This window comes from Pongo abelii, chromosome 14 (genome assembly GCF_028885655.2).
Source record: "Pongo abelii isolate AG06213 chromosome 14, NHGRI_mPonAbe1-v2.0_pri, whole genome shotgun sequence".
NCBI lineage: Eukaryota > Metazoa > Chordata > Mammalia > Primates > Hominidae > Pongo > Pongo abelii.
This window is the reverse complement of record NC_071999.2, coordinates 37859421-38436136: the sequence shown is the minus strand read 5'-3', so window position 1 is coordinate 38436136 and position 576716 is coordinate 37859421. Positions and strand designations below refer to the sequence as shown.

The window sequence follows — 576716 nt, the reverse complement described above, 5'->3', positions numbered from 1 at the left end:
TCAGATGGGTAGATTGTGAAAATTTTCTCCCATTCTGTAGGTTGCCTGTTCACTCTGATGGAAGTAAAGCACTCCTCAGCAAATATGAAAGAACAGAAATTATAACAAACCATCGAACAGAAATTGTAACAAACCATCTCTCAGACCACAGGACAATCAAATTAAAACTCAGGATTAAGAAACTCACTTAAAACCGCTCAACTACATGGAAACTGAACAACCTGCTCCTGGAATGACTACTGGGTACATAACGAAATGAGGGCAGAAATAAAGATGTTCTTTGAAACCAATGAGAACAAAGACACAACATACCAGAATCTCTGGGACACGTTTAAAGCAGTGTGTAGAGGGAAATTTATAGCACTAAATGCCCACAAGAGAAAGCAGGAAAGATCTAAAATTGACACCCTAATATCACAATTAAAAGAACTAGAGAAGCAAGAGCAAACACATTCAAAAGCTAGCAGAAGGCAAGAAATAACTAAGATCAGAGCAGAACTGAAGGAGATAGAGACATAAAAAACCCTCCAAAAAGTCAATGAATCCAGGAGCTTGTTTTTTGGAAAGATCAACAAAATTGATAGACCACTACCAAGACTAATAAAGAAGAAAAGAGAAGAATCAAATAGATGCAATAAAAAATGATAAAGGGGATATCACCACTGATCCCACAGAAATACAAACTACCATCAGAGAATACTATAAACACCTCTACATAAATAAACTAGAAAATCTAGAAGAAATGGATAAATTCCTGGACACATACACCTTCCTAAGACTAAACCAGGAAGAAGTTAAATCCCTGACTAGACCAATAACAGGTTCTGAAATTGAGGCAATAATTAATAGCCTACCAATCAAAAAAAGTCCAGACCAGACAGATTCACAGCCGAATTCTACCAAGGTACAAAGAGGAGCTGGTACCATTCCTTCTGAAACTATTCCAATCAATAGAAAAAGAGGGAATCCTCCCTAACTCATTTTATGAGGCCAGCATCATCCTGATACCAATGCCTGGCAGAGACACAACAAAAAAAGAGAATTTTAGACAAATATCCCTGATGAACATCAATGCAAAAATCCTCAATAAAATACTGGCAAACCGAATCTAGCAGCACATCAAAAAGCTTATCCACCACGATCAAGTTGGCTTCATCACTGGGATGCAAGGCTGGTTCAACATATGCAAATCAATAAAAGCAATCCATCATATAAACAGAACCAAAGACAAAAACCACATGATTATCTCAATAGATGCAGAAAGGGCCTTTGACGAAATTCAACAGCCCTTCATGCTAAAAACTCTCGATAAACTACTTATGGATGGGACGTATCTCAAAATAATAAGAGCTGTTTATGACAGACCCACAGCCAATATCATACTGAATGGGCAAAAACTGGAAGCATTCCCTTTGAAAACTGGCACAAGACAGGGATGCCCTCTCTCACCACTCCTATTTAACATAGTGTTGGAAGTTCTGGCCAGGGCAATCAGGCAGAAGAAAGAAATAAAGGGTGTTCAATTAGGAAAAGAGGAAGTCAAATTGTCCTTGTTTGCAGGTGACATGATTGTATATTTAGAAAACCCCGTCATCTCAGCCCAAAACCTCCTTAAGCTGATAAGCAACTTCAGCAAAGTCTCAAGATACAAAATCGATGTGAAAAATCACAAGCATTCCTGTACACCAATAACAGACAAAAAGAGAGCCAAACCATGAGTGAACTCCCACTCACAATTGCTTCAAAGAGAATAAAATACCTAGGAATCCAACTTATAAGGGATGTGAAGGACCTCTTCAAGGAGAACTACAAACCACTGCTCAACAAAATAAAAGAGGACACAAACAAATGGAAGAACATTCCATGCTCATGGATAGGAACAATCAATATTGTGAAAATGGCCATACTGCCCAAGGTAATTTATAGATTCAATGCCATCCCCATCAAGCTACCAAAGACTTTCTTCACAGACTTGGAAACAACTACTTTAAAGTTCATATGGAACCAAAAAAAAGAGCCTGCATTGCCATGACAATCCTAAGCCAAAAGAACAAAGCTGGAAGCATCACACTACCTGACTTCAAACTATACTACAAGGCTACAGTAACCAAAACAGCATGGTACCAAAACAGCATGGTACCAAAACAGAAATATAGACCAATGGAACAGAACAGAGCCCTCAGAAATAATACCACACATCTACAACCATCTGATCTTTGACAAATCTGACAAAAACAAGAAATGGGAAAAGGATTCCCTATTTAATAAATGGTGCTGGGAAAGCTGACTAGCCATATGCAGAAAGCTAAAACTGGATCCCTTCCTTACACCTTACAAAAAATTAATTCAAGATAGATTAAAGACTTAAATGTTAGACCCGAAACCATAAAAACCCTAGAAGAAAACCTAGGCAATACCATTAAGGACATAGGCATGGGCAAGGACTTCATGACTAAAACACCAAAAGCAAAGGCAATAAAAGCCAAAATAGACAAATGGGATCTAATTAAACTAAAGAGCTTCTGCACGGCAAAAGAAACTACCATCAGAGTGAATAGGGAGGCCAAGGCAGGTGGTTCTCTTGAGGCCAGAAGTTCAAGACCAGCCTGGCCAACATGGTGAAATTTTATTTTTATAGAAAAATACAAAAGCTAGTCAGGTGTGGCAGTGGGTGCCTGTAATCCCAGCTACTCAGGAGGTTGAGGCAGGAGAATTGCTTGAACCCGGGAGACAGAGTGACCTGAGATCGTGCCACTGCACTCCAGCCTGAGCAACAGAGCAAAACACTGTCTCAAAAAAAAAAAAAGGAGAGAGAGAAGAGGAAAGAAAGGTGATGTGGCAGGGTTTTTTGTTATTTTTTTAGGTTGTTTTTTTTTTTATGACCATAAATATTTTTCCGATAGTTAATACTGTTTTTCCTTAAAAAGCAAGCATTTTATAATTATTATATGCATACTGAAGCATTATTTGAGAATCCTTAATACAAGTTGGTTATCTCCGTTGTTTAAATTGAAAAACAGTAAGAGAATCAATGTCTCCATATCATGAGGAGTTAGAAACTGGAGTTACGGTTAGAATTTTCTATCTCACTGCTTTACTTCATTAGTGATGCTGCCCTCATGATAGAATTCCTGCTGTAGTTGGTTCTACTTTAATAATACTTGGCAGCTCTTGATTCCTTTTGCTGCTAAATATATAAACAAAATGTTAGAAGTCATCATAGTCTGAGACAGAAAGGATTTCATCAAGCACTCAATTGATTGTGTCTGAAGAAATAACAACCCAAAGAGCACCTGAAATGGATTTATTTAGCAGCAAGAAAAATTTTTCATTGAATATCTTTAATACATTCTGTTCAGGTGCATTAAGGCTGATTATTAAAAAAGAACATAGTGAAACGATATGAGACAGGCACCAAGTGACATAGGAAAACTTTTATAAGTATAATGATACAGAACTGTAGGAAACTGTCAATCTCATTTTCCTTCTCTGCTGGTTTTCTAATCCTTAGCATTATTTCAACTATGTTTTTAAAAATTGCACAATTAATTTTAGAAGTTAAATAATGTAAGTTAGAATCAACCAATAATTTGATTTGAAAAGATGGCTGGCCAGGATTTCAGCAGGCCTAGGTTCTAGTCCTTACTTTCACTCTAAATTTTTCTTAATCCATTGTTATGGACTGAGTGATCATGTCCTTCCTTCCCAAATTTATATGTTGAAGCCCCAACCCACAGTGTGATGGTATTTGGAAGTGGGGCTTTTGGGAGGTAATTAAGGTAGAGTCTTGAGGGTAGGACTTTCATGATAGGATTAGTATTTTTATGAGAAGAGGAAGTGTGGCCAGGCACAGTGGCACAAGCCTGTAATCCCAGCAGTTTGGGAGGCCAAGGTGGGAGGATTTCTTTAGGCCAGGAGTTCAAGACCAGCCTAGGCAGCACAGCAAACAACAACAAAAAAAATTTGCCAGGCACAGCAGCAGGTGCCTGTAGTCCCAGCTACTTGGGAGGCTGAGGCTGGAGTATTGCTTCAGCCCAGGAGTTTGAGGCTGCAGTGAGCTATGATTGTGCTACTGCACTCTAACCTGGGGAATAGTGTAAGACCTTGTCTCGAAGAAGAAGAAGGAGAAGGAGAAGAAGAAGAACAAGAAGAAGAAGAAGAAGCAGCGGAAGAGGAAGAGGAAGAGGAAGAGGAAGAGGAAGAAGAAGAAGAAGAAGAAGAAGAAGAAGAAGAAGAAGAAGAAGAAGAAGAACAAGAAGAAGAAGAAGAAGAAGAAGGAAGAAGAAGGAAGAAGAAAGAAGAAGAAGAAGAAGAAGAAGAGACTGGAGCTCCTTTTCTCTCTGCCATGTGAGAATATAGCAACAAAGTGGCCATCTGCAACCCAAGGAGAGCTCTCACCAGAGGCCAACCACATTGGCACCTTGATGTTGGACTTCTAGCCTCTGAAACTACAAGAAATAAATTTCTGTTATTTAACCAACCAGTCTATGGTATTTTGTCATGGCAGCTTAAGTTGACTAATATACTTGTTCAACCCACTCAACTTTTTTCAACCTCAGTTTTGTCATTTATAAACATAAGATTATCAGATTAAATAATTTCTGAGGTTCACTCTGTGCTAAAATTTGTTTTTGTTTTTGTTTGTTTGTTTGTTTTTTGAGACAGTCTTACTCTGCTTCCTAGGCTGGAATGCAATGGTGTGATCTCAGCTCATTGCTGCTTCTGCCTCCTGGGATCAAGTGATTCTCCTGCCTCAGCCACCGGAGTAGCTGGGATTACAGGCGCGTGCCACCACACCTGTCTAATTTTTGTATTTTTAGTAGAGATGGGGTTCACCATATTGGCCAGGCTGGTCTTGAACTTTTGACCTCAGGTTATCTGCCTGCCTCAGCCTCCCAAAATGCTGCAGTATACTCAAAATAGTTTTGTTGTGGTAGGAAGAATATGAGAGTATTTAAGATTCCTCTCTCAGTATTTCTGAAGCATTGAATATGCAAATATGCAATATTGAAAATATGAAGGAGGTACAATGTATGCCTTCTTTACTATTTTATAACTTGGATCATAGCTGAATGTAATCTTTACTTTTGATTAATTATTATCTTTCTCTGTACCATTTTAGCATTTTTTATTTAATACAAGAAATATTTGTATCTCATCTTGCAAAGATGTTATTTGAAATTATCATTTAATATGTATAATTTGGGCCCATTTAATAATAGAAAGCATTTAAACTCATTCAATCTCATTGATTATCTTTTCTGCCCAAAGCTAATCTTATGTTTCTTTCATTATATTAGTAAAGGTCCTATTACCTTATCTCTTGCCTATTACAAAAATGCAAATATTTTTAAAAGTCGAATTCATGACCCACAGCAATATTCTGAAATAAAGAGGCTCTAACAATCCCTAATGTAAAGTCATTAGAGGAACTTGAATTTTGATCTATTTAACTCTCACTCACATCATTTCCATTAAAACCTTTTTCATCAACATTGGGATAACACTTTGACCCAGAGTGTACACTCTGCAGAGAATTCCAAGTTCTTATAATTGAAGGTTATCAGTTGTTCATGCTGTGCTTGTAACTATTTCATATTGACTTAAGACTCAAGAGTAAATGTGTTATTTTTCTCTGTTTGCAAAGAACTAGATGCTTAAAACTTCAATTTAGACACAAGGAAGTATCAGTATCTTCTAGTTTGCCTCTTTGAAATCAGTTCTTGGTATGACAGCTCTTTTTTATTAGCCACTATTGTAATGTCTTAGATTATGTTATGCTAGTAAAAAGTTGGTTGTTATTGAGGCACATGGTGAAGGAACTCATTTCATATTACAGAGTTTTGCATGTCTGTATTTATCAATTCCCATGATACTGAAGTAACATAGTAGAACCACAAAAGTAATTACGTATTTACTGAATCATTATCATTTCAGAGTTGCGAGGGTTGTGTATGCCAGGACACTCTCACATGTTTAACTCCACCTTCACCAAACCTGATACTCCCCACAATGAGTAGGGCTCACTAGACCTATGAGAAGACACAATGGTACTTGGCACTTGGTGGATGTTGAAACTACAGTAATAGCTCTAAACAGACGGAGAAAGACTAATAGTGATTTTTAAAGCAGATAGTAGATAGAATAAATAAATCAGCTAATTTGGCCACCAAATGAACTTGACAGGTTTGTATATTGAAGAGGAGAGAGAAATAAGTAGAGCAGTGTCAAGATAACTAGGAGGAGTGACTTCGTGATTTAGCTGTGATTTAGAACTAAAGGCTCATACTACCATGTGTTTACTAAATATCTTTATGATCTTGGAAAACCTTTCTCACTTCTTTATCAAGATAGAGACTTCCCAAGGTTGACACAATCATAGCTTCAACTCTGCTGATAGAGGAAATGAAATTTCAGGCTGAGAACAGCCTTATACACAGTCCTTTAGATGACTGATATTACTCAGAGAACAAAATACACATTCAGTCTTCATGGAAAGGAAGTAGGCTGTGTATTTTTGGTTACATCTTAATATTTAGCACATAACATCAACAACATACATTTGCACATGGAGGAGCACAGCAGATCATTTTTTTCAGGATGGTAATTAGATTAATGATTTGGGAAACTTAAAGGTCTTGGGATGTGATGGGACTCATCTGAGGTCGTGTTAATTAAGCTAAGCCTGTCTTTTATTCTTCTCAAAATTTGGGAGGATACCCAAGGTCTATTTTGCTTGCCATAAAGAATAACCACAAAGCTGTGAAAATAAGACAAAACAGATTTCTCCTACAAAATTATCTGTTTGTTATATACTTGAGGTTCAGTTGAGAAAAACGGTACTCGTAGGATAATAGCAACAAAACAGAGAGCAGCTTATCACATAGGCAAAATTTATCCGGAAATGAAACTATATAAAGATTTTCAAAACTCAAAGATCTAATAGAATTTGAAAATTTATCATTTGATGTTGAGACAAAATGGCATACATTTCTTCTTTGCTTAAAAACAGCAATGAATATGTATAAACTGTATCATCACCATCATAATCATCATCATGAAATTTCAAAGTACTCTTCTGTATGTGTCCCTGTTCAAGTGTTATAGAAAAAGAGTTAAACATGGAAGCCATTTGGATGCTTGATACTTAAAAACATACTATATGTGCCTATGCATACAGGTGATTCAGAGGAATTGATATTACACAAATGTCTGACCTAAACAAATATTTATAACATGTATAAGAAGAGAAATTGCATAATCAAGAGAGATAATAAGTTAGGGAGAGAATTGTATATTAAAAATGATACCACGAGGAAGTTTTTACCATGAGGATATTATGGAAACTGACCAATTATTCTAAATAGTAATAATAATAGTAACAATAATAATGAGGCAATGTTAGCTGCAAATGTATTTGCTATTGTAAATACACTTTATTTTTTAATAAACTGAGTTTATTTTTAATTTATAAAAGAATAAAGTTTATAATTCATATGCAAATTCTATAATGCATACGTAAATTATAAAACTTATATTATAAATTATATTATGTTTATATTATAAATTATATAAGTATATTATAAATTATATTTAAATAAGTAGAAATTATAAAATCATAAATTAAAATGATTATAAATATATTATAAAAATAAAATTAAATAATTAGTTAATATAATTATATAACTATGTTCATTATATATTAACTATATATAATTATAATTATATAAACTATACATAATTATAATTATAATATATAATCATATATTAACTATATATAATTATAATAATTTATATTCATTATATATTATAATAATTATATATTAACCATATATAATTAAATAATATAATTATATACAATAATATATAACTATATAATATAATAATAATGTAATATAACTATATATAATTATAATTATACAATTATATTATATGTAATCATTATATAATTATATATTATATAATTATAGTATATTATAATTGTATAATATTAATTATGTAATAATAATATAATGATTATATTATTATAATACTTGTCTGAATAAAAAATAAATTATATTAAATGTGGAAAGATTATTAGCTCAAGATGAAAATTGATTTAAATCATCCATTGTAAAACAGGTATGGAAAACAGAGAGAAGTACAAAACAATTCAAAACCATGCTCCTCTTCCTCCTTACTAGCTTTACTCAAAGAAAATATATACATGGCAAGTATTTGGCAAATATTTCCATCCTGTTTAGAAGATCGGAAATCTGAGACACAAATATTTAAATATTTTACTCAAGCCTAATAAGAAAGTAAGTGATCCACATGAAGAAAGTGTTCAAGCTTTCCTATCCTTTAACTTTAGTTCATGCTGCCCCTTGTAAATGTTTATCATTTATCTTCAAGGCTTTCTCGAATAGTACCATGTATAGAGGAGCTCATATTATTTGATAAGTTAGCATTTTCTTAACAAGTCTCTAATGTAAAAGACAAGTTCAAAATTCCACATTTCCACTGAACTGTCCACTTAAAAGGGTTAAGATGATAATTGGCTTAAGTGATGTCTAAGAAAACCTAATGTGATAGAGCTCTGAATAGTTTTTTAATTGACAGGTACAATTACAAGAATGGATGAAATTGGGAAGTAAATTGGTTTCTGATATTATTCTCATGTGTTGTATATTTTCTGAAGTATTTTTATGTTCTACATGTAGGAGCTAGAAGTATCTGGCATTACTACACTTGACAGCCAAGCTCACAGTGAGGCCCAGAGCTAGCGGAAGTGTAGGCAGGAAATGGAGTCACTGAGTCATGTCATGGGAATGCATGGTTAGTGAGCATTGATAACATTCAGATAGACCGCACTGTTGATTTTGGAAGACTTGTCGTGGGAACCCTAAGTAGAGTCTTTTGGGGGTGCATTTGTTTTTATGTTTTCTACTGTGTGTAAGTGGTTTGGGCTAGTTATTTCTTTTTTTGGTGCAGCAGCAAAGAAAACCGTGACATCGTGACCTCTATAGAGTGTATCATATAATCTCTCCGTTTGGCAATTGTCCTAAGTGGCCAACTGGTCATTCTCATTGTGCTAGCTACAGTGAAATAAAAAAAAAAAGTACTGCTTTTTTGGTCAAAAAGTTATTTTCCTGAAGCCTCCATCCAGTTGCATCTGGACTATAATCTTAACAGTCAATCCTGTTGGCCACTGTTCTATCTTCAGCAATCTTCTCACTGGTAGTAGACAACGACCCAACGCAGTGTGGGAAAGCCTGTGCGGGGGAGGTAGAGCAGGAGAGCCTTAAACTCTGATTGTTCTGATTATAATTCCTTTTCACTCCCATTCCATCTTCCAAGTGGTGGTTTATTCATTCGAATCAACAAATATTTATGGGAGGCATGCTAAATGCAAGGTACTGCATTTAGGGGCTGAGGACACAATAATAAAATCATGGCTCTCCTGGAATTTAGACTAGTCAGGTGAGGAAACAATAAACAAAGTAAGTAAAAGGTGTAGTGTGCTTATTAATGGCAATAAGTACCCGGGGTAGGGGTGGGGTCAAAATACGTCAGAAAGGGGATACTGGGTGGCGGGAGTGAGGGTTTGCAGTTCTAAAATGGTTGTTTGGTGAATGTTGCACTGAGAAGGTGGCATTTAAGTCAAATGGGAAGTAATCATCTGCTCTGCTTCTACACTGGACCTGGAGTTCAGAAAGAATTGGAGCGCTTTCTGTCCCAGTTTTAAAGGGAACTTGGAAGTGAGCAGCTAACACTGGGTAATCAGATATCTTGATGAACACAGGGTTCCCAAAGTGGTTTTGCCTTTTTGGGTTTACTACTCTGTCTGATGAGAAACCTGCACCAAGTCATTTAGGGTCTCATCAGAAAGGTCATTAACCTGGCACCAACCTGTGGATTTTTTTCATAGCTGTTTTCCACTCAGCCCTACATTTGACCTTGAGTGCAGCCGGCCACTTTCTGTGAATGTACAAGTTTAAGTGTGGGGCTGAAGAGTTAGAGGCTGAGTAAATCCTAGATTTGAATTTTCTTAACTTTAATATTTGTCTTCTTTTTGATATGCATTGTTTTATACAGTTGATCCAGAAAATAGCTAATTTTAAAAAAATTAATAAACTTTAATTTTTAGAGCAATTTTATGTTTACAGAAAAATTAAGCAGAAAGTACAGCATTCCCAAATACTCCCCACCCCCACAGTTTTCTCTATTATTAACATCTTTCTTTAGATGTTAATATTCTGTATTATTTATTACTAATGTTCCCTATTATTTAGATGTTAGTATGCCCTATTATCTGCATTTGCTATGATTGATGAATCAGTATGATACATTATTATGAAGTAAAGCCTTTGTTTACATTAGTGTTCACTGTGTTGCATACATAGTTCTACCGGTTTTGACAAATGCGTAAGCAGCTTTACTGATCACGTGAGATCACTTCTGTGTTCATTCTGGGACTTTGGAGGGGTTGGGATAGTTGAATGTGATAAATCAGGCCCCAGACAAGATCCCTGAATCTAAACTAGGGGTTGTGTCAGTGTCTGAGCCTTGGTTCCACAAGGAGGCTCTGTTGTGATAATGGGTTTATGGTTCCTAAAAGTCAGGTGATCATGGCAAACTTTTTAGCTGTTCCACCCCTAATCACACACAGTGCTGATTCCCTCTGGAAAATTTAACCTGCTTGAAAGTCCGTACATCTCCCAGCACCACAGAACCTTGTTGGACAGAAGGAAGATACCTCAGAAAATCTATGCAGTAAGAGATGCTTGTTCTTTTGTTGTGTCATATTTGAAGCAGTTGAGTAGTCAAAAGTGCACTTAGCATTTGAGTGACTTTGGCAATTTAACCTCCCTGAAACTCAGCTTTCTCATTAAAAAGAGACATAATTGTTACCGGAAAGGGGTCCTGATCCAGACCCCAAGAGAGAGTTCCTGGATCTCGCACAAGAAAGAATTCAGGGTGACTCCATAGAGTAAAGTGAAAGCAAGTTTATTAGGAAAGTGAAGAAATGAAAGAATGCTAGTCCATAGACAGAACAGCCCCAAGGGCTGCTGGTTGCCCATTTTTATGGTTATTTCTTGATTGTATGCTAAACAAGGGGTGGATTATTCATGCTTCCCCTTTTTAGATCATATAGAGTAACTTCCTGACGTTGCCATGGCATCTGTAAAATGTCATGGCCCTGTTGGGAGTGTAGCAGTGAGGATGACCAGAGGTGACTCTTATTGCCATCTTGGTTTTGGTAGGTTTTGGCCAGCTTCTTTACTGCAAACTGTTTTATCAGCAAAGTCTTTATGACCTATATCTTGTGCCGACTTCCTATCTCATTCTGTGACTTAGAATGCCTTAACCATCTGGGAATTCAACCCAGTAAGTTTCAACCTCATTTTATCCAGCCCCTATCCAAGATGCTGTTGCTCTGGTTCACACGCCTCTGACATAATACTTAACTCAGAATCAATGAAATAAGCTCTGCGAAGTACCTAGACCTAGTAGACATTCAGTAAATGACAACTGTATTATTACAATATCGTCAGGCCTCTGAGCCCAAGCTAAGCCATCATATCCCCTGTGACCTGCACGTATACATCCAGATGGCCTGAAGTAACTGAAGAATCACAAAGGAAGTGAAAATGGCCTGTTCCTGCCTTAACTGATGACATTACCTTGTGAAATTCCTTCTCCTGGCTCATCCTGGCTCAAAAGCACCTTGTGACCCCTGCCCCTGCCTGCCAGAGAACAACCCCCTTTGACTGTAATTTTCCTTTACCTACCCAAATCCTATAAAACAGCCCCACCCCTATCTCCCTTTGCTGACTCTTTTCGGACTCAGCCCACCTGCACCCAGGTGATTAAAAACTTTATTGCTCACACAAAGCCTGTTTGGTGGTCTCTTCACATGGACAATATCCAACTCTCATCGTTTCACTACCAGAAGTTCTTGCATTTAGGTTCCTCAGAAGAATCCTCTGGGACAATAGGTTTCAAACCTTATTCCTCAGAACTCTACAGCTCCTCATCACATTGTATGAGGTTTAATGGAGAAACAGATTAGGCTGGACTCTAGATTTCCATTTTATTATTTATCTCTAAGGTTGTAATGTGCAAATAAAGTTTATAAACCATTTTTTTATGAGAAGTGATTTTAGACAGCGATCCTTGATTGTATTTTATAAAGTCTACAACAGAGTGAGGCTAAGTTCTTGTACTTTCTTTTCAACCCCCAAGGTCTCACAGATCACTGATGAAATGTACCATACAGACTCTTTGGAATTTTTGCTAAATCTTTTCATTGGATTTTAAAAAGAAAAAAACGAAGAAATGAATAAAACAATAATCTTGAAATTTTCCAGATTAGAAAATGTTCTCTCCTAATACATGATTTGGGATTTCTTTTCTTAATGGACTCCTCCAATCTTAGACAGTCAAGTCATCAATGTTTTCAATTTTATATTAATGTCTCCTAAGCTAACTCAGCCCTTGCATTCATTTATTCAAAAATATTTGTTGAGTGTCTATTGTGGTGCCAGGCACCAGGAATACCAGGGAGAAATGTTTTCTGTTTTATACCTGGCATTTTTCCAAGGTCTGTTATCCTTTCAACAGTTGAGTTCAGCATAGAACTTGCATTTTAATTTTCATTACAAACAGCCTGCCCATCTACCACTGGCACATTCTCTAGCATGTCATAAGCATGTCACATGGCCACATAGTATGGAAATGGGAGACTTCCCTGATTCCCCTTGCAGGATATGAGACAGGGTATGGCTCGCCTCTTCGGTTGACCACTGGTCAAACCCCTTGTGAGAGGAGGAGCACACAGATGGGCAGGTGCAGAGGCCAGGGCGAGCACTTTGGGCTCTGGCCCCATGGTAGTGTCTAGTGGTGGCTGCCTGCAACCTCAGTGTTACAAAGCTCTTTCACCTTGGCCACCAGCAGACGGCTTGAGTGTTAATCAGCTCAATGGACCCTTTGCCTTTTCGCAAGGGCAGAGGGCCAGTGTACAGCTTCCTGTATCCCGAGCTCTTGTCCGGTGTCCCGGAAAAATTGGGTCACACACGGACTGGAAGGATGAATGTGAGGTTTTATTGAGTGGTGGAGGTGGCTTTCAGTGTGGTGGATGGGCAGCTGGAGGGGCGGGGGCTGGGGGATGGAGTGGGAAGGTATCCTCCCCTGGAGTTGGGCCACCCAGCAGCCAGAGACAAAACTCTTCTTGTGCCACCTCCAGCCAAACTCCTCTCAGCATCCAGATGTCCCTACTCTTCTCTTTCTCTGCCGCGTTGTTCCACTCTCTGTCTGCTTGCCTCCTGTGTCCTCACCTGCTGGTCTGCTCTGGAGCTTGGAATTTGGGGTTTATATAGGTGCAGGATAGGGGATGTGGCGGACCAAAAAGGAGCGTGAAAACAGGAATATTTGTTCTCATTTAGGGCAATGAGTATCCAGGCTTGAGGGTGGGGTATTTGCTGGGGAACTGCCTTCTTCTACTCAGTATTTCCCTGTCTCCTGTCCATATCAGTATAGTACATACCTACTAGCAGCCTTCAATTTGCTATTTCAAATTAATTCCCCAGAGCAAAATAAGCATGTGGAATTCCTTAAAACACATAAAAAAACAAATTTTTGAAATCAGGTTGTAAACTATTGTCATTAATTCCATTTATAATTGTATCAGATAAAATTCTTTTAGTGGTTATTTAAACATGTGAAAGTTTAAAAACAATTTACTTAATGAGTAAGGTTATTACTTTACGTCACAACCATTGCTTGCTTAACATACAGTTCTTCCTTAAGCTCAAGTTTATCGATCCATTTGATTTTTTTCCTTTCAGCAATGTTCCAATTTTGAAAATGATCTCAAAAATGATTTCTACCCCTTTTAGAAGAAGGAATACAATGGGTTACATTTCTGGTCTGGTAATTCTCTGAGAGTCTTCATGCAAATAATGAGAACTAGCAAAATGGGCAGAGATAAAGAAAAGAAAACTTGAAGAGATTAGCCCCATGGTGCGTCGCTGTTTCTTGAGCTTTTCAAATGCAAGGCACCATTGTTCAGATTAATAAAATTAGCACATTCCATTTTGGCCGCAGAAGCTGAATAAGTAAATTACTTCATACTTTCAACTAAACTCTAATTTAAACACTTTGAAAAGAAAGTATAAAAGGAAGTTTTAATAGGTACATTGTTTTCAGATGTCTATATCCTGTTTTTTATTAGTCAATTGGACTTGACCCACATAAAAGTAATATTTAATTTCTCTAAGTCATGTATTAGACATTGATCAGAGAAAGAAAATGAAGAATAATATGATGGCTTCTAAGCTTTTATTATAACTAAATAGAAAAATATCTGAATACTGGACCACTAAATTAATTTTTAACTTGGTTTACCAAGAGATAACTTTTAATAACACAAAAGGCTTTACTATAGTGAGTTGCCCTATGGAAGTTAAAAGAGAAGGCAGAAAACTATGAAGGCTATATGACTACATATAGATTATATAACTTGATGTTTATTTTCCTGAACTGAGACTTGATCTTTTTTTATTAGCAATTCTAATCAATTGATTAATCATTGACTAGAGGAAGAAAGCTAATAATAAAATATGCTGGTATGAACTAGTTTATTAATAGTGGGGGAAGAGATATGAATACCTTAGAAAGATATCTAGAAGCTAGAATCATTTAGGCAGGGTGTGAAATTAGAAAGAGATGGAAGAATGAAGGGTGACTCCCAGCAGAGAGCACACCGCAGGAAGACCAAGTCCAGTCAGCAGGGTGTGTTCAACTTGAGTGTAATGAATCTGAGGAACTTGAGGGTTAACCCAGTGGAGATGATTGTTGGGGAATTAAATATGAGTCTGAAATTCAGGTAAAGAAAATGTGTTAATAAGCATGACTTAAATGCTTTAAATGTGTTAACACAAAGTCGTATATGATCACAGCATAAAGAGGGATGAATTTCTGTGAATATCAAAGAAGGCTACAGAGAGAAGTTAGTATTTGAACTTGAAAGATAGATAGGATTCCAGTAGTTGGAAAGAAGAAAGGATATTCCAGTTTAGGGCAATTTCATGTGCCAAGATTCAAAAGCTCGAAAGTGTTTGTATGATCAGGAAATGTCTGGTAGAAGAAAAAGCATAGAATTCATGAAGATAAAGAGTATTCATGCCCAAAAGGAAGATCATTGCCTAGTAATATTTTGACCTCATTCTTAAAAATCTTCATTCTATTCTCGAGGGGCAATTGGGATCCATTGAAGATTTTTGAGGAGGAAAGAACCAGATATTGGAAATAAGATGTTGTAGACAGATGTAATTGGGTTTGATTGTTGATTTTATTTGTGATTGACACAGAAATACAAATCAAAGATAATACTGAGGCTTCTAAATCAGAAGGGTAGAGTTGATGAAGGTGCAATTAATTAAGAAATAAAGCACCGAGGAGAAGCACGCCTGGATGAGGGGACTCTTGGGCTGAGGCATGGTAGACCTCTAAGGTGGCCATCTGGATGCAGCTCTGGAATCGTGCTAGTGGAGATGGAAATTTGGCAGCCTGGGTCTTCAAAATCAAGATAACTGTAGTTAGAGGAAGGAGTAATGAGAAAGAGGAAGATTAAAGACAGAACCTTAGGGAATATGTACACTTAAGGGAGAGGCAGAAGAAGAGGAACTAGAGGGGAAGGCTCAGTGACCAGAGACACACACACAAGAACCAGGAGAGGGCAGTATCATAGAAGCCAAATAGAATGGTATCACCAAGGGAAGGAGAGTATTAGGTGCTTTGAAGCTGTCCTGGAAGACCAGCACTGAGAACAGACCTTTGGAGCTCACAAATACAAGGACATAGCTGAGCGAGAGGTCACAGAGAGAATATTTTTCATCGAGTGATGGGCTGTATGCCAGATTGCAAAAGGTGAAGAAGTGACTGTCTGATGGATCACGCACTGCAGCATAACTATAAGCTTGGTGAAGTTTGTGGATGATAACTAAAAGAGAAAGTAAAATTGAGGAACGTGGCTTTGGAGGGCAAGGCAAGCAATTCATTGAGAAAAATCTTGTGTATTAAGGAGAGTAAGGGCATTGCAATAGACCAAGGTTAACACTTTTGAACAAGGAAGATTATGAAGGTGCCCAAATTAAAAGCATTCTAATGATGTGAGTGCACCGGGATCTCATGAAACTCTCATAACATACTTCCATCCCTAGCCCAGAGTCTTGGGAATGTCTCTCCCGCTTTTAGAGCCTTTATCCTACATCCACATTCTGAAACTTTTCCCCTTTCTTTTCTTTTCACAGACTATTAAAAATATACTAATGTCTCCTCATTTATAAGGGATGTAGCCAAAGTAATTTTGTATATTTTTAACTTTTGGATTCTTTTCCATGTCTATGTGTGAGATGATAATTGTGAAAACTGGACTAACTAGATCCCAGGGAAAATGAAAAAAGCATATCTTTTACACATATAATGACAGTAACAAAATCAATAACAATAATAAATACAACTACAGCAACAGCATCAGCAGCTGCTAAGATTTTCCTTACTTTGTGCTAAAAGAGTCCTAAGAGCTTTACATGGATGATTTCATTTGATCTTCACAACAACTTTGTGATGCAGGCTTTATTAATGTCTACATTTTCTAGGCGAAGAAACCAAGGCTCAGGGAGGTTGAGTTGCCCAAGGTCATAGAGCTTGGGAGTGCTCAAACAATATGACAGAGACCGATAACCATACTTTCTAAAAGGTCATTGTTTTAATAATAAATGGTTATTCCAGGCTATGGTGAGTTTAGAAAAATGATTTGGCTTGAGTAACTGGTTCTCCAATAGAAAATGTCGTATTTTCAATGATGCAATATGGCAGGCAGCACAATTTATTGTGGAGGAAACTTTTTAAAGGTCAAAGAGGAACTGCTCTCCCTATGTCATAAAAGTCCTAACAGGTCACTGTGGAGGTACTGTTTTGAATGCACTGCTTTTCTTTCTGCAGGCAAAAGGCAGGCAGTGTTGAAGTGCAAGAGCTTGTGTTTTGGAAGAGGAGTTGTTAGGGGAGAGGAGTGGCTGTGATGAGGCAAAGAAGTGTGTCAGTAAACAGAATAGTGGAGGACATAAGCCATGCAAATCACATACTGGAAAAAAGCATCAATAAGGAAAGATGGAAAGAGGACAGTAGTGCCCACTTCTCTGCGGTTTCACTCTCCAGTGTTTGAGTTTACAGTGGTACAGTACAATAAGATATTTTCAGAGAGACCACATTCACACAACTTTCATTACAGCACATTGTTTTAATTCTTCTATTTTATAATTAGATATTGTTGTTAATCTCCTACTGTGCCCAATTTATAAGTTAATTTTATCATAGGTAGGTACATATAGGAAAAAAACATAGTTTATATAGGGGTTGGTACTATGCACAATTTCGGGCATCCACTGGGATGTCTGAAATGTATCATTATGTAGGAAAGAAAGAATTTGAAGCTTCCAACTCTGCAGCTGCCCTCTTCTGGGTCCCACTTTAGCCCCTTTACTTTTATTACTTAGCAAGCGTATGGACACTGAGAAACCCATTCACATTCTATTAGTGGCTCTTGAGGGCACTTCAGGAGTCTCTGGGTCCAAATCCCAAGAAATAACTCCAATCTACTTCTTTCCCTAGGGTCACTCTAGGTCAGGGCTGATCTCAAAATGCAGGTGAAATCAGTTAGGAGCACTCTGACCATGATTTATAAGCAGTTCAGTCAAGGGTCTACAGTGAATGGTTCCCATCTTCAGCACTCTGAATTGCACACTTTTTTCATTCCACATTTGGATTTTCTTCAGTTCACCAAAGTACACCTGATAATTAATTCATTTTATTTTAGCCCAGTCTAATTCTTATTTTCTTCTTGCATCTCTGCATGGACCCTCTTTGGCGTTGAAATAATTTGAAATTGAAAGGTTGTATAATTTTCTGATTTCTTGGAATGTATTTTGAAAGTCAAAAATATTTTAAAAACAAATGTTTTTGGTAATTTGCCTTCTAGTACTATCAATGATGGTACCTTATATTTGTATAGGCATTAATAAAATGCCAAGGTATTGCATATCTATTACCTCATTTAATCTCAATTTCAAGTGATAATGGGGATTCTGTCCCTCTGGAGGATCAGATTCTCAGCTCTTTGTCAGGGAATTAGCAAGGCCCAGCCATTTCCACAGTATCTTCATGTAGCACAAGAAAATTTTCAGGGCTGGAAATTACTTTATAATCTATGTTGTTCTTCTTTAAAACATTAAGTCTTATTTCTTTTCTAATGAGTTTATACCAACAAAGCATTTTTTTAAGTTTGAGGGCTAAACATTGTTGATATGTTTTGCATCTTTACATAATTTCCTAATTTCTTGGAGAGTTTTTCGAAAGTCAGAAACATTTTAAAAACAAATGTTTTATACTTTAAACTGGCCTCACTTCAAAGATTTTTGTAACATCATGGAACATTTCACTTTGGTAATTAAAAATGCCTTTGAGTTTCAGAAGAACTAGACAGTAATAAAACTATTAGCTGTCTACTTATTTTTGACATTCACTTAATTCAAGTCAATCTGAATGCATTTCCACTAATTGCATTTGCAATTTACCAAGTAGGAGTTTGAGAGAAAATGTTCCTAGGCTTAATTTACAAATCTGTCAAAATAATTGATTTTGAATAATAGAGATCGGTTTCTCAGTTATGTGAATCTGCTATTTTCTTCTTCCTGTATTGGCAGTGGTTTACTTATTCTAGTTGTTTCAAATATTAGCTGGTAGTGTTAAAGGTTATGAATGGTTGGATGAAGTGTCTCCTTAAATTGACGTTTTGAAATTTAGGTGATCTTAAGACTTTGAAATTGAGCATAAATTTAGATACTTAATGTATCATCTTAGGAGATTACCTTACCTCTATTTCTTGGTTTATCTTCCCTAACTGCTGCTCCCGTACTTGGAAATGACTAAGTAATCACCTGAGCAACTGATTCATCTTGCTCACTGCCCAGATAGGGCCAATTTATCAAGACAGGGGAACTACAATAGAGAAAGAGTTTAATACACATAGAGCCAGCTAAATCGGAAACTGGAGTTTTATTGCTACTCAAATCAGCCTCCCCCAAACTTTGGAAGTGAGAGTTTTTTAAAGGTAGTTAGGCAGGTCAGAGCTAGGGAATGGGTGCTGCTGATTGGTTGGGGATGCAATTGAGTGTGGAAAATGATTTTCCTGCACTGAGTTTGCTTCTGGGTGAGGGCTACAGGACCAGTTGAGTCATGAGTCACATGTCCAGGTGTATTCATATGGTCTTCAGCAATGCAAAAGTCTGAAAAGACATCTCAAAAGGTCAATTTTAGATTCTACAATAGTCATGTTATTCATAGGAGTAATTGGGGAAGTTACAAATCATGTGACCTCCAGAACAATGGCTGGAAATCATTTAACTATGCCTACATCTTAGCAGAATTCAGGCCCCTTTCATAATTCTAACCTGTGACCATGTTTTATTTTTATAAAGACAGTTTAGTTTTGGGAAGAGGTAGTATCATTTAAACCGTAAACCAAATTTCTCCCAAAGTTGGCTTGGCCCACATCTAGGAATGACCAAGGGCAGTTTGGAGGTTAAAGGCAAGATGGAGTTGGTTTGATTGGGTCTGTTCCAGAGTCTTAATTTTCTCACTGTTATAATTTCTGCAAAGGTGGTTTCAACCACATCCTAATTTTACGCAAGTTATTGAACCCACCATATTGGAATTTTTTAATAATAATTTTTACACTTCATAAAAGTCTGAAATACTAAGTGACTTTTATTGGGCAAATGTCTCATTTCATTTTGTTTTTCTAAGGAAAATCATATACTTTTCATATAGCCATGATTTTGTGGCTGAAATGCCAGTGGTTTGGTCTAGGTCCCATTGCTTGCAGCACAGAAAGCCAATCACAGAGAGTGTGAGTATTGCCAGGGAAGAGGGCTTTTTACTCGGGTGACATCAGCCAAGGAACATGAGAGATCAGTCTCTCAAATCCATCTCTCTGATCAACTGAAACTGGGGGGTTTATATAGTGGGGGAAGAAATGTAACTACAAGTGTGGGAAAACCACAATTAGGGAGCTGTAAGGAAGCAATCATGATGAATAAGGGTTCTGGCGTCTCATTGTCTAAATGGAGTGATCTGGTGAGTTTCCATCCTTTGCCTGAGGGTTGCTTTCCTTAGAAAGAATCTCAGATGAGACAAATATAAGTTTCAAGTTTTAAGACTGGGAGGGTCAATTTCTACGTGTATTCAAAAACCTGTAAATATCATTTCTATGTGGAAATTGGGCCAATTTCAATTTTTGGAAATTCTTAAACTTCCTGAGATATGGTGAAAATTATCAATTATTTTCCAATTAGAATTTTCTTTCAACTTCTTTAGTAATTGCTCATTTATTTATTTGGCCCTGACATTAAATAGATCTGTTATGTTCTAATTTTAATTGACTTCTGAGGCTACTCACCACTGTAGGTTTGGACCACATGGTCTTAGAAGATCCACAGCTGTTCTCGATTTTTATCCCTAGTTAAAATTCATTCCAGATTTTATTATCTTAAGGTTTTCTAGGTGGGTTCTTGTTGATTATGTGCCTTCCAACTCCCAAGGATTTGGCAACCTTGACTCACTTTAGGATTTTGTGACTTCCTTGCCAGGTGAAGTTCTATAGGGAAATGCATACTGAAGGTTTTATTGAATTCAAATCCAGACTGTAATCAGGAGGGTGGTCCAGGGTGTCCCCAAATCAATGCAAATCCTTTAGTCAGTGTTATTATTCTCCTCCCTCCTACCTGATTTTCTGCTTCTCTCCTATCTGCTTAATTTTTAAGAAAAGATAAAGACAAACTTTAAAATACAAACTAATCTGAGGATTTTTCCTGAAAACTTTCTTTGTTAGATTATGGCTAGACTTCAAACTTCAAGTTGGATTCTAATTACATTTTACATATTGGCCTAGTGTACCAAACAAAAGAACAGTTAAAAACATAAAGCCTCCCTTAATCAAGTTTCCCTAATCTTTCCTTACTCACTATTAAAAGATGCATTTTTTAAAATTGTGCTTTTATCTTTGATAATTATTTATCAACAAATGTCATGTTTATTTTTAAAATTCTAATCAATTATATATTATCAGTAATCAATAATTACAATAAATAATTGTTAAACACGGAAGAAACACTTAGAACCTCATCACAGCATGAAAATTTTAAAGATTAAAAATCTATCTTTTTATACTTATTTTTGTTGTAGAAATATAAATTGGTGATCAACAAAAGGCTTTTTATTGATTTTCATTACATTAGGACAAAGTACTGATGGGCAACAGGAATGGATTTTAAGAAAAGGCACCTGTTAAAAACTGTTAAAACTGTTAAAAACAAGCTTGTTAGTGGATGTTTTCATCTTTTTATTGTGAAAATTTTTAAACATAAGCAAGACTAGATAGAAGAGTAGCCATGAACCCTCACGTACCCATTATCTAGCTGCCACAGTTACTGACTCATGCCAATACTGTTTGATCTACACTTCCACCTACATCTCCCTTACCTATATTATTTTGAAGCAAATTCCAGTCATTGTGTCAATTCATCAGTAAAATTGTAGTATATATCTCTAAAAGATAAAGACATTTTAAAAACATAACCACAATGTCATTGTGATACCTACAATTATCAATAATTTTTAGTATCATCAAATATCCAGTCAGGGCTTATATTTCTTTTTTTTCTTTCTTTTTTTTTTTTTTTTTTTTGAGACGGTGTCTCGCTCTGTAGCCCAGGCTGGAGTGCAGTGGCGCAATCTCGGCTCACTGCAAGCTCCGCCTCTTGGGTTCACGCGGTTCTCCTGCCTCAGCCTCCCGAGTAGCTGGGACTACAGGCACCCGCCACCACCACGCCCGGGTAATTTTTTGTATTTTTAGTAGAGACAGGGTTTCACCATGTTAGCCAGGATAGTGCTTATATTTCTAACCCAGATTTTTTAAGTTTGTTTAAATCAGAGTTCAAATAAAGTCCACACATAAAAATTAGTAATATGGCTCTAAAGTCTTTTAATTTATGGATTTGACTACTTCTCTCTTTCCACCTACCCCTCCTTCTCTCACATTCACACACAACCTCAAGTTTTCTCTCTCTTTTAATTATTTTTCCTTACTAAATTATTTGTTGAAGAAATTAGATTGTGTTTTCTCTAAAATTTCACACAGACTGGACTTTGATGATTGCATTTAACATATTCCTTTATCCTCTGTGTTTTCTATAAATTGGTAGTTGCATCTAAAAGCACAAATAGACTGTGGTTCAATATCTTTAGGTAAAACTACTTCACAAATGGTGCTGCCTTCTTTCATTAAGAGACATCTAATATCTGGTTATTTCTTTTTTGTGATGTTAGCAGCTGGAGTCAATCGATGCCTAGAACGATTATTTTCTCAAGAATTGCAAATGGTAATATGTAGAATTAGTGCAGTATATTTGAATTAATCAGTATATTCTATTAATGATTCTACATTTATTAACTTCTCCCATCTACTGTTTGGTTATGTCTTGGTACAATTCATATTGGAAAGGAAGGATTCATGCTTGACTCTTTTCATTTACCGTTTTTCAAAATAATGACCTTGTCCACTGAGATCCTCTAGTGGTGAATTATTAGTTGTTATTGCTTTTAGTGTCACTAGAAACTAATGGATTTAAACATATTTTATATGCTTTAAACCATTACTGGTAATATGGTTCTTTTTCTTAAAGTTTCCCATCTTTGGTCAATGAGAGCCTCTTGAAGTTGGATCCTGACCCTAATAAAAAAATTACATGACCCCAGTAATTATTAATAGCTTCCTGGATTTTACATATGATAAGACCTTTCAGGATCATCGTAAACATTTTCTATTCCTGAAATTAGTCATTTCTCCAAGGAGTTCTCTTTCCTTTTAGTCAAAATGAAATTTTGAAACCGCAATTGGGGATTTCATTGCTACTAGACTAGTCATTGTTTCTAAGGCTTTTCATTGGATAGATACAAGAAAAGTACATGTGTGTATGAATGCATTTTTAGAACAAAATAATCATGAGTTTATATTCATGATTTCAATTTAAATTTAGTACTATAGTGTACTTCTCTGCTGTAATCATATATCTGTCTTTTCTTTTCCCATAGTGATAATCCTGGTTCTCAAAAAACACTAGGGATGGTAGAATATCATATAATAGTCATGGTTTCATGCCATGACATATGCACACGGGTTTCAGAATGATAAAACCAGCATTATTACTATCCAAAATAAGTACCAGAAACAGTTAATTTTCATTTTTGCAAATCACACCAACTTCTTCTCTGTATGGTTATATCACCAACTGGATACATATTTAGCTTAATTTAGTTCACTTTTATTTTTTATGGATTTTTAAAAATTTAATATTGTTCTATAATTCTGTAAGATATTAATGGTTCTAAACTCAAATATGTAATACAAAATGAGTCCTAGCTTCTATCTCTATTCCTTCCACCCCATTTCCTTGCTCTTTCAATAGATAGCCATTGAAAACAAGTTCTAGACTATCCTTCTATTGTTGTTTTAAAATTATATATAGCATATGTGTGTTATAAATACACATACAAATATTCCTTCTGTCCTAAACTATAATACACTATACATTCCTTCTCTCCCTCTTGATCTTTTCATTTAAGATTGTATTAGTTCGTTCTCACATTGCTATAAAGAAATACCTAAGATTGGGTAATTTATAAAGAAAAGAGGTTTAATTGGCTCATGGTTCCACAGGCAGCTATACAGGAAGCATGATGCTGGCATCAGCTTGGCTTCTGGGGAGACCTCAGGAGACTTACAATCATGGCAGAAGGAGAAGGGGGAGCAGGCATCTCACATAGCGAGTGCAAGAACAAGAAGAAGGGAGGTGCTACACGCTTTTAAACAACCAGATCTCACGAGAACTCACTATCATGAGAACAGCGCCAAGAGAATGGTGCTAAACTATCCATGAGAAATCCACCCCCATGATCCAGTCACCTCCTGCCAGATGCCACCTCCAACACTGGGGATTACAATTCATCATGAGATCTGGGAGAGGACACATATCCAAAGTATATCAACAATACATCTGAGTCAATTCCATAGCAGTACATAGAGATAATCTTTATTTCTTTGTTCAGGAATGTTTATTTCTTTGTTCAAACACCTTAGCACTCCATGGCATGGATATGCCATAATTTATCCAAGCAGTCCTTTGCTGACATACGTTTGACTCTTTTAGGTCTTCTGTTTTTACAAATAATGTCACAATGTAGTATGCATCTGTCTTTTTGCATTTTTGTCTCTGCATTTTTGGGAAAGTGAAATAAATGCATTTCTGGATCTAGGGATTAATACACAGGGAGCTCTGCCAGATATTATCAAATTCCCCTTCATAGGGGTTATGCCCTGTTTGCATTCCCACCAGCAGTGCATGAAGTGCCTCTTTCCTCTTGCTAAAAGAGAATGCTATTAAAATTTTGGCATTTTGCTCATCTAATAGATGAGAAATGGAATCTCTGTGTAGTTTTAATATGCATTTATCTTATGAGCAAGACTGATAATCTTTTCATATGTTTAAATGCCATTTGCATTGTGATCTACTTTTCTGTGAATCATTATTATGTTCATTTCTATAGCCCATTTTTCTATAGAGCTGTTGGATTTTTTTCCCTACTTATAAAATCTCTGTATATATTAGGATATTAATTTTTTGAATGGGATATATTTAACAAATATTCTTTTCCAATTTGTAATTTGACCTTTTACTTTATTGTTATTATTATTTGAGACAGGGTCTTCCTCTGTCACCCAGGCTGGAGTATAGTGGCATGGTTACATCTCACTGCAACCTTGACCTCCAGAGCTTAATCAATCCTCCCACCTCAGCCTCATGAATAGCTGGGACAACAGGTGCATGCCACCATACCTGGATAATTTTTCTATTTTTTTGTAGAGATGGGGTTTTGCCATGCTGCCCAGGCTGGTCTCAAACTCCTGGGCTCAAGTGATCCTCCTGCCTTGACCTCCCAAAGTGCCTGGATTACAGGCATGAGCCACCATGCCCAGTCTGACCTTTGACTTTACTTTTTTAAGTGGATGATGGTAGAAATCAAGATGGATGAAATTTAGATCACATTGGACACACTGAAAAAAAGTAGTGTCAGTTTTATTAAAATATCATATTTATAATACACCAGAATTTATATCCTTTCTGACCTTTAAGTGCATGTTCAAACATTTTTAATATCAATGTTAAAAAATACATAATGTAAAAAAATATTTTGGGTGATACCTGAGGAAAAAGATTTGAAAAATTTAGGTCCTCAATAGTAATTTTAGTGGTTTGGCACCTACAGAAGAGCCTGGGCAGGTATCAGGAAAAACAATATGACTTTGTGGTGTGAAGGTGTTACTGAAACACCAAGGGTTTGGGCTAGGTCCTGCTGCTCACTGCATAGAAAGCCAATCACTGAGACAACAAGCATTGCCAGGGAAGAAGGCTTGATTGGGTGCTGCATTGGATGGGAGATCAGTCTCAGATCCATTTCCCCAGCCAACTAAAATTGGGGGTTTACATAGTGGAAAAGGAATGTAGTTACCTGCAGGAAAACACAAATTGGAGGGGTAAGGAATAGGAGTTTGTAAAAAGAAAGCAGGTAGTCAGTTAGGAAAACAGGAATTGGAGAGGGGTAAGGAAGCAGTCATGATGAATGAGGGGTCTGAAGTCTTACTGTCTGGATGCAGTGACCTCGAAATTTCAGTTCCTTAACAATCTGGGAAGCCTGATGGTTGGTTTCTTGAGAAAGGAACTCAGATAAGACAAATGTAACTTTCTCAATTGTTAAGACTTGGAGGGTCGATTTCTACGTTTATTCAAAATAAACTAAAACATAAATTCTACTGGATAATTGGGCTGGTTTCAGTACCTTTTCCCCATTTCTCAATCATGGGGAATCTGGTCATTGATCTTTCTGGCTGTTTCATATGGAGGAATGGTGTTGTGGAATAATGGGATGAGGAATGGAAATGTGACACCTGTAATTCAATTGTTGTGTCTAGACTCCAAAAAGAAGAGGATATAACAAGGCATGTCTGACCTCCCACCCCATCATGGCTGGCAATTCAGTTTTAGTTTTTTCTAGGGTCTCCTTGACCATAAGTGGGTTCACTTAGTCATCATGGAGCTTAGGATTTTATTTTAAGTTTACATTCCTCAATTCCTTGGCAAGATTTGCCAGAGGCAGCATCAATGGCTAAATTTTTATTTTGTCCCATATTATTGTTGGGGTGATGTGGCTACCTGCCCCAGGTCTATCCTGTCCCTTAATGGGACCCCTGTGGCAAAGGGACTTAGAGTCAAAAGACTTATAGCCAAGTAAACATTTTAGGCCAGACAGGATGGAGATGGGCAGGCACTCATTAACCCTGAAAACCTTTAAGCATTTTAAGAGCCCAAAACCAAAAGCTGAAAAGTAAGTTTGTAGAATTGAATCCTGGTCTTAGATATTGACGTGTAGCAATTAGCCATACAAAACATAAGCATTTTGTTAAACTCATTTGAATTAAAGAATTTAGAGAGGTAACATTTCTTAATTTGTCAGCTGTTTGGGCATTGTGTGCCCATCCTTGATTTGGAATACCTGAACTAATTTTATCTGTCAAAATCGGCTCTTAAAATCTCATGTGCCCACCTCTTTTACAGTAGTCCCTGGACCTCAAAGGATTGAATAGCTTTAATTTCTGGCCCTGTGTCTCATGAAAGCAATTCATTTTGGTGTCACCTTCTCCCAGGTCTGAAGCCAAGGTTTTGACTGGTGTCAATGTTCAAGATTTAGCAGAAGTCAGTGTCTTTTTCAGACCCAGAAGTCAAAAGACTTCATTAATAGGACATTTATTCAAAATGTTAAAAGTCTCAAAATACTTGATCAAAATAGCTAATATGTCACAAATTAAAACACTGTTATTTGGTGTCTACTGGTTATTGCCTGCAGCACTTTAAACCATTGTATTAAAGTAGTGAGGTTACTTCTTGCATATGTCTAACTGTTAGCATTCTAGTGTCCAAAGCATCAAAAACAGAGGTCCTATGCCAAACTCATCAAAGCAAGACAATTAATTTTTCTCTCCTTCATTACAAAAATGGTAATGGTAAATATCCATTTTGGAAATTTAGTATGAGGATAAATGATCTCCTTTTACTTAAATAATGTACAACAAAACAGGGACAAAGTAAGAACAAGTGCACAATAATTTCTTTTTAGCTATTTCAAAGAGTGTCACACATTGCTAAGACTGATTCTAGATATAGTGCTGAAAACTGATTAGGTAATTTTTACCACTAGAATCTTTACACCAGTACAACACTTGAAAACATTTTGTTTTTAAATATATACATGAAGGTCCAACAGTGATAAAATGCTTGGGATCAAAGATCACTAAAAATCTCATTTTTTATTATTATTCAATCCAGATGGATTCTACTTAATTATAATAATGGTAAACACAATTAAAGTAATTTGAGGGAAATCCAAGTCAATATAATTTTCTTAAGGACAAGGCCAATCTTTGCTGAATATTAAAACTTTGTACCCATATCACAATTTTTCTCATTACCTAAAGGAAAAGATCTGAAACCAATGGAAGTTATTGATCAAAATGAATTACCTTAGAAAAAACACCATTTAAACATTTCTACTCTCATCTATTTTTCTTTTTTTTTTTCTTTTTTTTTTATTTTTGAGACAGAGTCTTGCTCTGTTGCGAGGCTGGAGTGCAGTGACGCCATCTCGGCTGACTGCAACCTCCACCTCCTGGGTTCAAGCAATTTTCCTGCCTCAGCCTCCTGAGTAGCTGGGACTACAGACACATGCCACCACGCCCAGCTAACTTTTTGTATTTTTAGTAGAAACAGGGTTTCACCATGTTGGCCAGAATGGTCTTGATTTCTTGACCTTGTGATCTGCCCACCTTGGCCTCCCAAAGTGCTGGGATTACAGGTGTGACCACCACGCCTGGCCTACTCTCACCTATTTTTCTAAATAACAAAATAAATAATGTATGACTTATGTTTAGAACTTGTAAAAATAAGTCTTTTATTTTGAGGGAGGAAAACCTTGATGCTCTTGTAGCTCTCTGGATTATCAGAGGTAAGCAAAACCAATCCAGTTTTAAATGGCTGGTATGCTTTATTGTATTTTGGAGGCTTGAAAAAGGTAGCTTAGGAAGTTTAGATAAATAGAGCAAATGATGAATTGTTGGAAATGCATAGGACACAAAATGAGTATCCACAGAACCAATTACAAGCCTTCCATTAGAAACTAAGAAAATCAATAGTTTAATATAAATATATATAAGTAGAAATTTTTGTCAATAATAACATATCTTCTTTGGCACATTTTACATACAGAATTATATATTAACTAGAATTCTTATTCTTAGTAACCTTAAGAATAAACTGATATTCTTTGGGAAGCAAGAAAATCCTGAACCATCTGTCAAATATCGGTATTTTACAGATGAAAACCATTCCACAGTTTTTAGAAACATGTTTCCCCATATCATAATCCTTTCTTAATTGGAAATGACCCAGATATCCAAGGAGCATCAAAAATAATTTTAAGATTTTAAATTATACACAAAGTTTACCTATAAGCATGTATCCCTTTTATATGCACTCCTCACTTCTTTTATTTTTTAACAGTTTGTCTAGATTTCTTCTGAAAACTGAGATATTAAGCAAAACTTGTCATCATTTCAAGTTACTTCCTTGTAAATAATTTTTAATAGCCTATAAATATTAGATGTTTACCTGAGTGAGAACCTTAAAGTTAAATGCAGGGGGATTTTTGCCAATAGCTCAGAGAATTCAGCTACTTTTATTAAACCAACAAAAGTAAATGAGTCTTATTTGTCAAGAAATTCACACAAATGGAGATTGTTTTAGTTTTGGCTGGGCTTATAGTTTTATAAGTTTCTCTTCCAAACTCTGACATCTCAAAATATCCAGCAGAGACAAATACAAAACCCAGACAAAAGTGTATGCTGCCAATTTCAAAACATTTTTATGTGAATTTTATCAATAATTTTAAAGCCAGCTGGTATATTAGAGATCTACTCAAGTCACATGAACTTGAAAAATTCTTGGACTTATTTGTTTAATGTACAAGCATTCTTTCATTTATAAGTCAATTTGTTGCCTGGTAAAAATAATATGGAACATCCAGACACATAGAAAGATTGACTAGCTTTTACCTCAGAATTCTAGTCATGAGATAGCAATATAAACTCAGCAGCTTGCAGACATGTTCACATGGTTAAACTCTGTTTGCTCCAACAGGTAATTCAATGAAGGCTGTGTACCAAAATTTTGGGTAAAGCAGTTTCCATGGCAGTTTGATTTTTAAAGGGCATATCTCCCCGGAGTTCAAAGAACACTGGGGCCACACCACAGAAGAACATCATGTACTAACTAGCTCGACTCTGGTTAGAACAGCAGCATAAAAGCCTGGATACGTGGAACTCCATCTTGCTTTCCCATTCGACCAGAAAATGAGGTCCATGGAAAGGCCAAACTTCTCCAGATTCCAAAGAATACTGGGGTGAGACGGTGTTACAAAAGAATATCAGTTTATCAAATTCTCCCATAACTAGAGGGAACACACACATATAAACAAATAATCACCAAAATGCAATCTAACTGCTGCAACAACAAACAAGTCCCAAGAGTGTCCAAACTCAAACAGTTGGGCTGCTTTCCTCTCTCAGTTGGTTGAGCTTGTTTAACCTGCAAACAGAAATTCCTTTGGAATTTCCCGAATCGAGAGGAGCAGATCCTGCTATCTGGGCCCACAAAAGACCCTCACCCATTTGATGCAGATGCAGGTGACAAATGTTAAAAACCATTCTTCCTAGGCAATCAGGAACATGGTTAGGGCTGGCAGTGGCAGGGCCAGAGAGAGACTGAAATTCACCTACAGCTAAAAATGGGTGGACAGCTGCTTAGAAGGGATTCTGAGACTCTCCTGGCCTATGGCAGTGAACCATAAGCAATGCATTACTGGTCCAGGAACCAAAATCTGTTATTGAGACAGCAGGGATTTGGTCTGGGTTCATTTCCTATATACACAGAAAGCCAATCACTGAGATGACTGTTGCTAAGGAAGAAGGCTTTATTCAGGTGCTGAAGTCTGGCAACAATACTCTTTACTGGCAATACTCATTGTCTCAGTGATTGGCTTTCTGTGCAGCATGCAACTGGACATACACCAAATTTCTGGTGTTTCAGTAACACATATATGGCTTCAAATGTGATTTCTGACACTTACTAGCTCTGTAAAATTGTGTAAATTACTTGACAGCTTTGAATGTTAGTTCCTTGTTTTTAAGAATGTGGATGATATTTACTATTCTGGACTTTGTGAGTATTACATGAAGCCCCATTATAGGGCCTTTATAGATGATAGTGCTTCTTATTTTCCAGACACCAGATTCATCTCTCTGAAGCAGGATAGTATCCTACTCCTTTTTTGTATCTCCTGTGTCTAACACCATGCCTGGCACATGGGATGCACCCACTTGATAAATGATGAATCAACAAGCCAACTAGCAAGTTCAAGGACAACTCAGAATCTTAAGTATTTTTTGCCGAATTTTTCTTATAACCTATAGTTTTATTTCAGTGTATGTTTATGAGGCATTACTCCTGATAGAGTTCCTGAGGCCATGTCAGGCCCTTCCAAAGAATACCTAAACTGCCTGAGGGGAGGGTAAATCAGTCTCTCCAGATACCTTTGAATCAGGAAGGAGCCAAAGATATTCTAAAATCTAGACATTTTCGCATTCCTCTGGGTCATGGCTGAGACTAAATTGGACCTCAGGCCTATGGAGTACATGCAGGATGAATATTAATTAGTCTGCACATATTCTGTTCAATGTTAGACCTGCTTCTAAGCCATTGTATTTCTTGGGTGTGTTTTTGCTGCATGATAAATTGCTGCATGTTTTGGTGCTCAGTGGTGAACAAGAAAACTGCACTGAGCTCCATAGCTGACATAGGTGTATGTCAGTGATTCTTAATGCAGCAATTTTGCTCCCTGCCCTCTACCTGCTCTAGGGAACAACTGGCACTGTCTGGAGATATTTTGAGTTGTGACAACTCGCAACTGAAGGGAGGGTACTACTGGAACCTAGTTGGTAGAGATCTCTAATGTTGCTAATCGTACCACAATGCATGATGAGACAGCCCCCTCCACCACTATGATAAATTTTTCAGCCCCAAATGTCAATAGTGTTAACACTGAGAAACCCCAGTATATGTATGTCTTTTATAATTGCATTTTGAAAAAATAATTATAAAACCTACAATGTACCCTCAAAAATTAAAAATTAAGAAATTAAAAGAATAAACAAGAAAGAAGAAACAAATGCACTGCATACCTGTATCAAAGCATCTCATGTACCCCATAAATATATAAACCCACTAGGTAACCTCAAAAATTAAAAATAAAAAGATTTTTAAAAAGAAAAATAATTATAAACTGATGACAAAGTTCTAAATAAAAAAGACTTGTTATGAAAAGCAAATTTTTTGAATGGTTAACTTGACACTTGAGCAGATCATACATAGAAAAGCAAGGCACCATCTGTTTGAAAATTTGATGAAAGGCAAGGGGAGTATACTATGTAATTTCACTCACCAGGCTTTTATTTTATATTAATAAATGAATTCACATATATAGATACTATATCTGTCTCTGCATAATTGGCTTTATATAAAGTACTTATAAAGAAAGAATATTCTTTCTACGTATTTCTCCTAATTTCTTATTTCAGCCATCTAGGAAATAGTAAATTTAGTTTAGAAGTATCTATAATGCAGCTTGGCAATTTAATGCTGCAAATATTTGTGTCCATTTTGAAAGGATCCTTAAACGTTTCTCGGGAAGGCCATTTTGTTTTGCTTTAAAAAATAAAAATATGTTTGTCTGCATTGCGGATGGGCATGAAATCAGTTGGCCATGTGACTTTTTTCCCCCAAGGAGCCAAAAAAAAAAAAAACCAGGGAGCCAATATGACTGAATTGTGAATGTATCTACTCTGGTAATCAATTACTTCTGAAACACAGCTATGCAAGTCTTATATTTTAGAATGGAAAGAGCCCTCTGAGGGAGTATTAGGTATTCCTTCCCATTCTGGAAGTAAAACTTGCATTGTAAATGTAGCAAATAAAAAAGAATTGGGAGTTTATTTAAATAGATCTGTGGGCTTAGAAGCTGAGGATTAAGCATTGTGAATCAGCCATGCTGTAATGCATGTGCAGGAACTGGCTGCTGCAGCCTGCAAAGCTAGTTTTACATTATGCAGAAAGACCTTTCCAGCACAACTCACAGCAGATCTCTCTGCTACTCTCTATGTGGCTACATGGCGAGGGCAATTTCATACTCTTTGTCTTCTCCTACAAAAAACTGAAAGTGTTTGGCTTAAAATCTTATACATATCTTAATATCATTCCAGCAGTAGTTCCTTAAAACCTGCACAGCTCTGGCTACCCATATGCAGAAAGCTGAAACTGGATCCCTTCCTTACACCTTATACAAAAATTAACTCAAGATGGATTAAAGACTTAAATGTAAGACCTAAAACCATAAAAATCCTAGAAGAAAACCTAGGCAATACCATTCAGGACATAGGCATGGGCAAAGACTTCATGACTAAAACACCAAAAGCAATGGCAACAAAAGCCAAAATACACAAACGGGATCTAAGCAAACTAAAGAGCTTCTGCACACCAAAATAAACTATCATCAGAGTGAATAGGCAACCTACAGAAAGGTATAAAATTTTTGCAATCTATCCATCTGACAAAGGGCTGGTATCCAGAATCTACAAAGAAATTAAACAAATTTACAAGAAAAATACAACCCCATCAAAAAGTGGGCAAAGGACATGAACAGACACTTCTCAAAAGAAGACATTTATGCAGCCAACAAACATAGGAAAAAAGGCTCATCATCACTGGTCATCAGAGAAATGCAAATCAAAACCACAATGAGATACCATCTCACGCCAGTTAGAATGGCGATCATTAAAAAGTCAGGAAACAACAGATGCTGGAGAGGATGTGGAGAAATAGGAATGCTTTCACACTGTTGGTGGGAGTGTAAATTACTTCAACCATTGTGGAAGACAGTGTGGCAATTCCTCAAGGATCTAGAACTAGAAATAGCATCTGACCCAGCAAGCCCATTACTGGGTATATACCCAAAGGATTATAAATCATTCTACTATAAAGACACATGCACATGTATGTTTATTGTGGCACTGTTCACAATAGCAAAGACTTGGAACCAACCCAAATGCCCATCAATGATAGACTGGATAAAGAAAATGTGGCACATATTGGATAAAGAAAATGTGGCACATATATACCACGGAATACTGTGCAGCCATAAAAAAGGATGAGTTCACATCCTTTGCAGGGACATGGATGAAGCTGGAAACCATCGTTCTCACCAAACTAACACAAGAACAGAAAACCAAACACCGCATGTTCTTACTCATAAACGGGAGTTGAACAATGAGAACACATGGACACAGAGAGGGGAACATCACACCCTGGGGCCTGTCAGGGAGTTGGGGGGAGGGATAGCATTAGGAGAAATACTTAATGTAGATGGCGGGTTGATGGGTGCAGCAAATCACCATGGCACATGTATACCTATGCTAAACCTGCACGTTTTGCACATGTAACCCAAACTTAAAGTATAATAAAAAATTTAAGTTAAACAAACAAACAAATAAAAAAAGCTGTACAGCTCATGTCTCATGAACATCCTTTCCCCTTGTCCCTACCCTGCTTCAAGTAGATTATTTGGGATATCTGTGATCAGGTGACCAGGATCTTACTTGTGGTTCTATCATTAGTCTATGTATGAGATTGGACTAATCTTAAATAATGTGTGTCAATTTCCTCTTAATTAAATGGGATAATAATGCCTACTTTCACCATTTCACAGAATTTTTATGAGCAATTAATACCTTTTTAAATTTTTCTATCCCTCTACTCTAATATTATCTTTTTGCCAGCGTCTCTATTTCACAGTTATGTACCCAATGTCTATGGGAGTACCTGGTAAATATCATTCCTTAAACATTTTTTCGGTGAAATGTAAGTTATTTCAGCTTTATATTTATTTGTGCCAAAACTCAGAGTGAGGGGGAGATCATGTAAACCGGACTTGCAGTGACTTAAAAAGCCAAAATGTTGACTACATCTCTCAAGCGAATCTAAAGGCAGAGAAACCATAGCACCTCAACTTTAATTCTTAAAATTACTGTATTTCATCTATTATAATGGGAAGTGGCCATCTAGTGTGAGTTAAGAATGGGACATTGGAATCAGGTAATCCTGGGTTGGATGCTGGTTCTGAAACTTACTTGTGACATTGCATAACTTTCCTGAACTATGTAGACTCCAGTTTTGTTTTGTGTAAAAGAGAAATAGTAATAATATCTTCCTTATAGTCTTATTCTTAGGGGAAAATGAGAGAATTTATATAAAGTGCTTAGTCCAGTGCTTGATGCATAGTAAGCATGTATATTATGGTAGGCTAGCTGTGGCAACAAGTAGGTCCCCCAAATAAACAATAACACAACTACAATAGTTTGAAGTATATGTTCTTGGTTAGTAGGTGGCTCACTTTTGTGCAATATTCAGGAAGGTAAGTTCCTTTTTTCTAATGGTGCTACCTTCGTCTAGGGCCCTGTTGTCCCATGGATCTAGCCAGTGGAACACTAAGGAGAAGGCAGAGAAGGCCTTAGCAAGGAAGTTACCATGTCACTTTCTGCTCTCACTCCGTTGGTGAGAAATACTCATATGGAGAAGAAAGAACAGAAGGTTACTGTCTTAGTCCATGCTGTGCTTCTAGAAAAGAATACCTGGAACTGGGTAACTTATAATGAATAGAAATTTATTTCTCAAAATTCTGGACGCTGGAAACTTGATCTGGGCAAGATCAAGACAATAGCATCTGGTGAGAGTCTTCTTGCTTTGCCATCCCATGGCAGAAGGTGGAAGAGCAAAGAGAGGATGAGAGAGAGAGTGAGAGAGAGAGAGGGGGCCAAAGATGGCTGAACTTGTCCTTTTATAAGGAAGCCACTCCTATGATAACAAACACACTACCATGATAATGGCATTCATCCACTCATGAGAGGAATGTCCCCATGACCCAAACACCTTCCATGAAGCCTCACCTCTCAACACCTCCACATTTCAGGTAGAGTTTCTGACTGACACATGAACCTTGGGGGACACATTCAAGCCATAGTAGTTGCTATTACAAGGATTGTCAATAGATTAATTGGATGAAGGGAGAAGTAAAAGGTAAAAGCTAAAGATAAAATGTTTCACATCAGGGGCCTGTAGAGATACCAGTTTCTTTAATCATAATCAGGTACGCAGGAGGATAAGTAGAATGGAAAGAAAAATTTATAAATTCTGATTTAGGATATTGACTTAGATGTCCACAAGAATATCTCCTTGGGAGAGGCTTCTGGGCATTTGGAAAGGTAGGATTAGAACCGGCGTCCTAGAAGTTCAGGATGGTAGTAGCTTCTTTGGGAGCCATTCACATAGAACTAGTGGTTATATCCTGTGACTAAATGCAATTGCTAAAAGATGATGCATCAGTTTTATCTTGCCTTATCCCTGGCACCTTGCTATGAGGTTTGCTTAAGTAACAAAACTGTGATTACTTATAAGAATTTCCCAAAATGTGACTGGACCTAAAGAAGACAGCAACCTTCTTCTTTAGGTCCAGTCACATTTCTTCTGTTCTTTCTTCTGTTCTTTCCCTTGAACAGCAATTCAAAAAAATGTCCTTAAAGCAAACCTGGGGACGAGACATAATATCAAATATATATACCATCTATAAAGTGGAGATAATAACGACGTCATGAAATTGTTGTGAAGGTTAAGATAGGTAGTACAGGTAAAGTGTCTAAGTGCCTGGCGCATGGTAGCTCTCTCATCCTATGGATTCATTTCCAATTGGTCACAACGCCATTATTATTATGCCCTTATCCTAAATATGCAGCCCAAAGGCAAGCAACCTGAGAGAGATGTAATAAGTGTCCTCATTTCGCTCTGAAAAGAGACTTAATGCTGTGCTTAGACCAGAGGTCCCCAACCCCTGGACCATGGACAAATACCAGTCCATGGCCTGTTAGGAACTGTGTCGCACAGCAGGAAGTGAACGGTGCGCAAGTGAGCAAAGCTTCATCTGTATTTACCATCACTCCCCATCTCTTGTATTACTACCTGAGCTCTGCCCCCTGTCAGATCAGCTGCAGCATTAAATTCTCATAGGAGTGCAAACCCTACTCTGAATTGTGCATGCAAGGGTTTCTAGGTTGTGCCCTCCTTATGAGAATCTAATGCGTGATGACCTGTCACTGTCTCCCGTCACCCCCAGATGGGACCATCTAGTTGCAGGGAAACAAACTCAGGTCTCCCATTGGTTCTACATTATGGTGAGCTGTATAATTATTTTATTATATATTACAATGAGAGAGATGGATTACATCCTATTATTAGGATGTAATAATAATAGAAATAAAGTTAACAATAAATGTGATGTTTCTGAATCCTCCCCAAATCATCCCCACCCCCTCAACCCCCACCGTGGTCCCAGTCAGTGGAAAAATTGCCTTCCACACACAAGTTATATCCTTGATAAAATATTGATTTTTATTTGATATTATGTAGACCACTGGTCAGGAAGAATGCCAAGTATGTGTTTCCCTTCTGGACTGGGATTATCTTAAATTTCTTTGGGGCTTTAAAGACTTTTGATTTCGCAGAAGCCCTATTCTGACTCTTAAAGTACTTTGTATTCATGTTGCTTTTTGTGCTTGGAAAGCAATTATAAATAGCAACTAATAACATACAGTTATGGTATTTTTCTAGGTTAGTTTCCTTGTTTTGTTGGGTTTTAGTCTATATTTACTGTTTTTTTAACTTCTATTCAATCTTTAAACTTTTATGGATATTAGTATACAAAATACATTAAAGTTCAGTAAGATACAATGAAATACAAATAAATAGTAAGCACATTCATTTCATGGGTGTAATACTGAGGATGTAAGTCTGAAATACTTTCTAATTACTGTCTAGGAGCTTAGCATTAAAATATTAGAAGGTCAATGGTTACTGAACTATATGTCCATCAAATAGTGTAAAGTCTGGAATTTACCTCAAAATAAGCCAGTAGGGGGCTGAGAGAGAATATTGAAACTAAACTAGTCATATGTTGATATTTATTGAAATAGGAGACGGATGCAGGGTATTTTATTGTACTAGTCTCTAAAGTTTTGTCTGTATTTGAATGTTTCAAGTTTTACTCTAATATTTTAAATTACTGGAGAGTTAGAGTCCCATCATAACCATATTGTATGTTAATTATACCTCACTCAGCAAAGTTGATTTAAAACATTCATTTTACATTAAAAAGTAAAACCTGTAATATGTATCTCTTGTAAAATCATAAATGAGAGAAAATTAGGATATACTGAGCACTGTTTAAGACTGCTCTGTCCTAAACAATGCTAAGTGCTTGTGGTAAGTTTTGTCAACTAATCCTCATACTAGCCACATGAAGTAGGCATTATTAGCACTGCATTTAACAAATGAGAAAACCTAGGCTCAGAGAGATAAGAGTTCCTCAGTGGGGACTCTGGAATCATACAATAAGTGATTGGAGGGTTAGAGTCCCATCACATCATATTATTATATTTATTCATATATATACGTATATCTAATTTTCACTTTTTTGATAATGTCTACTACATTAATGAGATAGCATACTTCTAAGGAAATATACCAGTGCATGTATCTCGTTAATGTAGTAGACATTATCATTACATGCACTGGTATATTTCCTTAGAAAGACAGTATGTAACATATAGCGTAACTGGCAGATGTTTTTTCCTAGCCGATCTGGAATGCCTCTTAGTGTAGTGCATGTCATTTTTCTAGGTAAGCCAGTCAGTCTGTAGTGGAGCAAATGAGGAGAGTGATATGAGTTCGGATCACAGAGGAAAGATCCTGTAAGTCCCATCCTGAATGCCATGGGAACCTATCAGAGACTTTTAGGCAATGGGGAGGAACATTATCTGATGTATTTTGAAGATGAATGATAGAAATACAAAAGTGAAAGAAGACCAGCCGGGCGCAGTGGCTCACGCCTGGAATCCCAGCACTTTGGGAGGCCGAGGCAGGTGGATCACGAGGTCAGGAGATCAAGACCATCCTGGCTAAGATGGTGAATTCCCGTCTCTACTAAAAATACAAAAAATTAGCCAGGCATGGTGGCGGGCACCTGTAGTCCCAGCTACTCAAGAGGCTGAGGCAGGAGAACGGCGTGAACCCGGGAGGCGGAGCTTGCAGTGAGCCGAGATCAGGCCACTGCACTCCAGCCTGGGTGACAGAGTGAGACTCCATCTCAAAAAAAAAAAAGAAGACCAAGTAAGAGACTGCTGTAAGGCAGGCAACAGATCATGGTAAATGGTAAAAAGAAAATAGCAATGAAGATGGTAGAAATAAAGGCTAGAAGAAGAAAGCGGGAGATTTTAGGGGAAGCAGTTGACAGGACTTGATAATACGTCGGCTATATGAACTGAAGGGAAAAAGAATCAAGGATGCTTCCCAAATTTTGGCTTGAGGTTGTGCTTTTACGGAGATGGGAAAAACCTAAGGTTTTAATGGCACTTGTAGTTTGACTTTCCTGCTGGACTGGCAGTGTCTTGCAGGCAGGCACTACACCTCCTCATGTGGTATCTAGTACATAGCAGGCGTTCAACAATTTTTTTTTTGGAGGCAAGAGCCTCGCTCTGTTGCCCATGGCATGATCTCAGCTCACTGCAACCTCTGCCTCCCGAGTTCAAGTGATTCTCCCACCTCAGCCTCCCAAGTAGCTGGGATTACAGGTGCCTGCCACCATACCCGGCTAATTTTTGTATTTTTAGTAGAGACCAGTTTGTGCATTGTTGGCCAGGCTGGTCTTGAGCTCTTGACCTCAAGTGATCTGCCCCCCTCAGCTTCCTAAAGTGCTGGGATTACAGGCGTGAGCCACTGTGCCCAGCCTCAACACATTTTTTAAACAAATAAAGATATGCTCAGTATTATTATGCAATAGTAGCATAAGATCAGTGCAGGGCTCCACTGTTTCAATGGTGACTTTAAAGGGCAATGAAGCATGGAAACAGATTCCTTTCAAACATGGACCTTTGTGTCATCCCGCACCAAATAAGGTTTTGGAGCAACATATGTGTTACAATAACTGACTTGTATAAGTGAGAATATTTTGTTCTTCATTGTACATATCTTAATGCTTTAATGAAAAATCTTTTAAAAATATTATTGAAACATTCAAATAAAGACCAAATTGTAGACACTAGTATAATAAAATACCCTTTATCCATCTCCCATTTCAATAAATATCAACACACATGACTAGTTTCGTTTCATCAATAGTCTCTCTCAGCCCCCTACTGGCTTACTTTGAAGTCAAAATCCCAGACTTCACACTAGTTGATGAATATATACTTCAGTCACCATTGATCTTCTAATGTTTTAATGCTATACATATATATATATATATTTTTTTTTTTTTTTTTTGAGATGGAGTCTTGCTTTTGTCACCCAGGCTGGAGTGCAATGGCACGATCTCTGCTCACTGCAACCTCCGCCTCCCGGGTTCAATTGATTCTCTAGCCTCAGCCTCCTGATAGCTGGGATTACAGGCACCCGCCACCATGCCTGGCTATTTTTTGCATTTTTAGTAGAAATGGGGTTTCGCCACGTTAGCCAGGCTGGTCTCAAACTCGTGACCTCATGATCCCCTCATCTCTGCTTCCCAAAGTGCTGGGATTACAGGCAGGAGCCACTGCACCCAGCCTATGCATATATTTTGACACCCAAAAAGGATAAAGCACTAGTTCCCACCAGGTTACATGAAGTGGGGTTAGCACACCCCAGACCTCCAACTATGTTACCCTAGTGAGTTCTATATAGCTGGTCTCTGCTTTCTTTAACATTTCTTGGCACTTCTGAGGTAGGAAGCAGGACTCGACTCTGGAGGCAGGTCCTGGACACTGGACCAAATTGAGAACTACTAAAGTAGGGACAGGGCAGAAGCAAGTTTCCAAAATATACATCCACCAGTGCGCAATGTCAGTTTCCATGACCACGGCAGCACCTGGAGGCTACGGACCCTTTCCATGGTAACAACTGGGCAACCTGGAAGTTATCACCTTTTTCTAGAAATTTCTGCATAATCTCTTCCTTAATTTGTGTATAATTAAAAGTGAGTATAAATCTGACTGCAGAACTGCCTCTGAGCTGTTCCTCTGGGCACACTGTCTACGGAGTAGCCCTGCTCCACAAAGACCAGTATCCCTGTTGTTGCTGTGCTCTGGCCCTTCAATAAAAGTTGCTGTCTAACACCACAGGCTCACCCTTGAATTCTTTCCTGGGCAAAATCAAGAACCTTCCCAAGCTAAGTACCAATTCGGAGGCTTGCCTACCCTGCATCACTTCCAGAGATTTACAAACTATTTACTTATTCAGTTAGACACCAAATATGTATTGACCATTTAAATGGAAAGTACTCAATTCGGCATTTTGAGAGATACAGAGGTATATGATGGGACTCTAACCCTCCAACAATTTAAAATATTGTGGCAGTTGATGTTGAGTGATCGGCTGTCAACCTGATTGGACTGAATGATGCTAAGTATTGTTCCTAGGTGTGTCCGTGAGGGTGTTGCCAATGGAGATTAACATTTGAGTCAGTGGACTAGGAGAGGTGGACCCACCCTCAATCTGGGTGGGCACCATCCAATCAGCTGCCAGCATGACTAGCATAAGGCAGGCAGAAGAAGGTGGAAGGAGCTGACTTCCTGAGTCTTCCCGCCTTCATCTTTGTCCCATGCTGGACGCTTCCTGCCCTTGAACATCAGACTCCAAGCCCTTCAGTTTTTGGACTCTTGGACTTTTACCAGTGGTTTACCAGGGGCTTTCAGGCTTTCAGCCGCAGACTGAAGGCTGTGCTGTTGGCTTCCCTACTTTTGAGGTTTTGGGACTTGGACTGGCTTCCTTGCCCTTCAGCTTGCAGACGGCCTATCATGGGACTTGACCTTGTGATCGTGTGAGTCAATACTCCTTAACAAACTCCCCTGCATATATACACATTTCCTATTAGTTCTGTCCCTCTAGAGAATCCTGACTAACACAAATATTAAAGAGTAAAAGCAGCATGCAGACTAATAATGTGGTATATGATCTGTAAAGGGTAAGTGAATGGTACAGAAAGTAAATATTTCAAAGACTAGGGAAAGTAAGCTGTTTGTTTTTGGTCGAGATGAACAAGAAAGACACCATGGCAGGGGGAGGATTCAAACAAATCTTTAAAGAATGTTGACACTTTAAAGGTGGACTTCATTCCCAGGAAGACAGAGTAACATAAGTGCAAGTTCAGAGGCAAATGGCAGAATAAACGAATATATGTAGAGAGAAATGGTTAATAGAATAGAACAGATGGGGCGGAGTGCAGGGTTTGTGAGAGAGAGGTGGGAGGGAGGCTGGAAAGTGTTAATATGGAGAGAAGACACATTCAAAGTTGTTTCTTCTTCATTGTGGTTGCATGTTTATAATTAAAAAATTGGAGAGAAAATCATATAGTTCCATTTTATGGCAAAATGAACTATGTGGAGATTGCTGCTAACTAAACTATTCTGGATTTTTAAGAGTGTATGGGCAAGTTATGTTCTTTAGAGGATAGAATTTTTTTTTTTTTTTGGTTCTACTTGCCATTCTAAAAAGTGCGTCTATTCCCAGTTTTAAATTTTGCATAAATATGCAGATCATGACAATCAGAAACACAGAAAAACCAGTATTACAAATTCATATATTTCATCTCCATCTTGAATCCTCTGTAAAAAATTACTACAAGATAAAAAGCCTAAACTATAACCTATTTTTAAGCAAAAAACCATAATAAGCAAGAATATTGTCACAAACTAACAAGTATAAATAATACTTAGGATTCCTAGCAGGCAAAAATACCTCAAGAGAAGCCTCTGCTACTATGGAAAAGGCACAAATCTGAAATAAGACCTAATACAAACCTGAGTCCCCACTGAGGAACCCTTATCTCTCTGAGCCTAGGTTTCCTCCTTTGTTAAATGGAGTGCTAATAATGCCTACTTTTTGTGGCTAGTATGAGGATTAGATGACAAAACTTAGCACAAGCACTTAGCATTGTTTAGGACAGAGAAGATGCTCAGCATATCCTAATTTTCTCCCATTTATGATTTTACAAGAGATACATGTCACAGGCTTTATTGTGTTTAACATAAAATGAATTTTTAAATCAACTTTGCTGAGGTACAATTAACACACAATAAACTGCACATATTTAAAGTGTATAATTTGATAAGTTTTAACACATGCCAGCACCCAGGACACCATCACATAACTAAGATATTGGCCATGTCCAACACAGCCACAGTTTCCTCACACCCCTTGGTGGTCTCTCCTTCCTCACAACTGTCATCCCCAGGCAACCACGGACCAGCTTTCTGTCACAGCACATTAGTTTGCATTTTCTAGAATTTTACAAATATGGAATTAAACAGTATGTGCTCTTTTTGTCTTGTTTACTTCACTTAGCCTAATTATTTTGAGATTCATGTATGTTGTTGCTTATATCAATAATTCATTTATTTTTATTACAGAGTAGTATCTCACTGTATGAACAGCACACACATTTATATCTTTGAGCAGGCTTAAAGTTGCCAATTTCAAAAATGATAATATAGCTTTAAAATATAAGAACTGGCAATTTTAGTTGAGTGCAAGAAAGATGTTGTTCATTTTGGTCACCTTTTTTTTTTTTTTAGTTGATTCTACATGATGCTTTAGAAATCTAGAAAAAAATGTAGCATATTAATGACTTTTATTTTTTAATTTGGGATAAGAATTTCTCTATTCAAGAAATGAGTTGTCAGTTATTTTTAAAAATAAGCAGGAAACGTTGTCAACATTTAAAATTTAAGAAATATGTACAAGACAAAGGAGGAAGTAAAATATCAACCCAATTCCATGGCCCAGAAACAATCTTTCTTTTTTTTTTTTTTGAGATGGAGTCTTGCTCTGTCACCAGGCTGGAGTGCAGTGGCACTATCTCGGTTCACTGCAACCTCTGCCTCCCAGGTTCAAGCGATTCTCCTGCCTCAGCCTCCCGAGTACCTGGGACTACAAGCACGAGGCACCACACCCAGCTATTTTTTTTTTTTTTTTTTGTATTTTACTAGAGACAGGGTTTCACCATGTTGGCCAGGATTGTCTCCATCTCCTGACCTCGTGATCCGCCTGCCTCGGCCTCCCAAAGTGCTGGGATTACAGACGTGAGCCATCGTGCCCAGCCCAATCTTTCCTTTTGCCATTGACCTTCATCCCATAATTAGAATCTTCAAAGGAATAAAGAAAGGGGAAAACAGGAAAAAATATTTGAAGACATAATGGCCTAAATTTTATAAATTGGTTGAAAAAACCCACAGAACTGGAAAGCTCAATGAACTCCGAGTGTAAGAAATTTGAAAATTACATTAAGAAGCACATTATAAAGGAATTACTTAACACTAATAATAAAGAGATCATCTTAGTTCAGCCAGAGGAAAACAGACATATTACATACAGAGGTACAAAGTTTAGAATGGCATCACATTTTTCTTTGGAAACAATGCAAGCCATTGGAGCAATAAGTCTATGTTCTGAAAAAGAAAGTGTCAAGCTAGAATTCTATATCCAGAAAAAATATATTTCAAATAAACATGAAATAGTGACTGGTTTACACATACAAAATAATAAACAATTTAACACCAAAAGACTTGTTCTACAATAAATGTTAAAGGAAGTCCTTTAGGCAAAAGAAACATGGTACGATATGGAAGCACGAATCTGCACAACTTGGCAGTTCTTAAAAAGTAAACGTACCTATTATACGATTTCACCTTCCCACTTCCATGAGAAAAAGAAGAAAATATCTAGATGAAGAATTGTACACAAATGTTCATAGAAGCTTTTGTGTAATAGCAAAAACCTAGAAACAACCTAAGTGTCCATCAGCAGACAAATGAGTAGACAGATTGTGCTATCTCTAAATAATAGAACACTACTCAATAATAAAGAACAAACTAATTATACATGCAGTAATATGAATGAATGTCAAATGCATTATGCTAAATGAAAGAAGCCAGGAAAAATAGAATAAATGCTGTATGATTTTATGTATACAAAATTTTAAAGAATGCAAACTGATCTATAGCGAGAGAAGGCACATGCTTAGTCATTTGGGTGCTGGAGGTGGGAGGGAAAGAAAGAATGGGAGAGGTGGAAAAGGGTCATGAGGAAACTTTTGGAGGAAAGAGATGTTTATTACCTTGATTGTGGTGGTAGTTTCATGGATATAGTACATCATAACTTATCAAATTGTACACTATATCTATGCAATTTATCTTACATCATTTGTACCTCAATAGGCTGTAAAAAATGAAAAAACGACAGCAAGATTAAAATAATAATAATAGGACAGGCACAGTAGCCCACGCCTGTAATCCCAGCACTTTGGGAGGCTGAGGTAGGTGGATCATGCTGGTGGTATGTGCCTGTAATCCCAGCTACTTAGGAGACTGAGGCAGGAGAATTACTTGAACCTGGGAGGCGGAGGTTGCAGTAAGCCGAGATTGCACCATTGCACTCCAGCCTGGTCAACAAAACGAGACTCCATCTCCAAAAAAAAAAAATAGTAAACATGTTGTGCAGATTGTTCCTCAATCAGAAGTGCCCATAGGAAGAATGGGGTCTGAAATCCAGACACATTTGTCAGTAGCAAGATGGCCTTTTGTAATCCATCTACCGAGAAAGAGAGAGAGAGAATATATAATTTGTTTCCCAACAGGAATTGCTGGATTCTAATTTACATAAAGACCCTGTCTGTGTTAGCAGCAGCCTTGCTGAATCTACATATTATTATCATCATAATGTATTATATTTTAATTTTATTTGGAGATAAGAAGAAGCACCTAGTGAGACTAAAAGAACTGCTAAATTAAAAGTTTCTCTACCCAAGAGAAACCAGATTATAAAAGATTCCTTGCTGAAAACATGAAAAACACTAAGCAGTTGAGTTTGTTATGCTTTTATAAACTACATATTTCTCGGGAGGCTGAAGCAGGAGAATGGCGTGAACCCGGGAGGCAGAGTTTGCAGTGAGCCAAGATTGCGCCACTGCACTCCAGCCTGGGTGACAGAGCAAGACTCCGTCTCAAAACAAACAAACAAACAAACAAAAAACAAAAAAACCAAAAAACCTATATATTTCAACTTTAAGTGATACCTTTTAACTTCCTCTTCTAAAAGATAAGGAAATGAGCACATTAACACCTTCTCCAACATCCCCTTCTTCGCACTTTTTGAGTTTTGTTTTTATATAATTATTTTGGCATTGTCAGAATACAAACCTAAATAATGGTGTGAATGATAATTACAGAAACTATAACCATGTAAGATGATGGAAATGCTGTGATTCTATATTTAAATGAGTTTGATGCTCACCACCTGTTCTTGTATCATGGCTTCTCCAAGTCTTAGTTAAGTTTTCAATTTTTATCTTCCCTTTAGTAGTTTTTGTTATCAAAATCCTCGTATTTTTAAGGAGTTACTGCTATATACCAAATGCTTATGTTACCCTCAAAATTCATATGTTGAAATCTAACCCCCAATATGATGGTATTAGGAGGTGGGGGCTTTAGGAGGTGATTAAGTCATGAGAATGAAACCCTTACAATGGGATCAATACTCTTGTAAAAGAGGCCCCAAAAAGATCCCTGCCCCTTCTGCCTTGTTGGAACATAGCAAAAAGATAAACCAGGAAATGGGCACTCAACAGACACCAGTTCTGCTGGCACCTTGATCTTGGACTTTCCAGCCTCCAGGACTGTGAGAAAGAAGTTTGTTTATGAGCCACCCAGTCTATGGTAGTTTAGTATAGTAGCCCGAATGGACTAAGGCAAGTGTATTGGATGTTTCCTGAATTCTTGCACTCCTAATATAGTCTATCTGTTGTTTTCAGGCTTACAGAATAACTTAAATGGGCAGACAGTTTTTAATTCCAATTCTATTTCCCCCAAATCTTTGTAAACGAAAGTTCTTTTCTGGCTTTGAGGATTTTCATCTGTATGCCTGTATGACTCATCCTTTAGAGAGGAATATCAGTGATGCCACTGAAACTTGGCATTGCTTGTATTAGATTTTCTGGAGGACAGTGGGACCCATCAAGCAACAAATAAAGTGGTTGTTTATTTCACAAAAGTTCCATTACCGACTGAATTATCTTTGTGTTCTGATTGTTGATTGCTTCTTCAGGAAAGCCAATTTTCTGTGTGATGGATTTTCTTCTTCCATATCTACCCTCTTTGCCACAATCATTTGACATCCTGCTTGCTAAGGAATAACATGAGCCTAAGGCTTAGGTGGAAATGCACTGGGGCAATTTGTTTTCTTGTCACAAACACTCTGTCACCAAATCTTTTAGTTCCTTTGCCCTGGGGGCAAGTCTTCTCTCACTTTTGGACATCATTGGCAAAGTTCTTTTGTGGAGAGCCAGATAGTAAATGTTTTAGGCTTTGAGAACCTTACAGTTTCTGCTTCAACTACTCAACTGCGTCATTGTAGCCTGTTACAAACAGAATTGTTTCCCTCATCTTAGTCCATTCTCACAATTCTGGAGGCTGGGAAGTCCAAGATCAGGGTATAGCAAATTCAGTGCCTGCTTTCTGGTTCATAGATGGCACCTTGTCCCTGTGTTCCCACATAGTTCAAGGGACAAGGTAGCTTTCTGGTGTGTCTTTTACAAAGGCACCGATCCCATTCATAAGGGCTGTGCCATACGGACTGGTGTCCTTAGAAAAAGAGAAGGACACAGGAATGAAAACTTACAAGGAGAAAAGGCCATATGAGGACACAGCAAAAAGGCGGTCATCTGCCAGCCAAGGAAAGAGGCCTCAGGAGAAAACAACACTGCTGATACCTTGGACTTCCCAGCCTCCAGAAATGTAAGAAAATTAATTTCTGGCCGGGTGTGGTGGCTCACACCTGTAATCCCAGCACTTTGGGAGGCCGAGGGGGACAGTTCTCTTGAGGCCAGGAATTCGAGACCAGCCTGGCCAACATGGTGAAACTTCATCTCTACTAAAAATATAAAAGTTAGCTGGGTATGGTGGCTCATGCTTGTAATCCCAGTTACTTGGGAGGCTGAGGCAGGAGAATTGCTTGAATCCGGGAGGCAGAGGTTGCAGTGAGCTGAGATCATGCCATTGCATTCCAGCCTGGGCAACAGAGTGAGAGTCCATCTCAAAAAAGAAAAGAAAAGAAAATTCTGTTGTTTAAGCCACCCAGTCTGTGATATTTTGTTATGGCAGCCCTAGCACACTGATACATATATAGCCTGAAAGCAGCCATAGACAATATATAAACAAATGCTTATGGCTGTGTTCCAATAAAACTTTATTCACAGACATTGAAATTTGGATATCATATGACTTTCTTGTCATGAAATATTATTCGTTATTTTTTATCTATTTTATTTATTTATTCATTTTATTTATTTATTTATTTATTTTGTTGAGACGGAGTCTTGCTCTGTCTCCAGGCTGGAGTGCAGTGGTGCAATCTTGGCTCACTGCAACCTCCGCCTCCCAGGTTCAAGTGATACCCCTGCCTCAGCCTCCCGAGTAGCTGGGACTACAGGTGCTCACCACCATTCCCGGCTAATTTTTTTTTTTTTTTTGGTAGAGACGGAGTTTCGCCATGTTGACCGCCATGATCTCAATCTGACCTTGTGATCCACCCACCTCAGCCTCCCACAGTACTGGGATTACAGGCATGAGCCACCGTGCCTGGCTGCTTTTTATTTTTTTTAACTATTTAAAATGTAAAAATCATTCCCAGCTCACAACAGAACAAAAATAAGCAATGAGCCAGATTTGACTGGCAGGCTTTTGTTGTAAATCTTGTTCTAGAAGGCAGTTTGATTCATACTAAAGCCCGGTAAATCACAAGGCTTTGTCTCAAGATCTGATACTTGATTATTCCCTTCTGTCCTTCAGCCTGGCTTCACTTCTGGGTGTAAAAGGTAATATGGGGCATCAGCCTGTCTTAGCCCCACCTCCCCTGACTTCTTTTTGTGTTAGAGAACTACACATAAGGGGACTCCCTGCCTCCCTCAAATTCTCTTAGTACTGGTTTTCCCGGTCAAAGGATCAATGGATAGACTTTCCACTATCGTGACACTTACTTTTGGAGATGGTTGCATCCTGTTCAGAGTCTGAGGCTTGTGTCTGCTCTCAGCATCCTCCTGTTGGCAGACCTTTCCACCATAAATGGCTTCTGTGTGTCACAGTCTGTGGTTTAGGCTTATGGCCATATTCTGGTTTTATTGTTGTTGGAGACTTGGGTTTTTCCTCCTGTTTTCCATTATGTTCCTGGGCTTCAAGCAACTGGGGTGAATTAAAAGTTCCTTTACTTACATATCTTTGAACAAAAGCCAGCCAAATCCTTCTGGACAGTTGGGAATGTGTCTTTTATTCTCTGCCTTCCCAGAGTATAGGCCAGGCCCTGGTGCAGAGTAAATATCTACTGAGTCACCAATCTTCTCAATTTTCCTTATTAAACATTTCCTTGCCTCTTCTACTCTCACACATGCTGCTATCATCTCTTCTCTGAATGTCTGCAACAGCTTCCACACTGGCCTCCTCTAATCTGGCCTTGCTTGCCTTCATTCATTTTCTACTTTTAGCAAAATGATCTGATTATATCACAAATCTGAGCATGCCACTCTCTTGCATAGAACCTTTCAATAGGAGCTCTATATTCTTAGGATAAGCTCTAGAGCCAACCACATAATAGTCATTCAATAAATATCTGCTAAATGAAAGATTGTAGGGAATCAGAAGCCTCGGGTCATAAGAAAGAGCTCAGATAGGCCACTGAGTTATCTTATCTCCTTTGGCAATTTATTAAATCTTTTTTTGCCTCGATTTTTCTGTCTATAAGTAACTGCCTATGGTGATAAAGCAAAAATAAAATAGTGGATGAATATGTTAGTTCATGTCTTCCAAGAGTAGATATGAAGATAGGATTAGATGTGCAAGAGATTTCTTAGGGAAGGTAGAAAGGAAAGTTGGGAAGAGCGTCCAGACTGCAATGGATGCCTGACACTCACGGAAGGAGAGAGAGAAGGAGGGTTTTCAGACCACAATGCAGTTCCAACAAAGTTTAGCTGATCAGTGGAGAGTCCCAGAGCCAAACCCACCTATAGGAAGTGTCCCACCTCTCACTGGAAACAGTCTGCATCAGTCCTCCTGCCAAGTTCATTCACTGGGCAGGAGCAGCCTGCAGGAAGTGTGCTCTTCACATCAGGAGGATGATGAATTGACAGGGGTAGAAGCACCCTGTAGCAAAATATCTGAACAGTGCATTCTCATAGCCTCCACAAGTAGAAAGCCCTTTGAGTTGTTAGGAGATGAGGCATTAAGTAAACACACACACAAAAAAATCATCTTTCCATTATTCAAGGACTGTCTGTTTAGCTTGTGGGTCTCACATCATGAACTATCAATTTTGCTTTTTAAGCCTTTTCTTTCTGCTATGTACCTTTTATCTCTTCACTACTCATCAGCACCTTTGTGCAGAAGTTGCAAGAATAGAGAAGCAACAACTCAGACCATTCTTTTCAAATGCTGAATTAGCAGGGCCCCAAATCCTCCCTGTTACACACTCTTTTTTAAAAACATTTTTCATGTTTGGAGAATGTTTTTATCTTCTTTTTAAAATGGTAGCATGCAGCAATGTGTTTTGTCTAAAAATGATGTTAAACTATGTTTTGGTCAATAATAGTTTTAAAGGCCTACACCTCCATTTACACAGATAAAAGAGTGGCTCTATGTTATTATTACTATCTCATATACTTCATCTCTTATTGGGATTTCCTTAAACAACTGGCTTTTCTGTGGCTTTCAAATTCAAAATGAAAAAGGATGCTAAAAAAGAAAAGCCAGCATCACCAGTGTTTTCTCTATACTTGAAAGAAAACATGTTCTTAAGAGTCATTTTTATTTCTTAAAGCACTTAGGATTTATTCATGAAGTTACTTGAGCTGGTGCCAGAGAAAGGAATAGACCATCCAACATCTGACATTTTCCAGGGCGATGTGTCCAGAACTTGGTGACCCAGTTATTCTCTATTGGCCTATATTCAGCTGAACAAGCCAGGGCCCAAGAGGCATGAGGCTTATGAAGCATAGAATGTTTTGTTGTTGTTTTTGTTTGTTTTGTTCTCAGCCAAAAACTACTCTTATAAAGAAAATGAAGCATTAAATAAAATATGTCACTACAATCTTGTATAATCTTGAAAGCTGGCACTATTGAGCTATGAAAACAAGACTAAAGGCCAAGGCAAATATGCCTATGAAATACTCAAACCCAGTGGGGTGTTGCCCAAGGAGGCCTGCCACATGGTAATAACCAACCCAAGCTCTTGATTTGGATTTCTTGCTATGCACACCTAAAAGTGAGGTGGCGGCTGTGATTACTAAAGGACAAAATTGGAATGTAATAGAATGACCCTTTCCCATAGTTTCTTTAACGTTAGGCAATATATTTTAAAGTTAGAGATGAAACTGAATATAATAGTTGAAGAAAAGACATTTTCATGTTGATATACATCGGTGTTCCAGGTTACTCATTTGTTTATTATGTATAGATTAAGCATATCAGGTGCCCAGTCTAGGCCTCCATGTTATGGATGAGAGATGGTACACAAGTTTTTAGCTTAATCTGTACATTCTTATGAGGTCTATATTACTACCGCCATTTTATATGTAAGGAATCTAAATTTCAGACAACGGAGAAGAGTTGCCTAAGCGCATATAACTAGTAAGAGTTGGATTCAAGACTCAAACCCAATGTATTTAATTCAGAAACTCAAGTCTTTCTAATATACAGTAATGCCTTAAGGAAAATAGAGAAGGAGAAATATTAATTTCTAGTACTCACATTTGCATAAGGACAGAAGACAGATTTGTGAAATAACTAGGGACTAGTTGGAGGCAGTGTTTAAGCGTGAAGCTATAGTCTGAGTACTACAACAGTGTGGCAGAGGAAAACACTGTGTTGCGTCTCAGATGGACAATAGGTTTCCCCTGACACCCACCCCCACAACTGTCCCCAGCTCCAGCTCCAGCCCTTCCTTATCTGGCCTTCATACCCCAGAGAACTGAGAGTTCCTCCTATGTGTGCCCCGCAACTATCAGCTGCCCACCATGGCCAGACTGTCATTATCCACACCCTCCTCATCTCCTTCTCCAGGAGACCCCGTGCCCCTTGGTCCATTCCAGAAATCCTGTTGCCTTGTATTCGCACCTGTGTTCTTTACTAGCTCCTTCTCCTTAGGCCCTGAACATACTGAGATCTCCTGCTCTCCTTTAAATTACAAAAGCCCTCCATCAAACTGCCTCTCAAGCCCAGCACTTTTGCTTCCTTCAATCTTTCTGATTGAGTTTCTTGAAGTAAATTATTTCCCACTTGTTCCTTAATTTATTTTATTCTAATTTCTGTCTTCTGGCTCTTGCCAAGGCCACTTCATAATTACCAACTTTTAGTGACTTCAGAGGTATCAATTTTCAGTTCTTTTCTATTAACCTATTCCTGCTGGCTAAAGTCTTCCCTTTTTTGTCATATACCATATCACTTTCTTCTCTGGCTGCTCTTCTTCAATCTTACTTCAACTTCACAAATACTATCATGCCAAGATTTTTGCCTTTACCTCTCTTATTCTCGGTATAACCACACTTTCCTTAAACAATCTCAGCGTCTTTTACAGCTGAAACATCATTGATATTCCACATTCCTGAGCTCCAGCTTCTCTATGCAGACCCAACCGAGTGTCTCATAGTCACTTCACACTCAATGTGTATAAAAGTAAAACTCCTTTTCTTATGCTCCAAACCCCTGTATACCTCCCCTGTTACTCCCTTTCTCGACATGAACCAGGTGCTCACGCCAAAACCTGAAAACCATCCAAGACACCCTTTCTGTATACATAGTCTAGTCCAGGCCCTATGTTTCACCTAGTCATGGTTTATGAAAACAATCCCCTGACTTGTGTCCGATCTCTTCCTCTCCACCCCCGGTCCATCCCTCATGTTGCTTCTAGATTATAAAACTTACATTTTTAGAGTCCTTATCACCACAGAAATTGTTCTCAACTCATTAACGTAGTAAAGTATTTTATTATCTAGCCCATGTCTGTCTCTTAAACCCTATCACTTTCCACTCTTTTCTGTAACTGATATTTCAGCAATTCCAAAATACCTGCATTTCAGCCAGGCACGGGGGCTCACACCTATAATTCCAGCACTTTAGGAGATAGAGGGAGAAGGATTGCTTGAGCCCAGGAGTTCAAGACTGGCCTAGGCAACATAGTGAGACCCCATCTACAAAAAATAAAAAATTAGCCAGGCCTGGTGGCATGTGCCTGAGGTCTCAGCTACTCAGGAGGCGGAGGTGGAAGGATTCCTCGAGCACAGGAGGTCTACACTGCAGTGAGACAGGATTGCACCACTGCACTCCAGCCTGGGGGACAGAGCAACACCCTGTCTCTTTTAAAAAACAAACAAAAACAAAAAACAAACCTCACCTGCATTTCCCCAAAGAGCCATGCTTTCTTCTGCTCCTTTCTTTTGTACATGTTGTTTCCTTTCCCTGGAATTCCCCTCTCCCTGTGTTTTCCCAGTGAGCATATTCTTCAACAGCCATGTTAAATATTACAATCTGTAAACCTCCCCTGATTCTCTACATGATGTCCACTACTTCTGCCTCTTGGGCAACCATTACGTCTTGTATATCTAAACAAAAAACTTACGATCCTACAAGACTATAAGATTGTAACCTTTTTGTTATAGAGCTGTCTTCTAGCCTAGACTGTGATCTCATTCAGGGTCCATAACTAAATTTCAATAACACAACAAAAAAAGAAAACTGCAGCTTAATATCCCTAATGAACATAGACACAAAAATCCTCAACAAAAATAAGCAAACCAAATTCAGCAGCACATTAAAAATATCATTCACCAAAATCAAGCGGAATTCATTTTAGGGATGCAAGGATGGTTCAACACAGGAAAATCAATAAACATGATATATTATGTTAACAGAATGAAGGACAGAAATCATACTATTTCAATAGAAGTATTTGATAAAATTCAACATCTCTTCATGATAAAAACTCTCAACAAATTAGGTATAGAAGGAACATGCCTCAACATAATAAAGGCCATACATAACAGGCTCACAGCCAACATCATTCTGAAAGGGAAAAAGCTAAAAGCTTTCTCTCTAAGATCTGAAACAAGACAAACGTGCCCACTTTCACCACTTTTATCGAACATAGTCTTGGAAGTCCTAGCTAGAGTAATCAGGTAGAAGAAATAAATAAAGGGAATCTAAAAGGGAAGAGTAGAAATCAAGCTGTCCCTGTTTGCAGGTAGTATGATCTTTATATACGGAAAACCCCATACTTCACACAAAAAAACTATTAGAACTGATAAATAAATTAAGTAAAGTTGCAAGAGACGAAATCAACATACAAAATCAGTTGTATTTCTATATGCCAATAGTGAAGAACCTGAAAAAGAAATCAAGAAGGCAATACCATTTTCAATAGCTACAAAAAATTACCTAGGAATAAATTTAACTAACGAAGCAAAAGATATCTACAATTAAAACTACAAAAAAATTGAAGAAGACACAAAAAATAGAAAGTTATCCTGTGTTCATGAATTGCAATAATTTATATTGTTAAAATGTCCATACTACTCAAAGCAATCTACAGTTTCAATGCAATTGCTAACAAATTATCAGTGACTTTCTTCACAAAAATAGAAAAATCATTCTACAATTTTCATGAAACCACAAAAGATCCTGAATAGCCAAAGAAATATTGTGCAAAAAGAATAAAGCTGGTGACATTAGACTACCTGACTTCAAAATATACTACCAAGTGTTAGTAACCAAAACAACATGGTACTGGCATGAAAACAGACACATAGACTGATGGAACAGAATCAAAAATCCAGAAATAAATCCATGGATCTACCGCCAGCTAATTTTTGACAAAGTTGCCAAAAATACAAATGGGGAAAGGAATGTCTCTTCAATAAATAGTGTTAGGAAAACTGGTTAAACACATGCAGAAGAATGAAACTAGACCCTTTTCTCTCACCATAGACAAACATCAACTCAAGATGAATTAAAAACTTAAATGTGAGACCCAAAACTACAAAACTGCTAAAAGAGAAAACACAGGAGAAAATGTCCATGAAAAATATCCTACACCAGGATTTTTTTGGATAAAAACTTCAAAAGCATAGGCAACAAATGCAAGTACAGACAAACGGGATTACATCAACCTATTTTTTTTTTGGCACAGCATTTCAGGACAATAGAACAATCAACAAAGCAAAGAGACAGCATGCAGAGTGAGAGAATATATTTGCAAACTATGCATCTGATGAGGGGTTAATATCCAAAATATATAGGGAACTGAAACAACTCAACAACAACAACAAAAACTCAATTAAAAAATGGGCAGAAGACCTGACTTTACATTTCTTAAGACATACAAATGGCCAAGAAATATATGAAAAACAGCTCAACATTTTTAATCATCAGGGAAATGCAAATAGATATCACTTCATTCTGGTTAGAATGACTATTATCAAAAAGACAAACAGTAGCAAATGTTGGTGAAGATGTGGAGAAAAGGGAACCCTTACACATTGGTAGTGGAAACGTAAATTAGTTCAGCCATTATGGAAAACAGTATGGCGGTTCCTCAAAAAAAATTAGAAATAGAACTACCCTGTACTCCAGCAATCCCACTACTGGGCATATATCCAAAGGAAATGATATCAATATGTCAAAGAGGTATTTGCACTCCTGTGTTTAGCACAGTACAATTCACAATAGCCAAGTTAAGTAAAGAACCTAAATCCCCTCAATGGTTTAATGAACTTAAAAATACAGTATATATACAAAACAGAATACTATTCAGCCACAAAAAAAGAATATTTTGTCACTTGTGGCAACATGGATGAACCTGTTAAATTATATTGAGTGAAATAAGTCAGGAACAAAAAGATGAATACTGCATGGTATCACTCATATGAAATCTAAAAAAGTTGTTCTCATAGAAGTAGAGAGTAGAATAATGGTTACCAGAGGATGGGAAGTGTAGTGAGGAGGGAGAATGAGAGAATTAGCAATAATGTATCATATTTCGAAAAAGCTAGAAGAGAGGGTTTTGAATGTACTCAGTAAAAAGAAATGATAAATATTTAAGTGCTGGATATGCTATTATAATCCGATTTGCTCATAACACAATGAACACATATCGAAACATCACATATCCCATAAGTATGTACAACTATTATGTATCAATAAAAATTTAATAATAATAACAATAATTTAGTTTAAAAAAGAACTCAATTTTATTCTAATCTAGTCAGATTTTCAACAGCATAACCTCTTTCACTAACTTTAAGGTATTCTAAAAATTAATTGTGCTTATTATCTCAATCAGTTAATTCTGTATTGTAATAAATTCTGCATTTAATTGCTTTCTAATGGTGTTTATATCTATATATCTTATTTCTCTCTTATTTTCAGAATTAAATAGTTCTGAGGATAAAATTTGTTTGATTTTGAGCTAATTAACACTCCCATCTCTCTATTTCTCATGGATTAATCTATTGTCTTTTCAGTCTGAGCTTCTGTGTGTCTTATTGAGCATCTTAGAGCACACTATTTCTGTTATTACTATCTGGTAAATGTAATCATTAATTTTCAATCCTTTAACAAAATCTAGGGAAAAGTCATATGACATATGTTTTCTACTCTTGCACTGATGCTTCCAGATAAGCATGATATTTTCTAGAGGAACGTGTAACGAAGTGGTAAGTTGGGGTTAATGAAAGTCAGAGTGCGACTCAAGTCTAATGTCCAAGTTGGAGCAGGACACTCAGCAAAGGATCTAAAGGGAAGAACACAAAAAGTCTGAGCAAGTAGGAAAAGGGAAGACCATACTTCAGTTTCATGGTTGGAAAAGGGCTAGCCAGAGGCAAGGAGAGCACCTGGAAGCCTCCATCCCTGTCTAGGTGTTGCAGCAGCATCACGCTCAGCTGCTAGCTTGTACACAGGCTTGTGGAAGAACCTGTTTTGGATAGAAGGTCTAGTCAGTATTTGCCTAGGGCATATAGTTGTACAAGAGACGGAAGTTTTTAGGTCCTTGTGGTTTCTTGCATTTCCAGAAAACTTGCTTCAAATATTTTTCCAGATGCAAAATTCCTTGGATCCTTGTTTTAGAATGAATCTATTAACTAAACTGGATCCAGAAAAAGTCTATAATCAGTTTTGTTTTTCAGAAACTTCACATTAAATTTAATGAATTCCTTTCTTTTTTCATGTATTAATTTCTGGGACTTGGCCCAAATCCTGTATAAAATATGCACAGAAAGAGAGAGAAAAAGTAGCCTCTTTACGTAAACAAATCAAGAAGGAAATGAAGCCACCCAAATGTGGGCTATGCCATCTATGATCTATGATAAATAACAAAACTACAGTCATGTTTTTTCCTTAAATGTTAACTGTAAAACATAAAGTCCTTTTTATTAGCACCAGATGTCAAGAACGCTTATTAAAATGCTATGGTTTATTAATAACATCATTTTAGACTCACTGAACTAGTAAAGACTCATGTTTTTGCATTAGATTAAATGTCTAAAATTCTGTATTACTCCTTCTACTTCAAATATATGAAGGCTAATATACATATACCAAAATTTATATTTAGAAACAGAGAGATTTATGTATCATAGGCGAAACCGAAACATTTTTCAGTCCACAAAAGTGGATTTTCATTTTACTCTATGTATAAAGTTTATTGAGATTTTTATATAGCAATGAAAATAAGCATTACATATCTCAGATCTATAGGAAATCAGGGAAGATTAAACAAAAATAAAAAGTATATTTAAAACTATATAATCTTTTTTAGTGATTTTGGTTTTTTTTTTTTCTTTTTTGCTTTCATCACATAGTTACATGTGAGGAAATTGTGATCATCCCTGTCTCTTCCCTCCTTCTAGCTAAGAGTCAGTACGGCCTTTTCTCAGCCTGAGTCAGGAAAAGAATAGCTTTGATAATTAGACCGAAATCACTATACAGAATTTTTGCAGAAATAGAAAGTTTTGGGAACTTTCCTGCAAGGCCATGCTTGCAATATTTTGAATTCAAATTTAAAGGGAATAGTGAGAATTTAGTATGGTAAATAAGGAACATTATATTTTCATTTTACCTCTTCATCAACTGATAGTTTGGTTAAATCTCTTCTTTAAGACTGTCTTGTCAGAATGACTCTGCAATTACAGATTACAATGCTTTGAAGTATTTTATTTTCTTTTTTTAAACCCTATACTTTTTATGTATAATTTGTACATGATCTATTGGGTAGCTAACATGAGGAGTGCTATAGTTTGGATGTTTGATCCCTCAAAACTCATGTTGAAATTTAATTTCAATGTTGGAGGTGGGTGTCTAATGGGAGGTGTCTGGGTCACAGAGGCAGATCCCTCACGAATAGATTAAAGCCCTCACTGGGGTTGAGGGGTGAGTGAGTTCTCACTTTATTGGTTCTTGTAAAAGCTGGTCATTAAAAAGAGCCTGGCACCTGGCCCCTCTTTTGCTTCCTCTCTCTCCCTGTGATCTCTCTATATACAGATTCCCCTTCACCTTCAGCCAGTAGTGGAAATAGCCTGAGGCCCTTGCCCAGTTTTGAGCTGTTCGAGAGACCAGAATTGTGAGCCAAATAAATATATATATATATATATCATCAGGTATTTCTTTGTAGCAACACGCAAACGAACTAAGACAAGGGTGATTTAGGAAAAGGTTATTTGAGATATAATTCACCTATGACAAAGTCAGCCATAAATTACTCAGGCCAAATTCAGTGTGTAATACATCCCATACACTTGTCCAAGGAAACTAACTTTCCAGTAGTAATCTAGTGATTAACGTTTTCTACTCATTATTACTTAGACATTATCCAGTAATATTCAAATCAAGGTTACTACTGAATATAATCTATTGAGTTTGAAACCAGCAGGTGGGTTCTGAAAAAAGTAAAGGGCAGATAATAAAATAGCTTCCATGTTTACATAAGAACTTATTTACTCTGGGATTTTTATCTACTGCTTTTGGTTTTAAAGGTTAACATGAGGGCATTAGGAACAAATGCACCCTCTGTTTTTCAGGAGCAGCAGGTGTTGAAACTGCTTTCTAGTTTGACTAGTACAATAGTAGTTAATGTATTCATTGACTTGATTGATAATTACAAGCCCTAAGGGACATAGCCTCCCAAAAAAAATTATCTGGATGTTTTTATGGTTACCTAGTGCAGTTCTGTATTTTAATCTGTCATATTTGGCTATGTGGGCACAGGATACACTACTGGATACATTTGTTTCAAAAAGCAATTGCATTTTATATCCAGGCTTATCATAAAATAAATACTAAGATGTTTTTAGACTGTCTGCTTGAACATGAATTTATAACTACTATGGTTTTGGAGGTATTACAAAATTAAGAGTTTCTGGGGGATCTCAGCAAATGAGGAAAATGACTTTTTAAAATTTTTTACTGTTATATTATTATCTTTTTTGGAGACAGGATCTTGCTCTGCCACCCAGGCTCACTGCGAACACTGGCTCATTGCAGCCTCAACTTTCTGGGTTCAAGTGATCCTCCTGCCTCAGTCTCTCTAGTGGCTGGGATTACAGATGTAAGCCATCACGCTGGCTAATTTTTTCTATTTTTTTTGTAGAGACAGGATCTCCTCATGTTTCCCAGGCTGATCTCAAACTCCCTGCCTCAAATAATCCTCCCACCTTGGCCTCCAAAGTACTGGGATTACAGGTGTGAGCCACTGCACCTGGTCTGCAAATTACCCTTAAATGTACCTCAAAGGAATTTACTGCTAATTAAGAAGGAACTGAAGCCATCCAAACGTGGTTTATGCTATCTGCGGTCTGTGATAAATGGCAAAACTACAGTCATGTTTTTTCCATGAGAATTATCCATGAGATAATTCTAATAGTTATCCATGAATTATCCATGAGATAATTCTTACAGTTCTAGAGTTCATGGATCTCCAATATAGACCACTTACCTGCTCAAAGCCACCTATATAACAGAAAGGGTCAAGCACCTAGTGTAGTGCTAGAAATGTGTGTTATCTATATACTGACTAAGCACTCGGCAAATGTTTAGTGAATACAATACCCAGAGAAAACCCACTGGTGGTCGAGAGACACGTAATCTAACTATACTGACATCAGTGAATAAGTGACATCATTTCACATCTGCTCCAAAGTGTACCCTTCCTTCCTGTTTATAGAGCTAACTATAATCTCAGGATTATTAGGTGAGTATGAATAATTATCCCCCCAATAGTAGCAGTTTTCTAAAATTGTCTATCCATAAGTCACATTTTGGATCTTAGAGATATCTTCCTTTTTTTTTTTTTTTTTTTTTTGAGACTGAGTCTCGCTCTGTTGCCCAGGCTGGAGTGCAGTGGCACAATCTTGGCTCAGCTCACTGCAGCCTCTGTCTCCTGGGTCCAAACGATTCTCCTGCCTCAGCCTCCCAAGTAGCTGGGATTGCAGGCACACATCACCATGTCCAGCTAATTTTTGTATTTTCAGTAGAGATGGGGTTTCATCATGTTGGCCACGCTGGTCTTGAACTCCTGACCTAGTGATCTACCCACCGTGGCCTCCGAAAGTGCTGGGATTACAGGCATGAGCCACTGCACGTGGCTGAGACATCCTCTTAATGTGTTATATCGTTAAGTTCTAAAGAGTTTCTATTTGGATTTCCAAACAGAGGGGTTTGAAGCAGGAAGCAGCAGGAGGTTCAATATACAGGGTTGCAATAGAGTGTGTGCTTCTAGTGTTTTTTTTTTTGCGGGGGGGACCCTTTTTATTAATTGTTATGAAATTCACTTAACATAAAATTTATCATCCTAACCAATTTTTTTTTTTTTTTTTGAGACAGAGTCTCGCTCTGTCGCCCAGGCTAGAGTGCAGTGGCACTATCTCGGCTCACTGCAAGCTCCATCTCCTGGGTTCAAGGCATTCTCCTGCCTCAGCCTCCCAAGTAGCTGGGACTACAGGCACCTGCCACCACGCCCGGCTAATTTTTTGTATTTTTAGTAGAGACGGGTTTTCACCCTGTTAGCCAGGATAGTCTCGTCTCCTGACCTTGTGATTCACCCGCCTTGGCCTCCCAAAGTGCTGTGATTACAGGCGTGAGCCACTGTGCCCAGCCCATCTTAACCATTTTTAAGTGTACGGTTCAGTGGTATTAAGAACATTCAAATTGTTATGCAACCATCACCACTGTCCATCTTCAGAACTCTTCATCTTGTAAAACTGAACTCTGTACCAGTTAATCAATAACTCCCTTTTCCTTCTTGCCCTGGCCCCTGGCATCCTGTGATTTTAAATGAAAATTATTATGTTAAAATATTGCTATATAATCCATAAAGAAGAATATGTTCACCATCACATTTATGAATGTTTTACAATTAACATACTATGGAAAATGGGTGTTACGTATTCATTTTTTCCCTCATCAATTTTCCCGGGAAATGAGGGCCCCTATGCCTCTGCTTCTAATGTTTCATGTACTACTAAAATGGTAGATACATGAGGGGCTAATTTTTAAATATCTCTAACATCTTTGAACTTCAGTAATATTTTTCAAATATTTTTCATTTTTCAAAACACTAACTTTTGTTGCTTTAATTTCAGATAATTAGTTTCTCCTTTTATCTCATCATGATACCTCGCACTTGAAATGTTCATATTCTGTATACATTTATATATTCATCAAATTCAAACTCTGTATACCTTTTAAATATTCTACATTTAGGACAAGATAATACTTCGCCATACTGTTGTCAAATATTCTCTCTGGAATTCCTATTTCAGTTGGGTTGCATTGATTTATTTTGAAATCAAGTAATCTGACTTTCAGTTCTTGTGCCAAGGATTATTTATTATTATTATTATTAATGTATGAGTAGCTCTGTTAGCACTCCATCTCAAGGTGTGGTTGAGAAAGCATACTTCTGTGTTTTGTTTCCTTTTCAAGCCCTGAGGCTTATATTTTTCGGCAGCAATTTCTCTTAGTTTGTAAGTGAGAATTTTTAAACAGCTGAAATGGAAGAATTCTACTGGGTTATTTCTAATTTATATGATTGTCAGAACATTATTGTATTTAGAAAATAATGCTTAATATTTTATTATGTTCAAGTAACGCAACTTATTTTACTTTCTAAGTTTACTCTATTTCTTATTCCAGGTCAAATAGTCATTAAATATATTCGCTTCCAGACCAAATCAGAACCACTGATATTAGTTTAAAAATATGGAGGGATCTTTTCCCCTCTGTGTGTCACAAATGTCTGAAGTTGCACCATTTATTGAAATGAAATGAAGTTCATTTATTGGTGTTTATTGTCAAATGATGTCCCTTTAATATGTGAATATCCTTAGGAAAAGTGGATCTTATTGTCACTTATCAACTCTTTTGTGGATTTGCTTTTTCCCGGGGCAAGTAAGAGCACAGGCATAGAATATAGGGAGAAACACAAACAATGGGATGGGAAGGAACTGTGGTATCAAGGACAAAGCTTTAACTGCATCATCATTTTGCCTCTTTCCTGACTGACTCTTGTAGAGTACTGTGTACCTGATACTTTGAAAAAGTTAATAAACATAAACATCTGTTTTTCCGAATTTCCTTCAGAATAATCAACCAATATTTATTGTATACATTTTCTCTGCTACACATGGGGCTCAGGACATCCCCTGAATTTTTGTACTTACTCCTGAAAGCAACCCCATTTTACTGATGAGGAAATGAGGCTTAGAGAAATGTGGTCACTTTTTTAAGGTCATATGGCTAGGAACTGTCTTTCTGATTGCTAAACATATAATCTTAACCACAAAACTGTATTTATTCTTGAGTAATGAGGAATCATTGAAGGATTTTAAGAAGATTGAAGTGATCACATTGATTTTGAAGGAATCACATTGGCTGAGAATATAGATTGGAGATAAATAAGACTAGAATCGGACTAAGAAGTTAGGAAACTGTTGCAATTATTCTAGGTATTACCTGAATGTTGCCCAGGAGGTGGCAGCAGGGATGAAAAGAAGCAGATGGATTCCAGCAACATTTGGAAGTAGGCTTCAGCAGGATTTACTGAGGACAGGAAGCAGTCATGGGTGATCTTTGAGTTTCTGATTTGAGCAAACAGGTAGATGGAAACACCATTCACCAAGACAGAGGGAACACAGAAAGGGGATCTGTATGTGTGTGTGGACAAGGAGGTGGAGGAGAAAGTGGGAGGGGAGGAAAGGACATTGAGTTTTGGACACAGAGTTTGAGACGTCTGATGTGAAATGTCCAAATGCAAATGTGCAATCAACAGTTTGCTCTTGGCCAGTCACGGTGGCTCATGCCTGTAATCCCAGCACTTTGAGAGGCCGAGGTGGGCGGATCACTTGAGTTCAGGAGTTCGAGACCAGCCTGGCCTTGGGTGACAGAGTGAGACTCTATCTCAAAAAAAAAAAAAAAAAAATTGCGTTTTCCTGGAACTCAAGGAAAGAGACCTAAGTTAGAGATCTAAATCTGAAGGTTATCAGAATATGGATGGAAAGTAGATGAGATCACCCTGGAAGAAGGTGCAAAGTGAGAAGGGAAGAAGGGCCAGCACCCACCTCTAACAAGACAAAATAAAACTAAAGTAAATGAAATCAGCATATAAGAAGGGCACAGGCAAAAGGAGAGCCCACCAAGAAAATGATAAGGAGCAAATAGAGGGGTAGAAAAGACAGCAGGGACAGCATGGGATTCAGAAGGCCAGAAGGATAAAGTTGCAGAAGGGAGGAATAGTCAGCTGAGTTAGGGACTGTGATGTCACTGAGAGACACAGTGAGGCAGGGCCTGGCTTTAGCACTAAGGAGACTATTGGTGGCACCAGGGCCCTGGAGCAGTGGATTAAAACTAGACTTTAGTCTTCTTCTCAGTTACTAAATAGACACATGGTATGATGTAAATCTTTTTTTTTTTTGCCTCATTCTGTCGCCCAGGCTGGAGTGCAGTGACATGATCACGGTTCACTGCAACCTCTGCCTCCCAGGCTCAAGAGATCCTCCCACCTCAGCCTTCCAAGTAGCTGAGACTACGGGCACATGCCACCATGCTCAGCTAATTTTAAAATTTTTTTGTAGAGCAGGGGGTCTCGCTGTGTTGCCCAGTCTGGTCTCGAACTCCTTGGCTTAAGCCTGGAACTCCCACCTAGGCCTGCTGAATTGCTGGGATTATAGGCATGAGCCACTGCACAAGGCCTGTATTGTATAAATCTTTACTTAAGTCAGAGAAAAATAAATTTAATGCATCTTCCCCATGAATGAGTATAGTGATGACTTTTATGATTCCTGATGATTTGTGTAGTTCCTAAAATCATTCAATCTTCATGCCTCAGTTGGCATTTTATTTTCATTTCTGGAGGCCATTTGGTTCTGATTTTACAATCTTATTTTTTGTCTCAAACTCAATATTCTTGACAAAAGTGGTATAATTTTGAGATATTAAGAGTGATACTGTTTTTTTACAGGTGCTCTCTGATAAGATACCCAAAGAAAGAGCGGGTAAGTCTCCCTGAGAAAATGTTTTCCTGTGTATGTATAAAAGTTGTTTGGAGAGCTTTGCCTCATCCCTATAGATTTAAACATGCCATAAGTGTTGCTGAATCATGGATGCAAAGTTGATGGATACAGTATGATGTTAAATCAGAATATGACCTGCATTTTGAAAACTGGAAAATTTCATTGGGTTTTCTCTAGTCCTCATGCAGCCATGCTGCCGAGTTTATCTCCATTTTGTAAAGTTGATTTTACACAGAAAGAAATTGCTTTGCATAACCAGTCTTTATCTTGAAATGTATCTTATAAGTTAAATAGGAATTAAATAAAAGATTGCACCTTTACTGAAACATCTGCTTCGAAGGTAAGGCCTCTCGAAAATAAGGCATATATGAGGGTAGTGATTTATTTGTATAGCTTTTGTATTTGGAAATATTCTGTATAAATCCAAATACTTGACAGTTTTATTTGTGGAATTTCTCATTTTAATGACTATGTAAACTAACAGCTAACCACTCTTGAATCACCACTTCTTACCAACTCTTTAGCAGCTGTTGTTGTACTTTTCATTTGAATAGTCATTATGGATAAGACATTCTGAAATCTCCATATCAGTCCTCACTTCATACAGTCATTTACATACTTATACATAGAAAGGAACCCCTTCAAAGCCCTTTATGTGATTCCACTGCGTGTATTCTTCATATCCTGTAGATAGTGTATTGCTAGACTTGAAAGTTAACACTTTTCTCTGAGTTTATGTCTTTAAAGCCCGATTTTGAAGTATCTTGTCAAATAATGCCTCTAAAAGCAATAGTCTGATGCTACCCTTATCTGCATTGGTGCCAGCATTATTTCCATTTTTATACACTCATTTTTCTATAATCTGTTGAGAACCAGTTTCAGTTCATTATTCAGACACCCAAGATCTCAGCTTCACTTGTGCTTAGGATGAGCATTGGATCTCTGGGATATAGTCATCTGCTGTTCTTCCAACTCTTGGGGAGATTTGCAAGGAGGCCTTTATACTGGGCCTCCAGGCAAAAATGACTGGCTAGAACTTTGTCAGGAAAATGTCTTTAGTGAGTGTGCTGGGCCTATCAGCTTTCCCACTAAACAACCAAGCAGAATTTGTTCTTGCCATTCTGAGAAACGCTTATAGCATCAAATGTGCATAATTTTTGTCCATGACCACTTTTATATTTGGGACTTCAACTATATATAACCCTCAACCACCTGGCAGCTAAGTGGGAAATAAGCACAGACCTCTTTTAAAATCATATGAATGTGTCCAAATAGTAAATTATGACATAAGTAGAACCCTCTGTGCTTCGTCTCTCTTGTTGAAATTCCAACTTGAATTAAAGGAGTTGATACTGCATTTACATCAGCAAAGAATGTGTTTCACTTCAGAAATGACCAAAAAAGGGATTTACACTAATGAGCAGCCTGTGAAGCTTTTAGACAATCAAAGTATTTCCCCTGGAGACCTGATAACTAGAATAATAGGTCTATTTTCTTCATTTCATAAGTACATCCAACTTATTATAGCAAAAGGATATTTTTCACCATGTAAAAGTTATAATCAAGAAAGTAAGAAACAACCGTAGTTGACTTCTGGGTGGAAATGACAAGTACTTTTCTAACAAATTAAATCTCTGTGAGGAAGTTCAGCCATGGAGGCTCTGAAGTGGTATAATTGTCCTAGATTGGATGTGGAGCTTACCTGTGGGTCTTCAGGTATCGTGCATGAGAGTTCAGTCTACTACAGCCTGAATATTTAGCTGTTTAACCACTCTGTCATTCAGGGCTTCATTTTGGCAGGGGAAAAAAGTTGAATAAGCAAGCAGGCCAGAAAATCTAGAAGAGAGTCAAATCAATTTTCACATAAATATTTATGGAAAGCACTCTGGGAGAAGGAAATATTGGTGAAGGATATCTGAGAACAATTTTTCTGAACATGTAAATCAAAGGAGAATTATAGAAGGCTAATTCCAATTTCCATGCAGATACAAAGCAGTCCATAAGTTTGGGTATTTTAATTACAGTCATCCCCCCTTTTTTAACCTCATCTTTCAAATTAAACCATTAATAATTTAAACTTTTGATGTTCATTCCTTCCTGCTGTTTGTAAAATGTAAAGTCAAGTGCCCTTGTTCCTAATTTGGCTTTCCATCATTGCTTCTTGATTGGAATGTCCAAGAGCTTTGCTCCGTTTTAGCAGAGATATGTAGCAGGATGAGCCGCAGGCAAAACTCCTCAGACACAGAGTTAAAGAAGGAAGGGGTTTATTCGGCCGGGAGCATCAGCAAGACTCCTGTCTCAAGATCTGAGCTCCCTGAGTGAGCAATTCCCGTCCCTTTTAAGGGCTCACAACTCTAAGGGGGTGCGCATGAGAGGGTCGTGATCGATTGAGCAAGCAGGGGGAATGTGACTGGGGGCTGCATGTACCAGTAATTAGATTGGAACAAAACAGGATAGGAATTTTCACAGTGCTTTTCTATACAATGTCTCCAATCTGTAGATAACATAACCGATTAGGTCAGGGGTTGATCTTTAACTATCAGGCCCAGGGTGTGGCACTGAGCTGTCTGCTTGTGGATTTCACTTCTGCCTTTTAGTTTTTACTTTTTCTTTCTTTGGAGGCAGAAATTGGGCATAAGACAATATGAGCGGTGGTGTCCCTTAATAGAATATGGTAGTCAGACTGAAGGGGCCCCTCCATATACAAAGATGGAAGGCAGAACATGACGTAGTAGGAGGATATGACCCTGACCCACTGTTGACCCTTGAGAGGTGATTTTTTCTTGTGTTCTAAAACTGCCTGATTCACATTTTCCTCTGGTCTCGGTCACTGATGGGGGTAAATGTGAAACCCAAAGTAAAAGAGATTCCAGCAGAAAAGCACAGGCACAATAAGGTGGTTTAAAGTCCAGTCACTATTGCTTTCACTACAGATTAAGAGAGAATGCCACTCTTTTCTAAGCAGTTTAAGCTGTCCACTGGGACCAAAAGATCTCAGCCTAGTGATGAAAGAAACATCTACTATAGCAACAGTGGAATAATTCCTCCCAGTTTATGCCTATTATGCTGTGGCCTTTATTAGATAAAAATTCACAACAGAAATGAATGTTATATATTATAATATAGTTTGCTTAATGGAATGAAAAATTAATTTATTTTTGAAGAGTAAATATATACCTAAATATACACATACTATAAAATTAACCCAAGTAGTGATGATTGACTTAATTTGTTTTTTAATTCCTCTTTTCATTGTATGTATTATCATTTCTTTAAATGTGTAAATAGGAGACTAAAGCCAAATTACTGTGTTGTTCACTGTCAAGAATATTTGAATCTCACGTTGATGTACCATTCTTAGTGCGCAACATACTGTTCGTTTAAAGATTGTAAAAAAATTTTCTTTGGTTTACAAAAGAATTTTAAAACCTAAGGAAAATAAAATCACATCTGAAGAAATCATATATTTTTTTCTCTGAGTAATGTCACTAGGGCAATAGGAACAACTCTTCTTAGAACAGTTTCAAAAGACGCTTCACGGACATAGCTATTCATCCTTCCTCCAAGAGCTATAATTACTTCCCGCCTTCTCAGCTTCATTGTGTTATGGCATTTTGTTAGGCACGTTATCAAGAGTAGAAGGATCTGTCAGGAACAGAATTTCACAAGAGTTAGAAGTATAGAGTATGTAGGAAATCAAAAGTACTAGCCAAATCCAATTATTATGAAGAAAATCATGTACTATATGGAGTGTACCTTTTCTTCTGTTTCACTAGAATTTAATTGTAGTGACAAATATCTGAGCCAAAAAGATTTTTGGTACCCTTTATCAATTCCAATATGAAATTATAACTTCAATTTAGTTAATTAAGTGTCTGTTGAACATTACTATGTCCCTTGCACTGTGCAAGGCATTAGCAATACAAAGATAAAGTGAGATAAAATTATCCCTCCTTCAAGAAGCTTGCCTAAATTAAATTATCTCTCTAGATTTTTCCAGTGAAACCAGAGCCTTTCCAAAAGTAAATTTATAACTATTTCATGAAATTTACAGTAATTTAGTAAGATTTTAAAATTGTGATTTCCTATGGCTATATATAGAGAGAGACAATTACCATTCTGTAGTAACATGGCCACATGAGGCAAAAAGAAAGCATCAAAGTGTGCCAAGAAGAACCTTAGTTTTATTTGATTTTAATTAGTGGGAATCTCTATCTTGAAATGCAAGTGCCACATAAAGCTTAAGAGCTTTATAAATCTAGTTAAAATACAATCTTTCCCTCCATAGTTGAGATGTATCAGCTTATTCCCTTTAAAGTTATTCTGAGTACTTAGTTATAGCTCTTGCAAGCTGCCAACTTAAATACAGATAGGGAAAAGGAGAGTGTTTTCTATCCACCATTCCTACCTCTCGCAGTGGAATTCATGGACTTCTCCTGGGCAAAGTTCCCCAAACATCTACTGAAGAGCCTTGAGTAGCAGAGAAGTCAAGGAAGCTGCCCCACTAACAAATATGAAATTTATATTTGGCCTTAAGATTTCAGGTGACTTCAGCACTGCTGTCCCGTAACTCAGCTTGGCTGTCTCCTTCTCTTGAAACCTAAACGCCACCTGTTTTAAAAATCCTTCTCTGCTCACTCTAGCTAAAGATGTTGACTCCTTCCCCAACTAGTTTCTATGGCTGCAATCTCCATTTCTTCAGAGCACTTGTCAGAACTTATAGTTTCCATAGTTTCCTTCCTTCAAATCTCCATTTCTTCAGAGCACTTGCCAGAACTTATAGTTTCCATAGTTTCCTTCCTTCCAATCTCCATTTCTTCAGAGCACTTGTCAGAACTTATAGTTTCCTTCCTTCCTTCCTTCCCTCCCTTCCTTTCTTCCTTTCCAATAGGCTATAACGTCCATGTCTTGTTCACTATTTTATCCCTTGCTCCCAATAGACTGCTGCCATACAACAGGTGCTCAAAAACATTTGCTGACTAAATGAACTCCTAAACAATAGCTTTTATATTAATAAAGTTAAGTGCCACCAAGAAAAGTATATGCAGCAGGAGGAGCTCGTGTTTATCTGGTGGCTTTGTGGCCCTCTTTGCACATTGCCGAATACCCCAGTTTGAAGAGAGTAATTCCAAGATACTAGAGGAATACAGATCCGTATTGACTGAGAGCTTTCATGAGCCAAGAAAGCACTATGAGACTTTGACATTCTTTATGTATATTCATTCATTCAGTCCTCAAAACAACCGTATATCATTGGAAGTATTGTCCTCACTTTATATGTATAAAACAGTAAGGGTCAAAAATGTTAAATTGCTCAATGAGTGTCTAAGTTGGAACTTAAATCTCATTATGTTTGATTTCTTTTTCTTTCTTTCTTTTTTTTTTTTTTTTTTTTTTTTTGAGACAGAGTCTCGCTCTATCATCCAGGCTGGAGTGCAGTGGAATGATCTAGGTTCACTGCAACGTCCACCCCCTGGGTTCAAGCGATTATTCTGTCTCAGCCTCCTGAGTGGCTGGGATTACAGGTGCACGCCACCATGCCCAGCTAATTTTTGAATTTTTAGTAGAGATGGGGTTTCGCCATGTTGGCCAGGCTGGTCTTGAACTCCTGACCTCAAGTGATCCACCTGCCTTGGCCTCCTAAAGAGTTGGGATTACAGGCATGAGCCACTGCGCCTGGCCTCTTGTTTGATTTCTAAGACTGTGTACCTTTCACTAAACAAATACTATCCAAAGAATATCTTGGAGGGCTAACTATTGACTAAGTTGCTACTGCTTGTCCATCCACAAACTTCTACTACTGTGTGTGGACTCATAAATTTATTGAGTGGGCACTGTGACTCATTACAAGGAATGCATAGAAGAAAAACAGTGCCTTCCCTGAAGGAACTCATCACAAATCGGGGAAATACACAGAGGGGGCAAATACACAGCCATTTTCTATGACATTTCTGCTGTTACTCAGAGGGTGGGCATGACAGGGACACAGGCCATATCTTTAAAATCAAGGAAACATTATTTTTATGATTATAGTTAATGAACCCTCCTTTGAATGTTCCTTGTAAATACTCAGTGTTCACAAGAGAATGCTCTCTGAAAAACAAAACTAAAGAACGCAAGAGGTGTGATCTCTGTTTTAGCAGAGATGTAATTTGGTAGTCCTACTGAAGGGGCCCCTCCACATACGCAGATGGAAGGCGGAAGGTGACATAGCAGGAGGATGTGACCCTGACCCACTGTTGGCTCTTACGAGGTGATTCCTGGTGATTCTTTCTTGTGTTTTAAAACTTCCTGATTCACATTTTCCTCTGGAACCCAATGTAATAGAGATTGTTGCTGTTGTTGCTTCTAGAGAGTCTTTGAAAGAAGCTAGACCTGAACAAATTCTAACTAAAGACAAAGCAATTCCTGGTTTCTCCCTTTTGAGGTCTTCTGGGAGATAGGAGCAGTTCTTCTAGAGGATGAGAGACCTTGAAAAGATGAGATTATGACCAGAAAGCAGAAAGTAATTACAATACTTAGTAGGAACTTTGTTGGCAACAGAGAAAGAATATTATCTTATTAAAAGAATCCTTCTTTAGTATAATCAATACTTTCTTCAATCAGAAGCAGCAAAGTGTCAATTTATTTTGTTGTTCAAAGCCATTTGTTGTAAATAATAGACGTTTGCTGAAAAACATCCTTTTAATCTTCTCATTTGTTCCATGATTTGAAAGGAAAACAATAAAAATTGTCTATTCAATAACATGATTTTATCTGTCTGAGGTTTAAAAAATGGGTCTCTCTACTTTTATTTATGGCATATTGTTTTATTAAGTAATAGAAATTTAATGGTGAAAATAAAGCATTATTTCATTTTTTAGATTCTATAGTATGCCCACGTCTTCTAAATCGTTTTGAGATTAGTTAATATTTATTTTTATTGTTCTTGAAACAGCAATCTCTGTTTTAAGAGATTAATGCAAATCTCTGTTGCATTAAAGAAAATACAAACATTAAAAAGCAGCCATAATTTTTGCTTCTGAAAATGCCTTTTATAAGTATGTTATGTGCAAACATATAATCTTGAAAGTACTATTCATACCCCATTATCTTCATTGTGATTTTCATATAAATAAACATAGTACCATAGAAAATTTTAAATCACCTATCGTACTGATTGCAGTGTAGCAGATAACTTTGAAATACATTAATCTCTGGCAACTAATTCAGTCTTTGGAAATACTGGTAGAATTAAGTGACTTCTTATAGGCTTAGGTTGTTTTGTGAAGTTGCTCCTTCCCCCAGGCAACCATGCAATTGTCCTGTTGAGAATGTGGACCCTTTCATGAGGCACTGGTCTAACCTAAAGAGCTGAGCAGATGTTAAAAAAAATCACTCCACATAATTTTTCTAGAAATTAATTATTGAATACTATTCTATTAAATCCTGTTAATTTGTATTCTAACTTTTTCTAACATCTTTTCTCTAAGAAGAAAAGAAAGATTCCAAAATTATATTAGAATATAGGCACCATGAGAAAAGCTCGCGAGTGACTGTGGGTCCTCTTTTCTCCTCTCTCTCCCAGCATCAGAACCTTCCAACCAGAACCATCCACACTGCAAACTAGGCACTACCTCTCCTCCTTTACTTCCCAGCACCTTAACCACCCTTATTTTTCCTTGAGCATATCCTGCTCTTCTATACCTCAGAGACTTGAAGACAAAGTGTTCCTTGACTTTTCTACCTGGCTTACTCTGATTCAGGTTCACAGGGCCGGATCAGAGGCCAAGTCCTCTGCTGAACTTCCCCTTGATCCCTAAGCAGAGTGCCAGGCACAAGATACTTTGTAATGCTTCCGTCATTGCCCCTGTAACATTCTGTAATTTCTATTGTAAACCCCATGGAGGAAGGTACAACAACTTATGTTCTTGGTATCCCTGGCCCACCACATGTTAGACTTTTGATATATTTTTTGAATGAATGAAATAATCATTTATATTTATGACCACCCTGTGAGGTAAGCAATATAACTATTATCTTGATTTTACAGAAACTGAGGTTAATAGATTTTAAATGGTGTGTTAAATTTTGCGCGTCTATTAACTGGTAGGAAAAACTAAGACCAACACTTTAATAAAATAAATTTTCTAGCACTCTAGTATTGGGTATTGCTTATTGTTTTGCTTTTGATGTTCAAAAAAATTTTTCCCATGATTCGATTTTAAGCCTAGTTACTTTCAAAGACATGTATTTCACAACAGTGCCATCTAATAGAAATATAATGTGAGCTACATATGTGAGCCAAATATGTAATTTAAAATTATCCATAAGTTTCATTAATAAAAGAAACAGGTGAAAATAATTTTAATAACATTTTATTTAGCCCAGTATCTCTAAAATATCATTTTAACATATAATCAAAATAAAAATTACTGAAATTTTGTATTCTTTTTTATAATAAGTATTAAAAATCTGGGGTGTATTTTACACTTAACAGCACATCTTAATTCAGACTAGCCACATTTTTTAATTAAACATGTTTTATCAATGCGTAATAGATATACACAGTTCCATGTTACACACATACATGTGATAATTTAATACATTCATATAATTTGTAAAGAACAAGTAGAATAATTGGAATATCCATGACCTTAATTATTTGTCTTGTCTCTATGCTAGAAATATCCAAATTGTTCTCTTCTAGCTATTTTGAAATACAGAATAGATTATTGTAAACTATAGCCACCCTACTAATCTAGAATAGTAGGTTTTATTTATTTCTTCTATCTGACTCTATATTTGTACCCATTAATCAACTTATTTTCATCTCCACCTCCCTTCTATCCTTTGTAGCCTCTGGTAATCACCAGTCTATTCTCTGTCTTCATGAGATCCACTTTTTTAGCTCCCACATGAGTGAGAACATGCAATATTTGTCTTTCCGTGCTTGGTTTATTTCACTTAATCTAATGACCTCCAGTTCCACCTATGTTACTGCAAATGACAGGATTTTTGTTATGACTGAATAATATTCCATTGTGTATATATACCACATTTCTTTATCCACTTATCCATTGAAGGGCACTTAGGTTGATTCCATATTTTGGCTATGTGAATAGTGCTGTGATAAACATAGGAGTACAGATATCTTGTCAACATATTGATTTCCATTCTTTTGGATATATATCCAGTGGTGGAATTGATGGATCATATGGTAGCTCTATTTTTAGGTTTTTGAGGAACCTCCATGCTGTTCTCCATAGTGTACTAAACTACATTTCCACCAACCTTATACACAAATTCTACTTTCTCCACATCCCTGCCAGCATCTGTTATTGTTGCCTGTCTTTTAAAAATGTATTTTAATTTTTAATTTTTCTGGGTACATAGTATGTGTATATATTTATGAGGTACATGAGGTATTTTGATACAGGCATGCAATGTGAAATAAGCACATCATGGAGAATGGGGTATCCATCCCCTCAAGAATTTATCCTTTGAGTTACAAACAAATTACTTTTCATTTTAAAATGTACAATTAAGGCCGGGCGCAGTGGCTCACGCCTGTAATCCCAGCACTTTGGGAGGCCGAGGCGAGTGGATCACGAGGTCAGGAGATCGAAACCATCCTGGCTAACACGGTGAAACCCCGTATCTACTAAAATTACAAAAAATTAGCCAGGCATGGTGGCGGGCGCCTGTAGTCCCAGCTACTTGGGAGGCTGAGGCAGGAGAATCGCTTGAACCCAGGAGGCGGAGCTTGCAGTGAGCCGAGATTGCGCCACAGCACTCTAGCCTGGGCGACAGAACGAGACTCCGTCTCAAAAAAAAAAAGTACAATTAAGTTATTATTGACTATAAATATACAATTAAGTTATTATGGCACACCCTGTGGCACTATCAAATAGTAGGTCTCATTCATTCTTCCTATTTTTTTGTATCCATTAATCCTCATTTCCTCCCCTGCCAGCACCCTGCTACCCTTGCCAGCCTCCGGTAACCATCCTTCTACTCTATGTCCATGAGTTCAGTTGTTTTGATTTTTAGATCCCACAAATAAGTGAGAACATGGAACGTTTGTCTTTCTCTACCTGGCTTATTTCACTTAACATAATGATCTCCAGTTCCATCCATGTTATTGCAAATGGCAGGATCTCATTATTTTTTATGGCTGAATAGTACTCCATTGTGTGTATGTACCACGTTTTCTTTTCTTTTCTTTTTTTTTTTTTTTTTTTTTTTGAGACGGAGTGTCGCTCTGTCACCCAGGCTGGAGTGCAGTGGCGCAACCTCGGCTCACTGCCACCACACCCGGCTAATTTTTTATATTTTTAGTAGAGACGGGGTTTGACCGTGTTAGCCAGGATGGTCTCAATCTGCTGACCTCGTGATCCGCCCGCCTCGGCCTCCAAAAGTGCTGTGATTACAGGCGTGAGCCACCACGCCTGTACCACATTTTCTTTATCCATCCATCTGTTGAGGGACACTTAGGTTGCTTCCAAATTTTAGCTATTGTAAACAGTGCTGCAACAAACACAGGAATGCATATATCTCTTTGATACACTGATTTCCTTTCTTCTGGGTTTATATCCAGCAGTGGGATTGCTGGATCATATGGTAGCTCAATTTTTAGTTTTTTGAGAAACTTCCAAACTGTTCTCCATAGCGGTTGTACTAGTTTACATTCCCATCAAGAGTGCACAAGAGTTCTCTTTTCTCCACATTCACGCCAGCACTTTGTTATTGCCTGTCTTTTGAATATAAGCCATTTTAACGAGGGTGAGATGATATCTCATTGTAGTTTTGATATGCATTTCTCTGATGAGCAATGAGGTTGAGCACCTTTTCATATGCCTGCTTGCCATCTAGGTGTCTCCTTTTGAGAAATGTCTATTCAAATCTTTTGCCCATTTTGTGATCAGATTATTCCATTTTTTCCTATAGAGCTTTTTCCTAAAAAGCTCCTAATAATTATATATTCTGGTTATTAATCCCTTATCAGAGGGATAGTTTGCAAATATTTTCTCCCATACTGTAGGTTGCTCTTCACTTTGTTAATTGTATCCTTTGCTGTCAGAAGCTTTTTAACTGATGTGTTGCCTGTTTTTTTGATAAAAGACATTTTAATTGGGATGAGATGATCTCTTCTTGTGTTTTTTATTTTCACCTTTCTGATGATTAGCAATGTTAAGCATTTTTTCATATGTCTGTTGGCCATTTGTATGTCTTCTTTTGAGAAATATCTGTTTACATCTTTTGTCCATTTTTTAATTGGGGTTTTCATTGTTGTTGAGTTTTTCGAGTTCCTTTTATATTTTTAATATTAACGTATTTTCGGATGCATAGTTTGCCAATGTATTCTCTAATTCTGTGTGTTGTCTTTTTGCTCTGCTGTTTCCTTTACTGTGTACAAACTTTTTAGTTTGGTGTAATCTAATTTCTATATTTGTTTTGTTGCCCATGCTTTCGATGTTTTATCAAAAAAATCCTTGCATAGACCAATGACATGAAGATTTCCCCTATGTTTCCTTTTAGCAGTTTTGTTGTTTTGGGTCTTACATTTAAGTCTTTAATCCATATTAAGTCATTTTGTGTATATAATGATAGATAACAGTCTAGTTTTATTCTTCTGCATGTGTATATCCAGTTTTCCCAGAACCATTCATTGAAGAGGCTATCTTTCCCCATTGTATGTTCCTAGTGCCTTTCTCAAAGCAGAGTTGGCTGTAAATGTATGGATTTATGTCTGAGTTCTCTATTCTGTTCCATTGGTCTATGTGTCTACTTTTTTTTTTTTTGAGACGAAGTTTTGCTGTTGTTGCCCAGGCTGGAGTGCAATGGCGCGATCTCAGCTCACCACAACCTCCGCCTCCCGGGTTCAAGTGATTCTCCTGCCTCTGCTTCCTGAGTAGCTAGGATTACAGGCATGCGTCACCATGCCCGGATAATTTTGTATTTTTAGTAGAGATGGGGTTTCTCCATGTTGGTCAGGCTGGTCTCAAACTCCTAACCTCAGGTGATCTGCCCGCCTTGGCCTCCCAAAGTGCTGGGATTACAGGCGTGAGGCACCATGCCCGGCTATGTGTCTATTTTTATGTTACAGACTAGCCACATTTCTAATGCTCAATACCTGTATATAACTACTGGATACCATTTTGAACAGCACAAGTTGTTGTTTGGTTTGACCCTTGTGAAAAATAGTATTGGGTGAATTTATTTCAAGTGGAAAAAAAGGGAATATCTTTATGGCATGGCTTGTGAAAACTGGCGTGCCACCAGTGTGGGTTATATTATCTTTCCCTCCTTAAATCCTCTTGACTTAAAATATTTGTAGGGATTATTGGTTTCCTTAATGGATTTATTGAAAGCGCTGCTACCATCCTCTGTAATCCAAAATGTTATTTTTATGTTTTATATTTGTTAATACAAAACTGAATAACATTCTTTTTGGAGGCAGAAAATATGGGCATTTGGGATAGAGAGGCCTGAGTTTGAGTCTAGGTCCCTGTCACTTAACTAGCCTTGTGATTAAGAGCAAGACACCCATCTGTGTACGTCTCATTTTCCTTGTCTATTAATATGGATAACAACATACCTATTGGGCATAATTATTATTAGTGTTAAACGAGATAATAATAAATGGAAACTTTTAATTTTGATGCCTGCACATGATCAATACATAATTGCTATTACTTGCATTGTTATTATTGATAATAATTAGTTCTATACAGAGCTCTCATAACCACCTCTACCTAAAAGTTATATTTACTGGGTACCCAAATCATGCATGATAAAGCATTTTAATGGTGAATACAAGTTCATAAACTGAGAACAGAAGGAGAAGCCAAGGTGTTCTAACTTTATCTAAAATGTCAAAACTCATTCTTTGTATGTAATCTTGAGTAAGACACATTCCATTGTCTCAGATAGAAAATATGAAGAATGTTTTGTCATAATAATAGGAGTACTGTGACCCCTTAATACAACACATATTTCATAAAGAGTTTTAAAACAAATAAGTACACTCTATTTACTCTTCTGAAAGGAAATGGATAGATAGCAATACAAATATTTTCAAAAACCAATATAATGCCTCAAGTGTAATAAATAAAAAGAAAAATAATTTATAATTAAATGATAATGTATTTAGTATGTAATGCTCAGCTTGACCACAGTAGAAGATATAATGAAATAGCCCAATGCTTATAATGAATAGTTTTGGATTTAAAAAAAGTAAGAATATAAGAAGTGATTTGGCAGAAGAGTTACAGGTAAGTGAAAGAGTGGAGGTAAGGGGGAATTAGAATGAAACCAGGGCTGAGATGAGTAATAACAGGCAGACTTGTAAGTGTGTGATAGAAGGCAGAATAAAATAACCTTAATTAAAGTCAAGATTAGATGCTAAGACAAGTTGTCACTGTGAATGTGGAAAAAATGAGAAAGTCTGATACTCTTGCAAATGAGCTGGGCTTTATTTATGTATGATGTTACAATAATTAATTTCATGTTATAAAATAGGACAGGGTAGAAACAAAGCGTCACCAAAAATATATATGCATTCTTGAAATTCCATCACATGTCAGTGCAAATGGTTAGTCTCATATGTAAAGACACTAGAGATAATTTTCTTCCATAGGCCACAGAAAAATAAGGATGGATTAGGAAAAGGAAGCTTCACTACAAGAAGCTGTAGAGAAATTGTACAATTTATGGAAGTAGTATCGAAAAGCCTAGATAACCCAAAAATAAATAAATGGTTTAAACACAGACTATCAGAGTCAACATTTTAAAATAATAGCTAAATGAGAATATATATATTTGGACACAGTAAAAACAACAATTTCAGTAATTACAAATGCAGGTTACTTCGGATGTCTTAAACTGGTTGTCCCAATACCATGAATGACATCATCCTTGGTAACATGTCCTGTGATGGGGAACAGCTCTTCACAAAGTTATGAGCAAACTTCACAGTCTTCCCACCATTTCCATGGTAGTGTCATTGCTGGAAAATTGAGTATGTATTAAAACCATGTGAAAACTGCTTTCTGTCTGTATGTAAAATACAATAAGGGTCTAGCCTCAGAGAAGCTCAGATAATAACTAATATGGCAGTAGATTTGGCAATCATATAGTATGCAGGGTACGTCTTCACTGTCCAGTCCTGGTTTTCAGGATTGTCAGAATATGACAACTGGCCACTAAGTTCTAGTGAAAGATCCCAATCATTACAATAAACACAAATGTACCTCCTCATTTTTTCCCAAATGCACGCATTCTAGAAGGTGTAGCATCTCCCTTCAGAACCATTGGCTTAGAGAGAAAGAGCACCCTGGCCCTTCGGGGCACCAATGTAGCAGCAAAACTTAAGGCTGGGGTCCCTCCTGGTTTGGGATTGAGCACACATTTGCTACCTGTTCCTTCAACTATGTGGTGCCTACCTCGGCATACCAGGTCTCACAGTTCCTAGGGACTTCAGATGCTTGCTGGACACTATGCTTGTTGGTGGCTTTGAAAGAAGCTCTTTCCAAATAGGAGGCAGAGGCAAGGCATTCATGATGCCTCCTCGACATGTGAAAGAAGGGACCATGAAATAAACGCATATACACCATTTGAATGGTTTTCCTTTTCACTAAGCTCTTGCATAAAGTGAGGCTACAATTTTTGTTCATCTTCTCAGAGTTTTAATTAGATTTAAAGTCTTCAAGTATCTATTCTTAGCATCAACATTCACATCAAAATCAGTCTGTCATTCAGTAACAATCAGCAGCTCAAAGTAACAAACTTTCAGACACAGAGTTTTAAGCCACTTTTTAAAGTCATCTTTTAATTGTGGAAGCAAACCACTTTCTCTGCTGGAAAATTTACCAAAGGCCAGCTTGTCAGACTATGTCTATTTTGAGCGACATTGTAAGTTTTCTCAAAGTTAGAGTTGAGCTGCCTAATAAGGTACAAGATGAATTGGATTTCTACATGTAAAAATACATGCCTACCAATACTGCTATGTCCTTTTTTTGATGAGCACTTCCATGGCTCCTCATTACCCTCAGGATGAAATACAGAAAATTTGTCTGGCCATCAAAGATTCTAAAAATTCGAATTGCCACTCACTGCCCCCGGACGCTGCCAGAGAAACCTTACCTTGCTTCCTCCACCAGCTGCCTGAGCTTTTCTTCTCATGGGTGTTGCTTAGGCCAGACACAGGAGACCCTGGGCTTGCAATTGAACTCCTACTTGGTCACTTTAAATGATTTCACTTTCAGGATTTCTTTTTTCGTAACTACAAAGCAGAGGGCAATAATGTGCGCAGAATGCTTAGCACAGACCCTGGTGCACAATAGTTGTTTTAAAAGTACTAGTTCATTTTTCCTCCCTTTTAAGGTCTTCATCTCACAATCCTGAAGAGCACTGTCTTTGAGACCAGCCCAAATTCCACCTCTGTAAAAATTTCCCTGAAGATCTCAGCTGCAAGTAATCATTCATTTATTAGATGGAGATACTGGCGAGAGAAGTTAAATACCTCAGAACTTTATAATGGGTAATGAAAGAGCACAATTTCAACTTAGGTAGTCGGGCTCTGAGTCTGGGGTTTTTGTTTTTTGGTTGTTTTGGTATAACAGATTTTTTTTTGTTAAAGGTTTTTATTTGTTTGTGTTATTATTATTATACTTTAAGTACTAGGGTACATGTGCACAACGTGCAGGTTTGTTACATAGGTATACATGTGCCATGTTTGTTTGCTGCACCCATCAACTCATCATTTACATTAGGTATTTCTCCTAATGCTATCCCTCCACCAGCTTGTCACTCCCCGACAGGCCCCAGTGTGATGTTCCCTGCCCTGTGTCCAAGTGTTCTCATTGTTCAATTCCCACCTATGAGTGAGAACATACCGTGTTTGGTTTTCTGTCCTTGTGACAGTTTGCTTAGAATGATGGTTTCTAGGTTCATCCATGTCCCTGCAAAGGACATGAACTTCTGCTTTTTTATGGCTGCATAGTATTCCATGGTATATGTGTGCCACATTTCTTAATCCAGTCTATCATTGATGAACATTTGGGTTGGTTCCAAGTCTTTGCTATTGTGAATAGTGCCGCGATAAACATGCAAATGCATGTGTCTTTATAGTAGCATGATTTATAATCCTTTGGATATATACCCAGTAATGGGATGGCTGGGTCAAATGGTATTTCTAGTTTTAGATCCTTGAGGAATTGCCACACTGTCTTCCACAATGGTTGAAGTAATTTACACTCCCACCAACAGTGTAAAAGCTTTCCTATTTCTCCACACCCTCTCCAGCACCTGTTGTTTCCTGACTTTTCAATGATTGCCATTCTAACTGGTGTGAGATGGTATCTCACTGTGGTTTTGATTTGCATTTCTCTGATGACAGTGATGATGAGCATTTTTTCATGTGTCTGTTGGCTGCATAAATGTCTTCTTTTGAGAAGTGTCTGTTCATATCTTTCGCCCACTTTTTGATGGGGTTGTTTGATTTTTTTCTTGTAAATTTGTTTAAGTTTTTTGTAGATTCTGGAGAGTAGCTGTTTGTCAGATGGATAGATTGCAAAAATTTTCTCCCATTCTGTAGGTTGCCTGTTCACTCTGATGGTAGTTTCTTTTGTTGCAGAAGCTCTTTAGTTTAATTAGATCCCATTTGTCTATTTTGGCTTTTGTTGCCATTGCTTTTGGTGTTTTAGTCATGAAGTGCTTGCTCATGCCTGTGTCCTGAATGGTATTGCCTAGGTTTTCTTCTAGGGTTTTTATAGTTTTAGGTCTAACATTTAAGTCTTTAATTCATCTTGAATTAATTTTTTTTTAAAGTATAAGGAAAGGATCCAATTTCAGCTTTCTGCATATGGCTAGCCAGTTTTCCCAGCACCATTTATTAAATAGGGGATCCTTTCCCCATTTCTTGTTTTTGTCAGGTTTATCAAAGATCAGATGGTTGTAGATGTGTGGTGTTATTTCTGAGGCCTCTATTCTGTTCCATTGGTCTATATCTCTGTTTTGGTACCAGTACCATGCTGTTTTGGTTACTGTGGCCTTGTAGCACAGTTTGAAGTCAGGTAGTGTGATGCCTCCAGCTTTGTCCTTTTGGCTTAGGATTGTCTTGGCAATGCGGGCTCTTTTTTTGGTTCCATATGAACTTTAAAGTAGTTTTTTCCAATTCTGTGAAGAAAGTCAGTGGTAGTTTGATGGGGATGGCATTGAATCTACAAATTATCTTGGGCAGTATGGCCATTTTCATGATATTGATTCTTCCTATCCATGAGCATGGAATGTTCTTCCATTTGTTTGTGTCCTCTTTTATTTCGTTGAGCAGTGGTTTGTAGTTTCCCTTGAAGAGATCCTTCACATCCCTTGTAAGTTGGATTCCTAGGTATTTTGTTCTCTTTGTAGCAATTGTGAATGGGACCTCACTCATGATTTGGCTCTCTGTTTGGCTGTTATTGGTGCATAGGAAGGCTTGTGATTTTTGCACATTGATTTTGTATCCTGAGACTTTGCTGAAGTTGCTTATCAGCTTAAGGAGGTTTTAGGCTGAGTTGATGGGGTTTTCTAAATATACAATCATGTCATCTGCAAACAGGGACAGTTTGACTTATTCTTTTTCTAAGTGAATACCCTTTATTTCTTTCTCTTACCTGATTGCCCTGGCCAGAACTTTCAACACTGTGTTGAATAGGAGTGGTGAGAGAAGGCATCCCTGTCTTTGCTGGTTTTCAAAGGGAATGCTTCCAGTTTTTGCCCATTCAGTATGATATTTGCTGTGGGTTTGTCATAAATAGCTCTTATTATTTTGAGATATGTCCCATCAATAAGTAGTTTATCGAGAGTTTTTAGCATGAAGGGCTGTTGAATTTCGTCAAAGGCCCTTTCTGCATCTATTGAGATAATCATGTGGTTTTTGTCTTTGGTTCTGTTTATATGATGGATTGCTTTTATTGATTTGCATATGTTGAACCAGCCTTGCATCCCAGCGATGAAGCCAACTTGATCATGGTGGATAAGCTTTTTGATGTGCTGCTAGATTCAGTTTGCCAGTATTTTATTGAGGATTTTTGCATCGATGTTCATCAGGGATATTGGTCTAAAATTCTCTTTTTTTGTTGTGTCTCTGCCAGGCGTTGGTATCAGGATGATGCTGGCCTCATAAAATGAGTTAGGGAGGATTCCCTCTTTTTCTATTGATTGGAATAGTTTCAGAAGGAATGGTACCAGCTCCTCTTTGTACCTTGGTGGAATTCGGCTGTGAATCCATCTGGTCCTGGACTTTTTTTGGTTGGTAGGTGATTAATTATTGCCTAAATTTCAGAGCCTATTATTGGTCTACTCAGATATTCCACTTCTTCCTGGTTTAGTTTTTGGGGGGGTGTATGTGTCCAGGAATTTATCCATTTCTTCTAGATTTTCTAGTTTATTTATGTAGAGGTGTTTATAGTATTCTCTGATGGTAGTTTGTATTTCTGTGGGATCAGTGGTGATGTCCCCTTTATCATTTTTTTATTGTGTCTATTTGATTCTTCTCTCTTGTCTTCTTTATTAGTCTTGCTAGCAGTTTATCAGTTTTGTTGATCTTTTCAAAAAACCTGAATTTATTGATTTTTTGAAGGGTTTTTTGTGTCTCTATCTCCTTCTGTTCTGCTCTGATCTTTGTTATTCCCTGCCTTCTGCTAGCTTTTGAATGTGTTTGCTCTTGCTTCTCTAGTTCTTTTAATTGTGATGTTAGCATGTCGATTTTAGATCTCTTCTGCTTTCTCTTATTTCTCTTTGCAATAAATTTCCCTCTACACACTGCTTTAAATGTGTCCCAGAGATTCTGGTATGTTTTGTCTTTGTTCTCATTGGTTTCAAAGAACATCTTTATTTCTGCCTTCATTTCATTAGGTACCCAATGGTCATTCAGGAGCAGGTTGTTCAGTTTCCATGTAGTTGTGCAGTTTTGAGTGAGTTTCTTAATCCTGAGTTCTAATGTAATTGCACTGTGGTCTGAGAGACAGTTTGTTGTGATTTCTGTTCTTTTACATTTGCTGAGGAGTGCTTTACTTCCAAATATGTGGTCAATTTTAGAATAAGTGTGATGTGGTGCTGAGAAGAATGTATATTCTGCTGATTTGGGGTGGAGAGTTCTGTAGATGTCTATTAGGTCCGTTTGGTGCAGAGCTGTGTTCAAGTCCTGAATATCTTTGTTAACCTTCTGTCTCATTGATCTGTCTAATATTGACAGTGGGGTGTTAAAGTCTCCCATTATTATTGTGTGGGAGTCTAAGTCTCTTTGTAGGTCTCTAAGGACTTGCTTTATAAATCTGGGTGCTTCTGTATTCGGTGCATATATATTTAGGATAGTTAGCTTTTCTTGTTGAATTGATCTCTTTATCATTATGTAATGGCCTTCTTTGTCTCTTTTTATCTTTGTTGGTTTAAAGTCTGCTTTATCGGAGACTAGGATTGCAACACCTGCTTTTTTTTTTTTTTTTTTTTTTTTTTTTGCTTTCCATTTGCTTGATAGATCTTCCTCCATCCCTTTATTTTGAGCCTATGTGTGTCTCTGCATGTGAGATGGGTCTCCTGAATACAGCACACTGATGGGTCTTGACTCTTTATCCAATTTGCCAGTCTGTGTCTTTTAATTGGGGCAGTTAGCCCATTTACATTTAAGGTTAATATTGCTATGTGTGAATTTGATCCTGTCATTATGATGTTAGGTAGTTATTTTGCCCATTAATTGATGCAGTTTCTTCATAGCATCGATGGTCTTCACCATTTGTCATGCTTTTGCAGTGGCTGGTACTGGTTGTTCCTTTTCATGTTTAGTGTTTCCTTCAGGAGCTCTTGTAAGGCAGTCCTGGTGGTGACAAAATCTCTCAGCATTTGCTTGTCTGTAAAGGATTTTATTTGTCCTTCACTTATGAAGCTTAATTTGGCTGGATATGACATTCTGAGTTTGAAATTCTTTTCTTTAAGAATGTAGAATAGGCCGGGTGCGGTGGCTTACGCCTGTAATCCCAGCACTTTGGGAGGCAGAGGCGGGCGGATCATGAGGTCAGAAGATCGAGACCATCCTAGCTAACACAGTGAAACCCCATCTCTACTAAAAATACAAAAAATTAGCCGGGCGAGGTCGCGGGTGCCTGTAGTCCCAGCTACTCCGGAGGCTGAGGCAGGAGAATGACTTGAACCCGGGAGGCGGAGCTTGCAGTGAGCCGAGATCATGCCACTGCACTCCAGCCTGGGCGACAGAGAAAGACTCTGCCTCAAAAAAAAAAAAAAAAAAAAAAAAGAACGTAGAATATTGGCCCCCACTCTCTTCTGGCTTGTAGAGTTTCTGCCGAGAGATCAGCTGTTAGTCTGATGGACTTCCCTTTGTGGGTAACCTGACCTTTCTCTCTGGCTGCTTTTACCACTTTTTCCTTCATTTCCTTCATTTCAATTGTGACTCTGACAATTATGTGACTTGGGGTTGCTCTTCTTGAAGAGTATCTTTCTGGTGTTCTCTGTATTTCCTGAATTTGAATGTTTGCCTGCCTTGCTAGATTGGGGAAGTTCTCCTGGATAATATCCTGAAGAGTGTGTTCCAACTTGGATCCATTCTCCCCATCACTTTCAGGTACACCAATCAAATGTAGATTTGGTCTTTTCACATAGTCCCATATTTCTTGGAGGCTTTGTTCATTTCTTTTTACTCTTTTTTTAATCTAAACTTATGTTCTTCCTTTATTTCATTAATTTCATCTTCAATCACTGATATCCTTTCTTCCACTTGATTGAATTGGCTATTGAAGCTTGTGCATGTATCATGAAGTTCTCGTGCCATGGTTTCCAGCTCCATCAGGTCATTTAAGGTCTTCTCTACACTATTCATTCTAGTTAGCCATTCATCTAACCTTTTTTCAAGTGTTTTAGCTTCCTTGTGATGGGTTAGAACATGTTCCTTTAGCTCGGACAAGTTTGTTATTACCAACCTTCTGAAGCTTACTTCGGTCAACTCGTCAAAGTCATTCTCTGTCTAGCTTTGTTCCATTGCTGGTGAGGAGCTGCAATCCTTTGGAGGAGAAGAGGCGCTGTGGTTTTCAGAATTTTCAGCTTTTCTGCTCTGGTTTCTCCCCATCTTTGTGGTTTTATGTACCTTTGGTCTTTGATGTTGGTGACCTACAGATAGGGTTTTGCTGTGGATGTCCTTTTTGCTGATGTTGATGCTATTCCTTTCTGTTTGTTACTTTTCCTTCTAGCAGTCAGGTCCCTCAGCTGCAGGTCTGTTGAAGTATGCTGGAGGTCCACTCCAGATGCTGTTTTCCTGTGTATCACCAGCAGAGACTGCATAACAGCAAATATTGCAGAACAGCAAATATTGCAGAACAGCAAATATTGCAGCCTGATCCTCTGGAAGCTTCGTCCCAGAGGGGCACACACCTGTATAAGGTGTCTGTTGGTCCCTATTGGGAGGTGTCTCCCAGTCTGGCTACACAGGGGTCAGGGACCCACTTGAGGAGGCAGTCTGTCCATTCTCAGAGCTCAAACACCATGCTGGGAGAACCACTGCTCTCTTCAGAGCTGTCAGACAGGGACGTTTAAGCCTGCAGAAGTTTCTGCTGCCTTTTGTTCAGCTATGCCCTGCCCACAGAGGTGGAGTCCATAGAGGTGGTAGGCCTTGCTGAGCTGTGGTGGGCTGCACCCAGTTTGAGCTTCCCTGGCAGCTTTGTTTACCTACTCAAGCCTCAGCAATGGCAGACACCCCTCCTCTTGCCCAGCTGCGGCCTTGCAGGTTGATCTCAGACTGCTGTGGTAGCAGTGAGCAAGGCTCCGTGGGCGTGGGACCCGCTGAGCCAGGCATGGGAGAGAATCTCCTGATCTGCTGGTTGCTAAGACCATGGAAAAAGCACAGTATTTGGGTGAATGTGTCCCATTTTTCCAGGTACAGTCTGTCATGGCTTCCCTTGGCTAGGAAAGGGAAATCCCCTGACCCCTTGCACTTCCTGGGTGAGGTGATGCCCTGCCCTGCTTTGGCTCACCCTTCATGGGCTGCACCCACTGTCCAACCAGTACCAATGAGATGAACCAGATACCTCAGTTGGAAATGCAGAAATCACCCATCTTCTGCATCGATCACGCTGGGAGATCCACACTGGAGCTGTTCCTATTCGGCCATCTTGGACAAAGGTCTATAACAGATTTTTTTAAACGGGCTTATTGAGATATGGTTTACAATACACCCATTTAAAATGTATAAATCAATAATTTTTAGTATATTCACAGAGTTTTGCAGCTATCACCATAATCAATATTAGAACATTTTTAGCAGGACAAAAAGGAAATCCTTCACCCATTAGCAGTCAATCCCTATTTCCCCCCCAATCTTACCACCTAGTCCCTGAAAACCATGAGTCTACTTTGTGTCTCTATGGATTTGCCTATTCTGGACATTTTGTATAAACAGGATCTTACAGTATGTGGTCTTTTCAACTGGCTACTCTCTCAGCATAACATTTTCAAGGCTCATTCATGTTGCAGCATGGATCCATACTTTACTTTTTTTATTCTGGAATAATATTCCATTGTATGGTCATACTACATAGAGATTATCTGTTCATCAGTTTGTGGACATTTGGGTTGTTCCCATTTTTGGCTACTGTGAATAATGCCGCTATGAACATTCCTCCACTGTTTTTTGTGTGGACATGTTTCTATTTCTTGTGGGTATATACTTGCCACAAGAAAGAAATTTCTTTCGTTAGTTTTCCTTCTAATCGTCAGGTTAGAAGGAATGCTGGGCCCTGCGGTAATTCTGTGTTTAACCTTTTGAAGAGAAAGCCAAACTATTTCCAAATAAATTCCCAGCAGCAATGTATATATGTTCCAATTTCTTGACATCCTCACCAACACTTATTATTATTTGTCTTTTTTTATTATAGCCATCCCAGTGGATATGAAATTATTATCTCATTGTGGTTTTGATTGGCATTTTTCTAATGACTAATGATGTCAAGCATCTTTTTGTGTGCCTATTGGTCACTTGTGTATCTTCCTTGAAGAAATATCTGTTCAATTCCTCCTTTATGGTCACTTTTTAAAGCCCATTTTAAAATTGGGTTATTTGTCTTTTTAAAATGTTGAAGTATAGCAATTCCTTATATAGTCTTGTATACAATTCCCTATCAGATATACTATGATTTGCAAATATTTTCTTCCATTCTTAGAGTTGTCTTTTAACTTTCTTGATGATGTCCTTTGGATTACACATTTTTTAAATGTTCATAAATTCCAATTTAGCTCTTTTTTTATCTTGTTGCTTATATTTTTTAGATCATGTCTAAGAAGGCTTTGCCTAACTAAACCCAAGATCATAGAGATTTAGTCCTACATTTTCTTCTAAGAGTCTTGTAGTTTTAACATTTACATTTAGGTCTGCAGTCCACTTGGAGTTAGTTTTTGTGTATGGTCTAGAGAAGGAATCTGACTAATCTTTTGCATGTGAATATCTAGTTCCAGCATCACTTGAAAATACCATTTCCCCCCATTGAAATGACACTCTTGTTGAAAAAGAACCTGTGATTTAATTTTAAAATAGCCTGTGTTCTTATCATTTCTACTCCCTGTCCATCAGAAACTACAGACTACATCCTCACCAACTACATTTTCTTCCTCAATCACATTATGCTCTTCTATACTTCCTTGTTATTCTGCACACTTCCAGTCTATCTGGAATACAGTTTCTTATCTCATTTGCCTGCCAAACTCCTACTCAATCTTACCACCCTTACGACTAGCTCAAATGGAAGCTACTTTGTCTAGTCTTTGTGGCTTTACCATCAGCACATTGTATAGTTTTTGAAAATGTTTTACTTTTCTTACTAGATTGATGTCTAGTGATTGATAATTCCTCTGCTTTTTCTTTTCTTTTTAATTTTCCCATTTTCTTTCTTCAAACACCTGGCATAGTATCTAGCACATAGCACACACTATGGATATAAATCTGTTGAACCGAATTAATGAAAATGGCCTTGGCCAGGAGTTTCAGGGCCTATGAGAAATTCAGAAATATCTTAAAGAAATCAAGCATTCAATAAATATGAAAGGTAATACAAATGAAAACTGCAACCCACAGCAAAAACATGATCATTTTCTTATTCTTCTGATAAATTTCCTGGAGATTTATCATTGCTATAGCACTGTTAAGAGAAGAGAAAGCTAGTGAAAATTTTACAGGCTGATAAAATGTTATGTGAGCTAATGCACTTTTCTAATCTATCTTACAGATTGCTTTAGTAAGAATATTTTTAAATCAATTTTCTTAATGACTATCTCTCGCTTAGTTTTTATAGCTTATTTAAAGAAGATTAAGTATGTTTTAGTTGCAAATCCAGAGGCACTTTGAATGTGTAAGCTTTTGGCCTTTATTTTTAAAACTGATTTATAAAGGTGTTTATGAAACCAGCATTATACACAACGATCTGAAATTGAGGTCTGCGGAGTGCTGCAGCAAAAGACAAAGATAAAAATGAAATGAGAGGAAGACACTTTTTCAAAGCTCGTGTTTAACAACAACAAAAAGAACATCTTCATTTCCTGGTAAAATTTTTCTTTAATTGATGTCCTAAGAATTATGGAATAATATATACTTGTAGAAACCAGTAAAACAATATAAAGATATATAAATTATAGGTTAATCATTTCCCTCTTACTCCTACTGCGACTGCCTAGCAAACATGCTTTACAGGTATTTTTTTTTTTTTTTTTGAGACGGAGTGTCGCTCTGTCGCCCAGGCTGGAGTGCAGTGGCACAATCTCGGCTCACTGCAAGCTCCGCCTCCCGGGTTCACGCCATTCTCCTGCCTCAGCCTCCTGAGTAGCCGGGACTACAGGCGCCCGCCACCACGCCCGGCTAATTTTTTGTATTTTTAGTAGAGACGGGGTTTCACCGTGTTGGCCAGGATGGTCTTGATCTCCTGACCTCGTGATCTGCCCGCCTCGGCCTCCCAAAGTGCTGGGATTACAGGTGTGAGCCACCACGCCCAGCGAGAGGTATGTTTTTATTCACAAACATCTGTTTTATAAACATTGATATACATACAAATATGTCTCAGATGTCTATTGCCATGTAACAAATTACAGGAAAAGAGGGAAGCGGGGGGCTTACTGGCAACCATCTTTACAGACATTCTGCCCCAACGATTCATATCTAGAAGTTGGCTGCTTTGTTGTTTGCTCTTGATGAAATGAAAGCATGCTATATATATTACTATAAAAAGTTTTCTAATAAAACAGGATTAATAATATAGATTCTAATAATTCTATACCCCTTTAGCCATTTTCTCCCATTGATAATGTTTTGCAGAAATATAATACAGTATGACAACTAGGATATCGACATCAACACAGTCAAGATAGAGAACATTTCCATCCCCACAAGGATCCTCCTGTTCTCTTTTCTGTAGTCACATCCACTTCCCTCCCACCCCCACCTGTCCTTAACTTCTGGCAACTACTAATTCTTTTCTTTCTATAATTTTTTCTTTTCAAAAATGATATATAAATGAAACATACAACATGTAACATTTTAAGATTGGCTTTTTCCCTTCAGCCTAATTCTCTAGAGGTTCATCTAGGTTGTTGCCTGTATCACTAGCTCATTTCCTTTAATAGCTGAATAGTATTCTGTGATATGGACTCACCAAAGTTGGCTCAACCATTCACCCATTGAAGGACATCCAAGTTGTTTCCAGTGGGACTATCATCAATAAAGCCTGCTATAAATATTCATGTAGAGGTTTTTGTGTGAACATAAGTTTTTCTGTGTGATAAATGCACAGGAAAACAATTGCTGGAAGAAATTTCTGAAGTGTTTACCAGATTGACTGTACCATTTTACATTCCTGCTAGCAATGTCAGAGGGATATAGTTTCTGTGCATCGTAGCCGGAATTTAGTGTTTTCACTATTTTTAAACTTTAGCCATTTTAATAGGTGTGCTATAATATCTCATTTTGGTTTTAATATGCCTTTCCCTATGGACAACGCCGTTGAGCATCTTCTTATGTGTTTTTTTTCTTTTTTTTTTTTTTTTTTTGAGAGGGAATCTCACTCTGTCCCTGAGGCTGGAGTGCAGTGGTTCAATCCTGGCTCACTGCAAACTCTGCCTCCCAGGTTCAAGCGATTCTCCTGCCTCAGCCTCCCAAGTAGCTGGGATTATGGGTGTGCACCACTATGTTCAGCTAATTATTGTATTTTTGGTAGAGACGGGGGTTCTACCGTGCTGGCCAGGCTGGTCTCGAACTCCTGTCCTCAGGTGATCCACCTGCCTTGACCTCCCAAAGTGCTGGGATTACAGGCATGAGCCACCGCACCTGGCCTCATGTGCTTATTTTCTGTCTGTACATCCTCTTCAGTGAAATGTCTGCTCATTTCTTTTGTCTATTTTCTAATTGGATTGTGGGGTTTTTTTTTGTTTGTATATTTTTACTTTTGAGTTTTGAGTTCTGTTATACTCTAGATACCAGTCCTTTGTTGGCTATGTGGTTTGGAAATATGGCCTCCCTCTCTGTAGCTTTTCATCCTTTTCACATGAGGTTTACAGAGCAAAAGTTTTTAATTTTAATGTTTGCCAATTTTAAAAAACCAACTCTTTGTTTCATTGGTTTTCTTTATTGTTTTTCTATTTTCAATTCCATCAACTTCTGCTCTTGTCTTCATTATTTCTTTCTTTCTGCTTGCCTCCAATTTATTTTGCTTTTTTTCCCTAGATCCTTGAGGTAGGATCTTAGATTATTGATTTGAGACTTTTCCTCATTTCTAATGTATGCATTTAGTGTTACAAGTTTCCTTCATGGCTTTAGCTATGTCCCACAAATTTTGATATATTGTATTTTTTCTCATTCTATTTAATGTATGTTTTAAAACTTTTCCTGAGCCTTCACCTTGAGCCATAGATTATTTAGAAGTGTGTTGTTTAGTTTCAAGTGTTTGGAGATTTTACCATTACCCATCCGCTATTAATTTCTAGTTTAATTACATTGTGGTCAGAGAAAACATTTTGTTTTATTTCAATTGTTTTAAATTTGCCACCATTTGTTTTACAGCCCAGGTTGAGGTCTATTCTGCTGTTATTGAGTGAAGTGTTCTATAAATGTTAATTATATGCTATTAGTTGATGGTGCTGTTGAGTTCTTCTATATCCATGCGTATTTTCTGTCCTTTTGTTCCATCAGTTGTTGAGAAAGTGTTTAACTCCAGTTATAATTGTAGATTTATTTTTCCTTTTTGTTCTATCAATGTTTGCTTCACATATTTTGAAACTCTGGTTTTTGACACATACGCATTTAAGATTACTGTGTCCTCTTGGTGAATTTAGTCTTTTACATAGTGTCCCTCTATGACTCTTGTCATTTTTTTGTCACTGCATCCAACTCATTTTCATATTGCTATAGTTTTTTCTTTCAATTAATGTTTGTATGGTATATTTTTTCATTATTTTACTTTCAACCTGCCTGTATCGTTATATTTGAAGTATGTTCCTTATAGACAGCATAAAGTGGTTCTTTTGTAAAAAATCAATTCTTTCAATTTTTGTCTTTAATTAGTATATTTAGATCACTATATTCAATGTAATTATTGATGTTAGAGCTTAATTGTGCCATTATAATTTTTGTTTTCCATTTATTCTGTTTTTCTCTCTTTTCTTTTACCTACATTCTTGTGCGTTACTTGAAAATATTTTAGAATTCATTTTGCGCTTTCTATAGTGTTTTTGAGAGTATCTCTTTGCATAGCTATTTTAGTGGTTGCTCTAGACATGACACCATATTTCTATGACATTGCAGTTTACTGGTGTCATTTTGCTAGTGTGTGTGGTATAGAGCACTTATCTTCCTGTACTTCCCTTTCCTCTCCTCCATTTTTATTATGGAAGGTAAAGTCTTTTCTCAATTTACATTTAGAACTTAAATATTTTCTCAGTTTACATTTAGAACCACATCAGACAGTGGCATAAGTTTTGTTTCAACCATCAACGGAATGTGGAAGACACAAGAGGAGAATGAAAGTCTTATCATATTTACCCATATTTTTGGTTAACATGATTTTCCCTCCTTCCTTCTTTCACTGTTCCTTTCTGTTTAGAGAATTTCCTTTAGTCATTCTATTGGGGTAAATTTGCTTTTGACAAATTCTTTTATTTTTTCTTCATTTGATAATGTCTTTATTTCTCATTCATTTCTGAAGAATATTTTTGCTGATATAGGATCCTGAGTTGACGATCCATTTCTTTCAGCACTTGAAAATTGTTGTTTTTCCATCAAGCCATGAGAGGACATAAGGAAACTTAAGTGCGTATTACTAAGTGAAAGAAGCCAATATGAAAAGGCTGCATATTATATGATTCCATCCATTTGGCAGTCTGGAAAAGGGAAAACTATGGAGACAGTAAAAAGATCCGTACTTCTTTATTTTTTGAAAATTTTCTTTCCAAATAAACCTACCTCTTTCTATGCTTGCCAAAATCAAGAGCTCTCTTAACTTGTTTCTCAGTGGCAGCTTCTTCTCACCTTCCCTTTGTTTCTTGGGAACAGCAGCCTCATCATTGCCAAAGTGCTGCCCACAGAACAGCCTGCCTTGATGACAGGATCTTATAAAGATCCAATGGAAAGTCAATAGCAGAAATGCATTTGAGCAGGCTATGGTGTCTCTAGAGAGTGGACAATCAGATGAAATCCCAGTTAAAAACACGGACTCTGAAGTGAATCAGTCCACTTCTGACAAGAAAGAAAATGGGAAAAAGTACAACAGCAAGGGTGGAAACAGTTTCTGCCTGTTATCTGTCCCACACACGCCTTTTATTATGGAGAATGGCGCTTATTTTCCTGACAGAGCTTACTCTGCTAAGGAATTTTCTAAATTTAATTTAAAAGGCTGAAGATGTCTATTAAGTTATATATAATGAAATAAATGATACAGTAAATCTTGCTATGTCCCAATATTTTGAAAAAGTCAAATATTACAAGTCAGAAATGTTGCCATAAAATAGATGAAACCATAGGCACTGTAATGGCAGGATTAACAAATTAAACAGCTTCTTTTAAAAACTGCTTTAAAGCCTAAAAGTTTGCATGGAAATTTTGAGTAGTTGAAATTGGAAAGACATGATTAGGAAGAAAAGTCAAATTTCTAGAAGTTATAATGAAGTGAACCACATTCTTCCTTTAGCTGATGACTGGTTGTCGTGCTGATGCTTGGGTTGAGGCTGGGAGAGGCCACCTCCTGCACAGCCTGACATTGAGCAGAGACTGCAGAGATTGTCTGCCAGAGGACAGAAATGTTCTGTATGGTTCCAGAAAAAGATGAACTCGGGGCAGTTTGTGATTTCATTATGCCATACTGTGTGAGGAGAACTTAAAAGAGAAAGATGAAATTATTGTGTTGAAAGGGTCTAGTTCTCAGTGCAGACAGATGGTTTTAACCATCCCTCACAAGTGGTTTCCTTTTGTAGGAGAAGGCCCTTCTCCAACAGGGAAGGGGCAGGAGGTCAGGCACTCTGGGTGGGTCCTGTGGATGGTGAGAGAAATGACAAGTACTTCTTTGTTACCCAAAATGAGGAGATAAAGCCTGATGGCTGAGAACCTGTAAACATAGGCCTCATGGTTGGAAATGCATTTAGCATCCTAACTTTAATTCTTTTGGGATGTTACTGTGATCAAGCAAGATGTCCCCATTCCATACTATTAACCTCTTTGCTCACGATGAGCCTTTTGAACAGAGGGTGTATAGCACCTACATTTTTCTGATTCTGCTTCCACTTATGTGACCATTAGCATCTTCCATGACACCAATAAAATGGTGGTGGTAGATTATCCTAGAAGATTTTCCATAAATCATCTGGCAATGACCTAACCTAGTCATCTATCAGAACTATATTCCTACAAAGGAGAAGCACACACAACCACTGATTTTTATTAAGCTTGCATTAAGCACTTACCAGAAGACAGCAATAAATTAGTAATCACCCCAGTGTTTTCCAAGTGAAGTGGCAGATTAGAGGAATTCTGACATGCTATACCAAATATACAGTACATGGTGTGCAACACAGACCAGGGAAGGGAGGATAAAGAGATTGCTAAAGAACAAAGACAGTTAAAATTAAGCTGGAAGGAGAATGTGCTGGGAAAAGCTGTGACTCTAAAGGTTGACATTTGTGTATAACATAAAGGGAAGTTGAAATACCACAGTGTCTTCCTTTCTTGGTAAGGTATTTGCACTTCCAGTTAAGACTGGTAAATATAAATGAAGAAATCTTATTCCCAGAAGGATGTTAGTGTGTCCTGACCTGTCATGTTCTGAAATGTATTTTCCTCTATTTGGTCAGGCAGGTACTAGGCTAACTTCCACTGCCCATAACCAGGCTCTGAACATAATATCCAAGGTGGGGAGAAATGTACCCTCACATGCCAGGGATTTTCTCTGCCAACAGAGTGGAAAAGGCAGTAGAAAAATGTACTTAATACATTTCTCTGCCCTGTTGAATCTCTAATGCATAGCACAAATTTTCACCAAGCAAGAACGTTATGATGCATGATGAGAAGGAGAAAATCTGCAACGTCTTCTCTTTCATTTAGTAACTTAAGTTCCCTTTTATTTATTCTTTCACTCATGGTACAGTGCTCAAAGCACAGCTGCTAGCACCAAACTGTTTCAGTGTGTACTGTAGCTCCACCACATGTCACCTGGGTGACCTTGAGCAAGTTACTTGACATCTCTATGCCCTCAGTTTTCTTATCTGTAAAATTGAGACAATGATAGTAGCTGGGTCTTAGAATTTTATACAGATGAAATGAGGTAACATTTGTAAAGCACTGAGAACAATAGCTGGCACATAGTAAGTGATATATAAATCATACAAAAATGTTTTTGAGGGCCTTTTATTTACCAGACACAGGTCTAGGTATTGGAGATACGTACAGTGTAAATAAAACAAAGTCTTGACTTCATAGAGCTTTCTTTCTACTGGGGAAACTAGGTGATAAAAACAAGAAAATATATAATATGAGTTAGGGTGATGGCTGTCATGGAAATATCAAGCAAAAGAGAAGCAGAGAGAGAATGGGGTGCAAAGTGAGGGCTGGTTGCTCTTGGTGGAGGCTGGTTCGAGAAGATCTTTTGGATAAGGTAACATCTGACCAGAGATGTGAAGGAAGGAGGGAGAAAGCTATCCAGATATCTCGGGAAAGAGAACATTCGAAGCAGAGGGAACATCACTGGCAAATGCCTCAAGGTAAGAGTAAGCCTGGCCTTTTAGATGAAGAGCAAGAACAGCCAGAGAGAGGTGAGGGAGGTGGGACAGGAGGAGAGAGAGGAAATGGGTTGGGATGACATCAGCCATGGCCAGATCTTTTATGCCCAGGAAATGGGCTTAATTCTTTAGTTTAAAGAGAGCACAATAATCAGCTTTTTCCAAGGATATACATTGTTGTACCTTTCTGCCATAAGATTTTAGTTATTTTAAAATAAAGGCATTAAGTAGAAGTAACCCAAGCATCCACCCACCGACAAATGAATAAGCAAAATGTGGTGTATACAAACAATGGAATATTCAGCCTTAAAAAGGAAGAAATTCTGCCACATGCTATAAAGTGGATGATCCTTGAGGAGATTATGTTAAATGAAATGAACCATTTACAAAAAGATGAATACTGTATGATTCCACTCATAGGAGGTATCTAGAAAGGTCAGATTCATAAAAACAGAAAGAAGAATGGTGGTTGCCAGGGGCTGGAGGGGAGAGGAAAGTGGGGAGTTATTGTTTAATGAATATAGAATCTCATTTTTAGAAGATGAACCATTTCTGGAGATTGATTACACAACCATGTGAGTATACTTAACACCACTGAACAGTACCCTTGAAATGATTACGACGGTCAATTTCATGTTATGCGTATTTACCACAATTACAAATTTAAAAAAATAAAGCTATCACACGGATTCACCTGCATACTACTAACACACAGGAGTTAGGCACAAGCAGTGGGTAGAGAATGCCTGCTCTGAGGGTGTACCACAGAGAAAGAGACCACAAGAAACGACAGCCAGGGACAACTCCCATTCTTGAGGCTGGCTTTCATTTCACATTGAGATTAGTAAATGCAAATTACTCAATCAACTCATGAAAATACATTGCTACAATTATTCCCAAATCCAGACTCTGTGAGAATAGGGGTAACATGAAGGGGCATTGACTTTACTGTAGCTTTGATGGCTTTCTGACAATGATTCCTCGCTACCACCAATATCCCTGAGTTTGCTTTGCAAGAATTGCCACCGCCACCCAGGCAGTTAAGGCAATGTTCTAACTCCCAGGCCAAGCTTTTCTAAGCAGCTCCTGGCTGTGACTTGAGCATGAATGGAGAAAATAATAAGATTCATTTAAGCTCAAAAATAAGGATGCTGAAGACCCTCTGAGATATGTGTGTAGATTATATGCTTTTAAAAATACCTGCTGTGAGAAAAAAAAAAAACATAATTTCCATCTAAAATAACACTTTCGAATAGTATTTTTTACAATTATGATTAATTAAGCTGTTTCTACCTTGTATTGCCCAGAAAAAATAGGGAGAAATGGCAAAATAAAAGCCAAAACCCAAAATGCAAAAAGCAGGAGCAATACTGTGCATGCATTCCATTTTGGTGGGTATTCTACACTCATGGTACCCGAAGCGCTTTACCTGACTACAGTTTCATTCAGCCACAGACTGCAAGATGGAACACCTAGGCCTTCCATGCTGAGGGGACAATGACTGTGAACATGGCCAGGGCAGAAAAGGAGCTAGTGGCAGGCCTTTACAGCAGACTTGAAGGAGGCCTGCATTTTGGAGACCACCCCGCTGCCCATCTGAGTTAGAAATACAGATTCAGAGACCACATGCCTTTAGTCTTTGTAGCCAGAGCATAACAGATTATTTTACATGCGTGCTGCTGGACCGTGGGTTAAACTGGCTAAATTTTTACATTGAGAACCCATATTCTGAGCTGCTGTCTCAAAGAATGAACTAGTACATCATTACCTCCGCTCAGTTTAACTGCCAAATTTCCTTTAAGTGAATTTCTGTGTACAGTCAATCCTCCGCATTCACGGATTCAGTATTTGTGAATTCATCTACTTGCTAAAATTTATCTGTAACCCCCACATCAACACTCGGTATGCTTTTACAGTCATTTGTGGACAGGCCCAGAGCAGTGATGCGCCCGTGCCCGGCTGAGGTCCCACAAGGCGACGCTCTGCATTCCTGTTTCAGCTCTCTGCTATCAACAAGGGTCCTTTATGGGTCTATTTAGAACTACAGTTTTGCATTTTTGTGCTTTTGTTGGTTATTTCACTGTTTAAAATGGCTCCCAACCAGAGTGCTGAAGTGCTGTCTAGTATTTCTGAGTGTGAGGAGGCTTGGATGTGCCTTACAGAGAAAAGGTAAGTTTTACAGAGAAAATGGAAATTTTGTTCAGGCATGAGTTACAGTGCTGTTGGCCGAGTTCAACATTAAACAATCAATAATCTAGATTAAACGAGGCATCCTTAAACAGAAACACACAAAAAAACAAAGTTATGTGTTGATCAGTTAGTTGACTAGAAGCTTGCAAGAACCTAACTCTGTATTTCTCCTAAGAGCAAGAGCTCCATACTCTCTAATTCAGTGTCCACAGCAAATTTATAGAACGTAATCACCATAAATAGTAAGAACTGACATATTTTGAAAACTCCGAGAAACATTTATGCTACCTAATTAGTAAAACAAGTATAGTATCTAAAACAAGAGGTCTTTTTCTGCAAAATATTGTTCTTCGGCTATGTCAGTGGTCAAACATGTTTATATGTATTAAATCACAGCTTGGAAAGCCCTTGTTAGCCTTAGGTAGTATTTCAAATCTGTTTGGTAACAATATAGAGGAGTAGTTAAGAGTATGGGTTTTGTCATTAGATAGATTTGGGTTCGTCCTCTTGCTAGTTCTGTGAATGTCATCTTCATGCCACTTGCTAGATGGACAAGTTGTTTAAGTTGCCTGAAGCTCGATTTTTCTCATATAGATAAAAGGGAATAACAATAGTTCCCATCTTGTAGGACTTCTGTAAGTCTTAAGCAAGATGACACACAAAAATTAATAAACATACTTCTTGGCACATAGCAGTGCTCTCTACATGTTAGCTATTATTACTACTGTTTTCTGAGTCCAGTTCAATGTAAGATTTGGAGGGAAACTTGTCTCTGAACTGTTCCATGTGGAGTTTGTGGTTGGGATATTTTAGGAAATGGAGGAAGCAAAATATGATGACATAGAATGACAAAGTTTGAATCCTTTTCTGTTTACCAACCTTGCTGGGGTGGGCTATGCCCATATCTTTGTATATATCATTCGTTCAACAGATATTTGTTAGCACACCGAACTGTGGAATGGAAGGCTGCTATATTACTTATTAACACTTATGTTAATTTTCTAAATCCATTGAGTTAGACCTGCGTCAGTCTATCTGCAAATACATTACAAGGAGGACCATATTTAGATAAGTTCCCTGAAGTGGAAACTACAGACTTCAATGATTCTCAGAGCAGAGATCATGTTGCTCTGTCCTCTGATCTCTCTTGGACTTCTCAAACTAGTGTTCTGAGCCATGTGAGCTCAAGGAATGGCTCCTGGCTTCTCCCTGCAGGCCCTGTGTGTGTGAGCACCCACAAGTGAGGGGCTACGAGGGGCTACACACTCAGCCCCACCCAGCAGAACGTGATGCACGCTTAGCAGCACAGAGGGGCACGTGAAGTGTGGAGGAAAATAAACTCACTAAAGCAGTGGTTCTCAGGTTCTCAGCCTGCTTTCTGGCCCACCCTTCCCAAGGGATATGATAACCTACTGATCAGTACCAGTGACTCAGATGGGCACTAGTTCTTAAGGAGGAGGCGGGGATTGTGTGCAGTGGGGTGGGGACAGGGGCGTCAGAATTTCTCTGAAGCAAATGTAGTTTGAAAGAGTCCCAGAAGTCTAGGTGTGGTGACTCACGCCTGTAATTCCAGTACTTTGGGAGGCCATGGTGGGTGGATCACTTGAGGCCGGGAGTTAGAGACCAGCCTGGCCAACATGGCGAAACCCAATCTCTACTAAAAATACAAAAATTAGCTGTGCATGGTGGCACATGCCTGTAATCCCAGCTCCTCGAGAGGCTGAGGCAGGAGAATCACTTGAACCTGGAAGGCAGAAGTTGCAGTGAGCTGAGACCATGCCACTGTACTCCAGGCTAGGTGACAGAGTGAGACTCTGTCTCAAAAAAAAAAAAAGTCCCAGAGGTGATTCTGACATCCTCCCCCACCACTCCCTTTGGCATGGTGTGACAATTCCTTCTCACATTACTGTCTGGTGAGGGAGAAACTTACATGTTCCTTGTCATTTCACAAAATGTTTGGTTCTAATTCAATGCCCACATGTGGTGTTTTTTCTACCCCAAGATCTCACTTAATTGTTTGGAGTGACTTGTTCTTAGTCATCCCTTTAAGTAGCTTAAGGGACATATCTTAGATTCACTCTCTGGAACACTACCTATTCCAAGTCACCAGCCATGCATTCTAAACAGCAGGAATACTCCTCTGTAAAAGCATTCTGCCATTTCTGTTTAAGGCCCTTGATTTTTTCCATTAGTCAGTCTCTCCCTCTCTCTCTCTCTTTTCTAACTTTAACAAAAGAGTATTTTACTTTGCTTTTTCTTGTTTGTGGGAAAACACATCCTGTTTGGATTCTTGCCTGTTAAAAAAAGACTTTAAAAGGCAATAATACGGTTGAGAAGAGATTTATGCCAGCGGAAATCCAGTTGCTGTTTTGACCTCTTTGAATCTGCTTCTTATCAAGATGTCCTTTGTAATACCATATAGTTCCTTCATCTGTATTCTAGGAGCCATTAAGACGTCTTTCCCACTACCCATGAAAAACTTATCTCATTATTATGTATTTCAGCTACGCAAAACCAACGATTATCAGCCTCTTCTGCGTATTACTACTCATCAATAACACTAGCTATTAAACTAACGATGAAAGGATGCGTATGACTCAAGAGGTCTGAAGAGAAACATGTAATAGAACAGCCCTATTAATAGCACCTACAGTAATGGAAGAATCTAGAGGAGAAAAAGGATAAAAGTTTGACCAGAATTTGTATGGGAGAGTGAACTGCTGAACTGCAATTGATTTTTTTTAACCCATATAGCAAGTGAAGGTTCCGGGTATTTTGATTGCCATTGTGGAATATTTTCTATGTTCATGAGTTTTAGGAGGGAAAAATGCAGAATAATACTCTGTTTTCTATAACTTGGCACCCAAATGGACTGCAGATTTATTGAGGAACCTTGACCTTAGACAAGACGTCTATTTATACAAGGATAGTGCTTTGTAATGATGTCATGTTGGGATGCGTACTTAAAGTCATGTCTAGGTTTCACCTCTTATTAATGACAAAATTAATTACCAAGTATTTATTTCCAGCCTATTACATTTCTTTTCAAAAAATACCATGCTATCTACAATGAATGAAAAATGAGTCGTCTGAAGTATCAAAATTATTTTTAATATTAGCATGGCTATCCATGATATAAAACAGTTTTTGGGACGATTTATTCACTTGCCTATTTGCCACACCCTTGGCCTCTGCTCAAATTAACCTAAAAACAATTCGTTTAGGAAACCCCTAACTCCACACAATCGTTCCTAAGTGTAAACACAAACAAACTCTGTCATTATTGCTACACCAAGTGTTTTGAACTCTCACAGCTCACAAAGAAGCAAGCCACTGAAACAGGAGAGTTCCCTGATCCCCCTTGCAGGATGTGCGGCAGGGGTGTGGCTTGCCTGTTTGGTCATCCTTGTTGCTCAAACTCCTGACAGGAGTGGGAACTTGCAGATGGGCAGGTACAGGAGCCGGGGCAGGTACTTTGGGCTCCGCTCCTGCGGTAGTGTCTAGGGGTGGGGGCCTGCGGCCCCAGTGTTAAAGTGCTCTTTTAGCCTTGCCATCCTCAGACGCCTTAATGTTAACCAGCTCAGTGGACCCTCTGCCTTTTTGCAAGGGCAGAGGGCCAGTGTGACAGCTTTCTGTATCCCGAGCTCTTGCCCAGTGTGCCAGAAGAATCGGGTCACACACAGGCTTGAAGGATGAATGCGGGGTTTTATTGAGTGGTGGAAGTGGCTCTCAGTGGGATGGATGGGGAGCTGGAAGGGGGGATGGAGTGGGAAGATGATCTTCCCCTGGAGTTTGGCCATTCAGCAGCTGAACTGCCCTCCAGCCACCCCCAGCCGAACTCCTCTCAGTGTTCAGAAATTCCTCCTCTTCTCTCTTTCTCTGCCATGTTGTTCCACTGTTCATCTGCTTTTCTCCTCATCTCCTTATCTGCTCGTCTGCTCATCTGCTCATCTGCTTCTGGAACCTGGGGTTTGGGATGTATATGGGTACAGGATAGGGGGATATGGCAGGCCAAAAAGCAACTTTTGGGGCACAGAAACAGAAATGCCTGTTCCTACTTAGGGTCAGAGGTCTCCAGGCTTGAGGGTGGGGCCTTTGCCAGGGAACCACCCTCTTCTAGCCAGTATTTCCATCTCCTGTCCATTCATCACCAAATCCTTATTGAAGAGAATCCACTTACATTGTTTTTGAAGGCTATTTCATATACTGAGTAGTTCTTGCTGCTGTAAGAGCTGAAATTTTTATGCTGTGCTCTAACCCTAATTTTATCAAGAACAGAAGAACTACACAGCTTGTTTCTAAAACTACAAAAGATTACTTCTTTCAAATATTCTTTTCTACATTTTTCTGGTGTATTGCTATCTTGGTGACAGTGATTGTAAACACCTCCTGTGTGCAAAATATTACGGGAGATGTACAATATGAATATACGGGCACTATCCATCTCACTACATATAATTTAATATTTTCATAATTATCCAATATTTATTCACTTTATGAAAACAGATTTATTTGTACTGTCAGGCTTATTATAGGTCTTGATTGCATTTCCAAAAGGGCCTGCCATTTGGCAGCTACAGTTTAATGCTTTTATTCACAATTTGTAGAAGACATGTAATAACTACTCATCACATTTTGGGATGTCATAAAGATGGTAAAGACAACAGATGTAAAAGATAATGGAGTAAGATTCAAAAATACTTTGATGTGTTGGAACAAATGGCCTTAAACCCACAAAGATGAAGTTTAATGGGAAAAAATATAAGAGCATGAGAGTCATCTGTGGGCCTTGTTGGCCATGATAATCAAATATTGAGCTGTGTATTTGTTCAGGTCCTCCAAGAAGCTGACATCAAGATGAAAGTAAATTTGCAAGGATTTTATTGGGGAAAATGTCTGAGAGAGAAAATGGAGAGGGAGCTGGTAAGAGATGGGAGAGCCATCCAGCCTTGATGCAAATCTGATTCCTAGTGAGGAGAGACAGGAAGGAAAGTTGGGTAAAAGCACCCTGGACTACCCTGAAGTCTAATGGAAGTCCAGCCAGGCCGCTGTTGTCTTTAAGCCAAAGTTGGCCTAAAGTTGAACAAGTTCTCAGGCTCTCAGTGACAGGCTGCCTTAGGAAGCCTGCGGCACTTGATCATTGTCTACAAGTGGCTGTTGGGAGGCTTGGCTCTGTGCCCCAATTTTATGGGTGCAAAAGAAACAATGCATTTCAGAGTGTGGCAGCTGGGGCCAATAGTCAAGTAGTTGAAAGTCTGCAAGGTGCATTCTCAAGGTACACGGGAGCCAGTGCGTATGTAATTTGGCTTTTCAACTCCATCCTAGTTTTGCTCAGAAAATATTTCAGAAAAAGAAGTTTAAATAAATAATTCAAAACTAAATAAATCTGAGATCCTGAAAATGCAATCCTGTTTTAGGATTGCTGGTTTCAAAATAGTTACTGTTCACTGAGAAGATTTTTAAGACAAAGAACGAAATTCTGTTCTTTGATGGAGGGGTGTCCCAGGGGTGGAGGGGTGTCATGCACATATATTACTAGGGAATAATGATTGTTTCATATTCCTTTTATTTCAAGGATCTACAGTCATTCTCTTTTTGATGCTTAAACTGCCAACATTTGCCAGTGGGAGCCCTGTTAAGGTTGGCTCCTGAGTCGTTTTGACATACCACGTTAATCTTTGTTTTTAGCTTGTAGATCTTTTTTTAAAAACCAATTTTATTGAAGTATTATTTACATGTACTGAAATGCACCCATTTTAAGTGTAAAGCTTGATGAGTTTCAACAACTATATCTCCTACATCACAGTCAAGAATAGCCACTGAAGACTGGCTGGGCGCGGTGGCTCACGCCTGTAATCCCAGCACTTTGGGAGGCCATGGCGGGCGGATCACGACATCAGGAGATTGAGACCATCCTGGCTAACACAGTGAAACCCCGTCTCTAGTAAAAATACAAAAAAAAATTAGCTGGGCATGATGGCGGGCACCTGTAGTCCCAGCTACCCGGGAGACTGAGGCAGGAGAATGGTGTGAACCCAGGAGTGGAGGTTACAGTGAGCCGAGATTGTGCCGCTACACTCCAGCCTGAAGGACAGAGCGAGACTCTGTCTCAAAAAAAAAAAAAAAAAAAGCCATTGAAGTGATATCTGCACCCCCATGTTCATTGCAGCATTATTCACCACAGGCAAGATATGGAAACCAACCTAAGTGTCCATCAAAGTATAAATGGATAAAGAAAATGTGGCATATATATATTCACACAATGGAGTATTATTCAAACATAAAAAAGAAAGAAATCTTGCCTTTGTCACAACATAGATGAACTTGGAGGACGTTATTCTAAAAGAAATAAGCAACACATATGAAGACACTGTGTGCTCTCACTTATATACGGAACTCATAATAGTTGAACTCTGGAGCAGAGAGTAGGATGGTGGTTACCAGGGGATGGGGAGTGGGGGAAATCAGGGAGATGTTAGTCAAAGGGTGCAAACTTTCAGTTATAAGATGAACATGTTCTGGAAATCTAATATACAGCATGGATGATGATGGATGTGTTAAATTAATTTGATTCAGATAATCATTACACAATGTATATGTATATCAAATCATCATGTTATATACCTTGAATGTATTCCATTTTTATATGCTGGTTAAATATTTTTAAATTAAAAAATGAAGTCATCCACAAAGTTGCCTTGTACCCCTTTGCAGTCATTGCCCCCTCAATCCCAGCCCTAGGCAATCACTGACCTGTTTTCTTCCACTCTAAATTTCTTGTGCCTATTCTAAAATTTTATATTAATAAATCACATAGAATATATTCTCTTTAATTGATGCCTGATTTGTAAAAACTTATTTTAATGCTTCTTTTTTTTTTTTTTTTTTTTGAGACAGAGTCTCGTTCTGTCACCCAGGCTGGAGTGCAGTGGTGCGGTCTTGGCTCACTGCAACCTCCACCTCCCAGGTTCACGCCATTCTCCTGCCTCAGCCGCCCAAGTAGCTGGGACTACAGGCACCTGCCACCACGCCCACCTAATTTTTTTTTTTTTTGTATTTTTAGTACAGATGGGGTTTCACTGTGTTGGCCAGGATGGTCTTGATCTCCTGACCTTGTGATCCACCCGCCTTGTCCTCCCAAAGTCCTGGGATTACAGGGGTGAGCCACTGCACCCGGCCTAATGCTTTAGAGATTAAACTGTATCATTAAAAGTTTAAAAAAGTTTGTACCCTTTGACTAACATCTCCCTGATTTCCCCTACACCCCATCCCCTGGTAACCACCATCCTACTCTCTGCTTCAGAGTTCTAGTTTTATGGGTTCCATATATAAGTGAGAGCACACAGTGTCTTTATATGTGTTGCTTATTTCATTTAGAATAATGTCCTCCAAGTTCATCTATGTTGTGACAAATGGCAAGATTTCTTTCTTTTTTATGTCTGAATAATACTCCATTGTGTGAATATATATATGTCACATTTTCTTTATCCATTTATGTCCATTAATGTGGTGGTAGCTTGCTCCTTTTTATTGCTTGGGAAATACTTTTTTTCTATGGATAGATTATAATTTGTTTATTTATTCACCTGTTGACAGACTTTTGAGTTGTTTGTAGCTTAAGGCTATTTAAATCTGCTATGAATGTTCGCATGAAGGCCTTTGTATGGATATATGTTTTCATTTCTCTTGAGTAAATACCAAGGGATGGAATTGTAAGCTATATAGTCATTATGTAAGCAAACTACCAGACTACTTCATAGAGAGCTTGTGTCATTTTAGATTTTCTCCAGCAATGTATGAGGGTTCCAGTTGTGGTACATCCTCACAAACACTGGTGTACAGTGGTATCTCATTGTGGTTTTAATTTACATTTTCCTGATACTGATGATATTGGGAATCTTTAATGTGCTTACTGATTATTTGCATATCTTCTGTTTTGAAGTGTCTGTTCACATCTCTTTTTTGTCCATATTCCTTGTCTTCTTTAAAATTTAGTTGAATTTTTTATATATATTCTGGATCTATATCTTCAGATATATGTACTGCAAATATTTTTCCACTCGGTGGCTTGGCTTTCTACTTTTTTAACAATGTCTTTCAAAGAATAGAATAATTCCATTTTGATGATGAATTCCAGTTGACCAATTTCCATATAGTTCATGTTTTTGTGTCCTAAGAATTCTTTTCCTGCCCTCAAAATCTTGATGATTTTATCCAATGTTGTTTTCTAAAAGTTTTATAGTTTTAGATGATACTTTTGTTCATTTTGTGACTGTTGTAAGGTAGCGTCAGAATGATTTTTCCCATATAGATATCCAATTATTCTGGGATTAATATTAGCTCTAATTATTACAAAAGGACAGACCTAAGGCTGACTGCAAGACTTGTGAAGAATAGCTTCTCTCTTCTCAAAGGGGAGTTAGCAAAAACCAGGGCACCTGTCTTTGAGCCTGTAACCACCTCCCCAATTCCTCTTCAATAACAGGCAGTAAAGGAGAAGATCATTTATTGCCCAATTGACCATACAATTTGGTCAACATATTTGCTATGTTTGCTGCTTCTGTCATCTGAATGTTTATATTGCCCCAAAATTCAAATGCTGAAATCCTTATCCCCAAGATAATAGCGTTAGGAGATAGGACCTTTGGGATGTGTTTAGCTCATGGGGGCAGAGCTCTCATAAGAGGCCAGAAAGAGACCTCTCATCCTTTCCACCAGAGGTTAAATTGAGAATGCTGTCTATGAGGAAGTGGGTCAGTCACTGAATCTGCCATTATCTTGATCTTAGATTGCCCAGTTTCCAGATTGTTAGAAATGCATTTCTGTTATTTATAAGCCACCCAGTCTATGGTATTTTATTATAGCAGTCCTAGTAGACTAATACAGGTACCAATTCCTGTGAATTTCTCTCAAAACCCATTATTTGTCCCATGAGGCCCTTGTCCTTCATTTTCCAGAAAGCTACATCTCTGTCAGCATCCCATACTCGTCACTAAAACTGTTAAACTCTGTGAAGGGCCTGAAATTTTATCCTCCTTGCAAACTAACAAATTAGCCTGCCATAGCTTCAAGATGTTGGCAGAAGATATGAGTCTCCTGGATCAGAGACAAAGGACTTTATTACTCATGGCAATAGCAGAAGCCACAGTGTTGACATCTGCACTGTCTCCCTGAGCCCCAGTTCCTACAGAGCAATACTGGCACATGTAGTGCATTGTGGTACAAGAGAGAATCCTGAGTTTAGTGAAACTGGAGTTTTTATAATGAGCAGTAAGTGTGCCTGCCCCTTGCTCCTGAGAGAGGCACTAGCTCCATCTGCCATGGCTGTTGGCTATGCAAACATCTGTGAAAAAAAAAAATAGTCCAAAATAAATGCAGTCAATGTCTGTTTATAAGTCGTCTGGAAATGTAGGAGAAAAATGCAAAATTGTTGCTCAGTACTCACAGCTCCCCATGTTGTTCTTTCCTGGCCTCATGGAGTTTCTTTCTATGAATCCCAATGGACTCAAGGAGATCCTCTACAGATCTCTGTAGCTTCTTGTCTGCACAGCTCCCTACTCTCCAGTTTTCTAGTCTGAAAACTTCAGTCATTTCAGCTTCCCCTTGAATTCTTGTCTCCGTCTCCTCAATTTAATATGATTTCTGTGCTTTTGCTGGAGTTCCTCCTCATGGGCCCTTAATTCAGAAAGCGCTTCCAGGCAGAAAGCTGGGGGTGATTATAGGGCTAACTTTATCTGTTTCCATTCCCTCAAGGATCCTGTTTCTGTGCTACCTTCTATACTGTCTGAAAACCAAACAGATATCTCATAAATTTTGTCTGCTTTTTTATTGTTTACAGTGAGATTATGAGTCCAGTATCAACTACACAATGACCAATTCTACCTCAACATGGTAGAATCAGATATCCCCTTTAGTTTGTTTTTTGGAAATTTTGGGGGCAGTTGTTAAAAATCATTAGGCTTTAAGTTGTGTAGACACAGAACTAAAATTAATTACATACTTAAAATGGGGTAGAATAATATAACAGTTATAGTGAAGCAAAAATGTTTCCTTTTCTATGTGTGCTTTTGTGTAACAGACTGAAGTTTAAAGGTGCCATTTGGGGAGCGAACTGGGTCAGTCTGTCTACACCAAAGCCAGTAAGGTGAATGAAGAGTCACTAGAAAAGCATTACGGAAGTCCTTTTTTGAAAATACAACTCATTTTTAAACCTTTGAGGAAATGTCAGATTGACTTCTTTCATGTGCTCATCTACTTCTTAGTAAATGTTTTGGTCTTGAAGAGAAGAACGTCTTGGTTGGACACCATGGCTCATGCCTATAATCTCATCACTTGGGGAGGCTGAGGCAGGAGGATCACTTGAGCCCAGGAGTTCAAAACCAACCTGGTCAACATAGTGGCACTCCACCTCTGCAAAAAAATTTTAAAACTAAAAAATTAGCTGACATGGTGGCACATGCCTATAGTCCCAGCTACTCAGGAGGCTGAAGCTGGAAGATCACTTGAACCCAGGAGTTCGAAACCAATCCTGGTCAACACAGTGAGACCTCACCTCTACCAAAAAAAATTTAAAAATAAAAAATTAGCCAGGCATGGTGGTGAGCACCTGTAGTCTCAGCTACTCAGGAGGCTGAGGCAGGAGGACCACTTGAGCACAGGGATTCGAGGCTGCAATGTTCCATGATGGCATCGCTACACTCCAGCCTAGGTGACAGAGTAAGACTCCCATCTTTAAAATACAAATAAATAAATAAATAAATAAATTTTTAAAAGGAGTATGTATTTCTTCTTTACTAAGTCAGGACTTTCCATCTTTATTAACTATAAAAATAGTTAATAAATAAACTTATTAATAAATAGTTAAGAAAGTTATTAATAGTTAACTAAGTAACAAAATAGTTAATAGTTGGTTTCTAGCCTAGTCTCACTTGTTTTGACAATTAACTCAGGACCAAATTAATAGAGTGGGAAAAATCAAGGGAAGGGTCTGTCATTCATTTTACCAAGTCTTTTTTCCAAAATCAACCAAACGCAGCATAGTTAGGGTGGTCTGGCTCATTTCCCACCTCTTCTCATCTTTAGTATTTGATGCATCTTCCTCTTTTATTTCCACTACAACAATGGTGCATCATTTAAACGCTTGCATTTTATGATCTTATAAAACCAACTAATAGAATTATAAATATTATAAATATATTCACCCAAAGTGGATTTAAGCTGGTACAAAGGTATTTATTATTCATTCACTGGATGACTAAATTTTTCAGACCACTCTAAGAGTCCATTTTACCATAGTTAACAAAACACTACTATAAATTGTCCTTTTAGTATCATTCTCAGTTAATGTCAGAAAAGTAACAGATATTTTAAAAATCATCCTTATTTTGAACTGTAAGTTATTATGACTGACAAATAGAGCACAATAACTCTACCAAAGGAAAATCCAGAAGTTGTTTCTCAACCTCTAAACTAAGCTACTCTGCCCACCTATGTGTTAATTACCTTCCTGAAAAATGAAGCTAATCCAGCCACGTCACTCCACAACTTGAAGACTTCTGATGGCTCCCTGAGTCCTGATGGATAAACTAAAACATTTTAGAGAACACAAGGCCCATTACAATTTCAACCTAGTTCTAACCTTCAACACCATGGTTGAAGAATAGCATGGTGAGACCATGCTATTGTCTCACCTTAGAACTCTATCACTCTGAAATCACTTTATCAGGTCAGAAGGGCTTTTCACAATTCCATGCCTGCTCTCAGGCCATTGCATCTGTCTACAAACACTCCTCTGAATAACTCTGCCTGCTCTGGCCAGGGTTGTATGGTTTTTCCTTTTCACATCTTTCACACTTCTGTGCCAGTGGAATGTACTCAGAATGCATCCCTGGCATGTTCTGTGTTTTAACCAGCTGGTGCAAGAGAGTCTGGTTAAGATAATTCTCCAAATTTTGATGCTTTAATCTGCTATCATGTTGATCAACAATAAGTCCAATATCATTCCATGAATTTCTACTCTAAACGTCCTTGTAAATCCTCTGGTGTAATTACATAGACAATGTGAATGTCCCCTAGGCCTTAGCGGACCCAGGCAGACAAAGGATCATGATTTTATGTTCTGGAGCAGGGCTGTCCAATACAACTTGCTGCAATGATGGGAATTCTTCTGCACTGTCAAATATGATAGCCACAGGCCACATAGGGTCATTGAGTATTTGAAGTTTAGCTAGTGTGATGGAGGAATTGAATTTTTAATTTCTTTTTATTTTAGTCTAAATATACTTTAAATAGCTACATGGGGCCAGTGGTTACCACACTGAACAGTGCAATTCTGGAATTTTCATAGGCCTATAGACCAATTCATAGGACTATTATCCCAGGGATAGTTGATAGAAAAAAAAAGGAATAATAATGTAAAAGGAGAAAATGGGCCGTAAAAATTAAAGGACTAACAGAGTAATATGATCGTGAGAATTATTTTCTTTTTCTAATCTTTCAGGATGTTCATATTGTATTTTAAAGGCTCTACAGCCTTTCTTTACTATGCAAGTTCTGTTGCTCTAAAACAATAGTCTTAATTTTATATAATAATTTCCTTATGCCTTTATATGTGTCCTTCAAGAAGAGAACATGCATTAAATTATAGTGAGCTTGTGATTGAACTACTCGGTAAAATGCTAGACAAGAAAGATCATTTTAGAGGAATATGTGAAAACAGAAGTTATGCCTAAATGAATTGTTAGCATTTGTTATCATTATAATAAGGAAGGTAATTCACTGTGGAAGTTAAAGCACAATGTGGGTATCCAACAGACCTTGGTCAAGTTATTTAATCTAAGTTTCACAACTTCCTATTTTGTCAAATAGTATGCACCCCAGTAAGATAATTTATATGAAACCTTTAGCTTAGTGTCTGGCACCGAATAAAATATGTAAATGTCATTTGGTAGTATTACTATCAAATGAGTATTACTCTGATCATAATTATTATATTATCATTTTATTAGTATTCTCATTGATAGAGAATCTTAGTTGACAAAGTACTTTCAGAACATAATCTCATTTGACCCTCTGAGCAGACCTCAAAGGCAGGCAGATAATCCCACTTTATAAAAGAAAAATGAGATTGTGAGACTTTAAGAAACTTGCGAAGTACCAAAAGATTGAAGCTATCTACTGATGCCATAACCCATACGCAGCCCACTACACCATGCTGACATTGCTTTTGCTAATCACGTTACTGCCTTTTTAGCTATGCCAGTCAATTCATTTTTCTCATCTCCAAATGCTTAATCTAACCTGGGTTTTTGCAACCATTCCTGCTTCCCAGGAATGCCCTCCCCTAGAGTTGCCTCTCTTCCCAGCCACACTCAGCTATTTTGTTTTTAATTTTTCTTATGTGTTAGGTGAGCAATGCTTCATAATATGCAGTAGTGGCTTGTATAAGCATTCGCAAATAAATTTTTCAAACTACTCTTATCCATAGCCAAGAGCAAACACTTAAAATTTATCTCTGAAAAGCCAGGCCAGCATTTAAATCTGGAGTTCAACAAATGCGTCTTTGTTTCAGTTGATCTTGACATCAGTTATAAAAGTTCTTAGGCATCTGCCAAGAGTCTTTGCCGTATTGTACCTTACAAGTAAGAGACAAAGGGCTTTGGAGTAATTAAACAAAGCACAATTCTACATTTTGTTTACTCAAGACTCTATCCTATATTTTTCATGCCAGCGATACTTAAATGGAAGTTAGTTGAAAGGTGACCCACATGAGGCTTAGAGAATTAGACTCCCAGTCCACATTCAAAAAGTGTTTCTGCCAGTGCATATTAGGGGATATTAAGAAGATATTTCTCTTCTTAATTAGGCAGAATACAATGATGTGATAGAATAAATGTAGAACTTGATTACCAGGCTGGGCACGGTGGCTCACACCTGTAATCCTAGTACTTGGGGAGGCTGAGGCAGGCAGATCACCTGAGGTCAGGAGTTTGAAACCAGCCCGGCCAACATGGTGAAACCCCTTTTCTACTAAAAGAACAAAAATTAGCTGGGTGTGGTGGCACGTGCCTGTAGTCCCAGCTACTTGGGAGACTGAGGCAGTAGAATCACTTGAATCCAGGAGATGGAGTTTGCAGTGAGCTGAGATAGCGCCACTGCACTCCAGCCTGGGTGACAGAGTGAGACTCTGTTTCAAAAAAAAGAAGTTGATGACCACATTCATTCCACCTCATCGGATCAGATATGAAGATATGGCCAAATCAACATGGCATCCTTCACATCCAAAGGCAATATGAGTGTCTTCATCCTCTATAATATTTTCCCATCCACACATCCAGCCTGCTGGGCATGGGGTCACCAGGCATGAACACTTAGCAAAGAACGCACATGGGCAAACACAACAAGGTTGCAAGAAAAACAAGATGGAGAAGCAAAGCATATTATAGGACCCTAGGGGCCCTCTGTGCATTTTAATTTCTGATTAATAATTGTGAGCTAGATTACGAATCTGCAGGATGTCTATACAATCCTAAGCAACTCAACTTCTCTCTCTGTTTCACCACCTGCAAAATGAAGATGTTGAGGAAAGAATTCACACCACAGAATCAAGTAACAGTGCTGCTAAAATCCTCTGCAGCAATAATATTCTAGGATATTATATCATGAAGCTTTTCCAAAAGGCAGTCCTTTCACTCTTCTCTGAGTTCTTTCCAGAAAATCATAAGTACTGCAAATCTTTCTTTGGTATCCCATCAAGAGGGCTCTTCCATGTGGCAGGAAGGTGTTTCCTCTGAAGCAGGGCAAACTCGGAAGGCCACTGGCAGTCCCACCGAGAGATTTCGAGAGATAACAGCCCCATGCAGAGAAGAGTCATCAGTAATGATGTGGTGAGCACATTTTGACCCAAAGCTGACAACATATGGCCTCTGCTCCCCGGCTGATTTCCTGAGCTGTCCTAAGTGTCTTTTCCAAAACACTCCTTGTTCCATCATTTGTGAAGCCCACCTAACGGTCATTTATAACTGATTCTGTCACATCCATCATAAGCTGCCTAGATGTATTAAGATTCTTAGGAAATGTTTCCAAATTATGTGTTAAAGTAATATGTGGTGTGATTGTCTTGTATATCAGCCTTGTGTATACTGGGGACATTTACCTCACTAAAGCAACACTGCTCTTGCAACCTTGATTTACGGTAAATATTCCTACTTGCAAAACAAAACACCTTGAATCCTATTTTAAAACAAATTGCACACATTTCAATCATCCATGATTTTGGTAAATGCAGTGAATGTTAAAAGACAGAACATATAACACATGATCTGCTTATTTTGAAGGGTTTCGTCTGATTGTCAATATCATTGGCTCTGCTTTTCGCTACTTAGGGCACACAATCACAATGTTAAACCTGATCTAAATTGTTTTCCATTTCTTAAGATGCAGTCATTTGTTTTAAAATAAAATGAAGTTGTGTATTCTTGGTGAATTTTCTTAACAATAATTAATGATGTTTTCTTATTATATTTTTGCAATAACCCAGACTGTGATGTTTTCTAGTCAATAAGAAGGGAAAATCCTTTCTGTGACACACATACTTTAAGAAGTAACCAGCTGAGTTATTACGAGAATTCAAGCGCTGCCTGATAAAATCAGTATGTCCTGGAAAAGAAACACAGAAGTAGGAACCAGTCCACGAAACTGCACCTGAAAACATGATATATAAACTCATCTAGAGGAGAAAAGGGACACAGAGATTTTTAATGATGCATCTAGAGTAGTTTTCCTTCTGGCCCAGTGTGCAAAATGTAAAGAACTCTTGCATCTTAATGACAGATAGGGTTTTCTAGCCACTAGTATGATATTCACCAGAGATAAAGCCTGCATTATTCTCTAAAGGAGCTAGAATGGGAGCTCCCTCTCTTCCTGGACCAGGAATACCAACACTCTCTTCATACTTGACCATAGCATTCCTGACACAAAGTGTGTGTCCTGAGTTATATTTCCAATAGTGATGATAGATTTGCATTCATTTATTTTTGCCCTCTTATTTCTTCTTTGTAACAAATGATACAAATTTATGAAGAGGTTGGAGCTCCCAGTGCCCTCTGTCATTCTCAAGTAGAACAAAGCTTGCGCTGCAAAACAAGATAGAGCTGGTGCTCTTGGAATTCGTAGTAACTTGTTCTAACAAAGTCAGGTGTTCCAGGGAGCTGGGTAGCAAAACTCAAGTTCTATTAAAACACAGGGTTGATGGTAAACATATCCTAAGGCAACTGACCCATGTCACTCTTGGGCAAAGCAACACAAAAGCCAGAGAACTGTCTTTGGTTCAGATTTCAGAACTGAAGTTAATCTCAACAATTCTAGCTTTTATAAAATTATCAAAGATGAGAATACTACCTTTTTTTCTTATATTTATTAATATCTTGCATACCTTTGCTCATGAAGTAAGTACTAAAGACATACTTTTAATCGAATTTTCTGGGTGTTTTACCTTTTCCAGACCCTAGCATCTTTTCTTCTAATCTAGATTCCACAGGCACCAATGACGGTATGAAATTTTGCTGCTGAAAATGGCCTCCATATCTCTATTTTATCCTTGCACGAAAGAAGGGTGGATCATTCTCATTTCTATTTCTTCAACTGATATTTTAAAGTAAGACGAGAAAATAAGTCAGACTTCTAGCAGTGTAGCTTTAAAAACCCTTTGAATTACTTCCAGACTTGTGAAGATACTGAGGTCAAAAATTACAGGATATTCTTGCTTCCTAAGCATAATTACAGATTACCTTACACTCAAACATAATAAATGAAGATAAATGAGATGAAATGAATGTAGTAAATTCATTTTAATTGTAACTGGCATAATTATTAGATTATATGACCATGTAATATAAATTTAATGGAAGTAAACTTTTCAATTTTATTTATGCACTTAGAAGTAATTAAATATGAATGAACGATGTGACTATAAGAGAATAATTAATTTCTCATGTGAATTAATCAACGGTGTTTTTAAAATGTTCTCTGTAGTTTACAATAGAAAAAAGATTGTAAACCCATATTATTACAGTGTAACAGGCAAATAAATAGCTGAAAATGGTAAGTGATGGAGAGGATGCAGTGAGAAGCAATTTGCACCTGGCCTGGCCCAGCTCACTCCCTCGCTCCTCCACCAGAAGACTTCTCTGCTTTCCTCCACCACAGTTCCTCCCACCGTAGCTGTCTCAAATGGTGGGAGAAAGGACCCCTTTCCCTCCTCAAACTGTTCAATCAGTGGGTTCATTCTTCCTCACATACCAGTTTTACATACCTTATGTACTGGGTGTTGTCTTAGGAGGACCACTAACCTCAAGGGGCTGGGCGCAGTGGCTCAAGCCTGTAATCCCGGCACTTTGGGAGGCCAAGGCGGGCAGATCACCTGAGGTCAGGAGGTTGAGACCAGACTGGCCAACGTGGTGAAATCCCGTCTCTACCAAAAATACAAAAAAATTAGCCAGACATGGTAGTGGGCACCTGTAATCCCAGCTACTTGGGAGGCTGAGGCAGGAGAATCGCTTTAACCTGGGAGGCAGAGGTTGCAGTGAGCCAAGGTTGCACCATAGCACTCCAGCCTGGGCAACAAGAAAGAAACTTCATCTCAAAAAAAAAAAAAGGAGGACCCCTAACCTCAAGGACTGAAGGATTGATGAGGCAAAGATGTAAAGAGTCAGCGAGGTACTAGGAGCTCAGGACACCGAAGTCACAAGGTGCCAGCAGCAACACTGACACAATGCTCCATGCCTCCTATATAAGGCTACTGAGATTAGGTTTGATCTTAGAGTCTGGGACAGATCTCAGCCTGCCAATCTGAGTAACGTTGGTGTGGCTGCCAGGTTGCAGGGCAGAGAACCAAGTAGGTAATTTCAGGTCCATAGGCTTGTGCAAGTCAGAGGACAGGGTGTGTCTACAAAGGGGAATTAGCAATGCAGGGCAGCAGCTTAGTGACTTCCAAATGGATGACAACATTCTAGAAGAGATGTGACTTAGCTGAACTCTGAAGCCAGCTTCCTCCTCTGTGGGTATGTAGTCAGCTTGGGCCCCAACTTCTACAGGCTTTGAGCAACAATCCCAGCAGCTAAAGAGCTCCTCCAAATCCACACAGAGCTGCCTCTGCAGGGTGCAGCCCTGTGGTTAGACCTGCGCGTGACTGCACTGCCCTGGCCCTTTAACTCTGCCCATCCACTGAGATATTATGCCTCTACTGGTGGATAAAGGCAAGCACAAACTGGCCTCTTCTAGGCAATCACTCTTAATCTCTGCCCATTTGCTCTAAACCTGGTTGTTTTTGGTCAGTTTTCCTTTAGTTCTCAGAACCTCAGTCTTGATGTCTGTTTTCAGTTCCTACTGTTCACCAAGTCATTAGATTTGTCTGGGGCTTGGTGGACCACAGCTTTCAACTCCTGTTGGCTCTGCTCACCTCCTAATTTTAACGCCTCTGGTGGTTGGGGAAGAGAAACTCTATGTTGCAGTCCCCACCTTATAGAAAGGCACCATTGAACTCTAGCTCCCCTCATACCCTTCATTTTTGTCCTTTTCTCCTTCCCAGCTTCTTAGCCCAGGACACTCATGTGCTTACAGAGGAAAGACCACCATATGGCTGATGCATCTGAAAGCAATAACTTAACTGAGGCATAGCCCGAGAATGACCCTGTGGTCTAAGGAGAGTGTGTGTTTGGAGTCCCAAGCTAAAGAATCTGGGAGCGGCCAATCTGGAGTTTCACTCCTTATCCATGAAGGACGTCTGGACCCCAGGCCCATCCTTTGAAACAGAGGCTATACAGGGGATAGAGGTCCTTGGTGCTGGGTTAAATGGAGGTTGCTAGGTGGAAGGTGCTAAGTGAAAATGTTATACTAACATCAGGCTTTTTACCATCAGTAGCGGTTCTCCTATAGAGCCTGCTGCCACTGCACTGTCCCTGTCTGTAAATTCCCCAATAAACCCTATATCTCGTTCACTCTCTCCAGATCTCTTCTTCAACCTCTTGGACTCGTGCCATCCCTATCGGAGTCAATAGGGGTCCAGCATAGCAACCACTTAAACACAGAGTAGGGAGTAGAGGGGAGTGCATCCTTCACTGTGGGCTCCTTGAGACCAGTCACCACGATTTTTTGTTTTGTTTTGTTTTGAATCCCCAGCACTTAGCACAGGACCAGCAAAAATGGGCACAGACTAGAATGTTTCTGTTCATTATAACCCCATGATAAAGCACAACCATTTTAGTCAGTTTCACCTGAGATTCCCTACTATTGAGATGAAAACATTACGCACAGCTGGTCTCGGTAGCGCACTTCTGTAATCCCAGCAACTCAGGAGCTGAAGTGGGAGGATTGCGTGAGGCCAGAAGTTCAAGACCAGCATGGGCAATATAGCGTGATCCAAGCTCTGAAAATAAAAATAAATTAGCTAGGCATAGTGATGCATACCTCTAGTCCTAGCTACTGGAGAGGCTGAAGTGGGAGGATCACTTGAGCCCAGGAGTTCAAGGCTGCAGTGAGCTATAGTTGCACTACTGCACTTCATCCTGGGCAACAGAAACCCCATCTCTAAAGAAAGAAAATTAGGTGACATGTCCCTCCACCTTTTGACCCAACCAAACCAAGATATTAGCAGGCCTATGCAGAATTGGCAAAGAAGGTTGTAAAAATCCCTGTCTGTTCTCAGCCCATCAGCCACCTCGAAATTTTTAAAAAGTTTAAATTAAGGTAGAAGAGTGAGGAGGGCAGGTCTGTTCTTGGTGGAGCAGTCAATATGCTGGGCTTCCTCTCACCCCAAGTCAGATAAGGGGCCCCCAGGACTCCAGTGCCCCAAGAGAACCAGAGAACTTGGCGTATATTTTCTGGACTTCGGAGGGCCCAGGAAATGGTGCCTTCTGGGAACATAAAGGCAAAAGGCTCTGCCTTGGTCTATCTGCCATGATGAGAGAACAGAAAGAGACACTAGGGGGAAACCCCTCCTACTAATGGCAGTGAGCACAGGTCCCTTAGTTCCAAGCTGTATGTGGACCCCCCCAGAGGAGGTCACCTTGAGAATTGTCTGTTGGGACCTGGATGGGGGAGGCCACCACACACCCAGGGCTGAGAAAGAAACCCAGCAATGTGCCCTCCTGGAGAAGAACCAGCCTTGGGAATTTACCATACCTGGAGGGTGCCCATATGGAGCTCATGTGACCCGCTAGCTCAGCATCTAAGACATTTCCTCTTCCTGGAGCCCCTGAGGAAGCCAGGGTGATCTAACAAGAGCAGGGTAGTGGAAAAAGGGAAAACTGAAGAGCAAGAAAACCTTGAATCTTGGATCCAATTTGAAGCTTTTTATAATTACAGTGGACTGGATATTTCAATTACGAAAATGAGGTTATCCTTAGGACCAAATGTGACCAGGTTACTTTTAATTAGCTATGTGAATCAAAGAACCGTGGCACTTGGGTTTTCATCCAGGGTGAGGAACAAATGGTTCACAGGGAGAGTTTCAAGACAAAATGTTGAAAAAGAGAGTGAAGCTGCTTTGTGTTTGCATGCAGTTGAATTCAGCTGATATCAACATAGCTGATGAATAAATAATGAATTGATGAGCAAATGAATAAATGCAAGCAAGGAAATAATTGCAAATTTAGTATTATTACTCTTATTACTCAATTTGACTCACATATTAGGCGTAGGTTTAAGCTTTTTAAATTTTATTTATTTTTATTTAATTTTAATTTTTTTTTTTTTTTGAGACAGAGTCTTGCTCTGCTGCCCAGGCTGGAGTGCAGTGGTACAATCTGGGCTCACTGCAACCCGGACTCAAGTGATTCTCCTGCCTCAGCCTCCCAAGTAGCTGGGACTACAGACATGCACCACCACGCCCAGCTAATTTTTGTACTTTTAGTAGAGACAGGGTTTCACCATGTTGGCCAGGCTGGTCACAAACTCCTGACCTCAGTTGATCCGCCCTGCTTGGCCTCCCAAAGTGCTGGGATTACAGGCGTGAGCCACCACGCCCAGCCAAGTTAAGCTTTTAGAATCTAGTTATCTGGTTTACCCTTCTCATTCCCCTTTATCTCTGCTCTTAAACAGGTAAAAATGCTGGTCATTTTTTTTTTACCATTCTGGGCAAATACTCTTTTCCTCAGTTACCAGTTCCTCTGGCTTCTGCTTTCTTATTTTTCTGAGCAATTTTACTTTTTTCCTGTGCTCACAGTTTAGGACAGCTGTACCAAATAGGCACTTTGCCTTTTTTTCATTTTGAAAACTTTCTTACTTTGACACTCTATGGATGAATCTAAGAGCAATTTCCCTTTCTGTTTTCTTTTATATATATATTAGATATATATAAATATATATAATATATATTTATATATATAACATATATAATATATATAATATATATAATATATATAATACATATAAATATATATTATATATAATATATATAATATATAATATATATTATATATAATATATAATATATATTATATATATAATATATAAATATATAAATATAAATATATAAATATAATATAAAAAATATAAATATATATATAAAAAATATATAAATATATAAATATAATATAAAAACATATAAATATATATATAAAAAATATATACAAATATAATATAATATATAAATATATATATTATATATAAATATATATATTATATATAAATATATATATAAATTATATATATATATTTATTTTTATATTTAATATATATAATTTTATATAATATAAAATATATATTAAAAATATAAATATATAAATATATATAATATATAATATATATAAAATATATATTATATATATATAAAATATATATTATATATATAAAAATATATATAATATATATATATTCCGTACTTTTCTTCCAAACTAAAAATCTGGATTCCCAAGGTGTGTTGAAACTATTATCAACCCAGATATGATTCAGGAAAAAGATTATGTATATTCTTTGGAGTCTCTTTCTATTCTCTGCCATCATTTTGGTTCCATATGTAGGTCATCTGCTCTCTGCTAGTTTACCACCCATGCTCTTCCCATGGAGCCCTGGGCACATTTAACTAAGTCCCTCCTCGCTCAGCATGCAGTCTTTTTTGAGGGTAGAGGTGGGTGGAGTAAGGATTAAGGAGATGGGCAGGATATGAGTACCACAGTGGATGAAGACATCAAAGAGTTTGAGGACTACATTTCTGTAGAACACGGTGGGTATAATTAACTAAACCATTAGAGTAGTTTCAATACTCTGTACTTTGAGTCCTTATTCTACAATTCAAATTAGTATATTCTATTTTTATGCTAACTCCCTGTTGTACTACTCTACTTCCAGGATTATTTACTTTGGTGTTACAGTACATAACTGCCACATTTTAAAGTTCATTGCAGCTTATTAATATTAAATGACGTGATTCAAAAGCATTTGCTTTCTCGGGCCAGTGGACACAGAGTACTCTTAAGATACATTAAAATATGGATTGGGCAGTGTTTAACAAACCCTACTGAGTGGTTTCTGTGTTTTAACAGTCAGCTTCCCAGACTCTTAGCTTGGCTGGCAACATGACAGTGCTTTAACCATTGGTTTAGAAACTGAAGAGAAGGATTTCCCTCAACAGCCACCAAGTAATAAACAGCAGGGTTAAAGCTAAAGGAAGAGGCTACCTAGTTGTTATTATTGGTTGTTAGATTCAAAGCAATGTCACTGTTCCTTTTATCTGAGTACAGCCTGTGATCAGACCTCATTGTACAAGACACTGTCCTTAAGCCTTTGTTATCTTTGCTGTAGAGCTGGGCTAGCCAACCAAGTTGCTCTCCCAGGGATAATTTATCTTGCAGGTGACACATTATATAGAACCACGCAATCAAAGTTTGAATTCCAGCCTTCTGTTGTCTTGGTTGGTCAGGCTAAATTAATAATCGAACTTGGTGCCCTTGAACGAGCTCCCTGCTGTATACATTTAGCTGGCCAAACCACTTCCCCTCCCCCGACACTCCACCTCCTCATGGATGAAAACTTCTGTTAGAAAAACAAACTCACAAAGGAGAAAAGTACCAGGTGCATGAGACACGGGGATGACTAGAAAGGGAATGTGCAGCTTCGTGTTTCTTTTTTTTTTTTTTTTTTTGAGACAGTCTCACTCCGTTGCTCAGACTGGAGTGTAATGGCACAATTTCAGCTCACTGCAACCTGCGCCTCCCAGGTTCAAGCAATTCTCCTGCCTCTGCCTCCCAAGTAGCTGGGATTACAGATACATGCCACCATGCCCAGCTAATTTTTTTTTTTTTTTTGTATTTTTAGTAGAGATGGGGTTTTGCCATGTTGGCCAGCCTGGTCTCAAACTTCTGATCTTAGGTGATCCACCTGCCTTGGCCTCCCAAAGTGCTGGGATTACAGGTGTGAGCCACTGCACCCAGCAACAGCTTTGTATTTCAAATCAAACACTGACTGTGTGCCAGTTACACTGGTCCCTGCAGAAGCCATTGCCAGACCTTTTTTTTTGACACAGTGTCTCACTTTGTTGCCCAGGTGGGAGTTCACTGCAGCCTCGACCTCCTAGCCTGAAGCAATTCTCCTGCCTGGGCCTCCCAAAGTGCTGGGATTACAGGCGTGAGCCACTGTGGCCAGCCTTACTGCCAGATTCTTCTCCGTATGTAGTATTCCATGGTAAACTCAGCCTCAAAGGAAGCATACGCTACCCATGTGGCATGTCTGTGAGACAAAGAAAGGGAAATAGTAGGAGAAACATGAAATGTCTTATGAGGGAATCTAAATAAATTTTGAAAGTTTGATTTCCAATATTTTATTTTTCAATTTATAATGGAAGCTCTAACTCTATGTTACCCACCATCCCAGACCAGCCCAGACCCACTAGGCCAAAAATATTTAAAGTATGTAAATGCCAATTATGTTGCATATATAAATAAAATACTGCCTGGAAGCTAGATATCATGGAATGATACTAAAGGCAGTTAAGTTTACGTTGTTCACTAATTATAACAGTAATAGCTAATATTTATTTAGCTATCAATAGAATAGCTAAATCAAAGGAATACCATTTTTCTATAATGCTTATCAATGGAAGAGCATTTATTTCTTATCAGTGTTACCAATGTAATCATGTTTTTCTGTAATTTCAAACATAAGACAGCCTATTTGTTACCAATGGAATTGCATTTTTCTATAATTTCAAATGAGGCCTAGGCTATAGCCAATATATGTAGAGTCTCACAATTTCTACTCTCTTAAATTATGGCCTTCTGGAGTTCTTGAATCTATGTTTATTTTTTTACTTGACATTTGTGTGCTGGATGCTATAATACAATATCAAGCAGAATCAGGGTCCCTGCCTTCATAGATTTCAGAGTCTACTGAAAGGACCAACAGTAAACAAATAACCACATAAATAAACTTCAAATTACAGTTGATATCAATGCTAAGTAGGAAAAGATACATGGCATCCTGAGAGTTGATATCAGCGATCCGCCCAGTGTGGGGAGGGTCTAGGAGAAGTGGCATTTCAGCTGAGGACAGTGGAGAGTAGGAGTTACCTGTGGGGAGAGGACAGGGCACAGCACTGCAAAAGCCCTGGATGCCAGGGAGCTTGGGCACAACTTCTATAACTGGATTGACTTAACTTGAAATGTAATCTGCTTGGAAGAAATTAAAATTAAAATTCAGGGCAAGTGACCTGAAGTTACCCAACAGAACACAGAACATCAGATAATAATTCCACTAAGAACATTCAGTTCCGCATGACTCAGCACCTGCAAGGTACACCATGCTTCGTTTATGATGGCAGCGTAGCCTGGTCTCCTGGTCTATGCATTTACGCTGGGAGCCAAGAAGATCTTCAGCTTATGGAGTTCATGTCACCATACCCATCGTTTGTGGCCACGGACAAGTCAGTTCCGTCTCTGTAGGAAACTTAAAGGACAAGCCCTAGAGGGGGCAGCTGTGGGAAATTATTGGATGGTATTTTGACTTTGATGTGTCATTATGTAAAACCATATCGAGGAATAAATTTTTTGTATTCCAAGAAATAATATTGAAAACACTTGAAAGTAATTAAAGAAGCAGATCCTTAATATATAACCAAGGAATTTTTTATGTTTTAATTTATTTTTAGTTTTTTTATTTTTATTTTTGAGAGGGAGTTTCATTCTGTCACCCAGGCTAGAGTGCAGTGGCACAATCTCAGCTCACTGCAACCTCTGCCTCCTGGTTCAAGCGATTCTCCTGCCTCAGGCTCCCGGGTAGCTGAGATTACAGGCGCCTGCCACCACACCTGGCTAATTTTTGTGTTTTAGTAGAGAGGGGATTTCATCGTGTTGGTCAGGCTGGTCTCGAACTCCTGACCTCAAATGGTCAGCCCACCTCGGCCTCCCAAAGTGCTGAGATTACAGGCATGAGCTACCGCGCCCGGCCAAGGAATTATAATTTCTAAAATTCTATGAGCGTTTTCTTCTGAATGCTTTTCTGAATATGTAATGTACATGCCCATATGTATATAGCCTCTCCTGGGTCACACCCTTATTGCCTATTAGCATAAGTCAACTGTGAAGTGTTTAACAGGTGTTTTGTAGCGGGTGGGGAGCAAAAAAATTCAATGGTTAAATAAATTTAATGAAGACTGGAGTAAGCAGTCTTCATTACTTCTTACTGCCAAAGTGGTCAAAGTGTTTAATATTTTTATATTAGTCTAAACTGTAAAATTCTGATAAGGTAATATAATATTTGGCATCTACTAAATTTATTTTCTTAGAGGACATTTTTCCCTCAAATATACATTCCTCAGAACATAGCATTCCTATATACTCATAGAGGTGATCTAAAATTAGAAAAAGTCAGTCAGTGATATTTTTGCTTCTAGAATTTGTTCCTACCTCATTGCCTTTGTGATTATGTCTACAATTCTGGGCCAGGCCTGTAAGACCATTCACTGTCTGGACTCAAGCCAATTCTGCCTGCCATGCCATGCTTTGCCACCCTTGCCCCTGCACTTTACGCTCCAGACACACTGACCTTCTCCTTCTCCCTCATCCTGAACACACCCCCCTTCCCCACCTGAACCTGGCATGGGTGCCCTCTGGTTGGAAAGGCCCGGCCTGCTCTCCGCTTCTCTCTGCCCGAGCCCCACTTTGGCTTGTCAGTTGCCTGTTTGTTCTTCAAGGTCTAGTTCAAATAGCTTCTCTGGGAACTTTGTTCTTTCTTCTCTGACAGCATTGATACCATTGTATTCTCTTGCATCTGTTTATCAGATCGTTTCCTGCCTCCTGCTTTGACTAATTTCTTGCTTCAGGGCCAGGGCAGAGACCGTTACCTCGTTTGCATACAGTCTTACCTAAGAAAGCACACAGAGGAAAGGTCTATACCAACTGGATGAACTTGAATTTGTGTGTGTCTGTGTGTGTGTGTGTGTGTGTGTGTGTGTGTGTGATGGTAGGGGTATTCTCCACCTTTTTTTTTTTTTTTTTTTTTTGAGAAAGAATCCCGCTCAGTTGCCCAGGCTGGAGTGCAGTGGCGCAGTCTCAGCTCACGGCAACCTCTGACTCCAGGGCTCAAGCCATTCTCCTGCCTCAGCCTCCCGAGTAGCTGGGACTGCAGGCGCCCGCCACCACGCCCAGCTAATTTTTGTATTTTTAGTAGAGACGGGGTTTCACCATGTTGGCCAGATTGATCTTGAATTCGCCAAGTTGGTAAGGCTAGTCTTGAACTCCTTACCTCAGGTGATCTGCCCGCCTCAGCTTCCCAAAATGCTGGGATTACAGGCATGAGCCATAGCGCCTGGCCTCCACATCTTAAGTAAAATAAATAAGTCAAACTATAAAATATCTGTCTGATAAGTAACTCTTCTCTGTCTTACATGCATTTATTTTATCGCACTTATCGGAGTATTAAAATTACGTGTTTTTATGAGTCATGTCTGAGAACATTGTCCTTGAGTGCAGGGACCTTATCATATTCATTTTTCATCCCTAGCACTTAGCATAGATCTTGGCATTTAGTAAATGTCCAATAAATGATGCTCAAATTAAATGGAATCAAATCTTGCTCAGCTCTTTGCTGCCTTGTCACAGTAAAGTGACTAAGCAAGCATGTGAACCCTGGGATCAGAATGCCAGGTGTGAATCCCAGCTCGTCACCTGCTGTGTGACCTTGGGGAAGTTACTGAACTGTTTTGTTCTCTGTTTCCTTATCTGTAAAAGAGGATGTGAATATTGTCCACCTCCTGGGCCTGTTGTGAAGATTAAACTTATCTATATTTACATCCATTTCCACATCAGTATTATCTATTTAATTATACAAAGTGTCTTTCTTATGCCTTCCCAGTGAGAGAACAGGCAATTAAATGTTGTGATGTACAAACAGAAAACCTCCCACCCTTCTAAGTCCTATTAAATGTCAAATCAGAGATGGGGTCATGTCAATAAAGGAGTTACTAGAACAAACATGAAAGTATAATTTACATTATGCATTATAATCCTTCCAATTAAAACTCCCATTGTAAAGGGATCTGATTTCTTACCTTTTAAATATTGTTATATGGCTTTTATGAGAAATTCTGCAAATGTCAGGAAAAAATACTATAGGGTGTATTTTTAATGTGGACTATTTTACAAGGTGCTTTCAAACATATGATAGGATATCTTAGTCAATTGTCGTAAGAGCTCTCTAAGGAAAATCAGATCCAGTTTTATAGTCCATTTGAGGTGATGGTACAAAAAAATAACAGTTAAGATCAAGTATACTACATGTCAAATCACATTTCTTGTTTTTTTGTTTTGAGATAGGGTATTACTCTGTTGCCCAGGCTGGAGTGCAGTGGCGTGATCTCGGCTTACCACAGCCTCGACTTCTCAGGCTCAAGGGATCTTCTCACCTCAGCCTCCCTGGTAGCTGGGACCACAGGCAAATGCCATCACACCTGGCTAATTTTTGGTAGAGACGGGGGCTCCACCATGTTGCCCAGGCTGATCTTGGACTCCTGGGCTCAAGCTATCTGCCTGCCTCAGCCTCCCAAAGTCCTAGGATTACAGGTGTGAGCCACCACGCCCAGCCTATGTTTCTTTTCTTATTTTCTTTTTTTTTTTTTTTCGAGTCGGAGTCTCACTCTGTCACCCAGGCTGGAGTGCAGTCATGCCATCTCAGCTCACTGCAACCTCTGCCTCCCGGGTTCAAATGATTCTCCTGCCTCAGTCTCCCGAGTAGGTGGGACTACAGGCGCCCACCACCAGACTCGGCTGATTTTTTTGTATTTTTAGTAGAGACGGGGTTTCACCATATTGGCCAGGCTGGTCTCAAACTCCTGACCTCATGATCCGCCCGCCTCGGCCTCTCAAAGTGCCGGGATTACAGGCGTGAGCCACTGCGCCTGACCATGCCCAGTCTACGTTTCTAATAAGAAGTGCAGGTTTTCAGAGAATGGAATTATTCCTGAGAACCACAGCAAGTCAAGGTGTAGTGGAGGAGATGGGGCTCCAGGTGGGCCTTGGAAGGTAAGACTAATGCAGGTGGGAAGAGGAGAAAGGACATGAGGACAGGGAGAGCAAAGGTGCAGAGGGTGGAAAGCATTTGGTATGTTTGGGGTGACAGCTCCCTGTGTGGCACAGTAGACATTTGGTCTGGCCTTGGGAGTGGAGTCGGCTGGTCTCAGCAGGGAGTGGGGGTGCTGAAATGCCAAGGCTTGCTTGCTTTGCCAGTTTTAAGTTTAACCACCCACTTCCCTGAGAACACCACTGGCTAACTTGCTGCATGAATTACAAGTATGATAACAAAGGAAAGTCTGGAGACCCCCCTTTAAAATACACTTGGCTCAATTGCTTCACTGGACAAATAGTAACTAATACCAGCATTGTCCCAGGGCTGTGAAAGTAGCCATCCAGCCACTAAGAAATTACCCAACATTCCTACCAGAATTGTATTGGCTATTGTGAATGGCTTTAATAACAGGACCTTGTTCATTTGGTTTTTAGATAGGTTATTACTGATTTACCCATTCAATCAATTCCTGTTTTCCTCTGCTGGGTGTAAAAACTGCTCCCAGCCCCAACCTCTGTGTTTAGGACAAGGAAAAAATGAAAAAGGACTACATTATAACCCAGAAGGTGATCACATATCTTCCTGCTCTAAGTGTAGGCTTTTCTATTGTGATATGGATTATCCAGGAATATTATATCACCTTCCCTAAAAGCATTAAAAATAGGATGCATTCTCATCCTCTGTAAGTGGAGCTTGCGTGGTTGTGTGTGTGTGTGTGTCCTGGGGGAGATGAGAGTATAAGCGGGGGTGGGGGAGAATAATTTAAATGCTCTGCTAAGATTTCATTTAGTCCCATGAGTCTACGATAACATTTTTCTATCATCATGCAAAGATCCATGGAATTAATAAGAATAATAACAGTTGTAGTACTGACAATTCTGGATAAAGAGCTTTGACCTTCCAGAGAAAATCCAGTATTTTTTCCATTCAGTATCATTAAAGTCACACACATACATCTTACTACCTTCAGTCTTTTTCCCAGATGTCTCTTCACATTCGAAAGAAGACACAAAGTAAAATTAGATGTTTTTTACCAGAACGTGGCTCTTGTTTGCTACTTCAGATTTTTAAAGCACACAGGCATTATCTATAACCCATCCTCAGGGTAATCTTGTGAGAAAAAATATGTACTCATTATTGATGGAAAAGGAGATGCTTATAGCTTTTGCTTAATTTTGTTCCAAGCCTCTAGGAGCAATAACAACAAAATGGTTGTTTTTACTAACAATAGAAAAAAATAGCATAAAATACATAAAGCTATCTTAGAATAAATCGGACACCTTAAGAGTCTCAGTAAGTTTTTCTTATGTGCTGAATACCATGTAGCGTCTTATTGACCAACCCCCAAGTACATGTTGCATTCCTTCCCAAAGCCAACCCTCCTCTTCCCCACAGTGGCCCTAGGCCTGTCTCCTAGAACTCTCAGCAGCATTTGATATTGTTACCTGGATGGCCCTTGACTTTCCTGCTTCCTTGGCTGTCATAGAGCAGTGTCCTGGTGCTTCTTTCACCTCTCTAACTTCTCCTTCTCAGGCTTATTGGCTCCTCATTCTGTTCCCTAAGCCTAGGCACTGCCCAAGGTCTCTTCTTTCTTTGGTCTCTGTCAGGGAGATATCTCACCCAATCCCAAAGCTTCATCCTTTCATAAAAATCTGTATCTATATCTAAATTGTCAGCTTCCTCCCTTTCAAATTCTAATCCTTTTTTTTTTTTTTTTTTTTTTTTTTTTAGAGATGGGGTCTGGCTATGTTGGTCAGGATAGAGTGTGGTGGGTATTCACAGGTTCAATCACAGCTCACTACAGCCATGAACTTCCAGGCTCAAGTGATCCTCCAACCTCAGCCTCCTGATTAGCTGGGACTATTAGGTGCCTGGCTAATCCTTCATTCTTGATTCTGTGCTTGACACTGCCCCAGCTGTAATTCTTACACCTTCAACCTGCTGCCTTCCCATTTCCTCCTCCACCCCACTTCTAGAATGTGTAAGTACCCACTAAGTCATAAACTCCAGGAGGACAAGGCTTTTGGTTGTTGTCATTTTTATTTAAACTTAGGTATCCTCAGCACTTTAGAACAGTACCTGGCATATAATTGACATTTTGAAAATACTGAATGAATGAATGAATGACTATCACTTCATCTCTACCCACTACAAACCAGCCTAACTCATCTTTATGTCCTGTTCGTCGCCTGTGCTTAAAGCTAGGGAGTAGCTTTACACATTAAGCTTACATTAAGTAATGTGGTCAAAACCATATTAAGTAATATGGTTTAAGTAATATGGTCAAACCATACTTAAGAAACATAGTCAAACCATACTTAAGTAATATGGTCAAACCATATTTCTTTTCTATTACCTAAGTATGGTTTGACCATATTACTTAATATTAAGCACATTAAGCAATATGGTCAAAACCAGTCAAGTATGGTTAAGTATGGTTTGACTATATTACTTAATATTAAGTATATAAAGTAATATGGTCAAAACCAGTCATATTACTTAATCACCCAAACCGGGGCATTTTTGGGTGTGAAAGGGGGCTGATGTGGTTGGCTGTGTCCCCACCCTGCTAATAAAAACATACCTGAGACTGGGGAATTCCTTTTGAATTGTAGTTCCCACAATCTCCACATGTCTTGGGAGAGATCCAGTGGAGGTAATTGACTCATGGGAGTGGTTACCTCCATGCTGTTCTCATGATAGTGAGTTCTCTCGAAATCTGATGGTTTTATAAGGGGCTTTTCCCGCTCTTTGCTCAGCACTTCTCCTTGCTGCTGCCATGTGAAGAAGGACGTGTTTACTTCCCCTTCCGCCATGATTCTAAGTTTCCTGAGGCCTCCCCCAGCCCTGATGAACTGTGAGTCAATTAAACCTCTTGCCTTTATAAGTTACCCAGTCTCAGGTATGATTTTATTAGCAGGGTGAGAATGGACTAATAAAGGGGCACTATAAATAATTATGCTGGGATGACAGGCATAAACTTAACCTGATTGAATGCTTACCCTAATCATTAGCATTTTTTACTTTTCCTCCTCATCTATTCCCTTGCATTGTCAGCTGCCAAGACACACATCTGCATTTGCACTGTCCCCTCACTTAGTCTTCCCTTTTCGTTCTCACCCCTACTTGCCTCTTCAGGCTTTGGCACATCTAGATTGGTTTCTATTAACAGCCTCTTGACTGGTCCCCTGAGCCTAACCAGTCTCCCCAGTGTCTGTCTCTGCCCATTCTATTGCCACCTACACATGGCTGCTGGATTAATCTTCCTAAGGGATAGCATGAGTAATCTAATTTCTCCACCCAGAAGAGTTTCACCGGTTCTTCACTAATTCTGAAATCCGTACAAACTTGCAGCTTTTACAATCTTCAATCTTGGGCCAGTCTAATTTGTAGGTATGGATACTCAAGACATGAGTACTAAGAGTGGAATTGGCATCACCATTTCTAATAGGGGGCCTATTAGCAATAAAGAATTTTGGATTGTATATTAGAATCTATAGAATCAGAGTCTACAATTTAGCAAGATTCCCCAGTGATCTGTATAAAGATTAAAGTTTGACAAACACTGCTCTACACTGTAGTCTAACAAGGAGAAATCACAGCTCTAAAATCACCCCCAAGATTTTAGCTTCCATGCTTTGTTTGTATGGGTCACTTTTTGTAGGATACCTGCCCCCACCATCTCTATTCAGTAAAATTGCATTAATCTTCCAAAGATGAACTCCAGCAACTATATACTCCATGAAAAACTTTCCTGTAACCACTAAATATTATCTTTGCATCCCCTGAACACCATAGTATTTAATTTCTCATGGCTTGTCACTATCTCTCTTACCTTGAATTACAGATATTCTAGTACTAATTTTATACACACACTCATCTCCTCCTTACATTGTTAGCACAATATGGGTAGTAACATTTTTATTGTGATAAAATATACATAACATAAAATTTCCCATTTTAACCATTTTAAGTATATAGTTCTTTGGCATTAAGCACATTTATATTGTTATGTAACCATCACCACTATCCATCTCCAGAACTTTTTCATTATCCCAGACTAAAACTTGTACTCATTAAACATCAAATTCCCATTCCCCAGCCCCTGGAAACCACCATTTCTACTTTTTGTCTGTATGAATTTGACAACTCTAAGTACCTCATACAAGTGGAATCATGTATTATTTTCCTTTTATGACTAGCTTATTTCACTTAGCATAATGTCTTCAAGGTTTATCAATGTTGCAACATGCACCAGAATTTCCTTCCTTTTAAAGGCTGAATAATATTTTACTGTAGGTATATACCACATTTTGCTTAATCATTCATCTATTGATGGACATTTGGGTTTCTTCCACATTTTGGTTCTTGTGCATAATGCAGTTATGGATATGGGTGTAAATATCTGTTCGAAACCCTGATTTCAATTACGTGGGGTATATATTCAGAAGTGGAATTGCTGGATCATATGGCAATTCATTTTTAATTATTTGAGCAACCATTATACTGTTTTCCACAGTGGCTTTGCCATTCTACATTCCTGCCAGCAGTGTGAAGATTCCAATTTCTCTACATTCTCACCAACACTTATTTTCTATGTGTGTGTGTGTTTTTTTTTAATAGAGTCCTAATGGTATAGGTCTGAGATGGTATCTCATTGTAGTTTTGATTCACATTTCCCTACTGGTTGAAGATATTGAGCATATTTTCATATGCTTATTGGCCATTTGTATATCTTATTGGCAGAAATATCTATTCAAATTCTTTGCCCATTTTTTAATTGGGTTGCTTGCTGTTGTTGAGTTTTAGGAATTCTTTGTATGTGCTGAATATTAACCCTTATTAGATATGTAACTTGCAAATATTTCCTACCATACTGGCTTTTGTTCTCTGCAGTGTCCTTTCTTATAGGAACTGTTCAAAGAACAAATGAACTTAACTATAGTGCTTTCAAATGGTATCTAATCAATATTTATATTAAATTTGAGTTGTTAAACGATGCTTAATTAATGATTTATCACTATGCTTAAATTTATGATGAAACCTGACTAAATGTAAATTAACTTTGCTTTAAAATTATTTTGGTCAAATCCAATGAGATCGGGGAATGCCAAATATAATTGTGAACATTTTCAGGCTTGAGTTCTGTTTGGGGTGCACAAAGGAAGCTTCAAAACATAGACTTACAATGCCCCATCATTGTCCTTAGATTTAAAATCTTAACACTTACACAGGGAGGCTTTAAATATTACTTGCTAGCATATGGCAAGAAAGAGATTAGAAATCATTTGTAGTACAATTGGAGGAATGTTTAAATTCCTGTTTGGTTAGGGGTTGTAGCATAATAAAAGTCAAATGAAAAATAGAAAGTAGCTCTGAAATAAATAAACTTTCAGAGAAGTAAGGATGTTTATAAAAATTCAGAATGTACCCTGAAGCATGACCCATGTTGGTCTTAATGTAATCAAATTCATCATTGATATGGCAGTAGCAAATGAGAAAAGCTAGTGGACATTTGTGGGGTAATAAAAACAAAAGGATAGTAAGTTATTTATTTTTTATGAATTGTATTGTTTGGCTAATTTATAGGCCAAGAAAACTACTAATAATAGCCATAACAACCCTGTCTCGGTTTTACTTTCTCACACTCTGGCCTTTTTGCTTTGTGATTTATTTTTAGCTCAAGAACTTTCTACCACAAACTATCATTAGACCACAGAGTCACATTGGTTGTATATGGCTATAACCATGTGCCTTCTGTGGAATAGTTTAATGGGAATTCGGTTGGTTCATATTTGAAAGGATTACATAAAACTTCTTTGAATAATTAGCACAGCATCCCAACAAAGGGTTAGTTGATTTTTTTCCAATGAAAGGTCAGACAAGAGAAAGTCATTCAGAAGGCATACGAGATTGCTTTCCTGGGGTCACTTTCATTCTGAATTATGAAACAACTTCAAAGACATGAGTCAATCACTTAGTATTTTTTGGTACAAAACATTACTACTGAGTGACTGTAGTTCCATGACAACATCTTCACTGGATTAACATAAATGAGAGCTAATAATGGTGCATTCATGCACATATGTAGGTGTATTCAAAGGGTACGTGTGAGGACATTAGCCAGGGTCATACTCAGCCCTTCATTATGACTCTCTATTTACTCAACCCCTGACTTTATGATGAATGATCCATTTGGAATGAACTTTTTGTGCCCTTTCAGATACATAGAGGTTACATATGTCCCCCGGCTGCTTAAGTCTAATACTTTAAACTTTTTTTCTGGCTTTTGTAGACTCATTCACTAACCTTTGTTTTGAAGCGATTTGTCTGATTGCTTACATTAAAAGGGGTTACACATGAACAGAGACTCAGAGTGGGGAGTCCATAGGCCCTCACACTTCTTTCTGATTGGTTGCTTGGTAAGTCGAAAATGTGGCAGGCGTTTCTGAGATGCAATCAATTATTTCAAGTTTCTTTGTCTGAGCTTTAATTGGAATTCAAACAGAAATAAATTTCATGATGACATTTTCCTAATTTCAGTTCTGAAATAGAAGAAATACGGTATTGTATAAAAACCTTGAATTGAAAAATGAGGAGTTCATGCATTAGGTATAAAACGTGTACCTGTAATTATATAACTTTAGAAAAGAGACCTCAGAGGGTCTCCGTTTTATTTCTCACTTTACAAATGAGAAAGCAAATGAGAGCTGGTGAGTTTAAGGGACCAACCGAACATTCTCTAGCTCATCAATGGCAGAGCAAGGATGAGAACTCAGGGAACAGGAGGAAACTCACTGCTGTGTCCTTTTTACTATTGCATATCACCTTCCTTCAGTGAGTCCTTTTCAGAAGCAGTATATTAATCAATTCTTGCCTTTTTAATTAGACAAACCCTGTGCAAAGATGAAATTAAAAGATTGTTTCTTTATTATATGTTGAAATTTTTCTTAACCTTCACCATGAAAAAACAGTGCTTGAAATAGCAAATATTTTTGGTAAGATGACAAAATGCTGTCTAGTATGAAATCCTTAATGGCATCAGTCTAAAATTCATAGTGGTTGACAACTTCATACACAGATCCAAAGAGCATCCACTTTCTCAGTGGTTTTTCAGAAAGGACATAGTGTCTAACAGATGTTTAACCAGAGCAGATATGGAAAGAAAAAACAAGTGCTGACCTTTTCTAGAGCATACTTTCAGATGTTAGTAAGGGTGAGAGTAGACAGGACTTGGATAGCATTTCAGAGTATCTCTTTGCTCAGATGGTAGATGCATTGACATCGAAGGAGAAAAGATACGAAATCCTTTCTTTTATTGAGGAGGAGCCCATGTAAAATTTCCGTGAGCATAATTCATACCAGTTTATTTAGAGATGAAGTGAATTGATCTTGATTGTGAGACAGATTTTTAGATGAAGCTAATTATTTCTTCGAAATTATTATTTCTATACTTAAAGAAAATATGTCAAAGTGGCCAGGAGCGGTTGCTCACACCTGTAATCTCAGCACTTTGGGAGCCCGAGGCGGGAGGATCACCTGAGGTCAAGAATTCAAGACCAGCGTGGCCAACATGGTGAAACCCGTCTCTACTAAAAATACAAAAAAAATTAGCCAGACATGGTGGTGAGCTGTAATCCCAGCCACTTGGGAGGCTGAGGCAGGAGAATCACTTGAACCTGGGAGGCGGAGGTTGCAGTCAGCCAAGGTTGTGCCACTATACTCCAGCCTGGGAGACAGAACGAGACTCTGTCTCAAAAAAAAAAAAAAAAGAAAAGAAAAGAAAAGAAAATATGTCAAAGGCAAGCAGAGTGACATTCAGAAAATACAATTTTGTTTTACGTAAGAATGATGCAAAATACCAGGATACTGATTACATTATAACCAAGCACCAAATAGATCCTAGAATATTTTTTAAATGGTATTAGCAGTGTTGTACGTGTATTTCTTCTTCTGAAACTAATTGTACCGGGAAAACCATTGTTCCCTATTCTCCAGACCCTGCTGAGAGTGAGAGATGTATGGAAATTCAGCAAAAGTGGCCCATAAATATCCAAATTAATTCATTCTAGGAATTCATTTGATTCTGGGAGGATCAAATCATTTATTTGATTCTAGAAGGATCAAAGGTGGTTAGTATAGCTGTTTACAATAGATTCAGTTTAAAAAGCTCCCAGTGATTGATGGCTATATGTGCCAGGCCCTGTTCTAAGTACTTTATAAATATGATCTTATTTAATCTTTGCAAAAGTCCTATGAGGCAGGGAAAATTATTGTCCCCATTTTACAGATGACGAAGCAGAAACACCAGAGAAGCTATAACTTGTTCCAGCAAATAGCAGAGCTCAACTGGAAAACATCTAGGATAAAGGCCATGATCAATATGCTTATATACTTTATCATGTAGCTTCCAGTTATTTCTAATATTTTAAGCTATCATGATAATTTATCTTTTGAATGTAACACTAGAAACATCTGGAGAAATTAAGGTTAAAAAATTAAAAGCTTATGAATTGATCGATATTTCTTGAATCACTTAACAGATGTTTACTGAGGGGCAACTGTGAGCCAAGCCCAGGGATTTTCTATTCTGTTAATGATAAGTATCTCTCAAAGCAAGGGAAATTTCTTCCAACTGCCTTCAAAAAAAAAGCTGTATGTAAAAAATATATGTAATGCACGTATATGTGAATGTATGAACATGTACACACATTTTTAAAAAAATAGAAAGTGAGCTTTCAGATCCTTTGTACAAGCCTAAAACAAGTGACATTTGATTAGAAGAAAAATATGTTCTCAAGTTGATTTCCATTTGCCTTGAACTACTAGATCTGTTTCCACACCATTAACTTTGCTCAGGACAGACAAATAAGGATCCATTAGAAAATGTTCTTAACTTAAATGTAAGCTTTTTTGAAGTGGGCATTATTTTTTTGGTAACTAATGTCAAGTGCACTGAAATGGGATAAAGATGGTGATTTTTCAAGGTATTTGAAGGGAGAAAACCTCAGCAAGAGTGGTATGCATTTTCACTGCAAAAGGCCAAATTTAATTTGGCAGTGGAGATCGAGGAGCAGGTAAGATTTCATCTGTGTCAGCAGAAAAAGGAAACAACAGAGGCACCTGCCAGATGTCTCAATTCTTTCAGAGGCTGACAAGGGTGGGAGAAGGCTACTTCTGAATTGGTCTAGGATGCCTGATGAGGCTAAAAAGAAGTAAAGATGTTACCCCCTTTGTAGAGTGGCAGGATAAAATGCAGAACAATACAGACACCAATGCATTTTATGGGACATATAGGGAAAAATTATTTGTTTGTTTACTTGAAATTCAAATTGAACTAGGCACCCTGTGTGTCTATTTGCTAAATCTGGTAGCCCCACTCACTTTCCAAGTCTGCAGCTCACCCGGGCTCCAAGCTACTGGTGGCTTCCATGGTCTTGTTCAGAGATGCCAGTAGGGGATATAAATGTGTTGTGCTGGAATCTCTAACAAGGAATATAGGAAGGGCCTTCCAGAAGAGTTTCCTGGAGGCCGGAAACTCCTGCCTGCCTAACCCCATGGGAGACACACTAAATGTTGGGCTGGCTCCTCCGAGTGCTGCTCGGAGGAGGGTTAGTTGGCCTGCCTCACATCCGCAGCCACCACCTTGTTTCTGTCCAGACTCTCATTCTCAAAGCTTTCCCTGTCTACATTCTTATTTAAGACCCTTTACAGCACAGGCCCTTTTCTTCTTATGTTGCTATCTCCAGCACCAAGCACAGAGCCCAGGATATAGTAGATGTCCAGTAAATGTTTCCTGAACTTGATGTTTTCAAAGGTGGTGGTGGTGCTGCTGCTGCTGCTGTTTCTTGCTAAAAACAGTGAGGAGGAAACAGGGATAAATTGTTCCATCCTAGTCACTCATTATTTTTCTTAATTTTTGAAAGCCCATATTGAAAGACAGAGCTGCATGCATATGACGCCTTTATACTATGTGCCCAACACAGTGTCTGGTACATAGAAGGTACCCAACAAATATTTGTTGAGTGAGTGAATGTTAATTATGACATTTGAGTATGAAGAGAGCCGGCACAGATCTATCTACGATTCTCAGGAGTACCATTTCACTGAAAGAGCTTTTCTATGTTATAGGCACTGGGCCAGGATCGAGGAGGGAGGCTGGTTAGATGTGACCTAGCTCGGGACACATTAAGAAGAGTTGGTGGGGGTTTTAAGGAGGAAGTGGAGGCAGATATGAGTCATGGGGTTTACTCCCCTGAGATAAGAAGTGTTTGAAGTAAGGGGGAGAGACTGGGATACAAGCAGTACCAAACAGCAGTAATAACAAAAAGAGGAAGGAAACCCCAAACCACATTATCGGGAAGCTGGGGAGAGTTCTTATAGTTACTGGGCCTTTGGAACACTTTTTCCAAATGGCCACATATCTGGCCATGACAGATGTAAATTAATATGCACTAATTGTGAGAGATTACTAAATCCTTAAATTCACCTAAAACAACACACTTTCTTAAATGTAGTTCAATTTGAAATCCTTATCACACTCCACTACAATATTGGATACAGGCAGGAAAAAAATACTTTCAGTGAGAACTGAGTTTTCCCCAAAATTGCCTCTAATTGATTTACATTATATAATAAGATAAAGTCATGCTAGATAGGCAGCCTGATGCCATCTTACTTTGGGATGCTTTTCTCACGAGGATGAAAGCAGAAATAGACCGGCTTAAAGCAAATCTAACAATGGGACACTCAAGAATTAAACAAATGGCTATGAAACCATAAGGAGCTTACTGCTGGGGGTTCTAATACATGAGGTATGTTTTATTGTTGTTTTTACTGTCTAAAAATTTTTTTGTCCTTCATTTTTTTGAGAGCTACTCACCTTTGGGAAGTGATAGTTTTAATCTTTTTTCTCCTTACTGCAGTTAACTGGATCGCAGATATCACAGACTGAATTTAACTGAAGCCAGCTTGTATGTGTCATTGATTAACTGTTTAAGGCAGAGAACTGTCTGCAGCTTTCAAAACTCAGCTTGAAGTTTTTACCCAAATGTGTGCTTTATTAGAAATAAATTGAAAGAAGATCTGGAAACAGCTGGAAACATTCTTTTTTTATGTCTAACATACATTTTGTAAAAGAAAAGTACTCAAAAATTAAGTCATTTGAACTATGACAAAGCTCATCTCTGACCTGATAAAAAATGTGCTTTTCCCTTGTTCTTGATATATTATCTCCATAGCGACAGAAGCATCGTGAATGTGCATGCTGTTAATGCTGCCATTAGTCACTTGGCTATATACTGATTTTAATGTATTTTTAAGGCAGACTTAGACTACCAGATACTTAAGTGGTATTCTCTCACAGGCCATGGGTAACCTCCTGTCATATGACTCAAAACCCCTCATAGAAAATAAACTTTTAGCTTGAATCCAAAAGGTTAGCTTTCATAAGAGTTCATCTTTGAACCCCCAGCAATAAGCTCCTTTCACTAAATGTTGATATAATATCCGGCCTATCAAATGAAATCAGTGTTTGATGTTTATGAAACTCGTAGGACTGTACAAACGTGCTATTTTATAAGGCATTAATCCAGAGGTCCAATAATATGTATAGTGAAGTTTATCTTGACAGGTAAATCAACTCATTGCTAAGTAAAATAGCCGGACAATACTATCCTTGTTACTGAGCTGCAGGTGTTTAAAGAGCTTAGTGAACTAAGGGGGAAACTTCCCAGCATCACATCGCAGGAATGAATGGTAGGGAAGGAAGCAAAGCTTGGTGAGTTGGTTAGGCAGGTGTTTAGAAAATTTAAAAGGGAAAATAAAAATCTAAAATCCAAAGCAGGTACCCGATTAAGTTTTTATGGCCTTATTAGAAATAATAAAAGAGCTAAGGTTAGAAACAGGAAGATGAAGTTATTTCTTTCTAAATAATCTTTTTTCGAATAATAAAGTGAAAGTTTTGGAGATAACCTCGCTCTGAAAATTTACAGTGTCCAGATTACAGGGAACTTCAGTTATCTAAAAACAAACATACTGGCTATCAGCCTCAGAAATATTTATTAAATCCCTCCAGGGTCTGTGACAGAGTTCTATCCTTGATCCTATCTTTCTTAAGCTAACTGTAATAGAATGGCAAGAAGTATTATTTGCAAGCATTTTTGACAATAGTAGTCCAGTGATATATACATATAAGTGATATATTCATTGACATACTGAGCAAGTATAAGCCATTCTGTATCTATGATACTATACCTAGAAAAAAAATTCTATATAATTTTTGATATATATATCAAAAGTGATATATATATCACTTTTAGTTATAAAAGTCTCTAACTAGCATTATTAAGAAAACACTTGCCTAAAATTTTAAAAAGAAAACTGTCAATGGATGTATTTTTCATATGCTAATAATACCTTAATAAATATATTTTAAAACATGAGGGTGGCACAAAAAATAAAATAAAAGCATTGAAAAGAAATTAGGAAAAGAGCAGAAAGGGATTTGTGAGCAGCAGCAATTCATGGCTCAAGTGAAAACTACTATGTTTTATAATTGTACCAAGAGTAGAGAGAAGACAATCTGAGCAAAATGTTTTACTGGTCCAACACCTGACCTGCAATGAATTTATAGTTCACGGGTGAGGGTTACAGTGAGCATGATTTATTCTTCAAGGTATTAAAACCTGAAGAATTGCATTTAGTATTTAACTCTTCCACTATTCATCCACAAAGCCCTTTGATGAAATCATGGCATTTTATCTGCTAGATAATCTTGTGTTCACTCTTGGCTGCTGCTACCTAAGGGTCAAGGAGGGAAATCGCAAGTCTTGCTACCTGCCTTATCTTCCCTGGCAGGGCTCCCTTCTCCAGCCCCGACTGTCTCCGTCCAGCGTACAGAGGTGTTCAGATACACAGTTTAACTTTATAACTCTGCAGTGAATGCAGAGACACCAGCTATGTACTGTTGATGCACATGAGAAGCATACCTTTATTTTGCCTAGTTCCCTTTGCTCGATTAAAGGCTCTAAAAAAATCTTCCAGCACCTCCTGTTCCCAATTCCTGTTACTTTCTAGATTTCTCTATTAGGAGCCTCAAGGCTGTGGATGTTTGTTTGGTCCACCTCTTCCCACCCTTCCCCACAGACCCCCCCATTCCCTTCAGCATCCCTTTCTTACCCTCATCTCCTAGGAACCCAGGACCTTTCCTGCTTGAGGCTCAGACGAGCCTCAGTCCGTTCATTTTGTGATCGTCTCACATCAATGTGGAAGGTGCCCAGCAGATTCGACTCCAGAGTTTTTACCTCTTGCAGTCACCTCTCTCCAGAGTAAATTCCCGCAGTTTCTGTTCCTACTCCAGCCCTTTTATATGTTGTATTTGAGCCCCTCTCTGTTCTCTGGTTTCATGTAACTGCTACCTTTCTTTTCTCATGCATACCCTATAGTTTTTCTCCTGTTTCTTTTTATTATTATTATTATTATTTGAGACGGAGTCTCGCTGTCTCCCAGGCGGGAGTGCAGTGGCGCGATCTGGGCTCACTGCAAGCTCTGCCTTCCGGGTTCACGCCATTCTCCTGCCTCAGCCTCCCGAGTAGCTGGGACTACAGGCGCCCGCCACCACGCCTGGCTAATTTTTTTGTATTTTTAGTACAGACGGAGTTTCACTGTGTTAGCCAGGATGGTCTGGATCTCCTGATCTCGTGATCCGCCTGCCTCGGCCTCCCAAAGAGCTGGGATTACAGGCATGAGCCACGGCGCCCGGCCTCCTCTTTTTCTTAATCGTTATTCTATTCTCCTTTAAAAGCACACACACCTTGCCCACAAGGAAGTCGTGTTTTTCCCCTAGATGGGACATTTAAAAAAATATTGTTTTCCCATTCAGACACACAACAAACTTGCACGTTAAATTCATGATAAACTCTTAAATATTAAGAGTAACTCATTTCATTTTTATTATATTTTTAAAATACTGATGACTGTGCATTTATCTTTTCACAAAGAACACTGCAAACTCCCACTCTGGTTTGAGTGGAGTGAAGACTTTATTTTATTATGTTTTTAAATTTTATTTTTTGTTGAGAAGGCGCCTCATGATGTTGCTTAGGTTGGTCTCGAACTCTTGGACTCAAGCAATCCTTCTGGCTTGGCCTCCCCAAATGCTATGATTACAGGCTTGAGTCACTGTGTCTGGCTGAGGGAGGGGGTTAATCTATGATAGCATTAGTTTTATCAAGTGTAAACTGTAGATTTGGGGGTGGAGGGGAACCTTAAGTAATGTTTTAAATAAATCAGCTTGATCAAATATTCCAAAACATTGCTCATCACATTCACCCATAATGAATGGCTATTGTGAAATTTCCTGTCATTCATGGCTATTTAATCAATTGTGACTTAATAGTTATGTGTTTGTATGTACATTTTCTATCTTTTTAATGGATTAATGCTAAATATTTCAACATCTGGAAGGGTAACGCATAGGCATACCTAGCTTCTGTAGCCCACTCTGCAGCCCCAGTTTTCAATTCTTAATTCATTCAGTAAATATATATTGAGCATTTACTATGTTCTGAGCACTGCATTCACTACTAGGGATGCAGACATTAAAAATCCACTTCCTACCCTCAGGAGGGTTATAATCCAATGTAGGAATAAAACTTACTTTGTGGGGCTTAGGTGTAACTTTAGAAAAGAAGAGTCAGTGTGCTACAGGCAGGAGAACACGTGCAAAGGCACTGAGGCAGACAGTGTGGTGCATTTAAGGAATTGCCAGTTCCTCTATTTCTTCTGTGATTATCTGACAAGTATTGGTGTTGAGGGTAAGAGGAAGAAAGTGTACCAGGGCCTTGAGGACAGTGACGAAGATTTAAGCTAACCACTGTGACTGTTTCTGGAAAACAGGAACCAGACCCTGCTAGAGACATGGCAAAGATTTTTCTGATAATTCTCACCCCATTGGCATCATGTCATCAGTCTGTGCAGTTCTGGAACTTCATTGACAGTGTGTGGTGGCCTGCATATAAGACTAGATAGAGGGGTTTTGCCAGACAGGCATGGAATAACTAAGAAATAAAATAGCTCTGTGTGTACATGCGTGTGTGTACTGAGAAAGTGTTTGAAAGTCTGGTTCATGGAGCTTAACCGAAGGCATGATGTCAAGGAAAAGGACTGATTAAGTAAAAGAAAAGCAAAAGCAAAGATCACGAGACAAGATGAGGAATGCTAAAAGAATGCAAGGTCCATATAGAAACTAAGATAAAGGTTCAAGATTCTGGAAGCACAGTGGTAGTGACTTGGCCCAGCGTGTGTCCCTGGGAGTAGATGGGTGAAGTGGAGTGGAGACAAAGGTCCTGGAGTTGTGAGTTGAAATATTTAAACTCTCCAGGTGATGCAGGACAGACTCTTCTAGGATTGATAATTTCCGCTGATGGCACTAGCTTTCTTGGCAAATGACGTGTGATTCCTTGACCATCTACTGTGTATCAAACACTCCTCTAGGTGCTGGGAATCAGTTTCTGGAAAGAAAGACAAGGTCCTTGCTCTTATGGAATTTACAATCTAGTGAAGGGGCAAGTCAAGCAAGGAATAAAAAATAATCACAAAATATTATGTGGACATATGTTCTGGTCAGAGTTCAGTGAAGTTTGATCATAAAATGGTCAGGAAAGCCTTCCAAAGAGGGGACAGCTACGCTAAGACCTAAAAGTTAAGAAAATCAAATTCAAAACCTTTGTTGTGGTGGTGGTTGTCATTGTTGTTGTTGAGATCACCATGTGCCAAGCAATGTTCCAGGAACAGGGAATGCAAAGAGAGATAAAAGAGAGGCCCAGGGTTACACAAATAAAATAGAGCTATCAATAAAATCCATTAAATCCAAAAGATTTCCCAGGACTCCAAAGATGGATTTGAACTTGTCGTTTTTCCCTTATTGATATGGTTTGGATGTTTGTCCCCTCCAAATCTTATGTGGAAATGTGATTCCCAGTGTTGGAGGTGGAGCCTGGTGGGAGGTGAATGCATCATGAGGACGGATCACTCATGAATAGTTCAGCACCATCCCCTTGGTGATGAGTGAGTTCTCACTCAGTCAGTTCACACAAGAGCTGGTTGTCCCTCACCCTTGCTCTTGCTCTTGCTCTTGCCATGTGATCCTTCTGCCCCCTTCCTCTTCCACCATGATTGTAAGCTTCCTGAGGCCCTCACCAGAAGTCAAGCAGATGTTGGTGCCACACTTGTACAGCCTGCAGAACAACGAGCCAATTAAATCTATTTTCTTTATAAATTACCCAGCTTCAGGTATTTCTTTGTAGCGACACAAAAATGGCCTAACATACTAAGTAATATCAGACATTTTTATTTTAAATGGTACTTGCAAAATAATGTATAAAAATAATTACAAAAAATATATTATTAGCAATGAATGACCACTACTGAAGTGATATACAAAATATAGTATTTTCTCATATGGAAGGTAAATGCAGTTGACCCTTTGATATAGTTTGGCTCTGTGTCCCCACCCAAATCTCAAGTTGAATTGTAATTCCCAGTGTTGGGAGGGACCTGGTAGGAGGTGATTGAATCATGGGGGTGGATTTCCCCCTTGCTGTTCTCACGATAGTGAGTGAGTTCTCATGACAGTGAGTGAGTTCTCATGAGATCTGGTTGTTTAAAAGTGTGTAGCAATTCCCCCTTCGCTCTCTTTCTCCTCTCCACCATGGTAAGACATGCTTGCTTCTCCTTTGCCTCTTGCCATAATTGTAAGTTCCCTGAGGCCTCTCAGCCATGCTTCCTGTACAGCCTGCAGAATTGTGAGTCAATTAAACCTCTTTTCTTTATAAATTAGCCAGTCTCAGGTAGTTCTTTATAGCAGTGTGAGAATGGACTAATACATCCTTGAACAACGCAGGAGTTAGAGGAACCAGGTCCTCCTACTTCCCCCGAGCTACAGTCAAAAATCCAAGTATGACTTTTGACTCCCCAGAAACTTAACTACGAAGAGCCTACTGTTAACTTGGAAGACTTATCATTAGTATAAACCATTGGTTAACACATGTTTTGTTATGTTACATGTATTATATATTATATTCTTTCAATAAAGTAAGCTAGAGAAGATATATTCACTATTCATTAAGCGCAAGTGGATCGTCACAAAGGTCTTCATTCTCATTGTCTTCACGTTGAGTAAGCGGATGAGAAGGAAGAAGAAAAGAGGGTTGGTCTTGCTATCTCAGAGGGCAGAGGAAGAAGTAGAGGAGGTGGAAGCGGAGGCAGGCACACTCAGTGTAACTGTTTTTGGAAAAAAATCCAGGCTGGGCGCGGTGGTTCACGCCTGTAATCCCAGCACTTTGGGAGGCCGAGGCAGGTGGATCACGAGGTCAGGAGATTGAGATCATCCTGGCTAACGCGGTGAAACCCCGTCTCTACTAAAAATACAAAAAAAAAAAAAAAAAAAAAATTAGCCGGGCGCAGCGGCGTGTGCCTGTAGTCCCAGCTGCTGGGGAGGCTGAGACAGGAGAATGCCGTGAACCTGGGAGGCGACGCTTGCAGTGAGCCGAGATCACGCCACTGCACTCCAGCCTGGGTGACAGAGCAAGACTCCGTCTCAAAAAAAAAAAAAAAAAGAAAGAAAAAAAGAAAAAAAATCCGCATATAAATGGACACATGCAGTTCAATCCTATATTGTTCAAGGATCAACTATATGTCCTTCTGTGCAGACAAAAGGAAAATGTATATTAAATAATAAAAGTAATTTCCATTGCCCCAGATACTCTTAAAACTAATAACTCTCCTTTATTAACCATGTTATCATAAGGCACTAACAGGAAGACACTTAAAGTTTAAAAAAATCGACTGCCAGCCAAGAGCAGTGGCTCACGCCTGTAATCCCAGTACTTTGGGAGGCCGAGGTGCGTGGATCACGAGGTCAGGAGATCGAGACCAGCCTGGCTAACACGGTGAAACCCTGTCTCTACTAAAAATACAAAAAACTAGCCGGGCGTGGTGGCACGCGCCTATAGTCCCAGCTACCTGGGAGGCTGAGGCAGGAGAATAGCTGGAACCTGGGAGGCGGGGTTTGCAGTGAGCCGAGATGGCGCCATTGCACTACAGCCTGGGCGACAGAGTGAGACTCCGTCTCAGAAGAAAAAAAAAAATCGACTGCCTTTGAACTATTTTTGTTGAAGAAAGAGGGAATCACATCTTGAGGCTCCCCCATTTTTAAAACATCATAAATTGAAAGACACTTTGTTTAAACTCCTAAGAGTTCTGTTACTGATAACAAGGAAATGTTGCAGGACATTGGCAGAACCCAGTCTGTGTCCTCATAACCTCTTGTTTATCTGAAAGAATCAGAGACCAGTTATTCTGAAGTAATCATTCCCTTAAAATGGGCTCAGTCTTAGAAATCATTTTAGATAACCAGACTTTTTCCAAGGGCTTAATGATAGATTTAAATATAAGTTAACTCTAGATTACTTTAAAGAATGAAATAGGTTTAATCTCATTGCTGATGGAGAAGACATTTCTATACTGATCATAATATATTGTCTGACAACCTCCAAAATTCTACAAACTAGCGGGGAAATAGCCTATCAAGTTAAAGGGACAATTTTGGCCATTATACTATGGCCTCTGAAGAATGGCAAGGGAGCTGTGGAGGGAAGAGAATGAGACTGGTTTTTTTTTTTTTTTTTTTTGAGATGGAGTCTTTCTCTGTTGCCCAGGCTGGAGTGAAATGGCGTGATCTCAGCTTACTGCAACTTCTGCCTTCCGGGTTCAAACAATTCTCCTGCCTCAGCCTCCCGAGTAGCTAGGATTACAGGAGTATGCCATCACACTGGGTTAATTTTTGTATTTTTAGTAGAGATGGGGTTTTACCATGTTGGCCAGGCTGGTCTTGAACTCCTAACCTCAAGTGATCTACCCACCTCGGCCTCCCAAAGACTGGATTTAAAGATGGATGGTAAACATCTGAGTCTTGGTTCCACAACTTATTAGCTGATGATCTTGATCAAATCATATAACTTTTCTGAATTTGTTTCCCTGCCTGTTTTGTTTTGTTTTTCTAAGGAGTAGCTGTTGACCTCATGTGCTTGTTATATTAAATAATGCTTACAAAATGCATTATCCTGGGTAGTGCTAAACTAGAGCAAGGTCTTATTAATGATGAAATTCCTAAAGAAAATGCCATACCTACACAGATTAATTAACAAGGTGGGAGTTAGTACTGAGATATCTCCAAAAGATTTTCCTCTAGAATGTGGAACACATGCTGCCTGTCTTTAGAGATGCCAAAGGTTTGTTCAATATATATTTGTGAAATAAATATAATTGGAGTGGAGGGTTACCTCATGGAAGGTGACAAGGCTCCCAGCCCCTTCCAAGTGTCCACACCAGTAAACATACTTAATCAGCCTTGATTTATGTCAGCACTTGGAACACAACTAGGGCCACCAGGAGAAACCTGTGTCACTCTAGGAATAAAGATCTTTGTTGAATAAATATCTTTTTATGGATGCAAGTAGGAAATGTACTTGCTCCATATGCAGATTTTCCCTAAACTTTCCTATTATTTACAATACCTTTCATTTTGATGACACTTTGAATTATAAAACACTCTCACATATAGTTTAAGTATGAGCAGGGTAGGTAGAACAAAGAGTTCTTTGCTGCATTTGACAGATAAGGAAGCCTATGCTTAGGGATATTAAATAGCTTCTATCTCTCCTACACCTTATCATTCCCAGAGCTAAGATGTGAATCCTATTCTCATACCTCCCACATCCAGTGCTAGTTTATAACTCTCATTAGTGACTTCTTGCTGTTTAGCATGAGGCTATTCAGAATTTGGCTGGACTGGAATCTCATGAGAATTGCAGAAATGGTTTAGGCAAAATAGTAACAACAACAACAATAGCAATTAAAATGTAATGAATGCTCATTATATGCCAGGCATCATTCTAAATATTTTGCTTGTATTATTGCATTTGATCCTTGCCAAAAATCCTATGAGGGAAGCATTATTATAATCCCCATTTTATAGATGCTGAGGCTGAGGAACTCAGAAAATGGGTAACTTACGGAGATTACACAGCTAGTAGGTGCGGAGCCATAGTATGAACCTAGTTGGCTACCTCCTCTCTCTGTGCCATCAGCCACTTCCCTGTACTGCCTATGGGAGCTGGGGACTGGCTTTCACTGCTCTTCAGATGATGTGTTCATTGACCTTAAGAAGCTCAGTAGCAATGGAAGAATGCTTCACAGTGTATGTTTGAGGTCTCAAACTACTCGGTGTATACTGAGACAGTCATAACAAATTATCTAAATCGATACGCTAATGCAAGCTTGTGTGGTAAGCTAAATTACTTACTCAACCTTTATAAAACAGACAGTCTGAAGGATAGCGCAAGCGATGTCAAGATGATTTCAATCACTGGAAACGTCTTCAATCTAATGGCCTGTGAATGCCATCAGAAATTTGTAAGACACTTACCCAAGGTCTCCCATATGGTAATCATGGTCACCCAAAGTGTACATGAAGATGTAGAAAGGAATTGTGATATTTGTAAAGTTGATGACTATGATATGACATTGAGCCTGAAGATTCAAAGCATTTACCAGTCTACATCAAGAAAATATGAAACACAGCCAAAGTTATTAATTGGCAATGCAGAGCTTACAGCTAACACTAAATTTTGCTTCCCAGAAAGTGTGGAGCCTGATGCTTTTTTAATTAACGGAACAAAACCCGAAAAGCAATCAAAATTGTTAGCATTCAAAGACTGGCAGATTCAGAGCATGGCAATGGGACACACAGATAGACCAATCAGGGCAGGCACAGATTGGTGACTGTGATCCAAGGACCCAGCTTGAAAAGTCAGCTTCTCCAGAACTTTCAGCAACACTTTTAAAATGAGGAAATAAGTAATATGAGATTGCATTTCACAATCTCCAACAACATGTCCCTGAAATGGAGCCTGAAGGATATACCAAAGGAAGAGTTGCTACATCCCATCTCTCCTGGGAAGGGAACACGCAGGGAGAGAGTTACAAGAGCTCTTCACTCTTCTACCCTGCAGCAAAGGAAAATAGGTCTCCTCAAGGGAGGCATTTCCCCGAGCAAAGCTGCAAGCAACATGAAATAATGCACCATGACTATGGGTTCTTGGCGAAGGATTCCTGGCCTGGTACAGTTAGAAATTGGGCTCTATTCTCAAGCAAAGGGTTCCAACAAAAAAATACCACAGCAAGCAGACCATGGAATGTGCTTCTCCACTCTTCTGTAGGGGGTGATGGCACAGAATCAGAGTTGAACATGGGAGGGAAGGGGAAGGGATAAAAATGTAATGGAATTGCAGAGTTGTTGGCATTCAGATGTGTAGGTGGTGGATAGCAAGTCCTGCTTATTGCCTGTGGTTGTGAGAGGCAATGGTGATGGGTCTTATTACATAGCAGTAAGAGAAGGAGAAAAATATATATATTTTTTCATTTGTCAAAGTTATTTATCACAGGATTATTTGTAATTTTAGAAATTTGGAGAAAAATGTCCAAAACTGTGAAAGCTTTAAAATAAATTATTGTGTGTTTATCCCACAGAATTTTATATATTCATTAAAAACTATATTTTAAAAGAAAATACATTGGAAAAATGCTCACAATCTACTGCTTAGTGAAAAAAATGAAAAACTTGGTATAAAAATTCTTCCAAGTTTTTTTAATATGCAAGGAAAAAACTAAAAAGGAAAATTTTCAAATGTTATCATCTGTCTTTTTGTTAATATTACAGGTACTTTTAATGTTTCTATTACAATTTTTGTGTTTAAAAAACTATAATTATCAGTATGTATGACCTCTATATTTAAAATTAATAAATATTATATAAGAAAAGAGTGATAATTAATGAGAATGAAGCAATATCACCATAAGCATCCTTAAAATTTACACTTATCCTAAGGAGCAGATCCTAGTGGTAACCAGTCATTTAAAACTATAGGAATAGTCATTCAGTCAGTAAATGATCCTACTCCTACTATGTGCTGTTCACTGAAAAAGGTACAAGGGGTTGAGAAATAAAAGTTCTGTACTAGTCCTACCTGGAGGAACTCAGGACTGCAGGGACAGCTGAGAAGAAACAGGTAAGGACACTGAACTCTGGCTCCTTGATAAGTGCTCCTCTGGCAGTATCCCCAAAGCATGGCAGAAACACAGTGGAAGAGGAATCTATCCAGCCACTGGGATTTGTAGAAGGATTAAGGAGGAGGTGACATCTGAGTACATCTGAGTTGAATCTTGAAGGATGAGTGAAGAAGAAAAAAATTAGGGTAAGGGCATTCAAGCACAGCTAATGTATAAAGATGTAGAGTGCAATGTGACCAAGAGCTTTCAAATGGGACTCTTTTTATACTGAAATTCAGGGAAGGGAAAGAGAAAACCTGAACTAAATCAGTTACTCAGGAGATAGAGAAGTGGGAGAAGATTGAAGCAGCAGAGGATGTATGGAGGAGTTTCAGATGTCTTCCAGATTTCTCTCTCAGTCACTAGATGGGTGGTAGCACCAGGTGGCTCACATAGGAAATAGAGATGAAAGAGCAGGTTTGGAAGGAAAATTTTGGAGATACCTATCAGGAAGGGAAACAATACATGGCCCTAGAGTAGAATCATTCATTTACTCTACAAGTATTTACTGATCATAACTGTCTGGGACTGTTTTAGGCACTGAGGATGCACAAGCAAGTAAGACGGACAGGGCCTCAGCTCTTATGGAGCTCACAGTCCTCCTGGGAGACCGAACACAAACAAACAAACACAATGTCTGGAAGTGGAAGTGCTATAAGGAAAACTAAACTGGATGACATGAGAAGGAGCTATTTTGGTTGGGTGTCAGGGAAGGCTTCTTGAAAGGGCTCAGGGTAGATTTGGGCTAGGACAGTAATGTAATTATAATAGTGTTGTTGTTGGGAGCATAGGTTAGGTCCTTTCTATGTGCCAAATGGATTATCCACAATGCAATCGTCTAGGGAGGTACTATTGAAAGGCAAAAACATATGCAGAATCAAACGGGACGCTGCCTTTAGCCACACTCTTAACCACATATACTTTCTATCTATAGCCCGTCAGGACTTAAGAAAGACCATGTGAGGCCATCTGTGAAAAGGAGGAACCCAGGGGAGGGTGTCGCCTGACAGCCACGAGACAAGCCTGTGTCAGAGGAAGGAAATGGGCTGCAGTGTCCAGTGGTCCATGCACCCTGGAAAGGACAACAATAACTGGAACATGTCATTAGATTTAGCAACCAGATGATTACTGGTGACCTTGGCAAGATCATGTTCATTGAGGAAGGGAGGAAGCCCAGATTGCAGTGTTGACAGGGAAAGACTTCTCTTCCCAGGGACACAGGGTAGAGGCAGTGGGCTTTAGGATGGCTGCTGTTGTTTTAGTTTTGGTTTGTTTAAAAGCAGGGTGAGACTGGAGGGTTGAGCCTATGGAGAGGCAGAGATTGAGGGTCTGTGAGGGAGAGGAAATAACCAATGTAGCAAAGTACCTGTCAGGACAAGAAGGGAAAGAAAGCCCAACACAGGTGAGGGACGTGATCTCAGGCTGGAAGAGCACCTCTTCCACTGCGGCGGGAGGGAAGAGAGTAAGCAAGAAGAGAGGTAGGGCTTGGGGGTTACCTGAGTTCTTTTCTCTGAATAGGTGATATTTTCACCTGGTGAAGGCCCCACAGGGGATGCTACCTAAGGTTCAGCTTTGAAACAGATCTTGGGGAGAATGAGAGCGGTTGCTGTACAGATGACTCCAAGTAGCCCTGAGGTTCCTGTTGAGGTTGGAACACTTGGCATTTGTGGCGGCTCCATCTGCACAGCTGTGTGGTTTCTTCCAACAGGGCCAGCAGCCGGGGCTGGCAGAGAGCTGGGCCATGCTGGGTGGCACACACTGCTCAGCCGGCACCTGTTCCAGGCAGATCATTTCCGTCTTTCATCTGGCTTCTCTTGGACAGTCCTCAATTCATGGGCCATCCGACAGCCAGAACTAAACAAATGTGCAGTTCCAGAATTTAGTCTTCAAATTAGTCATTTAAGGAAAACTCCTAATCAATGGCATCTGAATATAAAATATGTGCTAGAATAGAAAGTAGTAGGGGCCCACGCTCTTGAGAGCTAAATGATCACTGAAATAGCTTGAATGGTTATGTTCTGTTCCCGTGTATATAATGTTAAAACTACCGCCTCTGTTTGATTCATCAAGAGGTCCCTTCTAAAAGTCAAATACACAGCTTTCCTGGGAATGTAATTGATAAACATTTTGTTGTTACACTGTATAGCAGCCACTTTAAGATAACAGGAGTCTTGTTCTTTGCAGAGCATTTTGTTACCTCTACATGCATACAAAGCAGAGGATGGAATCAAAAGGGTATTTGGCTTGGGTCCAGAAAGCAATCTGGATTAGTCTACATAACTGGCTGTCACAGTTTCAAGTCCGTTTCTGATCCATGACTTATTGCTTCATAACTGACTATTTCAAAGGTTTACCAGGATGCTACAAAAAAAAGTATCTCATTACTTTGTAGCTCATTCTGAGGTATGTTTCACTAGTTAACATTTTTAAATATTTAAAGTAACAAAATAAGACAATAAAGACTATTTCTTACCATCATCCCTGTCATTCCCATTTTCTACCAAGAAGATAAACTGATGGAGGGAATATTTACTAGAAGTGTAGCAGAAGTGTAGAGGGAATAGTTTAGGTAGAGGTTAGTTTGCATTCCCTGTCAGTAGCAATTTATATAATAGAGGAAGGACTGAATACTTTTAATTTTCAAACTTCCTGTGGGGCACCTGGAATTAAAATGAATATCTGATTAAATTTTGGTTCTTATGTGGCGGCTTGGTACAAAGACATTTAAAAAGAAATGAGATTCAAGCAATTTTGCAGATTCAATAATTCAGAAATTCCTTTTGAAAAATTTGTTCCCCTCCCCAAACCTGAGGTGTAAGGCATTAATCACATCTCTGAATTAGTTAAATGTTGTCACAGTTACTTTCTTGGAAGACCTCAAAGTACTTCAGAAACAAAACTTTGTGAATTGCAGGACACCCTGAGGCCTGAGACAGTATTGTCTTCTCCTTATGAATGAGTTGAAGTCCCGGAAGTTGGCTTGGACTTCAGTGATGTTTTATTTCTTAAAGAGCCAATACATTTCCTTCTTTCCTTCAGGAATCAAGGTTAATCTCTAACTACAAGCCTACTTTATGTTTTTAGCTAAAATACCTTAAAATTCTTCTATTTTCATATTTGACTTCTTCATAATACCTACTTCTTTAACTGCACACAGATTGTGATGCTTTCTCAAAGTATGTAAATCTATTTTAGGTAGGTTCCTTATGGTTTGACCTGAATATTTTAAAGTTATTTTCCTCCTCATAATGGCTATGCAATGGAAATAATATTTTGACACTTCAAACCGTATTAATTTGATTGTAGTTTGCAGCCAGATAATTATTTCATTGAAGAAATCAGGAAGGATTAACATAATGTTCAGATCACCGATATTGAACATCAAAAGAATGTCAACCAAACCGAGTAGCTGACTTCAAGTAACTTGAATTCAGGGAAACTGGGATGAGTTATGCTCTCATTGTGGCATATATAAATTTTTGTTGTTGTTGTTGTAGTTGTGAAGGTGGTAGTTTCTGAAACTGAAAAATAAAGGAAAATCAAGAAATAGGAGGAGTATGGTCCAGCCCCTGATTTCTGGGTAAAACTGGAAAAGAAGCTGGAAGCTCCTTGAGTGGGGGGCCGTGGGGACCAGGCTGTCAGGTTGGGCGAGGGAGGGAAGGGGAAGCGCGCTCCTGGAAGGAGTGGGGCGCGAGGCAGCCAGGGGGAGAGCAGGGGAGGGAGGGGAGTGGAGGAGAGCCCAACGGAGGGGAGGAGGGGAGGAGAAGGAAAGTGGGAAAGGAGTAGAGGAGTTGGCGAGCGCAGAGGTTAACCTAGCGCGGCGCTCCTGGTGGCCAGGCATCCCGGTCCTCGCGCGTGGCGCAGCTTCCCAGCGCCGGACAGACCCATGTCGCGCCCGCATTGGGTCCCGGGACCCCGGCGGGAGTGCCGCGTCCGTCCTCTCCAGTCGCCGGGAGTCTGAGTCGCGGGCCACGCGGGAGTGGCGGTGGAGAGCCCGCCGGTCGTTATGAGGACGGATCTAAAATGACCAGCAAACGGAAACCTTGCCAAACGCAGCTCAGGAGATCCATCAGTGAGCAGTTGCGGGACTCCACGGCCAGAGCCTGGGATCTGCTGTGGAAGAACGTCCGGGAGAGGCGGCTGGCAGGTCAGTGCCCCGGAGACGCCGGGACCCATGGGGGGCGGGGGAGGCGCCGGCCGCGTAGCCCGCCCGGGCCCGCCGCCCTCCTCTGCCCTGGGCTCCTGGGCATGAGTTTCAGAGCCCAAAGCCGGGGCGAGCGGGCTGCGGGCACCACCCTCCCTGGGCCGGGCCCTTAGCGCCCTCCCGCCGCGCCTCCCGGTGGGTGTGGGCTCCGTGCCAGACGCGCGCGCTGACAGCCCGGCCTGGTGCTCCATGCTGGCGGGCCGCGGGACAGGGGTTACCTGGAGGGGCTGCCCCCGGGCGGCCTTTTCGCCTAGGCTGTCCCCTGCTCCGCTGCCATCCCATTCCACCCCAGTGAATAAGTGCCCAGACCAAGTGGCCCTTCGCGAGGGCTGCCCCTTCCCAACTTCGCCTTCTCCACGTGGGACACATCCACTGAGTGCGCGGGAGGGAGAGTGAGTGCAAGGCGAGGAGCACGTCCAAAGCGCCGCAGACCAGCTGCTCGGGGGTAGAGGGGAGGATGTGACGGGAGACAGGTGGACGGTAGTTGGTGCAGGTAGCTGGCTGGCTGTCCGCAGGCCCTGCCAGCTGTGAAAGCAGGCTTTCCTCCCTTTGAGGTTGCAAGGATGGGCCTCCCTTTGGGACTCCATTGTCCACGAATCAGAGCAAGAGAGGAAGTGATTGTTTTGAGCCAGGAGGTCCTTAAGAATCCTTGCTTGGATCAGAAGGCCACCCCCTCCTTAGTACCTCTCCCAGTGTCACACTGCCCCTTGCTGCTTCTGTGCATGCTCCACGGAGCCCTCTTTTTGTAGGGCCAAGGATGCAGTGGGCGGTTCAGCCATCTCAGAGCCTTCACTGGGAGCTTTAGGACCCTTTAGTCACTGCCTCATGCCTGCCCCAATAAGGGAAAGTGGCCAGACTCCACAACACAGTTCCTGGGCAGTGCAGGGCTTAGGGCCCCATTCACCAACATGTTGGCTGCTGGAAGATGCTTCGGGGACTGGGGGAAGCATAACTGGAAGGGCCCCTGAGGTGACCCTGAGGCAAGTCTCCGGACCTTGTTGCCTCTGTGTCCTCTCCAGGACTATCTCTTGAGCTGGGCACTGACCACCACATGGGGCAGAAGAAAGTTCTAGAGAAGAAGTTCTGATGCCTAGGCAGAAGGAAAGGACACCACTGGTGAAGTGGGAGATTTAACCTTCTTTGAACTCCTCCCTTTTTTCCTTACTTGAACTGCAAAGCAAGTGGTTTGCTAGATGTTCTGCCCTTAAACCCATGCACCCACATCGCTCATCAGCCTGAAAGCATTCTGGGGAAGATGCCCAGAGTCTATAGCACCTTGAGAGAAGGTCGCTAGCAAGCTAAATTAGAAGTGGAGATTATGGATGATTCCAACACTCAATGTTGTAAGCATACAATGTTCATTCCACATTTTCTCTCCAACACAGTGGCCACATTTAGTGTGCACCCAAGAAATAAACAGACTTTTTTGGTTTGGACCCAGAAATAAATTGTGGTAACCCAGCAGTTTTGACTGTTGATGTTTAAAAACCTGTACATGCACTGTAGACCTCAATTAATAACAATTAATAACTTTCCCTGTTATCATGCTAAATTGTATATTCTACATGATTGATGGTGTTAGAGAAATTTTTGTGGTCTAGTAAACTTTTGTTGCTTCATAACTTCAGAATGCTTACTGCAAATGTCTCTTTCGTAGCTTCTGTTATTTACATTTGTTAAGTTTGTTAAATCAGTGGGTCCTCAGGAAACAAGAAGTCATTCCAGGAGGCCTGCCAAGGCTGTGCTGGGTTTTTATAGAACCTGAGACCAAAGATGACTGCAGCTCTGTCTTTTTCAAGAAGAGATCTGGGAAGGAAGAGAGTGTCTTGTAAAGACTTAAAGCTATTAAGATTGTCCAAGAAAGTCATATTCACATGAACTTTACATTGCAGTTAAGGTGGTGAAGGGAAAATTTTTAATCCTGGGAAATAAACTGTAGATAGAGACTTTAAGATCGTGAATATACAGAAGGCTAAAAGTGGTTTCAGAATGGGAACTATAAGAGTGCTCTCAAGAGTAGTGCAATTATTTTTTAAAATAGCGGTATCAGGTTTGAAAATGTTTAATCAGAATATTAATATCTGCTTACCCATAATCTGCTTACCACTCTGCTCGCAGTGGATGCCAGCAGGTTATTCAGCTGGGACCAAACAATCCTCTGTGAGGCCGACTTCAACTTCTCCTTCTCTAAGCAAGCTGGGATGCCTGCCACAAAACCAGGCCAACTCCGTGAAGGCGCTTTTAGATGCAAATTGATTTTCTTGGGTTTTCTTGCTAAGGTAGCTAAAATATGGAACTTTGGCCATGAGACACTGAAATACTTAAGTTATTAATGTTGGCATCAATTCTAGGTGAAAATGTTCTTCATTTGTAAAAGTGTTCTTTGTATGGTTCAGTTCACAGTACCAGAATAACCAACCATAGTCATGCATCACTTTACAATGAGGATATAGTCTAAGAAATGCATTGTTAGGTGATTTCATTGGTTGAGTGATTCAAGTGTAAATCATAGAATGTATTTACACAAACCTGGATGGTATAGCCTACTACACACCTAGGCTATATGGTATGGCCTATTTCTCCTAGGTTACAAACCTCTAGAGCATATCACTGTACTAAATACTGTAGGCAATTGTAATACAATGGTGAGTATTTGTGTCTCTAAACACATCTAAAAGGAAAGGGTACAGCAGTCAGGTGTGGTGGCTCATGCCTGTAATCTCAGCACTTCAGGAGGCCAAGGAGGGCAGATCACTTGAGGACAGGAGTTCGAGACCAGCCTGGCCAACATAGTGAAACCCCATCTCTACTAAAACAAACAAACAAAAAAATTAGCCAGGTGTGGTGGCACACATGTGTAATCCAAGCTACATGGGAGGCTGAGGCATGAGAATCATTTGAACCCAGGAGGCAGAGGTTACGGTGAGCCAAGATCGTGCCACTGCACTCCAGCCTAGGTAACAGAGCAAGACGCTGTCTCAAAAAAAGAAATAGAAAGGGTACACTAAAAACATGGCATTGTAAGCTTATGGAACCACTGTCATATATGCAGTACAGTTCGTCATTGACTGAAGCGTTGTTGCGTGGTGTATAACTGTATATGAATACGCCCCAAGAGGGCATCTGTTCTGTCAACAGATGATATTAGGCTATCGGCTTATTTTCTGTCTTGCTTTTATATCTTTTTTTATCAAGTAAGCTTAGTGCTGGAACTTCTTTAACTTGCCTAAAATTTTCTTCTTACTATACTTAGTCAATGGAACAGTGTTCAAAGTGCTTTATAATTAACTTGTATTTGTGTCCAGGTGCAGTGGCTCATGCCTGTAATCCTTCTACTTTGGGAGGCTGAGGCAGGTGGATCACCTGAGGTCAGAAGTTCAAGACAGCCTGGCCAACATAGTGAAACCCCATCTCTACTAAGACAAAAAAATACAAAAAAATTAGCCTGGCGTGGTGGCATGCACCTGTAGTCCCAGCTACTCAGGAGGCTGAGGCAGGAGAATTGCTTGAACCCGGGAGGCAGAGGTTGCAGTGAGTGAGATTGCACCACTGCACCCCAGCCTAGGTGACAGAGCAAGACTCCGTCTCAAAAATAAATAAATAAATAAATAAATAAATAAATAAATAATATAAAAATAAAAAATAAATAAATAAACCTGTTATTTGCTATCTAGGGCATTCTGAAGGTATTTGATTCTTCCTTTTGCTTTTTTCCATCCTAAGGAAGGAAATCCTTTTTCTAATTCACTCTTATTTCTCTTCATGAAAAGCTGTCTTGTCAACTGAACAGATAGACAAAAAGAAGTGGAGCTGTTTAAGCATATTAAAGCCTATGGGTTTCTGTGCCATGTGACCATATTTAGGCAGGAGGGGATCATACATACTTGAAAAATGCCAAACCAAACAAAACAAAACCAATTACTATCCTAGAGTTTCTGGGGCCTGGGGAGGTTAGCTGGGTGGTTTTGTCTTAGGGTCTCTCATAAGATGGCCTTCAAGCTGTCAGCTGGGGTGGCAGTCATCTGAAGGCTTGATTGGGGCTGATGGATCTGCTTCCAAGCTTGCTCACCTAGTTGCTGGCAGGCCTTGGTTTCTTTCTGGCTGTTGGCTGGAAGCTTCAATTTCTTGCCCTGTGTGCCTGACACACAATATGGCAGAGATCTGAGAGAAGAGAGCATGCACTTAAGACAGAAATTGCAGTGTTTGTAACCTGATCTCAGAAGTGGCATATCATGTGGGAGGGAACTGACTACACACGAAGTGGCTACCAGGAGGTGGGGATGATTGAGGGCCAACCTGGAGGCTGGGTACCACAGGTACAAAAGCATTTAAGATTGTCCTTAGCAAATGCCAGGTCAAATCTGAAATTTTCCTAACAAGAAAGCCCCAAAGCAAGACCTTTTTTTTTGTTTGAACAAATAGCCTGGGAAAAGCATTTCTTAACGTAGGTCACAGTGACACAAATAATGAAACCAATGGAAAGATAAGATATGAATGATGTTCACATATATTCACTTCATTGCAAAAATGTGAAAAGGAGTTACTGTTAAAGAAGAACTTATATTGGGAGCTCTTATTGGGCTTTCCAATTCTGCGGCAGTTGCTAAATTTCTACTAGATTATGGAATTGTTGTCAATGCTTACTTCTTAATTTTCTAAAATTATGCTCCTCATGGGGCCCAGCAAGTTTTTCTCACTGTCATCTCAGTATCCGTTATGACAATAATGATGGTAATTGTTTAGTTGTTAGTGTTCAAAGCAGGATTCAAATTCAGGTCATCAGAAGTCAAAAGCCCTCTGTGCCTATTTCCTATTGTACCGCATGGCCTCCTCCCTGGACTTAGTGGAGACCTGTGGACCCCCAAATCCTTTCTAAGACCCTCTGTCACTTGCAGTTCAATTACAAAAGAACAACAAAAAGAACTGGAAAAGTACTCTTCCTTCCCTCCTGGAGTAACAAGGATAACCCTGTGCACCTAAAGTAGCTTGTCCCCTAGTCATCCCATCGCACTCTTTAGTGTATGGGCTTATAGGGATTTGAAACAAACAAACAGCCATATATCTAGCTTGTCAGGGCCCCTCTGTGGTTCTTTCTGCCCACAACCATTGGGAGAGCTACAAGAATGAGATGCTGTTGTAAACCCTACATGCACAGCAGGTTTCTTCAAGGTGGGAGAGTGACAGGTTATTTTGGCTTCCCCAGTTCCCTAATCAACCACTGCTGGTGACAATTCTAAACTTTTATGGCATCATTAAATTCTTTAGGCAGAAGCATACCCATTAGCTTTTGGTGTTTGTAAGCAGCTTGAATTACTTTTTAGCTGTTAAAGTCTAAGAACATTCAAATGACTTTCCTAAAGCTTTCTGCTTCTCTGCTTTAAAATGCTACTCTATTTTAATGGAAATGTAATCCATATGTTTGATTCCATTATACTCATATAACAATATTTAGGTAGCCTGTGAGCTAATTGATGTCTAAGTCTTTTGATCTTCTTTATAGTCTCATTTTAAATCATTTATCATAGACACAGGAAGTTATATTGCTGCCAAAAATATTCTGACTTAAAACAGTGAAAAGTTCAAGTTTTATTAGAAACATTAATTCCACCAAATTTCCGTGAGTTCTTGTCATGTTAAAAGAGGTTCATTCATTCTCAAAATCAACAGTAGCATCCTGTGAAGTGATATAAACACAAGATTGGGACTTCAATGCAAAGCAAGATCAAGAATAAAACATGAGCCACAAAAACTTCCTCATTAAAATCTAAATGTGTTCTATAATATCAAAAGTACAGGATGATACTCACCTATTCTTTTCATGTATTTTATATCCGTTTTATCATCACCTTTCTGTGAAGAATTGACCATTCTATTCTGTCAGCGTTTTTTGTTTGTTTGTTTTTTAAACATCTTTTGAGATGATACTACGTTTAGATGCTATTTATATTAACAATAACAAAAAAATCTAAGTCAAGAAAATATACAATTAAAATTAGAAAAGAAGAGCACATCACTTATATCAGGGTTGTCAACTTTAGCCACATAGACTCATTTGGAGCCTTTCAGAAGTACTAATTCTCTGGCCTCCTGCCGCACATTCTGATTCAATTCAGATGGGGTCTGGGTATCCATATTTTTAAAAGCCCTGAAGAAGATTTCACTGTGCAATGCAGGTTGAGAACCACTGACTTACCTTAATTCCCACATAATAACTTGCAGAATTCTGGGGCTAATACAGGGTTATATTCTAAGCTCTAAGAAAAGTTTTGCTTGAGGTCAGAAGGAACTTGTCATATCACAGGGACAGAAAAAAAAAGATCAGTGGTGCCTGGAGAATAATGAAATAGGTGGTAAGAGTGGATGTCAGAAGCATAGACAGAGGGTCAGGTTATAAGATAAGGTTAGGCTTTGTTGCCAGGAAAAGAAGTTTTGATTTGGTTCTACAGGAGATAAGAACAAAGGGCTTTAAGCAGAGGAGTGACAAGACCTGAATAAATTACTACCAGTGGTGGTCTAGGTGAGAGATAAACAGTGACATGGACTAGGGTGATAGTGATAGAAATGGAGAGAAAGGAACAGATTTGGAGTGTGTCTTGAAATAGAGACAATAACAGGTTGCTTGTTGGAAGCTAGGGAGAGGGACTACTAGATTTTTTTTTTTTTTTTTTAAGACAGGGTCTCATTCTGTTGCCCAGTCTGGAGTACAGTGGTGGAATCATGGCTCAGTGCAGCCTCGACCTTGAAGGCTCAAGCATCTTCCCACATCAGCCTTCCGAGTAGCTGGGACTACAGGCTTGCGTCACCACTCCTGGCTAATTTTTGCATTTTTGTAGAGATGGGGTTTCTTCATGTTGCCCAGACCAGTCTGGTCTCAAACTCCTGGGCTCAAACAGTGTTCCCACCTCCGCCTCCCAAGGTGCTGGGACGACAGGCATGAGCCACCGAGCCCAGCCAGATTTTTTTTTTTTTGAATTAATAATTTTTTTTAATTTTATTATTATTATACTTTAAGTTTTAAGGTTTTGATCTGAGCAGCTAAGTGGAGTGTAGCAATGTTGGCCAAGATGAGGATAACTGGCAGATTTGCATGGGAGAGAAAAAGGACTGAAAGGTTCTCTGTTGGCTCCATTAGCTTTGGAATGCCTACTAGACATCCAAAAGTAAAAGTCAAAGAATTGGATGCATAAGTATCGGCTTTGTAGTAAAGTCAGAGCCAGGGATATAATGTGGGAATTATTGGCATATGACTACTTTATAAAACTTGGGAACTGGGTGGAGCTACTTAGAAGAGATTGCAGATAAGAGGAAGGGGCCAAGGGCCAAGTCCTGGGGGGCTCTTTGGTTAGAGTGCAATATTTGGACATAAATATGTCCATATTCAAGTACTATTAGTACATATGCACGTACTAAATTTTCAGGAAAATAGAAAGAGAGCAACATTATTTGTAAATTCAACATTCTTTTATCACAATAGTACTGCTATATTGAATAATTTTTTGTGATAGAGTTACAAATTTGGTCCTAGAACTGTTGATGAACAAAAATAATCATTGATGGGCATGGTGGCTCGTGCCTCTGTGCTCCCAGCTACTCAGGAGGCTGAGGCGGGAAGATAGCTCTTGCCCAGGAATTCAAAGATGCAGTGAGCTATGATCATGCCACTGCCCTTCACTAATCAAATGCCTTTTTACTTTAAAAATTATATTGCAAAGTAAAAAAGCAGACAAACTTTTTTTTAAGGAAAATACTTCTCAAGTTGCCTGCATATGCACAAAAAAGAAAAACACAGTTTATTAAATAAAAAATGGTTTTAGCATGAGCACTTCTCTGGTTACTATAACTGGTTGGGCCTACGTATAATGAGATAAGAGCTTTACTTTTGGCAGGACTTGGCCTGTGTCCTGATACCCAGGAATAGTCTGATCAAACAAAGCTTAGCTCTTGGGAAAGGCTCTGCATATTGATTTTTCCAATATAGCATCCATTTACTGACCTTTAAGGATTATGCTTTGCCTGTGACACCACTGGTTAAGGTAAAATTTTTCAGAGCGTATAAATAGATAACCAATGTCTTAAATGTTTGTATTTGTGGCCCGGCACAGTGGCTTATGCCTGTAATCCCAGCACTTAGGGAAGCCATCCGTGGTGGGCAGATCCCTTGAGGTCAAGAGTTTAAGACCAGCCTGGCCAACATGGTGAAACTTTGTATCTACTAAAAATACAAAAATCAGCCAGGTGTGGTGGGGGCATGCCTGTAATTCCAGCTACTCTGGAGGCTGAGGCAGGGGAATCACTTGAACCCAAGAGAAGGAGGTTGCAGTGAGCTGAGATTGTACCACTGTACTCCAGCCTGGGCCACAGAGCTTCCATCTCAAAAAAAAAAAAAAAAAGTTTGCATTTGTAAAGGGTATAACTTAGCCTTGGCCTAACCTATCTGCAATACTCTGGCCCACCCTGGGGGGCAATACAGTGTCCTCCTTGAACTGGAGCAAAGAAAGACCATATTCATTAATTGCTGGTGGCTGCTCTGAATAAGAGGCACAAGCCCAGCTGTTTGGCTGAAATTTCTTTTCTTCTTCTAATTTTTTTTTTTTTTTTGAGATGGAGTCTCGCTCTGTCGCCCAGGCTGGAGTGCAGTGGCGTGATCTTGGCTCACTGCAACCTCCACCTCCCGCGTTCAAGCGATTCTCCTGCTTCAGCCTCCTGAGTAGCTGGGACTACAGGCACATGGCACCACGCCCGGCTAATTTTTTTGTATTTTTAGTAGAGACGAGATTTCACCATGTTAGCCAGGATGGTCTTGATCTCCTGCCCTTGTGATCCGCCCACCTCGGCCTCTCAAAGTGCTGGGATTACAGGCTTGAGGCACCGCGCCCGGCCGTTCACTGAAATTTCTTGAGAGGACCACAGAATATGATTTTTTGTAAGCCACCAACTTGATCATTTAGACATAGAGCATGTCTAATGAAATTAATATCTACTCTTTTGTGCTTTTTACATCTTATGTTGAACAAAGCAGCTTATGGAGAAAATTTTGCTTTAAGACTTTGTAAAGTTTCCTAGGGGTTTATCCAACAGTATATTTCTATTCTGTCCTTTTGCAAGTTTAGCGAGCTTGCAAAATGAAAATAAAAGTGGTTTTAAAAGTCTTGCAACATTTCTGGGCTTTTTTCAGAGTCCTTGAATATTTAGTCCTAAAACAGTTGAGTTGAAGGACAAACATTTTTGTCATGTTTGTAGTTAGTCCATAAGTATTTATTGAGCCATGAACTAGCATCCTTGTCAAAGCATGTTGGGACAGTAGTGCAGGATGTTAATTCAGTACCATGGTTGTATTTTGGTGAGGCACATAAATTTTACTATGCTGCCCAAATCACTTAACTCATCTATCTGACCAGAAATGAAGCAAGCTTCCAGAAATTGCACAAGAGCAGTATAGAATGTACCATGACTACACAATATTTTATTTGCAAATCTGCTGTGTCAAGACATCTTACATTCTCAGGCAGTATCTTTCTTTAGTAACATTTTTATCCAAAATAAAATTTTCAGAATCTTATGTTTCTGTTTTTTTGTACAATAGAGGCTTCATTATCTATAGTGCATCATGGCATATTGTGTTTGTTGAATGCTCCTTTTTCCTTCCTATATAGGAAATTCAGTGAACAAGAGAGACGATTATGCAATCCATAAAAATTCATACATTTGCTTGCAATGATATTAAACTGGAAGGTCTTATGCTTCTTATTCTCTCTGCATCTGGATAAAATGGAAACATTTTGAAATTTCTTGAAGCATCTTTGAAAGTGTTTTTCCACACTGGGAAACAGGGAGACTCAGTCTCTACAAAAAATAAAGAAAATTAGCTGAGCATGGTGTCACGTGTCTGTCCTAGCTACTCTTACTTGGGAGGCTGAGGTGGGAAGATTGCTTGAGCCCTGGAAGTCGAGGCTACAGTGAGCCATGACTGCACCACTGCACTCCAACTTGGGTGACAGTGCGAGTACCTATCTCAAAAAAAAAAAGTGTTTTTCCATTGGAAATAAATATTTATTATTAGAAGAACAATCTAAAAGTATGAATATTTGAACATCATAAAAAGCGTAACAAGTTATGCTAATCTACCCCTTTGTGGGAGCATACATGTTGTCACAATGACACTACAAAGATGGCAAGATAGTGCTTCCCTCCCTTACCTGATGTTGAGTTGTATTCATCATAGAACTCTTAACAACCAGTTAGAAAACAATGATGGATTGCACCTTTCCTGGCCACAAGGTGTTGTCCTCATAGTCTTGGTAATAAATTGTATTTTCCTTTTTTTTTTTTTTTTTTTTGAGATGGAGTCTCACTGGTCTTGAACTCCTGACTTCGTGATCCACCTGCCTTGGCCTCCCAAAGTGCTGGGATTACAGGCATGAGCCACCACGCCCGGCCATTGTGTCTTTCTTTTAGTGCCAAGAAAAGATTTCCTAAGTAGTAGGTATACAAGAGAACCTATTGTTAGAATGAACATAAGTCAAAAAAGCTTTTGCATATTTCAAGTATTATCTTATAGAAGGTTTTATTCTTTCTAGACAGAAAGAAGAGAGGCTTTGTGCTAAGTGTTTGATTTCTAGCTCTTACATCTAAAACAAAGCAATGACAAATGACAAGTGTATGTGCAGCCTTTAGAGTAGCACCATAAGGGTGGGAAAGGGGTGGAAGCTATTCGGGATATCATATGTATAAAATCAAAACTGTATAATGGGCATTAACATCTGTGAAATTAGCATCAGTTTAGTCATACGGTGACATAAATATTTGTCACAACTACAGTGCTAGAAGCATAGATTGTACAGTGTCTTAAATGCATGTCTTTTAACTTGTGGTTCCTATAACTGTGTAGTAGAGGGTAGCGTTGGTGGTATTAGGGCATGATGGAAGATGACTGGCACAGCATCACGATCTAGTGGTTAAGAACAGCTACTGGAGTCAAAGCTACATGAGTAGCTTTAACTGCCTCCACCAGTTAAACCAGTGGGCCCTTGGGCAAGATAATTAATCTCAATGTTTCTCAGTTTCTTCGTCTTTAAAGAAGAGGATAAGCATAGTACTTACCTTAGAGGGTTGTTATGAGGATTAAATGAGTTAATATTTGCAAAGAACTTGGCACAGTGTCTGGCCCATAATAAACGCTATGTAAGGGATTATTGAAGACAACATACATATAAGTAGGGAACAGAGGAGCAGAGACATGTGTTCCTGATAAAGGAGATCCTTTAACCCCCACCCGAAACCACCCATTTCCTTCACTTCTAGATTCATATGCTTTGTTCCTGTGTCTTTTTTTTTTTTTTTTTTTTGAGATGGAGTCTTGTTCTGTTGCCCAGGCTGGAGTGCAGTGGCGCGATCTCGGCTCACTGCAAGCTCTGCCTCCTGGGTTCAAGCAATTCTCCCGCCTCGGCCTCCCTGAGTAGCTGGGACTACAGGCACGTGCCATCACGCCTGGCTAATTTTTTGTATTTTTAGTAGAGACGGGGTTTCACCATGTTAGCCAGGATGGTCTCGATCTCCTGTATCTTATAAACTCATTCTAGATCCCATGTCCAGGGATTTCCAAGTACTAAGACATTCAGCTCACTCTCCTTGCTCTGACTGGGATTTTTTAAAAAATCAAATGCTAAATATATTGTTAGCATGGCTGGCAGCATCTTGTATCGATCCATTAGTGTTATATCATGAATCTTTCATTATACTAACATTTTGTCTTTCTGAAAGACTGTCAACTATGATTTCATCATCAAAATCACCATCAGCTGTAGAGCTATGCAAATGAGAATTCATCTGCGTGCTTTTGGCCTAAATGGAATTTGATGGAGACCTAATTAAAATGAGAGAAATTGGACTAGATAATCTCTAAGGTCCCATTTAACTTTAAAGATCAATGAGTCCATAAAACTAGACCGTGAGTCTAAAAGAACCTTAATGTCCTCAGTCTATTAGTACCTTTTCTGTCTGGATTTCATGGGTTGGTCTGATAGTTGAGAAAAAGAGCAGAAGCCCATAAGTGTACCCTAGGAAACCTACCAGTGTCACTCCCATGAAGCTTTGGCTACTTAGCAACTTACACCAGCAACTTATAACTGGTAACTTCTGCTATTGGAACTACAGCTACCAGAATTGAAGAAGGGACAAGAGGGGACAAGTCAGGAGTCCAGAGCCTGCAAACTCCTCTAAAATCTCAACAGTCTTTGCACCACACTCTGGCAGGGCTGACTGCGGGGTCATGTGACCTCTGCCGTCACACAGGGCCCCATGCATAGAAGGGTCCCTCATTTGTTTTAATGTTCTGCTGTTACCATCTTGAAATTCTTAATAATTATTGAACGGAGGGCCCACATTTTCATTTTGTCCTGGACGCTGCAAATGATGTAGCTGGTCCTGCACTCAGGGGAAGCCAGTTCCTTGTAGAGCCATGACTTGCTTTGTGAATTCACCTTCATTGGTGACTTGGTGTTATATACGTAAGACAACAGCCATGTGTAAATCACTGAAAGGACCTTGGAAACAGTCTCTTGAGTATCTACAATCTACAATCCACATCCTCTGTGCCCCTTGCTTTTGGGGAAGGTGAACCCCCAAAAAAGAAAGTGTGTTTGTTTTATTTTATTGTTTATTGATTCTGACAACAGCATTATAAAGTAAGGCAATAATATGACCCTTGATGTTTGCAGAGTTACTGATATAGTGATTGTATTTCCTTATGACGTATATTGAAGCAAATATTTTAATTAGTTTTTTGAAAAGTATTGTGGTACTGAGGAATAATAGGAAATTGGAACAAGGTACAATTCTTGATATGATAGACTTGCAGATCTTTTTTTTTTAAATGTCTTAATTAAGCTGTTTCTTAATTAAATATTTACAATGCTCATAATAGATTAGTTCATTAAACCACTACTATTAAAACCATTAAAGCTATTTCTTGTGTAGGTTTCATCTAGGGTACTTACGCAGAAAAGGAAATTAGGAGAGGTAGTAATAAAGCCTATCACTTATTATCGGGGATTTTATATCTGCCAACATTTTATTTTGTCATTATTCCCATTTGTCTCTGGGAAGAACACTAAAGCTGACTGGAGTCTAGTCTTATAAAATTGCATAGGTTAAATCCTCCTTTGCTAATGCAAATGTAAATATTTTACATTTAACCTTGTAAAATATATACACATATATGTATATATATATTTCTTTTGTTTAAGAGTTATTATTTAATGTGAAGTATTATGTTGGTGCAAAAATAATTGCGGTCTTTGCCATTACTTTCAATGGCAAAAACCACAATTACTTTTGCACCAACCTGATATTTCTGGGCAACTGAAAATAAGAGTGCATGCATGCGTTTTCACTTGCTCTTAGGCTACTTCATCCAATAATATATTTGAGTAGTTCTGAACAGGAACACAAGTAAGGAGAATTTTTTTTTCTGATACAGGGTCTTGCTCCGTCACCCAGGCTGGAGTGCAGTGGTGTGATCTTGGTTCACTGAAGCCTCAACTTCTGTGGCTCAAGCCATCCTCCCACTTCAGCCTCCTGAGTAGCTGGGACTACAGATACATGCTACCATGCCCAGCTAATTTTTTAAAATTTTTTGAAGAGACAGAGTCTCACCATGTTGCCTGGGCTGGCCTCCAACTCTCCAGCTCAAGCAATCCTTCCACCTCGGCTTCCCCAAATGTTGAGATTACAGGTGTGAGCCACCGAACATGGCCAGCAGGCAGATTATAATCAGCCAATTCTAGGCCATGTTGTAAGAAAGTGGACCTGTCTTTGACAGCAGGGTCCTGGCACCCAAGTGGACACAGGTGGTGGTTCCCTAACAGTGGCTTGATTACCCTGTTTTGTGTGTCTAATCTGAACACAGGGAAGTATAAGATGTGTAAGCAGCTTTATCAAAGAGTTATAACAAGTTTGACTTTCCAGATACGAAATGCTGAATTTGTATAAATAAATTAAACCTTAATAGCACAATCATTAGTATTCAGAAATTTAAGCTATAAGATCACTCTGGAGAAGCCCTCCTGTATCCATACTTGAATATAATGATTTACTTGTGTCTCTGTTTACCCTTAAACCACAAGCTCATCCAGGGAAAGGGTAGTGTCTTATTCATTGCAGACAAGCCAGCTGCCCTAGCATGTAGCTCGTATACAGGAGGTGCACAATGAATGCTTGTTGAGTGAATGAATGAATGAATGATATTTTAACATTAACAGCTACCCAGTATTGGACTCTCTTGTGTTCTTGGCACTATGCTAAGGACTCCATGCATGTTCTTACTTAATGCCCAGGCTTCTCAGCAGGTAATACCAGGGTCACTGTTAGCACAAACAGCACCTTGCTGTGATTTAGAAAATTCACATCAGTCCTCTCTGGGGATGATGAATTAGAAAAAAATGCCTCTTCTGTGACAATGCAGCCCCATAGTTGTGTGGCTTGGCGAATATAGCCAGGGCTGAATTTCAGCCTCCACACACCTTGCTGGTTGCTTGCTGTGTGTATGGCACAGACTACATAACGGTACGTGTTGACTATGCTTACTATTACTAACCTACTTTAGGGGGAAGAAACCTCCAAGGCTGGGAGAGGTTAAGTGGCATGTGCAAGGCACATACCCACTACTTGTAGCTATGTAGGTTTGAGAGAGCAGCATGACTCTCATGACTTATGAGACCCCAGTGACTGCAGGACCTCTACCCTAATGACAGTCTAGCACTTGGGAAGGCATCACAGTTCATGGATGTCGTAGTGACAGCATGGAGCCATTTTCGGAGCCCTGCCCCACTGTTGCCTCACACAGGGCGTCACAGAGGGAGCTGGCTGTGGCGTTCCAGTATCCCAGAGTCTCAATGATAATGATGGGGATTAATGGTGATCCTGATTTTTTCTCTAGCGCTTTACAGCTAAATGTTAGTCTATGAATGTAATATAACAGTGGTTTAAAATCAACAGATTGTAACAAAAGTCCCTCACAGGAGACAAAGCTTGTGCCGTGATCTCTATTGCATTAATGAGACAAATGAGGATAGGAAACATCATGTGGCTTCCCAGGGCTCCATGGCAGGGGCGTGGCAGGGGGGATTTGAGTCCAGGCTCCTACTCCAGTACTGACCTTACCCATCACTTTCCTGCTGCCCAGTGTGAGCTCTGCCCTGTCCAGGTCAGTCAGCTGCTGTTACCTCCATCCAGCCAGTGACACCCAAACCTCACAGAGCATCAGAATTACCAGAAAAGCTTTTTAAAATACAGGCTGTATTTTAAAATGTGTGAGTGTGTGGTGTGTGTGTGCGCTGCGGGGGGGTGGAGGGGTATAGGAGTGTATGTGTATTTATTTCATGACAACCTTTCCAGGTGTTTGTTTACCGCCTGCCTGGCACTGTCCTTCCACCAGTTATTGGGAATGGCTCTAAACTCTCATGGCTATTTCAGGCTCATGGCTTGTGCCATGGAATGTCTTCCAGGTCAGATACCTTTATCTCTCTCTCTGCCTACCTAGATCCTGCCCATTTTTAAAGAGCTGGCTCAAGCCCTTCATGGTTTCCTTGCCAATTCCATTCTAGTGATGCCCACTCCCACCTCTTGAGGGTCTCTCCTTTTATGTCTTGGGGGTGAGAGGGCAGGAGGACCAGCCCTGACGAGGGTCCACTGTGTGTCAGGCCCTGATTAAGGGTTTTTCCATATGTCATCCTTCCATGACACTGAGGTCCTGATCATTATTTTAGAGATGAGGTAAGTGAAGGAGCTTGGCCAAGTACAGGGCAGGTAGTAAAGTGCAGACTGGGTCTCATCTGGCTTCAAGTTTCCCCCTTTTCCATCCACTCTGCTGAGTATTTCAATCTGGTCCTTATCTCACCAGCAAGATTTCTTTTGTACTAGAATAGAGAAACTTTGTCTTGCATTAAAAAAGTCTTTCACCCTCTGCTGTATAAGCCACATAGTAAAATAACCTAATTGTTGAGGAAATACAAGAATGGATGCCTTCTCTTACTCCTCTTGCAAATCAGTGCCTAGCAAACTTCTAAAAGGTGAGTTGTTGATAGATTATATGATATTATTTTCTTCAAGCTTTTTAATATGACAAGGGAATTCCAGCCAATATTTTTACCTCTTCTTTCTTTTCAGTCATGAGTATTAGAGCACATGGATGTCTTATAGATGATCTTGTCCAAGTCATTCATTTTAGAAGAGCTGATGGAACTTCAGAGAGGTTAAATTCACCTGTTGCAGGTCACCTATCTCCTTAGTGACAAGTTTGAGATTACAGCCCAACTTCAAGTCACGCTGACTCTTGTGATTATAAGTGAAATCATACTTGGCCACTCATTCTGAGCAAGATGCCCGTTTCTGAAATTAGTCTCTAGAGTACCAACTTTTCAAGAGAAAAGATGGTACCTTACTTACCTTCAAGAGCAAAGCCTTTCCCATGTTTCATAAGTGTTTCTTGGCAGCCTAACTGACTCAGTGACTGATTAAAGGAAAGACTGAAGGACATGAAAGGCATTGACTTGCTCCCTCCTAAGTGAGTTCCTCCTCAGTTTACCTCTGATGACCCCAAACCCCACCTGTCCTGCCATGATCCCACCCTCAGGTGTTTGGTGCACCTGTCAGCTTTGTAGACTTGTGCCAGATAAACTCCTACCCTCCAGCCTCCTTCTAAGGTGCAATTGGAAATTTTCATTTTACAGCTAAAGGAACCTAATACTGCTGTTGTTGTTGCATGTTGAAGGGAGGAGGGAAATGGAGAAGGCATAGTTGAAATTTATTTTTTATTTTATTTTTTGAGACTGAGTCTCACTCTGTTGCCCAAGCTGGAGTGCAGTGGCACGATCTTGGCTCACTGCAACCTCTGCCTCCCAGGTTCAAGCTATTGTCATGTCTCAGCCTCCTGAGTAGTTGGGATTTGGTGCCCGCCACCAAGCCCAGCTAATTTTTGTATTTTTAGTAGAGATGGGGTTTCACCATGTTGGCCAGGCTGGTCTCGAACTTCTGACCTCAAGGGATCTGCCCATCTTGGCCTCCCAAAGTGCTGGGATTACAAGCGTGAGCCACCCCACCCAGCCAGAATAGTTGAAATTTAAAAATATATTTGTCATTTGTTTAAAATGGAAATGTCCCTTTTGGCCACTTAAAATTATTATTATTATTATCATTATTATTATAGAACTTGAGAAAAAAATGAATCTCTTGAGTAATTTCCCAAATTATATGATTTTATTTTTACAAAGACTGCAAGGTTCTCATTCACTTAATTTATTCAACAAATATTTCTTAAGGACCTACTATGCTAAACACTCACAGCACTGAGGATTCAGTGTTGAACACAACTGACAAAATCAGCAGCCTTACTGAGCTTCTATTTAAGTGGTGGAGACCATAATAATTATATGTAAGTGTTGTAATTAACATATTATGAAGAAAAAAAAAATGTAGAGAAGCTGGAGACTCAAAGGGGGTGCTATTTGGAATACAATGAACAGAAAAGGTGTCTTAGGTGGTGTGGGCTGCTCTGAAAGAATATCATAGACTGGTGGCTTAAACCGCAGACGTTTATTTCTCAGAGTTCTAGAGGCTGGAAGTCCAAGATCAGGGTGCCAGCATGGTTGGAATCTAAAAAGGACCATTTTGCAGTCTGCAGACAACCGTTTTCTGGTTGTATCCCCACCTGGCAGAAAGAGAGTGAGAAATCTCTCTGTGGTCCCTTTTATAAGGGCACTAATCCCATTCACCAGAGCTCTGCTCTCACAACCTAATTACCTCCTAAAAGCCCCATCTCCCAATACCATCAAATTGGGGGTTGGGACTTCAACATACGAAATTTGGGGGGACACAGACATTCAGTTCGTTGCAAAAGAGCTCTCTGGAGAAGTGGTGTTGAAGCAGGGACATTCAGAGATCTGGGAGAAAGAATGTTCTAGGCAGAAGGAAAAGGACGGGAATGAGTCCTGAAGCAGGAGCCTGTGGAAGTGTCTGTGGATAGGTGGGGAGGTGGGTGGGGCTGGAATGCAGTGAGCTACAGGGAGAGGTTTAGGGAATGGGGTCGACAGGTAGCCAGCTCCTCTGCAGCCTTATGCCTGGGAGAGAGTCTGGATATGCTTTGGGGTATGATTTGCTGTGAGCAATTCACCTGGTTTATGATGTAAAATGTGGAAGGAAAAGACAATACAGGCCAAGAGTGGAAGCAGTGAGACCTTTTACAGGCCTCCTTGATTATTCAAATTTAGTTAATGTCTCAATTATACAAAAAATACTTAGTTGCTAATTATGGAAAGACCATCACATAATTAAGAGGAAGGAACAAATAACCTCTGGCCCTTGGTTTTTTTATGCAAATGGGAGAAATTAGCTACATTCATTCATCCATGAAAAACATTTATTTAGTGAACATCATATGTCAGACACTCTGCTATGCTCTGCGCTGAGAAAAAAGATGAAAAAGACCCTAATTTTAACTAACACTCAAGGAACTTAGGACAAGTATGGTAGTAGAAGAATGAAGAACAGGCCAGGTGTGGTGGCACATGCCTGTAATCCCAGCACTTTGGGAGCCTGAGGCAGGTGGATCACCTAAGGTCAGGAGTTCGAGACCAGCCTGACCAACACGGCGAAACCCATTCTCTACTAAAAAAAAAAAAAAAAAATACAAAATCAGCCGGGCATGGTGGCGCATGCCTGTAATCCCAGCTACTTGGGAGGCTGAGGCAGGAGAATCACTTGAACCTGGGAGGCGGGGATTGCAGTGAGCCGAGATTGCACCATTGCACTCCAGCCTGGACAACAAAGAGCAAAACTCCGCCTCAAAACAAAACAAAACAAGAAAACAAGAATGAAGATGTAGGGAGAGATCAGAGGGTGGAGTGGCTTGTCACAGAGGAGGTCTCTGAGTTGAGACTTAAAGGAGAGAAATTACTCTGGAAGGAGAAGGAAGTACAGAGCACAGGCAAAGAAACAGATGCACGGAGCAGCCTGAGGAATTATTTGATGTTGCTGGGATCTGAGGTGCAAGAAAAAGAGCCAGTGAAGAGAAAACTAGCAAGGGGGGTCAGAGCCAGATGAGGAGCTTGCAAACCTCATCCTTTGGTGCTCTATCGGATAGTCTGCAAATTATTTTCTGACTCCAGGATAACAAAAATATGTGAATCCATTTTCTTTTCTCTCTCATGAGCATCACAAGCCCCTGTTTATTTTTATATCCATTCTGTCTAAATTACTTTGCTCTACAACTTTATAGCATAATCATGAGAGCCTCTTTTCTTGCATGGATGTTGCAAAGAGCATGAAGTCCTCCATGGCTTTTAAAGAAGGCTTTTGTTGAATTAGCAGAACCTACCAGAGCTCCTGGAAATTCCGGGTTTCCAGTCTCTGGGGGCGTCTTCACTCCAAGCCTTGGTGCCCTTACTTGGATTTGCAAGTTTAGAGTTAAAGTAAGTGTCAAAAGTACATGTGGTGATTACAGAGACTTTGTAGCCAATAATTTCCATAGTGGAACTAATATCACTTCTTGACCTATTTTTTCAGAGGACTTTTGCGCAATAGTTACTTTAGAAGCACCCTCTTGAAAAGAAATCTGAAATGGATGACAAAGGCTATATTTATTTGCTCATAGCATTTCTTGGTGACCTGCTTTATGCAAGATTTCAAAGAGCTCACAACTATTAATGACGACTTAAAACTCTTAATATCCAAAATATATAAGGAACTCACACAAATCGATACCAAAAATACAAACAACTGGATTAAAAAGTGGGCAAGGGACTAAAATAGACACTTCTCAAAAAAGGAAATTCAGAATGCCAATAAACATATGAAAAGGTGCTCCACATCTGTAATTTTCAGGTAAATGAGGTCAAAACCATAATGAGATATCACTTCATACCTTTTAGGGTGACTATTGTAAAAAAGATAAAAGATAACAAATGTTGGCAAAGATGTGGAGAAAGTAGAACCCTTGTTCACTGTTGTTAGGAATATAACTTCATACAACCATTATGGAAAAAGTAGGAAGGTTCCCCCAAAATTCAAAATGGAACATATGATCAAGCAGTCCTACAGGATTGTAAAGAGCTCTCTGCACTCCCATGTTCACTGCAGCATTTTGCACAATAGTCAACATATGGAAACAACCTAAATGTCCTGCAGTGAACACATAAAGATAATGTGATTTTGGCTAGGTGCAGTGGCCTGGAATTGCTGGAACCCGGGAGGTGGAGGTTGCAGTGAGCCCGGATTGATTGCATCACTGCTCTGTAGCCTGCATGACAGAGCCAGATTCTGTCTCAAAAAAAAAAAAAAAAGAAAGTGATTTTATACAGTCACACAGACACACACACACACACACACACACACACACACACACACACACACACAGGAATATTATTCAGGTTTAAAAAAGAAAAAAATCCTGTCATTTGTGACAACATGGATGAAGCTGGAGGAAGTTATGCTAAGCAAAATAGTACACAAGACACAGAAAGAGAAATACTGCAGGATCTCCCTTTTATGTAGAATCTAAAATAGTCAAACTATAGAAGTAGAAAGTAGGATGGTGGTTGCCTGGAGCGGGGAAGAGGGGAAAATGGAGTGATTTCGGTCAAAGGGTGCCAAAATGGTAATTATATACAGGGAATAGATATGTTAATTAGTTGGAATGTGATAGTCATTTCACAATGTATATGAAGACATCCGTTGTACACCTTAAATATATACAATTTTTTATATGTCATAAAAACTAAGTTGTCACAAAATAAAGAATTTAAAAGACAAAAAAAATCCTATAATTCCATGACTTTAGTATGTTTACAGAATGATTTTAGGGGTACATAGTTTAAAAGGTTTCATAAAATTTCATTAAAAATTTTTGAGTTATTTGGTTATGTATAAGTTCAACCTCTCATGGAAAGCTGAATTTATTTAACATACTGACTAGAGGCAAGAAAATAAGAAGCCAGAAGAAAAGTATTAATTCATGGTGCAGAACTTGAGAATCTGCATTGAACAGCTGCACCGTAACACTTAGCCTTTTTGTTCACATAAAGTTGCTCTCTGGAATCCTCAGATATCTGTAGTTGCCTGAGGGCTCTTCAAATGTCACCAGGGCAACAACAAAGTAACACACATGAAGCAGGCCCTCTGTGGCATTCTTTATGAAAACCATTGAATTAAATTATTGCATAACAAATCATCTGCATATGAAAGGCAGTGAACTGTTAGAGAACCCAGCTGAAAACAATGCTGAATTTGATGCCTACCTCCACTGATAACTCTCTGGCACCCTTAGAACTCTTGTTGTGACTCAAGGGCCCCTATTTGGCATGTGGGAAATATTAATACTGTATTTATAAGACCACAAAGGAATTATGAGCTAAATTAGAGAGATGGTTGTGCTGCTTAGAGAAAAACTCCCATGTATCCAATCACCCCATCCCTCTTACCCTTTCTTGGTCAGTCTTTCAAAAAGAATAATGCATTTCCCGCACTCTGGTTGAAATTGTTGCCTGCCATCATGGAGATTCTAGAAAAACCGACAATAGTTAGCAGTGATGGAGTCCTTGCTATGTTTTAGCACAGAGACTGTGCTAAGCACTTCTCATGCATTATTTTATTTCATTCTAGTGGCCCATAGGGTTAGTACTATTAACATACCCATTTTATAATGAGGACATTTTGACTCTAAAATGTTAGCTGATTCTTGGCCTGGGTTCTCAAAGCTAAAGAGAACTCTGAAGTAAACATTAAGAACCACATGATCTGTTTCCAGAGCCCTCAAACCTCTGAACATATTGGTTTAGAATAAACTACTTCATATCACAGTCTCTATCACCATTATACCTGGATCCTGCTTAATCTAGAAGCCATAGATAGAAATTGTTATTGTTGGAAAAACGATTTTCACACTCAAGTATATTAATTCAAGAACCCTATGGAGAGACAGTATACGAAAAACAAACGACATATGATGTTTTAAGTATGATTAAGCCAAAATAAGACAGACTTTAAAAATATACATAGACTGAAATATTTACATCCAAATGATATTAGTGGCCTACCACCTTATCTCAGCAACACTTGAAGCTCTTCTTAGGAATTCTCAACTTTTGAACCGCACAAGAAAACAAGTCTCCTCTTTGTTCAGGTTTCAGTTTTGGATTCCTGAAGATCAATCACCTTCTTTTCATCAGATTTGACCATGAAAAACTTAACTATTTTAAAGAGCAAATCCATTTTCAAAGTGCATAAATGTAGCACCTTTACCATGTATTTGAAAGGACAAATTTCACCCTCTTTTTAAATTATACTTATTTACTTACAATGATAAAAAATAATATTGATTATAAAAATCACCAAAGGGACCAGCACAATGGCTCATGCCTGTAATCCCAGTGCTATCAGAGGCTGAAGCCAGAGGATCCCTTGGGGCCAGGAGTTCAAGACCAACCTGGGCAACATAGCAAGACTCCAACTCTACAAAAAATTTAATAAATTAGCCAGATGTGGTGGCCCACGCCTGTAGTCCCACCTACTTGGGAAGCTGAGGCAGAAGGATCGCTTGAGCCCAGGAGTTTGAGGCTGCAATGAGCTATGATTGTGCCACTGCACTCCAGCCTGGGTGACAGTGAGTCCCTGTCTCTAAAAATTAAAAAAAAAAAAAAAGTAAATATAAATGCCAAATAAAAATTACCAAATATAATCATCACATACGTCTAAAGTGTACTCAAAATAGCATTTGGAAAATATTTCAAGCTGGCCAGCATTTAAAAAATAAATATCGTCTCTCAAGAGAACTTATTTAATGGAGACAGAAGATATGTAGGTATTACATGTATATTTTAAATGGTAACATTGGTTTATCATCACATTTCTAGTGTGGTATTCTAAGATTGAAGCACCATTTTTTTCAAGGGAAATTAAAATACAGCTTTTTGAGTGCTAACCATATGCCAGGCACACTTGTGATTGAAATTAATACATAAAACAGTCCTAGAAGGTCAGAGTTATGCTCAGTTTTCATAGCATACAACCACAGTTCACGCAGGCTTAGGAACTTGAACAAAGTCACATGGCTCAGGCACGTGACCATGAAGTGTCCAAGATGGAAGAACAGCATGGTTATTGCTGCTTAAAGGGGGATAAACGTCTACAACAAATTATAAGAGCACCACTTGAGTGTGAATGGATTACTAGAACTGAGGTGAGATATATTCTTAACCTAATACATAAGATAACTTATGTGAAAGCATTAGAAGCAGTCATTTTATTAATTCCCAAGTTTTAGCACAAAAGAATCACTTTGAGGTGTTTTTCAGTATACATAATTTGGGGTCCACCTGTCAGAAAATCAGGTTGAACAGATGGGGGTCCAGGAACCTGCATTTTTAAGAACCATTTCAGGGAATTGTGAGGCTGTTGATGTGTGAACCCCACTTTGAAAACACCATTATATCACTCAGCAGATGCTCTGAATACAGTTTCCTTTTTCCCCACTTAATGTCGGAGTACAGGAAGAAACCAAAGACAATAGTTTAAAACAGGGAACTTAGTACATAGGGTATTGTGTTTGGTTTACATTACTTTACTGACATACACTAAAAGAAAATTTCATTTCATATTTAGCTTCTTACCTTAATGGCCTCTTTGTAAAACTCTAGTGTACAAAAGTGGTGTTTAACTAAGTGAAAACAGCTCTGGCAGAAATCTCTGGCTGATAAATCTCTTTAGGGCTTTCCTAGCATAGGGAGTGGGTGAGGAAGGCCAGGTGGGGAAGAGGGGATTTCCTGTTTATTTGTGCTACCTATTTAAAATGATTCTCTACATCCTGTGATTTTTACAGTTGTTCTGAAAGGAAGCACTGATTTTTAACTCCATTGAAGTGCAGTGCTTGTGTTTCTGGAGGAGAGAGAGGGAGATGGGGATAAATCACCTCTGCACGTTTCACCGGTTGATGAATTATATATTCTTTCAGCTTCACTTTTCTGCTCCTTGTTTTTATTTTGAGATGGAGTCTCGCTCTGTCGCCCAGGCGGGAGTGCAGTGGCGCTATCTCGGCTCACTGCAAGCTCCGCCTCCCGGGTTCACGCCATTCTCCTGCCTCAGTCTCCCGAGTAGCTGGGACTACAGGCGCCAGCCACCATGCCCGGCTAATTTTTTGTAGAGACGGGGTTTCACCGTGTTAGCCAGGATGGTCTCGATCTCCTGACCTCGTGATCCGTCCGCCTCGGCCTCCCAAAGTGCTGAGATTACAGGCGTAAGCCACCGCGCCTGGCCACTTTTCTGCTTCTTAGTAACAGAGACAATGTTGGGCTTCACAGGACTCAAGATGAGTTTCTAAGGTGATTTGGGGTTGCAGTGTATGCATTTTTTTACTCTTTTTAAAAAAAAATTTTCTTCGCCTTTGGAGTGTAACATTTGGATAGTTTTATTCAGCCCATAATAGGACCAAGGGAAGGGGATAAAAAAAATTCTTTAAAGTACCTCAGATAAAAAGGTTTTGTGAAGAAAAGGACTCAAAATCCTAGGTTATACCAAGACTTTGTCATTTTGAATTTTCTTCATTCATTTTTTTCCTCTCTGTGTATAGAATAATCAGGAGATATTGGTGGGCAGAACTGTTGGTTGATAACAGGAAGCAGAGTATCTGAGAAAGGCCCTCATCCTGTTTCCTTTTGGAGCTTCTGAGGCCTCACATACCAGCCATTTTAGGATTTGATGAAGGCTAGAGAAGAGTTAAACGGAGCCTTCACTTACTCAGCATCAGTAGGAAGTAGTGTTGGCTACACTAAAAACACCGTTGTGCCAGTGAGGTTTTGGGGGGAAAATGACAAGCTGCCTGTGATATGCAAGCAAACTGTGACAAATTTTTTGATGTGTAGGTTCTGAAGCTTTTCAGTTTACTTCCTCAAAGGATTATTTATATATATATAATATATATGCACACATGCACAATATAGCATACATACTTTTGATATACATGAAAGAGAAAAGATGAGTGGCAGTAAAATAGAGATTCCAGGGTTTGTAAACACAGGGCAATAGAAATGACGTTTCTGGTATAGTCTGGAGGAGCAGCACCCATTTTCAGAAAGGAAGATGTTAGGGATAAACTTGACAAGGATTTGGAAGACCAACATATCACAATCAATCTGCAGGCATTTGTTGCAGCCTTCCATGTACTCAGAAAACACATGCAGACTTTTTACAGATAATGAAAGTAGTTTTCTTGATTTGGGATAATCTAAATATTATAGTCCTTCAAAGACATACAAATTCTAAAAATTGAAGATAACATCTCTTCACTAACATTGAGTGAAAAACAGAAAACAACGAAGTCCACGGGGGGGATGTAAAAGACATGGAACACTAAACACCCGTTACCCTGAATAATTTACATGAATATTTTCAAATTGTTTTTTAAAATAGAAAAGCAGTTATAACTACCTTGACTTTGAAGTTCAAACTCTAATTTTCTATTTGACATCAGCTGTTGGTTTTGTGTTTGATAGAGTTGGGTCATAAAGATACACGATTACAAAATCCATTTAGAACTTTTAATTCTGGATAAAATAAATCCAGTTTCTAAGTTCAGTATCAGCCCTCACTCCTGGCATAAGGAGCTTTTATTATGTAGGACTTGAGGAATGCCCCAGCTGGGGAAATGCCAGTTAATAGATTCAGACAGATGGATTTTGATGAGAGTCTGCACCGTTCACACCCCTTAGCAAATGTTTTCGAATATTCTCAAGTAACACACTTAACTTGAAAACAAATATGGATTTGCTTACTTTAGAGTCAATAGTAATTATTATTATGAGTAGTGTATAAAAATATCTGCTCTGTTTTTGCATCTTAGAGTGCTAAATTTATATGTCACATTATAACTTTAGACCTTTTACTGCCTTCTACATACAGAGAAAACATACTTTGAATTTAAAACCAGGCTTTGGCAGAAAATTATTTCAGCTGTTGCAGAATACTGCATTTTTTTTCTTAACCTCTCCCTGCCCAAAGCCAGAGTGATCATCAGCTGTGGAAATAGCCTTATGAAATCCCCAAGAGGAATGCAAGATCCTGACGTTGTCTTTTGTGTTTTTGTTTCCCTCCATAGAGACTGTGAAACCAGACCAAAAGGGAATAACACCAGAATAGAAATTAGACTGGACCAAGGAGCAAGATGGCGTTTCTTACCTGAGCCATTTTGTGGAGCCCAGTGGTCTTTCACGAGCATAATGCATATTTCTGGCTAAGTTTTTTTGCCAGAATCCATTTTCTTCTGGCATTAAGTTAACTGAAGGCCAGAGAATCAAGTTTAAAGTATAGGAAAATGGGAAAGCAGAAGATCAGAGACAGTGCTTTGTTTGAGGTAGTAAAATGAGAACTAAGTACCATATATGTACCATTACATTGAGTGTCTTTTTTGGGCAAGTCACTTTGCTGGGTGCTGGGAATTCAACTGAAAAACAACTCTCATAAAACTTGCCTGCCATCTAGGGGGGTAGATCACAACTTATGCGACAAATTGCCCATGTAATTATTTAATTACAGTTGTGGGAAGGGCTGAGTGGGAGAAGGGTGCAATCAGAGTATAGCAGGGAGGCTAACAGCATCTGTAGGTTAGAGAATGCTTCCTTGAGGAATAGCGTTTGAACTGAGTTCTGGAGGGTAGTGTAAATTCCATAGGAGAAAGGGTTAGGAAGGGCGTACAAGGCAGTGGGAACAGCATATGCAAAGGCTCAGAAGCAGGCAAGCACTTGGACCAGAGCAGGGATTAGGAGGCACCTGATATGACTGGAGCTCAGAGAATCAGGGGGAGCCAGGCTGGCGGGCACTGTTAACACAGTGTGGCACAACCCTGGTAGGGCCTCGTCACATTACGTGCTGTGCTGCCCAACGTGGTGGCTCTGGTTGTTGCTACTCATTTTCTGGCCGGAGGAAAAAATATTGAGATTTCAAATTTCTTCTCTTATTCTGTTACAGTTCTTACCTGTGTCTCTATCTCCATGTTTAGATGTCCATAAAAAAAAAAAGAGTGTTTTTAAAAATTTCTCCTAAGAAAATTATACTACTGCTTGTTCATAATGCCCTGCCAATTTTAATTAATTCGACATCCACAGGGACATTGTTTAGGTTGTATATCTTTCAAAAACTGGACTATCAGTTTAAATTAGTAGAAAGGAGAACTAGATTGCATGATTGTAGCAAATATCGACTTAGGTTTTTAAAGATAGCAGTCTCTTCTTTTTAACTTCTGAAGTCCTGGCTTATCAAGAGAAAAATAAATTTTCGCTGTGTACCAAAATAGAATGCTTTCCAGATCCTATTTCTGAATAGCTGAATAATGCGTCTGCAGCTTTTTACGTCACATCTGCGCGTGCAACAGCTGTTAGGTCATTCTTGCAACTCCAGCATTTGTTCATATTTTCAGATGTTCAACATTTTTGTGAGCAGATGTAAGATTTTAAGTTTCATTTGGAGAAAACATGCCTTTCCTACTTGCAAAATATAATTTCTGGTTCATTTGTTAGGAAATGAAAATATCAGACACATTTTTTAATGTACTTACGCTGGATTTAACTTCTCAGCTAAACTGCGTGGAGAACGGTACAAACGACAGTGAAAACAGAGAGCTCCTTGAGCCTGTAGGACAAGATTTACTGATCGCATTGTTTGGAAGGCTCATGTTACTAAGACTTTGGGCTGTTTATTTGTACATCATGTACATTCTGAGGACATCCAAGCCATTCTTGTTGATTGTCATCATCAGATTTGAAAAGTTACATAACTGAAGGTATTAGATTCAAGGGTGAGTAGTTGCAGTATATAACGTTGGTAAATGAAATCGATTTGGAAATGAGCTATAATACTTGTTAGCAGTTACATATATGCGAATCTCAACACTGTGATTAATGAGCTGTGAATTGATAATATCTGCTGAACACTACTTTATTCAGAACATTGTTTTACTCACAAGTCATAGCAGAAGAATTCAAAAAAATTAGAGGACGCAGACTTTTCTTTGTATTAGATAGTAGTTTAGCCTGATGCACAAATTATGCATTCTTGATAACACTGAAAAAGTAACAAAATTTTCCAAAAATTACGAATGAATGCTCTGCAAACTGAGTGTGTAAGTGCTGAAAGAATAGAGAAGAAAACAAACTCCTATGAGCAACGATCACTTATGGAACTCTTCTCAGAGGAGATGAATTTGGGCTTGGGTGGAGAGAGAAATAAGCAATGTGGACTGATGTTCAGCAATAAGATCCAGAGAGCAGGAAAGCCCAGTTCTTTGATGCTAACACCTCCTAGCTGTGTGGCTTTAGGCAAGATACTTCACCACTCGACCTCAGTTTTCTCATCTATAAAATGGAGCTAATAATCATTTTTGAATGAGTATTAAATAAGATAATATATGTAAGAGAACAATGATGGCAGAGTCGGTGCTTGAAGTGTTGGCTTTTATTATTTATTGTCTTTTTTTTTTTTCCTGAGACAGAGTCTCTCTCTGTTGCTCTGGCTGGAGTGCAGTGGCATGATCTCAGCTCACTGCAACCTCCATCTCCCAGGTTCAAGTGATTCTCGTGCCTCAGCCTTCTGAGTAGCTGGGATTACAAGCACCTGCCAATATGTCCGGCTAATTTTTGTATTTTTAGTAGAGATGGGGTTTCACCATGTTGGTCAGGCAGGTCTCAAACTCCTGACCTCAGGTGATCCGCCGGCCTTGGCCTCCTAAAGTGCTGGGGTTACCTCAGGTGAGCCACCGCACCTGGCCTATTTATTATTATTATTCATTAATAGAAATTACAGAAATCAGGGTTACTAGGTGGAGGGAATGCTGTCTACAAAAGAACAAAGGGGGCGACAAATCTGTCTCAGAAATATTCAGTCAGTTTTAAGCAATAATAATGTTATTTCTAGCAAATAGAATATATTCAATGTTATTTTAAATATACAATATTGAATGGTCTCCATAAAGTTGACTGTGTGACTTATAATAGTCTCTGAAATCTAGAAATTATTAATATACATCCAGAACTCATGGCTAACCTTCAATGATATGTTTATAGTGAAAGAACGAGCTTGTGTTTACTTGCATAGAGGGAGGGTGTGACAACTTCTACTGAAAATGTGTCAATATAGTTTTCCATTTAGAATGGTACACATGGGAAGTTGATTTTTTTTGTTTTCTAGAGATGGGGGTCTCCCTGTGTTGCCCAAGCTGGTCTCAGATTCCTGGCCTCAAGCAGTCCTCCCCTCCTCAGTATCCAGTGTAGCTGGGAGTACCAGTGCACGACACCATACCTGGCCAATCTTTTTTTATTCATTTAAAAAATATCTGTGGGTAGAAATATGATTTAGAGAAATATACATAAAGTATATAATCTAAGTATATTTTGAAAAATTGCAGGTTCTGAAAAAATCATCTGAGTACAACTGAGAGGAGGACTGAAAACATAGGGGTCATCTTCAGAAGAATTTCAAATGCCATTTTCCATGCTAGTTAGCTAGCTAGCTAATCCCTCCACGTAATACATACTACATAGCTAATCCTATCAAATTTCCAAACCATTTTCTTATGCTAGTTAGCTAATCCCTCCACATACTACTCCTAGAGACCCTGCAATGCCTTGATGTCAGCACAGTCCCCTGGAATCCTGGAGTGTGGTCTCTGGGAAGGAAGAAAAGGGCCCTAGAGTTTGAGATGGACAGCCCTCAGCTCCTGGCTCAAGTCACTCAGTAGTTCCAACTCTGTATTCTCCTGTTAAACAGCTACCTTTAGACTTTCTGTAAGGAGCAGGAGAAACAACATTTGCAAAAGTGACAAAACACATCTCTATCTGCAATCTAGACATTCATTCTAGCAGTAGCCAAAGGCTGTGATCACTTTTGCTTTGTTTTCATCCTTTATGAGTGTACTGTATAATTAGTGCTTTCAATACACAAACTCACTTAACATTTACAACAGTAGGCAATCCTATTATCCAATTTTACAGAGGAGGATGTTGAGATGGAGTGAGGTGAAATAACTTGTCTAAGAGCAGGCATTTAACAAGCAGCCAAGCAGGGCTTTGAACTTGGATGGTATGGTTCCATATCATGCTATAGAGCCTCATCTATATCCAAAATACAGCAAGGAGTACACAAGTATGCATCTGGTTCCTTTTAGGGTTTTGTCCAAGTTTTAAGTTTTTGTCCAGGCTTATAAATATTGAGCTATGAAACTAAAGGTGCCTTAGAGATCATCTATGAGTCCAACCCCTTATTTTGCCAAGTCCTCACTAAGGACTGGACAGGATAAATGATCGACCCACACCAAGACAGAGATCTTGGTAACAGGGATGTGGCAGGTCTCCTGATTCAGTGCTTGTCCCATTCCACTGTGTAACTTCTGTAGCTTTACAGGAGATAATTTAACTTATTGTTAAAATCACATTCATTTTAAAATAATTTTTTAGATAAAATTCACCCTTATAAAATGCACACTTCAGTGGTTTTTAGTATATTCACAAATTTGTGCAACCGTCATCACTATTTAATTCCAGAACATTTTTATCACCACAGAAAGCAACCCGTGCCTATTTGCAATTACGCTCTCTTTCCCCTCCCTCCAACACTTAGCAACTTTCTGTCTCTGTGAATTCATCTCTTCTGCACATTTCATATACATAGAATCATAAAATAGGTGGCCTTTGGTGTCTGGCATCTTTCACTTAGCATGTTTTCAAGGTCCATCCATATTGTAACATGCATCAGTACTTCATTCCTTTTTATTACTGAATAATATTCCATTGTATGGATACGATACATTTTGTTTATCTGTTTATCAGTAGATGGACATTTGGGTTGTCTTCACATTTTAGCTATGATGAATAATGCTGTGAGCATTCACATACAATTTTTCTGTAAACAAATGTTTTTAATTTCTTGGTTATAGATCTATGAGTGGAATTGCTTGGTCATTGGTAACTCTGTGTCTAACTTCTTGAGGAACTGCCAAATGGTTTTCCAAAGTGGTTGCACCATTTTACATTCCTGCCAGCAACAGGTTCAAATTTCTCTACTCCTAATCAACACTTGTTATTGTCCAATTTTTTTATTGTAATTATCCTAGTGGTTGTGAAATGGTATCTCATCATGGTTTTGACTTGCATACTCAATGACTAATGATATTGAGCATCTTTTCATGTGCATTTGTGTATCTTCTTTGGGAAGATGTATATTCAAATCTCTGACCATTCTTAATTTTTTTTGTCTTTTTATCGTTGATTTGTAAGAGTTCTTTTTATTTCTGGATACTAGACTCTTATCAGATACATGATTTGCAAGTATTTTTTCCCATTCTGTGGGTGTCTCTTCAGTTTCTTGATAGTGTTCTTTAAAGTTCAAGTTTTTAATTTTAATGAATTCCAATTAATTATTTTTCTTTGCTTATTGCTTTACATGTCATTTCTAAAAAATGACATCTAATCCAAGGTCATGAATGTTTTCTTCCAAGAGTTTTATAGCTTTAACTCTTACACTTAGGGCTTTGATTCATTTTGAGTTAATTTGTGTATATGGTATAAGGTAGGGGTTTAACTTCATTCTTTTGCATGTGGATATCTAATTGCCCCAAAACCATTCGTTGAAAAGACTGTTCTTTCTTCACTGAATTTTCTTGGTATTCTGTTGACACATTCATTCTTATATTAAAATAAAAACCTATTCTCTGTGAGTCAGAATGAGTGAGTCAATTGTAAGTTTGTTGTATTGCTTTTAAAACTGAGTACATTATAAAAATGTCTGTTGTTTCATCTATAAACTGAGGGTGATACTACTTTTTGCTAGCATAATTTAAGGTGTAAAATATCTTGCTGAAGGCAGAGGGCTAGATCATATTACCTCCCAGTAGATGGGACACTAGCCTTAATTGTAAACCTCTAATTGATGCCAATGTGATTGAAAGACTTTTGAGTCTGACCAACGTAGATCCAAATCTTGACTCCATTACTTACTAACTGTGTGACCTTGAGCAATTTAGTTCTTTACTTGAGAATTGGTTTATTGTGAGGATTGAATAGGATAATGTATAAAAATATTTGACAAAATTACTGAGATTTATTCATTCATTTATTCATCCATCCATCCATTCATTCTGGAAGAACTTACTGAGTGCTTAAAAAAGCTAAAATAAATCGAATAGACAAAGTCCCTGCTCTCATAGTTTACTTTGTCCTGAGGACACAGATAATAAGCAAATAAATCAATAAATATATAACATAGTATCAAGTAGAGATAAGTATATGAGAAGAAAAATCAAGCAGATTTTACAAAATAGAAAGTGAGTGTAGGGTTCTTATAGATAAGATATTGAGGAAGACTTCTCAAGGATGGTGATATTTGAGGAGAGATCTAGATGAAAGGAGGTAATTGGCCTCTTAGATCAGGGGGATGAGTGTTCCAGACAAAGAGAAAGTGGAGAATTGACAGTAGAGGGCAAGAATGAAAGCAGAGCTGTTGCAGTAGTCAGTAGGTGAGAGAATAGTGCTTGAAACAGGAAGTAATGAGACATGGTGTGATTGGAGTGCATTTGAAGGGAAGACCATCAGGTGTTGATTGTAGGATGCTTCATTGTTGGATGACTCTTCAAGATTTAGTTTAAGAAACTGGCTGAATGAAGATGCTATTAAATCAGTTGGAGAAGCCTGGGGAAGAGCATGTTGGGTTGGATGAGCACAGAGTTCTCTTTGGGACATATTAGAGATTCAGGTGGAGATCACAAGCCACTATGATACAAGTCTGGAGTTCAGATGAGAGATGGGATTTTTAGAATGATCAGGATATATTTAATGTTTAAAGTCAAGAATGTATGAGATCACCCAGTAAATGAGTGTATACAGAGAAGAGAGGAGGACAAGGAATGAGCCCTGAGGCACCACCACCTCAGAGGTCAGCAACGGAAGAATGTCTCAATGGAGACTGAGGTGGCAGGAAAATCAGGAAAGCCTGACGTCCCAGAAGACAACTGAAGACAAAATTTCAGGAAGGAGAGACTGATCACAAGTGTCAAAAAACTTCTGAGAGGTCGAGAAAGAAAATGGCCAAGAAATTATCATGAATTTGTCAAGACAGATGTCACTGGCACCCTTGATGAATGTGGTTGCACAGGAGTGGTGGGGACAAACACCTGATGAAGGGGGTTCAGGATAGAGAGGGAGATGAAGAAATGAATGCAGTGGATAAGTCCTAGCAAGGTGCTGTAGTACATGCTCAAGAAATATCATTAAAGCATATAATTGGAGATCGAATTCAGAGGCAGCACAATAGCTTGGAAAGAGCACAAGCTTTGAGTTCAGCTCCTAGCAATATCACCTACTTGCTGTGTGACAGCAGGCAAATCACTTCCTGAGTCTCTGGGCCTTATTTTCCCACATTTATAAAATAGAGATTATAATACCAATCACACAACATTGCCACGAAGATTATAGATAATGAATAACCCATCCTGGGACAGCTTCTGACATGTGATAGTCACACTACAAAGTGGAAATCTTATATTACTATATTTATTTATTTACTAATCAGAACCAAGATTGCTTATTTCTACGTTGCTTATTATAGATGAATCCATAGGCTTTGTAACCAGATGACTGGGAACACTTCACAAAACAGGAGGAGTCATTTCTGTGTTTTGAAGGCTGAATGGAAGTTTTTTTGGTAAAGAAGTGAAGGCGTATTTCTGATAGAGGAAACCACATGTGAGAGATAGCAGGTGTGTCAGAAGACTGCCTGAAGGGAATTAGAGAAGATTAGGTTGGAGAGGAAGGCAGAAGGTAGAGTCTGAAGACCCTTATAAACCATGCTAAAGTAAATGTGATCTTTATATAATCTTTAAAAAATAAATTGTACATCACGACAGTGATTTCCATTTTATTATCAGAACTCAATGCTTCCATAGATCTGAGTTTTAGAGCAGCCACACTTACCAGCTAGAAGAACCACTTGGTAAGTAGAATGCACGACAACACAATAACCCCTGTGTGCACCTTAAAGGTAAATTTACAACGTTTTGGGAGCATCAACCACTGCTCCCAAAATGCTGGTTCCTGTATAGCAATCAGATAAAACTCATGATTACATATGAAAAAAATGTTGTGTATGATTTCCAACTGACATTTTTGTTTATCATGAGATTTTGACCTTTTTACTTTTTGATGTTTAAAATGTCATTTATTTTAATGAAATGGTGGTGGTGATGTTGAATGCTTTGACCTAGCAAAATTAAAAGGTAGTTAAACTCTAGTGTTACTCTTGAACTTTCTTTTGAAATTATTCTCATCTGTAAAATCCTAAAGTCTGGGATCTTCTGTCTTAAGGTACATGAAACCTGGTGTCTGTAAATATTGGTTCACTCAATTAAGAAGGCATCACAAAGAGTTTCTATTTACCATTGCTGTCAGTGGTTGCTAACTCTGCCAATTAAGGGTCTTAAGGGTCTTCTCACTCTGGGGGCGGCCATTCAAGTGTCCCTAAAGAAAGTTTCTATATATGCACAAAAATGTAAGGTCTGGTATATGCAAATAAATTCACAGCTGTGCTCTTTAATTTTGAATCCCAACCTCTATTGAAAGAGATTGACCAGATGCTCAGATCAGAGCATGCTGAATATTCCTGCTAATCTTTCTCTCTTCAGTGGAAGGATTTGATGAATTTGATGAAGTGGAAAAGTGAGATTTTGCCAGGAGCTTTCATGTGCTAAATCAAATTTCTATAGTTTTTACTTCACATTTGTGCTACAAAGACAGGTATCTGAGGGGAACTGTGTTTTAATGAGATTAAGCTCATTTTAGTTTACATTACTGAAGATGAGCATCTGTCTGTTCCTTGACAAAATATTTTGCAAAGTGTTTTCTGTTATTTCTCTCCAAGGATGTTACAGAGGACACACATCATCCAGATCTTATGTACATTATAACTTCCAATGAAAAAGTGTGCTCTTCCTAACTTTTTTTAAAAAAAGTGTTTGTGTGTCATTTGTTTTGGCTTTGTCTCATTCTATAACCTAAATAATTCTTAGTCAACCACATGTACTCTCCATAGATTATATTATCAGGTACAGAGATTATAAAATACATCACTTCCAGTCTTAATAACTTGATTACTAGTTATTAAATAGATGGAATGAAGCACCAATGCAAGCTAGTACTGGGGAAGGAAACCAGCTGTGATGTTCCAACAGACATGGGTTTGAATTCTGGCTCTACTGCTTAGTTTTCTGGTCATTTCTTTGTCTGTAGCATAGGGATAATAACACTGATCTCATTAGGTGCTCAGTTGTATTATTGGTTGTTATAAGAATTAAATGAGACGTTGGTTTCATTCACTTATCAAATATTTATGAAATGTCTGCTATATGCATAAAAAATACTTAACAAAGAGCCTAGAATATGGTATTTAATCGCAGTTGCAATTATTTTGGCTTTTCTTCCATGTCTTGATTCAGATAACTGGCCTTCTGCTATAATCCCTTATGCCAAAGTCCTTATCTTGATAACACATCTAAGCATTTCGTCATTGCCCATGACATTCCTACCATCGTGGCTGTAGTCCTGCTCCAAATCACTATTGGTGCCCAGGAGTAACTGTTGACTCTTGCCTGCTTTGTCTGTTGCCCTTGAGTTAGCCATCACTGGGTTTTGCCCACTATGGAGTTTTTCTGATGCCACTATCTCTGCTGGACTTTGGGTACTTATCCAGTTCTTATCCCTCAGCTTGGGCTTGGCCTGACAGCTACCATAATTAGATTTGCTCTTATCTCATTCCTTGGAGAGGGGTCTCTCTCCAGGTGCCAGCCCTTACCAGTATTCCTCCTAATGTCACAGTTAACTATGCCACATCTAACTCTAAGGATTCACGCACTGATGGCAGGGTTGACTTACTGATGGCAGTTACAGATGGCATGTGACCACAGCCACGTGTGTGATGGAGATACATGGAAAAGGATGAAAGTACCTAACTATCATATCAAAAATATAATTATGGAAAAGATGGAGATTAGCCCAAAGAAGGTCAGAGAGTATTTTAAGGGGATGCAACATGGTATCTGTAAATGCTTGGGAAAAGACGATGATGAGTTGTTTTGCTAGGCAAAAGTAAGAGGTTTCAAAAAAGGTCAGGTAGCTATGAAGTCAGTCAGCTAAGGAGAGTTTAATGATTGCCCTAGAGTAAGAAGACTTGGATTAGAGTATTGGCTCTGCTATTTATTATCATTATGATCTTGGTCATTTCTAGTCTGTCAACATCAGTTGTATTACTCATTTAATAAAGTGAAGGAGTGGAATTGTGCTACGTGCAGCTGAAAAACATCAGCTTGTGGTTCTGTGGGAGCCAACAAATTAGAGAAAGGTGGAATTGGGACAAGTAGATTGTGGAATGCTCTCCAGAAAAGAGGATTCTCAAGAGAATGTTTAAATCTAAGTAGAAATTCACCAGAGAATGGAGAAAAGGGAAGATGCTCTGGCAAGGGTCAGCATCATATGCAAACTTTCAGGCATGAAAGATTAGCAAGTTGGAAGAGAAAGAATTAGGACCATGGATGCCAAATCAGGGTGCCTGAAGGACATACAAATGGAAATATTCAATGGGATTGGTGGCTTCTGCTTCTTGAGTTCCTGTTAATTTTTAATTAATAAAGCAAGCATTTATTAATGCTACATTGTAATAAAATTTCCCCTTGGATAACACATTTTTTCATTCCAAATATCCTGTTTACTAAAAGCAGATATCTACAGCAATGCACTCATGATAAATTTTAAAAAATTCCCGTCAGTAATACTTTAAATCATGTTTACTTTTACTGGATGCTTATACAATTTCTATTTGTGTGTGTCCCCAACAATCTACAGTCTTTCATATCCAACAGCAAAATTGGCCATTTTCTGAAGAGATTAAAAGCAAATTATAGGCTTGGATTCAGAACTTCAGTTCCACTAACTAGGATCTAAATGTTTTGGAACTCATCACGGTTGGCTTAGAATTGTTATTACCTAGGAACAATGTTATTACTTAGGAAAAGAGTTCAAGTAGAACCCTGGTAAATCTGGCTCAACAAATGGACCGTGCTTCATGGAATTTTTGTTGTTTATTATTACAAATGTTGTTGTTACTTTGATCTGAATAAGATGTTCTAAAATAAAATTTGTCTCTGTGTCCAACAATAGGTCTTGGCATACTCAATCAGCAGAGTTTCTGTTTGTTTTGATTTGCAGAGGAAAGCCATGTTGCCACATGTCTACTCAAATAAATTAACACCACCATCTACACTGACTCATTTAGAAGGAGCAAGTCCACAAAGCAAAAATTATAATATATATTAGAAAGTATTCATGCCAAACACATTGAGAATGAACAAATGTCTCATTTTTCTCCTTGTTTTAATGATGCCGTCTTTTGACTTTTACCTGCATCCCAAGTCAAGCACAAATGCGGAAATGTAGAGTCACGCAAAATGAGAGGATGGGGGGCAGTGAGGGCAGAAAAGGCAGGAGAAAAGGGGTGGAGCAGGAAAGGCATGGCTTAGTTTCTCTAGATAGGAATATAGGCACAAAACACTCCTGACAAGGGAATTTCAACTTGAAAGACTATCTTCCCCAGCTAGGTGGCATCTAGAACCCAGGATTGCCATTCAGAGAAAAGGAAAAAGAAAATAAGAGGAACAGGAACATAACATTTTGTCCCTAGGACACAATGACTTGTTTCTCTTTAATAAATGCATGGGTTTAAATATGGAACCTTGTATTTTATAGTCAAAGCAAATGAAACCCTAAGATAAACATAAAAATGTTTGTTGATTACATGTTACTGCAGCTTTTATGTATGTTGTGTAAAACAAAACATGGCTATTTCATGAAATGCTTCAAGCACAACTTTCTAAGGAAAAACAACCATTTGTGCTGACATGAACTGCATATCCAATAGGAGACAAATCCTGTAGCATTAATTTTTTTCTTATAGAAACAGCATTAAGTGTTTTTTGGGAATTGAAAGAATTACACTTTCCCCCACCTCCCTGCCCCCCGCTTTAACATAGAACTTACTGGATAATCCACATGGAAGAAAAGCATCTCTTGCCTACCAAGGTGCTTCCCACCTATGTTGAGAACAGGACTTGGCCCTGCCCTTGGCCTCATCTCCTCTCACGGCTTCCTGCCTCCTCTGAGCCATGAGCTCTTGAATGTCTCAGCCTTTGTGCTTTCATCTCTGTATCCCAGAACCAAAAAGGAGCCCACTAAATATTCTGTTTTGACTCAATGAACAGAGAGATGGATAACTTCAGACTACAAGTGATGAAATATGTAAATAAGATTACAACTAAAATATATAGTTTACAAAGCACTTTTAATGATCTGATTTATACTCAAAATCATGGTATAAGGTAAACATCTCCTATCTGCATTTTGCAAATAAAGAAACAGAAGCTCAGAGAGATTAAGTAGGCTTCCCAAGAGCACAGCTGATGAAGTTGGTGAGTTGGGATTTGAACCCAGTTCTTTCCTAAAAATCCATGTCATATGCCATAAAATGATGTTTTGGTCAACAATGGACCACATATATGATAGTGTTTCCGTAAGATTATAATGGAGCTACCCTATACAGGTGCACTCTTTTTATCTTTTTATTTTTATTTTTATTTTTTTGAGACAGGGTCTCACTCTGTTGCCCAGGCTGGAGTGCAGTGGTGCAATCATGACTCACAGCAGCCTTGACCTCTCTGGCTCAAGAGATCATCCCGCCTCAGCCTCCCAAGTAGCTGGGACCACAGGTGCATGCTACCACACCCAACTATTTTTTTTTTTTTTTAAGAAATGGTGTCTTATTATGTTGCCCAGGTGGGTCTCAAACTTCTGGGCTTAAGTGATCCTCCTGCCTTGACCTTCCAAAGTGCTGGGATCAAAGGGGTGAGCCACCTCACCCAGCCTATCTTTTATACTGTATTTTTACTGTACCTTTTCTATGTCTAGATGGACTTAGATATACAAACACTTACCATTGGGTTACAGTTGCCTGCAGTATTCAGTACAGTAACATGCTGTGCAGGTTTGTAGCCTAGGAGCAATAGGCCATACCAGAGAGCCTGGGTGTGTCATAGGTTCTACCATCTAGGTTTGTTTGCAAACTGTGATGCTTGCGCAATGATGAAATCGCCTAAGGACACATTTCTCAGAACATGTCCCCATCATTAAGTGATGCATGACTACTTTCTACTACATCCTGCTGCCTCTGAGAAGTATTATACACAATGAGTAGAAGGTGAAAAGATTATATATTAAAATTCAATATATATATTGAATTTTATTCAAGGTGAATAAGAAAGCAGTCTATTTTCAAAAAGTTCAGAATATTAATGATATTTCATGAATGCCCACATTCATTTGGTTTGTTTTTTTTTATAATAAAGGAGAAGAACCAGCAATGCAAGTTTTATATCGCAAGAGAGTTGGCAGTGTTTTATTAACCTTCCTGCTCAGTTGCCTTCAATGATATAATTACTGCTATTTATCAGTCTGTGCAGTTTTCCTGAATTACAGCCTAGAGTTGTGTAACTTTCACTTATAAAGAAGGAGGCTGGAGGGTGCAAAATATTCTATCGTAATCCTATGAAAATATTTTGTAAAATATGTTTCCCTTTTGCAATCCCATAATTATTTCTTTTCCTGCAGTCTTATCTTAAACTCATTGACAGCCAGAAGAACCACCAGCACCTTTGCTAGCAAAGGGGGAATTAGGGCCATCAATGCATCCAGGAGGGTGTCAGCAATGTGGTCTCCCAAGAACCAAGTGAGCAACAGCTGCCTGCTGCCATCTAACTTGCAGTTGAAAAGAACTCAGTGTGGCCCTGTATTCCTAACTGTTCAAACACTGGGAAGAAGAAAGCCTTTGCAAGTCATTGTTCTCTATATATACATCCACTTTCTCCTCTTAGGAGAGCATGATGTCAATAGACCCTACATAAAAGTTGTAAAAAATGAATCAGAGATAGATCATTCACAGAGCTAGATCTAGAAATGTGATTCCATATGAAGGAAAAACACACAGGAACAGGTGGGTCAGAGCTTAAGAACACATATTTTCCCCATCCCCAATCCCTCTCTTGGAGGTAAACCTTTGACTCAGAAGAGACTCTTTCTGTACCATACATTCATTCCCACTGGAGAATATCAGTATTTCCTGCTGTCTTTTCTGCTATAATATTATGTGCAGTCTAAGAAACATTGCAAATTCTACAAAACTGTGGCAAATGTCCTGAGTGGGACTAGGAAATCCTGAACACAGGGCAGTTGTTACAGATTACCAGTGCTTTATAGGGTTCTCATTCACTGTACAGTATTTGAATGAAACAGTAGCTGAATATGGCTGTTCTCTCTGCTCTCTCCTCCTTGCAAACCTTCTGCCTCAATGGCGAACTCTGTGCTTTGAAAGTGTTACCATTGCACCAGCTTCTCTCCTGCCTTCTCTTGGTCTTGACCTTCATCCTGAGACATTAGTTGGTCAGGTGTCTCCTTGCATATTACTGACAGCTGACCCACAGCTCCAGTTTTCATTATCACCCTGATTGTGAAGGCTCTGACTTCCCTACTTCCAGCTCTGCTGCTTTCTCTGGGCCCTGGATTTATTGCTTGCATCCACAACTCTCTAATTTCACTTCAAACTCATTATGAGTTCAGAGAAGGAAGAGTGGTTGTATCATCCCAGGAGGGCTCATGGAGGAGGCAGGGCTGGAGCTGTCATGTTAGGTTTTTCTCTATCAAAACCTGGCTAGAGTTTTTATATTAAGAAAATGTATTGAGTTATTGGAATTTAGTGTCATGCCTTGTACATATCCAGTGTTTCTCATTAAATCTGAATTGCTCATCTGAGGTCAGTATGAAGTCCACAGAAAGTTGTGCTTGTTAGAGAATCACAGAATAATGTAGTTTATGAGAGAGCCTACTAAGAGGCAAAGTGTCCATCAGGTTCACTGGGGCTCTTGCTGACCTCAGAGCTTGGAAGAGGCTCACAGCATGCACTTACTGTGGGCAGACAATGATCAGGTATGCTATGGGAGGAAATGGGTATTCCCATGAGACAAGTCATGCTTTGCCAAGACATCTGACTAGAAATTAGAAAATAGGCTGGGCGTGGTGGCTCATGCCTGTAATCCCAGCTCTTTGGGAGGCCAAGGCGGGTGGATCACCTGAGGTCAGGAGTTCGAGACCAGGCTGACCAACATGGTGAAACGTTGTCTCTACTAAAAATACAAAAATTAGCTGGACGTGGTGGCGGGTACCTGTAATCCCAGCTACTCAGTAGTCTGAGGCAGGAGAACCACTTGAACCCTGGAGGTAAGGGTTGCAGTGAGCTGAGATCATGCCATTGCTCTCCAGCCTGGGCAATAAGAGTGAAACTCCAACTCAAAAAAAAAAAAAAAAAAAAAAAAAAAAGAAAGAAAGAAAGAAAAGAAAAAGAAATTAGAAAAATAAACAAGTAATTAGTGATTAGTGGGGTTCAAGTTTAGCTCATGGAAGAAATGCAGATACGCATATTGATAGATGCTTTTCTAATACTTAAAAAAATATATATATATATACTATAAACCCTATACTTGTGTCTATTTCAGGCATACTGGCCTCAAAACAGTCTTCAGCTCTATTTTCGCCATGCACTGTCTGTATACCACTTATATGTAAAGGAACATTTTAGTTAGAAGAAATAGTCAAAGGAAGAAATAAGCCCACCTAACTGGGAAACAGACATTCTAAAACCATGATGATGATCATTTGCAGAGGAGATAGCTGTGATTTAATTGTTTCTTTTCCAGAAACTACCAGTGGAGTGTTTTGCCAGGTGTCCTGAAGCAAATGCTACTACAAAGCTCCATGTGGAGCAGGACTCCTGTCTCTCCAAATATAGCCCCTTTGTGTTGAAGGCCAAGAAATCCAATGATGGAATGAAACAATGGAATTCTGCCCAGAAACTTTTGTAAATAATGATCCCTTTGATAAAAATTGACTAGTAAGGAAACCACAATTGCTCTTTTAGTAGTAATTGTTTAAGATATTTGATTATAAATGAACAACACATGGTAGTCTGTGACCAAGATGATTCTCATTTATTTTTTTAAATTTAATTTTATCTTATTTTAAGTTCCAGGATACATGTGTAGGATATGTAGATTTGTTATATGGGTAAATGTGTACCATGGAGGTTTGCTACACCTATGAACCCATCACCTAGGTATTAAGCCCCACATGCATTAGCTATTTATCCTGATGCTCTCCCTTCCCTCTCCCCCACTCCCTGACAGGCCCCAGTGTGTGTTGCTTCCCTGCCTGTGTCCATGTGTTCTCATTGTCCAGCTCCCACTCATAAGTGAGAGCATGCTGTGTTTGGTTTTCTGTTCCTGAATTAGTTTGCTGAGGATAATGTCTTCCAGCTCCATCCATGTCCCTGCAAAGGACATGATCTCATTTCTTTTTATGGCTGCATAGTATTCCATGGTGTATATGTACCACATTTTCTTTATCCAGTGTATCATTGATGGACATTTGGGTTAATTCCATATCTTTGCTATTGTGAACAGTGCTGCAGTGAACATACATGTGCATGTATCTTTATAACAGAATGATTCATATGCCTTTGGATATATATATACCTAGTAATGGGATTGCTCGGTCAAATGGTAGTTCTGCTTTTAGGTCTTTGAGGAATTGCCACACTGTCTTCCACAATGATTGAACTAATTTGCATCCCTACCGACAGTGTAAAGGCATTTCTTTTTTTCTGCAACCTCACCAACATCTGTTGTTTCTTGACTTTTTAATAATTGCTATTCTGAGTGGCATGAGATGGTATCTCATTTGGTTTTGATTTGCATTTCTCTAAGGATCAGTGATGTTGAGCTTTTTTTCATATGTTTGCTGGCAGCATAAATGTCTTCTTTTGAGAAATGTCTGTTCATGTTATTTGCCCACTTTTTTCTTTTCTTTTTTTTTGTTTTTTTTTTTGAGAAGGAGTCTCACTCTGTCACACAGGCTGGAGTGCAGTGGCACAATCTTGGTGCACTACAACCTCCACCTCCTGGGTTTGAGTGATTCTCCTGCCTCAGCCTCCCGAGTAGCTGGGACTGCAGGCATGTACCACCACTCCTGGCTAATTTTTGTATTTTTAGTAGAGACAGAGTTTCACCATGTTGGCCAGGCTGGTCTCAAACTCCTGACCTCAAGTGATCCGCCCACCTTGGCCTCCCAAAATGCTGGGATTACAGGCGTAAGCCACCATGCCCAGCCCTTTGCTCACTTTTTAGTGGGGTTGTTTGTTTTTTTCTTGTAAATTTGTTTAAGTTCCTTGTAGATTCTGGATATTAGACCTTTGTCAGATTGATAGATTGCAAAAATTTTCTCCCATTCTGTAGTTTGTCTGGTCACTTTGATGATAGTTTATTTTGCTGTGCAGAAGCTCTTTAGTTTAATTAGATACCATTTGTTAATTTTTGCTTTTGTTTCAATTGCTTTTGATGTTTTTGTCATGAAATCTTTGCCCATGGCTATGTCTTGAATGTTATTGCCTAGATTTTCTTCTAGGGTTTTTATAGTTTTGGGTTTTACATTTAAGTTTTTAATTCATATTGAGTTAATTTTTGTATAAGATGTAAGGAAGGGGTTCAGTATTAATTTCCTGCATATAGCTAGTCAGTTTTCCCAGCACCATTTATTAAATAGGGAATCCTTTCCCCATTGCTTGTTTTTGTCAGCTTTGTTGAAGATCAGATGGTTGTGGATGTGCAGTCTTATATCTGGGGTCTTTATCCTGTTCCATTGGTCTATGTATCTGTTTTTGTACCAGTACCATGCTGTTTTGGTTACTGTAGCCTTGTAGTATAGTTTGAAGTCTGGTAGCTTGATGTCTCCAGCTTTGTTCTTTCTGCTTAGGATTGTCTTCACTATACATGCTCTTTTTTGGTTCCATACAAATTTTAAAGCAGTTTTTTCTAATTCTGTGAAGAATGTCAATGGTAGTTTAATGGGAATAGCATTGAATCTATAAATTACTTTAAGCAGTATGGCCATTTTCACAATATTGATTAGAAGATTCTCATTTTTATGTATGCTTCCCAAAGGAAGAAGTGATGGGTATAAGATAAGCACAGAAGGATTAATATAAAATCTGTGATCTTAACACATATCTCAGACTTTAGTAGATATAGAATCTACCTCCAAGATGCAGATGGAGAGAACGTGTGTCAACTTTTAAACTGGATCATAAGCCTCCCCAAATACCTTACTGCTTATCCTCCACATGGATGGCAAGGCCTGCCTGCAGGTTTCCGTAGAACCCTGTGCTTTAATATGTCTTAGGACTTACAGAGGGTATTATAATTGCCGTTATTTCTTGTCTACTCTAGGCAGGGAGATTCTATGCCCTTTGTTTCTTTATGCTCAGTATTTAGTATAGTTCATAGCACATAGTAGGTACTTGCTAATAATAAACAAATTTTGATTCAGAAGGTATATGCTTATTCTGTATAAAGTATCCTGCTAGTTACCATGGAGGACATGGAGATGTAAAAGATATGAGACTCTACCTAATCCAAGATTTATCTACAGGCTTATAAGGAACACTTCTGCTTAACTCATTCTGAATCTTTATCTGTCAGTTCTTCGTGTGTTTAGTGACTGCAGTAAAGTAAGTGCTCATTAAATGTATGGTGAAGGAATGGAGAAATGTACCTACCTGGCAGTCTTGATTAATTTGACATCAAAAGCTTGGGACTGCTGTGGCTCATGCCTATAATCCCAGTACTTTGGGAGGCTGGGGCAAGAAGATCACTGGAAGCCAGGTGTTCAAGACCAGCCTGAGCAACATAGTGAGACCTCATCTCTACAACAACAACAACAAAAGTTTGGGGCTAATAGCTCTCACTGTATGAATGAAATCCTCCAACCTCTCACAGGCTGTTTCCTCAGCCAGTTGTGTTCAACACTCTTAATATTTAACTGCAGCATAAGATCCCTGAAGCAGGTACTAACTATATGGATTTTGTTCACCGTCGCATTCTCAGCCTCAGACCCATGGTAGATGATCAGTAAATCTTTGCCAGATGAATGAAGTTGTTAATGTTTCCTTTTTAGCCTATATAGAGGAGCTGCTAAAAGTAAACAAATAGCTATGATGGAAAATAAAGAGTTAAAGAGAAGTAAAACAAAGTGTTTTAGGGGGTTCACTTGTGGGCAAGGCAATGTCTTGTTGGGGTACAATATACTTATAAATAAAATGTATCAATTTTTAGATTATTTAGGGTAGATCTTAGAATTTCAGAAGGTGTGGCTATCAGGGAGGACATTAACTTATATATTTTTAAAACTCATACATTAAAGTTACAGAATTCTTTGATTCAGAGATGTGGAGTTTAAAAATTACATAGAATTCTTATCTTTATGTCCACAGGGAAAATCCAGTATTTTAAGGGGTTTTTATTACATGGAATGTTGACAGATGTTTCTTTTCAAGATTTAGAAGGGAAGGGCTTCAAAATTTAATTATATGAAATTAATGTAAAGCACAAAAACACATTCCTACAAGAGTTTAAAGTGTTTTGGTATCTGAAAATAGACCCTATGTCTTTTCAGAACTAAAAGCCATCTAAATGAATAAAATCTTTAAGAAAAATAATTTTACTTTTAACAATAATTATATTTAATATATGATGTAAATAAAATAGAAACTATCAAAGCAATTCCTAAAACATTTGCTAACCATGTAGACATCTATGGCTCAGTAACAAGATCTAAAACCTCAGAAGTAAGGGCCTTCGGCCTGTGCTGTGTCTGCAGTGAGTGGATTTCACAACGTGGGAAAGTCCACACAGTTTTCTTCCTTGTTGATGAAAAAATGAGCTACATTAGAAAATTGCGTTTCATTGTGCCAAGTCATCTGCAAATCTTGTTAAAATGTAAGCTCTGATTGAGTAGGTCTGGGGTGGGGCCTGAGATTCTGCATTTCCAACAAGCTCCTGGTGATGTCACACTGCTGGTTCTTGACCTCACCTTGAGTAACATAGAATTTGAGGTCTCCTAAGAGTCCTGCTGCCCCAGGGTCCTAGGTGAGGTTTCTAGGGTTCTAGTGTGAAGACCTTGTCATCACACATCAACTGGGATGATGGTTCAACTACAGAAGGTGTCTATAAGACCTTCTCACTGAGTGTGCACAGTGCTTTTCATTCCTTTACCACTTCAGCTTGAAGGAATAATCTCCCTGATTGTCTTTGGCATACAGCATACTCCCTTCATCTCCCCCTGTTTTAAGTGCCAGAATATGGTGGTACTTGAATTCCAGTATATAACAGAATATACCTTGTGTGACATCAGGCTCTTTGAGGAGCCTGGTCAGTAGTTGTTACAACATCTGTCAATCAAAACTTCTGATAATTTAGTGAGCCCTACCATATGTCAGAGGCTCTCTGTATAATGCAAGGTATGTATCACTATCATTCATTTTGCAGATGAGGACACTGAAGCTAAGACGGATAAAGTGAAGTCTAGGGTCACCCAGCCATGAAGAGGAGCCAGGTTTTGAATCATAGTCTCACTGGTGCCCAAGCTTTGGTCTTTCTGATATACCACACCACCTCTCTGAGGGAGACACTAGGCTGGATCAAGAGAAAGGTTCAAAGATGTGCATGGGATATTGTGGGTTTCAAGAAGTTTTTCATATAAGAGCAATAAGAGATGACAAAAAAGCAACACAGAATGAAAGGCCCAATGACTATGCCAGAAATAAGTCTCGTGGGAATGCGGAGGAAAGAGGAGGTGGTGTACACAGGAGGGGCCTGGGAAGGTGTCCTAGAGAAGGGGGCCTCTGAGTCAGGTCTTGAAAAATGAGTGGGAATTGAAGGAGTGAGGAGAGAGCCTCATAGGCTGTGAGAGCAGGGGTGGACTCTCCTTCCAAACATGAATGATTTCAAAGGTCTTTAAGGTGACAACAAGAAAGGCTACCATGATGGGCCTTTAATGCCAGACTGAAGAATCTGGATGTTGTCCTTTTACCAGTGGGGGAAGCTCTTGATATTTTAAAGTAGTTTCAGAATGATATTGTAGAAGGAACAATATATTAGAACTATACTTTAGGAGATTAATCTGACAGCTATATATGCAAACAACTAGAGCAGGAAGACAGGAGGTTAGTTTCCTCATCTGTAAGTTGAAGAAAATGCAGTAACTATCTCATAGGTTTGTTTGTAGAATTACATGAGATAAAGCCAGGCACAGCAACTCATGCCTGTAATTCCAACATTTTGGGAGGCCGAGGTGGGAGGATTGCTTGAGTGTAGGAGTTCAAGACCAGAGTGGGCAACATGGCCAAAAATACAAACATTAGCTGGGTGTGGTGGGGGTGGCACACGCCTGTGGTCCCAGCTATTTGGGAGGCTGACGTGGGAAGATCACCTGGGCCCAGGGAGGTCAAGGCTTCAGTGAGCCATGATCATGCCACTGCACTCCAGTCTGGGCAACAGAGTGAGACCTTGTCTCAAAAAAAAAGAAAAATTAAGTTAAATGTAAAAATTTGAAAGAAAAGAATTAGGTGAGATATATGTATGTAAAGCCCTTAGAATAGTGCCTGACACATACGTGTTCAAAAATGTGAGCTATCATTACTTCAGCACTCCAGTCATGATGGTGAATGATCCCAAATTCTGTATTTATTTACATTTAACAAATATTATTGTCAGTTCTTCATTTTAGAGTCTCTTAGTACAGTTCCAGGCCATGGAAGTTACTCAGCATCAGGTAGTGTTGCTGTTATCATCATTATTTCCCTCTTGCACTCTTCCTCCGGGTAGGTGTGAATTTGTTTCATCTCTTCTCTGACTTTAATTATTATCAGGGGGTACAATAACTTTCCTTTTCCTTAATGTTGCCTCATTACTTGTATCAGTCCTGCCTCCTTTAATTCTACTCCTATTATCACATGAGAAGCCTTTCTGAGCATGCTTCCTGCCTGCAGGCACAAGTATATGAAGGAAGGGCTATAATTCTGAGAAAAATTTAAGAAGAAATGGACTAGTCCAGTCTTTCTAAGAAAAAGAAACTCAAGGTGGAGGCCAGGCGCGGTGGTTCACACCTGTAATCGCGGCAACTTTGGGAGGCCAAGGCAGGCGGATCACGAGGTCAGGAGATCGAGACCATCCTGGTGAACACAGTGAAACCCTGTCTCTACTAAAAATACAAAAATATTAGCTGGGCGTGGTGGCGGGCACCTGTAGTCCCAGCTACTCAGGAGGCTGAGGCAGGAGAATGGCATGAACCCGGGAGGCAGAGCTTGCGGTGAGCCAAGATCGTGCCACTGCACTCCAGCCTGGGCAACAGAGTGAGACTGTCTCAAAAAAAATAAAAATTAAAAAAAAAACAAAGAAAAAAAAAGAAAAAGAAACTCAAGATGGAAATTTCATGCAGAATAACTTGATTGGGAATGGCATTTGGTGTATACCAGCAGCTTTGAGTCTTCATACGTTAGCCCCCTCTATACACAGAGACTTAACATAATGAAGTAAAAGCCATATTATACATCATTAATTAGGACAGAAAGTCATATCCAGAAGAAGAGAGAGAAGATAGGAGGCAGCACAGAGGAAGAGGAATAAAGTAACTGTCAGGGCACTGGTCCTCATGCTCCATCTGCACTGAGTAATCAGATGCCCTTGTGCAATTCACACATGCCAAGTGAAAATACCATCCTTCCTACCTGTCTTTCACCCAGCATTTCATTCTATCAAAGTTTATTGCCCATTCCTATGTACCAGGCACTGGACTAAATGCTGTGATACAATAATGAGCAGAAAGACACATGGTCCCTACCTTCATGGATTGTACAAGCTAGGGGAATAGACAGATATTAATCAAATAATCATGTCCCCAAAATATCACAATGCAAGTATGACAGAGACTACAATGGAGATGTACAAGGTGCTGCTTAGGAAGATGGAAAGCATCCTTTAGGAAATGAGTGTTGAGCAGTGTTCATTATGCCACTGCAGGGATGGTTAGCATTTTAGCTCAGCATGAGGGAAGTGCATGTTCAAAGCCTCTGGAAGGGAAAGGCCAATGTCCCTGGGATACAGAGACCAAGAAGGAGGCTGTGAATTTGAGGCTGCAAGAGGAAGTAGGAGCAATACCAATTAGGGACCTGCAGGCCCTTTTAAAAGGTTGATTTAAAGGGTAATTTCCATAATCAATAAAATGAATGGCTTATATTTATAACTTTAAATCTTTGAAAACTATACTAAACAAATAGAAGGCAATTTCGTTATCATCATGAGTATTGTCTTTCTGAGTTATACTAAGAGAATTTTACCAAGTAACATTGCATAGCTTTAAAATAAGCATTTTACATAAACTAAGCATTTATTTCACTCAAGGAATCAATGAACAAGGTGGGACTGATCCTGCAGTCATAAAATACTCTCCAGAGAAAAGTCTAGGCATCCACCCTTTTAGTACATACGAAGTTGGCAATTTCACAGACTCATAAACTCAGTTTGGAAGGGACCTTCCCTGTTAACCTATGACATTTCTGATTCAGTTGACCACATAAAATTGAAAATATCTAGCTATGGAAGGAGGCCTATTCTATCTCTATACTTTGAACTTGCTTCAAAGTTCTCACCCGTATTTTTGGTCAAAACCTGCAGGATGAAGTGATGGGAAGGAGAGCACTAATATTACAATATCTAAGTGCTTCATATACATAAGCTAATTTAACCCTTACAAGAGCTTTATGAGACTTAACTTCAATTTTATAGATGAGGAAACTGAGATTCAGAAAAATGAACTAATTTGATTTGTCCAAGCTTATGTCGTTAATAAATAAATAACAGAGCCTGACTTTGGTTAAAAGTTAACTCGACTCCAAAGCCACATTTCTAGGTGTTCTTGAAATCATACTTTAGAGCCCTTTAAAAAATATTTTGAGTGTTCCAGCATCCTTTGAAGATCTGATGAAATCTAAAAGCCTCATGTTCTAGAAAAGTGAATATACACCCAACGTGTTGCATGCAGTTGTAGTGTTCCAGTGGCCCATCCATCACAAGTTAATAACTTTCAAGTTACTATGTTCATTGGTTAAATCTTAAGCTTTATTACGACAGAGATGATGTCTGTTTTATGCATTGATGCATTCCAAGCACCAAGAACTTTGCCTGGCACAGAGTAGGCATTCATGAAATCATTGTTAAATGAAAGTGATTCCAAGTGCCTGGGCCCATCCACCTACCTCCTTAGAACACGATGGTAAAAGGACAGTGCAGATGGAGTGCCTCTGTACAGAATTCAACAAAACCACAGGATAACTTCCCAAATCTGAGCACACAGGACCTCAAGGGACCTCCCAGGCCCGGGTTTGAGAAATTATGGGCCAAATTTTGTTTTGTTGTGTTTCATTTTGTTTTGCTTTTTTACTTTAAAGTCACTTCCTCTTCCTCCATCCTGAGAAAAGAATAATGTCTTTAATAGTTCCTTTTAAAATTTGAATTTGAGGTGCATTAGTAGAAATAGCACTTCTGAGTAATTTCTTAGGAAGTGTTTGGATAAAAAGTGTTTAGACTGCTTTATGCAAATTGTTCCTAGTGTCACCATTGTGTTATTTAAATAGATTTTGCTCATTGTTGTGAGACTAGAGCTTTAATATGCCTAAGTGTATAGTCATGCATTGCTTAATGATGGGGACATGTTCTGAGAAATTCATTATTCAGTGATTTTGTTGTTGTGTGAACATTATAGAATGTACTCACACAAATCCTACAACACACCTAGGCTATATGGGGTGGCCTGTTGCTCCTAGGCTACAAACCTGCACAGTATGTTACTGTACTGAATTCTGCAGGCAATTGTAACACATTTGTAAGCATTTGTGTATCTAAACATATCTAAGCATAGAAAAAGTACAGTAAACATATGCTGTTATAATCTTATGGGACCACTGTCATTAAGCAAAACATTGTTATGTCGTGTAAGACTGTATTTTTAAAGCTGAAGTAAATATCAGCTCTTAAGAAAATATTGTAAGGCTATTCTATGGAATTTATCTCAGGTTTTAAAACCAGGAATAGCTATAAAGAGAGTTTCCTACATCTGGAGATTGGATCTGTGCAGTGGACAGCACTTGCCATGCCCGTTCAACCTTTCTCCAAAAGGCTACATGCAAGAAAGGATACAAAATCCTTTATTCAACTAGTTTGCTTTTGCTTGGCTTAGATTCTGATCTAGTTGACTCAAATAATAGAAAAGGAATTGATAATCATATAGACTTGGTCTGTTTATATATATTCATATGAGGTGTGTGTGTATGTATGCATATATACATGTATATGCACGTATACTTATAAACCTTTTTTTTAAGATATGGAAAGAGAGCCCCTAAGAAGCTAAATGACTTACATAGTAAGTGGTAAAGGTGGTGCGTTATTTGGTGTTTTGTGGCAGGAGGGTGGTATGACTGCAGTGGTCTCCTGAGAAGCTGAACATTCTGTGGCATTAAGTGTAGATGGGGGTTGGGCACAGTGGCTCACGCCTGTAATCCCAGCACTTTGGGAGGCCGAGGTGGGCGGATCATTTGAGGTCAGGAGTTCTAGACCAGCCGGACCAACATGGTGAAACCCTGTCTCTACTAAAAATACAAAAAAAAAAAAAAAAAAAATTAGTTGAGCATGGTGGCATATGCCTGTAGTCCCAGCTACTTGGGAGGCTAAGGCAGGAGAATTGCTTGAACCCGGGAGGCAGAGGTTGCAGTGAGCTGAGATGGCGCCACTGCACTCCAGCCTGGGTGATAGAGTGAGACTCTCTCTCAAAAAAAAAAAAAAAAGAAAGAAAGAAAAAAAGTGTAGATGGGATGGGGCCAGACTAGACACAGAGACACAAGTAAAACTGTCAGGGTGCTCCAGGCAGGAGGGCAGGTCCCTGTGTGCAGGACACATCATGTAATAAGGAATGGATGTGAGAGGCATTTTGAAAGAGGAATCAGTAAACTTTTTTTGTTTTCTCTTTCTTAGATGAAATTATTTTGAACATTGGAGTTTTGCATAGCTGTATTAGACACTGGGGAGTTCAAGCCATGTAAGACCGTATCTGTCATTGTTGTGCAGATTTTTCTTGTCTCTCTGTCTTCCAACTGCAGTACACAGAGGCAACTGGAAATAAGCTAAGACTGAGGTTCCTTCTCCATACCCGTATCATAAATCACTGGTTAGGCTTCATCCCCTAGTCATACAATAGAATATTTTAAAAATGGAGATTTAAGAATTATCACCCATCATTTCACCACCCTAAAAATGGTCATGATTATCTTTTTGGTGCAGTTTCTTCTAAACTTTTCTTTAGCATGCTTTTTTTTTTTTTAATTTTCAAAACATTATAATCATAGTCTATACCACACAATTTTGGTCTTACATTTTTTCACATACAACAATGCACTGGCTGATTAACAGAGTGCTGGGACTGGATTTTCCAAGGCAAGCCATATTAATAAACAAGCCAAGGCCAAGGACAGCCCTTGAGATTCCCAAAGTCAGGGAATGAAAGAGGGGCTTTTAAGGTCATTGAAGATTGTGAGTAGCTTTTGATACAAAAGATACTCACTTTTGTATCAAAATTGTGTGCAGCAATACATTTTTGGTGCTCAGTAAATATTCTCTTGTGATTGATTAGTGTTGAGTCATTTTGGTGGGGCCACTAAGGAGAAGGTAACCATGCCTGGCTATCTGTATTATACCAGATCTGTTTAAACAGGTCTGAACTATAAGACACAGTGTGATTATGGTGGTGTTCTGGGAGATTGGCCATAGGCCACTGCGTGCTGTGATAAGCATCACGCTGTAAAGATAAATGGTTAAAAAATCTCAGGAGTCTCTCTATCTTCATGCATACACACATATTCTCTAATGGGCAAGAACTCCTCCAGAAAGTCTGTACAAAACAGGCACAAAAATAAATGAACCTGGAGGACATTATGCTAAGTGCAATCAGCCAGACAGAGAAAGACCAATGCCGCATGATCTTATTTACATGTGGAATTTTAAAAAGTTGAACTCGGCCAGGCGCAGTGGCTTACGCCTGTAATCCCAGCACTTTGGGAGGCCGAGGCAGGCGGATCACCTGAGGTCAGGAGTTCAAAACCTGCCTGGCCAACATGGTGAAACCCTGTCTCTACTAAAAATACAAAAATTAGCTAGGCGTGGTGGGGGGCTCCTGTAATCCCAGCTACTCGGGAGGCTGAGGCAGGAGAATCGCTTGAATCTGGGAGGCGGAGGTTGCAGTGAGCTGAGATTATACCATTGCACTCCAGCCTGGATGACAAGAGCAAAATTCCATCTCAAAAAAAAGTTGAACTCACAGAAGCAAAGAGTAGAATGGTGGTTGCCAGGGGCTGGGCCCAGGGATAGGGGATGTGGAATGGGGAGATGCTAAGTTCTGGGGATTTAATGTACAGGATGGTGACTATAATTAATAAGATTCTATTAAATACTTGATGAGGGAGTAGATCTCAACTGCCACCGCACACACACACACACACACACACACACACGTCACTATGTGGGTGTTGTATCATGATGATTTTTAAATTTTAAAATATTTAATTGACTGATAAAGGTTGTATATCTTCAAGGTATGCAACATGATTTGAGATAGAGATACATTGTGTGATGATTCCTACAGTGTAATTAACACATCCATCACCATTCATGCTGTCCCTGAGATCCCCTATGTCATGGTGATTTTTTTTTTTTTTTTTTTTTGAGATGAAGTCTTGCTCTGTCACCCAGGCTGGAGTGCAGTGGCACCATCTCAGCTCACTGCAAACTCTGTCTCCTGGGTTCAAGCGATTCTTGTGCCTCAACCTCCTGAGCAGCTGGGATTACAGACGTGCGCCACCATGGCCAGCTAATTTTTTTTTTTTAAGTAGAGACGGGGTTTCACCATGTTGGCTAGGCTGGTCTCGAACTCCTGACCTTCCTGACCTCAGGTGATCCACCCACCTTGGCATCCCAAAGTGCTGGGATTATAAGCGTGAACCACTGTGCCCGGCCTGTCATGGTGATTTGAATACTAATCTATCTTATTAATTGAAGGAGGGGTATCACGTAGGAAAGTATTTATGCAGTTTTTTTCTCTTCATGGGCATCTTTTCCCCCATATAGTCTTCCTAGCCTTCTCGCCCAGTTATGCATCCCTCTAGGCACCTGCACCACCTTTCTGCCATGCGGAATACCTCTATTCTGTTCTGACTTAGTCTTCTCTCCTCTGCCCCCCCGGGCACCCTCTGCACACCTCTGTCGTAGCACCAGCAACGCAGTCCTATGATTGTAACTGTCCTCCTCTTTTGCCATGATAAATTATTGTTGAGAAGAGAGACAGTGTCTTATTCTTTTCTGTACCATCAGAGTCTAGCCCTGTGCCTGGCATGAAGAATACATTAGAAATATCTGAATAAAAAAGGGTAAAGGAAATGGTAGGGTGAGTTAGGGACTTTGTCTCTGTTGATGACAAACAAGATGTCAGAAAAAAACTTTTTATTACACCAGGATCACTTTTGGTTAAATTATTTCTCTTAACTCAAAAGAGGAGCCTCCCCTTGCTGCCCTGCCATTACCCTAAAATGTGTCTTCCAGTCACTGCAGAGCTACATGACACCTAAATCTAGACCTCTAGAGGGATATTTTGCTACTCTCTCAAATTTGCAGTGCTCTTCTCTTTATAGGATTTTTTAAAGGTTGCTACTCTTTTCTGCACCGCTTTCAAGTACAGATTGATGGTCTTATATTAGGAATATGGAAGGAAAGCATTCTATCATATTTTTCATATTTTTTGGTATACTGAGCTGGATTTATCCAAGAAGGCATATCTAAGAAATGCAATTGCATTATTCCTCCTGCGCCTTTATTCCTCCACAGTCGTGGGCCATACTCAATTCCCAACTGCTGCTTGACACCATGAAGAAAGGGATTGTACATAAGAATGGAGACAGAATCCAGGGCAACAGGTCAGCAGACAATCGTAATAATGGTGTGCCTCTCACTGGGTAATCCCAAATATTTACAAAAAAAAATCAGAAGATTTTCCAAAGGATTCATCATAGGATTTCTTCAATGAGCAAGTGTTCATTTCATATTCAAATTATAATTTGAGTCAACATTAAGAAAATATATTCACTCTTGTTCAAGATGGGAGGAGGTTATAGAATCCTACCTGAAGTAAATGAAGGTAATCCTCTAAGTGCAGACAAATTCTACCTAAAAGACTAAAAATTCCCTTCTAGTAATCTAAGCAATTCATTGAAAATAAAAATAAGCAATTGCTTTTATTTTCATTGAGGACAAAAATAAGTAGGTTCTAGAAAATACTAGATAGTAAATTTGTTAAAATCTCCAGTAAAATTATTGAATGAACTATTAAAGAGATATGTATGAGCATGAAGAAACAGAGATGGTTGATAATCCAGATGCAGTTTGAGTCCACGAAGAGCAAAAGAAGCTACATGAACACAGTCTCCCACTTTGGTAAGGTAGCAAGACTGGCCCATCAGAGGAAGGTCATAGACACAGTCGGTGGGTGATCAACTCAGAAGATTCTGCCATCATATCCCTATGGAAAAAATATAAGCTGGAAAAGAAGGCAGCTTGGAGCACTGCATCTGGTTGGATAGCTTTTCCACAAAATACAGACCAGTGGACTAAAGTCTCTCAGAAGAGATATCTGTAGGGTCAGCTGAATGTAGCTGGCTCAGTGCTGCTGTACTGTTTAGTTAAAGGCACGGCAAGCATGCCTATACAATTTGTAACTGATACAAAGATAAGGTAGATATTACTAAAATTTTCTTATGCTCTTTATCCCCTCTCTGTGGAGCAAGAGGTTTGCTCATCCCTCCAGGCTCCCTAATTTTCACAAGGGACCTTAAACTGTCCTGTTTGATGGTCAAAGCATATGCTTTTGTCACTAGCCAACAAAGTGAAATACATGTATTTGCATTAGTCAGGGTTCTCTAGAGGGAAATAATTAATAGGATAGATAGATATAAAGGGAAATTTATTAAGTATTAACCCACTCAATCACAGTGTCCCACAGTTGGCTGTCTGCAAGCTGAGGAGCAAGGAGAGCCAGTCTGAGGCCCAAAACTGAAGAACTTAGAGTCCAATGTTTGAGGGCAGGAAGCATCCAGCACAGGAGAAAGATGTAGGCTGGGAGGCTAGGCCAGTCTCGCCTTTTCCTTTCAGGTTTTTCTGCCTGCTTTATATTCTAGCCATGCTGGCAGCTGATTAGATGGTGCACACCCAGATTAAGGGTGGGTCTGCCTTCCCAGCCCACTAAATCAAACGTTAATCTCCTTTGGCGACATCCTTGGAGACACACCCAGGATCAATATTTTGTATCCTTAAATCCAATCAAGTTGACACTCAGTATTAACCACCACAGTGTTTAAGGCTCTTCCCAGAGAATAAAACCTAGAATTATCTGCTGTCCAATCCTTGTTCAATCCAAGTTGTATCCTCAGCAATAAGAATAATACCTATAATGATTGCCTTAAAAAATATGCATCTATTCCTCTAGACATCCTAAATTTTATCTTTGGGGAAATTCATATAATCATTTATTCAATTATTTATTCAATCAATTTGTTCAACCAGTCGCTACTGATGTCCTCCTACTCTGTGCTAGGACTTACAGTAGGCATCAAGTATAGAATGTGAATGAAATAGACACAGACCACCCAAAGCAGTCTACTGGGAAAAATTAGCAACACACAGGTCCATGAGCAAATATATATGTAATTATAAATTGGGAGAGGGGCTATAGGAACCACTAAGGGGATACTGCCTTCACTTAGAGGAAGTCAGCAGGGATGGCTTGCCTGAGGATGCATCAGTTAAGCTGATAGTTGGAGGCTGAGAAAGAGCCAGCCATGGAAAGGCTCCATGCAGCACTGCAGCTGAGGAGTAGCACGTGCAGAAAGGCAACTGAGGCAGCAACGTAGAGGAGGCTAACGGGGAGCTGGAGTTGATAGGGGAGGGGTTGGCAGGGACTGAATTGTACAGGACCTGGTGGGCCAAGTAAGGAGTTTGACTTTCATTCTCGGTGCAATGGAAAACTCTAGAATATTTTAAGCTGGAAAGTGCTGACATGGTCTGAGACATGGTTTAAAAGATCATAGACAATTGTGTACTTGAACCATGGTTTTCGAAGACCCTCACAGAAACTACTTTCCCTAAATAATGCTTGTTATATTATTGTTGACAGTGTAAGATACAGTTAAGAAACTGTGAACTAAATTTTGCTAGCATATCCAATATTTTTGAGGGTGCTGATTTTTTTTTTTTTTTTTTGAAGCAGGGTCTTGCTCTGTTGCCCAGGCTAGAATGCAGTGGCACACTCATGGCTTACTGCAACCTCGACCTTCCAGGCTCAAGTCATCCTCCTACCTCAGCCTTCCAATTAGATGGGACTACAGGCCCTCACAACCATGCCTGGCTAAGTTTTGTAATTTTTTTTTTTTTTTTTTTGTAGAGATGGGTTTTTGCCATGTTGCCCAGGCTGGTTTCAAACTCCTGAGCTCAAGTGATGCACCCAAAGTGCTGGGATTACAGGCGTGCTGATTCTTTATGAGGGCCTGGGAAAATCTTCCCTGGGGTCACCATACCTGGTGATCTGTATTTATCTTGACAATCGTTTTGTTTTTCATCTTATGGATATGTTGAATTTTGTAACTGGTCTTTTTGCTTTGTCAGAGAGGCATCTTAAGCCACATTCTCACCCACTTCCAGCAAATGTGCAGGACTTCATGGCTTGCATATCTGTGAATGGATTTTACCCCTAGCTTTATTATTTTCCTGCCCTTACTTTACCTTTCCCCCAAATTCAGTTAGTTGTTTATTTTTTACTTTTATAATATTGGGGTGGGGGTTGTTAGCTACTAGAAATAACAAGGCAGAAATAAATAGCTGGAGGAGAAAGTCAGGAATTGAACAAAACTCAACTACTGCAATAAGTTTAAAGGCCTATTCTTAAGTTCAAAAGATCATTTGGTAAGTAAAGAATAGAGAACAGTCACGTAACAGCAGATTTTATGAAAATACAAAAATAGCATCCAGCTATTTATGCACTTAGATATATATGATCTAATATATGTGCTTATATATGATCTAAAACACTTAGATCATATATAATAAACAGCACGAGACAACAGAGATAGCCTCTAGCCTCCCACACTTCACTTAACATGGGGTATAGTGGTAAATTTCTTTTCTGTCTTCCCTGGCAGACAGTCCCTTGAGAACAGGGGCCACATCATACTCACCTTTGTATCTACTATACTTACTGCCCTGTTTTTCAGGCATCCAATGTTAAATTTATGAATGAGTGAATATAGATTATAAAAAATAAAGCCTCCCATAATCTCAGACTGCATCAGCAAAAGTACAGTGCCCTGAATGCAGGAAATATACACACAATGTACCATGTACTACTGTGCTTGGCCAAGTCTAGAGCTCTAAGCTTAGAGTAGATACCCACATATTTTTAAAGGGATACTGACAGACTGGAGCAGATCCAAAAGAGAGCAGTCAGCTGGATGAATGGCTAAAGTCATGTGGTTCGATTGAAAAAAATGTGAGACTACACAAAAACATTCTTACAAGGGCTTTTGACAAACATCTGAAGGACAGCTTGTGGAAGAAAGCATAGATTTGTCCTGCCTGATTCAAAATGGCAGAATAAGAGCTAGTGGATGGAAATTAAAAGGAAGAACATTCTTCAATAGCTTGGGGTCCTCTGTGAGATAATACACTCTGTATATGCAGGTAGAGAATTAACTCAACTACTGCAGTAGTTGAGTGGTTGGATTAGAAAATGTTTAATATTCCTTCTAAATTCAAGATGTCAAAACTTTATGCGTATAGTAGTTGCAGTAACAAATAGATTCCATATGAACATGTAACAAGCCAATCTAATTAATGTGCCACGTAACAATGGTTTACAGGTATTAATATGACTGGTAAGACTAAAGAGCTTTGTGTTAGTCATGAAAGTGTTTATGGAGGCAATAGGTTTTAACTGAGCCTCATGGGTGGAAAAGAAGGGAATCACACAATTCCAGATCTGTGAAACACCTGAGAAAATGAAAGAATTCTGGTTTGACTGGAGTGCGTGGGTGTAGTAATGGTCCCAGGACAGGACAGACCAGTTTACTGTCATATGGGCTGGAGCTGATGGTTGCATCCCCAGAGAATGGCATACGGGGAGAGCACATGCTCCTGGAGGCCCATAGATGGGAATGCACCAGACAGTAGGGAGGGCTGAGAGACAAAGTAAAGGAAATCTATTACCACTTACAAGTGTTTGTGGCAGGATCTGGACTCCAGATGAGAGCCGTGGTCTGGAGCTAGGAAAGCTGATCTGGGCCAAGCTCTTTCATGGAGTCCTGGTCACAGCTGCCAGTGTTAGTGTCACCGGCTTGTCTGCACTGGGCATGGGACATGGCGTGCATGCAGATTGGGAAAGTTAATTGGCACAGAGTTGGACACACACATCACAAATCAATTGGTGAAAATCCTCAAACGCTGGCCTTCAGAGCCCACACGAAGGCTTTGACATCAACCCACAATCTTTGGGTTCACGTAATTTCGAAAGCAGCCTTCCAAATCAGCCCTGCGTTTTTCCGCCTGCCACTTGTATCTCAAACATTTTCCCAGTTGGCAGAACTACCTTGGCTCCCTCTGAACAGACTGACGAGGAGGCTGGAATGTGTGTGAAGGAGTAGAAAGGGCAGCAGACAGTAAGCCATTCCTGGCTTCTGTAAAAGCACTCCTTAGCGTTCTGCCCTGTGTATACAAGATTCCATTGAGCGCTAATCTGGGATCATCTATCAAAATACTTGAAAATTCCAAATACCAAAAGTTTTGCTTAGAGGTCAAATTTCAGAGTTTTGACTGTATTTGGAGTGTTTGCATTGACAGTGAATGCTATGAGAAACTCAAGGCATATGCAGCATTAGCCTTGAGGACGGACAGAATGCAGAGAATAAACTACCCTGGAAAGGACTGGCAAAGAGGGTCAAGCTGAGCTGCTCATTCATTTGAGGGTTGGAGGGGTGGGGAGAGTCTCTAGTCCTCACCTATGGGTTACTCCTAAGAGGCCTTGTGGCTTCTATTGATTGATTAAGGGCTCTGGGGTCTGTACTTCTTATTTGAAAACACCAACTCTCAATCACCACGGGATTTTAGACGCCCCATACCCATATTTCCATGTAGGCATTCCAGTATCGCAGGCAGTTAAATAGGATTAGGATGATTTTCAGGCTCTTCTTCCAAAATGCTCTCCCCTTTCCAATTTCCGGAGTGCCTTTTCAGTGCCTTGTTTTTCCTTCCCTGTCTCTCCTGTGTAACAGTGGAAAGAGTGAAAATAGCATCAGCCTGGAGATGCACAAAGGCTCTGCACTTTCTTGCTATGTGACTTCTGTGAATCTTAGCCTCCTTTCCATCCAATCAGATACCTCCAGTGATAGCTGTGGAGATTAATATTAAAAAACATAAAATGTGAAGCCATGAAGGCTTCAGACCTGGCACATAGTAGGTGCTCAATGCTGTTCCCTTCTCTCCTCTTTCCTTTCCCTTCTCTTTTGCTGTCTTTGGTTCTCAGTAACCATCTGTTTATCTTATTCCTGAAATAGTCTGACTGAAGATCACAATTGATGAGCAGATTAGGAGGGAAGAAAAGTAGGTGAAAACTGAACACAAGTGCCATCTGTTTTCCTCATTTTTAAAGGAATTAGAGAGGAAGAGATACGGTGTCAGTCCTGGAAGATGCTTGTGATTTGGGCACTCTCCCTCTTTGGTTCCATAGGACTTCATGCACTCACTGGAGGAGAGGACCAGCTCTCTCAGTTGCCTGTAAAGGAAAAGCCAGAGAGGGAACTAGCCATTTCTTGATTCTAATACAACAGACCTGTCTACCCCAGTGGTAATTCTTCTAACACGGGGACTAAATGATCACAAAAAAGAATTTATTTAAAAAGTACAAGTTTCATAGCAATGGCAATACATTAGCATAAAACAAGGTACTAATGACCTGCTAATGAGAAAATAATGTTACATATTTGCTTTAAATATAGTACCTTGGAAATACAAAATGACAAAAACATGGTGAGCAGGTACATGAATTTATAGATACTACTTGAACTATGAAATAAAACTTTAGCGGCCCTGTATATGCATACAGAAAACCAAATGTTGATATGTGATCCTTCCTAGAGCCCCTTATTAAAATGTTGGCTGATTTTTTGAAAAAATGAGGCTTCATTCTAAGTTGGCTTTTTTTTTTAAATTAGGGAATAAAAATTCCCTAATTTAAAAAAAAAAAAAAATAATGTAGGGCCAGGTGTGATTGGTCACACCTGTAATCCTACCACTTTGGGAAGCTGAGGCAGGAGAAATGCTGGAAGCCAGGAGTTTGCCATCAGCTTAGGAAGCAAAGAGAGACCCCATCTCTACAACTTTTTTTTTTTTTTAATTGGCCAGGTGTGATGGTGTGCACCTGGAGTCTCAGCTACTTGGGAGGCTGAGGCAAGAGAATCACTGGAGCCCAGGAGTTGGAGACCACAGTGAACTATGATTGTGCCACTGCAATCCAGCCTGGGAGACAGAGTGAGGCACCATCTTTAAAAAAAAATAAATAAGTTCAATTCCTGCTCTTTATTGCCAAGATTATTTTAATGAAATATTATATATAGTCATAAATACAAACTTATGATCTTAATGTTTTCAGAACCAGACACCCCAGAACTTTTAACACATTCATGACTATGCAAAAAGGAGACAATGTAAGTTTTATTGTCGTTGTTATTGTTTTATCTAGTAACCTCGCCTTGACACACTGCAATCCTTCTCAGGAAGAATCATTCCACTTGTTTTTGTAATAGAATGCAGCCAAATCAGCAATGAACTGCAAGGCTGGCATTGGAAATGGCCGGTCTATCTTTAAGTGCTATCCAAAGCTATAAAAAGCTACGTAATTTTTCCTCACCTTTACCTTTTTACCTTTTCCTCACCTTTACTTGGTTTCCCAGAACATGTTCAATGTTCTCAAGTCCCATGCTCCCCTCTTCTTTCTCTCTCCACCCTCCTTCCATTCTCTCCCAGTAAAAATGTGATAACCACCAAGTGTCTGCCTTGAACAAAAAGTTATGACACAGATGCTCCCAATGTTGGACCATCAAGCCGAAAGCACATGCACAAAGCAGCTGATGCAAGCACCTCAATTGGACGGCCACTGGTGCGGACTGAGCTGGGCTCATGAACCTTCCAGACAGCCAACTTTGCAATATGGTGCTCGACCTTTCTCCATTCACATCCATGCTTCTGCCGAGCAGTTTGTTAGGTCTCAGATCCCTTTCACCTTCCACAAATGATGCTATGGAACACAAAAACTGCTGCTCAAATCCTAAATAAGAATGGAAAGTGCACAGTATGGCCCCATAGATCTTTCTTTCCCTTCCTGCCATGAAGCCAACTTGAAAACAAAGACATGATGACTCTTGTGTAACCACCAGAAGAGGCTGACAATTACCAACTATGTGAGATAGTAGGCAATTGTCACATGCTGGGCCGCAGAGATCATGCTTAACTTGTTTATTCACATAGTGGGACAGTTACACAAGACGAGCTGCTTCTCAGAATCAGGCTAGCAACAATTCCCTCAGGGAAAGTTGTTAAGGCTTATGGGCCTCAGAGAGCCAGAGTAAGAAGAATCAAAGTCCTCATTTAAATCCTGTTAAACTTTTAATTTGGAAATAATTTAGAAATAATTTCTCATTATTAGACTATAAATTCCCAGCCAGGGTGTGTTTCAGTCAGCCAAATGTAGAAGCAACTGGGTCTTATACTTTTTTTATCAAATAACTTTATTCATTCAGCCCCAGGCTCAGAATTCGATAACATGTTTTCTGTGGACTTTTTCTCCTCACATCAAACAATGTTAAAGAAGAAAAATAGGGAAAATTATAATGACATATATATATATATATGTCACTCTATATATATGGCCAAACTGAATTACTAACAGTTTGCTTAAACCATATACTCTGGTTCTGGATCTGCACACATGGGTACCTACAGTCTCTTGCAAAGCCCTCCCCAGCCTCTGCCTATCAGAATTCCCCCTATTTAAAAAAGCCTATCCAAATGTCTCTTTCTCTATCTGGCTTGCAATCATCACCCCAGTCAAAAATAATATTGCTCACCTAGCATTGTGTTTGCATCCTTTTTGAGACATATATATGGCCTCATGTTAGAATCTTTTGTATAACTTTCTCAATGGGTCCTTAGCAGGTTGATGACAGTATCTTTGAAGTATCTTTGCAACTTCTGCAGTGATTCTTGTCTTAAATGATTCAGTGTCTTAAATGTGATAGGCACTTTCTAAGTATTTTACGTTTAGGTGATTAAAAATTGGGGAAGTAGAGAAATCAAAGAGGAACGGACGCTTAATACGTAACGCGTGTGTACTTTGCCTCTCTGCATCTTATCTGTAAGAGCCCTCCAATTCCCATCACGTGAGGGTCAGGATCTGTGGTGTATTCACTCCTGGTGTTAAAGCCCTTGAAGTTTATTTTTCACTGGAAAAGTTTTTATTTGAGTTGTTTCTTGATAATGAAGGTATGAAGGTGGTGGCTTACGCTCAGCTGTTGATGCTTGTTTGAAATAGTTTTTTTTGTTTTGTTTTGCTTTTTAAATTTAAGAGATTTATCAGGTCCATCTTTTACCTGGCTGCAGCTGCCCTGTAGAAAGCGAAGGAGCTTTCTCTAACTTTGACAGCCTGAAAAGTTTCCTGAGCCCTGGACTTGTTTGCCTTCTACTGATTTTGCCCTTCCCTCTCTTTCTTTCAACTCCTTTAGTGAGGGCTGCTTTTGGGTGCTTCGTCAGCTCTGAGGCACGTCAAATACGTGTATTTTGCTTTCAGCATTGTGTGAGGGACCCTGGCGGCTGGAACTGCCTCTGGTCGGGGCTTAGGGCTGACTGCGAACGTTCCCATTTTCCTCTCTTCCTCTCATTGGTTCCCGAGGTCACGTGAGGGCCCCGGGGGTTGGAATTCTGAGTTGTGGCTTTGGCACTCCTCTTTCTTTTTAAAAATCGCTGGGTCTGTTGAGCTGTCCTGGGCTGGGTGCCTTGCTCTTTGACTGAGACTGGAGACAGACGGGAACAGCCACAGGCAGACTGAGGTGGCAATAGGAAATCTGCCGAGATGTTTAGTCAGGTGCCCAGGACCCCAGCCTCAGGCTGCTACTACCTAAATTCCATGACACCTGAGGGACAGGAGATGTACTTGCGATTTGATCAGACTACAAGACGCTCTCCTTACAGGATGAGCCGGATTCTAGCACGCCATCAGCTAGTGACTAAAATTCAACAAGGTGAGTGGCCGGCAGTGGAAGGCTGTTGCTCATTCTGATTTCTGTTGGCTCTATTTCATGCTAACCCAGTTTTTGTTTGTTTGTTTGTTTCCACTTTATAACATATGGATTTCTATGCCACACTATCCGTAACTTTGAAAAATAACTTTAGGCTGCAGTTTTCAGCAAACAGGACAGTCCTTAGCTGCCACATAGCGCAACATAAAGTGCACAAAAAACTTCACGGTGGGACAGCGAAGCATAAATTCCCAAACTGACGTGTGTCTACAGAACAGATGAGAACTGTTACTCAGTGTGTGTCTTAGGAGCTTTTCTGCAGTTTCCTTACACTCTGTCACATTTAGAATGTGGCCACTTGTTTATTTCATTAGGGAGGAGGCGAGGGACTAATGTCCACCCTGCCCGGAGTATTTCAAACGTCCTTAGTGAAGAGGAGGAAAGCAAGAATTCTGTTCTAAAAGCCACCAGGCTAAGCACTAGAATCGCATTCTCTTCCTGTTTGTATGTTTATGTCAGCAGTTGCCACAGATGTGTTAATATCGTTTTCCTGGTAAAGAATTAAGGTGTTCGTTCATCTCAAAACAAATCCCGTAACCTGCACACAAAACTCCAGCTTCCTAATGCAAAGAGAAGAGAATATTGATTATAAGCTGCTTCATATTCTTTTTATTCTCAGCCCCCCAAAATACCAGCCTGGAAGTCTAGACATTACTAAAATTTACCAGTCTCAAAAAAAAAATTTAAAACATGCTCCTTATAGGGTATATCAGTAGAGAGTGGAAAGATGAACATTCCTAAGAAGCCCCTAACACACACATTTACAGTCAGTTAATGATCACCCTCCTCCTAGACTACAAAAAAGAAATTATTATATTGGTGCTAAATAAGTTAACCAGGAATTTTTAGAGCCATTATAAAAATACAGTTTCCACTTAAATAAATGAGTTTAAGATTATATTGAATATTAGAGAGGAAGTTGGGGTTTGTAATCATGAAAATCTTATTGTAATGTTTCCAAAAAGAACAATATGTATTCTAGTGGGCAGCATTTGATGAGATTGTTTCCTTGGAAATTAGGATTTGTTTGTAAAGGTTCAGGAACTAGTTATGTGTGAAGGATGCTGGTCCTTCCTACATGCTGGTCTGATTTCAGGAAGGATATTATGTCATTCCATAAACTCTGTGTGCAGGTCTTGATTGAATAGAAACTAAAGTAATTATTTCCCTGTGGCTAGATTTAAAAATACTTTAGGCTTAGAATAAAAACCAGCTCCACTTTGGTTTTAGAAATTTCTGACAATGGTGCCTTTCCAAATGCCATCGTCTTTATGAACACCGAGGCTTAATGACGCGCTATCATCTACAAGATATAAATGTTCCTCAGCATGCATATCATATTAGAAATATTGCATAGAACTAGCTGAAATTGCTTTGCAAACATCCTTAGATGTATTTTCAATAATAGATTTTATTTAAATATTATTTATGTTCTTTTTGGAATGAGGGTTATTTTTCCATTCAAGATTTGAGGTTGTGAACACATGCGCTATCACTGAATGTGCCCTGTCACACAGACATATGGGCACCCTCAGTTTATGTTTCATTTTTGTCTAATTAGATAATTTGGGAATTCCCTCTTTTCTATACTGGGCAATGGAGTGTTTGAAGTCAATGAATGCCTAACACTTAAAACTGACAGTTAAGATCACAGGGAAGCAACAAAGATTTCCAACAGTCTTGTGATTCAGAAATCATTATGTGTTAACATCATACAACTCTTTAGTAAGACAATGAGAAAGCAATGTGAAACAATTTTATTGAGTTTACTGTATTAGAAGATTGGTTTGCTGTAATAGCAGAGAATGTGGATTAAACAGTTACAGCGTACCAAAATCATTGTAGTTAATTTTTTTTATTATGCCCATTTTACAGATGAGAAAACAGAGGCACACAGAGTTCAAGCATCTTATCCAAGGTCACCCAGTTGGAACTGATACTTGAATACAACTTGACAGTCCATGCTCTGCAATACACTAGACTATTTTTTAGTTTTTATAATGAGTTCTAAAGTACTGACCTATGATTGAGTTTTGGATTATATAATATACTAGAGACTTTTCAGACTTCTCTACTCAGGATATAGCAATACACTATATTATAGGACCAGAATTGGTCACTCATTATGAAATTTCCTGTCAGGTTATATTTCTCTAGTGGAAGCAAAGCGCTAAATGCTTTATTCTCTTTAAACAGTTACTACCCAATAACACAGGATGTCAAGTTATTCTACTAACAGCTTTGTTTTCTTTTTGTTTTTGAGACAGAGTCTTACTCTGTCACTGAGGCTGGAGTGCAGTGGTGTGATCATAGTTCACTGCAGCATTGACCTGCTGGGCTCAAGCGATCCTTCCACCTCAGCCTCCTCAGCAGCTGAGACTTACAGGAGTGTGCCACCATGCCTGGCTAATTTTTAAAACTTTTTTATAGAGACAGGGTCTCACTGTATTGCGCAGGCTGGTCTCAAACTCCTGGGCTCAAGTGATCTTCCTACTTCAGCCTCACAAAGTGCGGGGATTACAAATGTGAGCCATTGTGCCCTGCCACTAACAGCTTTTGATCATTCCATTAATCATGTGCCAATAAAATTAATGACAGCATTATTTTCTGTAGTTTACAGGTTAGTATCTTAAAGTGACAGCCACATCACTAAAATTGTTTGCATTATTCTGCTTTAGGTCTTTAAGATTTAGAATTATGTTAATTTGATATAACGCATCATTACTTATAATTTCTCATGGTTGTTGGGAACAGTGGAAACGAGTAAGTTGCTCCCCACTGACCTCATTATAGTGAGATAATCATTGAATGGCGTGCACATGATTCAATAGCAGATACACTCATGGGAAGGAAAAACAAGGAGGAGAAATAAAGGAATCTTTGATGATGCATATAATCAGAATTCATTACCCAAACCCAGGATGAATCTAAACTTGCTCATCTTAGGGTACACATCAAAACATACATGCATCATTTCTCTAGCCTGTTTTTTAGTTCTGGGGTTGCAATTCCATTTCAAAAGAGAGGAGATGTTTAAAAGAGGGTGTTGTTTTGCAGAGTGAAAGTTTATCATAAGTCATACTGCCCATAATCCCTACCCACATTCTTGCTTGAATCAATAGGGAAATTGTTGTAGAGAGAGAGAATGGAAATAATAATGGTCCTTATTTGCCTCACTGACTGGCACTTGGGAGTGGATAGGAGAGAGGGTGCTGGGGGTGGTGGAAGACCATGTTAGGCCAAGGAAAGGGAGAATTGGATTTTTTTCTAATTTTTTTATTGTGGTAAAATACACAATACATTAATTTTGCCATCTTAGCCATTTTTCAATGTATGGTTCAGTGGTATTTAACATTCATAATTCATAATATCCAACCATCACCACCATCCATCTCCAGAACTCTTTTCATCTTGCAAAACTGAAACTCCATACACATTAAACAAGAATTCCTCATTCCTCCCTCCTCTCGGCCTTCGGCACCACCATTCAACTTTCTGTCTCTATGAATTCGACTACTTTAAGTACCTCATATAAGTGAAATCATACAGTGATTCACTTTGTGTGACTGGCTTATTTCACTTTGTACAATGTCTTTGAGGTTCACCCATGTTATAGCACATGGCAGGATTGCCTTCCTTTTTAAGGCTGGATAATATTCCATTGTATATCTATACATTTCACTACATTTCACACCCTCTTAATGGGTGTGAGGTGGGAGAATTGGATTCCTATGTCATTATTTGATGGTTTTGATTTATTGGTTCTATGTCATTATTTGGTGGTTTTGATTTAGTGCAACATGATGGATTCACCATGTTTAAAGTTGCACACACACACACACACACACACACATTTGGAAAACCCAAGTGTAAGTTGAAACATAAATGTGATTACTTGCTTTGTGAAAGAACTTATCACACTATTACACTTTTTATTTTATTTTAAATGCTTAGAAAACAGCATAATCCGGATTGCAGTCAAGTCCGCTGAAGTAGGATAAGGAGACAGGCATCCAGGTTCTGTATAGATGCTCCTTCGCTCCTTTACAGCGTCGAGTTCCAGAGCCTCACTGGACCTTTGGTTTTCGATGAGAAAATGAAGTGGATGGACTATGATTGCTCAAGTTTATTCTGTGTCTCATGTTCTGGAATTCTCTCTGTGGTTAAGTCAGCAACTCTTTGAACAGGATTGTAGAAAGCAGGGGAACATAAACCTAACATACTAGAACCTAAAAATGCAACAGAGCGGCTTTATTATGTGGAATATATCAGTGGCTTACAATTGTTCTACAGTTTCTCAAGGAAATGGTAAAGTGGAAATTAGGTTTTTGTTCTACCTCCGTGACTAATTTATTGTGTGATCTGAGAGAAGTCACAACTTCTCTAGACCTTTTTCTCTTCTTCCATTAAATAAAGGGTTTGGATTAAAGAATCTCTGAAGTCCCCATCATCTCTACATTCTAGGATTCTGCAATCGCAGGTATTACCTTAAGACAAAGGCAATGCATATTTACATTTTTCTTATTATGTCATTCAGCATATACCTGGACATGCTTCCTTGAAACCTGTGTAATGCTTTCATTAATGTCAATGTAATAGGAATGTTAGGAAGTTCAGTCTGGTGGACTATTTAAATGTCAGTATAACTATAATTATACAGAAACTTGTAAACACCTTTCTTTCTCCAAAATCCAGACCTGTAAAGTGGAATTGTCTTGATGCCTGACCTATAGCAAGGATTGCAGGGACTGAAGGAAGTCCGTGTGTGTGCCTCTTACCTCACAATACAACCTCTTTCTTTTCTTGATAGAAAATGTGGAATGTAGAAAGTTTCACTACCGAGAAAGTAGTGAAAGTTAGACTGTCATTTGAGTTGCCATTCTATCTGAGGCTATTTTTAAGTAGATATGGCACCTGATTTGAACTCAACTAGAGTGGGATATACTGCCTTTTAAAAATTTCCCCAGAGAATGCCAGTGGGCATGAGTGATGTATTCCCCCTCATTACTATGTCAAAAGGCATCCTGGGAATTTGCCCAACCTAAGTGGTGAACATGGCCGATCCCCATGGCCCATACCCCCAGCAACTGGGTAATGTCAGGCTAAATTAAACAATCATTTGTTCTTTTGGAATTGCCCTTTCTCTATGTTTAGTACTTTCTTACCCGACTACTTTCAAACCTGGAGGGTGAATGCACTGCCAGAAAGACAGATGGAACACAGGAAGCAGGCTGAGAATGCATCAGTCATGTATTGCTCAAGTTCTGTCTGTTTTTTTTTAAAGAGTGGCAACTGTCATAAATTCACATTTCATGAATCAGAGCCTCTTTCTACTCAGTGCTGGTGTTTGGAGGGCCTGTACAGAAAGGATACTGTTTAACCAAAATTACAGGAAAATCTGCCAAGTGAATTAAATTAACTAACTTTGAATAACATTTTAAAAATTACTACATAGTAAAACTAAAAGAAGTCAAGAAATGAGTATTGGGAGGAAATTAACAAAAGGACAATATGCTTGTAAACATATAAAACTTGAGAGTTTAATTTTAACCAAATTGTAGGTTCAATAGCTACACATCATTGCTTTATAATTCACACATTGGCCAGGGTGGCCAATCCATTGGAGTTGCCTGGAGCAGCACATGACACAGTAGCACAGGGTGTACAGAGATGGGTATTTGCCTTGTGCCTTCTTCTGTGCCAGTCGTCCAGGAGTTACTCTGTTGGCAGAATGTTGAAACTTCTGTTGTTCAGATGCAGGCAGTTGCCAAATTTGGATTCTGTAACTTTAGCTTAAGTAAATAAAGATTCATTTTTTAAAATGTCTTTCCCTCTCCCACCTTCCCCAATCATCAGTACATTAGTTCTTAGCAAATTTTGGACAATGGTCAACTCTTACAATGCAAAATTCCTCATTTCATTAGCAAATTAATCATGGACACAGAAACACAAGTTAGAAAAAACAGTCACTACTAGTGGTCTTAACAGTATCAATTGATGACCCAGAACAGATTTAAAAAGAGAACAAATGGTAAGTGGGTTTTGGCAAAACTCTTATATAAAGGGACATAAATAGATGGAGATTTAGTGGAGACATGTCATTAACAAGAAAACACACTTTGTCTGTGTTTCATTAGCTATGACAACAGGGTAGTGAGGCGATCAAGAAGACTTAAGAAGATAGGAGAACCTGACCATGAATTGCACACCAGATATTTGAATGAACTAAAGACCACATAAAAAATATTTGCTGTCTCCCTTGGAGCAATTGAAATATGATTTTGGTATGGAGAAAGATACTATATATTAATTTACATTCCACCTCATTACCTAGAGGATTTGAGGTCATTTATAGAATATATAACTAAAGATTGCAAAAAGATAAATCTGATGAAAAGAGAAATGTTGGCCAATTAATGAGATAAAACTAGGAAGATATATTACATGGAAATATAAAATGTAAGGCCTTGAATAATTATAAAAAATGGGCTGCAAATTTGGCTTGAGCTTCCCTGATCTAAGCAAAGAGGAAAACACAACCAAGGGAAGGTTTTCCCTGTTCTTAAGGTAAGAACTTACCAGCCAAGCTTTTCCTGGGACTTGCTCTTTGGGAGAATTTTCTCCCAAGAACTTGACCTACGAGAGGAATTTCTCATACAAATCTCATAAAGGGAATACTGCAAGCTATAGTGAATGGTGCCTTCAACCATGCCTGCTGTGAATTCAGTAGTGAGTCTCATTTCTTGTAACATCCTGCAGTGGAAGTGGGGGCGTCACAATAAATTATAGTCCAGTAGAAATATTTGGGTGTTGGTGGGTGGGTAGGTAAAAACAAGAGGTCAGGTATGCAGTCTTCAGATTCTCTGTCTTAACCTAGAAATAGCATGGAGATTATCCACAGGGAATTTCTATAAGTCTGCTTTACCGAACACTAGGCCCATTAGACAGATATTCAAGGGAGAAAACATTCCTGTGGTTAAGTCATTTTTGGAAATGCTACATTCCCTTTCCCCTGGAAATTCAGACTTATGAAAGGCTCAGGAAAATCTTGCACAAAGTAGTTTAACTGTGTTTAAACTGGTATATTTCATCTTGAAACCACTTTTCACAGGATACTGGGAAGTCACATATTGCAAAACCAGCTTTCCCTGGGGAACACATTTTGGAAATGCTGATCTAGGAGAGTATGTGGCCTACGCTTCCTTTAGATAATTCTCTCTGAATATACTTCTTGCATAGATTTGGCAGTAGATACTTTGAAGTTGTGTTTTGGAGAGTAACATTGCAAGTATTCTATGTTTTCCAAAAAGGCCAGCCACAAATATTTTAAAAGTCAACTGAGTAAAGGCCAGATGACCATCTTTTTATGAAAATTAACAACCACACACAGATTCTGTCTTGGGTAGGCGGAACAGAAAGCTGAGTCGGTATGTGGGCGGAGTTAATAATTATAACATCAAGAATACAACCATTCCTCAAATAACTCTACAAGATAGGTACTGTTGAGCCAGAAGGAAGAAATTATTGCCTTCTAGCTCTGGCTTTGTCTTACCACAATGTAGTTGAAGTCCTGGGTGAGGTCCAAATGGTTCTAACATTAATGTAGCTAATTCAGGATATTCCATTACTGCTGGGAAGTGGAGTCACTGCCCCACAGGAAAGAAGCAAGAAACTCTTCAGAAGTCTCAGATTCTCCTTTGCCGTAGGTGACATGGGATATGGACTCACTGAAGCTCAGGCATTGATGGGTGGCTCCGAGAATTTCCGAATTCATGGTCCAAAAATATCTTTGGTTATATAAAAGCTCTCCTAGTATGACAGAAAGAAGTGAATGAAGTAAAATTATGTAGATAATTCCAATTAGTAAAATCTGCTTGCTTTAGTTATGGAGACAACTTATCAATTTCCAGGAAGTCTACAAATATATTCTTCAGATGTTTTTCCTCCTGCTGGCAAAGAGATACACATTAGCATTCACATTATGAATGAAGCTTCTGGAGAGAAATCACACAACATCCAAAAGCTCCAACAAGAATGCATAGGGAATTACCATACTGCCTAGCCCAAGCCACCACACTGTGAAGTCACACAAGACCATGGTGGTTATTCTGGACTGGTGCAGTCTAGGGCAGCACTGAGTACCATGAAAATTTATATACTACTGTTTGAAAAGACATGAATTCTCTCTCTCTCTTTTTTTTTTTTTTCAGAAGCTTAGGATCTAAAATAATCTAAATGGAGAACTTGGAAAATAACTTCAAAATTACAGAAAATGCTAATGCTGTTAGCAAAAGAAAATCAGTAGAAATAGATCTACAGTGTCTGGCTAGACTGTCAAATGATTTTCCTCACACAGCATAGGAATCCTGAGAATTTTAAAGGTCTGACAGAGGCAGAGGTGACTAAAATACAAATGATTTGTGTTGCTTTGCCTCCTAACAGTTGGATAAAACACAAGGGTGAAACAATGCAGAGAGATTGGAAAGGAACCTGGCAGTCACCAAGTACCTAATTTACATGTCAGGATTTTGAGCTGAAGTAGGCATTCTCTTCCTGCATTCCAACTCTCCCCTTCCTGCTTAATTCTGAAAATCATACATATGGATGGCAGGAACCTTTGATTAGTATTCAATCTCTATGAGTGAACAGTAGCATTTCATATACATTTATATTCACCAAACGACACATTGGATACAAAAAGTATGTATAGTCATAAAATCACGTTTTCCTCTGACAGTTTATACTACCCTGAAATTATGTATAATATGTAAAATTATTATAAGAAATAAGAATGATTCACAAATCCTGCAGTAATGATATTCCAACCATTCTCACTCAAATAGACTGGAGTTCTTGTTTGAGAAAATTAAAGAATCTTCTCCAGATGCTTTGAGGGACCCAACACATTTCCCACTACATGCATTTCTCAAAATAGAGTGCGAAATCCATCGCAAGGCCTTTACTGTCTGGACTTCTGTAAACCCATGTGTTATGTTTAACAGGTTCTTAATCATCAAACCACCTTCATTTTTACCATTGGTCTCTTTCAGATGGGAAAGTCTACTGACCTCCTTCCCTGAAAATTTGGATCCTCATATTAGCATTCCATTCCACTTGCTGTACTTTTAGGTGGAAGGTCTAAGGCAGACAAAGCTGCTTAAATATTAAGAAGGAGGAAAAAATCTTGGCAAGAAGAAGGGAAATCAGTCTTGCAGAATATCTTGAAGAAGCCTGTGAAGGAATTCCACTGACTGTGTTCATTATCTATTGGTCCCAATACTGAGTGGAATTTTTATGTGTTATCACTGGCCAGGGTGGCCAATCCATTGGAGTTGCCTGGAGCAGCACATGACACAGTAGCACAGGGTGTACAGAGATGGGTATTTACCTTGTGCCTTCTTCTGTGCCAATCTCCCAGGAGTTACTGTGTTGGCAGAATGTTGAAACTTCTGTTGTTCTTAGGAGCAAATAATTGAAACATGTTGGTTTAATTTCAAGACACCTTTTCTTCTCTTTTTCAAATAGCCCTGTGATTACAGATAGGCTTGATTCCTGTGGAATCAAGAATGTCTTAGGGATGTTGTCCATCAACCCAAACTCCAAACTTTCTATAACTCTAATTTAGAGCACTTTCAGGGCTTTGGAGTCATGTACACTTGAATTTGAACTCTAGCTCTACGTCATCCCCATACAGTGACCTTGGATGAGTCACCTAATGTTTCTTAGCTTTTGTTCCCCTGTGGGTAAAATGGCATTAAAAGAGCAACAGTCTCAGAGTTATTGCAAGGATTAAATGAGAGACTATAATTAAACACAGATCACGGTGTCTGGCACATACTAAGTGCTCAATTTAAGACAAAATGATTATTAAACATCCATGTACATATGACCCTTCAAACTGCTGCATCATCAACTGAAGAGTAAATTATGTTTGAGTAAGTTACACACTTTGTATCATGTTTCCTATGGCAGACATACTTAATGCCACATTTTTAGTGTGTGTCCTCATGTCTTCCAGAAAATTTGAAACAAAAGAGGTTTTTTTTCTTAAACTGTAATGAAAACCATTGCCTTTTCCAATTGTGGTTTCCTGTGGACACCAGTTGCTCTCTCTCAAGTTGCCCTGAACTGGCCTGAAATAGGGGGTTTAGGCCAGGCTTCAAGTCTTGTAGATAAATAGTAAAGCCTGTTGAACTTTACCTTGTAGCAGTGAAAGAGACTGTTCTTGGCAGGAAGTGTTCCTAGCTCTCGGAATCACTTGGTGGTAAATGCTAAACTGAGAGGGCAGGAGTGCTGGAGGAAAGGGGCTGTGCTTCACATTAAACTGAAGGGCTGGGAGGTTCTTGGTGGGGGTAAGGGGGTGGGAATGAAGTCTGAGTCAAGCATCATTAATTGGTAATAGATGGGACATTTGAGTTTAAAACTGTATTCCTTAGAACCCAAATATCCGTTTAACAGCCATCTTTTCGAAGCAATCCAATGTCTATTTTTAATCCTCCAGTGATGGCAGCAGGAGGCCAACAAACCCAGGTTGGGGTGATCTTAGATAAGTCACCTAAGTCTTCTGGATCTACATTTTCTCTTCTATCATGTGAGGGGTGAATGGATCAATCTGTAACTGAGGTTCTGGAAAGCCAATTTGCACAAAGGCTAGTGCTACATTCGTCATGGAAAACAACTTAAAAATTATAAAACATGGTAATGCTTTGAATGACTGTCTTAGTTTGCTGGGGCTGCAGTAATAAAGTACCAGAGACTGGGTGACTTAATCCCAAAAATATGTTTCAACGTTCTGGAGGCTGGAAGTTGAGAACAAGGTGCCAGCAGGGTTGGTTCCTTTGGAGGCCCCTCTCCTGGGCTTGCTGACAGCTGCCTTCTTGCTATCTTCCGCTGGTCTTCCTTCTGTGTGTGTCTATGTCTTAATCTCCTCTTGTAAAGACACCAGTTGTATTGGATTGGGGCCCATCCATATGATCTACTTTTATCTTAATGACCTTTTTAAGGGCCCTATCTTCAAATATACTCACACTCTAAGGTATTGGGAGCAAGGACTTCAACACATGAATTTGAGGAGGTGCAATTCAGCCCCCATTACATGAAACAAATATTTATTTCCCAATTTTATTTGTTACATCAAAAAAAAAATAAGACACACTGATTTTTATGATATGCCTCTGCTTACCAGCATTGTGCTGATTGCTTCCATGTTTTTATCTTATTCAATACTCAACAGCCCTCCCTTGAAGGAGGGATTAGTATCTACCTGTTTTCAGCATAGGATACTGAGAAAACATTCATCACAAGCTGAAAGAAAATGAATGAAAGAATAAGAGTATATATTTTAAAAAATTTCAACTCCTCTCTCAAATTCTTGTGATTTTTCTAAACCGAGGTTAACTTTGAGATTTTTGTTAATTTTGTAAACCTTTCCAGTTTTACATGTCTTTGTGGAGAGAAACAGAAAAAAAGTGCTGTACAATGCATGTAAATTTTCTGATGCCCACTTGACAACTTAAAAACTAAGCTCTCGTACTAATTCAAATGAATTATTTAAGAAACTTTAATTGCCCATTTCCTCTAAGGATTTCATTCCTTTTGATTGAGGAATATTCTTCATATTTGTTGAATCCCTCAGCTATGAAAGACTGCCTACAAATCTGATCACTATCAATTTGTTGAAATTTATTCTTAGAGTTTAATGGACTAAAATCTTAACAATTAAACCTTGTGGATTCTTTTGCTTTATTGATTTTATGGAATATGTATACTCTTAAGTCCCCCTCTATTTAGAAATTCCTCCAGAAAGAATAGAAACATCCTTTAGTACAGTCTTATACATCATAAGTTACATGTTAATCTTGAGCCTTGCAAAAACCTTGCTTTGTAGGATAAAATATCGGCTGTCTGCATATGGTAACTTGGAAACCCTGAAAAACGATTGTCATATTAATTCCTTCACTGGTGTAGTGCATGACGCTTTGTGGAGCAATTCCCCATGATTGTCATTTTGAAGACAGGTGTCCAATGAAATTATAGTCTTGTATTAGGAATCTCTGTCCTCTGAAATCTTTCAGAGAACTGAAAAATGCATAGACAAGTTTTCCTACTTTGACATGTTTCTGATTTCATTTTCCTGAATCATTCCTTTGGAATTGAGTTTTGTTGTATGGAAAAACACATTTGTCCAAGAGGGCACTATCAATAAGTGGAGACTGACTTTATATAATAAGGAAACTTGGCGGCATGCAGCTGCAATTGTAAAACATTAACCGGTAAAAGAGAGATTGTTTCAGAGTCCAGTTTTCCCTCCTCCCCAACCCCCATTTGGAGTAAAATTACTTCCTCACCTCCCAATTGATAATTGCATTTCTGCCAAAGCCATTATATTTCTGTTGGTTTCCCATGAGTTTCTTCTGTCACTTTTGCCTCCTTCTCTGTCTTTGGTTACCTTAGCAGAGCTGGCCCTGGACACTGTAGCTTCCATTCTGTGAGGTTTATTGCTTTGTTCGATAATGCCAGGAATGACGTTGAGTTGAGACAAGTTCTTTTCAGATCATTAACTGTCAGTCACCTTTCCTTCAGGCTGCTTGAGTCTGTGCAGCTGCACCCAGAGGCCCAGGCAAGCCACGCCTCTGGCTACCGGAGAATATTTCCACTGAATCACCCATGAAAAGACTCAGGGTTTGTCATGGATAGGCAGGTTGTCAGCAGAGTTTATTAACCTTTAAGATGTACTTAGATGAAATATTTGGGTCTGGATTGGTCATTTGACTTTTATATTTCTCACCACAATATTGAGCCTTTGAAATGTTTACATTTTAAAAAGTAGTAACAATATACTTATGCAGGTTGAGTAACCCTAATCAGAAAATTCAAAGTCTGAAACGCTTCAGAATCTGAAACTTCTTGAGCACTGACATGACACTCAAAGGAAATGCCCATTGGAGTATTTTGGATTTCGGATTTGGGGATTAAGGATGCTTAACTGGTATAATGCAAATATTCCAAAATTTTTAGACATCTCAAATCCGAAGCACTTCTGGTGCCAAGCATTTCAGATAAGGGTTACTAAACCTGTAGCTACTTTTGTTGAGGACCCACTATGATGTACCAAGAACTATTTTCGGCACAACCTATATTATTATTTTATTTTATTTTCATAAAGACCTGAGAGTTAAGTTTACTCGTCTGGAAAATAAACATAGTAAGACCTAACAGATGAGTAAACAAATTCTCCAGGAGTTAAATAAACTTTCCCAAAGTCACACAGCGAGTGGGAGGTAGAACAGGGCTTTGAACTCAAGTCTGGACGATCTGGGAGCCCACATTATTCTTGACTGTGCAACCCTGTCATCTTCATAATTATAGGTAGGCGTGTTTACTTGGAACCAAGAAGTTTTTTTTGTATTTGTATGTTTTATGCTTTTTTTCCCATCATGATAGACCTGGTTTGTTCTCCCTTCCTCACCAACCCCTCATGTTGCTGGAGGACCTCATTGTGCCACCAGCAGCAAAGCCGCGTGCCCATCCTATACTAACTACCCTTCCACTCCCCTCTTGAGGGCTGGCTGCTGTTTATCAAGAACTCTGCTTCCAAAGTAAATGTCCAAGGCATCAGGATTCCCAAGGGCAGGATCCAGCATGGTGCCTAACCTACCTGAGGTTCCTAAGTTCCTACCTAAGGAATAGGCGTCACAGAAAGTATGGAGTCTTCTACCCGCAACCTTCTTTCTCTACTTCCAGCCCTTCAAAATGTTGCCCTTCTTCCTAGAAAGTGCTGGGGTGGGATGCCCATTCTCCCCCAGGTTTTCCCGGGGCTCCTGGGGCCCACAGAGCTCAGGGCCTCTTGTGACTTCACAGTGGACCTTTTCTGACACTAGGGAGTACAAGGAGTGAGGTGGGAATTGGGTAAGACCTGTGTTGTTCTCTAGACAGTGGATCTGGAACTCAGCCATCCTCTAGTGCAAGAAAAGTGTGTATTAAAGGAGGGTCCACATTTTCAGAGAGAAGTCTTGGGTGGAGACTTTTTTCTTCCAGATTTTACAATTCTGTCCTCAGTCATAGCTAAGGCCCGTAGACCAGATTAGTTACAGTTGTACTCTGCACTTGTAGCTAGTGAACAGTAGCCAGTCAGAAAAAACTATCAATGTTCTGCCAACTTCTGGTGTTTGTGAAATTTGGCCAGAAGCAAAACAGGATCAAAAATAATAAACAGACCTCCTCCCTGACTTCTTGACTGCTATTTACATAAAGAGATTGATGAACTGACTGTGCTTGTGGGAGTGTGCAGGGGAGGGAGTTTTTAAGGAGAAAAGGTTAATTTTGGGGTCCTTGGTTGCATGTGATTTGAGGTTTTCTTCCCTAATTGGGTTTCCAGAGACAACCTTTACTATAGATGGTGTTGCTTCTCCATTATAAGCAGCCTAAACTATGGATAAGACAACCTGACACATGGATTACATGCAGCTATAAAACTTCCACAGGGAAAGAAAATGAACCTTGAAAACAAAGGAATAGTATGAGCCTTAAGTAGAACACTTATGTTCCCAGTAGAGGGAGAGACCTAGTTTGTATGGCAAGCTTGGGAAATCTGGGTACAGGAGGCCTGGGTTCTCAAGCACGTTTGTCCTAACGTGGTAGTCATCGATATTTTTATTAACCTCTCATGCCTCAGTTTCTGAATCTATGAAATGGGAATAATATTAGCTCCTGCTATTCTGTAATATAATTGAGGAAAAAGTAATCAATGTGAAATCAATTCAAATGGAAGGCGTAGTGCTCAGTTCCGGAGTGCCTGAGGGATGCTGGCATCTGTTAGGGGTCACTAAACTTGCCTGCATACAGATGCCATATAAAGCCAGACCCAGCTCTTTGCTGTCCTCAGTTGCACCAAAATATAACCATATTTGCTTCTCTTCCTTGAATAATAATTCATATCACTCCTCAAGGATATGGGAATAATGTGCCACTCTGTGGTGTTTTGTTTTGTTTTGTTTTAGGCTGAGTCTCACTCTGTTGCCCAGGCTAGAGTGCAATGGTGTGATCTCAGCTCACTGCAACCTCTGCCTCCCAGGTTCAAGCAATTCTCCTGCCTCAGCCTCCCAAGTAGCTGGGATTACAGGCACCTGCCACCATGCCCAGCTAATTTTTGTATTTTTAGTAGAGACGGGTTTTCACCAGATTGACCAGGCTGGTCTTGAACTCCTGATCTTAGATGATCCACCCACCTCGGCTTCCCAAAGTGCTGGGATTTCAGGCGTGAACCACTGTGTCCAGCCTTGTTTTGTTTTTATTCAGTTCACAAATGGACAACATCTACTTGACTATTTCTCGGCTTCACTTTAAATCTTCTTTTTATACATTTGATGCACTGTGAGCGAATATATATAATTAATTAGGGTCATTTCAAACTCTAGTTTTCCCTCTAATTTTTCTTTCTTCTCATTTTTCACCTTCATTCTGAGGTGTCAAGAATTATATTTTGTATTTTTACTCAGCTTATACATATTACTTCACCTTTAATAATTTCCCATCAGCAGGAGGAGAATAAAACCTTTTAAAGTGAAAGGTACTGTGTCATAGACTGAGGGACTCTGACAAGTCCAAGTGTCATAAGTCATAGCTTTCAAAGTTATGAATTTCCAAATGTCAATTGGGCTTACTGCCTAAGGCCATGATTTTGTGTGGGTGGCTATTCCTAGGCAGAAGAGCCTGGTGTGGGTGTCTAGCTGGAGGCTTCCAAGTACTTATTGTGGTCTTAGTGGGCTGTCTGACTCTGAAGAGACTTAGGGACCCCGATGTCACACCATCCACATTGTCTGATGAGGGATGCCTTGTGCTCCCCTGCCATCCTACCTAGCACAGCCTGAGCTGGAAGGTCTTCGGAAAGTAGGGTGAAAGTTGCTGGAAACACACACTGTATAAACATATTCCGTAATGTGTTTGAGTTTTGTTTGATAGTTTTGATATCAGTATTATTTTGTTTGCTTTAAATATTTGAGTATGCTGATGATGGTAGTTTTTAGGGAAAAGGGTAGTTACTAAGCTGATACTTATGTGAAAGTCTTCAAAAATTGGTAAACACCCTACCCATTTGGTCATTATTTGGAAAGTCTGGGTATCCTGACTTTTTTTATCTCCTGAGTGGAGCTTGAGGGGAATGTGAATGAGGAAAGGAGGCGCTTATGTGGCAGAGGAGTACCCAGCTCATGGAACGGCTTGTCAAAATTTTTTGCTCCAACAAAAACTTAGACTCTACATTTACTTCTTCCTTACACAAGAAGGTAAGACTAACTTCTCGTGCCTCCAAACTTCCCGGCAGCCTTTGGTTTAGCAGAACACATTTCTTGTTTATAGCTGGCTCTGCTCAGTGAACAACCACTTAAATAAATTACCATGTTTTGTGATTGATGCTAATAATCTGACGTGGAGTTATTAAGACTTCAGATCCTTGATTTATTGGAGAAAGAATCTTTCAGACTTTTCTTTTGTTTGGCTCTGAGAAGCTGTACGTTTTCTGAAACTTGTAGAGGCCATGTTCATTGCTCAATGGCTTTGGCGTTAGCTGGACCTAGGTTCAAATCTTAGTTCCAGCACTGATGCGCTGTGTGACCTTGGGTAAGTTCCAGGAACTCTATAAGCCTATTTCCTCATCTAAAATGGGAATAATAATAATAACAACATCTTCTGCCTGCAGTTGTTTTAAGAATGAAGTGTTCTCACGACTGCAAAGTGCTTATCACAGAGCCCAGCTCTTACTCAGGGCTCAATGTGTGTTACTTTAAAGGGAAAACAAAAAAGGATATTAACCATCAGCAACACGGCCAGTTCTGCTATGGATGAACTACTTATGGGGAAGATGAAAATACCCAAGCTTAGATAAATACATAAAGTGGAAGCTAAAGAACAGCCACAATCCTAGTGGATCTGAAATGAGTGTTTAAAGTATCCTCAGAGGAAGAAAAAGTATGACAAGGGCAGCTTAGAAACTGTGCAATTTTAGCAGGGAGTTTTCTGATCAAATGTATTTACCTTTGAAAGCAGATAGCTATTGAACTCTTGGTATGATAGATAATATGTTTTGTCCTTAAACAAATGAGACCAACCCCCAGAAGTCCAGTGTATGAACTTCATCTCTGGCATGAAGTTGACAGAAGCGTGTCTAACCTTTGGTAATGCCTACTCTTAATATTTCAAGTCCAACTTCCCAAAACGAAGCACAGAATCTTTCAGACATTTGCCTTAGCAGTACAGTTAACTGGGAACTAATAATACGTGGTCCCAACTCCTCTCATAAGATGTGGTAAGATAAGCCCAGAAGCAGCCTGGGGCAGCACCCTTCACCCCACCCTCTAGTTTGCAGCCTCCTCCACAGCTGAGAAGGAAAGAGACGACAGCCCAGCAGCAGAGACAACGTATCTTCCATGGCCAGAATCCCCTCGGCTTCTTGTCAAAAACAGCCTTTTAAGTCTTCTGATCTAACTACTTTTTGCCAAACTCAAAACATTGGATCTTGAATTTGTTGTAACACCACTGGCTTACAGAAAATGAAGTGCATTTATTGTCTTTCTATTTCTGTACGGGGGAACCTAGTCTTTCATTCACTCACTCGCTCACTCACAAGATTGTGTGTAAAATAGCTACTCTGTGTCAGGTGCTCTCAGGTCCTTGGGATATAACAATGCATTCAAATACAATCACACCAGAGTTTGATGGGCGGACCTTAAACAGGCTCTGAGGAATGTCATAGGTGCGGGGATGGACATCTGTGTAGGGAGAGTGGAGGCACAATGGAAGGTTTCAGTTCTCATGATAGCTGTTGGGTTGCTGTTGTTGTTGTTGTTGTTGTTTTAAGGTTTATTGTTCCATTGCTTCAGCTTCTATCCCTTTGTCAGAAAGTGTCCATGCCTGTCTTTACTGGGGGGTTGAGGGAGGATTTCTTATTAGCTGTCTGGGGAATCATGAGATTATGACTTCATCAGTTTTTGCCCTTTTATGTGTCTTCCTTTGAATTTGCATAGGTGGTCCAGTCTGGGAACATGGAACCCTCTCCCTTTTGTGAAAGTGTACTGTCCTTGAAAAACCAGGGCCCACCCTCTACAGAGAGTTTAGCTGTGTGCTGACACTGCTGCACTCGAGTTTGTGTTCCACCTGGAAGGATTACGATAAGATAGTGGTAAATTTCTCATGAATTCAACTTTAGTAACATAGCAGTAACTTATCACAAATATTTAAGAGAGACTACATTTCAGAAACAGAGACCACTTTTTCTGCATCAGCTCTTCTATTGGAGAACCTAGCCTAGTCAATATCTCAACAAATATTTGTTCAAAGCCGATTGTGTGCAAGATCTTTTCTGGGATTGCGTATGATGCAAAAATTATATAAAACATGATCACTGCCTTCAAGGAGATTATAAGTAAGTGCGATAAGACATATAAACTGTCATAAATATTGACAATTCAAGGGAGCGTATGGCTTAGTGACTGACAGGCTATCAAAACAGGCACTTAGAAGTATGTGTAGGCAACAGAGTGGTAAGGTAAAGAGGGGAGACCACTGGGCCTGAGCTGTGGGAAGAAGCTGTGTTTCCACCAGGCAAAATTGCAGAGAGTTGTCCTAAGCAGGGCAACAGAATGAGTGGAAAAGTATGACTTGAGCAATTAAGAATGTAGTCCAAATTCAGTGACATATGGGGGTTATAGGAAATACAGATGATAAGGTTGGCAAAAAAGTTTGAGGCCAGACTGCAGTGAGTTTGAAATTTATTTGATAGGTAATAGGGAGCTCCTGAGGGCTTTTAAATAGAGCAGAAATAGGATAAAAAGAGCAGCCTAGAAAGATGAATAGATAAACTTGGATTTGAAGTGGCCAGACTGAATGTAGAGAGGTAGTCATCGTGGTTGAGCATGTATTTTGTGCAGGCCCTGCCTAAACATGATCAATAATTATGTCATATAATCCTCAGAAGAGGAAGTACCATTGATGTTCCCATTTTAAAGATTAAGAAATGAAAACCCAGAGAGGTTAAAGTCACTTGTTCCAGTTAAACCCAAATAACTAGAGGAGCCAGGAAGTGAACCCAAGGCTGTCTACTGTTGTCTGTGTTCTGCCGCAGCTCCAGGCTTCTCCTTAGAGTGGTTGTTGCTTCTGCTGCTGTTGCAGTTACAGTGACTACTCAGAAAAATACCATGAGGGATGAGGATCTTAACTATGGTGATAAAGAAATTATAAATACAAGAGATAGCTCCATAACTTTTCAGGATGGAAAATGTTTATATGCCTTATAAAATTTTTATGTTTACAATTCCTAATGTATCTCTTCATGTTCTCTCCCCACTCCCCATGATAAGAACCCATTAATTTGAATTTATTACTGTACCTTCTGCTTGAGATTTTTATTCTACTTCAAGACACCTCTTCAGTGATTTATGTCATCAGTAATTCTTACTCTGTAAAGTCTGGGTCACCTTACAACAGAAATTTCACTGGAACAATATACATATTCTTCCTGCTTTTGGCATGACTAAAAATGTATTGAAAAGGGATAAATACAATAAACTACGAACACTGAATGAATTTAATATGAGTGGTAAGGAGATTTGAATTTTAAACTTCTAACATTATAGTTAGCTTGAACTATTTCATATTTTATAATTCTTAGAGTAAAATTTGCCCAAATACAACATAATTTAGTGCCTGATTTTAGAAATGTGAATAAACCAAAACACTAGTTAAATTGGTACATGTTGTCTGAAATAGCTGTAAACCCCAAGATTAATTTGTAAAGAAACTCAATAAACAAATGTCCCTATAGGACACCTGTTCATATTGTTTACACCAAATTCCTAAATGGTCTGTCAGCATCTTATCAAGAAGGAGATATTCAAATGTGAACTCTTCCAGAAGTAAAGATGTTTAAATATTTAATGAAGTAGGAAATCACACATATTTGCCTCAGGCAGCTGCCCCACTGATACTGAATAAAAAATACTCATAGAGTATTTTATAAGAGCTATTAATATAGAGTTTAGCTTCTCTACCTGAATTGTAGTTCAGATTCTGAATCTAGCTGCAGGTTAAATCCAAATTAAATGAGATGAGTAAGGAAGCTTCAGGAAACAGTTTGTGTGCTTCAAGGAGGAAGAAGCCACCTCGGAGAACTGGCTTACTCTGAAAATGGGCAAATGATCCTGAATGATCTCTGTGCTCATCAGCACCCCTTCACACATTCTACTATTCTCTCAGCACACTCTAGTCTCTTGACTCCTGTTTGGAAAGCAATGTTTCACCATTTCCCTCAAATCCAGGCCACTTTTATTTCTCTTCATCAAGACGGGTTGTCTCTAGGGGTCAAGATGGGCAGAGGTTATGTTGAGTCAGCAAAGACTCTTTACTTGGCAGGCCATGGTCACACCCATTCCCGTGACTTCCCCCAACATGCAAGAACTAGAGGTCACTGCCCAGCCTCTGAGTCAATGCCAGGTTGTTCTCTAGAATAGGCTGCTCCTGACCCAGTAACCAGCTCCGGAAGTTTCCAGGCTTCTCAAAGGAGCCTTCTTCTTTGAAGGCTCCCGCTTAATGTGCTTGTCCCATATTTATATGTCAATGCAATTCTCTCTTTCCTGCTGATCAAGCCATTGTGTTCATGGGTGGCTTGGAAGAGGTCACAACCTCGGCAACTCTTCTATGTGTCAAGAAAGACCTCTAGACTCTGCTGATGAAATACGTGACCCTAATCACCTCTGCATGCCAATGGCAGACTCATTCCCTGGCTGTTTCTGACATTACCACCAGCTGAGCTAAACCAACAGGACCCGAGTTCCTCAGGGAGCACATTGTTTGGGCAATTAGTGGTTGAGCTCCATGGAAGTGTGTTCCATGACTGTTGCTATGTAACAAACTGCCCCAAACTTAGTGGTATTAAACAACCATGTTATTATGCTCATGGATTCTGTGGGTCAGGAGTTTGGAAAAGACACGGTGGAAATGGCTTGTCTCTGTTCTTTGATGACTGTGACATAGGCTGGCAAGACCTGCGGATTATGCCTGGCTCAGTGACTGGGCCCTGGGAACATCCAAAGCCTCGGGCACTTGCATGACTGGCAGTGGATGCTGCCTCTCAGTCAAGACCTCAGTGAGACTGGCAGCTGGTACATCTACATGTGTCCATGTGGTTGCCCAGGCTTCCTTCTTCCCCACATGGAGACTGCATCCCAAGAGTGAGCAAGGCAAGGTGTGTGACTTTTTATGATCTAGTCTTGGAAGTTTGCCTCGTCACTTTTTCTGTATTCTATTAGTCAACATAGCCATAAAGGTCTGCTCAGGTTCAAGAAGGGCAGACCCATTATTCAATGGGAGGAGTGTCAAAGAATTTGCAGATATAAAAAAATATATGTTTGACACATTCAGTAATGCTGGGTTCCTGTCATTTTTTCTGGCATGTGGCTGGCACCTAACTGATTCATTTGACTGAATGCTCCAACTAGAATCATCACGCGATGTTCTTTTGTCCCCAACATGAAGAGAGTGCCCGGGTGACATTCCATGTATGCCAGCTGCATTGCACTAATTCTTTGGTTGTGACTGTGTGAATAGTTGCAGGCATCATTCTGTGCAGTTTCAAACACATTAGGCTCATTTAAGCCCCTACAAACCCCGTGAAACAGGAAAGAAGAACATACTCCTACTCCCTTCCCAAGATTAAAACAAAATCCAGAATCTCTAAGCAAGGCCAATTGGTACTCAGTTTTATCCCAAACCTGGTTTTCCACCAAAAGTTCTCTCATTTCATTTATAGTTGTTTACTTTGCTGCTCCTGAATCCTTGGGGGTAGAATTAAAGTTTCTGAGTGATGTTTTATTAAACATTTAAGGAGAGGGGGCTCCTTTACAGCAGAGTCTTGCAAGCAGGTACAATTTTGCCCTCCAGGGAACATTTGGTAATATCTGGAGATACTTTTGATGATCACAACTAGGGGGTGGGTGCTGCTGGCATCTAGTGGGCAGAGGCCAATGATGCTGCTGAACTTCCTGTAATGTACAGGATGCCCCCCCACACCAAAGAATTATGTGGCCCAAAATAGTGCCACTGTTGAGAAACGCTACTTTACAGGGGGTTTTATAATCCTTCTAATAAAACGAGGAAACTGGGGTTCAGAGAAACTGAGTGACTTGCTTAAGATTCTACGACTAGTAAGTGATGAGCCAGAATGTAGACTCTCATCTTGAGATCTTCGGTCTCATGTCTTTATTTCCTATGGTACTTGAGCTGGCCTTGCCACCTGCCTGTAGAGAGAGGACTTGGAGTGGGGAGTGGGTATTCTTGCTTTCCTGGAATTCTGGGCATCCACCACACCCGTCTAATGAGCAGAAGTTATTGGGATGGACATTGTGCTCCTGCAGTTTTCTTTACTCATTAGGACCCAGGGGCAGGGCTTACATGAGCAGAGTGAAGATTTCGGTAAGTCCTGGGTGGGAACTGGACTCTAACCTCCCAGATTGAGACTTGTAAATAACAACTGAAAAACTAGAGCACAGGGTGTGTGGGGGGGGGGGAGGGGGGGGGTTCTGGGTGTGGTGTGGGATGGAAGTAAGATCTTATCCCACAACAATAAGCAAACAGCTAATTACTTGTAATTTTGGAGATAATTGTTTTCTCCTCCTGCGAACATGCCAAACAGGAAATTAATTTAAACCCCAGAAAGTTCGAATCATCTGCAGATTGTCAGGAAAGAAACACTCATTATCCCCTTAGAGCCCCCATCATATCTAACAGGCAGGCTGAAAAGTGCAGCTGCAGCACAGGGCTGCCACCTCTGTGTGAGGTCCCCCCACTCGCTGGTGGCTGGAGAGTAACAGGACGGAGCCTCTAGCAGAGCCAGGACCCACGCAGGCAGACAGGGCCCAGCTTCCCGTTGACACCTGATTCGTGCCACCTGATGCAGAATGTCTCACTGCGAGTCATCCTTGCTGATAGACCCATTCATCACTTTGAATTCCATGTCAGTGCAAGAGCTGGCTTCATTCGGCCTTGGATAAATGAGTCTTCAGGTAATAGATGACAGTTAAAATGTCAGGCAAATGTTATCTCCAGTGAAAGACTTGGCTGTGCCCGCTTAGTCTGTTTTGCTTCTCAGCTTAAGGCAGTCTCTCTTCACTTCTACAAGGGAGGATGAACACAATCCAGATTGTTCATTTAGATGAAGCATCTTCCTCCTCCTAACTTCTCACTGCTCGTGGGCCCAAGTTCACCAGGGAAAGCCTTCTAGGGTTGAGCAACAGAACAAAAGGAATGGGCTGCCCTGCCTTCCGAACCCAAGCAACCCGCACATACAGTGTTTTAACTGTTCTGGAAAGAATGAAGCATTCATAAGCCCTTCCATTTTCAAGAAAAAAATTTCCTGTGACATTTTAATCCCCTTTTGTGCTGGAGAATTTTTAGAGTTTTCTCCTGCCAGTCATCTCAAATGTTTTGTATCTTTCCCTTTTAGCTGAATTGCATATTATGAGCCATGACCCACAATAAAAAATAATGCCACTGTTATTGAATGAAAGTCTCGTTCTTTGGGTTATTCTGGGCTATGGGGTCAGCATATAAATGCTGACCTCTGAAAGTCCAAAGATGTTATCTAGTTGAGGCTTATGCCGGGAGAACAAAAATGAGCTGTGAGATGAAAATGACCACCTGGGATCTCCAATTTGGTTTATGTTTCTGTGAAATAGTTTCTATAAATGATATGAGTGGGTGCCACTGCATTTTCTCTAAAAGGAGAGTTGGCTTATTTCTGAGATCTCTTGTCTGTGTATGGAATTTTTGTAGATACTCTCTATCTCAATTGGGGTTCTCAGTCTCCCCACTATCGACATTTGGGGGCCAGGTAATTGTTTTTTGTGGGGGCTGTCCTATGCGTTGTGGGATGCTAAGAGGCATCCATAGTTTTTACCTCTGGATACCAGAAGATATCCAACCCACAAGTTGTGAAAACCAAACATGTCTCCAGACATTGCCCTGTGTTCTCAGGGGAGCAAAAATCCCTCCAAATGAGACCATTGATCTAGATAAAAATGAGGATCCCTAGATAGACAGAAGTGAATTCATTCCTTTGTTCAATCTTTTAACAAATGTCTCTTAAATGCCTTCTGTGTACCAGAGTCTTCTTTGAAGATTGTAAATTGAGAGATGACTAGATCATAGTTATTGCCCTATAGGGACTTTGAGAGAAGACAGGCATGAATCTAAATAATTACACCAGGAATGCCCTCTAATGAAGATGGGAAGGACGTGGCTTAGGAGTTCAGAGGAGGTGTTAACTCTTCTTGAAGTTATCAGATTTCCTGAAAATTCTGATTCTCCATTTATTCAGGAAGCACTTATGTTTTCAAGGGAAAAAATTCTGCTTATTAAGATATTACACTACAGAGAGTTTCAAAGTAAAACTTATGAATTCTTTTATGTAAATGTTTTGGTAAGGTAAATTTTGGTTTCAAATGTAGATAAAAGAAGTCCCAATATCTAGATATTAGTTGATGTACAAAACATATACATGAAAGGCTCTGAATGAATGGATTGGGTAATAGCGGTTCAAAGGGCTGAGTGAGCCCTGAGCTTGGACAGTGTCCAGGCTCTGTCTTAGGAAAGTGTCTGCCATGCTTTGAAGTCACAATTTTGAACCTTTGTTCACAGTAACAGACAAAAGTGGATGTTTACACTTCCTGGGGCTTCAGATTTGATGACCTCCCCCATAAAATGTGGAGGGCAGTAAGATGAAACAGAAATAGACCTGCCTCCACTGTTGAAGCAGCGTTGGCAATGGCTGCCCACTGTGAGCTGCAGCGAGCACAGCTCCCAGACCACCAGCTGGAAATCCACCCCTTTCTCTTTCATTGCAAATAAGTGTGAAAGATGCTATGATAAGGTTTTGAATCTATGGCAAATGTATATTTGAAATCCTTTGTATGTTTTAACTATGTGGGAGGTACTGTGATGTAATTATGAAGAACACTAGCTGGAAAGTCAGAAAGACCTGGGTTAAAACCCAGACTCCACCAGGCCTAGATGTTTGACCATGGACCAGTTAACTAACCCCATGCTGCCTCAGGTTCTTTGTAGAAATTAGACTAATACTTCCCACCTCAAAGGATTGTTGTGAGGTAATTATAGGAGATATTTTAACTGTCTAATTTTTTTTTTTTTTGGAGATGGAATCTCACTTTCTCACCCAGGCTGGAGTGCAGTGGCACGATCTCGGCTCACTGCAACCTCCACCTCCTGAGTTCAAGCAATTATCCTGCCTTAGCATCCTGAGTAGCAGGTCCCTCCCATGACATGTGGGAATTATAGGAGCTACAGTTCAAGATGAGATTTGGGTAGGGATAGAGCCAAACCATATTAATATGGAAGGTCATCATTGCCTAGGAAGTGCCTGCATAAATAGATATAAGTCAAGCTTTTAATTGCTTTCAGTTCAGGTTAAATTTGGAATATTGGTAATGATTTTTAAACTCAAGCAAGCGTATTATCACTTTTTGGCGATTTCCTAGGCCCAACTGAACCATAAACAGAGGATTCCTTTGCCCTTGATCTTTTGAGACCTAATAAGAATGCACAAACCACTTTCAGTTCTCTCTTTGCATGACAACTATGTAGATGTGATGGAGTCTGGCAATGTCAAAAGAAAGGAAGCATCCTCTACCCAGGGTTGAGGTTGCATCAGATCATGGGAACTGACACCAAAGCCAGTGTGAAGTTTAAGAGTGGAGGCATTGCTGAGAGTCCCATTTTGAAGAGGTCCTTTTTATTCCTGTGCACATTCTTGCCCAATATCCTCCTTATTGATATATGCTTCTCTATTAATTTTTAATTTCTACCAAAATCTCAGAAAGAGGATGCTGTCCGTCCCTATGAAAACAAGGACTGTAACCATCTCACCAGTTTGTTTCTCAAAAGATAATTTTTCTCATCCATTCCTGCATTTATTCATTCAACATTTATTCAGCAACTGTTAGATGCTGGGCAAGACAAGATGTGGGCCCCGCCCTCCAGGAGCTTCCATTCTAGTGGGGGCAGGGGAGGAAGGGAGGGAGGTAGAGAGGTAATGATAGTACAGGACAGAAGTACAAGGGTAGGCATTAGTGCAGGATCCAAGGGGAGCTCCAGAATCCATACTAAATGCTTAGGGAAGGCTTCCAAGATTAGGCAATGTTCCTGTTGACTTTTGAAAGAGACAGCCCAGCAAAGATAGAACAGAAAGATGTTGTTTTCCAACAGTATGGCACAACACTTGAAGAACAGAAAGACACTTATAGGAGAAAGATCTCATGTGCTGTAGTCAAGCACAGTGAGAGAGCATGGTCTGTTCTAGGAAGAGCAAATTAAGGAGAAACCTTGTTTTCTGTATGGAAGCAAAGGCCCAGATAGGTCACTGTGGCTCCAGAGTTGACCATGCATTGCAGAATTCCATCGCACTGATCCCGGTTATTCTTCTCCAAATCAGCCTGACCATAAAAGGGTTTGTGGCTCTATTTAGTCTTTGTGTAAGAAAAACTACACATAAAGATTTAATTGAAAATAATTGCAAGAATGGTTCTCAGAAATATTCCACTACTCTGCATTTAGAAATAGCCTGAAATGTTTTGTAATCCATCCGTGTGCCTTCCAGCTAGAGAGCGTGTAAACAATACACACTGAAAAGGCCATTCTTTTTTTTTTTTTTTTTTCTTCCTAATCTCCAGCATTGACGATTGCATGGTGTCTTGTGTGTTTCTGGTCTTCATAGCCATTAAACTATTTCTAAGTTGAATCGAAATCCAATTGAAACCTGTTCTTTTTTGCTCTTCTTCTATTGAGAACACAGAACAACTGCTCTCTAGCGCATCTATTTTTTTAGGAAAATGGTTATGGAAGCATTCACTCCAATCACATAATATGGGTGGGCATTTGCTTGCTTTAACTATGCCAGATAAAAGATGACCCCCAATTCTCCATGGCAACCAGAATCATTGCCGATCAAGCCAGAGGAAGATGCTTTGTGTAAATTGTGTAGCTAGAAGGAGATTTGCAAATGAGGGGACTCTCACTGGCTTAACCCAAGAAACTGATAAAGGGGAGCTGTCCATTTAAAATGCATCAGAGCCTTATCACATTCATATAAAACAAAATGACTAAATGAAGCAGCTGGAAGATTATAGTGAGTTTTAATTATCTTTTAATAGCCAAAGGGCTCTTGCCAACACATGCTGATAACCTATCACTTGTTATGTGTCATATAATCACCATTTATGAGTCTCAGCTGTTACAAATTGAAAATATATTTACAGTGATGATCTTTTCTTGTTAAATGCAAATTCCCAGAAATGTTCAAACTGCAGGGTATCCTCACAGCTTTGTTTCTGTTACCCTCTTGTGTGGAATTGAAAAGTCTGGTAATAGTAAACAAATAATAATAACCAACCTCCGTCTTGTTCATAATTTATGACTCTCATTATGAGTATAATAATCCCAATTCTTAAAAAGTAAGGGTAAAATAATTCCTGAGGCTCGGAGATTATATTTCTGAAATTGCTTACAAATCCTTTTTTTAATGATAATCCACATTTTTTTCAAATCTGCCTGCCGCCTTCTCCTCCTCTCCTTAGGTGTATCCATCTCAAATGTCTTCAGGCTCCAGGGCTCCAAGGAAGCTGCTGTGATGTCATTCATATTCCCTCTATATTCCCTAGATAGATAGGTAAAGATACAGGTATAGATATAGATATACTTTTATATACCATCCTTGGCATTCAGTACATGCGGGATCAAATGAGAAAAAGTCTTGCAAAGTTGCTGACCCCTCCTACTTGTCTTCTTGCCTTGACTTCACTGGTATCTCATTTCTCTGCTTCTCTTGACTATTTTTACTGATGTCCTTGGTAGCAGCTCTTATTCCTCTGCCCAGCTCTGTGTTTCCCAAGATTTAGTTCCCATTCACGGTCTTATTAACAAATTTACATGGATAATTCCCAGATCTACATCTTCAGGTCAGACTTTGCACCTTTTTTCCAGTTCTATATGTCAAATGGCCTTAACTGAACATCTTTAATTATATAGTCATGATCACTTCCAATCAACGAGTTTAACAACTGAATATGTTAATGTCTGAAAACTTTTCCTGTTTTGGTTAGAGCTTCATTTGCTCTGCCTATCTTCTTGATAAGAAACTTAGTGTTATTTTGTAGCTTTTGTATCTGTATGTAGTGAGTCTGTAAGGACTACCTTTGAGATCTGGCATAAGGATTAAATTATTCTTTATTTCCACTGCAAACATTGTGGTTCAAATACAGAAACTTATCTATTTACTCTCAACTTTAAAAATTTAATATATAAACAAATTATACTTTATTGAAATCTTCATCAGTCCTGCTTATCACCTACAGATGGGGTTAGCAGCAATGAATCAACATTTTTGTTTCTGCCATCTTGTTTGTTAACATGCTTGTCTCGTTTAAGCTTGACTAGGAAGGGTTTCTGCAGTCATTTTGAACTGATTCTGGTTTGTTAAATGCAAAGCAGTAACCGTTCAGGATTTAAAAGCAGTTCAAAGTTCTATTAAGAAAAAAATACCCCTATGATTACCATGGAAACAAAAGCAGATGTTTCAAAAAAATTTTAAAGAGAAGAAAATGCGCTGCATTGTGGACTCGGGATGAATAGTTTGCTAGCTGCTGAACTGTCAATGTGCTGATGGGTTCTGAAGGAACAGGAGTAAATTACAGAACAAGTGAAAACTGTGGGGCCTGCGTTCCTGGTGATTATTTGCAAGAGGGGAGGAAGTGAGGCGGACACAATGGCAACACTGCTGACTGTAGGGCTGGAGGAGCAGCCTCTTAGCCACCAGGGCCAGCAGGAGCCCTCTCAGGAAGGCCGAGTAAGTGAGGGTGCAGGGAATGAAATGCACATCATTGACCCAGGATCATTTCTTAGTTCCCATGCCTGTAAAAATCTGCACATCTGAGTGGTCACAGCCCAGGGCTGGTGACAGGTTCAAAGCATGTTCAGAATTTGGGATGCCACGAAGCCAAATTTGAAAATTCACTTTGAAGATGAATCCTTTGTTATTGTTGAGTGTATACTTGGCTCCTTTAGTATTTCAGTAGGCTTAGTTAATGAACACATTTGGAAAGTGGTCAGATGAAGATAATCAACTTATGTAGGTATATTTATGCTTTTTATTTATACTTGATATAAAAATTGACCTGTATACATGTGCTCTTTCTTTAGTGCATATGAAGAGTCTTATACTACCTGTAGACCATCATGATGTGTGTCAGTTTGGGGAAACATGAGCAGAGGGGCCAGTAATTAGTGTTAGCTCCTCAACTCAGAGTAGATAGAACTCCTGGAGGTCTCTTCCCTGCACAGTTGCAAGCAAGGGTTTGTGTCTTTGCCATGAGCGGTCCCCTCCCTGCCCTGGAGGGACTGTGGCAGAAATGAAGTTAAGGATGGAAATCTCTTTATGCACAACTCTTGCTTTTTGGGGAGGAACAGGCATTTTGGGGCTCACTCTGTTTCAGTCTGATTTTTTTCTGTCTCTAGCAGCCTCAGTAGGTATGGCCTTTATGAGAAGAGAGGACTCATCTCTGTGAAAAAACTTAGCATCAAAGCACGCTGTACTATGAAAACCCTCCCTTCCCATTCACCACCACATCTACTAGGCTGGGGGAGGGTGGACAGGGGTATGGTTGATGGCAACAGGGTGTGCAGGCCCTGGAGGATGGAGTTTGGCCCAGTTGTGGGCATTTCTCTTTAGAGAGGGTGGTGCTGGATAAATATTTTTCTTAGCTTTGATAATAATAGTGAAAGTCCCTCTCAGCATCCTAAAGGTGAGGATTTATCCATCTGTTATCATAAGCCAAGAAGAGTCGTGACACTGGGGTCCCTCTGAGTAGTATGAATGATACACACATCAGCTTACACATCTGTATGAGGCTTTCAACTTTGTTGTATTCAGTGAAACGGGAGAGTTCCCTGGTCCCCCTCGTAGGACGTGCAACAAGGGTGTGGCTCACCTGCTCGGTCTCTGAGACTGATCAAACCTCTGAGGGGAGGGGAAGCACACAGATGGACAGGTATAGGAGCCCAAGTGGGCATGTGTTACAGTGTGCCCTTTTAGCCCTGCTGTCCGCAGATGGTGTGAGTGTTATCCAGTTCAGTGGACCTTCTGCCTTTTCGCAAGGGCAGAGGGCCAGTGTGACAGCTTTCTGTATTCTGAGCTCTTGTCCAGCGTCCTGGAAGAATCAAGTCACACACAGACTTGAAGGATGAATGCAGGACTTTTATTGAGTGGTGGAGGTGGCTCTCAGTGAGATGGATGGGGAGCCAAAGAGGGGATGGAGTGGGAACATGATCTTCCCTTGAAGCCTGGCCATCCAGCCGCCAAACTCCTCTCTGACCACCCCCAGCCAAACTCATCTCGGCATTCAGACATCCCTCCTCTTCTCTGTTTCTCTGCCATGTCATTCCACAGTTCGTGTGCCTGTCTCCTCACCTACTCGTCTGCTTCTGGAGCCTGGGTTTCGGGATTTATATGGGTACAGGATAGGGGGGCATGGCAGGCCAAAAGGACGTGAAAACAGAAATGCTGTTCACACTTAAGGCTGTGGGTCTTCAGGCTTGATGGTAGGGCCTTTGTCGGAGAATCACCCCCTGGTATCCAATATTTCCCTGCCTCCTGTCCATATCAACAGAATACTTTCAAATGCTAGAATATAGGCAACAGCTATGAAGGGATTGAGAGACCTAAAACAATACTCAACAAATCAGCAATAATGACAACTCAGCACAGCGACACTGTCTCACAGCGCCTGTAAAGGTGCTCACCTGTGTCACATGCACACGTTCTCTCTCCAACACTGTTAAGCCTGTTGTCCTGACTACCCCTTGGCATATCCACTCTGTTGAGGTGTACAAATTATCCTCTTTGCCGCTGACTTGACCTCATGCTGTGCCTCTGACCTCAGTCCGCTTTGCCACCCACTCCCCCATCAGCCTAGTGTCCTATCTGCTGGGGACCAACCAGCCCACTTTGTCTGAGATTCGATGGTTTCCAGAGACATCAGGCTTTCAGTGTTAAAATGAGGATCACTCCAGGCAAAGCGGGATGGCTGGTCACCCTGTGTGTGACAGACTGTGCATCCCAATAGTGCATATATTCAATTGCAGCGCTAATACATTTTACAATTTGATCACCAATTGACAGCACACCTGGACAGGGTGTTCCCCCACGGTCTGTGGCAGGCCTGTTGAAAAACCTTCATATATGTTTTGCTCATTGCTCATCAAATTTGTTTCCGTTCAAGAGAGGCCTTTATTTTTATCCCATTCAGTCTAGGCATCATCTTTAGATCGTACTATTTTGAAAGTTCAATTTCAGGCTTTGATGATATGCTTATAAATCAGAGCCACACTTGACATAAATCGGTAGAATCAACCCCATACATTGAAGGGGGTCACCGTGGTCTCGGGGGCCACATGAAGCAGACACAGCTGTACAGCTGTCAGCAGAGGTGGCCGAGAAGGCATCCCTGCCCTCGTCACTGACTAGCAGCCTCAGCCTTCACAAGGAGGTCCCCCTCACCCAGCAGTGCTGCAGCTAGAGCCCAACAGCATGCTTAATCTTATAAATACATGCTGCGGCCCTTGTTGTAGGTGGAGCCTTCATTTAGTGCTCAACTTAAGTTCTGTATGGATAATTGTGTTCTTTGGGGTAATTGTGTTTTTCCTGGATGAAGCATGTACTGCATATATTATTTCCAGGCATGTTTACGCTGTCCATTGGCTTAATATAGTTTTTAAAATGGTCTGTGTGTTAACACCTATTCTTAATTGCCAGAATTTGAACTCAAGGGCAAGAATAGTGAACATCACACCAAAAATCCATGTTTGAAGGAGGAATACAGCACTTGTCTTTCTACCAAGGTGTAAGAAGTCTTTTAGGAAGTCCAGCTGTCCATAGTCATTGCCTTAAGACCATAAAAACTATCCTTTTAGCAGGACTACAATGGTGGTAGGCAAAGAACACACATGGTGTTCTGAAGGAATAAAGGTAGGGCTCTTTTCTGGTTCATGGAAATACCACATGATACTAGGATCTAGGTATCATGGGAAAATTGTTTGGTGGTGACTTTTTATATGTCCCTAAAATAATCCAAAAAACGGAAAATGACTGGGTCAGATCATCTGTGACGTGGGCCCAAGGTCAGTACCTTAGGGAAGCTCGCTTGGTGGGTGATGTGCTCACTGTCTTCTTTAACCCACCAGCTCTCTAACATTCTCAGGCAAAGGCAACACATTTTCATCCTTTACAACCCTCATCATACCACCTACTGGCACTGTAAAACTTCTGCAACTTGCATCAAATCCAATTTTATTGGAAAAGTACTTTCAGATACAAATCTTGCTAAATGATTTGATATGGGAAAAGTTAGAAAAATGTCTAAGCAAACGTTCTCCTGGATCAGTCTTCAATTGTGTGATTTTGAGCAATTCTTCCGTAATTCAAGTGAAACACACACCTGCTGGGTCAATACTATTGATAGTGACAAAACTGGTTTCCCTCTGACAGCTTCAACATTATGTTGGAAGCCCTGCATGTGTAGATCTTAAAGATTGAGATTTATAAAGTGAGAACTGTTCAAAGCTGAAACTGGTTGTTTATTCCATTTGAAAATATGCGGAAGGGAGGGACCTGAATACGGCCTATAGAGTGAAAATCTTCTCCGTCACTCACTGTGGTTAGAAACAAATGACAGAGGACTGTTGTGCAGCTATTTCAGTATTGTAAATGGAACATCTAGCACTCTGTTATCACTGCTCCCAGGGCAGCCTCTTGAGGCCCTTGGGCCATCCCAGCCTCACCATGTTCTCCTCTCCACGTTGTCAGAAATAGGCAGGACGTAGGAGTGTGGCAACTGGAGAGGGATTAAAGGCAGGGAGTTCCAAATAAAGGGCAGCCTCTGAGCTATAAAAGCTACTCACAATTTTGGATACATCATATATATAACCAGAATGAATTGAATTAGAAGATGATGATGTTTCCTTTTTAGTGCCAGAGGGCCATATATCATGTAGGAAATATTTAATGTAGTAATGATAGGAGTATCTTATTTAACGTGTGATTATTTTTATATCTATTTTATATCTCTAGCCTTTCAGGATGAATAAAGCTTATCGTTTTGATTTTCAGCCTTTACCAGAACTCTGAAGAAGTAAGGTTTTGCTAGTTTGTCTGTTTTGGAAAGGAAGGGAATTTACTTTGAAACTGTGTTCAGGATTAGGTGTTACTCATTTAATATAAGTAGTAGCCTTACTTGACAAGCTAAATAGGGTGGTAAATCTGAGGTTTGCAGAGAGTAGACTTTTAAATTCCCTTCTAACATTAAAAATGTATTTCATTATAGCTTACCATCAAGGGAGGAACTAACCCAACATATAGATATGCCCATACTTTACACAAACAGCCAATTAGACATATGTATTTTCTTTTGATGAAAAGAGAAGCTTTTGGAAATGCAAACATGTGCATCCACTTACTAAGAGTCTACCAACCTCTTATGTGGGACTGACATAATGATGTCTTGTGCACTTCCTTTTTTAAAATACAAAAATAAATGACACTGAGACCAAAAGCTCTGCAAATTAGTGGCTATTCAGGTTTATAACTGTACTGAATGCACATGGTTTTCTGATGATGGCCACAGCTGGGGAATGAATCATCCTAACCTGGCAGACTCTTTTAGTAAACCTTTCATTTTAATGAAGTGATTCACTTGGAAAGACGGGCAATGCAGCGAGCATAAGGCCCAGATACTTCCTTCAGCAGCCCGAAATGGCTCAGAGCCACAGAATCTTGTCATTTGATCATCCTGGCAGCCTTGAAAGTCAAAGAATCCCAGGCGGCTTGTCAACCTCAGTGGGTCCTACCTCCTGTAGACCAGATGTTTGTGCAGCATCATCTCCCCTCATGCTCACAACAATCCTATGAAGTTGATGTTATGATATTTTATAAACAAAAACATGAGGCTCAGAGAAGTTAAATAACTTACAACTCAGGCATCTTAGATTCTACACTGTATGTGTTGCTGTTCCTTGATCTTATCTTGTTCTCTCTTCTTCCTCTACCTATAATGTCTCCCTTCGCTTCCCTTCCTTATCCTATTCCCATTTCTCCCCTCCTTCTATGCTTTCATTTATTCAAAGCATATTGAGCTTCTACACCATGCCATGCCCTATGATAAATGACAGGATCCAGTAATGAACAAGACAGACATACGTCTTGTCCTCATACAGTTTATGGTCTAGCAAACAAGAACAGATGTGTGTGTTCAAATAGAGACTAAGGAACATGGCAGGAGGGGCAAGACATCTGGAAGGGATGCTTCATAGGAAGATAGCAAGTGTATTGGTTGACAGACAGACTGAGAATATTTAAAGATTTCAACAGGATGGGTCAATGGGCCAAAATCACTGGTTGAAATTACACAGGAATAAATGTAAATCTGCCATTTCATATTATATAAATACAGAACTGGGACCACATGACTTCATAGGGTTCCAAGTGATGTTTGAAGCCTCAACAATTTGAAATAATGCCTTTAAAAGGATGCAGCCTTAGGCTATATCTGTACTAGCATGGGTTCCAGAATGACGTTGCTTGTAATTTCATGTCACATCTGCAACTCTCTGCAGGGCTTTCTTGTTTTAAGGGAGACATTGGTTACAAGACAGTGAATACTGTTTTTGAGAGAATAAAATTCTCCAGAATTATATCTTTCCCTTAGTAGAAGGTGAGAGACACACACTTAATTCTTACTCATTCCTCTCCCCTAATGAGCTTTCCTATAGGGAACTTTTGGCTTGGTAGATATGAACTAGGAGGAGATAATTGGCCCCCCAAAGTAACTGACTTTCCTTAACAATACCTAGCAATGTCTACAGCTCAGAATTTTCAGAGAATTATTTTCCAGGTTTTTTTTTTATTGTTGTTGCTATTTTAGTCTGATTGAGGAAACAAAATAAGGGTGTGTAAAGCTGCTGTAAAAGAACATAATTAGTTTATGATGGGGGCTGGGCACAGTGGCTCACGCCTGTAATCCCAACACTTGGAAGGCTGAGACAGGAGGATCACTTGAGCCCGGGAGTTCAAGACCAGCCTGAGCAATGTAGTGAGACCTGATCTCTATAAAAAATCAAAAAAATTAGGCAAGCATGGTGGCAAATGCCTGTAGTCCCAGCTACCCAGCAGGCTGAGGTGGGACTGTTGTTTAAGCCTGGGAGGTAGAGGTTGCAGTGAGCCGAGATGGCGCCGCTGCACTCTAGCCTGGGTGACAGAGTAAGACCCTGTCTCTAACTAACTAAATAAATAAATAAACAAAATAACAGATAATTGGTGTATGATGGCATTAGGAAGAAACGAAAGGGAGACAGTTTGAGGAAATGGAAAGGATACTGTCATTGGAATTAAACATGCAGATTTAAATACCAACTATACCTGTATTAATTGATACAGACAGGTTACTTAACATTCTCTGAGGCTTAGTTTCCTTAATTGCAAAATGGTATACAAATATCTGCATTGTAAGATTGTTGCAGCGATTAGAAATAATATTGGCGAATTCATGACCAAAAAGCCTGGCACATTGTAGGTGGCTAAGGAAACCTGAGAAAAGAAATCATTCAAAGAAAGGAGGTGGAGTCAAAGACAAATTCTTGGAAGAAATGCTTTTTTAGATTCATACAGAAGAAATCATAGACATAGACTGACTGACTATTAAGAAACCCATTACAGACAGAAGAAACAGTGACAAAATGAAGAACTAAGGTCAAGGCCTTGTGTAGATGCTATCGTGTTTTCTTTTTGGTCAACTGAGTCATCATGCGTTAGTGTGTTCTCTTAGGATTGGAATTTATTGACAGCTGCTTACGGCCAGTGATAACCTCTGTGTGTCTGTTGATTTCACTGCTTCGAAATCCTCCTACCATTTAGGAAGTGACATTATAGTATTCCCAACTTTTTTTTTCTCATTTTAATGTATAAAGCTAGCAGTCATTTCAATGTCGTGTAGCATGTCACCTATTTTTCATGAAGCGCATTTGCAATGGCTGCCTTTAAAATATAGTACTCATTTGTCTTCCTTTATCAGAAATATCTGGCAAGGGGACAAGGAGTTTTGTTTTCTTTTCTCTTCTTTAGTAGAAATGACTTCCCAACTTATTAGTGAAAAGTAGCTTATTTAAAATTTATTGTTTTAAAGAAAACTACATGATATGTTCAACTTGCCACCCTAAAATCTAAGACCATCAAGCTCATTCAATAAATACAACTAATAATTTAAAATATTATGTAATCCAGGTGTTTTGGGAACACCCAAACACTGAATAATGGAAAGGATAATGGTGAGAAAGAAATAAAGTGACTGGAGAAGTGGAGGAAGAAGACAAATGAAAATGTGGGAAACAAAAGGGGAAAGAAATGGGAGGAATACCAAAAAAAAAAGAAGATAAATGAAGGAGAAAAGAAAGACAAAAAACAGGGAAGAGGAATAGAGGGATGGGGGAGCAGTGTGGAGTGGGGGTCACTGTACCTAAGGCCAGAGGCCCTGCTGCTCCTTCCCCACCCACCATTCAAGTCTGGACCCCAACTGGTAGGTAACACTAGAAGCTACAGCTCACAAATCGCTTAATGCTCTCACGTGCCCAGGATCCCCATAGACTTCCAGTTTTAAATAGTGACTAAAAATTCCTTTGTTATTAAAAGTCTATTAAGTTACATTCCTTTATTCTTCCTTTTTTATCTTCTTTTTTTTTTAGAGAGAAGTTCTCACTCTGTCACCCAGGCTGGAGTGCAGTGGCAGGATTACAGCTCACCACAGCTGGTTGCCACCACACCCAGTTAATTTTTTATTTTTTGTAGAAATGAGGTCTCACTATGTTGCCCAGGCTGGTCTTGAACTCCTGGACTCAAGCAATCCTCCTGTCTTGGCCTCCCAAAGTGCCAGGATTACAGGCGTGAGCCACCATGCCCAGCCTTCTTCTTCTTCTTAATGATAGCCCTGACTCATTCAAAAGTCAAGACCATAATAGATATGTAAGTTTAAAATGTTATATGCCCATTTATTCAAAATTAATATTTTTAGCCTCATTGGGTCTTAAAGTGCAGTAATATAAAGACCCCCCAGAAGATGATGTAAATCACCTACATGAAAAGCCCTTTGTGTCAGTGGTCCCCAACCTTGTTAGAATGTCAGAATCACCTGGCCAGTCATGAAAACCTGGGGTGTCTGGGCACCTCAACTGAGAGTGGTTTGAATTGGGGTCTCAGCACCCGTTATTTTGTAAGCACCTTGGGTGATGGGAAGTTCAGCCAGTGCTGAGAATTGTGCCTTTTGGGTGATAGAGTAGAGTGAGTGAATCATGGTTCCACCATTTACAAGTGAGGCCCATTCGTATACATATATAACTGGGATATCTATTATATAGCAAATTGAAAAGCTGTATATACAATAGATATGTAATATATTTGATATTGTACTTGATATTATATTTGGTGTCTGTTATATATACAGCAAATTGCAAAAATATGTGATAGAAATATATATTATATCTAATATAATGTATATTAGGCACCCTGAAACATGTTATGAAAAGACTAGCTCCAAAAAATGAGAGGGCACTGGTCATGTGGAGCAGTTGTCCTGGAGACAGTGTTGCTGAGACATCATGTTGAATTCGTGTCTGCTTGTCCATCATCTGAGCCCAGTGCTCATCACGTTGCCCCCATCGCCTGCTGAATTGAGTACTAAGTCCCCACTCAGAGTGTCCCTCCATTCTGACTCTCTGCCGCCTGGTATCTTGGCTCCAGACAAATCAAGCCACACTTTGTCTTCTGGACCTTTCTCCAGCCATTCCTTTATTTATTTATTTATTTATTTATCCGAGACAGAGTCTCACTCTGTCACCCAGGCTGCAGTGCAGTGGTGTGATCTTGGCTCACTGCAACCTCCGCCTCCTGGGTTCAAGCCATTCTCCTGCCTCAGCCTCCCAAGTAGCTAGGACTATAGGCATGTGTCACCACACTCGGCTAATTTTTGTATTTTTAGTAGAGACGGGGTTTCACCATGTTGGCCAGGCTGGTCTCGAACCCCTGACCTCAGGTGATCCACCTGCCTCGGCCTCCCAAAGTGCTGGGATTACAGGCATGAGCCACCACACCCAGCCCAGCCATTCCTTTAAACTGGACTGATCTATAACTCTCTCCATAACCACACCCTTGTCACTGTCTTTTGAAATTTTATCCATCCTTCAAAGTCTTCTTCCAAGAAGCAATCTTAATTCTCTTGCCAGCAGATAATTCTTTTTGCTTTTGAAATCCCACCGCATAGTGTTTTATTCTCTCCTCTCTCTCTTAATTTTTGTTTTTTGTTTTATGGTCATCAATATTTTTATTATTTTATTTGTCTAATAAGATGAGTGAAGGTTTAGAATATCTTCTATATCTTTGGATCCTCTGTTGGATCTACCTAGCATAATGTTTTGAACAGAAAGTGCTCAACGAATATTTATTCAATAGAATTAATAAAATTTTTAAAAAGATGTTGATAGGAGTATAAAACCCATTGAAATATGAAACTTAAATTTAAGCAGCTGTGATTGTTGAAACAAATGGCTGGTTTTAGAAGATGCTTTTCTGTTCCTAGACATACAGACTTAGACAAAGATACAGCCCTGAAAAGCTCAGATGGACTAGAGATGTGTGTGTGCCTGTCTGGGGTACATTAGGTGCATAGAAAGTGAATGAATAGGTAACATTCTAGCCAACCCTGACTTAATGATGGTAGCGCTGTCCTCTTTTGTGAAGCAACACAGCCACTTATTCATCTTAAGTCACTTCTCCTTACCTCTCTTTGATGTGCATGTCTTAAATTATAATCCTGGGATTTATTATCTTTTGCTTCATGAGACAGACAAAGCATTTATGTCTATAAACACAGTGCAGTTGCCCTTCTACCCACACACTAAAAAATGAATTTAAAAATTGCCAAGCTTGAGCTTATTCATTACAGTGTTTCTCTGGATAACAGGCCCACCCCATCCCTTCCTGCACCCTCCAAATATCCTTACTTGTACAGTGAATAAAATGTAATTGTAGTCCTTAGGCTATATCATTCTTCTGCTCACAGTAACCATAAGCATGCATTTAAAAGTAGAATCTGGCCTCTTGAGTTTACCAGTTAATTTAATCAACTCCCTATAAATTACTTTAAAAAAAAAAGGTTGGGGGAGAATGAAAGAAAAGAAAATCTATTTTAGAAACAAAAATGTATCCGTGCAGCTTTGTTTTCTCATGGAAGACAAAGATCTTTCCAATAGGACAGAATGACAGTTCCACTTATCTTGGCCACACAGAAATTAGATCAGTAACATATTTTCTGTTGAAGAAGAAACCTTATCTTAGTGGCTCCATTTCAGAATCAATCATCTGCATTTCAGTCCTGCCCCTTCTCACAAGCAGGGAACATTATACAATTTGTATGTTTCAATTAGTTTGCCATAAAAAATGAGTAGCTCAAGGGCATTAGTTTATTACTGGTATCCAACCATGTTTTCTTTTGCTAAATGACATTCTGAAAGCCACCATTCTGAGCATAATCACCTTAGGGTACCCACAGAATGTGGCCCCAAATGATTCAATTACAGCTAGAAGTTGTTCGCTTCCCAAAGCACAAGTCTTTTGCATTCACAGGATATTTTTTCTTTCATAAACATTCCTGTGGGAATGTAAGTGCAGATGAAGATTGTGTTCTGGCTTCTTCTTGTCTTTTTTCTGTTTACTCTGATTTTATAAAGTACAGTGTCATGTCTTAGGACAAATTATCCTCAGTTTGCCAGCAAGTGAGTTTATAAATTATTTTATTCAAATGAGAAAATTTTCCGCTAGAACCAATAGTAAAGGATGGTGAGTTTCCTGCTGACCCACAATGACGTATTTAACTCACAGTGAAACTCAGCTCTGCGGTTTTAATAGTTTCCTTTTATTTCTAAGAGCAAAGGAGCCTATGTTTCTAATAATTTGACATGTCTGGGACTGTCCCTGACATTTGACAGTTTTTTCCTCCTTGCCAGTGTTAAGGAGATTCTTTCTTCCTTACTTCAGAGACAGCTTAATGTGTTATATTTGGATGTAGGGATGTGTCAGTTATCTATTGCTACATGACAACCCAATCCAAATTTAATGGCTGAAAACAACAGTCATTTATTGGTTCACAGTTCTGTATGTTGGCAATTTGGGCAGGGCTCAGCTGTTGAGTTCTTCTGCTGGTTTCTCCTTTCTTGTGCAGTTACAATTCATTGGGAACTTGATGAAGTTTTGTGGCCTAATAGTGTCTCCCTCAGATGCCTCGTGGTTGGTTTCAGCTGTCAGCTTGGCCTTTCGCTACATGTGGTCTCTTATCCTCAAGGAGGCTAGCCTGGGCTTCTTGTCTCAGAGTTCCAAGAGGGTAAGCGTAAAAGCTGAAAGACCTCTTCAGCCCTAGGCTCATAAGTTGCACATCACTTCTGCTTGATTTGTTGGTCAAAACAAGTTGCATGGCCAAACCCAGATTTGAGGGCTCTTCTTGATAAAAGGAGCAGCAAGGCTAAATTTCAAAGAGATACAGGGATGTGAGGAATTATCGCAGTGGCAGCCTATGTAAAAAGTCTGCTAGAGGACTGGTGGGATGAGTGGTGAGAGGTGACAAGTGGTGAAAGGAGTGAGAGGGTGACTGATAACTTTGAAGTTCAGAGGACCTGGATTCCGGTGTCACTTTACTATTTCCCAGTAATGTGACCTTGGAAAAATTATTAACCTATCCAAGCTTTAGTTTCCTATCTCTTGAGACTAATTCCTTATCCACAGAGAACTTACTAACTCTCCTCCTTTACCTCCCACATCCTGATTTTCAGCTTTCGTGGTATTGGCATTCCCAGATGAAGGTACAAGTTGACCGTCCCTAATCCAAAACTCCAAAATCTGAAATGCTCCAGTGAGCATTTCCTTTGAGCATCATGTTGGCATTCAAAATCTTTCAGATTTTGGAACATTTTGGATAATGCAAATATTTAAAAAAAAAAAAAAAAAAAAAAAAAAAAGAGCCAAAATCTGAAACACTTCTGGTTCCAAGCATTTCAGGTAAGGGATACTCAACATCTATTCCCACCCAGATAAGTGCCCAAGTTAGAGACCTGGAAGCCATACACTCCCTTACTCTCATCTCGCTCTTAGCCATTGGTTCCTGCTTTCCACTTTTAACCAGTGCTTAAATACCTTACAGGTGCCAGACCTGGGCTTAACAGGTAAACGAGGCTGACACAGTTCCAAGGAACTTGCACTCCACTGATAATATGAGAATCTCCAAGTTCTATGAAGGAAACAAAATGTTGTGAGAAACAGTAAGGGCCCCGGGGACCCTGTTTTTGCCCACCCATCTCCACGGCCCCCCACTGAGTCCAGGACACCATTATCCCTGGCCTGTCACAAGTGTCTCAGCCACATGGATTCTCTGTCCTTTATGGTTCATCCTTCACACTGTTGCTAGAGGTATCATTTTCGAGAAAAAAAATATTAATTCCATACTTGAAAATCCCTATGACCCATAGGATTAAAATCTGAACTCCTTAAGGTGGCATAAGAGGCCCTTCACTCTTGGCTGTGGTGTAGCCCTTCCCACACCCAGGTACTCTTCACCCTGAGGAGCTACACTCCTCACAAGTTGTGGGATTGGTCATACACTGGCAGGAATCTGTGCCTTCACTATCGGAAAGTCTTTACTCTGAAATGCCTCTCTGATGCCTACCATTCCCCCTTCCACACTCCAACATTTCTATTTACTTTTGTACTTTAGAGCTTTAGAACATGTAAGTGCTCAATAAATGTTGAATGAATGTTTGTGGTATTTAAAGGAGGGGTAGCTGAGTATGGTTGTGTCCACCAAAGAGTACCATGAGGAAGAAGAGGAGGTATACTGTGCTATGGAGTTGGCGCTAGGGATGGAATGAGGGGGCCTTCCTTGGCAAAACAGCAATAGAGTGGGAATAGGAATTCCTGTAGCCACATCATCCAGGAAGGAGAGTTGTGATGGAGAGGTGTTTTCTGAGGCTGAATACATGCTTGCAGGAGCCAGCAGTTTGGAAAAGACTGGGACTGTTTTTGTTGTACAGTGAGAAGTAATATATACCTGCTAACTTAGAGGAATTACTAGGAAGCTCTAAGAACAGAAAAACAGACAAAGACACACCAGCTAAGCCTCCAAATATATCAGACTCAATACATAGTAAAGAAAAGGTGTTTTGAAAATAGTTTTAACCATAAAACTATTAACTCCATACTTTTTAATTAAATTTTATTTTCCGTTTATACATACATGACTGAAATTGCCTAGAAAATAACCTTTGATTCAGAACTAAAACTGCTTTATCATAGCTTTTGTTGTAGTTTAACATTAATAAAAATGCAGTTTTTATTAATAAAAAACTGCATTAATAACAATTATGGTTTTATTCTATTGTGTTGAATACCCAAGTTATTTCTTAGCTGGATTTTAAACATTCACTACGTTTGTTTTACTCATTCCATTGTTTCTATCTTTATTGACCTCCATTAGTGCTAAGAATTAACTTAGATCTACTTTCTATAAATAGAGGTCTGTTTTGACACTTAATAGATTGTAGAAATCAATGGCCCTAAAATAGTTTACAAAGCAATTTCATACCTATAAGCTCATGGAATCCTCACAACAAATTCAGAAATATGACAGAACACAGTTTACTCATTTATAATACAATCTTAATAATGGCACCCTACACAAGACATCCAACTTGGGAAGTGATAAATGAAAGTATTTCTGTTTGCAGATGACATGATCTTATGTGTAGAAAACCATAAAGACTCCACCAAAAAATGGTTAGAATTAATAAGCAAATTCAGCAAAGCTGCATGATACAAAACCAACATGCAAACATCAGTTGCATTGCTATACATGAACAATTATCAATCTGAAAATGAAATTAAGAAAACAATACTACTTATAATACTATCAAAAGGAAATAAGGCTACTTAAGGATAAACTTAAGGATCCTTAAGGGTAAAATACTTAAGGATCCTTAAGGATAAAATACTTAAGGATAAACTTAAGGATCCTTAAGGATAAAATACTTAAGGATAAACTTAACCAAAGAGGCAAAAGACTTGTGCATTGAAAACTGCAGACATTGCTTAAAGAAATTAAAGATACAAGTAAATGGAAGGACATCTCATACCATGGACTAGAAGACAATATTGTTAAAATGTTTATACTACTCAAAGTGATCTAGAGATCCAGTGCAATACCTATCAAAATCCCAATGGGATTTTTTTATTTTGCAGAAGTAGAAAAAATTCTAAAATGGATGTGGGATCTCAAAGGATCCTGAATAGCCAAAACAATCTTGAAAAAGAAACACAAAGTTGGAGGCTTCATATTTCCTGATTTCAAACATATTACTAAGCTTCAGTAATCAAAACAGTATGTTACCAGCATAAAGATAGACATATGGAACAATGGAACAGAATAGAGAGCCAAGAAACAAACCCTCATGTATACAGTCAGATGATCTTCAATGAACTCATCAAGACTATGTAATGAGAAAATGACAGTCTCCTCAATAAATGGGAAAACTGGATATTTACATACCAGTGAATGAAGTTGGATCCTTGCCTTATGCCACATGTAAAAATAACTCGAAATGAATAAAACATCTGAATGTAAGACCTGAAAACTATAAAATTTCTGGAAGGAAACAGGAGAAAAGCTTAATGACATTGGATTTGCAAAAATTTATTTGATATGACATGCAAAACACAGGCAGCAAAGCAAAAATAGACAAATGGGACTACATCAAACTTAAAAACTTCTGCACAGCAAAGGAAAATGTCAAGATTGAAAAAGCAACCTATGAAATGGAAGAAAATATATGCAAACCATACATCAGATAAATGGTTAATATCTAGAATATATAAGAACTTCTACAACTTAACAACAACAACACAAACAAATTGCCTGATTTAAAAACATGGGCAAAAGACTTGAATAGATATTTCTTCAAAGAAGATATACAAATGGCCAAGAAGCATACGAAAAGATGCTTGGTATCACTAATTATCAGGAAAATGCAAACAAAAACCGCAATCAGATATCACCTCATACTCTTGGGGTGGTCATTATCAAAAACAAACAAACAAACAACAAAATAAGAAGTCTTGGCAATGATGTGGAGAAGTTGGAACACTTGTGTATTGTTGATGGGAATAAAAAACAGTGCAGCTGCTATGGAAAACAGAAAGGAGGTTCCTAAAAAAGATTATAAATAGAATTGTCATATAATCCAGCAATTCTACTTCTTAGTATATCTCTAAAAGGATTAAAGCCAAGAGCTCAGAGAGATTTGCACCCCAAGTTCATTGCTGTGTTAGTCACTCTAGCCAAGAGGTAAAAGCAACCTAAATGTCCATTGATGATGAGTGAAAGCATGAAGAAAATGTGGTATATACATAAAGTAGAATACTATTTAGCCTTAAAAAAGAAGGAAATCTTGTTATATGCTACAACATGTGTGAGCCTTGAGGTCATTACGCTAAGTGAAATAAGCCAATCACAAAAAGATAAATTCAACATGATTCCACTTCTATGAGGTATCCAAAGAAGTCAAACTCATAGTCACAGAAAGTAGAATGATGACTGTCAGTGGCTGGGGGGAGGGGGAAATGGGGAGGTTGTTGCTTAATTGGTATAGAATTTCAGTTTTACAAGATGAAAAAGACGTGGAGACCCATTACACAACAATGTACATAGAAAAAACACTAATGTGTTACCTCTAACACATTAAGACGTTATTTTTTATCACTTAAAAATGGTTACAATGGTAAATTTTATGTTGTGTTTTTTTACCACAATAAAAAAACATGCTATCTCATGGGGATATCATAGGATTACAGAGATAATGTATATAAAGCACTTGACTCCTTATATGCACTTCCACATTAGCTATTATTATTGCTACAAATTAATCAACTCAAGCCTAAGGATGATAAGTGACTTTCTCAAGGTTCCACAACTACTAAATGGCAGCACTGGACCATCAAGTCAGGTTTTCTCACTCTAGAGCTCATAGATTTTCTACTGTTCCTTGCTTCCTAAAACTGAAACTTTCTTTCATATGGCAAAAATTTACACCCTGGGATCCCCAACCAAAATTTCAAAATCACTAGTCTGTTTCTTACTAAACATACATATAAAATAGATGATCTACTTTTAAGGCTATGCTGCTTTTCTAATGTAAACTTTTTTATCACTCACTTTACCTTTTGGGGGATACATATTCATTTTCCCCAAATCTTTCACCTTATTTGACCCCATCCTTATTCCAATCTCTTGGGCAGCCATTCTTAGTCCACTATAGTGCCTTAGGACAAGCAGATCTTTAGGTTTTAACTATTAAATGAATCTTTGGTCTTGAAATCTGGCTTTGCCATTGAAACTAGCCAGGGAGTTGGACCAACAAAGAAAAAACCCAAGGGAGTGAGGATTATGTCTGTTGTGTTCAATGTTGAATTCTCGGGGCTTTATGTGGTGCTGTATTAATGGATGAGTAAGTAAAAGAAAGGTAAGTGCTATCTGAAAGACAGTCTTAGATTATCTGAGCTGGAAAGTAATCCAAGGTCACCTATAACTACTCAGTAGAAGAGCTAGTCTCAAAACATATTTCTACTTAATACTATCCCACTCATAAGTGATACTGATCAGTTACTCTGTGTGGTTTACATAAGATGTGTTCTTGAAAGATGTAATTTTGTCTGTCTCTTTTTATGAGGACACTAATGAAACATTTCTTTAGACAGTGATGAAACAGTTCTTTGAATCTAACATACTCTTGGTTTTTGTCAGCAGGTAAAATGTTTATTTGATTCTAAGCCATAAAGACTCTTTTCAACCCAATTGGTATAGTTTAAAGGCAAAAATCATTTCAAAGGAAATATGGTGTTTCTCAGAGCATCAGTAGAGATTGTGTCAAGCTTTTCCTTAAAATTTTTTGACAAGTGTAGTCAAATGGGTGTAGGGGATGGTGGTGAGGGGGGAGATGGGAAGTTTTTAATCAAGAGATCACACTGATGAGTGGTATGATCCAGAAATGTCTTTTCTAGCACCAAAGTTAGGATTAACTGTAGAAGCAAGGTGCTGGAGGCAGGAAGACCAGAAAAATAGTTCATTGCAATAGTTCATGTGGGAAGTGAGACTACTGCAAAACAGGTCAATGGCAGAAACAAAAAGGAGGAATCAGATGTTATAAATTGAGGCTCGTTTACATTCTTGAAGGCAGGGCCCAAGTCTTACACCTGCAGCACTAACACAATGCCTTGTTGCTGGCAGGGACTCAATTTATAGATGTTTTATGAATTTATGAACCGATTGAAAGTGAGGCCAAGGAAAAACGGAGATTACAACATGACTTCATTATTTAATTTTTTTTCCTAGTTAGGTAAGAGTGGTGGCTCCTTTAAGAAGTTAGAAATCTGGAACTAGGACTTTGAAAGAGGACAAGAGTGAAGTTCCAGGAGAGGTGCTGAGTGCAGAAAGAGATTAGGATATGACTAGGAGAAAGCTGAATTCCTTGACATGGACGAGATTGTAGAGGGCTGGTTTAGGAAGAAAAGAGAAAAGGTTAATGTGTAGATCTTTGGGGAAAGTATATTTAGAAGAAGAGGAAGAAAGAAGAAAATTGAGCAGTGAAAACCAAAAGTAATTCCATAAGGGTATATATCCAAGGGAAGAAAGAATTTCAGGAAGGAATCAGTGGTCAAAAACTATCAAACTCTGAAGAAGAGACTGAAATGTTTAAGAGAAAGGAATGAATTTATACCAACTGCAGAAGATGGCCGTCATTTAATTTCTAAAGGTAATACATTCAGTAATGCAACAACATTGAAGAAAGCTATTGAGTAACTATTGTGAGCCAGAGTGGTTGCAATGCATGGTCCTCACTGTCCTCAAGGGATTGAGGACAAGTTGATTCCTGCTGTCACCTCAAGATCAAGCATTGAAACCATCCCAGCATCAGAGGACTCAAGATAATAAAGATTGCTCTTCCCCTGTATCCACATAGATGCACTTTCCTGACCGGCTTCCTTATGCTCAGCATTAGACCACCATATTGCTAAGGAAACAGGGGGATGCCAAGGAAGATTGTTGCTGAAAGCTTCTGATTAACACTCCAAAGTTTGGAAATCTTTGCATATGTACAAAGGCTTAAAGGGATTAACCAGGATGAAAAACTGAGGTCTGCTATTCAGCACAGGAGATTTTCCTCAAAATCTCTAACACTCACGCAGCCATGTGTTTCCACCGCACCCAGGGGCCTCCTTGCACCTCGTCCTTCCTTATTCCTCTCCACAGAAACACTAACAAGCTGCTTGAAGAGGGTCCTCCTTGCTACCAAGTCAGAAGAGAATGCAAATCAGATTCCTGCCAAAGATTTTGGATCATGCCTTACTGGCCAGCCATAAATTCTGTCTTCTGAAAGGAATGATGTGATTCATTCTCAGCAATCTGAAGCTTTCAATAATAGAGTGATTCAATCTTCAGAAATCAAAAGGCACTTCGAGTTCCCCGAATGCCAAAGAGAAAGCACAAATTACTCACAATTTGTAATAAAAACAGTATGTTTTCATAATTTTAAGAGGCTAGAATGAGCTTTAAGAGAGCAAGATATATGCATTATGTATTTATGTAAACTGACTTGGGGGGTGGATTTTTTGCCCCCAGTTGGGTCATTTCTGTACCTTCTCATTCAAACTGTGAGATTAGCCTGAAGTTCATTTACCAACGGAACACCAACCCGCCCAAGCACACCTGCTGCTTTTAGGACAAGAGCTGCTAATGCAATGTTTCTTAAATGTGCACATGCATTAGAATCACCTGGAGGCCTGGCCAAAGCACAGATCACTGTGCCCCAACCACAGAGTTTCTGATTCAGGAAGTCTGGAGGGGACCCAAGAATTTGCATTTGGAGCAAGTTCTCATGTCAGAGGTTTCCAGACTTCCTTGGCTCCTGGTGTCCTCAAGGCCTCAGTAGTTTTTGCACAGTGCCCTTCGACAGGGCCACCAGACTTTTCTGGTAACTCTGTTTCTAGGCCAAAAGAAATACCTAACAGTTGCATTTATTAAGTACATAGACCGAAACACCTGGAGAAGTATTTATGTCCTAACAACTTAGCAGCTATTTTTAAAAACACCCTTAAATTGAAAGAAAAATAATATTTTATTTCATTAATAATAACCACAATTACTTAATAATGAGATGTCTGCACTGGCTGGACACTGCACAGTTTCTGAAACCTGGGAATCAGATGAGCTATTGCCAGCCTTATTTTCTGTTCCACATTGATTTTCACATAGCACCTGCTTTTTATCACAGCATCTGCCAAAAATCCAGCTAGATATGGCCTCATGGAAAGGAATGTTGTTGACAGGATCTCATGTTGAAAGCATGAACTACTTTGGACTAGTAGTTCGCTCAGTGTCTGACAGATGTCCAGTGTTGCTTGTGAGCCTCTCAAGAATTCAAAAAGTATCCCAAGGCTCCTGTGTGAGTTTGCTACAGTGCCCCAGAGTGCCCTGGTGCACATTTGGGGAACTGGGGACTCAAGCATTCCTGATGCTAGTTTGAAGACGCCACTTTGAAAACCACTGTACTAATGGCTTCAAGAGACCAGAGGAAGGAGTTTTCTGAACATTTTTACATTTTCTGTGATAATACATAAGATCCTTAAAATATTGAACACGAAGAAATGCAGATAAACACATACAAATTCACCACTAATGACTTTTTATTTCTATAACAGAAGAACTGGATGTGGAAGAAATCAGAGAAGAAATAAAGATATCAAAAGGAGTTGTGTGCCATCATCATTATGAATAATTTACAAAGCAATTTTTTATAACCTTTTAAAGTCATAACTAATTAAACCTGGCAATCCCAGTGAGCTAGGTAACAATTATTTTCCATGCTTTATACACAGGAAACTGATATATAAGATTAGGTGACTTGCCTCAGGCCAAAGAGAGGTAGATTTGTTGGAGGCAGAATGCTAAAATCACAGTATTTTTACTTTCATCAAAAAAAGTTATAAGAAACTGGACTATCATTTCATAACATTAAAAAAGTCCCTCAAACTTCATAGTTAATTTTCACGAAAATCATGTAAGGTGGGTGAACTTTGAGTAGCACCATTTTACTAATGAGAACTCCATGGCCAGTTGTGGCCTTGTGCAAGGGGAATGTCAGTGAAGCATTTGAGAGAGCCCATGAGTGGAAGAGAGAAGATGGCATGATGAGTGTGAAGACACAGAGTTACAGGGAGAGGAAGGCTGGTTGTTACCTTTGAAAATAGCTGGGACTCCATTCCTGTATCCTCAGGAGCATTTTCTCAAAAGAACAAAATTCAAAGTCACTTGAGGAAAAAGGGGCAGAAAACTCAGCTTATGACCAGAAAAGCGGGTACCAGTCAGTAGTTCTCCATCTCGAGGGATAGATGTTCTGTATCTGTTTGATGAAATCATTACTTCATTGGATGAAATCATTACTTCATTGGGGGCTGGAACCAAGAGGTTCAAGAGTGTCTAATTCAGACACGGCCAGCCTAGCGTATTTTTCTATTTGTACATATGCTTATAAGCCACATATGTACACAAATATGGTCATACATATCTTTGGCTCATCCACAGTGCCCAGGACAGTGAGGGCCTGGTGCATTTGATGTAGGATTTTTCTTGGCCCCTTCAACAGACTCATAGAAGGGGCACCCCACCTATTCGGTCTGCCATGCTCAACCCCTTGCAGGAGGGAGCACGTGAGCAAGCAAGTGCAGGATCCGGCTGGCTGCTCTGGCTGCTGACACAGGAGCAACTTCTGTGCAGGGCCTGCATCCAGACCAGGTGTGTCACCTTGAGGGGAATGCAGCAACACCCAGGTAAGGATGACTGCAACCCTAAAGCCCCAAAGGGGGGGTTACAGTGTTCCTTTAGTTCTGCCATCTGCAGACTTGTATTAACAGCTCAGTTGGCCCCTTGCCTCATCGTGTGGGGTGGCTGCTCTGCCAGCAAGGGCAAAGGGCTGGTGTTACAGCCTTTCTGGGTACCCACACTTGATGGGTCTTGAGCTCTTGTCCAGCATCCAACATGAAGGAGATCATGTGAACAATTGAAGGATGGTGAAGGCAGAGAATTTTTATTGAGCGATGAAAATGGCTCTGGGTGCAGAGGGGAGCTGGAAAAGGGACAGGAAGGGCAGGTCGTCTTCCCTGAAGTCAGGTTGTCCCCTCCCTGCAGTCAGGCTGTCGTCTCCTGATGACTGAGTCTGGGGTCTTTATAAGCACAGGATGGGGAGTGCATACTGATTGGTTTGTGAGTATGCAAAAAAGGTTAAAGTGAAGATACCACTCAAAAGTGGGCCTGACAGTATAGAAAACCAATTAGGAAAGGGTAGGTATATGTAAAAATAGATGAAGGGTGGGGATCCATCAGAGGAAAGCGCAACAAACAGGAAGACAAGCTCTCATTCCAATCCGAGGATTTAACTTGTAGCTTGACTTTCAGGCTTTAAACTCTCTTTGGTTTGGAGGTGGGGTTTCACCCAGTACCTGCCCCTATCTGCTGAGGCATTTGGCTGCCTCCTGTCACTATCACATTGAGCAGTGCTTGATATGTTACTGAAGTGCCAGGGGTTTGGTCTAGGTCTTGCAGTTCTCAGCACAGAATGTCAATCACTGAGACAACAAGTATTGCCAGAGAAGAAGGCTTTAATCAGGTGCTGCAGCCAAGGAGAATGGGAGATTTAGTCTCAAATCCATCTCAATAATGGACTAACATTGGGAGATTTATACAGAAAAACAGGGAATTAGAAAGGAACAAGGAAGCAATCATGATGGATGAGGGGTCTTGTATCTCATTGTCTGGATGTAGTGATTGAGTGAGTTTCATTCCTTTGCCTGAGGGTTGATTTCCTGAGGAAGGCACTCAGAACAGACAAATGTAAGTTTCTCATTTTAATTCAGAGGGTCAATTTCTATGTTTATTCAAAAACATGCAAATATCTTTTCTATGGGACAATTGGGCTGGTTTCAGATACACGTTGTCAAAGTTTTTGGAGCATGACTGCAAGATTCTAGAGGAGAAGAGAAGAGATGAGAGACTATAAATTGAGTGATTGTGTTTTCACCTGTCCTGGAATATATAAGATTTAATACACTAACCAGTGATCTAGATGACTAAACAGAGTACAGTAGTCCCTCTGCCTCTGAGGTTCTTCCCCACTTGTGAGTCAACAAATCCCAGATAAAAATATTTGAAAAAAAAATTAAAAATAAAAGAATAATAGTACAATAAAAAAATTTTAAAATACAAGAATTATTTACATAGCTTATTTATTTATTTATTTTTGAAGACAGAGTCTTGCTCTCTGCAACCTCAGCTCACTGCAATCTCAGCTCACTGCAACCTCCACCTCCCAGGTTCAAGTGATCCTCCTGCTTCAGCCTACCAAGTAGCTGGGATTACAGGCACAAGCCACCATGCCCAACAAATTTTTGTATTTTTAGTATAGACAGGGTTTCACCATGTTGGCCAGGCTGGTCTCGAACTCCTGACCTAAGGTGATCCACCCATCTTGGCCTCCCAAAGTGCTTGGATTACAGGCATGAGCCACCATGCCTGGCCTATTTACATAGCATTTACATTGAAGCAAGTATTACATGTAATCTAAAGATGATTTAAAATATATGGGGGACGTGCTCGTTTACATGCAAATACTATGCCATTTTATATCAGGGACTTGAGCATCTACAGATTTTAGAATGGGTGAGGGGGGCCTGGAACCAATCCCCTGTGGATACCAAGGGATGACTTTATATACTAAAATGACACTGAATCATGAAGCTGTTAAAATCTTTAAAGTTTCAGGTAAACCTCAGTCATCTGGAAAGTTATGGGAATGCCCCGGGCCTGCAGTCAGAAACAGAGTCTGCAGTTTGTGCCCCAGCTTTCTCCCTGCTGGCCATGTGACCAAGGCCATTCTTTAACAGTTAGTTTTCTAAGATGTGAGTCTAAATAGAGCTCCAAAGTGAGATGGTAAATGTGAACGCACGCCACAAGTTTTTATTATGTTCCCTTAAACTCAAGATGATGAGCACAGCCCAAACCACAACTCCCCCAAATCAGCCCCTCCTCCAGTCCCTCATTCATAATGTAGGGTTCTCTAATGCCCTAGCCTGCAGGGCAGTGAGGCCGGCCTGAGTAAGCCATCCTGTGTGTTATAGGAGTCCCAGGACTACGAAGCACCAGAGCTCATACCCAGTCTAAAGAAAGCCACTCAGCCACCACCCGTGTGCCAGGCCTAAGCCTCGTCTCCCTGGTGCCTTGTGCAGTGTGTGGCACAGTGAGAGCCTGGCCCCGCTGTCCTGAAAATCTTCACTCTGTCCAGTGCCTTATGCACTGATGGCTGCCAAGTCAGCATCTTGAGGGCCTGACCAGCCCCTCATCTCCCCTCCCAGCCCATTGCCATTGAGACTGTCTTCGCTGTGTCTCACCCTTGAGATAAATTTGAAGTTATAACTGTCCTTTATCACTCACTCAGCCAACTGAGGAGTGTCCTGAGATGCAGGACTTTAAGTTTTACAACTGGGATGGAAGGTCATCCTATATATAGCCCAACTTAAACTCTATCTCCTTCTAAGCTAGTGTCCCAATCTCTCCAGTTGGAAATAAGGATTATTTTCTCTCTTCTTTATATGCCCACAACATTCTGACTATGCCCGTATATTGGCACTTTGCAGGTATTAAGAGTTCTTCCCCAAGTGTTTCTCCTTCCTTCACCAGGTTCTTAGCATCTTGCAGTTATGATTCTTCCATCCTCCTCAGTGCCTCACACTTTGCACATCAAGGGTACTTAAGAGTACGTTGTATAAACCGAACAAATTAATCATTCAGACATAAAATGAGTAAAGACCGAACTTACGCGTCATAATGGACTAAGTAAACAGTGTTTTAGAAGAGATAATGTGATTCTCAGATGAATCAACATGAGGATAACAGGAAATAGGCTGAGATTTCAGCAAAAGAGAATTCTTGTGCATCAGAAAGCAGCCCTTGACCGGAAAGGGTGATGAAAAAAAGTGAATATAGCTTACAAAAGAAGATTATGAAAGCTCCACTCTCAAAATCGTTCAACAGTGTCCCAGCATTCATGGATGTTTGTTTAAAATGAAGATTTTTCAGAAATAAAGGGCTGGGCAAAGTAATGTTGGAGGAAGTGTTCAGGCAGGCCGCCTCCAGGAAACCCAGGGTGCCAGGATGAGTAGTCTCCCTATTTCTACCAGAGCAGCCATGCCTCTTCTTCTTTCTAACCAAGGTAGGATGTGCATGTACCGGCTTTTTCCTGTCCAAGTTGTGACTGTTTAGGTTTAGAAGTCAAGAGCGTGACAGTAAAACTGACTAGCTGCAGAAGATGATCTTATGTTGCAGCTGAATACTTTTCCAATACAGGATTTATCTGGGGACATAAGACTCAGTGAATTACCATTTGCCATGGTCTTCACTGGAGAACGATGGCTCCAATCTCCTTCTTCCCCATGTGGACTGACCATCTGCTCCCAATAATTGCAAATTCACTTCCAGGCCTCATAAAGTCTCCCTGTGTTCTTGCTTGTCTTTGAAATGCCTCAGGCAACTGCTCTTCTCTCCAATGGAGCAGCCACAACAGCTGTGGGATTCACTAGGGTTTGTCTCTGCTCCATTTCTGGTGCAGGCAACCACCACTAAGCCACTCTCCAAAAAAGCCTGCAAATTGTAAACCCATTAAGGTTTAACTCCTGGGGGACAACTAAGAGAACTGCCTTTGAATGTGAGCTCTGTGTGTCTCACTGAGGCTTCTGGCACAGGGCTTGTCCTCAGGGCCAGGGTGATGCGTAGGGAAAGTTACAAGCTTCTGAGAGAATATTTTCACAGGTTTTCCAAACAAAGGGTTCTTTCTTCCCACCCCATACAACTCTCTTCTGATTGCTAATTAACCAAAGCTAGTGAAAAACAGGCCATTTCTGTAAATAGACTAGAAGTAGTGTGTGTGTGTGCACACGTGCACTCGCGTGTCCATGCCTGGCACGGGTGATGTGACTTTTAATATTTTTCGTTTTTGTTTGTGTTTGTTCAAGCAGACCATGAAATGAATGAAAGTCTGTTTTGAGTTTGACAAGAGATAAAGGGATGTTACAGGGCATCTTCTCCTTCTGGTAACTTTTCCAGTGCTCACGCAGTCTTGCAGTTGTCCTGGCAAATCGAATATGTTAAGTGTTTTGCTTTAAGTTGCCGTCTTTCCTCTTAAGTTGAGCGTTACCACAGTCTTCACCATAGGGTCGGTTTTGGTCTGTGTCATCTCAGTGTCCTGGCCATATCTCAACTGTCTTCCCTGTTTACTTCCATGGAGTCGCTATTTAGGAAGTCTCTTCTCAGCCCATCTGCCTTAAATCACTGCATTGTTTACTTTCCCACCAAGGAGGTTTCCCTCCGTTGGTTGCATGCCTTTTAGATTGAGTATGCATTTGAAGATCTAGAAGCCCATACAGGCTGCTGGCAATTTTTATTCAGGCTGCTTCACCACTTGGTGCAGTCTTCCAGCTAGTCAAAGCCTGCCAGAGTCTGCTGGCCTTTTGGAATGGTTGCTGAAGTCTTCAAAACCCTACTTCTTTTAACTTTGCTTTTGTGGTTACATATGAGTAGTTTCATAAGTTTTGCAATTTGGTATCTTGGAGTTTTGAAACAGTGTTGCATTTTGATTATTTTATCCACAATTATGATACTTACTGTGAGGTTACATAACAATTAGATCCTTGTCTTACTCGTGTCTAATCAATATTTCTTATTTGTTTTAATTCTGGCCTTTTTGGTTATCAGACTCTACGTGATGGGGGAAAAAAGCTCTTCACAGGCCTCTAGTGGACATGTAGTGGAACTGCAGAAATCTTGTATTCAAGGGTGTAAAACTGTGGTGTGACCCATGTCCAAATTAGCAATCACAAACATGTTATTCATTTAGTATTTAATTTAAAGATAAATAGTATGCTTGGAAGCAAGGTGAAATCAAACTCTTGGTTGACTAACCACAGAATATAACCAGGTTGTCCACTGTCGCCTGTTGTCCTCTGAACTGAGTTTCTTTCACTAAGGAGTCCACGCAGTCTCTGTTTTATAACAGGAGCTCAATTTTAACTTCCAAAAAAAAAAAAAATCGTAAATGAACTGTACTCTTAATTCATTTTTTATCAATAATTTTTATGAAGAAAGCCTGATATTTTAATAGATTCATAGTTTAAATAAGAAACAATCAGATTAAATGTTTCTTCTCAAAAGAGTTGAAAATAATATGTCTCTATAAAGAAATACATGGGGGAGTAATGTGGTCCAGAGGCAACCTCAGCCTTCGCCAGAGGCTGCAATCCACCAGAATCCACTGGGGCTCCCTCTCAGCCTTCAGTGATTTTCCATGAGCACTCCATGTACTCTTCATGCTTCTGTGCCGTGCTTTTATGTTGCCTTTGCCTGAAATAACTCCTCCCTTCCACCACTTCCCCACCTGGCAAAATTCTTCATATCCTTGCAAATCCAAGTCAAATGTTCTTTTTTATTTGCATCTCCCTTCCCCCACCACACAACAGTTAAAAACTGCTCTGCATTGTTTCATTTTACTATCGCACATTCAATCTATCATTATGTTCATTTGTAAAGGGCCTGTCTCTTTCTGCTGATGGGCTTTGAGCTTCTCACGTGTTGTTAGGATGGTGTTGTGCTTTGCAGTATTCTCCTCATCACTTTATCCTCAGTACCTAACACAGCTCCTGGCATCTAGTAAAGACTTTTTCAATTAACTGATACTCCTTATGGTGCTTGTCCTAGGAAAAAATGGGAGTGAGGGAAGTGTGCCTCATTTTGTCTTTGGTATCTAGGTTTGCATCCAGCATCTTTCCTCCCTGTTGTTCCCCCTCCATAGTCATGCCCAAGTTAAAGTGGTCCTAATACCCTAAATTACCTTTTTCAGGGTATTTGGAATATAAACCTTATCTCAAATTTAAAATGAAATGTTTTGCCCTAGTGTTAAACAAGAACAGGAATTTCAAGCAATTAAGCTGATGAGAGAGTTGTTTGGGGGAATGGAATGCCTAGCTCTAAATACAGAGTTAATGACTGTCTGTTTTCCCTAAGAATTGGACTAGCTTCACTATTTGTAGAGGGAGCTTCCATGCCTCCTTTTAGATTTAACTTACAAAGTATTTTCAAGGTATTGACATGGAAAGTAGTTCTGGAACAAATTAGGTATCTGTTTAAATCCACATAGGGTTGAACTACCTGGGATCGTATTTTAGCTATCTATGAGGACAATGAGATTCTGGTGAGTCCGTCACTGCCAGCAGACGTTGAACTAAGATAGAAAAGACTAAAGATGGAACTTTAAGGGAATGGCTTTATGGCTAGAGATCTGACGTTACTTCACATTAGAGGGATGAGCAAAGCTCGCAGGTTGTAGATGAGACCAATTCAAAGCAACTGGTCACTGAGGCATTTTGTTATGGCCATTTAAAGGTTAGGAATGAAGTTTGCTTTGCTGAAAACACTCAGTTTGGTTTTGCTTAATTTTCTCTGGGGCAGAGGTTCTTAATCTAGTGACTTCTCTTTAAAACTTCAGAAATTATAAGAACAAATGAATATACATATGCCATATGTTTAATGGAGAGAAATGTGTTAAGATCCCTAAAAATCTTTAAAAACAGTTAAGAAGTACTGTTTTAAGAGAAAGATAGATGTTTTATAGTACGAGTCAAGTTAATAGACTTTTTACCTAAACATTGCTTGGACTAGCCTGAATATTACATTTTCATATATTGTCTAATTGTCTGTTTATGAAATGTTCTTATCTGAATAATAGAAGTAAATTTGAGACCAGGCGTGGTGGCCCATGCCTGTAATCCCAGCACTTTGGGAGGTCGAGGTGGGCAGATCACCTGAGATCAGGAGTTCGAGACCAGCCTGGCCAACATGGTGAAACCCTGTCTCTACTAAAAATAAAAAAATTAGCCAGGCATGGTGGTGCGTGCCTATAATCCCAGCTACTCAGGAGGCCGAGGCAGGAGAATCGCTTGAACCCAGGAGGTGGAGGTTGCAGTGAGCCAAGATCGTGCCACTGAACTCCAGCCTGGGCGACAAAACAATATTCATCTAAAAAAAAAGAAAAAAAGAACTAAATTTGAAAGCTATTGTTAAAATATCCTAACACTTATGGCAACAGCTGGCAGTAGACTTTTACTAAAGACTTCATGTACTTTTATGAGGCAAAAATGAAGGAATGATTAGTTGGGGCAAAAGAACAACTTATTTATAAAAGAATGGAAAAGCACAAATAAAGTTTGTCTCTAAGAAGAAACTGCTTGGAGCTTGCATTAGTTTGCTCAGGCTGCCATAGACTGAGTGGCTAAACAACAGAAATTTGTTTTCTCACAGTTCTGGAGGATGGAAGTGTGATATCAGCATGCCAGCATGGTTGGGTTGTGATGAGGGCTCTCTCCCTGGCTTGCAGATGGTCGCCTTCTTGCTGTGTCCTCACATGGTGGAGGGAGGGCAAGCTCTCTGATGTCTCTTCTTATAAGGACTTAACTAACCCCATCATGGGTGCCCTACCTCATCTAACCCTAATTACCTCCAAAAGATCCCATCTTTAAGGCTGCAGTCACACTGGGGATTAAGGCTTTAATATATGAATTTGAGGAGGAGACACACTTCAGTCCATATCAGAGCTTAACCCATTTGGTGCAAGTGTTACTTCAGTTATGTCGTTTTCTCAATTGGTAATTAAATGTTACCACTGGAAGAAAATCACATATTAATACAAATAGTTTTTTTTTAATTAAGGAAAAGATTTAAAGAGCACAAGGCAGTATTTTATGAAACATAAAAAATATATCAAAGATCATTGTGCCAAGGAAATGAGAAAGCTAGGTGTTTAATACCTCTACGTTTATGATACAGTGATACTTCGCTTATCCAAAATTCAGCTCTGTGGTAGCATGAGCTATACAGAAAAGACCTAAAAACAAGCAGCATAAATATTATGTACCAAAGCTCTTCTGTTTTATTCATAGGACGGTTCGTGGCATCTTTACAACTTGGTTTATTTACTCTTACTTTACACATAATTCTAACAAGCTTTGTTTCTAGGACTTTAGAGAATTAAAAAATAAAAGAAGGAAGAGGGGGACTGCAGATGTACAGATGGCAAACAGAAGTAGTGACTGACTTGTTGATAGCAATAGAGGAGAAGAAAATAACTGTAAAAAACCAATCTGGCTCAAAGACCCTGCACAGCTGCCTGAGGTCAGGAATGGCCCTATTTCCCATGTATTTCCCAGTTTCTGGCATAGCGCTTGGTATATGTTTGTTGAATGAATGAATGTTTTATTTGGTACCAAGGACATCACAGTGTAGTGTCTGATATTCATAATGTTGATCTTCAGTGATTAAGAGTATATTAAATTATTTATGTATATTCTGTTTAGAAAGAAAGAAATGTATTTTTAAAATATTGTCATCCAAAAAAGTTATTTTTTTTAAGTTCAGATATTCTAATGTTATATTTGTAGGTACACACACACACACACAATCCTGTTATCCTGAAATACCTCATTCCTGAAATATTCAGGTTTTACTGTCATTTGTTCCTGAAAAGAATGGAATGATGTAGGCAACTGTCCAACTGCTGAATCAAAGGTCAGGTAAGCCACATATCTACACAGTGGAGAAAACTTGGTTATGCTAGAAAAGCATAGTTATGAGAGGAAAATGTACAAAGATGGTGATGTTTTACATCTCATTTGTGTTCTAGTCAATATTGCTGATGTTGTTTTCTGAAGGAACAGAGACCCATTCAAACCGGCTGAAGTACTAATGGTGGATGTAGTAGTCAATTAGCTATTGACAAAATATTCTAATGTAACTCTTTTTGGCATGTGGTGAGATTATATTTCCTCTTTGATATGAGGCATGGCTATGTGACTAGCTTTGGCTGGTGAAATGTGAGTAGAAGTGACATGAGTCACATCCAGGTAGAAGCTTTAAAAGCCAGTATGTGACTGCCATGTTTCCTTCCTGTAACTGTGGTGAGACTGTTGAGATGAAGTCTCCATCACCCTGTGTCCTTGAGGGAGTAATATGGGCTGAGCCCCACTGCCAACCCTTAGTGGCCACAAAGAGTGATAAGTATACTTGTGTTGTGTGAAGCTGCTGAGACTTGGGAGCTATTTGTTACTGAAGCATAACTAAGCCTATCCTGACTAATACAGACTTTATTGTAAAGATACAGTACTATTCCCCAAATCTAAGACTAGGAAAGAAAACACAGCTGAGGCTTGTGGCAACTGAAATGAAATCCTAAAAAGATAAGAGCATTATCTCCATCCTGTGGCTACCTGGTGTTTCCTACCTTTGTTTCTGTCCACAAGTTGTGTATTACTCTTAACTAGTCGAGCTGCTTTCTCACCCTGCACATTATCAAGTGTAACTGCTCTCTTTTCTCCCTACCAGGGATTCAAACTGTTTTGGGTCAGCCAATTCAGGTTCCCCAGAGTAGGAATCTATTGGCTCAATCAAGCCTATATTAGGGCCTCTTGGATCAGGTGTCCTCCCCTGCTGTAATCAACTATGGCCATCACTCAGCAAACCTTTGATCTAGGGAATTCCTAAAGCTAGGGAGAATAATGGTTAATATTTAGTGATCATTTAATATGTAGTAGGCACTGTTCTAAGTGCTTACATGTGTGCACTTATTTGCTCTGGCAACCACCATATGACATAAGTATTATTATTATTATTCTCATTTTATAAATGTATAAACTGAGGCACAAAGAAACTAAGTAAATTGCTCAGGGCATACTTACAAGAGTGGTAGAGGCAGGATTTGAACACAAGGCAGTGTGGCTCCAGAGCCCACACTTTTAACTACTATACATAGAATTATATATATATATATTGAGATGGAGTTTTGCTCTTGTTGCCCAGGCTGGAGTGCAGTGGCACAATCTCAGCTCACTACAACCTCCACCTCCCAGGTTCAAGCAATTCTCTTGCCTCAGCCTCCCGAGTAGCTGGGATTACAGGCGCCCACCACCTCACCCGGCTAATTTTTGTATGCTTAGTAGAGACGGGGTTTCACTGCATTGGCCAGGCTGGTCTCAAACTCCTGACCTCAGGTGATCCACCCACCTCGGCCTCTCAAAGTGCTGGGATTACAGGCATGAGCCACCATGCCTGGCCGTAATTGTATTTTTAAGTGTATTTTGCCTATACAACCAGAAGTGTCTTACATATCAGCTTCTAAAATGTCTCCAGGTTGCTTTCAGTTTTGTTTTATTACAGCAGTATAAAAACATCATTCTCGAAGGACCAAAGTGGGACTTCTCTGTAGCCACGTATTGCCTGAGCTGTTGTCCTCAGATAACTCGTTAACATCTTTCTCCAGACTCTCAGACCTGCCAGCACAGGCTGGGTAATCTAGGACAAGTTGGATGACTTCCACCAAAGTTGTTCAGCTGACTATCAGATCTTAACTAAATTAATAGGTGGTCTGTTTTCAGAAATGAAATTCTGCAGTGATCCTGAGTAGCAAATGGATTCCTAACCCTTCTTTTCCTTTGAAAGTTATTGTATTTACCAATCACTTAATTTATCAGCACTTCACAGGCCAGTGGTCCAACACGAAATTAATCCAGTCTTAGGAAAAGTCAGCCTGGGAACAAATAAGAATTACAGCAGTTAGTCACGAGGACATGTTTCTTCTGTTCTCTCTGTGACGTTATTTGTTACAAAAAGGAATTTTGAACATTTTGCTGGTTGCTGAACATTTCAAATGGCTGAGAATCTTTAGGGCCTTGCCATTTACACATTATATGGATAGAACATATAGCTATCTTATTTCTTCTTCATCTCTAACATAGAGGACTGTGAAGAAAAAGAAAAATGGAAACCCAGGAGAAGTAGACATGATGTGTGTTGTAGGAAAAGGCAACAGAAGGTGCTTTGGGAAATGTTCTCTATCTGCTAATATTATATATTGGATGCTTATGTAGATTGCACAGGTTCTGGAATTCAGAAGGCCCCAGAGCTTGGCTTAATGTTCTTCTGTTGCTGTCTTGAAATTATTAATAATTTGTAAAATTGTAGCAAAATACACATAACATAAAGTTTGCCATCTCCATCACTTTTAAGTGTACAGTGCAGTAGTGTTAAATCTATTCACATTCTTTTGCAGTCAATCTCCAGATCTTTTTTCACCTTGCAAAACTGAAACTCTATGCCCATTAAACAACTCTCCAATCTCCATTCCGCAACCCCTGGTATCCACCATCTGACTTTCTGTTTCAATGAGTTTGACTTCTCTAGGTACCTCATGCAGTGTATCTTTCTGTGACTGGTATTTTTCACTTAGCCTAATGTCCTCAAGCTTCACTCATTCGTAGCATAGGTCAAAATGCCCCCCCCCCCTTTTTTTTTTTTTTTTTTTTTTTGAGACGGAGTCTCGCTCTATTGCCAGGCTGGAGTACAGTGGTGTGATCTCGGCTCACTGCAACCTCTGCCTCCCAGGTTCAAGCAATTCTCCTGTCTCAGCCTCCTGAGTAGCTAGGACTGCAGGTGTGCACCACCACACCCAGCTAATTTTTGTATTTTTAGTTGAGACAGGGTTTCACCGTGTCGGCCAGGATGGTCTCGATCTCTTGACCTTGTGATCCACCTGCCTTGGCCCCCCAAAGTGCTGGGATTACAGGTGGGAGCCACCGCACCCAGCCTAATGCCCTTTTAAAGATGAATAATATTTCATTGTATGTATATATCACATTTTTTTATCCATTCATCTGATGGGTACTTGGGTTGCTTCTACGTTTTGGGTATTGAGAATAATGCTGTTATGAATGTGAGTGTACAAATATCTCTTTGAGACAGAAGTTATCAATAATTTTTTGGCAAGAGGCCTGTGTTTTCATTTTGCACTGGGATCCACAAGTCTTATAGCCAGTCCTGCATGGAGGAATGGGATGAGAGTGAGCTGGAGACCCAAGGAGGAGCTGAGCTGGCCGAACGGAGGAACGGGAGGAGGGATCCACTCAGATGATCAGCAGGAACCCAACTCAGAGGGAAGAGGGGGATGCATGTCAAAGTAAGACTGATGCTTTTGTGCTACTGTCAGTTTGCAGTTCTCATAAGTTGCAAAAGTTTATGATGATATTAGTCTGCCTTAAAAAGCAAGGAAATGTTTACCGTGCTACAACATGGGTGAACCTTGAGGACATTACACTAAGTGAAATAAGCCAATCACAAATGGACAAACACTTACATGAGGCACCTAGAGAAGTCAAACTCATAGAGACAGAAAATCCAACAGTGGTTTCCAGGGGCTGGTGAATAGGGAAAGGGGTAGTTGTTGTTCAGTGGATACAGAGTTTCAGTTTTGCAAGATGAAAAAGTTCTGGAGATTGGTTGCATAAATATATATTTAATGCTACTGAAATGTACACTTAAAAATTGTTAACATGGTAAAATTTTTGTTAGGTTTATTTCACCATAATTTTTTTTTTTAAGTTGATGACGAGTGTTTTCATTTCAGTAGTCCATCTACTACTGTACTCTTCCAGGGCTTATCTATATGGATATGGGGGAAAGTTAACTATTGTAATGAATGTAAGGACTATTGTGAATTCCTCTAACTGCTCCAATGATATTCAGTAAATCTCTCATCTGTTCTTGCAGTTCTCTATAACTTTGTATCTCTCCATTCATTTTATAGAACGCAAACATTTTCTGTTAATATAAAAATGCTATTCTTTTGTTGTTCTGAATTATGGAAACAATTAATGACATAGTGTAATCCATTAGAATCAGAACCTGGATGACTTTCAGTCATCTGTTTTCTAGAGATATCAGATATTAAATGCAGCCTTTTATTTATTTAATTTTTTTTTTTTTGAGATGGAATCTTGCTCTGTCACCCAGGCTGGAGTGTAGTGGCACAATCTCGGCTCATTGCAACCTCCACCTCCTAGGTTCAAGCAATTCTTCTGCCTCAGCCTCCCAAGTGGCTGGGACTACAGGCACCTGCCACCACACCCAGCTAATTTTTTGTATTTTTAGCAGAGACGAGGTTTCACTATTTTGGCTAGGCTGGTCTCGAACTCCTGACCTCATGATCTGCCTGCCTCAGCCTCCCAAAGTGCTGGGATTACAGGCATGAGCCACCACGCCTGGCCTAAATGCAGTCATTTTTATAAGGGATCATCTTCACCCTTATAGCTGATATTCATTGTCTACAACCAGCTGATACTCATTCTCTAGAATCTAAAATAATAAATAATTAGAGTTGTTTCCATGAATTTCAGATGAATGTGTTTCATGACCCTGAGGAAATTCGTTCCCTTATTATTGTGTAAAGTTTGCTAGCCATTCAGTTTGCTGTATCAGCTAGTTTTCACGTGTGTTCGCCATTTGTATGATTCAGGTGTTTTACATTTGAATGCCTATTATGTGCCAGCAGTGCTCTACCCACTGAAGATACATCAATGCCCAAAACAGAAAAACATCCCTGCCTCATCAAGTTTTTAATCCAGGAAAAGACAGGCATTAAAGCCAAAAAGTGAGCAACCAGCGTGAAGGTGAAATGTGCTGTGGAAGAAAAAAGTTAAAGCAGGAACAGGCATCTGATTGTAACTTTTTGATAAGGTGCTGTGGGAATACCATGGAAAAGCAGTTCTTCTACCCATCAGTATTTCAGTCTGGAATCTGCAGTTGTCTATTTTTATACTCTTCTTCTCTTTTCTTCTTCCTTTCTTTTTTTTTTTTGGTTTGTTTTTAGAGACAGGATTTTGCTTTGTCGCCCATGGTGGAGTACAGTGGCGTGATCATACCTCACTGCAACCTCGAACTCCTGGGCTCAAGATCCTCCTGCCTCGGCCTCCCAAGTAGCTAGGACTACAGGCGTGCACCCCCGTGCCCAGGGGTCTTGCTGTGTTGTCCATGCTGGACTCAAACTCCTGGCCTCAAGTGATCCTCCCACCTCTGCATCCCAAAGTGTTAGGATGACAGCTGTGAGCCACTGCACCTGACCTTTTTTTTTTTTTTTTTGAGATGGAGTCTCACTCTGTTGCCCAGGCTAAAGTGCAGTGGTGCGATCTCGGCTCACTGCAAGCTCCGCCTCCTGCATCCGACCTATTTTTATACTTGTTTCATTTTGCACTGGGATCCACAAATCATGTAACCAGTCCTGCATGGGGGAGCAGGATGAGAGGCAGCTGGAGCTCTAAGGAGGAGCTGAGATGGTCAAGCAGAGGAGCAGCAAGAGGGGTTCCCTCAGGATCAGCAGGAACCCAACTCAAAGGGAAGAAAGGGACACACATCAAAGAAAGATTGGTGTCTTTGCAGTACTTTTCCCTGCTCTGCAGTCATGCCCTGGAACTGCGGCGTACTGCATGGTGACCATCTCCCTCAGTCCGTGGAAAGTTACTTTTATTTATTTATTCTGAGATTTATCCACCCCTTAGCATCTTACATAGTACTCTGCAATTGTATTTCACAATAGATACAGTAAACACGACTGTTATATTTTTAAAATTAGAAAGGGAAGATGCCCTGTAGATTTCCAGGGCCCTTATTTGTAGAGTCATCCAAGTTCTAGGTTTGCCTTTAGGTTCTCCTTTAGAAGAAATAATCTTACAGGTATTCTCGATTTTTTCAGTGCCATGTTGTTCAGCATAACCAAGCATAGAATGATGTGACCCAATTCTTATTTATCACAAAGTGTCCTTCCCTGTCTTTTTAATATCAAAATCTTAATGCTGAGTTTCACGAATATATAAACTACTATCTGTTCTTCACAGACAACTGAATGAAAGATATGTTACAATAATGCCATCTGAATTTATATAGTACTCTGCTGTGTTAAGGTATGGTAGCGTTTCTTATAATGTTCTATTTAACGAGGAGGTTAAACAGGTTCCTATGAGTCAGGCAAATGAAGTAAAATAGGCATCATAATGTAGGAATAGTGTGGGCTTTGGAATTACATGCTTTGGAGTGAGAACTAGATTTGAATACTGTCGTACCAGACCCCTATTCACTTCAGTAGAGATGGCACCGGGTTCAAGAGGCTGAAGGAGAGACTCAGAGTCAGCAAATGAGACATAGGGTTTATTGAGAGGAACTTACATGCAGAGTGTTCCAGTGGTGGCAGGCTGGACAGGAGCACTGAGACCACCTTCAGAAAGCATGCAATTTATGTACCATTTTCACTTACCCTTCACCTGGAAACCTTCACTTAACCCAAAACAAAGGGCCTGACTCCCCAGGACAGCCCACATTCCATGGGACAGGCCATGGGCTCAGATGTTCCTCATAGATAAGGAGTGAATCTCTGGTTGGCCACTCCTGGATTCCTTAACATGGAACTCCGAACACGCATTCCTCTTAAACCATAGGGTAACTCTCAGGGTGTTGCTCAAGTTAAGCTGTTGCTGTCAGGTATGTCTGCCATACAGTAAAAAGTTGGCTACTTCCGTGTAACTTTTGACACCACTGAAATCTATGAGCTTTAGTTTTCTCCTCTGTAAAGTGGAATAAAATGAGATGTGTGTGAATTTGTGTGTGTGTGTGTGTGTGTGTAATATAGTCTGCTCCAAGCTTTGCCATTAAGTAGACACTCAGTAAATGTTCATTTCCCTTGTCTTTCTCTTTTAAAATAAATCACTTGCCTGATTTACCTGTCCTGCTAGACTGAGGGCTTCCTGTTGGAAAGAACCATGCTTTGTTTATCCTTGCCCCAGCAGAGACTCTGGGCTTGTAGTTTTTTCAGTAAAGCTGAGTTTAAAAAACAATTTTAAGCTTAACTTTTAAAATATTTTTCATGAAGCTGTTTACTTCTGGCTTGGTGCATTCTTCCCAGAAGGGGCATCATTCTCCTCCCTTGCTCTCTTGAAGGTTTTATCTTGTATCTTCTTGTTTTGGAAGGGCTTTCTGATGCCAGCCCAGTGAGCTCATGCAGCGCTAAGTGAAGAAGGCCAGGCTGCGTGGTCCTCCTTGACCTGAGAAGATCTAAGGCCCCCTTCCCCTATGTGCTTGCACCACACGTGCAGTCAGACGTCACAGCAGCCACTCTGGCTTCTTGCCCATGAAATAAATGCTCTCAGTCTGACATTGCTCAGTCTGACAAGAGACATATTTGACAGGAGCAGGTTGGATGGAGAGGGTTTCGAAGAGGCCAAGCAATGGAGGTGAAAGGCAGGAGGCAGGAGGTGCTCACACCGTGGAGTCACAAGGGTGGGGCAGCCTCCTCACTCATCCCCAAGTGGCATGTCAGTACTTAGTTGGCACATGCCAGTAAAACAATGAGCTGCAAGAGTAGAAATGTCTTTCAAATTTCATGTCCTGTGGGCTATGATAGGTGTCATATGGTGTCATGCCAGATCCCTATTGACTCCAGTAGGGATAGTACCATGTCCAGAGGCCAAAGAAGAGACCTGGAGTCAGCCAACGAGACATAGGGTTTATTGGGGGGACTTATATATGGGGCAGTCCAGTGATAGCAGACTACACAGGAAGACCACTACTGTTTATAAAAAGCATGCAGTTATATAGCATTTTAACTTAGCACCCTCCACCTAGCAACCTCCATTTAACCCAAAACCAAAGGCCTTGATTCCCTGTATGGCCTGTGTTCCAAGGGATGGGCCAGGGATTCAAATGTCCCTCATGGATAAGAAGTGAAACTCCAGGTTGGCCATTCTCAGATTCCTTAGCTTGGGACTCCAAACACACTTTCTTCTTAGACAATGTGGTCGTTCTCAGGGCATGCTTCAGTTATGGTTGTCAGGTGCCTCTCGTATACATATGGTCAAATGTTACCAACCACATATTTATTTAAATTTTTTATTGCCACAGGTTTTTGGAGAATAGGCGGTTTTTGGTTACATGAGCAGGTTCCTTAGTGGTGATTTGTGAGATTTTGGTGCACCTGTCACCCTAGCAGTACACACTAAACCCAATTTGCAGTCTTTTATCCCTTGCCTCCTTCCCACCCTTTCCCCCAGAGTCCCCAAAGTCCATTGTGTCATTCTTATGCCTTTGCATCCTCATAGCTCAGCTCCCACTTATGAGTAAGAATACATGATGTTTGGTTTTCCATTCCTGAGTTACTTCACTTAGATTAATAGTCTCTAATCCCACCCAGGTTGCTGTGAGTGCCATTAATTCATTCCTTTTATGGATGAGTAGTATTCTATCGTATATATATATATATATATATATACCACAGTTTCTTTATCCACTCATTGATTGATGGGCATTTGGGTTGGCTCCACATTTTTGCAATTGCGAATTTTGCTGCTATAAACATGCATATGCAAGTATCTTTTTCATATAATGACTTCTTTTCCCCTCGGTAGATACCCAGTAGTGGGATTCCTGGGTCAAATGGCAGTTCTACTTTTAGTTCTTTTTTTTTTTTTTTATGAAGTATTGATTGATCATTCTTGGGTGTTTCTCGGAGAGGGGGATGTGGCAGGGTCATAGGATAATAGTGGAGAGAAGGTCAGCAGATAAACACATGAACAAAGATCTCTGGTTTTCCTAGGCAGAGGACCCTGCGGCCTTCTGCAGTGTTTGTGCCCCTGGGTACTTGAGATTAGGGAGTGGTGATGACTCTTAAAGAGCATGCTGCCTTCAAGCATCTGTTTAACAAAGCACATCTTGCACCGCCCTTAATCCATTTAACCCTGAGTTGACACAGCACATGTTTCAGAGAGCACGGGGCTGGGGGAAAGGCCATAGATCAACAGCATCCCAAGGCAGAAGAATTTCTCCTAGTCAGAACAAAATGGAGTCTCCTATGCCCACCTCTTTCTACACAGACACAGCAACAATCTGATCTCTCCTTCCTTTCCCCACACTTCCCCCCCTTCTTTTCAACAAAACCGCCATCGTCCTCATGGTCCGCTCCCGATGGTCGCTGTCTCTTCGGAGCTCTTGGGTACACCTCCCAGACAGGGCGGCCGGGCAGAGGCGCTCCTCACCTCCCAGACAGGGCGGCCGGGCAGAGGCGCTCCTCACTTCCCAGACGGGGCCGCCCGGGCAGAGGCACTCCTCACTTCCCAGAGGGGGCAGCCGGGCAGAGACGCTCCTCACTTCCCAGACAGGGCGGCCGGGCAGAGACGCTCCTCACTTCCTCCCAGAGGGGGTGGCGGCCAGGCAGAGGCGCTCCTCACCTCCCAGACAGGGCGGCCAGGCAGAGGCCCTCCTCACTTCCCACACTGGGCGGCCGGGCAGAGGCGCTCCTCACCTCCCAGATGGGGTGGCCAGGCAGAGGCGCTCCTCACTTCCCAGACGGTGTGGCGGCTGGGCAGAGGCGCTCCTCACTTCCCAGACGGGGCGGCTGGGCAGAGGCGCTCCTCACTTCCCACACTGGGCGGCGGGACAGAGGCGCTCCTCACCTCCCAGACGGGGTGGCCGGGCAGAGGCGCTCCTCACTTCCCAGATGGGGCAGCCAGGCAGAGGCGCTCCTCACTTCCTCCCAGACGGGGTGGCGGCGGGGCAGAGGCACTCCTCACCTCCCAGATGGGGCGGCCGGGCAGAGGCGCTCCTCACTTCCCAGAGGGGGCAGCCGGGCAGAGACGCTCCTCACCTCCCAGACGGGGTGGCCAGGCAGAGGCACTCCTCACTTCCTCCCAGACGGGGTGGCCAGGCAGATGCGCTCCTCACTTCCCATACGGGGTGGCCGGGCAGAGGCGCTCCTCACTTCCCATACGGGGTGGCGGCTGGGCAGAGGCGCTCCTCACTTCCCAGACGGGGCGGCCGGGCAGAGGCACTCCTCACTTCCCAGACGGGGTGGCCGGGCAGAGGCGCTCCTCACTTCCCACACTGGGCGGCCGGGCAGAGGCGCTCCTCACCTCCCAGACGGGGCGGCCGGGCAGAGGCGCTCCTCACTTCCCATACGGGGTGGCCGGGCAGAGGCGCTCCTCACTTCCCATACGGGGTGGCGGCTGGGCAGAGGCGCTCCTCACTTCCCAGACGGGGCGGCCGGGCAGAGGCCCTCCTCACTTCCTCCCAGACGGGGTGGCGGCCAGGCAGAGGCGCTCCTCACTTCCCAGACGGGGTGGCCGGGCAGAGGCGCTCCTCACTTCCCATACGGGGTGGCCGGGCAGAGGCGCTCCTCACTTCCCATACGGGGTGGCGGCCGGGCAGAGGCGCTCCTCACTTCCCACACTGGGCGGCCGGGCAGAGGCGCTCCTCACCTCCCAGACGGGGCAGCCGGGCAGAGGCGCTCCTCACCTCCCAGACGGGGTGGCCAGGCAGAGGCGCTCCTCACTTCCCATACGGGGTGGCGGCAGGCAGAAGCGCTCCTCACTTCCCAGATGGGGCAGCCGGGCAGAGGCGCTCCTCACTTCCTCCCAGACGGGGTGGCGGCCAGGCAGAGGCACTCCTCACTTCCCAGACGGGGTGGCCGGGCAGAGGCGCTCCTTACTTCCCAGACGGGGCGGCCGGGCAGAGGTGCTCCTCACTTCCTCCCAGACGGGGCGGCGGCCAGGCAGAGGAGCTCCTCACCTCCCAGACGGGGCGGCCGGGCAGAGGTGCTCCTCATCTCCCAGACGGGGCAGCCGGGCAGAGGTGCTCCTCACTTCCTCCCAGACGGGGTGGCAGCCGGGCAGAGGTGCTCCTCACTTCCTCCCAGACGGGGTGGCGGACGGGCAGAAGCGCTCCTCACCTCCCAGACGGGGCAGCCGGGCAGAGGCGCTCCTCACCTCCCAGACGGGGTGGCCAGGCAGAGGCGCTCCTCACCTCCCAGAGGGGGCGGCCGGGCAGAGACGCTCCTCACCTCCCAGACGGGGCCGCCGGGCAGAGGCGCTCCTCACTTCCCAGACGGGGCCGCCAGGCAGAGGCGCTCCTCACTTCCCATATGGGGTGGCGGCCGGGCAGAGGCGCTCCTCACTTCCCAGACGGGGCTGCCGGGCAGAGGCGCTCCTCACTTCCCATATGGGGTGGCGGCTGGGCAGAGGCGCTCCTCACTTCCCAGATGGGGCAGCCGGGCAGAGGCGCTTCTCACTTCCTCCCAGACGGGGTGGCGGCCAGGCAGAGGCGCTCCTCACCTCCCAGACGGGGCGGCCGGGCAGAGGTGCTCCTCACTTCCTCCCAGACGGGGTGGCAGCCGGGCAGAGGCACTCCTCACCTCCCAGACGGGGCGGCCGGGCAGAGGCGCTCCTCACTTCCCAGACGTTGGGCGACTGGGCAGAGGCGCTCCTCACTTCCTAGACGGGGCAGCCGGGCAGAGGCGCTCCTCACATCCCAGACGATGGGCGGCCGGGCAGAGGCGCTCCTCACTTCCCAGATGGGGCGGCCGGGCAGAGGGGCTCCTCACATCCCAGACGATGGGCGGCCAGGCAGATGCTCCTCACTTCCTAGACGGGGTGGCAGCGGGGCAGAGGCTGTAATCTTAGCACTTTAAGAGGCCAAGGCAGGAGGCTGGTAGGTGGAGGTTGTAGCGAGCCGAGATCACACCACTGCACTCCAGCCTGAGCACCATTGAGCATTGAGTGAGCCAGACTCCGTCTGCAATCCCAGCACCTCGGGAGGCCGAGGCAGGCAGATCACTCGAGGCCAGGAGCTGGAGACCAGCCCGGTCAACAGGGCGAAACCCCGTCTCCACCAAAAACACAAAAATCATTCAGGCGTGGCGGCGCACGCCTGCAATCCCAGGCACCCGGCCGAGGCAGGAGAGTCACAGGAGCCCGAGGCAGGGAGGTTGCAGCGAACCAAGATCAGGGCAGCACAGTCCAGCTTCGGCAACAGAGGGAGACCGAAAAAAGAAGGAGAGGGAGACCGAAGAAAGGGAAGGGGGAGAGGGAGAGGGAGAAGGAGAGGGAGAGGGAGAGGGAGAGGAGAGGGAGAGGAGGGAGAGGAGGGAGAGGAGGGAGAGGAGGGAGAGGGAGAGAAGAGGGAGAGGAGGGAGAGGAGGGAGAGGGAGAGGAGGGAGAGGGAGAGGGAGGGGAGAGGGAGAGGGAGAGGAGGGAGAGAGAGAGGGAGAGGAGGGAGAGGGAGAGGGAGAGGGAGAGGAGGGAGAGGGAGAGGAGGGAGAGGGAGAGGAGGGAGAGGGAGAGGGAGAGGAGGGAGAGGGACCACTTTTAGTTCTTTAAAGAATCTCCACACTGTTTTCCAGAGTGGTTGTATTAGTTTACATTTCCACCAGCAGCATAAAAGTGTTCCCTTTTCATCGCATCCACGCCAACGTCTATTTATTTTTTATTTTTTTTATTGTGGCCATTCTTGCAAGAGTAAGGTGGAATCACCTTGCGGTTTTAAGATTTGCATTCCCTGATCATTAGTGATGTTGAGCATTTTTGTATATGTTTGTTGGCCATTTGTATAATCTTCTTTTGATAATCGTCTATTCATGTCTTTAGCCCACTTTTTGGTGGGATTCTTTATTTTTTCTTGCTAACTTGTTTGAGTTTGTTGTAGATTCTGGATATTAGCCCTTTGTCAGATGTATAGATTGTGAAGATTTTCTTCCACTCTGATACCAACCATATTTTTGATCACAAAAAGTTTCCTGTTCTATCTATGGTTTTAAAATGGCCTGCACTCAAATATTTCAGGGAAATGATACTCTGCCTTCCTTTTAAGACATCTAGAAAATGAGATTTCTCTGCTTGTTCTAGTCCCCACTCCAGTAACTCTTCGATCACATTTAAGCCATGAAGCAGCCACACCTCCAGGTGATAGAAGTGACCTTAAATATAATGAGCATTATTATGTCCAAGCATCCTAGATCCAAACTCTGAACTACATCATAATCAAAAGAACAGAGTAAAAAAAGTTTTTAGTGTAAAAAATAAGTCATTTGCTATATTACAAAGTGAAAGAATGTTTATAGGTTATGAGGGGATGCTGTTTGGAGAGTTACCAGAGGTTGAAATAGGAGATAGATCTTCACTGTTTTTGCTTTGTTTTGTAGAAGTAAAGCGCTTGTTAGCCTTTGAGGGTTAAGACTGGCTGGGCAGAGCAGAGCCCAAGCTGCAAGCATGGGGACTTCAGCATGACTCCAACAAGGCAGAAACATGTCTGCAGATGAAACCTCAGGTCTTGTAAGGAAGAATCCTTATGTGAAAGCAAGATCCCACCAGTCAGAGACTAGCAGGCTCAGTGAGAGGTGCTTATTCCCCCCCCCCCCCCCCCGCCCGCCACCAATACTCATTCTATTCCTGAATTTTCTGATGCACTTACCTCTAAGCTGGGCAAAGCATTTTCTTGTTCACTAAGTAAATTCTTTTGCAAGGAGCAACAGTCTGTGTGTCTGAGGGGAAAAACTGCAGTAGAACCTAATGCTTCCAAAGGACTTAAACAAGATTCTGTTTCCCTGGAAACCAAGTCCTTTCCTGCTGGTTGTACACATTTTTTGCAGGAGCACCTGTGAAAGGAGATCAGTAGCATCTGAATCTCTTGTCAGTGATGGCCCCCTCGAAACTCAGAATGTCTGTGGTGTTTTGAAGCACATCCTGGTTGTTTTAAAAACTCATACACTGCACAGCACTGGGAATATTTGGTTTTAGCTACCATTACAGGGGATGTGTTTGTGTGTGTGTATGTGTGCGCGTGTGTGTGTCTGCATGTGTGTGTGTATCTGCGTGTGTGTGTTTGTGTGTAAGGTGATGGAAAAGAAAATCTGGGATTTATTAAAAGCTAAGGTCTTTAATAAGTTCTGAAGTCACTGAAAGGTTGTGGAGCCAGCAGATGCACATATCACTCGGCACGGATGTTCCTCCATTTGGATTACTGGGAGCATTATAGCAGAGCAGCTAATCTTTTGTGGCCAGTGCTGCTTGCCTGTGTTGATAAGTGTGATTAACAACTTTAAAAGTCAAATACGTTAGCAAATGCCTTATAGCTGCCAGGAATGCTTGTGGCCACCCACGCTTTGCAGCAAAATGAGAACTCAGTCTCAGGAGCTTAGGATTCCTAGACCTTTTAGATAAGTATGCCTCCAAGTTCGGTTTTTAAGTTTATTTCAACCCAACCATTAAAGTTATTGTTGGAAAGCAGTCAGATATAAAATCAAAAAATGAAGAATGTGCTTTTTGTTTGTGAGGTTTAAAGAGATGATGTTCATTACACTTTCAGAACCCTCTTTAAGTCTGCTTTCTCCTTAAATTTCAAATTGAACTTTAAAAGAGATGCTAGATTTTTAAAATATTTCATCGCACAGTCGCTTGTGATGCGAACCCCAAATGAAAGTGAAAACTCTGGTGTATATATGATTTGGGTGAGGCCGGGAGAGGTGAAGTAATCTTCAAAATAGTGGAAGAAATCCAGCTTAGAAAGTGATCAGCCTGCCTTGCCACGTGACCTGGGGCTTTGTTCTTTCCCAACTGCAGCTTCCTTGTTGATGCCCATTAGCATCTTAATTAAAGCAGGCCCTGTGCTAAGTGTTATACCAAGGATTTCTGGATTTCTCTGCCCAGGATTAAAGATACCACCATTGAAAATTTAAAGTATAAGCTTTGATATACAGGTCAAAGGTTAGTAGACAGTTGGGGTGAAAGGACAAGATAAGCACAGAATTAGGGTAATCAATCCTGAAGAACAGCAGTGCCAGTTGCAAGAGGCAAATCCAATCTTGTCTTGCCATGAGCACAATGCATGAAATTGGCTTGCCCCAGCAGGTAGTTTATGCTTTCTGCCTCACTGTTGACTTTCCCTGGTCTGCAGCTGTTGAATGCCAGAACTTCACATACTTTCTCTACCTCGAGAGAGCCAGAGTAGGTTCCAGTCCTTGGCAACAGAAACAAAGAGCAGACTCTCTAGAACATCAGACTTGTAGGAAAGATGCTGATGTGATGGAGATTTTGTTTATCCCTTATGTCCCTCTGAGCCTCTCTTGTGAACATAGTTAATTTTGTACTACGTGATTTTGTTTTCTCTGTTTTCAATACGACTCCCCAGTGCACGGTTGACTCTTTGCCGACAAGATTTTTTTTCTCCCCCATTTCTCTCCCTCTCCTTTTGGGTAATATAAGCCAGAGTGTATAACTCTTAGAATTTTACAAATATTGAGATAGAAATCCTATATGTGCAGTGAAATGTCCACAGAGATAAGGCATTGCCGACATTTTCAAACTGTACCTGATGTGGAATGAAATTCTTAGCATTGGACTTTTATGTACCCAGCTGGCATTACTGTTACAGTTCATTGTCAGAGCCCTCATGTTACAGATGTGCTGTCTGATTTTTCTTATGGAATCTTTTTGGATAAAGGGAGTTCAAAAAATAGGGGTCAATAACTCAACTAGCAAGCACATTGCCTTGATTTGCTTCAAAACAAGAATGTAGCAGAGATAAGGGGTGGGTTGCCTGGATCTAAAAACATTATGGTTTGACAAAACTTTCCTTTTTAAACAATACTTGCTAACAAAAAGGTGAAAATGTGTCATTTTATAAGGAAAGGTAACTTTTTTCTCAGAAAAAGAAAGGCAATTTAATAATAGCAGAAATTAGATGACAGATTATCATACCTGTTTAGGAATGTAAAATTCTGGAACAGGATTTGCGAAGAGATTGTTTTTCATACACACTATAAACATGAGTTTGTTTGGTTCTCCACATTACCTGGAATGCTCGCGAGTGAAATTGAGTTGGAGGCATATGTAGTAGCCTGAGAACCTCAGAACTGCAAGTTGCGACTTGAAAATAGGCTCCATGACCCTAGAGACTGGAAAGTCCCAGAGTCCTCCTCATGCACATCTGCACCTGCCCACACCTGCCTGCAGGACCCCTGAGGATTAATACATGTCGCTGCTCATGTAGGCTCTGGGTGCCAGTGTGCCCAAGCAGCTCAGTGTCCAAATCTGAAAGGTTGACATTTCTCTTGCTGTAAATAAGAAGAATTCAACAGTAGAAAGTGGCTTTATTTTCTGCTTAAAATGGGAGTAGAAAACAAGGCAGGCATGCTCTGGATATCTGTGCATATGCTAAAGGAACAGTTGGTCACGAAGTAAGACTTAAATTCTACTTAATAAATGTTTTCATTTATGAGTTTGTGCGGATTCACTAACCCATCTTTCCTACCACACTGCTCGGGATGTAAAGCTATTGGAGAGGTACAGATGGACAAATCTGTCAGCTTCAGGGGGACAGGTGAGCCACCCCAAAAGGCATGCTTCTGACACTATTCTGGAGTGGTGCTGGTTCCTTTGTCTGGTCCCCTGAAACCACACTTTTGACTGCAATAGTCACTGGGGTTCCACTGAGCTAATTTGTTATTAGCTTTCTTATTTGTTTATCTGAAAATCTCCAAGACATATTGTCCAATGAACAGAGTAAGTCTGAGAATAATACATATATTATGATTCTGTTTCAGTGAAAAACAATTCTTATGGGTGTATAACATGGGTATATATGTACAAGTATGTATAGACATATATATATTTTACATACATAAGTTATGTGTATGAATATGTGTCATACACACACACACACACACACACACACACACACACAGAGTCAGCTCTCTCTGTCCATGGATTCCAAATCTGTAGATTCAACCGGGAATTGAAAAATACATTATTTTAAAAATTGTGTCTATATTGAACATGTACAGACTTCTTTCCCTTGTCATTATTCCCTCAACAATACACAGTAGAACAACTGTGTACATAGCATTTACATTGTACTAAGTATTATAAGTGATTTAGTGATGATTTAAGGTATACAGGAGGATGTATGTAGGTTAAATGCAAATACTATCCCACTTTGAATCAGGGACTTGAGAATCTGTGGATTTTGATATCTGTGGGAATCCTGGAACCAATCCCCCTTGGTGTCTGATATCACAGATATCAAAACCCACATATATAACAAGTGTGTTATATATGCATAACAAGTTTGGAAGGATACACACCAAACTGTTAATAATGACTACTTCCAAGGAGACAAGTGAAATTAGAAGTTAGGAATAAAAACAGGCTTTTACTTTTTTAGGCTATGCTTCTGCATTGTTTAAATATTTTCAATGAGCATTATTTGGTATCATCAAAATATTTTTAAAAGATATTTTAAATAATATTTTTATTTTAATATCTTTCATGTTTTATGTAATATTTTTATTTTAAAATATTTTTAAAATAATATATTAGAGATTTTTTTATTAGCTACTAGAGTGTGTTAGATATTCTTTGATTTCACTTTGTGAAGATAAAAATAATTTACTAAAAAGGAATGATCCTGTCCTATACAATAACTATATTTTCATATTTATAATGATATTCATAGCATAATGCAAATAATGTATAGTACATTTCCAGGGAGGTTTTGTTTTCTCATTCCTTTATGTCAAGAAATTGGTGAATTTCTTGGTATCCAAGATCTAAACCAAAATATATGACCAGAAGAAACGGAGAAATGATAACAACAGGGCTTGAAACGGCCGATTCTGATGTGGAGGTGTGCTCTTTAGAATGCCAGCTAAACTGTTGGTCTACCAGATTTTGAATGGTTGATTAGATGCTAGCAGCATCTGCAGGATAGCTTAACCTAAGTGTTAAATAACACACGATATCGCACCCTATTTGCTCAAGTATTTCAAATTGCAGGCATTAATACAATTAGCAGTTCTTACAGAGAATTCTCAATGTCTTGACTTGTGGTTAATCAAAGTCAGTCTTTTAAGTGTAGTCATAATCACCTATATTTTAAATCCCCTGTGTTTTATTCCATTCTAACTATGGAATGATAGCATGTATTGAATGCTTATGCTAAGCTCTGTGGCAAACATTTTACGTACATTAACGCACTAAATCTGTACAACAACCCTAAGATGTGTACCATTATTATCTATTCAACAATGAGAGACTGCAAGCAACTTGTTCAGATTCACACAGCTTGTACCGTCAGAGCCAAGATTAGAATTCAGGCATTTGGGCATTAAGTGCAGTTTTTTTTTTGCACTGTAAAGGGAGCACAGTCTTATCCATGAAGTCATACTGCCCTCACTGGCTGTGAAATACTGTGTTCTTCATTTACTCTTGCCGGAATTTGCAAATTGTCTGCAACCTGTTACTTTATAAGGGCTCCTCCGTTGATGTGCAGTAAGTTCTGCTTCCTCGGTGTGCTCTCCTCTCTGCAGAGCTGATGTTTAGTAGTCAGACCTGGCTCTTTGCAAAAAAGAAAACAAAGTCCCCAAGGAGCCATATTCATTGCCTCTAGCATCCTTCCTACCTTGCCCCTTCAAAGAACACTGTGGCTGTTGTCGACCCCAGCGTCTGCTGTTGAAGCTGCACACCCACTCTGTGCATGAAGCTGGAACTGGACTCTGTTTTTTTGTTTTTTGGTTTTTGTTTTTTTTTAAGACAGGATCTTGGTCTATCACTGGACTGGACTGCAGTGGCATGATCACAGCTCACTGCAGCCTCCACCTCCTAGGCTCAAGTGATCCTCCCACCTCAGCCTCCCCAATAGCTAAAACTCCAGGTGCATGCTGCCATGCCTGGCTAATTTTTATTTTTTGTGTGGAGACAGGGTGTCTCTTTGTTGCCTAGGTTGGTCTTGAACTCCTGGGCTCAAGATATCCTCCCACCTCGGCCTCCCAAAGTGTTGGGAGTGCAGGCGTGAGCCACTACAGCTGGTCTTGGACTCCGCTTCTTGTATATGGTCATTCGAGATGTCCTGTCACTGAAAAGAAAGGGAATGATGATTGAAATATTGATCCCTCACTTAAGGATGGCAGGACTGAGGACCAGCAGATCTGTCCTAATTGTTGTTGCTGTGTTCAGTTTATGAACTTTCACTGCACTTACACCTAGATATTGCTTGGAATGGTTAATTGGCTTCTTAGGCCCTGGAATTTGGGGGAAAAAAAAAGAGAGAGAGAGAAAGAGAGAGAAGATTCAGACATCATGCTTTTTGCTTTGCCATCTGGTATAATTCTTAAAGGCATTTTTAGGTCCCCAATATGGGTAGTGTTGCTGTTTGTTCCTTTCCAATGCTGATTGGCTCAGGCACACAGGTTCTGGGCTTTTGATTATGAAATTGATCAAGGCTTGGTGAGGCAGATTTCTGGCACCTTTGAGTCAGTGGCTGTGGGCAGAGACACCATATACATTTGCGTAGGTTGTACACTGCACAGTTCTAGGTTGTCCTGGTCCTGGGGAATGCAGGTGCCAATATGGGGGTAACATACAAGTCCTGAGGTCCTCACCCATGCACATTCCACTCCCCAATATTTTCCTTCCTTTGCCATAAATTGAATCCCTGTCTAAAACTTCTCTTCTAGGCATACTCCTGACCACTAGCAATCTGGTGCCTATCACCAACATGTTACAACAGTAGTCTTGTAACTGTGTGTGTATTTTAAATGGCTGCAAAAGTATTTCACTATGTGGCTGTACCATAATTTATTTGTAAGTTTCCTATTGGTGAGCACTGAGGTAATTTGCAATCTTTTGCAATGACAAATGCTGAAATTAAAACTTGAATATGTGTGTACACCTGTCTGCAAATACCTCCAGGAAAAATTCCTCAAGATGGGATTTCCTAAGACATATCTCCCTCGACTCGAATGTCTTTCTGGTTGCCTCTAGCACTCTTCCTGTTTTCAATCCTGTCCTCCTAGTTCAGCCTTCATGACCTCTTGCTGAAATAATTGCCATAGCCTCCTGAGTGGAGCCATCTGCCTACGCTTCCCTTTAGAATCCATCCTTAACATGGTTTCTAGATCTCACTGCTCAGACTGTGTTACACCTGTGCTCTAAAACCCCCAAGGGTTCACAATTGCTGCCTGAGCTGGTATGAACTCTCTATACCCTCTCCCAGCAGCCAAGGCCATCCCATATATGGTTCCGCCCCATCTTTGGTGACTCATTTGCTTGATTTCCCCCATGTGTTCCCTGTGCTTCAGCACCACCAGAAGGTTCCTGAGTCCCCAAGCTTGCCTTGCCTCCTGTTTCTTTGGGTGCCTTAGAGCTCACTCCTTACTTGGAAGTGTCCTTCTCTCTCCAGGGTCCTCCCTCATCTCTGCCTGTGTACCCTCATGCTATAACCCCGTCATGTTTTCTAGATTCTCCCACTCCCACTCCCCAACCTAGACTCTTTCCACCTCCCACTGTCCTCATATACTGCTTTAGGTTATAATTTCATTTCATGTACCCTTGCAGACCACCTGTGCCAGAGAGAGCTGGCAGCATGCATCCTCTGAAGTGGCTAGCACGGAATGTCTTGCACATTTTAGGAGGTTTTTTTTAAAAGGATTTATTAGATAAGATCTTTGCAGTTGACAAATTCTCTTACCCAAAATTGGCATAATCCTTTAGCTTGGGGAGAGGAGATCACACACATGAAACTATTATGGAAGTAGTGAATTTCCCAATATATTTAGTCAAGAGCACAGAAGCTCATTGGCAGTGAGGTGCCAGGCAGGGTAGGAGCAGGAGCAGCCCCTATAATCTGCCTTTCATGGGCGGGGCAGGGTCACAGATGCCTGTCACACAGCCTGCATCGAGCAGGGCCTGCTGAATTGAAAAGCTGACTTCTGGCCAGCTACAGCAAGCAAAGACTTGCAACACCGTATGGGAAGAATTGACCCAACAATCCATGTGCTTTCATTAAAGGGATGTTTACAAACGTCCTGGTTCTTGACTCAAGTTCATTGTCACAGAACGACATTCTCATGGAGGAAGTGGGAAAGGGGTGGAGTTGAGGGGTGAGTGTAGAAAGCTGGATGAAATCAGGGGACCCTGAACAAAATCTCTCGTGTTACTTTTCAGTTACTCAGAAAGCCTCTCTCCCTACAAATCCCTACAAGGGTGAGACACACAGGCACTCTCAACCTTGAAGTATCTGATTTTACAACTTCAAACTCAGGCTTCTCACAATACTCTATACTCCCTCTCTTAGAGTGAGTACCTCTTATCTAGTTCAAGGTCTCATTCATTCTCTTATTTGACAGACACCAATTGGGTGTGTGTTCTTGCCTTTAAGGAGCTCACTGACTAATGGCAGATGCCAGTTCTAGGGTTCTATTGAGTGAGAGTGGAAGAAGAACTAATCAAACTTTTGCTATTCAGCCCCACTCTGCCCTATGCTTACTTTGTATTCTCCCTCACTGTGGAGTTCAAACATTTAAAATCTGAGTGGCTGTTATCCTCAGCATGCACTCTATACTCTGCACCTTACTCCCGGAATCCTTTTATCTTTAGCTCTCCTTATCACAGGCAGTGGCAGTTTGGTATCATCCTCTGCCAGATTAAATATGTATATTTATTTAATATTCTCTCTGTTGTTGAAAATAACAATATGAGTGTTGCATAATAACAACAAAGTTCTTTATCATCTTCATTTGATCTGCTGTCATCTGAGAGGTCTCCAGAGCATACTCTGTGCCTTTCATGTTCGAGGACACTGCCGAGAAATAAAACTGAGACTCGAATCCAGATCCTGTGACTGTGAATCCTAGTACAGCATTCCAACATATAGCCTTAGTTTAGGAACACTCACTTTTTCTATTCATAGTAAACGTGTGGCCTCCACACACTGATAAGGTGAGATTACCATTGAGCATGCAGAATACGAAGTCTATAATGCATTGTTTGTTGTGCTAACTTACAGAGTAGACTGATTGTTCCACAGTCACCTGTTCAACCCCACTTGGTAGCAGTTAACCCAGAGAAGCAATTGCCTCTCATCTGGAACCTGAAATGCATCCCATGCATTCTCCTGATTCACCAAGTTCGTTGGCAGTGTAAATACCAGCAAATCCTGTTGCCAACTGAGGGTGTAATGTCATCAGAATGTGAAAGATGACCTGAGTTTTTTAAGGATACAAAATTAAATGTGCACTAATTTTGTTATATCCTATTTTGGCATTTTCTCCTTTTCCGTTTTCTCTTTGGAATTGGTTTGCACAGTATTAACAGATTAAAAATTACTTATGGGTGTGTGTGTGTGTGTGTGTGTGTGTGTGTGTTTGTGTGTGTGTTTCAGTCATGGGCATCTTCTTTCGAGTCTTATTAGGTATGGAAAAACCTAAGCTTGGTTTAAAACACTTCCTCTGTTCCTGCGAAGTTTTAGGCTAACTTAAAATGGGGTGTGTTATATAAGGAAGGCACCTGACACTAGTGGTGGGGGTGCCTAGGAGAAGGAGCGCCCCCCTTGGTTTGCGATAGACTGGCAGCGTTTCCTCTGGTATGTGCCAGAGCGGCAGAGCCAGTTTTAAAAAGAGGATTTATAGGAAATCCAGCTGTGAGTTTTCATTTTTTTCTCTTAGAGCTGGAGGCGGGGCCAAAACCAACCTCAAACCAGGCACACCATTGATCAGGCTAGAATGATGTGGACCAGTCTCACAGACAACAGCCAAGCACAGAGGAAATATTAGCTGGCAGAGATAACGAAGAGAAAACACTCGGTGACAGATGCACCATCTGTCAGTTTCTGAGGAGCAGTTTTCAAGAAAGCTGAAAATGAATTGAAGAAGAGAGGGGTTTTGTTTGAAAGGTACAGCCTAAGGACAATTTTAAACAAAGTAAGTTTGTGTTCCATAGAAAAAGAGATCGTGGTGTGGGAAAGACAACAGTTACTTCCTATGTAGATTGTGAGTTTTGTCATTGATATAAAAAGTTTTCTTTGTAGTGGACTTGATATTTACAACATTCTCTTAACAAGAACTTGATTTAAAATTAAAAAGCAGTGACTGTCATTTTGGCTACTCACTCTAGAAACATTTGCAAGTTACAGTTAGATTTATTTTACTTTTATTTAATCTCAGAGAGAATTGTTTTATCTCAGACTACAGATATAGATAAGGCCTTCCTTCCTTCCTTCCTTCCTTCCTTCCTTCTCTCTCTATTTATAACAATGGGCAAAATTATTTGTATCTTTCCTCAAAGGCAGTTTACTAAGAAAGCGACCCACCTTTCAGATTGACGAGGTTGGCAGTAAATATTTTGTATTAGGATGCTTAATTCCATGGGCAACGTTACTTAAATAGCTATGAATATGACCTGGACTTCCCAGGAGCCTTCCAAATAATGTTACTGGTGTTGACATCATTTTTAAAGGAAGCTGCTTCTGGATCTTCTGTAGTTTATCTTTCTCAAAAAGTCTGTTACCCTCTTTCAGAACATAAGCTACCATATGCAACAATCCTGCTATTTATGTTTAATACATTTTCCAACGGCTTCGTTTTCAAAGTTGGACTTGGGCTGTCGGTAATTGTATGTTACATCTAAGTGGTTTGCGTTCGATGTCATATGTCGCATGTTTTATTAGGCCAGGATTTGTCTAATTCCAAGGGGATCTAAAGCAGTGATTGAGAATGATAAGATTCTATGAGCGATAGCAGAAAGTTTTCAGGGGGCTCACAGGAGCTCCTTTATTGGAAAAAGTCAATTCTCTTACAATTTACACAGGCGGAAAGGGACTTATTTTGCATCTGCGTTAGCAGGCTGTCTAGTCCAAACCAGAAGTGGAAGTGCTGGCTGTAAACTCGCCAAAGTAGAAACCACTCAGTGTTATGGCCCAATATGGATGTCAGAGCTCTGGAGCATGTGTGGGAAAATGGCCACAGGCCAACGTCTGGAATCATTTATCTTCCGGTAGAGCCGAGAGAACAACTGTTTTATGCGTTTTGCAGAAATCCTTGCTGATTGATTTCATTTACATAGAGCTGGTGCAGAGACTGATGGTGAGGACAACTATAAATGGGAGAGAAATATTGATCTATTTCTGCTTTTCCTGACATCCTGGTCTCATTAGTGTTCTTAGCACCTTTGAATGAGATTATGCCGTTACTGACAACCATATGGTTTCTACGGGGTTCTTTCCACGCGTCTCATAAGAAATGCCACATGTATGTCTTTTCTTATTGGGGAAATCAGAAACTGAAAGTTGAAGATTTTGTCGTACTGTCTTTTCATTAGCTTAGCCTGTTTCCTAGAGTCTAAATGTGAAAAATGAGAGGAAGGAAATATCAGTAGACAGAGTTCTTTGTACACTCCGTGCAACCTATGTAGTCATTTAGAGATGTGCATCTGATACTCTTTGTGAAATACTGGAACATACTGTTGTGGATGTGTAGATCCATATCTGCATGTGAAGGAATCATCTGTGCCAACCAGTATGTTCTGCATGAGCTAAACTCACATGTGCTGACACATACTGACATGTGACAAGGTAGCATCCGGACCTGTTTTTCTAATGTGTAAAAGAATTTTGCCAACTTCTGACAGTACCCACGTCAGACCTTATGGAGACGTTTTTAATTGATTTCAAGGACCAAGGTAACAGTCAGAAGCCTTGGATTTCAGACACTACCCTTATGCTGCCTAATTTTGTGACCTTGAGGAAGATAATTAACCTTTTGATAAATCTATTTCACTGCTTACAAATATAGTGAATAATTAAAGCCATTTTTGTCTCCCAGAGATATTTCAAATGTCAGTAAGACATTTATAATGCATCTTGTGCTATTAGCTTTTGGTACGTATGCCATTAATGAAATTGCCTCCACTCTCTTAGACAGAACTTCTGCATTACACTGAAAAAGCTAAAAACTTTAGCCTTTTAAAGTTAAAACAAAATTAAAAACAAAATTCTATAATCTTATGTGGTAGTACTTTTGTTTATAGGAGGCTGCTCTTGAAGGTATTTGCATCTATTTTTTTCTCTTCGTAGAATAATTATTTGATTTTCTCATCAAGATTCTCAGCATTGTGTAAGACTAGTCATTTCCTCAAACAGGTTGAACTTTTAAAAATCGGGCTAAAATTGGTGTGATGCTGCTTTGATTTAGTATGGTTGAATATATGTAATTTTTAAACTTCCTAATGTGAAGAAAATGGATAATAGTGCAGATTAAGGTACTTAATATTTTCTCACATTTTATAGATACATAGATATACCATACAAATAAATATATGCCAATCTTCATATGTATATACACACACACACGCACTTCATCTTTCAAAATAATCCAGTAAAACTGATAGCATAGCAGCATATAAGATATTAAAAGATAAGAGTGATTAGTGTGTTTTCATTTTAAATCCTTTTCATTTTACATGATGAACATGATCGCAGCTTAGTGTAGTGCAAAGGACATCAGAAGCCAGACCTGCCAGTGTCAGCTGCCAGTACAGAGAATCTAAAGGCCACCACGCACCCAGTTCTGTGAACACGGTGCGTGGTGGCCCCTGGAATCTCAAAGCGTGGCAGCCTTGGGAGCCACGCCATTCAACTGTGCTCTTCTGCTGCAGTGTGGGAATCAAATGTGTGCCTTACCATAGCACGAGGTGATTGGGAGGTACATATGACATAATGTGCATGAAAATGCTTTGAAAACTTTCAGGCCATTTAAAGTCACTAATTGAACTTCGACAACTTCTTTGCTCCTGGAATATTCCTTTCTTTCTTTTCTTAATAAATTCTGCCCATCATTCAAAGGCTTCTCTTAGCTCTTTTTTGATCTCCTCAAAGGTTTCTTTGGAGCCCCCAGAGTCCCTCTCAGAAAGAGGAATCGAGCGAATTTTGCCACCCATGTCCCTCCTGCCCCACCCACCAGATGACTTCATTATTACACCCCATGTTTTCACACCTCCACGCTCTGCCCAGTTCTGTCCCTGTGCTCCGCTAAATATTTTCTCTACCACTTGCCAACATCCTCCTCCTCCTCCAAAGCTACCTTAAACATCACTTGCCTTTGAAACCTTTCCCACCACCATTCCTCCATAGAGCTAGAGCCTTCTTCATTCATGGTTCCAAACTTGTAATCAAGGCTTTATCTTGTTCTACTTCATTCTTTATTTACACATCTTCCTTCCTCCCTAGGCTCCGCAAAGACAGGCCAGGTACCATGCGGCTTTGACTCCCTGGTGCTCGCTGTGGTTTCTCATGTCTGTTTGGTGTTCAAGTAATGTTTGTCAAGTGAATGAGAAAGTCAGTCTTTCCATACCACTTCTTTGTGGGGTCCTGTCATTACACATCTTCTGGGACAGAACCCTGGTACCCATTTGTGTGTCTGGAATAAATTGTCCCTTATGGCATAACAGCGTATAGACTATTGTCAGCTGGGAACCTGAGATTCCAACAATGCAAAACCCTACATCTAATCACCAGCAGATTAACTATTAACCTACTAGTCCTATCTGAATCCTACTAATCATAGTTAGGTAACTAAACATTAAAACTATCATCCAACTGTCTCTATTCTGAGAGAGCCTTGGCATGTCTGTGACTAGCTGTGTTTTAAAAAGAAAATCTGACCATCTTTTTGAAAGGCAGTTTGGCAGCATTTATCAAGATCCTCTGATCCAATAATTCTCATAGGAAATTATCCTAACGAAATGGTTTCATAAAAATGTAGACAAAGCTTTCCGAACAAAGATGTTCAGCATGATATTATTTATAAATAATATGAAAAATGGCAAATAAGTGACCAATATTACTTTTATAATCAAATAAAAATTCTTAAGAATCCAAAGGTTGCCTGACAGATTATGTACTACTTATGTTGACCATAAGGCCTCCGTTTTTAGGTTCTTTACACAGAACCAAGGATATACTTGGAACAATCAAGTTGAGCAACTTCTTAACATGCTTCCAATTTTACTACTGTCCCTTCTTTTTCAATTTAGAAAATGTTGAAAATAAGGTAACCTTTGAGGCCAGAATTTGAAAATTCTTTGACAGAACAATAATCTGAGTATCAGAAGGGGCCTAGAAGGCCTGCCTCAACCATTTTCATTTAAAACTTGACTGCATGGAGAGCTGGACATTCAAACTGGTTTAACTTTGCTCTTGAGCTGAGGTTTAAAACAGGTAAAAAGAAAATTTGAGTCTACTTGTTCAAATACTATGAAGAAAACTATGTAAATTGTGGAAGTTTTTTGGCAATCTCTCATTTAATCTCTTTTTACATGGAATAACTGGCAGAGGTAAGCCATGTTATCATAGTAGATTCCGCAAGTTACATCGGGATAAACCACAGGAATACCAGCAATAATCACTGACCAAAATAGGTTCGTGTAGTCGGTTGAACACGGGATTTGATGCGGCCATGCCACTGAGATACGCCGTCCTTCACCACATCTGTGCTCAGTGTGGGAGGGTTTCTGTTTCCAATTCTTGGAATAATACTTAAAGTGCATCCCCACTAATAATGCCACCTCCTGAAGCTCTCAGTACAGGGGCCAGAGCTAAGGATTGCTAGTGGGCAGGAACATTTCCATCTCATCCCAAAAGTGCAGAGAAGCACGTTGCTTCTTTAAGCATGTTTCTATTTTTTTATTTTTATATTTATTTATTTTTTATTTATTTATTTTTTTGAGATGGAATCTCACTCTGTCACCCAGGCTGGAGTGCAGTGGCACAATCTCGGCTCACTGCAAGCTCTGCCTCCCAGGTTCACGCCATTCTCCCGCCTCAGCCTCCCGAGTAGCTGGGACCACAGGCGCCCACGACCATGTCCGGCTAAATTTTTGTATTTTTTTTTTAGTAGAGACGGGGTTTCACTGTGTTAGCCAGGATGGTCTTGATCTCCTGACCTCGTGATCCGCCCACCTCGGCCTCCCTAAGTGCTGGGATTACAGGCGTGAGCCACCACGCCCAGCCCTTTAAGCATGTTTCTAAATGGTCCTTTTCGGTTGTGTTCCATGTGCAACAACAGAATAAGTGGGTGCAAGTCTTCTGCTTCAGAGAGTTCACTGTTTAAAAGGTGAAGGAGTGCCAACTTCCAAAGTGAATAGAAGCACAGTAATACATATACGGGTAAGTCCCCTAGTAGGGCAACAGCCCAGCACACATGCAATGTCAGTAAGTCCCCTAGTAGGGCAACAGCCAAGCACACATGCAATGTCAGTAAGTCCCCTAGTAGGGCAACAGCCCAGCACACATGCAATGTCAGTAAGTCCCCTAGTAGGGCAACAGCCAAGCACACATGCAATGTCAGTAAGTCCCCTAGTAGGGCAACAGCCCAGCACACATGCAATGTCAGTAAGTCCCCTAGTAGGGCAACAGCCAAGCACACATGCAATGTCAGTGGCGGCAGGTTACGGGTGGAAGGAGCAGGGGAAAGTGGAGTCCTGAGAAATTTGCTACAGGGAACTTAAGTGTTAATGACCAGGAGCGTACCTTGAAGTGGTCTCGTTGTTGGTGACGCTTTGGAAGACTGAAGCAGCCTTCAAGGGGCTGGCACGGTAGCTCCTGCCTTGCCAAGGGCTTTCACATACAGATGGTGGGTGGCACAGGGACGAATAGGTCATTTATCTGAGCTTGAGCTGAGCCAGGCTGGTTAGGGGAGCCATACATGAATGACAGAGCAAGCTGCTGGCTGAAGAAAGCTTCACTATCCTCCAGCCCCAGGAACCCTTAGGGGATGGCAGGGAAGGGCATGAGCTCTGTCAGCAGACCACAGGGCTAGAAGGGGGCATGTGCAGTTACCTTCAGCCTCTGTGGGGCCTCCTCAAAGACCTGTTTATTCTGCACTCAGCAAAAGGCAAGAGGATCCTGTCTGAAATTGTTGCTCATGGGCCCAGATTTCAAACATGCTCTACTGCCTCAGCAAAGATTATGCCATAAAAACTTCTTGGAATTATTGGTTCTCTACTCCCCAAAGGAAAACAATGATTTAGAACAGTCTCCTGAGAATCGCTGTTCTTCCCACATGTGCTTTTTATCCTGCATCCTGGGCCGTTGGTACTGGGCCCGGCCAATGACTAGCCGTATATACATTACGAGACATGCCTAAGGAGGAGAAACCCAGCAAGCAGATGAGATACAATTTATCAAACTAACCATAAATTACTCAGTGAAAAGAACCCTTATGTAACACTGAGGCATCCTGATTAGTGTTCTTTGGGCCTTGCAAGTACCTGAATGAAACCACAAAATAGTTAAACAACAATATCGGGAACTCAGTTTCAATAAAAGCCGTTTATTTTTAGCTGAGGATCAAACTCCAAAATAAGTGACCTCTCTGTGCCAGGCATTCTAGCAGAGCAGAAGTTATTTTTATCTTTAGAGTTTCTTGTAAAGTCTTTGCTTCATGTTGGTTTAAACTATAGCTTTACGTTTCTTTTCGGTTTTGCTGACATTCACTTATTTGGTGTTGGTGTATTACTTCTACAAAGGACCTAAATGCTTATCTCACTACAGTTCTCCTCCTCCAAAATGCACAGCTAGTGACGTTGTATACTTAATGCCAACAAACATTTATTGAGCATCTACTGTGTGAAAGGAACTATGAAGAGGAGACAGGCCTATAATATCTTCTCAAGAATATTACAGTCACGTCTTGGGGACAGATATGGACACAATTCAAGAAAGAATGATTTTTGTTGTAATCAGAGGCTTAAGGCAATGTACTATGGAGCACATATTTAAATCCAATTCAAAGAAAGGAAAAGCTTTATGCATGATATGAAATGTGGCCTGGAAACATCAACAGATTTCAGTAGAAGGTAAAGTAGGAAACAGATGCTCAAGATCAAAGGACGTATGTTTAAAAACACAAAGACTTTAAAGTGTGTAATGTGTTCAAAAATAGATGAGTGAACCTCAGCGTGACTATACCTTAGGATGTATGGAGAGATCACTGCATTGGGAAGTGCGATTGGAAAGGGAGATGGGGGCTAGAACTTTTTAAGGGTTTTAGATGCCATTTAATAAATCACGTGTAGTTGCTGACAAATTAAGAGGAAGGTGGCGATTTTCAACTTGTAATTTAGGATGAATATTTTGGTAGAAAGTGCATTAGAGAAGATGCAGTAGCACCATTTATAGGTCCATTGCAATAACCCACCTGTCCATTTATTAAGTATATATTCATTAGATATCTACTGTGTGCTAGGCCCAATTTTAGGCTATAGAGACACAGGAATGAACAAAACAGGAAAACAAAGTTTCCTGACTTTTGGAGCTTATGCTGTAGTGGGGAAGACAGAGAGTGAATAGCATAAATAAATGAACTATGTTTATTTTAGTGATAACTGATAAAAAGAAGGAATAAAACAGGGAAAGGCGGTATGAAGGTGAGGGAGAAGGGTTAATTTCTGTACATTTTGCAATATATATTAAAGGTAATTAAGGAAGGCCTCTTGGAGAAGGAACTTGAGGGAAGACCTGAAGGAAGGAGGCTTTAGGCAGGGTCTCTAAACGTCTAGGGTAAGCCTTTGTCAAGCAGAGGAGACAGATAGGGCCAAGGCTCTGATGCTGGGTGAGCCTGGGATGCTCACAAGTTGACTAGTGAGTTGGGCAGTGTGGGCAGAAGAGGGAAAAGGAGAGAAACAAAGCATCTCTTAGTGACTGTGAGCTTGGTTGATAAAGAATAAGTCAAAGACAACTTAGGTTTTTTTCCTGGGTGGCTTAGGTTGACATATTTGGTGTTGAAACAGCTTTTGTTTTGTTTTGTTTTTTTGAGATGGAGTCTCACTCTGTGGCCCAGGCTGGAGTGCAGTGGTGCGATCTCGGCTCACTGCAACCTCCACCTCCTGGATTCAAGCGATTCTCCTGCCTCAGCCTCCCAAGTAGCTAGGACTACAGGTGTGTGCCACCAAGCCCGGCTAATTTTTTGTATTTTTAGTAGAGGCGGGGTTTTACCATGTTAGCCAGGATGGTCTTGATCTCCTGACCTCATGATCCACGCATCCCGGCCTCCTAAAGTGCTGGGATTACAGGCGTGAGCCACCGCACCAGGCCTGAAACAGCTTTTGTAAGATGGCCTTGGTGACCTCATCAAGGAAGAGGGGAAGTCAGCTAAGAATTAGCAGCCAGGGATTAGGACTGGGGATTGGAATTCAGTGGCAACATTTTGGATTAGCTCCTGGGAGGAACAGGAAAAGGATCTAACTACATACTAATAGAAGGACGGATGAGCAGGGTGTTGGCTCTACCGTGGCTTGCTGATCCATCAGGCAAGCATATATCAGAATTTACTGCGTCAGCAGCAGCACTGTGTCGAATGCTGGGTGGACCGAAGTGGAATCGGCTCGCTGACGGAGAGGAAAGAGAATATTTATAAATATATAAAGTTTGTTTCCTCATCAGATCTGAGAGAATGAGATAGCATAAATATTTAACTTTGACAATAAGCCCACTTGTGATACAAACAAGTTTTATTGGGCTGACTCTAAAGAGTTCTATTAAACACACACACACACACACACACACACACAAACTCTCTTCCTTTGTCTGTATCTCTTACTTTGTCTATAGAGATAACTCAATTCGCACTAAATAGCTATATTCCTCAATAATTAACCCCGCCTAAATCTGTCTATAGAACTGAGTTTTCAACCAGTACGCTTACAGGGTACCTCACGTGGGATATAAGTGTGCTCTGAATTGGTAATAGGTGTGCTGAAAATATTGACCTCCTCAGTCTTGGGCTGGCTGAGCAGGACCTGGGGTGACCAAAGGCTTGAGCTTCCCGTAGCCTAGTAGCTTATCCCAGCATGTAGTACAAACACAACGTGTGTGCCATGTGTGAAAAAGGCTGGGAAGCAGGCAGTGTGGCCACCCTATATTCATTTCCCCGGCACAGTGGCCCCAGCCTTTGTTGAATGTACACTCATATCAGTAGCAAAATCTTGAGCAGTACTCTCAATATATCTATCTTTATGTGTTTTATAAGTTACATGCAGTTCTACTGTCATTAATATCTCAAGTCATAAAGGCCAAAGTTCATCGATAGTTATGTAAATCTCTATTTCAAATTGTCTTCCAGACAATTTTACACTAGTTCAGTTGGCTTCTTGTCTGGTCTAAATCTGTGTTCATCATTGTTGCCTTGTAGAAGTGACTGTTAACAGGGCCAGTACTAGGAGTAAGAGAATTTCAGCTTTGTCTCTTTCTTGTTGGCTACTCGTTGCTGGTAATTATTATTTTCTCTTTGTGGTTCCTCTGCAAGAACCTTTTTAAGTTGCCTCTCCATTCTGTTAGGATTAGTTTGGTTAAAGATAAGCAATGCAGCTCATAGTCTCTCAATCGAGTCCATGTCGGCTGCTGCACATCATGATGTAGGGCAGTACTGAAAGCAAGCGTGGAGGTAAGATTGCTGGGGTCAATCTTCTCTACTGTACAATCGCCACCCTCCCTCCCAGAAACCACCAGCAGGCTGGCCGCTCCAGTGGGGGCACCTCCTATCATATCCTGATATTGCATACTGGCATAACAATTTATTTCTTTAAAAATATTTATTTTATTTTTATTTATTATTATTACGATTTTTTGAGACAGAGTCTCGCTTCATTGCCCAGGCTGGAGAGTGGTGGCACAATCTCAGCTCACTTTGCCCCCCAGGTTCCAGGGATTCTTGTGCCTCAGCCTCCTGAGTAGCTGGGATTACAGGCATGCGTCACCACGCCCAGCTAATTTTTGTAGTCTTAGTAGCGTCGGGGTTTCGCCATCTTGGCCAGGCTGGTCTTGAACTCCTGACATCAAGTGATCCACCCACCTCGGCCTCCCAAAGTGCTGGGATTACAGGCGTGAGCCACCGCGCCCGGCCTAATTCTTTAAAAATATTTTAGAATATTTTAATACACTATTTTAAACACAGATAACATTTCTCATATAATCATCTGAACCCTATTTTGTAGAGCATTGTTCTTGTGTCCTCTAAGTGTCTGTTACCTCCCTTCTTAACCAAATGGAGAAAGTTTTTAGTTGTTGTGTGTGTCCCATCTGCCAACCACAGTATAGAGCACCTCATTTCATCCTCACAGCCACCCTTTGAGGGAGAATGATTGTCTCCATTTTACAGATGAAAAAACTGAGGCTCAGAGGGTTTATTAACTTGTACAAGTTGGCATTGCTTGTAAGAAAGAGAGACAGATTTGAAACATACGATCTTTCCCATCTTAACTACCGCCTTCCTTCACTTAGGGCTTGGGGTAATTTCCGTTCTTGTGTCTAAAGAACTAAGTCCTAGAAAATAATTAATTTCCAGATCTCAAGACATGCTTTACAATAACACTGTCGTGGGTGCTACGTGTCGGCTTCCTGGCTAAAATTGCAGCATCGTTATGGCTGGTTTCTGTCTATGCGGCAAATCTGGTTGCTATGGTATCCTTCACATAGAAAAATATTTGTCAGCTCCAGGTGGCTGGAACACCACACAGGCTTACTGATAGTGAGAATACAAGCAATGATTCAGTAAATTACAGGATAGTCTCCTGAGAGAAAAATGTGGTCCCTGGGGACTTTGATGAAGTAGCCTAGAGATGTTCACTTTGTATTTTTCCCGCTACAAAACTTCAACTTTAGTCGGTTGAGTTACAGAGACAGTGGCTAAATCTGCCAAGATGTCAGTAACAGGAGATTACTGAAATACTGTTCCTTCCTGTGGGGGAACATATATTGCATTAAAATAGATGAATGCGTTGACCTAGTAAAATTAAATTGCCATATCCAAAGGAGTGGCAGATTAGGCATTTTAATTGTTGGTCATTGCTTTAAATCATCTCCTGAGTCAGAATGTATTCTCACTGAACATGATTACATCCAGATAATGTTTTCTTCCAGTAAGAGGGAAAGAACAAAGGAAAATAAATAAGACACAGTTCACTAAAATCTCATAAAAGTTCTTGCACAAGAAATGAAGTAGCATGGGAAAATATGAGTTCTTTTACAAAAACAAGTTTTTCCTTGAAGTCGCTGCAAGATTGCTGTTCACATAACATATTGGTATGTGTATATGTTTATACAAGAGGGGGCTGCAGCCCCAGAAAAATGTAAATCAAAGTCTCTATGGTAGCTGTGGTCATTTTAAAAAATGACTAACAGCATATATAATCTCCTTTCAAAAAAACAGTGAGTTGTTCATTTCTGATTTTTTAAAAATCAATTTTCACTTTCTCCAAAGAAGCCCATATTTGAGGGTTGAGAATCATTTTTCTTTTCGTCTTAATTCTTCACTATTTTGAATTTGTTTTATATTCTGCCCAATACAAGCAAAGCATTATAGCATTGAAAAGTTTTCTATTAAAAAACATGACAAATTATATCTAGTTTATATTAAAGCAATTTCATTCTGCGCTAAATACCTTAAAATATGATGTTTAAGTATAAACTTACTTTTAAATAAAAAACAAATGCTGATTAACCTTTTAAAAATATTCTTACCATGAAAGGATCTACATTTACAAGATATGTAAATCAGGGATTTTTTTTTTAAGATTCAGTCAAAATTTTTTTTAATGAAAATGTTAGTCCTCTTAGTAAACTGAATTTCATTGCAGAATGTTTCTATAATGAATATTAACCATCTCTCCTTACTTAAATTATTTACCAAAATTCATTTAATACACAATTTTAAAGGTTTTTTTGAAGTGAAGTATATTTATGATTCAAATATCATCAAATAAAAATATGATATTAGGCATGCGCTGTGTTCATTGCCTTTTCCATGTGACTTTTCTGCTAAGTTTAGTCCATGGAATCTACGTCCAGATTGAGGCAAGAAGAGCTAGAAGAGTGTGCATCTACCGAGCAAATACTCTGTCTTTCTGTTTCCCTATATAAGTAAAATAAGCTCTAACACTCCTTGAGGTCTCTGGGATCATTCTGGACTAGTTTGTAACAGGAAAAAAACAACATGAAAACCTCAGCTTAAAGGGCCTTTTTTTGCTTCAGCTCTAAAAGAAAAAAAAATGCATAATCCTATTACACTTAGTTATCAGCGCCATTTGAAATCCTGACTACCTTGATAATCACCATGGAGCCGTGTAGCACTTAGCTAGTAGAGAGCTAAATTCAATTAATAGTACAGATGACTGGATAAACCTCCTCATTTATTTTACAGATCTTTACACTTTCTCTTGTCCTCCAAGTTAAGATCTTTTTTGTTTTGTTTTCCTGCTGCAAATACCATGTCACAGCCAACAAAAACACCACAGCAAGGCAGCTCTGAGCAGCATGGCTTTGAGGAAAGGTGGGAGGCATTGGGCTTCTATATATCTGGGTTTGAATCCTGACACTGTCGCTGGTTGTGTTCATGCTTTCCGACTGGTTTGTCGCTGGTTGTGTTCTAAGCTTCCAGTTGCTCATCTCCAAAATGGCAACAGTAATGTCTACCTGAGTGTCATGAGGGTGAGAGGTAATACAGTAAAGAGCCTGGAGCTGTGCTCTGTCTGTGTGTTTGTCCCACAACAAACTATTATGTTATGTTTTCATTGTTACTGTTTCTCACCTCTTAAAAAGCTCTTAAAGACCATTCTGACTGGAAATAGTGTTCCCACCTAGAACCTTCTGCAAGGAGTCAAGATCTTTGATGGTTCAACTTTTCCTTCTCCTTCTAATCACTACCAACTTTCATTTTCACTAAGCCCTGCTGTATAGACGATCTCCTTTCTTGCTCCTCGTACTACATGGTGCAGTGGTGAACATGTGTATTTAGTGGCTGATTAAAGTATGAATAAATAAATGAAGAAATTATGTAAGGAGGAATTGTTTGTCCTTTCTTCAGCTGCATTTTTATTTATAATTTATACCCTCCTTCTTTTAAAAAGACGTTTTAAAAGCTTAGCCATTTTCTCATCCACTTATTCCCATTTAGTTATGAATGAGGGCTAGAATTTGAGCAAAAGCCGTGGTTTGAGTTATAGCATCCCATATGTGACCTTGGGCACCTCATTGAACCTCCCTGATCCTACTTTCTTCCTCCATAAGATGGGAATGGTAATACTTTTTTTTTTTTTTTTTTTTTTTGAGACAGTTTCGCTCTTGTTGCCCACGCTGGAGTGCAATGATGCAATCTCGGCTCACCGCAACCTCTGCCTCCTGGGTTCAAGCGATTGTCCTGCCTCAGCCTCCCAAGTAGCTGGGATTACAGGCATGCGCCACCACACCCAGCTAATTTTGTATTTTTAGTAGAGACGACATTTCTCCATTTTAGTCAGGTTGGTCTTGAACTCCCGACCTCAGGTGATCCGCCCACCTCGGCCTCCCAAATTGCTGAGATTACAGGCGTGAGCCACTGCGTCCCACTGGGAATGGTAATACCTTTTCAAAAGCTCTTGTGAAGATTAAGTGAGCCATTGCACATAAAGTATTTAGCATCATACCTGACACCTGATATCAACAATAACAATGCAGATACCTTTAAGCAGAATATTTGAATGGCATATGCATATGAGAATTAGAAAAAGAATTGAATGGCTTTCACGGGTCCTATAAACTTTCCTCGTACAACTTATATCAGGGCAAATACTCCTGAATATGCATTAAGAAACCTGCAACATTCTCACAAATTCCACAAATTCAACAAATTCCGGTAACAACTGTGGATGATTATGATTAACTAATTAAGGAATAAGAGAAGGAAAGTTGTCGATGTACTGTTTTAGCTTCTAAGTAGCACATTCCCTGTTTAGTAAGTACTGCAATTAAAGCCAGTGTTTATCTCCAAACTAAAAAATGCAAAAAGCTCTAGAAATGTTTTTTTGTTTTTTCAGTAGTAACTATTTCATGAATTGCCAACAAGTTTTACCATGCCACTGTGTGCCTAACACTGGATTAATTGCTGTGGGAACTGCCAAAAAACAGAGACTCCAGCTCACAGACTCCTGTAACCTGATTTCAGAGAATGCCATCCAAGGCCATGTGCACCAAGGGCCAGATTGCCCGGCTGATTTGCAGGCTGGCTGCAGTCTGAGGCCATTTCTCCAGCCGTTTTAATAACTGTCTTACAATAACTGACTGCCTTGCAAAATGCAGTTTTATTTATCTCCCAATATCAGAATCCTGCCTGCCTTCTCATTTTTATTAGAATTGGATTACAAAACAGGGAGAAATCAACATGTTACCTTTAAGAATAAAATTGAAAATGAACAATCAGTTGAGGTTGATGTCAGGGACAAAGACATTGCTGAGGCTGTGGTCTCGGATGTTTAGCTAGCTGTGTCAGAGACCACAGTATGAAGTTTATAAACCATTTGGATTAGAGCTCATCAACCATGCTTTCCTAGCAACGAAGTGCAAGGGCAATCTTAACTTTCCTGCAATGTTCATGTGGATTTTTCTGGATTCAGTTAGCATGGGTGTGGCTTTTGTCTATAATCACATAGCCAGGACATCGGTGTGTGGTTGACTTTCTCTGGAGTCCCATGACATTGTTCCGAAGAGACATTAATGTCACTGACTTCAACACAACATTTCATCTTAGAAATCACAGGATTGTAGAGCATTAAAAGCATTACAAGACTCTAAAAGAGCCCTCATTTTACTGGTGAGAAGATTAAAATCAGATAGGGTAAAGTTTTGTGCCCAAGGTCATACAAGTAGCTAGCTATGTTGTTAATAAACCTTTCATTAACAATAATAGATGGGGTCTGTGACCAACCAAGTATTAAATCATTTTTTAAAAATTAAATTAAAAGCATTCAGAAGTTACTTAACTTACAATCTAATAATCCATAGTGGGCCAATCATAAAAGCTGCCCAAAGAAAAATACACTTAAAAAGCTGAAAACCACGTATATAGTTTTTGACATGACCTTACTTTAGTAATTGTTTATGTCGTAACTTATTAAAATAAACATACCTTGTAAATTGTTTACAAAATCCCAACATCTTTTTAGAAATGAGCATAATAAAGCATTGCAGTAATACTTGATATTTTGTTTTTGTATTTTTGAATGCTGATATTTGTTTTTTTTTTTTTAATGCTGGTATTTTTAAGACTGTGTAATTTATATTAAGTACTTCAATAAACGGGTGTAGTGGCCGGGCACGGTGGCTCATGCCTGTAATCCCAGCACTTTGGGAGGCCAAGGCTGGCGGATCACAAGGTCAGGAGTTCGAGACTAGCCTGGCCAACATGGTGAAACTCCATCTCTACTAAAATATAAAAATTAGCCAGGCGTGGTGGTATGTGCCTGTAATCCCAGCTACTCAGGAGGCTGAGGCAGGAGAATCGCTTGAACCCTGGAGGCGGAGGTTGCAGTGAGCCAAGATTGTGCCATTGCACTCCAGCCTGGGCAATAGAGTGAGACTTGGTCTCAAAAAAAAAAAAAGAAAAGAAAAGAAAACGAAATGGGTGCAGTATTCCAACAGTATATCATTTATTTTTCATCTCTCGTGGTGGTGGTGCTAAGAACCACATGCTTAAAAACCCTTGGGGTTTTGTTTTCATGCCTGTCTCAGGAAATCCTTAAAATATATTTTATTATTTTTTTTGAGACAGGGTCTTGCTCTGTGACCCTGGCTGGAGTACAGTGATAGGATCATAGCTTACTGCAGCCTCTACCTCCCGGGTTCAAACAATCCTCCCACTTCAGCCTCCCAAGTAACTGAAGCCACATCCGGGCTACATTGTTTTCATTTTTTTTGTAGAGACAGAGTTTCATTGTGGTCCTGAACTCCTGGGCTTAAGTGACCCTCCCTCACTGACCTTCCAAAGTGCTGGGATTACAGGTGTGAGCCATCACACCCAGCCTATCCTTAAAATATTTTTAACTAAACCAGATTTAGGGTAAAATAAAGCCCAAATTGGTATTCACTAGCCAAGACAGACCTTTAGCCAAATATTTAGTCTTCAATTAATGTGAACTTCCTGGGTGATTATAGGGTATCTAGTATAATGAGAAGGTTGTTTTGTCCCAAAAGGGGATCAGGAAGCTAAATTTTAAAATAACATAAATCTAGAGTTAAGTTTGGGATCATCATTTTTACAATAGTATATAAAATGGCTTAGAGTGGGTTGCAATTGAAAGTAAGATGCTGTTTCAGGTGGTACATTTCAATCAGTGACTTCAGCTGAACTCCTGCTAGAAACTGGGATCACCCGGGCAAGGATGAACACAGGGAGGACACGGGGCAGAGTACCATTTTGTACACGAGGGAGTAACTGAGTCAAGCCGAAAACTGTACTTAGATGAAATTGAGAAAGGTGTTGAAGTTTCTGATTAGAGAAATAGCTGTGAACTGGGCCCTGTCCCACAACAAGGGCACCCATATAGAACAGGAAGGGCACACAAACAGGTTCCTTCTTTGTGGGAGGGAGGTTCATACACAGCAGCAAGATGACCAGCTAGAAGTGTCCAGAAGTACTCCTGCTAGCCTATGAAAGTGCCATCGGAAGGACTGAATTTGTTTAGGAACTTTGAAAGGACAACATACCACACAGTCCCTTCCCTTTCCTCCTGCTTTCCCTCCTTCCTCCTTTCCTCCCTTCCCGCCCTCCTGCTTCTTTTCCTGACTTCCTTCCTGCCATTCCCACTTCCTCCTTTCCTTCTTTCTTATAACTGAAAGTTGGTTATATCTAGCCATTAAATACTAGTTTTAAAAGATACAGCCACTTTGGAGATTCCAACCAAATTATAAACATGCTTTCTATCACCTCTCAAAAAATACTAAAGTAATAAAAAAAACTTTCTTTGTAGTTCTTCCTTATGGTTTTATATGAAGCATTGAGCTATTCATGATATTACTTTTAAGCAATTAAAAGAAATAAAATAAAACATTTCTAAATGACAAAAGAAAAGCATAAATACAAGGTGTGAGAGTCATTGACATACCTGACACACACTAAGTGTCTGCTCTAATAAACAATAACAATTAGTTTAAAAAGGAAACACCAAATGTCACTTCACAGCTTAAGCCTAGAAAGCAAAGTTAGCCGGAAAATAATTACAAAAGTCTAAGGGATTTCATGGGTTTTGTTATTAAGGCAAAGCGTCTTTTCGTTTGTCATTTTCACCAACTAATCTGACAGATTCTTTATGAAGAAAGCACAGAGCCAGGAAATTGTACCCATCCGGTCAGTACCTGCTCAGAGGATCTGCCATTAAAGTCCAGATCGCCCCAAACTGCTTTTTAAATGCATTTCATTTTCTAAAAGTGACGAGCGGTGAAACAAACCTATTCAGTCAATTGAAATAGTTATTTCGGGGAGAAAATTGAATCCTTTTCAAAAGAAGCTGTTTCACTATCTTAGTGTGGTGAGTATTGAAAGTTGGATGGTTTCCATGAAAACAAAAATGGACATAAAAGACAAAAGAGTTTGTGAGTGATATTTAGAGTGAAGTTGAGTATGTGTGCGTGTGGGTGGGTGGGTGTGTGTAGCAGCAGATCATAATCAGAAATTTTTCTCAAAATTAACTCTCTGTGTCCATTTTAATTTTTTTTGTATGACCCATTCAATATTCACTATTCCCATAAATATAGGCCATACACCCATTGTTTTCCAGGCATATGTGGCCACTGGGAGTTAAAGAAGGTTGAGGTTCCTGTCCCTAAAGTGTTTATCATGATAACCAACTAAATGTTTGTTTCCTACTCACATTGAGGGCAGAAGATACTGCTTCACTTCCAGGCCTACTGAAGTTCCGTCACCTCCACATGAAGCTTCTAGGTCACCTGGGCACCGGAACATCTGCTGTGGCTAAAGAAGGAGAGCCGGTGGCAGGTCACATGGCAGATTCACCCACCTGCCTTTGGCCAGTGCTCTTTCCCATGGCCCAACAACCAGGAAGGCTAGAATCAGAGTCCACTCAAGGGTCTATCCCATAGTCAGCTGGGTTTTGCCACAACATTATTTAAAGGTGCTTCGTTTAGGTTGGGCGCGGTGGCTCATATCTACAATCCCAGCACTTTGGGAGGGCCGAGGTGGGCAGATCACTTGAGGTCAGGAGTTTGAGACCAGGCTAGCCAACATAGCAAAACCCTGTCTCTACTAAAAAATACAAAAATTAGCCGGGTGTGGTGGCACACGCCTGTAATCCCAGCTACTTGAGAGGCTGAGGCACGAGAATCATTTGAACCTGGGAGGCAGAGGTTACAGTGAGCTGAGATCATGCCACTGCAGTCCAGCCTGGGTGACAGATCAAGACCATCTCACAAACAAAATAAATAAATAAATAAATAAATTTTTTTCTTTTAAAAAAAGATGCTTCATTTAATTTTTTTTTTTACCATAGTAAAAATATCCTTTTATTAAAAACTGATCTGGAAAGCTAAGACTCATGCACTACATTTAATTAATGAATGGTTAGTGACAAATAAAGATAGAAGTCTCAGTAAAATGCATGCCCATCCAAGCCATTTCTTCTGAACAGGTCTCAGGTTTGCCCAATCAGACTTTTCATAAATGTAAGATCGATGAATTTGCTTTTTATTTCTTTCACTCTCCACCCTTTCTGAAGTGGCAAATAAGCAGTAGAAAGTCCATAAGCAGATTCTGGAGGTAAATCAAGTATTAACTAATGCACAATTCAGATCATGACTGTGACAGCAATGATTATCTCAAAAAAATCAAAAGTGGGCAGTTCTCAGCAACTCCTTGTCTGACCCCAATAGAGCGGGACCTTTCCCCCTCTTTCCCTGCCTTCCCGGCAACCCTCTCCCTCTGTCATTCTCTTCACATCCCCCAGGTCAATGCTCTTAAACAGAAACGGAAGTTAAGCCACAAGGTTAGAGGACAGGAAGTGACTCAATGATTCCCTGGGGGTCAGGTGTCTGGGTAGTGAGAGAAAGAAGGGAGAGAGAATTCCAGATTAGAAAAGTAACCCAGATGGGAGAGTGATCAGGGCTGGAATTTCAGAAACGACAATGACATCAGCATTAGTGGTACTCCTCCACTCTCCTAACACAAGCATTTAAGAGCATTGCTGTGAACTACTTCCCACCTATTTTCTTTGCAAGCCTGGGAACACGGGGCTTTCTGGCAGATTTAATGGGTAGTTTGGTGGTGTCTGGATTGTGCTAATAGAAGCCATTATACCAAAGAGAATTTTAAAAACCTAGAATTTAGTAAACTTAAGGTTTTTTTGTTTTGTTTTGTTTTGTTTTGCTATTTTGAGACTGTTAACCCCAAATACTCTAAATTTGCTGATTTCATTATTGTGTTAGGACATAAGTGAGATAATGAAGTGGATAATTAATGACATACTCTTTAGGATGTAAATAAAAACCACACTCCACGGAGAAAAGAAGTACCGTAAAGCTTAAAAGAGGTCACGAACCTTAGTACCTGCATTATACAATGAGGATCGTTTTCCTACCAAGGAAAAGGAAGGAAGTCTCTTAGAATCATCATCTTTGCTGCTTTTAGTCAACTGTGGAATGTTTTAAAACTGTATTTATGGTCTTAAAGGGCATGTAAGAAAATATTTGGAAATTTCAAGCAAAAGATTAACCACTGGGATTATGATATAAATCGCACTCTTTCTTTACGAGAGGAGAGTTCTGTTTGCTACTAAAAGACTCTGTTGAGAATGTGAATGAGTGGAACATACCCCACCTTACATTTTAGTCCTATTTAGGGGTTTGATTCATTAGAAAGTGTGTGGTTCTTTCTATTCCAAACAGAATCCTTTTCTCTGGGACTTTATTTTAAGGCTGTGATGCAAATCCTTGGTGTTCTTTTTTAATGGGAATGAAAACAATGAGGAAAGGAAGTGTGGAGGCTTGGAATCTCAGCTGAGGCTTCGCAGGTCACTGGGGAGCAGTGAGGTTCCTCTCCACTGTTAGCAACTGGAAACATGAGAGAGGACTATCATCTGCTCCTTGCTCTGAATTTCTTTGAACCTCCATGCTGGAACCCTCCTCAGTTCTCCACGCAAACGTTAACCAAGCCCCTTTGTGGTGCTTGGTGCTGCGCTGGTGCAGAGAATGCAAAGACACTGTCTGTGGTGGGAAACAGGAAAGCAGAGTGAATCAGACATTCCAGCGCTGGGGTAAGTGCTGGATCAGAAGGGCATGTGGGTACAAAGGATAGACCTTGGTGAACTTATTACTTAGCCTTGCATGGCCTCAGTGGCAGTGGTCAGGTGGTCTGGAAGGACATGGCGGAGAAGATAAAACTAGAGCTGGGAATCAGAGAGGCAGAGAGGAAAAGAATTGACTAGTCACATAAAACAGAAGAAGAATGTCATTCTAGACAGAGGGAAAAATGCCTATAGGGAAGAGAGGATGGGAGTTGGAGGGTCGATTTTAGGAAACTTTGAGTTGTTTAGCACCATTGCCAACTATCAGGATAGTGGGCAGTTGAGACACAGAAGAATATATCAGGGACCCATGCTGAGCTTAAGAATTTCATAGTGTCCTCGGAAATTTGGATTTTTCTTTGGAGAGATTTGAGAACCATGGAGAATTCTAAGCAAAGGAGAGAGTGATCAGACTTGGGTTTTGTCTCTGAACTTATCTTTGCATGATGTTGGTAGCACTCCTAAAAAAATGCATAAATTGCCTTCAAAACATAAGATGTCCTGCTATTTTATGGAAATATATTCAAGAAAGTCTTTATTTTCCAGCACTTCATGTTGCTGAGCAGATATTATTCCTTCATCCTGTGATCTTAAGCTTAGCCAACATCAGCCACTGATGGCCTGTGTGTGTGTGTCTCAGTTCTTTAAGGGCAGATACCTGGGTCCATCATAAATGTCTAGAGTGGAGTCAGAATTTACCTGAACCCCACATTTTTTGGCATACATGGAGGCTGCTGTTGAAAATAAATAGATCATCTCTCTGAAAATGAGATTTATCTTTTAAATTTACACCTGAGCCTCTTCAACAAGGCAGCACGGCCAAGAGTGTTTGGAAGCTACAGGACAGTGCATTTTCTTGGAGCATAGATTTTCTTCAAATTTGAAGGAAAGCTTTGTCGCATTAAAAGAAGTATGGGCATGTTATGTTCCAACTACACATAGGAGGAAATAAATAAATCCATTGGAAGTATCTGTTTATTTTCTTCTCCCATTTGGGTACATCAGTGGAAATTGTGAAAAGTATTCATTTCGGTTAATAACAATAGCTCCAATTTTTAAGTGCCTGCTCTGTGTCAAATTGCATAGTTCATTTTGTTTAACAAATGTGAACATAACATCAAGTTCAAATCCCTGTGACAGAGACCAGGATTGCAGCAGTAAACTAAATGCTCTTCCTTGTTCTGGAGTTTCTCACATCCTTACAATGACTCTGAAGGGTATATATAATGTTGTGCACATTTTGCAATGAGGAAACTGAGGCTTTGAGATGTAATGAGACTTGCTCAGGGACCCATAGAGTAAACCCACACTCAGTCAGCTACCCATGGCCACCTTCCTCTCTGAAAGATTTTTTTAAAATTCCAACTTACTGTCTCTTTTCCCTTATCTAGTCCCACTTTTACTTTATCCACTAGAGACATCCATTTCAGAACCTAGATCTGTCCACTTTTCTTTTTCTGAAAATCAACAATGGCCATCAACCAGCAGCAGCAGCAGCAGCCATGCCCATATACAAGCTTGTTTGTATCTTCATTCTTAACAACAGCCACGGCAACCCCAACCACCACAGACCTGTCTCTACTGTTTTCAAATTCACTGAGCTCACGCTGTAACTCTAAAAGAGATAGAAGTCACAGTTACATCTAACAGGACAAGTAAGAATTCAAGATGGCCAGAGATCATAGAGTGGAGGTGGCTAAAAGTATCAGAAGGGTTCAGGAAAGGTTTGTTGGAGGAGGTGTCCAACAAGCTACACCTTCAGGAAGGAGAAGTTTAAAGTAGAGAGAAAGGCTTTATAGGCAGGCCCGACTAGTTCAGTGCCCCAAAAAACTCATCCCACTACATCATATATTTTTCCTCTGCTCCTGAAAACCAGCGTAGTCATAGCTGAATGTGATTACATTTCAAGGGAAGGGAGGCATTACTGAACTGTAATTAAAAGCATCTCCATATCTCCATTTCCCCAGGAATGCCATCTTGGACTGGCTGGATGATTCCCTTGGAGGTGTGAATGGGGAAGCCTGGGGGAATTGGGTTTCCTCCAGGGCATATTCAGGGAGATTTTGGATGGTCCTGACTGGACCAGGCCTCATTCCTACTCATAAGGTGACCTAATCCTTTGTTCATCACCTTAACTGCCCTCCTTCTCCCAAGTTCCTCCAGATTGGAGATGACTCCCCTCACCAAATCTGACTTCCCAGCACTATTCCAAACCCACATTTGGAAGACCTCTAAGCTTCATGAGATTTCTTGTTATTGATTAAGGCTGGGGCCTGGCACTCAGCCCAACCACAGCCCCAGCAACAGTAGCATCAGACTTCTCAAACAGAGTGGAACAGAAAGCTATGAAAGCCTGGCATGTGCCCTTCAGCCTCTTTACATCAGACCAGGAGAGAAAAAAGAGAGCAGGAGAGCTTTTTCAGGGGGCAGAAGTTTCCTTTGCCAAAGATCTTTGACCAGCAGCAACATGCAAGTCCTTTGCAGGGAATAAATCAACGGGCTGCAGTCCACTCTGGCTTGAGATTTATGCAGAGCAAGAAACTCACCCTCAGCTCCTCCTTAATTCAGCATGTCTTGAGCACGTGCTGAGCTCCAAGCACTCTGCTAGGCACTAGTGGTACAAAGAGTAAATAAGGCAACCTCTGCCCTCGAAGAGCTGTGGTCTAATGGGGGAGAGAGATGTGTAACAACATTTCAGTATAATCTAAGGGCCGTAATGAATGTGTGAAAGTCCAGAGAAGAGCCGAGCTAACCTGGGATACAGGAGATGATGTCTTTGCTAAATCTTGATAGAGATAAATGTGAGCAAGTCAGGGGGTAAATAGGGAGAGGAATGTGACAGATGGAGAGGAAATAGTGTAAGCACAAGCGTGGGACATGCAACAGCAGCCTGGGACTGGGGATCTCCGGGCAGCTTCACGTGACTGCACATGAGCCCCAGAAGCACACAGAGGCCAGGCGGGAAGGCACTGTGGACCGTGGTGACGGGCTGGTACTTTATTCTGCAGGTGACAGGGAGACGTGAAGGAGTTTGAAAGAGAATCAGCATAGTTTCACATTAGAGATTCAAGGAAGGCAAGAACTAAAGCAAGGGGAGCTATTGGGTTCTGTTGCAGAAGTCCTGGTTTAGACAAAATGAGGGTCTAAACCAAGCTCTTCCAGCCCACGGCCCCAGGCTGCATGCAGCCCAGGTTGTCTTTGAATGCAGCCCAACACAAATTTGTAAATTTTCTTAAAACATTTTGAGATTTTTTTTTTGTAAATTTTTTTTTTTTTTTTTTTTTTTTAGCTCATCAGCTATGGTTAGTGTTAGTGTATTTTATGTGGGACCAAGACAATTCTTCTTATTCCAATGTGGTCCAGGGAAGCCAAAAGATTGGACACTTCTGTTAAACCAAGTCCAGGAGACAGAGGTGGGGAGGAGGGTAGGAGTTTAAGAAATATATTTGAGTCAAATTCAGCAGGTCCTGGGGTTGTGTAGTGAGAATACGGGGACTGGAAGAGAGAGAATGAATCTAAGAAGACCCTCAAGTGTCAGACTCGTAGAACTGTGTTCCATTTTTACATTAATAAAGTTTACCAGATGCATCTCATACAACTGAGTGTTATCTAGACAGTGTTTTAAAGAGGTAATGAAGTCAGTGGATATGACTATTAATTCTGAATAGGAAAGCATAGAACAGAAAAATGTCAGATCTCCTTGCACACATAAAGTGCAACTATTGTTTTATGAAACTTTGTTTCAGTCTGTGTGTGTATGATGTGTGTACATGTGTGGGTGTGTGCATGTTCACAACTACATGAAGTTTATTTCTGACTAAAGATTGTGATCAAAATATTTGAAAGTCCTGGGATATTCTTTTTCTATGGTTATGATTGATTATTCTCAGGTATGACTGACTATGCCTCAGTCAGGTTAAGATGATCTTAAAAAGCGAGACCGATTCTTTTGTGGGAAAACAGGGAAATCTTTTCTCACTACTCTTTTTCCAAGACTAAATCTCTCATTACTCTGTGCACTTGGAACTCCTAAAGATTCCATCCAGAGAGAAAGGGAAAGATTGCAGCCAGCAGAAGCAACAATCCTAGTCAGTGCCAGGACAATGTCAAATGCCCCACCCTTCAGAAAACAGTAGCAACATCGAGATACACAGACATTGCTGCCCACGAATATCCATGTCCCTTAGAGGCAGAATCAGAACTAGAAGAATAATGTTACCTTATTTTCATGTGGGGCTTACACTTTGCAAAGGACTTTCATAATACATTTTCCCATATGTACAACAGCCTTGTGAGTTTGGAAGAGCCTGAATATCTCAGAGATGTTTTGGGTGTTTATTGGCCTTCAGATCTATAAATATTTTTCTCTTATAGTCATTCACCCATTCAGTCAACATACTAAATGATAGCCATTTACAAGACTCTAGGCTAAGAACATGAGACGTAAAGATGCAATCTGGTTTCCAATCTGGTAATGTGTACCTGCAATGTCAAAATTTAAGAGGATACAAAATCCACATATTTATTTAAGGATGTTTGCAGTTTTACCTAGGACATATTTACAGAATCCATGTGCATGAATATACGTGTGTGTGTGTGTATGTGTCTGTGTGAAAGACAGAGATAGAATATCTATGTCTCCAAATTCCAAAGTCAAAAATTGATAGCCCACGGGGAACAGAGCAGGACAAAGCTGATACACTTTAGGCCTCCAAGGGGCATAGTGTTATCTTCTTCTTGGGCTAAAGGAGAGCACCTTAGAGGTAGAATAAACACACACATTTGATGAAAGCTATGTAACCTCAGGAGAAACAAAAAACACACAACAATGTTTGCATACAAAGGGTTTCCCAGGCCTCTCAATTATATCTAAAAACCCCAGGTAAAGAGCTCTCAGTTTATGCATTAAATTGAGCAAGATAGACTTCATCTCAATTTTTTAAAAAATTATGTGTCGATATTTACTTGTTCCTTATTTTGGAGAAACAAAGGTTTCAAGGACGGATTTCTATATTTTCCATTTGGCACTAGGTATAATTCAAGCAGTCATGGAACATTAATTGTAATCATTACGTGCATAAGAGCAACACTTCCTTTGTTTTTAAATATAAATGTATTTAAGTATTTGAAAGGTATTTGAATTACTTTCCCTGTCACCTCCTCACAAAGCAGATCCCTGAATATACACCTAGCATGTTTTTCATAGTGAGAATGACCTTAGGAAGCCGACCTGGGAGATTCATGACCTCTTGAGATCAATGACCTTGGACTCCACATTAACCCACAACTTCTCCCAGTCATTAGTCCACAGGAAGCCCATATCCCTTGCTCACAATTTACTTACTTGTTGAGATTTTTTCTCATAACATGGAAAAATAATCTTCTGAAGGCATTTCCCTTAATGAAGCCCACATGTCTGACACAGATTTCTTTCCCAAGGTCCTGGAGTGTTTGGTTATGTTTTAACACATCTTTGCCCTTGAGATCCCCACGTATCAGGCATGTGATTGCTAATATTTTACTTATTAACTGGTAAGCACATTGTAAACCATAATCGCAAGACTGTCTTCCCCAGCCTGGTGTTTATATCCTAAAAGTAACAGCCGCTTAGGAGAAGGCTCTTACTGCCATTATCCTAAGGTGTCATATTTCTGAATGTGTCCAAATGTCACATATCCAAAGTGTCACATCTCATTTATGACTCTCATTACATCTTGTTAAAGAGCTCTGCATTGTGTGAAGCATGGCTTCCTGAGATACAGCTTCATTTAACAGAAAGAGTATGATGAAACATTCTGTGGATTGCAAAAAATGAATTGCATGTTAGATACTTGTCATGTAAGAATCTCCAGGCAGGTTGATGGGTGCCATGTGACCCCAAGGACCTCCTGCAGGCACAGAGGGAAGAGCGTGAGATTCTACTTCCAAGAAGGCAGTGAGTTCACACGAATCTCAGCTCCAAATTCATCTGGGGGGAGAAGATGGGTTGTTTATGGCAGAACCATGTGGCTAACCTTCTTCTGCCTTCTTCTGAATCTCACCTCAACTGCAAGGCTTTTCCTGGTCATCTTATCCAAAATGCCCCCTCCTGCTCTGAGACCAGGAAGATAATGTCCTGTTCTGCAGGGCTTTTGCTTTCTTTGGTTGTGGTAGTGCCTGGGTGGGTCTTTGTCTATCCCTGCTTGGTTTAGAGACCTACAGGGTAGGACCCACTGCCCACAGCCTTGCATTCACCTTCAGCACCTACCAGCAGGCTTTCACAACAGGTGCACCCAGCAGGTGTCTGTTGAATAAATAAGTAAAGACAAATGCCTTCCACTTCTGAATGCCAAATGAAGAGAGCTGAGAGAAGAGAATCGGAGACCATCCATCAGAACCACTATTTTCTAATATGAGAAAGTAACATAAGCACCTCTGCCCTAGTAATAGTAGCAAATACTGTGCTCCAGGTACTTTACAGAAATGCAATCATTTAATCTTTACAGCAACCCTCTGAGGTAGGTGGTCTTGTTTATTCCCATTCTATAGATGAAGAAACTGAGGTATGCTAGAATTAACCTACCCAGGGTCACACAGGTAATGAGAGGTGAATCCAAAATTTTGGACTCACCTCTTAACTGCTTGATGCCATATTTACCCCTCTTGTGCCCATTTACTTCAATTATGCCCTCAAATAAAGGAGTATTTTCTAAAAACGTTGACAGGTTCTTTTTAAAAAGTTAATCTGTAAAACTAAGTATATGTATTCAACAAGAGTAGAAACTTGAGCTTTATTCCAGAAACAGATATGCCATTGGTTAAGAACAAAATGAAATTAGAATGTATCTTCATTGTAAACTCTCTTTAAAGTGATAACATGAACCCAGTACAAAAATAGTCTTGTCTTAAAGAGCTGCTCTTTTGGTAAATTTGCTAGTTTTACAAATTTGGATTGTGTTTTGCTTTTGATTATTTGAAGAATTTTGGGAGTCACATAGACTCCAGATATTCATTTAGTCATTAAAACAAGATGTGGAGATTTTCTTTATTTGGTCTAGTTTGTTTTGTTTTTTGAGTACAACCCTGAAACTTCAGCAACCAGGAAATACCAAGTTATTACATGAAGTAAAATATATCTTTGAAATTGTCTAAATACATATGCAGAAGGTCAAAGACAAGTGAAACAGCCGTTACATAAAATCTCCACTTTCCAGATACCTAAGACTTTCAAGAAGGAAGAGGTGGGAATACGGCCCAGGACCTTAGTTTTGAATTTCCTGGCTCCTGTTAGTTTAAGATATCCCTGTAGCATCATTTAAACATAGTTCTGGTACATGAATAAACTTCCATTTGGAATTTCCTTTTTGAAGTCTGCTGAGAATATAAATCAAAACCATATGAGATGTGTCTTAATCCAGAATGTGAAATAACATGAGAAATGTCAACCCAGAAGTAGTCCCTGAAATACGTTCACCAGGATGCACGTTCTGGTGAAATTCTTTATTTAGAATGAAAGCCTCCAGAGAACTGGATTTATTATTTTTAACCCATGATTATGGCAGCCTGAATTGATGAAAGAAGATACTTTTTAAAGTAATGTCAGTAGAAATGTTATTCAAGCCACCTAGAATGTTTGAGAAGGACATCTGTTGACATAAAAAGATGTTCAAAATGCGTTGTCGAGTGCAAAAGCAGATTCCAATTTTATTTAAAGATTATGTAAAATAGATAGTATACTTAGCCTAGATACATGAACACATCTTCATAATAAAAGAACAAGAGATGTTATGCCAACAAAATATTGATCAATCTCTAGGTGGTAGAATTATGGCAATATCTTCCTTCCTTCCTTCCTTCCTTCCTTCCTTCCTTCCTTCCTTTCCTTCCTTCCTTCCTTTTTTCCTTCCTTCCTCCCTCCCTCCCTCCCTTTCTTCCTCCTTCCTCCCTTCCTCCATCACTTTCGTTTTCTTTTTCCTTATATTTTTGCTTAGTAACAGAAAATTGAAATCATTTATTTGATTTTCAAATAATAAGCATAGTGCCTTCATTTGACAGCCTTCTTGTTTATCACATGGTTTGACATGAATGCTGCTAAAATCCAGTGATATCCCTAGCTCAGCTGGTCCTTGAGTTGACTTTGACGGATTTGCCAGCCTTGCAGTATGCCAGAATTGTGTAACTAGCATCACCAAAATCTTACAATAGAGCCCATTTGCTGGTACTTTAGTCTTGAAAGGATTGGTTGCATTTTTAAATGGCTGATTTGGTTTGTGTTTTTTCCTTCTATTAGTACATTAGCCTTGATTTGAGTGTGTGTGTGCATTTTTTGAATCTTAGGTTTAGATTTTGCTACTCTTGCAATCAGATTTCATTTAGGAATTTTAAGTCGCTTTTATCTCTTATTCAAATCTGTTCTTACAGAAATTGATCTTTTTATACCTGAATTCAGTGAGTATTTGGCAGGCAGATTAGCCAAGACCGTCATACTGACTTTATTAGTAAAAGTTGTCATATTCCCCAAAGCTAGCCAGGGAATTAAATTCTATTCATATTAGACAAGGTAGCCACCTAGACCTACATTTAGAAATAGATGTATCTTTACATAGCATGTACTTCTGCTGTGTCCTACTTTGTTTTTAAACATCAAATATGAAGATCCTCAATTAAGATTTTGTAACGATAATTATAAAGGCCCAAAGAGTTCTTTAAAATTTGAAGTTATCTGCTATACAATTTTAAATATTCCAGAATTTGTAAACTTCTATTACATTAAACTTTTAAAACATTTTTATAGTTGATGTAACTTTTTTAACCTTTTGGATTACATTTGTGGCATGTTTATGGGATGCCTCAATTAACTTTAATCTCAGTATGCTGTGTGTTTAGATTGTAGCATGATACAAGTCATTGATGCATCACTGTGCCTGATGAAAAAAGGGCGTTGCAGCATAGGAATTAAGTTTTTTAAGTCTTCAGTGGAGAATTTCATCTCTTCCATCCCAAATCAAGTAAAGCTATTTCAAATACCTGAACTCATTTTAAATTTCCTTCTATAAGGAATATATACTGTCAATATCTATTAACGAACTGCAAATAAAAATCCCTTAGCAGACTTTTAAGCTCAGCAGTATCTTTGGCCTTGAAGAGCATAGGGAAAAATGAATCAATTGATAGCTGTAAACCTAGTAACAATTTCATTTCTTAAATGTAATCTTTATTCCTGGAATGAGTGATGCATGTTTAGAAAATCATTCACACCGCCAATGCCGTTGCCTACGTTCAGCAGACAAGTAGAAAGAGTTCCAGAAAACTGGCAAAGACACGTTGAAAAATCCCAGTAAATATTTTATTTACACTCTGAGCCAGTGCCAAGGAATTTTTTAAGAAAATGCATACAATATCAAGTTTTCATGTATACTCAGATAATAGGATTATACTTGAGCTGTGGAAATCTTTTCCTGGAATTAAATTAAGCGAGAACTAGTTTTGATTGATCCAGATATGACAGTTGCTGAGAAGTTACATGCAGAAAGCCTTGCAAAGGGAGTCAGAAGCTTCAGCCAAGCTGTATCTATCTTGCCATGTCAACCCCAAAAGGAGCAAAGGAATTGAAAAGGGCCTGCAGAAGTATTGGAGTGACTTTATGTGACAGAATCTGTGCTCCTTCTTTCGCCTACATGGCAAGGTTTTCCCCTGCTATCATGAAATCCTCTTGGGTAATTGGAGTACCAAGAGCTAAAAAAGAGTTGAGCAAATCAAACAGCAGATAACCTCTTACAAGATTAGACATTCAGAAATGTCTGAAAACAGACACAGGAGGAGTTTGCGTCCCTAAAAACACGCATTTTTTTTTTTTTTTAACATTTAAAAAAGAAAAATCTTAAAGCAATGTAGGATGGAAGAGTACCTGTCAAAAGCTAAGAAATCTGACTTCCTAGTGGTGGTGGGATTTGTCCAAAGCAGTTGCTCTTCCCCAGGCAAGAAATCATCAGCATGACACAGAGTGAGTACCCACAGGCCCTTCTGATACTGGTCATTTGGCAAATTTTGTGGAAGTTGGAGCTCGGCTCTGAGACCCAATATCAAGACAGCAACCTGGACTCTTGTTCGCCACCTTTCCTACAGAAGCTGGAGAAACTGAATTAGAGAGAGAGAGACAATCTGCAGAATCTCATGCACTTGTCCCAAGAAGGGTTACTGAAGACTCTACTGGCTTGGTGGGTCAACGTGGAGGTGTTTTGGCCAATGCTTGCAAATTATGATGCTCTCTCTAATTGTCTGGTCAACTCTGTGTTCCCTGCCTTGCATTTCAGTTGCTTAACTGACTCCATCTTGAAGAATCTCTTGGGATTTAGTGGTAGGCAGTGGCTCCACAACTTCAAAAAGCTGGGGATGTATGCATGCAGCCTCCCTGAGAAATACCACAAGCGCCTGATTGGAACAATCTGTACCAAATGAAAGAGGAGAATAAAGAACTACTCTGCTTCATGGAAAACTTGAGTCAAAACAATCTGGTCAGAAACTATTTGGCTGGGAAAGCATCTATTTTCTGCTTTCTTTTTCTCTCAGATTGACTGGGGTATGGGGATTGTAAACATTTTTTTCTTTTTAAATACTATTGGGAATATAGGCATGGAAAATATATTTCTGATGAGTTTCCTCATTCACTTGCAATGGAACTTTTGATTTTCTGTGGTGCAAATGTGTATATGAGCACACATTCACACACATGGATGCATGTGAGGATAGTTTACAACATTTTTTGGAATTCATATAGATCATGCACTCTAGGCAGAGAAGCAGAATTCGGAGCAGAAATGATTACTGAGACTGTGTGCATCTCTACACCACACTAACAGACATGCAACAACAGATTCAGGTTGAGATAAAGGTCCATAGTGCCTTCCATATGCCTCATCTATAGAGTGAATAGCTGGCAGCTGTGTTACATTAGCTTATGCTAGATTATGCCACTTGAACAAATTGCCCCTCAAGTTGTAGTGGCATAAAACAAGTGTATTTATTGCTTATATTACATGTCAGCAGCTGGTCTGCTGTGTCTCTGTCCCCAGTGTCATCATTCCAATACCTAGGCTGAAAGAATATCTCTTAGCCTCATGGTAAAGGGAAAAGAGCAGGAAAGCTGGTTGGGTTAGGGGATGGCTCTTGAGATGTTTTTCTGAAACCAGCACAGGTCACGTCTGTTCACATTTAATTGGCCAAAGTGGGTCATATGGCCAAGCACGACATTAGTGAGGTGGGAAGGGTATGCCTCCTAGTTGCAGGAGCACTGCACATGGCAGCTAGAAAGGGCAGGGCATCACTGTGGGCATACAAAGAAAAAAATGCATAAGTGCATGTGACTATATAGTATATATATGTTAATTATATATTTAAGGCAAATTAACAGTAAATATATATCATGTATTTGATTTATGTATATGTCATATGTCGTAATATCTATGGTTTCCCCAACCAGGCTGAAAAAGACTGATTAAAAATAACCCTTGAGTGACGAGGAATAAACCTACTTAGGTTTATTCTCTACTTAGGTAGAGAATTTGCTCGATCTTCTTTTACTCTAATAGGAATTAAGTGACTAGATTTGCTATGAATCCAGCTTCCAGAAGATATTTCAAGGCCTAGGAAACAAGGCTTATGTGTAGAATTGGTGAAGGAATTTTATGTCTCAACACATCTCTCACTCTTGCGTTTGGGAAAGAAGTCCACATAAACAGAGCTGAGAGTCTCTGTCTTGTCTGAGTACAGGTAGGTGTGACCACTCTATACGGGTCTTCCAGGTTTCCTCTACCTATTGTTGTATACTTGCTGACAGTCAGATATTTTATTGCACATCAAGGAAAAGATTGTCTCAAATTATGGATAGATAAAGTGGGTGTTTATAAGTTGATCCACTATTTTGAATATTCAGTGATTAATAATCTCAAATTCATTCCAAATAACCTGTATTTTAGTTCCTTTTAGTAACTTAGAAAATCATGGAAAGAAAATGTTATGAACATTAGGAAAAAATTATATTTGGTATACATTTAAGGTCTTTTACATATCAAAACAACTTAACATATAATTTTAAAAGTGCAAAAAGATATATCCTGACGCCATACCATGGGATGTAAATCAAAGTCTGTTACTACTAAAAATCTGACATTCCTTCCTGTATCTGTGACTAAGGTTATAAAGCCCTCCTGGCAGGATTATGGTGGTAGTGTATGGTTCTGTGTAATATTAATGATTGCATCATTGGTATCCATATATAGATGGGATGGATACCCTGGCATTGATTTTAACAAAACTGGCTTAATGTATGGCCAAAGAAATACACCTTCAATAAATAGGGACTTCACTAGAGAAATTCTGTCTGAAGACAAAGGAGTCATTCTCCTGAAGTAGTAAAGTTACTAATGAAGCTACCTTAGACATATAAATTATCCTAAGCCAACAACCACAAGCCGTTGAAATGTTAACACCTTTGATATACTTTAATAGTGATAATTGCATCCACTGCAGGCATCTTGTGGTGGCTGAGTCATCCTTCTATGCTGGTACCCGTAGTCTTTTAGAAACAGGGTGCCCACCAAATAGGCCAGTTTAAAGGAAAAGACAAAACACTCTTCTCAAACCTGCTTTCTTAAATCCCATGACGATCACACTCTTTCTTTTCCTTACTTCTCTTAAGTACTTTTAATGAACATTTAAAAAAGAAGACCTATTTAAATTGGAGCCAGTTTGTCCATAGAAATTCAAGGAGATTTGTAGGAACAACATAAATACATGAGCTCGTATGTAATGATTTCATAAACTTTCCACATTAGAACAGATTCTAACCAGCTACATTTCTGATGTTAACAAATTTTAATTTGGCCCTCATTTGAATTTTTGGTCATTTAGAAAGGATACCCCATACCTTTCAGTGAGCTATGGAAAAAGTATTTGCTATGCTGAGAAAAACGTAAAACAAAATGTACGTACTTAAAATGCTTAGCCAAGAGAACACACTGTTCCCAAGCACGCTAGAAGCACGCTAGAAGCACGCTAGACACACCAGCTTAAAAATACAATGAGGTTGTAACGTGAGATGAGGCCTGCAAACCTGGGCAGCAAATTTGCTGTGCTCACTACATTTCCTGACTTGCCTGAGGTCCTACAGAGCCTTGTCCACAGACTGTCTGTAGCTAAGAGACTACATTAAAGAAACAGCTTGCAAATCTCTTTTAACTCCCATAGACTTCCAGCCTTCTCCACCATCAGTCTACACTGGTGAGGTCCTATTGAACTCTTTTCTGTTGGCTACCTTGATGTTATAATCTTCCTACAGGGAAATGCAATTGGCAGTACTCAAAAATCAAATCTTTAAAAAATAAGCATCATTCTCGAAACAAAGTAAATTTCCTATTTTTTTACAAATAAGATAATTATATGAGAAAATATTCGCAATGTATTCTTATGTGAAAAAAGCAGTCAACTAAAGATATTAGCATAGTACTGTTTTGACAGATAACATATATAAAATTAGGTGTTCATAACGGGGCAAGAGTTGACTTTTTTCATTCACTGTGACTTTCTCTATTAGGAAGTTTTCAACATCGGGCGTGTATAATTAAGAAACATGATAATATGTTGTGAATACCCAATGGGCCATGGTTTGTTTCCACAGTGCCTTTGTTCTCATGCCCATAGTAGTGGGTGCCTCCCCAGGTGCTAGCAAGAGTTTCCCTCTGCTAGGTCTGTCTGAGGATAGTGGTCACATCATGCTCAAAGCATGTATAAGGCAACTGAGGCAAAGCCAGTGACTTTGCCTTAAGTGGAATCGCAGATATATGGCTGAAGAGCATGGGTAGCACCATACCATCCACTGAACTTACTGAGTAAACCAGTGAAAAGGTTTGCTAGACCAGGCTACCAGTGGAAACACTGGATATCTCCCTTTTCAACCAGTTGATTTCAGCCCCCAAATGACTTTTGGTCTCCTTAGACTAACAGGGATGGGGTGCTCTTAAGAATCAGGTCACCTTATGTGGGTGGTGGTGATAGGGCTAGGGTGTGTGCTTGGAAGCAAGAAGCGTCAGCCCTGCATAAACAGTGTAGAAGAGGCTCCTTGCAGAAAGAGATTCCGTTATCAGAAGACGTAGGGAAGGATGTTGGACAGGCAAAAATAGATACCTGCCAGAGAGTAAAATGAAATAATTATTACATAGAATAGTTACAAAAAAAAATTCCATTGAAATCCTTTCATAATACCAAGCTGAATGGATTGGATTTTCACCAGCAAAGCAGCACATTAACCTCCATAGAGATTGGTGGTCCCTTCTGTCCAGGGCCACTCTCTGGTTTCATCCCACACTCAGGTTTTTCATGAGACAGTTGCAGTGAGCTGATGCTTTGCCTTGCAGCCCTGGAGCTGCTACAGGGGCAGGTAAGGGTAGCAAATGAAGAACAAATAAAACTGTCAAAATGTGATTTTAATAGCTCTTAATGCTTTTACATAATATTATGCTGGCTAGCAAGAGCACAATAAAAAAGAGTTTTTCACACTTTTCTCCTCAAATGTCATTTAAATCTCATTAGGTAGATCTTTGTGAAATGATGGCACTGGCAATAATGATTCCTTTTTAATTCTCCAGTCATTTTGGCCACTGGAAGGGCCTGGGGAAAAGCATTAGTATTTGGCTGATTGGTATTAGTAGGGGCCATGAAGAGTTAATAAAAATTGTAAGGCTTTTTTACCCTCCCCCCCTCAACTGGATGGGCGAACTCAGATTTGATAGGGGTTAATTATGCCAGATTATTTGGTTTGTTTTGTCACTAGCTGGTAAATGAGAGTTGGCTTTGTCCTTAAATTGAGGTATCAAGATGTTGGGACTGCAGCTAGGGTGGGGGAATATGAAATGAGGGTGTGTGTTTGAGAGACATTTGGGCAAATAGAATGGCAAGTTGGGTATAGGAAATGATGCTACACGAGGAGTCACCTGCCATGGCTGGGACAGGGCTGCTTCTAATTTATGATATTTACTCATTGCAGTTTTGTTGTCATTTGAGCCTGAGGCCTAAAAGCTTAAGTGCCTGCCCATTAAAACAAACAAACAAAAAATCATCTTATTTGAATGATTGATTTATCTGGGTTCTGGTTAAAATTTGATTATTCATGTATGTATCTGAATAGGATTTCAGTTCGTTATCTATGTTGCTGTCATAAAAAATGAAATGCAGTTATTATCTGAGAAGCCTTTTAAATAAAATTTCCCTGGCTAGCTTCAGCCCATTCCACTGTCCAACCAGAACTGTAAGTTCCAAAAGTAGTGTTGTTTTCAAAATTTTTAAATTTTTCATTTTTGTGGGGACATAATAAGCATATGTATATATTTATGGGGTACATGAGATATTTTGATACAGGCGTGCAATGTGAACTCATTACATCATAGAGAATAGGGTATTCATCCCCTCGGGCATTTATTCTTTGTGTTACAAACAATCCAATTATACTCTTTTAGTTATTTAAAAATGTACAAATAAGTTATTATTGACTGTAGTCACCCTGTTGTGCTATCAAATAGTAGGTCTTATTCATTCTTCCTAATTTTTGTACCCATTAATGATCCCCACCTCTCCTCCAGCCCCCACTACCCTTCTCAGCCTCTGGTAGCCATCCTTCTAATCTCTGTCCATGAGTTCAATTATTTTGATTTTTAGATCCCACAAATTAGTGAAAACATGTGATGTTCCAAAGGGAGTTTTCTAGAAGGACTCCTGGCTGCCCACTTCTTCTCCACCATGTTATCCTTTTCATCTTCAGGATCTGAGCTCACCACATTCCCTGGGCTGGAGGGGTGCGAACTCTTTCATAGATCACTTCCCACTTTCTGTCTTTGAGCTTTCTAGGCTGCAGAGCCCCTGTCTTGTGGGTCTTCCCCATTTGTTCTTCATGGCCTGGCTTTCTGGGACTCTCTTGCTGAACACTACATTTTCATTGTAGTAAAGGTAATAATAAAACAGAAAAAGGCACAGGATTCATGTAATGCCAAGAGAAAATATAGTATTCTGTGCTTCTCTCCAAGACTTGCTGACTCATAATTAGGTTTAGAGCATGTCTAGAAATTAGGTGTTTTCTCGTTACTACCCACTGTATTATATGGAAGTGGGAAGCAAATCTGAAGCTTGAAAATCTATTAGGCAGCACTTTATCCATGACTCAGTAGCAAATCACCACATTTTCCACGTTACAGATAGAATGTATGTTTTCCTATTTCCTCTGAAATACTTGTGTAGTTATCAAACTAGAAACCTTCAAATATAGACTCTCAACTGGGTACTAAATAGAACTTTTGAGCAATGCAATAATTGCCTTTTGTACCTTCCCAGAGGAAAACCCAAGTTAGCCCATGCAGCTCAATTCAGTGAAGCTGTGTTTTGAACAGCAGTTTTGGATCTCAGAGACTCCTTTTCTGATAGAAATGCTTTCAATAGCTTTTCTTTCCAGCTGGTTCCCTGGATGTTTCTGAATCATGTGTCCATGGCAGGAATGGGTACATAGTAGGAACATGCTGGTCACACTTAAGTGGAAAACTCTCACACCAGAGACAAATCTCAAGCGTTTGAAATCATCAGTCCCTGGAGTAACAGTAGATTAGGGGATGTCAGAAGAGGCAGGCGTTCCGGGGCAGGAGCCGCCACAGGCTCTGTTTCCCTGGATTTAATGACAAAGTTCAATCTAGATTTAATCAGATCTGTGGAACTAGGCGGTAGGGTTTTGCTCTTCCTGGTGATGCCTGAGAAAGATCTGGCCTTTGGTCTATTTTCCTAACATATACCAAATAGCTCTGGCACATCAAACATTTTACTGCACAGACACTGAGCTTTCAATGTTGAGGTACAATCGCAGGCCCAGGGTGATGTTAGCATAGATCATTTCTGTGCAGTGATCCCAAGAATGCCCTGTACACTCCAGCTTTGGCTATGGGGAAAAATTAACATCATAGTAAATGCAAATACAACGACCTGACAGGGACCCATCCTAACAGCGGAGAAATGGGCCTTGGTAAAGACTTGTGATAATAGGCTGTTTAATTTTATTTGGAGAAACTGGACTTTCAACAGATGAACTTCTTTCCCCTTGGATTCATATTTGTCTAACAGAGTTGTGGTTGGGAAATGATCCAGGATTCACAAGGTCAAAAAGTGACCTGGTTCACATGCTGTAGGCTCCTCCTATCTCACTCCACAGCTTCCCCAGGCAGGTGGTCCAGTGGGCTCTTGGTGCATCCACACCAAAAATGGTCGCCCAAGGGACATATCAACCTCTTGGGCTTGGCCCTCAGAGGTTCTGGCAGGCTCATCAAACTCAAGTCTCAATTCCAAATAATCAACTTTCCTCTTCTATGCCGCACTCTACAGCTTGAAATCATTCCAATGTGCTTGATTAATGAACATTTTGTTATAATGCATGGGGAATTAAGGCTATTAGTGAAATTTTTAAAACAATAATACACTGGATTTTTGTAATACCTTTTTTTCATGAGAAAATACATTTTCATAGGCAATCTAGTTGTAGTCTTTCTTAAAATTATCCCGAGTGAAAGAATAAAGGAATGTTGAATAAACATTTTTAGCCTAATCTTTGGAACTTAAAAAAAAATTCCATTAAAAAAAAAAAGAATTGTAAAGAAGAATGTCCTCTTTTCCCCTAGTGCCTTGGTTCCCTGGTGTATAAATAAGACATTTTTCCCTGCCTGAAACTCAGCCTTTGTATTCTATTATCTGTGGTTTTGTTATTATCCACATACTTATGGATCTACATTGAAGATTATCTTAGTAGACACATAACAAGGACCTTTGTATTACCCGCTCGTTTTCCACCCACTCCTGGGTAAGCCTACTTAATGCAGACTTACCTGGAGCAATTTTACTTTGTAATAACTTGCACAAAGCTCACCAGTATCTCCATGATTAAGAAGGCAGAGTACTAGGGTGCGGCTGTGGGACTCACAATTTTCTCTCTCTTGTGTTTTTCAGAAATTGAGGCGAAAGAAGCATGTGACTGGCTCCGTGCTGCCGGGTTCCCGCAATACGCTCAGTTATATGAGGGTACGTCAGCCCTTCCCTTCACTCTTACACAGAGAATAAATCCAAAATGAACCACACGTATCCTGTGGTGTGTTTTGACTTCCAGATTTTTTTTTCTCGCCCATTTTGCTTTGCTTTCTTTTTCCCTCAGCCTTTTTGCTATGCGCAGGGGTTATCCTGATACCAATTTAGAAATGAGTATCACTTCCCAGGCCTACTTTGCTTTCTGCTTCCCACTACTAATTCCCGTCTGTTTATCACAAACCCCAACTCGACGTTTTCCTTCCAGCTTTCTGCCATCAGCAGCTTTTCTGCACTTCCTTCTTTTTCTCCTTGTTTTTCCTTTACTACTCTCACTTTTCTTGAAATCACAATGAACTCACTGTTAATAAACTTCCTAGAAGTCACAAAATTAATTGTCCTGAGATTTCTGTTTAACTCTGTTTACTTTATATGAAAAATGTTAAGATATAACATGAATCAGATGTTATTCTTCCGAGTTTTAGGTAAGGTGTTTTATTGCTAGCATTGTACTTCCTTTCATTGATTTTTTTTTTTTTTGAGATAGAGTCTGGCTCTGCCACCCAGGCTGGAGTGCAGTGGTACAATCTCCACTAACTGCAACCTCCGCCTCCTGGGTTCAAGCAATTTCCTGCCTCAGCCTCCCAAGTAGTTGAGATTACAGGCAGGCACCACCACGCCTGGCCAATTTTTGTATTTTTAGTAGAGATGGGGTTTCACCACGTGGGTCAGGCTGGTCTCGAACTCCTGACCTCAAGTGATTTGCCCATCACGGCCTCCCAAAGTGCTGAGATTACAGGCATGAGCCGCTGCCCAGCCTTTTCATTGATTCTTTAATTGACAGTTAATAGACATACTCATGTCCCTTATAACTAAAATTATAACCAAAGCTTTTAACTTCTCGGATTGTCCTTATCTAGTAGTGAACTAGTCAGGACCCCAACAATGAGCAGGTGGCAGGCTCAAGGCCATTTGCAGAGGATTTGTTTCTAACAGTGCTCATTGCAAAGGTGCAGGCAGGACAGGGGATGGCCACGAGGAACAGTGCACAGTGCAAGAGCCCGGGGCTTGTAGTGGCAGAGCTGTCACTACCATGAGCCCAAAGGGACAGGCCAAGGAAGAGAGTGCCAGAGCCCAGGAGGAGAGAGGAGCCTCAAACCAGACCCTAGGAAGGAGCGCAGCTGGCAAGAGGCAGCCTTCCACGAAAAAAATCACAAGTGTCTCCCTCCCTCCCTCACTAGCCAAGCAAGACAGCTTCACTCTGGAACCATCTGTAAGTCACTCACATGATTTTTTTCACCAGAAGGGGAATTATTTCTGTTTCCAACTCATGCTAAGATTTAGATACCCTTAGATTTATCATGATTGGCAAGTGTAGACAGCACAAAATATAAGATGAGATAAAGGAAAAAGTGGCAAGACAATGATAGTGACCCAGCATGGTTAGATTTGGCTATGCCCTCTATTCCAATGAGCTGCAGATTGCTACCTCCATGAACGAGGTACCCAGAATTCACACCATGTTCTGAATATTGCCTGTGACCTTCAAAGCTGGCGTGAATTGTCTATTGGAGAGAAGTAGTGTTCGAATTATTCTTTTTGGATAGAATCAATTTGAGTATTTTTCTGATACTCCAGAGTGATAAAGATTTTGCTACTAAAAAAAATTTCAGATGATAGAACTTTGGGTATTTTTGGAAATTTCCTTTTTGAAGGAAAAAAAAATCTGCCAAATTAAGTATTTCATGAAACCATCAAGACGGACGCCAGAGACCTACGTGTTAGGTGGATGGTGAAAGTGCAAAAGCTCTTCTCTGAGGCCACATCCACCTAAGACTGTAGTAAGGATGAGCTAGAAAAATGCAGGTACTTAGTGTTCAGTCCCATCCAAGGTCAAGCTCTTGACTATCCTCATATTTCGCACTTATATTGTACTCCTAAAAGCATTTACAGTGATAGCAATTGTTTGCTCTCTTAAACATTCCCAACAATGATGATGGGCAGTCACTGCTATTAAAATCAGTGGCTTTTACAGACCTTGAAGGTCTGAATATGTTGGTGCTCATTCAGATAAAACAAAGTACATCAACTTCTTTGTCTCTCTTTCTCTCTCAGATTCACAATTTCCCATCAACATTGTGGCTGTCAAGAATGATCATGATTTTCTTGAAAAGGACCTTGTAGAACCTCTTTGCAGGTAAACCATGTGAAGTATTTTTGTTTCTTTCCACTGTTCAGTCTGCAACAGGCATCACTATACTGAAGGACGAGTTCAGCTATTTGGCAAGTATTCATTGAGTGCCTACCGTGTGCCTGACCCGGGTGCAGGTTCTAAATGTACTACTTTTAATGAGCATGATCAGTTTGTGTTTTCATGGAGCTTAAATCCTAGTAGGGGCCTTTGGACACTAGATTAGGAAAATGACAGAGAAAGGAGAGAGAGAGAGTAAGAAAAAGAAAGAAGGAGGGGGAAAGTTTATTTCAGAAAGTGTAAATGCCATGGTCAAGCTAAAACAACATGGGGATGTAGACGGTGATTGGGGGGCGTGGATGGGTCAGTGGAGGGAAGCAGCATGAGCAGGCTCAGCATGTGTGGTCAGGGAAGGCTCTGAAAAACTACGAGTAGGTCAAACTTGGCTGTATTCTTTGCAAAGTCAAGTGATTATCTCCTCAAACCTGTATGTATAAACTCAAGTAATTGTAGCACCAAACTGGCCTATTTAAGCTATTATTTTGTGATAGATAGTGTAAAGAGACAAAGATGTATATATGGATAATTTCTTCCCCTTAAAACAACGAATTATCTTGTTGAAGAAACTCAGTTGAAGAAATGAGGTATGAATATCTGAACAAATAACAATTATAATTTGGGTAATAATAAAAGATCCAGGAGAAGCTATATTCCTGAAGAATTAAATGCTGCCTGAGATGTGGTATGTGTCTGTAGGAATTTGAAGTTTCATAATTAAAGCCCTGAAGAGAGGTCAGAGCTGAAGATAAGGATTAGTTACAGGAGATGAGTCATTTTACGAAGGCCATACAGCTAGTTTAAGGCCAAAATGACCTTAAAACCCAGTATTCCTAATGCTAAATCCAATGTTCTTTCTAGTATATTCTGCACTTGACATAAATAAGGTAGTAGTTTAAAGGGAAAGTAATGATTAGCAAAACTTATAAAGACGGGAGAGATCAACGCACATTAAATAGTGTGTAAATTACCTAATCCTAGGTTAGCTGAATCTTCAGACATATATACATGATATATTTTTGTGTCACAAACCAGTCACTCTGTGTTTTCTATAAGAAGAGAAAATAGGTTTGTGTTAAGAAATGATCTCTGAATGTTCAAGAAAATAATACTGTGGGCTTGCTTACATGGGTGGAAGAGCAAAGAACTCTTCAAATCATAAATGACAGGACCAAGCTATTTGGATGAGAAAACAAACAAACTCAAAATGCCATTTATGAGAGCTTATGAAGTGAATGGATGATTTGGTTGTGATTCTGTAAAGGTAATGAATTGGAAAAAACAGTGTTTCCCCTTCTGCATGTCTAAGGTACACACCAAGCAGCAGCAGATTCCTCCTCATAAGCATTCACTCCACTCAGAGTCATGCAGCCAGCACTTCGTCCTGAGTTTTCTCTCTCAGTTTTAACTATGTATTTTTTTGCTAGTTGGCTTTTTTTAATATTTGAAAAATTATATATTATTTTTTTCCCACTGAATTTTTGAAATGTTTTCATTGAGTATATATATGTGTGTGTATTTTTTTTTTTTTTTGAGACAGTCTTGCTCTGTCACCCAGGCTGGAGTACAGTGGTACAATCTCAGTTCACTGCAAGCTTTACCTGCTGGGTTCAAATGATTCTCCTGCCACAGCCTCTAGAGTAGCTGGGACTACAGGCACATGCCACCACACCTGGCTAATTTTTGTATTTTTAGTAGAGATGGGGTTTCACCATGTTGGCCAGGTTGGTCTCAAACTCCTCCTGGCCTCAAGTGATCCACTCACCTCAGCCTCCCAAAGTGCTGGGATTACAGGTGTGAGCCACTGAGCCCAGCTGAGGTATAACATATTGATATGGTTTGGCTCTGTGTCCCCACCCAAATCTTATCTTGAATTGTATTGCCATAATTCCCACGTGTTATGGGAGGGACCTGGTGAGAGATAATTTGAATCACGGGGTGGGGGTTCCTCCATACTGTTCTCATGGTAGTGAATATGTCTCATGAGATCTGATGGTTTTATCACATCTTTCCGCTTTTGCATCTTCTTCATTTTCTTTTGCCACCACCATGTAAGAAGGGCCTTTTGCCTCCCACCATGATTCTGAGGCCTCCCCAGCCGTGTGGAACTGTAAGTCCAAGTAAACCTCTTTTTCTTCCCAGTCTTGAGTATGTCTTTATCAGCAGTGTGAACATGGACTAATACAGTAAATTGGTACCAGGAGTCGGGTGTTGCGGAAAAGATACCTGAAAATATGGAAGCAACTTTGGAACTGGGTATCAGGCAGAAGTTGGAAGAGTGTGGAAGGCTCAGAAGAAGACAGGAAAATGTGGGAAAGTTTGGAACCTCCTAGAAACTTGTTGAATGGCTTTGAAAAAAAAATGCTGATTGTGATATGAATAATAAAGTTCAGGTTGAGGTGGTCTCAGATGGAGATGAGGAACTTCTTGGGAACAGGAGCAAAGGTGACTCTTGTTATGTTTTAGCAAAGAGACTGGTGGCATTTTGCCCCTGCCCTTGAGAGAGATGATTTAGGGTATCTGGCAGAAGAAATTTCTAAGCAGCAAACAAAGCATTCAAGAGGTGACTTGGGTGCTGTTAAAGGCATTCCATTTTAAAAAGGAAACAGAGCATAAAAGTTCAGAAAATTTGCAGCCTGACGATGCAGTAGAAAAGAAAAACACATTTTTTGAGGAGAAATTCAAGCTGGCTGAAGAAATTTGCAGAAGTAACAAGGAGCCAAATGGCAATCCCCAAGACAATGGGGAAAATGTCTCCAGGACATGTCATAGGTCTTCACAGCAGTCCCTCCAATCATAGACCTGGAAGCCTAGGAGGAAAAACTGGTTTCATGGGCCAGGCCCAGGGTCCTCATCTGTTTGCAGCCTAGGCACTTGGTGCCCTGTGTCTTGGCTGCTCCAGCCGTTGCTAAAAGGAAGAGGCCAAGGTTTAGCTTGGCCCATGGTTTCAGAGAGTGCAAGCCCCAAACCTTGGTAGCTTCCACATGGTGTTGAGCCTGCAGGTGCACAGAAGTCAAGAGTTGAGGTTTGGGAACCTCCACCTAGATTGCAGAAGATGTATGGAAACACCTGGATGCCCAGGCAAAAGTTTGCTGCAGGGGTGGGGTTCTCCTGGAGAACCTCTGCTAGGGCAATGCAGAAGGGAAATGTGGGGTTGGAGCCCCCACAGAGTCCCTACTGGGGCACTGCCTCGTGGAGCTGTGAGAAGAGGGCCACCCTCCTCCAGACCCCAGAATGGTAGATCCACCGACAGCTTGCACTGTGCAACTGGAAAAGCCACAGACACTCAACGCCAGCCCATAAAAGCCAGGAGGGGGGCTATACCCTGCAAAGCCATCGGGGTGGAGCTGCCCAAGACTACGAGAACCTACTTCTTGCATCAGGGTGACCTGGATGTGAGACATGGAGTCAAAGGAGATCATTCTGGAGCTTTAGAATTTGACTCCCCCACTGGATTTTGGACTTGCATGGTCCCTGTAACCCCTTTGTTTTGGCCAATTTCTCCCATTTGGAATGGGTGTATTTACCCAATACCTGTACTTCCATTGTATCTAGGAAGTAACTGGCTTGCTTTTGATTTTACAGGCTCATAGGCAGAAGGGACTTGCCTTGTCTCATATGAGACTTTGGACTGTGGACTTTTGGGTTAATGCTGGAATGAGTTAAGACTTTGGGGGACTGTTGGGAAGGCATGATTGGTTTTGAAATGTGAGGACATGAGATTTGGAGGGGCAAGAGGTGGAATGATACGGTTTGGCCCTGTGTCCCCACCCAAATCTCATCTTGAATTGTGTTCCCATAATTCCCACATGTTATAGGAGGGACCCTGTGGGAGATAATTTGAATCATGGGGGGCATTTTCCCCCATACTGTTCTTGTGGTAGTGAATGAGTCTCACGAAATCTGACGGTTTTATCAGGGGTTTCCGCTTTTGCATCTTCCTCATTTTCTCTTGTCACCACCATGTAAGAAGGTCCTTTTTCCTCCCACCATGATCCTGAGGCCTCCCCAGACATGTGGAACTGGACTAAGTCCAATTAAACCTCTTTTTCTTTCCAGTCTCGGGTATGTCTTTATCAGCAGTGTGAAAACGGGCTAATACATATATATAAAGTAAAATTGACTATTTTCAGTAAATAGGTCTTAGAGCTTTGACAAATGCCTCCAAGTTGTTATAACCACCACCACACTCAACATATAGAGCAGACCAGGTGTTGTGGCTCATGCCTGTAATCCCAGCACTTTGGGAGGCTGAGGTGGGTGGATCTCTTGGGCCCAGGAGTTTGAGACCAGCCTGGGCAACACAGTGAGACACCATCCCTACCAAAAATACAAAAATTAGCTGGGCATGGTGGCACACATCTGTAGTTCCAGCTACTTGGGAGGCTGGATTGGGAGGATCACTTGAGCCCAAGAGGCAGAGGTTGAAGTGAGCCAAGGTTGTGCCACTGCACTCCAGCCTAAGTAATAGAGCAGGACTCTGTCTCAAAAAAAAAAAAAAGATATAAAACAGTTTCATCACTCCAAAAATTTCCCTATTCCTCTTGTCAGCAGCTTCTACTCCTACTCCCAAACTCTAGCAAACCACTGATTTGTTTTTTGTACCTATAGTTTTGCTAAAATATCATACCAATGAAATCAAACAGCATGTAGCCTTTTTAGTATGGCTTCTTTCACTAGTTATAAAATAATAAAAATTCATTTATGTTGCTATGTGTTTTAATAGTTCATTGCTTTCTATTTCTGAATAGTCTTGCATTGTATGGATGTCCTACAGTTGTTTATCCATTCGCCAGTTGAAGAACATTTGATTGTTGCCAGTTTGGGTGATTATAAACGCACTCTAAACATTCATATTCAAGTTTTTGTATGAGCATTTAAGTTTTCATTTCTTTGATGTAAAATCCTAGGAATGGGATCATGGGGTCTATATGATAAGTTTATTTTAACTTTATAATTAGCCACCAAATTTTTCCAAAGTGAAATACTATCTTGTACTCCCATTGACAATGTATGAGAGTCCTTACTGCTCCACATCTTTGTTAGTACTTAGTATTGTCAGTTTTTGTTTTGCTTTTAGACATTTTAATAGGTGTCTGGCATTAACTCATTTGCACTTTCTTAATGAGTAATAACGTTGAATATGTGCTTATTTACCATCCATACATCTTCTTTTATAAAATATCTATTCAACTCTTTTGATCATTTTTAATTGTATTGTTTTTCTTATTGTTGAGTTTTGAGAGTTTGGGTATGTCCTAGATATGAGTCCTTTGTCAGAAATGTGTTTTGTAAATATTTTCTGCCAGGCTGTAGCTTGCATTTTCAGTCTCTTTACAGTATCTTTCACAGAACAAAAGTTTTTAATTTTTCTGAAGTCCAATTTTGCCTATTTTTATTTGTGCTTTTAATGTCATATCTAAGGAATCTTCGCCTAACATAAGGTCACAACTATTTACCCTATGTTTTCTTCTGGAATTTTCATAGCTTTGTGTTTTATATTTAGGCCTATGATCCATTTTTAGTTCATTTTTATAGAAAGAACAAGGTGTGAGTCAAAATTTACTTTTTGTATATCAATGTCCAATCATTTCAGATCAATATTGAAAAGACTATACTGTCTTTACTGAATTGCCTTTGACCGTGTATGTATAAGTCTATTTCTAGACTCTCTATTCTGCCCCCATTTATCTATGTGTCTGTTCTTTCATCAATGTGACACTGTCTTGATTACTTAGGTAAGTCCTGGAATGCAATAGTCTGAGTTCTTTAACTTTATTCTTCTTTGTCTGCTTTGGCTATTCTAGTGCCTCTGACTTTCCATATACATTTTACAAACAGTTTATTGATATTTATTTTAAAAATCCTAAAGGTGTTTTGATTTGGATTTGTGGAATCTTTGTATCAGTTTGTTCAGAATTGATATCTCAACAATATTTAGTCTTTGTGTTAATAAACACAGTATATGTCTATTTAGGTCTCCTTTGATTTTTTCAAGAGTGATTTGTAGTTTTAAGCATATGAGTGGTTCACATTGATAGTATCTAAGAATTTCATGTTTGTGGTGTTACTGTAAATGACACAGTGTTTTAATGTTTGTCTTCAGTTGCCCATTGCTAGTATACAACTTTTTGTATATTGTCTTTGTATCCTGCAATCTTTCTAAAACTCAGTCACGAGTTCTAGTAGCTTTGTAGTAGTTTCCTGAAGATTTTATGTCTAAAATGTTAAGGAAGAAAATACATTTTAAACCAAGAATAAAAATTCTATTGCATATTTTAAAATCAGGATTGCAAGGACAAAGATTGTCTCTGATTATGCAGTTCTATTTACAGGATGATATAGGTGGCTTAGCGGGCCAAGCTTTGAATCTCAAACATGTGGGTGTTGAATCCTTATCCACTTGCTGCTGCGTGTGATCTGAGATGCCTTGACTACGTTATGGGCTTTTCCATCAAAGTCTATTCTTTAACAACAGAAAACGTCTTTCAGACATATCATAGGGGTGAGCAAGTACAATTAATGTGAAATCATTTAGAGATATAAAGTTCAGGATAATAATACTAGTGTCATCCAGAAAAATCAGGGAGTCTTCTCTTGTAGAGCACATGACCTGTCATGATATAGCCCGTAGCAGGATTCGTCCATACGAATGAACCCCCAAAGGCATTACCACATCACCGTGGAATAGGGCTGCAATGCTAGACACCACAGCCCTCCTGATAAGGGCCTGGCTTGTATAAAAATTGTTAGAGTGGCAGGAAGTTGTTATAACTGGAATAATTCTTATGGCAGCTATGTCTCCAAAAATATTATGAAGCAAGAAAAACATTTGGCTGGAGGTGTGCGAATTGAGATTCTCGGGGCGTAGGAGCTGTGTGTAGAACAGAGGCCAAAGGAGTAGTCATACCCGGGGTGGATCAAAGGAAGAAGCAGAGGAGGTAGACAGATGGAGGTGGCTTGGCTACAAAGAAGTGTGGAGTTTCTTTCCCTTCCTCTTGAGATCCACCGAGACACAGATTTCCAGCTTTGCAATAGCAGAAAGCAGGCAGAAGGAAGATCTCCAGTCCGAGGGGAATGGCAGCACTTTTAAAACTCTGAGATTGATGAGTGGCTAATTAGACCCTCAGCCACTCCCATGGTAAGTCATGATGGATGCCAAGACAGCAGTAAGGGGTTGTGATTTTCTTTGTTTTCTTCCTTGTGCACCAAAGACGCAGAGATGGAGATGGTCTCTTGTTTTATTTTTAAAGCTTTGTGGGCTCTACATTTCATGTATGTATTTGAAATGCTGAGCTAGTGCAGATCATAAACCGAATCACAGATGGAGGACAGGCAGCTTCTGCCAGGTAGACAGATGAAGATGGGAGAGTCAAAGAGCTCCCGCAAGTGTTAGCCATGACAAGAATTCCACTCACCTTTGGTCTTCTGCAAGCATCTCTCCTGTGTTGATAGATAGTGAATGCCCTAGGTCCCAATTTACTCTTGAAGAGTTGTTAAACAGTGTTACTTTTTTGATTGGTTTGGAAATATGTATTGTACTAAGGATATGTCTGGCAGGGAGGACCAAGGCCTGGCTCTGAGGCTCTGAATATGTAAATATGTAGCTTTCTCTTGCTCTCTCTCTCTCTCTTTCTCTCTAGCTCTCATTTTAGGACCCAGAAACTAGACACACTTGCTGTCTTTGCAGAAGGTGTGACATCCAGAATGACAACCATGTCTCACTGTTGCTTCAGCAAGGCTGCATAGTAGACACTCCATAAATGTTTGTCCCTGCAAGTCAGGAAAGTGCACTTTTTATTATTGTAACAACCACAATTGTAATTGTATTCTGATGGTTTTTATTGAATTCTTAATTGAAAATTATTTTCTCCTGTGAGTCATGAGAAGCTACTTGGAAATCTAAGTACCTAGGTGAGCTCATTGAAACTGTAACTTTATCAGAATGTAGGGATAGCCAAGGTGTTAAAATAGTTTACAGAGTTTGTAACCTTTAGGACAAATTGCAGTAAACCAAAGCTCCTGAAAGAACTATTTTAAAGAAGAAGTACTATGTTAAATTTGCATTTTGGTTTGCAATATTTGCTCAGGCTGCTGACATACAGCCCTGATGCTCAAGATGATCTCTGAATTTCTTTTTTTGCTTGTTTGTTTTTAGACAGAGTCTCACTCTGTCACCCAGGCTGGGGTGCAGTGGTGCAATCTCAGCTCACTACAACCTCCACCTCACAAGTTCAAGCAATTCTACTGCCTCAGCCTCCCAACTATCTGGGATTACAGGCACCCACCACCGCGCCCAGCTACATTTTTTGTATTTTTATTAGAAATGGGGTTTCTCCATGTTGGCCAGGCTGGTTTCGAACTCGTGACCTCAAGTGATTCGCCCAACTCGGCCTCACAAAATGCTAGGATTACAGGCGTGAGCAACCATGCCTGGCCATCTCTTAATTTCTAATTTAATGTTAGGCCAGTAAGCCATTTGCATAATTTGTGTTTTTAAATAAATACTAATTAATTATAGCACATGCAAAACAAGGGCATTCACCTTGTTTGATAGAGCTAAGGAATTGGTTAGGATTATACAGTATACGTATCATTGCCCTTAGTATTTAAAAGGATAATAAATAATGATTTTCACATGGGGCAGGGGTGGGAATTGGAAGGTAGTGTTGACAAAAATGGCATCTACAATTTATCTATACATACGAAGGCCCATACTTGATTTGAGTATGTTAAATAACATTAATAATATTAAATAATTAAAGTCTTTATGAATATTGATAGTTTAAATATTTTTCCTTTTAGAATATTTATCACAGAAAATGTACAGTATTACATTTCAAATTATTATATCAGATAATAAATAATAAGTGACAATTAACTGAGTTCTTGGGCAAGTCATTGGGAGAAGGATATGGGGGTTACATGACCACCACAGTCACTTCCACCTTTAAAATCTTGAGTCTATAAATAAATACAGATCCCAATAAATAGTTATTTTATTTCTTTAAAGCACTTACAAAGTGCTTATTATATACCAGGCACTGCATTTAAGCATATTACAAATATTTACTCATTAAATTCTCATGGTAACACTATAAGATAGGCTCCTTTTTATTTTAAGCTCTTCAGCATTCCTGTCTATAAAGATGGGCTCTTAACATCATTCCCCCTTTACAGAGGAGGAAACTGAGAAACAGAGGGGTGAAAGAATGTGCCCACTAACAGCTAATAAATGGTAGCAGGAATTACCCAGACAAGAATACATGCCATTTGGATGGGCTCGTTTGAACTTTTAGTTTTTTTAAAGAAAACTAAATTAATGTGCAGAAAAGGCATCTTCCCCCTTCCCCACCCCACACTATGAACCCCACTGCAATCTTAGTGTTGCCAGTGGAGCCATTTCAGGTTCTTGTCTTTGCCACACAAAAGAATTTGAAAGCAAGACCAAAGTGAAAATGTAGCAGATTTATTGTAGAGCAAAAGCAAGAACACACTCAAGAGAGGAATGGGGACATGCTCAAAAGAAGGAGCCACGCTCAACATGGCCAGGGCTCATGTACTAGATAAATAGGCATGATGAAGGCACGGAATATTCTATACTAAGGGAATGGGTTTTCCAGGAAATTGATGGGCAGTTTTCGGAATTGGAGGGCCACCCTTTTATTGACTAAGTACCGTTAATCCGGAACCGCCATGGCGTTAGGTGCGTGATAGGAGTGGGATGCCCTTCCCCATGGAAATTTTATGGTAATGGGGGCGTAATGCAGCCAAGGTTTGGCAGTCATTCATATGCATAATTTGTGTTTTTAAATATATACTAATTAATTGTAGCATGTATATCTTGCATTTAACCTGTTGTGGCCAGTTTCTTCTTTGTTACATTCTTATCTGTGCCTAAAGCAGGATGGCTGCTGTCTGTCTTTATTGGTACAGCCTGTAGTAACCATTTCTTTCCACTAGGAAGTGGGTTCTTGTACTAACCTGTTTGGCCCTATTTGTATTGCTTTTAGCTTCCTGCAAGTAGTCATGTCTGTTCTCTGGCTAGCTGTCTGCCTCACTAGTCTATAGAGTTTGGGGACAGGCTTGAAGTATAGTCAGAAACAGACATAATAGGTTCAAAGATAGGGGATTTTGCTAGTATATATTATTTTGTATAAAAAATGATTTTATGTATTTTTAATGGCCTCTTTTGTGACCTTTTTCAACCAGGTACTCAGGATGACTTTTATATGCCTAAGCTTTCAGGAAGAATGTGTAAGAAGATACAAAATCAGGGAGGAGATTGAGGGGAAGAGAGAGACTTTATATTATTGTTATTCACTTCTCTATATATATTTTAGGTGTTTGTATTGCATTATGAAAAACATTAGCAATGTTTTAAAAAATGCCTTGCCTTGCCAGATGCTAATGGCTAACATTTAGTGAGTGTTCATTATGCATGAAATTGTGTGCTAAGCTCTTTACGTTGATCTCACTTAATTTTCATAACAGCCTATGCATAACAGGTGTTGTTCAGAATTGAGGGTGAGCAGAGTCCTCCTGGTTTGAGCAGCTGGGTGGCAGAGATACCCTTCCCTGAGGTGGGGAACAATCATGAAGGAGGAGTGAGTCGGGAGGGAAGATAGGGTGGGCTGAGGTGTTGGGTGGGTGAGGTGCCAACGTCCAGTGTGCAGTAGGGTCCCCGGCCCGGAGCTGGGGATGGAGATGTGAAGTCACCAGCCTGTGAGGAGGAAGGCCCTGAGGGTGCATGAGGTCACTCCGGGACAGCTGGGACAGTGAGGAGAGGACTAAGAGTGGATGCAGGGGAATCCTCTCTACGGGCAGGCAGGGGAAGGGGAAGGAAAGAAGCCCCCTCAGTGGGAGTGAGGGGTGGGCTCCTGAGCAGCCAGTTCCTGCCAGCCTGCTTTGCTCAGCCTTCAGTTCTTGACCCTCTCTCGGAAATCGCTAGTCATGACCCTCACTTGAAGCTGGACCAGTTCTCACTAGAAAAATTATCTGGATCTGAAGCAAATGTTGTAAACAGTTATAATAAAAAGCTAAGGACACCCCACTCAATTTTCCAATACAAGCACATGTGAATATAAAATTGGTCTGAAATTCCACAAACTAAAGAGTTCCAAGAAAACCTGGACTTTTTTTTGTTTTGTTTTAAGTTCTTCCCCTGGGCCACTTTGGCCATCATTTTTTATTGAATAGCCAAGACAGCCTATGCTCTTTCTTGAAATCCTGATGATTGAAGCACATAGCTTATTTACATTTATTTTCTTGCACAAGCTAAATGAAATTCACATAGTTCCACATAGATATCGTGTCCCTAGACAGCACACATATACTTAATTTTCTTTGTATAGCTAGAACCCTCAATGTTTAACTGCTTTTCTCCCGCACCTCAACTAATGTCCAGGGGCAGTTGTTTTGGGGTTTATGGGCTGGAACAGAAGTCAGTATTCCTGCTGCAGCCTGACCACTCGGCAGAACATCAGAGGGAAAAACTGAGCAGAGGTGTGGCCTTCCCTGACTGCGTGGTGGCACGGTGACACCACCTGCTGACTTCTGACTTCTGACTGTCCTCTTTCTTTTTCCTGCCCCCTGCCCCCAGTGCGCCTGACACCCTCCCTGTGGATGGCCTGTGATTGTTGAAAGGCCCCACCCTCATGGAGTTACATACCAGAATTGTCTCTTTGGCATTAGTGTATCCACCTCTGCTCTCCAGAATCTGCGTTTTCCAACAGTCTGCCAGCATGGAGACCTTTCCCATGCCTTGCAGCTACAGCCCGAGGAGGAGGAGCTGCTCCCTGACTTGCCTTTGATCCCTAGGTTAAGAACACATCCTCAGTGACTTAGGTTCCTGAATGTCTTGGAGGGCCCCACCCGGAACACTCCCCAGCAGGCAGGGCTAGGACATACATAGGAGCCTGGGTGAGAAGTTCAGGCTGCTAGGCTTTAATCAGAATTGTCTGCAAGAGTTGAACTCATCATGCCCCTGGTTGTTATTTCTCTCAAGCTTTTGGCAGGAATATTAGAAGTATCACAGGAAACTGGTCATTAAATCAGCACGAGAGACTTCATGACCAGTCTAAAGTCTGGCAGTTTAGATGTCAAATGGGAATCTAAACTACAAAGAAGGAGAGAGTCCTACTGTTTTCCTATACATCTGTAGGCAGAGGGCCGCTGGGTGTCTCCCCAGGCTTCTGTTTCAGCGTGAGTCAAAGGCCCCTGCTGGTCTGGGCCCAGGCACCTCCCAGCCACCCTGCAATACTCAGGGCACACAGGCTGCTTAACATCCCTCCCAGCACACAGTTGCCCAGCATTTCTCTGGTCCTCCTTCCTGGTCCCTCCATTCCTGCACTCCTGGCCATCCTCCCAGGCCCTGGGCATCCCACTCTGGCTCTTTTCCTGTGTGCCCAGGAAGTCCGTGAACAGCTCAATTTTATGCTGACCACCGCCTTACTTCCGTTATGGTCTGCTGACCATGCAAGGGACTTTCTACCAATTTCCAAGTGCTCGATAGTGGGGACGGCATCTTAGTCAGTGGTATATCATGGGTGCTTGGTGTCACATGGCCTTGTACTGAGCAGGACTTCCATAAACATTTGTTAAATTGAACTGGAACCTGGAGAAAAACAGCCTGTCAGTTCTCAAATTGCTTTATTGCATCTTCATGTTAGAGAAGACTATGTGGTGATAAATTCTTCACTTTCTCCTCAAAATAACCTAAATCATCCTCCTTCTTAGCTAGACATTTTAAAAGAATTTCCATGCCTTTCCTAATACTGCCCTCAGGAACTGCTCAATCCAAAAAGTGTTTTTAGGCTTTATCACTTACTCTTTCTTAAAGACTTGATACAGCCACCCAATTACTCCGTCCTTTTTTTAGTGCTCATTCTGTTATAGGCCACGGGCTCTTTGGCTCCCCATGTAATATGGAAATTAACACAGGACCAGGCAGATTTCCCAGACTAGGCTTTTATTTCAAGGCTTGTGCTTGAGCACAAGGGAGACAGCCGAGGCCCAAGGATCCTCCAGCTAGTTCCCCAGAAAGAGCTGGGAGGGATTTTTTTATTAGGCAGAGAATTGACATCGAAGGAGGTATGTGGGCTGGGCTGGGCAAAGCCCATGATGGGTAGGGGATGAGTAGGTCACAATGGTTATCTTGAGTAATGGGCCACCTTGAGGTCTGGCTGGAGGCAACAAGGCTGTACATTAGTTGTTCAGCATTCCTTTCTGAGGTGGGACACTGCAACCTTGGTTCAGTGTTTGGTTTCCTAAGGCCAGTTCCTGGAATTCTTTAAGTGAAAGGCAGGGTAGAACCTTATAAGAGCACAGAAGAATGGCTTTTTTTTTTTTTTTTGTATGACTGAAGCCTCAGGGTTAGCAGGTATAGTGTAAGCAAAGTAGTAGCATGGGTTTTGAGAAGAGAAGAAGAAAAAAATGAAAAAACATGTGAAGGAGGAGCCTCTCACCATTCCCATTCTATCTCAATTCCAGGTTCCTAGGACACCATCTTCAGCTAGTTGTTGTCGACTCCTACATCTCTGACTGCACGTTCCCTGAACCTGACTCCCTTCCTTGGCCAATGCCTTAACCACTGGAATTCTCCAGAGTTCTGAATTTCCCCTGGATGATTGACTTTAATTATTATGCATCTTCTGTGTCTATCATCCATATGTGAATCATTCCCAAGTGGGTCTGAATGTGACAGGGCCCCTAAAATTTAACATATCCAAACATGAGCTCATGATGTCCCCCATATCCTAGCTCCCTGTTGACTTCCCTATTTCCCTGTTCTCTGTGTTTAACGGCACGTTCAGGAAAGTCTGAAATCTGAGTCATCTTCTGTTTCTGCCTCTGCAGCTTCCACATCAACAAATGGCCGAGTCTCTGTCTTCACCCAGACATCCCACTCTCACTCCCTTTTTGCATCTTTCTGCCATCTCTCCCCTGGACTATTAGAACCATGTTATAATTGTTTCTCTTTAGTTCCTTCTCCATCCTGCTGCCAGTTACATTTCTAACATGCAAATCTATGTTATGCTCCTGTCTAAATCCTTCAATAGCTCCTCATTGCACCTGATTGCTCCTAACATCTTCATTTGAATCCTCTGTGATCTAGCTCCTGCCTGCTTGTCCAGGCTTATCCCTCAATATGGTTTGAATGTCTGTCTCCTCCAAATCTCACATTGGAATTCAATTCCCAGTGTTGGAGTTGGGGCCTGGTGGGAGGTGTTGGCTCATGGAGGCAGATCCCTTATGAAAGGTTTAGTGTCATCTTCCTGGTGTTGAATTCTCCCTCAGTTAGTTCACGTGAGATCTAGTTATTTAAAAGAGCCTGGAAACTTCCCTTTTCTATCTCTCCCTCCTGCTCTCACCGTGTGGTATGCATGCTCCCTCTTCACTTTCTGCTGTCATGGTAAGATTCCTGAGGCCTCACCAGAAGCAGAGGCCAACACCGTGCTTCTTTTACAGCCTGCAGAGCCATGAACCAAATTAAACTTCTTTTCTTTATAAATCAACCCAGTCTCAGGTATTCCTTAATAGCAATGAAAACAGACTAACACCCCTTTTCATATATTTGCAATTCCTGGATTTTACCCTGCTATTTTGTGCCTGTTTTTTTTTTTTTTCCTGTAATTCTCCTTGCCCAGGCAGCAAATTTCTCTTAATCCATCATAGGTATGCTCAAATATTACCTCCTCTGGGAGGTGTTGTCCCTATGCTCTCAGAAAGTGAGTAGCTTCTTCTCTTTTTAATCGTGTTTCTATCCCACGTGGGACCATGAGATTCTCAAGGGCAGGGACCATATCTTTTTAAATACTGTATTCCCAGCACCTAACTTATTCCTGGTACACAGCGCACTGTCGGATGAACGAATCTTGGTTTCTTCTCTTCTTGTTGACTTTCCCATTAGAACCTCAAGTTTCACTCTTAAAATGAGACTACTATTTCCCATTTGCTAGCGTATTAGCCCTTCTCAAGGATTCTGAAGACAACAGTAAAAATTAACAGGTTGTGGCAGCAGTATTATTGTCTTCTGAAAGGGTCAAACTGCTGTGTTTAGGTTAACACATGAATCCAGTTTGCTCAAAACATGAAGAGGACAGGCTTCATCATGTGCCATGTGTTTTCTCTTCCCATGGAGAAAGTAGAGAGGGGATGGAGACAACTCTTTATTGAATAGCCTGTGCTGGGTACATGACATAAGCTCTCATTTCCCAGGCCCTCCTAAAATTTTTCTTAAGTAGACAGGAGCAGATAAATCACTTGGCAGAAAGAAGTTCTAGCTTGGCTGCTCACTAATGTGTGGCTGCCTTGAGCATATGGTCCCCTCAGAGACTTTATCTTCTCATCGAAAATAAAAGCATCAGTCCAAGTGGTCCCTAGCGTTGTCCAGGATCTAATGTTTCCTTAGCAAACATTAGCTGAATGGATTGGCTCTGAGCCAGGGCCTGTACTAGGCATTAAGAATGCAAATAAGATGCAACTCATAGCCTGTCATACTCAGTGGTGGAGAATAATTCTGCCATCCTGATTATACAAGGTCTATTGTAACTACTTAAAGTCAATCACTGATTGGACCTATATGAACAAAGCATGCTCAGTTCAAAAAGAAAAGTCTACCAAGTCTATCATGTATAAAACTTCCTTCTAGGATTTATGGAGATTAGAAGAAGAATAAATTATGGTCCCTGTCTCAATCAAGGCTCTAATCCAATGGAGGACGCACTATTCATGCTGCAAATACATTCTATAATTGAAATTTTCATCCATGCAGGAACAGTTTTCCAAGCAACCAGTATTAGACCAACTCAGATTATCTGAAGGATTTGATATTACTTATGATTAAGTTAAAGGGAAGCAGATACTTGGGCTAAATATTTGTCCTAAATGCAGATTGGCTTCACTCACACGAAAATTTTGCAGTGGTTTTGATAAAGTGTGATGAATACTTCCACTGCAACATATTCTTTTACTTGAGGCAGTCAGATCTTAAAGAGGCGTTTACATCTGTCAGGGATATGTTTCATCCAATTTGTATTCTTACAGAATCTAGCCATTGTTTATTTTAGCTTATTCTAGCCCTTGATTATTTAGCTTATTTGTGTAAGCTAAATCACAGGCCAATGCTATACCATGCTGGGAATATGTACCTAGTTTCAGACAGCCATAGACTATTTTCCCCTTTGGCTTATGGCAAGATTCAGAAGGAAGATTTGAATGGTTATTTGAAATCTACCTAAAATGTCTAAGATGTCTTCAAGGATGATGACTTTGTTAGTAGGAATGGCAACTAATGAGCAAGTAAACCAAGAACAGAAGACACATAGATAATTTTACATCAGTGATTTCAAAGTCCAAAAAATGAAATTGTTTTAAATGAATAAAAAAAGACTTCATTTTTAAAAATTGACTTTGTTCCTTAGAGAATTTTTAGGTTCACAACAAACTGAGCAGAAACTACCGAGAGTTTTCATATATAGCCTGTTCCCACACAGGCACAGCCCCCCGCCCACTCACTATCAACATCCCCCACCAGATTGGTACATTTTCTAGAATCAATGAACCTACATTGACATATCATTATCACCCAAATTCTCCATAGTGTATATTAGGGTTCACACTTGGTGTTATATATTCTGTGGGTTTTGGCAGCTGCATCCACCACTATAGTATCATAGAGAGTAGCTGCATTGCCCTAAAAATCCTCTGTGTTCCACCTTTCCACTCCTCCTCTCCCCAACCCCTGGCAACCACTGATCTTTTCACTATCTCCATACTTTTGCCTCTTTTAGAGTGCCATATAGTTGGGATCATAGAGGATATAGCCTTCTCATATTGGCTTCTTTCACTTAGTAATATGCACTTAAGTTTCTTCTATGTCTTTTCATGGCTTGATAGCTCACCTCTTTTTACTGATGAATAACATTCTGTTGTCCTCATGGACCACAGTTTATCCATTCACCTGACATCTCAGTTGTTTTAAAGTTTTGAAAATTATGAAAAAGCTACTATAAATACCTATGTGCAGGTTTTCATGTGGATGTAAGTTTTCCGTTCATTTGAGTAAATGCCTAGAAGTGCAATTGCTCGAGTATATGATAAAAGTGTGTTTGGCAGTAAGAAACTGCCCACTGTCTTCCAAAGTGGCCATACCATTTTTCATTCCCACCAGCAATGAATGAGAGTTTCTGTTGCTCCACATTCCCGCCAGCATTTAGTGTTGTCAGTGTTTTAGATTTTTACTTTAGATACGTGGTGGTATCTCATGGATGTTTTAGTTTGCAATTCCCTAATGACATGTGATGTTGAGCGCCTTTTTAAAGGCTTGTTTACCATATGTTCATCTCCTTTAGTGAGGTGTCTGTTCAGATGTTTTGCCCTTTTTTTAATTGGGCTGTTTGTTTCCTTATTGTTGAGTTTTAAGGGTTCTTTATATATTTTAGCTAATAGTCCTTTAACAGAGATATCTTTTGCAAATATGCTCTCCCTGTATATAGCTTGTCTTCTCTTTCCTTGAAAGTGTTTTTCTCTGAAAGAACTAAGTAGAAGTATTGAATTTTAATGAAGTCTGGTTTATCAGTTATTTCTTTCATGGACCAGGCCTGTGGTGTTGAATCTAAAAGGTCATCACTTTATTCAAAGTCATCTAGATTTTCTCCTGTGTTATCTTTTTGGAGTTGTATAGCTTTGTGTTTACACTTAGGTCTATGATTCATTTTGAATTAATTTTCGTGATGGTATAAGGTCTGTGTCTAGATTAAATTTTTTTTGCATTTGAATATCCACTTGTTGCAACAGCATTTGTTGAAAGACTACCTTTTATCCATTGTATTGCCTTTGCTCCTTTATGAACGTAAGTTGACTCTATTTGTGTGAGTCTGTTTTGGGTTCCTCATTCTGCTCCATTTATCTCTTTGTCTATTCTTTCACCAGTACCATACTGTCATGATTACTATGGCTTCATAGGAAGTCTTGAATTTGGATAGTGTTAGTCCTCCAGTTTCGCCCCTTCATTATTGTGTTGGTTATTCTGAGTCTTTTGCTCCTTTTTATAAACTTTAGAATCAATTTGCTGATATCCACTGTTTTGGTTTTTTGTTTGTTTGTTTGTTTAAAACTGGACATTTTAAATATTGTAATATGGCACCTCTTGAAATCAGATCTTCTCTTCCCAGGGTGGTCATTGTTGCTATCTGTTTAATGAATATCTGGAACTAATTCTCTAAAGTTTGTATCCCTTGTTGTATGCGCTGAAGTATCTACTCAGTTAATTTAGTAATCAGCAAATGATTGGGCAGAGATTTTCTTAGATACCTTCAACCAATCCCTCAGTCTTTGCTGAGGGGCTCTTTGTGCATGTTACAATATGGCTTCAACACTCCAGCAGGGAATTGATAACTCTGCCTTAGCCTTGATTTCCTGCTTGTGCAGATCATCAAGGTCAGCTAAAGGTGGAAGATTAGGGCCAGCTCAGGTCTTTCCTGGGTATATACACAGTTCTGCACATGTACTTGGCCTTCTAGATTCCTAGGAATACATTGGAACTTTTCTAAGTCCCCTATGGACATCTCATTTTCCCAGCTATTCTTTTTAAGCTTTTTGGTTAGCATCTTGTTTGGCTCAACTGTTATTACCATTTCAGGCAACTGCCATGTTCACTAATTACTACTGACTGTCTTTGACAAACACGCTGGGTATAAGCTAGTTTCAGTGATGATTTGAGTCCGGTTAAATAAAGATAAGCCCTGTGAATGGGGGTTTTCAGGGAATTCCCAGACAGCTCAGATAATGACAATCCTTTGGTAATGGAGTTTTGGGGAAGCTCAAACATGTTCTTCCCTCTCCAGTGGATGCAAGGCTACTAGTTTTCACAGCTACTCTGATGGTGATGCTGTTGATTTTCAAAGCTCCTGAAAAGCTGGGGAAAAGGGCACAGGAATAGGGTGGGTTTGAATGTCACAAAGCTCACTGTCCTTACATATGTTTAACCATTTTTCTTAAATAGACACTTAGTGTTACTTTGTTTGTTGAAAGCCCATATCAATTTACAGCTTTCTTAAAAAGTTGATTTTGACAATATTTGCCAGTACTTTTGTTGATTTTATGAAGAAGTGGGGTTTTGGAGGTTTTTACTTAACCTTTTCCACTGATATCACTCACTTGCATTATTTTTTATTCAGCTTTATTTAAATATAATTTATATTCCAAAAAATCACCAAAGTATACAATTTGATTAATTTTGTCAAATGTACAGTTATGTAACTATCACCACAATCATGACATAAAACTTTATTTTTTCAGCTACAGGGTCCTACTGTGTCACCCAGGCTGGAGTGCGGTGGCGTGGTCTCAGCTCACTGCAGCCTTGACCTCCCAGGCTCAAGTAATCCTCTCACTTCAGCCTCCTGTGTAGCTAGGACTACAGGCACGTGCCACCATGCCCAGCTAACTTTTTTTTTTTTGAGATGGAGTTTCACTCTGTCACCCATGCTGGAGTGCAATGGCGCGATCTTGGCTTGCTGCAACCTCTGCCTCTTGGGTTCAAGCAATTTTCCTGCCTCAGCCTCCTGAGTAGCTGGGATTACAGGCATGTGCCACCATGCTTGGCTAATTTTGTATTTTTAGTAGAAATGGGGTTTTACCATGTTAGTCAGGCTGGTCTTGAACTCCTGACCTCAGGTGATCCACCTGCCTTGGCCTCCCAAAGTGCTGGGATTACAGGCATAAGCCACCACATCCAGCTTAATTTTTATATATATTTTTTTGTAGCGACAGGGCCTCTCCATGTTGCCCAGGCTGGTCTCAAACTCCTGGGCTCAAGCAATCTGCCCACCTTGGCCTCCCAAAGTTCTGGGATGACAGGCATGAGCCACCATGCCCAGCCATGACACAGAACATTTTTGTGACCTCAAAAATTCCCCCAGTGCCGGCATTTGGCAACCACTCATCTGTTTCCTGTCACTACAGTTTTGTCTTGCCTGAAATTTTTTTGATGAGTGGAATCCTGTAGTGTATGCTCTTTGTGTGTGGGTTCTTTTACTTAGCATAATGACTCTGAGATTCATGCATAGTGTTGTATGTATCAACAGTTAGTGCCTTGAATTGTTGAGTATTCCATTGTATGGATATACCACAATTTTTATATCCATTTACCAGCTGATGGACATTTGGGCCATTTCTACTTTTTGGCTATCTTATGATTAAAGCTGCTATGAACATTCAAGTACAAACCTTTTTACAGCAAAAAAAAAAAAAATAGAAAGTATAAATCTTTTTGTGGACATATGATTTCTTTTATCTTGCATAAGTAGCTGAGAGTGGAATTGCTAGATCAAGTGCTAAAAATATATCTAATTTTATAAGAGACTGCCAAACTGTTTTCCAGAGACTGTACCCCTTTGGAAGTTTCAGTAGTTCTGAATCCTTGCTAATACTTAATGTTGTCAGCGTTTTTACTTTGGACATTCTGTTGTGTAGTGGTGTCTCGTTACGATTTTAATTTGCATTTCTTTCATGACTGATGATATTGAACATCTTTTCATGTCTTCTCTTAGAAGTATCTGTTCGAATATTCTGCCCATTTGAAAAATCAGGTTGTTTGACTTGTTACTGAGTTTAAGAATTCTTTAGGTGTTCTGTATATGAGTCCTTTATCAAATACATGTTTTGCAACTACTTTCTCCAAGTAGAGAAGCAATTTGTAAGGTACAGGCAAACATTTGAGTTTAGGGGCAATAAAAGGACCCAGAGCTACAAAGTCAAATCTACTTAGAGTCTTCAGCTTTAGAAAATAATAAATAAACTTCCTGCATGTGTCAGAAAGTATAAAGCATATTCGAGTCTGTGGTATATAGAAGATGATTCCTTTGATGTCTTGTGTGTATGTCATAGATCAAAAGCTTTTCCACAGAAAAGCAGAATGGAGTGTTTTGTTTGTGCTTCCAAACCATAATGGAAGAACAAGTTCATGAGATAAGTTCATTTTATAAAACACAGGCAATCCTTCCCTAAACAAACCTGTTACAGAGCCACCAAATGTGCAATATCAACCATTTTTTTTTCACTTCACACCTGCTCTTAGGTAGACACGCTAACACATGTAGAACAGACCAAAGAGACAGGCTGAGAACCTGCCAAAGATGGTCTCAGACGAGATGATCAGCTTCCAACTCATCACTGCCTGGTATATCTGACACTAATGAATGTGTAGTCAGAGGGTACATTGGAGATGGTTGAAAATGAGGAGAGTCATTAAACATATTTCAGTCAGTGAGCGACATGAGAAAAAGTTGAGAAATAGAACTGGTTTCAGTGTAAAGTTTTAGAAGTGGTAGTGAAACCAATTAGGAGGCTGATGCCTGACTCTTGATAAACAACGACAGGAGACTGAATTAGGGCCAAAGGAGAGGCAAGACTTCAAAGACATCATAGAGGTATAATTGACAGGATTTGGTGATCAATGAATGTAGATTGTGAAGGAGTAGAGCCTCAAGATGACATTATTTTCCAGTTTGGGTGGCCCATTGGTGATGCTCTTAGTCAAGACAAGACAGTAAGTAGGAGAAACAGGTTTTGAAGAGAATGCAAAATGAGACTCTGGCCTCAGATGAGATGCCTGGGCTGAAGACAGAGGACTGGGTATCATTCGAGTCTAATTTATGTTAAGATTCTTCAGTAAGGCCATGGAGAGTAAAAAAGGATGGACCTCCGTCTGAATTCTAACAAAAAAATTAATAGTTAAGGGGCAAGTACTGCTTGGTGGCAGGAAGGAGATAGTGTCCAGAGAGATGAGATAATTCATAATCTTGAATGTCAAGGATGAAAAGGATTTCAAGGAATGATGGGTACTAATGTGTGACTTTTGCTATTAATAGGTCTTTGCTAAAAAGAAGCCATTGAATTTGATGGTTAGAAATTCATTGGTCAAAACTGGAAACAAGCTGGGCGCGGAGGCTTACGCCTGTAATCCCAGCACTTTGGGAGGCCGAGGTGGGTGGATCACGAGGTCAGGAGATCAAGACCATCCTGGCCAACATGGTGAAACCCCATCTCTATTAAAAATACAAAAATTAGCCTGTGTGGTGGTGTGCACCTGTAGTCCCAGCTACTCAGGAGGCTGAGGCAGGAGAATTGCTTGAGCCTGGGAGGCAGAGGTTGCAGTGAGCCGAGATTGTGACACTGCACTCCAGCCTGGGCAACAGAGTGAGACTCCATCTCAAAAAACAAACAAACAAACAAACAAACAAAAGAAACGACTGGAAACAGCTCAAATGTCCATCAGCAAGAGAATAGGTAACCCAATTGTGTGTCTTCATACTGAGCAACTAAGCTGAATGATTATTGCTATACTCAACAACATGAATCAATCTCACAAACGTTGTGTTGAATGAAAAAACAGTCACTCAAAAAACACATACTATATAATTCTACTTACACAATGACCGAGAAGAAGCAAAACTAATCTATGGATGATAGAAGTCAGAAAGAGGGCCTGGGCACAGTGGCTTATGCCTGTAATCCCAATGAAATGAAAGAAATGCTGGGTAACATCTTTGAGAGTCCAGCTGAGGGTGAAAATCAAAATGTATTTATTAGCATAGGCTGCCTTGATGGAACACCATGACCGAGTGGCTTAAACAACAGAAATTTATTTTTTCACAGTTCTGGAGGCTGGAAAGTTCAAGATCAAGGTGCTGGCAGGGTTTGGCTTCTGGTAAGGGTCCTGTGACCTGTAGATGTCCGCCTTCCCACTGTGTCCTCACATGCAGAGAGAGAGGGAGCTCTCTGGTATCTCTTCTTACAAGGACACTAATCCTCTGGGATCAGAGCTCCTCCCTGGTGACTCCTTTACTCTTAATCACTTCTTTACTCCAAATCAATCATGTTGGGCATTGACATATGTGAATGGAGGGCTTCAACATACATGTTTTGGAGCGACATAGTTAGCCTATAGAGTGTATAATTCAGCAGTGTAATGTGAGTTATTTTCCACCTATACCCAACCACCTGAGATCAGGAGAGAAGATACATGATTGTGTTGATCCATATTTGGAGGTTAACAGGATAGACTTGATGCAAGGTCAAGGTGGCAAACGATTGGAGGGGATAGTGAAAGTATGGCTAAAATGATCGGCCATGGATTCCAAGAACAGTGGAAAGAGAAGCCAGAAAAGGGCTGGGTTTAGATTAGGGAAAAGGCAGGGATTGGTAGGCTTAGTGGTAGAGTCCTCGCAGGTCAGGAGGCTGCAGCACAAATGGGAACTACTTTATAGCATACCTTCTATGGGTGCAGTACTGTCTTGGGACATAATTGGTTGTTCCTGCAGTTTCAACTTTACTGGAAATAAAGGAGGATTATCAAACTGGAGAGATTTAAATTCATTAGTGAAAGTAATCATCACATTTTTCTTTCCTTTTAGACGACTAAATACGTTGAACAAGTGTGCCTCAATGAAACTTGATGTGAACTTCCAAAGGAAAAAGGTAGGTGCCCACACCTTACTAAGAATGTGGCTATGCCAGTGAATGCCAGGAGTTTGAGACCAATCTGAGCAACATAGTGAGACCCTTGTGTCTACAAAAAAAAAAAATAATAAATTAGCTGGGCACAGTGGCTTGTGCCTGTAGTCCCAGCTATCGAGAGGCTGAGTTGGGGGCATTGCTTGAACCCAGAAGGTTGAGGCTGCAGTGAGCCAGGATCATGCCACTGCACCTCAGCCTGGGTGACACAGTGAGACCCTGTCTCCAAAAACAAAAAAGCAACATGAACCTAAGCAAAATTTTGAAATACCTGACCATCCATGTGTATTCTCCATGTCCCATTTCATCATAACCACCTAAATAAGTCTATTATAAACTAAGACTGAAATCTATTTGTTTTACCATTTCATTTTGCTTTCTTTTTTTATTAGAGGGTTTGCGTAAAGATGTAAAATATCTTGGTGCTTTACGGTGATCTTTCAGAAGTGTCCGTTGTAAATGTCAACCCCTTATTAGACTCAAATGCTTCACAGCAGTGAGTAGATTAAAAGTTCAGAAAGGATCTGGGGGTCCATGGGGAGTGACTTCTGGCTCATTTTTTCCAGTAGTGTTTTATTTCATGCACGTGTCAAGATGCCTCCACTATCAGACAGATTCAGTTGATAATGTATGATGGGGCCTGGGGACAGTGTGACAAGATCCTGAACTCTGGCTCATCTTTCACCATTCTCCCCACCGTGTACTTTTCTCTAGCCACAAGGAATTCGGTTCAGTCTGAAAAGTCACTAAGCTCCCTCCCCATCACAGGACTTGCCATGTGCTGCTTCCTCTTTATGGATAAGACTAGAGATTTGAGTCTTGAAATAAAGCTGTACTTTATTGAATATGTACTGTTTTCTAGGAACTAGATTGTGTACTTACCACACATTATCTCATTTAATCCGCTGAGATGAGGCTTCTCTGTTTTCTCTATAAGGAAGGTAAATCTTGAACAGGCTAGGTCATTGCCCACGATCTTGCAGCTAGTGGCAGAGCAGGCTTTCTACCTCGGAGATGTCTGATTCCAAAACCAACGCTCCTAGCCAAAGTGCTGTACAGCCTCTCTTTTTCACTGAATTGATTCTTTTTAGGAAATTCAGAATTAGGATCCTTAACTACTTTTTTCATTTAACATCTCCACTACGTAGCAACTCAAGCCTCCATGTATTTTGAAGGATCAGAGAGAAAATCTTTGAATCAAAAGAAAGTGTTCTTGGCCAGTTGCGGTGGCTCACACCTGTAATCCCAGCACTTTGGGAGCCCGAGACAGGTGGATCATCTGAGGTCAGGAGTTTGAGACCAGCCTGACCCACATGGTGAAACCCGTCTCTACTAAAAATACGAAAATTAGCTGGGCATGGTGGCACACACCTGTAGTCCCAGCTACTCAGGAGGCTGAGGAAGGAGAATCACTTGAACCTGGGAGGCAGAGGTTGCAGTGAGCTGAGATCGTGCCACCGCACTCCAGCCTGACAGAGAGAGACTCCGCCTCAAAAAAAAAAAAAAAAAAAGAAGAAAAGAAAAGAAAGTGTTTTATCCTGTTCTACACAGAGAAATCATTAAAGCCAAAGGATTTTAAGTTACTCCTTAGTAACCTAATCTTTGAAAATAACTTTAATCTGAATTTCTGCTCTAAAATAACACCAAAAAAAAAAAAAAAAAGATCAAATGAATTTTGGTGGACCTCACCTTAAAAACAATTTGGGATTTGAGCTGGGAACCAAAGCTTTAAGCTGAGGAGGTAAAACAGTGAAAAACAATATCCAGAGAAATATTAAAACATGAGCGGTTTGTCCAGGCCAAAGACAAATTAAAAATGTGGGAATAAACCTCCCAACAGCTGTCTGACTGAATAGACCCCTTGAGAAGCGTACATACTATTTGAAGCACGAGGGTCAGATGTTTTGATTGGAACACATGGTTCCTATTAAACTGAACACAGCCATGCCTGTGTGTCTAAAGTGTGGGTCCTCAAATGGCTGGTCTATACAGCTGCCTATACTGACCATTAGCTGCACTGCATCACAAAAGAAAATGCCGAAAACTAATGACATGAGTTGTTTCCACACAGTGGAGTGATTGGATTTTTACCCTGTCACCAGCTTTTCAAAACCCACAGGCGAGATGGGCTTGAATAACATTTGTTTGGCTCTTTGTGCATTTCCTTCACAAAAGCTCCTCTGTAAATTGGTCACTTCGGTATTCTGACCTTAATGTAGTCTTTATATCGCATCTAGTGGCACACACCCTTAAAGCCCCTGCTTAGCTATAGGCCTCAGAATGCATGCACTTGAATAAAATATTGCTTTTCACATTGTAAATTGGAGAGTCATGGCCTGAATTTTCAAATAAATAATGCTGACATGTGGTCTCCACCTACTTATGAATCTCAATAATGACCAGAATCCATGGCCAGATTGAAGCAACCACTCAGGAGACACTGTGTTGTGACACCCGTTTCTGTGCTCTTCCTCTTACACAAGCCGTAGACTTTATTTAATCCTTTATTTTACTGTGAAAAAATAGAAAAAAAAATGAATAGGAGCTAAGACTAGGCCAAATGATCACAAATAGAAAAGGAGACTCGAGAATCGGGCACCCTGTGAAAAGCTTCAGCCAACTTCAGAATTTATTTATTTGGAAGAAAAATAAGGCAGCGGCATTTCCTCTAGGTATGTCCCCATGTTAAGCCATCCAAGAAATAGAAATAGAATCCCCACCCCCAATCTGCAGAGTCCCAGACTTATTTAATTCTGCAGAAAGTCATCCCCAAGTAGCTAAACTGTCTGGGGTCACAATCATTGTGCCTTGGGACTGCTGGACCTATGAAAGGGTTGCAGGTGCTGGCTCAGCAGTTTGTAGGGATAGCAAAAGCTGACACAGGGCTTCCTCCCCAGCAGGCATTATTCCTTGTCCTTAACTCCATGTCACAGATGCAGAAATTGAAGGGCTTGGCACTTGCCCAAAGCCATACAGAAATAGCAGAGGCAGGACTTGAATCCAGGTAATCTAGCACTGGACTGCTACTACTCACCTTTCAGAGATATTCAGAGACAAACTGGAGCCTGGGTGAGCCTCTAGCCCTTGGCCTGAGACCTGCAAGGGTCTCATGTTTCCTCAGCAATGCATTCAATTCACTGTGTGTATTGTTTTTATAAGAGGCATTGTTCTTGCCATCTGTACTAAAGTCCACAATTTATTTGTTGTCTTCATGACAATTGTGTTTAATCCTGTAGATTTTGGTGGGCTGACACGAGGAAGAATGTGAAAAGTCCACAAGTAGGTGGTGACAGTGATGAAGGCTTTTTCATGCCTGATTAGCCATACACCTTTCTTATACATGAAATGCCACTTCCAAAGCACTGGGAGAAATGACATCACCCCTACCCTCCCACAATACAGTTTCTAACTGTTTTGCAGAAGAGAAAAGGTTCCTTTAAGGATTCGAAATGACCTTCCCTGCCTCTGTAAGAGTCAGGTGGAGGAGTATTCTCGAGCTTAGCTGCACACCTCACTGGAAGACTAACAACCCAGCCAAGAGCATTTCAGGAGACAGGACACCAGCACTTCTGCTGCCTGCGGCTCAGGCTCTCCACTCCCGCGGCATTCCCAGTGGCTCATTCCTGCTTCCAAACAGGCAGGCCCGGCCACATAGCTCCAGTTAGCATCTAAATTTCTATGTGACTATGGATGCGTTGCCTTTTGCAGCTGTGGATTCATGTGGGTTCCTGTTTCCAGTATAAAGATATGGCCAAATTCCATCTTTTAAAAAAAGCCCTTCTTTATGGAATGTCTGGTTGGCATCTGTCTCTGAGGAATATATAATTTCAGTGAAGAATGTTCTCATTTTTAGAAAAAAAAAAAAGCCAAACAGCGGAGACTCATCTAAATTAAAAACACCAAAGCACACACAAAGTAGCTTTTCTCGGGAAAATGTTTCTTTCTCATTATTACCTACAAAATTCGTGCTTGCTCCATGATGACATTGAAATCCCCTGATTAAAGTGTTTATGTGATTCATCTTCTATTCAAAGTAAAAGCCAGAGACTGAAGACTCCAATTAGGCTGTTTATTAAATGAGGAAAGAGAAGGACACATATCCACATGGGACTCTTACCTTTCCTCTTACCTAGGAATATGTCTCAAGAGAGAAAGAGCAGCTTCCAAAGAAGGTTCTGGTTGAAGTTATAATTTTAATAAGGCTCTCTGAAATAATGACCAAAGGTGGAAAGCAACACAGAAACCATGACTAATTGCCACCTTGCAGCCAGCACCTCCTGGCCTGGATGCCGTCGGCATTTCAGAGGCACTGCAGCTGTTGACAAGGGGCCCAGCCCCCACCTCACCCTTACTTCCCACTCCCTTGCACACCCCCGCATCTCCCATCAAATGAGACACCTCCTGGCAACTCCAAAGAGCAGTCAGATGAGAGAAAGTCCATCATTCACTTGGCTGGAGAGTATTAACAGCCTTGAATTGCAAATAATTACATGCGAATGTCCTAAAACTGTAGGGTATTTGAGTTGGAAGGATCTTTGGTCTTATTTTCCAACCTCCCACTCACTCACTGCAGGATTTGCTTCTTAGAGCATCCCTCTCCCTCACAATTTGCTGAGCCACTGTTTATTATAAGCTTCTCAACATGACGAGCTCTTCACAAGGCAAGGCAATTTATTTTATTCTACAGACTAGAAAGGCCTTCCATATGATAAGCTAGGAGCTGATTCCTTCTAAACTGGCCCATCTGACCCTAGCTTTTTTCCCTGGTGAAGCACAGAATATGGATTTCCCCATTCACTCAGAAGCCCTTTAGCTCTGTCCTCCAGAACAGGAATCAGCACACTGCTGCTCCTGCTTTCATAAATAAAGTTTTATTGAATCAATAGCTACCCCCATTCATTTCACAACAATGGCAGAGCTGAGTAGGTGAGAGAAAGAGACCTTATGGCGCATACACCTAAAATATTTATGAAATGGCCCTATACAGAAAACGTTTGCAGACCCTTGCTCAATCTAGAACAGTTTCTCAACTGTCAGTGGTGAATGACTGGTTTTCTTATTTTATTTTTTTCCAGTCTGCCACAGACTAAGATACTTTTGTAAAATTCAATACAAATGAATTATTAGAAATATTAATTTTAACAAATTATAGAAAATACAAGCCTTAATGTTTTCTTGTTAGGCTCAAATGACACAAAGGTGAGTACCGATAAATATAATCAAAACAAATATAAGAGGAAATAATGATGCAGGATTTTTCTCAGCCCCACTTCGTCAGCCGGAAACTTCTGTGCCTGGCAGAGGCCCCTGCTTCTTTGTTCCTGTCACCCTGCTCTGTGGCCCGTGGCTCCCTGGTTGACCCAGCCCTGCTGCTTCTTCTTGGCGCCAGCAAAAGGAGGGCTGCAGCTTACAACCCCTTTCGACCCCACTGTTCAGTGGGTTCCAGGTTCTTGTCCCACATCAAAGAAGAATGAGGTTATGCTGACAATTAAAGGGTGAGGAGGGTGGAGAATAATTTTTATTGAGTGACACAACAGCTCTCAGTGGAGAGGGGATGCAAGGGTGGTCCCTAAGTCGGATGGTTTTCTCCCCTAGTGTGGCTGGGTCTGGGCTTTTATAGGCTCAGAATGAGGGAGTGCCTGCTGATTGGTTTGTGAGTGTGCAAAAAAGCTAAAAGAAAGACACCAATCAAAGGTGGGCATGACAGTGTAAAAAACCAATTAGGGAAAGGTAGTTATATGTAAAATAGATGAAGGGTGAGGATCAATCAGAGGAAAGCATGGCAAATGGGAAGAGAGGTTCTCAATCCAGTCTGTGGATTTGTAGCCTGGCTTTCAGCCTTCAAACTATCTTTGGCTTGAAGGTGGGGTTTCACCAGGAAGCTGCCCCTATTTGCCTAGGCATTTGACTGCCTCCTGCTGCTATCAATAGAAAAGAATTACAAAAACTGTTCAGATTTTTATTGAAAGTGTGCATATATGTGATTAATACAAAGAATCACAATTGTGCTCATACCATTTTTGTTGTTTATCTGTCATAACTGAACAAAAAGTTTACTTTAAAACAGAAATCCCTCAAATTAAACACCTATATGCACACTTTGAACAAACACTTTGACTGCAAATGTATAAGATATATATAATTTTTTTTTTGAGGTAGAGTCTCACTCCATCACCCAGGCTAGAGTGCAGTGGCACGAACTCAGCTCACTGCAACCTTTGCCTCTGGGGTTCAAGCAATCTCCTGCCTCAGCCTCCTGAGTAGCTGTGACTACAGGCATGCACCACCATACCAGGCTAATTTCTGTATTTTTAGTAGCGACAGGTTTCACCATGTGGGTCAGGCTGGTCTCAAACTTCTGATCTCAGGTGATCCATTTGCCTCGGCCTTCCAAAGTGCTGGGATTACAGGTGTGAGCCACTGTGCCTGGCCATAAGATTTTTAATGTGACAACAAGTTTCTTCTTTGTTATCTAAGTTAAGTAGGATTGATAACAATGCTACTCATGGGTAATAATGTATATCTAAAATTCTTTTGTTTGAGTACCAGTCATCGTAGGGAAACTGGTGAAGAAAGGTTTTTTAAGGCAAGTTAAAAGTTTAGGGTATTCCTTTTCATTTACTACTTTAGGGTATTCCATTCATCTTTTATTCAAAATGATGTAAGTGATGCTATATTTCCAAAATTCATCTTCAGTTCTTCATCTCTAGCCAATTCTTATAATTATAAAGTTATAAATGTAAATTACCTGTGAAACAATGGATTCTGTACATTATACACTTTGGGTTATGGTAAGCAAACTAACCTTGAATTGGCACTTGTTGTAAATCAGATCGACCACACACCAGTACCATGCAGCTGTCACTCATAGGACTCACCATTTGAATTTGACTACACCCAAACTGGTCCCTACCCTGTTTAGTAAGACAAATCCATTGATTTTGAGCTCAGTTAGCACAGACTTTTCAAATGGTGACAAATGGTTTTAATGCTTACTCTCAATTTCTGTATCTACCTCATTAAAGACCAAGTTTGGGAACTGGCAGCCCCCTGACCACCCTCTGAGTAGCACTGTCTAGAGTTCCTCATTTCTAAATCAAGCTATTAGTTCTTTCAATTGTCCAACCCAGGAGGTTGTGGTTCTTAGATCCTTGGCCATTTTGATTACTATTCTCTAGAAATGTACCCCTTAAAATGTGGGACGCTTAGAAAGAACCCATTGTTCCTGATATATGTGACCAGTGCAGAATGCAGTGGGCATTGACCTTTTGAGTCTTGGGATCTATGCTCTGGTCATGCATCCTAAGGTTGGTGTCTTTGTTCAGTAGCCATATTACATGGTTAAGTCACATTAAGCTTACATCTGCCAGAACTCTCAAGTCTATTAATAACAGGAAAGGCTGTTGAACTATGTTCGTTTTATCCTGCACATCCTGTAGTTGATTTTATCCTGCACATCCTGTAGTTGAAGTTACAGCCATTATATTTTACTTTTATGAAATTTTATCTTATTAACGGTCATCCTTCACTTCTATTAAGCTCTACACACTTCTCAATATTGCTATTCTCTAACAACAATAACTAGTTTCATCTACCACTTTAGGGTTTATATGGTGTTTTCACATATAGTCCCATTTGGTTCTGTTGATAAATCATGCTAGACATGGGTTATTAGTGTTTCCATTTTCTAACTCAGAAAACTGAGTCTCAAAGAACCCTTAGCAAATAGCCTAATACCATCTTTACAGTTTAAAAACATGAGTTCCGGCCCATTCAAGTTACTCTTAAAATGATCATAACCTTGAGACATGCTTCCTTCAGTTATTTACAGTCTTTTAGTCACACACTTTAGAGGAGTTACTCAACCAGTTACTAACAAAACTCTCTGTAGCAAGCTTGTCCAACCCATGGCTCATGGGCTATATGTGGCCCAGGACAGCTTTGGATGTGCCCCAACACAAATTCATAAACTTTCTTAAAACATTATGTGTTTTTTTGGCCATTTTTTAAAGCTCATCAGCTATCATTAGTGTTAGTGTGTTTTATGTGTGGCCCAAGACAATTCTTCTTCTTCCAATATGGGCCAAGGAAGCCAAAAGATTGGACTCCCCTGTGTATCATCTAGCTAGTGAGCCATATTGTCCACAACATGGGAACCTATTTTCAGTTGTCTTACTGAAATTCTGATGTTCCATGTCCCTAGTACATCCATGGTTTCTTTTTTTCTTTTTTTTTTTTTGAAACAGAGTCTCGCTCTGTCACCCAGTCTGTAGTGCAGTGGCGCGATCTCGGCTCACTGCAAGCTCCGCCTCCCAGGTTCACACCATTCTCCTGCCTCTGAGACAGGAGAATAAAGTTAGTTTGATGTATCCTTTTCTTTACAAACACATCTGACTCCTAGAGATTTCCATTTTGCATTTCTAAATAATCACAAACTATTCATTGTTAACCTCAAAAAAATTATCAAACAAATGAAATCTGATAATCTCTTTTAAACAATCAGTACACTTCCATAAATACCACTGGAGAGTCTGAAATGTGCCTGATGCTCTGCTGGGTCCCAGGTGCGTAAAAAAACCTTAAACTCTACTGCAATGTGTTTTTCATACTGCAGATCATGGCCCCTTGGTAGGTTGTCAAGTGAATTTGGTGGATCACAAACAACATTTAAAAAAATAAAATAGACTAAACTACACTAAAAAGTGTCAGAATACAAACAAACAAGGATAATTACTTAAGCATAACTTTTTTCTTTTTTTGCTTTAGTATAGTCTGTATAGGTGCCCTGAGTTGTGATGGAAAATATATTTTTTGTTGCATGTCACTATCAAATAGTTTGAAATATCCATCATTAGTAGAAGAAACAGACACGACCATTTCAATACCCTTTGGGACATACCATGGTCATTGTAGGCACAGGGTGCCGAAGAAGAATGGTCGTTGTTTTTCTTTGTTGCATTTTGTTTTCTATTGCTTTGGTTTTTGTTTGCTTGCTTTGGTTCAAACAACCTAAATACTGCAAAATTCCTCTGAGCTGTTTTCCTTTTTTCCCAGGAGTTTGCCACTTTTTCACATGCCTTAGTTGGGCTGTAAATATCTTCCTGTTGGCCAAAGTGAGTATAATAAGCTCTTAGAGACCAGCAGACAGGGCCAGGCTTTCCCTTCCCAGGCCACAGTGCCCAGCTTGGCATGTATTCTTAACCTAAATAAAGGAGTCCCTATCCAACTAGTATGTGGTGTGCTGGCATCATAACCAGGTTTGAAAGAGGTAGTTGGGGCCAACACTAAATATTGTAGTTTCTGTTTTAAAATATCCATATTTTTTTAAAGTCATATCCTTTTTTTGTCTTCTCAAAAACTATCTGCTAAAAGGGCTTTTTCACAGTCCTTATTTAATATCAACTTCTCACTAGCTTCCTAAAATGCAATACAAAAATCCAATAAGTTCAATGTTCAGCCTATCATGGCACCTTGTGTATAAATGACCCTCATATGTCAGTTTTTATTATATCAATCACAGGAAAAGAGGGAGTAGAAAGTACTAGTAGGAAAGTATATTTTGAGTCACCGTGCTGGAGTCTTGCCCTTTTTCCACTTGTACAATTACAACTTTCTAAACTATTTCATCAGAGCTTTATACAACTGTTTTAAAACTCAAAGCTCATTTTTCACTGTGATCTCAAGCTGTAGGATTCTTTTTTGTTTCTTTTTGTTTCCTTTTTTTAAGAGACAGGGTCTTGATATGTTGCCCAGGCTGGACTCAAACTCCTGGACTCAAAAGACCTTCCACCTCAGACTCCCAAGTAGCAGAGATTACAGGCGTGAGCCACTGTATTAGTCCATTTTTCATGCTGCTGATAAAGACATACCTGAGACTGGGTTATTTATAAGTAAAAAGAGGTTTAATGGACTCACAGTTTCATGTAGGCAGGCCTCACAATCATGGTGGAAGGCAAAAGGTACATCTTACATGGTGGCAGACAAGAGAGAGTGAGAGCCAAGCAAAAGGGGTTTCCCCTTATAAAACCATCAGCTCTCATGAGACTTATTCACTACCACAAGAACAGTATGGGGGAACCACCCCCACAATTCAATTATCTCCTGCCGGGTCCCTCCCATAACACATCAACACATGGGAATTATGGGAGCTACAATTCAAGATTAGATTTTGGTGGGAACACAACCAAACCATATCAGCCACAGCGCCTGACTTCTAAGCCATAGAATTCTTTTCTGTACCTTGGCTTTGTACTTGCTTTCACTTTAAACTTGAATGTTCAAGTTTGTCATTTAGTCAAACCTACACAGAAACTAGATTTTGAAGGAATAAACAAGAATAGGAGGATCCCCACAATGATTAATTGTGCATCTGCTTAGGTTTCCTTAAAAACAATACACTGCAAGGTTAAAGGGAGTTAAAGTGGACGCTAGATACATAAAAAGATTGGTAGGCAATTGAACAAACATTGAAAGATACAAATAAGCAAATACCTCTCAGTGAGGGATTGCTGAATGCCCTACCTTCTTTATTCCCTTCAGCAAACCTATGAGGCAAGACCCGCTTCAATCTTATAAGTGGCAGAAACTTACTTTAGAGAGGGTAAGTAGACTGTGGACAGTCACCTAGCTCTTAACTGGTATCACTGACACTTGGAACCAGGTCTTAAAACTGAACACCCAAGTAGAGTAAAATAAATTTAATTCAATTCACAAAAAATAAGCAATTATTATGTCCTTGGCATTGGACAGGCTATACATATGAATAAATATGTTTATATGAATAATGAAACAGAGAAACACAGGTCCTGCTCTTTTTTATTTTTTTGAGATAGGGTCTCACTTTGTTGCTGTGGCTGGGGTGCAGTGGTGCCATCACGGCTCACTGCAGCAGGCCCGGCTCTTAGGCCCGGCTCTTGATGACTTTACCTGTAACAACTGAGAGTGGAGCCTCTCAAGCAGAAGGCTTCTAAGTTAAAAAAAAAAAAAAAAAAAAAAATCATATGATTCAATTTGGACTACACTGTGGAAAGCTATTTAGATGGGGAAGATGCTGGAGACAGGGTTTCTCCCACATTTTTACTGTAACAGATCCAGAGAGAGGTGGCAAGGCCTACACTAAGAGAATGAGAGTGAAATTACGAATGAGGGAACAGATTTGAAAATCAGTTCAGAATTAGGTCTTGGTGATGTGCTTGGTGAGGATGAAGCAGGATCCGATGATTCAGTTTATTTCAGAAGGAAATGATATGCTCTAGGTCAAGGTCTGTACTGGGCCCAAGACTATGCAAAGCTAAACAGGCCATCTCTGGCCTCAGGGAATGCAGATGCTCCTCTCTCAGGGGCTGCAAATTCAGGCAGAAACCAGACACCTAGAGTCAATGTGTGAGGCGCAGAGTGTAAGACAGTGCCAAGCCGCGGGGACCCACTGCAGCCACACAGAGGTGTGCATCCTGCTAACGGCATTCTGACTCGGAGTTGATTCCACAGAAAAAGACGCTCATGCAGAGTAGCCGGATTGGGTCACAAATAGCAATCTCCACAATGGCTCCCTCATCTCTACTTAAAGAAATTCAGTGGTTCATTTTGCTGTTACCTTATCCAGGAAATACACGATAAGAATAAAGTGCAGGTGACTAAAATAAGGAGTGTTAGCTTTGAGATATACTGAAGTTGAGATTCAGAAGAGGCAAGCTGGAAATATGGTCCCCGGGGCTCAGTGAAGAGGTTTCTGGAAAGAAGTAAGTGCCTTTTATGGCAGAGTTGAGTTCCTTTGTGAAAAAGAAGACTGCAGGTGCTTTATATTTAGACCGTCTAGTCTGATGTAATTATACCCTCTTTATAATCAGTCAGGGAAAACTTCTTAGAGAGGAAGGAAGGAAGCATTCAAAACCTCTTTGAAAATGGGAAGGAAGAAAGCTTGGCAAGTTGAGAAGAATCCTCTGGCCACTGGGAGGAAGGGTATGTACAAGACTGTGCAAGTGGTGGAAGGACAGCTTAGAGGTGCCCAAGAAGCTCACACCTGTGCATGGGAGGACAGAGGGGAGGGAGGTGGAGGACCGCACAGGGCTGCCCTCAGTGCACCCAGAGTTCCTGCCTCAGCCAGGCTGTCTGCTAATGAGCATTTTCCTTGGTGTTCTGCAGGGTGACGACTCCGATGAGGAAGATCTTTGTATCAGCAACAAATGGACTTTCCAAAGAACCAGTCGCAGGTGGTCTCGTGTGGACGACCTCTACACGCTGCTCCCTCGAGGAGACAGAAATGGGTCACCGGGAGGCACGGGGATGAGGAACACGACCAGCAGTGAGAGCGTCCTCACAGACCTGAGCGAGCCTGAGGTCTGCTCCATTCACAGCGAAAGCAGCGGAGGCAGCGACAGCCGCAGCCAGCCGGGCCAGTGCTGTACAGACAACCCGGTCATGCTGGATGCCCCACTCGTCAGCAGCAGCTTCCCACAGCCCCCCAGAGATGTCCTCAACCACCCCCTCCACCCCAAGAATGAGAAGCCCACGAGGGCTAGGGCCAAATCATTTTTGAAACGCATGGAAACACTCCGAGGGAAGGGAGCCCACGGGAGGCATAAGGGGTCAGGGCGGACAGGTGGTCTGGTGATCAGCGGGCCCATGTTGCAGCAGGAGCCAGAGTCCTTTAAGGCCATGCAGTGCATTCAAATACCAAATGGAGATCTCCAGAATTCGCCGCCACCTGCCTGCAGAAAAGGGCTCCCATGCTCTGGCAAGTCGAGTGGCGAGAGCAGCCCATCGGAGCACAGCAGCAGCGGGGTGAGCACACCCTGCCTGAAGGAACGCAAGTGCCATGAGGCCAACAAGCGCGGGGGCATGTACTTGGAGGACCTGGATGTGCTGGCGGGGACAGCACTGCCGGATGCAGGGGACCAAAGCCGTATGCATGAGTTTCACTCCCAAGAGAATTTGGTTGTGCATATTCCCAAGGATCACAAACCAGGAACGTTCCCCAAGGCACTTTCTATTGAAAGCCTCTCTCCCACAGATAGTAGCAATGGGGTTAACTGGAGGACCGGTAGCATCTCCCTGGGCAGAGAGCAGGTCCCTGGTGCCACGGAGCCCCGGCTCATGGAGTCCTGCCACAGAGCCAGCCGAGTCAGTATCTATGACAATGTCCCTGGCTCCCATCTATATGCCAGCACAGGAGATCTTTTGGACTTGGAGAAAGATGACCTTTTCCCTCACTTGGATGACATTCTGCAGCATGTCAATGGGCTCCAGGAGGTAGTCGATGACTGGTCCAAAGATGTCTTGCCTGAACTGCAAACTCATGATACGTTGGTTGGGGAACCTGGCTTATCCCCCTTTCCGTCTCCTAATCAGATCACCTTAGATTTTGAAGGTAACTCTGTCTCAGAAGGTCGGACGACACCCAGTGATGTGGAAAGAGATGTAACATCTCTTAATGAATCTGAGCCTCCTGGGGTCAGAGACAGGAGGGATTCTGGTGTAGGGGCCTCTCTGACCAGGCCAAATAGGTAGGTGGCATGCATTTGTGAAATGATTTTTCATCCATTTTCATAGTAATTGTGCTCTGTTTATTTCTTTAACAAACATATACAGAGTACTTACTAAATGCCTGACTGTGTTCTAAGTGATATATGTGATTAGGAATTATTTGAACAGAAGTATGACTTCTGTATAAGTATCATGGTGATTGAATCCATGTTAACTCATATTTATTTGTGCTTATCCTTTATTTTGATCTTAGTTTTATCCAAAAATATTTTGAGCTTCTTATGTGCAAAGCATTATACCAGGCACCATATGCAGGGAATCCTGGATAACCAAGACCCAGTTCCTAGGCACCGACTCTTCCCCTGACCTTCCTGTGATGCATTCATCAAAATGTCTCTTCCCCAAATTTTACACTTTTTTTGCTCCTATAAGAAATTTCTGAGGTCTGAGATGTGTACTCTGCAAGTTTGTTTTTGCTTTAAAGTGCCAATTACAAAGTACATAAAAGCTGACCTACAAAGACCGTTTCAGAAGCACCACAGAAAAATGGCCCTGGGAGGCCCAAACTGGCAGAAACAATACCACTGTGTGTGCTGCTGGGTTTCTGGTTGAGGCAAGGGTGTGTCTTGGGGCTCAGTGATGTGTCACCTCTGTACCTCTCATCTTCAGGCTCTATCTCAATACTGAGCAAGAGTTAGAGTGTAGACACATGGAAGACAATGAGAAAATTTTCTGCAGCCCTAGACATTCGACAGCTCTCTCTCTCTCTCTGTTTCTTGCTCCCTGTCTGTATCTCTCTCTTTTTCTCTCTTTGTCTATCGCTCTACCTCTGTCTGTCCTCTGTCTATATTGCTCTATCTCTGTCTTCCCTCTCTCTGTCTCTCTGTCTCTTGCTCTCTCTCTGTCTATATCTTTCTATCTCTGTCTGCCTCTCCATCCTCTGCCTCTGTATCTCTCTATCTTTCTGTCTCATCTCTCCATCTCTCCATCTATGTCTGTCTCTCTCTTTTCTATCTCTCCGTCTGCTCTCTCTGCTTCTATCTATATCTCCCTGTCTCCGTCTCTTTCCTCTCTTTCTGTTTCTCTCTCTCTTTCTGTTTCTCTCTCTCTTTCACACACACACACACTCACTCACACACACACTGTCTCAGCTGCTCTCAACACTTTGGGAACAAATTTGGAATAAACAAACATAATATTTCCTCTATCACTTATTTAAACCCCCTAGTAAAACGGGTAATAAGACTTTTTCCAGATTTATCTGACTTGGAAAAATCATGTCCTGTGTTTGTTCTGCACACTTGTGTCTTCTGTTCCATTTGCTTTGCGATTTTCTTTGCTCGGATGCTATCTTGATTAGCTGCATGTGAATTGGTGATGTCCCATGTTTCCCGCTACCAAGTCCACTTTGTGACTGGCTTCTCTGATGGTCTCTCTGGTAAAGGCGACTCCGATGGAACAGTTTCCAGCTGTCGCACCAGCCCCGGCCGGCCCCAGCATCGCCCCACATCAGCAGCCAGACGGCCACCCAGCTGAGCCTGCTCCAGCGCTTCTCGCTGCTTCGCCTCACGGCCATCATGGAGAAGCACTCCATGTCCAACAAGCACGGCTGGACATGGTACGTAGCACATTCACCTAGGAGGAGATCCTTGGCTCTAGAGCTAAGTATGTGATTGCAAAAGCTCCCATGTTTACTTTGTGATTTCTGAAGAACCCATTCATTGCCTTCACTGATGATCTCCTGGACATAAGGCATGAGCTCTGCCGTAGCCTCAATGTGGCGGACCCTACAGGAAACATTGCTTTATTTGTAGCTCTCAGTTGGTTTCCAGGGAAGGCAGTCAGCCTCCAAGAAAGGAAAAAAGACAAGTAAAGGGTGATTAATTGTGAACAGAGGAAATAAAAATAAACTTGCCATAAAATAATCCTGGCAGTTTGCACAGAAACAGCTGTCACTTGTACCTTCTGGCCTGATGCAAAGCTTACCACTTAGAGCATTGATTCATTCAAAGAGCGTTTAATTCTTCAAATACATTTCTGCTTTTATTTCCTTGGCAAATAAAAACAAGAATATGCAGTAAACCTTGTAATAAGGAATTGACAGAAGCATATGTTAGAACTTGAATGTGGACCTATTATAGATGATTTGGTGGATTTGAAAAAATACAAAATGTGTCAGTAATTCTTCTATGTTTTATATTATGCATATTAAAAAAATCAATGGCGCTTTTATAAAATATTTTAGAAGGTTATAAATTCATGGTCAAATCAATATATGCTTGTGTATTAAAATGTCCTTTGAAAACTACAACTGGCTCTAGAAAAGTAAGGATAGAGCCAAGAAATATTGTTCTTCTTTTCTCCCTTCCTTTTCCTCCAACCCCAGCCAGATTTCTTCTTCCTCTTGTAATTTTTAAATTTGTTTTGTTTTGTTGGGGACTTTTAAGAGTTCAGCACTTGAGAAATAAGTCTACCACAATTAAATTGGAAAGTTGTCCACTTGACCTGAAAACAGAGCTACAAATACATTCTGGTAACATGACTCATGCTGTTTAGTAGCTAGAGATAGCAAGCAGGCAAGGGCCGCACAGAGCACAGCCGTGTCCTGTGATTAATGCAGAGAGAATGTTGAATTCACCCCGCATCTGTTGGGTATTCCAACAAAAGCTTGGCTTCCCTCATGCTTGCTTCCAGAGCCTCTCCCCACAGTGTGCCCCAGGAGGCTTGCATGACCTGGTTTCTGTAAATTCTAGGTCAGTTCCAAAGTTCATGAAGAGGATGAAAGTTCCCGACTACAAAGACAAGGCTGTCTTTGGCGTTCCTCTCATAGTCCACGTCCAAAGAACGGGACAGCCCCTGCCTCAAAGTATTCAGCAAGCACTGAGATATCTACGCAGCAACTGCCTCGATCAGGTAGGGTTGTAACCCCCCCGCTGCTGCCCCACCATCCCCAGCCATGGGATTGGATTGATGGGATGTCAGACTGAGTCAGATCTGCTCAATATCAGGCAAGACATGCCTCACCAAAAATAAAAGGCATTGTGACCTTTATGTGGCAATATTTAATTTGAACAAGACACGTCCTATTTGAGGATGTTTCCTCATTGGCAACTTAAATGATGACCTGGAGTGATTGGGGAAAGTTGACATTAATAGTTTGTTCCTGTGATGTCTAATTTGCAATCCCTAAAAACTAGAGTTAAGCTATGTACTGCATTTCCTTTGTAACTATTATTTCAGTGCCACCATTGATTTCATACTGTTCTTTTATCCCTATTATTTTTGAAAAAGAATTAGGTTTTTCATGCCTCCTTTTATTAATGCTTTTTTTTTTTCCTTTGAAGCAGCATCATGACCAGGAAAACTTAAACCAAAGACAGATTTATTTACATCTTTTAAAAATGTGCAAGTCAAATATGAACAAAAGTATCAGCTAAGTCAAATATCCCCTCATTTTATAGAGTTGATTCAACGCTGAAGCTAAACAAAATATTCAGAGATTTTCTGCCTCCGAGACTTTCGGGGCCCACCATAATGGTAGACTGTGATTAAATCCAGAGTGCTGTCCGTCCTGTAGTTTACAAAACAAAGGCTTTGCTCCTCCAAATTAACACCCATTAGCTTCTTAGACATTCTGTCCAAAATAAAAGTTGTGTTCTTAATTGATAAATTGCAACCCTGAATAGTGGGTATATTTCCAGGCAGCTATTCTGTAATAGTTTCTGTTCATCATACTTTTTGATGCCATGCAGAGAATCTGTACCAACCTAAGATTATTTGTACTTTTTATTGATTTACCTGGTCCTTGGGCTCAGTGGGCAGGAATGAGCTGGCTAGTGATGCCTGTGGAGACCCCAATACTGAGACCACACTTAGAATCAGGCTGGTCTCTTGGTGAACCAGAAATCAATTGTCAGTGCAGAAAAATAGAAGTAACTTCTTTATTTGAAGTTGTCTTTGACTGAACTGAATGCGTGTTCCTCTTTGTCCCTCCTCACTTTTAAATTAGAGAATCTGCACATAACATTTTTCCATATTTGGATGTCATCGTGGAGGGTGGGATGGCTGCTGTCATTGTTGTGATGATGGCTGTTTAGTTTTGAGAAATAGTCTTAATAGCTTGACTCTTATTCCCCAGAAATAAGGGTGACAGACTACTTTTCTAGGGTTCTCTTCTTTGACAGATGCCCCAACATGAACTGACTTGTGAATCACATCCCAATAGAGTCAGCCAATGAATCTCGTTACTTAAGCATACATTTTAATTTTTTTTTAATCTTAGAGGTTTTACGAAGAATACACATTACTCAAAGTTAATGTCCTAAAGGTGTTTTACTGAGAAAAGTTTTTAGAGAGGTGGGATCTAGTGAATATTTGGGGAAGCCCACTCTAGTCTCTATTCCAATGCTAAAAGTATAGCAACCATGTCATTTGGCATAGAACTTTGTGGCCTCAATTGTGTGTTTGTTGTTGGCTTGTGAGTACAGACCCAAGATTGTATTTTGTTAAGACACATGTTTTTCCAAGCATCTCAGTTTCTGTAAGGATACGTATCATACTCACCTCCCACTTCGTGCTCTTAGAGACTTTGGCTTTGCCCTTTACCAAGCACAGAGAATATTTTGCTCCAAGAGCATGGCCAGCTAATGCTTATCAGCAAAAGCTCCATTAAGAGAAAACAGTGTTCAGGAATGCCTAAAAGAAGTGCAACCTCTCTATGTCACTAGTTCAATAAAAATAACCTCTCTTGACCGCCTGGCATGTTTCAAGGAATTGTATTATGTGTTCTGCATTAATTGCCTCATTTAATCCCACATCCACCCTGGAATGATGTTATCCCCGGTTCACTATGGTGGAGCCAACACTTGCTTGCAAATCTAACTCCAGAGTCCAAGCTCCTAACCACTGCACTCTGCGGCTACTTATTATAATGGCTTTTCCCCCATGAGCTTTGGGGTGCTGCCATCTCTAGCATTGAGGAGTGGCCCTATACAACTCATTGATGAATTAATTCAGTGTCAAGATTTTGTAGTCGATGTTGGTCGTTAAGTCATGTAATGTGCTTTCTGTGAGAAGGGGAGAAAAAATTTTTTTCTCTGGCTGCAGCATCTGAAAGCATTGTGTTTCTTTTGGATAACCGGCCTGTTTTTTAATACTATGGACACCAAACTCATTCATTTGGGTGTGTTTTCATCACTGTATTGGCTGCTAGAAAGCCTGGAGCCAAATATGTGTTCTGTCTGTAGTAGTAAATCTATGTAATTTTTTGGCATTAATTTTATGCATCAACCTTATTCCTTGTTTCATCCACTCTTTTCTGTCTTTATTTTCCTTTTGCTGTAATTTTCTTATCTTTTATCTTTAATTGAATTGTATCTGATTATATTTTATAGATTACTGTAAGTCCCCTTAAATTCTTTCTTGAACAAGAGTGGGTATAAATAAATGAAATGTAATTCCACTATTCCATTCAGTGCTGAGTCTTTAGTGTAGGCTATAAACCATTCCTGCCCCCAGTAGCTTCTGAATAATGTGTAGTGCCAATATCATTGCTGTTAGTGGGGCCAGTCTCTCTTTAGAAGCAAAAGTCTTATCAGTAGAGAGAAAGACACAGGGCACCAAAACCTCTTCCACCCCTGTGTCCATCTCAGGTCAATTCTTTAAATCTGGGAGAATGCCAAGATGAAAAACAGTGTGCCGGCAAAGGCTTGGAGGAAGAAGACTCATTTCAAGACATAAATACTGATTCTAAATGTAATTAAAATGAATAGAGCCACGCATCTCTTGCGTCAGTCACATGGGAGAATCCATAGGACATCAAAGGGACTTTCACCACAGCTAGTCACCACCTTGTAATGCACCCAGTCCTGGCAGGGCTTCCAGCCTTGGAATGTCCCTCCCTTTCCTTGTCAATGTGGTGTGGGAAGCACACAGAGACCACCCCTCTGGCTCCTGTGAAAAAGGAAGGTGGTAATAGGAAGGGGAGAACTAGAGAAACATAAGGAATCAAAACCTGGCTTTTCCGGAGATTTCAGAGCAAGCAAGAGCTAGTAAAAGTGAGTCAATCAGAAAAGCGAGGGGAAAAGAGTGAAAAGGAAGGAGAGCAACACCAAATGAATGTTCTTTCTTCGCCAACAGCACTTCCGTGGAATTGAAAAGATTCCAGTCTGCCCAAGGCCTTGAGATCTCAGCGTCAAAGCTGCAGAAGATGAGAACATCCACAAATATCCCCCTTCTATGCCACATTTTAATAGGAAGCACCACCCTATACTCTCCCAAGGCGTTGCCCTGAGTCTCAAGGAGAAGGCTTCCTGCAGTGTGATGGCCCCTTCTCCCCATGCTAAACACTTGCCTCGCATATAAGCACTCATTGCAGTTGAACCTGCCCCACAGAGCCAGAAACATTGCCAGACTTGTGCCTTCCACACTCCCGCATGCAGAGCAGTTTCTATATGATGCAACAGAGTGTCCATGTTTGCCCTTGCAGCTGGCTGTGGGTGAGATGAGGAAGTTTAGCCTTCAATTATGAACCATTTGTATTCAGACATAGTAGTGTGTGAGAGGAGCCTTGCTTTGTTGTCTGAGCTTTTATTTCTGCCCTAAATCAACTGTGCACAGAATAGATTATACCTATTCCTGATGAATATGAAGTCACCGCAGTGAGAGGCTGAACCTGCAATGCTCAGAATAAGAATCTGCCGCATACTCTTCTTATGAATCTTCTCTTTCTCAAGAAAACCAACCTTCCTTCATTAGCTGAGCTCATTTCTAAAGAAGAGGAAATGGAAGTCCTGATAAACATCATTAAGTCCCGAAAAAGATTAGCATAAACAGGATGCCAAGAGGGAGATTTAATATTATTCAGATGGAATTTAAATTCTAATGCACCACTCATGCTCAGCCTCTCCTCCTAATAGAGCAGTAAGTTTTAAAAGCCTAATCATGCTGGGAAGACTCTTAGTACTCAGTACAAGTGTCCCTGGCCCCACTGCCTATTTGTCACTTTTCCTGTTGCCTGCCTCAGATAAAGTGTGCAGTGCTCTGGGGCTATCCAGTGAAATTATCCTGGAGTCCTTCCTTTTTTTTTTTTTTTTTTTTTTTTGAGATGGAGTCTTGCTCTGTCACCCAGGCTGGAGTGCAGTGGCATGATCTCAGCTCACTGCAACCTCCACCTCCCGGGTTCAAATAATTCTCCTGCCTCAGCCTCCCGAGTAGCTGGGATTTACAGGCACACACCACCATACCCAGCTAATCTTTGTATTTTTAATAGAGATAGGGTTTCACCATGTTGGCCAGGCTGGTCTCGAACTCCTGACCTCAGGTGATCCACCCGCCTCGGCCTCCCTAAGTGCTGGGATTACAGGCATGAGCCACCGTGCCCAGCTGAGTCCTTGCTTTTTCATAGCTAGGTTTTTAGGTGAAAGACAAAAGAGAGAAGACAGAAAAACTAGACTCATCACTCCCCTTTTATCTTCAAAAGGAAATGAGAGATCACATACAAGAGAGATGCTTATAAAATGAACTCTTCTGCATTGCTGATGGCCATTCTCCCCTTTCTCAAGAGGGTGGCTGGGCTGAGCTTTAACAGTAGATGACAGCAGGACCTGTTAGGCCATTTGTGGGACCAGTGAAAAGAGAAAATGTGGGATCGCTTGTTCATAAATCATTGAGAATTTCAAAACCAAGATGCCCTCCTGGGATCTTCCTCATAACGAAGTTGAGGGAGCTGGGGCTGTTGCCTGCCCATCCACTGTGATCAGAAGGATGAGCAACAGGGCAGGTATGGTGGCTCACACTTATAATCCCAACACTTTGGGAGGCCAAGGTGGGCAGATCACTTGAAGTCAGGAGTTCGAGGCCAGCCTGGCCAACATGGTGAAACACCGTCTCTGCTAAAAAATACAAAAATTAGGCTGGGCGCGATGGCTCACGCCTATAATCCCAGCACTTTGGGAGGCAGAGGCCAGTGAATCACCTGAGGTCAGGAGTTCTAGATGAGCCTGGCCAACATGGTAAAACCCTGTCTCTACTAAAAATACAAAAGTTAGCCGGGCATGGTGGCAGGTGCCTGTAATCCCAGCTACGCAGGGAGCTGAGGCAGGAGAATCGCTTGAACCCAGGAGGCAGAGGTTGCAGTGAGCTGAGATCGTGCCATTGCACTCCAACCTGGGGGATAAGAGCAAGACTTCGTTTCAAAAAAAAAAAAAAAAAAATTAGCTGGGCATGGTGGTGCACCCCTGTAATCCTAGCTACTTGGGAGGCTGTGGCAGGAGAATCACTTGAACCCAGGAGATGGAGGTTGTGGTGAGCTGAGATCATGCCACTGCACTCCAGCCCTGGTAGACAGAGTGAGACTCTGTCTCAAAAAAAAAAAACGGATGAACAATGGGTTTCTTTGGTTCTCCATTTTTTAAGTGGAAAACTATCTCTTGTCAAAAATTCAGATTAGATCCTTGCTTTGAAAACTTTTTTTTTTTTTTGAGATGGAGTCTGGCTCTGTTGCCCAGGCTGGAGTGCAGGGGCACAATCTCAGCTCACTGCAACCTCTGCCTCCCAGGTTCAAGAGATTCTGCCACCTCAGTCTTCCGAGTAGCTGGGATTACAGGCACCCACCACCACGCCTGGCTCATTTTTGTACTTTTTAGTAGAGACGAGGTTTTGCCATGTTGGCCAGGCTGGTCTCAAACTCTTGACCTCAGACAATCCAACCACCTCGGCCTCCCAAAGTGCTGGGATTACAGGCGTGAGCCACCGTGCTCGGCCAAAACTTTCTGAAGAAGAAATGATGATTGGAAACCACTCGTTGCCGTCACCATGTTTTTCCATGAGGATCAAGAGGGGAAGCTCTTCTTCTGGTCTCAGGATCTCTCTATGCCTTAGAAATACCATCTTCTACTCACTGTGCCCAGTGGCTTTCCACAGCAACCACTAGAAGCCCCATCCCAAAATGACTTAAATGACAGGAAATTCATGGTCTCACAAAACACAAACAAAAAGTCAGGAAATAGGCCAGCCATGGTGGCTCACACCTGTAATGCCAGCACTTTGGGAGGCCGAGGAGGGTGGATCACTTGAGGTCAGGAGTTCGAAACCAGCCTGGCCAAAGTGGCAAAATCCCGTCTCTACTAAAAAATATAAAAATTAGCTGGATTTGGTGGCAGACACCTGTAATCCCAGCTACTTAGTAGGCTGAGGCAGGAGAATCACTTGAATGCACCACTGCACTCCAGCCTGGGTGACAGAGCGAGACTCCATCTCAAAAAAAAAAAAGTCAGGAAATAGAACGGTTCCAGGGTTAGCTCAATCATCAGTTCATCAATAGCTTTGAAGAGAGGTTCTTTCCATCTTTCCCTTTTGCCATCTTCAGCTACTATAACTGGAATCTGATTTGAGACCGCCTTTTCTTTATTAGGTTTACGAAAGAAAATTTTCCTGCTGTACTTCCAACAAAAATCCACAGAAACCTATATATATATAAGTCTATGTTTCCCATGTCCCCTAGAAGACAAGGGCAGGGCAGGAAGGTTATTGTCAGAATTTGAGGCAGCACAAATAAATCCCTGACAACCCTCTGGACATCCTAAGATCTCAGTCAGAACAAGCAACTCAGAGCCCACAGCTGGAGAGCTCCAGACATGTCTAAAATAATTAAAATAACAATATTTGCTGAAACGAGGAAGAAATTTGGAAACCAAACAATACAAAGATAGCATCTCTGGGATGTGTGTGTGCATGCACATGAGTGTGTGCCCAGAAACAGCCCAAAAGACACGGTGGACAAAAGAGGAACATGCTCGACAATTTAAACAGAAACACTGTCTGCTTTATTCTTTTTATAGATCCTGATCGATATTTCTCTGCTGTTAAAAAAATAGGAATTCTTCTCAAATGGAATAATACCTGCTCATATGAGGATAAATATTTGTGAGTCACACTGAAGTATTTACCTTCAGGGCATCTCGATTCTGAGAACTCTCGTACAGCACAGCCAGCCCTGTGGTATGCACAGTCCTAGGCCTCCTTCCAAAATCAGAAAAGCAGAAGATGTAAACAAATCGGAGATGGATCTCACCCCAATAATCACTCAACTGACATCTTGAATTTTTTTCTCTTTTGACAGTACATGCTTTCTTTCCATGCCCTTTGACGAAATTTGGAGTTGTTGCCAGTTGAAGGAAGATAAATATTGTCTAGATTTTGTGGTGAATCATCTAAGTATGGCAAAACTGTGCATTTTCTAGACATTCCAAACTTTAAGAATAAAAAAGAAAGTAACTCATATTTTCAGTGACAATATTATCAGCCTGAATATCCTGATGTGTGGGATTAGAGCGATAAACCTTGGAATGCAAAGAAATATTACTAAGAATTCTGTTTTTATGGCCACAAAAAGTAGCAGTGTATAATTTCCCCTGTGATCCATTCAGCTGACTTATACAAAAAACCTGCGTGTGCTCTAATGGCTTGGAATCCTTCCCTTGCTGTTACCACAATTTAAAAGAATGAGGACTGCTCTCCATTTGTTGCAGCAATCAGGAAAGCCTTTGTCACATACCCGAACTTGGGTGGAGGCCAGCCTGGCACACAGAGCGATCAGTAAGACGACCTATATTAGGCATTCCTCCAGGTATAGGGAGGAAGAGCAGTGGCTGACACTAGTGACCACTGTCTACCTGACCAGCCATTCAGAAAGGTTCTACCTTGCTTTGCAGAAGTGGGCCAATCCATGAGCCACTGGGGAATGAGAGCTGTGGAAATTGAAGGTTGAAGCAAATCAACTCCCTATAGGCATTTAAAAAATAGCAGACATATTATTTCACTATAAGCCAGGGTGCCCAGAAAAGTTCTGTTCCTTTTTGGATAGCAGCTAAGTTCAGCACAGGAAGTTCCTCTAGAGGGCCTAGAGCTTAACCTGCCCCACCATTGCAGGATCTTCATTCTTGCCGGGCTCTGCTCTGCCTCACTCATTCTCATTAGGGCCACTCTGTCCTTGATGCCTTAATGCTCCATTTATTCATCAAGTAGGGGAAGAGTCTAGGCTCTAAGATGAAAAAGGCATGATATGACAATATCTTGAGTTCTGAAAAAAAAAGCCACCCAGGAATCATTCTCACTAGAGCCATAGCTTATTGCATAAAAACAAACAGGTAGAAAAGTAAGTGCCAAGAATTCCAAAGAAGAAAAAGTAAATAAATCCCTTAAATCAAAATATGTACTTATGATATTATTCTGTTTCATGAACATATTCCCGATAAAACTCTCCCCTGCAGGGGCACTGGATATGGCTGTTTATCTGGGATTCTTTCATCCACCACCCACATTGTTTTCACCAAACCTCCCATTGACCAGACTTTCTCAAAACCCCCATGGCAATGTAAACCCTAAAGGGCATGGAATTTTATCTGCTCTGCTCACTAATGACACCTAGGAACTCTAAGCATGCCTGATTCACAGTGGTTACTTAATCACTACTTGTTGAATAAATGAATAAAATAATAATAACATCTGCAGTGTGATAAGATGTAACAGGTCGCAAAGCACACGCACATCTATTTCCTCACTTACTCTCCACAGTAATCCTGTGAGGTGGGGTTTTATTCTTATCTTCATTTCATAGGAGAGGAAGACAGTGTTCGGCTACTGCCTAAAGTAGCTATACTAGTAGTTCAACATGTACTAATTGGGAGGCAATTCTAGCTCATCCAGTTCCCATCCCATGCTTCCTCCTCCTCCTCACAACCAAGTGTGGCCTGGCTGACACATCCCTATGGCTTTGTTTCAGGTGGGTCTTTTTCGAAAGTCAGGAGTGAAGTCTCGAATCCATGCCCTACGCCAAATGAATGAAAACTTCCCTGAGAACGTCAACTATGAAGACCAGTCTGCTTATGATGTGGCGGATATGGTGAAACAGTTCTTCCGGGACCTCCCTGAGCCTCTTTTCACCAACAAGCTCAGCGAGACCTTTCTCCATATCTATCAGTGTAAGTGGAAATAATGAGATTGGTGTTCTTGTGGGCATCCTTCCACTTTAATGAAAATAATTCCCTATAGACTGAGTTTTAATTATACAAATAATACATCAATCCATAAAGATGTATGTAATCCTGCTCTCCCCTATGGAAGTAACTTTTGCACAAAGTTTGATATGGAAATCCACAGGCCATTTTTTTATGCATTTGAAAATACCTTTTGACATCAAAATATTCCTTCTCAAAAGAGTTTTGTGTACGATCTAAAACAAACTTTCAATACATTTGCAAAAATTTAAAATGAAAAAGGGACACAATAGAAGTTGTTTTATATATAGGTATTTATTAAAACTTATTTAATTTTTTAAAAAAGTAAGCATTTCTTTGGGATATAGGAAATTCAAAGTGACATGAATTAAAATGACAGGAAATAAAAACAAATGTGTTTTAGCACAAAGTATCTTCATTGGTGAAAAGTAAGCAAACCAAATCAAGTCTTAAGCTTAAATAAACTTATTTATATTTTCACTTGGATTTTTTCAAATAATGTTAAGTTCTCAGCAAAGCCTGGATAATTAAAATAATCCCTGAAAATAACAACTGTTTATTAAGAAATATATCCTACTATATTGCAACCCCAAGTGGTTGCAATGGGGGTATTAGAAATAAACATGTGGGCTGGGTATGGTGGCTCACGCCTGTAATCCGAGCACTTTGGGAGGCCGAGGTGGTTGGATTGTCTGAGGTCAGGAGTTCAAGACCAGCCTGGCCAACATGGTGAAACCCCATGTCTACTAAAAGATACAAAAATTAGCCAGGCATGGTGGTGGGTGCCTGAAATCCCAGCTACTCAGGAGGCTGAGGCAGGAGAATCGCTTGAACCCAGGAGGCGGAGGTTGCAGTGAGTGGAGATTGCACCACTGCACTCCAGCCTGGGTGACACGCGAGACTCCATCTCAAAAAAAAAAGAAGGAAATTAAACACATGACTCTTTGCTAGATATGACAATGTTAACATTATGAATTATTTTGATGGTCCAGATCCCAATTCATGGGGGAAGAAAAGCCATTTGGTCCATGGGCTTTGAGTTTTGAGTTTTCAGCAAAATATTTCTAAAATGGACCTTGACATGGACTTGATCCAATTTGAGGAATATCCATGCTATAGAGAATTCTGTATAAAATGTGTTTAAGGAGTCCATGATACTGCAAACTCGGGAAGGATTGTAATCAGAACCACTTGTGAAAACAGATTAAGGTGGCAACCCACTAAATAAATATTAGTTTTTCAAAGTAAGTAGGTTAAGTTAAGTTAATAGTACAAGTTGCTAGAGCCCAAACAGGGAGTTCTTGATGTTGTTGCTGTGAGAGGTTGAACTGCATTTTTCAATTAAGTCTCCCTTATGGTTTGGAAGTATCAGATACGAGTCTTTACATTTAATCAGTTCTTGGGTTAAGGTTGACACTAGTCTAAGGCTAAAGCCACATTACTTTCAAGAAATAAATATCTTTGGCCCTTTCTGAGTCACAAGCAAGAAGCCAGATCAAAGCAGGCTTTATTTTAGCTGAGCAAACATTTACAGAGCGTGACTTCTGTACCTGGCACCGTGCTGAGCATGGCGGAGCATATGGATGGATGAGACTGACTTTCTGATCTTAAGGATCTTACAATTGAGGGGGATGAGGCATGAACATAAATAACTCCAACACAACAAAGTTGGAGAAGTTCCATAGAAAGGTTACAAAGAAAAGTCCAAGGAGGGAGAGATGAAGAATGAGGGCTTCACGGAGGAAGTGACAACTGAAGGCTGAGATATGTGAGGAACACGTTTTGGGTGCCTGCTCTGCAGATAGCATAAGCAGATGTCAGGAGAGCCCAGTGTATTCATCTGGCTTGCATGTATGACAAACATACAAAGTGACACCAAATGACACTGAAAAACGACGCTGGGGCCATAAAGGAAGGACATTGAATATTAGGGCAAGGAGTGTATGCTTGATTCATTAAGCATTGGGGAACTGTAGGGTGTTGTTGAGGGACTTACCAGTTACAATTTTCTCAGCTATAAAGACAGAACCAAATATCCAATTAACAGTCATTTAAACAGTAAGTACATTTTATTATCTCACAGAATTCCAGAGTTGGGTATCCCGCAGCTCAGTGATGCCAGGGCTAAAGTCAGCCTCTCTTGGCTTTCCCTTTAAGGTCACAATATAATTGTCACAACTTATAATTATCACATCTTCACAAAATCACATTCCAAGGCAAGAAGAGGGTGACCGCGCTTCTCCTTGGCCATGTGTCTCTTTTTATCAGGGTCATACATCTTACAGAAGCTCTTAGCATTTTTCTTGGTCCTCTCAGGCAGAAGTGGTTTACAACTTCCCCCTTAAACCAAACACTGGAAAGAAGACCTGGGTTACCAGTTTTGGTTTAGGGCAGCATGGTTCATCCCTGGATCTGAGGGAGGGACCCATTTCCCTGAGTATATTGTAGCTCACACCTGAGCAGAACATGTGTTTTCTTAATGAGGAAGAAGGGAAGAATGGGTATTGAGTTGAGTAGGTGGTCAGCCTTGTATCTGCCACAGGGAGAAAGTCCATCAGCACTGTGTCATTGACCCAGGAATCTGGAAGTGGTGCTCAAGGGGCACTGAACTGGACGAGCATGGAGGCTCAGAGAGTCAGCATACTAATCAAGGTTCTGAATTACCTGCAGGGACTTCCAGCAGTGAGACTGGAGAGAAGACATTCCATGCGTAGACCCTAGAGTCAAAGTCTGCAAACTGCTACTGTGGCAGAGAGGAACGGTTCCTCCTCCAGTTCTCCAGAGAAGTTCTGTTTTCAGCTATGCCACTTCTTGGGTTTTTGTCCAGTGATGAACTAAATTGGAGTGTTGGATGGGTAATGCAAATATTTGAGTCCTACCCATCTGGAGGAGGGAGAAGGATAGAGGAGTCAAAGACAACCATAAGGCTTTAAGGCGTGATGATTGAAAGAATGTGGAAATTGGAGGGGAGAAGGGTTTAGAATCCACAGGATTCTGAATTTGAGGTGTCAGGATCCCCCATATGATTGCAAATTATCCACACTTAGAAATTCAGACCTAGAATCATCCCCTTAGAGCCAGGAAAGGGGCAGGACCCGCAGCAGCGTGGTATGTAACAGAAAGCTAAAAGAGCATAGGATCCAAAACAAATGCTGAATTTAGGTATTTGAAGCATTTTTAGTAAATAATAATAATAATAATGGACAGGAAGTATTTTCTGAGGGATAAAAGAACAAGTGAATAGAAAGGAAATTGAGACAACATATAGAGATGACAGGCGACTCTTCAAAAATGATGGCTGGGAAAAAATGTTGGCATGGAAAAGAAGCTTAGTAATCTAAAGTTAAACAATGTATACACACTGGACATCTTACCTAGAGCAGCATATTTAAAACAATTCCTCAGCACAAGCAGAATTTGTAACACCTCTCACAAGCTTCAGATCATTAGTACCATCTGTTTCTGCTGCACCCTAAGCGAGAGTAAGAAAATGGGTTCACTCTAATTTTAACAAAATGGCTCTTCTCTGTAAACCCCAGGTATATCTTGTGCCAGTACACAATGGACATGGTGGGAGTGGGGACGGGTTTCAGACCGCTGAAGGCATGCTCAGGCTTTTCCAGGAACTTGGATTTGCTAATCAGGGCCAGAGTGTGGTCAGCCCTGGGATGTAACGTCATGCCTCCTGCATGAGAATGCAGGCGAATCCAGCATCGATAGCCCCCCAGGACCACAAAGCCTGGGGCCAGCCAGGACCCCTTCAGAAGGTCACACCTCAGCCCTTCTAGAACAGCCAGCTCTGAGTTTGTTTTTATCATGCACTCCTGCCAGTAGCAAATATCTGAATGTGTATTTATGTTTAGTAATATAAATATACTGGATATACTCTAATGTACTATGCACATTATAAAGCACACCCAATCAGTATTTTTAATGGGTAAGAGAAAAGATAAACACATGTGGGAGTGCTAATGATTTCTTCTCACACCTCAAGAGACTGTCAGGAGCACACCTCCCCACCCCTTTAGAATGCAGACACCCTAGTGTGGAGGCCCCTGCTCCAGAACACGGCATTTTAAGAAAGACAACAGTGTTGACAGAAGCAAGCTCCTGACGGTGTCTTTCGCAGTGAGAGGACTAAAGTGATCATGAAATAAACACAGCCACGGGTGGGAGCAGCAAAATGCAGCACCTATCACTCATTTGGTGTGATTTCCATTTAGTTCACCTCATATTGTTGGAACAAATTCCCTGGTAAGCCGCATAACCAGTACCCACCACCACAAGGACCACCCTCAAGGGTAATGGCACTGAGAAGGGCCAGACATCCCCCATAACCTTAGGCTGCCTGGTTCTTCTTCTCCAAGCCCAGCCTCCATTTCCATAAACCCCAAGATTATGGAACAGGTGACGCTGGGTCTCCACATGAAGTCAATAGCAGGCATCCTGCAAAGCAAGTCCTGGGAGATTTGTAGGAAAAAGGAAGATGTACAAGCTTCCCCTCGAGAAGCTGGCCCTCTAGGAATGAGGTCAGAGGTCCCACCAGCTCAACACCACTCCCGGTGAATTGTGCGGCAATGGCATCATGGCCTGGCTGGCAGGGGTGGAGAAAGGCAAGGCGAGGCTACTGTTCCCTAATCCAGTGGTTTTCAAACCGTGTCCCACGGAGCCTTGGGCATCTGAGAGGGGCTTCCCAAGCTGTCTGTCAGGGAGATGGGCAAGAGGGATGCCAGGTTGACAGAATCCTAATCACCAACTTCACCCAGAAGCCTTCTGAAAGCAGGTGAGTGGGTTGATTGCTCAGAATACAGAAAACCAGGATGGTGGTGCCCCTTTCTAAACCCTGCTTGGCCATCGAGACTGTGGGATCCAGAGTTCAATTGCAAGGGTTGGGACGCAGCTCTGCCTCCCTTGAGCTGCGAGGCCTCAGCAATTACTGACTTCTTTGTGCCTTTCCTGCCGTTCTGGTTGTTGTTGTTGTTGATGATGACTCTGGGTGTGTGTTTGCACGAGTAAGGTGGAGCTTACACAATGCTTCCCAGCTGGCTCTTTCTATGTCTGTTCCTCCAATGACCTGGCATCCACTTTTCCTCAGATGTCTCCAAAGAACAGCGGCTGCAGGCCGTGCAGGCTGCCATCCTGCTACTGGCCGATGAGAACAGGGAGGTCCTGCAGACGCTCTTGTGTTTCCTGAACGATGTCGTCAACTTGGTGGAAGAGAATCAGATGACGCCCATGAACCTGGCAGTGTGTCTGGCCCCCTCCCTCTTTCATCTTAATTTATTGAAGAAAGAAAGCTCTCCACGGTGGGTTTTTTCTCAGTAACAACAGTAATCCTAAAGCAGGCATTCCTACACTTCATAAGACTGGATGGATTGATGGATGGATGGATGGATGGATGGATGGATGGAAGGATGGATGGATAGATAGATATGAATGGATATATTGATAGATTACAGATAGGTAGGTAGATAGATCGATGATAGGTAGATGATAGATTGATAGTTGATACATAGATGATAGATGACAGCTAAATAGATGATAGATAAATAGATGGTAGATGATAGATAAATAGATGATTGATAGATAGATAATAGAGATAGATGATAGATAGATAATAGATTATAGATAGATAACATGTGTCTCATGCTATATTTCAACTTCAGGATTTGTCAACACTCTTTTCATAATGAGAAAATCTTGTGAGGCACCCTAATTCACGGGGCTCAGATTCATAGAATTATTGAGCTAGCATTGAAGAATGCCAATTGTGATCCAGAAATCTTGAGTTTTGTGTTGTCTGTGTGAGTGAGGAGGAAAACATACACAAAGTAGTATTTTACAATTTTTAAAAGGCTATGTTTAAGACCAAAGCACAGGAGCTTGCAGTTAAGGGGTTTCAAACTTTGGAAAAACAGATTAATTTTGTCCCCTGCTGTTCTTCCTGCCCTTTAGTTTTCTAAGATCTTTCCTTGTGAACTGTCAGACTGTTAGCCTGATTCAGATATCTAAGATATGTGATCATTGTTTTTATTTGGAAACGCAAAAGCCTGGGATCTGGATAGCATCTGGGTATAAACAGAAAACAAAAGGGATGAGTTTGGTATTGTGACAAGCTCGTTGCTGTGGGATCTGCTTAGCACACTCACATTCAATTACAGAGTCATACAGAAGAAATATGCCACCGGGAAGCCAGATCAAAAGGACCTCAACGAGAATCTGGCAGCAGCTCAGGGGCTCGCGCACATGATCATGGAATGTGACAGACTTTTTGAGGTGAGCAAAAGGCTCGAACCTCCGCCTCCCTAGTAGCTCTTGGAACTAGATAAGACGCTTGGGATTGTTGCTACATTTATGGTTTCTATCTATTTGTTCCTGATTTTATAGTGACAATAGTATATGCTATAGCTCTGGTGTTTGCTTCCAAGAAGGCTGAGGAGCTAGCTATACAATTGAGGCTTTGATAAAGACACTTGGGATTACCATACTGATGGTTTTTATGCAAACAGTTGCATCACCTGCCATTGTCAGGTTCAAGGCCAGTCAGCCAATTATGTTCTATTTGATTTTACCTTGGGGCTTGATTAGGTTAAACATCTGTGTGACTGTGTGTATGATACTGAGGAATCTTTGTTGCTAAGAACCAATGACAGCTTATGAATACAGCCACAGATATGTAAAAGAAGTAAGTGAACCAGACTTTTGGCATACTTTTGTGATAGAATTGGCATTTGTCAATGGGAAAAGTGTGCTAAAAAAGTAAAGCTATTCCCAAGTCATGTTTGATGTTTCCCTTCACAAGTCTATCTGTTTTAAGTCTTATTCATAGTGGGTGAAGTTGTCTGAGCCCGTATTTTGCCAAACTGAATAAAAAGACATTAAAGGTAAAATAAAAGGGAAATAGAAAGAGTAAAGGGGAAGTCATTGCAATGTTCTGAATAATAAATACAGCCTCAGAAACATGTTTGTATTTCCTGACTTTAGGAAGGCCCCTCCCGGCCTTGGTAGTGATCTTAGAAAAACTTCTCTGGCCGTGTGGCCCTCAGCCTGTGGCTCAGAGCCGGGTTGTGGGTGAAATGGCTTTGCTTTCTCTGAGTCTCGGCATTTCTTTGGCTCAGTGTGTTGCCCTTTCATGCATCCGTTGGTCTAGGTTCCACACGAGTTGGTGGCCCAGTCTCGTAACTCGTATGTGGAGGCTGAGATCCACGTGCCAACCCTGGAAGAATTGGGGACGCAGCTGGAGGAGAGTGGGGCAACTTTCCACACTTACCTGAATCATCTCATCCAGGGCCTCCAGAAAGAAGCCAAGGAGAAGTTCAAAGGATGGGTCACGTGCTCCAGCACAGACAATACAGATCTTGCTTTCAAAAAGGTAATCTCAGAGGATGGAAAAAGATCACCCCCAGAAAGCCACAGCTAACAATCAGACATTTGTTTTTGCATTGAAAACAGCTGCTGTGTCCACAGGGCTTGGCACACACATGGACAGTTAAGGCACATGAACCATTCAAAGAACTCAGTCCAGAGATCTGTTGCCCATAATCAGAGAGTAAACTATGGAGCCGGACGGCTGGATCCCGGTCCTGTCTCTACTCCTTAGCTGTGTGATGTTGGGCAAGTCACACACCTCTCTGTGCCTCAGTTTTCCCATCTGCGAAATGGACATTGTAAGAGTACCACTGTCAGAGGAAGGCTAATTTAAAAACTAAATGGCTTAGAATAGTGCCTGGCACACAGTAACCACCGGGTGTGTTGGTGATTATTATTTTTATCATCATTATTATTCTTTTAAGCTTAAGGACTAAAATGTTAAACCTGAGGTATGTAGCATCGCTCTCAATTTACATAATCAGTGATGGTTTTTGAACACCCAGCAAGGTATGATAGAAAAACTAAAAGCCCAAACAAAAAATGTTGGACCCATATCCCAGACAGCCTCTTCAGCTTCTGACGTTCTCTTTCCCAAGGTGGGCGACGGGAACCCGCTGAAGCTGTGGAAGGCTTCTGTGGAGGTGGAAGCGCCCCCCTCGGTGGTCCTGAACCGCGTGCTGAGAGAGCGCCACCTGTGGGACGAGGACTTTGTGCAGTGGAAGGTTGTGGAAACTCTAGACAGGCAAACAGAGATCTACCAGTATGTGCTGAACAGCATGGCTCCCCATCCTTCCAGAGACTTTGTGGTTCTCAGGTGAGCCTGACTCTAGGGTTTATGATGTTCTGTTCCAAAGGCAGGATGCGAGCTGTAGATGTGAGCACTTCCTAGTATCTCCCACGAAAGTCCAGCCACCACGGGGAACACTAAGCCGGCTCTTGTTTCCCTCGGTGACATCTGAGTTTTCTGTGTTGATGCCTGACTTCCTGTGTCTTTTCACCCAGCCTACAGCTCTGCCTGGGCTGTCTGATTGCCCCTCTCCTTGTGGAGCACACAGTTTATTAGGCCATAAATATTCATTTCCTCAGAGCAGACGGCCCAGAAAAGCTGCTGTTTGTCCAGTTGCACTTTCTGCCAAATTATGCAAATGGATCTGACTGGCTTTTCTTCTGATTTTGTTTTTCTTCCCTGGGAAAGTGTGTGTAACTCTCAAGACTGGAGTAGGTTTGACTTCACAACTCATCTGTATAACTTCAGATGCTCATAGCTAGTTACCATGCTCAGAAACCTTGGCACTGTCCTGGAGGTCCAGAAAAGCTTGTTGATTCTGTGTCTGCCATGGAAATATTGCTTCTGATTGATGTAAGGGTTGAATTCCAGACCCCTGCTCTCGGGGTTTGGAAGGGATGCTCAACCAATGATAGAAAGTTTGCACAGTAGAGATGCAGTATTGCATCAGCCGGAACAGAAAGCGAGGGTACTAAAGAACCTGAATAGAAGGTAATTAGATCAATATATCCTTTTTTTATTGAAAATCTTGGCAAACCCGTCTCATGTCACAGATCAGCAGTGTAAAAGCAACCTATTGTGAAACTCCCAAATGTATATTTGAAACACTTTCTTTATGAAACCAGTTTTGATGGCAAACTAAAGGTTACTTTTCACATGAGCTCTTTACGACTTTGGAATTGGCCCATGGAACCTTGACTTTTAAAGGTCAATTTTCCCTAAATATATGTATTTATCTCTGCTTCCTTGGGATCCTGGTGGAGAATGCAGGCAGTTTATAAGGGTGGCATATTACCAAAGTTATTAGGACATTAGTCATCTGGTGGAATTAAACTTCATGCTTTCACTCCACAAGTGGAAAGTTGAATAGCTCTTGCAGGATGGCTGCCATAGGAATGGGGCCATGCCATAGCGTGCCTCCTCCCTCCCTCCAGAGGAGGCTGAGGGCCTGAGTCTGTGTGTAGAAACTCCCTCCTTACATCCATCCGGCAACCCCACCAGCCTGCTATTTATCAGTGCTTCGTTCCATCATGACCACATGCCAGGCACTGTGATAGGCTCTGGGTATGCCAAGTGAATGCAGCAAACCACTCTCCTGCTCTCTTGGGGTTTGTATTTCATTGGGGAAAGTCCATAAAAAATAAGAAAGGGAGATGGGCTGACTTAACCTGGGAGGAATAAGATAGGGAGATAGTAAGGGATGGAATTTTAAATAGAATGGTCAGGGTGGGGTCTTGCTGCACTGATTTTGATCCAAGACTTGAAGAAGTGGAGTGGACCATGTGGCCCTGAAGGAGAAGAGGTGCAGCTTTCCATGGGCTGACAATGAACCAGATCAGGTTCCCAACAACAGGAATTCCTTATATGTAGGATACAAGGAGGTGGAAAGTGATGAGTGTGGTGAGGAGGCATGGGGCTGAGATGCCTCCTGTCTTCAGAGCATCTTCCAGTCTAGGCTAGCACATATGAGGCTGGTCACCTTTCAGGATTGCTGCATTTGTCTCTCATGCCACACCCATTGCTAGCTCCTCGGGAGCTTCCGCTGAGAGTTGCTGGAGATTCTCCCATTTATCCCAACATATCCCTACAACTTTCAGTCATCACGATTTATCACATCGTCGTTCATGAAAAGAGTAGTCACAGCATGGAAGTCGCTGAGCATTTGTGTGGGGCTTGGTTATTCCCAAGTTCTTGTCAAGCACATATCACCATTTCTCTTCCTTGTGTAGGAGGACAGGGTGAAATCATGCAGGAGATGACTTAGTAAGGGAACAGAATTTGTGGAGCAAATCGTGGGAATTCTAATAATACAATATATTATGATAGATCCCTGGGGTAGAAAGGGAAGTTAGAGGTTGTTACAGAGATGTTCACATAGCTCCTGACTCCCATCCACAACCTTTTTCAAGTGGTAGCCACCTCTGCTTGAATAGCTCCAGGAACAGGGAACTCATCGCCTCCCAGGGCAGCCCATTTCATTTCTGAACAGTGCACATTGTTAGACAGTGCTTCTCTCCTGCACAGAAATGTACCTTCCTATCTCTGCCTTCTGGAGTCAAATCAAACATATTCATTTCTTCTCCCGCTCAAGAGCCACTCAAGTATATGAAGACAATAAGCAGGCCCACATATGTTTCCTTTCCTTCAAGCTAAGCATACCAGTTCACTTCTCCTTGGGCATGCCCTCCTCCAGGAAGCCTTCTCCATATTCCTCGCACAGCCCCCCTCCATGTGATCCCAGAGCCCTCTATGCATAACCTTATCAGTGCATTTACCTCAGTGCTTTTAGAATTCTGTTTAGAGTGTCAGTTTTTCCTCCTGGGCTGTGTATATCTTTATGTCCTTGGTGACTTCTCAGAGCCTGGCCTATCTACCTGCTTAATTGATGTCTGCTGAATGAATCGAATGAGTGAGTTCTAATAATAAACTGTAAAACCACCTCTTCGAGAATGGGCAGGAGCCTCTGCAGCCGAGCAGAGCTGGGGATTCCAAATGCAGACTGAAAGCTGCAAGACCATTTCTGGCCTTGCAGAAAGTCCATAAAAAAGTCCCAAAGCTGAGATCCTTGCTTTGAAATTCTCTGTATAAACTTTACACAAGGTTATGAAAGCCGTTAGCTTAATCCAAGTCACTAGCATTGGAATCTGAGCCCAGGTTGTTGGCAGGAAAATATAAACACAAACCTTAGCTCTGTGTTCAGGTTCTTCTTCCTCCCTCAGTCATAACTCTGATGTGCGGATTGTTTTGCTACAGGACTTGGAAAACTGATTTGCCCAAAGGAATGTGTACCCTGGTTTCCCTCTCTGTGGAGCATGAGGAAACCCAGCTCCTGGGTGGTGTGCGAGCAGTGGTGATGGACTCGCAGTACTTGATAGAACCGTGTGGCTCTGGCAAGTCGAGACTGACTCACATCTGCAGGATAGACCTGAAGTAAGTGCTGACTCCCCTAATGGCAGGCTCAGATCTTGGGAGTCTCAGCTTGTACAGCACATCCAGCAGGGATGTCACCCTGATTTCTTATTTCACTGTATTTGTTTCCTCATTGCCATTAGTGTGCTTTCATAGGTGGCTATGTATGCCTCCTCTCTGTCTTTCCCCCTGTCCTGAAATTCTGACATTTCTCCTGCAGCTCTTTGTCTTTCTTTATTTTCTGTTTTATGCCTACTTATATTTCTGTCTTTCTCCCATGAGACACACACCAGCAACAGAGCCTGACACATAGTAGGTACTCAGTAAATCAGAGTTTCCTTCTCTTGTGTTTCTTTTTGAGACAAGATCTCGCTCTGTCACCCAGGCTGGAGTGCAGTAGCACCATCAGGGCTCACTGCAACCTCCACCTCCCGGGCTCAGGTGATCCACCCTCCTCAGCCTCCCCAGTAGCTGGAACTACAGCTGCCCACCACCACACTCAGCTAATTTTTGTATGTTTTTGTAGAGACAGGGCCTCGCCATGTTAGCCAGGCTGGTCTCAAACTCCCAACCTCAGGTGATCCGCCCACCTCAGCCTCTCAAAGTGCTGGGACTACAGACATGAGCCACCATGCTCGACCATGTATTTCTTTTATGCCTGTCCCCTTTTGCTGCTCCCTCTGGTAGTTCTTTGAGAAGTAAATAACTTACATCCAACCCCTTCAAGGCATTCATAATGCTAAACCCAGTTCTTGGTCTGGGTAGACAAAATGGAGTTTTCACAGTAAATTCTGGATTTCATCTGAATCTTTTCATTTTACCCTGAGATGTTGGTATCATTTTGAAGCACCTGATGAGTACTCAAATGACAGCATGAATACTTAGCAGCCAGGACATTTTCAAGGCCCCTGATGGCAGAATGAGGTCCTGAGCCCCTCAAGGCAGCAGCCCGAGCCGTCCGCAGGTGCACTGGTCATCGGGGCCCAAGGGCAGCCCTGTCCACCACAACTAATTGCTATGATTTGGAAAAAAACTTTCCCACTTCCTTTCTGATTTCTTTCCCCACAGAGGTCACTCCCCAGAATGGTACAGCAAAGGCTTTGGACATCTGTGTGCAGCAGAAGTTGCCAGGATTAGAAACTCTTTCCAGCCCCTCATTGCTGAGGGCCCAGAAACTAAAATCTGAGTTTTCCCCAGTGTGACATCAAACTCAGGGAAGAGGAAACTAAAGTAACGAGTGTGGCAGAGAGTGTGCATGTGAGAAAGCGAGAGAAAGAGGAACTGAAGCACGTGGTTAATGCCTAAAAATGGAAACGTTAAGAAGTTGGAATGTTGGAGACGCGAGAATTTCCAAGAACTTTCTTAGCCTTCCTGGAGATGGCTACATCCCTACTAATATAATTTTAAAATGAGAACATTTATATATATTACTTAAAATTAAATGGATTATTCCTTGTGCATTGCCTAATTTGCTATTTAAAGGCTTCTAAGAAGTGTATACTTAACTGTAAATAAATGTATGTATAGCATATGTACATATGTGTGTATATCTCCATCTTTACTGTATATATGTAAAATACCAATTTTATATAGCATTGTGTGTTTAGAAAATGACGGTGTCTGACTCAGTGAGTCCCTTCCTCACATAGTTCTTTCCAAGTGGCTCTGGGCCCCATCTCTCCACTGTCCTGTAAGCTGTGCGGAACCTGCTGCTAACACGAAGGTGTGAACATGCCCCGATGCCTAACCAAAGATTAGTTAACCAAAGGAAAATAACATTAAAGGAGACTTATGTGTTGATGCTTTGTTTCTGTTATTCAAAAACTGAGAATGGAATTCTGGGATAAAGCAAGGAAATAATAATTACTCCTCCTTAAAGCAAACGGGGGGGTGAGAAGTCATTACCAAATTTAAGGCTAGATGAGGAGTTGCCACTGGGCTCAGTAAGATGGAATTTCAGCGAGATATGGACCACCGGAGTCAGTGAGAGTGACTGAAACAGAAGCGATACCTCTCACTCCCACGTCCACCACTACAGACACCAAGTCAGGATGAATATCATAGCCTTTACTTATTCACAGCCAAAGGGACCCCTTGTGTTGTCTCAAGTTTTTATAGATACATTTCATAATGTTATTAAATGTCATTCTATTTGACCAGTGGCCTATTTGGTCACAGTTAATTGGTGTTTTCTTATTGCACTGAATTCAACTCCAGACACCATACAAAGGGAGATGATGGCCATTCCGTTCAAATTCTAGATCATTACAGCTTCAGGGAATTCATATTTTGCTATGTGTAGGATACTCTTAAAATGTAATTCATTAAACTTTTACAATCTGAAAGACAGGGTTTTTAACTAACATAAGACCAAAACTATGTTCTTTGATTAGTTTTAGAAAGTATAATTGGGTTTATTAATTCTTCTGTGTTTCCTCACTAGCCAGTCCAAGCTACCTATGCATTTGACCCAACCTTATTTATTATTGTACAGACGAAGCAAATTGACTCCCTTTAGCCAACTGCTAATGGATCGAATGTGCTTTTTATTGTAATTCAGCAGCTATGGAGAGAAAGATAACTTATTGTATGTTTGATTTCAGGGAGAGAGATTTTCTTTGATCATTCACAATAGAGATTGATATGATTTAGCAACTGGTGTTGGAGAAAAAAATAAAACCAAATGAGTGTTTTCAGGTTTTTTTGTATTATATGCATTTATATAATGTTTCTGTTATCAGCAATGTGCAATTATTTTATTGAGAGGAATAAAAAAGCTTTCTATGAGTTTGGTATGGTGCGAGGAAAATCTTACAGTTTGAATTATGACCTAGAAATTTTTCATTCCCATGTCTACCTAAGAAGGTAGCAGCAAATCCATAATTTACCTTTTGGGCAATGCTTTGTGAGCAAAACAAAGTCACTTCTGCCATAACATCTTGAATTTAACCATATATGCCAGATTACTTTATATGCATCAACAAGATCACCAGTGAAGTTTAATCTAGCTAAACACTGGTCCTGCTCCTGAGATGGGATCCTATGTGTTTGGAAAACGTAATAGGCACATGAGGATGAGTGGCTTTGTATCGCCCAGAGAGGTGCTTGTCCAGATTTCACATGCACATGAATTGCCTGGGGATCTTGTGAAACTGCAGACTCTGCTCCAAGTAATCTGGGCTGGGCCTGAGATTCTGCATTTCTGAAGAATCTCAGGGATGCCTATGCTGCTGGCCTAAAACCACACTCAGAAACGAGGACCTAGAAGATCCCTAAAACAGAATAAGAACAAATGTGATTGTATTTCTGATTCTCCCTCTCTTCGAATTATCTGACTTTTTTGTTTTTGTGCACATAGTAATCATATCACCGCTGCATAACAACACAGTGCATCTTTTTAAAAAAAGGAAAAGGGAAAAAAAGGAGAAAAAATGATGCATCAAGCTTGTTTGTCAAATACCACAGTATTTTATTCATTGTTATCTTGCCAATGGAAATAAAGTATGATATTGTATTTAAATATTATATTTATACCTCATGTATATTTTTACCTCAATTGTTGGTATCAATCATCAATTGTAAATAAATAATTGCCAAGGCAAATAAATTTATATATATTAAATATTTCCTATTTTCTATAAAATAGATGTTGATTTTCATGCCTCATCTTTAAATGGAAAATTTGCTTCATCAGGAAGATTTCTCCCAAGATAGCCTGCCATGACCTTGACTCCTTGGTACCGTCTGTAGTCATTACTGTCTTCAAATACAAGGAAGTTGTTGTCAACAGACATTCACTATCAGGCTGGGTGCCTTAACCTGGGTCTAAGGGATTAAAGTGATGGCTGGGGATTTTTTTTCTTAAATTTCATTGTCCTTAAATCTGGAAGTTATAAAAACATGTTAATAATATTTTTATCAAAGGTTTAGTAAACTCTTTAGCTACATTTTGTTTTTTAGTTAAGTGGACAAGAAATCAAGATTTGATGAAATGACTTACAACTGCACTACTAGACCATGAAAAGTAGGCACAAATGACTCTAAATCTCTTCCCTTCTACCCTTGAAATCTGAGCATCACTTCTAAATATCAGCAGAGATAGCCCTTAAGAAAGCCAGGGCTCTCAAACGTTCTCAGGCACAGGCTTCCAAAGCCACAGAAGCCCAGAAGACCGTATGCCCCTACAAAAGTTGTCCCAACTCTGCTCTCTTCTTATCTCATGCACACCTTCCCCTGTTACTTCGAAGTTTTGCTTTCATAGTAGGCAAAGGGGGAATTCAATGGTGCTTTTTCTCTTCTACGTGAAAAAAAAGAATGTGATGGTCATTCTAGCAGCCGCAGGCTACAGATGTCCTGAGAGTATGGATCATATGAATTCAAAGGTGATTCTTGCTAATTACTCTGATCTCATCACTATATATGTATCAAAATATGCAATGACTATGTACCCCACAAATATATACAATTATTATTTGTCAACTAAAAGAATTTTGAAAAGGAAAAAAAGTTTTTTACATTATTCCAAACACTCTTCATGAAATTCTTAGACATAAAATTGTTCCACCTGTGTCTTTTGATATTTGGTTACAGAAAAACTGGACATATGGTTCCTTCTCAGGAAGATGAATGTAAAGGTTTAAAACAGACCGCAACCAAATGGAGTGTCACATTCTGAGATGAAGGCAAAATCAATGTGTGCTGACTGCACAAGCAGTGAATAAACACCTGACCTTGCGACACTGGAATGTTGCAAAGTCATGAAATTTAAACAACTGATGATGTACAATTTTTGACATTCCATAGGCAGACTATATCCCTTGTAGGTTTTCTTAAAGGCAGTGTTTACTTTCATTTTAATAATCCCACTCATCAGCCTCCTAGATGTCACCTAGTTTATATCCTTCTGGTGCACAGCTGAGGCTCAAAATTCCCAGTAATATTGTATCTCTGCAGAAAACTTGCTTGCATAAGACTTTTATTCACTCAGCACACATTTATTCAACAGTGAATAGGAGTGGGACACAAGTAGGCAGAGGCGTTAATACAAAGAAGACATAATATGGGGCAGAAACTGTGATATACAGTCAATTTTCATTGTTTGTGGTAGTTCCTTTCTATAAAGTTGTTGCGAACACTGAATTAGTGAATACTGAACCATTGCTCCTAGGAGAAATACAGGATTAGGTTCCTGCGAGCCTCAGGTCACAACATTTTTGTCAACCCATCACTACATAACCTTGTTTTATTGTGTTTCTGTTTAAGACACCTTATTTAATATATAGTTCTTATAAGTTAGTTATCTGCAGTATTTCGTTATAATAAAACCCTAGCAGAGAAGGATTTAATATTTCCCTGATGCTGGGTAACGTAACTGTAAATTTCTTGGGCTTTCAGCCTCTCAACGGTGCTCTTTTTACTACACTTTAAAAATCAGTTGTCATTTTATGAATCCATAAATTTAGCTGTCTTTCTGTCTTTTCCATAGCTTCTTCATGCACTATAAATGTCACTTCAGCACTTTCCAGAACAGCCTCATGTACATATTGGTGAACTTCCTTTTCTGGATGTACTATATTGTTGATTTATTAACACTGAACTCACACCAATAGCCCTATAACTCAAGCATGAACAAAGCTCATCTAACACACATATTTTCTTCAGGAGGCATACCCCCAGCCTCCTTGTACTTAGGAATATTAGACAGCACTTTAGTGCAACATCTGGGGGTCATTTGAAAAGTGAAATTACCACCCAAAAGGACAAAAATTTGAAAAAAATGGCAATTAATAGACTGTAAAAAGGGCACGTTTATAGTATGTGAGCCGAAACAAGAAGGGAGCGAGCATACTGACCTCAGCTGGGAGTGTGCATTCACATCAGTGACTCCCATTTGTTGACACTCTGAAAATGCCCAAAAATGACCATAAAATCACTGCATGTATTGATCTGAGGGTTACAAATAAATGTTAGTGAGTAGATGTATTCACAAATGTAGAATCCACAAATAATGAGAAGGGTCTATACATACAACACCCAGTGACAGATTACTATGAATTCTACAAGAGCCCAGGGGAGTCAAAGGACAGGACATCTCACCTGAGCTGGAAGAGCTTGGACTTTATCTGTTGAGCAAACTAGAGCCAAGAGGCAGAGAAATGAACTTGCACTAGTTTTGCTGAAAGTGATTTAAAATGGACTTGGAATCCATTAAAACAGGCTTGGAGTATTAACAGTAAAACAGACTAGGACTTAAGACAGACTTGGAGCATTACTAGGCACTGGAGCAGGGTTATAAAGTTACACCCATCTTTGCCAGTGTTCTTCACCCCTTTTGTTTCCACATTAGATGTATTAGAGGTGTCTCACCACCTGCCCTTCCTGAGCTGAAACTAATCCATGATAACTTCCCTTTCTTTTCATTTTATTACTCACTCCTTTCCCCTATTTAATGTGGAATATTTAGGAAAACTTGGCATTCATTTGATTAACCTCAGAGAAGATATTTTAAAACCAAAATAACACCTTTGATGCCACACATGACCCGGAGAGAAGCAGATCAGTCTAGGTGTTACATGATCCTAAGATGCCAAGAGCTGATAAGATGAGATTACTGGTGAGATCCCCAAGGACCAACCCCATATCAGCAGGAAAGGTTGGGTTGCCAGGCTCATGCCTCCCTCTCTTGTTATCATGCCCATTGCTTGTCACAAGAGGTAGGCTTATCCCAGTGATGAGTGAGTGCTAAGCCCAAACCACTCCTCACTGCCAGAGGAAGTCTTTAGTCAGCAGAAGCTAAGCTTGAGTTGTCAGTTTGCCTCTGCCCACAACTCCAGCATGGCCAAGACATGGAACTAAAATCCTTCCCATAGGCCAGACTAGTCTGTCCTTTCCTGGCTAGCTGGCTAGCTTGGGCCCCTGAGGGTGCAAAGGAGATGCTTTGGGTTGGTAACCTGAATGACTAGTGGTTTTGTTGAGGATGGACTGGCATGATGAAGGGCAAAGTAATCTGTGAATCCTATTAAAAGACTGTTGTAACAGTCTAGGTGAAAAATGCTTGTGGGCAAAGAAGTGGATAGCTTTTAAAACATATTTCAGAGCTATAATAGAACTAATAAGATCTATATACTAGCTTGTTTTGAAACGGTGGGGGAAAGGAATTATCTCAGAATGACTCTGGATCTTCTAGCTTGGAAAAACTTTGTGGTAAATTATTTAACTGATGTAGGGACAAAGAAGAGGAGAAGCAGATTCGGGGGGCAGTAGAGCAGGGAGAGATCCAGGTTAGAAACAATGGCCAAATGAGCTCTGATCACACAATGCTTGTGGTGACTGTGAACCATCCAGGTGGAGATGCCCAGCAGCATCTGGGCATATATATAGGTCTGTGATGGTTAATTTTGTGTCAACTTTAGTAGATTATGGGGTGCCCAGATTAAACATGGTTTCTGGGTATATCTGTGAGGGTGTTTCCAGATGAGATTAGCATTTGAGTAGACAGAGTCAGTAAAGTATAGCTGATCTTTGAACAGCACAGGTTTGAACTGTATGGGTTCACTTATATGTGGATTTTTTTTGACAAGTATATTGTAAAAATTTTTGAAGATTTGTAACAATTTGAAAAAACTCACAGACCATGTAGCCTAGAAATATTTAAAAAGTTAGGTATTCATGAATTCATAAAATATATGTAGATACTAGTCTATGTTATCATTTTTTAACATAAAATATATACCAATAAATTATTAAAGGTTATAATTTATCAAAACATGCACACAAACACAGACTTACATAGTGTCATTTCCAATTGAGAGAAATGTAAACATAAAGATGCAATATTAAATCACAACTGCATAAAATTAATTATAGTACATAATATACTACTGTAATAATTTCATAGCCACCTCTTGTTGCTATTTCAGTGAGCTCAAGTGTTACAAGAACTGCTTAAAGTTCCATATGATGCTCATCACCTCCATATGAGTAGTTTGTCTCTCCAGTAAAATGCATATCACAATAAAAAGTAATCTCTTGCAGTTCTTAAATGTTTTTCACTATGCAATATTGTAAACCTTGACTAACACCAGGGGACCCATACGAAGTACGACTAGGGATGCTGGAAGTGCTCCTAAGAAACAGAGAAAAGTCATGACATTCCAAGAAAAAGTTGAATTTCTTGTTATGTACCATAAATTAAGGTCTGCAGCTGTGGGTGCCCATCACTTGAAGATAAATGAATCCAGTGAAAGGACCACTGTGAAAAAAAAGAAAGAAAAGAAAAAAAGGAAAAGGGAATTCATGAAGTTGTGGCTGCAGCTATACCAGAAAGACATGAAAATCTTAGCACTTTTAGTGAAATACCTTTTAATCATGTATTGAAAATGTAGCTTTTATGTGTGTGCAGGATTGCTACAAGAAAGACATACCTACAGGCTTTAATATAATTTGAGGAAAAGCAAAGTTATTATATGATAACTTAAAACAAAATGAAGGCAAAGGATGTAAACCTGGAGAATTTAACAGCAGCAAAGGATGGTTTGATAATTTTAGAAAAAAGTTTGGCTTAGAAAATGTCATGATAACAAGATAAGCAGCTTCTGCTGACCAAGAGGCAGCAGATGAGTTCCCAGATGTCATTAAGAAAATCATTGAGAAGAAGGGATATCTGCCTGAACAGGTTTTTAATGCAGATGAAAGTGCTCTATTAAGGAGAAAAATAACACAAAGGACATTTATTAATATTATTAAGAAGACAAATAAGCACCAGAATTTAATGCAGGAAGGGATAGGCTAACTCTATTATTTTGGCAAATGCACTTGGGTTTATGACCAGGATTTCCCATATCTATAAAGCTGCTAACTTAAAGCCTTGAAGAGACATGATAAACATTAGGTGCCAGCATTTTGGTTGTAAACAAGGCCTAGTCAAGAAGAACCTTTTTACTGGATTGGTACCACTAATGCTTTGTCCTGAAGTCAGAAGTAACTTGCCAGTAAGGAACTGCCATTTAAAGTTCTTTTGATATTAGACAATGCCCCTGGCCACCCAGAACCACAATGAGTTTGACACTGAAAGCATCAAAATTTGTCTGCTTGCCCCTAAACACAATGTCTCTAATTCAACCTCTAGATCAGGGGGTCATAAGGACCCTTAAGGCTCATTAAACATGGTACTATATGGAAAGGATCATCAATGCTATATAAGAAAACCCCTCTAGAGATAACATCATGAAAATCTGGAAGTGTTACACCATTTAAGATGTCTTTGTTGTTCCAGAAAAGGCCGTGAAATACATCAAGCTCAAAACAATAAATTCCTGTTGGAGAAAACAGTGTCCAGATGTTGTGCATGACTTCACAGGGTTTATGACAGAGCCAATCAAGGAAATCATGAAAGAGATTGAGAATATGGCAAAAAAAGGGAGGGGGGTGAAGGGTTTCAAAATCTTGGATTAGTTCAAGAGCTAACAGACACCACATGAGAGGAATTAACAGAAGATGACTTGATGGAGATGAGTGCTTCCAAGCCAACTGATGAGGAAGGAGACATAGAAGCAGCAACAGAAAACAAATGCATACAGACAACCTAGCAGAGAGTTCTGCTTATTTAAGACTGCTTTTGACTTCTTTTGCAAGATGGACCCTTCTGTGAAATGGTCACTGAAACTAAAGCAAATGGTGGAAGAAGGATTGATACCATATAGAAACATTTTTAGAGAAGTGAAAAAGCAAAAAAAAAGTCAAATAGAAGTCATTATGTATTTTCATAAAGTTGCATTGAGTGTGCCAGTCTCTCTTACCTCCTCTTGCACCTTCTCCACTTCTTCTTCTGCCACCCCTGAGACAGCAAGACCAACCCCTCCTCCTCCTCAGTCTACTCAATGTGAAGATGGTGAGGATGAAGACCTTTATGATGATCCATCACCACTAAATGAATAGTAGAAATATTTTCTCTTCCTTATGATTTTCTTAACATTTTCTTTTCTCTAGCTTACTTTATTTTAAGAATACAGTATGTAATACATATAATACAAAATATTTCTTGATTGTCTATTTATGTTATTGGTAAAGCTTCCAGTCAATGGTAGGCTGTTAGTAGTTCAGTTCTGGAGGAGTCTACATGCAAATTTTCAACTGTGCAGGGGTGTGGATGCCTCCAACTCCCACGTTGTTCAAGGGTCAACTGTAAATTACTCTCCCCAATGTGGTTGAGCAACTTGCAAACCACTGAGGGCCCTAATAAAACAAAGGCAGAGGAAGCAGAAATTTGCCCATTTTTTCCTCACTCACTACTTGAGCTGGGATGTCTCATGCCATCTTCTCCTGCCTCAGACTGGGATCTACATCACTGGCTTTCCATGGGCTTCCAGACTCAGACCAAATTACAACCCCAGCTTTCTTGGATCTCCAGCTTAGTGACAGCAGGTCATGGGACTTCTCCATCTCCATAATCATGTCAGCTAATTCCTCATAATAAATCTCCACATATATCTCCTATTTGTTCTGTTTCTCTAGAGAACCCTAACTAATACAATGTCTGAAACCCGAGGAAATGATCAGTGCCCAAGGCTGGGGGTATATCAGTTTACTCACTTCAGTGGTGTCATTCCTGACCAGGTACTTAATGATCCAGTGATGCCCAGCCACCCCTTCATGTCCCCAGTGACTATATTGACCTCCCTATCTGGTGGGTCATAGGTCACTGATAGCCTAACTCTCCCGCTAGGCTACAGACTTTTAAGGGCATGGATCATAGCTCAATTAACTTGGAAACTTCATCTGTTAGGACCCTTTCTGCTGCATCATTCTATAAGTGTTTGTTAAAATGAACCAGTTTGTTAAACAGAACATAACAATGACAGAAGTTGCAAATGTCAAGATTTCATTCTTTTTGTGCCTGAATAGGATTCTGTTGCCTATATATACATTTTCTTTATCTAGTAATCCACTGACAGACACTTAGGCTGATTCCATATCTTGAATATTGTGAATAGTGCTGCAATAAAAATGGGGGTACAGATGTCTCCTCAATATGTTGATTTTATTTCCTTCAGATATATACCCAGTGATTGATAGATCATATGGTAGGTATATTTTTAGTTTTTGAGGAACCTCCATATTGTTTGCAATGGTTGCTGGACTAATTTACATCCCTACTAACTGTGTATGAGCATTCGTCTTTCTCAGCATCCTTGACAGTATTTGTTATTTTCTTTTTGATAATAGCCATTTTCACTGGGATGAGATGATATCTCATTGTGGTTTTGATTTGCATTTCCCTGACGATGGGAAGACAAATATCGCATGTCCTCACTCATATGTGGGAGCTAAACAGTGAATCTCATGGAGGTAGAGAGTAGAATGGTGGTTGCCAGAGGCTGGGAAGGGTGTGGAGGGAGGGAGAGACAAAGAGAGACTGGTTAATGGGTAAAAAAACACAGTTAGATAGAATAAGTTCTAGTGTTCAATAGCACGGTAGGGTGACGGTAGTTAAGATTTTATAGTATATTTCAAAATAGCTGGAAGAGAAGATTTGGAATGTCTCTAACACAAAGAAGTGATAAATGTTTGAGGTGATGGATATGCTAATTATCCTTATTTGATCATTACACATTGTATACAGGTTTTAAAATATCACATATAGGACAGGAGCGGTGGCTCGTGCCTGTAATCCCAGCACTTTGGGAGGCCGAGGTGGGCAGATCACTTGAGGTCAGGAGTTCGAGACCAGCCTGGCCAACATGGTGAAACCCTGTCTCTACTAAAAATACAAAAATTAGCCGGGTATGGTGGCGGGCACCTGTAATCCCAGCTACTCGGGAGGCTGAGACAGGAGAATTGCTTGAACCCAGGAGGCAGAAGTTGCAGTGAGCCAAGATTGCGCCACTGCACTCCAGGCTGGGTGACAAAGCAAGACTCCATCTCAAAAACAAAACAAAACAAAACAAAAATCACATATACCCCATAAATAGGTACAATTATTATGCACCAATAAAAAAATTGTTTTAAAATGATAGAAGCCATGGAAAGGAAGCCATAAGCCAGGGACACTCTGACGAGTACTCTAAAGCTAACAAAATCACTTCTATTTTGGATTTTGACCACTTCGACCCTCCCCATCGTACAGAAGATGGAGGAATAGCTTGATATGGTTTGGATATTTGTCCGTCCCCTCCAAATCTCATGTTGAAATGTAATCCCCAGGGTTAGAAGTGGGACCTGGGGATAAGTGTTTGGCTTGGTGCCCTCCTCACAGTAATAAGTGAGCTCTCACTCTGAGTTCACATCAGATCTGGTTGTTTAAAAGTGTGTGGCACCTCCCCCGTCTTTCTGTCTTGCTCCCTCTCTCTTGCTTCCACTCTGGCCATGTGACACGTGGCTTGCCCTATACTTTCTTCCGTGATTGGACGCTTCCTGTGGCCCTCACCAAAAGCTGAGCAGATGTCAGCACCACACTTCCTGTATAGCCTGCAGAACCGTGAGCCAATCCGACTTGTTTCCTTTAGAAATTACCCTGTCTCAGGTATTTCTTTATGGCAACACAAGAATGGACTAACACAAAGCTGCTCTTCTAAAAAGTTAACTGTGATTGTTTCTGAAACGCACGTGCTGAACACCTGTTTACAACAAATAGGAACATTTGCTTCCTTCACACATTCAATAAACATGTATGAAACACTCATTATGTGCTAGATACTTATCTTAGGCATTCAGTGAATAAAAAGATGAATAAAATGAGTGAATAAAACAGACAAAATTCCCTGTCCTCATGGAGCTTATGATCTAGTGGAGAAAACAGCCAAAAAAAAAACCTAAATAAGTAATTGACGAGGTAAGTTCTATAGGAAAACAAAAACAAAAGGAAAGAGATGGGCAATGGGAGATTTGCAGTTTTGGGTAAGATGGTGAGGAAATACCCTACAGAGATCCCATTCAAAACTACACGCTGTCAGGGTTTTCATTTCCTTCCACTCCACTCAAATTACTAAAACTACACGGGTGGGAATTACCAATTAATCAATTTGCTGATCACCTATGTCTTGTGAAAAAAAAGAAGTTCAGCAACTTAGACACGTGCGTCCTCTGAGAACTGTCCTTGCTGATGAAGGATGGCCACATCTTCCCAGGCAGTCAGAAAGCAGGGCCAGCAAGGGACACACAGACGTGAGAACACCACATGTCCCAGGCCACTCCATTTAATTGTTATGCTTAATGATAATGGGGCAAGTCATTGGTTGTCCTGATTTCCAGAAATTAGCATGTCCCAGTGGCCACCAGATACTTCAGAGAGTTCTCAAGATAAGCACTTCTCGTGTGCCCAGGAGCAGGCTCTGTGGATCAGGTTTGTTGTCCTCATCACCCACCCCGTCACCACTGCCCCTGCTGCCAATGACCCTGTCAGCTCACTCCTGCTGGGCATATCTCCCTTCTGCTCTCTCAACATCGACCAGGCTTTGAGAGGAGACCTGATTCTCCCTTGACATCTCTCCATGGAGCTGGTCTGAGTAGGTAGGTTTGTTAAATCCCCACAGCACACCTGAGACTAGGCCGTCACTGCTAATAAGACTCAACTAACACACTAGGGCGAAGTAGAAGTGGAGCATAACTTAAAGCTGCTAATAAAGGTAGCCCCTCTTCGAGCCCATTCACCCAAACCTGGCTTTGGAGGCACTTATCTATCCAGCCTGACCTGCCATCCCCTCTATCAGCTCATCCTCCATGCTGCGAAGGAGTGAGCATCTTCACCTTGAAGCAAGGGCACCACTGATTCCAAGCCCACCTCACTCTAAGGCGGAGTCCCCCCATGTCTTCATATCGTGAGAAACATAGAATGTGATGGCAGGAAAAATGTATCAATTCACCTTGGGAGAAGAGCTACTTCCATCTACTTATCTATAGGGTGTGGCTGGACCCTCTGATTCCAGAAGATAATCACACAATGGACTTGCGTTGATTCATTTCCCTAAATCCAGTTATCTCATAGGAAACACCACCCCGTGGTTTCCTACGGGCATAGTCGGAAAGCCAGCCGCCACCAGCCCTGCAAAAGTGGGTAGTACTTGTGGCTTCACTGCCTTCCCTTTCTGGGACCTTATCCTCCCAGCAAGGTAGAGCAAGTTTCTCTTTAGTACCACCCTGTTCCAGAACCCCGTTTCTGTGTGTATCAGTCATCCCACCTGCTGAAACACTGACTGATGACATTTTAATATGAATGAGTTTCAGACAGAACTATTTCACTACATATTTGCATAATTAAGCCTTTTGTCTCTTTATTGGGAATCAGAGGCTTTGTCTCCTGTTACATGGATTTCAGGCATCAGCAGCTAGGTGGGAGCTATTTTTGGAACAATGAACAGCCTGAAATTATACGACCACATACAAAAGCCTAAACCTGAGAGCTGAGCTGACCTTGTCTTCTAAGATGATCAGGCTGGGCAGGAGGGTTTCTGCCTGCACATGTCCCTCCTTCTCCTGGGAGGGTGGGGAGTTGTGCATTTCCAGGACAGTCTGGGGAGGAGAGGTTTGTCTTGAATTCAGAAGAGCTCTTCCTGGCAGCCTTGCTGACATGACCCTTCCTTCACCTTGTTCCTCTTCTCGTATTCCCTTAAAGCTGCCCAAACCCCACCTTTTCTCATGGAAGAATCTCTAATGCCTTTGTGTTTCAGATTTCCAAGCCCATCAAGCATTTACTGAAGAAATGCCCAAGATTGTGTGTGGTATACACTTTGAGTGAATACCGTAATGCACAGCTTTGTCAGAAACTTCCTGCCCAAGGAAGACCTCAGAGAATGCCCACATCACCTGCCAGAGGTGAGAGCCCAGGGAGAAGGGAGCACATCTCTAAACAGACACAAGTTGAAGATGTTGTATGAGGAAGCACCCAACCAGGGTGCACTGGACCAAAATATAGAACAACTGGATTTTTGTGCTATTGCTTGGTTTTCCTTGTGGTCCTCCAATTTCTCTGTTGCTACCTCATCTACATATTAAAGTAAGAGGAAACAGGCCTAACAATCAATCCTACGATGAGTAGTTAGAAGCCACAGATAAAGAGTCCTGTCTTCCCTGGAGATGGGCAATTCAAAATTACTTGGGAGAAATACACTATCCAGTCATCTGAAATTAAATATGTTCTCTAAAGAGCAGCCACTAGCGGGAAACACTATCATCCATCACCCGGCCCTGCTGGAGCCTCTGTCTGTGAGGCTGAGCCTGGGGCGGCACACAAAAGAAACACAGCCTCCAGAACCATGTTTCTCTTCTAGAACCACATAAAACAGAACGCTCAACTCAAAAGAAATTGGAAATGGCAAAGGAGGGCACATTTTTATTTCGTTTTCTGCCAGTTTTCAGGGATTCCAGTATAAGCCCACTAGGGTATGCACACAACACAAAAGACATCAGCCAACCCAATGCAAACATCAAACCAGCTATGCAGCATTTCAAACAAAATGCAGCCATTATTTGACTGCATTGCTCAATTTTCAGAAGGCTTGTGGCTGTCCTAATCTTCCCCATAAATCTCAAAGTTCATATTTTTAAGTCCTCTAGTCCTTATAACTAGATTACTGTACAGGGCTCAGATTATTGTAAAGCAGGCATCAAGCAGGATACTTTTGCATAAAACAAAGGGATTTTAAACACAGTACACACAGCAACAGCTGCTGCTTGGTAGAACTGAATGGGAATGGGAGAGGGGCCTTCTTCCTCTGAGAAGATAGAAAAACACTCTGTAATTTTTGTTTAAGGATTTGGGAGTATAAAACAAACAGCTCGTCGTGTTCCCACATTCCATAGTCAAGATGTTCTGCAGAGATTGGAACTAAACTGCTCAAAGTGACACCAGGAACTATGTAAATCAGGAGGACAGCCTCTCCGGGGCTATAAATCTCAGGACAAGGTTAAGGTCACAACCCCAGAACAAGGGAATTCAGACCCCTATTCTGAGAGACCGAGAGCTGAATACTTGCATACTGCTGGACAATAAGAAAATCCTACCAACAGCAAGCAGGCATGGCACTTTACCAATGAATTTTCCAAGTGGAAATCTGTGGCTTAATGAGGGAGAACCATGGTGAACCAGAACTTCAGATCTAGTATGTTTGTACACATTAGGGGAATCTTTTGAGGCCCTGAATGCTATCTGCTCTTTGTCTTCCTGCCTCAGATCATTACCTACCATACATGGAACAAAATCTCCATTAAGGAAAAAGTGAGCAGACAGCAACAATTCCATGTTGACATGGTCTGTCTCTGTGTCCCCACCCAAATCTCATCTTGAATTGTAATTGCAATTGTAATCCCCATGTGTTGGGGGAGAGAACTCGTGGGAGGTGATTGAATCATGGGGGTGGTTCCCCTGTGCTGTTCTCGTGATAGGGAGTAAGTTCTCATGAGAGCTGATGGTTTTGTGAGGGGCTTTTGCCCCCATTTTCTCTGCACTTTTCTTCATTCTTCATTCTTCCCCTTCCTGCCACCATGTGATTTACCATGATTGTAAGTTTCCTGAGGCCTCCCCAGCCCTGCTGAACTGTGAGTCAATTAAAACTCTTTCCTTTATAAATTACCCAGTCTTGGTTATGTCTTTATTAGCAGCAGGAGAACTAATACCTGCTATATACCAGGGAATTTTCCTATCTATATACAGACACATACGTATACACATGTATATGTACACACATATATCCATATAATTTGATATTATATACAATTTATGTGTCAGTCGTCACAACTCCATACTATTTGTATTTTTTAAAATAGTAAATTGAGGCACAGAAGGATGAGAGACTTCCCTGAAATCATCACTCAACTGGGACTGAACTCCAGGCAATGTGGTATTTACTCGGTTGCTGACTTTAGTGAGGAGGGCTCCTCTATGGCAGGACAATGAGATGAACCATCCAGAGTGGAACTCAGGAAGACCCAGGGCAGAATTAGGCTGAATGGATCTTCTAGAGAGTGAAATGAGGAATATAACTGCAAAGAATCTCCATCATGAAGAAAACACTAAGGGCCAGGAGCCTGCACAGCATGACTTCTGATGAGTGCCGGCCTTAAAAAGGTGATGGGGCACATTTGCGGGGACATCTTCCACTTCTTGTTCAGCCATGTAACTTCTGCCCTCCCCAGCACCCCACTGGGAGAGAAAAGATGCTAAGGTGATTCACTGCGGTTCATGGCATTGTTCGCACAGCACATTATTAGCACAGCATTGCCAGGTGTCACACATAGTGTAGCTCCTGTGGGCACACAACTGGGCCAGTGAGTAAAGCCTCATGTACAGATGAATCTGCCATCCCAGCCCTCTGGCCCATGAAAGCTGAAGAGTGAAAGGCTACTTGCCTTTTACTGCAGTTCTCTGACATTTGCATAGCTATTAATAAAGATGTCTTTTGACTCCATTCTGCTATTGTTCCTATGCATAGAGATTCTTCAGAGCCTACCGGGAAGGACTGATAAGAGGTGATCAAGATTTCAGCATTTTGGGGTCCCTGACAATAATATCTAATGGCACTAAATTATGTCTTCTTTCTTGAAAATTGGGCAGAATACCAAGTACAAATGCAAAAGATGCGCATAGCCTCTAAGAGTGACCTCAGGATGCCTGAAGCCCAAAAATGCATTGAGGTTTTCAGAGACATTCTGAGGATGCAAAAGAGTTTTTAAATAATAAAACTAGACTTTTAAAAGCCATATTTATGCAAGAATAGACAGAAGGAAGGAATAGGCTTCTACTTGACGTGATATAATGTCAATAGAAGACAAAAGGAAGGGAAAATTATTTCTTATTTATAGCATTCTCATCTTTCCAGCCATAAAAATCTCCCCTCCTAAAAAAATGTAGAAAAAAACTTAATGGTTAAGAGGAAAAGGTGTTTTAAAAATACGTCCAAAAATTATTTGATGCTCTCTCTTCAAGAGGTGGGGCTTAATTTTCCTTCCCTTAAGTGTGGGCTTTATTTAGTGACTTGCTTAACAATAGAATATGGCAGAAATAACTGAGAGTGATTCCAAGGGTGGGTTTGCATTTCTCTTGGGTGGATACCTAGGAGTGGAATGGCTGGACCATATGGTACATTTTTGCTTAACTTTTTAAAGAACCGCCAAACTATTTTCCAAAGTGGCTGCATTATTTTACACCCCCTCCAGCAATGTGTGAGGATTCAACTTTCTCCAAATCCGCCCCAACTCATGTTATTATCAGTCTTCTGGATTAGAGCCTCTCGGTGGGTGTGAAGTGCCTTCTCAATATCCTTCACAGTTCTAAACTTTAAGCAAAAATAAAAGTTCCAAGTGATCACATTAAATGATAGAATTCAATTAACTCAAGTTCTGGTTCTTCCTCTTTACGATCACTATGTTGTCCCTGTTTATTTCAAATTGACAGTTTTAAAAAATCACAGGGATTGGAAACTGGAATTGAATTATGCCCACAGCAAAATAGAATAATTCCAAACTCTGACTTACTCTTAGTCTTACTCACTCTTGAAACAAACCCATGTAGCTGAGTCTGCTTGTGTCAAGGACTGACTATGAGGAGGAGGTTTTCTAAATTAACCTTCTTGTTGGCTTTTGAAATGTTTATTAAATAATCAATAATAAAATATGCTAATATGAAGTTTACATGTATTCTCTCACAGCTCAGCAGTGACTGCAGCAATTCATTATAACTTAGGACAATAAACTATTTTACTGGGGAAAAATAATTTATCACTAAATTATTTAGAATTGCCAGCTCATAGTGATAATAAAAGGCAGTTCAAAGTTTAGTCGGTGTTCTTAACGTTTTTAAATGATCTCAGGTGATGCAATAATGAACCCTTCCTGCTCACGCCCCAGACAGACGCTCCCACCCCCTTTGTGGTACCCCAGCCCAAGACCATCCCCCCACCCCTGGAGGAAGCTGTGAGCATGTGGGAAAGCTGTGGCTTCTTACTGACTGGTATGTTTTTTAAACTGGAGGAATTGCAATGGTTTAATTATCACCTTTATAAATTGCCAAAGGACACTGGCCATTTGGCAAGTGGTTTCTTATAAAGCAATGAGGGGAGATGGAGAGCATCTTCCTGCTCTTGCCTCCTAGACCCTCTTCTGAAATCTACTTGGGCCTGGGCTTATCCTTATTTGTGCTCTATCTTGTTTTTATAGATTCTCCCTGTGAATGAAGAAGAGAATGTGCTAAGTGAACACAGCTTCAATGTGATCTGATCATCAATAGATTTAACCAAGGAGAACAAAAGAGAAGCAAGTGAACGCATTCCAGTACTGACCAGGGTAGGGGTGGGGGACACTAGGGCACCCCTCATACTTAAGCATGCAAAGGCAGTAAACCTTTGAGAGGCGCACAAGGGGGCTGAGCAAAAATGTGCAGTTACCTCGGAATGACAGGACGACTCCCAGTCCAGAATGACGGGAAGTTAGTTCCATAAAACCACAAAGAAGGTTCTGCCACAGGGGCAGATGGTCAGTCTTGGAACCGCAGGAAAGGACAAGAGGCAAAAGTTGAAATGCCCGCCTGAGACCTGCCTGGGCCATGGGCTTCCAGAGCCTGGTTCCCTGTCCATGCAGCTCTCTGGGGAAACAGAGGCCACAGGCGTCTCACCCTTGCCTCATTTAATTCTGTTCTGTGCTCACTGGGAAACCGTCTGATTATGATTTTGCTCCCACACTGGGAGGCTCATAGAGAGAAAATGTGTGTGCAGGCTCAGAAACTATTTCTGGATCTCAGAGCAGAGCAGCAGGTATAGGCGGGGCGGAGGGGATTAGGGGGTAGACAAATGAACAAAACCAGGGCCTCCATACATGGGGCTTCCAGGTCACAGAAAGCATTCTTCCAGCCCTGCCTCCACCCCAGTGCCTCCCTCCGAGTCGTCAGGCAATATCTTAGCCAGGCCAAAAGTAGTTTTAAAGAATGTCTCTTTCCAACCATATTGAACATTTGCATGATTGGACATTCTCAAAAAAAGGAGCCCATAAGGAAGTCAGAGTCCTCAAGAATGGACATCCGAGGGCACACGCCAAGCTCCAGCAAAGGGACTCATGAACACGAGTGCTGGTGGAAACCACAACCTCAAAATCCAGCTATTTTCAAAGAACTTGTGCTCAGAGCATCATCATGCAAATTAAAATTGTGGTAGCCGTTCTTTTTGGTGCATTAACATCTCTGAAATTTAGATGAAGAAGGGGGTCACACAAAGTGGCAAAATTCACCAGGGAGTCTGTTGTTGTTATTGTTTAATGTGGCCATTCTTCCAGAAATTACTTTCCCATAATCACCCATCTCTACAGGAACAGAGCTGTTCTGAGCAGCACGCTAAGCACAGTTTCTGAGAAGCCCAAAACCTCAAAAAGACTGTTTTTATTTTAGATGACAAACTATGAAAGGTTTCTTCTCAAATGTTCCATCTTGAACTTCCACTTTTCCACATTAGGTAAGTATCAAAGTGATTAAATGAATCATTTTCTGTTCCCAATACCAAAAGAAAGTTCATCTCAGTGTAAAGGCAAGCAAGGAGGGAGTTTGATATGAGAGCATTTATTGAAGAAAAGGTTGCAGCACTCCGCGTGAAGTGAAAGGAATGAGCTCTAAGACCTCTCCTACCCTCCCATTAGCTTGGAGAACACTGAATTTGCACTCAAAGGTCTTTATCAAGGGTCATTTAAAAGCCATACTTGCTTTAATGGTTAGTTAAGGTAACAGTAGATTTAAACGAATCATGTGATATATCAGTGAGGAGAGATGGTCTTCAAAGATCATAAGACTTTTGTCAAGGAATCCTAGCAGATAATGGCCCAACAGGAGGGAGAAAATCGGGGGAAGAGGGTTGACTGAAGGTAAAGTAGCCTGGAGAAGTAGCAGCACTCCCTGCAGCCTCTCTTTAGTTCCCAAGTGAGTTACATGACCCCCGAAAAGTCTGGAAGATTTGGTTTTAGGGTTTTATTGGCATTCTCAGTAACAAGTGATCACGTAAAGCCTTTTACAGTCACAGATCCCTGCTTCCCTTCTTAATGTGCTAAAACTCCAGGAATTAAGGGAAATGTAGCAATTCAGAAGTTCAATTGTATAGATTGCTCTTTTTTGATTCATTAAAGGACTTTAACATGATGAAGCTGGTATAATAATTGGCAGATATATTAAACTGCCTGGTAAAATGGCTGTACAGCGGTCTCTTCGTTTCTGTGGCATGAACACAACCTGACAAATGGCGCGCTCAAGAACATGGAGCTCCTGTATTTATTTAACAGGCTGGAAAGATGAAAAAATTCTCCCAGTATGCCCAGTGGAAAATTATTGCTGGCAGGAGATAGTAGCTACAGGGACAAAAAGGTAGCAAGTCAGGTTTGATGAAAATGAGCTGAAAGCTCCCCTAGCGCCAGCCCAGTGTTCTTTTTAGATTTTATATTCCACAAAGAGAACATAAAAGGGGACCTTAGCATACATGCTGGTTTTTAAAATAATTCTGTTCCCTCCCTCCCTCTTCTTTCTTTTGTTTCCTTCCTTCCTTCTTCCCTTCCTCCTTCCTTTCTTTCTCCTTTCCTTCCTTCTCTTCCTTCTTTCTTTTCCTCCTTCCTTCCTTTAACTCTATAACTCTAACTCTTCCCTTTTCTTCCTTCCTCCCATTCTTCTTTCCCTCCCTTACTCCCTCCTTCCAACCATACTAAGTACTCCATGTTAACAACCTAATGTTGTAGACAAACACATACACCCACTAATATGTATATACATAGATTTGTCATTGTTTATTAATATTAGTCACAGAAATGCAGTGTTATACATTTTTCTGCACGTAGATTTTTCTCAGTAATACATCAAGGAAATCCTAACCAACTGAACTGGTTTTGCGGTAATTTATTGTTTTTAAGGGCTGCATAATATTTTATGATAAAGATGGATTAAAACATCTCCCTATTTATAAGGATTCACCTTGTTTCAGAATTTTAATTGTATGAATAATGCTATAATGAACATTGTATATATATGTTCTTATGAAATTATATCATTATGTATTTCTATTATTTGGAATAGCTTCCCAGGAATGAAACTGGTTCACACAAGTGTAGTGAATTTTTATTTTGAAAAATGAAGATATAGCCATACTGCAATTTAAAAATGGCTTTAACAATTCACATTTCATTTGCAAAGGATGACAACACCTTTTCCTCTGCATTCTTACCTCTAAAGAGAGTGATAGTGTTATCATTCTATTATTTTTTTGTTAATTACATGGTTATAAAGGGACACAAATTTGCATTTCCTTAAGCACTAATAATTTTGACATCTATATGTTTATGGCCATTGTACATACTTTTGGGTAAATTATCCACTTATGTCTACTTTATATCATTTGTTGCTTATTAGAAAGAACTCTTGGTGTTTAAAGATGTTAACTTTCATCTATCATCTGTGATGCAAATGTATTTTTAACTCTATAATTTCTCACTGACCTCGTTTCAATCTCCTACAGATTTTGGTTTCTTTTCTTGGTTAAGAAGTCTCTACAAACTGTAAACTGTATGTATAGGCTCCCAGACTTTCTTCTGAAAATTCATTCATTCATTCATTTATCTATTCATTTATTTATTTTTACACTGAAGTCTTCAGTTCCCTGGAATTTATTTGTCTATATTCTGAGAGACAAGTGCCCATTTCTGTTTTCTCCTGGATGGAGAGTCAGCACCTTCCTTCTCACTCTGAATTGAAATAGCAACTTCATAATATATTAAAGTTGCATATATTTTGGAAGCTACTTGGAAGGTCTGCTATTCAATCACTCTAACATGTTTATTCATTTCAAAAACTGTAAATGACTTATGTATTTGATTATAGTGACTTTGCAGTGTGTTTTAATATCTACACTCACTATTCTTTTCATACATTTTATTCTTGGGCATTTAATTTTCTATATAAACTTTAAGATCACTTAATATTATTTGCAAATGGTGTGATTCTAATTGGAATTGCAATATATTGCATAATAATATACATCAATATTATATACATTATATACATATTGATTTATATAATGAATTTGGGGGGATCTAACATTTAAATTATTTTCAGTCTACAGATCTAAAAACTTAGTATACCTCTAGAACTTAGTATGCTGTTCCATTTCTTTGAGTTTTGTTCTCAGGACTTTAGTTTTCTTCACACAGGATTTCTTTGCATTGTATTGCAGCCATGAATTAATTTTTTCCATTTCCATGTTAGATGACTTTTGCTGTTGATTATTACATGTGCATATTTTATATGTCCCCATTTTATCAAATTATCTCATCAACTCAAATACTTTTTTTCTTAAGTCTGTTGGGTTTTTCAGGAATACAATAATATTATCAACAAAAATAGAGTTTTAATCTTTCTTTTCCAATGTTTATATAAATCGTTATTTTTAAAATTTTATTTTAGAGATGGGGTCTTGCTATGTTGCCCAGTCTGGACTCGAACTTCTCAGCTCACAGGATCCTCCCGCCTCAGCCTTCTGAGTAGCTGGGACTATAGGCAGGCATGCCCCTCCACACCTGTCATTGACAAATTATTTTACTGCCTTTTCCCACTGCATTTGCTAGAACCTCTAAGACAATAGTAATGGTAAGATCAAACATTCTTATCTGATTCCTGATAACAGTTGAAGTGATTTTAGTGTATTGTTGTTTAAAATAATGTTTGTTTATTTTTGTAGTTTTTGTCATAGTTTTTTGTTTTTGTTTTTGAGATGGAGTCACGCTCTGTCGCCCTGGCTGGAATGCAATGGCTGGATCTAGGCTCCTGGGTTCAAGTGATCCTCCCTCCCCACCCTCCCGAGTACCTGGGATTACAGGTGCGCACCACCATGCCTGGCTAATGTTTGTATTTTTAGTAGAGACAGGATTTCACCATGTTGGCCAGGCTGGTCTCGAACTCCTGACCTCAACTGGTCCACCCACCCCAGCCTCCCACAGTGCTGGGATTACAAGCATGAGCCACTGTGCCCGGCCCATAGTTAAAAAGGCTCCTCATGTACATCTTTTCATAAAGTTGTTAACAATAGCTGCTGGATTTTTATCAAAATGGCTTTTCAGCATCAATTGGCATGTTTATTTTTCTGCTCTAATATGTTGATTTAATGAATATATTGCTGGATTTCCTGAAACCCGTATAACCTTGCATTTTTGCAATAAACTCTACTTGCCTATAGCGTATTGGTCTGTTAATACATTTTGAGATTGCTCAAGCTAAAATCACATTTAGAGTGTTTTTGCATCTAATAGACGGCATTGATCTTTTTGCAGTATTCTCATAGGGTTTTAACAATAAGATTGGCTTTACAAATACATTGAGAACTTGTCTATCTTCTTCTATAGTCTTCAATAGTTTAAATTACAGCAGAATTGCCCATTCTTTAAGGTTAAATAGTGTTCAGCTATCCAATTATCCAATCCTGTTAACTTTTTCAATAACACATTTTAATAACTTTTCTAATCTCTTCCTGAGTATTCAATCTACTCAAGTTTTCTACTGCTTCACTAGATGCTAATAATTTGTATTTTCCTAGGAAATATCAATGTTGTCTAGGTTTCCAAGGTATCTTGTTGAGATTAAAGTTTTTGTATGTGGTCAAGTACCTGATCAACTGTTTTTGTAAATATTTCGTGGACATTTAAAAACTGCATGTTCTTTAGTAGTCACAAATGCATACATTGTATTAAATAAATAGAAACATATTGAATCCACTTTGTACTAGATATTCAGGATGGGCTCAGGATAAATAGGTCAACTTTCTCCCTGTCTCCCTTGGCTCATCACCAAACTCTTGTATAATGGCTTTCACCACATCTGTCTCCATTGACTGGGTAACTCCTGTCCCTATTGGCTGGGTAACTCCTGTTTATGCTTAGGTCCCAGTTTCACGCCACTTCCTTCAGGAAATCCTCCTTAATACCCTAGACTAGGTTGGAGAACAGTGTCATCATGCACAGAACTTTTTTTTGTGGCATTTGTCTCATTCGTAATAATACAGTTATTTGTCTAAGTAATAGAGAAATGTCTTTCTCTCCTATTACCTAGTAAACTCCAAGGATGGAATAATGTCAGGTTTATCTTAACCTCAAAACATAGTAGAACATGGTAGTGTACCTGCCACATAGTAGGCAAGCAAAAATGTTTCTTACGTGAATGACTGAATGAATGAATGAACAAATGGTCTGTTAATCCAGAGGAAATATAAATTTGGAAACTGTCACTGGCAATTTTCCACCACATGGTTGGAAAGTCAGCCTGCCACATCAAAGGCTGCTGAAACAGACATGCAAGAAAAAGATGAGTTGAGACATGGAAGAAAACAAAATTTCCTGGCTCACAAGACTTATCAATCTCCATTGAAAGCTTAAATCAGAAACCCAATTACATCTCATTCCATGGTTTTGTCAGACCCGATGTAGCCTTATAACTCCACTTTTTGTTAAAGCTAAAAACAATAGATTTCTTTAGTTTTTGTCTAATGCTCCTTTTCTGTTTCAGGATCCCATCAGGGATATCACATAACATTTAATCGTCATGTCTCTTGGGCTTTTCTTGGCTCTGACAGTTTCTCGGACTCTGTTTTTGATGACCTCATCATATTTATGTGCTTTATTTTATTCTGTCTAACTTTATGTTTACTTTGTGTTCACTTTGGTTTACTTTGTTGTCTCTTCTCCTTCCTTTTGTTTTTTTAACTAGTTTTCAAAAGTTTCTTGTTATTATCATTTTCCTTTTGATAATATTGTTATTCTACTGTAATTTCCTATTCTATAAATGTCTCCTCTCTCTAGAAACTCATAAGAAATCACATATTCCTGTTTTATAATTTAACTAAACAATATGTAACTTATTTCTGTCACCAAGTTCATCTATCCCAATAAGATGAGTCTTTTAGAATATTTTCACTTCTCTATTCTTCTCCGCTCTACCTTTATCCAGATCAGAATAAAATCTTGTAAGTGTTTTGCCTCATTTCACTTTATTCTTCCTTCGCCCCTAACTTCTAGGTTTTTCTAAAGTAGCTTAGTATTTCATTCCAGATTACCAGAATTGCCTGGCCAGGCACAGTGGTAGCTCAATTCTGTAACCCCAGCACTTTGGGAGGTTGAAGCAGGAATATCACTTGAGCTCAGGAATTGAGACAACATAGCGAGACCCCCATCTCTAAAAAAAATCAAAAAATGAGGCAGGAGGTTAGTTTGAGCCCAAGAGGTCAAGGCTGCAATGAGCCGTGATTGCACCATTGCGCTCCTGCCTGGGTGATGGAGTGAGACCCTGTCTCAAAAAAAAAAAAGAAAGAAACAAAAAAAGAGAATTGCCTTTTCTAGGTTCAGAATTCTCATTTAGGGTCTACTACTGTCACTGGATTTAATTATATGTGCACTGCTGACAACTGTTTCTTTTCCACCTCATGTGCTCCTGTCTTTGTTGGTGGGGTTGGTGGTACTGGGGGGAGGGTAGTACTATGGTACTGTTTGCTTACAGTCTTCCTCTAGCAGTTTCCTCTATCCCAGCCACATAAGCAACCTACTCTGAACCTACTCTGAAACTCAGCATATGCACACCTTCCTCCTTCCCAAAAGGCCAACCGCATCCTGAGTGGGACTAAGAATCTCAGGTTGCAGTCCTTTCCTCTCAATAGTCAGGTGCCCCTCCCCGATTTCATGTCACGTGTTGCACATGAAACATTGAATGACACTCTGATTCTTTAAGTCACTGGTTATTTCTGTCTAGAAGTTTATTATATTTTCTTTTTATTCTTGAAATTTAAGAATTTGCCAGACCACCTTCAGTGACTGGGTTTGTTGCTGTTGTTTTTTGTTTTCGTTTTTCTCATCCCTTCTGCTTCGAACTTGGTGAATAGTTTTAATGTGCACATTCAGGTTGTTCTTAATCTCAGACATTTTCTTCTTTTATGAGTTTAACAATTGCCTCTTCTCCAACTGTAGCTTTTCTCTCTGGATCTTCTTTTATTCACATGTTAGTTTGTCCAAGAGATATTTTCCAAAACCCTATTATTTTCTCACATGATGGTCTTCTGCTTGTACTTTTGCTCTGTGTGTGTTTGTTTGTGTGTGTGTGTTTTTCGAGACAGAGTCTTGCTCTGTCGCCCATGCTGGAGTGCGGTGGCACAATCTCCGCTCACTGCAACCTCTGCCGCCTGGGTTCAAGCGATTCTCCTGCCTCAGTCTCCCAAGTAGCTGGGATTACAGGCATGTGCCACTACGCCTGGCTAAGTTTGTTTTTGTATTTTTAGTAGAGACAGGGTTTCACCATGTTAGCCAGGATGGCCTCAATCTTCGGACCTTGTGATCCTCCCACCTCAGCCTCCCAAAGTGCTGGGATTACAGACATGAGCAACCACGCCCAGCCTGCTCTGTGTTTTTAAATATTAGCTCCGGTTCAACTTCTAGGCTGTAATTGCACATCTCCACAGTGACTGCTACACTCCTTCAATTCATTTACTAGCATTTTTAGCTCAAAACTCGTGCAGAAGAAAGTCTTTTAAAAATATAACTGGCTCTCTTACGTGTTTAAGTTTCAATCCATTCATTTAAAGGTTTGCCCAGTGTGTTCTACATGTTTTTCCCCTCTGAACTCTGGGGCCCAGGTCTCACTCTTGGAATCCCTCAGATGATGCCATGGAATGGTGCTTCTCAAATGTGGTCTGCAGATCCCTGGAGGTCCCTGGGACACTTCCAGGGGGTCTACAAGATCAAAACAACTTTCATAATAATACTAGCATGTTATTTGCCTTTTCCACAGTGTTGATATTTGCCTTAATGACACAAAAGCAATGGTAGGTAAAACTGCCGGTTCCTTAGCACAAATCAAAGCAGTGTCACAAAAACGCATCAGCTGTCATTGTACACTTCAAAACCACATCTGGAGAAAGTGAAGAATGAAAGACTTGAGTCGTTTGTAAAGGTCATTGTAATAAAAGGCAACTCTGGGGTCACCTCCAGCATGGCGGATCCCGGGCTGTCATCTCCCTCTCCCTAATAGACCAGCTCCAATTCTGGAGAAAGACAAGAGGAGGAAAAGAAAAACACTCATAAAACATACCAGCACTTTTTACAAGAGTAAGGATGAGAAAAAGAAAAAAATTTACTCCGCAGCTTTCCTTCATCTTTAATGTCATCCAACACCTCATGTGCTGCTTTGGCAACGGAAAAACAAGCTCAGATTTTTCCTAAACCAAGGCACGGCCTGGACAGATGCCGGGAGGCAACACCTGATCCCTCTGATTCAGGACACATGCTCAACCCAACCCTGCGCTGACTGTTTTCTCTGCTGCATGCCTGTATTCTTCATCAGGGTGAAGGAAGCATGAACTCTTGCTAGAGAACCATAGTCTCCTTTCTTCTAGTAATAAAATTTCCTTCTGGGAGCAGGGCTGGATAAATAATCTGCAGGACCCAATGCAAAAAGAAAATGAAGACCTCTTGTAAAAAAAAAAAAGTGCTATAAAAGGTAATAAAATATAAGAATTTTTCCTTTAAAAATATCTTTTTCCAGGCCAGGCGTGGCAGCTCACACCTGTAATCCGAGCACTTTGGGAGGCTGAGGTGAGGGGATCACCTGAGGTCAGAAGTTTGAGACCAGCCTGGTCAACATGGCGAAACCCCGCCTCTACTAAAAATACAAAAATTAGCCGGGTGTGGTGGTGCATGCCTGTAATCCCAGCTACTCGAGAGGCTGAGGCAGAAGAATCACTTGAACCTGGAAGGCAGGAGTTGCAGTGAGCTGAGATCATGCCATTGCACTCCAGCCTGAGCTACAGAGTGAGACTCCCTCTCAAAAAAAAAAAAAAAAAATATATATATATATAGTTCCAAAAAAAGTAATAGGAGTAATAGTGATACATGAATAGCAACATAAACATGCATATTTGCAAAATAATATTTTGGTGTTACAATCTTATGTAATGTAATAAGTGATTATATTCTATTAATGTGGTATCTTGATTTGATTGTGAGATTTTTCTAGCTTACTTGTCTAGAAATATATTAGATTGTCAACATCTATATATTTAGCAACTTTATTTTTAATAGATGTATATAATTAAAAACAATATCAATCACTTTTGCAGATGCAAGATTACAATCAATTTTTGGATAATTTTCTAATTTTGAGAAGGATCTTCCTGTTACTGGAGCCATTAAGAGTATGTTGTTGGTTATGAAAACATTACTGGGATTATTTCAGGATATTATATTGGGATAAGTTTCTGATAAATTATATCAAAATGTGAGTTTTGTTATATCTAGATTCTTACAGAACAATTTTTCTAAAAGATTTATCTCTGTACGAATCAGTTTTACGTAAGTCTGAAGTTAACTTTAAATGTGAATTTATACTGTGTTATATAATGTTCTTTCGTTGTTGTTTTCTGTTTTGTTTTTTGGGGCCAGGCTCTCACTGTGTTGCTCAGGCTGGAGTGCAGTGGTATTATCTCAGCTCACCATAACCTCCACCTCCCAGGTTCAACCGATTCTCCTGCCTCACCCTTCCAAGTAGCTGGGATTATAGGCATGTGCCACCATGCCCGGCTAATTTTTGTATTTTTAGTAGAGAGGAGGTTCCACCATGTTGGCCAGGCTGGTCCTGAACTCCTGGCCTCAAGTGATCTGCCCACCTCGGCTCCCAAAGTGCTGGGATTACAGGTGTGAGCCACCGTACCTGGCCAATACAATATTATATAATGTTATTTTAATGTTGCCTCTGAAATTTCCTATAACTTTCCTATAACTTGTGGAGCTGCCATTGCCACCTCTGCTGCTGCTGCTGTTACAGATGCTGGGCTGGCCACACCCTTAGAAACCCACCGTACCTTGGACTTCTCTGAGGCACGCACACGAGACCCGGCCAACCGCTGTGTATGCACCCTGCCCACCTGCCCTGGGCTGCTGCTCACCACACCCCATCCATGTGTGCACTGCTGCCTGGCATATCCCCTCTGCCTATGTGCAGGCTACACTAGCCCACAGACATCACAAAACACAAGTCCAAAGAGGAAGTCATATTAAGAATTTCAAGACGGTCTCAGAAGAACATTAAGCTATGCAATTACACAGGTGACACTGTCATGAAGCCAGCCCTGCCTGGGAGCCCGGGCATAGAGCAATGATAATTTCTGCTTTCCCAGCCGCTAGTCACTAGTGGTTTGAATTGAAGTGTTTAATGCACTTTGTATTGCCAAGCTAGTAAGTAATTTGTCTTATCAATCTTCGGTTACAGTCTCTCCTCCTAGAAACAGTAAAGGCTCTGTACAGCTTTCTAAGCCAGCAATTGTCTCTCCTCTTTGTAAATGAGTTGGCTGTCTTTCCTAGGAAACCAATCTGAACATAGCTTTGAATAGTCACTAATGACTTAAATTAGTTGCTGGGTCTTTCTGAGTCCTTAATTTTCTCCAAGAGTTATTAGCTCAGGCATAGAGAAACACCAGACTTATCTAGCCACTGAAATCACCATGGCCATAAATGCAGTTCACAGCGTAATTCAGAGTGCAAGTTCTGGAGCAATCCTGCCTATTTAAATCCTATTTCTACTTCACCTTTCCTACTGCAAGTCTTTGGCATAAGCTATGGTTTGAATGTATCGCCTCCAAAATTCAGGTGTTGCCAATATGATAATATTAAGAAGTGGGGCCTTTAATAGGTGATTAGGCCATGAGAGCTTCTTCCTCATTAATGGGATTAAGGCCTTTATAAAAGAGGCTTCACATAGCATTCTGCTAGTTCACTCTCTTTGCCCTCTACCTTCTACCATGTGAGTACACAGCAAGAAGGCTGCCACCTTGATCTTAGACTTCCAGCCTCCATTACTGTGAGAAATAGATTTCTGTTCTTAAATTACTCAGTCTGTGGTCTTGTGTTATAGCAGCACAGACTAAAACAGCATGTTATTCATTTCTGTATATCTGTTTTCTTGTCTTTAAAATGAAGATAATAGAATATCTTCAAACATAAGGCTTGATAAGTGTTTATTACACTCCAGTTCTAAATAAATGGGGTTCAATCTCTTAGCTTACAGCAGTGATGTTCCTAAGAAGACAAAAATTCTAGCTTTGACTTGCATAACTCTTTTCTATTAGATGTAGAGGATGTTTACTATTGCTTTCTGAAGGGGTCCGCAAAACAGCAGAAATGGGAACCCAATTCAGCAAGGCCATTACAAAAGTACAGCTGGGTGAAGGCTGCTGCAGAATCAGCTGAGGGTGTGTGTGTGTGTGTGTGTGTGTGTGTGTAGGTAAGTAGGTATGTGTGTGAAGAAAAGGCTCTGGGTCTGCGTATGATCTACCCTGTGCTTATGTGAAAGGCAGCCCTGGGTGTCCATGTATATATCACCAATAAATACATGCAGCTTTCATTTGATTACTGGAATTGCTTCCTCTTGTTTACCTGTCAGTGGTCAGCAGAGCACCAGTGAGACAACACAGATAAGTAATACAGAACAGAGCACCTCCTCTTACCCACACAAGACAAAGAGCAGGCATTTTTTGAGTGTTTTGTTTTAAGTGAGATGAGGCTTTTCAAACCTACCTTATGTAACATTTGGTCATAGATTTGAAGTACAAGCCAACAGCAAGGTTCTGTAAAAAGGAATTAGAATTTAAAAAGCAATTCACATTGAAGTTTCATCAGCTTTGCTAGTATGGACTAAAAGGTTAATTCAGGTTAATTCATCAACCCTATATGCCAATAGAAAGGCATGTTAAAAATTAATTTCTTGTTTGCAGATGACATGATAGTATATCTAGAAAACCCCATTGTCTCAGCCCAAAATCTCCTTGAGCTGATAAGCAACTTCAGCAAAGTCTCAGGATACAAAATCAATGTACAAAAATCACAAGCATTCTTATACATCAATAACAGACAAACAGAGAGCCAAATCATGAGTGAACTCCCATTCACAATTGCTTCAAAGAGAATAAAATACCTAGGAATCCAACTTACAAGGGATGTGAAGGACCTCTTCAAGGAGAACTACAAACCACTGCTCAAGGAAATAAAAGAGGATACAAACAAATGGAAGAACATTCCATGCTCATGGGTAGGAAGAATCAATATCATGAAAATGGCCATCCTTCCCAAGGTAATTTACAGATTCAATGCCATCCCCATCAAGTTACCAATGACTTTCTTCACAGAATTGGAAAAAACTACTTTAAAGTTCATATGGAACCAAAAAAGAGCCCGCATCGCCAAGTCAATCCTAAGCCAAAAGAACAAAGCTGGAGGCATCACGCTACCTGACTTCAAACTATACTACAAGGCTACAGTAACCAAAACAGCATGGTACTGGTACCAAAACAGAGATATAGATCAATGGAACAGAACAGAGCCCTCAGAAATAACGCCACATATCTACAACTATCTGATCTTTGACAAACCTGACAAAAACAAGAAATGGGGAAAGGATTCCCTATTTAATAAATGGTGCTGGGAAAACTGGCTAGCCATATGTAGAAAGCTGAAACTGGATCCCTTCCTTACACCTTATACAAAAATTAATTCAAGATGGATTAAAGACTTAAATGTTAGACCTAAAACCATAAAAACCCTAGAAGAAAACCTAGGCAATACCATTCAGGACATAGGCATGGGCAAGGACTTCATGTCTAAAACTCCAAAAGCAATGGCAACAAAAGCCAAAATTGACAAATGGGATCTAATTAAACTAAAGAGCTTCTGCACAGCAAAGGAAACTACCATCAGAGTGAACAGGCAACCTACAAAATGGGAGAAAATTTTCGCAACCTACTCATCTGACAAAGGGCTAATATCCAGAATCTACAATGAACTCCAACAAATTTACAAGAAAAAAACAAACAACCCCATCAAAAAGTGGGCAAAGGACATGAACAGACACTTCTCAAAAGAAGACATTTATGCAGCCAAAAAACACATGAAAAAATGCTCACCATCACTGGCCATCAGAGAAATGCAAATCAAAACCACAATGAGATACCATCTCACACCAGTTAGAATGGCAATCATTAAAAAGTCAGGAAACAACAGGTGCTGGAGAGGATGTGGAGAAATAGGAACACTTTTACACTGTTGGTGGGACTGTAAACTAGTTCAACCCTTGTGGAAGTCAGTGTGGCGATTCCTCAGGGATCTAGAACTAGAAATTCCATTTGACCCAGCCATCCCATTACTGGGTATATACCCAAAGGACTATAAATCATGCTGCTATAAAGACACATGCACACGTATGTTTATTGCGGCATTATTCACAATAGCAAAGACTTGGAACCAACCCAAATGTCCAACAATGATAGACTGGATTAAGAAAATGTGGCACATATACACCATGGAATACTATGCAGCCATAAAAAATGATGAGTTCATATCCTTTGTAGGGACATGGATGAAATTGGAAATCATCATTCTCAGTAAACTATCGCAAGAACAAAAAACCAAACATTGCATATTCTCACTCATAGGTGAGAATTGAACAATGAGAACACATGGACACAGGAAGGGGAACATCACACTTCGGGGACTGTTGTGGGGTGGGGGGAGGGGGGAGGGATAGCATTAGGAGATATACCTAATGCTAGATGACGAGTTAATGGGTGCAGCACACCAGCATGGCACATGTATACATATGTAACTTACCTGCACGTTGCGCACATGTACCATAGAGCCTAAAGTATAATAATAATAATAATAATAATAATAAAAAAAAAAATATTTTGAAAGACAACAACAAAAAAAAATAAAATAAAAAGTTAAAAAAAAAAAAAAAAATCCAAAACCGAACGAATAGAAAAACCACCACCACCACCACCAACAACAACAATAACAAAAATAAAATTAGAAAAAAAAAAAAAAATGAATTTCTTCCTGACAGACTTTATAAAATATATGTGTGACCTGTTACAAGGAAATCAAATCATCAAAAATGATGAAGTTGTAACATTTTGTTAAATTCTCCCATGAGATTTGTATTATAGAATATCTACAGGTGTCTCTGGCTCTAAAGGAGTGGCCTCTTGAAATGGTCATGAAACTTGTATCCCACCCATTCCCCTGTCTCCACCGGCCTACGCCTGTTCTGCCCCCCACCCAGGATGAGGCCTGGCTGTCCAAGGTTGCCGCATAGAGTGCTTATCCCACTTTTTGTTGCCTTCTCCACCAGCTGTATTAAGATCTGATGAAAAGCTGAACAAGGAAAAGAGAAACCACGTTGGGATTCAAACCACAGAGGGAATGTTATACACAGAATTGGTTATGTGGTGGGTAACGGAATTGCTGAGAAGCCAACCGGGGATGATAAGGAAACACTAAGAGTAGCAACAGTAGGAAGCTACTACTTCTCCTGGGCTACAGGATGACAGAGGACAGAGGATGTGTTACTGGGCTCCCAGGTGTCAGGGTCACCTGGGAGAGGCAGGCAGTCTCATCTAGTGAGACCAGAGCCATGAAAGAGATTCAGGGCTACATCTCAGACCAATTAAATTGGAATCCCTGCCATCAGTGGTTTTTAAAACTCCCCAAGTGATTCCAAAGCGCAGCCAAGACTGAGAGCCGCTGCTTCGAGTGCCTAGGCAGAATCTGCATTGCCAGATCGACTCTGTCCCAGACCGAGCAGACATGGGGAGAAGAGCTGTGGCCAAGCCATCACTCAAGGTCCAGAAGCAGGGACCAAATGTACCAATAGATCAGAAAACCAACCCGTTCTCGGGTATCTTTGAAGAAATAACCAAGAACCAGATTTGATTTATAGAACTTTTCTTCATAAGTGACTTCTTAGTAATTGCTCTATTAAAAAACTATTTTAAAGAGCCATAATTTTGCTTAATGTATATTGAAAAAAGTGATTAAATATAACACTGTATGCCACTTACAGTAAACCAGTATTATCTAGCACAATCGATGAAAACGTCATTTTGAATATATATAAATTGACTGGAGTAGGATATCCTGCTTAATAACTCTATTAACTTGCACATATTAAGTGTGTGCTAATTATTTGTTGAATGAACTAATCATCAAAGGAAGATTAATGTACAATGTGATATTACTGTGATTTTTATTGTGTTTTAATTCCTTGAAAATTGACAATCTATGATAATACATATAATGAATCTTTTAACGAGAAACAAACATCTTCATATGGTCTTTTTTTAAAACTGACTGAGAAGGCCTTTTAAGATTTTGTACAGCCCTGGGGTAATCACCATGAACACCAATTATCATCATGAATATTGTTAAAGAGAAGTGTGATTGGCAAAATGCCAGATAACAGAGTTCAATTGAGCCCCAGGTAACTGGAAAAACAGTCAACTCCTTTTAAAGAACCACCTATAATAAATTTCTATGCCCTTTTCACTGGGCATTTATTCATACAAGAAATGCTTATTAGGCAGTTAATATGTGTCCTGGGCAGTAACAAGGCAAATAATGTCGTTGCCTCAGAGCACTTTATAATCAAATGGAAGGGATTAAACAATCACACAAGTCCCATAGGAGGTGAAAGGTGCTAATTCTAATGTTTAGTGAGGTTTGGGGATGACCAGGCCAGGGCACATGAGAGGAGAGGTCTGAGAACAAATACCAACCAGCTGGGAGTAGGATGCAAAGATGCTCCTGGAAGAGGGAAGTGACCTAATCAAAATGGTGCTTGCCGTAAGGCTCTTGATTCAGTTACTCTTCTAACATGTTAAAAATAAGAAGAAAAAAGCAGATAATTTTGTCATTTTTTTCAAACCAGAAAACCAGTTAGGGATTATTGGAAAAGTCTATGCAAAGAGTGCAAAGAGTACAATTGCAGCAAGTACCCAGATGAAGGGTGAAAAGAATCCATAGAATTTCACACCCGAACGTCTCCAAGGGTTGATTGGGGTAAATTAGGGAATCAGAAAGGAAGAGCTAATTAGAAAGGAAAGATAATGAATATCACCTTTCAGATCTATCTGGTTGAAGGCTGAACAGACATCCAACAAGAGACATCCACCATGAATTCACTAAACAATTCACAGTTTACAAAGTAGTTTTGCTATGATACTGTGTAACCTGTATGCAGAAATAAAACACTCGTGTCACTCATATTCCAAAATATTTTGAACAGAAGTGTGAATTTCTTGGTTAACACAATATTCTTAAAGGCCTTCAAAAATGGCAGCACAAGTCACCTGTATGTGCATCAAACATCTACAATTTCCACTTCACTTTCACCAAAAAAAAAAAAAAAAATCACAATGGTGACGATGATGTCATCCAGGCTTTTAGGTTTATGTTGAAGAAAACTAGATGCAATGGCCGTCATGTGATGTGAGTGATGAGCCTGGCTTGGCACAGTGTAGATTTGTGCTTCACTGTCAAGGGCTGGAGAGACAACAGAGACAATGGAGAGTCTATTTTGCAATTCTATTGCAATTGGGTTGGTAAGAACTGTGGGTGGTAAAAACTCACAGTTTGCTTCATAAGCATGATAGCATTTCATTCTTCTTTTTTCTCTATCTCTTTAGCGGTCACAGAAGTGGATTCAGTGTGAGAGAGAGAGCCAGATGATAATAATTTACATCTGGACAATGCTTTTACATTGACAAACTACGTTCTCATATGACACGAACACCCTGAAGCTTTCAAATAGCCCTGGAAGGTGGGTGCATTACAAATGGATGCACCAAACACAGAAAAGAAATGGCAATTAAACCTAGGTCTCACGATGTCTCCAGGTGAGAAAGAGCAGGTCTATGACAAGCTCAGAGAGTTTGTTCCAGAACTATTATTTTTTTCAGACTTCAACCAGCCCAACGCAGCAATCTCCCTTCAAGACTAGCTTCGTTCTGTCTTCATTCAACATATATTTTAAAATATATTTTAATGATAAAAAAGTTCCAATAAATTTAAAACATTTGTCTCCTAATTCACATCTTGTCTATGTTATCAGTAAACATGCATATAATATTATGTGCATTGTCATACAGATCTGCTGTTTTTCATTTTTGTTATCTCGTATTGAATATACATCACCAGAAGATGTTTGAGCATATAGGATGTTTTCAGCATAAGGCTCTTGATTTAGTTACTCTTCCAACATGTTAAAAATAAGAAAAAAAAAGACAGATAATTTTGCCTTTTTTTCATGATTTTTTATATTAAAGTTATTTCCAATTTTAAAAAGTATGGTCATTTAGACTGAAGTCTGTTTTAAAATTTTTAAATTGTAGTCATCTGCACCTAAAAGGTCTGTTTCACAGAAAACTGAACACTGCATGTTCTCACTTCTAATTGGGGGCTGAATGATAAGAACACATGGACACACTGTGGGGAGCAACACACACTGGGGCCAGTCAGGGGTGGGGCAAGGGGAGGGAGAGCATTAGGAAGAATAGCTAATGGAGGCTGGTCTTAATACCTAGGTGATGGGCTGATCTGTGCAGCAAACCAACATGGCACACATTTACCTATGTAACAAATGTGCACATCCTGCATGTGTACCCCGGAACTTAAAATATTAAAAAACAGGTCTGTTTCAAACAATGATTATGCATTTAAAGTGATAATTTGTTTGTTAGGACATCATGTCTTAAGGTTTTAATTGTGGCAACCTTAAATCAGTACCTCTTTTCCATCCATGGCACTTGTTGCATTCTGACGCTTTCTATGATACCATTTCAGTAACAACAGACTGATAGTTCTTTTCTCTCTGTCTCTTGTTATCCCTATTAGAACAAATTATATCCCTCAATCAACCACAGAGGGCCCTTAGCCCCTTGCTACTCAAACTGTGGTCCACAGAAGAGCAGCATCATGGGCACTCCTGGGAGGCTGTTAGAAATGCAAACCCTTGGGCCCATCCTAGACCTCTAGAATCAGAATTGGCATTTGACTAAGATCCCCAGGTGACTCACATGTGGGTTAAAGTCAGCGACGCACTGATTAGATCACTGGTTCTCAATTTCAGCTTCCCATTGCAATCACCTGGGAGCTAGCGCCACCGCCCCCCAGAAAAACTGACTTCATTAGTCTGAGCCATTTTTTAAATCACAGGCGATTCTGATGTGTAACCAAGGTAGAAAAGCACTGGTCCTGATTAACTCCCTCTTTTTATAGACAAGAAAACAATGAGGCCCAGTGGGGTAAGGTGACTTGCTCTGGGTTATAAAGCAAATTTGCAAGTAGAACTAGAAAATGGGGGATCTCTACCTGGTTTAGGTACCAGATACCTAATTGGTACCAATTTGGAATAAATATAAGAGCCTGCTCCTCCACAATATAAGACCCTGCTCCACCCAAAACCTGGGCCCAGGGCCTCTGTTGTTGTTCCTGGAAGCTGGCATATTACTGCCTTGCCCTTCCACTCCACTTTCTCAACCCAGGCATGTTCTGACTTTCTGGACACACTTGAATTCGTTGCCTACAGTTTTCCTCTATCCTTTGCTTTCCTCCCTTCCTCCACTGGGCCCACTCCCACAAGCCCTGAAACCATCCCCAGCCTTTTCAGCCACTTTGTACACGACCTTCCTCGTACCCTGGAGGAACACTCCCTGAGCTTCCCCTCCAACGGCTGGCTTCTCCTTCAACAGTCCTCTTGATGCAAGCTGGAAATGCTTCACTCCTAAGCCCTCGAATTCCGACATTCCTGTTTCTCGTTCAATTGCCTGTGCACTGGTCTTTCTCGCCTTCTTCTATTCACTGGATCTGCCCTTGACTACACCCTTCCACAAAGCCCCGTGGCTCTCCATGAACAGGGTGTCAGAATCACTCGGGAGTGATCCCTTACCAAGCCATGGGTGCTGCCGCCATCTTCCCCCAAAGGCACTTTCGAAAGCGTGAGCTGGGAGGGGAAAAGGCCTGGTCATCTGCATTTAGGCAGCACATCCCAGAGCATGCAGATTCAGAGGTACTACTCCACTCTGGGGCTCTCCCCAAGGCTGCAAGCCCATTACCTCATTTCTGGTTTCCCTCAGCTCCTTCCTCTCTGTCTGAGTGAACCAATGCAGCCATGTTGCCAACACTGCTGGAATCTTGCAGCTCATCCTGTCAACTTGATGGTCGTAGTAACCCCACACTGTGTTTGTTTTGGTGGATTGTTAGGCCCATAACAGGCACAGTTAAAATAAGGACATTTAAAATGGTACCAATTTGGAATAAAAGTTGGTTCAATCTCGTCTTTTACTAATAAAATATCTCTATCTGACCCATCCATCTTCCTCTAATTATATCTCTGTTGTGTCCTCTGGCTTACCACTACTGCCCCCTGTTGATTGAAATGTATTTTGAAGCCTTGGGGCTACTTATCAGAGACTCGTGGTTCTCATAATTTAAAGGGGAAAAAATATGGTTATAAAACCAATATGTCTTAAATGCAATACTGTGACCTTGGAACACTATAGAATTTGCCATCTAACATGTTGGATATAAATTATCCAAAGCTTTGATTCACATGAAAAACCAACTGAAATGTCTTAGGCACAATTTATGGTCACGGCCATAATTAGACAACAACTGGTATAATATCGAAAGGAAATTGAATTTTACAAACTGATCAATTGAGATTTTAAACAGAAAAAAAGTCAGTCTATTACAGCAGTTTATTAAGGAATAATGTTTCCGTTGAAGATAATGTACACAAAATAAATTAGGTCACTTAACATTAATTCATTTTACCATAAAATAAACAGATTGAAAAATTATAGTAAAATCAGAAAGTCTACCAGAGATTTTTGAATCTCATAAAAATTAGTTAATGAGCCTCCAATTATTTACCAACCAAACAACAAATATACACATTTTAATGTTTTGTCTGTGTCATTAGATTATTTCAAAAGAGCAGATGGTACAACATATTGATACAGAAATATCTTCTGCCAAATTATCTTCAGAATTCTATCAATCCAACATTTGTAAAATTTGAATCCAAGAAGATAATTTGGTATTACTAAGTAAATGTGGGGCTTCATTTTTCTAAATTTAGTTTTACCCAGGGTATTCTATGAAAATGTATATTCAAAGTCACAAATAAAATAACTAGAAGGCTTCAGGATTAATCATTTTGACTGTAATAGTCCCTAGTTTTACATTACTGAGCTCAAAATATCTGATTAACAAGAAATCACATGCACATTAAGAGTAAGTTGTATGAGTCTAGGAAAAAAATAACGTCTGGGGTAGATACCCAAGGTATTGAATATTTCCTGTGTTCAGCACTGTGCTAAGATAGACACTCCCATTTCAAAGATGAGGAAACTGAGGTTCACCAAGGATTGTGTTATCCAAAACTACCCAACTGTAAGGTCATTTTGAGCCTGGTCTTGTTCTTTTTTCTCTGCCTTTTTATCTCAATAATATGTAGGTTGAAGTTGTTTTCTTCTCCAACCCAATGGGTAAAAAAAAAAAAAAAAAAAAAAGCAGAAGTCGGGAGACTTGAGTAGTAGTCATCAAGTCTTTTCTGGTGTGCAGAAATCATGTAAAACAAGATTTCACCATATTGTAGGTGTCCTGGCACCATTATTAGTGGCATTTCCACCCTTTGCTCAAGGTTCCCTGTGGGTTTTCTTGACCTCTTTCTCCTTGATATCAGACAATGGGTGTTTAACCACAAAGATATGAAAAAAAAAAGTTCCAGGAAATGTCCTACAACCAACAAAACTCCAACAATATTTAGTGGTTATAAAAATGGAAAAATACAATGGGTCCGAGGGGAAAAGCTACACATTCTAGGAAACTAAGTATTTGGAGATGACATAAAGGTTTCCTCTAAAATACTGTTTTTGTTTACGGATAAAGAACTCAGCCTGAGACAGAAAGATTACTGACTAGTTGAAAGACATGTGGATAAGGAAGACAAAAAGTTACAACCTTTCACTTAGTGATTTGTCTGGAGGCGACAATTTAGGACAGCAGTAAGTTTTACTGCCTCTCTACCTAGTAAGACAGGTTATCATTCCTTCCTCTGAATATATAGGATGGAGCTGTGTGGCATCTAACACATCGCCATCGCTGGCTGACAGGTGATCTCTATTAAACCAGTCTCTGGGCACAGGTGATGACAGTGAGCTAATTCTGCTTATCATTTATTCCATCATTCATTCCTATATGTATTCAATTAATCAACATTTGTTGAACAATATCATGTAAGAGATACTGTGCTAAACACTGTAAAAAATATACCAGACAAGACATGGCCTCTGCCTTCCCCTCTAGAACCAAGGTCCTCCCGTCCAGGATGGCCAACATGCTCCAAATTAACATGTTCCTTTCCAAGTGCAAATTTCCAGCAGCATTGCTCAATATTAAATATTAAATGGAGATGCTATAGAACAATCTAATTACTTAGTACCAAAAAAAAAATCTCAATAATGTTTATATCAATTACAAGTTGAAAATACAATATTTTGGATATACTGGAAAGAATAAAATATATTATTAAAATTTATCTCTTCTATGCCTTTTTATTTTTTAATATGACTACTAGAAAATTTAAAATGAAATACATGGCTTGCTTGTATTGTATCTGTTGAACAGCACTATCATAAATAATTTAATGGAAAACTTCCCAAGGCGCTAATAGATTCTTCTTGTTATTATTTCAGAGACAGGTCTCATTCTGTTGCCCAAGTTGGAGTGCAAGGGCATGAACATAGTTCACTGCAGCCTCAACCTCCTGAGTGCAAGTGATCCTCCCACCTCAACCTACCGAGTAGCTGGGACTACAGGTGCACACCACCACGCCCAGCTAATTTTTAGAAGTTTTTGTAGAGACGGGTCTCACTATGTTGCCCAGGCTGGTCTCAAATTTCTAGCCTCAATTGATCCTCCTGCCTTGGCCTCCCAAAGTATGGGGATTACAGGCATGAGCCAACAGGACCCAGCCAGATTCTAATTATTGACTGTGGAAGTCAAAGATAAAATGATGTGTCACTAATGAAACTGGAAAACCGTCCTTCCAAACCAGGGCAAAATGAACGGGGGATAAAAGTCCACCTGGGATCAAAGGAATACGCTGCGAATGCAGGGCGAATACAAGTGTGTAGGAAACAGCCCAGACACACCGGGGAACCACAAGTCGGCCACTTAGCGCCCCTGTAGAATTGGCCCACAATGGAAGAAGAGGTGTAGGCATTCTGGAGAATGGTTTCTGTATTATATGTACACCAGAATTCATGAGAGAAAAGCATCAGAGAAGACTAGAGTGGAAAGAACGCGGTGCTCTGAGACGCGGTGGAGAAATGAGTGCACTTCGCCCCACGGGGTCAGGAAGTCCCCGCCTCCAGCGCCGCCGCCTAGTGTCCCAGGGCTGATCCTAGAGGTGCCCTCCCTCCTCTCGTTCACCCCGAGCCACCTGCGAAGTTGTACCCGACTCAGTAAGCATGAGGCGGGCATTAGAAGGTAGCTGGATGGTTCTCAGAAGTCGCTTCTCTTCGCTGCTTTGGCTTCTGTTTTGTCCTTTTCAGCTCTTGTGTATTTGGCTGTCTCATCTCTGAAATTCTCTCTGTTCCACACATGGCCTAGCCTGGGTCGACCGCCCACGCCTACTATCTTCCAGCTGCATGGGTCAGGCCTCTTGCAGTCACACCCATTTCTCCACTGCTCCCATCACATCTTATGTGGCTTAGTCAACTCAAGTTTTTTTTAATTAAAAAAAATAATTAGCTAGCAACCACTCATATGATTATGAAAGAAGGCAAAAAGTTGCAGGCAGATTTATTATTAATATAATACTTTATCAAGGAGCAGAATTACTTCTCTTTACAGTCAAGGAAATTAAAGTAAATGTAGCAACAAAATTATTTTTAAACAACATTCATCAACATTAATTAATAAGAAACTAGTCTAACAAACGGGAACGGTTAAATAAGTTGTGATACATTCCTGTGGTGGAATACTCAACAACTATTAAAAATCATGCTTTTGAAGACTAATAATGACAAAGGAAAGTTTCATAATAAAAATTAATAAAGATACTAACTATATACAATATGATCTGACTATGTAAAATAAAATACATAGGAAATGTTAATAGTAGCTATTTCTGGGTTCCGAGATCATAGATAGTTTTTATTTTTTCTTTGCATATAGTTTCTGTGTTTTAAAAGTTTTTACAATGAACATATATTACTCTTATAATCAGAAAAATATATACATAAAATAAACTTGATTCTCTAGCATCCAATTTTAATAAGTCCAGTTTAAAATGAATATCACCAAAAGCTTATCTTTCATGAAAAAATCATACCACCTCTAAAGATGATACATTATATAGTACAGTATATTATTATACACTATGACCCTGTGTCAGTGAGGTTAGTAATGCCTGTTATGACATTGGTTTATCTTGCCTGATACAATATTGACTTATCTATGAAACAACTCCAGTATAATAGAGAGACTTCCCTGTCTGAAAATCAGCAAGACTTATTTAAGGGGCATTAAAGGATGAGACCTAATTAGCCCTTTCTAGATATCACTAGCATGTTTCAGCGTGAAAGTTCAAAGTAAAACTAGTTCAAAGCTACTTCCACAGAAGTAGCAGCAAAAACATAAAATAGACCTCAGAGATCACAGAAACAAATCCAGTGTTATTCAGACCAGATTGCTTTTGAACCTATTAAGAATTTGTAAAACTATCAATTCAAAGAAATTACAGTACAGCTAAAGAATAGAAAGTAGTGTCACTGTTCACAGAATGAGTGATTATTTCATCCTTATTCTCTAGGGAAAGGTTATGTCATTCATTCCAAGGTCTGCTCAAAAATGGTGTATAATCAAATTAATCATAATGTTGCACATAATAAGCACTTTTTCCTCCTTTCCTCCACCTAGAGCCACTGCAGTATACTGTATTTCACAATTGCTTTATGCTTCCTGAAGAGCCCAGTATCACAAGACTCATGTTTATTTTTCCGCAGATACTTATCAAAAGTTTCCTATGTGCAAGGCCCTCAACAAGGTGCCAGTGAGACAGATCCCTCAGAGACCCAGGGTTTAGACAGGACCTCAAAACTCATATAAAATATACATTTCTGTAATTTGCTCTCTAAGTATGTCATTAACAAGATACATAAATTAATACTAGTGTTTGATAGAAGCATTGCTTTCGAAAGGAACATTCCAGCCTAGGGCCCTCTGTCGTCTCTCCTGTATCTGCCATCTTCTTTTTCATAGGAAACTAGATTTGACAGAGGGGAAGCTACTAGGCATTATTATGGCAGCTGAGAAATGGTTACTTGGTACGTAACTTTCTATTCGAACTCTTGCAATTATTACTTCCAGAAAAACGTTAAATTTAGGTGCAGATGAAAATATTCCTAATCTTGTCATTCAAATTTCTGCACAAATGTTGCATTGGTGTGGTTCCTATTTTTCATGCTTTTGTTAATGTATTACAGAAATTATAGTGCCTGTCAGTTTTTTAATTACCCAAAAAGAGAACAAATTCAGGCACTATTCACATTATTCAATATTTTATGATCACCTATGCCCATTTCAAAACCTCTGTCATAAGCCACAAAAACATTTTCTAGAAGTCAGATGTATGAAATTTACAGTTTCACAACACTTAGAGGTGCAAATGGTTAACAGCTGATGTGTCTGCATAATTATTTCAAAATGAATGAATAGGAAAATGTTCAGAACTATTTGTAACTTCTTCTGCCTTTCTTCGAGTAGTAAAATATAAGGGAGAAAGAAATAATAAAAGCAAAAAATAGAAAAGCTATGAAAGCCAGTAAAGACTTTCGGGTGTGAAAAAAACTGCACTCAGTACACATGGTGAATTCTTCTGGACAAAATCTTTCCAGAGTTTCTGGGCCCGGGAAACCATTGCTGTCAATAATTTTCCTGTAATGTTTCACGGATGCCTTGGGCTCAAACTGATCTGCAGCATAACGATAGAGGCCAAACCTCGGAGCTGTGCGGTCATTAAACGAATAAGCAAAGTATCCGCAAAGATTGATACCATCCAGTATGTGGGCTGGAAAAACAAAAGGATAGGAGAGTAGTTATTACGTATTTTGCACACATCACTTTTTTTTTTTGAGACGGAGTCTTGCTCTGTCACACAGGCTGGAGTGCAATGGCACCATCTTGGCTCACTGCAACCTCCGCCTCCCAGGTTCAAGAGATTCTCCTGCCTCAGCCTCCTGAGTAGCTGGGGACTATAGGTGAGCACCACCACACCTGGCAAATTTTTGTATTTTTCTTTTAGTAGAGATAGGATTTCGCCATGTTGGCCAGGATGGTCTCCATTTCTTGACCTTGTGATCCGCCTGCCTCAGCCTCCCAAAGTGCTGGGATTACAGGCGTGAGTCACTACGCCTGGCCACTTTTACGTAGCCTTCCTGCTGGTAAGTTTTCGGTACCATTTAATACAACTTCAGACTCAATTAGATTTCATCAGAAAAGGCTTTATTTTATGTAAAGCCAAATAGGCAAATTATCAAGACAAATATTGAGCTGCATTTAGCAGGGTTGAAACCCAGGGGTTAATTGGATCAGGTCTACCTGTCCTGCTTGCTTTTGGTCACTTGCTTTTTGTGTGCGTATGTGTTTTTTTTTTCCTTTTCCATGAAGCTGAAGGTTGTCCCACTGTATGCTGAAACTTAACGTTCACTGACTACTTTATAGATGACATTCATAGGTTACCATGGCAATGGTCACTTCAGTTGTTTTTCCAAGAACTTGGGGCAGCTCCTGTCCAGTTCCAACTAGTTAAGACCACTGACCCTTCCACTGGGCCTGCACAAGTGCCTGAGAGGTGGTCTTTTGATGTCAGAGGGCCCAAAACTCTACCCTCAGATCATGCTAACACCACCATTTTCTGTACATGTGTCCAACCTGTTACTTCATTTTCCCCCCCTGCCAATCACTCTTCACCATGCCTTAGACCACCCATTCCCTAACCCATACATATTTCTAAGTGTTGTCTTCAGAAAGGCAGGATTGGAAGTTATTCTCCCACCCCCTCGCTTGGTCCCCTTACGAATAAATCTTTTCTCTTTTGCAAAACCTGTGTCACAGTGATTGATTTACTACACAGAGAGAACAAACCTGGACCTGGTTGGTAACTGGGTGTTTTACATAATTCAATCTACTATGATATACTTGGTTAAATCTTTTTTTTTTTTTTTTTTTGAGATGGAGTCTTGCTCTGTCACCCAGGCTGGAGTGCAATGGCGCAACTTGGCTCACTGCAGCCTCCACCTCCCGAGTTCAAGTGATTCTTCTGTCTCAGCCTCCTGAGTAGCTGAGATTACAGGTGTGCACCACTACACCTGGCTAATTTTTGTATTTTTAGTAGAGACGGGGTTTCACCATGTTGGTCAGGCTGGTCTTGAACTCCCGACCTCAGATGATCCACCTGCCTCAGCCTCCCAAAGTGTTGGGATTACAGGAATGAGCCATCATGCTTGGCTTTTTTTTTTTTGGAAATAGTGTCTTGCTCTGTCACCCAGGCCAGAGTGCAGTGCTGTGATCATGACTCACTGCAGCTGGACCTCCCAAGCTCAAGCAATCCTCCCGCCTCGCCTCCCAAGTAGCTGAATCTGCAGGCGTATGCCACGGTGCCCAGCTAATTTTTGTGATTTTTAGTAGAGACAAGGTCTCACTATGTTGCCCAGGCTGGTCTCAAACTTCTAGGCTCAAGCAATCCTCCCGCCTTGGCCTCCCAAAATGCTGGGATTACAGGTGTGAGCCACCATGCCCAGCAAGGTTAAATCTTTATGTACTGCTTTATGTACATGAAACAGTTAAGACTGCTGTGGAGCCATCCAAGATGAAGACAAGAATCTATGCTTGCATAGATCCAGAGTAGGGGCTAGGGATTTCTGGTCTTCTACTTTTAGCTACACTCCTTTATCCTTGGGAAAATGCTAGATATCTCTTGGACTGTTTCAGTGAGGCACAAAATGGATAGCTCTCCATTCCAAGGGTGACAGTGTGTGTTGATGTTGGAGATTTAATCAAGTGTCATGCCCTCTGGTGACATACCCCTCAGGAGATTGCCGCAGCGAGGGCTCCTTACCTTTGAGAGCTTCGTTTATGTAATTCTGCATATAATACACCCTCAGCTGGTCGTCCTCAGCATGCAGCCCGTCATCAATTCCGTTAGATATTATATACATGGGGAGGTCTCCGTACTTGAACTTCAGCCAGTTCAGCACTTTGCGCAACCCCCAGGGCACTACCGCCACCTGACTGGGGGAGTTGAGCCATGTGATGTCGGTCATTTCTTGCACTTCCAGGTAATCATTGTATTTTACTGGATCTTCTTTTTCCGAGTCTACAAGGATGGTGGTATAATGGCTTAAAGCCAAAAAGTCAAAGGTACCCTGGATTAGCTTTTTTTCATCTTCAGTGAAATAAGGAAGAAGAAAATTGTTTCTTTGGTTCAGCCAGTCCCTCATCACCCATGGATAATCTCCAGAGCCGAAAATGGGCTCAGCCAGCCAGCCAATGTCAAATTCCAAAACTCTCTCGGCCACCTCTTTGTCTTTTTGGGAGAAAGGGCAGGCAGGTTCTATCCAATCAGCCTGCAAGGCTATGGATATTTTCCCATTCTGAGCATGCCTAAACTTTTCATTGTACACATGCCAAGCCAGGGCATGGGCCTTCAGAAGGTTGTGGCCGGCACTGTATGTCATATTCCTTGTATACGGCTCATTCATCGTTATCCAAAGCTTGACATGATGGCCAAGCTCTTGAAAGCACAGTCGGGCGTACTCTGCAAAGGCCAGGGCAGTGTAGGGGTTCTCCCAGGCGCCCTGCCTGGCCAGGAGGCACGGCAGTCCTTGGTTCGGGGCCATAGGCTGCCACAGGGCCACCACCGGGGTGATGTTGACGCGGACAAGCTCACTGGCCATGCAGCGATAGTACTGCAGGATGGTGTGGTTCACCTGGGACTGGTTACCCAGAGGGAGAATCAGGGCCCAGTCCAGGGAGAAGCGAAAATGCGTAACGTGCATTTCCTGGAGTAAAGCGATCTGGGGCTGGATGGCAGCAAAGTCAACACAGTAGGATTTCCTCTTCTTGGTCACAACCCCATCCACTTTAATAAGCCTTTTACTGTGGTGGACATCCCACAGGTAAACATTCAGGTCGGTAAACTGAGACAGAGTGGTATCTACCTGTGAAGGGCAGAGTAAACATTAGCATCACCTGGGCAGTCCTGAGGAAGTAATTCAAAGCAATTATTTCAGCAAAACTAGCCAGGAATATGAGCAAAAATAGAAGCCTTTCTAGCTGAGAATGTGAACTATTTTTCATAAATTGTCAGCTCCTGAGAAAGACAATATTCCACTTTCTGATATGCACACTCGCTTTACCCATAGTTCTAACTCTTCAACTCTTTCTTTAATGTGACCCCCAAAAGTCTGGATTTGGTCACTTCAGATGACAAATGCTAATGAGTCTTGCACACTACTGGTCGGTGTTATGTAAGCAGAGTATCTTTGGGTGTTTTTCTTTTAATATAAGAAATCACTAATGGCATGAGGCTTTCAAATTAAAAAAAAAAAAGAAAAAAACTAGATGAAAAAAAGAAAAAACAAAATGTGAGTGAGTTGGCCAGGTGCGGTGGCTCATGCCTATAATCCCAGCACTTTGAGAGGCCGAGGCAGGAGGATCACTTGAGGCCAGGAGTTGGAGACCAGCTGGGGCAACATGTCAAAATCCCGTCTTAGCCCGGCATGGTGGCATGGGCCTGTAGTCCTAGTTGCTCAGGAGGTTGAGGTGTGAGGATCACCTAAGCCTGGGAGGTCAAGGCTGCAGTAAGTCATGATCACATCACTGTACATCAGCCTCAGTGACAGAACAAGATCTTGTCTCAAAAAAAAGATTTAAAAAACTGAGTGAGTTAAGTAAGAAAATGAAAAGATATTTATAACTAAATTATGTTTAAAATTACGCTCTAAATTGAGGTTTGCTATAGGCAGAGGAAGTGCTAAATAAACAAAACTCTTGCCTTTTGTTGGGTTTAGGGTCAGTGAAAAAATTTAACAAATTCTATCTGACTGATGGTAGAAAGTCTGAGAGAGAGGCCGGGTACAGTGGCTCACGCCTGTAATCCCAGCACTTTGTGGGGCCGAGGCAGGCAGATCATGAGATCAGGAGTTCGAGACCAGCCTGACCAACATGGTGAAACCCCATCTCTACTAAAAATACAAAAAGTAGCCAGGTGTGGTGGTACACACCTGTAATCCCAGCTACTCAGGAAGCTGAGGTGAGAGAATCACTTGAACCCGGGAGGCAGAGGTTGCAGTGAGCTGGGATCATGGCACTGCACTCCAGCCTGAGTGACAAAGCGAGACTTCATCCCAAAAAAAAAAAAAAAAAAAAAAAGAAAAGAAAAAGAAAAGAAAGTCCAAGGAGGTAGAATGTGGAAGGAAAGAACAATATTGTCATCCACCCATAGTGGAATTTTTAACATAGTTAAAAAATTTTTCTAAATTATTCTTCTGTAACAGTGATGATGATTACAGTTCTCAATCATATGCTATAAAATCCTCCCAAATAAAAATTTTAAAAAAGTATTTAGGAAAAGTGGGCAAATTATAAAATCAAAATCACAAAATCATTCCTTCATGTGTCTGCTATGGAGGGAATGCAAAGTGAAAAATCCAGCTGGGAGATCTGCACCCTAAGCCTGTGTTCCCCTCTGAAATAATCCTGTTAGAACAGGTTCCTTGGTCTGATGCTCTGTATAAAAGCAGGGGTCAGAAACCATAGCAGAGGTTTTGTTGCATTTTACGGGCCTGTTGCAAATGCACTGCTATTTCTCTGGAGAGGTAAGTGTGTTTATAAAGAAAAGTCATTAAAAACAGCATGTCAAAGGGAAATTGCCTTTTCTGGAGAATTGTCCCTTGCAGAACACCCACACATGCACTTCCCCTAATGCTGTGGGAATGCTGTCAGAAGTATTTTTCCACTGTGATGCACCCCACAAATCATGTTTCCTTAGCTTTGAAGGAGAGAATATTTGCACGCTCTTTTGAAGTGTTCAGAGTTTGAAGGAATTTTTTGGATTATTTTTATAGAGCTCTGAGTTGACTAAATTCATAACTTCTTTTTACCGTGATTGTTCCAAAACAACAGCTTTTATTCAGTCCATCTGAAAACAAATATGAAAGACTAGGGTATCATTTCTGGAGGAAAAAAAATGTTTCTTGAAAATACAGGACAGGCCGGGCATGGTGGCTCACGCCTGTAATCCCAGCACTTTGGGAGGCCGAGGTGGGTGGAGCCCGAGGTCAGGAGATCGAGACCATCCTGGCTAACACAGTGAAACCCCATCTCTACTAATAATACAAAAAATTAGCCAGGCGCGGTGGCGGGCACCTGTAGTCCCAGCTACTCAGGAGGCTGAGGCAGGAGAATGGCGTGACCTTAGGAGGCGGAGATTGCAGTGAGCCAGGATCGCGCCACCGCACTCCAGCCTGGGTGACAGAGCAAGACTCTGTCAAAAAAAAAGAAAACACAGGACATTTGGGGCAAAATTCCACCTAACCTCCATTAATTTGTTAACTAAGATTTTACTAAAAAAAAAAAGCAGTAAAGTTGGACCTTTCAGAAGGAATGGCTATTAAAACATGTATTTAGTATGTTATGGGAGAAACTTTCTCCTAACAGGGACCAGTGTTAAAGAGGCTCTATGTCCTCACTACATAGTGAGTTCAATATTTATATTAACTATGAGCATCCGTGGTTATGGGAAAACAAACCTCTCAGCCGAGAAAGTGGGTCCAAGTAAAGTGATAATCCACGTGAATGAGCCTAAAGTCAGGTTGTGTGCTTCTTAGGATATTATTTTTCAAGTTGTTCAGGTGAAATACATGCCTGAAACACTGAAAGTCTGAAATACTAGCCAGGAGGGAAAAGATGAAGTTCAGTAGTTTAAAAATCACTTCTCAGGACTTTAATATGATGTCTTAAAGCTGTAGAGTACTGTTTGTAAGTGAAAACACACACACCTCAGAACTGACATACAAAGAACTTATTTTGACTATGTCAGTTAGGGAGTTAGCTTGAGAAGGGTACTGTCAATATAACACAAAGCCTGAGATGAAAACCAGAAGAACAAAATAGCAATTGCAGCCTTTCCCCACCAGAGAGCTTCCAGAGAAGCTCTCATCTGCTGTGGGTTTGAGAGTGACTTAATTTTGTGTTTGTTGGGTTCTGCACAGGAGGAGACTCTGCCAGGAGAATGGGTGGGGTCCCCAAGCTGATGAAGAAAAAAGGACCGTGTGGTCTGAGAGAGAGACCTCTGGGGCCAATTAGTGGCTGACCTTAGGTCAGATTCTAAAACAATAGCTTCTAGAGTGTAGTAGGAAAAGGAATTATCTCCCATCTCCCTTGCTATTCACTGCTATACTTATTGCTTCTGACCAGCGTCTTCTCTTCTCCCTCAAGGAAATAGGATGTACCCTTAAGACTTTCTCACTACTTACCAATTCCCAAAGCCAGCACACAGCCCCCTGATGAGGAACAGAGCAGGAGAAGTAGGGCTCCCTCCGACACCCCCAGTCTTGTTCTGCATTCATTCCCACGATCTGCACAGCAATGCTGGCTGGGAGATTGTGCCGCATACAAAGGACTGAACCTGCCAGACTCAGGCTGCTCTCAGAGATCCGTGCTCAGCAGGGAGCAGGCAGAAGGTCAAGAGATAGAACAAGGACCAGGGACCATCCCATCTATCCCCAACCCCAGTAAAGAGGAGCAGGAAGGAGGGCTGCGGAGGTCTTCTTCCCTTTCTCCTTCTCCCCTTCTTCCTCACCAGCCTCACTTCTCCCACCTCAGATCCTCTCTGAACCCCACAGTGGAATCCACTCTGAGGAGGGAAATTAGGATAGGGAGATTTCAAATAGCAGGAGGCTGGGAGAGAAGGAGAGAGTCGGAGCAGGGCAGAAAATTGCACACTGAGCAGGAGGGAGCTCAGAAGGCTTTCTCCTGGGCTCACATATCCTGGCATAAAAGATGACACATCCAGTCATTTTTTTTTTTTTTTAAGAGACGGAGTCTTGCTCTGTCACCGAGGCTGGAGTGCAGTGGCGCGATCTTGGCTCACTGCAAGCTCCGCCTCCCAGGTTCACGCCATTCTCCTGCCCCAGCCTCCCGAGTAGCTGGGACTACAGGCGTCCACTACCACGCCCGGCTAATTTTTTTTTTTTTTTTTTTTTTTTTGGTATTTTTAGTAGAGACGGGGTTTCACCGTGTTAGCCAGGATGGTCTCGATTTCCTGACCTCGTGATCTGCCCGCCTCGGCCTCCCAAAGTGCTGGGATTACAGGCGTGAGCCAGTCATCTTTTAAATGGAAGGCGAGGGTTTAAGTCTGAGACTGCCTGTAAAATGAACTGGATGGTCTGAAAAAGAAGAATAATCCCAACCAGCAAAAAATGTATTAAGGATAGTGTTAATTTATTTCCTTATAAATAAAAGATTTCAATTGGATATTTACAAGAAAACAGCAACCCATTTCACATTCTTCCAAGTGTTTCCTTTCAAGCTGTGATTTGCAGAACCAATGAATTGGCTACCATAACCCAACATGTCAAAGCCAACTGCTTGTCTATGGACACTGAACTCTGTCTCTGTCTTGAGGGCTATTTTCACACTTGGGACTCTATCAGTAGCAATCCCCCAGCCCCGCCCTTGTCACTTACCACCATGCCTGCTTCACTCCATTGCATCATTTGTGCATACATTGTTTTTGCTCAGCACACTCCTTTGCTCCTTTGAAAGCAAAGGTTGCCCTTACTCATCTCATGTACCCTTTACCTGCACTCCCCTTAACCAAGCAACCCGAGCAACTAACACAAGGCTTCGGACACACTAGACATCCAATAAGTGCTTACTAGGGTATCTTGTCAAATGCTGGAAAACAAATCCCTTCAAAATTTGGGAAATCTAAAAGAATGTTAAGGGCTTACTACTGAGAAAATGCTCAATAAACATTGGTTGATCATTCTGAAGAAATTTCATATCATTTCAATGACTATTGCTAAAAAAGACATCCTGACCAGTGAATCATTGTATCTAGGGTTTACTTTCTTAGGGTATTTCTGCACATTTGTGGAGCCCACAGTTGTGCCTCTGGAGGACTCTGCCTAATGTTCCTGCCTCAGTCTCAGCAGCACCACTGAAACTCGGAGGCTTTGGAGTTCTGCATTAGATCCTGTTCATGAAAAAACTCAACTGCCTTAAAAAGGATCAAAAACCACAGTATGAAAAGAGAGTGTTTTATCTTTTTACTGTCTTAATCGGATCTTAAATATTGATATGCTTTAAATTTATTTCTCTTTGGATCTAACTTAAACAAGATGATGATTGAAAGAGTTTCGGAGAGAAGTGTGCAGCATTCCAAATTGTACCCTTAGTGTGCTCATAAGGAATTGTTTTTGGCTCAAAGAACGGACAATGTGCCATGACAATCAGCCTAGGAAGGAAGCACTACTTACTAGTGATAGGGCTTGGTGAGACTGCTGATTGGTTTTGTCAGCTGACTTACTTGAATGTAGTTGTCAACAACTCCCCAAGCAAAGTCACAGGGAAATGTCCCTTCTAGGGGCTGATTTTCAGGTAAAGGAGGGAAGCCATTTTTCTCTATCAGCTTTTGGTAGAACAAGGCTGAAGACTTTGGCAACAACGTCTTGTCCTGGCTTAGAAAGTCAACATAGAAGAGTCCACGCCTGATGCTGTAACCTCTGTGCCACTCAAAACCGTCCATGAGGGACCATGCGGTGTACCCGATGACATCCACCCCATCCAGCTTGATGGCTGCAAAGGGAAGAGGGGACAAGAGCAACATGACCCTTCACTGGGCACTTGCATCATGGTTCAAGAGCAGCTGAGCGTTTCCTACTTAAATAAAGTGTAATGCTTCTTGTTTGGTAAGCCAATGATTTTTCTTCTTGACAAAAGACTCTAATCAAACCTATATAACTCTACAAATAAATGCCCTCAAAATCGGCCTATCTAATATGTTTTTTGGATTTCTGAGCACCTTGACAAGATAGTTCCTTATTTATAATAGATGTTCTACAGGGCTGGAAAGATGTCTTATACCACTTTCCATCCTAGACACCCAGCTTTGTGTCTAATGCAATAAATAAATAAATGAAGGCTTTAAAAGCATGATCTGTTTATACTGTTTTCTCTAGGAAACATGGACATTCCTTTTTCTTTAAAGTGTTTTATTCAACCAAAATAACAAGAACTGAAAAACATGTGCAGAGAGCTAGATATCCTGGGATTTATGTTCAATTTAATCTAAAAATGTAGATTAATAACTGAAAGTTGAGTAATTACAAATATTATAACCCAGTTTCTCATCTACAAATGGGTTTTTAAAAATTAATTCAAGTTCCTCAAGACTCCAAATGAGAAAGGTGTTACATGAATGCATTCTACTATTGCCAAAATGAATGTCTCCATTAGGATTTAAAAATATAAATTCACACAGTTTATGTTAGATAATCTTAGAGATTTTTTTTCCAGACGATTTTGGCAGAAAATGAGAACTTTACCCACAATCATACCTTTTAAGGTTTCCATGATGAACTTTTTGAGGTAATACATATATTTGGCATCATCTCTCTTGGTGGTCCCTGAGACAAACCAGCCATTTTCCACAATAAATATTTGAGGATGGTTATATTCAAGGTCAATCCAGGAAAGCAGTTGCCTCAGGTTGGGAGATTCCAGTTGGCGGAATTTCATGTGAGGGTCCAAAAGTTGGAAACTCAAGGTGGGTCCAAAGGAAAGAGCAAAAAAGTCAGCAGTTCCTTTGATGAACTTTTTCTCAGATTCAGTAAAATCAGGCAGAATAGATGAAAGGTTATTCTTCATGCTCTCGGGATAGTCACCATCAATAAATACAGGTTTGGCAAACCAGCCTAGTACAAAGTCCAGAGATTTTTGACATTCTTTGATGCTGTGGTCAGTCATTCTTCGAGGATTGATCCAGTGAGAGCTTAGGGCAATGGACACCTGACCTCCCTGAGTGGGACGGAAAGAAGTATTGTAGAGATGCCAGACTTTGGCATGAGCCTATGAAGAGAAAAACCATGGCAAATTTATCTCTAGTTGTGAGGAGACATGCAATATAATACTTGAATCCCTAACTCAAATTATATCTGTTTCTCATCAAGCCTAACTTAATGACTAACAATATAAAAATCAGCTAGAACCAATACATTATTTCAAAGGTAGGTCACCCCACAGTGAAGTGCTACCAGGACTAGAGTTATTTCCATTGGTTTTTAGCAGTCAGTGGAAAAATGTAAATTCCTTGGGCTGAGTGTGTAGTTATCCACATTTTGAAAAGCGAATGAAATAAAAGAATTTATTATAATATCTTACTATTTAATTGACTTTGGATTATGTACTTTTTAATTTAAGGGTTTCGTGAAAAGAACCAGTGCTACATCTGTGATCACACCAGGAATTTCTAAATAGGATTATATTTTTTATCCTGAGACTGGGAGTTTTCAAAATGACTCAGGTCATTGGAATTAATTTACTGTTTCATAGTCATCTCTCGTAGCTAAAATTCTAACAAGCAATCTTCATTCTTCCCAAGAAGTACAATAAATTAAAGAACTCACTCCAGTATCTAACTTTGGCCTACCCTCCAGAACTCTGGGACAGTTCTGGTTTCCCACAGACCCAGGGTGCTAGGTCCAAGCCAAGAGCAAAAAACAGCAAAACACAGCTGCAAGGAAATTAGTTGTCCATCGTTAGCATGCAGCCAGGAGTTTCGTACGGCAGTGAAAAGGGCTTTGCATCCATAAAACCAACTTTATACTCCCATAAATTCTTACTGACTTCTAATATCTTATTTTCATTTGTTTCCTTTTTATTTACAAAGAAGAGTGAAAATTATAGGAGTTTTTTCTTCCCTATTTAAAGTGAGTTTCTCTTTCCCTTTGAATTCCTTGATTTACTCTCCCTATTTTCCTACAAATACAAGTGTTGTTTATCAGCCTTTATTCCCCTAACATATCCTCTTTGAAAACTCCATTTGAATTCTCTGTTTGACTCCGTATATTCTCCAAAATGATCATGCCAATTTTCATTCCACTCCCTGGGCCTGTAGAAACTCCTTTGTTCATTGAGCCAAACAGCCTCTTCAACATATCCTAAATATTCCTCTCGTGGTTCATTTCAGTACAGGCATCCAAGAATGGCCTCATCAACATTCTTATGGGTTCAGCCAAACATTTCAATGGAATAAGATAGTTTATGGCTAACTTTTCTTTTTAGTTTCTTGGTGAACATATCTACTATGTTTCATTTCACTAAATGTATTTTTTCATGACCTGAAGCAGCTATCTGTATGCTAAGAAGGAAATGGAGAATCAAATGTTAATCAAAAGAATAGTGGCACTTGCTTATGTGGTCTAAGAAACCAGGGTCTTAATCATGCCACACTTCTGTTAGTTTTATGATGTCTCCTACCCTTCTCCATCTTCCCCATCACACCTCCCCAGGTCTCCCTTCCTCATTGAAAGGCAACCTCATGATGTTAACAGTTAAACAGAGGCTGGGCATGATGGTTCATGCCTGCAATCCCAGCACTTTGGGAGGCCGAAATCCCAGCACGTTGGGAGAATCCCTTGATACCAGGAGTTCACAACTAGCCTGCACAAATAGTGAGACCCCATTTCTACCAAAAAATCAAAAACTTAACCGGTCATGGTGGTGTGTGTCTGTAGTCCCAGCTACTAGGGAGGTTGAGGCAGGAGGATCACTTGAGCCCAGGACATGGAGGCTTCAGTGAGCCATGTTCACACCATTGACCTCCAGCCCAGGTGACAGAGAAAGATACGTCTCACAAAACAAAAACAAACAAACAAATAAACACAACAGTTAAACGTAAAATCCATCGAGCAGTCCAGGCTAGTACTCAGCAATTAACCTCTTGAGACCAAAAACCAGGGGACTTTCCTAATTTGATCCCATTTGAGGCCTATGAACAGTCATGTCCTAAATCTACCAGGCACCTTTCTGTAGAATAAGCGCTGAACAGGGAGTGCAAGCGTGAAAGCAAACAAAGAATGTATTAATCTCGGTCAGTTTTGCAGGTAGCTGAAGTCATACAATGGAATTTTTTATAATTATAGACCACTCTTCTAACCTTGAGGACTTTAACAAGGCTCAGAGGAGGAGGTTTAGCAAGGACATGATAAATGACCTGGGCCATAAAGAAAGACATATATGGTCTCTGATGGCAGATAAAGTTCCTGCTCCATCACTCTTTTTTGTTTTGTTTTAAGACTGGGTCTCACTCTGTCACCCTGGCTGGAGTGAAGTGATGTGATCACGGCTCACTGCAGCCTCTACCTCCCAGGCTCAAGCAATCGTCCCACTTCAACCTCCCAAGTAACTGGGACTATAGGCACCTGGCTAATTTCTTTTTTATTTTTAGTAGAGATGAAATCTTGCTGTGTTGCCCTGGCTGGTCTTTTTATTTTATTTTATTTTATTTTATTATTATTATACTTTAAGTTTTAGGGTACATGTGCACAATGTGCAGGTTAGTTACATATGTATACATGTGCCATACTGGCTAGTCTTGAACTCCTGGGCTCAAGCGATCCTCAGCCTCCCACCTCAGCCTCCCAAAGTGCTGAGATTACAGGCATGAGCCACCGCACCTGGCCTTCGTCACTCTTGAGTTGGCCACATTCCTTAATTTGGGCAGGTAAATCTAACTTTCCTGTGCCTCACAGGACTGTTGTGAGGATTGAATGAGACAATTCATGTAAAACTCCTAATGCAGAGTTTGCAACAGTAGGATCTCCATGAATGCCTATCCCTTCTCTCTCTAGAGGATGAACAAATCAAAAGGAAGAATATTGCAGGTGGAGGAAACAACCCCTGCTAAGGGATTCAGCCCACAGTAGTGATGTGATGTACTGATAAAACTTGGGGTTTGGAGTAGAAGAGACTTAGGTTTAGATTCCCTGCTCCTCTAACTATGACCAGTGTGAGCCTCACTTACTGCTCTGTACAAGTGGGAATGACATCTATTGTCCCATAGGGACACTGTGAGGATTAAATGACATAATGCAAGTGAGAGTGTCTTTTAAGTAGTTGATTATTTTACAGAGGAATAAATTTGCAGCATTAGAAAGCATTTCAGATATCATTTGGATTAACTGCTCACCTCATGCCAAAACCCTGTTGAATCTTATTTGATTACTCTTTACAGCATCCCAACTTGGTGGTCATCCCAGGCATGGCACCATCTCTAAGAAATCGCTGCAACCCCATGGACCCCCCATACTGTGCTGCATACCCCTCCTCTGGGCACCAAGAGTCTCATACATACTTCTCTCATATCATTTACTGCAGATAATGAGGGGCATCCCTCCCCAGACTGAGCTCCCTGTGGAGTTCCCTCACTCCCTCCCTGGCACACGGAGGCCCCCACTGTCTGTTAAACTGAATTGAACCAGCTTCACCACCTCTTCATGAGCCAGTTCACTCCCTTTGCAGATGGTACATCTGACAGATTAAATATTATGAGGCAGAGTGTGGGAAGGTCACTATTTAGGATGTTGCAACAACTAAGGATGATTAATAGGGAGATGGTTACATATGGTCTTGCAATGCTTTCTAATTATTCCTGGTATGTTAATCTTATAGGCTTGTTGTCTTAAGATTGGGATTTAATAAAGTTATTGACAAGGACTCAGAGAAGTTATTAACTGTATGGCCAAGAACATTCATCTAAATACTATTTTTAATAGCCAAACATTGAAAACAATTGAAATGTCTAATATTCAAATATGTTTACAACGTATGAATGTTTTAATACATGATAGTATAACTAAAGAAATACCATTATTCAGGATAATGCAAAAGAATATCTATTAACATGTAAAAACATTTCTAAAATACTAACTGAACAGAAAAAGGTTATAAAACAGCAAGTAGAGTTTAGTAGCATTTTGATCTGGAGGGATTTATAACTTGTTAAAACCTGTTTTATGGCAGGATTGTGGGTGGTATAATTCACTTCATTTTACCCATCTATATATTTTTTTCATTTCCTACCATAAACATGTATTGCTCTAGAGATTAAAAAAATAAAATTCAAAAAGGGAAAATGGCTCATGGCAGTTGGATGGCAGGCCTGCTTGATGGTTATTAAAAGTCTCTGCTTCATCTAACCCTGCCTACCGGTTCTCCAACTTGCCCTATGGTCTCTGCCTGAAATCCAAGTCCCAGGCACATTGAACCCCACTTGAAGTTCTAAGATTCTCTAGACTTCCATGTTTTTGTAGGTGCAGCTCTCTAAGGTATGTTTTACCTATTTCCAGTTCCTTTACCCTTACACCCACTTTAAAACTCAGCTTAGACGTCGCCACCTCCAGGAAGCATTCCTTGACATCTTCCCTCTCCCTAGCACCGATTAAATGTCTGTTCTATGTGTTTCTATGACCGTCCTCTATCCAAGACCTTAACCATATATTATTGCATTTATTTAAGTGTCTGGATTGTAGGTGTTTTGAAGGCATTGAGTATTTTATCTCTCAGATTCTAGCAAAATCTCTGCAACAGAGCCAGTATTCAATAAACAGATCTAGAGGAACGAAGGTTGGCACTAAGAACCAGATCAAACGGTCTAGGACAGAAGCAACATTTTTCTGGGCTGAAGCAGTAAAACTCTCTCATAAGCTACTCTGGTTCTTATTTTGCTTCCAAGACCATGAAAGACAGAGAACTTTCAGGCACATACCATTAAAAAAATAAATTAGAAGGAATTTTATATGGCAGGCCTCTGAGAATAATACTGTATTATCTCATAATGTGCTAATGATTCACTTTGGAGTGTAAGTCTCTCTGGTATGTGATGCCCTCCTTGCTTCCTTCTTACCTTCCATTTAGATTTTGAAACATGGAGTCTGAAAAAAATCTAGAAGAAAAATGGATCTAGAATTCCTTCCTACCAACTAGCTAGTAGCCCCAAATTTTGGAAGTCAAGGAAAATAATTTTGGAAGTCGACAAAAATCCTCTGAATTCCACAGAACATATAGACATTTTCTCTTTAGCTAAATTATAAGCTCCCTGTCATTTGCCTATTCGTATCCCTCACAGAACCCAACATAAAGTTTCAGACAAATAAGCTGCTTTTAAATGGTGGGTGGAAGGAAACTGGTGATGAGCCTCAGGTCCACTCCAGCTTTCTGCCTTGGGTCGTGTTCTAGGTTGAAGCAAATGAAGCCCACGCAATACACAGCAGTATCGCTGAGCTGAAAAGGCAGAAAGCAACGATGAGGACCCTGAAGCAAGTCAACATCCTGAAGAGAAGAAATCTACACAAAGGAAGGGCCCAGAAGTCTGCATGAGATTTCCCAAGGATCCTTGGCTGTTCATGCACAAGACAAGATTTTGTGAGGCTCAGCAAAGAGAAGCAGCCACAGGTCTGGGAGATGAATACCAAAGGTTGGGTAGGTCTGGAAAATATTGCATTTCAGAATAGCCAGAGTAGAAAAATGCAGCTGAGCACTTCAGGCATCCAGCTGAAACTCAGGACCTAAGTCATTACCTGAGAAGTAAGAACAAAGTTGGAATAGACCAGCTCTAACAAAGACTAAAAAGCCACATCAAGTAAATCTGATAATTTAACTTCTTGGCAGAACTAAATACAACATCCTTTAAAAAGAGACAATATTGACCAGGCTCCCTATAATGTCTCATTCATAGCACACAGAGCATAATAAAAATCTACTAGATATGTGAAAAAGCAGGCAAATGAAACCCTTAATTAAGGGAAACAAAGAAGTATTCAAAATCAACAGAAGCCAAGATGTCCCAGATATTGGGATTAGCAGAGGACTTTAAAATAGCTATTATAAATATTTTCAAGGATTTCAAAGAAAAGATAGATATAATGTACAAATGGAGAATAACAACAGAGAAAGAACAACCGAAGAACACATGAAAATTCTAGAACTGAAAAGCGAAACAAACAAATTTTTGAATGGGATTAACAATATTAATTCTAAATGGAATAATAATAAGAATAAATAATGTAATCCCTAAAACTCACAAAAATATTAAAAGGTTTCTCTAAAAAGCCAATAAAATAAGAAAAATGAATTACCAAAAAATCTGATTTTTCCAAAAGATGCAGAAATAAAGAACAAAAAACAAATGGAACAAAAAGAAAACAAATAGCAGGATTGTAAACATAAACCCAAACATATCAATAAATATTCAAATACACATGGACTAAATGTTCCAAGTACAAGACAGATGCTATGAAAGCAGATTTTAGGGGCTGTGTGCAGTGGCTCATGCCTGTAATCCCAGCACTTTGGGAGGCCAAGGCAGGTGGATCACGAGGTCAGGAGTTCAAGACCAGCCTCACCAATATGGTGAAACCCCATCTCTACTAAAAATACAGGCGCCTGTAATCCCAGCTACTTGGGAGCCTGAGACAGGAGAATTGCTTGAACCCGGGAAGTGGAGGTTGCAGTGAGCCGAGATCACGCCACTGCACTCCAGCCTGGGCAACAGACTGAGACACCATCTCAAAAAAAAAAAAAAGAAAGTAGATTTTAGAAAAGTAAGTTTCAATTACATTCTGTGTGCAAGAAATATACTATAAATATAAAGTGACCACGTAAAAGAAAAAGAATGGAAAGAGACATATTATGCAAATGGACAGCATTAAAAATCTGGCATGGTTATATTAATAACAGAATGGAGGCTTTGAACATCACTGTAATTCAACTAGAGCTAACAGACATATATATTAATAGAACATGCCACCCACCTAAAAAAAGCAGAATATACATTTTTCTCAAGTGCACATGATACATTTTCCAGGATAGATCATATGTTAGGCCAGAAAATAAGTCTTAATAAATTTTAAACTGTTGAGATCATAAAAAGTATTGTTTCTTACCACAATGAAATGAAACTAGAAATCAATAACAAAAGGAAAACTAGAAAATTCACAAATATGTGGAAATTGTTAACACACTCAAACAAGCAATGAGTCAATGAAGAAATCACAAGGTAGATTAGCAAAAGCTTAAATGTGTATATACAAAACTAACTGAATATATAACATACCAATACTTATAAATTGCAGCAAAAGCAATGCTCAGAGGAAATTTTATAGCTTTAAATGTCTACATCAAAAAAAAAACCAAGATATATCTCAATAACTTAGCCTTCCACCTTAAGAAAATAAAAAAGAAGAGCCAACTAAACTCACAGCTAACAGAATAAAGGAACTAATAAAAATTAGAATGGATATGCACAAAATACAGAGTAGAAAAATTATAGAATCAACAAAATCAAAAGTTGGTTCTTTGAAAAAAATAAACAAAACTGACCAACCTTCAAAAAGACTGACTAGAGAAAAAAAAAGAAGCAAATTAATGCAATCATAAAAGAAAGTGGTAACTGACCTTTTCTATATATCATTTCTATAATAAAAAGGATTACAAGAGCACATTATGAACATTTGGATGCCAACAAATTAGATAACAGAGATGACCTGGCCAAATTCCCAGAAGCACACATATTACCAAAAGTGGCTAAGGAAAAAATATAAAATCTAATCTAGGTGTAAAAGAGATTGAATTAGTAATCAAAATCTTTCAAACTAAGAAAAACCCAGGACTAGTGGCTTTAATAGTGAATTGTACCAAATATTTAAAGAAGAATTAACACGACTCTTTTCAAGCTCTTCAAAAAACAGGAGAAGAAAGAACACTTTCTAACTTAGCCTATGTGGCCAGCATTATCTTGATACCAAAGCGAGATAAAGCCATCGCAAAAAAATAATAGTTATAGATCAATATCCCTTATGAATATAGATGCAAAAGAATGCAACCAAATACTAACAAAACAAATCCAGCAGCATATTTTAAGAATTATACAGCACAATCAACTAGTATTTATTCCAGGAATGCAAAGATGGGTAAACATAAAAAAAAAACAATCGTTGTAATGCATCACATCAATAGAGTAAAGGGGGAGAAAACCCATATGATCATCTCAATTAATGCAGGAAAAGCATTTTACAAAAATCTGAAAGTCTTTCATAATAAAAACACTCAGAAAACTAGGACTAGAAAGGAACTTCCTCAACATGATTAAGAAAAACATTTATGGGCCGGGCGCGGTGGCTCATGCCTGTAATCCCAGCACTTTGGGAGGCCGAGGCGGGCGGATCACCCGAGGTAAGGAGTTCGAGAGCAACCTGACCAACATTGAGAAACCCCATCTCTACTAAAAATGCAAAATTAGCTGGTGTGGTGGCAGGCACCTGTAATCCCAGCTACTCTGGAGGCTGAGGCAGGAGAATCGCTTGAACCCGGGAGGCAGAAGTTGTGATGAGCCGAGATTGCGCCATTGCACTCCAGCCCGGGCAACAAGAACGAAACTCTGTCTCAAACAAAAAAACAAACAAACAAAAAATTATGAAAATCCACAACCAACATTACAGTGAAAGGCTGAGAGCTGTCCCCCTAAGATCAGGATGGAAAGGAAGATGCCTGCTTTCATTGTTGCTCTGTAACATTGTACTAGAAGTTCTTGCCAGAACAATTAGGAAGGAAAAAACTATCCAAATTAGAAAAGAAGTAAAACTATCCCTATTCACAGATAACATGATTCTACATATGGAAAATCCTAAAGAATCCACAAAAATCTATTGCAAAAATAAACGATTTCAGCAAAATTGCAAGGTACAAGATCAGCACAGAAAAGTCAGTTGTATTTCTGTACAATAGCAATGAACAGTCCAAAAAGAAAATTAAGAAAACAATTCTGTTTATAATAAATTCCAAAAGAATAAAATATACATAGGAGTACATTTAAACACTCTCACCATTTCTATTTACATTGTACTGGAGGTCCTAGCCAGTGTAGTAAGGCAAATAAAAACATAAAAGGCATGTTGATTGAAAAGGGAAAAACAAACAAACAAAGAAACCAAACTTTGTTGTTCATTAAAAACACGATTGTCTATGTAGAAATCCTAAGGGATTTAAAAAAAAAAAAACAGAAAAACTATTAAAACGAATAAGTTAATTTAGCAAGTCGTCGGAGTACAATGTCAATACAAAAATCAGCTGCATTTGGCCAGGAGCAGTGGCTCACACCCATAGTCCCAGCTACTTGGGAGGCTGAGGTGAGAGGATCCCTTGAGCCCAGGAGTTCAAGGCTGCAGTGAGCTCTGATCACGCCTCTGCACTCCAGCCTGGGTGACAAAGCAAGCCTCTGTGTCAAAAAAAAAAAAAAAAAAAAAAGAATCAATTGCATTTACATACGAAAACAAATGGAAAATAAATTTTAAATACAATGCCACTTACAGTGGTACCAAAACCATAAAATACTTAGAAATAATTTAACAAAAGATGTGCAAGTTTGCTATCATTATTGTGCAAGTTTGCTATAATTATAACACATTGCTAACAGAAATTAAAGAATAGGTAAATAAAGAATAAGATACCATTTTCATGGATTGGAAGAGTCAATATTGCTATCAGATTTCTCCAGATTGACCTATTGAATCAACACCATCTCATCCAGAATCCCAATAAACTTTTTGTAGAAATGAACAAGTTGATTCTAAAATACATATAATAAGAACATAAAACAGCTAAAATAACTGGAAAAAGGAAAAACGCAGTTGAAACATTCACACTACCCGATTTCAAGACTTATTATAAAGCTATAATTATTTAATATCGTGTGATATTGGCATAAGGACAGACAAAACACCAAAGGAGCAGAACAGAAAATTCTAAAATAAACCCACAGCCAACTGATTTCTAACGAATGCATCAGAGCAATTATGTGGCAACAGGAAAGACGTTTCAACAAATGATCCTCGACAACTGGAAAAGTGTAGGAAAAAATTAAACCCCAATCTTGCATAAAAATTTGAGACAGATCATAGATCCAAAGCTAAAAGCTAAAACCATAAAACTTATAGAGCAAAATGTAAGAGAATAGGCTCTTTATCTTGGAGTAGGAAAATACTTCTTAGAACACAGAAAGCACTATATAAATATACATATATTAAAATATCTCCCCTTAGTATGTGATTTGCCTTTACATTTTGCTAACATTTGATGAACAGGTTTTAATTTTGACGTAGTCCAATTTATCAGTTTTTGTTTATGATTAGTACATAATTGACAAAATAATTATATCCGAAATAAATACATAAGCCTACCTACCTATCAGTAGTAAAAGAAAAATAACTCCCCTTCCCATCATGAGCAAAATATTTGAACAGATATTTCACAAAAGAATCTTCACCAATGCTCCATAAACACATAGAAATGTCCTCAACATCAACACTATCAGGAAAATGCAATTAAAACCCCAATGAGTACTCACACCCACTAAGATGCCTACAATTAAAAATACTAACAACAGGCTGGGTACAGTGACTCACACCTATAATCCCAGCACTTTGGGAGGCTGAGGCGGGCGAATCACTTGAAGCCAGGAGTTTGAGACCAGCCTGGGCAACACGGTGAAACCCCATCTCTACTAAAAATACAAAAATTAGCTGGGCGTGGTGGCACACCTCTGTAGTCCTAGCTGCTTGGGAGGCTGAGGCATGAAAATCCCTCGAACCTGGGAGGCAGAGGTTGCAGTGAGCCGAGATCACACCATTGTATGCCCGGGCAACACAGTGAGATGCTGTCTCAAAAAAAAATAAAAAATAAAAAATAAAAAAGACTACCAACAAATTCTGGCAAGGATGTAAAACAACTGAAAATTTCATACATGGATGGTGGGAGTATAAATAGTACCACCACTTTGGAAAACTATTTGACAGTTTCTTATAAAATTAAACACAGATTTTCTCTATAATCTAGCAAGTTCATACCTAGGTATTTACCAAGAGAAATGACAACATAAGGCCCCCAAAAGACTTGTACAATATTAAGATAAAACTTACAAATTGATATGTTCAAAGATGCTGGCCGGGCACAGTGGCTCACGACTGTAATCCCAGCACTTTGGGAGGCCAAGTTGGGTGGATCACCTGAGGTCAGGACTTCGAGACCAGCCTGACCACCATGGTGAAACCCCGTCTCTACTAAAAACACAAAACTTAGCCGGGTGTGGTGGCACATGCCTGTAATCCCAGCTACTCAGGAGGCTGAGGCAGGAGAATCGCTTGGACCCAGGTGGCTGAAGCTGCAGTGAGCTGAGATCACTGCCACTGTACTCCAGTCTGGGGAACAAGAGCGAAACCTTATCTCAATTAAAAAAAAATGCTTATAGTAGCTTAAATCGCAATAGCAGAAAACTGAAAACAACACAAATGTCCATTCACAGGAGAATGTATAAACAGTGTGGTTTGTTTATACAATGAAATACTACTCATTAATGCAAAGAGTGAACTACTGTTCTATGCAGTAATATGGATTAATCTCAAAAAGATTGTGTAGATTGAAAGAACTCAGACACAGAGTACATTCACACAGTTGTTTGATTCCATTTACATAAAGTCCCAAAATCAGTCTATGGTGATGGGAATCACAACAGCGGTTTCCTATGGAGGTGAGAATTGATTAGACGTCACAAGGAAACTTTCTGGGGTGATGAGAATATTCTATATCTTTACTTGGATATTTGTTACAGATATCCATACACATACAGATGTATGCAAGTCATCAAAATTCATCAAATTGCTTATAAAATATGTGCCTCAATTTTAAAGATCTATAGATTAATAAATATATAATAGATTATATAATATCTTAGTCATTGGCGAAGCTATTCAGGTATAGAAATATAATTACCTACAATTTATGTGGCAAGCGAATACTGATTTTCTCCGAAACATAAATTCATCTTTGAAACTACTACAGTAATCTGTTAGTTTAAAAAAAAATTATTTAGCTTTTAATTACAGGGATAATATTCATTCAACAAATATTACACTAGGCACTTTTCTAGGGGATTCAAAATATGATCTTGTTCTTATGGAGCTTACATTCTTGGGAGGAAGAGAGATAACAAATGAAAATAAAGCAGAGAAAGGATAGAAGGTAACAGGGATTGGAATGGGAAGGCAGTTTAGATAGGAAATTCTTCTTCAAGGAAGCATTGCCTGAGGATCTGTAACAGAAAAAGTGAAGAATGCTAAAAAAGACTGGGACCTGAGATGGGGGTGTGTGGAAGGAGCAGGGAATCGGGAGGATTGGGCGGAGGCGGTAGAGGGTACGGGAAGGGCATTCCAGGCATAGTTGAGCAAGTGATGAGAGCATAGATTCAGCCAGGCTTTCCTAATTCTGCCCCCTTATTAGCTGTGGGACCTTGGGCAAATTATCTAAAGTCTGTGCCTCTATTTCCTCATCTGTAAAGTAGGCATAGTAATAGCACCTCATGGTTATATCCTTGTGAGGATTAACTAAGTCAATACGTGGAAAGCACTTAGAATTGTAAATGCTATGTAAGTGTTTCTCATTCAAGTGTTGTAGTAATGTTTGATTGGTAAGTTCAAAGATACTTACAGTATTAGGTTGGTGCCAAAGTAATTGCAGTTTTTGCCGTTACTTTTTAAATGGCAAAAACTGCAATTACTTTGACACCAACCTAATAGCTTTAATCACAATAGCAAAAAAACCGAGAACAACATAAATGTCCATTTACAGGAGAATGTATGAACAGTGTGGTCTGTTAATACAATGGAATATTACTCCTTGTTTCCTTGTGACTCCTAATCAGTTCTCAACATAGGAGACCACTGTTGTGATTCCCAGTACATAGAGTGATTGTGGGACTTTATGTAAATGGAATCAAACAACTATGTAAATGTACTCATTGTGCCTGGGTAATGATTGATAAGTTTCCAAAAATCAGTGGCTACTATGTGGAGAATGGGACCTAGGAGGACAAAATGGGAGCAAGGAAACCAGCTAGACAGCTATCACAATGGTCCAGGCAAAAGATCATGGTAGTTTGGACCAAAAAAGATAGTAACAAGTGGCTAGATTTAGGCTATCATTGAAGGCAGAATCTGTAGAACTTGCTGATGAATTGGATGTTACATGTGGCATGTGAGGAGGGGAAGAGGAATCAAGGAACTCAAAGAAAACAAAAAATAAGGAGTTGGGGAAGGGAAGGGATCAAGTTCTGTTTAGGTCACAAGTCTAGCTTTCAATGAAGATGCCTGGTACTCAGCTGAGTATATGAAGCTGAAGTTGGAGAAGACATGGATGGTATCATCAATCACCCAAATATGTTTCAGGGGTAATACTGAATGGACTGCCTTTTGTTTTCTATCATTCCTTAGATTTTTTAAAAATTGAAATGGAATAATTCTTAAAGGATTAATTTAATCCTACAAATAATCTTAATTAGATGGACTGAGACCAATGGTGGAAGAAATGAAATGCAGCCCATAAGCAGAAAATAATTCAAACAGCTCATTTATGTCTTCTCCCTATCTAAGAAAAGGGCCCTCCAGATGTTACTTTAGTTCTGAATTAAAGGTGCACGCTTTCAAAAAGGTCAAAGGATTGAAAAAATTTTAGAAGGCACTAGAGATTTATTTTCTTTTTCTTTCTGGCACCCTATTACCTCAACTTCAAGAAGAGTATCGGGATTACATGTCTGAGGACTTCCTTAAAAGTCACTGCTACTGTGTTGTGTTTACATAAGCATGCCAACTAGCCTGACGTTTGTGTTCGTAGACCAAATTATTTCTCTTATTTCTATCAGCACTATGGTTTATAAGCTGCAGTTCCTTAAGACAGAATTTCAAACAGCCTCCCACAAAACCACCACCTAATAGAACACGTAAATAATTTCCCAAAAATAACTATCTACAACTTTATCCACAAAAAATAGACAGTAGTCTCTGTGTGCAGTTCCTTAAAAATTGCTCAGGATTTAACCTATGCAAGGGGGCTCATATCTGCTTTCCCTGACACCCAGTTAGACGAATATATATGAACAGGCAGCAGCTTGGCATCCCTACCTGCTTTGGACTTCTTAGCAAATCAAATAAGTTGCATTTCTAGCTCTGAGCACCAAGCCTTACAGCCTTCTACAAAATAACAGGAAGACCAGTAGAATCTCATATAAATGTAAACAGCATCACTTCCCAGCCTAGCTGTTTTGCTACAGCCAGGTCAGTTTCTCATTACTCCTCATCCAGGGCTGTACCTACGTTGGACGCCAACCTACTAGCCCTGAAGTTGCATTCTACTTTTCCTTCATATCCATATCCCTTTCTGCCTTCTGTTTTGGACTTGCCTCTTCTAAGAAGTAGTTCCTAATGAACCCCACTTACTCTTAGTACTATCTTCCCCAATTATTAACTGAAAATTCTCACTTCTTCCAAATTTGGCTCAATTCCCATCTCCCCTGTGAAGTCTTGTTTGGCTCCCCACATGCATTTAGGCATTCTTTTCCCAATGCACCCCACCCACAAGCAGGAGTAAATACCGTGCTTCTTCATAGTTCTTCCTAAGTTGGTAGCTCTTCACCAAGATTGTATTATACTCTCCCACAACAATAAAGTTGAGTGGAAACAACTTGAACATCCAATAATATGGAATTATTCATTCATTTATCCTTTCACTCAAATATTTATTAAGTAACTACTATGGGCCATTTATAATTCTTAAATTAGTTGAAACAACCTAAAGGGCTAACAATAGGGATTAGTTAAAATAACCCAGGAATAAGACATTAAATGAAATAAATTATTAGCAACAAATGATCAGTGTTGACAAATAAATTATAATTTACTAATTTTATGAGCAATAAACGATCACCATGAACAAATATAGCTTATTAAATTACAGACTATAGTTAGCTATAGATAGACCATGTACAGTATTACCTAATTTTGGAATCATATGTACAGATGTAAAATAAATATATATAAGACAGGATTTTAAAGGATTTGTACAGAGATAGCAGTTATAGTCTCTATTGAGTAGGACTATGGGCATTTATTATGTTTTTCTGCTTCTCTGATTTTCTGACTTTTATGTAATGAAATATGTATTGCTTTTCGAATAAGAAAACACAAATTTTTTAAAATTGCAATTTTCAATTTTGGAAAATTTTCTAGTTCAAATTATTTACTATATTGTTTTTCTAAGTTGATGATGTCTGCTCTGCTTGTTTAGCTGTTTTCATTTTTTCCCCCACAGGATGGATGGCATAGATTGTTCCAACTAATTCAGTCACTCACTTTTCAATGATTACTTACTGACTTCCTAATCTCCTATTGTTATACCTTTCAGTCATTCCAATTTCTGAAAAAAATTGTTAGAAATGTTTTAAAAATTCCTGGCATACCAAAATTATTAATACTGGGAAGTCTAGTAACTGGGATTTATTTTTTACCAAATTGTGTAGTTGATTAAATTATTCTCCACCAAAATGTTTTTGACCATGTTGCATTTCATCAAATCATCTGGAACTCTCCCAAAAAAACTGTAAGATCCAAATAATTAAGCCAAACAACTGGACTGTCTTTTCTAGCCTGTGCCACCTCTGGGGCAGATGGGTTAGGGGAAAAGAGCCTTTAAAATATCCCCCCATAGTGGAATCTGGCTGGTGCTTAGGGAGGGCAATGGAGTGTCTAAGCATGGAAACTATGATTAAAGGAACAGATATAAGAATTTACCCAATGTGTTGTGAAAATGATGATATCAACCTAATTAGGCTACAGGATTAATAGTTTGTGGCTTTTAGAAAATAAGATTACTACAGACAGTATGGGGCCAGAATATGAAAAGTTTTGAATGTGAAGTTATTTGGATTTGACAGAATAGGTCACAATAGATTAGCATAAATTTCTGAGACAGTGATGATCAGTCATATGCTCAAAATCATCCATTGCAGAATGCATTAAAATGTGAACAGCTGGATGTGGAAAACTGGCAGGATACTGCCAAAACGCAGATACAATTAAGGTTCTGGGCAAAGGTGGTGACTACTGAAAGCAAAACAACACGGCAATCTGAGAGATGTTTGGAAGTGCAGAATAAAAAGAGCATGGTGCATTAGTTACACATTGCTCACATGCTCATGAAGAAATATTATTCATGAGCTGGGTTGGGCTCCACTGAACATGTCTTCTGCTCTGGTCTCATCTGGTTGATCTAGGATGCTGTTGGCTGGGACAAATGGGACAGGTTGGTTCTGCCCCACATGTCTCATCCTCCAGTGGACTAGCTTGGGCATTTTCTCATGGCAATTGCAGAGAAGCAAGAGACTAAGCAGAAACTAATAAGCACTTTCTCAGTGTTTGCCAGCATTATGATTGCTGGCTAAAGCAAGTCACATGGATAAAGCCAGAGTCAAAGGAGAAGAAGGCCAGAGTCAAAGGAGAAGCTGAATGGACACCTAGAGTAGAGGACACTGCAAAGTTACATGACAAAGGGCATGGATACAATGAAGAGAGGACAACATTGGGGCCTTTAATTCAATCAGTCTACATCACATTGTAACTCACTAGACCTAGGCATTAAAAAATAAAGCATTAAAGTTGACAGCTCATGCATAGTACACAGCTAGACCAAAAAATAAGTCAGTCTGGAAAGGTGAAGATATTTCTTGCTTTCTGGCTGGATCTACAGGTTCAAAAATCTTTGTTGGTTTTTTTAAAAGTGACCGGTTTCGTAGATGGCATAATTCTCATGCCAAGACATTTATTTACTCATTTATTCAACAAATATTATCCAACATCTATTATATGTTGGATATATAAGTGCTAAGAATACAGAAATGAGCAAAATCTCAAGCTTAGATGTACGCCATTACTTACTACGTACTAACACTGATAGAAAAACTGACCCCCAGTGTTCCCCAAGACACAATCTAAAAGAAGATACGTGATTCCTATATTAAGACCTTTTCACAAGCCCCCAAACATTAGTATATTCAGTATCATAGCATTTTGCTTTCAAACCTTTGTTAAATCTTCAAGGTAAAGTCTACTGCTGTATATGATTGCTAAAACCTTTTATTTTACTCTAAGAACTAAGTTTGAGATTAGATCTCCTTTAGAAATCACATGAAATTATGACGTATGCTACTTTTGAGAAATAGACAATAAGATCAATAATAGGTTTATTTTATTTTGTTTTACTGTGGTAAAACATACACAACCTAAAATTTACTCTTTTAATTTTTAAGTGTACAGTTTTATAATTGTTTTAGTAAGCATCTATTATGAACTATCATACTGGGTTCTGGAGATACTAAACATAAATAAGGTAAAACACCTGCTGTCATGAAATTTTTACCATTATCCACTGATTTTACAGGAAATCTATAAAAGTAAAAGAATACTGTTTTCTCTTCTTGTACTTCAAGTTGAATGACCCAAGCCAGGCCGATGAGATACCTTCCCTGAGATTGTTTTGCTGGAATAGAGGCATGTGACTCTCCTATATTAGGAGAGGAAGTGAATCTGGAGCTGCTGACATGGGAAGAGACTCTCTGGGATGATAAAAGCCAAACTGACCCAAGCATAAGTGCACGTGTGTATGTCTGTGTGTATGTCTGTGTGTGTGTGTGGTGTGGTGTGTGTGTGGTGTGTGTGCATGTGTGTGGTATGTATGTGGTATGTGTATGTATGTGTGGTGTGTGTGCATGTGCTTAGTGAGGGAGAAAGAGAACCCTCCTTGACAGTAATGGTTACTTTCAAGCCAAATACAGTTGTTAAAATCTAAAGTCCCTGGAGTTCTTCCTCAATTCTTTGTCTTTGTCATAAAGTCCCTTTTCTTCCTTAAGCTAGTTTTAGTTAGGGGTTGGTCAAATGTAAATATAGAGTTCCTTAATACAAATATAACCAAACTTGAGATTCTATAAGAATCCACTTAGTTAAAGGTACACAGTAACAACCAGGCAAGATAAGGGTCAGGGTAGTTTTTGAAAATCGTGTTGTAATTTTGGAGTTTTGTTACTTAAGATTGTTTTCTCTGGATTTTTCCAAAGTAGGTGACAATAAAGGGCTTATTTATTTGTATTTAAATAACAACTTCCTTCAAATGAAATAAAAAAGATTTCATAACTCACACTGGGTAAATACATCAATAAATCAGAGATTGATCTTCTTGCTTCATTAATTTATCTGTACAGAACTAATCAACATTAGTTAAATCATTCTATTCAGTACTAAATCATTCTGCTGTGAAAATCATTCCAAGTCATTGACGCTAGGTTTTAACAAAATATCCAGCTTGTGACCAGAATCCATCTAACCCATTAATCACAGAATTATTACGGGAGACACAGAGGGGTTCCAATTCCTGGCTTTTGTATCTCTGTTTTTCTAATAGCAACAAAATGAGAACCATGAGGGAACAGGCAGGGAGGCATAGGCTAGATGAGAAAAAAGAGACAAGAAGATAAGGAACTCAGATAAGTGATGTTTTCCACAAGGTCAGCAAAAGCATTCCATGGTTCATCAGTCAAATAGGATTTTTTCAGTAAACATCTATTAGTATAATTGCCAATAATTCCACAATACCCTCATGAAAGAGCTACTCTCCAATATCAACAAAACTGAGACAAGCAGTTTTTCCTCTATAATGGTCACTTTTATTTTCTAAACATTCTACTTCTGCCTCCTTATCTAATTCTCCTGCTTTAAGTTACCAACAGCAGATGCCAACAGACTCTCCTTGAGACTTTCTTTAACAGGCTCATTTATAGCTCTTTGCTTTTGAAAAACTCAATTCATCTTGCAGTAGAGAACACTTTTCACCCAAAGAAAAAGTGGCATGTGAGTGTGTGAGGATTTCTACATCATTGAACAGGATACAATTACAGGAAAATGAAATATGCTTCATGGAGTGGTGGATAGCAGAAAGTCATCGGCCTGCTCTTTCCCCCTTCTTTTCCATTTGCCTTTTTGTGGTAGCAGTTTCGACATGGTCTTAAGTCAAAGTTTTTCATAATACAAATTCCACTTGTGATATCAACCTATGAGTAGCCTCAGCAATTTTGAAAATCAAAATAGAAGAGATTAGGAAATATCACAGTGCACTGCCTGTAATAATGGTAAGTTTTTTCTGTGAAAATTTTGTTTCAATGGTGTATATTCAACATGGAAAATGCCTTTCTTACTATGGGTCAAGATCAAAAAAGTTTGGAAGTCACTGGTCTAAGTAGAGGGGGATTTTCATTCCAGAAGTATTTATTGAGCACCTACTGTGTGCCTGGCATGATTCTAGCACTTTGGGGCACCACAGGGAACAAATCAAAGAAAAACCTCTGCCCTCATGGAGATTCCATTTTAGCAGGAGGAGCAATGACCAACAACAAACATAACAAATGTAAATTATAAAGAATGTTCTAAGGCAATAAGTGCTGTGAAGAAAATAGAGTGAGGTAAGGGAGGCCTGGGGTGCCACGGAGAGGGGATACATTTTATTTTATTTTATTTTTTTGGTGGCACTCACAAGAGTCTTTATTTTCCTTTCATTAAATGTGTTGTGATTTTCATCTTTTCATTTACATCTCTACAGAACAAAATCCGTTTGTGTCCCTATAGGCAAGAATCCTTCCCATCGCTATCAGTTTTCTACAAGTTAAAAACTACCCTTACAGAATTTAAAATGCCCTAATCCATGGTAAGTAGCAAATTGAACAAAGGTGCACTGCCTTCTGCACCCCCAGAGAATGAGGATATGAGAATGGGATTAACTAGGCAGGCCTGCCTGAGGCCTCAGCCCAGCTGGACACCAATAATCCTGCCTCATTTCCAAGTCTAGGAAAATTTTCTGTACAGTCTCCCTTTGTGATCATAAATAATCTCCAAAAATTATATTTTATCACCCAGAAAAACCTGGTTTCCTTGAGCTTTAGCCAGATTCATTTACAAATGTTTGACAAGGGGTGTTAATTAACACTCTATAAGCCTCTTGGCTCTACAGTGTACAGCATATTAAATTCAAAGAAACAGCTTCTGTCTGGGGACTTCATAAGGAATCTCAGATTGCCTTTTCAAAAGAAGGCAATCTGAGGGTGTGTGTTCATCTTTTTTAAAAAAAATTGCTTTTATACTAGAGGGTTTGTGTTTGTCTGTTTTTATCTTATTTTAAAAAAATGCTCTTATTGGTTCTTCTATTCAGAAGCTAAAAAAACAAGTCCAATAAATTCATTATCACACAGTTTCATCCACAGCACCTGTAAATTTGGTGACTTCCTGTCTCCTGGAGGCCCCCAGAAGTAGTTAGTCTTCTCCGCTGCTCGTAAAGTGGGTTGCAGGAAGTAGAGAAGACTAGTTCCGGAGGCCTCCAGGAGACAGGAAGTCACCAAATGGGGGTGGTTAGGGGTGTGCCTCCTTTGAGAAGGAGCTTGTGACCATAGACTTAAGGAAAGTGAAGGGTTGGTTCTGTGGCTATGGGGGTAGGGCAGGTTGGGAAGAACTTTCCAGGCAGGGAGAAGAGTTAAGAAAAAATAATGCCCCAAGACACAAATGCAAGACCTTCAGTGTGGCTGGATGGCGTGGGGCAGCGGGGCAGGAGTCAGAGTTGAGACAAAATGTGTTGAAACACCTGTGAGAGTATTTCCAGAACAGGGAACTGCAGCGTTAACTGCTGCTTGACCCCCTATGACGAAAGAGAAATTTTTAAAACAGCAAGGCTTAAACGTAAAAGGAAAAGATAAAAAGCTTTTTAATCAAATTGTAAATGATATGGTTTTTCACTCTCCCATCTCCCGTATTTCTCACTGAGTAGCAGTAAACACAGGAAACAGCCACGCATAAGTTATACTGTAACTCCTCATAAGGGATCCTCTGGTTTCTTTCATTTTTCAGAAATGAGAATTGTAAAGGAAGAAAAAAGAGAGATCTGAATTGAAACGCACTTTTTCAGGACTGCTATTTGAGTTATCATGTAATGATTATTTCATTAAGCAAATATTTACTCAGTAGACAAATTATTTTGCTAGGCATCGTGAGGGGTCAAACATAGGTACACAGAATAATTACAGTATAAGTCTGAAAGTGAAAACGCCAGAAGATGAATTTTTTTTTTTAATGCAATGGTGATTCAGAAGAAGGAAAGATTCTTTCTTGCTGAGGGAAATCAAGGAAGTCTTCCTGTAGGAGGTAGTTTCTAAACCTTATAGTGAAAGATGTAGATCCTGGAGAGACAGAAAAAGGCATTCCAGGCAGATCACTGTGAGCTGGAAAGCCAGTGATGCTGTGGCAAAATGTATTTTCTACAGAAAATAGATGGGTATCTCCCATGCCCCATGATCTTTGACGATATAACCTGGCTATTCCTCCCATTGGCGGATCTGTGGACCCTCCCCCTTGAATCTGTGGGCATGTGACTGCTCTGATAGAAGTGAAGCTACATGATATCAAGAATAAGTAAAAAGAAGAAGAAGAAAAAAAAGAATTCCATACCACTTCCTCCTAGTTCTCTTGGGATGCTTGCCGGGAGGGAAGCTAGCTTCCATGTACAGAGGCTACTAATCTGAGACCACTTGTGTAAGCGAGGCCAAGAGAGATGCTCTGGTCCACAGCCAGCCTCAACCACCGATCACATGTGTGAGCCATCTTGCGTGCCCTACCCCGTTCAAGCTTCAGATGACTGCGGACCAGAGGAAAACTGCGTGGGTGAGCCCTTCCCTAATCCTGACCCATAAGTTTGTAAACCAAATAAAATGGTTATTTAAAGCCATTAAGTCTGGGGGAATTACACAGAAATAGTAATGGGAACAGATGTATCTGGGTTAGTGTTTTTGTAATGATGTAATGATGACCCTCTCAGATGTTAATTAAGGTTAAAGACGTTAATGGCAAGTCACGACTAACATTCTTGTCCATTTCAGATGCTGATGTGGACGAGGATGGTCTAGGCATTTGCTAGCACACCCCTAGATGTAACCTGTGCAATGCGGGAGGCAGCCTGGAGTCATGGAATGTACACTGGGAATAGGGGTTCAGAAAACCTGAGTTTTGACCCCAGTGCTGACCCTTGGTACCCACAGGAAAGTCAGCTAAACTCGCTGGGTCTCTCAATGAATTTACCTGCCCCAAAATACTAAAAAAGGACTCTAGAAATTATCAAGCATTATCCAGTGGTATGGGTTTTTAAAATTGCTTTAAATTAGTAAATGCATTTATATAGTTTAAAATCAAATAATACCAAAGGCTTATCATGAAAACAGTAAGCATCTCCCCCAATCCCATCTCTAACCCCCACTCCTGCTCCCCACTGGCAACCTTTTAGCTCTTTCTTCTCGTAATAACCATCATATTTCTAAATACTATGCCATTGTGCAATTTAATAATTCATTAGGATAATGAGGAGTTAGCTCTTTTACATGCCCCATTTTCTTCCCTTATTTTCCCAAATGTCTGTTCTTATTTAAATCATTGTTAGTATTTACATGAAGATTCCTATGTAAATGTTCGTTTTAGAGCCAAATAGGGCACTATAACATCTCCCTTTTCTGAACAGCTTTTAATTTTCCCTTGAATAAATAATGACCTCATTATTAAGCTTGCAGAATATTCTATATGTGATTTTTTCAATGTGCTAGTGATTCTCTATCATGTTTTCTATGATAGTATCTATTCTGTTGAGTCTACTTTTTCACCCAGAGCTCTTCCTTCCCTGCTAGAACCTTCCAGCCTCCAAGTCCAGTTTGGACTAGATGCTGTCAAGAGCTGCCCTCATCCTAGGAGTTTCCTTTATTTCTTATGCATTGAAACCATACTTTTCTATATCCTATTTCTTCCTATGTATTTACTACAATTTTGCTGGTGCATATCTTCCATTAGCTTCTTCGGAAACATGACATTGAAGGTGAGCTTTCAATATCCTTACATGTCTGTACATTCATTGAGCTAGGAACTCAGTCGGCTCTTTAAAGTTAAAAGCTCATGTTCTTCAACTCTGGGGCATTTTATTATTTATTCCTTTACAAATTTCCTGACCTCTATTTCCTTATTCTCTCTTTCCAGAACTTCTATTAGTCTGATGTTGGATCTTTATGAATATCCTTTAAATCTTTTTCCCTTTCAAAAATATTTTCTATTTCTTTATCATCTTGTACTACTTTTACGGCAAATTGCTTTGACCTTACTTTTCAAACATTTTACTAAATATTTTGTTTCAACTATTGTGTTATTGATGTTCAAGAATTTTTTATATGTTCTGATTGTTCCTGTTTCAGTTTGTTTATGTGTTTAATTTCCTGCATAATTTATTTTCCCTGGTTTGCTTTTCTGTTTATTTTATTCTGTTTCATGTTGATAGCTTTCCTCAAATGTCTTTCACCAGCATTGTTACCCCTTGCCCTTCTGTTGTACCTGCTCCCTTTTAAGCCTGGGTTCCTGATTATCGCAGGAGACAAGACTCCTGATGTCAGGAGTCTGCATGCCATTCCAAATTCATCATCTCGAAGTGTGGTCTAGCAAAATAATTTGCACTTATGATCATGGAACAGCCATCAGTTACTTCGAGAGATTATAGAAAATAAGGTGCTTGAAGAATGAAAATTTTCTCAACTTTAAAAGGGAAGATAATGTGAATTTCAGAAATAATAGACTCGACCAAAATTAGGTAATGGTTAACAAAAACGCATCAGTACTGTGGAAGGGAAGATAACTAGGAGACAACATGGATTCCTAGAATAAATTTACCAAACTTAGCTCAGATAATTTTTATTGTATTATATGGTGCTATGATTTGAATGCCTGCCCCTCCAAAACTCATGTTGAAATTTAATTGCCATTGTAATAGTATTAAGCGAGACCTTTAAGAGGTCTCACTTTAGGCCAATTAGGCAATGAGGTCTCTGTCCTCATCCATGAATTAATGCTGTTATCACAGAAGTGGGTTCTGTATCTCAGGAATGGGTTCCTTATAAAAGGATGAGTTCAGCCTCCTTTTGTCTCTCTCTTGCCCTCTCACCTTCCACCACTGGAGAAAGCAGCAAGAAGGTCTCTCACCAGATGCCAGAGCCCTGCCCTTGGACTTCCCAGCCAACAGAAGTGTGAGCAAATCAATTCCTTACAAAAAAAAAAAAAATTGGGCCGGGCGCGGTGGCTCACGCCTGTAATCCCAGCACTTTCGGAGGCCGAGGTGGGTGGATCACAAGGTCAGGAGATCGAGACCATCCTGACTAACACAGTGAAACCCCGTCTCTACTAAAAATACAAAAAATTAGCCAGGCGCGGTGGCGGGTGCCTGTAGTACCAGCTACTCGGGAGGCTGGGGCAGGAGAATGGCGTGAACCTGGGAGGCGGAGCTTGGAGTGAGCCGAGATTGTGCCACTGCAGTCCAGCCTGGGTAACACAGCAAGACTCTGTCTCAAAAAAAAATAAATAAATTATCTAGTCTCAGCTACTCTTATAGCTGTACAAAATGAACTAAGACATATAGCATATCTGAGAACACAACAGTCATCTCTGTATGTAATAATTTTGACAGTTGCTAAATATTTTTGTGACATTCTTAGGGTCAAAAAGAAAAGTAGAATGCAAATAAGATAGTACTGTTGCTACTTGAAAAAATATATTTTAAGAGTATTCATTGGTTCAACAAAAACTTACTGGTTGCTTATTAAGTATCAAGTACTGGTCAGTGTTTGAAACATTGACTCATGGGACAGATTGACTTGAGAGAAGGTGACTAACAATATCCCACAAGGTTTATTCATAACCCTATTTCTTTTTAACTTATTATCATCAAAGGGATGAAAACTCACAAAGGCATTAATCTAAAACTGAAAATTCTCCAAAACTTGAATCCAAAAGAGCTCTACAGAGTGTAATGCTATAAATATGTGCTATAACTAATAAAATTAATATTTAAAGTGATGGAAAAAATATTTATGTCTTTTTAAATTAAAAATACAAGTAATATATGTTCATGGTTTAAAATGTCAAAGCAACTTACAAGAAAAATCACAGTTCCCTGTCCTACACTGCCCTACAAGTCCCCCAGTTCTCCTCTCTAGAGGCAATCACTTTTGACTCTTAAGACTTTTTCTTTTGGAATTTACATCTCCACACATCCACACTTCAGAAAGTATCCACTGACTTCCTATTATACTAGATGAGGGTTTAGCTCTCTTACACAGCCAATTTAGTTATACAATAGTTTTGGGTTTAACCGACATTTGGTATTGACATTATTCTGCCAACATGAATATCATTCACAGCTGGACCTTGTAATGTAGTAAGTAAGACTGTTTTCCTTCTTATTTTTGTTTTCTTTGGAGTTCGTAATTGCATTGCTTTTTCATTTGCTCTGTTTTCTTTGGGACTGTGGCTAATTCTTCCCTCAATTTCCAATAGCCTCTCAGCAGAAACTTCCCCAGGGAAGTCACATTAGCCTCCAATATTTTGGGGGGACACACTTCTGGAATCTCCCCCGTTCTGCACTGGCTGATCTTAGTCTGCTGCACATCTGACATCATGGGTCTACAGTTCATCATCCTTTTCCTGGGTTAGACCTGCTCTTTCATAGATCCCATGTCTTCCTCCTTGTCTTCCTCATGTTATGTGGCAGTTACCCTCCAATAACTTCCTGAGAAAGGGTTTATAGAAGATTTATTTTTTGGGACTTTGACTGTCATGAATGATTGACAGTTTAGATAAGTATCAAATTCTAGGCTGGAAATAATTTTCATTCCCTTCCCTGAAGGGCACTCCTCACTAGTCTTTGTGATGGCCAAGAAATGCACTACTCAGTGTTCCTGCTATAAGGAGCACAGTTGACTGAGGCCATCAGTTGCTACCCCTTTGAATCTGCCATTGCAGTTGATCCTGAGATCATGTTTCTCATTGGCTACTCCCAGATGACTAAACATGGCAGGGGAACTAATGCAGGCCCATTTCAGCAAGATGTGGACTCCGCCAGTGGGCAACATTGGCTCAAGGAGTCCCCATCAGCCTATGCCTGGGTTGTTCTGAGACCCACAGTGCCAACTGAAACTCTTCCCAGCCCATCCTTCTTCCTGCCCATTCTCCTTCATAGTTGTTGGACACACATCACGATCCAAAGGTTCAATGCCTCCCCTAGCTCCTTCCCCTTTATCCTTCACAATTCTTTCCCCAATAAATTTCTTGTACATCTAATCCTATCTTGACATTTACTTCTTTCAGGACTCAAATTAACACAAGAGGGGTTGGGGAACCAGCTCATTCACTTTCTGGAAAGCAAAGAGAATGCTATTCTGAGTGTTGTGTAGGGGCAGATAGTCCCCTTGCACAAATGGTGCCTCAATTGCTAAATATTTCAACAGCAGTAACCTGGGGAAATATCCTGGTGGAGAATGCCATTGTAGGTGCAATGATTTAGGCATTCCCTGCCTACAAGGAGATGGAATTGAATGCTTTCTGGTGTATTGTATTGAGACTCTACAGAGAGATAATGAGAAACTGGGGGCCAATAACAAACAGTTAAAGGCTCAATATAAGAGCCAGAGCCTTCTCTCCTGCAGTGGAAGAGTAGAGAAACTTAGCAGCAGGCCTAGGACCTGATAGACTTGCAGAGATTTAGGGATGTTTAAATGCTCAGCCAAGGCAGATCAGTTATGCCAAGGTCAAGGCCCCGGTTGGGGAAACCTTGGTATATTTGGAGCTTACAGATGTGGCCCATTCTTCCCTAGTAAGAGATAGCACTTCTTTATGGTGAAGAGGCCTCGCCCCTAAAAAGCAACAGGTACACCCCTCAGGAGCTTACTGGGCACTAAATCGGATTAAATCCTAGCATAACCCACCTGGAGACAGCTGGGCCTGACAGAGGAGAAAAGATATTATATCCCAACATTGCTTCAAGATTGAGCATGCACTGCAAATCCGGAGGAGTAGCACTGGGGTCCTTGACCAAGGAACTGGAACTTAACACAGGACAAAAAATAATTCATTATCTAAGGAACACTTTCTCCAGAAGTATGTTTTCACGATCCAGCAAGGACCCCAGGAGACGCGGTAAAGTTGCTGCTAGGGTGGCTCTGAGAAGCCTGTAAAAAGGGTGCCCAATGCTGAGCAGGCGGAAATGCCTGACATTGTTGCCCTAACAGCTGATAAAAGAATCAAGAAGCAGAGAGAAGCTGGCATGCAAGAACCAGTATATTATGTGAGGTCAAACAACCCACCAGAGGACAGTGTTTCCCAGAAGTCTGAAGTAGGGAGACAGAGCATTCACTGCACCATCAGGAATATGCTCAAGTGGGTGCCAATCTCACCGAGACATTCAGTGGGGGCACCGCTCTCCAGGCCAGGGCTGCTGGTAGCAGAGGTGTCACAGAGCTGGGCTTGTTGCCGCCCATGGGGATGGTCAGATCTTGAAGTTACAGTGGCCAGATGGTGAGTGGTGCTTAACTGCCAGAAGCCAGGGAGTTGTAAAAATGGTTCACAGAGCATGGCTACATAAAAAGTGATGACCCCTTGTACAGTTCCCCGACTTAGCCAATTTTCCAAGCTATAATTCACTGACTGAAGAGGTGCCTAGGTCCCTAGGAGCCAGGACCCTGCAATAACAGAGAGGTATGACCCCCCCGCCCCAGTTCTTCCCATTCAATACGAAAATGCATGTCCTCCAGCTATAGGAAATTTTCTGGAATTACTTCATTTTTCCTTTCCTTTTACGTCAGTTACCTATTGCTGTGAAATAGACTGCCCCCAATTTAGATAACTGAACTAATAAGAATTTATTTTTTTCCTCTTGCTTCTGTGAGTTAATGGGGTTTTGCTGGGCAAATCCAGTCTTGAGTATGCAGCCAGGGAAGGGACACTGCAAGGGAAAAGGCACTGGCAGGAAGAATGAAGGACAGAGGCTAGAGAGAGCCCAGTCCCACCCATGAACTATACAGTAATCTTTACATACTTATTCATACAGAAGAGACATACCATGGGCTGCCTTTTAATAATCAAACATCAACATTTTAATAACCAATTAGTATTCCACTGTATAAGCGTACCAATATTCCTCTAACTGATTACCTTAACACATTTAGTTGACATCCAGTTTTAAAGAATAAACCACCATCTGTGGTAAACTTCCTCTTATCTTTGCACATTGAAGATGAAATTTAATAAGATTGAAAGTTTGAAAATAAACTACAAAAGAGATGACAGGGATGTTTGGCTTCACAGCAATTCACAAGGTGGGGGGAAAAAACCTGAGAGGTTTTAGCTGACTGCAAACTAATTTGAGTCTGTGGTAAGGTGACAGCCAAAATTGTTAATGCAATCTTGGATGGCATGAACAAAATTCAGTGTCTAACAAGAAATGTAATCACTGAAGTCTACTCTGAACACCTGGGGCACTGCTTGGTTCTGCACAGCAAATGTTAAGAGAGGCCTTGGAAATTCCCAGGCTTTCTTCTTCAGCTCCTCATCCTTTCCCACCTGATGCTTCAGCCATTCAAAAGACCTCATGCTGTGGTGGGAATGGCCACACTGTCTCACCTGCACTGACTTTGCAAGGGATGTTTCCTAGAAGGGCACAATGCCCTTCTCACTTTGTGTGCCCAGCAAGCCAAGCCCAGCAGCAGGGCCCACTACCTATTTTTGTAAATAAAGTTTTATTGAAACACAGCTGTGCCCATTCATGAACACATTGCCCATGGCTGCATTCATGCTGCAACCACAGAACTGTGTACTAGTTGCAACAGACACTGTAGGATCTGCAAAGTCTAAAACTTAGCCCTCTACAGAAAAAGATTGCCAGCCTCTGATCTTACAAGTATTGCTTTCCCTGACTGCTCCCGTACTACCTCCCCAAAATGCTAACCTATCTCTCCTTTCTTGAAATAGGTACCTAAGCAGGTACTTATTTCTCTTAAAGCATTTATACATTTTACTGTAATTATTCGACAATTACCTCTCCCCTACTAATCTGTGACATGAGAGCAGGAATCTCACCTTATCCCTCTTTTTGTGGCAACCTAAGTGAGACCTACCACCCTAAACCCCAGCCACTCTCCTAGAGCAAGGGGCAGCCCTGCAGAATCAGAGAGAAGCCTTTGTCCTCTGACAGTGCAGAGACTTGATGGCAGCTCTGTCCAGGAAGGAGTAAAAGGCCCCCTAGGTTAGGAGCCCCCTCACAGCCCATGCCAGCTAGATAGGAGGAACCTGAATCTCTCGTGCAGCCCAAGCAGTGTACTTTTGGTGAGCAATGTCCACGCTGAGTTGTGTTTGACTGCAGACAATTTCTGGGAGAATGTAGCTAAGCCTGGAGTGAGAGGCCCCTACCACTGTCCCCGCACCTGTGCAGGGCTGGCATAAAGGCCTGACGGGAACAAGGGGACACAGGTCACTACGGAAGAACTTGGGACACTGAAGAGAGGAAAAGGCAGAGGAAAGAGGACCACATGATGAGAAATCCAAAGAGAAGAGAGGACAGGCGGGGAAGATCAGCAGCCCCAAGAGGCTCTGACAGGGCAACGGGCTTGCCTCCCATGCCCCCATCCTCCCCTGTAGCTTTGCAGCCATCCTCTGGACCCTCACGAAAAGAGCCCTACAAATATGCCTCCTTCGGGAGCCAGGGCTCTGGACTCTCGGGAGCCAGGGCTCTGGACTCTCTACAGGGTCTGGCGCAGGGAGAACTCCAACCACTCGTCCTCAGTCCTCTGCACCCATCAGCAGGACAATGGTGATGGATGATGAGACAGAGGCAGGTCCCACAGATAACCCTAAACCCTCCCCGCTGGGGAGATAGGTCGACTTTCCCCTCTCCTCTCCTGCACCTTATCCTCAAACGTCAGAAGACAGAGGCACCTGTTCAAAGGTTACATTCATATTCTCAGAATTCAACGTTGCACCTGCCTGCCACAGGGCAAGCTCTCAAGAAATGTTCCTGACTAAATGTCCAGTCACCTCCATGTCTTCTTGGAGCAGACATTAGCATGAAGGAGAAAATTCTAGGAAGAACGAAACGTACTGGTCTTTTCAAATATGTGAAAGATGTCTTGTCAAAAAGTGACTTGCTTTATTCTTTGAGATTTAGGAAGGCAAAGAGACAGTCATGGAGGAGTCCTGTGCAACAGCAGGTTCAATATGAAAGAGAAAATCAAGGGGGCAACTTGAGCGGAACTGAGTTCCTCCTGCTTCAAAGGGTCAAGCAAAAGCTAGCTGACCCCAGGAGAGCCACTGTAAGGAGTTCGTCCTGGGGAGAAGTGTAACCTGGGATTTTCCAAATCCCTTCTGATTCTAACATTCTAATTATCAAATAAAAGTGCACTTATAGATATGGAAATAACATTTGCTTAACCATTATATTTAAAATTAATGTACATCACTGCTTTCAGTTTGAGTATTTTATCAAGCTATAATGATACCGGTTCATGGATGACGTGACATCTGTACTTCAAACAAAAAATGTTAATAAAAAAATCCATTGAAACTGGGGCCACAAAAGTTCAATCAATATTTATCTTTGGTTTAGTCAATATATAAAGTTATATCAGTCATAAACTTTAGTATGTATCTTTTAACCACCAAGCTGGATCCAGAAAGGTTCTTGATAATATGTTTTATGTAAAATATGTTATTTCAAAAACGATTTGATAGTTTTTGGTCGAATGCTATTGAAATAATTTCAAAGAAGAGGCAAATTAAGTAGTTAAGTGAGGCTACCATGTCCGATGCATTTGTTTGATTCCTTCTAAACAGCTCAAGAGGACCATTTCTCAAGTATTTTGCTATTATTACTATTATTATTAATGATAAATTTATAGCTCACTTTTGTAGAGCTTTTTGTATTTTTTCAAAACACGTTGACATATATAAGGTGCTTTTAATTCTCACAATATGCCTGGGAGTTAGGCAATGTGGTAGAGCCTGCTGGTTATCCTAAATGATCTGTTCCCATCTGATTTCAACATAATAGAATCATTCACTGAGCACACGGCTCCTCAGGGGACAATTATTTGCAGACTCCTTTTGACCATGTGACTGAGTTCTGCCCAAGGGACAGTGATAGGTGCAGCTTCCAGGTCAGGCACTTGAGAGGCCACCTTTTCCCTCTTCCTCTCTTTTCCTGTCCACTGGATGAAATTGGTATATTATGTGCTCTGGAAATCAACAAAGGTCACATATGTATCTGCCTAGGAAAATCTTTACTGTTCTTCCTCACTCTTTAAAACTCCTTCCCAGATACTGTGTGAGAGCAGACTGCAAGCGCAATATTCCATTTAAAAGAAAGAAAATGGACACGTTGCAACCAGAAACATGTATTTTACCTCTCCACTTATGCCTTTATTAAAAATTGTATTTCTTTCCTCTGTGCCAAGCACTGAGATAAGCACTACAAATTTTAAAATAAATATGATAGGTAGTCTGTGCTCTTAAGAGAGCCACAACTGAGTAAATGATCCATTCTACCTGTGGTTATTCCAAAATGAAAATATTTGAGTCAAGTCTCTGAAGGGTAAGTAAGAGTTTACCCCAAGATAAAGAGGGGAAAAAGGCATCCTTCAGGTTATCTTCGTACTCAGAATACATCAAAATAGAGCATATAAAAGTCACATTCTGCTTATCTGTTTAAATATAGATTTCAAGTATAACTTTGCATTTCTGGAGAAAATGTGGATCTTGGACAATTCAATAAGCTGTGTGTTTTTACTCATCTATTATTACTTGCCCTCCCGGTAAGCATGTATTCTATTCTCCTCCTACACCTAAAATTTCCTTTATGCCTTAAAAAGATAACATTCACTGAAAGAAAGACAACTTTTGCACAAATTAATTATAATAAAATTCTAGTTTAGAGCAATGATATTTTTGAGAATATAATTCAGAAGGCTTCTATGTGCAAAAGCCGTGATTGCTACACATTCAGCTGGCACAGTTAAGTGATCATTCATTTTGCACCTGAGAAGTACACATTGACATTATTTGAATGCATAGTTTATATTTTCCTTCTTTTCTTCAACTCAAAATAATTGGCATTGTTAAAACACTGCTATGATTTTGAAATGATTTGATTAATTCTTTTCCTATTTTAAAATTTTTTCTTGGACTTGATCGTAACCTTCAAAAAACAATGTGTTCAAAAAGGAGTGATTCAAGCTGTTTGGGAGATATTTTAACAATTTCTGACTAAATGCACTGTTGAATTCAGTAGTATTCTAAAATTTATATTAACTTTCAATCCAGTTGATTATTCTAGTTATGTACAAAATACATTTTTTTGAGATGGAGTTTCGCTCTTGTTACTCAGGATGGAGTGCAATGGTGCGATCTCAGCTCACTGCAACCTCTGCCTCCCGTGTTCAAATGATTCTCCTACCTCAGCCTCCCAAGTAGCTGGGATTACAGGCACCTGCCACCACACCTGGTGAATTTTTTGTATTTTTAGTAGAGACAGGGTTTCACCATGTTGGCCAGGCTGGTCTCAAACTCCTGATCTCAGGTGATCCACCCACCTCAGCCTCCCAAAGTGCTGGGATTACAGGTGTGAGCCACTGCGCCCAGCCCCAAATACATTTTAATGAAAGGAAAACTTGTAAAGTATTTCTCAAAAGTGCATAGTATATGTAATTTGAGCATATATACAGTAGACAAATCACTCATACTAATTACTTGGGGGGTAAAAATTCAGTCAGCTAACAAAGCCCCTTCCAATATTATACTCCTAAAGCTAGCCAGGAGAATTTACCACCTGCCGTTATTCTGAAAACTTCTTCATAATGCTGCATGGTGACTACAGATAGCTTTTAACTGGACATTTTCACAATGGAATCATACATTTGATGATGAACCTTAAATTTCACTGCAGATATCAGAGTCTGCCACGTTATGTTTACCTATTTTTCCTTACCGGATTAGGATTTGGTAGTCTCTGTTCCATTGGAAAGTGGCTAGAAAGACCAACAAGGAGAGAAAATTCTAGTAGCATGAGTTTATAAAGGTGAAATTAGGCTATTCAGTAAACCAGAAGCCACCTGCTGAGCACCAAGGGAGGGCAAGATGCCATTTTCAGAGATACAGATGAATTTGCTGAACAGAATTACCCCAGCTAGTGAAGGGGTAAAAGGGAGACAAATGGTTAAATAAAGGGAAGAGCGTGGGAGGAGGCATCTGAGCAAAGCGAAGTCCTGTGCGGGATGCCATAGAAGAGATGGCTTTCAGGCATGGGGCCCAAGGGAGCATGTGAGCTGGCTCCAGAAGAACAGGTGGGATTTGAAAAAGCAAGGACTCTGTCTTGTCCACACATAATATCACCTTGTGGAGCAACCATCATGGCACACTACAGGTGGCAAGGCAGAAGCAAGAACCCCAGCAGTGAGGCTCTTCCCATTACCCAGGCAGGTTGGATGGTGTCTTGCACCTCCATCGTAGTCATAGATAAGGCGAGAAGTGGTTTGATTCTGGACACATCCTGAAGGTAGGTAGAGCTGCAGGATTTGTTGATGGATTAGAAACAAGACATGAAAAAGGGGAGTAGTTAAGATTCGGGGTCCAACAACTGGAAAAGTAAAGTCATCATAATAGAGAAGGGGAAGCAGGGGTTTGGTTTGGGATGTGTTCGATGTGACATGCCCATTAGACATTCACGTGGAGAACGCAGTTGCCTATGCAAGTCTGATGCTCGGGGAAACCTGGGTGGAGACTGAAAATCTCCAGTCATCGGGATGCAGCAGTATTCAAAGCAATGGCCTGGAGTGAATCTAGACAGAGCCCTGAGCCCTCCACTATTTACAGGCAAGGTGAGGAGGAACAAGCAAAGGAGACTTAGAAGGAATCGCCAGGGAGCTGAGAGGAGACGCAAGGGACAGCCAGGGCCTGAAATCCAAGTTGAGGAAGGATTCAAGAGACAAGAAGTGATGGCTTCAACAAACACTGCAGACAGATGGGCTGAGACCTGCACACTGACGCTAATGCTCAACAATGCCCAGATTAATAACTCCTAGCCCTACTTCCTTATGTGAAAGAAGTATTTTTTCACAGATTCCTTGCAGAAATGTTTGCAAGAATCTCAGGTGGTGAGGGGAGTCGAAGGTGGGGAATGGGAACACGTGTATTTCCAACTTGATTCTAATCCTCTTAGAACCCATATACAGAACAAAGACTCAGAGGCACTGCTGGGGCTGAACTCCCCAACTATGGTCCCCAGTGCTGATTTCGGGGGACATTAAGAACTTTCTTTCAAGAGCTGTGAAGGCTGAACAGTTGGTCTTCAAGTCCGAGAGAAAAGGTGCGTCCTCCTGGATTACACTCAAATGAGCAAAGCAGCCTGAGCTCCAAGCTCTCTGTAGGAGACCTCTCTCTCTCTCTCTCTCTCCCCTCCTCCGCTCTCCTCCCCTCTCCCCTCTCCTCGTCTCTCCCCTCTCCTCTCTCTCTCTGTCTCTCTCTCTCACACACACACACACACACCATTTTTGCCAAGGCTCACTCCAGTATGAGGAACCCACAAAGAACACCAAGACCTCCATTCTGAGCAGGGCCTCCATTATTTGTCCTGCTGTTTGTTTGTTCTGCCTCCTGTCCTCCAGGCCATCAGTGATTCTCGACTCTCTAGGAGGGGTCAAGCTTCCCATCATCCCAGGGGATCTCCTTAGCCCATTTGTAAATTAGTGGAAACACAGAGGGAATGAGGGAAGGGTGCTAGCCAGTCTTCATCCTTCACCAACATCAGATCCCAGAACACAACTGGCCCCTATGTCTGTACAGCAGCAATATCTAAGCCCCAGCTAAAATGCCATGTTATCAAAATCTGCAGAATGTTTTATCTTTTTCAGGTAAGCTCAAACATTTCTATCCTCCCTTCCCCCAACCCCCATATGGACACCAAGAAAGGTCATTGAAAACACAATGAAAGTATCTCATACAACAAAATTAATTAAAGATACTTTCTTTGACAATGGGAACTCGCTTCTAAATAAGATACAAGAATGGCTAAACACCAAACCGAAAGAAATTTGAAAGCAAAATTAATACTTTACACCAACTAACAGTTTGTTTGCAACATCAGCAAAATGGAGCATTCACCTGTTACTAATTTCCCTAAATACAAAGTCCACTGCATTTCTAGGAAGGATGGTTAGTGTTTGGCAAATTTTTTGTCTAAGCGTTGAAAAATATAACTGAGAAGTCAATCAGAGGGCCATGAGTGGGCACAAAGATCTAAAACATGTTGATTATTTAAAACACCAGAGCACCAGAGAGCACGCAAGTCTTTATCTTATAATAAAATGATCCTATAAGTCACTATAATAACAATTGACTACTTTGTATATGTGAGTTTATCCTAGGGACTCTAAAAATAGAACTTGTAGGATTTAAATCTAAAGTAAAGATTTTATGGGCAGGATCTATTAGATCCTCCAGCTGATCCATTTATTTGCTTCCAGTATGAATTGATAACTTGCTTATGTTTTCTTCAAAAAGTGAGACCATTCTTCCCATAGTTTTTCTATCACCAGCCATACACTGGTGGTCTTTAGGGTTTTTCAGTTCCGTAAAAGGATTGAAAAAGTGTAAGAATCACTGCTCTAAAACATCCTTATGAAAAGACATGCATAAGTATGAAATAACAAAAATCACAATGTGTTACCAAACAAATCCAACATTCTTTTATGGCCAGTAGCAGCAAACAGGTTTTGTGGAACTGACATAAAATCTAATTTAGCCATTATTACAACATTACCAGCAGCTCAGAGCACTAAGTCACCTCAATAACCCAGTACTGCTCTGCCCATATTATCTATGGCTTTAATTAAAAGTGTTTAGAAATGGTTTTCATACTGACTTTGTTCAGAATATGTGGCTGAATTCTAAATTTAAAAATAGGTCTTCCAGTAGGCCCACAAGTCATCAAAATTGGGTACCAAAAGTTGTACATTTAAACACTTTTATTAAAATGTTTATACATGTACATAAAATATTTTAGTGTGATACAAAACTCCGTGCAAAGTGTACTAACAACTGACATGATTATAAATGAATCCCCAAAACAATGGTGCCTAAATTTGAACACTAAGGAGAAAACAATGGTACCTAAATTTGAACACCAAGGAGAAAAAAGGAGGAAGAAATACTTGAGACAACTTTACCATGGCATATCAATGTTTCCTGCTGTCAAAATTAATAAAATATTTTGCACGGGGTGTTACAATTAATTTTATCAGGCTAAAAATGTCATAAGTGAGGAACCCTTTCAACTGTAGAGAGCACTGTGGAAATACAGATGTGGTAGAACAATCTATATCACCCTGCAGTCGTTTCTGTGTTTCTATGACTAGCTTTGTTTGAGATTGTATAAAGTGGTCTTATTCTTATCACCCCTGGTGAATAAGATTGGTGGATGCAGTTCCCTGCCCTACCGCAGAAGGGACCTCCAAACACAGTTTAAATCTGACTCTCGGGGAGTTGTGTTTTGACACTTTCACAACAGTGTGAACTTGTGCCACAAGCAAGACAGATCTTATTGGATTAACACTGAACTCGTGACATCTCCAGAGAGTAATGCTATCTGTGAGGCTTAAGAACAATCGTGTTTCTTTCATCCACCCTGCTAATTCTCTCCCTGCAGTTCCTCCTAGCAAATCCTCCCCGCCTTCACCTCTAGGAATTCCTCTACACCCAGAGAAAGGAGTTTCTTTCCTCACTGTGGAAACCTATCCCCGCTTCCTTTCCACAGATGGACTCCAAGGGGCACTCACTCGTGTGCCCACTAATGGATTTCTCTCCTAATTCCACGCCTTCCAAGGGAAGTCAGAACTGCTCAGTTTCCCCCGGTGACCACATACACGTGTCCAAGTGAAGCCTCGTCTGGGGGAGACTCAGTTCCCACACTTTCCCCTGGCCCCTGCGGAGGTCCTCTGTCCCCCCTGCGTGGCCCTCCGCCCGGCCCCTCGCACTCACCAGGAGGAGGTTGTGCGCCACCAGGTACCCGAGCCGCGGGCTGCCCCGGATGCCGGGGGCCAGGCGCCCGGTGGCGTAGCCGTGCCAGGCCACCACGTAGGGGTTGTCGATGGTGATCCAGTACTTGACCTGACCGCCGAAGTGGCGGAAGCAGAGCTCCGCGTAATCCCTGAAGTGGTCGGCCAGGGCGCGGTTGGCCCAGCCGCCGTAGGCGTCCTGCAGGCGCTGGGGCAGGTCCCAGTGGTACAGGGTGACCACCGGCTGCACACCCAGCTCCCGCAGCCGCTCCAGCAGGCGCCGGTAGTAGCGCAGCCCCTCGCGGTTGGGGACGCCCGCGCTGCCATTGGGGAGCACTCGTGCCCAAGAGATGGAGAAGCGGTAGTGGGTGACCCCGAGCTCGCGCAGCGCCTCCGTGTCGCGGAAGACGTTGTTGTAGCTGTCGCTGGCTACGTCCCCGGTGGCGGGCTGCAGCGGCGACGGGGCGCCCGACGGCAGATTGGCGTTCCGGGAATCTCCCGGGGGTGCCAGGGGGTGGTGGGTGAACGTGTCCCAGATGGACGCACCCTTGCCGTGCTGCTGCCAGCCGCCCTCGGTCTGGTAGGCGGCGCTGCCCACGGCCCAGAGGAAGCCGTCGGGGAAGGTGCCCTGGAAGAGGCCCGCGGCCTCGGGAGCGGGAGGCCGCGCGAAACGGGCCCAGGTCTGCGCGCCGTCGCCCGGCTCCGCGCGCAGGCGGCGGCCGCCCAGGGCCAGCAGCACCAGCAGCAGCGACAGCGACGGCGGCGGCGGCCGCGGGCGGCACGGCGGGGCGCTGGCGGGCATGCTGCGCGGGAGCCAGGCTCCGGGGCCCCGCGCCGCGCCCCTTTATGCCCGCGCCCCGCCGCGCCCGCCCGCCCCCCGCCGGTGCGCCCACCCCCGCTCCCCGGCGGGCTCCGCTGGCAATAATTACCTGCGAACCGGGCCTGCCTCCGCCCTGGCACTGGGGGCGGGGGCGGGGGCGCGGAGGGCGAGGGGGCCCCGGGAGGGGCGCGGCAGCGGGCAAGGTGCTGCAGGCGTCGCTCGCGGACGTCGGAGAAAGGCACCTGTTTCTCCCAGCTCCCGGGAGCCGCGCAGGACGTTTCATGGACGCTCAGGTTCATTCTGTTTGCCTGCCGCGCGTCCTCTGAGAGCAGCCCTGGAGCGGCTTCGTCGGGGAGAAAAGGCGCCGAGCAACTTTCCCCGATTTGTGCGCGGGATCCTGCCGGGCCCTGGCGGAGTGCGCCGTTGGGGAAGCACCTGCTCTCACTTTTCTCCCACTCGGAGGCCCAGAGAAGCTCCGGCTGGACATTGCTGGAGCCAATTAGGGACTGGCCGAAATCCTAGAGGGACGACCAGGTGGGGACAGCCGAGGGGGAACTTCTCCGTGTGCTGAAAGGGATTCCCCCTTAGGTGAGCTGCTCGCCGGGAGACGCGCCCACCCGTGCCCCTCTTTCGAGGAAGACAAAGTAGATTTATGGGTTGCGTTGGGACTGGGGTTTTGCTCTCCCTTTTACTGTTACCTTTTAATCATTTCAAACCAGCACTCTATCTTTGATTAGATCTCTCAGAATTCCCTGGTGAACTTCAAATCACAGTTTTTTTGATTGTTCTCCTGAAAAACCAAACACCAAGTTTCCAATTTTGAGTAACTCTCATTCACCTTTATTATCCTTTGGCATCTGTGTTAGCTTTCGGCTCTGACTTAGCAGGTAATCTGTGCAAAGTTGTGCGCACAGCCCTGCTGGAGCGAGAGGTCCCTGGGTCGCACATTTGCCATCTGAGCTGTGGAGGGAAAGGGGAGGGGGGTTTAGCCGGAACACCCATTCCCATCCTCTACAATACAATGGAGCCATGACGTTTTTCCTGTTGCCAAAGAGCCCTTTTGACAGAAGTTGCAGAGCCACGGTGTCCATTTGGATGTGGGTAGATAGGATTGTGGATAACCGAGATACAGTTGGTGGAGACTGAGAAGGTCTAGGCTCCACCTTTGTGATTTGGGGCAGGAAACCTCTGTAAGCCTAAGGTTCCTCGTCTATAAAATATGGATGTCCTGTCTGCCCTGCCGCCTCAGAGGCTTGTGAAGTCCAGTGAAAAACTGCGCAAAGGTGACTCAAAGACAGAAAGCCCAGACAAGTGAAGGATCTTGCTAATATCCCTACCTCCCTACCCAGTAAGTCGTGCCTTAGTTTCCTCACCCCTACACGTGTGTTGAATGACCAAGATCCTCACAGAGGTGCATCCATTCTCCCCCAGTGATCTCTCTTCCCTGCATTATTTCATACAAATTTAAAGGCAATAACATTTTAAATGTTGCAGATGAAGGTGCTTTTATTAATTCCCCTGAAATATAAGCACAAATTTATTCCAGTATTTTATGAAATATTCCCAACTCCAGCTAGCATATATTATCACGATTAGTAAGATTAAGTCTTCAGATTGAAACAGACTTACTGCCATTCTGTTAAATGTAGCATTTACATTTTTTCAATAAATACGAAATAGCAAACCATGACACTTCAGCAATTTTAAAAAATTACAGCATACAACTTCACTGTCACACTGTCTTCCAGCTAAATTTAAAATCTACGTCTACATGGAGTATCACATTTCCCTTCTAGAACTGAAGATTGGAGTGTCTGTTGGGTTGTAACTTGTTAAGTTTCAATTAGAAATGCTTCATGGGTCTCATGGAAAATCGCTTAAGCTAAGTATTCATGTATTGATGTATGGTCTGTTTGCCCAGGGCAGATTTTATCTATTGCTATTTTTACTTGACCAGCAGCATTTTTTAAATTTTAAAGCAGTGATTAAAAAGCAGGACCAAGTTAACTAAACCTTTCACATTTGAAATTTGTCTATCACGTAGGCACATGCATCTCAAAGCTTTAAGCGTTCCAAGACGTGTTCCCAGATGATTGTTCATTTAACCCAACGATAAAGATTGCATGATGATTAAACTTTATTTCCAAAACTTTCTCTTTATTAAGGTTCTGTTCATGGTTACTAAGTTCTGGGTTCCACAAGTGTGAATAACTGCTAGTGCTGCTTCTTTTTTTCTTTTTTTTTTTTTTGAGACGGAGTCTCACTCTGTCGCCCAGGCTGGAGTGCAGTGGCATGATCTCTGCTCACTGCAACCTCTGCCTCCCGGGTTCAAGCGATTCTCCTGTCTCAGCCCCCCTAGTAGCTGGGATTATAGGGACACACCACCACACCTGGCTAATTTTTGTATTTTTAGTAGAGACGGGGTTTCACCATGCTGACCAGGCTGGTCTCGAACTCCTGACCTCCTGTGATCCACCCGCCTCTGTCTCCTAAAATGCTGGGATTACAGGTGTGAGCCACCATGCCCGGCTTAGTGCTGCTTCTTATTTATTTTGGCTTTATTTTGGTTTTTATTTTTTACAACCACCTTCAAACATCTGAAACTTGGGTTTCAAATGCAAATAAGAGATTAATTACTTGCTGTGCTTTGAACAAGAAGGTGATGCATCAAAGAAAAGGACATTGTAAATTTATTTACTGGCTTTGATTTTGGTGACAATTTCAACACTAAAAGTGGTCAACAATCTGATCAACTTTTCCTCCATTCTCCACATTCCTTCATCCAGTGCCTTTTAACACCAATGGAGCAGAAGGAGATGCACTGATTCACATGCACCCAAACACAACACCAACCCCACAAGCTCTTGGCTCACTGGTCACAGACATCACCTTCTATGGGCAGATTTTTATTTCACTGAGCTACAACTACGGGCAAGGCAACAATGAGCTGTGTGGAGACTTCAAAACATAGAGGACAACCTCTGCCCTCAAAGACAACATCCAACTGAAGAAAGGATCAAGAAAGATGAAAATAAATAAGTTGTTTGATTATGCTGTGTTAATAAAAGACCCATAGAATAATCGTTAGAGAAACTCAGAGGAAGAAGAAACTGCCCTATTTTGAGTTGTTTGGAAAAGTTTAACAGAGAAAAATATGACAATATCTGGGGTTTAAAGAGGAAAACTCACACAAAGACCTGGAGGGAAGGAATCAAGAGATGCAAACACTGAAGAAAAAAAAATGTTCATAGTGTATTTGTGGTGAAAAGAAAGGTTTTTGTGTGCAAGGAAGTAATGGACCAAAATGCGGTAGTCCCAGCGCCTAGAATCATGCTGAGCACAAAACAAGTATTTGTTTAATGAGCAAATGAAAGTAGAGTTTCATTTGTCCAGTTAACAAAATACACAAGTATTCCCTGCCCTTTCTTTTTAAAATTAATTAATTAATTAATTTTTAACTGACAAAAAATTATATATATTTTCATGTACAGCATGTTATTTTAAAATATGTACACATTTGTAGAGTGGCTAAATTGAGCTAATAAACATATGTATTACTTCACATACTTATTTTTTTTGTGGTAAGAAGACTTAAAATCCGGCTGGGCGTGGTGGCTCACACCTGTAATACCACCATTTTGGGAGGCCGAGGCAGGTGGACCACCTAAGGTCAGGAGTTCGAGACCAGCCTGGCCAACATGGTGAAACTCCTGTCTCTACTAAAAATACAAAAATTCACCAACATGGTGGCAGGCACCTGTAATCCCAGCTACTCAGGAGGCTGAGGCAGGAGAATCACTTAACCAGGGAGGCAGAGGTTGCAGTGAGCTGAGATCACACCACTGCACTTCAGCTTTGGCAACAGAGCAAGACTCTGTTTCAAAAAAGAAAAAAGAAAAGAAAAAGAAAAAGAAAGAAAGAAAGGAAAGAAGGAAGGAAGGAAAGAAAGAAAGAAGGAAAGAAAAGAAAGAACGAAAGAAAGAGAAAAAAGAATACTTAAAATCTACTCTCTTAGACATTTTCAAAATTAAAATATATTGTTATTAACTACAGTTACCATGTGGCACTATAGATCTCTTGGCTTATTCCTCCATCTAATTGAAATTTTGCATCCTTCGAGCAATATCTCCCCACCCCTCCACTCCCACATCTCATCTTTTGGCAACCATCGTTCTCCTCTCAGCTTCCGTGAGTTCAACTTTTTCAGACTCCACATATAACTGAGATCATACAGTATTTGTCTTTCTGTGCCTGGCTTATTTCATTTAACATAATGCCCTCCAGGTTCATCCATGTCATCACAAATGACAGAATTTCCTTTTTTTGTAAGGCTGACTAGTATTCCATAGTGGATATATGCCACATTTTCTTTATCCATTTGTTTGTTCATGGATACTTAGATTGAATCATTATCTTGGCTATTGTGAATGGTAGTACAGTAAACATGGCAATGCACATATTCCTTCAGCATACAGATTTCATTTCCTTTGGATATATACCCGTAATAGGAATTAGGAATGCTGAGTCATATGGTGATTCTTTTTTTTTTTTTTTTTTTTTTAAAAAAAAACTTGGTCTCACTCTGTCCCCCAGGCTGGAGTGCAATGGCACAATATCGACTCACTGCAGTCTCAGGTCCCTGGGGCTCAAGCAATCCTCCCACCTCAGTATCCCCAAGTAGCTGGGACTACAGGCATATACCACCATGCCTGGCTAATTTTTCTATTTTTTGTGGAGATGAGGTTTTGCCATGTTGCCAAGGCTGATCTCAAACTCCTGGGCTCAAGCAATCTGTCCACCTTGGCCTCCCAAAGTGCTGGGATTACAGGCATGAGCCACCATGCCCGGCCATGGTGGTTCTATTTTTAAATTGAGGATTCTAAAGCCACAACCTGGCTTAGGAAAAGAGCCTGTGATTGATTAGTAATGTCTGCCCTGAGCACAGAAAGGGAAAGTGGTCACAACAAAACCATATTTGACATCCTACATGGGACTACAGTAGGCCATGGCCCGAGCCTACTCTGCTGAAAAACCTCAGGAAGAACTGATGTTACAACAATAAATAGAACACAAAACTATGTAACTGTGAATAGCTTACGTGCCAACATTCCCCATTTCTCCCAGTACACCTCTAACGAGCCCAAAAGGGTTAAGAAGGATTAACACTGGAGTTCTGAGCTTCTCTGATCTAGCAAATTCCTCATTCCACAGAGATTTCCAGAACTACCAAATACCAGGTGCACCTTTGTGAAGGACTAGGGAGGCATCAGGGAGCCACTTCCACCCACTAGTATCCTCATTCTTCTTATTTGCAAGCAAGAGAAATGTGGAAGTGATTTACATTCCAAGATTTGAAGTCAAACCTGTGAGCGCCCAACTCAACTCAGGAACCACTGAGGGTTTTTAACTAGTGAAGTTACAATGGCAAATTGCAGTATGCCTCAACTTATTTTAAGACAGAGGCAATATTAATTAACCAATTTATTGATTGGCAGTGACAGGCAGGACTAATTAAAAGAGGAGGTGCTAGAACCTGAAAGACCACTTTGAAAGCAACTACAGTAACCTGGCTAATAAGTTAAGAAAGGCTTATGCCTAGCATGGTGAAAATTGTAAAGAAAAGGAAGGGAAAGATGTAAGGCAATTCAAAAAAAGACTCAACATAAGAGAAAAGAGAAGATGAAAGACTAAAAGATGATTTTAATGTTTTGAGCTTAATCAAAAATAAAAATGATAAGACTATAGATATATTTAAGTACATTCACAAGTATAACTAATTTGAGCAAAAGATAAATTCAATGTTAAATATATTGAATTTGAAGTGTCACTCAAAGATATAAGTAAAGATATTAACCATATAATGGAACTATAGAATTGAAGCCAGGAGGCAGTTACAGCCTGGGGATTTGGACCAGAAACGTTGATATGAGGCTAGCAGATAAGATGAGGGTATTAAAAAAGAACAACTAAAAGCCAAGGGCTGAGTCTTGGCGAATGTCTCCATTGAGAGGAAGAAAGGAGTCCAAACAAAGTGAGCCCACAGAGGAGTTCCAGAAGTCCCAGGATGAAGTGTTTTTCAAACTTGGAAGATGAGTATTTTTAAAAGGGGAGATGATGAAACTTGCTGAGAAAAGACAATTGACCTAGAAGTTAGTTCATTTGGTGACTTTGGAGACAGATTTTTAGTTGTAATGGGGACTAAAGCCAGATTACAATGTAAGTCATTAATGAGAGTCTGTGGGTGGCAAGAAAACAAAGGCCACAGATGTACACTTCTCTGAGAAGTTTGCCAGTGGAAGGAGTGAGAAAGAATGTCACTTGCGGAGTTAGCAGAGTTCAGAGAAAATTTTTTCAAGGTGGGGAGCTCTGCACATATTTTTGTGCTGAGAAGGAAAGGTTAAGGAAAATGAGAATTGGGAGTTTCAAGGGGAGGATGAAGCAAAATAGCCTAACTAGCACCAGCTGTGATCTAAAGTAGCTGATTGTAGACTTTTAGTGTCCCAAGATGTTAAACCTGGAACCAGTAAGAAGACCAGAAAAACAAGAGGATGTAGCTGGAATACTGTCATGGTGCAGAAGGGAACATAAGCCAGTGCATCAGGGATAGTGGACAAAAAGCTACTAAAAAGGCAACAAAAAGGAGGTCCAAAAAGACATTAAGACAATTGCAAATAGGTTCTCAGGAAGATATAGTTCCGCAGAGCTTCCTGGAGCTAAAGTAGACTGTGGAGCCACTAGATTCCATTTTTGTTGCTTCTGCATCCTGGGAAATCTGACTGTTCCTGGGTGGCTGCATCTCTTCCAAGTGGAGCAGGAAGCCAAGAGCTTGGATCCTGCACTCACCATCACCTTCCATGTCCTCCTAAGTAATACCCCGCCTCCATAGCCTGACATTGATTTGGACACTAACTAAACATGCCCTGACACAAGGCTTCTGTCTAGAGGCTGGGAATAGGCTCATCAGGGACACAGGGCATTGAATTGCTGGAGTCAAGATGTTTCTATTCCCTTCATCCCTCAAAAATTTCCCCAAATACAATGAGGAGAATAACGGACACATCTATTTTCAATGAAACAGAGGGGTTAGCATATGGAAAGGAAATGAATAGGAATTGCTGGTAAGTGAGTTAGCTGAGGGACATATGAATGAGAAGCAAGATGATTTACCTGACATCCCTCCAGAAAGAATCAAGATCTGAGATACTAAGACAAGAAAGGAGGAGATGGAGGCCTTAAAAATACGAGTTGGGCAAAGTAAATACCCAAGTCTCCAATATGGTGAAAGAGAAATGCCAAATTCAGACTCACTAAAAGACTGAGATCCAATCATAGGACTATAGAATGATTCCCATTTCCCCACACCTTATCACTCCCCACCTAACCACCACATCAGTAGGGCTTCTGTATAATAACAGGGAAATACAGCTAAAGCTTCAGATCCTAGTTAAGAAGAAGTCTCTAGGGAAGCCCAAAAACAATACAAGAGACAAAAACAAGGACAGTAAAGGCAATTTTAGCCTCTGATACCACAGCTATAATAAACAAACAAAACCTAACTCCTAGCCAGATAAACATAAGCCTCACACTTTTGGGCTTGTCTACCTAGTTCATTTTATCTGATACATCATGTCTAACCTTCAGCCAAAAATTACAAAACATGCTAAAAGGCCAAAAAAAAAAAAAAAAAAAAAGAAAGAAAGAACTCAGTGTGAAGAGACAATGCAAGCATCAGAACCAGACTCAAAAATATGTTTTTTTAAAAAATAGGTAAGCACTTCTCCAGAGGGGGAATAAGTTGTGTGGTAAAGGAAATTTATTATAATACACTACTTGGCTCAGCTGTGAATGAAATTTACATACTTATGCTTAATATGAATGTAATAGACACTTTTGATTATAACTCTATTGGGCAGTTGCATGAATGATTCAAGAGAACATGATGCATGCATTCTATTTTAAAATGTGAAGGTGAAAGGTCAAATGAATGAAAAAAATAGCTAAAAGAGTTGAAAGGGTTAAAACCAAAGGATTGATTATTTTTTAATTAACCTTTCAACATTGTTTGACTTTTTAACTTGGGTGTAAGTTAAAGGAAGTACATGTCAATAAGTCTTAGTTCAAAGTGCAAAAGGATTATATCTTCCTAAGAGGAGACAGGAAGAGAGGTGGGAAGAGCTACCGACAGATTCAGCAGCAGAGATGAAGGTATAGGCAAATATATTTTGAGGTGAGAGGCTGACTGGGGTTGAGGCAAACGACAGGAAACTTAAAACTAATGATTTATATTTTCTTGTAGAATAAAAGATTAAGTCAACTGCTGAAAGTAAGCAAGCTGAGTGAGTATGAAGAAAGCAAAAGAGCCTATAGTGAATTTCCTGAATAGTCAACAAAAGGGTGTTGAAGCATCACTGAACAGCAGGATTGAAGCTGCACAGCATGCCTTGTTGAAGTAACTGTCTATATAAACCATATTTATTTCAAATACTTTAAACAATATTTCAAGTTGTCTATGTGCTGGTGTTTAAAACCCACAATTTTGGGACCTATTTCTAATTTAGATAACAAAACAGCGATACTTTTCTTTCACATAATACAAAGGCAAATTTGCTGTTTCTTTGAATACGGTCAGTCTCTTTTGCTGATTAAGGACTAAGGTCAATGGTTCAGAATTTGGATGGCCCAATTAGCATTTGTTGAGCTTATTCTCACAGATTGCCATTCTTGCTGACCACAGGCTTGAAATTGGTGTCCTGAGTCATCAGGGCCACTGGTTGGAATAATATGTGAATTAATTAATCAGACTGTATCACTAGCATAGAAAATAGCACAAAACACATCCCTCTGCAAATGTGACTAATAAAACTTGGGTGTTAGGATCTGAACCCCTGACCAAGTGTCAGCAGAGCTGCCTACAAATCCTCACCCCTATGGTATTGATATTGTGCCTGTGCCATTTTTGTCATCTCTCCCTAAAGAGAGACGCTGAAGATCTTATTTTTTCAGCAAGAACCTCCTATGGCCCAGCGTTTCGATCTTTATAATTTCCTTCCTAACCTGTGGATCTTGTTGATTTTGGCTTGGTGAGGAGTTTCTTCTTCCTCTTGTCTGCTATCCTCATCTCCTAAACCTTGGCCCTTCATTCATTTCTCTCCTGACATCCTTCTTCTGAGAACTCAACTACTCCTGATTTCAACTGTGAGAGTGATTCACACATTTAAATCTTTCCAGGCACGACCTCATCCCACACCTTCAGTGCCTGCCTGGTGTCTCCTCTGGGAAATTTCAAGGCTGCATCTCAAAGTCAATACATTTACATTGGCAAAGCACACCATCAAAGAATTAACACGAGAACAATCAGACAAAGTGTAAATATGAAAAATATTCAGCACCATTAGTGATAAAAGAAATGAAAATTGTGCAAAAGTAGTTCAGACAATAGTGGAAAGAGGAATGAAGGAGGAGAGTACACCGATAAAATCAAAGCAATCTATTCCTGAAATAAGAATAGTGAAAAAGCAGTAAAATATATTAGGATGTACAAAAACAACTCGAGATACATATGGTAATTTAGCATAAGCTAAAATGTGGGGAAAGGCTGATTTTTTTGAAGACTGGGGAAAATGGTCATTCCTTCAGAAAAAAAGAAAGTTAAATTCCAAATTCACATCATACTAACAACATATTTCTAATAAGTAACAAAAATGTTTAAATGCATTAAATACTAGAAAAATGTAGAATATTTTTATAATTTTACAGTAAAGAAAGCCTCTCCCAGCATGAAGCAAAACCAGATAACATAAAGGAAAAGGCTGACAAAGTTAACTGTAATTAAAGATACTATTAATAGAATTAAACACGAGTGACAGACAGGGAAGAAAATATTTGTGAAGGGCTAATATGTAAAACCTATAAAGAGTTCCTGTAATTAAAAAATGAAAGACAATCCACTCTCTGTGAAACTCATCAAAAGATATGAACAGGCAAGTCACAAAGAAAAAAACAAAAATGTCCAACAGACACAAGCAAAAAAGAACTACCCAAGTGATAAAGAACAAAAGAAAAAATTTTAAAGACAGAGATAGCATTTTTTATCCAAAAATGGAAAATTTTTTTTAACATTTAGTGTTAGAGTACAGAAAAATGTGCCTTTATGTAATAGTGGTGAAAATGTTAATCTGACAACTTTGGCGGAGAGTAATTTATCATTATCTGGAGAAAATACACATACCCATGCATTATGTTTCAGAAATTCTACTTCAAGGACTGTCTTACAACAGTCGCAGCAAATGTCTAAGGATATTTGTGCACAAATGCCCACTGTATCACTGTTTGTAATAAAAAACAACAGGGAAATCTCCAATGTTTATCAACAGGGGAAAATTCAATCAATAATGTTACAAGTTTAGATTTTCCCCAGAAAAATCTCCTAGTTGAAGATATAGCAAAAGCTTATCTCTGAGGCGTGGAAATAGAGGGGTGAATTTGCTTCCTCTTCCTTTAATTTTTACTTTATAAATACTAACTCCTTGTCCCTTACCCCTAAGGAGAAAAAGAAAAAGAAATAGAAAGAAAAATGTGGGCCAAATAATCACATTGGGATTAACTCAGTTTTGTAGTCCCAGAGGGGGCAGATGTCAACAGAGATTGATGCTATCTGCATGAAAACAATCACTGGTCTCACTAACTTTTCTTTTCCAACTCTATCTCCCAGAGGAAGTATTTAGTGTAATATGTAGGGAAATTCCAAACTGGAGCCCACAGTCTTACAAAGGCAATGTCAAGAAAGAAAGAATAGAGTTAAGGAGTAGATGGAAGTCACAGAGCCGGAGAAGGAAGGAGAAAGAGAAGCCAGGTTTCAGTAAACATTTCCAGTGCACATCCAGTTCCTCTTGGTAACGATGGCATCCAGCACTTGGCGGCAACAAGAGGGAGTGGCTTCCTGTTCCTGGAAGCTCAGCCCCCATTGTGTTTTGAAAAGCATCCCAACCGTTCTATGAGAAACCTAGTATCTGTTAATAAACAAATCCCTTTTCTGCTAAGGCAGCCAGAATGGGTTCTTTCATTTGTGTCTAAGTGACCAATATACTAACCAAATGGCTCTATCCAGCCTGCTACCCTAACTTAATAAAAAACAGCATCTTAGATCTAGAAGAAAGCTTAGGAGTCGTGTGATCTGAACTCCCACCCATGTAGGAGTCTTCTCTAAACCCCTTATCCGTCTGCCTAAACATTTCCCATAACGGGGAAACCACTGCCTGGTAAAGAGTCTGTACCATTGTTGGACAGTTACAACAGATCAAATATGATTCCTTTTATAGAATCTGCTTCATGGTACCACCCACTAGAGGGTCTTAGTTCTGTCCCCAGGAGCCATAGCGAGCGTCTAGCCCAGAGGGGCGTTTCATGTGGTTTGAAAGAAGCACGTGTCAGTCCTTCACTCTGGAAAGTGCTCAGTGTATATTGGAAGAATACATTAATGAATGGGTGTCATCTCCCCTTAGGTGCTGTAGCAACTACAGTATGATCGAGCTTGTAATTGTACCTTCTTATAAAACCCATTCTTCCAATTCCCCCTCCTCCAACTTAGGAATCCTGAAGCACTGACACCCAGCCCTGCCCTCTAGGGCTGCGGGGATCTAGAGGCCTGCACAGCATCCTTGAGGAAGGTTGTCCCTGGAGATGGTGTTAGTGGATTTTAATGATCAGTGCCAAGAGGGTAATATAGTGGCAAGGGCTGCAAGGTGTTTTGAAATTTGAGATGCCTGAAAAGCAGAAACAGGGAGTGCAGTGAGAACTGTCATTAGCTCATGCTGTACAGCAAGCTGATGGAAGCCCCATGGAGTGAAAGGTTACAAGAAACAGTGTAGGAGAGCTGACCTGGAGCTGTGTCATCAGATTGGGGTGGAGGGTGCTGTACAACCCAGATCCGCTGGGGACATTAACCACTAGAATGCCAGGTGTGAAGACAGTCTGGCCTGAACTAGAATTAAATTTACAGCAAGCAGGACAAAGCCTGAAATTTATTTACTATTCCAATGGGTAGAAACAAACGGTTTGCTCATTCATTCATTCAACAAATATTTACCGATCACCTATTATAGTGGGCAGATTAATGCCCTATTATCTCCCAAAAGATATCCACCCTCTGGAATCTGTGGATATGGCAAAAGGTAGAAAGGGACTTTGCAGAGGTGATTGAATTAAGGATCTGGAGAAAGGGTGATTGTTCTGCATTATCTGAGTGAGTCCAGTGTAATCACAGGGGTCCTTAGAAAGAAAGGGGCAGAAGAGTCAGAGCTAGAGACAAAGATGTGATCACCGTGGCAGAGGTCACAGTGATGTGCAGCCACGAGACAAGGAATGAGGGCAGACTCAAAAGGTGGAAAAGGCAAGATGACCAACTTTTCCTGAGAGCTTCAAGAAGAAACGTAGCCATGCCCAGGGATTTTAGCCCCGTGAAGCTGAGTTTCAGGTTTCTGACCTCTAGAAATGTAAGATAATAGATTGGTGTTGTTTTGGACACTAAGTTCCTGGTAAATGTTATAGTGCTTAGAGGAAACTAATTACATCTGCTATGTGCCAGGCGTAGTACTGAGCATTTGGCATAGAGCAGTAAACAAAATAAACCAAGTTCCTACCCTCATGTCATTTACATTCTAGTGAAAAGGAGACAAAAATAAACAATGGGCATATTAAGTCAATTATTTAATATTTAGTATGTTGGAGGTGATATGTGCTATAGGGGAAAATGGAGCCGGGATAGAAAGGACTATTGAGGGCTAAGGGGGAGCAGGTGCAATTTTAACCAGGGCAGCCAGCATGGGCTTCATTGAGAAGGGAGCATTTCAGCAGACACCTGAAGGAGGTGAGAGAGTGAATCATGAAGATATACACCAGACAGAGGGGCAGCAGATGCACGGGGCCTCCATTCAGAGTTGCCTGACACCTTGAGGATGGACAAGGAGGCTGTGGAGGCCAGAAGAGAATGTGGGCTCTCACTGAGTGCAATGGGAAGCCTCTGGAGGGCTGCGCAGAGGAGCACTCTGAGCTCAGGTCCTTTCTGTTTTTTTTTTTCTTTTGAGACAGAGTCTTGCTCTGTCACCCAGGCTAGAGTGCAGTGTCACAGTCTTGGCTCACTACAAGAGCTCAGGTCCTTTCTAAAGGATTCCTTTGTCTGCTGTGTTGTAAAGATGGGAGGTGGGAGTGGGGAACAGGGCAGTAGCCATGGAAGCGGTGAGAAGAGGCCCAATTCTGGATCTATTTGGAAAGTAGAACCAAAGGAGTTTCTGATACGTTAGATGTGGGGGTGAGAAAGAGGAGTAAAGGAAGACTCCCGAGTTCAATTAGGAGCGTAGGGTTAAGCCAGAATGTATAACATAGAGCTGCTTGTTAACGTCCCACTTAAGAAGTTCAAGGTATTTCCGCAACCATTAAACATATAAATAAGATACCTTTTTTGCCATTCAAAAAACATAAAAGAGAACATTTTTGTCCTTATAGATCGCTGCCTTCTCCCTGTGTCCTCACATGACAGAGAGAGACAGACAGACAGACAGAGAGAGAAATGGCTCTTTCCTGTGTCCTCTGATTAAGGCACCAATCCCATTATGAGGTTCTACCCTCAGACCTCATTACCTCCCAAATGCCCCACCTCCAAATAACATCATATTGGGGATTAGGGTTTCAACACATGAATTTGGAAGGTGGCGGCAGCGTGGGGAAGGGACACACAAACATTTAGTCCCCAGCAGGCCTTAAATCGCCAAAGTGTCAGTTAAAGTTCAGAGGAAAAGATACTCTTATGCTGCTTATATTATTAACAGCAACAATCCAGGGACCTAAATAATGTCGATGTTTATTTCTCACTCACACAGTGGTTCATGGAAGGGCAACCCAAGGTTTGTGGTGGTTCTGCCACACCCAGCATGTTTCCAAGGGCCGTCCACCTGTGGTCATTTCTCAGGCAGCAACCAGGGGAAAGAGAATGGCCAGAGTAATCTCCTTAAGAGAAGGACCTGGAAGCAGCACACGTCCCTTCCCACGCACCCAGTGATCCAACACAAAGTCATGTGGTCACACAAGGCTATGAGAGAGGCTGGGAAATTAATGTGCAACTGGAGAAGCGAGGGCCAGCTCAGGGCCCAGCTCCCCTTTCGTTGGGGTGGCAGCTACGTTTGCAGGTGCTATCACCTGAGGAAAGGGGGAGGCTGGGTGTAGGGGCGTCAGCAGCCTCCCCAGGGACATTCCTGGGAAGACACCTGGTGCAGCCTATCTCAACAGCAACTGGGCAATATGGGTTGAAAATCTTAAAACGTTAAATCGCAGTTTCATTTCTAATTAACCTAAAGAAATAATCACGTGGAAATGCCGCGTGTCTTGACTGTTCCAATGTTAGTATCTGGGTTGCGATGTACAACAATCGTTCAAGATATTACCATTAGGAGAAACTGGACAGAGGGAACAAGAGATCTCTCTTTCATCTCTTACAACTGCGTGCGTATCTATAATTATCTCAAAATCAAAAGTTCAATTTAAAAAAGAGAAAAAGTCATGAATGTGAACATTTAGCTACAAAACTAGCGATTGCAAAAGAATTGAATGGAGAAAAAGAACCAAAACAACCGAAGTATCCAACAAGGGAGGGTCAGTATAACAAATTATGAACACAATAAACTACTCTGTGGTTGTTCAAAACGGCATTGTAGCAGGCTATGAATGACAAAGATTTACAACATAGTAAGTGTTTTTAAAAAAAGCAGATTATGCAATTTTAGGTAAAAAACTTATCCAATTTTTGCTTTACCACACACACCCCCCCCATATACAGTTAGAAATATATATACCAAGATTTTACCTCTAATGATTTTTTGTCTCATTTCCCTATATTTTCTAATGCAAGAACACAATGACTGTGTGTTGCTTTTATGAATATTTTTTCAAAAATGAAAAATATTAAAATATTAATAAATTGAATATTTTAATATCGATATTTAAAATATTAAAATTATTCAAAATTAAAATATTTAATAAATTATTTAAAACTATTAAAAATATTAAAAATTATTAAAACATTTAAAAATTATTAAATTTGCCTACAAATTTAGCTTTCCTGTTCATTTCCCTCTTTCTTACAGTGGTGCTGATATTCTCCCATCTCCAAGCCTAACACCAGGGCGTCATCTTTCATTCCTCTGCTCCCCTCCCTGCTATGTGCAATGATCAGATCATGTTGGTTCTTTTCGTGAAACACCTCTGATATTTGTCCCTTCCTTCCTTGCACACCTCTACTCCCAGGTTCAAGCTCTCTAACTATTGCCAGAGCCTCACACATGGCTTTCCTGCCTTCATTCTTGCCCCACTCCAGTCTTCTGGTGAACCCTCTGAAACCTTGTTTGCGATCCTACTTGAAAAGGCCTTAAGGAACTTCCTTACATAAAGGTAAGAGTGCAAGCTCTTTATCTTAGCATTGAGGCCCCTGTTCCATCTGGCCCAATCCGCTGTACCAAGGGTGAGGAGAGAAGCAGCTTCTCAGACATCTTCACTCCCAGCTCCACTGAGAAGTTTTCCCCAGCAGCAGAATGCCACTTCCTAGGTCATGAATGGAGAATTAAGATCAGGTAACACTTTTACTCATATACGACTCATTTAGTCACTTCTCCAAGGGCAGAAGTTGAGTTTCAAAGAATAAACATATCTCAAAGCATAATAGCAAAATGTGAAAGTAGGCATTCAAAGAGAGAAATGGAAAGGAAAATACCCAAGGAACACCAAAGGAAAGCAGAGGTCGGGTCCAGGCATACTGGCTCACACCTGTAATCCCTACACTTTGGGAGGCCAAGGTGGGCAGATCACTTGAAGCTACAAGTTCGAGACCAGCCTGGTTAACATGGCAAAACCCCATCTCTATTAAAAATACAAAAATTAGCCAGACATAGTGGCACATGCCTGTAATCCGAGCTACTCAGGAGGCTGAGGCAGGAGAATTGCTTGAACCAGGGAGGCAGAGGCTGCAGTGAGCAGAGACTGTGCCACTGCACTTCAGCCTGGGTGACAGAGTGAGACTCTGTCTTGAAAATAAAAAGTAAAAATATAGGAAAGCAGAGATTGGGCGGGAGTCCTCCTTGTTTCTCATTGCCTCTTCCAGGCAGTGATTTCTCCATCTTCCCAGCATCCCCCAGGATTTTAAAGAATGGTAGCATCTGCTGCTCCTGCCTCTTACAACCACGTAAACTCTTCCTCAGTCACTGAAGATTTTAGCACCTGGCATGGCCCTTACCTCTCCCACTACTTCTGTCACTCATGTGATGATCTCAATATTCATGCAAACTCTGTCTCCAACACTCTGGCCCCTCAATTCATCTCTGATGATCCTGGCCTCCAGCCTGTTTTTTCCAGACTCCCATGTCATACGCTGGACTTTGTCATCATCAGTAACTGCATTGCTTCTAGAATCTCTGCTTCAAGCATTCTACTGTCTAATCACCAGCTGCCACTTTTCCGTTGTATTCCCTCTAGCACTTCCTGGAAACACTTCTCCAACCCCACTAGGATTGATAACCCCTACTACCTTGCAACTGTCCGTCATCCCAACCCTGCTCATGGCCCCATTCCCTCCTTAAAAAGCTTAGATTCCTTTATCTACCATTATAATCACTGTCTTGCATTTATTCTCAGTGAACTTACCCCTCACTCTTCCAAATACTAGCCTGGCAAAACCCCAGTCCTAGTTAAATTCAGCTCTACCTACTCCTCTTCTACCCCTGAACAGCTGGATAGGGCTAGAGACAACACCACCATGCTGATGGTCTCACTTAAATTCATTACCACAAGTCACAGATGAGCCATCAGCACAACCCAAGCCACCCTGCACGATTCCTGTGTCCTCTCTCCCACTTCCTAATTTACACCTTCTCTTTTCTCAAACTCCAATCCTTCCTCTCCCACCCCTGCTCTCAGATGCTGACCTGGCTGCATACTTCACTGAGAAGACAAAAGTGCTGGAAAATAAATCCCACAACCTCCCACCATAAATCTACCCACCTTCATGCAGCAGTGTTTCTGTAGTCTGCCTTTCATCTTAGGAAACTGCCCTGCCCCTATCTAGGGTCAACCCTCTTCTTGTTGCTGGATTCTCCATCCCATTCCCTCTTGATAATCAAGAGCTCCCCTCTTGAAATGATCTCTCTGTTCCATTACCATTCTTTCCCTCTCTGCTGGAAGATCATTTCCATCAGTATACACACATACAAACTTGGGGGTGCCACGTGGGAGTGACACCACATCCCCTATATCACCTCCAGCTGCCACTCTCTTAGCAGCGAATCTCCTTGACAAAATGATCTACGTTCTCTGTCTCCAATTCCTCTTTCTGTTCTTTTTCTCTATTAAATTTAAAATACCTTTATATGCAATATTTGATTTGTGGAAATGAATACAATTGACTCTTGAACAATGCAGGGAATAGGGGCACCAACCCCCTGTGCAGCCAAAAGTCCACATTTAATTTTTAACTCCTTAAAAATTGAATTACTAATAGCCTGCTGCTGACCGGTAACCTTACTGATATCATAAACAGTGGTGGATTAACATGTATTTGGTTTGTCATATGTATTAAATACTGTATTTTTACAGTAAAGTAAGCTAGAGAAAAGAAAATGTTATTAAGAAAACCATAAAGAAGAGAAAATAGATTGGCTATTCATGAAGTAGAAGTGGATCATCATAAAGATCTACATCCTTGTCATCTTCACGTTGAGTAGGCTGAGGATGACGAGGGAAAGGAGGTTAGGTCTTGCTGTCTCGGGGTGGTAGAGGCAGAAGAAAATTTGCATGTAAATAGACCAACATGTTGTTCAAGGGTCAACAGTATGTGAATTATATATGTAAGATGTAACACATACTAATCCAGTGAATGCATGTGACCCTATCACTCAAACTAAGAACCGAAAGATTACCAATGGCTTCACTTTCCTCCATGAGTTCCTCCTTTATCTAATCAGGCTATCTCCCAAAGAGACAACCTCATTCTCTCTTGAAACCATCCCAATCATGCTTTTAGTCAACACCCTAAAGTCATCACTGTGGAGATCATGAATAATCTGTATGTACTAAATCCAGGGGTTAATTCTGAGTCTTCAATTTAATTAATCTCTCAGTGGCATTTAACATAGCTTACTGCTCTCTCCTTCTTTATGAAAAACATATTTGAAGCCAAAAACCCTGAAATCATCGGTGATTTTCTCCCCTTTGCATCCCTAATCCTCCAATCCATCAGCAAACCCTGTTGGCTCTACTTTCCCAATGCATTCCCAAATCTGATGGTGCTCCCCACACTCACCGCGTCACCCTCCTCCTAGCCACCTTTAGCTATGTTCTAGACTATGCAACCACCTCATTGGTCTCTCTACTTCCATTCTGGCCCCTTGATTCCTCAAGCAACAGCCAGAATGATCCTTTCAAAATGTCAAATTAATTATTTTCCTATTCAGTATCCCCCAGTGGCTTTCCATCATAGAGAAATTCTGAATCCTTCATGTGACCTGCAATATCCTATAAGATCTAGACCTTGCCATCCTCTTAGACTTCATCTCCTGTCATTCTTCTTTCATGCCATATGAAGTCCCAGAATCTTCCTTAAGCAGATCAAGCATGACCTTGACCCAGGTCATTGGTAATCGCTAACCCTCTGCCCAAAAATGCTCATCGTAAATATCTACACAGATTGTTTCTTCACTATATTCAAGTCTTAAGTGTCACTACAAAAAGAGTCCTTCCCTGGCCACCAAACCTCAAATAGCATCGCTCACCTCATCACTATCTACCCACTTACAGTGACTTGGTTTTCTTTATCTTGTGTTATACCTGCCATTATATTATACAGCAGGTCTTCAAATAACATCATTTCTTTCAATGTCATTTTGTAATAATGTTGATGAGAAAAACAAAAACATGGATTCCCAGCCAGGGCCACTGTGTGTGTGGAGTTTGCATGTTCTCCCATGTCTGCGTGTATTTTCTTTGGATACTCTAGGTTCCTCCCACATCTCAAAGATGTTACATGAGATTAATAGCTGTGTCTAGATGGTCCATGTAAGTGAGTGTGCACTGCAACGAATGGGATGGCATCCTGTCCAGGGCTGTGTCCTGTCTTGCACCCTGAGCTGCCAGGAAAGGCTCTGGCCACTGGCAACTCTGAAACGGAATAAGCAGGGTGGAAAATAAGTGAATAAATTGAAACTTATTGTCAAATAAAAATTTGCAAAGTCTCCAACAATCATACAAATGCACAAGAATAAATGGTGCAGTACAAAGGTGCTCCGTAAGCCCACCAGATCTGTGATTACTTTTGAACTGTGTGGTGGCACAAGGTGCTCCTTATAATTTCTGATTTCCAAACGTTTATTCCTTGATTTAATCTACCACCATTCCAACTGCCATCACTCACTGATTCACTTAAAGTGGGGTAAATATCCTATTTGTATTTGTTAATCTTTCTTAAATGTATGTAAGGCTCACATTCATTTCAATGTGTAATATAGAAGTGTTTTGACATTTATTTAGAAATTCGTGATCAGAAATGTGCTGTAAAAACTTAATTCTTGCTTATATCAGTTAGCCTGTGGTAAAATTGGTTTTGATTTATGTCGTCATTTCCCTTAAAGTAGCAGTTTCCAAGAACTTATCAACAATGTTAAGTGAGGACTCAGTGTACATTCATTTGTTTCTCTGTGTGTTATCTGTCTCATCCTGAGAGAATCTAGGTTTTATGAGAGAGACTGAAATTCTCAGTGCTGTGTCCTGTTTCTTTGCCAGTGGCGCTTGGCACAGAATAGGCACCTAAATATTTATAGAATGAATAACTTGAGAAACCAGAACAAATCTCTGTGCAAACACAACCAAAGATCCTGATGACTACTCAATGTAAATGTCTCACCATATTTCTGCAAGTAGACCATCACTACTTGTGAGACACCAGTTTTTAAGGAAGTATATACAAGATATGGATAGTTGTCAATGAGTGGTATAAAATTACATGTTCAAAGAAAGTCCTAATGGAATTAAGAGGAGAGCACATAATAAGCTAAGAATACAGTATTGTGAGCTGCTGGTAAAACAATGGCCTTTTGGTAGAGGAGGGGAGATGGAAAGTTGATTGATGGGTACAAATACATGGTTCCACAGAAGAAATAAGACCTAGTGTTAGATCAGTAGGATGAGTATAGTCTACAATAACCTATTGCATATTTCAAAATAGCTAGAAGAAAAGAATTCAAATAGTTCTAGCATAAAGAACAGACAAATACTAGGCCAGGCGTGGTGGCTCATGCCTGTAATCCCAGCACTTTGGGAGGCCAAGGCGGGTGGATCACCTGAGGTTAGATGTTCAAGACCAGCCTGGTCAACATGGTGAAACCCCATCTATACCAAAAAATACAAAAAAAACCAGTCACGCATGGTGGTGCATGCCTGTAATCCCAGCTACTCAGGAGGCTGAGGCAGGAGAATTGCTTGAACCTGGGGAGCCGAGATTGCACCATTGCACACCAGCCTAGGTGCCAAGAGCAAAACTCCGTCAAAAAAAAAAAAACAAAGAAAGAAAGAAGAAAGAAAGAAAGAAAGAAAGAAAGAAAGAAAGAAAGAAAGAAAGAAAGAAAGAAAGAGAAAAAGAAAAGAAAGTTGGAAGGAAGGAAGTAAGAAAGAAAGAAGAAAGAAAGAAAGAAGGAAGAAAGAAAAAGAGAAAGAAAGAAAGAAAAAAAGAAAGGAAGGAAAGAAAGGAAAGAAAGAAAGAAAGAAAGAAAAGAAAGAAAGAAAGAAAAAAGAAAGAAAGAAAGAGAGAGAAAGAACAAATATTTAAGGTGATGGATATTCCAAGTACACTAATTTGATCTTTGCAAATTATATGAATGTATTAAATTATCACACGTACCCTGCAATTATGTGCATCTATTATGCATCACTAAAAAAGTCAGTTAAGTGCGGGGTAGGGGGAAAAGCAATGGCCTTTCATTCTGTGTCTGGGTTTTGTCTCTCCAAGGATTCACAGCTTTCTTATGAAGTTAGGGCAGTGATTGGAGAAGAGTTGCAAGGCAATGAATGGACCATTGAGCATCAGTCCAACCTAGCTCTGGCCAAACTTGCCAGCTGCGCTCATGCTGGGGCCAAGGGTTGGTGCTAGACCTAGGCTGCTGGGCCCCCTCTGAGAGGATCTTGGAAGATAGGGCACGCTAAACCATTCCTTCGTTAAAAGTTCTGTTCATTTTCAAGAGTGTAAAATCTTAAAAAAAAAAAAATGATTCCAATGGCTTCTTAAAATTATTTTTCAGAAACTTGATAAAAATGAGGAATATCTCAAGAAACTTAATATTGTATTTCCTCCAGAATTGAATACTGGCGGGAAGTGAGAGCAGGGTATTGCACTGAGCAGACTTTCTCCACTGCTTTGGCCACAGCAGCTACTAGATCCTATTGTTCTTGGTCTTTTTGTCAGCTGCAGTCTTTCCTGGGTCATGTTGCACAACATGAGGAAGGGGGACCGCTTCCATTAGCTGACCTCTTGCTTTAGCTACAAAAGCCCCCTCAGAGAAAGCTTGGCCAATGATGGGCTTCTCCTTTCTCTCCATTTGCCACCGGGACGGCCAAGTTGATGGTAACATCCCATATTGTCCAGCAAGGGAACTCCTTAGAGTGCTCCAGTGTGTCAGTGTGTTCTGTGAGGACTAGAAAAGATGTTCACAAATCAGAAGCACATACAGCTTATCATATGATTGAGGAAACCAGATATGTCCTCAACAAGACAGAAAACACAAGCAGGCCATGCGTAGTGGCTCACACCTGGAAACCCAACATTTTGGGAGACCAGGGTAGGAAGATCTCATGAAGCCAGGAGTTTGAGACCAGCCTGGGTAACAAAGGGAGACCCCATTTCTAACAAAAATAAAAACAAAAATAAAATTTAAAAATTAGCCTGGCCTGGTGGCATGTACCTGTAGTCTCAGCTACCCGGGAGGCTGAGGCAGGAGAATTGTTTAAGCCCAGGAGTTTGACATTACAGTGAGCTATAACTGGGCCACTGCCGTCCAGCCTGAGCAACAAAGCAAGACCCTGTCTCTAAAATAATAATAATAAAAATAATAATAATAATTGGTCAGGCATGATGGCATTTGCCTGTAGTCCCAGGTACTCCATGCCACTACCCTCCATCCCAGGGGACAGAGCGAGACCCTGTCTCTAATGAAAGAGAAGAAGAAAACACAAGCAAGCCTGTACTAATATAACATGCACTGCAACAGAGAGAGAGGGAATGAAAAGCAAGTGGGCAATAGAAGAACAGGATGGCCTTGTTCCAGAAGCTTCACTTATGAGAAGCCAGTCCCGAAAGTACATAAGTTTATGACCCAGGGAAAGTGTCTAGATGCAGAATTTCGCCCAGAAGAAAGTGGTGGGGAAAGGAAACTTGTGGAAACAAAAGTAAGAGAGGGTCATTTTGAGGATTACAGGCCAGAATGTCTACCTGCCCTCGCTGAGGGTCATAGTGAGCACACAGGCTGTTCATTCATTCTGCCTTGTTATAATGAAATCAAATCAGAATCGAGGGAACAAAGTGAATTGATTAAAGAATTGAGTGCATACTTTTAAAAAACTAAGTAATTTATTTTAAGATGCACTTAATAATTACTAAACACCCTCGAAATTTTACCAAAAAAAGTATAAAAAGTTAGTTAATTGCCTGGGTTTTGATGATTAAAGTTTTCTATAGTCATCTCCACTTAGATTTGCCATCACCGTTTCACAGTTTGATTCCAGACGGCCCTCAGAGTCTTTTAATTAATTTTGCCTACTTTATATTAAAACTGATTATTTGTAAAATTTTCATATTTGATTCAACTTTTTTTACAGATGTTGGTTACTATATAATTACCAACTCTGTGTCTGACAACTTTGTTATAAAAGAAACTACCCAACATGCTCATTTTCCAACATGACGTTTCCATATACCTACATTTTCCCCACTATGTCAAATCCAGATGACTCACACTTATTTGCCGGATTTTTTTAGCCTAGATTTTCTAGTCTCTGATATGGATCCCACTTGGAATCTAATTATTAAATTAATAAGATTTGAAAGTGGCTTTAAATACTCAAATGAACATAGCAGAAATATAATGTATATGAAAAAAGAAACTAATTAGTCTTAATAAATATTTGCTAAATTGGACAAGTGTAAGGTGTGCCCAGCATGAAAAACTGTATGATGATTTAAAATGATAAAGTTTGCTACTGACTGTTAACACAACTATGTGAGCAGTTCTAAATGCAGCCAAAACTGTCACCTGGGCTGGAGTGCAGTGGTGTGGAGTAGCTGGGACCGCAGGCACATGCCACAACACCTGGCTAATTATTATTATTTTTTTTTTAGAGACTGGGTCTTGCTTAGTTGCCCAAGCTGGAGTGCAGCAGCTCAATCCTAGTTCACTATAACCTCAAATTCCTGGGCTCAAGACATTCTTTTGCCTCAGCCTCCCAGGTAGCTGGAACTACAGGTGCGTGCCACCACACCAGGCTAATTTTTTCATTTTATTTTTGTTTTTATTTTTGAGGAAATGGGGTCTCCCTATGTCACATCTTTTCGTTCTCTTTCTGTAAAACCCATCATTCATTCAGCAAATATTAATGAAATACCTGTTATGTGTCTGGCAACTGAGAAAGGTGCTACATGGAGACAAATAAAGTGAAGCCTGAAGTGTAAGCTCTACCAGTGATGCAAAGGACAACCCCATCTTCTTCTTCAAAACCCAATTTAACCTCCCAAGGGCAGCTAGGCAACCTTCTCCATTGCTGATAGTTTCACCTCTATGAGCCTCTCTGAAGTAACAGAATGCTGCCTGGCCACATGGATGGATGTGCTTGATTCCTCTCTCCCATCCCCATTTTAACATGTCCCCAACTGAGCTCCTGAGAGTTCCTTCACAACCCATTTTATCCCCAACCCAGACAGTAGCAGCTGCCTCCTTCCAGTAGCTCAGGCCAAAAGTCTCCCAGTCGTCCTTGCCTTTTTACTTCTCAGACCTCATATGCAATCACTCATGAAATCTTTTTGACTCTACATTCAAAAAATATCCAGAATCCAAGCACTCATCACCACTTCCCCTGCCAATACCCTGGTCCAAGCCACCATGCCGTCTCTCCTGGTCACTGCAGTGCTGTCCCTCCTCACTGGTCTTCCCGCTCTGCACTTGCCCTCAGGCAATCTGTTCCTAACCTTCTCGGGGGAGTAGGAGCAGCATTCCCAACCTAAAATTGCAACCTCTCACTCCAACACTTTCTGTTGCTCTTTCCTGCCTTATTTTTATCCATTGCACTTATCAATACCTACATGCCACAAATCAACTCATCTTGTTTAGTGATGGGCTTCCCCACGGGAATGTATATTCCGTGAAGGCAGAAATTTTTCTGTTTCCTTTCCTACCCCTTGTAGGGTGCCTGACACATTGTAGCTACTGAATAAATAGACCAGTGTGTGTTATGAGGATCTTGTGTGCTTGGTGGACTGCTTTGCTTCCTGGCTCCATCGCTTAACTATCTGTGTAACCCTAGAAAGTTTCTCAACCTCTCTGAGCCTCACCTGCAAAATGGAGATAGTAATAGCAACCTTACAGGGCTGAAGGGGAAATTTAACAGGATACTCTATTGTTGGGAGATTTAAAGAGGATGAAAGATAAAATACAGTAATGGATCGGATTTTGTTCTCCAAAAGATAGGTTGAAGTCCTAACACTTAGTACCTCAGAATGTGATCATATTTGGAAATAGGATCATTGCAGTTGTAATTTGTTAAGATGAGGTCATACTGGAGTAGTTAGGCCCTTCATCCAACATGACTGCTGTCCTTATAAGGAGAGAAGAAGAGACAGACACACGGGGAAAAAGACCATGTGATGATGGAAGCAGAGATTGGAGCCATGCAGCTGCAAGCCAAGGACCGCCAATGATTGCCAAGAGCCATCAGATGCCAGGCAAAGGCAACAAAGGATTCTACCCAGAACCTCAGAGGGAGCAGGCCCTGCTGACACCTTGATTTCAGAATTCCAGCCTCTAGAACTGTGAGAGCATAAACTTTTGTTGTTTAAGCCACCCAGTTTGTGGTACTTTGTTATGGCAGCCCTGGGAACTAATACAGATGCCAGTCATCATTTTACTCCAAAACCAGTTTATCTTCTGGCTTCCCTAGGTCCATTATTGTGACCTCTATCCCCACAGTTATCCAAGCTGAAAACACCTTCAAAGTATCATAGGATTTTCCTGATGACATTAGTTGAATTGATAGTGACTTCCACAAACTTTACTGAGTGCTTAAAATGAGTTTTTCCCTGATCTGTGGCAATGCCCAGGCCAAGCCCGTACCCTCAAGGGGCTGGGGGTGCAGGTGGTTATGGATGGAGGAAGAGACAGCAAACAATAACCAAATGTCATGTGTGCCAACCTAGGGGTACAAATGAGAAGTTTGGGCAACATGGTTCCAAAGGTTCTTTCCAGCAGTGATTATTTCATGACTCACTCCTGCCTGGAGTACTCATTAGCATGCACTTTCCTGGGAAACATTTTATGCTGCTATTTAGTACAACTTAACTCTTGTATTATTATTTTTTTTTATAAATTCTAATCTTGTATCCCAAACTAGATTTGTAGTTTCTTAAGGCAAAATCTGTTGTTAAATATTTTGCTTTTCCTACACCACTGTCTAAGGAATGGGAACTCAGTCACTGTGTTCATTCATTATGAATGTCAATTACTTTCAAATAAAGAGGTACGCAGGTATTCTCTCCCCTTCCTGTTTTATCTTCCCTATATACTAAATTTTGGTGATGCAAAGTCGTTTATGTCCAGAGAGGCTACTGACAGGATGGACTCCCTTTTTCTGATAATTTCTTGATAAACTTAAGTCTTTTAAAATAAGGTACTAAATAGTATTGGAGAATACTACTATTAATTGAAAAAGAGAAGGTTACAAAGTAGTATACACAAAATATATCCAAATTTTAATAGAGAACATGTGAGAGATGAAGAAATATGTAATTGGAACATTGCAGATGTTACCAGTCTACAGTTATGCTGTCACACTGGTATTTCTATGCCAAAGTTTCTGTTCTGGCTTCCAACCTGCAGATGCAGAATCTGCAACTCTCCTTTAACAGTCCTTCCAAAAGGGACCTTCACTTGTGCTCACATCTCTTGGGTGTAGTCACTTCACAGCTTCCAGCATGTTCTCCTGCTCCTGCTTCCCAGACCTTGCCCACTGCTGGTAAAGGCATGTGAAGGACTGGTAATGGCCAGCAGGGAGATGCCAACGTCTGCCCTCAGTGGCCTCCATCCCTGAAACCACAGTGCTTTTCTCCGTTTGGTAAGATTATAAGTTATTTTAATTTTTTCTTTGTTCTTTTGATATTTTCCAAATTTTCTAGATTATTCGTTTTGTCATCTGGAAAAAAAAGGAAGTGAAAACATCTGCAACAAGTTTGCAAGCTAGCCAAGCAGCTGCTATTGTGAACAGCTGCAGAAGAAGTCAGAGAGCAGAATGAAAAAAGCATAGGGTGAAGGTGGTGATCATGGCATTGCAAAGTTGATACACATAAAATGCTGCCGGATATCTCAGGTAAGTTCTAGGAAGTACCAGAATCTGCCAGGGCCACATCATTTTTTTAAATTATTAAGAGTGGAGAACACAAAGTGAAACTGACTCTTGATTGGCTTGTTGCCTGACAAGGTTCAAGATTCACAAAGTCATTTATTTCCGGGTAAAAAAAAATGTAAGCCATTTATGTGTACCAATAGCTTTGGAATTAACCAAAACCTCATAGGCAAAGCCATAGGAATCATCACAGGCAGCCTAATGAAAACATCTGCTGAATAGAGGAAGTTGACCGGAAACTTAATAAGACATCAGACCGTGTTACAAAGAGAACACAGAGTATCAGTGTGGAAAAACTGATAGCGTTGCGTGCATTAATGAGCAACTTACTCTCACTGCCTTTGGTGGAAGCACTCTGTCAACAACAGTGGCTGAAGCATCAAAGGCAAGAGGAGGCAAGTTGAATTTTAGAATAATCATAGTTCATGAAAAAAGTTGCAAAACTAATTTTAATGTGACTTTTAAATTAAAGATAATGTGTTCAAATAAGGTGAGTATGAGTCACATTTGTTTTATGTCTCCCTAGAAAAGGGACACCAAGATATCAAGGCTGTGATGTATATATTAAATAATAATAATTCAGCAAGGATAAGTGAGTTTGCTTTAAAAGGTATAGATGACAGTTTCCAAAGATGCATGTACATAAAATTATGTGCAGTAGAGAGAGGAATTTCCTGTAGTACAAGAAAGAACATAATTGTACCTGATAAGACAATAGAGATATTTACTTTAAACCTGATAAGAAATAAAACATTTTTTACAGTATATACTCTGTCACATTCGCTATTTGGGCAATTGTTATGGAAAGCCACTTACCGAAATAAAAATATAAAGAAATTTAAAACTTATTTTAATAAAAGTATTTTTCTACAAACACTCAAAAAAGAATAAAAACTATGAAGATGATTACTCTGTATGTACAAAAATTCTAGCAGTTTAGATTCCAAGTGCATTTCCTTAAATTGTGTTATATTGCAAAACAAAAAAGGAATGAGGTATGAAAGAACAGCTGTGTCCAAGAGAAGAAATAATCTCGAGAAACTGAAAGAACATATTGATCTGCATTTTAAAGTAGCCATCTAAGGAAAACAGATAATTTCATATTTTAATTTTCTTTTTTTCTCATCAAATCTGATATAAATATCATCTCCTGCATACAGTAATCTCACATCTACAAAATATTCATGTAGCAGCATTAAGAGGGAATCTCCAAGAATTTAATGTGAGTGAGAATCTAGAACCCTTTAAACCTAAAGTGTTTTCCCATGTAGGAAGCACTTGAGATAGTCACCTGATTCAGAGCTCATTCTTAATCTGGGCCAGCATGCCCCAGAAGAGGCACCTTGCTGAGTTCAGCACAACTCCACTGCTACCTCCAGCCCTAGTCCTCCTGGGAGTCCTTCTCTCCTCAGCCTCCTCAGTTTTTATTTACAGGACCTAGGGCAATGCCTTTCAGACTTGATTTTAGGTGAAGGCTCCTTTTTCTCAAAAGGAGCCTTTTCTATTCATTCCTGAACCGCTGAAATACACCTGAATGGATGTGCAGAGCACAGACACCAGCCCTTCTCACTGCCAGAGGTGCCCAGAAGGATTCTAGGAGCAAAGCTGGAATGACTTTGGCCCAGGGCAATGAGCTAGACTTGGGAGTCAGTTATTAATTGACTTGAAGTTTAGAGGATAGTTTGTAGGATAAGAACACATTTTCCCTGACTTCCCTAATTCCCGAATGTTCTAAAGTTCTGTACATCCAGCCAGAGCCCCCAGTTTCTGTCTCTAACCCATCCATCTTGCTTGCAGCCCTTTTGTGTGTATCTGACCAGTCACCTCTATTCCCCACGATGGCCGTTCCATATCTTCACCCAAGGCTGCCTAGCAGACAACTAATTTTTTTTCAGGGACCTTGTCTATATAAACAATGTGATTTTTTGTGTATTATAAAATGCATGGACTCATGTGAGGTATAGTGATTTATCAGTGAAGATTTAGAACAATGGGTAGAGAACAGGCACTTATTTATTTGTACTCATTTCTTGTCCAATCAGAACTTGTGAAGAGTCATGATCCTGGGTCTTATGTGAGTGAGTCACCTCAAATTAGCATCATTCCGGTGGCCCAATCCCACATGATCCAAGAAAAAAATATCATGGCAGACAGCAAAGGGTATTCACTTGAGAGGCTGCTCTCCTGTAGTACCCCAGGATAGCCCCATGGGCGCGAACTCCAAGCTCCTTGGTCATCTGGCGAATCCCTTGTGTGGGGAATGGGGTTGAGTTTTGGAGAGCACCCGAAAGGGGAGAACCATGGGATCCACAAGAGTCCAATCAGGGCTCACGAGCTCCACCCAAAGAGCACTGCAGCCTCTCCCAGGCACCAGAAGGGTGGCCTTAGACATTTTTGAGGAAGTTGCTTCAAAGGGCATTGAAGTGTTTCCAGGTCCGAGAAAGCACTTGCATGTTCTGGTCTAAGACAGTACCACCCTCCTCATTCCCTTTAAGACTGTCTGACCCATTTCTGATTCTCTCTCTCAATAATAATCTAGACCACGGCAGTCCAACAGGAATAGAAAGTGAGCCACATATATAACTTTAAATTTACTAGTAGCTGAATTTTTAAAATGTAAAAAGAAACAGGTGAAATTACTTCTTATAATATGTTCTATTTCACCCAAGGTATAGTCAATATTCATTGTCCACTGATTCTGTATTTGCAAATTCATCTACCCACAAAAATGTGTTTGTAACCCCAAAATCAATACTGGCAGCAGTTTTGTGCTCATTTGCCGACATGCAGAGTGATGAAAAGCTTGAGTCGCCCAACATGCACGCTCCCAGCTGAGGTCCAGCAAGGCGGCGCGCTGCCTCTTGTTTCAACTCTCGTGCTGTAAGCAAGCGTCCTTTTTAGAGTCTAGGTAGTGCCATGTTTTCTACATTGTTGTGCTCCTTTTTAGTCTCCGAGCATAGTGCTGAAGTGCTGTCCGAGATTCCTAAGCTGTGAAGGTTCCTAAGCACAAGAAGGCTGTGATGTACCTTATGGAGAAAATACATGTGTTGGAGAAGCTTCATTCAGGCATGAGTTATAGTACTGTTGGCTGTGAGTTCAGTTTTAATAAATCAACAAGATAGATTAAATAAGTTGTCTTTAAGCAGAAACATGAAAAACAAGGTTGCATATTGATCAGTTGATGAAAATGTTGTGACAGAGGCTTGCTGTAGGAACCTAGCCTTGTATTTCCTCTTGGAGTGATGGGTAAGTATTCACTAATTCAGTGTTCACAGTGACTTGATAGAACATAATTCACTGCCTGGAAAAGTGAAAATAGATTGCATCATCACTTGAACAAGTAATTAATACATACAATTATTAATGAGACATATTACATTTTTTTGCACAACTCTTTAAAACATGATGTGCATTTTGCACCTAGAGCACGTCTCCTGCAAACTGGCCACATTTAAAGTGCTCAGTAGTCACCTGTGGTGAGCAGCTACCATACTGGGCAGTAAATATTTAGCCTAAGACTCCACAAAGGCATCAAAGCCACCAGGCAGAGCTCCTCGCCCATTGCCAGCCACACAGCTGTCCCTCCACAGGGCTCTAGACCTCTTCCTCACTCTCTCTCCAGGGAAGCTGCCCCCAGCACTGTCTTTCCCTCTTTTATCTGTTTTGTCTCTCCACTGGCTGTTCATTCTCAGCATATAAATGTACTTGTCTTCCAGTTTTAAAAAAACAAAGAAAGAAATGAGGGACCTTACGTGTTGTTCCAGCTTTCATGTACACAGCACTTCTGAGCATCATTCCTCTGACGTGCCATTTGTGTATCCATCCGTCATCTTCCCTGGAAAGCCTCAGGGCAGTGGCCATTTTTCTATTTACATTTCATTCAATCAGTAAGTATTTACTATATCAAACATCTTCTACGCACCTGGCACTGTGACAGGCCCGAGGATACTGTGATGAGAAAACCCAGAAGTGCCTGTGCCCTAGCGAAAACTACCGACCAATGGGTGAGTTAGACATTCAAATAAACCTTAAGTAAATAAATAAGTTCAAGCTGTGATAAGTACTAGGAAGGAGCACATGGGGTCTGAGAACTTGGAACAAGGACGTCTGATCTAGTTTGGGGGATAGGACTTCCCCGAAACTGGAATGTTGAACTGAGTCAGAGTTAATCCACCAGAGTCTAAGATCAACCCACCAAAGTGAAACCTTCAAGAATGAAGAGAGTTTATTTCATCACTGAATCTCCAGCACCTACATCAGTGCCTGGCATGTAGTAGGTCCTCAATAAATATTTATGAGCAAATGGATTAACTATGCAAAAAAAAAAAGAGAGAAAAAGGCAGAAGAGAGGGAGAGAGAGCATCCTGATGATGCTAGGAAAATAGCATGTGCAGAGATTCTGTGGCAGGAGGCAGCATGGTATATAAAAGAGACCCACAGGCCAGTGTGGAAAGGCAAAGAGAGTAAGAGAGAGAGTGGAATGAGATGAGGCTAGGAAGACGGTGAGGAGCATACCATGAATGCATCACAGGCCACCTTAAAGATCTTTTTCTTCAACGTAAGAGACATTGATTTTTAAGCGGGGAAGAGGAACAAGGAATGGCATGAACAGAGTTGACTTCAGTGTAGAGAGTGAGGAGCAGAGCTGGGCAGACCAGAGAGTCCTGTCAAGAAATAGATGGCCAGGCGTGGTGGCTCACGCCTGTTATTCCAGCACTTTGGTAGCCCGAGGCAGGTGAATTGCTTGAGGTCAGAAGTTCAATACCAGCCTGGCCATCATGGTGAAACTCCATCTCTACTAAAAATACAAAAGAATCAGCCAGGCTGGTGGCACGCATCTGTAATGGCTACCCGGGAGGCTGAGGCACGAGGATAGCTTGAGTCTGGGAAGTGGAGGTTGCAGTGAGCTGAGATCATGCCACTGCACTTCAGTCTGGATGACAGAGCAAGACTGTCTCAAAAAAAAAAAAAAAAAAGAAAAAGAAAAGAAAAGAAAGAAAGAAGAGATAATGACAGTAGCTCCAAGTGGGATGGTGGCTAAAGATGGGAGAAAGTGATAAATTTGAGAAATATATAAAAAATAAAACCAACAAGAGTTTGGGAAGTGACTGGCTAAGAGAAGTGGCAGAGAGAGATGCCAAAGATAACCACTTAGTGTCTGGCTTGTGCCAAGTAGATGGATGGTGGGGCGTAGTCAGAGAAAAAAATGGAAAGAAGAACAATAGTTTTAGGGGATGAATCATGAGTTTGGTTTTGAAGGTGTTGGGTTTGTGATACCTTTGAGACAGTCAAGCAGTAATAACTGTGCTATGAGTTTGGAATTCAAAGAAGTCCCAGGTAAAGATATGAATTTGGAAGCTATGGTGTAAAATCGTCATTAAGGCCCAGTATCTGGCACATGGTAGGTGTTTAATAAATATTTGTTTAATGAGTGATTTGGGCGGGGGAGGGCCTAAGAATTCGTTTTATTAGAACATGTGGGGTTCATAGTAACTAGGGACTCATAAACAGAAATATCTAAGTATACCTCTAAAGTTTTATTTTCCATAGAAGGTTAACTGTACAAATAATTTAAATAACATTTAATCTTCTCCAAATCCATAACATTATTTTATGTTACAGCTTATTTTTAATTGTATTTATTGGTTTTTAATGGTTTCTGGCATCACTTGAGATAAAAGTTACATTGAAGATAGAATCTCATTTATTATATATCAGTTTATCTTATCATCTAAGCACTTAGAAAATACTTTTCTCCAGCAATTAATTTTCATTTTTCTCTCTGTTCTTGTGGCACATGCAATTTTCTATCTAAAGTTATAAAGTCTCATTATCTTGTGTTCATAAATCAAATTAGGCTCATATACCACCAGAAAGAACATATTCAAATAAAGTGTCTGGAAAAAGTAGAGCCTTAAGAAATGTTTATTAAATAGAATTGAGTTGAGACACCACAGGTATTTTTCCCTTTTGTTTTACTTACTTGTTCATTCCTTTTGATCCTTGCAACCAGTCCCTTTCACCTTCCCTCATCAAACATTCTAGTGTGCTTTTAAAAATTCTGGGCATGAATTCCTTTGAAATGTGCATTTGTTGTTTTGTGTGGATTTATTTTTAATTCATATAAATGGAAATATGATACATATCTCAAACTGCTTCTCACCGTTTTTGAGGCAGCACTGTAATATTAAGGTCGATCCACGTTGCCATATGGAAATTGAATCTATTGCTTCTAACCATGGCATGGTTTTCCATGGCTGCTCACCCCTCACCTTCTACCCATCCCAGTGGTGGACATCGGATTGCCTCCACAACCTGTTGCCACCGACAGCCTGCAACCAACACCCTTGCACATGTTCCCTTATAAGCCTATAGTGAGAATATCCCAAGGAGCACCCTAGGGTGGAATGGCTCCTCTTAGTTGGACTGAGTGGTGTCACTACCACCCATACGTCTGTCCCAGTCTATTCTCCCACCAGCAGGCAAAAGGGTGCCAAACCTCACACCCTTTCCAACAGGAGGCATCAGCCAGCTCTCTGACTATGGCCAAGTTAATGGGTACAAAGGGATATTTCATCATTGAATTGCATTTCTCTTATTAATAATGCTTTTGAGCATCTCTTCATATGTTTATTCACACAGAGTGTTTTCTGTAAACTGTCTCTCCTTTACATTGACCATTTTTCTGGTGGGGTATCTTGTTGTTGATATGCAGCAGCAAGCTCCTTGGTATATTCCAGATATTAATCTCTTGTCAGGTTTACACATTACAAATATCTTACCCCTTTGTGTCACCTGTGAGCTATGGGACAACGAATAGTTTATGTTTATCTTATTATTTTATCTGGAATTTTTTTTTTTTTTTTTTGAGACAGAGTCTCACTCTGTCTCCCAGGCTGGAGTGCAGTGGCACAATCTCGGCTCACTGCAAGCTCCGCCTCCCCAGTTCACGCCATTCTCCTGCCTCAGCCTCCTGAGTAGCCGGGACTACAGGTGCCCGCCACCACGCCAGGCTAAGTTTTGTATTTTTAGTAGAGACGGGGTTTCCCCGTGTTAGCCAGGATGGTCTCGAACTCCTGACCTCGTGATCCGCCTGCCTCGGCCTCCCAAAGTGCTGGGATTACAGGCATAAGCCACCGCACCCAGCCTCTGGAATTATTAAATCTAATAAGATAAACATAAACTTTGCCAACAGAAAAACTTGTATTTTCTGCGATGCTTGTTCCTTCTCTTTAAACTAGTTAACATAATTGGTGCACATAGGACTGTCTGACACAGATTAAGCAGTCAGTGCATGTCATTGTTATCACTGCTGTATGTAATTTGACTGTATGTTTCTCATATCTCATAGGAAATTATCTCATATGACCTAAATAGCATAGCTGCCTTATGATATACCTAAATGATTCAAATTAAGGTCACTGTGCTCTCCTTCTCAGTAAAGATGTTTCAGAGTTACTTAATGATGTTATTAGAAGACAAGAAAAAATAAGAGAAACATGGACCACAGTTCACTACACTAACTCATGTATGATCTTTAAGGACCTGGGGGTTATTTATAGATGACACAGAAATTACAGGATCTTTAAACTTTTAGGAAGACTGGATGCCGTATGGAAGAATTTCAGTTTCTCTGGAATTATTTTCATTGCTTTCCTCTCTTTCATTGTCACACTTCTGTGTCACTTTATGGTGGCCTTCTATTACCTCACTCTGGATGGTGAGAGTCACTTTCATGTTAAGGAAGCTCACAGGTGATGTGATCCTTTCCTCCTTTGGAATCCCCAGGTAAATACTGTCACAATTCAATTTCTGGAAACACAGCCTGCCACAGAGGCCTGAGGTACCTAGAGGAAGCTCTTCCCCAGGCATTGCTAGCGCTGCCCCGTGCCTCCCGGTCAGGACTCCGAGGTCGTAGCATGCCCTGCTCTGCACCTTCTCTATCATGATAGAAACATTTGCAATCATAGAGGAGTCGGGGAAGGTGTCGAACAGAGACGATGACAGACATGCGTGTGTGCTTCTGTGAACCGCAGCAGGGTCATCTCACCCGGGGCCTTCTGACCATCCCATTGCAGGCTCAAATGGATGTGCGCACAGAACAAAGAGCTTTTTAAAAAAATGTTTTTCAAAGACTTACTTCTATTAATTAAATGTAAATAAGCAAATGAATCGGTTGTGATGTCAACGTCAGGAAATTATTTTGTACCTAGATTTTCTACCTAGATTTCCTATTTCTATAATTCTTGAGATATTGTAATTCAGCAGGAGAGGGATATCTGATATATATATAATTTTTATTAATCATTTCATTTACCCAGAACTGTTTTCTTCTCCATGCTGCTTCCTTATATACACAGACACAGACACACACACACACACACACACATAATGTCAGCAGACATCCAAATGTAAATTTTCCGTTTACATTTGGAGAATGTCATATGGAAGTTGAGAGATTTGCTAGCATAAGTAGCTAAATAGCTTTCATGTAAATAATAGTTACTTCTCAATTCTTTTCCACGTCATTAATACCATTTTGTCTAACAAATTTTTAACCACAAGATATTATTAAAACAGTTCTATTTTCTTCACAGTGATGCAGTATGATGCCATTCACATTGACGATTTTTTTCCCTCAAGGTTGCACATGTAACCATTTCCTTAGAAGTAGGCATGACTCACCTCCTTTTAATCCAAAAAAAAAGAAACTGCTCTGAACAGCTAAATGGGGCATTAGTGCTTTTTAAATGATTTTTAGTGTTTTCTTTTTCCAGGTTAGAGCACTGTTACCTTATAAATCAAAACATGAAAGAAAGGGTTCAACGTTAGCAGTGAACTTTGTTTTAACACATTGATTATGTTTTCTTAGTGGTTTTGTCAACTTCAGCCATCTGTTGCCAAACTGTGAGGACCACGTATTTCTGTGTAAGTGAAGGAGCAATCCGTCTAGCCATCACGTGTGCAAGACAAACTACCTGAAAATCTGTAAGAATGGATCAAAGTCAAACTGAAGTCAGAAAACTAACATTTAGCAACTGTCTTAGAAGTGTCTTTGCAAACGTCTTTACAGTATGTTATTTGTACTGTGTGACTGGGAATAACCATGAGACTGAATAGATACATTCAGCCTTGTTTAATCTAAATATTCCTTTATGGTTTCTTCAGCCTGTCTCTACTCTACAAATGGAATCCTATGTTGAGCAATGAGCTAGGCAATCGAGTCTCACTCTCAATCCACAAGCTCTTCGTTGGGGCCACTGGAATTCAGTGCTTGACTTAGGGAAAAAATATTGTGAAGACTATGAAGTGTAGCTTCATCAGTTCCCACCTCCTCTTTTACAGGAAATGACCTCAACAACTAACTCATCAGATAAAGTTAACAATTTAACTGTACCACCCACTCTTCTGCAACTTAAGGAGTGTTTTTTTAAAAAAATAAGATGCTTTCATCCAAAGGAATGCACGAATGGAAGCATTTCTAATAGTAGGGCTTCTTTCTAAAATATCAGGATTTCACTCCTTTGCATTTGCTCACCCTGGCTGCTTGCTTTGTTCGCAGTTAAATGCTTGGTGCCTCAGGATCAGACTCAACTTTTGAATGCCTTTTCTAGCTCTTCCCCCATGCTCTGCCAACAGGCTGGATGCCTGTCTATCCCATCTCATCTTCCATGACTGTTCTAGAAAATTCATTTCTTTGTTTATAAGAGTTTATTTTACATCAGTGAGTGAAATCACATCGAAGCCTCTCTAAAAGGGCAACCTTCCAGGATTGAGAAAGGATGCGCTGGTGCACAGTGCTGGGTGATGCTTTCTTTAGAAGAGGACAAATCAGCAGGGGCAGGACCAGGGAGAGGCAGGGGAGGTATCCACACCTAGGGTGCAAAATTTAAGGAGGCACTGACTCTCAGTGCCAACTCTACACTTGCACAACCCTGAAAGTGAGCGCCTCCTTAAATAAGGGCCAAGGCCCCTCAGTCCCCTCACCCCGTGGCTTCACTATCTTTTCTTCTTCTTGCCCCTTTTATCTGTTCTGTTCTTGCAAAATTGGTTTTCCAGGTCATCTAGTTGTAGACCTAGTGGGCCACCGTGATACAAATCATTTTAAAAGCACTAGACGGCAACTGTGGGAGACTCTTCTGACAAACAAAGTGAGCTTCATTGTTTGACTAGAAGACTGGAATTCTTACTTACATGCATTCTTCCTAAAAACTTGACGAAAAGTTGACTGATTTTTATCAATTTTTTCATCCTTCAAAATCACTTCAGAGAGGTTTTTGTTCAGTTTCCACATGGCTATATGTGTCACCACCTTGAAATCAAATGACAGATAAAAAGATGTCCAGTAGTCACAGGGCTGTGATGCCCTAGGAGGTCCTGGCCAGTCTGGTGCTGTTCATCTGCTGCTGCTTGGAGGTGGGGGTGGAGCGAGAGGAAGCCATGTCAATCCACGTGGGCAGGGCAGCAAGTGTCATCCAGGCTCTGTGTCCAAACAGTCTTCAAAGCTGGGGAGGTTCACTGGAGGTGAAGGGGGACTATTCTTAGTGCCTAGCAAAATATCTGGGGCTTCTCTCATGAGTGCCAGCTATTCTGTTTTCAAACACAGATCCGGTCCTTCTGGCCTACTGTGTGCCCAGGAGGCTGTCCTCTCTGTGCGGCAACTCTCCGCTCTTGGCCATGACATCTGGTTGGGTTCAGCCAATGGGAGGTCAGAGCATGGGATGAGAAAAAGATCAGGCTGTTTCTCCCACTGCTCCTTGTTTCAGTCATACTCTGACTATGGTTACCTCCTTCTTCAGTGACAGCCCCTGCCGACTGGTCCCTCCAGGACTCCAGCCCTCCTGGGCACTGATCAAATGGTTTTTTCTCCTCGCTGCTTCAGACCTCCAGGTGGTAACAGCTTCCTGTTGATGGTAGTTCCTTGAGGATCTTACTATGCCTGGTTAATTCCCTTTATTCGGCCTACACTTCTGTAAGTAGTCACTTTTGAGTTAAACTCTTTTGAGTAGAATTCCCCTTCTTGCTGGAAGCCCAACTGAAATAGAAGATGACATCTGTTTTTTAATAGCTATATAGAATAAATTGTCTTAATTTCCCACTAAAGAAAAAAGAAAGCAAAACACTAATCTGAGTTCACCTTACAAAATGCATGAATTCACTGAAGAAAGGAAATGTAAATCTAGGAAAGGAGCTCTATTAGTCACGAGTCTCCAGAGAAACAGAACCAATAGGATGTGTATGTGTGTGTATATACACGCATACACACACAGCACACACACACACAGACACACACATACACGCACACACAACACACACTCACAGAAACACACACAGCACACACACCACACACACACCACACACACATCACACACACACAGACACAATACACACACATACACACACAACACACACACACAGAAACACACACAGACACACGCATACGCGCACACACACAACACACAGAAACACACACAACACACGGACACATACACCACACACACACAGAAACTCACACAGACACAACACACACGCAGAAACACAGACACACACATATGCACACACACAACACACACTCACAGAAACACACAGATACACACACACAGACACACAAACACATACGTACACACACAGACACACCTCACAACACACACACAGAAACAGACACACACATACGTGCACACACAACACACACATTCACAGAAACACACACACACGGAAACACACACATGGAAACACACACACACACACACAAACACACACACACAGCAAGCCAGAGAGAGAAATTTATTATAAGGAATTGGCTCGCATAATTATGGAAGCTGACAAGCCCACCATCTGTAGTGTGGGCAGCAGCACTGGAGACCCAGGAGAGCTGGGGTGCACATAAAGTCCAAAGGCAGCCTGCTAGAGAAGTCCCTCTCTCTGGGAGATGCAGGTCTTATTGTTCTATTCAGGACTGTAGCTGATTGAATGAGGCCCACCCCCTCTATAGAGGGCAATCTGCTGGACCTAAAGTTCACTGAATTAAATGATAATCTCATTCAAAAGTACCTTCTAAGTCGACACATAAAATTAACCATCTCCAGAACCTAGATAATTCAATAACTATACAGAGATCCTCAATGATCCAGGGTAATTGGACTGATAAAGAACTATTTTTAGTGTTGTTACGCTACATAGCATCTTAAATTTAGCTAGCAGTTTCCTCTGCTTTTGATCACATGGGGACACATTTTCTTTCTTGATCATTTCATTTGCCAAGACCTGTGGAAAAGACATGTTTTCTTGTTCATCTGAGTACAAGGAAACCCAAACATAAAACATCAAAAAAATAGATTTACTGTTTTATATTTGTACCCCTTAAATAGCTCAAGCCAAGTGCCTCTTGACGTTTATGAGTCCCTGGCTCTGGAGTTAAGCGTCATTGTCCTTGCACACGCAGTAGACAACACAGAGCATGTGGCATGTGTGAGTGTCAGTGCCCAGCCCCTGCAAGGCTCCATTCAGTGAGGTTTGGGGCAGGTGAAATGTGCTCTCTCAAGCTCACTAACCATCAAGACAAACATGTATTTTATACTCTAAGTTTATTGTTTGGATGAGGCCCAATGCTTTTAATCTTTGTAATTAAAGAGGCAAGCATGTGTTTTTAATCTTCTGAGTCAAATTTTCTTTTATTTCTTAGGCAGAAAATGACAATTCCCCAAAATCTGCATAGACAAAGAAACTAATCACTCATGTAGAAAACTACATTATGGGACTCTAGGGGCTGTGCAAGGGGTTGGTGGGTGATGGGAAACTTCATTTAAGAGAGAGAAAATGGTTCTCAATTTTAAAAGAAGATCTACATATGAATAGAAATCTCTTCCCTAATGTTTTTTTCCACAGTGGCATCCTTTGTTTTAATAGGATTCCGAATACAGTGTGAGGCGTCCTGTTATTTTCCATAGCCAAAGCATTGCTGTCATAAGTGGCAAAGCATTTCTTCCACTGAAATGGAATTGATGTTGACATACTATTTTCTATTAAGAAAATGTTTATTATGTTTATGTTTATTATGCCAGCTCTTTTATACCCACAGGAACAGAGGCAGGAACATTTAACAGTTACTCTCTGGGGCTCCAAGGCCACAGAGGGAGTTTCATGGGGTAGGGCAGGCAGTGTCGTAGTGTTCCCCCTTCTCTCCAGTGGGGCAACTGTTCGTGAAAACACCAATGGATAACACAAATAGCAATGCATTGATGTGTTACCAACTTGAAAGGGACTGAGATATAGACCCCTTCACGTTGACAAGGCCTGAATTTCCCATGCCAATTGATCCCTGGACTGGAAACCAGAGAAAACGGCACTGCTGAGATCAATGAAATGTCCAGTGACTTTTCCCCGGGGCAGAAGGCCTGCTTGCCTCAGTTTTATAACAAAAAAGAGGTTACATCACAAAAGCGCAGTCACTCATGCCTATAATCCCAGCACTTTGGGAGGCCGAGGCAGGCCGATCATTTGAGGTCAGGAGTTCGAGACCAGCCTGGTCAACATGGTGAAACCCCATCTCTACTAAAAATACAAAAAATTAACCGGGTGTGGTGGCACACTCCTACAATCCCAGCTACTTGGGAGGCTGAGGCAGGAGAATCGCTTGAACCCAGGAGAAGGAGGTTGCAGTGTGCTGAGATTGTGCCATTGCACTCCAGCCTGGGTGACAGAGCGAAGCTCCGTCTCAAAAAAAAAAAAAAAAAAAAAAGATATGCTCCAAATATAAAATGCCACAGCCGCTGTAGAAAACAGTATGGCACTTCCTCAAAAAAATTAAACATAGAATTATCTATGATCCAGCCATTCCACTTCTAGGTATACACACAAAGGAATTGAAAGCAGGGTCTCGAAGAGATACTTGTACACCCACATTCCCAGCAGCATTATATTCACAATAGCCAAGAGGCAGAAGCAACCCAAGTGTCCATCAGTGGATTAATGGATACACAGAATTCGGCATATACTCACTATGCAATTATTATTCCTGCCTTAAAGAGAAGGGAATTTTGACACACGTTGCAATATGGATGAACCTTGAGGACATTATGCTATGTGAAATAAATGAGACGCAAAAGGGTAAATATTATATAATTCTATTAAATGAAGTACCTAGAGTAGTCAAATTCATAGAGACAGAAAATAGAATGGTGGTTACCAGGGCCTGGGGGCAGAGGATAGGAAATGGGGCATTAGCATTTAATGAGTACAGAGTTTTGGTTTGGAATGATGAAAAGTTCTGGAAATGGATCGTGGTGATGGTGGCACAACATGATGAATGCACTTAATGCCACTAAATTGTGCATTCAAAAATGGCTAAAATGCTAACTTTTATTTTATGTCTACTTTAGCAGGATTAAAAAAAAGATATGCTCCAACGGAACCCCCATTCCTGCCCATACAGAGAAGCTGCTAGCTCTATTACACCCCAAAAGTTAAAAATCTAAAAATTTTGAAACTGGGCTCCGTAAGGGCCCCACATTGAGGGACTGTGTTTCACATAGGCATACTAGACTTATCTGTAAAATAACTGTATTGTACTCATTCTAATCCATAACATGATTTTAATCATCCTCAACGAATTCTATTGTTGTCCTCGTGAAATCTCAAGCAGAGACTCTCCCAGCACGGTTAGGGGAAGAGATGAGGACAGGTCAATCCTGATGACTGTTGCACTCAAGACTCTGGACTCAGGTTTGACAGTCCAGAGTTGTACCCTCTAGAGAAAGATGCCCTGGACACATTTACCTCTGTCCATGAGTACTATACATTTCAACAGTAACTAGCCCCAAAGGAAAGCACTAGAGATTGACACTAAAATTTTAAAAGTTAACACAACATAATAGCACAGCTGCCTTATATAGTCTTATTTTGTAAGTACTGTAGTTCCATTAAAAATCTTGGCAAGATTCAGGAATAATATTCTTGTGTTTGGGTCCACTGGCACCAGAGACAATAGCCATGTGCATGCATGCATGCTTCAATAGATACAAAGAAAAGATTTGGCTGGTCTCTAGGTGGCCTGTTTATACAACGATGCAAGCACCAGAAGCCAAGAAATAATTGTCCTTGTGTTCCAAAAACTATCATAATTAGCCATAGCAAATTCGAGAACCACATCTTTCAGTCATGTCCAATTCAGCCTCCTACTTACAGATACACTTTATCAATTCCCCAAGACAAACTTTCCTGCTATCTGAAGGCAGGATCCTTAACACAAGAAACTACTGGTTAGGAATCCTCTATTAATAGCATGATATTATGAAAAATGTTATGTAGTGGATGGAAAAGAAAACCCAAGTCAGACAAAATGCATGTTAGCTTTTATCAACAGTTTATGGATGGAATCCAATAAATCACTGACTGAGATTTTTATTTTCCATTTCACCTGAGATCAGGAGTTCAAGACCAGCCTGGCCAACATGATGAAACCCTATCTCTACTAAAAATAGAAAAATTAGCTGGGCGTGGTGGCGGGTGCCTGTAATCCCAGCTACTCGGGAGGCTGAGGCAGGAGAATTGCTTGAACCCGGGAAGTGGAGGTTGCAGTGAGCCAAGATCGTGCCACTGCACTCCAGCCTGGGCAATAGAGTGAGACTCTGGCCCAAAAAAAAAAAAAAATCAAAACAAAACTTTTTCATATCCTGATTTCTTTTAGGCTTAATTAAATTTATTTCTGATCCCTAGAATGTGACTATGCCTTTAGGTTAGCTATTCAATCAACTTCTTTTTCATTCACACATAATTTGATCTGATTTAAAATTGATTGTCATCTAATTAATCAGACCTAGATAGTGATTCGAGTTCGTTCATAAACTAACGCTGCTGAGTTCATCTATTTGGATTCCATATATCCAGGGATTACTCAAATGGCTTGAGTATGTTAATTTAATTTGCTGATGCTAAGACTAGAAAATTGTTCCCAGTAAGCTGAAGTCAGGGTTTGTTTTGTTTTATTTTGTTTTTCTCATAGCTCCCTTATGAATTATTTTTTCCAATTTCCCAGTCAAAAGTCTGAACCCACTTATTACAGTGAATGTGTAGAATCTTTTAGCATCCCTGGGCCACACTGGAAGAAGAATTTTGTTGGGCCCCACATAAAATACACTAACACTAATGATAGCAGATGAGCTAAAAAGAAATCATAAGAAAATCTCATAATGCTGGCTGGGCGTGGTGGCTCATACCTATAATCCCAGCACTTTGGAAGGCCAAGGCAGGTGGATCACCTGAGGTCAGGAGTTCAAGACCAGCCTGGCTAACAGGGCAAAACCCCATCTCTACTAAAAATACAAAAATTAGCTGGGCGTGGTGGTGTGTGCCTGTAATCCCAGCTACTTGGGAGGCTGAGGCAGGAGAATGGCCTGAACCTGGGAGGCGAAGGTTGCAGTGAGCCGAGACCATGCCACTGCACTCCAGCTTAGGTGACAGAGTGAGACTCTGTCTCAAAAAAAAAAAAAATAATAATAATGTTTTAAGACAGTTATGAATTTGTTTTGGGCTGCATTAGAAGCTATCCTGGGCTGCATGCAGCTCACAGGCCATGGGTTGGATGAGCTTGGTCTAGACCATCATAATAGCAGCCAGCACTGAGCCCCTAGGAGTGCCACCCTGTCAATTCTGAATTCCTCAAACAATTATTACCTAAAACCAAAATATGTTATTGTCATTCATGTTAATGGTTTAAAATCCCATTTGGAAAGTTATGCCTTAATGCCATGTTCTGGTTTGCTATCTATGTGTTCTTTGACTTTTTATTTTATCATTTGGTCAAGAATTCTGTTTAGAGAATTTGAGCTACAGAATGCAGTATTTCAAAGCAACTTCTACACAACTGATTACTTTACAACAAAAATGGATATTGGTTACTTTTTGGGCACCGGGCACTGGATGAGGCTATGAGGATTTATGGAGAGCAAAAGCCAACATGGTCCTCAGACCTGTGAGAGACACTGCCCTCAGGCCAAGGGCAAAAGATATGCTTAGGGATTAATTCTTTGAAAGGCGATAAACAAGGCCCTTTCTCTTTTTACAATTTTCATAAAGTTGTAGAAGATATATCATTTCCTTCATCCATGATCCTATATAATTAAAATATCCTAATGAGTGCTGAGGAGATGACAACTGAATTCTCCAAGTTGTATTTTTCTTCCGAGAATCAATAATCCCTCATTTCTTTCGCTCCACATATTCCAGTCACTCATTCTATATTCTGGAATTCCTATCAGAAGAATCAGCATTTTTTATTCCATAATTTGGAATATCAAAACCTCCCTTGAATAAGATTTATGTGTAGAAATATACAGCAAGGCATGTGTGTGTACCTTTATTATAACTTGAAGTTATAATAAAGACGCCATTCTTGTCATCCTCAGGTTGGCCCAACCTGTAGGGACTGAGCCTGGCCCACTGCCCTGACTCACACAGGCCAATGATTTGGGACTCCTGATGGGTCCTCCTGAGCAGCCAAACCTTCTATCACCTTGAACACATTTGGTGGAGTAAAATATTGCTGAAGTTTTATGATTACAGTGTGTGCAGAATGAAAATGATAGAAAGAAAGAGAAAGGAGGGAGGGAGGGAGGGAGGAAAGAGGGGAGTCACAAAGTAGCTGAGGCCAAAAAGAGAAACCTAAGCAAAAGTAGGTAGACCAGAAGTTCAAAAAGTGTGACTGCAGGAAAGGTGCAGAATTACTGCTGCCAGAAGATGCTGGAAGCTTTGGTCCTTCTCTACCACCTCATCCTACTGAAGTTCACAATCACAGGGTCACTAGCAATCTTTTCCTAGCAACAGTTTCCTACTGGCCATGAAGTCATTCATCAGACACCTGTTAAATACCTTCTAGGCCCAGGTGTGGTGTCAAGCACTTTGATCCTTATTCCTTAATCCCCGCAACAGCCCTACGGGATAGGCGGGAACCATGTAGCCCTGTGCTTCACACAGAGGAAATACTTGACAAATAATTGTTGGAACACTGTATGTTCTCACTTATAAGTGGGAGCCAAGCTCTGGGTATGCAAAGGCATACAGGTTAGTATAGTAGACATTGGAGACTCAGAGCGGGGAAGGATAAAAAGCTACATATTGGGTACAATATACACTACTCCTATGATGGGTACACTAAACTTTCAGACTTCACTACTATACAATTCATCCACGTAATTAAAAACCACTTGTGCCCCTAAAGCTACTGAAATTAAAAAATGTATTAAACAAATGTTTGTTGAATAAGTAGTTTCAATCAAATAGAAAACATGCTGTGATAGGGTACACTGGCGATTCCACGGGAGCTACTAAGAGGAGTATCGGAGCACTCCTTTCGGAGGGCACAAATTATTTTACCTCTCTTTTCCTAGTGTCTCGCACAGAGGGCAGCAGCCAGTGTTTGTTGAATGAATGAGTGAGTGTATGGATAAATTAAAACTAAGAAAAGCTACCCATAGATAGGCAAATCAGATTCTGTTTCAAATCTTTATTTGGGAGTTTATAATTACAAAAATTCTTTCTTTAAGGCAGATTTCAACTCTGATTATATTGCCTTTGCTGTGCCTGAATAAAACATCACAAATCCGTTCTTCTTAAAAACAAATTTGAATCTAATCTGTTAAACAGAACCAGCTTTCAGCAGATTTTTTGTCTTCTCCCCTGCTGCTCTATATCCTGTATCCACAAACAATGGATGAAAAGGGAAAAAATTCAGTTTAAAATATTTTCCTTGCACAGAAGAAAAAAAGCCAAAAAGGAAACAATGTTTTTTGCCCAACTCATTCTGGGGAGAGTTGATGGAATTGGCTATTTTTGCATTTATATACTCACAGCCTTATGTTTCTTGATAGTTTTTATCTCCCTCCCATCAGAATCATCACAAAGTTCTTTACCAATTATACAGCAAAGAAATTATATCATTATATAATGCCACAGATTGTGACAATTCAATGTTAAATAGCAGCCTAACATACTGAAAAGTGTAACAGGAAGGAAAAACATTAACAAATGAGCTCATCTAGCTTATTATAGGAAGCAGGGCTTCAAAGTTCCCATTCTGCAGCAACAGCAGCAGCAAACATCAGCTAAGAGGGATGGGTGGATCAAGCACACGCGTAGCAAAACAAGAACCTTAAAAGCGGCAGGCTGTGGGCAAACTGAAGTTTCATTTTCTGTGTAGCTGACTCAGTCCAGCATGGACTTAGCTTTCCCCTCAAAAGTCCTCTGAGGTCATCAGACTCTGTTAATTTTCTCCTAGTATTCCATTAAAGAATTAGAGGCAAGCAAGAAGTCAAATTTGTAGAATTCGTTATGAAACTGTTGTCTGCTGATGGTGATGGTGCGGGCCTTCCTTGCTCACTGTTCACATGGTTTCTGGCATTTGAAAGCAGGGAAATGTGCTCATCAGAGTGGAATTTTTTTATTTCCATACATGGCTGATTTGCAGGGGGAAGGGGGAACCCATTCTATTACAGAGGTATATTCTGCAAAATACATCTGATGTGTTTCGCAGACACTTTTTACTCTTTAATGTTTGGTGGTCTTTGATTTGCTACCTGAATTCCATCAACTTCTAACACAGACTTTGGTCTCTTCTGTGACACTGGCTGCACATGGTTGGATGAAATAGTTAAAGAGACCATATCTAGAAGGAAGATAGCCCAAGCTTCTAAGCACAGGAAGCCAGATTCTCTGCAATAAGCCAGATTTGAGGCCAGATATTTTCCATCCAAAACCATGAAGCAGGTATCGCTGCTCCATTTTATGGGAGAGAAAAAAAAAAAAAACCTCTGAGACTTCAGGAGATTAAGTCAACATTTCACAAACTACGGTTCGTAGAGTTCATGAATCCGAATCACCAGGAAAACTTGTAAAATGCAGTTCTCTGGGCCTCACCATAAAACAACTCAATCAGAATATCTAGGGTGGGGCCCTGGAATGTGATTTTAGCAAGTCCAAGTGGTTCTCACATACCAAGGTCTTATTGGATGAGCAATGTACCCAGGGTCACCCTGCTAGGAAAGGGTGGAGACAGGATTCCCACTTAGGTCTGTGGACTCCAAGTGGGCTCAGTATTTTTGCTGTTTCTGAGCTCCCTTCTAACACTCTAACATGTTATGACTATAACCAACTTAAAATATCATAGTAATAATAACAATAGTTTTTTATTGAATACTTAGTGTGGCAGGCCAAAGAATACTTAACACACACTATCCCAGTGATCCTCTCAACACCCTATTGGGGTCAGAATTGTTACTTTATTATTATCTATTTTGCATATGTGGAAACTTAAGTTGGAGAAGTTATTTTAATCCTTAGCCATCTGTAGCAAAGGTAGTGTTAAGAATTACTTTCAGGAGGCTGTTTGATTTAGTCAAAACAAAGGATTTCTATGCAAATGAAGCTTTAAGATAAATGCCTTTGTTCTCCCTCCCACATAGACAGCCCCTCCTAAACCCATCCAGTGTGGAAATTCTGGAGACTGCACTGGTCTTACTGGAAAGCCTAAGTTCTTAACCATTATTCAGTGCTGCTTCACATATTGAACACCCATTTCTTTTTAGCATAATTATTTCATTTCATTTCAATTCCATCAAATGCTCGTGGAGCATCCAATCTATAATAGGCATGTGCTGAGCCTGTAGGAGATGGGAAGGCCAATTAGACAGAACTTTGCGCTCCTAAACCTCACCACCTAAGGAGATAGGGAAATAGAGACCATAAGTAGTGTAATCAAGATCCCAAAACACAAGAAAAGAACAAAGAGAGAATGGTTCATTTTAACTAGGAGAACAGGAGCTCACACTCCTAGCCACTACATCTACCTGTTAACAAATGACCATGAGATCAATGGAGGAAGGAAAAAGGAGAAAAATGTACTTTCTGAATAACAACCTGCAGATTGGGGAAATGTAGCTTCCAGGGAAATAAAAAACGCGTCTCCAAAGAGAAGAAAACAGTGGCATTTAAGCCTTCCAGGGTCTGTCTTACATGCATATTTATCAGGTTTGGGAAATGCCTATGAATATTTATGGAGAAAGTAAAGCATGCAAAGTGAGTTAACATATATGTATCATATATTTCATGTTCACTTTGGGGCAGGCTTTTAACATTAAAATGAGGAGGAATTCTGCTCATTTATGTCAGAAGGTGAACTACAGCATGCAGAGACCCTTTGTGTGCAGTCTGTAAGCTGGCTGGAACCAGCTTACGGTCTATAGCTGTTTATCAGGAAAGAATGTTTGTAAGAGCATTCTCCTGCCCAATCGGTGCTGCTGGCAGGACCCCTAAGATAGGGGTGTCAGTTAGGCAATGTTTTCCTAGAAGGGGTTTCTGCCTAACTGTAGGGGCCAGGCGCAGTGGCTCATGCCTGTAATCCTAGCACTTTCGGAGGCTGAGGTGGACAGATCACTTGAGGCCAGGAGTTCAAGATCAGCCTGGCCAACATGGTGAAACCCCCAAAATACAAAAAATTAGCAGGGCATGGTGATGCACCTGTAACCCCAGCTACTGGGGAGGCTGAGGCAGGAGAATCGCTTGAATCCAGAAGGCAGAGATTGCAGTGAGCTGAGATCACACCACCGCACTCCAGCCTGGGCGACAGAGCCAGATTCCATCTCAAAAAAAAAAAAAAAAAGAGTTTCTGCCTAACAGTAGGAAGAAAGTCTTATGGCAGTTAACAAACCTCGTGGTAGTTGACAAAGTGGGAGTATGTGACCAAACCCTTCTCCCTGCTGTGGCCACTTAATTTCCCCTCGAGAGGCTCATGGTAGCCACAGAGAGTCCGCCTCGTCTGCCAGCTGGCGTACAATGCTGACATGCCTTTCTCACCACCATTATGCCTCCCCCAACGCTCTCTGGAAAGATGGCTACAGACCGGCTATCAGGAAGGGCAAGTGGCGGTTGCCTGAGACCATGGGAAGAAGGCTCAGACACTGAGAATGCACTGGGAGGGCTCTTGCGGGGAGCTGTGCATGAAGATTTGCCCTGCTCAGAAGGACAGTCTCTGACCCCTTTCCTGGAGGACTCTGACTCCCATTTGAGAAAAACTGCAACATGTGATACCATTCCTCTATTTCCATCAAATATCACAATTATTACATAAACCTAAAGCTTAAATTGCTGTCCATGCATCAGAATATGCGAAAGAGTCTGCATTATCTATATGTGCAATGCTAAATAAAAATTGAAGGAGGCCACTGTTTCGGCTAAACTCCTGTACTAGGCCCCAGTAGACCAGACTCCATCAAAATGGAGTCACCTCAGCTAAAGTTCCATGTCAACAAACCCAAACTAAGCTGTTAACTGACCTTCCTGACCTTCTGAGAAAGTGAGAGTGAGAGCAAGAGAAAGAGAGAGACAGAGAGAATATCCTAAACAGGCCAGTTTACAGCTTCAATCAGCATGATTATGAAGTTTCTCTGCTTTGATCCTTATACAAAAAAGGTAGTCTGAAGTAGCCTAATGTTAACTAATCAGCTACTTTTCTATTCTTCTGTCTCTCTGTCCCCACCTTCCAAGATAAATAACTTTGAAAGGACTAATATATTCTTTTATTCTTTGTTCTTTGCTTCTGCTTCCTTCAGCTCTCCTCTGTCAATAAAGCCAATCTCTGCTCAGCTCATCAGAACTCATTCTATTTTATGGGATGAAGTATTGCCTGATTGTAGAATTGCAGTGAAGCCAATTGAAATCTCTAAATTTGTTATAATTTTGTCCTTTCACAGCAACATATAGAATAATACTTACATACCTAAATTTTAAAAGTGTAATGCCTGACTTTGAGCACTGGTAGATATTATCCAAAGTTTCCTATACAGAGAAATAACCTCTCAATGTTCCCATGTAACCGATTTCGTTACAATAAAGAAAAAAATGTTGGTTTAAAAAAATGCTTCTCTTATTAGTCCTAGCTCACTGTGAACAGGCCATCTGGTAAGACACCATTTTTTGCTGTCAGCATTTCTTAAGACCTTTGCTTTATCTTCCTTCCACTGTTTGTTTCTTTCTTTTGTGTCTTCTGCCCAGAGTTTATGGCAGGGAACACCATCCAGACAAATGGGCGGGGGATCTGCAATCTTCTTCCGGAACTTACTGATTTCTACCTGTTCATCACCTCGAACCCCTAGGCTCAAAGCTATCCTCCTGCTTTACCCTCCTGAGTAGCTGGGACTACAGGTATGCACCAACATTCCTGGCTAACTAAAAAAAAACTTTTAGAGATAGGGTCTCATTATGTTTCTTAGGCTGGTCTCAAACTGCTGGCTCAAGTGATCCTCCCACCTCAGACCCCCGAGTAGCTGGGATTACAGGCACGACCCACCACACCTGGCCAACCTTGCACTTTTATGTTATGGAGATGGCTTCTTTCCTTAAGCCTCATGAACCAACCTCTGCTAGCTTCCAACTTTTCTTCTGCAGCTTCCCCACCTCTTTCAGCCTTCATAGAATTGAAGAGTTGGGACCTTGCTCCGGATTAGGTCTTGGCTTAAGGGAATGTTGTGGCTGGTTTCATCCTCTATGCAGACCACTCAAACTTTCTCCATATCAGCAATACAGGTGTTGGGTGTGTTCAATGGAGTAGCACTTTTCACTTCCTTCAAGAAACTTTTCTGAAAAAAAAAAAAAAAAGCATGGAGAAAAGTGGAAAGTGGATCAGCAAGTGCTGATGTAGAAGCTAAAGCAAGTTATCCAGAAGATCTAGCTAAGATAATGTGTGAAAGTGTTACACTAAACGACAAATTTTCATGTAGACCACATTCTAGGCCATAAAAAACACCTTAACAAATTTAAAAATTAGAAATGATATGATGTCTGTTCTCAGGCCACAATGACAATCAAACTAGAAATCAATAAGAGAAAGTCAGAAAATCTCAAAATACTTGGACAGTGAATAACACACTTCTTAAAAACACATGAATTGAAGAAGAAATCTCAAGATTAGCTTTAAAATAGTTTGTTTATTTATTTATTTATTTATATTTTTGGACATAGTCTCACTCTGTTGCCCAGGCTGGAGCACAGTGGTGTGATCTCTGCTCACTGCCACCTCCACCTCCTGGGTTCAAGTGATTCTTGTGCCTCAGCCTCCCAAGTAGCTGGTACTACAGGTGCATGCCACCACAGCCTGCTAATTTTTTGTGTTTTTAGTAGATATGGGGTTTCACCATGTTGGCCAGGCTGGTCTCGAACTCCTGGCCTTAAGTGATCCGCCCACCCCGGCCTCCCAAAGTGCTGGGATTACAGGCATGAGTCACCATGCCCAGCCTAAAATATTTGAACTAAATTAAAATAAAAATGCAACTTTTCAAAATGTATGGGATACAGTAAAAGTAGTGCCTAGTAGGAAATTTATAGCATTGAACACATACATTAAAAAAGAAGAAATATCTGACATCAATAATATAAGCTGCCACCATAAGAAACAAGAAAAAGAAGAGCAAATTAAATCTAAAGCAAGCACAAAGAAAAATAATGATAAAATTAAAGCAGAAAGCACTGAAATTGAAAACAGGAAATCAATAGAGAAAATCAACAAAACCAAAAGCCGATTCTTTGAAAAGATCAGTAAAATGGATAAGCCTTTGGCCAGACTAATTTAAAAAAAAGAGAGAGAGGATACAAATTACTAACATCAGAAATGAAATAGAAGACATCATTACAGACTCCATGGACATTAAAAGGATAGAAAATGAATATTATGAACAGCTCTATACTCACAAATTTGGTAACCTAGATAAAATGAACCAATTCCTGAAAGACAATTTGTCAAAAATTACACAAGAAGAAATAGACAATCTGGATAAGCCAACACCTACTAAAGAAATTGAATCAACAATTAATAATCTTCTAAAATAGGCAGCTCCAGGCCCAGATAGGCTCACTGATGAATTCTACCAAACATTTAAGGAAAAAAGTATATCAGGTCTCTGCAATGTCTTTCAGAATACAAAAGCACAAGCAGTGCTTCCTAACTCATTCTGTGAGGCCAGAATTACCCCAATACTAAAACTAGACAAAGACATTATAAGGAAAGAAAACTACAGACTAATATCTCTCATGAACATAGATGCAGAAATCCTCAACAAATTACTGGCAAATTGAATTCCAACAATGCATTAAAAAAACTATACAGCATGACCAAATGGGATTTATTCCAAGTATGCAAGGCTGGTTCAATATTTGAAAATTAATGTAATCCACCAAATCAGCAAGCTAAAGAAGACGAATCATATGGTTGTTACATCAGTAATATATTGTTATACTAATAAATACATACACATACATATTTCATACTTTATATCAATAGATGCAGAAAAAGCATTTGAAAAAATCCAATATCCACTCATGATTAAAACTCTAAGCAAACTAGGAATAGGGGGGAACTCTCTCAACCTGATTAAGGGCATTTACAAAAAAACCTGCAGCCAACCTCATACTCAATTACGAGAAACTAGTTCTAAAATCAGAAGCAAGGCAAGAATGTCTCTTCTTATCATTCCTTTTCAACACCATGTTAAGCAAATAAAAGGTATACTCCTTGTAAAGGAAGAAATAAAACTATCTTTGTTCACAGATGACATGATTATGTAGAAAATTTGAAATAATTTTAAATAATAAGCACTTATAGCAAGGTTGCAAGATACAAGGTTATTATACAAGTCAATTGCTTTCCTACAAAGTGGAAATTGAAATTAAAATACAATAAAATAGTAGAATTTGATAGTTAAAGTGCAATACCATTTACATTAGCACCCACAAAAATAAAATATATACTAAAATAGGTATAAATCTAAATATGTTCAAGATCTATATGAGAAAACTTACAAAATGCTAATGAAAGAAATCAAACAACAACTAAATAAATGGAGAAATATTCCATATTGATGGATAAGAAGGCACCATATAGTCAAGATGTCAGTTTTTTCCCAATTTGATCTATAGATTCAATGTAATACCAATCAATATCCCAGCAAGTTATTTTGTGGATATTGACGAATTAATTCTAAAGTTCATATGGAAAAGAAAAAGACCCAGAATAGCCAATACAATATTAAAAGAGTAGAACAGGCCGGGCACAGTGGCTCACGCCTGTAATCCCAGGACTTTGGGAGGCTGAGGCGGGCAGATCACGAGATCAGGAGATCGAGACCATCCTGACTAACACGGTGAAACCCCGTCTCTACTAAAAATACAAAAAAATTAGCCGGGCATGGTGGTGGGAGCCTGTAGTCCCAGCTACGTGGGAGGCTGAGGCAGGAGAATGGCGTGAACCTGGGAGGCGGAGCTTGCAGTGAGCCGAGATCACACCACTGCACTCCAGCCTGGGCAACCGAGCGAGACTCCGTCTCAAAAAAAAAAAAAAAAAAAAAATTAAAGAGTAGAACAAATTCAGAGGACTGACACTACCTGACTTTAGTACTTTCTGTAAAGTAATCAAGACAGTGTGGTGTTGGCAAAATAATAGACAAATATATTAATTGAAAAGAATAGAGATCCCAGAATTTTACCTACACAAAGAGGGTTAACTGATCTTTGACAAAGGAGTAAAGGCCATGCAATGGAGTAAACATAGTATTTTCAAGTAATGGTACTGGAATGACTGGACATCCACATGCAAAAAATAAATCTAGACACACACCTTACACTCTTCACAATAATTAACTCAAAATGGACCACAGACATAAACGTAAAATTTTAAACTATAAAACTTCTGAAGGTAACATAGGAGAAAATTTAGATGGCTTCGAATATGGCAAAAACTCTTCAGATACAACACCAAAGGTATGTTCTACGAAAGAAATAATAAATGATCTGGACTTCATTAAAATTAAAATCTTCTGTCCTGTGAAAGACACTGTAAAGAATGAGAAGACAAGTGATAGAATAAGAGAAAATATTTGCAAAAGGTATATATGATAAAGAACCATTATCCAAAATATAAGAACTCTTAAAATTCTGACAATAAGAAAACAATCTAATTTAAAAATGGACAAAAGATCTGAACAGACACTTCACCAAAGCTGTACAGATGGCAAATAAGCATATGAAAAGATGCTCAACATCTTATGCCATTAGGGAATTGCAAATTAAAACAACAAGATACACTACACAACTGTTAAAATGGTGAAAATCAAAACCACTGACAACAAATGCTGGTGAGGACGTGGGACGACAACAACTTTCATTCATTGTTGGTGGCACTGCAAAATGGTACAGCCACTTCAGAACACAGTTAGGCAGTTGCTTACTGCAAAATATACTCAACACATGATCAAGCAATTGTGCTCAGTGGTATTTTTCCAAATGAGTTCAAAACTTATGTCCACACAAAAACCTGCTCATGGAATACCATGTGATCCGGCAATTTCACTTGTGGGTAAATACACCCAAAGGATTGAAAGCAGAGTCTCTTGTCAAGGAACAAGCCATGCTAGAAGAAGAAGAAGAAGAAGGAGAAGGAGAAGGAGAAGGAGACGGGGAAGGGGAAGGGGAAGGGGAAGTGGAAGGGGAAGAGAAGGAGAAGGAGAAGGAGAAGGAGACGGGGAAGGGGAAGGGGAAGTGGAAGGGGAAGAGAAGGAGGAGGAGGAGGAAGAGGATGAAGAGGAGGAAGAGGAAGAGGAGAAATATTTGTGCACACTCGTGTTCATAGCAACATTCACAATAGCTAAAATGTGGAAGCAATACAAGTGTCTATCCACAAATTAATAGATAAACAAAAAGTGGTGGATACACACAATGAAATATTATCCAGCTTTTAAAAGGCAGGAAATTTTGATACATGCTACAACATGAAAAACCTTGAGGACATTATGCTAAGGGAAATAAGCCAGTCAGAAAACAACAAATACTATATGATTCCTTATATGAGGTATGCAGAGTAGTCAAAATCACAGAGACAGAAAGAATGGTAGTTTCCAGGGACTGGAAGGAGTAGGGAATGGGGAGTTATTGTTTAATAGGTACAGAGTTTCAGTTTTACAAAATGAAAAGAGTTCTGGAGACTGATGGCAGTGATCACTGTATGACAAGAATATACTTAATACCACTGAACAGTATACTTAAAAATGGTTAAAATGGTAAATTTTATGTTATGTGCATTTTGCCACAATAAGAAAATTTTAACCTGTACATGGATATTTATAGCAGCTTTATTCATAATTTTCTTGGAAGGCGACCAGCATGTCTTTCAATCAGTGAATGGATACATAAGCTGTGGTCCATCCAGACAATGGGATATTATTCAGTACTAAAAAGAAATGAACTATCAAGCCAAGAAAAGACATGGAGAAATCTTAAATATAATACATATTACTAAATGAAAGAAGCCAGTCTGAAAAGGCTACATATTCCAACTATAGGACATTCTGGGAAAGGCAAAACTATGGATACAGTAAAAAAATAAAAAATAAAAAAACGTTGGTTTCCAGGGATTAACGGGGAGTGGCAGATGAATAGATAAAGCACAGAGGATCTGGAAGGCAGGAAAATTACGGTGTATGATACTATAGTGGTGAATATATGTCATTATATATTTGTCAAAAAACCATAAAATGGGCGGGCACAGTGCCTTACACCTGTTATCCTCAGCAGGAGGATTGCTTAATGCCAGGAGTTCAAGGCCAGCCTGGGCAACACAGCAAGACCCTATCTCTACAAAACATTTTTTAAACATTTTCCAGGCATGGTGGTGCACGCCTGCAGTCCTACCTACTCTCAGGAGGCTGAGAGAGGAAGAGCTCTTCAACCCAGGAGTTTGAGGTTACAGTGACCTACGATAGTACCACTGCACTCCAGCCTAGGCAACAAAGACCCTGTCTCAAAAAAAAAAAAAAAAAAAACCCATAAAATGTACAAGAGTGGATCCAAATGTAAACTATGGACTTTGGGTGATGATGTGCCAATGTAGGTTCAGGAGTTGGGATGAATGTACCACTCTGGTGGGGGATGTTGATAACGTGGAGGCTGTGCAGGTATGGGGCAGGTGTGCAGGTACATGAGAAATCTCTACGCCTTCCTCTCAATTTTGCTGTGAACATAAAACTGCTCTAAAAATAAAACATAAATGAACAATAGAGTAAATGCTGTACCTAGAAAGTTAAGAACTATTTTGTCCTGGTTCTCTTGAATCTATTTGTATCAATTCACTACATTGCCCACCCATTCCTGCTTGAAACTCTCCTGCCTTGGTTTTTTGTAACATACTACTCCAATTCTCTGCCTTGCTCTTTTCGTGTGCCTTCTTTGTCTTTATTCCTTGTTTTGAGACTTGCTGTAGGCACACCCCTCAAAATTTCCTAGGCATGTCTCTCTACACACTAACTGCCTCAGGGAACACATCAGCTCTCAATTTCCAGTTACAATGGCTGCTGTGTTTGACGACTCCCAAGTTAACCACTCAGCTCTGAAGTGTCACCAGAACCCACCACCAAATGCCTGCCAGATATTCCTCATGGAATACCTCCTGTCATCTTGAACTTGCCACATCTCAAGTTCATTGCTTTATTTTCAAAGCCAGCATCTATTCCTGCCAAGAAACACATTTCCCTCTCTGTCTCCTAGGCTTGCAGCCATCTTTGATTCCTCCTTCTTTCCTGATCTCCATATGCCATCAGCCACCAAGTTCTGTGGACTCTTCCATCTGTTTCCTCGTTTGCAACTCCACAGTCACCACTAGAAGACAGGCCCTCTCCGTCTTCTGTCAGGCATTTTGCAGGCATCTCCCAATTTCTAGTCTCTCCTCTCTTCATCCATGCTTTAATCTGCAATGAGACCTGTCTTCTAAGGTATCTTTCTGTGCAATTTCCCTCTGCAAATGGAAGCCTATTTTGGAGTCCTGTGTTGAGCTGAATTGCCCACAATGGTCTTTTCCCACCATGGAATCCCTCAAAATCCATCACTTAGACCTCTCATTTGGTATCTACCACATCCTGCCTTATATTTGCAGTTATCTTCTTACCTGTGTCTGCACTCCCTTAACTAGATTTTAATGGCAAAATGAGTGTTTGTGGGCTGAAAGTGCCCACAAATAGAGTAAGACCCCAACCAGCAACACTCCAGGGGACCTGGCAGCTCTTTTGCTTCCCAGTGACTGTAAAAAGCTGTTCACAGAGCACTCTCACACGCATTCACAAGGAGGAATCAAATGTGAGGTCACAAAAGACTCATCCGTCCAGAGGAGGCCATTGGCCATATCAACTATTGTCTCTGTCATCAATTGCTGCTCATTTATTTCTTCACGTCCCACACAGCCCTGTTTCGATTTCTTAACGCATTACTCTCTCCACACCCTGATGTCTGTTCCATCCTGGCACAGCTAACGAGCACATGCCTGACAGCATGCATCTGATTTTTTTGCTAAGTCTTTGTCTCCTCCCATGTCCTGTTGCTGTGCCACTCCTGCCATCAGCCTTGTGTTCATGTGATTCTGTTCCATTGGTGTCCACTTTCCTCACCCCTAAACATCTGCGCTATAAATTGTGAACTTTTACTACGTTTTAAAATAAACAGATGTACACCCCCAAGCAAAAAGCTGTCCACTCATTCTAAAAAAAGACTTCCTTTCCCTGGGCAGATAACTTCAGCATATAGAGGAAATGTTTCTAAACTAAATTCCAATTTAAAGACCTTGTCTCCCCAAGCAGTTATCCCTCTCACCGAGGTGCTGATCTCCTGGATAGCTTTCACTTTGTGAGCCCATGTATCTGTATGTATGTCTCAACTGATAAACGCTTGTTCTCTGAGGACAGATCAAGGTGAGAAATCTCATCTTCACCTCACTGCACATTCCAGTTATCCAGCTCTGCTCCTCCCCAGATTGGGAAGCCATCCAGAATGCAGACATCACATTCCATCACAGAGCAGCCCAGGAGACCTCCCCTCCTGCCCTCTCCTGGGTTCAGCTATAACATGGGTCATCCCTATACTTGAGTGGAGTTGGTCCATCTCTATTGGGCAGGGAAATCCCTAGTAGAATTTCACATCTTGTTGGGCTGTTAGCCATACTCAATTTCACACACTTCAATTTTAGACATCTGGAAACCCCAAAGTCATGCGATCTTCTCTCACAGAAACAAGGAAAATATGAGCACATGTTGTGCTGGGCCTGCTCGGAGTTTCAGCAGCAGCACCAGCAAGCCAGGGAGCATGGAGCACCCTGTCTGGGATGTGAGCAGCAATCCCATGTCAACCTTCCTGGCCCAGAAGAATGCTCTGACTCTCTTCAGCAGTCTCTCTTCCCTGGGCACCCACAGTGCAAGATTTGTTTGTTTGTTTGTTTTTTGAGAGGGTGTCTCGCTCTGTTGCCCAGGCTGGAGTTCAGTGGTGCAATCTTGGCTCACTGCAACCTCTGCCTCTCAAGTTCAAGCGATTCTCCTGCTTCAGCCTCCCTAGTAGTAGCTGGGACTACAGGCACGTGCCACCATGCCTGGCTAATTTTTGTACTTTTAGTAGAGACGGGGTTTCAGCATGTTGGCCAAGCTGGTCTCAAACTCCTGACCTCAGATGATCCTCCCACCTCAGCCTCCCAAAATGCTGGTATTACAGGTATGAGCTACCTCACCTGGCCACAATTATTTGTTAAAAGTACTTCTGTCACTCCCTCAGTCTCCCATAGCTGTTTGGCATCCACCCAAACCTGCAGAGCTCTATTAGTTGCACTCTTTTCTGAGCCCCTCTAAATTCATCCTTAAATGGGTAGCTCTCATATTCAGATACACAGACGGCATACCGGGTCACTTCCAAATGACAACTGCTTCCAAGCATGCATACTGGTAGCTCACCGTCCGTGAACTTGCCATGTCATTTCTAAATAGCATAATCAATTGTCTCTTACCTCTGAACTTGTGGGCCTCCTCTTCAGAGCTCCACCTGGTTTCCCAGTGTCCTCCCAGGGCAGGGGGTTGTGATCTGTGGCCACTCCTGCTGCCTCCACTGGCCAGCTTGTTCTAGGTTCCTGGCTGGGCTCTGGTCTGACCCTTTGGCTGTGGGGGCTTCAAAAATGCCAATTCTGTAGTCATGATCACCTACCTATTTAATGTCCACACACACACACACACACACACACACACGCCCTTCAGAATATGGGGTTAGAAGGACCTCAAGCAGTTATCTGAGTCATCTCCCAGCCTTTGTTTATGCATTCATTCATTCAGTTATTAAACAAACAGTATTTATTCTACATGATACCAAGCCCTGAGGGTTCAAGAAATAGTGAAACTAAGCCCCTTAATGTGGTAGACACCTGTTGTTTGATTTTTTGGTTTCTTTGTCTTTTTGTTGTAGTATGCATCCCCGCTTTGCTGACAGTAGCTCCTGGGTTTTCTTTTGTGAGCCACTTATCCCCCATTCATAGGCTACAGAGTTTCAAAGAGGCCTGCCCCTTCCCCATCCCCAGCCCACAGTGAGGGATGGACACAACACCCAGTAGTTCTGACCAATCAGAAGCACAATGACTGACCTAGGACGGTGCTTCTCAAATATTTTAGTCTCAGGACCCCTTTTTACTCTAAAAAAAGATTGTGGACTCAAGAGTTTTTGACCATGTGAATTATATTTATAAATATTTACCATATTTGAAATTTAAACTGAGGGAAGTTTTAAATATTTCTTTATCGTGCTAACCCAATTGTCACATGAATGAGGTAGCCAAACGGCACGGATGGAGGTCAGGCACGGCCCCAACAGCATGGCCTCCCTCTCACCAAGGCTGATCTGGCTACTGCCCATGCTGAAGGAAACCCTGCCCGCAACACAAATCAACACCAGGCTCCAATACGGCAACTTCCCTCAAGGAAACCAACCGGCCACTTGGTGGCAAAATGGCCATATGGGGCCCCTTTTATGTTGGAAGTGGCGGCAATTCATTTCAGCAGAACTGACAACATTCTGGTATGGGTTTGCCTTTCTTGCTTGCAGGGCCCTAGCCAGCACTACTACCTGAAGAGTCCAGAGTGTTTGATCCACATTCTCACATCCCACGTAACATTGTGCTCACATAGCATCAAGAGCCTTACTTTACGGCACAGGAGGTGAGACAGTAGCCCCATGACCATGAGACCCACTGGTATCTCACATCCCATCCAGCCCTGAAGCTGCTGGCCTAACAGATGGACAGAAGTATCTTCCAAAGGCACAGATGAGGAGTCAATGAGGATGTGATGCCCTGTACAGACAGGGTGCACCCTGCAACACACAGTTTGCATGCTAAGCCAATGAGCAGCATATAGCACATGGGTCCAGGAAACAACAGGTGGGAGCAGGAATGGCCCAACTTATCATCTTGCAGAAAAGTTTTGCCTCTGGTCCCTGTACCTCTAAGCTCCATAGGTTAACAGTTTCTGGCTCTCAAAGAGGGACACAACTACTGATGGATACAGAGAGAAGCCCACTGAACTTTCAGCTATGGCTGCCACTGGGCACTCAGGCTCTTTATGCCAAGGGACCAGCAGACAAGAAGAAGATCTCCATTCTGACAGAGACAATAGACCTTGATCATCAGGAGGAAGTCGAGTTGCTGTTACAAACAGGAGCAAGAAGAAATATGTTTGGTAACCAGGTGAACTTATTAGGCCTCCCCAGTCCTGGCCAATTGTACAGTACCTGGACAAGTGCAACACCCATGGCCTTAGAAGTGAATGCAAACAAACGCTTGCATAGCTCAGGGATGAGGGTCTCGGTCTCTCCACCAAGTAAGCACAAGCAGAGGGGAATCCAGAATGAGAAATAGAGGAGGGAGATAATGAGGCAGTTGCAGCCTCAAGTCCAACTACAGCAGTGGTGACTATGGCTCCCTCCACCAACATTCCTGTTCTAAGTTTTCCCCAGGAGAAGAGGTGCACCAGAGAGCTGAAGGACCTCTTCCCAGTACCCAGATGAAGGAAAAGGCTCCAAAAGGGGAAAAATATGAGCTGTCGTGGAGACTGTGCTGCCTACCAAGGGCCCCTGCCTGAGGATGGAAGGATTCATTCACCCATCTGTTAGGAAGATTATCTGATAACAGCTCTTAGCTGTCACCATCTTCAAGAATGACTTTGGCTAAACAGAGCTGCCTCACCCAAGATCACACCCCTTTCCAGGGAAGCCTGCATCCAATGACAGATCCACCTTGGGGACAACTCAGAAAGGCCATCCCAGCTTTAGTTCTCCCTGTGGGGTGGGCTGAGATCTTGTGACTTCATTGCTGCCCTAGTTCTCCCTCTTCCCGATCCTGCTTCCTTCCCTTTCCCCACAGACATCCATCCTAAGAACGCTCCCTAATCCTTTTCCTGCACACAAATCTCCATCTTAGGATCTGCTTCCCAGGGGGAACCCAACCTGCCATGGTACCCCCAGCCCCAGGTGGGCCAGCTGCAAGCTGAGCCACCAGCACTGCTCTGCACACTTCAGCCTAGCCCAGACGAATAAGGCAGCATTCAGGCACCTGTGACACTAACTCCAGAAGACTTTAACTAACACTAACACCCACTGGACACTTTCCTTGAAAGATATTCGTATGATAAGTTTAAAAGCGTTGTTAACAAATAAGATGTGAGCAGAGAGGACGTTGTGGAAGATGATTCAGGAACTTCCGGTGTTGGTGGTGTCATGCATGAGCAATGCTTTTAACCATGATGGTCCAATTAAAAGGAGAAAAATGGGTTGGGAGAAAAGATGGGCTTGATTTCGGATTTTGGACCAGCTGAGGCTGAAATGATGGGGGATATCCAAGTGAAGATATCTACAAGGCAATTGGAAATTTAAAAACATTGGGTGGTAGTTTGCCTCCAGTCCCTGCACTTCTGAGCTCTATAGGGTCACAGGTTCTGACTCTCAAAGGGGGATACTTCTACTGCTGCACACAGCAAGAGTCCCACTGAACTTCCACTGACAGCTGCCACCCAGGCACTTTGGGCTCCTTATGCCAAGAGACCAGGAGGCAAGAGTAGGATCATCATCGTGTTAAGGACTGAGGATTAGGATCTGAAGGACTTTCTAACGTAGGGGAGGGTGGAAACCATAGTCCTGGAGGAGAAAACCCAAGAGAATTGCAAGAAAGTTGATAGTCCATTTGTCTTCCAAAATCCCCTGCATGAGGAGATGCCAATGCTCTTCTCTTGGCAGCAGTTCCTGATGTGTCACAACCCTCAGTTTCTGGAAGTGTTTCATTCTTTACAGCCCAAATCCCTCGTGAGCTAGTGAACTTGTTTCTTCTCTGGTTCTAAGTTATATAAAACACTTTGCATTCTTAATGATATTAAACTCCCTCAACCTTTCAGGATAAAATAATTTCCTATCCCTTCATTATTTTGCTCCTCAAGAAGAAAATTTTATTGTAACAAACAGACCTAGATAAGTTAAAAATTAATTACAGGAGACTACTTCAGAATTCCAGGAACCAGTGAAGCTCAACAGGCCACATGCCCAACCTGGATGACCTTAGCTTTTTTTTGCTTTTTTTTTTTTTTTTTTCCTAGCTGATGTTCTAGTCAACAACCACCACAGATGATGAGCTTTTCCCAGGAACATGATTTGCAGAATGCTTGCATGGTTTTATTTCAGACTTGAAAAAGAGAGAAGATTATGTGATCTCTTAAAAACAAAAGTTAAGCTTCTTCACTAGAAAGCTGGTCTGGTCCTCTTTGTAAGAACTATGAACTGCATCTGGATGGATTTGAAGCAATGCAAGGGTAGTGCTTTATGTGTCATTAGAGGAGACCAAATGCTGAACTAGAGGCTAGATTCAAACCCCAGCACTCACCCTAAGTGTGTGACCTGAGTCAGCCTTCTTGGTGTGCGTTACTCACTTTTAAAATGAAAGGATTAAGCTAAATCACCACGGTGGTCTCTTGAAGTCAGCAATTCTAGGCTGTGATGTGTTTCCTTACGGTTTCATATTTCCATGTAAGCTTCCTAAGCCAATCATAAATCGTTTAGGGCAGACACATGGAAGTGATTTCCCCCTTTTCCCCTCATGTAACAGAACACATTTGTCAATGACAGTGGTCCTCAAACACAGCTGGATTTAAAAATCACCTGCAGTGATTTGAGATGGGTTATAGCTGCTGATTTACGGATCACTTGCCCAGGTATTTGGATTTGGTCTAGAATCAGGCCCAAAAATGTGCATGTGGAACACATTTCCCAGGTGATTTGAATGTAAGTTGGTCCAGCAACCATATTTGAGAAACGTTATTGTGCATAGCAGATACAAAATACACATTGAATGACTAACAATGATTCTGATATCCCTCATTCTTCCCATTGTAGGCCACGGTTTATTTTCTGAATGAGGTTCTTCAATATTGCCATCTTTTAAAGTTTTAGAAAGCGTTTTCTGGCCGGGCGCGGTGGCTCACGCCTGTAATCCCAGCACTTTGGGAGGCCGAGGCGGGCGGATCACGAGGTCAGGAGATCCAGACCATCCTGACTAACATGGTGAAACCCTGTTTCTACTAAAAATACAAAAAATTAGGCAGGCGTGGCGGCGGGCACCTGTAGTCCCAGCTACTCGGGAGGCTGAGGCAGGAGAATGGCGTGAACCCAGGAGGCGGAGCTTGCAGTGAACCGAGATTGCGCACTCCAGCCTGGGCGACAGAGCCAGACTCCGTCTCACGAAAAAAAAAAAAAAAAAAAAAGCATTTCCTTACAATGAATTGTTGATGGTGCTGATTATCTGAATGGGTAGATGATTTTTATTTACTCTGATTTGTTGTTCTCGTTTTTCTTATACTCTCAAGGACTAGAAATATAAAATTAACTTGCAATAGCTAAGCAATATAAGTTTCTCTCATTTTTCATTCTTTAAAACATACTGACAAGTCAGAGAAGCACATTTTAAAGGACAGCTAATATGTGTTCACTTATTTTATTTTAAGTAATGCTTCGGCAAAAGAAAAATGCAATAAAATAAAATTATTTTATTTATCGGATGTTTTTAAAATTAAGTTATGAAAATGGTTTCCTGTTGCCTTTAGGTGACTGGTTTTTTATTTTTTTGTTTTGGGTTCTTTTGTTGCTTGCTTGAAAACTCAAACTTGGAAGTACTGTTCCAATGCAAAATTTTCTAGCACCAAATTTGCTTATTATTTATTTATTTATTTATTTATTTAATTTTGAAACGGAATTTTGCCCTTGTCACCCATGCTGGAGTGCAGTGGTCTGATCTTGGCTCACTGCAACTTCGGCCTTCCGGGTTCAAGAGATTCTCCCGCCTCAACCTCCCAAGTAGCTGCGATTACAGGTGCCCGCCATCACGCCTGGCTAATTTTTGTATTTTTAGTAGAGACGGGGTTTCGCCATGCTGGGGAAGCTGGTCTCAAACTCCCGACCTCAGGTGATCCGCCCGCCTTAGCCTCGCAAAGTGCTGGGATTACAGGCGTGAGCCACCGTGCTCGGCCAATTTGCTAATATTTTAAAGTCTAGCTCGTCAGAGCCGTGGCTCCCACGCCAGCGATGGGGAACCCCTGTCAGTGGATAAATTGCTCCCAAAAGACTGAGGAGGAGCTGGATGAGGGCGACCACAAGGAGCCAGACGAGACCCTGTCGGAGAGGCCATGGGGCCTGAAGGAGATGTTCCGGAGAGGGGCCATTCCGAGGGCAGAGCCACTTTTCATCTTTCCCCTCTTCGTGGCTCAAAAAATGTACTGGTTTTCCAGGGCAGCCTTGTGGATTGGAACCTCTTTCTTGATAATTCTGGTTCTTGTTGTCATCTTTGAGACAGAGAAGTTGCAAACGGGGCAACCGCAGCAGCAGCAGCACCGGCAGATACGTCTCCAGCCCCACACGGCTGTCCAGAGGAATGCCAGGGGCCCTCCTTCACTTCCTGGAAAGATCTAGATGGTGACTGCTATATTTGAGCTGTCTCGGTGGGGGAATTTTAAATTCAATAGTGTTTGAATTCCTGATTATTTTGATTTTTTTTTAACTTTGTTACATGGATTTATCTAAACCTGGTGGCAAGAATTCTCCTCACATTGTCTCACAAAGAGGGCTTAACTCGCCACTGTGCTCTCCACGCTCTCCTGACTTACTTCTGTCCTCACTCTGTTGCCAGAGTGCAGCCATGCTGTGGTTATTCCAGCCCTGGCCACCACCTCCCTCACCCCCCAACTCCTTTCAATCAATTGCTCCTAACTGGAAGATTTCCTCACTATCTGATTGTGAGGTAGCAACTGATGCTAGTGGAAGGGTGGTACCCCTGATCATTAACAACTGCTTTAAAAAGAGAGAGAGAGAGAGAAAACAGCGTGTATACACTATGAAACACACAAAATGCATTACAATAGTAGCGTAAAGCAGCCACTGTGAGTCCTTATGTATGTTGGACAGGAGGGAGGCCGGCTGCAGCTTTAGCCACAGGATGAGGGCTGTGAAGGACAGGAATGTGAGCTCATTTTCTCTGCACTTTTTGTCTATTAGACCTGTGTGTGTAAATAATAATAATAATAAAGCCAGCACTCACTTTTTGTACTTAAATATTAAAAATGACTTCCAACTGAAAGTGAAAATAAATAAAGTATAGCTTGTAAAGCAGTGTTCAGATTTTCACAGCACTAGAATGTTCTGCACGTAAAGGGAATAGTCGTCATAGGAGACAGGACAGAGGGTTGAGGCACTGCCTGGATAGAGCATATTCCAGAGCACGTGGCATGAACTGAGCCCAGGCCACCGTGGGAGCTTCAGCTAGGTGCTTGCTTCCATTCATTCTCCACTTGAGGCCAGAGAAACCAGACTTTGGGGACTCAGAGGGAAAGGGTGGGAAGGGAATGAGGGATAAAAGACTACAAACTGGGTGCGGTGTATACTGCTCGGGTAATGATGGGTACACCAAAATCTCACAAATCACCACTAAAGAACTTACTCATGTAACCAAACACCACCTGTTCCCCAATAACCTAGGGAAATAACAAATTTTTAAGAAAGAAAAAAACCATAAATCTGCCTACACCCCTGTTCTGGGCCAAGCTGTTTCCCCCTCCCCACCCCACCCCACCAAAAAAAAAAAAATGTGTATGTTGTAGTCTAGTACCCCAGAGTATGAGTGCACTTGAAAATAAGGCCTTGAAAGAGGTGGTTAAGTTAAAATAAGGGCATTAGGGTGGGCCTTAATCCAATCTGATAGGTGTCTTATAAAAAGAGAAAGAGACACTCAGGGGGTGCATGCACAGAGGAACTACATCGAGAGAGCACCAGGCAGAGAGAAGACAGCCAAGGAGAGAGGCCTCGGGAGAGCCCACACTGCCAACACCTTGATCTTGGACATCCAGCCTCCTGACTTTTAAGCCACCCAGTCTATAGTATTTTATTATGGCAGCCAGAGCAAACTAGTACAGTCTCTCTCTCTCTTTCTCTCTGTCTCTCTTTCTTTCTCTCTCTCTCTCTCTTTCTTCCTCATATACCTCCTATGCACACTGCCATTCTTCCCTTAGAAACTTCCAGGTCTCCCATTTCCTTTAAGACAGAGGCCTCACCCAGACACCTGCCAGGCCACCATCTCTGTCCCCCAGCCACGCCTGTCTTCCTGTGACAGATCCCTCACTCCTGAGCACTGTGAATTACTCCTTCCTCCACTCCCCTCACCTAGTCAGCTTCCACCACCCTTGGGTACTATCACAAATGCCACTCCTTCAGGAACACCATTCTGGACACCTTCACTGCAGCACACCTTTCTACTGTAGGCTCTCATCAGCCCTGCATATTTCCTTCATGGTACACACAGAGTTTTGGGGTTTTTTAAACTTTTATGTGCATTTATTTATTTCATTCATGTCTGTCTCCCCATTTCAACGTGGTCTCTAAGAAGGCATGGACTTGTCTGTTTTGTTCCCTGGGAATAGAGTTCTCAGGGCCTCTCATAGGGGCTGGCAAAGAGTGGGCACACAACCAATAATTGTTGAATCAATGAATGACTGTGATTTACACCCACTGCTGGGCATGGGGAAATGGATGGGTCAGAAGGTACAAAGAAAGGGGAAACTAATGCAACTCTATGTGAACGAGGGAGCTCAGTCAGTGGCATGAAAGCCAACTCTAGAAACATCTGTTTGCAAAATGATCCTCAATTACCAGAACTAGCAAATACTGACTCTGTTTCCTCTCCTGGTATAGACACTAAGCACTCCGCCCTGAGCTGGGTGATGGGAGCCCCTGCATTACTCACGCAAGGCACAGCCTGTGACATTGACTTTGAAACCGTTTCCTATTACCTCTTTCCTGTCTAAAGTCAAGGTTGTCCAGCACTCCCCACCCTTTGGCATCCTTTGACCACTTACTTGCCTTCCAGCCATTTGTTCTCCCAGCCCTCCCCTTTCTCCTTAGGAAGCAAGTTTTCTCTTCACCTTGTCATTATTCTCAAACCTGGCAGAACATCCAGAACATCACAATCATATGGAGGCATTTTTCATAACAACATTCCTGGGCCCAGTCTCCAAAGATTCTGAAGTTCACCCAGCAAAGAAAATATAGTCTGTTGCCATCTGCTCTGAAGTGATGAGCCATACTCTCTTGGACTAGCTTAGTGTTACAGTGAATTTATTTGAGTGGTTAAACTAGCTTAATTGTCTCCCAAATATTAGCCTAGGGATATCAAATTTGATAAACACAGTGCGAGGTCCTAATTGTATGATAATAACAAACATTAGTATTGTGGCTTACAGTTGACAGCATGCCTTCTCAGCCTTCTTCTTATGTGATTCTCCCCATCTGTGAAGGCAAGGAAGGGCAAAACCATGATCCCTCCTTATGGGCAAGAAAACCTTGATGAATTACTTGCCCAGGCTACACATTAGAAATGGCAGTAGGGCCAAGGTCAAACTTCTAAGTCTATGGAGCAGAAATGTGTCACCACCCAACACTCACAGCCTTTGTCTCTGCTATTAAACCCACTACCTAAAGCTTTCTGAATACCAAGTTAAAGCTACTGATGCTAAATCAACGTAGACTAATTGACATATTTTTAATAATTCTTTCTTGAATGTCTACCATATGTCGGGCACTCTTCTAGAAACTGGAGATGTAGAGTAAACCAACAGATCAAGCCTCTACCCCCAAAGTCTGTGCTGCTTTCTGACAGCCAGGGCCCCTTTCTGGATGCCCAAGTAGTCACGGCAGTCATGAAATGGATGCTATAAACATCTCTTTCAAAACGGATTTCTTGAAATAGGTTGTCCTGAGGCTAATACACAAAAAATACTCATTTCCACTTAAGCCAAATAAACAGAAACATTTCTAAAGCGTAGTTTTACAACTCTTTTGTAACTCTATAGGAAAATAACTATAAGACCAAAAGACTCAGGAGGATTTATTTTGTTAAATTTCTAGACCACTTGCCACCAGGGTACCTTGTCAGCCCCTTCACCTCTCCCAGCCTCAATCTCCTTAGGTACCCAAAGTTAGAATTACAATAGCGTCCACCCCGTCATGTTATTGGAAAGAACAAAAGACTTAATCTCCAAAGCATCCAGGACAATGTCTGGCACACAGTAAGCCAGTCTCTGAAAACCTTATTATTTCCATGCCAGCCATGTGCAGAAGGCATTTCTCTTCACCTATTAATGCTGGATTTCATTTTATCTTCTACTCATCATGTACTCTGAGGTTGCCTTTCTGCCTTTCCTGAGACTCACAATCACTTCCAATTTAATATCCACCATGAATTTAATTAAAGTTCTGTTAGCATCTACCTCTTCTAGACCATTAATGAGGCTGTTAGATAAAATGCAATAAAGATCCCTGGAGCAGCCCAGCAGACATTGCTATTAATCATTGTTTACCTCTCTTCAGTTCATGCTCATACTTCATGGCCATTCCTATCCGTTTCCTCACTTTGAAAATAAAAGTAATAACAGTTACTTCAAAGAATTGTGGCAAGGATTCCAAGAGGTTCTGTACCGTGGTGTCAAGCATCACTTCAAACCTCACTGCTGCTGGGGAAAAAGAATAGGTTACATCAGCAGGGAGTTTTCCAGAGAACAGAGTGGTCTCCAATGCTGAGATTCAGTGAGTCTGCCAATTTTTGCTACCTTTGATGGTTTGAATTTAAACAACACTCTAATCATGAATAATATCTTAAAAAGCAGAAGTACCTGTGGGATCCTCTAACCCAATTTCTGATTCTAATCAGTAAGCCTCTAAAGCCTTGCTACTCAAAATATGATTTCTGGATCAAAAGTCTGTTAGGAAGACAGAATCTTGAGCTTCACCTCACCTAAGGATCTGCTTTTTGGCATGATGATTTATATGTTCATTAAAGTTTAAGAATCATTGCCCTACTTAATACCCTTTACAGGTGATCTGAGACTCAATAGCTTAACAAAGCCATGATGTGTGTGAGTGAGTGTGTGTGTGTGTGTGTGTGTGTGTGTGTGTGTGTAGGGGATGATACCCAGGCATTAGAACATTCAAATATAATAATATCCTAAAACTTCTTTCCAAAAGCAATAAACTTTAGAAAGAGCTATTCTAAAAATAAAAAGATAGCTCACATGCTGGTAAGTTATCACCTTATTCACTTTGACCTTGAACCAATCCTCTTGATTCGTTCCCCCCACCCCCGCCCTTTTCTGTTCTCTGAGCAACTTGATTTTCCGTTTGTTTTCTAGTTCCTAATTGGAAAATCAGGCACTGCCATGCCAGGAAAGATTAATATTTATCTCATTTTCAACCCGGTCTCTGAATAGGTGGATGTTTACGTGGCAGCCAGGACCTATATGAAGTGGTGGGGTGCCTGGAGACCCGTGCATATAGGGGCTTGTAAAACTATGAGTCTAAAGTTCAACCAAAACCAGGGGCAGAGTACGGCCTAGGTTCACTTTTGTTTCCACCTTTTGCACTGCCCTCTGAAAGTTAAAGACTGGCCTGAAGACCCAAAAGATGCCACTGCTTTTTAGTGGCTGTACTGGAAGAATATTCAGGGGAGCATGGAATCCTCTCCTCAATTTCTTTAAGCCTTTTTATAGGCTCATTCCCTGAAAGATGACAACCATAGACTTCCCCTATTCTGAATCCCTCTGAATTCTATTTTGTCTTGAATTTTTAAAAAGTCCCATAATTCAAAATCATTACCAGTTTCCCAACTAGCACAGACCATGGGCACAGACCATGTCACATATAACTTTGGAAAGACACCAAAGGACACCTAGAGCCATTAAGGAACTATGTGCCTTAGAAACTTGGGCTTCCTGAGACATTTTCCTCAAATGTGAAATGGAACTAGCAATAGGGTTACCGTGAGAATTTAAAAAGAAAAAAAAGTGAATACACAGAAAGTGCTCAATCGGCTCAATAAACACCATTGATTGCTGGACCGCAGAAATCAGATGAACCCATATTACCACGTGCCCATCTCTCCTCCCATGGGGAAGCAAGCAGGCAGTAGAATGGCCACGATCATCATGAAATATAGGTCCTGGTTTCCTAGGCATTTGTCAGTTAATTTCTCTTTGTGTCTCTAATGATTTGTATGTCTGTAAGGAACCCTGAAAATGATCATAGACGGCTGGCTTAATGAAAAGTGGGAAATGCCTAATGTAACAAAAATGACACATTTTCATATTCCTCTTCCCTGAAATGGATGAAATTTCCCTCCAAGGTTTAGGTTCCTTCCTGCATGAGAAGAGCATTTGAACATTACAGGGAGGGAGGGATGGGGGGAGACTAGATACCCGATGCAGACAGTGAAGTGAATGAAATCAAGATAATTAGATGCTGCTGAAATACCTACATGTCTTCTAAAAACCAGGAGAAAACACCGATCAGATGTGGCTGACAGATTGCATGTTGTTGCCTAGCACTGGTCTGAAGTGACTGGGAGTTGCTAGGCAACCCATCCTCCTGGGCTTGGTGAGCCAACAAACGCTAGACAGATGCTTTTCCTCTGCTATCCTGCTGCCCCTCACAATTTTCTCATCTGTAAGATTCACACCTGATTAATGTTTCCCCTGGACTTTTTTTTCCACTTGGATTGGGTGCTGCGACGTGCAGGTTTGCCCGTGCTCAAGTGAGCCTGGCTGCCTACTTAAAGAATGCCTTGCGGCAAAAAACAAGTGATCTTCTAAAGATTAAACTACATTGAGATTGAAGACAAATGATCCTCTAAAGATTAAACTACATTGAGATTGAAGCCTGAACTGTTGAGTGTAGGGCAGGAATCTGAACTGTTTCTTGTAGAAATTATCAAATTACCATCTGCATCAAAGGCGGATTGGTCTGGTACTGATTGGAGTGCCCTGGCCCAAATATCAAAGTCACTCAAGTTTTTTCTTATCACCCTAAATAATTTGAGAGAGGGAAAGTGCTTTTCCCTAGCAGGGAGCTTTCTCTAACTGCTCAGAGGTTTACCACACTTTCCAGCAAATCTGCTCAGCTCCTATGAAAGAGCCAAGTGTAAATATGAATGACTGAGAATAGCTTACTCTTACCCTAGCCTACCCTTTCCAGCAGTATTTACATTATTAGGGCGCAAGGTAGAATTTCAGGAAGGAGGTAGAGAAAAAAAAAATGTTTCTTCCTCCTTTCTTTCCTCATTTCCTCTCTGTTTAACATAAATTGTAACAAAAAAGTGGCAATCTACTAATAATATTTAACATTTAGCTGGGCTCATCTCATACTAGTTCCTACTCTCCTGGAACTTCTGATGACAAAAGATGTCAACATATTCAAGCTAATATTGTTGATCATACACTATTAAAAAGAGTGACCTTCTCTAGTTTAGCCAGGTCTCTGGTTTATTGGAGCTTTCTGGGTTAATGGGACGGTGATTTTCATTCTGAGTGCGGCATTGCTATTTCTCCCCTTCCATTTATTTGGTGTTTTAAAACCTTTCAAAGTGTTTTCACATCCATTATCCTACTGTTCTATAAACCTCTATGCTATGATGCATGGAAGTTAATTACAATGCTTTAGAAGGAAACTGCAGAGCATAGTGGGAATGAATTTTACTCCACAAACTCAGGTGTAAAAGACATAGTACTCTATTTAGAGCAGCTTAATTCTGAATTGAGGCCTCATCCCAGTGGTTTGGAAGAAAATTCAGTATCACTCATGATAGCCCTAGATGCAAGAGGCTTAGGAAATGACTGTGAAACGGAGAAAGGGTCCTTTACCTCCAGTCCATAGCAGCTACTACTGTATTCTCTGATCTCAGCTCATGTGATCCCTTGAAGCTCGTGCTTTTTCATGCAACAGGTGAGGCACAGAATCTGCATCATGGAGCCCATACTCCTTGAGCACCCACGAGCCATTTCCTCTGAGGATCACGCCACTCCTCCACCCTCTCATGTGTCCCCTCCTGTCCTGGAGGTGTCTTCTATCCTTTCTGTTCCCACTATGCCCTGCCTCCATCAATCTTGAGTTATGTCTTCAGTGTCTTAGATTTTTGTTTTAATACAGGAGCAATTATTTTCAACTGGTTCTTCTTTTTAGTCCTGCAAAAATCCCTGAGATAAGGAGAAATAACAAAAGGTACAACTATGTGTTTGAAACTGTGGGGTGGTGGAGAGGGAAACAGAACATAAACATACATTAAAAGTCTAACGAATATATTCAGCCTTATAAAGGAAGCAAATCCTGACACATGCTACAACATGGATGAACCTTGAGGATACTATGCTAAGTGAAATTAGCCAGCCACGAAAACATAAATACTTTATGATTCCCCTGATATGAGGTATCTAGAGTAGTCAAATTCATAGAAGCAGAAAGTAGGATGGTGGTTGCCAAGGGCTAGGGGAAGAGGGAATGGAGAATTGTTGTTTAACGGGTACACAGTTTTAGTTTTGCGAGTCAAGCTCTTGGAGTGGGGAGGAGAAGCTGTCCTCCGAGAACTAGGACAAGGACTCTCTTTTCGTTCTATTCCTGTTATGCTTTTGTCCTTACCACTAAAACAACTCTTATTAAGGCCCATTAAGGCCTACACCTTGCTAAAGACATCATTCAATTCGCTGTCCATTCTTGCTTGCTCTCTCAGTGGCATTCAGCAAGGTCAACCACTGTCTCTTTCTTGAATGCCACCTTCTCTAGGCTGCACATTCATCTGCTTCTCTTCCACCTCCTACATATCATTCTCCATCTCCTGCGTTATCACACCCTCCTACACCAAACCTCTAAATGTCCCACTGACCGCAGCTTTCTGGTCTTGGTCTTCATCTCAATCCATGTTCTTCCCTCAGGTGATTATACACTCTGTTGACTCTTAAATGTGTGTTTCTAGCCCTGAACTCTTCCATCAGATCCAGACTTTACACCCAACTGCCTACTTAACATATTGTCTTGGGAAGTCCAACGAGCATCTCAAAATGAATATGACTAAAACATATTCATTTTCTCCCCTACATCTGCCATCTATCCCCACCCTAAGCCTTATCTATCTTGAGAAATGGCACCACTCTCTAGCTGATCAGTCCAAAAACCTAGGCATCATCCCTGATTCCTCTCTTTTCCTCGTGCTCAATATCCAACCCATTAATAGTCTCATCAGCTCTATCTGTAAAGTAGATCCCAAATCTGATAAGAGATCCCATTTCTCCCCATCTCCAAGGGCATGACCCTAACCCAGTCTTCATTATCTTGCAACTGGATTTCTGCAACAGCCCCTGGCTCCACATGCCCCTAGTCTATCTTCCCATAGCAGCCACATGATCTTTATAAATAAGACCATGTCACTTCTCTGCTTAACATGATAATTACAGTTATCATAAAATTTACACTGTCTTACCCCAACCTAGATCTAGAGGGCCTGCGTGACCAGCCTGCTGCCTCCTCTGTAATTCACCTACCTCCAGCTCCCACCCACACACTAAGCTCCAGCCACCTGGCCTGCTTTCAGTCCACAAACCTGCCAGCCTTACTCTCCTCCAGGGTCTTAGCATTGGATACTGCCTCTGCCTGGAACCCTCTTCCTGTCCCCTCACATGGCTGTCTCTTCTCACCATTCAGCACTCTACTTGCTCAGAGAATCTTCCTGGATTCCAGCAAAATCATCCTCCCTAGTCGGTCATCTTCACATGGCCCTGTTTTATCCATAGCACCTTTCAGCATCTGAAATGAGCTTATTTATCTACTAATAGACTATCATATTCCTGTATAGAATGTAGACTTAATAAGAGTGGGATTGTTTTGTTGTTGAACTTGTTCCCCCCGTATCCCCTGAAACTATGCCTGGTCTGGTTGACTTCCCCCTTAAGCCAGTGGCCCCCAAACCTGGCTTCTCATCAGAATCACCAGAGATGCTATTAAAAAGAGAGATCCCATGTGACTTTTGTCTCAATAGGGCTGTTAAAAACTATATATAGCACTCTGGGTGCTACCCTAGGATGAAGGGTGATGGGGCCTAGAAATCTCTGTTATTTTTGTTGTTGTTGTTGTTGTTGTTTTTGAGATGGAGTCACACTCTGTCTCCCAGGCTGGAGTGCAATGGCGTGATCTCTGCTCACTGCAACGTCTGCCTCCTGGGTTCAAGCGATTCTCCTGCCTCAGCCTCCTTAGCAGCTGGGTCTACAGATGCCTGCCCCCAAGCCCAGCTAAGCTTTGTATTTCTAGTAGAGACAGGGTTTCACTGTGTTGGTCAGGCTGGTCTCAAACTCCTGACCTCCTGCTTGGCCTCCCAAAGTCTCTGGTTTTAACACACTCCTATATGGTCAGCCAGACACCATGGGTGTGTGACAGCGATCATATTAGGCCACAACCCATTGAAGAGGGTCTTCAGATCTTGGAAGGACTTTTGAAAGATAAAGGAATCTGTATGAAGTTGCACGGTGCCCAGGACATGGGTGAAAACAGGAGCCCAAGTTAAGAATAAGAGAGCTAGGTGAAGGCAATGAAGGAAACCACTGTTCAACAAGAAGCCATGGTCTGAAAACAAGAACAGCAACCAGAAACTCATTTCATTTAGGCTAAACTAAATTCCTATTTCAAAGGGAAAGATAGTTGTTTTCTCAATACTTGGGATCCTCTATCTGGTTCAAGGACTGGGATCCAGAGCCAGGTCTTTGCTCAAGAAGGACCAGTAGCTCACAGATCACGGGCTCTGGGCTGCTCTCAGGAGAGCTAGCCCTTCCACCATTTCTCAGGGTGTCCCCATCAGACTACTTTTCCTGGGGCACAGGCCTTGGGGAGCAGCAGACACCCCGTGGGAAGCTCTTGCCCTGACACACTGTCTCCTCCAATACCCCAGAACTCCTCATGTTGGCCCAAGTGGCCCACAATTTCATGTTCTCACTAACAGAGGTCCCAGACTCCTCCTTTGACCGGCTATCAGAGCCAAAAACAGGCATTATGGAGCACTGGTCTCTCCCCTGACTGTGATACCTGAGAAGTTTGGGAACCCCAGGACCCTCTAGAACCACAGGCTTAGAGAACAACTAGGTGACTTAGCAACCTCCTGCACCTCTGTAGAGATGCCGAAGACTTTGAGGGCAGAAATGGAAATGGGGCAGGTTTTAGGCGTCTCACGGTCCCCCAGGGTCCTGAGCTCTTGGGAATGCCTTGATCACTCTTCTCCATTCAGGAGAAGAGAGACCATCCTCCCTACTCATCTAGGCTAGCAACTCACTGAGCTTTTCGTTTTGCTTTGTTTTATGTTACTGAAACATACACAACTTAAATTTACCATTTTAATCCTTTTTAAGAACACAGTTCAGTGGCAGTAAGCACATTCACATTGTTGTGTACCCATCACTAGCATCCATTTCCAGAGCTTTTTTCATCATGTGGAACTGAAACTCTGTACCCATTAAGTAACCGCCCATTCTCCCCTCCCCTAGCCTCTGGTGACTTCTATTCTACTTTCTGTCCCTATGGATTTGTCTGTTCTAAGCACCTCATATCAGTGGGATCAGACAGTATTTGTTCTTTTGTCCAGCTAATTTCACTTAGCACAATGTCCTCAAGGTTCATCATGCATCAGAATTTTATTCTTTTTAAGACCGAATAATATTCTGTTGCATGTATATACCATATTTTGTTTATCCATTCATCTATTGATGGACACTTGAGTTGCTTCTTTTTCTTTGGCTCCTGTGAATAATGCTGCTATGAATATAGGTGTACAAATAACTCCTTGAGATCCTGCGTTCAATTATTTTTATACCCAAAAGTGGAATTGCTGGATCATATGAGAATTTTATTTTTAATTTTTCTATGGAAAACAGTATAGAGCTTCCTTGAAAAGTTAAAAATAGCAGCTGTACCATTTTACATTATCACTAACAGTGCACAAGAGTTCTAATTTCTCCATATTCCCAACAATACTTGTCATTTCTGGGTTTTTTATATACCAGCCATCCTAATGGGTATGAGGTGGCATCTCATTGAGGTTTTGATTTGAATTTCCCTAATGATTAGTGACTTTTTTTTTTCGAGATGGAGTTTTGCTCTTGTCGTCCAGGCTGGAGTGCAGTGGTGTGATCTCAGCTCACTGCAACCTCCACCTCCAGGGTTTAAGCGATTCTCCAGCCTCAGCCTCCCAAGTAGCTGGGACTACAGGCGCCTGCCACCATGCACAGCTAATTTTTGTATTTTCAGTAGAGACAGGGCTTCACCATGTTGGCCAGGCTGGTCTTGAAACTCCTGACCTCAGGTGATCCACCCACCTCGGCCTCCCAAAGTGCTGGGATTATAGGATTGAGCCACCGTGCCCAGCCTGATTAGTGATTTTGAACAGATTGTGAACAGATGTGATTACTTGGCCGTTTGCTTATCTTCTTTGGAGAAACATCTATTCAAGTCCTTTACCTATTTTTGAATTGGGTTGTTTGTATTTTTGTTTGAGTTGTAGGAGTTCCTTATGTATCCCAGATATTAATTCCTTATCAGGCGCACAATTTGGAAATATTTTCTCCTCTTCTGCGGGTTGTCATTTTACTCTCTTGATAGTGTTCTTTGATGTACAAAGGTTTTGATTTTGATGAAGTCCAATTTATCTATTTTCTCTTTTTCTGCCTGTGTCTTTGGTATCATATCCAAAAAGTCATCACCAAGTCCAATGTCATGAAACTTTTTCCCTTCTACATTTTCTACAGTTTCAGCTCTTAAGTTTAGACCTTGGATTTATTTTGAGGTAATTTTTGTACATGTTGTAATGTAAGGGTCCAGCTTCATTCTTTTGCATGTGGAGATTCATTTCCCCAACACCATTTGCTGAAAAGACCATCCTTTCCCTCATTGAATGGTCTTAGCATGCTTTTTGAAAATTAATGGATCGTATATGTCACTGACCATATTTAACCCCAAAATAACAGCCCATCACTCCTACAATGTGTATAGTACCTGCTATGTTCCTAGCAGTTTGCTAAGAAGAGATGAAGAAAATACAGCTGCAAGGAGCTCAGAATCACACAGAGGAGCTCAGACAGGAAACTGAATAACCACAGTGTGAGGCAGAATGTGATATGAGCACCAACAAAACCCTGGGGGACACAGAGGGAAGCACAGTTCAATCCAGCAAGGAAGATGTGAGAAGTTTTCAAAGCCCATAGTGGCATGGGAGCTCTACCTTGGCAAATGGATGGGATTTCCACATGTAGAAGCTGGATGAGGGGCAGCAATTTCAGATGAAGAGCACAGCCTAAGAAAGTGCCCAGAGGTGGAAAATTGCAGAAGATTGGCTTTGGCTGAAACATGGTTTGTATGCAGACAGAAACTGTATAGGAAGAAGGAGAGGTAAGAATGCCCCTCTCCAAAACCTCCTACATCTGCTGATTTGCAGACCCAGGGGAGACTGGGATTATAAGTAGGACTTGGGATATATAGGGAGGGAAAGAGATGGGGACTGGGTTTCTACATCCTCTCCCTAAAGGGTAAGCATGGCTGTTGGGTCTCCACACAGTCTACAGACTGATGTCTCAAACTCAGGACCAAAGTCCTGTCCTTAAATACATCTCTTCCTCAGGACTACCACAGGCAGGCAAAGCAAGATCTAGCCTAAAACTAGAAGCAAGCAAAGCAAGATCTAGCCCCAAACCAGAAGTAGGCAAAGCAAGATGTGGCTCAAAATTGCAGGCCACTAACTAGTTAAAGTCCCTTGATCCCCAAATGCTGACTCTGGCCAAGGTCTCTGCTGGGGCAGAGCACAGACAGCTGGGCCCAGGGGCCAAGCAGTCCCTGGTTGTGATCTGTGTGGTCTGGTCTGGAGCCAGCCAGCCAGCAAGAGGCCGATCCACTCACAGGGATACAGAGAGCCTCTCAGAAGCCTCAGTGCCAAATACAGGAAACAGTTGAATGAAGAGTGAAAGAAGCAACCGCAAAATGCTGTTTCCTTGGAGAGTCAGCAAAGTTCAAAAAAGGAACAGTTCCTAGGCCGGGCCACTCAGCGTGGGGCTTGGAGACTGGAGAGGGAAGGAATGGGAGGAGTGGCTATGAGCCCCTGTGGGATTGTGGCACATGCATAATTCCTCGGAGGGACACTGGCCCTTTAGTCCAGGCTGGTTTTTTTCCAACGTTTATGACCATAACCTAGAGTAAGAAATATACTTTACATCATGACTCAGTAGATATATACACATACCTAATGGAAATAAACATTTCATAAAACAATGCCTTATCCTTAATACATAGGATGCACTCTGATTCTTTCCTGGTCTATTCTGTTGATTTAAAATTCTGGTTGCAACCCACTAAATTCATTTCACAAGGTACCAAGCGGTTACAATCCACAGTTTGAAAAAAACTAACCTAAACCCATCTGAAGGAGGTGTTGGGCTTTTTGGGAGATGGAATACAAACAACATTTAACATTTCACAGGACTTAGGCTAATCAATATCACCCAAATCTCACATGGAATGTGTTGCAGAAGGGGGATTCAACATTTAACAGTCCTCAAATCCAGATATGTACATCTCAGGGCTTGCTCTATTAATTCAGGGCCTGTGGACCAAGCTATTAATGACAATCTCCTTGACCCCACGAGCTCTTCATTCATTCATTCATTTAGTAAACATGTACAGAGCATCTACCATAGGCCAGGTTCTCTATACTTGGTGCTGGGAATTCCGAGATTAGCAACACAGGATGCCTGAGTTTAAGGAGCCCACATCCCACAAAGGATGCTTTAGATACTTCTGGCTGCAAGCAACAGAAGACTCACATCAAAATGATTGAAACCATAAGGACATTAATCATCTCATACAGTAAAATGTACTGAAGATTGGCAGTTCCAAGGTTGCTGCACTCAACAATTTAACAGCATCAGCTCTTGGCCAGGGCTCTCTGCATCCTTCCATTCTGCCATCCCAGCATGTTGGCTACTTCTTTAGTGGCCACAAGACGCTGCAGCTCCAGATAACACACTTCACAGAGCTAACATCAGAGACATTTAAAGGACCGTTCTTCTCTTGTATCTTTTTTTTTTTTTTTTTTTTTTTTTGGTTTGAGATGGAGTCTCACACTGTTTCCTGGGCTGGAGTGCAATGGCGTAATCTTGGCTCACGGCAACCTCCGTCTACTGGGTTCAAGTGATTCTTCTGCCTCAGCCTCCCAATTAGCTGGGATTACAGGCATGCACCACCACACCAGGCTAATTTTTTTGTATTTTTAGTAGAGACATAGTTTCACCATGTTAGCCAGGCTGGTTGCAATTTCCTGACCTCATGATCCGCCCACCTCGGCCTCCCAAAGTGCTAGGATTACAGGCGTGAGCCACCATGCCTGGCCTCTTGTATCTCTTTTTTTAAAGGAAGGAGACTTAACCTAGAAATCATCAGCTTGCTGAAAGTGTGGACCTCACACTGGCAGTATCTATTCTGCCTGCCCTGGAGAGACATCCAGACACTCAGGCCCACCCTAGACTTACACAATCGCAGTCTGCCTTGTCCCTGATTCCCAGGAGACTCATGATCAGCCAGAAGTGCCTCACACTCTCAACCTAAAATCAGTTACTGGCAGGCAAACCAGAACTGCCATGATTGGCTTGGGCTCATCAAGATACATCCCCCAGGAGCTGAAATGAAGGCCCAGCCTTCCTTGAAGCTGGTTACCTGAACAACATCAAGATTCCATCAGTAAGAAAGAAGGGGCATTAGTCTTCAAAAGCAGCAGCCTGGCAGCCAATGGAGGAGGCAAAATGGGGTTGGATGGAGCTCCTTCAAACTACCATTGAAAACTATCATTGTTTGATCTGTCTGGTGGTTCCCTGGAAGACCACTCCTAAGGCTGTCTTTTTTTATCTCACTCAGAGCTCACCTAGTGTAGGATAGCCTTTTCCCTGGGAAAATCATTTAAAACAATTAGAGGAAACTGTTAAATATCTTGGCTGCTTGAGGCAGTGGATCTTAGGAGAGCAACCAGCAGGCTAAGCAAAAAGCTTACCAGGAAAAACTGGAGAATTAGATGTCCACAGCAGGCTTAAAAAAAACTCTGATAGATTCCTGGAAGGTCATGTGCGTGTATAATGCTGTGCATGTGCCAAGGGCTGTGTTCTCAGACCGGAGAAGGACCTAAGCTTTCACACTTTTGTTTGACTCTGAGGTTTTGCATAACCAGGAATTGAAATCTAAGACAGAAGTATAAACTGCCTAGCTGAGCAATAAAGGCCTGCCCTAACATGCACACAGAGCCCCTCAACAACTACTAGAAGCTTACTGGTTCAAAGAATCTACTAAAATCTCTGTCCAATCTGAAAAAAATAAATAAAAAGAAAGAAGGGATGGGGAAAGAGAAAGGTTTTTAATAGGCAGTGAACACTGTGTGCAGCAGGGAAGCAGATACATAAGCAGGTGACTTGCAAAATAGTGCAAAACATGCCATAATTGAGATAGCAGATGTGCCATAAGAGCCCCAAGAATTGACTAACTGCCTTGGGGAGCTGGAGGAAATTTTACAGAAGAGGTGATATTTGCTGAAGTTCTTGAAGGATGAATAGGAGCTTTCCAGTCAATAATGGGATGAAGTGTATTCCAAGCAAAATGAACAGTATGTGCAGGGACAAATAGTGTTTGGAGCATACTTCCCTTCTGCAGCTCTGTGAAATCCTCCTGGGGTCATGATACCATCATTATCAGCTCAATGTGGCTGGCATATTGGATGTGTTGGGAGACAGAGGATGTGCCAGGAGATGCAGCTGGAGAAGTTGGGAGTTAGGCTATGATATTCTTCAGAGGGGCAAGGCTATCTTCAATTTCACAGGACCTCAACCCCTAACCGGCTCCTTACTTAGAAGGTGTTTCCCAGGAATGTTAACTGTCTCACGCAGATCAAGCCACTTAAACCCTCTGTCCTGGGCATTGCACTCATGAGAGACAACAAAGACATTCCTCCATCTTTCAACCCAATCTGAGGTTTACTCTTGCATCCTGCTAAACCAGGATAGAAAGTAGACAACACTGTCCATTGAACACAGTCCTCCTGAATCTCAGCTTCCTCCCTTCATCCCTGGTAGAGAACAGGCAATTGGAGAACATAGAAGATTGGGAACCTGGATATAGAATGACTCCCCGTCTCAAAAGTGATACTGAATTGGGTAGATGGGCAAGGGGAATGGGGCCTTTTACATCCTCTAATATTATCCAAATGCTTAAACTAAGTCTTCAGTTAGTCTTCCAGAAATTGACCATTCCCCATAATAGCCTACCTTTCTCAAGGCTGGGTCTATATTTGGAAGCACACCAGTTTCAAACTGTTGAAAATGTTTAGAAACCAGTTTTCACTGAAACTACTTCATCTAACAAAGCAGAGACTCAAACCCTGCTGCTGAGGAATGTAGGTGCCCTGAGACAGCTCTAATCCCTGCCCATGTCCCTAAATCAAATAATGATCAGCTTTTCCTGATTCACAGAGGTTTGTGGAGGGAATAGTTTTCTTTCCCCAAAATTATTTTCTTAAACACTTCTCATGGGTTATTATTCTTTATCTATAATGATTCTGCATCAAAATATATATTCAATACTTTTTAAATTTGACATTTCAAATGTTCATGTTGTCTTACAAATGTCCTCCTGATTTCCAGATGCAGCCTCAGCAAAACACATCTGGGATGCATGCATAACCATCCGCCAACCAAAGCATCCCCCACAGGGGAATCATCTAAACATGATCTGTTTGCAATATGTGGGTACGAAACAATGTGTAAGAAGCTGTAAACATAGTTATATTTCCCACAAGCAGAATTTTTATTCTGTAGTGGGCTATATTTCAGGTCCTTAAGTTTTTCTTCCAACAAATGTACAACTAAATTCTAAGTCAGCTTAAGGAGTATATTACGGGTGAGAATGGGGAATTAATATTGAATAAGATGCCAGCAATTATGCCAGTCACATTTTACACACAATTTCATTCAGTCTTCAACATACAAAGTAGATATTATTTTTCTTATTTTTCTTCTAAGGGAAAGTTTCAGGGAGGGTATCTTGCTCAAGACTGTACAATCCAGTGAGCAGCCAGCCAATGTCTGAACCAAAGTCTTTGTCTTCACAGAGCCTGTTAATAATAAGTAGAGCATATCCTGCATATGCCACCTTGCCACTATGAATTCTATTCAAAAAGGTTATCAACACAATTTTAGCCCATTGAGTGAAAATTGCAACTTGAATGACACTATGCTAGATGATGAAGATATAAAAACAATTAAGACACAGCACTGTTGGGCCTGGAAGCACCCACAATCTGGTGGTGGAACTGTGGAAAGAAGGCAGGAAGCCATGAGGCAGAATACGATAAATGCTATTCAAAGGCACAAGATGTTTATCCTGCCAGGAATGTTTTCCCACGTTCACACCGTAGTGAGCGCCCTGCTCTTTTAAAGCCCAGGGCCACCTACTCTGAGAAGCCAACCTGAAATCCCTTACAGGCACCGTATCCTCTGCTTCTATCGCATCTGCACAATCTCTTTATCCTACTTTATTAGCTATGTTCATGACACACCTGTCTTCTGCATCAGACTTCGTTTTGTTTTTCAAAAATGATGGTTATCTGACTATAACATCAGTCGTTTTTTCTTTTTTTAAGAGACGGGGTCTCTGTCTGTTGCCCATGCTGGAGTGAACTGTACTTTCTTAAAGACCAGAGTTGATCAGCTGGTTAGATCATGTGATCCTACCCAAATATCAAGTCCACTGGGAAAAGTAATTCCCCACAGAGAAAGAAAGATGGTTCCCAGGTCAAGGGCACACTCAAAGCTTAGCTGTCCTACAAGACCTCAAGATCCATTTATAGAAGCATGTGAAGTGAGCTGCTCAATGAAGTTGTCCCATTTTTATCTTTAAATACCATATACAGAACACTTTTACATTGCTGGTGGGAATGTAAGCTAGTATAACCACTATGGAAAACAGTGTGGAGATTCCCTAAATATAATCAACTATCAAATGATAGTTGATCATTTGATAGTTGATTATCTTTGAAGTCATTATATGAAAAAGATACATCAACATGCATGTTTATAGCAGCACAATTTGCAATTGCAAAAATATGGAACCAGCCAAATGCCCATCAATCAACAAGTGGATAAACTGTGGTATGTATATATACCATGGAATACTACTCAGCCATAAAAAAGGAATGAAATAATGGCATTGCAGCAAACTTGATGGAATTGGAGACTATTCTAAGTGAAGTAATCACAGGAATGGAAAAACAAACATCGTATGTTCTCACTCGTAAGTGGGAGCTAAGCTATGAGGATGTAAAGGCATAAGAGTGATAAAATGGACTGGGGACTTGGGAGAAAAGGTGGGGGGGTGAGGGATAAAAGACTGCACATTGGGTTCTGCTTTGGTGATGGGTGCACCAAAATCTCAGAAATTACCACTGAAGAACTTATTCATGTAACCAAACACCACCTGTTCCCCAAAAACATATTTAAATAATAATTTTAAAAACCCTATACACCTAGCACCTGCTTGGTACGTAGCAGGTGCTCAATACACATTTATCAAATGAATAATTAATAAATGAATTAAAAAACAGCATAATCTTCCATTTTGAATACGTACTTAAGAGAGGGATTATATGGGGGACTGGAGGATTTTCTCATTTGTAAAGAACTTTATGTTAGCTTTTTTTCCAAGTTGAAAATAAATTAAAAATGGGAACAAATTAACTCACTTTGGAACTTGGAACATGGATCTAAAGTTATGCTCCAGAGGCAAATTTCTTCATTGTTTTTCAGCCTTGTTTCTGGACTTCATAATGTTCCCTGTTTCTGTCATTCTACAGAGGGGCACACACAGGATTGCTGAGGATCCCCAGCAAGGAGTCTAGATCCACTAAGTCCAACAGGTCCAACGCAGGACTCAGTCCTCAGCATCCTCCTGGAGTGTTGCCTGTCCAGTCTCATCTAGCATTACACTACAATTCTTACTACCTTACACTGTGTTTGCTTATCTTCTGTAGTGTCTGAAAGGCCACAGAGCTTATCTTCTTAGCTATCTACAAAGCTCCTAAAAGCAAAAAAAAGCAAAACCTGTCTTCTACTTGTTTTTAATTCACTAGAGCAAATGTGGCTAACATCAGCAAGAGCAAGTACGTATACCCAATAAACATTATTGTATGACAAACAATATCTCACATTTTATTGGAAATTATTATGAATGAATATTAATGTACTTAATGTCATTTGAGCTTTAGATTAACAAGGTACACAAGGTTGATACTTCATTTTGTAGATGAAGAAGCAGAAACACAGAAAAGAAAAATGATTTGTCCAGAATAAAAAAGAAAAAGAAAAACAGGAAAACCCACTGAATTTGAATTTCAGACCAAAAAAAATTTTTAGCATAAGTTTGGCACTACGCTCCACCACCAAAATGCATTGGACATAATAATACCAAAAATTATTCATTACTTACCAGAAATTCACACTGAATGGGTGGTCAGTGTTTTCTCTAGCAACCCTAGCCCAAGATCATATGATTTGTTAGTGTCAAGGCAAGGGGCAATTATTTCATCATGATTAAAATGTTGACATGCTCACGTTAGTCTACATTTAAACAGAA

General features: G+C 40.4%; 2 protein-coding genes and 2 long non-coding RNA genes across 18 annotated transcripts; 1 reads left to right on the top strand and 3 right to left on the bottom strand.

The window, feature by feature from the left end:
- The first annotated feature begins 151988 nt into the window (after positions 1-151988).
- Positions 151989-401302, top strand: STARD13 (StAR related lipid transfer domain containing 13). Of its 8 annotated transcripts, none has more exons than XM_024230840.3 (14): positions 151989-152368; positions 336879-336950; positions 339066-339147; positions 362619-362682; positions 374860-376220; positions 377645-377818; positions 378954-379113; positions 387983-388181; positions 393313-393523; positions 394379-394493; positions 395368-395589; positions 396185-396402; positions 399349-399525; positions 400573-401302. In XM_024230840.3, the coding sequence occupies exons 1-14, from the start codon at positions 152245-152247 to the stop codon at positions 400688-400690; spliced, it is 3297 nt and encodes a 1098-aa protein (XP_024086608.3). In that variant the 5' UTR covers positions 151989-152244; the 3' UTR covers positions 400691-401302. The 8 variants fall into 8 exon arrangements, with proteins under 8 accessions (XP_024086608.3, XP_063570861.1, XP_063570862.1 ...); XM_024230841.3 differs by lacking the exon at positions 151989-152368 and adding an exon at positions 216573-216916 and having other exon boundaries at positions 395506-395589; XM_024230839.3 differs by lacking the exon at positions 151989-152368 and adding an exon at positions 216573-216916.
- Positions 220897-230816, bottom strand: LOC103892208 (uncharacterized). 8 transcript variants are annotated; one of them, XR_008512586.2, is made up of 6 exons: positions 230631-230816; positions 226362-226525; positions 224526-224782; positions 222570-222765; positions 222139-222329; positions 220897-221202 (listed from the first exon to the last, which is right to left on the bottom strand). It is a non-coding gene; the product is annotated as an uncharacterized LOC103892208 (long non-coding RNA). The 8 variants fall into 8 exon arrangements; XR_008512588.2 differs by having other exon boundaries at positions 230652-230816; XR_008512589.2 differs by lacking the exon at positions 230631-230816 and adding an exon at positions 228156-228273.
- A 40870-nt stretch (positions 401303-442172) lies between the features above and the next one.
- On the bottom strand, positions 442173-492119 carry KL (klotho). The gene is made up of 5 exons (XM_024230927.3): positions 491283-492119; positions 453999-454509; positions 452969-453237; positions 446492-447593; positions 442173-444442 (listed from the first exon to the last, which is right to left on the bottom strand). The coding sequence occupies exons 1-5, from the start codon at positions 492099-492101 to the stop codon at positions 444105-444107; spliced, it is 3039 nt and encodes a 1012-aa protein (XP_024086695.3). The 5' UTR covers positions 492102-492119; the 3' UTR covers positions 442173-444104.
- A 29264-nt stretch (positions 492120-521383) lies between these two features.
- Positions 521384-562652, bottom strand: LOC129049479 (uncharacterized). The gene is made up of 5 exons (XR_008512584.2): positions 562516-562652; positions 550651-550807; positions 542208-542428; positions 528999-529839; positions 521384-522105 (listed from the first exon to the last, which is right to left on the bottom strand). It is a non-coding gene; the product is annotated as an uncharacterized LOC129049479 (long non-coding RNA).
- Positions 562653-576716: the final 14064 nt, after the last annotated feature.

Excerpts from the sequence above, each read along its gene's own strand:
- STARD13 (XM_024230839.3), top strand. The coding sequence starts at position 216,748 with ATGTTTAGTCAGGTGCCCAGGACCCCAGCCTCAGGCTGCTACTACCTA. Across the intron at positions 336,951-339,065 it reads ATACGCTCAGTTATATGAGG|ATTCACAATTTCCCATCAAC; the intron begins GTACGTCAGCCC and ends TTTCTCTCTCAG. Across the intron at positions 339,148-362,618 it reads CTTGTAGAACCTCTTTGCAG|ACGACTAAATACGTTGAACA; the intron begins GTAAACCATGTG and ends CTTTCCTTTTAG.
- KL (XM_024230927.3), bottom strand. The coding sequence starts at position 492,101 with ATGCCCGCCAGCGCCCCGCCGTGCCGCCCGCGGCCGCCGCCGCCGTCG. Across the intron at positions 454,510-491,282 it reads TGGCGCACAACCTCCTCCTG|GCTCATGCCAAAGTCTGGCA; the intron begins GTGAGTGCGAGG and ends TTCTCTTCATAG. Across the intron at positions 444,443-446,491 it reads CATAAACGAAGCTCTCAAAG|CCCACATACTGGATGGTATC; the intron begins GTAAGGAGCCCT and ends TTGTTTTTCCAG.